Here is a 569222-nt window from a genome sequence, read left to right as displayed (position 1 = left end):
GCATCCACCTGGGGAACAGCCCTCTTTCCTCCGACACTTTGCCCCCAGGTTTATCCTCGGTGGATGGCACTCAGTAGTTTTCTTCCAGCAGCAAGGCTGCATTTGTGGGCTTAAAACAAGAGCGACAGAACAAAAAGCAGACAGCTGACCACAGCTGGCATCCAAGCATCTGTGCAGATGGGCAGGGAAACATCTGCTCTCAACTAAAGCCAAACAGAGAGGAGAAGCTGGACCTGGCAGACAACTGGCTGAGTCAGAAACAGACCCTCCCCAGAGGGGGAGGCTGAGTCCAGCAGCAGGTGCTGCAGGCGGCTGCGGTGCTATCATCTGGCTCGCTGCGGGGGGGGCATGTGGTATTGCTCTGCCCCGGGCAGGCAGGCGTACAGAGGCAAGGAGCAGTCTTCCACGTCTGGGTCTGCCTTGTATGTGTCCCTATAGCCTTTGCTTACACCAGGGACAAGTTTGCATCTTCACTGGCAAGGACATGCGTGTTGCTGCCGTGCAAGGGGAAAGACACCTGTGCTGTCCCTTGCCCTGTTATCCAGCACCACAGGATAACTGTTAGCTTAACCTTCACGGCCTGGTCTGGCTGTACCACCTGTATTTCTACAGTGCTCTCAGATGAGGGGCTTCAATTAAAAGTTAGTCTTTGACAGCTGCAGAGTCTGTGATGGCTGGGTGCATGGTCCAGCTGCACTGGTACTAGCGGGTACGTTCTCTGCTTTGCAGTCTCGGGTGTGGTTGGAGTTAAGGTCAGGCCTCTCCAAGTCATAAGTGCCATTTAGCCTGAGGACATCTCGGGAGAAGTCAAAACCTCTACTAATAATGTTTCTGACACTGACATTGGAGGCGTTGCTCTGGTTTCCAAGAATGGCAATGCTGGCTCCTGGGTGACAACAAATAATAACAGCATTCCCTGTTTTAAAAATATCTTAGCATAAGAGAGAAAATATTCCTACTGCTGTGCAAGTAAGAGAGTGACCAGCATGTGCCTCCTCTGTCCAGTCCCTATATGGTTCCATTTCCATAGTGTCTCTTCTCCTTCCTACACAATCATAGTAACAAAATCTGTCTGGCAACGAGAAACGAAGCAAGAACAATGAACAGGGGCACAGACTGGATCCCGGTGAACTGGATGCTGGCAGGAGAGAGATAGAGCCGATGGCATACGCTTGCCCCAGTCAGAGCAAATCCCTTTCTAGGGCAAGGTCCTCCAAGTGCAGATGCTCTCAGATGGCTGAGGGCAGGGATAGGGACGGGCTGAGTGGCATCCAGTGCAGAGATGCTACCTTTGGGTTTTTTCTAGAGGTGGTTTAAATTTTATGGCATTGTTGCCAGGAAGCTGCTTTGCTCTTTGGAGTGCTCATCACAGGGGCCAGACGCACTGTCACCAGGTGACAAAGCTGTTGTCTCACTGGCCGGGAAGCAAGAAGGACATGAGGCTTCTGGCTGGGTCCAGAATGAAACAAAAAAGGATTGATTTTCTCTTGAGTTCTTTTCCGAACTCTGTCGCTTGCTTCCAGGAGAACAAAACAGCTGTACCTTGGGCCTTTGCAAACAATTATGGAGACGAAATAATGGATCCGTTACCAGCCCCTCCGGGTGCCCAGGCAGCCTCTGGGCGTTGCAGTGCTGGTGGCGGAGCTGCGGAGCCTGTGCAGGTGTCTCCCCTGCCTGCCCTTCTCCCTGGCTCTGCGCCACTCACCTGCCCTCGCCTCTGCCATCCTCTGACCCGAGACCGTACCTACGCAGCCTGAGCTGCCTCCCGACAGTGCTGTGACAGGTGATTTATCCTGACCTGCCTTTAGATACGGGCAAGAAACACGCCTGTCTGGAGGCTGTGGACACGGCGCTCCGCGGAGCTGCATCCCCGGGCACAGCCCTCCTCTCCCTGCTGGCAGCGCCGTGCTGCAGCCGGGGCTCTGCTCTCCCGATCCTGCACAGCTCATGTCCTGGTCCTGCACAGCTCTCACATCAACACGCAGCCCTGTCACAGTATACGAGGCAGAAAAAATGTCTGTTCTGCAGGGAGCCTGGAATAAATAGAGCTGCCATGAGCAGGGGAGAGACACGCTGGTTTCATGGGGAACAGGAGGCTGGATCTGAGATGAAACCTGTTGCTTTGGCTCAGGCAGGTGGGGAACAGGGTTTGCCTGGCACTGGAGCCTCCACAGGGCTTTGTGTTTGCTTAGTTCAATAGATTTGCATTCACACTTTAGGTTTGGTTATTGCAATTTATGTGCCTCCTTAGCAACTGGATATGTGATGGGACGTGGTAGGATAAGGTACTGCTCTGACACAGGGTAAAAATAATATTTAAAAATGTCATACTAATGCCCAAGCACAAATGATCCTGCCACAGGGGAAAGGGTGCAAAGCATTACAGGAGGTTTACCTGACTCATGAGCTCTCCAGTGACCTGGAACTCAGAATCATACAAAAACCTGAAAATGGGTCATTTTAGTAGGATTGTAAGAGAGCAGCATGGGAGCATTGGGTCAGAGTCAGGCCAAGCATGAACTGGATGAGAATCAGAGGGGAAGGAGATGCCATGTCTGTGCCTTAGCAGTGGGAAGGGAGGTGGGGAAGGGAGCTGAACAGCACATTCCACCAAGAAGCAGGTCCCTCTGTGGATGCCTGTGTTCCTGAGACCTGCAGCTGTGGGACGGGGATGCTATAATCTGCCTGTCCTCCGACCCAGAGAGCATACCGAAATCTAACCCTGTGTTGTTAGGGGGATGCCTGAGGGGCTCTTATTGCTGCTGGCAGTCCCCCTGCTAGCAGTTCACTGGGCAATAGGTGAAGGCAGCAAAAGCTGCCCAGCCAGGTTAGGTCTGCTTCTGTACCTAAAAGAGCCTAGAATAACCAACATGTTGTTTGTAAGCACCTCAAAGATAACAGAGAGATGAATAAGAGCCAGCATTTATTTGTCAAGAACAAATCCTGTCAAGGCAACCTAATTTCCTTTTATGCCAAACTTTTGGGTGAGGGAGAAGCAGCTTCAGAAGGGCTTTCCATATGGCCTTGATGGGTACTGTCGTAGGGAAGCACCAGCTAAGTGGGCCACTGGGGTGGTGGGGTCAAACCTGTCTGCAGAGAGAAACGTGGTGCTGGGTGGGGGTGAGAAGGTGTTCAGCAGGTGCTTGGCCTGCCCTGGAGCTCGCTAGGTGCGGGAAAGAGGAGTGTGGCGTTTAAACTTGCAGACAGAAGGAGTGGCATGGGCTGGAAGCATTATCAAAGGTAGGATGGGGATCTGCAGAGATGGGTCTGGAAATAGCCTCAGCAGAAGCAAGACGCCGTAAAGTGCTTGTGCAAGAATGGTCGGAAGCACAAATTCGGGTGGGAGGGGAACGACTGAAGGGGGGGTGCCACTGTGAGCCGGCAGGCAGTCTGAACTCACAACATCATGCTCTTGCAACGAGTGAGGCAGGCGTCATCCTGAAGATATTCACGAGGAGTGTAGCCATCCGTACGGTCCCTGCCCAGCTGTGTCCAGCTCTGAGCACTCAGCCCCAGCGGTGCGAAGAGTCCAACGAAAAGCGCAGAAAGTGACTGGTGGTCTGAGAAACGTCACCTGGGGCGAGGGGCTGTGGGAACTGGGGCTGCTTGCTTTCGGAAGATGCAGGCATAGGGAAGGTCTAAGCCTTGAGCTATATAAAGGGTGATAAGATTTTCTGTGTCTGCAGGATCTTGAGAAAGCAGCAGGGGCCGTTCTAGTTAGACAGGAGGGACAATTTCCTCCTAGTACAGATGGGTTCTCTCAGGAGTAGGTTGGAGGAGTGGGTGACCTCTGTCCACGGCAGAGGAGAGTTTAGAGACACCATTCAAAAATTTGCTGGAGACATCAGATGAGGTCTTGGGAACTCTTCCTCTCCTGTTATTTACTCTTATTAGCCAGGCAGAAGCGTTCGTCACGTGAGTTGCGTTCCAGTCAGGTGGCCTCTGTCCTGCATGATCTTCTGCCACAGTGTGCAAAGCAACCTACAGATGGAGCAGAAAGACCAAATGGGTGCATCCCATGCAACCTTCAGAGCTTCCCTGTGGCCACCCAGTCTGGACTCTTTGCTTACAGTGAATATCTGGGACATGGACAGTGCTCACCGCCGTCTGTCTCCTTTGCTAATAATTAGATGCAATCCAAGCTTCCCTGCAGGAGAGCCCTGTCCCCCTGGGGGAAGAAGCAAGGCTGCACAGATTAAGGAAGCTAATTAGAGGGGAAGAGAGCATTGGTACTGAAGCCTCAACAGTAAACTTTGAAATCTAGATAAGGGAGCAGTATTTAATTATATACAATTAAAACACTGCTTCTCAGCCCCCTGAGAACTAGCAGCCTTGTGAAGCCCTCACAAAGGTGCTAACGAACAGATTTGAAGGCAGCGGTGGGCGAGGGGCTGTGCTTATTAAACTTCACCTCAGAAACACATCTGAAGAGAAGAGCTAGGAACATTCCCTTGGACCACCAGCTCCTCACTCCTGTGCAGTGTCCGCTTTCTCCCAGGGCAGGTGATGGGAGCCCAAAGCTCTGGCACTGAAAGGGATGTCGCTCTGCTCTTCCATGCAGCTGGGCACAGGCCATTGCAGACACCCACACAAGGAGAGGCTGTCCTGAAAACGGAGGGGAGATTGGAGAGGGTTGTAAATACTCGGCCTGAGAAGGAGAAACGGTCTTTGTGCCCTTCTCTGGCAGGGCACAGGAGAAAAGCTGCTGCCCCTGTGCCCGCCGGCCAGGGGCCTCCTGCTCCCCCCAGGGAGCACCGTGCTGACATTGCCCTTTGCTCTGCGATTCTGCAAAGCTGCCCTGGGTTATTTTCCCACGAGTTTGCTCTAGCCACTGAAGCGGCTACCTCCCCTCCCTGCTCCTTTGCCACAGCACATTTATAGCCCCTGACTTCTGACCCTCCAGCCTGCCCTGCCCAAGCCAGGAGGGCAGTTTGCTTTCCCTGCAAAGTGCCTGCCTCGTGCTCAAATACTCGCTGCTGCACTCTGTGCCAGCTGAGCCAGCAAGCTTTGTGGACTGCAGCAGGAGCTTCTATCCCATAGCTGCTTCTGGGTGTTAATGTAGGAAAACCACGATGAGGGAAATCTTGGATGGATTCATATCATCTGGCAGAGTGATACTGCAGAACCAGCCTGAAGTTTTCCAAAATTCCTCTTCCTCAGCAACTTCAAACCCTTAAGGAAGGCTTTAGTTCAGCCTTGGATGCCAAAGAAGGCGGTGCCTGTTTTAATTTGTAAATATATTAGGTGCCAGGGGGCTTCTACCACCTGAAGGCAGTAACTTTGAAAAGCACAGGCAAAAGGCTAGAGCTTCTTTTCCTGCATCCTTGTCTCCTGGTCTTTTGCCTGGTCTTTGCCCCCACTTTCTTCTTGGTCTATGCGCAGAACCCACAAGTCGCATCTGCGATGTCCCAGACAGCTTCCCTGGTGGCTCGGCTGCTTTAAACATTACAAGACCTAAAAGTGATGCCAATGCCTTGAGGTTCATTTTATTTGCCCGAGCCTTTCTGGTAATGTTTCCCTCTGCTGTGCCAAGAGCTAAAGCCTCAGGGAGTTCTTCACTCACTGTGTTTTAGGTGAAAATTAAATTTCTTGTTGAATCCCAGAGCTCCAAGAGTTGGGATTTTAAGAAAAATGCTGAGACTAGCATTTGGAGTACCCTGTCTGTCCCTTGGTGTGCCAGGGGAGGGTTTGAATTGCTCTTTGTTGTCAGTCCTGCAGAGCTGGAAGGGAAAGTGGGAGGCTTAAGTTGCTTCTCAATCCAAATCTTCTTAGACCTAGTAGGAATGAGCATGTTGGCCTCTTGCAGATACACAGACAGATTTCTACAAAGCACTTGCTAATGAACCAAAACAGCGGTTTGTCCTTTCAGTGATTTGTGGGAAGTCACTAAAAGACTCAACCTGGGGAGCTCATTACACTGCTAAAGTAGCGTGGTTTAGTGGAGATGCTAGGAAGCTGTTAGCTGCTGGCGGTGATGCAGGGCGAGAACCTTGGCAGCCCTGGGAGGAAACCTGTGAGAGGAGACGTCTGTTGCCTCCGTGGGGCTGACTCGCAATGGGATCAGGGCAGCCGGGCTGTGCAGGTGGGGTGCGGGAGGCGCTGGTCTCCATCCCCAGCCACTGTCAGCTCATGGCCAGGCTGTAGGCACGCTGGTAGCATGCTGGGGTCTCCAGTGCGAAGTGCAGAGGAGGAGAGCAGAGTCCAGCATCAGTGAGAAGGGAGAGCCAGAGCATGTAGCCACGGGCATGGTAGAAACAGAGACCTTCTGGAAAGTACAGTCAGGCTTTCAAGGCTTAAAACCCTATCCTTAATCCTAGCACTTAATCCTATACATCCAAGGGAGGGTGGCACTGCGCTGCTTCATGGGCACAGCGTTTGTCGCCCTCAGCTCTCACACAGCTCAGCTGCAAAGCTAATTCACACCACTGCCCTTCCCCCCCCCCCGGTGCGAGTACATGGGTTTATGCAGCAGCTGTAGCCACCCCCAGAAGGGACACGCATACCACAGGGTGTCTGTGTACCCAAGGGCTGCACGGGCCTGTGCCTCAGCAGAGCAGCTGAAGAACTGACCGGGGAAGCGCGTGTGCGGGGGAGAGGTGGGGTAAGGTGAGAGAGAGGTGAATGCGTGATGAACACTGGAAAAGGAGGGATGGAAGGAAAAAGGAAAGAGGGGCCAAAATCACAGTGGATTGTAAGAGTGCTTCCTCTCAGCTGCTGGTGAGCACTTCCAGGGCCACAACCTGCGCAGGGTCATGTTCAGAGGCCCCTAGTCCCATCAAAGCTTAGGGCAAGGTTGGGCTGCTCAAGTTTGCAGCAGCTAGTTGGAAAAAGCTGTTTGGCTCTTGCCACGGAATGAGTTTGACATCCGTGCCGTAAATGCATTGAGCTGATACTGCACAAGTTTCAGCTGCGGCGTGCTTGCTGGGAGAGCCCTGGCTTGGCACTAAGCAGCAAAAGTAAAAGCAAGGAGGAACAGAGAATTCTTCTGGCCTTGCCAAGAAAAATCATTGTGCATGGGAAAGAGAGAACTAAATTGATCAGAATTTTCATGCTGTTGGTCAGCATTTTGGTGCCAAGGTGGTCATGCTCTGTGTGGATGCGTACATGCATGAGAGAGAGGGAAAGGAGAGAGGTAACATGAAGAGCTCTGTATTTAATATTGTGTTAATCCCTTCCGTTCCAGCTAGAGCAGAGGTTTAAAATTCCTTTGCTGAACAGGAGGGGAAATGTACTGATCTATGTGAACATTATTTAATTAGGGAAGAAAGGTTTACCTTTCAGGAAAGTTGCAGCTGAATGGATTAGTTTGGAAGTCTGAAGAAATTAATTGAAGGTTGGGGCTGTGGGGTTTTTATTTAGTTATTACTTTGCAGAAAATGCAAGTTGCATTTTGCACCAGAATTTCCTTCCCTAACTCTGGAAACTTAAGCAGGGGATGGATTTCAGGCCAAGTGTTCTGAAAACCCTTGCTCACAGCAACTGTGGCAGAAGGTGAAGCAACAGCACTTCAGTATCTCAATTTCTCTGTGAAAGCCAGTATGTTGAAAAGGTATATATCAAGTCAGGCAACTTGTGCAACAGCCTTTTGCAAGCAGGGGTTTGCTTCTAGCACCCTAGTTATGTGACGGGAAATCCTGCAGAGGAGCAGGTGGGAGTCACAAAGCTGGGTGACACTGTGGAGCTGCAGCTCAGCATGGTGCCGGTCTCCACTAGAACCGTGGGGAGTGGGGCGTAGCGCCTGCCCCCCCGTCCTGCCTGGGGCACAGCACCCTCGGCTCTCTGCCGTGAGCTCCACCAATTCATTGCTTTTTGAGCCTAGGTGCATGTGCTAATTAGAGATGAACTGGTGAGCTCTGCTAACACGTTTGAACACAGGTAGCTTTAGGCTTGCATTTGGGTCGATAGAAATGAAGGGGAATGATGTTCTTTTTGCACTGGTTATCACAAGCCGGGGCCCTGGTTTGGCAGCAGTGATCTCCCCAGCGCCACCGCACAAACGGCTGGTAACACAGGGAGAGCAGCACGTCACTGGCGCGACAGGGTGGTGTGAAGCCACGGTATGAACGGGAGAGGCTGAGACAGACTAGTTTGTGCCCAGCTTGTAACCCACCTGGGACTGGCTGGATGAGCTTAAACCCTCAAAACATTTGCTGCCCCGTGGGGGGAAGCCCTCCCTGCAGGGACACCCTCCAGAGGGTGAGGGCATGCTGCAGGGTGAGCAGAGCTGGAGACACACCAGCAGGAGCATCGCTCCAGTGCTCCCCCCTCGCTCCCTCCACCAGTCCTGTTAAGGAACAGGTTGTGCAGCCCCGGTGCTTACACGTGGCAGGAACCAGCGTAAGGATTTCTCTTCAAGTTTCACCAGGAATGGCAAAACCCAGGAAAGTAAAACCCTCCCAGGAGGACCCAGTTCGTATCTCCTGAGGATCTTCTCTGTCTATTGGTGTGCCTAAGCAGCTCAGGTGACCTTGACATTCAAGCAAGGCTTTCTTCATTGCTCTGTGGGATCTCTTTGCTGGTTGCTGGCATATTTTGGTCGAGGTGGAGGCCATCAGGTTTTGGATGTAAGTAATAGGCTATAGAGAAAGGCTTCATCTCACAGCTGGTCTAAACTACAAATATAACCTAGCTACGTATGTCAGAGCTGCTAGAGATGCCCCATGAAGGTCATCTGGCTTACTTCCCTGTGTGGCAGGGATTGTACAGGCTTGTTGGTTGTCAGTCCTATGACAGCTGGAACTGGAGAAATGTTTGTCTGAGGGGTTTTCCCCAGAAGTACCTCACTGCATTTTCCTCTCTCACTGAAAATGGGTAAACTTGGAAATTCCACAGAAGCATTACCTGTTCTTCATTTAAAAAGCTGGAGGAGGATAAACTGTATAGATTGGGGGGGAGTGACTTGTTTTTTAGACAAAACACTGGGGAGAAAATAAAATGTCACCCTCACCTACTTCAGTCCTCGATGGCAGAAATACCCATTGCAACACTAAGGCTGAGGGACCTGCAGGGATTTGCAGTGCCAGCAAGGTGCTGGGCTGCGGTGCTGCTGTACAGCTGCACCACGGTGGCTGAGGTTCAGTTGGGGGGGGGGGGGGGGCTTGCCTGCGTGCTGTGACCGTGGAAATGGCTCACAACTCTTGAGCTGCAGGACAAAATTACCTTCAATTTCTTCTTCTGTCGCTCTGTGCCCTGCAGCAGCACTCTCCAAAGGCGGTTGCAATGCAGGCATAAACAAAACTCAGCACTTGCTGGGACTACACATACCTGGAGCCATAGCGGAAACCTTAATGAGTTAAAATGGGCTTTAATTATCTAATTTCTCATTTTCAACCCGTTTCTTGCATCTCTGCAGATAACTGATGTGATGGAGAATAGTTCTTGCCTTCTGGAAGCTGATGGCCTTTTGAAATGCTCCCATCAGGTGTGTTTTTCAGGCGTGTATACCTCGTCAATGGGAGCTTGATTTGCCCTGACTCCGCCAAGTGGAGGAAGGAGAAGGTGTGGGCAGGGAAGGTGATGCAGGCTTGTCTTTGCCCTGTGGATGTGGGCACTAAGGCCCCGGGAGCAGCTTCTGCCGGGTGACTGCAGAATAATTCCCCTTTCTGCCACAGAGTTGCAAGGGTGGCTGCAGGCTGGCAGGGGGAAGCCAGCCCAGCCACGGCGCTGGCTGGAAATGCCGTGAAGCAGGAGAGTTAATCGTCTGGCCACGGCTCCTGTTAGGCTCCACAGCTGCTTTTTCGTGGAGGAGCTCTTTTCAAAACTCAAACCTATTGGCCACAGACAATGGCAGCACATTTTTTAAGCCGAGAGGAGTGTAAAAGACTGCAGACAAACCTGGAGCGTTTTCCCCAGTAAATATATGCCCTGGGTTATATCTGTTGAAATTGTTGAGAGAAGATCCGACAAGTATCTGTAACATGCAGATGCCTACCAAGGGTGCCACGTACTCGCAGAGCACACACGGCTCTCGCCTGCCAGCCGGGAAGTGCCACTAGCTGGGGTTGCAAGTCTGCAGGTAAATAACACTGCTCCGGTTTGGGTTTTTTCCTTTCCAGCCACATGGCTGGGCACATCTGGCAGATGCGCCTTGCTTTTCAGGTCTGTCCTTCCACGTTTCCCATGCGGTGTTTGCGAGCACCACACGTTTGCTTGCAGCACGCAGGCAGGCAGCACTGCGGAGCGGTGCCCGCAGGTAACCACGCTTCTGAGGCGTGCGGAGGGAAGACTGACAGCAGAGTAGCTCTGGAGCACATGGGGAGGCTGGCAGCAAGGCAGGCGTCAAGGTCTCTGCTCGCCACCCCGCGACCTCCTCTGGGGCTGGGAAACCTCTTCTTCCCACAGAGACCTTTTGTCTTTCCTCGTATCGTCCCTGTTCCCACCCCAGCCTCTCCTCTGTCCTCTCCAGTTTCCTCTCTCACCTTCTGAGTGTCATGGGCTCAGGGGAAGAAGGCTTGTACCCTGTCTTAAACCATGGAGCTGGGTCATCCTGCCCCAAAATGTGCTGTGGGTACCTACACAGGTGTAATGTTGCTCCCAGCTTGGCCTTGCAGGGTCCCTGCAGAGAGACCTGATGTCCAGTGGACTTAGTCCTCAGGTGTCAAAAGTTAATAAATGAGCTGTGTTTTACTGGGATCTGAATCCCAGTATCCCTGGGATGTGCGGCAGTTCAGGTGCATACAGCCTGGTGCTGCCTGTGGGCTGAGCTCCTGCCAGGGATGCTCTGGCACGGGTCAGATAATCCAAATATGCACTGTGAGACACCCCACACAGTAACTACCGGCAAAAGCTATCAGGGTTTGTGTTTCAAACCGCAGTTCTCGAGCCTGCGTCTTCTTCCTTGCCATCAGTCCAGGGAGGTTTGTTGTGCCTGACGGCTGTTGCCACCCCATGAACTCACCCTGTAGTGTAGCTAGCCAGCATCGCTGCTTTGGCACCGACTGACACCAAAGTTTGCTTGGGTGGTGGTTTCATGACCATGCTCTGCTGAGATACAGCACAAATTGCAGAAAGAGAAACAAAAGAGGGTTTGTATTTAAATAGAAACGGTCCTTGTGGTTTTGTCACCACATATGGCATGGATATATGCAGAATTTGCTGCTGGTTTTGCCTAGTAACAATAAGCAGGTTGAGACGATATGTTTGAGCTCACAAAAGGAAACATGACTTTTCTTTTATAATCCCTATTTTCTTTAATTCAGGCGTTCACTGCTGTTTAAGTAATGAGTTGGGGGTGGGCAGGAAAGCATTCAACTGCAATGGAAAAGAAACAGGCTACCCCAGAGGCACATGGGTTCATCTGCCTGTCAGACCACTTTATGAGATGTCCAGTGCAGAGGCTGATCTCCTGATGAGGACCAAGCGCTGTGAGCTCCAGCTCAAGGCTTACGTGTGCTGGCCAGCTCACTCGGCTGGTTTGCGATTGATGTTACGGGTGAGCTGTTAGAAGCCTGCATGCAGCAGACTGAGAGCAGGAATGCCAGCTCTTTGCTGAGCCTGAGACCATCTCCATGGTGGAGTGCATGTGCACAGCAGTGTCTTGGAGGAGAAAGCACTTAATGTCATGGGGCCAAAGCTGTTGATTCTTCAGGGGCCATGAACCTGTTCTTTCCCCTGCCCCTCCCCCCCCGCCCCTCAGAAGGAGAACCTGCAATGCTGGTTTTCAAGCCGGCGTGTCTCTGAACATATGTCCCTTCCCTGTGTCTCAGAGGCAGCTCCCTGCCCTCCCAGCCACACAGCAAAGCCTGAAACGGTGACCCTTCCAGCGTTACACTGAACCTGAAAGCTGGGAGGCTGGCAACAGTCTGCAAGCCCGAGGGGAGGGGAGGAGGGGGCTGACACCTGTGCTGTTAGATTAGCAGAGAGGAGGGCGACAGGGAAGCACCGCCGGCCCGGCCAGGCTCCCGTCTGCTGATCCCCAGGCGGCAAAGAAGGATCTTGTGCCCCGTGGTGGGGCACGGGCACCCTGGCGGTGCTGCCCCCGGCCAGGGGGCACACATGGCACACAAAGCACGGCAAGGCGTGAAGCTCGGCAGCTTGTGCCCTGCTGCTGCAGGAGGCCTTGTGGGGGGTTCTCACAATCTGAAATTGCAGTGGGAAATGTGGACTTTTGCTATCCGAGGAACTTTTTCACACAGGGTGAGTTGTATTCGCTGCTAACATCTGAAGTGAAGCGTTTCAATGCCTTGTGATTTTCTAAGTCCATTTTTGTGCAGGAGCTGGGTATGCTGACGTTTCTGCAAGCCTGAATGCCAGAAAACACCGTTGCCCTGTTCGCCAGTGAGCATCTTGTGAAACGCCCTGCCTTTTCTTGGCAGTGCTTTACTTGTAGAGAGCAGCGGGTCACACAGCGCCTTCGCAGTGGTTAACAGCATGCCGTGGTTCTGGGCGGCCGCAGCACCCTGCTGCACACGTGGCTGTGGGCACGGCGTGCTGGGACAGCCCTGGGAGGGCAGGGCTTGTCATGCAGCAGCGTGACAATCGTACTGCAAAGCTAAGTGTCAGTGCGGGCTTGTTAATTTTACAGAGGTTAATGGTTTTTGTTAGTGCCGTGTGTATGAGGATTGCTAGGGACTTAGCATCTTTTTCTCCTCCGTGTAGTTCTTTGACCGTATATAGCCACGGTATCAACTTACAAGCCTGGGGATTGCAGCTTTCTGTTTAGATTTTAGATGAAGGGCTGCAGTTGGAAGTGATTGTTATAAATATTTCCTGCTATCTGGTAGCAGGCTGACTTCAGTCCCTTCTAAGGAATTCACCGTAATTACCCTTTCTAGCAGCTGCAAGAATAACTCTGCTCCGGCAAAGGCTGGAGGCTGTGCTGTGCCCCCCGCCACCGCGGTGGGAGGGGGCTGCAGCCCACGCCGGGGGGCTCAGTGGGGCCGAAGCCCCAGCCAAGGGCAGAGCCCCCCTGCCCTGCCGCAGGCTGCGCATGGCATAGGATGCTGCCGGGGCAGCACGAGTGCATGGCTCACGCGCCCAGTGACATGCACGGGGCAGGGAAAGCACGTGCCAAGGCCACCATGACGGTCTGAGACTCTGCAGGTGCGAGGAGGGGAGGCTGCTGTTCCCTTTGCAGGCTCGAACCTGCCTGCCTGCTGTCCCCGTCTGGCGCTGCTGGCGCTGCTGGTGCTGCTGGCCGCGGGGCTGGTGGGGTGGCCGCAGCTGGGCCCGGTTGCAGGAGCTGGGCTTTGAAAGGGAGGTGAAGACCCTCTGGGGTCCCGAGGCTTGCACAGGAGGTGTTCCGTGAGAGGGGCAGGCAGCGCCATCCAGCGCCATCCAGCACCGTCCCTCACCATCCACCATCATCCCCTGCCATCTCGCTGTCCCCACTGCACCGGCTCTCCCTGTGAGAGCAGCCAGCGGAGGGCACGGGATGGGTGTTGCTGGAGGAAACTTCCTCTGGTTTCCCTTTGTAGGGAGAAGCAGTGGATGCAGCGCGCCTTTGGGGCCACTGCCGCCCATCCAGGAAGCCCCAGCACTGGAGCCTGGGTAGCTGCTTGCAGTCTCATAGCTGGCTGCCCAGGTTTTTCCTCCAAACACTCCGAGTAACAGGGAGGGTGAGGGCTGTCACCCTGCCCAGGCCTCTTTCTTTCTGCATTTTCCCCTTTCTCTCTCCCTCTCTGCTCTCTTTTAAAATCTCTTCATATATCAAAAGACCCACGTCAAACCAGCCAGAGCTGCCAATCCATGCAGGAGGGATAAAAAAACCCATGCAGCAAGAACAGTTAGAAATCCTGACTCCCAGGGCCTCTGGAAATTTGTGCCATAGAAATGCTGCACTGTTGTGCAATTTAGTGCCTCTGAAGAAGAATAAATCTGCTTTAAAAAAAATCCATCTGCATATTGCATATATTTATAGTTAGCTGCAAGCCTTTCCAGTAAGAACTTTTTAGAATTTATTTTAAATTAAAGTGACTAGCGTGACATACCAGTACTTAGCCTTTTAACAAAAACATTTTAGTCTTATAAATACAGTTGCTATTATTAAACTCTAGGGAAAGCCAGCAAGCTGCTCCGAATAAGAGCCCTCTGGTTTGCCTGTCTAAGCTCTTCTGCGGAGACCCAGAACCGAGGCAGTTGAACACCTTGTTGGAGGCCAGGGGTTCTTTTATGTTCTGCTTCCCTGATGGCTGCTGAAGCTTGTTTTAAACTTTGTTTCTGCTTTCTCTTCTTTTTTCCCTCCCCCTTTCCATTATGTTACTCCCTATACCTTTTTTCCTTTAGGCCTTCTCTATCCTTTTCCTCCCTCTCCCTCCCCTCACCGGGAAGCCCGGTTCCCAGCGCTACTCCCTGGCTTTCTCTCCGAAGGCAGCCCAAAGCCTGCTGGCAGACGGGTGCTGGGGCTGGCTCGGAGGCTGGCACAGGTTGCTCTCAGGGCTAGCAGGGAACGGGGGTGTTTCTGTGCGTGGAGGAATGCCTGTGGATGAGGTTTGCAGGAAACCTCTGTCTGTCCATTGACCCTGTCTGTATTTACACCTCTCAGAAATGCCCAGCGGGAGCGAATTTTGTCGCTCCAGAGGAGGTAACAGCAAACACAGTGCTGGTGGAGCAGGTTTCAGCCTGTGCTCGGCACGGTGCAGGCAGGGCCCCCGTTTTTGGGGACCTCCCCTCTGAAACGCCGCCCGAAGGTGAAAGGCAGGCAGCCAGCGACCGGGTCAGTCCCATCTCCTCCGCGTTGGTTCTCGCCCAGTTCGTTTCCAAACAAGAGCTGAGCAGCTCTCCCTTGCGCAGCCTTCAAGCCTGTGTGGCTGCTGAGAGGGAGGAGGCAATAAATCACGGCAGCCAAAGGCACGGGCCCATCCAGCCGCTTAATTAATGAGGGGCTTTCTCCTTATTTGTAACCTCCTTGCAAAGCAAACAAGTATGACTGGTAATGAAAGGAAACATGTGCACAAGTTTAAAAATAGGTGTCCCAGGGCAATGAGGAAAATCTTTGCCCTGCTTTGTGTGGCTGGAGCCAGCATCCAGCATCTCCCGCTTGCCTGAGACTGTGAACAGGAACCCGCGCGCACGGGGGCTGCTGCCCTGAAAGCCCCCTCCAGCACAGGCATCGCAGGGAAATCCAGCCTGCTCTGCTCATGTCCCCGTGCTGGTCCAGCAGTGGCCCATGGGGATGTAACCAAACCAGCCCGGCTCTCGCAGCATCATCCTGCCTGTGCTGGAACCCCTCTGCTTGCCGGTCCCAGTGCTTGCAGGGTCCTTTATACGTGGTGTGCTACGGGCTGCCTTTGGGCAGGTTAACCACAACGTGGGTCCCTGAGAGTGCCCAGGTCAGATGGGTTACCCCCCCTCTGCCTCTGCTGCCCTTTGCCTCCTCTGCAGCCCACAGCTGTGCCTCTGCATGTCACCATGCAAGCCACGTGCTTTTGTCCCCCCTCCCCAACCTTTGCAGCTTTCTCCCTCCCATGCACCTCCTCCTGGCTCGCTCTCTCCCCGCAGCTTATCACTTCATGCGGCAGAGCCGTATTTCCGTGTCCAGAGACCCAAAGCAGGGCCCTGCCACGCCAGTACCTGGTAACACCACACCCCATCCGAAGGGCTTTGCAGACTTTGTGCAAGCCTAAAAAACTCTTGCCTTTGCAGATGGGAAAGGGAGGCACAGGGGTCTGGGAGCAGCCCACGGGAACCTTCTGCAGCGCATCATTGCTCCAGCTCCCCTGCCAGCTTTGGGGCTCCGGGGCGAGCGCTCTGCGGTCAGCGACCCACAGGTCTGCCGGGAGGAGAAAAACAGCAGCCGAGTCCTTCCCACAGCCTGCCGGCTTCAGCTGCCGAGCATCTCTTGGTGGGAAACCAATGGACCTTTGTAGGTTTTCTAATATGCTTTAGCAGTTGCTGGGCTGAAGGGCTGGATTCGGCTCTCCACACTGCACTGAAGTAGAGGCTCATGGGTTTGGGGCGTAGTTTGTTTCAAATAATTCATTGACTTTTTTTCATCTTGCTTGGTACTGGTTTTCTAGTCAGTTTGTGTCTCTTAACATGTATTATAAGGACAAAACCAGGGCAACTGCCTGCAGCTTGGAGGTCCTGAGCCATGTACCTGGGAGACACAGGGCTTTCCAAAAACCTGTGAGCATCAGTTTGCTGGTCTGCACAAGGACACATCTGTATCAAGCAGGATGGGCAGGATGCTGAACAGCAGAAACGCAGAGTATAATTGGCCAAAATGGTGCAGGTCCTGGTGTCCCCCTGCAAAGCCAGGGGTTTCTGCCTATGACATACACTGGAAGTAGGGAAGTTTTAAGATTTTAGCATTTTTCCCTCTAGCATGGGACATTAAGAAGTATCAGGAGGCTTCTGTGTACATAATTTCTGTTTGCTTTGTCCTTATTCCAGGTTTTCTTTTCTTTTTTTCCCCTCTCTTAATTCAGTCAGTTTAAAGGACTGTAAGTGTTATGCTTCAGAGTTAAAAGCAGACAAACTGACTCAGTTATGCCCTGAAAATAGCCGGAAATTTGCAGTTATGGGGCAGTGATTCCCTCTCTCCCTGTCTGAGCTGGTCACTTTGGCACCTCTTGCCTGTCCTGCCCTGCACTGCTGCTTTCTGCCGCACGGAGCTGCCGTGGGGGGAATCTTGCCCCAGGCAGGCACTCACACTCACACTCACACTCAGCTCGCCTCCTTACCTTCTTACCATAGGAAACGCGGCCTGGCGATGCTACTGCTGGAATGAGGAGGGCAGCTTTGCATGCAAACCAGGAAAAAAGTACAGACTCAAGCAAGTATGGGGGGAAAAAAATCATTTAATTCCTGTGACAATCACTTTATTGTTGTTTTTTTTAACCCAGAAGGTTTTCTATCCCTGGAGATTTTTTTGATGGTTCAAGAGATAAAAAAAGTCTTTCTGCTGTGTCTGTCGATTTTAGTGATAGCCCAAGTAATTGCGCTGGTTGTAAACTGTGCGGTAATAAGCGTGTGTACAGCTGCAACGCAGAAAGCAGAGCTAATCTGGCCGAGGGTGCCAAGCAATATGCAGTGCAGAAGTAATGGTTATTAATAGTATGTGTTGACTTAGGCTGATAATGCCCCAGAGTGTTCGCTCGCCGTGGTAAATGGGCACTTGGTGCGGAAGACAAATACCTTGTAACCAGGGAACTGCCGGCCCCTGGACTGCCCCGGCTGTGTGTCCTTAGGGACAGCGGTTCACCAGGGTGGGGGCTTGGGTGCACCTCGAGCAAGGGAGGCTGGGAGGCTAGGGCAGGACACAGTGTCCCGTGGCTGACAATTTTCCTTGCACCGAGAATTATGGAACTGTGTTTGGATGCGATAATTGTAGACACAATGCGCCATGTGGGCAGGAGCGATGCAGGTTGCGTATGGGGAGGGCTCTTGTCTGAGTTAATTACTCCCAGAACCAGAAATAATTAGTGCTGAGCACTATTTCTGGAATCCAATGCAAGATGAGCTGGAGAAATATTGAATAGGAAAAATCATTACATAGTCTGAAGGGTAGAGTTAGTTGAAGAGGGCGAACAGAAACTTAATTGAAAAAATACAAACCCTCACAGTGTTAAAATAAGAAAATGCTAGATTAATCCAGGAAAAATCCCTTAACCAACCCAAAACCTGGAATCTTCACTTTTTTTTTTTTGCCTTCTGGCTCTCATTCCATCTTTCTGAACGGGACTATAGGTGACTGTCAAGTCACATGGAGGGTTGGGGAAGAAATTCTTTACTTTCTTCCTTAAACTTCTCTCTTTTTCTACTTTCCATCTTTGCAAGAATTCACTGCGTTTATGGGAATAAATCTCTGATACGGCAAATGAAAAGTACAACCATGGCTGTGGTACCTTCATAGCATTTTGGAATTTCACCAGCTTTAGACAGTCTGTTTAGCAAAAAGAAGTGAGAGCTGGTTTTCCTTTTTTCCTCCCCATTCTTTGCCAGTTTTGAAAAATTAAAGAAATGGGTAAGAAACAGCAACAGTGAAGACTTAAAGCAATGGCAGGGAAATAAGTATTTCCTATTACATAATAATAATAATAATGATAAAGTCAGGAATAAAAGAAATAAAATAATAGTATTAAAGATAATATTATAAAGGCAGGCGAAACGTATTCAAGCATGTTCTTTGGAGGATAGAGAGGGCTTGACATTTTCAGAAAATAATTGCAAGATAAGTTTTATGGGGGGAAAAAACTTTTAACGAGACATTTTTGGACAGCTCTGATAGTAAATATTATCCCTCTTAAGAGAATTGTGGACATTTAGAGGAAATAAAGGAATTTTCCTTAAGCCAGAGCAGCAAGTGGCCTCTACAGAAATGCAGTGATTTATTCTGCCTTGTTTAAGAACCTGAGATCCCTTATATTCCAAAGGAAAGCTGAGGGAAAAAATCCCACTGTAAGGGCAATTAGTGCTTCAGAGATGAAATTTAGAGCCAAAACAGCCACCTGTGAAGGTGTTTCTGCTTGTCAGGCACTACTGCTCTTATCATGCGAGCTGATACTACAGTCGGTAAACCAAGCAGCTGCAGTGGGAGGTGTGGTATTTAGGGAGCTGGTCCTGCTGCTCTCTAAAAAAACCGGTGATTTTAAGGGGTTGTGGCAAACACCGGGATGTGCCTTAGCATCATCCGAGCTCCGAGAGTACCAGCCGTAACTCAGGGCCATTGGTGTCTTGTTCAGTGCCAGCTTTGGTAGGGGTTTCTCCTGCTGTCCGCCTTGGCCTGGGCAAGCCCCCGAGGGGAGTGCTTCTGGCCGCTGAGCGCTGTTTCTCGTGAGCGTTCCCCTCTTCTCCACGGGTGGGGAGCACTGCAAGCATGTTGACATGAGTCAAAATGTCAATGACGAGCTTGCCACAGATGGAAGGGGAAACAGGGGGTCTCTGCACAGCCGTGGGTCGCTCCGGCCCCGTCTGCCTCTCTCCAGGTCTCTACTTCTCCGCAGCCACAGGGCTGTCCCTCTCCACGCGCCAAACACCTACCCTGATCTAGGATGGATTGCTTAGGGGACCTGGGTCTCCTTTGACCCCAGCATTAGGTTGTTGCCAACTGCAGTGCCCCACCTCGTCTTGGGAACAGAGCTCGTTCCCCGTGCCACAGGGACCTCCTCATAGCCATAACCTAGTGCAGGTGGGGATGAGGAGTTTGCAAGAAGCTTTCCCCTCCACGCCGGGGGAGCTAGCTGTAGCACAGCCCTTGTGCCCTGTTCTGCACGTGGCTGTGGTAGGGACTGAGCCAACACCTCGTCGCCTCTTTTCACCCAGAGGGTACCAGCCCAGGGCACTTCCGTAGGTGCCCAGGGCCAGGCTGCTCCCCGCCCCGCTCAGCTGCACCGGTGGTGCCCATGGCACAGCAGCAGCCCATGTAGGTGGCCCTCCGGCTCCTGCTGGCCCAGCCCACGCCACAGCACTGCCTGCAGAGACACCGGTTATGCCGGACAGAGCAAGCAGCCTTGTCTTCCTCACTTGGACTTGAGAGAAAAGTGTCCTTGCTGAGGTGTTTCCAGGGTGGGGAACCGTCCGGGAGTCGTGTCTGCACTCTCCTCCCAGGCTTAGCTCAGAGCACACGGGTATGCTGACACAGGGTGATCTGTAAGAGATAAACGTGGCTCTCACCTTCCTCCTGACTAGCCCAGGGTATCTCGGTGTGTCCCACCACTAGAGGAACGGTTTTCGTGGCAAGGCTCGTGGGAGCAGGGACCCTGGCAGCTGGGAACTCCCAAGCTGTGTCTGTATGAGATGGAGAACACAACTGCAGACCCAGCACAAATGCCATGGGGCCTCTTCCCTTTCAGGTATTTAACAAGAATTGACTAAAAACCTGTGCTTGGCCATGCAGCACCAAACGGCTAGAACCATAGCAGTAATGGGGGGGGGAGATGGGTGATTTTTTTGTTACTTAGACTTGTGAACAAGCCTCTTGGATCACAACACCTGTGCCCATGGACAGTGGAACTGAAGGATTGTTCGGGGAGCTAGTGAACAAGTGCACTCATTCAAGAAACTTTCATATTTAAGGATAGGTGATTGGTCAAGCATCCACGGACTTCTGTCCCGAGAGGCCTTAGGAAGAGGTATCATTAGTTTTCTCAAGTTGAAAATGACCAGATTTGCTTTTGTTGCCGAGTAAGTGGTTTGGATCTCATTTTCCCACTGCATATTGTACTTTGCAGACCAAAAAAGACATGAGAAATAGAAGTGACTGATTTTTCCATTCCTTAAGCTGCCTCCACGTGGGTTGATTGCTCAAGGGATTTCAAGGCAGACTGAAACACAGACAAATGCTGGCTTCGTGTACGCTCTTAAATATTGCTGTGTTTTGAATTTTATTAGAAACTTGGCAGACTTTCACTTGAGCTCTAACTTCCTTTTCTGCCTTCAGTTTATCGGCTGCCATAATTTTAGGTGCACAATCACAGTGTGCAACCATAGAGCCCAGCACGCATGGGCAAGGGGAGTGCTCTAAGAACATGTTGGTTAAAGTATTTGTATTGGTAGCTGGCAGCCAGGGAAGATTAGACCCAACCTGGTACATTGCACAAGTGAGGAAGCCGTTCTCCGGCGTGCCCGGCGCTACCAGTCCTGCTGTGCTCGGGCAGGAGGCGTAACTGCCTGGGAAAGGGCCAGGATCTGCTCTCAGTCACATTCTCGGAGTTCTGCCCAAAGACACCTTGAAGGGGGTTGTACTCAAGAGCATATATGTTCAAGGGAGAGGATGTGATAAACCTGTACATCTGTCAGAAAGTAAATACAACCTCTTGATCTTTCTGTGCTGACTGCAGCTCTAAATCCTGCCGATGAGGCAGCCGTAATTCCTTGTGCAAGGCACTGCAGACAGATGCGCAAATCCTCGTTGAGCAGGGGAGGTACACGGTTCACCATTTCTCCAAAGAAACCTGTGACTTGTGAAATCGGTGCCCTTTATTTGGTTTTGCTGCAGTATGTCCTGTTCAGGGTCCAAAATGCGGGATGGCAGATGCTGCTGGATCTGGCCATGAGCACCTTTGAACTGGCTGATGAGGTGTCACAAGCCCTTGGGGAAGCGGAAGAACGTGAGCAAGCTGGGGAGAAGAGACGAGTGCAAAACTGCCGTGGAAGGAAAGCAACCCCTTTGGAGCAGCACCAGCCCTCCACACTTTGGTCACCTAAAGGCAGGAGAGAAAAAAAGCTGATTGATAACTGATGAAGCTATTAATATGACAGGATGGTTTCTTGAGCATGGTCCAGACCACGATATGTTTGGGAGTCGTTGGCAGCTTGCCACCCGCAAGGGATCTCCATCCATCCGTGCAGGAGGGAGAAACTCCGTTTGCTTTTTGCTTCCCCCACAAACCAACCCCATCCCAGTTAGTGTGCAGACTCGCCACTGTGAGGGATGGTACTTTCTGAAACAGCTTGATTTTCTCTGGGAGAGATAGATTTGACCACCACTACTTCTAGTGCTGCGAAGCCTCCTTGCCTTGAATTTCCTCCAGCACAGAGCGAGCCCTGGTGCCCGCTGAGTACAACTGGAGGAAATGCCTAAGACAGGGTACGGCTGTGACTGGTGGGAGACGCTGTGCTGGGCATCCCATATCCTATTCTTGAAGAGGCCCCACAAGCTGGAAGGAGTGCCAGTTACGGACTATAGCAAAAGCTCATTTCTTATTCAGTACTGAAACGGGGGTCTTAAGTGGAGCAAAACTCTGTGCTGCATCAGCCCCCAGCTCACACGAGGGCTGCAAGGTCTCCAGCGATCGGCCTGGAGTGAGGCCCTGGGACCGGTTGGCACCCAGGGGAACACGGGGTCCCGCCGAGCCCCAGTCCGTGCCTCTCAGCCTGGGCAAAGCCCTGCAGGAGGGTGGTGTGGGTTGGCTCCTGCTGGGCGGCCTCTGTGTGGGGCAGGGGCTCTCCTGGAGCCTGGTTTCCCTGTGGCCCGGGCAGCCCCTGTGCCATGCCCGAAGCAGCAGGTTGGAGGTGCCCACCTGTGTCCCCCGATCCTGACGGCAGGACGTCTGGGGAGAGGAGGCACATGTTTGCCCGCTGTTTCCTTAGTCTGCGGATGCCAGCACAAACGGGGAGCGCCTCGAGGCCGGGTGCACGGCTGAGCTTCAGGGCACTGTGGCACAGACCTGCCCCGGGAGCGAGAGCTCTGCCCGCTGTGGCTGCGGCGCTCTGGGGTGGCAGCTCCATCTCGCTGCAGAGGAGGCACCAGGGAAACGAGCCAGGCTTCAGCAAGCTTGTCAAAACGCCCGCGTCGCCCAGGCTCAAGGTGGAGCAATAACGAAGACAAAGTGGGGAAAGGCAATCTGTACCCAGAGTGGGTTTAATAAGTGCAATTGAAAATAAATCACTGCAGACGTGGTGGCTCACGCCAGCTCTCATTCATGCTCGTTCCCTCGCTCTGCTTTCCTTTCCCCCTGCTAATTGCCCTGCCGCAACGCATTATTATCCTTTTTTATTACCCAGCCGGTAGAAGCTGGGATGGTCGCCGAAGCTGCCTTGGAGAGAAGTTGCACTGGAACAAACCAGCTAACATCTTAGCCTGGGAGAATAAATTAGGACATAAAGAGAGCTGGAGAGCCCGTCACGCTTGGTGTTTGACGGTGCAGGACTCAGCGCAACTACCTGAGCAAACAGCAGAGCCTGCAGTGCTCTGGCAGACTCGCGTGCCGCTGCCTCCCTGTGACCATCTCACAGCTGAAAGCCCACTGTCCTGGTGCCAAGAGGCAGCCCCCCAGAAAGGGGGTCTCTGCGGCCTGCCCCTCCCTCTCTCATTCCTGAGAAATTAAAGCAAGTTCTGGGAAAGCAGCCGGGCACTGGAGACCTTGGGAGATGTGGCTCAGAATAGAAACGCTCTCCCTCGCCACAGCCCTCTTGGAAGCCATCTCAGCCAGAGCGGGTTGGTTCCTTTCACCTTACTGACAAGCCACCGGCTGCAGGGCGGGGCTTGCACAGTTCCCTGGACAGTTTGGGGGTTCTCAGTTGGCGGGGAGCTGCGTGCACCTTGTTCTGCACTCTCAGAGATGCGGGTCCTTGTTTTGAAGCAGGTGGATGGAGGCAGTGAAGCGCAGATGTCTCATGGTCGTGAGTTTGGAGGGAGGACTGGACGGTGCTGTTAATTTGCCGTGCTGTGGGAAGCCGGACGGCTCCCCAGGCATGGCTTGGTGCGCTCCTGGTCTCACACCCAGCCTGCCCGGTGCTGGAAACATCACCTACAGCGCTAGCTCCGCTCGGTCCTCTCCCGCACCCCACGCTCCAGCCTCCAGCGGGACCAAGCGGCTGCTACAGGGGGGCTCCCACCTGCCAGGAGCAATGGCAGCCCAGGGTTTAAAAAAAACACCCCAGCATTAACTATTTGATTGCTGTGGAGTGTTTAAAGTTACTGTTTCACCAGAAGTTCCCAGGCAGTTCTGTGCTCCTTCATAACAAACTCTTCTCTGGCAACTAGGCGATTCCCAGGGTGCGGTTATGTGGCTCTTTGTGGCATGGTGACAACCAACCCTTTAAGGCTTAAAATCAGCTCTGGGTAATGCTGAACCATCTAGACCAAGAGGTGCTGGAATGGCAGGGCTGCCTTGAAATGTCATGGTATGGAGAGCTCCGCTCTGGGGCTGCTGTAAAACCTGCGGCTGACAGCCTGCCTGCCACAGCCACGTGCGAGCCCCGGGAGCCTGTGGGGGCTGGAGGATGCATCGGTGCTACACTGAGCAGCAGGGCGCCAGGCCAAAGACGGATGGGTTTTGGGGAATCGCTCTCCTTTGGGTGAGCGGGGACCCACTGTCCCCATGCCCGAGGCATGTCAGAGATGCCAGAGCCCAGCTGGGGCTTCCTCAGGTGGTGGCAGCGGTGCCCCCGCACACAGGGATGTGGAGTGGAGGACAGCGGGGGAGACTCCGTTGGCACAGTGGGCTGAAATGCAAGCCAGTGATCCGAAGTATTTTGAAGATGTTGTCTCCTGATGTCTTTGCATTTGACATGAACCCATCCTGCCTGGGGACCCTGGAAGTACATGGCTGCTGGGTAATGGCTGGCAGGGCTTGCCTCGCAGGGGGCGCGGGGGTGAGCCGGCCCGTGCTCAGCTGTCCCCCCAGCCCCAGGCTCTCAGCCTGGCAGCTCGGCTTGCTGGCACAGTCCAGACGGGGGTCGGGACCTGATCACCTGCCCATCACACAAGGGGGAATGGAAGGGCGTCCGTGGGCCCCCACACAGCACAGCCTAGGCGTCACTAGAGAGTGAGCCGCACATGTATCCCAAACTCAGCATCCTCCAGGAATGCCCCAGCTCCCCTGGCAAGATCGACACACCTGTATGTTTTGCTGTAAATGCAATTAATTAAGGTTGCTTTGATGAGCAACGTTTGGGGGGGGCTACACCACAAATGCTTGGTCTCTCTATGTGACTCCAAAACCACAGATGCCATTTACTGTAAGGGTTCATCTGCCCTTCGGTGGTCTGTGGCTCGGGCTGTAGGAATCTACCTCTCCCCAGCCTGGACCCCCAGACCCTCGCCGTGCGCGGTCTCCGTGCAAGCAGAGGGACGGGGCTGTTGGGGCTGAAGTCCCAGAGGCCTGCCAGCCCTGGGTGAACGCACACAGCTCGCCGTCCGTCTGACTGTACAAGTGCTCTGCAAGGAGCCAAGTGCCTTTTGGCCACATCAGCCTTGCCGTGCATTTGCAGATGAACCTGTGAGGAAGCACATGCCTGAGACGTAATGTGCCCTGCAGAGGCGGGCTGCATGTTTTCCTTGTTGCAAGCAGAGTTTTCCTTGTTGCAAGTAGAGGAAACATTTCAAAGATGCTGACCCAAATCCCTCAGGAGAGTAAGGCAAATTCTTTGTTGGCTTGACCGTGACTCTGCATGATTCATGCAATTTGAAGTAGAGAGAGAGTAGGTTACTCAGGGACCCTTCATGAGAAGCCAGAATGGACATAGCCTGGGGTAAAATCCTGGGAGATTAGGGAGGCTGAAGCAGCAGGATCCCCCTGGGCAGGCAGCCAGGGAGGCTCTGTCGAGGGAGCAGGACTGATGTGTTGGAGGTGGTGGCTGGACGGGGTCACAGAAGGCGATGCTTGTAGCTTCTGCACTTGACAACACACAGGTTCACCGTGGGTCCCCCTTGCAGATATTTCACTCCCTGAATTTCAGCAGTATTGCACAGGGCAGAAATCAGGGCAGCTTTGTAAGGTGTAAGTCACTGCCTCTGGTCAAATCTGGTTTTGAATTTGGGAACAGCTATCAGCCAGCACAGCCCACTTGAACTTTTCACATTGTGTGTCCGCTTAGGGCTTTGCGCGTTTGTGCATATCAAGTACTCCCCAGCTGTAGAGATCAGGCATGCAGAATCACTCACCTCTTGCAGGAGTAAGTGAAAAATTTGCCATGTGTTGCCTGGTTTTAGCAGCCGTTCTCATCCTTTCATCTGAAGCCCCTGAGATGCGAGGAGCAGAGACGGTTCCTGCACACTGCAGATGGGCTGCTGCATAAGGACAGAAATTAAATGATTCATCTTGTGTGTAATCCAGAGGCTCAGCCGAGTTACTCATCAAACCCTTTATAAGCCACTTTGTAGACTGCTGCTGCTGCCTATTACTTATGATATCTTACAACGTCTGATGAGTTACAGTGTTTTGCCTGCTGCTTCTTCCATCACTTTGAACTCTGAGCTGCGTGAGTTTGTAAGGCAGGTTCTGCTGGGCCACTGCGACACAGCCCTGCTGGTGAGCGGTGAGCAGGTTTGAGCTGCATTGTGCGGGCCACTGGGCATCTGGAAGCTAAAGGGTCTGGATTTCCATCGTACCCACGCAGACATTTTCAGCGTGGTGGGATTTGGATGAGGAATCGGTCTGTCTTTTGGGGCCAGGCACACGTGCGTCAGTCACAAGGAAGCGCAGCCTCTGACCTGCAGGGTGTTTGGGCGCAAGAGGATTTTACATGTATTTATAGAACTGTGATTTCCATTTTCTCATCAACAAATACAAGTCTGTGCAGGAAGGAAAAGCACTGATGTGCTGGAGGAGAGTGATGGAAGCTACATGGGAGAAGCGCTGATTGGAAAGTCTCACACTGTGGCCCGTGATGGTGTGGTGAGGGTAAGGGTGTCATCCGAAAGTCTCTTACGCTGGCTGTTGCTGCTGATTTTCCTCTTTAGAAGTTGCCAGAAGCTGCTCCGTGCATGGAGCTTTCTTCAAAAACTCATGCCTCCTAAACAGCTCCTGTGTCTGGGAGGCAGGTGCCGAAGCACCCTGAGCACATCACCCCAAAAACCCCACGAAGCCATCGCCATTGTTCATGTCACAGCAGTCCCAGTGGCACACTGGGAGGTGAGCGTACTCCCGGGGCCCACTCCTTGCTTTAGAAGATGACCTGTGCCATCGACACCTCCAAAATAAAGCACTTGGCACTTCCCAGGGCATGGGGGCAGCCGGCCTGCCTGGACCCAAGCCACGGGGCACGTTGGGGCACAGCGGGGCTGGGTGCGGGGCAACCAGGGTGGTGAGCTGGCACCCGGCGTGGTGAGCAGACACGGCATTAGCTGACCCCTGCGTTTACAGCAGGCGGCTACACATTTAGCCAGAGTATGAACCATTAACCAGTGAGGAGAAATGTGCTTTTTTCATTCAAGGAAGCGTTGCCTGGGGTTTGGTCTAAGGCTTTTGCAGGTACCTTTAGCTTTATCGTCTCTTGGATTCAATTGGCAGCCCGACGCTATTGTGTAACCTTGAAATGAGAGGGATTTCCAAAGAGCTCTGGAGCTTTCCCCACTGTTTCTGGCAAGCATCCCTTCCTGCAGCCTTGCAGTCCTGTCCCCCGACCCTCATGCCCAGAGTCCTGGAGAAGCTCCCCCTGCGCTCGCACCCCGGATTGCTGAGCTTCCAGTCTGGCCTCACTCTTCCCTTCCTTTTCTCGGTCGATGCTCAGCATTGTCCTGTTTCATAATGGCTTGGGTTTCCCCTTGCTGCCTTTGCCTTGTCAGAAATCAGAAAATACCACAGGCAGGAGGGCTCCCAGCGGAGCAGCGCAGCAGGGAAGGCGCGCAGGGAAGCAGCGCTGCGGGCAGACCTGGTGTGCCGGAGCGGCTGGGAGAGGCAGCCTGGCATGGCACTGGCCCCAGACAGCCTGGCCCAGCCTGGCCGCAGCCCCGGGTCTGCTGCACCGCCGTGACCTACATATACCCATGCTGCCAGTGGATGTATTCCCAGACTTTTTGTTCCTCTTGGCCTTGCTGGGAGGAGCCAGGGAGGTTTTTTGGGGCCAAGCTCTGCACTTGGAAGAGCTCCTTAGCATGCACTTTTTGCTGCGTAAATAATAAATGGTACGTTTAATATTAAACATCCTGTGCTCTTACTAGACCTTATTGCGCACGTGAAACCTGGCAAACGAAGTGCGTGAAGGTAGTTTGTCTTTAAAGCCATGCACGATTTCTAATGTGCCATCTTCCTTTTTTCAGGGGGAGCAGCATTTGTTCTCTTGCTCTTCCCTCTGTTCCCCTGGCAGCACCTCAGTGCGTTCTTTCCTGCGCTGAGCACGGTCCCTGACCTGTCCTGGAGTCCCTCTGCCCTGGCCATCATGCCTCTTGCACCACTCCTCATCCCTCTGCAGTGAAGCTTCAGCTGCCTACATGGGCACAGCTCAGTGCAGAGCCCCAGGAGGACCACGGACACGGGGATGGAGAAAGCCTGAGGGATTCACTTGCAGTGAAACGGCAGAAATGTGTGTGCAGCGCTTGGTGGGGCTGGGACAAGATTGCTTTCTGGCAGGAGACCAAGCAGGCTGCATAGCAAGGATGATGGAGCAAGTGAAAAAATTAGTCATCTGGGGGGGGAAGGACTGTCGGTAGAGTGGGTGGCATCTGCCTGGTTAGCTCACGGACTCCCAGGGAGACACTGGAAACCCCATCACTGGAGTAAATGAAAACCCCACTGTACTCAGCTCTGGGGAGAGATCCTGCACCGGCAGCGGGGAGCCTGTGTGTACACGCACGATGCATACATAGGCGGAGTGGTGGACAGCAGTACAATGCAGCTGGTTTCTCCATCTCCAATTTCTATGATTCAATGACCATCAATCATTTTGGAGAGCTAATCGTGTTACTGCACAGTTTCAGGTGAACAAGGAGCAGGCGCGGTCTCCGGGGACCTGCCACACTGCAAAGCAGGCATCCGTCTGCGCCAGCGTTATTGCGTTAGCCAGGCACCCCGGCCCGCGCTGGTACCCGCTCTGCTCTCGCGTTGCTGCTGACAGGCAACGGCTGCGTGCACTAACAAACAGCGGCAATGAGGCGAGGGTGGGCAGCCTGATTAGATTTTGTTTGTTTGTGTAAGATTCATGGGAGGAAGAGGGAGGGGAAAAAATCCAGATAAAGGAGAATGATGCTGCGCATAAAGGCTAGCGGTGAATGTACAGAGCTGGCCTTTTAATTCAGTCTTCATAGTCTGAAAGCAGCGCACACACTCGCACAGGCAGAACCCAGGCTGCACCTAATGGATTTTGAGAAAATGAGCCCTCGGCTCCCTCCTCCCAGCTTTACTTTTTAGAGAATGCGTTTCCTTCATTTTGGAAATGATTGTATTATCTCAAACTGCTTGTAAATCTTGTTAGCCAAGTAATATAGTTTGGACTAAATGTCTGTTCCTACATGGGCCTCAGGGGAATATGGAAAATAACCAACACAGCCCCCGTTGCGAACTCCCACCAGCTCTGCAAAGGAGACTCCTTTTTTCTAATTAACCTCGGATCCTTTCTTTGGTGAGGCAGAGAAAGAAGCAGCAAGATTAATGAAAATTAGGCCTGTTAAAGCCTGTGTTATTTTCTATTTGTGTGCACAGCCTTGCCACAAACTGAACTCATCACCAAAAGCGGTATGAATCAAACTGGAGTGCAGGCACTTAGCGTGTGCGTGTGTATGCACTTAGGTGCCTGCCACAGGTGCATTTGCAACTGGAAGGAGCAGAGAAACCGAGGCAAATTGTTAATTTTCCTATTATTGATGTAGTTGAGAGTTTGCACCTAGCAAAGCTGGTGGAGCTGTGACAGATGAGTTAATTGGATGCCACACTGGCAGGCCTGGGAGAAGCTGCAGAAACCTGGGGACAGAAACGGTAGCTGGGGCTGGGGGAGAGCGTGTCCGATGTGTGTTGATTTGCTTAGGGATACAAAGCCATAGCTCCTACTCCAAAGGGAAGGGACTTCTGCTTGTTGGTTTTATTTCCCAGAGGACTCCATTGTAGGGTTAAAGCTTGTGTAAGAATCAAGATACCTTCTATTTAAATCTGTCTGATCCCTCGCTTTGGGAGAATTGCTGGGCTGTGCCAGAGACAGGGCCAGCTGCACTTCTGTACATCCCAGATGAGTTGGACTCAGCTCTGGCACCTTTCTCCTGCCAGCTGCTGCCCCCACATTCCCTGCTTTTCTGCCAGGGTTTTAGGGGATGGAGAGGACCCTGCAGGCACTGGCAGCAATGATATCTCTGCCCATTCTTAGACACGTGACTGCCCGGCTCACCTCCTCTTACGTGGTCTGTGCACCTTCTCTCTGTCCGTGCAAAAACCAGAGCCCTCTTTCTTTCCCTATGCTGTTCCAACTGAGTTTCCCTTCACCGTGAGTCATGCCTGGTCTCTCCTGTTGGGTCCTCCAGGGACCAGGGGGCCTCCGCAGGCCCCCCGGTTGACTCAGGGAGGTGCTGCAGCCGTGCTGCCTGCCCGGTGCAGCGGTGGCACTGGCCATCAGCCTGGCATGATGCCCCTTGTGTGACCAGAGGTGAAGCCACTCCCAGATGGGGGGGGCTCTTTATCTCATGGGGGCAGTGCAGGGCCTTGGAGGCTTTCCCGTTGCCCCTTGGTGGAACAGCTGTGATGGGGGGAAGGGAAGGAAAGGAAACCCCCCAGCCTCCCTGTAGTATCGTTTGGCAGCTGCTTTGGGGCTGAAGACCTCTGAACGTTTTCCGTGAGACACCTTTGGAAAAAATCTCAAACTTAAATCATCTGAAAGCCAGCTCAAGCCTGTTGATGGTGAATGGGATGAAGAGAGTCCAAGGGGAAGAAATCAAGAACCTGCAATTTTCCCCTTCCCTCCAGACGTCGCCCACCTGCGTTGGGGAGCCCTGAGTTTTGACACTGGAGGAGCGGTGGCTTGATAGGGCCAGGAGCCACTGACCTACCCCGCTGGCTCTGGCTTGCATTAAGTGTTTTGTTTTCAGCAGCGCTGGAAAACTCTTTGCTGGGATAAATGGCTGCGAGCAGCACTAGGCGCTCTGTCAGGTCAGCCCCCACAGCATCCCGCGTGCTGACCCACACCTGCCCTGGAGCTGATGGCCAGCACGAGCAGAAGGCAATGCGTGCGCAGGGGCTTCCAGGCTCAGGCGCAGTTAGCAAAGCTGTTTGTAAAGGTGAGCGATGTCCTTATCACGTCAAGCATGTGGTACCCCCTGCACCAGCACAGGAAGGCACCACACGCTCGTCACTTCTCACAGGTCCCCCGCAAAGTGGTCCCTAAACCAGTTGCATGCCCCAGGCTCACGGTGTAACGGTGACAGGCGACTGTGCTGGTTCTCCCACAAACAAACCACTTCACAGAGAGCCGGGGCAAGTGCAGGTCTCCATCTGGTGAACCAGGCTGCCTTCGAAAACAAAGCAGCAGCTGAAACCCGCACATAGATCTTGTCACTACGCTCCTCCCTGAGTATACAGAGGCCAGAGCAAGATCTGCACTGGCGATTTCTTGCGGGCGCATATGCTCGAGCAGTCCCAGGCAAAGGCTGGCTTTGACTTGTCATCCATCTTGCTACATCACCCCATAGCAAACAGGAGAGGACCACAGATGCTGGCCCACCAGAGTTACCAAGGGCAGGGCAGGGGGTGGCAGTAGCATTAGGGTCTCTTTCTCCTTGGTGGGACCATTGAAAGGGAGCTGGTGACCAACTCCAGTGACCAGTGGGCCTCTGCGCACCCCTCCTGCTGCTGCAGGCATTGCCTTGCCCAGGTCCCGGCTGCACTAGTTCCATAATCAGGCTAAATTCAGTTTTGTTTCTGTGGCTGGGAAGTCCTGAGCCAGCTGCAGTCACTGCTGTTCTTGCTGTAGAGCTCTCCTGGGACTTTGCAGCAAGGAAGCAGCATGGCCTGGTGGGCAGAACTCACTGAGCACCGACCGACTGGGTCCTGTGCCTGGCCCAGATGCCGAGCCATGGTAGGACCTTGGCAGAGTCACGTTGTTTCTGCGATGCTGCTTCTGCCTGCCTGTCATCTTGGAGCCACTCCCTATGAGGGCTGTCAATGCTTCCATAGCACGAGAGGAAAATACTGATGCATCCAAGGGTATGTGAAGCTAAGGAATGAAGCTATTTTCTCTGCAAACACCCCCTCACCATGGCGAGAGGTTTGCTCCGGCTTGGTATGCAGATCCTGCCTTACAGCAGCCAGGGACTGCAGTTCCATTCCCACCACAAAGCTGAGCCCACCATGGAGAGGTCTCGTCCCTTTCTGTATCCCCACTGCTGACACGGAGCAGCCACTTTGCTCATGTCTCCCCAGGGAGAGCCACTTTCTAACTTGGAGCAACACCATCAGGGTCCCAGCAAGGAGAGGGGAAAAAGCCCTTTGCTCCCTGCAGCAGGGCCATCCTTCCAGAGTAACCCAGCTGGAGAAAGGCATCACAGGCATGTAACTGGGTGGTGGGCTCTAGGCTCTGAAACCATTGGAGAAGGGTGTGAGCAGGTTTAGAGAGCAGTTTCCCATAGGAAAGGCCAGGAGGACGTGACCTCTGGAAGCGCACCCTGGGCTGCCTGCTTGCCCTCTGCATCTCACAGTAATTTCTTTTCCAAATCCATGTCTTCTGACCAAAGCACACAGCCATGAAGCACAAGGTGGAGAAGAGTCAAGCTAGCGAGGGAGGATGGGGAGGTAAGGCTGCCGTAGGATAAAAAACAGCTGGTGGATAAAATCCTGTCCCCTGGGAACCTGGGGAAACCCTCCTCAGGGGGTTAAGCGGTATCTTACATGGTCCAGAGAAAAGGCAATTAAATTACTCCCCTTGCCCAGTAAATTCAACCCTTTTATTCTGTCTGCAGACACAGCAATTTTTTATTGTTCAGCTTGCTTGTTTACATGCCTTTACATATGTTTCAATAACCATCTGGATTCCTGGGGCTGCTCTTGGCACAAATTACGCTGTTGGCCATTTGGGTCAGAGCAGCCCCCCAGACGAGAGAAGGGTGCCTCCCTGTGCTGGGTCCACTCTGCCAGGTAAGCTTTCCAGCCCTCAGCTGGTCTTCAGCCTTTATCAGGCCCTCCAACAACCATCCTGAAGGGTGGGCGCAGGAGTTGGAAGGTATCACGGCGATGGTCTCGTTGGTGCTCTGTTGCCATGTCCCTGACCACCTGCCATAAGCCAGCGTTTCCCTTTTGTGCCCCTGGCTCAGGACACCCAGCACGGTGCCAGGAGAGCTGCGCCGTTTCCAGGGTCACAGCTTTGGGGCTACGGACCTTCCTCCAGCACCTTTGGACCAGTTCTTTATTCTTAGCTGTTTGACCTGGGCTGAATGAGAAAAGCGTATTGTTGATACATCCTCATAAAAACACAAGTGCTTGCGTGCTTTTTTCTAAACCTTAATTTAAAGCAACTGCGTTTTCCACCTAAACATCTGATTCCGTATTTAATCATACTAATCTCCTGACCTCAAAAATACTTCGTCAGTTAGTGCCACAATTTGGCGTGCTGTATGTCAGAACATAAAAATCCTTTCATTTCTTTTAAATCCGTTGCTTTTTAATTTCACCAAGAGATTGCCTTTTCTTGTGTCAAGGAAAGATAAATGAGAAGTGTCAGGGACACCTTTTATATATCGCCTTATCTTTAAACTAAACAAATCCATTGTGTGCAGCCTGGCTTACCATGGAAATCTCTGCACCCCATTATCAGTTGTCGCCCTGTTACTTGCTGTTCTCCCTTTCTGAAGTGGAGTGACAGGAACCATGTATGTGCCCTCACTGCAGATTTACTGAATGTCATTCTGCTGGTTTGATACTATTTTATTTCAATCTACTGTTTCTGCGTCCAAAGGTTTCTTTTGTTTTCTTGATGTCAGAGTGCAGTTCTTCACCAGGCTGACTGCTGTGAAGTCCTTTTTACCAGCAGCTACAGCTGATTTAGAATGTAGGGCATGCAGGAGTAGTTTGGGTTTTTTCCCATCGATGTGTGCGTTGCTTTGCATTAATTTCTTTAGACTTCGTCTTCCTACTCCCTCACCCTTCTTGGGTACCATTGAAAATTCCTACAGTGCTCACGGAGCTTGAGTCAGGTGTGCATATTCACGTATACATACATGTTTGTATGTGTATAGCCATGCACGCGTACATGGAGGGATGTGAGTGTGTATGTGCGTGTATGGGCTTCTTTCTCAGACAGTTAAAGAGCTACTGACGCCCCGCATAGCCCCCTGCGTGACTGTACGGCACCCCGCTGGTGAGCTGCTTCTTTCAAAAATTGATCGTTTATTCTTTCTCCTCGTTTTCCACTTCTGAGCTACTTTCAAAGCTGCAAGCTCTCTCAGATTTCTCGGCTGTTAATCCCTGGCTTCCAGTGCCACCCTTCCACGGGACATGGACCGGGCTGGCCACCTGAGCGCGAGGCAGGGCTGCACAGAGGGCTCTTAGTGCTTATCCTCACATTGCCTGCTCTGACGCCAGGCGCCTCGGGCTGGTGGCTCCCTTGCTCTCCAGATTTAATCTGGTTACTGCATAAAGCCACTCTGTACACTGAAACAAGAAGTTGGAGATTTTTGTGCCGCATGTGAGCTGGGGGCAGGAAAGGAAGCCAAAATGTGGAAGGCCTGTTGCTGCTCCGCTGGCACCCTAAGGAGGCTGAGCAGATCCAGGGTGCGGAGCTGCACCACCCCGCGTGGCTGTCGGCCACCGGTCCCACGGGACAGCTGCCCTGCTTGGTGCCCTGATACCCATTAAGCAAGCACGCGGCCAGCCGGATTCCCAGCCGGCAGCCCACCCAGGAGCACGCAGCCAGGGCGCTGAGAATGCCGCCGCCTGCCGAAGCCAGCCAAGGCTCCATGGAGGAGCTGGGCCAGACTCTGCTCCAGGTGGGCCACGAAGTGATGCCACCACTGCAGACTCAGGCAGCCTCCCTCGCCGGAGGAGGGCAGGCAGCGTCTTTGGGAATCCTTAAGGAGGCGATGAACAACAGAAGCAAGTTTTACGTAAAGCAGGATGTCTGGCCACCGGCCCCTGCCATGAGAGGAGCGGTAGCCCCTTGGGTGAACGTGGTAAGGGCTGCTGCATTGCATGCCTTGTGTTTCAGCCTTTCAGCTTTAGACCCACTGTGAGAGCAGCCAGGTTCCTTCATTTTGCGAAGCATTTAAAAAAATATTAAGCTAGCTCCATGTTCGGTGGGTCCCTTTGTGACAAGTTACACGATGACAAGCCAAGAGGGGTGGGGGTGGGTGGGTGTTTGGCTCTGGCGAGATCTGGTGTCCTAGTCAGCATGAGGAGCTGCTCTCTTGATAGGGGAGAGAACATAATAACAGATTATGAACTTTTTTTATCCCACAGCAGCATTGCGGTGTGTGTGTTGGGGGTGGAATTCAGAATTCTCACATTTCAATAAAGTCACGTTTCCCTTCAAACTGGGAAACCAGTCCCAACAAAAAAAACAGTAGGCACCCCAGGAACCATTTGCTTTGCGAGCAGAAATGCCCACAGCAAGCTGAAGTGAGCCGTCCTGGTCAAGCTGCGTATTGAAATAACACAGGAGAGGGCTGGTGCAGGCTGCAGACAAATGGAGCCCGGGGACGGCTCTGCATATAATGTGCTCCTGCTCCAGGCACCCTGCAGCCCTGCCTGCCAGAGCCGTATTTGCATCCTCCATCGGGTGCAGGTAGCTTTCCACCACTCCTGCAGATGACGGTCTCATCCAGTCTAAAAAGAAAGCAAAAGACCCTCCTGTGGCTCCTGTTCTGCATTCCTCTCGTGGGTACAAATGCCGTGCTGCTTTGCAGGGCCACAGGGGTTCTGCCTTTGAGAGGTGACTTAGGACTCCTGGATTAGATCCAAAGTGTATATAAACCCCATCTGTCAGGGCAAAGCCCTAAGGCCGTGTTTTTCAGAGGATGGTGGAGATGGCACTGGTTTATGCTAGCGTGTGGTCTGGTTCTTTCTGGTTTTCTTGCTGATTTGGGAGCTGAACCAATTCAAGAGTTCCAACGGCTTTAAAGCCCAGCTTTTCATGAGTTGCCATCAAAATACAGATGCATGCATGAATACACATTGTTCTAATGGCTTCGTTGAGTACTTTGGTTGTGTTACTGTCCTGAGCAGGGGGACTCAGTCTTGGCCAATAGCACTGGGTGATTTTACTGAGGTCCATTCATTTTTTCATCATCCTGCCAACTTTTCTGGCTGGGAGAGTGATGAAAGGCCACATCTGCTCCCCAAAGACCAGGAGAATAAGGAGAAATATGGTTGTTCCTGGAGGGGTGTCCCACAAGGCTGCTGCTTCAATGAGGCTTAGGCACAAGTGAGTCCCGACAAAGGAGGAGATAGCCCTGATCTCACATGATAGCCATGATTTCACATGATCACTGTCACGTGAAAGTGCAGGTGCAAAATCGAGCTCGTGGTGAAGGGTCCTCCTGCCTGATGCTGTGCCTCCTGTATGTCCGCATCCCCCTGGGGGGCTGTGCTCCCACCTTGTTGCCCAGGCACTGTAAACAGCTCCGCAAAACTGTGTGGGAGCTCTTCAGCTGCACTCGGGAGCCCTGGCCTGACTGCGTTGGGGAGCAGGACCAGCGCTGGCTTCTTGTAGTGGCAGCGAGGCAGCGGGGCTATGGATACCAACCTTAATGCTTGTAAATCTCCTGTGATCTAAAATCTGAGACCTCTGGTCTCAATTGCACTGAAATGAAGGAGAAAACCTGGCCAAGACCTTGACGTGCCTTTGTGTTTGTGTGTGTATATGCTTCACCCAAATATGGGGGGGGGGGCGAGGGAGCATAATTTCCCACCAGTGAGATAACTGCTTATTACATGAGTGTGAAGCAATTTGATCTGCAAACCTTTGCAGTCGAGAAACCAAGTCTTGCAGGAACTAAGTTATGGGTATTTAGGCAATGGAGGTATTGTTGTTGCTGTCAGAGCCCTGAGTTGAAGTTTTCAGGAAAGCTGCTGCCCTTTAAAATAACTTTGCTTTATTTATTAGCTCAAAACTTTCCCAGACCGAATGACAAATAAAGCCTGTGGTATTTTTCCAGGGCTTATTTTGAGATAAAAGCTATCTGGTATAAAGGGTTCCTCTGGCAGCTGGACAAGAAGACCATAAATCAGCATCAAGGAGCAGGCAGAGCTGCCTGACGGATGCGAGGTGCGCTGGAGGGTTTCTCCGCTCCAGATGAGCTGGGGCAGGAGCTGCTCAGGCCAACACGGCGCAGAGGTAAAGGGAGCTGCCTCCCACCTCCGCTGCGGTCAGGCGGGGAGCAGCGTGGCATGGGGTGCGCTCCGGCACCTGCCCCCAGCCACAGGGGCTTTCTCCCTGATGCACCCCCTGGATTCAGTGGAGAAAAGAAAATGGAGGGGGCAGAATGGGAAAAGGCCTCCCTCCACTGCTCCCCCATCCCCTCCATGGTGTCTACTGCATCAGCCTGGCCGTGGGGCCACGGCACAGCAGCACATCCCCGTTCCGTGGCGCTGGCAGGAGGGGGCCAGGGGCTGGCGAGGACGATGCCGGTATGCCATCAGGAAACGCGGTGTGGCTGAACATGGTGGCAGCGGGAGTGTCTTGGTTATTCTGGTCCGCGGAGCTGCTAATTAAGAATAACGGGCTTAAGTGAACACGGCAGTTTTCTCAGTGCCTCTGTAGAGAAATCATCCTCCCCTTACGAGTCCTTTAGTCCTCGCAGCTGCTACGTAGCCCAAACCCCTTTAATTTCTCCAGACAGCACCGAGAGGTCATGGGGTGGCTCCCAGCAGAGTTTGTTGAGGGTGGAAGAGATGGAGAGGGCTTGGGTTGCAAGAGCCGAGGGAAGCTGAATGAATCATTAAAAGCAAGAACCTGAAAGCCTCCACCAAAGGCCTTTACTAATGTTGATTTGATTGTTTATGCCACTTGGTGGGGAAGAAACCAGGGGCAGATGCAACAACTAAATATTTGGTCAGTGCAGCGCCCTGCCCACAGTGCCTGGCCTTTGCTGGAGACCCTCTCTGTGCGTCCAGGCCAGGTGACGTGTTGGGGGAGCAGTTCAGTGTTCCCCTCGAGCTGGCTGCTGGAGGCCAGGCAGGGCATGCGGCCACCCGAGCATCCGTGCCAGGCGCCGTGCACCGGTTCTCACAGAAAAGGAGAGTGTCCGGTGAGGGAAGCAGCCAGCTCGCCCCCTGCCATCCACCCGCCGGGCTGGGGGGCTTCTGCTGGTGGTCAGTAGCTGGGGGGCTCGCAGGTGTCACCCAGAGGCTCCAAAGTGCCTGGGAGCACTTGCCCACTACCCCTCCTATGCCCTGCAGGCTTTTTTGCTGGCAGCCAAGGAGAGGAGATTAAAGCGGGAGCTTTTAAAACACTAGGTTGGGAGCACATCAGGAGAAAAGAGGAGCAGAGCCAAGCTCCTCACCCTTGGTGCTCACCCCGGGGAGGGGGATGGTCATGCTCTGGAGCCAGCCATCGCAGACAGGGGAGCAGGCTTTGGGCAGCCTGGCATGGAGGGGCTGAGGGCAGTCATCTCCCACGCCAGGGACTCATGCACACCATCCCTGCTGGCTCCGCAGCAGCTCCCAGCAGGTAGCAGCAGCTCCCTGTATTGCAGAGAGCTGGTAAAGATTGCAAGGCATTCAAATACCATGGCAGAAGCAATGGATGCAAGCAGTTTCTGATTATGCCGACTAGGTGAGCTGTCGGTGCCTGGAAGACACAGTGCAGGACAGCTGCTGTGCAGCAGTGACCCTTCCTTCTCCCGCTGCTCCTGAGGAGGCAGCTGCAGGTATTCTGGCCCCACTTAACACAGGCAGTCGCTTTCAGGTGCAGTTAAGCATTCAGAGCAGTGGGTTTCCGTGTGTACTGATCCAAGCCTGGAAATGCTCCAGCGTGGAGCGACACTCTGCCTTGCTTTGGTGCTTTGCAGTTGAAATCAGAGAATTAAAAGGCCACCAGCTCGGCCATGAGCAGCTCACCAGAGGGATGTATCGAAGGGTGCATGAGGGAACTCTGAGGGTGCTGAGCTCTGTCCTGACCCTTGCAGAAGACCGGTGTGGGCAGCGTCTCTTTTCTCCTCTCAGTGTAACAGCGTTGCTCCACCTCACAGCACTGTGCAATAAAAACGCGGAGTGTTTTTAGTGAAAGGCCTGAGTAAGCACCAAGGAGCCATGTGCTGGGCGCTTTCCAGCTGCGTACAGGCTTTGCCTGGTGTTGGTGCTGCTCCGACACCTTGCTGGTGCCCAGCACAGCCAGGCTGGAGGCCTTGACAGAGGCCAGGGGTCGGTGTGAACCCGCAGGGCTGGCAGCCTGGCAGGGGACCCCTGCCTCCTCTCTCTGTGTTATCCCAGCCCTTGGATCTGGTCGTCTGCAAAGACCCTGGTCACAGCCACTGCCCTGGCCAAACAACCGCTGTGATATGTGGCAGGCGTCTTCTGCAAAGCCTGGTTTGCAGAGGGCTTTGCAGCATCTCTGCAACCTGCACAGATACCGCAGGCAAGGCCAGGAGGGGTCAGGGGCTGGAAGCTGGAGAGGTCTCGGAGGAGCAAAAGGGGCCATTTTTGGCATAGGTCTTCAGCGTGTCCTGGATTGTGCTGTTAGTGGCAAATCGAACACTAGAAAACTGTTTGAGCATCCAAGCCAAATCCATCCCTGATAGCATTGTGAGTGAGTTACAGTATGATTTCTGTTAGGTCTTTCCACTGTTTGGCTGCCTTGGATGTCTGCAGTCTGCTCTAGGAGAACCTGCTTCAGCAGCGGGGTCGGACTAGATGATCTCCAGAGGCGCCTTCCAGCCCCGGCCGTTCTGTGATGCTGTGGTGGGCTGGCTGCCGAATTAGCCATTTGCTCTCAGTGCCTCAGGGTAGCTGCAGTTTGCTGCACGTGGATTTTTCCCCCTGCAAAGCGCATGCTTGTTCCTTTGGCTTCAAGGACTGAACCTCCAGCATTTTCCATAGCATTGTTCTCTTCTGTGTGCTTCCTCCCATCTTCGGAGCAGGCCACGTTTCCCAAGGATAAAAGGCGAGAGCTAAACCAGGATGAACTCAGAGCCGCTGTGTTTGTCAAGTGCAGCCGATCTGGTTTTAGATCAGCAGAACTCGGTTCACATCACAAAAATAGACAGTTCTTCAAGGCATCCTTTAAATGTTAGCAGCTCTTTAAAAGGCAGCTCTTTCAGTCTGTCTTCCTAACTTTCTCCCTAAAATGCTGCTTGTTGCACAGAATGGGCTCTGTTTACTCCCAGTCCTGCAGCTGAGCTCTGCAGCTTTGCTGTGGGAGGGTCTTGCGGGGTCTTTTCACCCCCTAGCATGAGTGTGACGTCTCTGGGAACGCAGGGCCCAGGGCATTCCTGCTGTCTGTTCAAGAAGAGGATCCCTCTCTTTGGGTAGATCCTTGGCTTTGGCAAGGCGTGGGTGGTCACTTTTTGGTCTTCAGATACATCAGACTCCAATCTCATTGCTTCCCCCAGCAAATATCTTACCGGGAGCCGGCCGTGCACGCTGCTGAGCATGTACAGCGGCAGCCCACCACGGGAAGGAGACAGAAGCTTTCCCAGAGAGCCAGCTCGGTCCGGAGTACCCATTCAGGCAGCGCCACTGCTGCAAGAACCACCCTGGCTCAGAGTGCCCCTGGCTGAGGCAGCTCATCTGGCGGCAGCGGAAGGCTCTTGTGGGAGCTGCTGGGTTGTACCCAGTTATGTCTCAGTTTTTCCTCTGCCGGTGTGTAGGGTGGAACTTCATTATGTTTAAAGAAAAATGTAGCTTTCCCCACAGTCCCCAGGCTTGAGGAGACCAGACCCTTGGGAGAGCCTCGGCGACACGGCGCAGAGCCCTGCAAACAAACATGCACTGCAGCACTGCACGCTGAGCACCACACGCTGAGCACCACACACTGAGCACCACACACTTCTGCCTTGCAAGAGACCACCAGTGGCCAGTAAGGGGTCTGTGAAGATCACTCCACAGGGCCAGGGAGCTTGAATCTGTTACCCTCGTGGTCAAAAAGTTGTTTGAAGTTTGAAGCTTCTTCCTTAGAGGAAAAGAGAAAGCGTGGTATCAGCTGCTAACGTTCTAACCTTGCATGAGAGGCTATCAGCTGGTCCCAGTGTCTTAAAGCTTTGTCAGCCTGCATTGGAGGGATGACCTGTCTTTCTGACCATCCCCTGATGCAAATACAGAGATAAGATCCCTTGATGCTAATGCTGTGCCCGAAGCCCTGATCAGTAAATGCCCAGATACTGATGGCAAGAGGTGATCGCCTTGAATTAACAGCAGCCGCTCTTTAAAGGTCCTTCTGTGCCCGGACTCAGCTGGCCCCTGGTGCACTCTCAGTCGCGGCGGTGAGAGGCTCAGGGCTCAGCACCGTGCATTGTGCTGTGTTTCCCTCATTGCTGAGGCATCGCCTGCTCCATTTTTCTTGCTCTCCTTTTTGTATTTTTTTTGTCTTTATTTTGCTCCTGCCTTGTGCATTTTTAATCACATCTCAGGGCAGCTGCAGCATCCTGGTTATTGCAGTTGCATGTCTGTGTATCGTACACACTTGCTCTCCTCACAGCTGAAGAAGCTTTTCGAAATAAAAAAATCCCTTCCTTTCAAGCACTGCTCAGATGAAATATGCATTCCTTGGTAAAATATTAAAACAAATCTCTTCCACACAGGCACAACCCATGAAGATGTCTAAAACACACAGGGAGGCATGGATGCAATATTTACAATCTTGAGCAAGGCAATTTATAATCCGCCTGAGCTCCTTGATGCTACTTGAGCATTTTTTTGTGGAGTGTATCAGAACAAATTAATCAACATTTTCCTTCCTAGCTATATGCAAAGGGACTTCTAAAATTTCTGGCTGTAGGTTGTAGCACTAATTGCTCACTGGGCTCATCCAAGTGGCTTGGATTTGATAAGCAGGAGAAAGCACCAGACACTTCAGTGAGTTTCTAATGCAAACTGACCAGCCCATTTCCCCTTCTGCAAATATTAAAGGTCAGCACAAAATGAACCGAGAAGGCAGAGGGATCTAGTTGCCGTTTGCTTTGATGCTGGGCTCTTGTTTCCCTTCCTTGGGTCGTAGAGCAAGGAGGGAATAGCAGTGAACTGCCCCATCTCCCGTGGCACCTGCACATGTCCTCCCTGGGCACAGTGCTGGCCAGGGACCAGTCACTGCTGGCAGCCCTGTCCACAGGGGCTGGCGAGGCGTCTCTTACTGTCTGCTGCTCTCCGCTCATTTGTACCTCCACAAATTCTCCCATTAAAAGAGGTACCATGCAGTGTATTAAAGACACCACCACTCTGCTTGCTCATGAACTCAGCTACCATGTGCTGAACCGTTTCTCATGGCAAAACACAGCTCCATGCACTGGCCAAAGGAATGACTTTTGTTGTTGTTTATTAAAAGAAAAAAAAGAAAAACAAACGCCCCCACACACAAACTAAAAAACCCAGAATAATAAAAACTGTCCCCCCAAAATGTCAGTAGATTTTGACACTAGTGCTGAAGCTGCAGTAGTGCGGCAGAGACTGGAGCAGGGTTGTGGCTTTTCCTGGTGGGGCAGTTTGGGAAGGCTTGCTCCCAGCCCTTGCCACTGCCTGGATGCCCGTGGCTTCCCAGGGGTTTCCTGCATGGGTTTCCTGCTGAAGCCGAGCAACACTTTTACCGAGGCAGAGTCTCCATGCATGCCTGTGATGGGTGCAACTGAGAGAAAGACATGAGGAGAGGAGCAGAAAACTCCTGGGGAAGCCAAAAGCATTTCTGTGCATCCCTTGTGCTGCCTTATGTTACAGGGTACTTGTGACCTGTGCTGTGCGCGGGATTTGTGTGTCAGTGCCCTGCAGTCTGAAAATACCTTTGCCAGCACCAGCCAAGCCTTACTGTGGGTGTGCTGAAGTGGTTCAACACTGGGAAATGACTGTTTATGCAACCATCATGCAGGAAAACCGAAACCCTTTTCCATGTTTCAGGATCCATGTTTTAGGAATCTGGTTTAAGACGTGCCATGCATTCTACTGGCTCACTCTGACCAGGTGGAGCTGATGTGCTCTAACATCTCATCTGGAGACCCAGAAATGCACAAAGCTATGAGGAGGCAACTCCCTTCCAAACCAGGTCTGAAGCCAGAGCCTGGAGAAGAGATGACTGAGAGAGGGTCTTAGCAATGTTTACCTTAAGGGCAGGTGTCAGGAGGATGGGGCCAGGCTCTTTTCAGTGATGCCCAGTGACAGGACAAGGGGCAACGGGCACAAATGGCAACACAGGAAGGTCCATCTGAATAACAGGAAGAACTTCTTTACTGTGAGGGTGACAGAGCACCGGGACAGGCTCCCAGAGAGGCTGCGGCGTCTCCTTTGGAGACATTCAAATGCGCCTGGACATGACTGTGCAGCCTGCTCTCTAGGAGAGCCTGCTTTAGCAGGGGGTTGGACTGGATGATCTCCAGAGGTCCCTTCCAAACCCAACCAGTCTGTGATTTTGTGATTCTGTGACTGTCACATCAGATCAGTGTTCCTGCAGGCAGAGAGGGGCTGGGACTGCTCTGGAGCAAGTGACACTGCTGCACACCCCTCTGTGACCAGAGGCTGCAGAAGCCCTGGTGTAGCTGTGAAGCTTTCATCACAAAGCAAGCTGCTTTACCGAGGTTCAGAGCCTGCTGGGTGCTGCTGGAAAAAAAATCAGCTCCTGCACATACAGCATCTAAGAGCAGAAACTGCTGAGCCATTTGCACCAAACATGGAGTTGATTTTCTGTTTGCCACCATAAATTAAGAGGTCTCAGTGCAGAGCTGGGGGACCAGGGTTGACCCAAGCAGCTCAGTTGGGTGTCTGGTGGCCAGAGGGAGAAGCTGGACCAGGGGAGCTTTGCAGCACTTCTGGCCGGTTCGCTCTCCTGAGGGATTCGCCCAGCAGAGCTGAGTCTCTGTTGGTGCGCTGGGAAAGTCTGGCCAAGGACAAAGCTAGGATCTCAGAAAGGAGGTGCATGCTGTGCTGATGGCTGAGAGGCAGAGCTGGGCTGCTGCATGGGCCATGCCAGCACTGCAAAGGCACAGTGATGTGGCAGCCTCCCTGCTGCAGGGCAGCAGCACCCCTGGGCACTTGGAGCCTTTTGAGCCATGGCATCAGAGTTCTGGTGGTTTCATGGCAGATGAAGTGTCAGTGCAACTGGGGGAAGGCTGGTGAGGTTGAATGTCTGGTCCCCAGAGAAGCTTGACAGAAAAGTTGCACACAGTAGGTCCCTGCACCACAGCCTCTCCCATACCGATCATGCTCTTACCCTCCAGTTACACATTTCATAGCATTTCTTGCACGTAAGGCTTCTGGGTGCTCCAGCAAATGAACCTGCAGCATTTGAACTGGGCATACATGGCCTGCAGACCCCAGCCTTGTTTCTGGAAAGTGAAGGATGAGCAGAGAGCTGTTAGAGCAGAAAGGACCTGCCCAACCTTGGGCAGCAGCCCCGTACATAGAAGGGACAGGAGGAATAAATGTGCTGTGGCTGTGGAGTGGGGTGCACCCAGCTCACAGCCTTGCAAGAGGGCATGGGGAGGGCTTCCTGGCGTCATTGCATCCTTGGTTTCGTCGCCTTTCCTAGAGCAGACATTGGCAGCATATCCTCCCTTTTACCCTCGACTTGGGAAGTGCCACTTTAAAAGGTGCTGACAAGGGCTGTGAAGTACAGTGTCCGGGTCCTTGTGCCAAAAGCCCATATTCCCCATCCAGCAGTGGTGGCAGCGCTGGTGTTCCTGCTTGCCTGGCCAGCAGAGCTTCAGCGCAGGCTTCAGGAGGGCCAGGATTTCTCTGCCTGACCTTGGAGCATGAATATGGTGCAGCAAAAAGTCCTGGCCACTCACCCATGGTGCTGCTGGCACCCCTGCAGCACGCTGGGAACGGCAGAGACGGGTGTCTGGTGCTCACTGCATGGGCAGAGTGAGCAGAGATGTGGCTCGGGGGCTGCTGAGACTCCTGAGAGCTTGGGAGCTGTGTTGGGAGGACAAGAGGCATCGACGTGCCTTTACAGAGCCAGCTAGGCAGCTGCACCGCTACAGCTGATAGCAGAGGGATTTCAGAAGTGTTGAGTAGTGCATCGATGCAGTACTACCCCTGAAACCCATCTCCCTGCACTTGATATTGCCAGGATCCCTGTGCCAGGCGCCCAGGCTCCATGATGATTGGGAGAACCAAGAGGTTGAGCAATTTGGTGAATTATTTATCCGTTATTCATTTACCCGATGTGCATATAATGCTGTGCAGCAAGTAAGCAAGCACAAAATTAAAATCTAAAATGATGGATGCTGCCTTATGAAGGGCTCTTCATCCCACTCTTGAGACTCATTCAGCTTTAAATATTGATGGCGGATCGCCTGTTGGCAAACAAATATTGTGTAAATCTATCCGTCTCAAACTCACTGCCACAGTTCGGGAGGCAGAGGGTTTGTGCAGTTTACAGCCACATGGGCTGAGGTGTGTGGTCTGTGCTGCCTGGGGTGGAAGCGGGGCTCAGAGTCCCCTTAACTGCCTCCTGAAGCTAGCAATTCATCTGTGCTTGAGTACGTACCTATGTGGCAGTACAGCATCAGCTAGATGCAGTCTTTAATATGCTGATCCTTACAACACCCCTAAGAAGCATGGGCAGCCTCAGCAGGGACTGCAGCAGGACGTGTAATCGCAGGGCTGTTGTTGCGTCTGCATTACTGCTTGGGTAACCGCTGGCTCCAGTTGCTATTTATTTTACTTCAAAACCTGCCGAGTGTTTATTAGTGTATGGAGGGTTAGTTAAAAAAAAAAATATCCAGATCAACAGATGCCTGCTGAGAAAGGTGGTGTGATGCCAGAGGAGCCCGAGGAGTTGCTGGGCTGGGGGACCAGCACAGCGAGAAGCAGCTTCCCACGTGCCAGCCGGGCTGCACGCCGTGGCACGGTGTGTGCCTGCTGCCCGGGCCAGCCGCGCTCAGCCCCCCGCACACGTGGGCCTGTGGGACCCCGAATTCCCTGGGTGGCTCCTGCCACTGCCCCCCAGCCCAGCTCCCACCCGCGGCAGCGGCTGGATCCCCAAAGCCAGCCCGGGAGGGGCTGCCCCAGGTGAGCCCCACAGCTGCTCCCTGCGCGGAGCTGGTGCACCAGAGCCGCTCGGTGGCCCTGGGCCCGTTGGGTCCAGCTGTGGTCTCATCTCCTGGTGTGCGGAGGTAGCTGTGGCCGCAGTCTTGCCCAGCCTGCCAGGGTTCCCGCAGTGTTCCACACCATCGTCCGCCCCCCTTTCCCGGCCGCGGGAGCCTGGGGAAGGACAGGAGGCTGTGCAGAGCGGGCTGGGGCTTGCCGGCGCTGGGCAGCCTGGGGGCACCCTGGGGACCGAGGTGGCAGATGGACAGCCCAGGGGAGCTGCCAGCAAAAGTCATGCTGAAAACAACTCTGTTGGCTGTCCCGAGCCACGGGCACGGCGAGGTGCCTCTCCGGAGACACGTGCACTGTCCTCGTGTGACTCCAGGGCTCATTTCGCTACGTGCTGCAGCACCCGCAAGCTCCCACGCAGGCACGCTGCTGCCCGCTGCTGCCTGCTCCTACCCACTCCTGCCTGCTGCTGCCCGCTGCTGCCCACTCCTGCCCGCTCCTGCCTGCTGCTGCCCACGCCTGCCCGTTCCTGCCCGCTCCTGCCTGCTGCTGCCCATGCTGGCAGCGCTCCACCCCCGTGTTGCAGGGCTTTCAGGGCAGCAGCAACCAGCAGGTTTTCATGCCAGCAGCATTCCAAAGGGAGGAGCAGCATGGCTCCGGGGTAAAGGCCCAAAGGGTATGTGAGCCTGAGAAACAAATGCCGCCAGCTCCCATCATCTCTATTCTCTGGAAGAAAGACCACAGCTGAAAAGCCCAACACAAGTATCTTAAACGTGGAGCGGGGCCAGTCCAATTACTTCTCTTGGTCCCATGCCCAGGGTTTATTCCGTGAAACATCTCGGTGACAAATGTTCTCACTGCGAGAAACTTTCTAGTACTTTTTTTTTCCATTTCTTGATGCTGTATAAACTCTTGCCAGAGGCTGCCCAGAACCAAGGTGTAATTCTCATCCATCCAGACCTCTGCAAACTGCAGCTGGAAAATATCTCAGCAAGGTAATAATCACTACAGCCTCGAGAAACAGCTTTGTATTAGTGAACCCAGTGATTTCTTTGTGGGAAAACTTCCTCTGGAGATACTATGTCCTTTTGCTCCTTTAATCTTTTTCCTGGGATTTCCATATCAGCACCCTAAGACCCAAGCAAACTGTATTGCTCATTTTCATCCTGTTTCAGGCAAGGATTAATTGCAGATACTTGGCTGTCTTGCTCTAACTAGCCATACCATACCATTAAACTAAACAATTGCCAACCTGAGCGTATGAAAGCGTGGCTGGATAATGTTTCTACCAAAACGAAAAAAGTCCTGGTGGCAATTAGGGTCTGGACCTTTGCGTTGCAGAAACCAGTGCCTCTCTGTTGATCGTGGCAGACTTGGCCCTTGCTTGCCAGAGGGAGCTGCCGTGTGTCACTGCTTGCATGCACACTGTTCACGTGAATGTTGCAAGAGGATCAGGGGAAGATGTGAGCTGCAGCCTCAGGGAGTTAAACTCTGGTCTGCGCTGTGCTTCTGGGCTGGAGCAGGCACGCAGGTGTCTGGATCACGGCTTGTAAATGGGGAGGAAACTGGGAGACAGCGATGTGTTTTGGAGGGGCAAGAAAAAGGGTCGTGCCAGACCCCCAGGCACAGCGGGCAGCCCCAGACGGAGAGAGGCAGCCCAGAGAGCTTGCTGGCTGCTCCATCCTGGCCCTACCTCGTGCCTTGATGTCGGGGCTTGTTATTCAGTGCAGGACTCTGAGCAGATGAGTTGCCAGCTCTGACCACTTAGCCAAATTAATAGTGCCGAGCGGGAACAAGGCGTACTGGCGAGCTTCCCTGGGACCAGGCAGATAGTGTCTGCCCCCTGTGGGAGCCAGCGAAGGGGGGGCTCCCCTCTCCCAGGCAGAGCTCAGCCCCGATGGCCTTGCTCGCTCGCAGCTCCAGAAGCCCCAGCATCCCTTAAGCTCCACTTGGGGTCTTTTTGATTTGGGAGGAGTTAAGGAGAGGCAGGCAGCGCAGACGTGCAGCCCCTGCATTCCCCCACTGCCAGCACTGTGTGGCTGAGCCCCACTGCCCATGGCTGTCCCCTATATGTGGCCTGGGGCTTGCTCACCCCTGTCAGTGCCCTCCAGATACTTCCAAGCACTGATGATGTAGCAAGCAGCAAGTGCCATTTTTTTTTTTATTATTTCTACAGCAGCCACTCTCAGTGCCTAGTCCAGCATCAACCCCCAGTCTGCAGCCAGTGGCTCCACCACATACTGCTTCCCTTTGGAGAGCACGGTGCTGAACGGATGCTGGGGCCTCGGGACTGTGAAGCAAAGAAATGGCACTGCATGCAGAAAATCGGCAGTATCTGGGACAAAGCAGTCACTTAGAGAGCCCTGTGCAGTGCGCAGACCGGCTGCTGTGTAACAGCGTTACATACCAGCAGACTGTTTGTTACCACTGCCTCTTTTTATTTCCCTAGTGAAACCCCATGTGTTGCATGCAGTTTTTCCTGCTATAGTTGCTGGATCTTTGCAAATCCATCCCTCGCTGTGCCTCCCTTGAGGTCTCACTAGAAAGCCTGGCATCTTGGCCATCCAAAGGCACAAACAAAATGGGAATTATGGTTCCAAAGCACCCTGAAAGCCTCAGGGTTACATAGAGACAGGGGTCCGTGAGCTGTGCCTGCCATGCTCAAGGCACTATGGGCAGCACCAGCAGGCACCGAAGCACAGCCCTGGCTCAGCCTGGCTGCCTGCTCCTGCGCCTTTCCCCACCTGCAGCCTGGGGCCAGCTGGGCTTGGGGGTGCCTCTCCCACACCGCGCTTTGGCACACTCGTCTTCTCTCTCTCTCTCTCTTTTTTTTTTTTTTTTTTTTTTTTTTTTTACAAGCCACAAACTTGCAGTTTCTTCTTTTCTTGCTGGGGGAAAGGCTGCCAACAGCTCTGGTCCCCAGCATTTTACAAAGGCTTGATTCACGGGCAGGTCATTTGGGGATCCCACAAGGCTTCAGGCTTGTGGGCAACTGCTGAGAGCTCTGGTTGGTTGTTAACATTTGTGGTCCCACCCTGGCTTCCACCACCACCCTGGTGAAGGAGGCGTCAGAGAAGGTGAAGAATATCCTCTGCAGCCCGTGGGGCGGCAGGACCCACCAGAGCAGTGGAAATCTCCTCAAACCGCACTCAGTACCTGAAATTCAAATCACGATATTGAGGCTTTTTAACAAAACACTGTCATTTGATTCCAAACCATTTTTTAAATGATATTATTCAAAAGTGGCTTGTTCTAAACATGTCACTTTCAAAAAAACTGGCATCTTTATGGCTGAAAAGAAATACTTTGAGAATAAATCTCTATGCCAGTACTAGTGATAAGTCTTTCATTTCATGCTCTAATTGAACATTGGCTTTACAACTTAAAAGCAATCAGCCTAAATTGCCTTCTGCTAATGTTAATGCTTCAGACAAAGGGTAACAGCCAGATTATAGGTTCGTATATTATTCAGGCAAATCTGGGTTCGTCATACATCACTTTTTAAAGGAAAATTAATTTTTCCATGTGTCAAGAATGAAAATAGTAATAATGGATGATATACTTACATCATCCTATGTTGCTGAGATTGGCAAGAACATTGCTTCTGAACAAAGTGAGTCGCAGCCAGTGTGCATGCCCTCATGCCAGCCCAAGCAGGCAGATGGGCAACCTCAAAAATGCCGCTTCCCATGACTCAAGCTTGTGCTGCTTTCAGTGGAGAGACTGGATCTCACCCGGGGCACTGATAAGCAACATCCCCTTCGTCTGTTCAATAGATGCCATCTACTTTGATTCCTCGCTTGGCAAGTGGCTTTGTGGGTCGGCACTGACTCACTGCCCAGACTGAGCTGAGAGCAGAGCTTACCGGCTTGGCTGGGTGCTCTACCCTGGGAGCGCGTAGCTGAGCCACCCCCCAGGCTCCCCCACCACCACTGCCCACCCCCATCTCATGCGCGCTGCATCTCCCGGGCCCTGTGCAAAGCGGGCTGGCCTCGCAGGGGCAGTGCTGCTCACCTGCCACGTGCCCCCCTCTGCGGCAGCCCTGAGTGGGCAGCGGAGCCGGGGGGGAGCTGCGAGGGGCCGCTGTCACCCCAGCAGTGCAGCACCGTGTGTCTGCGCGGGGCGGCTGGCACGGTGCTTGAGCCGAGTCCCTGCGGGGCTGGCACTGCGCCTGGGCAGATGTCAGCCACGGTAGCAAAAGTTTGGCAATGGAGGCAGGGTCTTCCGATGGGGAGTAAACAAAAGCTCAAACCACAGGCATCAGCTGAAGCTGCAGTATCAGGCTTGGACCCGCCTTTGATGCGTCTGGGTTGTCCCCTGGACGGTAATCACCGATGACTTGCACATTTTCCTCCTGCTTCCCCCAGAGCCTCTGTTTCCCAGCCCAGCTTCCTCCCAGGGATGACGGTGGGTTTGCCTGGCAGCCCCAGTGCCACTGTACCCCCGGCATGCTCCCTGCTTTTTCGGCTGTGCCATGGGAATCCCGCTCTTTCCCAGGCATCATGCTGGAGCAGCATGCTTGTAGCTGCAGGGCCTGGGCCCTCTGCTCCCCGGGCGCTGCCTGTTCCCACCACATCTGCTGCTCTCCACTCGCAAGCTGCCTCCGCGGCGCCTGGCATGAACAGCACCCTTGTCTCCTCACTCAGCAGCTGCATTAATTCACACCTTGTTTCCTCTTTCAGGAGCAATCTCCTTCCAGCAGCTTTTGAGAGCCACTTGTGCTTGCCCTGTGGTTCAAGGTTAACGCCTGCCTTCTGGCTCACCCCTGCTGTGCTGACCCTCTGGTCCAGCCTAGCGGTTTCAGGGTTTCACTGGCACCTAAATTGTTGGGGGATGTCTTTTGCACTGGTTGGAGCGAGTCTGTGCTTGTTGCGAGCTTTGAAGTGGAAATCCTCCTGGATCCACCTGGATCCAGCCATCCCATCAACGGGCCGAATTGCCCCTTTGATTTCCTCATGCCCTGGAGGGGCTCCCGTGCACTCCTCCGGTGCCTCCGCATGCTGCTCTGGACCTCGTGCGGGAGGTTTGTGGTTATGCTGGTGGGAAGTAAAGGTTCCTCCGAGCTGCTGGGTGACAGGCTGTAGCGGGCAACAGAGGGCATCACATTCCAACTGTGCTGTCCCAGCTCTGCTTCAGCCCAGGGGTCCCTTCCATCTTTCCCAGATGTGGAAACAGCTGCCCAGCAGATTGATGGCCCCTTGGGCAGAGGCAGAGTGGAAGGTCCTGTGATTTGCAGAAGCATTACCCAGTAAAAATAGCAACCCAGTAAAAAATAGATGGAGCTGGGAGCGGTGCCTGGCACTGGCGAGCGCAGCCCCAGCAGGGAAGGCATCCCTCTGGGCAGAGACCATGACACTGTGAGCAGGCACTTGCAGGATGGAGTGGTCCTTGCCCTTGGCAGGAGCAAAGGACACACTCAGACCTCTTGTCCTTCCACTGCAGGAGCTGAGGCTCCAAAGGGAGCTGGGAGGGAATGCGTCACAGCTCAGGGCTCTCTACTAGAGATCAAGACGGCTGGACAGGCAGAGTGAAGAGCAGCTGCAGCCCCGGGGAGTGCACTGTGCACAGGGATGAGCCTGGCAAAGGGTTTCTCCTTGCTTACAGAGGGGCAGCTGATACCGACTGAAGTGACCACACAAGCATGTTTAGGCTCCGAAGGTCAAATCCCAACTGGTCGTGCTGCCGTCCGCGTCCCATACTTAACCCAGGGAGGCCACTGGCACAAATCTGCAGCAGCTCAGCAGTTTGCAGCAACACCTAGAGTCTTGTGCAGCACTTTACCTCAGAGGTCCCCAGGCACCTCACAAAGCCCTGCTGGTATCACCTGCCATAGGGGTAGGGGAAACTGAGGCACAGAAGAATTGAGGCAGAGGTGATGTGTGCTGGATCAGACCACATGGCTGAATTTTCCAGCATGTGGCTCATGGTCTGAACGCTGCCCCGTGGCTGTGAGCATCACTTCGTATGAATAGAAAAACACTTGGGGTTTACCTGCCTTATGTATTTACTCCACAGCTGTCAATCTGCTGTTGAAAGTGGTACAGTCTGAAACCAGCCCTTGTTAATAGCTTGTTATCAGGACTGGTGCCACTGTGTACAAGCATTATCTCCTTGATCACATCTGTCTCAGGAAATGTGGCTGAGAGGAGAGCGAGGATGGAGCTCAGTGGCTGTGGGAGCCTGGGAGAGAGACCTGGGCACCCTGCAGTTACGCCATGACCGTCTCCAATTCACCTCCGCTCAGCGGAACACTTAGAGATGTCACCAGGGAGCTGCAGTGGCTGTGATTGATCGTGTCTCTGCTGCACACCAATGGAGGAGAGCAACTTCAGCAAGAGGAGACCTTGGCTCCTGAGCCTCCTCCCCTTGAAGTGTGGGAATGAATTATGCAAAATGATCTGTCCCTTGGCTCCTCTGACAGCCACTGCCTTCCTGACACCTTCTGCCTTTACTTCTTCCTTCATCTCCAGGCAGTTTTAGAGCCACTGAGGCAACATGTCCTTTCTTCTGGTGTTCATGTGCATCCCAGGATGCCTGTGGAGGTCAGGGCGACTGGTTGCCTGTTGGAGGATGTTGTCCCAGATGTGAAGATAAATTGCTAAACTAGCCTTGGTCAGAGCCCGGTGGACTGCTGGGCTGCCCCTGGGCTCTTAAAAGAGAGAAGGAAGTCATAACCCATGTTAAAATATAATTGATTTCTTCTGTCAGCTGGCAGGGCTCCAAATGCTGCTGCACACCACTGGCACGGCCAGCCCCCCTGTGCTTCCCCAGCCACAGAGGTGGGGCTGTGCTGGGGCTGGGGTCAGGGATGCAGGGATGAGGCGGGGGGCCTGAGGGTGCCGGCAGTACTCCTGGCTCAGCCAGCTTTACTGAAGGGCTGCTGTGCGTGTGGTAGGCTGGGGACCGGTTATGAAGCTCCTTGCCTGGACCGATCCCGTCTTCAGTGGCGGGGCAGAGGGAAAGGTCAGGAGACAAGCAGGGCGCCGGAGAAGGACATCTGCAGAGGGGTGTTTGGGCAGTGCCCTGCTGTTGAGGGGACCTAACCCTCGCTTGTCCAAGTGAAGCAGATGTCCCCTCCTGCCAGTGGCCGCTGCTGTGCTGTTTGCCCCAGCGGCTGGCTGGGATTCTGTCCCCAGCTGGAACCAAAACAGAGAAGAAAGCAGAGACCAGCCAAAGGGGAGCGGGACAGAGGGGTGGAAGGAGGAGACAGACACACAGCCTGTGCTGGCACCGGCACCTTGGTCACCCCTTTGCCACGTCCCTGCTGCTGTGCCGCTCGCCCTGGCGCGATGTGCTCGGGCCGCTGGCTGCCAGCGCGGCGCAGGAGGCAGGGGAGCCAGCCGTTTCCCTAGCCGTCTTCCTGCCCTGCTGGGACATGCATTTTATGTAAAAGTAAGTTGGCAAATAGCTCGTCTTATTTTGATTCAAAAAGCTCCCAGACTAGAGAACCAGAATGAAGGTGGCTCTTTTAATCTGTCACTTGCTGGCAGCTGGGGAACGTGCTGACCCCAAGAAAGAGAGGTCACCAGCTTCTGGTGGAATAAAATAGGAAACCCTTTTTTGTTCTGGGTGTTGGGGAAGACAAAAACAGAAGAAAACCCAACCTTCTGAAATCCCACAGAAATCGCACCTTTTGCTGCTGCTAAGACAGGAAGGATGCCTCCTTCTCCTGCTCTTTGGCTGCCTCGGAGTGCGAGCAGGGCTGGGCAGAGCCTGGCTTTTACGCCAGGATTGCCTGTGGGACAGAACATGGGTTTTAGTGGTGGCTGCATCTTGAAAGTGCTGCTGCGCTCAGAATACTCACAGTGATGGCAGCTCGCTGTGGAAATGGTTTAAAATTACTTATTTCACACATGCTCTCTCAGGAGCACTCGGGGGGGGTGTCAGCCCTGGTCCTGTGTGGTCAGAATGATTTACGCAGGCAGCACCCTCACCTTTGGCCGCTGGAGGTGGGGTACGTGAACGCTGAACTTCAGGTCTACGATCACGTGCACTTGCACATTGTTCAGGTTGTATGGACAACCTCTGCTTTCCTGCCCGTAGGCACTGCTGTGCACATGTAGCTCCCTACACACGCCTCCTCAGCGCGGTGCAGCGGCTGCCCAGCACCGAGGATGTGGTGTGAAATCACGAGGGTGCTTGACAGAGGGAAGGCAGTGCGAGGAGGCCATGGGGTCAGGGATGGTGCTGTGTCTCTGGGTGGTCACACCCGGCTGCTGGGCACCTCTTTTGCAATCAAACATTAACTACCCACAAACTGCCCGTGCCAGGGATTTGCCAGCAAGTCAATGACCAAGTTGACCCTGCAGAAGAGCTGCTGAGGTGGGTTTGGCTCGTCGTTCTTCGGAGCAGCTCATTTAGGGCTTGCATTTTTGGTACGCAGATCAGCTGTCTGGAGTGCTAAGCCTTCAGCATGTGAGATAATGAAATGCCATATGATTAGCATTTGTGGTTTGCCACTGTTTGCTGAGGAAAATAATAGCTAGCTTAAATACCTATTAGTCACCCATAGCTCTGCATGTCTGCACTGTACCTTCAGAAAGCAGATGCAATTTAGCCAGGGTGGTGGTTTTTTTAAAGAATCTTTTTAAAGTGCACTTGTGAAAAATCAGCTTTTAAGTATGGGAAATTTGATACGACTCGGCAGTTCTCACCGATTAAAAAGCCAGTGTTCAAACCCATCTCTAAAGTGCTAGTAGGAAGCAGAAATGTTTCCTGGGGGAGTTTGGAGCCCCGCTGAACACAGGCTTCAGGAAACATGCAAAATGTTGTGTGTGGTTTTGTAGTACTTTTTTTCTAAGGCTAGTTTTGTGTCGCTGGCCCAGGCAGATTAGTTAAAAACTCGCCCTGTTTGCCTGGATCTCCCACCTTCCCCGCGTTGCTTCATGCTGCTTTACAGATGAAAGCGTCTCCCCCTGAGCTGGGGAGCCTCGGAGCTGTTCCCGGTGCCCGTGGGATTTCTGGCCGTTGCTTTTCAAAGGCTTTGGGGGAGAGGCACGAAATAACCACAGGGAGCTGGGGAGCCTCCTCCCCAGCTTTGCCTAGGGCGAAATCCCGGCAAGGTGGCCCAGACGCTGGCACTGTGTCCATTGGAGCAGCCACCTCGCAGCCTACCAGGCCCAGGAGCCCAAACCCCCTGGCCAGTCATCAGCAGGGGCAAGGCTGGTGTGGGAGGTGATCCAGAGATGAGGGAATAACAAGTTGATTTGGCACCATCTCATTTCACACAGTAAAGCCTCTTTCTCCACCATTTCACTACCAGCAAGGGCATCCCAGAGAGTTCTGGGTGCTGGTCCCAGACCCTCGTGGAGGAAGTGACAGACCCTGCACCCTGCACCCTAAGCCTCTTCCACCCTAAGAGGCAGAAGGGAGCTGAGCAGATATTCCTGCTGCAGGAGCTGAAACCCCCTCTCAGCCTTTCCCACTGCCAGGAGAGCATGGCAGGTATGGACAAGCAGCTCCGTGTGCTCCTTGTCCTCGCCCAAAGTACCAGCACAGCATCTGGGGATGGACTGGGTTGGAAACTGGTGTGAATCTGATTTCAGATTGCTGATCCCATCTACCACCCATCTGGAGAGGAATGGATGCCCTTGCTACTCTGATCTAGGAAAAGCAGCAACTAATGGGTATTGATCAGAGGAGAAAGCAGATCTGTGGGCACAAATTTATGTGCGGGCTTGAAAGAAGTATGTTCCCTAAAAGGGGAAACTGTGAATAATCAGGCTTTGAGACAAATGCTAATCAGCATTACGTTTTGCCTCTGAGTCTCCAGACAGAGTGTTTAATCTCTGGAATTAAATATTTCCCTGGTGAGAAGTTAGACAACTTCAAGAGGCTCCTGTTTGAAAAATTAAGCTTGGTGTACATTGGCTTTAGATCTCTCTGATTGTGTGGAGTTCAGTCTGTCCAGAAGCTGGCCAGCCTCTGGACCTTTGAGTACATCAAAAACATTAATTTCTTCCCTGCTTTATTGAGAGACCAACAGAGAAACATGTATTAATCAAAGGCTACCAGGGACGGCTTTCAATCAGATATAAAGGCACAGAGTTTTCCATATGAGAGCCACAACACAAAACATTTGCTCACTGTGAAATATTTTATCAAAGATTAAAGCTCAGATGTTCAGTATCTGGAAAAGTATCTCCTACAAGTTGCATCTTCTTTTTGGTAGTCCCTGGGGCTGGATAGCATTGAACACAGGAGCTAAGCCACAGGAGAAGGGATTGTTGGAGATGTGAGCTGGACGTTTGGCAGCTGCGGGTTCAGGCAGTTGACTAATCGATAACTGGTACCCATCCCAGCTTTTCATTGCAGTGGTGATATCTAGTTTAAAGCAGTCTCAGATGGATTAACCTTTTATTATGTGCTCTGGGCTTGCTTCTGACAGTCTGGAAGGCGTGCCAGATGGCATGTGTGTGCACGTGCAGGCATCGATACAGGGACATGTATGAGCACCCTGCCCTAGCTTTGGGTTTGGTCTTGCTTTGACTAAAGACCCCCCGGGGTCCCTGCCCACCTACACAAACCCTTCTACAGCTGTGTATTCCTGACCAGGCTCCAGGAGAAGGGTATGCGTGCTTTCCCAAGTGCTGCAGGCCCGTATATGCATAGAAACGTACGTGGTACTCACTGCAGCAAAATAAGCTGAATCAAGTCACAAAGAAGCAAGAAGAAAAACTGTTCCTTGCTAATAAAAAAAAAATAAAGTCTTTTAAAACAAAACAAAAAAGAAGATACAAGGAAGGAAGAGATTTTTTTGTTCCCCTTAGGAGTAAGAGTTCTGGTATTACAGTACTTATTTTGGAAATTTCATGACAGTGATTTCATCCTTTGTAGCCACTTGTGGCTCAGTACATTTTTACCGTGGTTGCCAAGTAACAATCACTAAGCATTTGTGTCTAGATCAGTAAAGGGGAGTGGAGGGAATGGGTAAAATCTATTTTCAGAGGCATAATCATCAGTGGCTCCTTGTAGGTTAACGGTTAAGTATGCCCAGCAGTGACACTGTTTTGTTGAAGGCCCTGGGATTTACAAACAGGAAAATAGAAAGCAAAGAGGCTGCAGAGGGGTGTTTTATCATTATTATTACTCTTTCAGAGCAGAGTGGCTTATGAGTGATTAAGGAGGCATTAACTACGTCGGACGTCAAGTCCCACGTGCAAGAGGCGCATTATAATCCCCCCCCCCGGAGCCGGGCTGTGGCTCTTGGTCCCCCGGCTGCGCTGTGCCAATCCCGCTCCGCAGGCAGAGCCCCGCTGGCCCGGCAGTGTGGCCAGGTGGGGGAAACATTGCCCTCCCTGCGGAACAGGAGGGGGCAAGGGTGGGAAAACAGGGGGGAAGGCTGGGAGAGCTGGCGAAGGGCAGCTGCAGACGTTCGCCCAAGTGCCGCCAGCCTCCACGGCCGTGCCTGCTCCCTGGCTGCCGGGCTGCCTCTGCCGCCAGCAACACCGCCCGTCCTGCCCGGCAGATGGGGTGCCTCTGCCCCCCCACCCGTGGCGTTCTCAGGAAAACTTACCCCTTTCTGTGACTGGCCCCTCCGGAGCTTTTTAAAATCCTCCAATACATCTTCAAGGTCACCTTTGTCTTTTCGAAGATATGCCATGGATGCGGCATTCAGGGAGGGCTTGGAGAGAAACAGTTGCATGCCCTGTTGTCTTCCAGATGGCAGCCCTCTACATGTCCCCATGGTCTGCCCACCTTCCTTATCATGGCTGAAATAGCTCCCACCGATTCCCTGCCCCGCTGCCCTTGGCACCCTTGCCCAAGGAGCTGCTGCCAGCCACCCGGGTGTTTCCAGGCCCCGGTGATCTTACATGTTCCTCAAGAGCCAGGCAGTGCCCTGGGGGAGGCTGGGGCAGCTGCATCTCTCCACGCATCTCAGGGCACCCTGTATCGTGGGCGAGCGGGGGGTGGAGGCTGGGGGGACACACAGCTCCCCACTCCGCCAGCCCAGCAGCGTGCCTGCGCCTGCCTCGGGGCTCAGGGACGTCCCTGAGCTCGGCTGCACCACGGCGCTGCCATCGCACTGGGGGGCTGGCGTGACCACACAGCTCCCTCTCCCTTCCCTCCCCAGAAGGAAAAGGTGACCCTGGGAAACGGGCCAGGCATTAATTACAGCTCACAGTGCTTCCAGCAGCAGGCCAGCCGGTGGGAAGCACCTGGCTCCTTGAGCGAGAGAGGGGGCAGCAATGGTCTCCCCCAGTTCTGTTCGCACCAGGCGCACTGGGGAGGCGCCCTGAGGCAGGAGGAGCGGGGGGGCTCGTGGCCAGCCGCCCTCCCCGGCTGCCCTGCACGTGCCTCGGCGGCTCAGGGCTCAGGGCGAGCCAAGGTGGTGGCTTTGCAGCTGACTCCTGCGTAATTCGACGTGCCTCCTGGGTTGGGTGCCAGGGCTGCCCCCTGCCCCTGCTGCCAGGGGCACCAAGGCAGTGGAGGAGGAGGAGGAGCAGGAGAGGCAGCAGGGACATGTGCATGCAGGGCAGCGAGGGGCACCCTGCCGCAGCTTGCCTGGCAAGTGGCACTGCTCCCTGCGCGGGTCACAGGGATCGGGAGGAGACGACAAACAGATGCTTTAATCGAGGGGATGGGCGCTCTGTAAGATGACTGATCCTGCCCAGGTCTGCCGCCAGCTGAAACGCCCCGGGGTGCTGCCCGCTGCTGGGGAGAGGCTGCACCCCTGGGGCGGGGGCACGGTGCAGGGACAGGGACAGCAGCCTCAGTCCGGGGCCCGGCAGCTTTTGGGATCCAGTGAAGAGCCAAACGGCACGGGCGCATGTGATGGGGAGAAGGGGTGAGGAGGGACTTGGGAGAGACGGACAAGGGACAAAGCCCCAGCACAGCTAGCACTGGCAGCAGTTTTCCTGCTGGTCTCACAGGGCACGGAGATCTGTCTCTGCCTGGTCTCCCCAAACCTCCTGCATACAGCTCCCCATCCTCCCCCACAAAAGCCTGGTTGTTAGCAGAAAGCAGACAGGAATGGCTACTTGGGGAAGAAAAAGGGTTTTGCAAAGTCTTTTTGCAGGTTCCCAGGAGATGGCAAGCGTGGAGGGGATCCATCTCACACACATTCTCCCCACGACAAATGACCCCGTGCAGGAAGGAGAGATTTCTGTTTAATTGTGTGATGTGAGATTGCTGTTCCATAATGCTGAGCAGGCTGAAAACTGAGCAGGGCCAGACTAAAATGTGCCAGAGCAGAAACGCTGGCGCTTTCCTACCCAGGCCCTCCCCCTTGTAAAACAGCAGTATTTTTAGAGGATTGGTCATATCACAGGAGTTCATTTCATGATGTCTGTTGGATGGGACTGCCGAGTCCCTCTGCAGCTCGCTGGAGTGATGTAAGCAGGATGGAGTCAGGCCCCATGATGGAAACCATGATGAGCGGTACAACACAGGCGGCAGCCCCGGTGGCACGGTGGCTTGCCTTTGGCATGGGGAGAGGCATCTGGGTGCTGTTCCTTCGGCCAGAAGGCCAAACAGCTTTTGTGGCCTTCTGGGCTGTTAGACTGGGGGGGGGGGGGTGTAAACAGGGAGGTAAGGGCACCTGGGTGTGGGGCAGCAAGGCTGCTTTTGGGTGACAAGTGAGAGCTTTAGCCATCCCAGTGAGGATCTGAAGAGGGTGTTTGTAGGGACACTGTGGCCCTTATGTTAGGAGCGTCAAATGTAAGACTGTAAACCAATTGGCATAAGGTATGCTAAATGGATCCCAGGACATAGAGCAATGTGCCCTTTTTAATAAAAGTGGAAACTACATGTTTTGGGTCAGAAGGAGCGTATTTGAGAAATGGGTCTGTGGTGATTTCTCCTCCTCCCTATGCACCTTATTCCTCCAGGGCCAGGAGGTTTTGAGGATGGGAGAGGTAACAGAGCCAGTCCAGCCTGGAGTGTCAGCAGAGGCGTTCTCACCTGTACTGCCAAACCCTCCCCGAGCTGGCGGCCGGCAATGCCACCGCCACCGGGCTGAGCTGGAGCCAGGGCCAAGATCCTCCGCCTGCAGCCACTCTCCCTGCTGCTGCCGGTGACCGCAGCCCTCGGCGCGGCGAGGCTCCCGGGCTGAGGTGTGGGCTGTGTTAGTGCTGATGGTGCTGTGTGTAACTGCTGAGCGGGGAGTTAAACCAAGCAGCTTCCTGGAAACTGCTGCAGATAAGGCTTAACGCTCACATCTGCACAACAGGGCCCCATCTGTCTTTCAGGAAGCATCTACCTTTAATACATCTTCATTTCATACCTTAAAAAAAAAAAGGGGGGGGGGGAGGGGGAAACAAATCCCCATTGAATTGCAGTGGAAAAACTTTCTCCTTCCACTTATAGAATCCAGTAGTTAGAAAGGAGCGACTCCCAATCCAGCAGAATCCATAGCTCACATTGAAGGGGGTTAGGGTAGGGGGTGAGTGTGTTTTCTTCAAGTAGGTTTTGACTTCCAGATCCAAACTTATGTGTCCTCTTCTGGTGGTCTGAGATTTGGGAAACAATAGAGCCAGACCACTCATAATTACCTAGGCTTTTAAAGACCCTGTCTTCCTCTGACTGTCACAAGTTTGGGGAAAAACACATGACTTGTTTTTCAGAGCTTTGTCTGGCTGCGTTTCATGGAGCAGGAAAGATAAGGAGTCCTGCGGGACCTCTGTTTTTAAGCATGAGCTCAGTGCTGGGTTTCACACCTCCCTATCAGCGAGTTTCTGCCTGTGCAATGCCTTACCTATCTGGGAAGAGGCACATGGCGTTTCTGCCCGAAGTGCCGGCACTCAGCCCTGGGGGTGCTGGGGGAAAGGCAGCCCTGGATGTGTCTGTTTGGCTGCAGCCCAGCAGCACATCACTTCGCCAGCACACTCTGAGCAGATCGGGACATCCTGATGCACAAGCAGCCCTCCCCGTGCCACCAGCTGGCTGGGACACTTCAGCTGCCACCTACCAAGGCTGCTCAGTCAAACGCGAGGTGGCCAAGCCGTTTCTGCTTTGGCCCCATCAGGTCTCCCTTCCCTAAAGCTGCTGAGCGATTTTGTGCGTGAGCCCAAGCAGCTGCTGCCTCCAGAGATGTGTTTTGTCCGTGGCAAAAGGAACCTGAGAGGCAGTGCATGTACCCGTTTGCTGGGTTAGCAGAGCACCTGCGGCTCGCCGTGTGCGTGCTCGGGTGGTTTTGCTGGGAAGCATCCCACGGAGCCTGGCAGCCTGCTTGCTCCAAGGCAGCTCCTGGGGCACCGGTCCGCCAGTGCGTGGAGACACCCACTCATTCGCGTGGATTGAAATATAGCCCGAAATGGGCATGATGTGGAAAGAGGTGGAACATCAGAACCACAGGGATGTTGGAGATGAGTAACAGGGGCGGGGATGCTTGTGTCAAACCAGTGTCTGAGCTGAATCAGGCTGAAAAGGTTCACAGGCAAAGGGTGTAGGGCGATGTGTGGTCAGGCTGGTTTTGGAAGCTAAAAATAGGAGCAGAGTGGAGTCAGTCCTTGGTTAATCTGGGTTTGTTAAGGCCAGACATCCAGATCCAGTTCAGTACTTTCATTAAAAGGGCTGTATTTACAGAGCTGCCGAACTGGCCTGGGGCCCACTAGGGTGACCCTGGCTGCTGGGCACTGGGCCAGTTTGACTGGGTGACTTCGGTGTCCTCCTTCAAAGGCTGCGATGAAATGTTGGCCTGGCTCATTCTCCTGAGACCTCATACAGTGGGTCACGAGCAGAGCTGGGATTTCTCTGCTGAGCATCTCGGCCCCAGGCCCGCGAACGTCCGCCTCTGTCCTCAGGAAACCCAGTCATGTGGGACTTGCCCAGAAATTTCCTCTTTTGGTCAGAACTTCCCATCTTCTGTCCTGACCCATCAGCAAACCTTTGAAAGCTGAAATGAACACGTTTGCCTGTTTCTGAGAGATTTGGAAAGGAAAACCAGCCCTTCTGCGTATGCTGGCATGAATGAGGCTTGGCTTGTGATTTGGCTGAATGGTGAGACGTGATTTGCCCACAGCTGGCTCATGTCTCATGTGAATTATGTGGAGGCTGGAGTAGCTCAACCCTGTATTGCACACCTGAAAACTCACACAGGAACCAGGCATCAGGCATGACCCTGCTGCGGAAAAAGCTGCATGCAGAATTTGCACGTGGTTAGCAGCAGAAAGCCTGCTGGCAGGCCACAGCTTGCTAATGTCTAGCAAGCACACTGCCAAAATGCATTTCTGAACATGGCTAAAAAAGCAGCCAAGCAGCCACGGACTTCCCAAGGAGAGGGAGCGGAGGGAGGCAGGGCAGGGAAACGAGCAAGCATTGGTGATGCCATCAGCCTCACATCCCCAGCAGGCAGTCTGCGACCTCCCTGGGGACACCCTGCGCCCCCCCGGTCAGGGTGCAGGTCCTGGGGCCGGTGCTGGGCTGGGGGTCCAGGGCAGAGCCGTGCTGGTGAGCGGGTCTGCCACAGGTGCCGCCTGCCTGCCGGAGCTCACCTGGCGTCTGCAAAAGCCACCTCTCCCGGCTTTGCCCCACTGCCCTAGCAGAAAGGAGATTTTCCCCGCAGTGCCAAGCAGCAGAAAGAGAGAAGCTAGGTAATTTCTTTCTGGTAAGAAAACGATCAATATACCTATCTGAAACATAGCTGGCTTTGTAAGGGACACGTGCATCACCCTGCATTTCAACAGTCAGGCCGAGTTACTCCCTTGAAAGCATTGCAATTCACTGCCCATTTGGTGATAGGCAAATCCCCCCCCAGGTAGCTCTCTGCAGCTGTGGTTCCCTTTTCGCTGCTCATGTTTTCACATGGCATCTTTGGAAAGACATGTGCAGATTTCAGAAAGAGCTGAAGCACAAAGCAAAGGTGAGAAAACTGATGGGTCAGGAGGAGAAGCTGCTGCTGCTCCCGCAGAGCTGGCTGCTGGTTAGCTGCCCATCCCCAGCTCTTGAAAGCAGGATTCTCCACGATGTTTGGCTTTCCGATAGCCTGAATGGTGTCTCCTGGACATACCTATCTGTCCGGCGATGGAGGGGATGCTGAGGGCAAGTCTATCAGTTTTGATGGGGTTGAGATGAGTCCTGAGCCTTGGTGCCTCCAGCCCCAGCTTGCAGGCATGAGCTTGGGGATGCTGGTATGCACTGGCCAGGAACGGCTGCATGGGTAGCACAGAGCATCACACCACTTTCCTAAAGGAAATTACTGCTACCAGGGAGAGGGAGGCACAGGAGAGAGGATGGGAAGAGCAGGGTGTCCTGATGGCCACAGGCTGGCGGCTTGTTCCGCCTGGGAAAAGCCCAGGCCAATCTAAAGGGCAATTTCCATCGCTTCTGACGCTGTGACAGGACATCGCCGGCTCCAAACTGCGAGAGAGATTACTTTGTTTGCCCACAGTCAGCTGATTAAAACGGTGTTTTCCGCACATTTGTGCAGTGATTAGTGATGAAATGCAAATCATATGCAAATGGGCACAAATGGCTGGTGTGCGCAGCCAGCTCCAGTCAGGCACTTTCATTTCCTCTGAGGCGTTTGGGTTCTTTCCGTACCCACATGGAGGAACAGGATGAACCCACTTGTGATCTGAGCACACAGCTGAAGTGAACAGCGCAGAGAGAGTGGCAAAAATCAGCAGCCGCCTGGGTGCATGTACCGAGTGGCATCTGGTTTGATTGCACCAATACATGGAATACAGCTTATGCAGAGATCTTTGTTAATAAACAGCTACGAACCACACAAATAAACCTTCCACATACCTTGCTTCCCAGCCTTGTTTCTTTTGTTTAGCAGGGCCTGGCTGGAGTCCTGCTTGTGGAATAGCCTGTCACCTTGCAAATCAAAATGCTGTAATGGCTGCTGGATGCAGCAACGAAGTGTGCTTATCTAAGTATCAGATTTGGAAAGAAGGTCTATGAACACAATGAAAGCAACAAAACAAATTCCCAAACCCTTTCCACGAAGAAAAATTGCGAGAAGTGTGTGTGTGTGTGTATGTATATGATGTATGCATATATGCATATTTTTAACTTGGCTCTCTGTTCTTTGGCTTGCAGACCCAGAGCATTGCCTGAGTCTGAAATTCAGCGAGGCTGTGTCTTCTCATTTCCAGGCACCTTTGCAACGATGGCAGGGCCAAGATAAATAAATAAATAAGGGCTCGTAGAGTGAAATATTATACTTAATAAGGCTGACGAGTCCTCCTGACACCCAGTTGTGAAAACTTTAAAAAGTGTCTGTTTCCTGTAGCTATCAACATGCTAGGAAAAGGGAAGCCCTATGGGCTGGTCAGATTTTTCCCAGCGGCTGCAGTGACTTTTGCAGCTGGATTTGGTTTGCCTGAATATTGCTCATTTTCCTGGTGCTCATAAGAGCCCTGGAATGGAAAGCCTGGCTCCCCTGGCACCGGGTGTGCTGGCAGGTGGAGGGTGCCGGCCCAAAAATTACTCATCCCGATCAGCTCTTGGCTTCCCCTGCAGTTTGAGGAAACGAGCTCAGTTCATGATAGACTGAGTACAGGAGGCCTAACGAAGGGCAGAATTCATGGAGAACCTACGTCCCATCACTCGGCATGCGGGTCTGCGGTGCCCAGGTCTGCGGTGCCCGCGGCACTGCCCTCCCTGACGCGGCTGCCCAGGCGGCACGTACCCACCAGCTGGGCAGCCCACGTGTCCCTGGTGCCTGTGCCTGGCCGGTGAGCCCGAGCGCAGCGGGAGGCAGGTGGCTCCGGACCTCGGCAGGCAGAAGCAGCACAAGCCACATGAAGGCTGCGAGTGTCTGAGGCTGCTGCAGCTCGGTCTGCGTGCCTCTGGGCTCTGCATGTGTGTGTGCCAGTGCCTGTTAAATATACATGGCTCTGCTATTTGTGGGACACCATATGTGTACCAGAGAAGTAACCAGGCGGACATGTGACTTGCTGTGCTTCTTAGGAAGCGCAGAGGAATCGGAGCCTGTACCTCGATCTTCTGTGAATTGGATGCAAATCTGTATTCTCCAGCTTTCAGACCAGCGTCCCTCTGATATTCTTTCACGGCACAGCTGTTTCAGTAGGGAAACAATGGCGGTTCCTGGCCCTAGAAGGAGCTGTGGTGGTCCCCCATGCCTCGCCTGCCGCCCAGCCCCGGACGTGGCGCAGGGCCCGCTCTGCTCTCCGGCTGGACATCACTTGTGTTCACTGCTTTGCTGGCAGGGCGCATCGCGAGTAAATCGTCATCCTCTTGGAATATGCTTTGAGCATTTTTATCTGGGTTTCTGGCAGCTTGGAAGCATACCTTTCTGCCTATCTGCTAGGATTTTGACATGAAACTGTTTACTTGAGATACAGAAATGGAAATCTCGTTTTCACAATTCACCGTGGAATTTTCCTCCAAAGATCAGTGAAAGCAATCATTAATATGGGGCATCATTTGTAGCTCTGTGCAGAATAATCCTCTAGGCTCTCTGGCAGCTATGAATTGGAAAACAATAAAGACCATTACTGGAGGGTTCTTTTAAAAAAAAAAAAAAGTGTTCTTTGATACATTGTATAGCGCTCAGGAGAGGAGGCAGCAAATTAAAAATCTCTCAGCGAATGCATGCAGCACCGTTCCAAATTCCTAAACTTGTGCGCTTTTTTCCCTTCTTTTTCCATGCCCTGACATCTTCCCTGAGTAGTGCCAATATAGTTGGAGACTTTTGCTAATGTGCTGTCCAAAGGCTCCTCTGGGGAAGCAGCAGCCGTAAACAAGCACAGACTCCACCGGCGAGGGCTCACAGCTGCACCGGGCTCCTGGCCGGGCTCCTGGCTGGGCTCCTGGCCAGGGTGGCTGCGAGCCCCGTGCCCATGAGTGGGCACCCACCCGGTGCCACCAGCCTCTGAGCGCTCCTGCAGGCGCAGTCGCTGCTCTCTGCCCACATTGGCCCCATTCGTTTCGAAGCGCAGTCGAAGCCTGCCGAAAGCTGCAAGGGGGCAAATCTGACTTTACGGTGCAGCCTCGCAGCCCGTCCCCCCCAGCTGGTCGGGGTCCCTGTGCCTTCTGCGGTGCATGATGGCACTGCCAGCTGCCGGCACTGCTGGACGGGGCTGCCCTGGCTGTTCCGGCAGCTTCTGGCCATCGGGCTCAGGCTGGGAACTGCAGGCACGTGGCCAGAAGCCCTGACCCTGTCTGAGCTCTGCTGCAGCTGTGGTGGGCAGGGTCCACGTGAACCTGGAGCACCCACACAGCTTTAGAAATGCGAGTGAGGAGGTGGAACGGGGCTGTACGTGGCACCTGGCAGAACCCTGCCTGGCTGTGGCAGGTACACTCAGTCCTGTGGCAGACATGCTCAGTCAGTTCAGCATCCTGATGCCCAGTCCAGAACAGACACCCTGAGGAGATGGCGTGAAGTGTGTGATGAATGAGAGTGGTGGGGGCTGCATCCCCAGCCTGTGGAAGGGCACCTCAGCCTGTGTGAAACAGACCCTTTGAGTGGAGTCTCCTGCTGAGATTTCATTCTCTTCTTGGAAAGCACTAATATCCCCACAACAGCACCTATCCAGGCTTGAAGGAAAAGCTGATGGGTTTCAGAAAGAGGGGCAGAATACAAAAGGCAGCCTTTAATTCCTGTCTGGTTCTTTTGGTCAATTTGTTTTCTTTCTACTACATTTTGCTACAGTTTCCTCGAATCCTGACAAGCAGTGTCTTTGGAACACTTCTTAAAAGCACCTTTTTTTTCTTAACACTGTAATTACCATCATCAGTATGGCTTTCCGGAGCCAAAGGCAATTAATGGTGGGTTTGTAGCTCTTTCTTCCTCTCCCAGGCCTTGCTCTGGGAGGGCTCTCTGGGCAGTGTCGTTCCCTTGGCCTCCCTCCTGCCCTCCCCCCACCCAACAGCTCCAAAACCATCCCTGTGCCTCCCACCAGGCCCAGGCTGGGGAGAAACCCCCGAGCACAATACTGAGCTGTGTTTCTACCTCTTTGTGCTTTAAATGCTTCTAAGTCTTCCAGCCACTTTGGCCCGGAGCTGAACGCCAGCCTTGTGCCTCTGGCTTTCCCCAGCAGCACCGGCTCACTAAATCAAGCTCAGGACCAAGGCAGCCGAAAAAGGAGACTCACCCACTGCAGATCCCAGGCCAAGTACGAGGGGCAGGTGCAGATGCCCCGGCAAGCCTCACTGCTTACCTAGCGCAAGCTGATGAGGAGGGCTACCAAAACTGCCACGGAGAGCCTGCCATCCTCGCAGCAAGCAGAAGCCCGTGCACTGAGACATCCACCGCTCAGAGGCCAGCAGTGAGGAGGAGGAGGAGGAGGAGGGGAGGCACACAGGCAGGATTTCCCCAGGCCCTGTGGCTGCCCCTGCCATGGGCACCCAAGACAACCAGCTTCCCTGCCACGGCCAGAGCTCCCAGCTCCCCAGTGGCTCCCAGGCACAGGGAAAGCCCTGCTGAGGGCACAGCCTGTGCAAAGACAGATTTGGCACTGGGAGAGGATGGAGCATCTCCAGAGCAGATGAAATCTTCCAAGACCTTGAGCTGCCAGTTCGAAGAAGCCTACGCATTTTGCAGATTTTTAGAGTCTTAGAACTTGGTCTAAATTAAGCAAATTTCTATGGGATTGGCACATCCTAAGCACTGTAGAGATCCTTCTGCTAAGTTCCATGCTCTGCAGCAAAGCATAAGGAAGAGAGAATTACTCAATATGGTGTTTGGGAAAAAATGTTTGCAAGGGCAAAGCAGCATACTTTTTCCCTGAAGCTGAGTCTTCAGTGGCGAAGATGGTGGGGCTTTTCATAGCTCTCTCAGCAGTGGCCACCCCACGTAGAAAGTTTTGGTCTGAGTGGCTAAAGTCTGGCAAAGTATCAAGCAACTGAAACAGACTTTGAAACAGTGGAAAGTCATGGGCAAGTTCAGCGACAGGCACTTTGACATGCTCTGCCTTCAAAGCCCTGAGCACATCAGGCATCCGGATGAGCATGTGTAAGATACAAGCATCAGCTGCAGAAACGGCGCCTGGGAACTTTTCCTTCTTGTTGTTTTAACTAAGGATTGCAGAGGGATAGAAACCAGCTCCTGGTCTCTGGGGCTGTGGGAGAATTGCTGCTTCCATGCAATGTCAGCAGTTTCCAGCACAAGAGCAATGCGCAGCTGGACCTGGCGCAGCCCTTGACATGGGATGCACAACCTGTGGAGTTTGAGAGAGCCCTGTCTTTGCAAACAATCCATTGGGCTTTGGCTTCTGACCTTTGGCTGTCACAGGAGCAAATCCAGCATGTGTGTGCCCATGGAGATCTGCAGCAGGATTTTCCATCCGTCATTCTATATACTCGTCAATCCTCTGAGCTTATAGACAGGCACTGGAGCTGCTGAGCTGGCCACGAAGGGGAGTCATTTTTAGCCCCACGTTTAGCTGAATTTAATTTGCTCGCACTGGGAGGTCTCTGATGGGCTGAACACACACAGGCAGGTCTAGGCTGAGGGCGCAAATGCTGCTGCCACAATTGCCAGGAGCAGGGCTGGTGCATGGCGGAGGCCTCTGCAGGCAAGGACTCTTCTGTATTGCCATTTTTAAATGCTCCTTGCTGTTTCATCCAGATGCACATAAACTGAATCGTGGGCTTTTTTCCCCAGGAAGAGGGGAGAGCGCTGGCCCAGGCTGAGCCCACGGCAGAGCCCCTGCCCAGCTTGTAGGGCTGCGAGCCATCACAGAGCACTCCGGTGCTCCTCCATGCTCACGTCCTCCATGCTCACGGTTCTCTTGGCCACTCGGTTCCTCTTATTTTAGCTTTGTTTAAACAATCTCCTTGGTAACTGAGAGACAAAAGCAGGGTTTTTTCACCCTCCTAGTAGGGTTGGTTTCCTGCCTATCTGGGCACTGGGAGGGATCCTTATCAAATAGGCATTCTCTGTTGTGCCCCCACCACAGGCTTTAACCCCATGTGTCACTGGTGATTTCAGAAGACCCGGTGTCTCTTTCAAAGGGTTTTTATACAGAATTCCAGTTGAGAGGGCTGTATTTCACAGTCTGGTGTATGGCAGTAAACAGACAGCGTGTCCGTCACGCGGTGTGAACGGTGGCTCTTGAAATTGCCCGCGTGCTCCTGGCCTCGGCTGTGCCCTGCAGCAGGGGAACCCTGCTGGAGTGGCTCTTGTCAGGGTGCTGCAGCTGCCGGAGGGGCAAGACCCTCCAGCCGGGTTGGGGAACGGCAACTTGGGGCGGCAGCACCCTCCAGCCGGGTACCGCGGCCCTGCACACCCTCTAGCACTTGCCTCTGCTGGGACACAGCAGCCGGGGGACGGCTGAGTCCCCTGGTCTTCTCAGGGCAGTTTCAGAAAGGCCCCTGCGACAGGACAGGCATTAATCTCTGACACCTCCTGAAGACCTGGAGGTGTTTGAAGAGGCAGGGACAAAATTCCATCTCAGCGCTCGGCTGACACGTTTTTTACCTCTGCCCTCTGGAGAGGCAACTCCTTGGAAAGGAAGGAGGAAAGAAAAAAAAAACCATAATGAAAACAACTCCTAAACAGTCTGAAGTGTTGGCTGCATTTCCAGCCAGGGGAGGTAAAATCAGCTCCTGCACTTACTCCCTCCTCTTGAGAACAAGTGGTGTGCAGCAACACAGATTTCAGAGGCAGACCAGCTTTCTGCCCTGCTCTGCTGTGTTTGGAGCCAAGCCCTGGGGCCATCTGTCCCCTCCCCGTCATGTCTTGCGGGGCTGGGGGCAGAGGGGGACCCCGCTGCTGGTGCTTTGCCCCAGCACGTGCTCTTTCTTGGCCAGAGCCATCCATCCCCAAAGGATGGAAACAGCAGTGTGATAACACCAAGCAGCAACTTTAATGCAGAACTTAAGAGCTGAGATTTTTGAGGTCATTTGTTGACTTAATGCTCCAGCTGTTGTCACCGTTTGAGGCAGCACTGCCGCTGCAGCAGCCCCGCACTGGGGGTGGCGGGGGAGCGCTTCACTGGGCTGCTTCTGAGTTTGCTCACGGCCTGGGTTGGGGTCTTCAGAAATGAGTACCCCTATCGCTTCAAGCTTGTATAACAACAGCATTTCCCATGCCAATACCCAGAGGCTTCTTGTCTTTTACTCAGCCAGGTAACCCCCAGTACAGGTCCAGCACGGGTGACTGGCCAGAGGGAGTCTAGACCTGGAGTGAACTCTGCAGCCAGTCATTCAACTTGCTAAAATGTGAGCATTGCACTTGAACCTCCCTTGACACGAGATTACTTAGAACTTCTCCTAATAAAAGTTCAGTGTAACACTTGACAAACTCATAAAAGATCAAAAGGCTTTTCCATAGCTTGGGAGTCCATTAGAGTCAGCAGGGCCCCTGCAGAGAGGGCAGGTAGAGTGTTTGCTGTGTGCTGCACCTGCAAAAGCAGCTCACACCTGCACACACGCACGCACTGCCTGTTGAGGCAGATGTCATTTTGTTCAGCAGTTTGACTGCAACTTGTGTGCATGTGTGTGTGCACCCACATGTGTTTTGCTAAGTTGGCAGAGAAGCTGTTGAGAGCAGCAGGGCATGCCAGGGGGAGCAGCGCAGCACAGAATAGTTCAGTCACAGGTACCTGCCGAGCCCTGAAGTTAGTCACTTGCATCGCTGGGCAAGGGATGACAAACACAGTGATGGGCAAGTGCATGGTCCTGCATTTGGGTCACCACTCCAAGAGTTTTGGGGGAGTGTCTTGAAAAGCAGGGGCTGATCTTTTTGGGGCCAGCCAGCAAACAATAGGAGTCAGGTGCATCCCTGACTGAGCAGGGAGTCAAAATGAAGCTGGACACTGCTCCTGAGAGGGAACCTGCACATTCAGGATCAGTGTTTGCCCTCTGAATTTCTGCAGCACCCCTCTGCTGTCGCTGAGCATCCCCTCGTCCTCTCCTTTTCCCACGTACAGCTGCTCTTCCGGCAGCAGAGCTGCCAGCCAGCAGCCCTGGCAGAGTGGCAGGGCGCAGCTGAGACCCCTTGTCCCGTGTCTTCCTAAACAACAAGGAGAATTCTCCCTTGCCCTGAAACCCAGGCAAGCGGCAGTTGAAATGTGCCTTCCCTGGGAGGGAAGCACTGCTATGACTGATACAAAATCTTGCGGCAGTGGCGATGCTGGAGCAGTTGATGCACAGCAGACGTATTTTGAGCTTCCTTGAATCCTGATTCCTGGTGCTTGAAGCCATGCTATTAGGCATGGACTTATTATTTCACATGGTCCCCACTGTTTTGTTTAGTCAGCGAAGTTTGCTAAATGATTTACAGGGCTGCAGAAATGTCCTTTCTGCTGGCAGTTGCTCATTGAAATTCATTTTGGGGAGTGCTGAAGCCATTTCAGTAAGAGCGATGGGTCCTGTTTGAGGAGCATTGTCATGGCAACTGTGCCAGGTGCACACCGGGAAGAGGAACTCGTATTTATTTGAAAGGTTAGAGCAATTAATGTCTTAAGGAGGGACGCGGCAGTAAAGAAAAGCTGCATGCATATTTGGGTGCGTGGAGAAGCAAGAAGCACTTGTATGAGTTTCCAGTTGTTTTCCTTGGGGAAAACATGTATGAGGGCAATCAGGGAGATGGAGGGGGGTTTGACCCAGAGGTTCTCTCCCACCCAAACCCCTTCTCAGTTTTATTCCTCACCATGCATGGTTTTATTCCACTTCAAGTTTTCCAGCGAGGATTTGAAATCCAGCCTTGAGCCTTTCTCAGCTCAGCACACATCTCTTCCCAGCACACACCGCCCCCCTCACCCAGCTCCCTGCGAACTGGGGCAAATCTTGCCAATGGAGCACCATGAAACACAGGAGCCGGGTTTCCATCCCCTTGGCTGCCTGCCTGTATTACCCACAGGCCTGACTGACCGGCCAGGCACAAGGAGAAAGTCCCGGAGAGGGAGAATGGGGGAAACGCCAGATTTTGGCTCTGAAACTGCAGACTTAGAAATGGGATTTGCAGGGGTTTGTACTGAGCGAGGACGCTGGGCTGAGCTGAGGGACTAACGGTAGTTTTTAGCTGGCATGGGTAGGGTTGTACGAAGCCAGAGAAGTTATTTCTGCTCCGTCAGCTTTCCCAGGCGCCTTGAGCAATTGCTGCCGGGGGTGTTTTTGATCAAATTCACATCAAATGTGTTTTCCCTCCTAGTCGTTGTCACTTGTATTGCACTGTTTGGGCATGCTGTGCTTGGAGATCCAGACACTGATCTAGATGGAGCTCCTCCTGTCTGGTCCCCCAGCAATCCTGCCTCTAGCAGGCAGTCCGGGAGCTTTAAGGACAGTGGATCACCGTGCATGGCAATGGGATCGGGAAAGAAGAGCAAAGCACTGTTTTGTCCTGGTGTTACTGCATCCAAAGCCACGGGAAGGAGGGGGGCACACCTTCAGCTGTCCTAGGACAGCAAAACGTTTCAGTATGGCCAAGGGCCCAGGCCCTGTTTTGGGGCAGATGGGCAGTGCTATGCATCCTTGCCTAGCTGGCCGCTTACAAAATGTGGCGTTGGCAGATGAACGAAGAGGTGCATTAGCCAGAGCACAAAATTTACAATCAGATCCAAGCAAACATCGAGGATTCCCCAAAAAAGCACTGCTGGTCTGACAAGTCCTGCCCAATACGGTCTTCCTAAGAGGAGAGTCAAGCAGCATTCAGTCTAGCATGTGAAATCATCTTGCCTGGCAATCATTGCCCCTAAAAAGTGTTTTCTGAGGCACTGAGCATCAGCTGTGCCTCTCATCTCCCAGCTATTTGTGCAGCAACAGCTCTCAGTCCTCCTCTCCCTGCAAAGCACCCCTCATGTCAAGGCCAAGGAGGAGCAGGCTGGATATTTTTCCAGGATTTTCCTGGTAGTGGTGCTCTGAAGCAGGCCAGCATTATGTAGTTGAGCCATATGGTGTAATTTAAACTTAATGCATCTTGAGGCCAGGGGAGCAGTTGGTTTACGCAGCCATGGAAATGACAACACAGCCCTGTGGTCTTAGAAAGATTGATTCAGCGAGCCTTGGAGAAAGAGGCAGAGGGCAACCAAGAAAGTAAGAGCAGAGGGATGAATTTGGGCTCCAGAGGTGGAGGGAGGACAGAGGAGCTAGTTCCCCCTCCCACTGCTTGCAGTGCCCTGGCTGGTGTGCTCAGTCACGGTTTTGGTAGGCATCGGACTGTGCAGCCCTGTGCAGACCTGGGCCGCTGGACCAGAAGAGCAAGCTGCCACATCAGATCAGCTCACATCCACGGTTCCCAAAGCATGCGTCAGGCTTAGCTTCAGGCAGGTTTTCCTTTCCCCTTTATGTCGTATCTGCAGCACGCTGCAGGCAAAATTTTCATGAAGTAAGGACATTTCATGGCAGCAAGGCTTGGCTTGGCAAAGGACCCTGCATGGGTGACTCATGGGACACCTTACAAAGATGGGATCCCATCAGCAGGGACAGAAACCCTAACGAACCCTCGGTAACAGCTAAAATAATTTGTGACACAAGGTCGTTCACGTAATGCGGCCCATTTCTGCACATCTTCTGTCCCTCAGGAAGGTGCATCCCCTCGCTGGCCTTGCCCTCCCGTGCACCCCCTGCCAGGCACGTGTGCCCTGCAGCTGGGACGAACGTCTCCGCCACAGACCTCGGCGTCTCTCTGCGTGCGAGGCTGTCGCCTCCTCACCATCAGATGCAATTTTGTTGTCAAGTGATGGAAGAAAAGCCTGATCTGCTCCTTTTCCTTCCCAGCAACAAGATGACTTCCCTTCTCTAGCAGCTGTCAGAAGTTTGAGCAATGAAGCTGCTAAGTGCATAAATGCGCTCCCTGGTGCCCCGGTTGGGAGCGTGTGTGCCGCAGACAGACACGGGGAAGCTGGGTCTCCTGGCGTCTGTGACAGCATGAGTGGGGCCTGAGCCCTGGGCAGGCCCACCAAGCGGGCAGCAGCCAGGGAGATGGGGAGCAAAGTGCAGCAGCGCAGGGGTGGGGTGGGAAGGAGCTGCCTTGCCCTGGGCGGTTGGCTCCAGCCGTGGCCTGGGGTCTGGCCCAGGCTCCTCACTGTGGCCACGGCCAGTCTGCACGGCCTGGGCCGCCAGATCCAGTGGTGCCCAGCCCTGATGACGGTTTGGGAGCTTTGTCACCCACGGCACCCAGTCCCCTACAGCAGCCCCCCTGCCCCTCGGCCCGGGCGCTGCCGCGAGCTGCGTGAGGCAAGGAGTCTCCCGAGCCACGGGCCCGTCTCATGGCAAGCTTCAACTCGGCTCACTGAGTGACGGCCTGACAAGCAGGTGTGTGAGAAATCGATGTGGCAGCTTTCTGGGGGAGTCTGGGAACCTGTGCTGGAACCGGCAGCACCAATGGATGTGGCTTTGCAATGTCACCTCCAGAACTGCATCCCATTCTCTTGCCACGGTTGCTGACCCGCTGGGTGGAAAGTGCTTGGCTGTCGGGGGTCAGGGCTGGCAGCACCAGGCGTAGGCAACAGGGCTCCACTCCCGAGTGCCTACGCTGGGCGTTGTAACCATGAGTCTGCAGCTGAAAGCCCTCCGAGCTCTTCATGTGGTTCTCCGGGCTGATCAGTGGAAGCTGGGCTGGCGACAAGCTGCATAAGTGCATTGCTCCCTCTGTTGACTGAGGAGTGTCTGTCTGTCCGGGTAGCGACAGCATGCCGCGTTCTCATGGACAAGCTAGTTACTGACTGTTTTGTCAGTCGGTTGGTTGTGTGTTTAGAGGGGTTGGTTTGTTTTCCTGGTCCACTGGAGACACCATTAGTAGCTATGTGCAGTACTTCTTTGCTGTTCCAGCTCATGGGTGACTTGGACACAATGATGCTTTCTTAGCTGCAAGATCTCCGATCTAGGTGCATAGCGGAGTTGGGGTGGGCAACATCTCTGGATTGGAAGGTCTCTGGTCCAACCTCTTCTCAGAGAGCCAATGTCAAAGCTAAAGCAAGTTGCTCAGGCAAGCTTTGAATATCTCCAGGGATGGAGGTAGCTGGCCTCATTCTCTTACTTGAAAAAAGAAAGAAAGAAAAGAAATCAGTGTTAAAAAGACATGACTACTGTTCTGAAAGAGAGCTGAGAGATGCGTTGTGTAGCAATGAAAACCACCTTTTTGCTATGCTGAATCTGAGCAGCAGTAGGAAGTGAGTGCTGGGCTTGAGACACCTCTGCTCCTGGAGATCTGGCCCTGGCAAGAACTGGTGCCCTGGAGGATGTCCCCTGTCCCCCAGCACATTCTGCCTGCATCTCTCTAGAGCTGATTGCTGATGCCCTGGAAATAGTAAGCTCCCTTGGTGTAGAGGAATTATAGATGACTGTATGAAAAGTTTATTTGTAAAAAGTTTGTGATGATGGGTAAAAACATGAGGTATGAAATGTTAAAAAGAAGAAAAGAGTTCAGGGTCAAGTTGTCTGGACTGTATGAGAAGGTCATTTGTAAAAAGGTTATGATGATTATTAAATACCTAAGGTATGAAATAAAAGAAAAAAAGAAAAGAAAAAAAGAGGGAAAAAAAGGGGGGAATCATGGAGGATTGAAGCTGGGTTAATTAACATCGATAATACACAGCTGTGGGCTGGCTTCAGGGGCGGTGGGTTGGCTGGTGTGGATAAGGTGCAGCTGTGGCTGGTTCCTGCTAAGTGGTTAAATAGCTCTAAGGGGTATGGAAGAGGAGCAGTCAATGAAGAGAGATTGGGACGAAGTAAAGGGAGGAGAGAGAGCACCCTGGATGAGGAGAATGCGGCAGAGGGACTGGCCTGAAGAGTATGAAGAAACAGCACAAACTGTAGATGGACCTTTGAGACCTTGGGGGGGATTGATGGCTGTGCTGAGGCAGGGCGTGCTAACTACTTATTGATGTTAACTTGGTATGTGATGGTAAAAGACCTTGTTGCAGCTGGCTAGTTTTGAGAGTGTCGTGACACCTTGGTACTTGCAATGCTGGTTGCTTGTCCAAGACATGACAGGGTTTGCTGCCATTTCATGTCACTAAGCAGCACCGGGTAGATTGGGAACAGTAGGATTTTTGCAAGTACATTGAGAATGTCCACTGGTGCACCATGACTGCAGATACTCAGGTTTGGAATGAATGCAAAGGTCCATGTAGGCTGTCACCAGTTATTCCTGGTGCCATCTGATCCCACAAGAGGGAAAAGCTAGCAGAGACTGGAGAGCTGAGGGTCCCAGCTCCATATATCTCTGCCCAGTACTGTACCCTTCTTCTCATGTGGCCTTGGTCAAAAAGTACTTGTAAAGAAATACTTCTCTGTGGGTTGCTGTTCTGCTCCTGTCACCCTGTGCTAGACTGGGCTAGCTCGTTACGTATGTACCTGTCCTGGCACATGCATGGGGTTGCTCACAGGGTGCCTTCCCAACTGGCGTTTTTCTCCAAGCATGCGCTCTTTTATTGCCCTGCCTCTGCTGTTATACAAAGCCAGTTTGCTTGCCTGTTGCAGGACAGGGCTGGGTGTCCTCTGTCTAGTGCCAGGTCCCTGCTGGGGTCACTTGCAAGCAGGCAGCTGGGGGCTCTCTCATGCCCTTTCCAGAGATGTGCCCAGAAGACACAGGCTGGCTCGTGTGCTTGTGCCAAGTGCACATCACCCCCTAAGAGGAGCTATCTGCTGTCCATGGCACTGAGCTGGCACTAGCAGTCACATTGCTCTCCCTGCACATGGGATACTGCAAACACCGAAAACTTACCCGAGCTCAAAGTGAAATGGGATAAATCCACAGAGTGTGGCTGAATACACAGAAACCTGGTCTGGCCAGGAAAACCCCTGAAACACAAATACCTGGGGGCTGAGAGAGCATCAGTTGGAAATGCTGTCTATATGCCCATCCTGCTTTTATACCCTGCTACTCCAAGCTGCTCTTGGCAGTCATCAGAGGAAGAGGCTGTGCTGGATGGCCCCGGGGTCCAATTGGGTATAGTAGTTCTTCCCTTGGTGCACCATCTTCAGAGCACCACCAGTCAAGAGGACTTTTCCGTGGGCTATCGTAACGAAGGGCCACATGGGAATGCTGTTAAAAGACCTGTATGGTTCAAACGAAATAGCACGGTTTGAAATGAAAACTAAATCCTGATGGAGAGCATTGGACTTGGAGCAAGGGCAGATTTGTATGCCATCTTCATGAAGATGCTATCCTTCTCTTCTTGCTGCTGGGTGTCAGCAAGAGAAGAGCTAGAGCTGCAACTCTGCAAGATTTGTTTTACTCTGTGATTTCCGGTACATGGAAATGAGATGAAACTCATTCCCTCAGCAATTGCCTTGGCTACAGACCCAGGGAAGAGCAACTTCTGGTACAGAAATGCAGGCAGTTGGATGCAGCATGGATACCCTCAGCCTTCATGTCAGAGGAGGGCTCTTTAGCTGAGGCAAAATGGACTCAGCAGGAGTGGAAGGAAAACCCCAGCAGCAGCAGAGACTTGCTGCAGACTTCCCCTGTGCTGTCACCGGGGCTCTGTGCGATGGGCAGGGAGGAAGGCAGGAGGTCTACCATGGTTTGGGGCGACACGCAGCCCCATGCACCTAAACCCATCGAGGAGATGCTCCAGAAATTGCTTTTTCCCACCAGCAATGTGACCGAGGGACAAGGCAGGAAAAAAATATTCCAGGTTTTTCAAGGGCTGTGGTGTTGCACGCTTACGGGACTTGGAGTGTTTGGCTTAAATACCCAGCTCCTGGAGACATTAGATTATGGCAGGAACACCACTTTCATCCCCAAATCAGAGCTGATCCCAGAGGATTTGAGGGACAGCTCGGAAACACTGTCTAGATTGACCCCATATTCAAGGTGAAGAAAATGTGTAATGCTTTAGAGGCTGCTTTAATCTCCTGGTTTAATCTTCTGGTTTTACCCTGTCTCGTGGAATTGGGACTCCTGGATTCTGGCCCTGCAGTGACTCAGCAGTGGGGGTTTCAAGGTGCTGTACAGTCTCCCTTTTGTTTTCTCTTTGCACAAGCGCTATCACATCTTGTCTTGAAAGAGCTGCTGAGCCCAGGAGAGAAGACTTTAAATGCAAATTTCAGCACGTTCTCGCACTGCCACTCTTCCTCCTGCTGTGTCCAGCTGGGGAAGCCAAGGGGCAGGCGGAGGTCTGAGCTGCTGCACTCAGCCCCGCATCCCAACTCGTTCCGCCAGCCTTCACGAGCTGTCCTGCCTCTGCCGGGCCCTCCTGCTCTGCCCCGCTCACACCCTGTATCGTCATGCAAGAAAATCAGCCTGACGCAGCAAGGCGCACCTTCAGGAGAGAGGACTGTGGGTAGCAGGCTTGCAGAGCTGAGTGCTGAATGCAGCAGGAGCACAGGACGGGCGAGCCCCCCGGGAGCAGGGGCTGCCATCCCCCGCCTGCCCGGGCAGCCCCATGCTGCTCACCTCCCCACCGCCCGCTCGCCCCAAACCTCTGCCGGGGGGGGTGCAGTGAGAAGCAGAGACCAGGTCAGAGGGTCCACGAGAGCAGGCTGTCATCGGTGCACGTCCTAGATCACTGACCAAAGCAGTCCTTACCCTAACGCAGGACAAATCGTGCAGTTGCCTGATCCTCCTCCTCCATGATCAGACGCTGCAGCGTGGCTGCACACGTGCTGGAGCCTGTGGAGGGGCTTTGTGCAGGCGAAAGGCAGTGGGTGGGGGCCAGGCACGCTCCAGGAATAGCCTGTGTTGTTTTCAGATACTCACTGTTCCTCAAACAGATGTGATCTCAGACACCATTAGGAGAAAATCCTTTTTCCTGGGACTGCCGTCTCATCCCAGAGACAAATCTGCCTCAGCAATTCTTGCTGATTGGAGATTGATTGGGAGAGCGGACTCGCCGTTTGTTCCTCCCACCCTTTCCCCCAACAGCCTGGTGCAGCAGGAGCAGCGGCGGTGCACGTGTCTGCCTGACGCAGAGCACTTGCTCGCACCCTGGAAAGATCACTTGGCAAACTGCGTGATAGCAGCAGCCGCTGGCAGCGGCACTTGAAGCCCCGGAGCCACGTTATTCAGGGAAGTCAGGTCAATGTTGGGTCTGAGCATCAGGAACAGCTTTTAATTGGCACCCAGGTTTCTTTCTGTAAGAGAGAACTGTTTTGTGAGGCTTTGAAGAATGCCACACATGGCAAGCCAGGACACACCACCCATAGGTCGTTTATGTCTTGATACCTCTGCTGCCCTCAGAACTGATGAAGGCAGCATTTTAAACTGACTTGCCTGAGAAAGGCGCTTTTTTTTTCGTACATGGGGGCAGGGTGCAGTGGACATTTTAATGGGATTTGTCAGGAAAATTATTGATTTTGTTAGTAATGTTTTTGAAATTGTGCCATTCTGTTAATTCTGTCAGTCTGTCTTTGATAGCTTGGCTGAGAGCATTTTTGCATCCTTCATTAGTTTTTTAATATGCGATAATTTCCCCTAACTCATCAATGCAAAACAAGATCAGTTGTGTGCTTGGTAACCATTTTTCCTATGTACAAACCTATTGCAGCAATAATTATAAGCAGAAAAAATTATTACAGATATCAATTATAAAATACAATTACTCTGAGCTGTGCTGCATTGTTACACTCTTCACAGCCATCACTTGCTCTTAAGTAAATGGTTTCATTATAAGCATGAAGGGCAAACTTAATACACTTCTGACTCATAGCAAACAGCACAAGAAATCATCCTGGCTGTTCCTCCAAGTGCTTGGCGGTGTTTGCGCCGAGAATAAAATGTCGACTTTGCTGCCAAATACTTGTCAGCTTAACAGAGGGGCTCTGAGTGGCAGTACAGATGTGCAAAGAGGGGAGAAAGCCAGAAATTACGGCAGCGTGGCCTGAGTTTCGCTCCCCTAGAGTGTGGCTTCCTTCCATGTTTATGGATTTTCAGTGCTGGGACCTGCCAGGAACAGCAGATCCTCCCTGATCATATATTAGAGCAGCCTGAGGGCTACTCCGGCTTGTGCTGGCTGCCTGTGGGAAGTGCAGAGGAGCCAGGGGTGGGACAGGAGGGATTTTTTTGAAGGACAGAACAGCCGGGCTTGGGCAGCGGGAGCATGACTGGGGAGCTTGTTTAAGCGAGAGCATTCACAGGAGGGCAGTGCTGCCAGGCATGGGGAAAAAGCAAACCCCGCCAGGTCGTTGGCTCACAGAGGGCTGCAGTCACTGCACTGCCTTTTTATTTGTTGCTGTTACTGCCTTCTAATTTCTTGTGTGGGACAAGGTCAGAGCCAGGAGGGGGTCCCCTCCCAGCAGCAATGCCATGCGCACATGGCAGTGAGCAGGATGCTCCAGGCTGGGGCTGCCGTATTTCTGCCCCCCACCTTGTCTGTGCAAGGGCTTTGCACTGCAGGGAAGACCACAGTAGCCCCGACTCCATGCACAAGCCTGTTGTACCCCCAGTTTGGCCACCTTCGGGCAAACATCTTTCAGCTGAGTATTTCCAGGCTGCTTATGTGAGTCCCTGAAAAGAGCTGGAAAACTTCCACACACATTTTTTCCCCTGGTAAAGCAATTTTTGTTCTACTGGGTGCCCCAAGGAGCAAATCTCTCTGCTGGTGGCCACAGCGTCCTGCAAGGCTTTCACCCTTTGCAGTGCATGCTTCATGGCTGTGTCCTGAGTGGTTCTGCCTTCAGACCTGCCCTGCTGATGCTGCAGGGGAAAATTCAGGAATCTGGGCCATGTGAGGAGAGAGGCTTGCTGCATGGCTCTCGGACAGGAGAGGGCCAAGTCTTTGGTGCTTGGGGAAAGATATGCTGCTTGCAAAGGAAAAGTAAAAAGTCAGATCTCACTGTCAGTGAAGCTTTCCTTCACCCTGCCCTAACAAGAAAGACAGTCTTTCCCTTATGTTACCTCCACAGAAAAAGTCCCAACTCCAGCATCCCTTTCAAGCTTGTCAGCTGGAGCCTCCAGAGCCCAAACTGAGCCGCTGATCAGGGTGTTGTGCCTGGCGAACAGAGCCTCCTCCGTGCCCAGGGCTGCTCTGGGCAGTGCATCTGCTGCCAGGGGCTTGGTCTGCGCTGCTGCCAGTGCTCGTGCCCCCGGGGCCCTGCGTGGTGTGTGCAGGCTCTCAGGGGGCTATTCCATGCTATTCCGTACCTGGGGATTTTGGAAGGGGATGTGTCTTGCTGACCCCGGGCCGCGGCACCTCTGGGGGAGGCTGGGCCAGGCTGCGTGGTGCTCAGCTGTGGCCTCTGGCTGTGCCGGGGAGGATGGAGGATGGCACCCTGCGAGCTGCTGCTGCGCCGACCATGTGGTCCATGCTCAGCTTGAGCCAAGCCCATCTCCTGCCCTTTGCTTGCGGCTGTGCTGCCCCTGTGCTACCAGACCCACTGGTTTCTGCCTGCAGCCCCCTTCTCCTGCCATCTCCACCCTCCTCGTCCTCCCCCTGTCTCCCTTCCTCCCTTTTCCCCCCTTACTCTTGAATCTCTATTTCTTCTTCTCTGTTCCAGCAAAACGATATCAATCAAGGTGATAGATGATGAGGAGTATGAGAAAAACAAGACCTTCTACCTAGAGATCGGGGAGCCCCGGCTGGTGGAGATGAGTGAGAAGAAAGGTGGGGGACGTGCTCCGGGGCTGAGCCCAGCCTGTGTGTCCCTGTCTGGCTCACTCATGCCTGGCACCTGCAACACCGAGCTCACATCCCCGGTGCCTGTGGAAAAGGGCAGGAGCAGGGACATTCCCAGCCCCTCTGAACTCAGCCCCTCCCTGGCCCACCGAGGTCCGACCCCGGCTGGGCAGTGGGGATGCTCCTGCCCTTCTCCGTACGCCCCAGGGGGGATGTGCCGCCGCTTCCCCCCACCCAACCATCTCTGGCACCACGGCACCCGGGCGGACGTGAACTGCATGTGTGTGTGATGCCAATCATGTGTTTGCCTTTGTCTTGTGTTCCCACAGGAAATTCATTACCCTTAGAGTACTTGACCGTGAGGAGTATGAGAAAGAGTGCAGTTTCTTCCTTGTGCTTGGGGACCCGGTGTGGCTACGACGAGGAGTGAAAGGTGTGAGAGTAAAACCAGACCAGCTCTCGAGACGCTGCCGTCCGCTTTCTCTGTGTCTCCCTACTCTCACACTCCTTTCTCCTCGCACTTTGGCTCCCGGCCGTTTTGCCCTCCCTCCTTTGAAGCTTGGCCACTGCACCTTTTTGCTCTGTTTTCTTTCCTCTCTCATTTTGGGAGCACTCCGTCTCACTTTCAAGGGCCCCCTGGGAGCAAGACACGCTCCCGGGACGGTCTCAGAGCACCCAGGCAGGGGACAATGAGCATCGCCAGCCCCAGAGAGATTTTGAGAGCGCTGCCCTGCCACGTCGCAGCTACAGCTTCATTTAATCGAGCAGAAAATCCAGTCTCGAGGAGTAAAAAGGCGATGCTGCATCATTTTTATCGAAAGATAAAATAGCCCTCTCTTGAAATAAAATGCATGGCCAGAGCAGTAATTTTATCTTTTTTATACGGGCACTAGGATCTTAAAATAGCTGAGAATCATGGCACAAGCAGGTAATACCGTAAGATGCAATCAGTCTAGGAGAAATCAGGTTATACTTGAATAAAGTTTCATGGCTCTGCACTGGGTAATAGCTTCTCATAGAAATAATAAAAACAATTTCCTCTTTCCTCACATTTCTAAACTAACTGCAAACCTTCCCAAAAAGACAGAGTTCACTTATTTTTCTGTGCGTATCTTTTTTCTGCTAGGAAATTAAGTGAAAATTAATGGCAACAGCTAATTCTGCACGCTATTGGTGGGCTGAGCAAAAAGCAGGTTTGCAGTTGCTTACGACAATTAGTTGCCCTACAACAGACCCTTACTAAAGCCTTTGTGAAAAAAACTGGTAGAAGCATTTGGTCTGTCTGCCTTGGAGCTGCTTTCTAGTTTCTCAGACATAAGCTCTCCCTTCAGCAGGCGTGGGGTTGCAATGTATTATTTGCTCAGGACAGCAAGGGCCCCCAGCGGTCCCCACTCTGAGTGGGGACACGCTGCTGTTATTCAGTCTAAAACCACATCCAGCAGCGATGCCGCATTCCCCTTCAGCACAGGGGCCATCCAGGTCAGCTGCGTTGCCCCCTCCATTAGATTTCCCGCTGCCTTGTGCGACTAGCCAGCAGAAGCAGGGCCATAAAATCAAGCACACTGGCACGTGTGGCCCAGGCTCTGCGGGTGGGATTTGTATCCCAGAGCGGTGCCAGGATAAAGCTACGTGTAGGCAACTCAAGTTGGCAGCTCTGGCTTTGCCCAGCTTCACAGGGAGCAGGGCCGGCTCAGCCTCACGAGTCTGGCAAGAGCAAACACACTTTCTGGGCCCCAGGTTTGAGAATTGTGGTACCAACTACGCGATCCAGCAGAAATGTTTATTTGAGAATAAAAGGAAAAGGAGAGGAAGTTCCTCATCTTCCTGGTCACAAAGATACCAAGGAAACCTGAGGGAAGCTGAGCTTTGCAAACTCACTGGTTTGCCTTGGAAGGCAAGTCAAGATTTTTAAGGATGCTATTTGCTGATTTGGCCATGCAATGATTTTATATTTTTTTTTCTAACTTCGATTTTGCACTTGGTTTTGTTTGAGAGGCAGTGAGGCGGGGCAAGCTGTGTGCTCGGCACCCTGGAGACGAGAGCGTCTCTGAAATGTCACCCTGAGGCCAGGTAGCCGTGGTGGGGTTTGTGCCTCAGGGGCCAGGGACCCACCAGCGCACTAAGGGAGAGGCTTTTTCTTTTGTTTTGGAGACCTAAAATGTTGAGCAACAAGATCCTTGAGCCAAGCCGTGCCACAGACTTTTCTCTCTTGTTGCATACGCCAGAAGCGCAGCTGCCTGCTGGTGCTGTTGCTCCCCATTAGGCAGCTGGAGGAGGTCAAAGCCAGTAGCCGCTGCGCATGGGGCGTCTTGTGTCCTCCCCCAGGGCAGAACTGCCTCCGAGACCAATGGAAGATCTTGCACATACAATTCAAAGGGGAAAAATGAATTTTTGGAGTGTGCCTTCTAATCCCATATCCACCCCATGTTTGCAATAGTTTTTATTTTAAATCCACAATCCCATGAAACGTTTCTGTTCCTTTATTTTTAGTGCCTTTCTCTCAACACTAATGGTATCCTGCAGCTTTACAGATCTGAAATCTCTGCCCTGGGATCTGGAGTCTTTCTGTGGATATCCCTTTTGATTTCATTATTCATTTACTTTTCTTCTTCTGTGTTTGTCTCTGTCTGTCTCCTTCACAGCCCTGTTGTTGAATGAGCTTGGTAAGCGCGCATTCGTTTTTCTTTTCCATTTTTCCAGTTTGTCTGCGTATTTTCGGAAGACAATTGGGTTTGCTTGATTTTTTTCTTTGCTCACAACATTCTCTTTTAGGGTGGTCAGCACTATTTAAGTAAACTCAGGTACTTAATGCCACATCTTTCCTTGGAGTAGAGCCCCAAAGTCACTAACGTTAATGAGTGGTAGCCTGCTTCGGCAAGGAGCATTTTTCGGGAGTGGCGTTCTTACGCCACAGCAAACCCACCAGCCCCCGAGTTAAACATGCACCGTGCAGGTTAACTCATAACCTCCTGCGCTGGCGTGGCAGGAGCAGGATTGCCTGGTGACTTAGGGATGCCTGTGGCTGGACAGGAAAGTTGGCCACTGCTTTTTGAAGAGGCGGTGCAACCTTGGCCTCCGGTCTTGGGGAGATGTAGAGCCCACCACCCAGCCTCTGAATGTCTTGCTGGCCATCCTCAGGACAGGGTGGCCGGGGAGGGCAGCAAAGCCACCCCCATTCCCCTGCACACCCCCAGCCCCAGGACAGGCTCTCACTGGTTTTATCCACTCCACATACATGTAGACCCCGGGGGACGGTGGCGGCAGATGTGGGTTGAAGAGCCTGCACGCAGGGCTGCCCACACTGCCCCTCCGGCACCGGCCCGGCCGCGGGGCAGGGGAGGAGCACCATGTCCCTGCGGGCTGCAGGCTGTCCATGTTGCTGTGCTGATGCTAATCCTTTCTCTCTCTCTCTCTTTTTCTCATTTTTTGTTTCATCTAGGTGGCTTCACCATCACAGGTATGGATTTCTGCTCTTTCCCCCACACCCTGTCCCCCTCTGTCCCTTGTTTCAATGGCCATGTGCTCACCCTGCTCTTTCCTCTTGGTTTCCTCTTTGCTTTTGTTCTGTCTGGAGACAAACTCTGGAAGGGTAAGAAGGCGCTGGGCCGTGGCCTCGCTGCTCTGGCCGCTCACGCTAACACCATGTCTTCTCACAGAGTGCTCTGCCTGCCGTGCACGACTAACCCCACCTCGGGGAGGGTGAGCCGGCGCCCCTGCAGCCACAGGCAGACCCCCTCCATCTCTTGGAGCAGAGGGTGCTTCTCCGCTTGGTCCAGCCTTCCCCTGCCTGCTGCCACACGGGAGGTGCACAGGGCTCTGCACAGCGCGGGGAGCCTGTCCCCCCACCCCAGGCAGCAGCTGGGGTGCCCCAGCACTGCGGGAGGTGCAGGACCCCATGGCAGCTTCAGGCAAGGTGGCCCCTGCCCTTCCCACCAGCGAGACCCGGCAGCAGCGTTTGCCCATCCATCTTCAGCCAGCTGAGCATCCATCACTAGGCTGAGACTGCAGGGGGAGAAGGTCCTGGGTCCCACACGTTGCAGAACAGCCCCTCAAGAGCCCTGGGAACAGTAACTCAGACTAAGGAACCTCTGGCCACCAGGCCAGTCCCTTTGGCCTGCAGGAGCAGAAGGGCTTTCCCACGGTGTGGCACCGCTGTGCCGAGGGGCAGCTGGCGCAGGAGTGACACTAACCCCATGTGAAGTAGGAGTAGAGTTTACTAACCACACGGGTGTGCAGTCCGTCCTGCTGATCTCCTGCTGATCACTTTGATAGGCAACCCTGTCTTCAGGAAGGTCCAGGCTAGAGATCATCCTCTTCCTTGCACCGTGGTCACCATCCAAGGTACCCACAGTGTGACGCTCGAGGGCTGTGGTGGTCTAAAGCGGGCTGACCAGGGTGTTCACCTACTGACAGTTTAACTACAGTGAAACCAGCCCTTTTTTTCCCTGATGTCCCTCTGCTCATCCCTGGGGTGGGCTGGAAGGTTGCTCAGTGGGGTTCTGGACAGTGGCAGTGACAAAAGCCACGCTGCCTGGGGTCCCCATGCCCCAAAGGTTGCATAGACGCCAGTGGCGGTGCAGACCTGCTCCGTCGCTCCTGTAGTGCCTCCACTGCCTCCTCCCTCAGGGTCGGGGGCCAGGCCATGCCTGTGGGTGGCTCCTCACACCAGTATGTCCCAGCACTGTTGCCTCCAGCCTCACCATGACAGCAGGAGTTTCAGACTTTCCAGCTGCCAGCCTCCTCCCTGAGGTAAAGCCCTGCTCAGAAGGAGGCAGAGCCCAGGTTTCATACCCATCTCCATGCCGGGGCTGCTGGCAGCTTACTCTGGTTGTAACAGGCTGATGGAAATGTCCTGACCATGCCCTGATGCAGCCCTGGAGAGTTGGGAAATGGAGCAGCCTTAGTGACGATCTGTCTCCTCCCAGCATCCCTGCAGGAGAGGCAGCAGGTACCATGCGATACGCTGTTCCCCAGTCCTGGGGTGAACTGGGCTACTTCTGAGGCTGGACAAGTTGTGGACCTCTTGCCAGCATTTCCCAGCAAAACTACCTTGTCTATTGCTCCATGACCACCTCCTCCTCAGCTACTTCTGTCACTCACACTCCCACCTGGAGGCTTCCTGACCTGCCCCTCTGATGGCAAGCCAGCTTCAGGGAGTGACCAGCCAGGCCTGGCTCACCCATGGGCTCTTTGCTTTGCAGAGGAGAATGAAGAAAAGCAGCCACTGACCAGCAAGGAGGAGGAAGAGCGTCGAATCGCGGAGATGGGGCGCCCAGTCCTGGGGGAGCACACCAAGCTCGAAGTCATCATTGAGGAATCCTATGAGTTCAAGGTACAGTCCACGTCCCCTGCCCCTGTTCCTCTTCCCCTGCAGCTGGGGACTCTCCTTTTGTGTTCGCACATGCTGATGGTGTCACAGCAAAGTGAGGCAGCTCCTGGCATCGCAAGGTCTCAGAGCAGGACCCAGGGACACTTTGAAAGATGGCTGAGCCATGGCATGATGAAAGGGTGGGAGTCAGTCCGGTGAGATGGCGATGGGTTAAAAATACACTCTGCATCCTCAGCCTGTCCATCAGCCCACAGCCGTAGTCCTTGGGGGGTGATCCCTGACTTTCTGTCCCACTCACAGACTGTTCGTGGTTACTGTCATACAAGCAAGTCAACGCAGTGAGCCTAAGAGCTGACTGGGTTCCAAAATGCTGCAGGTTGCTTTAAAATATAACCTGGTTCTCACAGTGATGTGCTACACCCAGGTCCTACTTCAGGTGGTCTTGAGTGAGCCCCAAGCCTGGGACCCTCAGTGCAAAGGGCTGATGCCCTAAATGCAAGTGATGGTTGTGAATCTGAGCTGCTGTGAATGTCTGTGCCAGACCGAGAGCTGAAAACTGGCTATTTCTTCTCTCTTCCATTTTTCCATAGCCTAAAAAATAACAGACCACCCGTTCTGTGTGGCAGCAGTGGCTGCCTCCCTGCCATGGTTTTGCTGCCTGCTGTCAGCGGGCACCTGAGGCACCACAGCCTGTGCGCAGCCCTCCCCTGCCTGCCCCGCAGCGGCTCCTACCCACTGCTGCTGCAGCACCTTCCCTGCGGGTACTGAGCTGCAGCTCCTGAGCTGCACAGAGAGGTGCACAGAGCCCAGCTCCACCAGCGGGCCTTGGTCAAGCCCCATTTAGTGCTTTGAAGCAGTCTGGTAAAAATTCTTCCCGAGAAGTGGGGAGTAGCAGTAGCTGTGGCACCTCAGCACTATTTGCTGTTAAACCTCCACTGACATGGCTCAAACTCCCATCATGAGCAGGTTTCAAAAGGTCTTTTTGAGTGGCAGTGAGGGAACTGCAAGTACCTACATTTGCTTTCGCTGCTGGGGCTCTTGACATGAGCTTAAAATTCCCTAAGCTTTTTCCAGAAGTGCATGGCTGTAAGCCCTAGCGCCAGTGGGTTTTAGCCCAGCACCTCCAGCCCCTAATTCTCTCCTCTGCATCTCCATCCACAGAACACGGTGGACAAGCTCATTAAGAAGACGAACCTGGCCCTGGTGGTTGGCACAAACAGCTGGAGGGAGCAGTTTATTGAGGCTATTACTGTCAGCGCGGGTGAGTTTGGACCACTGCTCCAGGTGAATTATAGTCAGCCTCACTTGTGTCTCGGCTCGGCTGTATCGGTAGCACAGACCGTAGTGGAGCTGCAGGAGGCAAAACAGGTGGCAGAGTTATTTACATCATCTGTATAAGTGAGGCTGTTGCATTCAACCCCTTCACGGGAGCGCCTTGTCTGATGTGTGGGAAACTTCCTGCACTACGTGTGTCTGTAGCACCCGGCAGAGAAACACCCTGGCTGGTACCAGACGGCAGAGGGGAAGGGTCAGGCCAGTGAGATGTGGGAGGCGAATGCCGTGTTCCAACTCAGAGCGGCATAAATTATGCTGGTGCGAAGCAGCAGTGCTCCCCATCCCTGGTGCTCCCTGTACTGCAGTGGCAAGGATGACGCAGTAGTGAGGGTACCAAGCCACCGAGTCCCCCTTTCTGTGAGCCAGAATTTGCCCTTGACCCCCTGCTTGCAGGGACTCCCGCTGGCGTAGCCCACTGTGGCTGGAGGTTACGGCTCAGCAGCCCCATAGCTGCAGCAGCACATGATATCTGTGGTCATTTCAGATCATATCTGATCATCTCTTCCCTCTCTTGATGAATTGCCTTTCACTCAGAAATGCTCTGTTGTACTGTTCTCGCAGGCACCCGTGCCAGGTTTACCAGTATGCCCAGTATAGGATATATTAGTATTCCCCGTTCCCACATCTGTGGGAGGTGAGGGAAAGAAGGTCTCCTCCAGATGTGGTTTTAACAGCTGGAGACACTGTAACTCACCAGCGGGGTGTTACGACCTCACAGCCCAGCCTGGGCTGCGTGTGGGTGCGCGTTAGGGCAACATCAACCAGCTTAGGTTAAATCACTGGGGAAGGCAGGCTGAGCTCCTCTGGCTAATTCTGCATTGAAGTGCATGGGGGAACACTCGCACGCCCTACCTCAAGCTCTGCTGCACAGGGTAACCTCTGCCTAGCACAAAGTAATTAAAAGTGATGGCCGTACCACGTACCCTCCACCTCTGACAATGAGGACAGGACGCTGTACAGCAGCTCTCTCCTCGGATTGTGACCCCTCCCCTTGTAGCATAGTTGGTCCTAGAGCCTCCAGCCAAGAGCCTCCCATTATTTTGGATACAGCATGAACATATCATGCAAGACAGGCCTTGCTGCAGGTTTTGTGGTTAATATGGCTAAACTAATCTGTGCCAGAATCAATTATTTGATTGCATCCCATATTAAAGCAGAGCTAATCACTGGGACTTGGACCCAAGCTCTGCGAGACGTGAGTCTGCGGTTATGTGAAAGCCCCATTGCCACTGTGTCTGGAACATGCAGCCACCGTCAGCACCAGCAGGGTGATTAACAAACATTTAATAAATGTGGCGTATTTCAGTGGACGTGAGCCGTCCCTTGCAGGTGAGGAACAGTAGCTTGTCTCTGGGCTCCAGACCTACTTTTTTTTGCCAGGATTTAGCTTGTTTGGGGTCGAGTTTTTCCCTGCAGCCCACCATGGGGAGCAAGTGAAAGTCACACATTCCCACTTCAGAATGTGACATCCCAGTTGGGAAAAGCAACATTAACACCCCATTTCCCACCCAGTGAGCAAGCGGCACAAGGTTAGCAGGGCAGCGGAGGGGTGGAGCAGCAGGAGGCCAGCTCTGCAGGAGGGCAGCGCAGGTGCAGCGAAGCTGTGCCATGCTGTGCCGTGCCATGCTGTGCCGCCCATGGGGCTGAGCTGGAGCCAGTCGCCCACAGCTGCCTTTGGCATGTGCCCAACAGCCTGTAAAGTTTCTTCCACAGCAAAAACATCCTGGAGTTTGTGAGCCGGTTCCTGAGTGCACCCCTGGGTCACCATCCAACCTCACCCTACATTTCAGGTCACCTTCACAGAATCTGGCCAGTTCTTGGAGAGAGAAATGTTATTGCTGGCTAACAAAATGATAGACAGATCTGGATGAGTGTTTTGATAGTGGCACTCATGTTCATTTTTCAGTCTGTTTTATCATCTCCATGAAGATTTAGATCCATGACTGTCCTGCTGCCATACCTGCTGAAAAATTAGTGTGAGCACAGCACAGTGTATCCTTCCTGTGCCAGCCTTTGTGAAACAAGCAAAAAACCCAGGAGATCGTCAGCTTCCCAGGCTGAAAAACTGTTCCACATCTTCACAACAATGCATGGGAATAGGATATTTATATCTGCCAGAGTAATAACACCGTGCCACTGAATAGCTACTGTTTCTGCCATAGTGAGTTTGAAGCTTTAAAGCCAAGCAACACATAATTTTACAGCAAGTTATCAGAGACACGTCAAGTTTCCCACTGCCTCTCTCTTATGTGTTGGTCTTGAACTCCAAAGGTGCTTTGAAGACAACATGTGCAAAGTTGCAGCCCAACAGAGTACTGAGTAGGACTTTTTCCTGGTTGGTCATGACTCTGTTTAGCCAAATATTGAAGACCTTCAAAGATGATGCCCTTCAGCCAGGTTATGTGTCCCAGGGCTGCACCACCCTTCTGGAGATGTTTCTCCCGATGTGACCACCCAAGCTGCAGTTTGTGGCCATTGCCCCTTGTATCACTTGTCAGCGCAGACGGGATTTTCACTCCATCCTCTCTGTATATGCCCTCCAAGTCACCCTAGGCTGTTGTGTGGTCCCCTCCAGTCTCCTCCCCATTCACCAAGCCAGCTCCTTCCACTTCTCCCTATAGGCAACATCCTCCAGACTCCAGTCATCTCAGTGACCCCAGTGAATCCCCTCCAGCTTCACCGCAGCCCTCGTGTGGGATGCCATATCCCCCCTGCATTAGAGGTTTCCTGCTGCCTTGCTCTCCCTGGCTCCGTCACTGCCCTCCCCCCTGCAGCTGCACCTCTGCTGAGCGCCCCAGGGTGCCCGCAGAGGGCAGGGTTTACATGCACTGGAGCTGGGCCACACCAAGACCAGGTAACCAAATCTCTTGAGGGTGGTCACAATCCAGCTGGTCCTTGGGCCTTTTCCTTTTCTTGTTCTCATGTGCTGATGCACTCTCTGCAGGACTGCAACAGGGAATAGCCAGGGTTTGGCCTCCACTCTCCCAGGAAGGATGCCATGCCTTGACCCCCAGCTGGCTTTTCATCGCCGCCTTTGTGGTGAGGCAGACAGCAATTGCTGTTATGAGCAGTGACAGAGCAGGCAGGTCCCCAGCAGCTTACCCAGGAACTCTGTTGTCATGGCACACAGCCACCGTTTGAACATGGGGTTAATTGATACCCACATATTGGTACACAGCGTACAGCAAGACCACTTCATTCTCCCTGCAGGAGGCTTTATACATGTTGCTATTCAAGCAAACATCAGCATTGTGGAGGAAGATGTGAAAGGAGGAACATTTGCCCTGGCCAGCGGTGGGGCAGATAAAAACAGCATGGTCTCATTCAAAAGCTTATGCCAGGCTGATCAGTACTGTGGCTGCCAGGAGAAGCAGCTTTTCCCAGGCACAGAGCCGTCATCCCCTTGAACCCCGTGTCTATCACGGTGGGACCTTGTCCCCTCACCCACTGTGGTGGGGCAAAGCAGAGGTGCTCTTGGCTACTCTGGGACTTGGCCGCTTTTTTCTGCCATCCCGAGGGGTCCTCCCAGGCAGGACGGCCAGGCTCACTCGTGCCGTCTGACAGGATGGACTGCACATTGCACCCTCCCATTGATAACGAGCTTCCTGCATCAGCTGTGTGGGGAGATCTGGTGGTCCACATCCTTGGATGGAAAAAAAAGCATCAAAGACGATGAGAAATCATCAACCCAAGTGCAAGGGACTTCGTCAGCACAACTCACAATGGCCTTGGAATCCCCATCATCCGTGACTTAGAAGCCCATCCTTGTGGGGACGCTCCCACTGGTTTCAGTGGGAAAGCATCACCTCCCCTTCACGCCCAGGATGGTTCCGGTGTGAGCACGAGCAGTTTCTGACCATGCCACCATTCCGGTGCTGCGCACTGTGCCAGCCTAGGGGAGCTCTGTGTTTGCCACACAGCCCGCCCAGAGGACAGGTTGGCCGGCGGGCTCATGAGATGCCTTGTCAGAGGTGCTGGAGTCAGGCAGGAGGTCACCAGCCCCACAGGGCTCACTGGTGTGGTCAGCCACACACTGGGGGGACTCCCTGGAGGCTGGGTGCCAAGTGGCTTTGGAGAAACAGGTGAGGTGCTGGAGCAGGGAAGGGAGAGAAACCAAGACACCTGCCTGGATCCCCGTGGTCCTGCCAGGACCAACAGGTTGAAGATGTACTGGGCCAGTGCCAGTGTAAAGGGCCCCTTGGGCAGGGGCCAGGACAGTCTGACTGCTGAGCTCTTTCCCCACCACCCAAGGAGAGCTTCAGGGCATGGGCCAGCCGGCATGTGCAGAGGGCAGGGCTGTGCGTGTGTAACCCCCCAGGAGCCTTTGGGGACATGCAGCTGCTGGCACTGAGGGTCCAGGAGCCCCCGGGACACCAGGCAGGACGGGCACAAGGGCTTACATCCCCAGCGCCTCGTCTGTGCTGGAGACCAGGCTCTGGCGGGTGCTGCAGGGGCTGCGGCCGTGAGAAGCAGTGCGCTGTGTGGGGCTGGGTGCTCGGCATCACACCGGGAGAGCCAGGATCCGACCCACACAAGGTGCCTGGTGAGCAGAGATGGGTCCAGGACTGATGGCAGGCTCGTGCTGAGAAAGTGACCCCTGCAAGGCATTAGCAACAAGTGGGAAGTGAAGCACTGAGCTGCCTCAGGGACAGAAAATAGAGACAAAGGAAAGTGCGTTTTTGCTGTGACAAATAGTGCCCCATGGCTGGCTACCTGACAGCTACCTGGAAGGGGTGCAAGTGGGAACAGGCAGCCAGGGCTCGTAGGGAGGTACATGAAAGAGCAGGGAAATGCAACAGGGAAGGGCAGTCAGCAGGGCTGGGCCATGGATGTTTTAGGGAGATACTCTTCATGGCTGATCCTGGTTTGCAGAAGAGGTGAAGTGTCAGAGGTAGCAGCTCAGCAGCCACCAAAACCAGCTGTCTTTCCAGAGCTGGAAGCAACTGCAGGCACTTGTGAAAAGCATCTGAAAAAGACCTTCCTTAGAGGAATTTCTATGAGGCACACGTTGCTCCCGATGGGTTCGCCCGCCCTGATCGGCTCCAGCCAGCCTGAGGCCGATCACGTCCCACACCTTCTGGGGAAAGGGCTCCTGAGCAGGGGCTGAGTCCCAGAAAGCGTCTGGTGGCTGAACTCAGGCACAGGTGCTGGCATGACACTCTGCATTTTCTGAAGTGCAAGTTGGTTTTGGAAGCCAATGCCTTTGGAAAGTCTCTCTGCTGTGGGAAGGGGCCGGGAAAGGCCGTCAAGACCCACTGATGATTGCCCAGAAAACAGGATATTTGGAAGTCAAGGCCTTTCAGGGCCCAAATCATGACACTGGAGGGGCTGCAGAATGCGCAGGAACTTTGCCCAACCTCCTCCAGGACGGGTGAGCCTAATCAGGCACTGGTGGTTTTCTCTAGGGGAAGACGACGATGACGATGAATGTGGGGAGGAGAAGCTGCCCTCCTGCTTTGACTACGTGATGCACTTTCTGACCGTCTTCTGGAAGGTCCTTTTTGCCTTCGTGCCCCCGACAGACTACTGGAATGGCTGGGCTTGCTTTGTCGTCTCCATCCTCATGATCGGCCTCCTGACAGCTTTCATTGGCGACCTGGCATCCCACTTCGGCTGCACCATTGGCTTGAAGGACTCTGTCACCGCAGTCGTGTTTGTCGCACTGGGGACATCGGTGCCAGGTAAGGACAGCAGCAGGGTTTGTGTAAAGGTCCACCTCTGCCCAGTCTGGGTTTGGGTTTGGGCTGGGAAAGCTGGGTGCCCTGACGCCCTCGGCTGTGCACTGCAGGAACTCCGAGGACAAATTTGAGGGGTGTGGAGGGGTTGTTTTTCAGTCTCAGATGGGGCGGGAGGATCAGACCAGGATGTGGATTCAGTCCCCTGGAAATTATTTCAAGGACGTTCCCCTTGCAAAGAGTGTGAAGTTCCTGTTTCTGTGGACAGCCTCCACGGCATCCACTCTCGGAGTAGGGAATTGTCTTTGGTTAAAGTCCTGCGTGTGTCGGCAGTCCTGCACTTTCTTTCTGAGCATCTGCTCCTTTAACCTCGCCTCCCAGGTGAGTGAGGTGCCAGTCCGTACTCGGGGCGTGCTGCCCAGCATGGACACCTTTCTGTCAGACCAGGTTCATCCTGGGTTCAGGTGGACCAAGGTGGGGTTGCTGAGCTGAGGAACTGCTTGCAGTGCGACTTGTGAAGCCCCAAGAAAGCCCCAGTCCCATGGATGTTTGGAGACGCGTCTCTGCCCCAGCGGTCACCCAGCCTCAGAAGACAGCAGAGACTGAGGGCTGACCAGGGAGAGAAAAACCCACATGCTTCCATACCTGCATGCCGCTCCGTCCTCCCAGGGACATTGGCTTGCTGCAGCCCAGGCTCCTTTTTGCTGGCTCAGCGAAGGGCCACTCGCAGGGGTGAACCAGTGTGCTGGAGACGGTGGTCCCAGTGCCACAGCTGCTCTGGGAGGTCCCACGTCAGCTTGTGTGAGAGGCCCTGTGCCTTTCACTTACCTTCTTCGACGCGCTCTGCTGGCCAGGCACAGCCTGTTTCCTGGACAAGGGGCTGCAGCCCAGCCCAGCCACCCCCTGCATTGATCACACCGTCCCTTGCCACCCCAGACTTCCAGCAATCAGCACTCGGGTGCTCAAAAACCTTGAAATTGCCCTAACGCTATCAAAGCCCAAAAGAGAAGTGAAAGAACCAAAAGGAAGAACAGATTTGGACAAGGAACAGAAGGACCATTTTTTAGACCTCTGGCACTAGAGCTTTTAGGTGTGAGGTTTGCAGGGCTGCCACACACCCTTGACAGCAAAAATCTTCCCTCCGGCTCTTTGTCTTCAAAGGGTGGCATTTAAGAAGTTCTTTTTAGGGTGCACTTGGCTGCTCTTGTTTGAATTAGCAGATGCTGCCAGACTGTGCCGGGTTGGCTGGGTGCTGGCTGAGCTCCTCCACACCTGCTTTCTTGGAGACAGGCAGGCATCAGGCAAATGTGCAGCGAAATGAAGACTGGCAGGGGACCTTCTCTGCGCTGAAAGCACCGCTCAAGCTTGCAGAGGTGCCTGTGGCTGTTTCCGCACCGGCTGGCACTGGCAGTGTGTCCAGCTGCGGTCCATCCATCCCTCCTGCCACAGGCAGCTGGATTGCCACAGGTGCATCAGCACTGTCCCACAGCCCCAGTACTGCACCGTGACCAAGGCTGAGAACAAGCAACAGTCAGATGCATTTCCGTGGGAGCTTTTCTTTAAAAAACGAAGCAGCCTTTTGATTTCTTTGCTGCAAATGGCCCCTCTCACTATGCTTGTAGGGGCTCAGCCTGCCCTGTTACATGAAGCTGGGTCTCCATACCAGGCTGCACTTCACCGTCGCACCTTGGAGCCCCGCTGGGAAGAAGCGTAAAGGAAACTCTGTAGAATTAAAAGCCATGAAATGTGACCCCAACTATTTTCTTTTTGCCAGCCGCGCTGTCCTGCCCCTACCCAAGGTGATCTGGGAATGCATGTGTGTTAAGGATTCATCTTGTCATCGTTAGTTGAGAGTGCTCACCTGAACAAGACCCAGCTCACCCTCCCTGCAGATCCAGAGTGGGTTTAGATGTAAAACCAGCACTTCCCTGTGGTGCAGAGCAGCATGGCGCTGGTCTGCTTGACACAAGAGCTACCATGTAGAAAGGCCAGCTGAGTTTTATCACAGCTCTTTTGACACTGGTATTAAGAGTGTTGGAGCACCTGGGCAAGCGTTATACCCACTTGCCTGGTTTCTTCTCCCTGAGGGGTGAAAGATGACTGCTCGTTTGCCAAAGTGTCAGGGTCCACACAAGACACTGGACTTTAGTGAGGCAAAAGGTTTCGGAGAGACATCGTTAAAGCAAACACAGAAATACAAATGCAAACCCTCAGGGGACCTGAAGGATAGATACAAACCATTGTGGTTCCCACAAAGCTTTTCCAACCTTTTCACTTACTTTGCAAGTCAACAAATCAGTGGACGTAGGAGAAGGGGCCGGCACAGTGTAGTACTGGGGAGGGTCATCTCTGGTCAAAGCACTGTGGGGCATCTGGGGCGATAGTGGGGGAAACCCCATATTTCTGGACACTGAGATTTCCCTCCTGGGCATTTCTGGACCCTGACGTCGCTCTGGCTCTGACCAGATGGGCCCTTCCCCAGGAGTGCCCACAGATGGGGCTCTACCCTGTTTCTGCATGCCCCAAATGATGCCATTGACATTTTTCCCCACACTGCCTGCTGCAGTCCCTCCTTACCCGGCCATTTTCTGAGGGTTTCTCTCTGCCTTCCCTTTGCAGACACGTTTGCCAGCAAAGTAGCAGCAACACAGGACCAGTACGCAGATGCCTCCATCGGGAACGTCACTGGGAGCAATGCTGTGAACGTTTTCCTGGGCATCGGGGTGGCCTGGTCGATCGCAGCCATCTACCACGCAGCGCACGGACAGGCCTTCCAAGTCTCGCCTGGCACCCTGGCCTTTTCCGTCACCCTCTTCACCATTTTTGCTTTTATCAGTGTGGGTGTGCTGCTCTACCGGCGGAGACCTGAGATTGGAGGTGAGCTGGGCGGGCCGCGGACTTCCAAGCTGCTCACATCCTCACTCTTTATCCTCCTCTGGCTCTTGTACATATTCTTCTCATCTCTGGAAGCCTACTGCCACATAAAGGGCTTCTAAAGGGACAATCAGAGATAGTAAATATATATATATATCTATATGTATCTATATAGAGTGATATATAGGTATAGATATAGATATAACGCTGTGTATAATGAACAGAGAAAGAATAAAAGAGATTTGCCATGTTCACACACCTGCTGACGAAAAGCGGCTTTGGAGCATCCTTTGAACTAGGCAGGACCCCAAAGCCAGCAGGACCCCTCCCCAGGCAGCGGCCCCGGCTGGGAGCCCGGCGGCAGGGCCCTCTCTGCAACCCCACCAGCAGGAGCGGATGATGGCCACCGAGCCCCCGTCAAGCCCTCCTGCCGCCGGCCCCAGGAGGAGGAACACCGGGCGAGCAGGGCGCGCAGGTGCAGGGAGGCCAGGGTAGCCGGTGAGCCGTGGAGCGGTGGGCGAGGGAGCGAGAGGAGAGCGAGGGTCCCGACCTCCGACCGCCGTCCGCCTGCCCGCGCTGCTGGGGAATGTCCCCTCTTGCCCTGCCAGAGGGAAGCGAGAGACCGGACTGCAGACAAGGGGAGCCGGGGAGCTTTCTAAGGATAGAACAGACCGTTTTCGTCATCGATTTGGGGTTGATTTTTTTTTTGTTTGTTTTGGCGTGTGTACAACTAGCATTGCCCCTCGTGCCCGCCACATGCCCCTCACCTTTCCCTCTGTGCTTCGGGGATGCTTAGCAGCGCGCTCGCACCTGGTGTCCCCAGACACGGGGGGGGGGGGGGGGGGCAGGGTGTGCCCCCCACCCTGTCCAGCCCCTCAGGCTTGCTGTCGTGGTACTTGTAGCATTTGCATGAATGAAATGACCCCTATCTGTATATAGCATCCTATAGCGATAGTCCTTCCAGCCATGTGGGTTGAGCATTGCAGATACGAGTGTTTATTTTTCACCGGGTTTTATTTATTTTAGTTAGTTTAGGGTTTTGCCATAGGTTTTTGTGGGTTCGTTTGTTTCCTCTCAGCAGAGGGAAAGCTGTCCCTGTGTATTGTTCTGCGCGTGGGTCCATGAGAAGCAATAACGGCCGTGCAGATGTAGGTTTTCAGGGAGGAAAACCCACCCCCAGAGGCTGCGGGCTTGCCCCCCGAGGTTTGGCTGGAGGCCCCGGGAAGCCCGGGCAGGATGAGCAGCATCCCAGCCCCAGGGAGCCCGGGCAGGATGAGCAGCATCCCAGCCCCAGGGGGATGGCACAGCAAGGCTGGCCCCGGCGCCTCACCCACCCATGCCTTTATAGCTGGAGGCTGCCTCAAAGCCCCTTGGCCCCGCAGGTCTAGCGACAGCCCCTGTTTCTGAACATTAAGCCATCAGGATCAGTCCCCAGAGCTGGTCCTTCCCCACAGCCATTTGGAGGCAGAATAATTCAGCGTCAGGGCTGAAGGGCCATAAGGAGATCTCGCTGAGCATAACCGGGAGGCGTCCCTGAGGAAAAAGGGCACATTTTGCACTGTCCGGATCTGAAATGAGCAGGAAGGGTGAGGCGGGGAGGTGCAGCTCCACACCACCCCCGACTCCAGCAGTGCGGGGGGGTGGCAGGCCGAGCGCGGGAGGAGGGGTGTCGAGGTTCCCTGGGTGCAGCACAGGGCTGGCTTGGTGTGCTGGTGGTGAGGGATGTCTTCTTACCCTACGCCCTTCACCGGGCTCCCCGGCGTCCCCACCTGCATGTCCATCAGTGAGCCCTTCCAACCCGGGTGGAAACCACGTCTGGTGCTTGTACCGTAACCATTTGGCTGGAGGTATTTATACTCATTTTGAACAGTCTGTGGAAATTTTAATTAACCTGTTGTAAGAACATGGAAATAACCGGTTGTAAGATTGGAATATGAAGTTGTGGGGACTTTTTCTCTTCTCAACCCTTTTTCCACTTTCGATGGGTTTTTGGGGGGGAGTTCTTTTTGTTTCTCATTGTTCTGGGGGAAGAATCACACACAGGTGCAGGTTGTTCAGGGTTATAGGTTACCTTTATGTACAATGACTTCATTTTCATCTGTTTGGCTTCATTGATTTTTCTTTGTGTGTATTACCCACCACTACAGGCAGTGAGTCCACTAATTGTGATGATCCTTATCAACGGTACACGATGCACAGACAAATAAAGTTTGTAATGATTCCTGATGGATCCAGTAGTGCTCCTGCATATTCTCTGTGGAAGACCCTTCTCTCCCTTCCCGTTGTCTCCCCTGGCGTTGTACCCATCTCTTCTTTACTCATTGGTTTGCCTTTGCTGTGTTTCTGCTGCTGACAGGGGGCAATGGTGCCTCCATGCGCCCCATCTCACCCCATCTCATGGCTTTCCTCCTGCTCCATCTCCATTGTGCCTCGGGCTCGGGGTGCTGCTGTGTGCAGCCTGCCCTGCTCTCAGGGGGATGCAGGAAACCACCCAGGGTTAAAGCTGCCCTGAAACCCTCCTGGGGCCAGCACCTCCCCCATGCTGGGGCTCCCGTCGGTGCTGGCTTGCCCTAGGCTCAGGGGGAGCTGTGCGGGTGCCCCCAAGGTACATAGCAGCTCTTTCTGCTCGTGTCCTTCAGGTATATAGAGTTGCTCTTGATCCAGCCTTATGGTGACTTGCAGTAGGTTAAGCCACTAGCTAATGGTAAGTGGGAATGCAAGAGATGTGTTACCAGGGCAGGGTTCGTGGGTGCAAAAGCAGATCTGAGGCACCCCACAAGGTCACCAAGCAAACCAGGAGCTTAGTCTGCTCTGGGCGGCTGCCTGCCCATGCCCCGGTCCTGGTGCCGTGGGCCATTTCTCACCCACATGGCTCGAGAGAGCTCAGCCAGCACAGAGCAGGAGAAAAGTCTCTACTTGCTCAGGGGTGTTGCTCCTCCCTGTGTTTCATCCAGCATCTGTCAAGCCATCCCCATATAAACCCTCCCTGCAATGCTTCCCAGGTCCCGCTCTGACAGCTGAACCCAAAGACCAGCTCCAGAGATGGGTCGCAGGCAAACACTGCCTTCACCTAGCGGGGCTCTGCCTGCCCCTGCCGGTGAGGTGTGCGTGCCTGGGGTGTGCTTCTGGGGTCCTGCCGTGCTCCTGCCCTCGGCCCTGCCCACGGTCCTGCCCGTCGGCCGCACAGGGTCAGGATGGGGCCGCGCAGCAGCTGCAGCAGCAGCTGGCTTTGGCGCTCCAGGCTAGAAACATGCCACCAAGCAAAGAGAGGAAGCAAGAGGTGGTTGGTGTTGCTACAGCTTGACCATGTCTGTAGGGGCCCAGAGGCAGGAAAATTCCCACCTGCCAGTGCAAGGGGATGTCTGGCAGGGCAGCCGGAGGATTTAACATGATCTCTGGGCTGCTGTCATGCAAAACTGGCCCTTCCCCACACCCTGTGCTGCTTTTTGCCAGCTGTGCCACCAGCCTGACTCTCCCTGCAGGTGCTCAGCACCCTCCAGGATGAGCGCAGGTCAGGCTTCAACACTCATCAAGCCCCAGGCAAACACACCAGTCACATCCGTGTGCTTTTTCCAGGCAGTGAATTATGGAAGCAAAGCAGCTTTCCTGACCCAGTAATTACACCTTCCGAAAGGTGATGTTGGCATTTTGCTCTCATCATTTGCTTCTTCAGAATGAATTGCAGTTGCTGAAGTCATTAACAAGTAGAATGGGACTTGTGTAACAGCTCAGTTTAACAGGCAGTAAATAACTGTTCTGCTCACAGAGCTTTCCAAAAGGAATGATGGAGCATTTCTTGCTTAGGACAAGGTCTAAATCACACAGTAAACACCAGCCTTGTTTATGCAATTATTCTCTGCCAGCTGCATGGTTTCTGACATCTCCAATGAGCTTATGCAAAGCGCAATGGTACTTGCCCAGTTGCTCATGGAGGAGCCACGGATGAGCAGCGAGCCTTTTGCCTGGCTGCCACCTCGCTGTGCCACGGATGAGAGGGACCGCTCCGCTGAGCCCCCGACACCCACCGGTGATCGCAAGGGTGAAATGCCTGCTCCTCTGCACTCGTCTTTAAGCCAGGCCCTCCCAAGGCAGGAGGGAGCACAGCCCCCAGCACAGCCCGCCTGCCCGATGGGGCACAGCCTGGCTCCCCAGCTGCCCTGTCCAATGCCAGTGCTCTGCCATCTCCTCCTCATCCCTGCCAGCCTCCCTCACAAGGGAAGGGCATCGACCATCTCTGATAAAGCCGCAGCCTCAGGGAGCTTGCCAGAAACAGCACTTCAAGCCCTTGGCCTCCACCCCTCCACCTGCTCTCACCCCCTCTCATCACCCTGCTAGCCAAAGGCAAACCTTTCTGTGGAAAAGGATGCAGCATGGAGCAAAGGACATTCAGAGACAGACGTCCAAATAACTCAACGGGCCACTGCAAAGCGCTTTGGGACAAATGGAAGGAACGCACAGACAGTAACAGCCCTGAGCATCTTAGCAAAGCCATCTCCCCAGCTCTTCAGGGGCCAACAGGAGTGGAGGCAAATCCCAGCCACAACCTGAACACACAGAAAAGATGCGAAGGAGCCAGGGTCTCTGCAGGTCCCCGGTGCCAGCAGGAGCCACAGACCCGCAGCATCTCACAGATGAGCCTACCCAAAACTCCTGCCACCCACCTGCGCCTATGCAGGTGCAAATCCCTCGTCTCCTCCAAACAACACGCCCTCCTGTGTGTCACCCATCTCCAGGCAGCCTGCAGCAGCTCTGGGGTGACGGAAGATTGCCAGAGTCATTTCTGCATCTTTCTCCCAACTTTTCATCACTTCCTTACAGAAGGGGAAAGGGAGGCGCTGAACCCGTTATGGCCACAAGTCTGGGTGCAGTCTATATAAATGTGCTATTTCTGCTAGGGGCGGGAGCACAGAACCAGAGCTCATGTCTTATTGTTACAACTATTTTAAAATGCTTGGGTAAGAGTCAAGTGCAACAGTACTGGGGCCTTATACATACCTAAGGAGGAGACTCAGCTGCATTCCTGGATGGGTAGAGCTAGACATAGCCAGAAAGTGATGGAGAGAAAGAAAAGAGGGAAAACTTCATGCCAGAGAGTGTTGTTCCAGTAGAAACCCCTGCACTATTTTTTGTAGGTTTTGGCACCTGGGCCAATCTGGGGAAGCGTGCTTGCAGAGCGCCGGGAGCCTCTCTGACCTCTCCGAGCATGCAGTGACTGACCACACACGTGCATACACATGCACAGCACAGCTGCAGAAAAGCCTGTTTATCTTGTAAAAAACTCACTTGCCACAGGAAAGCTTCCAGAAGCATCTGTATTCTTGCAAAAAGCACCAAGGGACAAGAAATACCATCAGATTCCTCATCTTTTAAGGACCTGAACCATCCTTTTTTTGGAACTAGAGGTGGTGAGAGCCTCTCACCAGCCAGCAGCACAACACCCCTCACACAGAGGGAAAGCATGCTGTGAAGGAAAGGGGCCCATCTGGCCAAGCTGGAGCTGTTACCGGCAAGGATAGCTGGAAGATCATTGTTACCAGCAGGATTTTCAGTCTGTGCCATGTCTCTGAGAGCATCCAAGGGCTCTCTGTGGGGTCTTACTGTCTTTCTGGTGCATCTCGAGAGTGGCCAGCCCTGCCTCTGAGCACCCAGTGCCCCCAGGGTGGCTCATCGCTCTCTCCTGCGGGCCCGGCACCATCCCTTGGCTCCTTCCCACACTCCTGACATCCACGCCAGCCTGGGGCTCCCCTCTCTAGAAGCATGAAAGAGAACGTGCACATGATTCCCAAAGCAGGCGCTGTGAAGTGCTGCTGGGTGGTGGAGCTGGGTGTTGCCGGTGGGATGTCCATCATCAGAGGGCACAGGGAAGGGACAAGTGCCATGGGGGCCTGCCCAGACCTAGAAGCCCTGTTTTAGGCACTGCCACAGCCTGTCCCCCTGCCCCAGCTGCCGTGGCTAGGCATGCATCTCGATTCCTGCACAGCTGTAGCACAGTCTCTAGCTTCTTTTGGCTGTCTGTGGGCATCAACCCCAGGCAGTATTTCTATCTATCTGATTCAAAACAGCCCTTGATGCGTTGCACTACAGTACAACAGTTCTCCACTGCTCCCAGCGCAGGCGGCCGGTCCCCAGCAGTGTGCAGTTCCAGGCAGTGGTGGGAAGGAGTTTGAGAAATGCTCCAGGACCAGATGCCACCAGACAGTGGGGTCCTCCAGCATCCACCTCGAGCCATCTCAAGGCCCCAGAATGGCTGTCTGCGCTCACTGATGATCCAGCCATGAGTCCCCCCATGGAGCCTCTTCACGTGCCCTCTTCCTTCAGGCTTCCTGCAGAGGAGCCGTCTCTGTCCCTCCTGACCCCCACCCGGGGGCTTCCCATGCGGGACATGTCTCCTCTCTCACTGGACGGAACAGCAATGCCTGTTAGCTTGGGCTTGCTGTCTGTATCTCAGGGTGAAGATTAACCACTCTGAATGATGTCTGGGGTTTGAGCCCCTGCAAGCAAAGGGCCGTGCAAGCTTCCCTGCAACAGAGGCAAACCTCAGCGTGTGGAGCCCTTCCTGCGCATCGCCCAGGCACTGCTATGGCCACCACCCGCAGGCACTGTTGTCATTGTGCTGCTGTCCTTCACTCATGAATTTTTGGAAAATTAGGTAATTCTGCCGCATTTCTACCATTACCAAGCCCCACAGATGTTCCAGCTACACACACACATCCAACCCTGCCCCTAAACCTCCAGAGCAAATGAATTGCTTTACCTGGGGGTTCAAGGTCCACCTCAACTCCTTTATTTTGAAATGGAGCCTGTTCTTGGCACTCTGAATATTCTAAAACTTATCTACCTGCCTACAAAACTTTCCTGCCTGCCCTTAAAACGGGTAGAGTTTAAGTAAAGCAGGTTCCAATGGCCCAGGATACTTATACAACTTAGAGCTCCTCAACCTCTGCAGGACATGGAGAACTGCCACAGGGCTGTCTCCCTGCATGTCCTGACCTCTTCATTGAGGCTGGATTTATTTCTCCTTTATTTCTAACTCAGGGGAGTCCCTTATGGATGATGGCAGGGCGAGACCTGCATGGAGTACCACCTTGTTTTCTTGAGGAAAATTGCCGTGGCAGTCCATGGCACTGCCATCACCATGTGCCCCTCTGCTCCAGCCCGCAGCCCCTGGCAGGCTCCTCATTTGCAGAAACGTGAGTTTCTGGCAGATGAGCTTCTTTGCAGAGAAAGGTGGAGAATTGCTGAGTCACTAAAACTGTTGCATTGGCCCAGGATAGGTTGGATCCTGGTGATGCAAATGCATCCTAGGCTGCTCTTGGACTTATTTGGGAGCATTAGTGACAGCTTTTGCAAACCAGCGGCTTTGTGCCTCCCAGGATGTAGGAGGTGCACAACTGGATTTCTCCTTGCTCGGTGCAACGCTGAGATGGCTCCCTTGCCCCAGCTATAGCCCTGGGCATTGCCACCCTCTTGCCTTGCAATGACAGCTGTGATAAGATGCCCCTTGACCAAACTCCCCCTGTACAGACGAACCGCTGCCTGTTGTGCTTTCACTTGTTTGCCCCATGTTGCTTCCTTTGTCTTCCGAGTGCTTGAGAAAAACGTGCTCACGCAGTGAGCCATGCAGGAGACCTGCTGCTCTTGCCCTTAATCAGGAAATGTGTGCTACTCCTCGCAGCTCTAGAGAGCAAAAGGTTGTGATAATACCTTTCACATTATAGTTGCTATGTTAACAAGAAAAAAATGTTATTTATTTTTTACCTGACAACACTTGTCCAGCTTCTTTTTTCCGCAATGCATTAAGCATTAGGAGGCCCAGCTCTGCAAATAACCAGGCTTTCAAGACTACCTGTTGAGGGGACTGTTCAGCAATCTAGCAAGATGGTTTTATTCGTGGATGGAGGGGAGAGGTGGGTGAATTCTCCCAAGATTCCCAGCTCCTGCTGGAAGAAACACACACGTGCTGGTAAAAGCCACAAAACGCTGAGTTTGGTACAGTGCAGCCCTCTGTATCCCGGGTCTCTGGGCCAAAGAGACACAGCATGAGCTTGTAAAATCAAAACCGTGGCCTCCTGAAGACCGCTCGTCAGTGGCGGGCAGTGCACTCTCCCTAGGACATGCAGAGAGGTCTCAGGTTCGCCTGGTGCTCAGCCGGCGTTGGCAGCACCGCTCATCAAGCAAGAAGGGGACATGGAGGACATGGCGCACCACCACCCCCCACCCCAACAGACGAGCCCACGGGATGTCCCCGGCGAGCAGCAGGCAGGCTGCCAGGGAGCAAAGCTGTTGCCAGGAAAGCTGACAAGGTTGCAAAGGCAGCAGGTTCCCGGTGGGACTCTCCACATGGCAGGGGCAGCAGGCAGAGCGGCTCCAGCGCAGCACCCTGCAGGCAGAGCCCAAGGAGCAGCCGGGGCTGCCCGCGCTTGTTCATGTCAGCATCGGGCTTGATTTTGCTGGCTACGATATTCTGAAGAAGAAGGAAATGAGATGGGAATGAGTCAAAAAATGACGGTAGCAGTAATTTAGATCCATTACTAAATTTCCACTGTAATTAAGTGGTCCAGTTATCTCCATGCTTGAGTGACCACTCCAGCTCTTGAAAGCCATTTTCTCACACTTGAAACACAGGGAAAGCAGCTCTTCCTTTTTCTACAGTAGAAAACAGGCCGTTGCTGTGGGCTTGGAGAGAGGACAGAACTGCTCTCTCTTGGTGGAGATGGCATCCAAAGCAGCAGCTTCCCTTGGCATCCCACCCAACAGTGGAGGGATGCTCAGGCAGGGAGCCGGCATCTGCCTGTGCAGCCTGTCCCAGAGATGCTCCCCATGGAGTGAGACAGCCGGGGCCCCCTGTAACGGCAGGGCACAGGAGAGAAAGAGCTCAAAATGGCTCAGGCAGCCCTAAAAAGTGGGGGGAAGCACTAGCGGCTAGAGGCACCCTGCGAGGCGCAGCCAGCAGCGGGCGTCTGGTGCTGAGGCACTGGTAACCCACCCCGCAGGCACACTGTGTCCGGGAACAAGGGACGGTTGTCCTCTGGTGTTCCTGGTATGCTGGAGCACATCAATGGTGTGCTCAAAAACCGCTGCTTTCCTGCTCTCCTCTGACAGCAGCCACTGTGCCCCTGCTCAGCACCGCCGGGGCAGCTCCCCATCATGGGCAGGCAGCCCCAAGCATCGGCCAGCCCTGCTGCCCGCCACGCCACCATCACCCCCATGTCCCATGTCACCTCTCATCCTGTGCATCCTCCCTCTCGCAGCTGGGGCAGACAGACATCTTGTGCAAACCCCGACAGAGAGAGAGAGATCTCTGGCAGCGGCACGCCGCCTGACCCCCGGCTGGGCATGGGGCAGGCTGGCCCCAGCAGGGCAGAGCCAAATTTTTGCAAAGTGTGGCTGAAAGGAGAGTTCGCAGAGGAACTGTCTTGCCTGGAGACAGAAATCAGAGCGTGGGCCCACACTGAAGCCCACCTTCCCTGTGCCGCCCGCGCTGTGAGCCAGCACTGCCCCGGCCACGCGAGGACCCTGCGCCCACGGGTCCCAGCCCAGGGTCCCCCATGCTCAGCAGCTGAAGCCTCCCGATCTCTCCGTCTCTCTCGTCATTCCTCATAAGTTCAATGGCACAATGCAGCTACTCTATTTGAAAAGCCATAATATTTGTTGGTACAACTCTTTTATTACCGTGAGTTTATATATATTTGTTGATAAAAGAGGTCATCTTGGGAGACACTTGTAGTCTACTGGGAAATAATTATCTGATGCTGTATATTCTGTACATGCTGTATAAACAAAGCGAAATATTTAAATCTAATTGTTTGGTGGACTCGGTGGCACGTGCTGGGGGGGAGTCTGGGACCGGGCAAGCCCCCTCCTTGGGCCACCACGGCTCGGTCTCAGGCTCCCCAGCAGAGTCACGGTCCCGCCAGGGTCCTGGCCAAAGCCTGGGGCAGGAGCTGGCCACGGCACAAGGGTGCAGCCCACCACCCCTGGGTGCTTTTCCCCAGGCGGTGCCTGCACGTGCAGGCGGCCACACGCTCTCCTGCCGGGGGCGAGGTGCAGGACCAGGCACAGCTCCCTGTGTCCTGAGCTCACCCACCCGCTGCCCTCCTCTCCTGCCCAGGTGCCACCCAGCGTGACATCTCTAAGCCTTACGGTCAGAGAGAGACCATCCCCAGGGGGATGTCGGCAGTAACCGGCTCTGAGCATCCAGCCCCTCCAGCGCATTGTTGTGCCAGCCCGGCACAGCACCCGGCACCGCAGCCGTCCCCCCGGCTCTGAGCATCCAGCCCCTCCAGCGCATTGTTGTGCCAGCCCGGCACAGCACCCGGCACCGCAGCCGTCCCCCCGGCGTCCCCTCCCGCAGCAGCGGGCTGTGACCTTCTGACCTGACACATGCTGTTAGAAAACCTGTTTCATATTTTCCGTGGTATCGATCTACAACTTTTGAAATCGTTGGAGACAGTCGTGGTAGCCTAAAAATTGTGCTAAGCTCATATATTTTTATATTTGTGGTGTTTTCCTATTAATAGAGAGTAGTGAACCAGTAACCCTATAGCTGAAAGTGAACTATTCAAAATAAATATACGACTGCAGAAAATATTTGTAAAAATAATTTATTTGAAATATTCTGCCAAAGATAGCTCTCTAAGGATCTGTAAAATGTCGTTTCTCTCTTTTTGCTCTGAATGTCATTGTGAAAGCACTTTCTCCCCACTATCTTTTGAAGATTTGCTTTTTTGTATCTTTAAGGGCAAGGAAATATGCCAATGATTTTTTTACCAGAGCAGTAAATAGCGCAGTACAGAGGCACAAGACAACTTTGTAAAGGTGACAGGCGGGATCCCTAACAGTCACTCTGGACAGCCGGTTTCTGCTGTAGCGGCTCTGGGGGCAGGTGGGCTCTGGAGCCAGTGCAGCTCTGGGGTGGGAAGGGCCGGCCGTGCGTAGCTCACCTGCGGGGGGGGACCCCTCGCCCACCCACTTGCAGGCTGGGGGCTTTTGGACACCCTCACGGGTAACTTCTGCCTCCTCGTTATCAGCCCTTGGCCAGGGACAAGCTGCCCGGCTGAGTCTGTTCAGAAATCACAACTTTTATTATTTTGTTTTAATAGGGAAAAATCTTATTTCCTTTCTTCATCTCAATAGAACTTTTCAATGCTAGGAAAAGCCTTCATTGCCTCTTGTGATCCCCAAGGCTGGTGGGCATCCTCAGCCACATCCATTAGGGTCCACCATATCAGAGAGATTTTGGGCTCAGTTTTTTTTCACTTCTGAGCAGATTCGCAGTTTCTTGAATTTCTTGGTCGTAAAGGTCCAGAGGAATTAACCGGTAATAAAGAAACAAGGGCCCCGTTCCAGTGAACGGGTTTCTGTGTGCAGTTCAGCTTTTGACTCTCTAAAGGTCCAGCAGTGTGCGAGTGCTTAGCTGGCCGCTCGCTCAGAAGCGGAGGTGTGAGGCCATTTCCACGGCGTGGGGTGCCAGGAGCACAGCCGGCCGGCGCGGGTGTCAGCACCTGCACGGCAAAGCATGCGGCACAGCCCGCAGCCCTGGGCGCCACGCGCCGAGGAGGGGCTGTTTGTGCAACAAGCTCTCTGAATCCGGGGTCACGCAGCTGCTGCATCACAGGGAAACGCGAGCGAGCCGGGGAAGACAACTGTGAGAAGAATTTGGTTTCTGATCACTGTGCATTTTGTTAATTAGTGAATTCAAATAGTTTTATTTTTACCAAAAACAGATAATCTTTATTCCAGTAAAGACAACTGTGGACTTGAGATATATATATATAGGTATATATATATATAAAAAATCTGAATGGTTTATATCATGTCGCTCTAACTACATAAAATGGAAACATGTTGCAAGTTGTGTCATTCCAATGTACAAAATAAATTACTTTTCCCTGCATGCTGCCTGGGTATGTTGTGATTTGAATTAAGAGTTATATTTGAACTGCCTTATTCAAGAGGTTGTATGTTACCTAACTGGGGAATGACCTGGCACTGTTCATCACATTACATGTGTACTTGATGCTGTGTTATGTTAAATTCAGACGAGTTGTCTGTCATCTATGTATTTTGTAGGAGACCTTTTATCTTGTTAAACTGTGATATGTAAACCTCTCATTGCCTGAAATAGTCAGAGTTGTATAAATCAGTGTCTTCAGCTGTTTTCCTAATTTTATCACAACTCCTAACACAAAATATAGATGTTTGTAAATTCTTCATTCATTTCGTCTATTTTTATGTATGAGGCTTTTTTAATCTGGCAAACAAGTAAGATAAGGCAGCTTCCCCTGAATTTTTCAATCAAGGCTCAGTTATATTTCTATCCCTCGGCAAGACACAACAACCAATTTTCAGCAGCTACAACTGGAATTAGGGACGTATGTTTATTGCTATTATCTTTTCTGGCTCAGGCGGCCCATTATCACCGCAGAACACAATGATTAATGACAAGCCGCACATGATGCTTCTGCAGTGACCACCCTCTGGGGACCAGGCGCTTTACGGTGGCACCCTCCGGCCCCACACCCCTGCCGTGCCACAGGCCGGGTGGGAGGGGAGAGGGTCCATGTCCCTGTCGCCAGGCAGCCCGCAGGGGAGAGGGCAGAGATGGTGGTTACTAACCCTGGCTCTGAGGTGCTTTTGCTCCTCACACGAGGCGCCCCAAGCCCACACTCCCTGCCCTCCTGCATGACCTCAACCATAAACCTGCACCGTGTCCATTCATTACCCTCATGCTGCAGCATGTCTCCAAAGACCAACGTCTCACCCTGATGCTGTGTGATGCAAACCCCCCACGACGGCTGCTCCTGCTGCAGCTGCCAGCGCTGCGCCTGGGGGGTTTCTAGCTTTGGTTTCCAGCCACAGAACCACCCAGCTGGCTAACTGCAAGCACTCCCATCTAGACACCGGCGTACCACGCACAGGGCAGATCCTTCAAGAACGTGCCACACTGCTGGAGGAAGCAGCACGAGGTAGGCATGAATCTGTGTCAGTGGCCGCACAAGAGCAAGAGATGACCCAATGCCCCCCACAGTGGGGCTCAGCAACTCTGCCGTGTCACCCCTCTGTCCCCCTCCAGGCACAACTGCTGGGTCTCCTGGCTGCAGCTCTGTGCAGCCAAGAAACGGGTCTGTTTGGGGAACAGACCCCCAGAAGCTCATCTCCGGCTCTGAGCTGACTGTGGTGTTTCTGGGCATTGTCCCTTCATGCCTAAAATGCCAAGTACAACAGTCGTTGGGAGCATTAAAACCCTGTGCCAGAGCCAGCCACGGTCCCGGTTCAGCCGTACACGTGCCACACCACCTAGGCACAAGCACCGTAATTGTTTTAGGCGTGTGAAACCCCACTGTGGGGTCTCGACAGCAGTGTAAAAGCCCACTCCCCACTCCCCACTCCCAGTTTTTGACCATCGCTATAACTGTGCTGTGTGAAACGCCCGTGGTTTTTGTTTTGGTTGTTTTTTTTTTTTTGTCTAGTAACCATAGAAACACATGGTCAGGGAAGTACATTCCCGGAGAAGGACAAGCTGTGATCCTGGGTTATTGAATTCCTTTCCAGGGCTTCGAGTGCTAAAAAAATTTCGTCTCCCATCCAGAAACACACCTCACCTTTTTCTTTTCCTCCCTTTAGTTTTGGCAAGGTTCAGGTTTGAAGGATGCTGCTGGCCAAAGGGAGATGCGCTGGAGAGGGCTGGGCACAGGGAGGAGGTTCTCCAAGAGGCAGAAGACCAACAAGGGGAACGGTGAAACCAGTTTAGCTACAGACACCCCCTTTGTCTTACTAAAGTGCAGGGTAAAAATGCCGATTTTTACTCGGGGGCTGTCGGCGGGACCCCAGGAGTGTTTGTGGTGATGCCCCTGTTCCCCCTCTTGCTGCTGCTGCTGGCAGTGCGGGGCTCAGCCCCGGCTGGAGGGGCAGGGAGAGGCCCCACGCTGCTGGCTCCGAGCGCCCCTCGCCCGGCGGGTGCCCCCCAAGCCCCATCGCTCCCTCCTCAGCCGGGCAGGGGAGCAAACGCAGCGACAGGCTGGTGGGTCCGGGGGGGGCAGGGGGGGCGCTCAGCGATCACCGGCACGGGCACAGCGGGCTCGCCCCGGGGAAATCAGTTTAATTTATTGATATTATTATCGGTTTGATTTATTCCCATCGGAGTCAGAGGAGGGGGATGGGAACGGAACGTGGGAACCTGAAGCCGGCCCAGAGGGCGGCCCGCCTCGGGCTGGGAGGCCAAAAAAAGCCAAAACCGGGAGATTTCGAGACAGGGGGGATGAGGAGGAGGGAGGGGATGACCTGGGCTTGGCCCGCCCCGGTGCGGGGTTGGCGCTTGCCTCTGCCCACCACCGCGGGGGTCTGCAGCCCCGCGGCCCCCCGGGCTCCGCCAGCCGGGGTGGGCAGAGCCCCGCCCCCGCCCCGCCCCGCCCCGCCCCGCCCCGGGCGCAGCAGCACCAGCCGCAGCGGCGCCGGAAGGCGGCACAGCTCCGCGCGGGCCCGCGCGCCGAGTGGCCCCGCCCCCGGCCCCTATTGGCCACGGCGCGGCGGCGTTTCCCGCGCTACCGCATTTCCCACGCTGCGGCGGTCCCCGCGCGGGCGGCATGGCGGGGGAGCGGGCTGTGGGGCTGGTGCGGGAGCTGCACCGCGCCACCGGCGGGCACCTGCCGCCCTTCCGGGTGAGCGGGGGGGCGCGGGCCGGGCCGGGGCCCCGACCCCGACCCTGACCCTGACCTCGGCCGCGCGGTGTTGCAGACGGAGGGGCTGCGGCAGGCGCTGGAGGAGATGCGGGCGCTGTACGAGCGGAACCAGGCGGACGTGTGAGTGCGGGGGTCGCGCTCCCGCGGGGCACGGGCGGGGCCGCCTCTCTGCAGCGCGGCCCCTCCTCATCCTCCTCCTCATCCTCCTCCTCATCCTCCTCCTCATCCTCCTCCTCATCCTCCTCCTCATCCTCCTCCTCATCCTCCTCCTCATCCTCCTCCTCATCCTCCTCCTCATCCTCCTCCTCATCCTCCTCCTCATCCTCCTCCTCATCCTCCTCCTCATCCTCCTCCTCATCCTCCTCCTCATCCTCCTCCTCATCCTCCCGCAGGTCCGAGGCGAAGGCGGGGCGGGCCGACTTGATCTTCCTCATCCGTTTTCGGCACTGCTGCCTGCTCCGGAACCAGCGCTGCGTGCTGGCCTACCTGTGAGTGCGGCGGGGCTGCTCGGCCCCCCGGCCCGGAGCGTCGGGTCCCCGGGGCGGGGCCGAGCGGCCCCTCGGCGGGGCCGGCTCGCTGTGCTCCGTGCCGGTGCCAACCGGCGCAGAGGCGGCCCCGCGCCCCCCGCTCCGTAGAAGTTGTAATTTCTGCATGGGCCAAAACTCGCCGCCCGCAAGGGGAGGCGGCGGGGGGAGGGGGCAGCGGCCGCCCCGGCCTCAGTGGCGCCGCCCCCGCGTCTCTCCCCCCAGGTACGACCGGCTGCTGCGGGTGCGGGCGCTGCGCTGGGAGTGCGGCAGCGTCCTGCCCAACGCCGTCCAGCTCCATCTGTCGGCTGAGGAAGTGAGTCGGGGTCGCTTCAACTCTTCCCCTCCTCCCACGGGCTCCTCCTGATGGATTATTACTTTGTAGAGTCAAAATAGGGGGGGGCTTCCCTCCCCCTGCGGTAAATGTAGCACTTGTGCCTTTCTGTAAATACTGGTTTGTTTATTGATTGCCTGCGGGTGCAATTCCAAAGGGTTACTAGTGCAGGTGATGCGTGGCACTTGCAAGGATCAGCTGGCCTTCAGCAGACCTGACCTGTAGCCAGCACAACTGGGTCTTCCCCTGCTGCTCTCCAGTGGCGTCTGCAGCCCAGCACACAGAGCTGCGGACCTGATTCCTACCCTGAATCCCTGTTGCTCTGCCCCTGGGGCAGAGCTTGCGTTCATCTTGGGCTGGCATGAAGGCACTTGGGAACAGTGGTGTAACAGCACAAGTAAACTAGATGTCACTCATCGGGGACCTGTCTTTCAGCATTAGCTGTCTGGCTTTGCCTGAGGCATTGTGTTGATGTCCGCAGATGGAGTGGTTCAATCTGTACAAAAAGTCTCTGGCTACCTACATGAGGTCAGTAGGAGGAGAGGAAGGGCTGGACCTTACACAGGACATTAAACCTCCTAAAAGCCTGTACATTGAAGTAAGTGCAAGATAGGGAGTTCTTGTCTGTGAACAAATGTTTTGTCCAACCATCTTTTTTTTATTTTTTTAAAAAAAGAGCTTCACCTCCATCTCAAGTCAGGAGGTCACTGAGCAAATCTTCAAGAGCACCAAAGCTTCCACAAGCTTCTATGTTTTACTCTCTTCTCTCTGCCTGCCAGCATTTTACTGCCTCTTCTACTGAGGGCTCGGTGTGGTGAAAGGTGGCATTCTAGTCTGCAGAGAATTGATGGGGTGGGGCGAGTGGTCTGAACCCCACTGAGAAGGTTTTGCAGTGTTTTGCAGAAACTTAACCAATTCTCAGATCAACTAGAAACCTTGTTCCCATGTTAAGTGCTGCCAACTAGTAGTCTTTGTTGTTATTTTAAAATTGGCTGTGATAGATGTAACTACAAATTGTTTTACACAATTGATACAATGGAGCACATGCGAGAAATTGGGAGTCAGCTGCAGTGCTCTGTTCTAACGTTCTTTTTGAAAGAACATGCAGTGACAATCAACCTGCTCCTTGAGAGTTTCATTGCTAAGATTGGCGCTTTTCTGGTATGTGTGTGGGGAGGTTCTCCAGTAAGTGCAGCTGCTATTCCCCAGGCCCTGCCTCTTGTGCTGCTCTTTATGTAGTAGCTCTGTGGAGGGCTGGGCTGGGCTGCTCGCTGGGGCTTCTTGCTCCAGGCAGAGGCAAAAAGAGAGCAAGTGGAGCCCACAGATTGTGGGATCAGTCCTGTTCTGCATTTCCAGGTCTGCTGTAATATTGAGGCTCCAGGAGGCAGGCAGGAATGTGTCCATACTTAACAGTTCTGGAGCACTTGTTTCAAGTCAGCAGTGATGGCTACTATTTTCTGTGGGAGATCTGATGATCTGAGAGCTGTGTTTCTGCTTTGCAGGTGCGGTGTTTAAGAGACTATGGAGAGTTTGAGATTGACGATGGTACCACCGTCCTGTTGAAAAAGAATAGCCAGGTATCTGTGACAAAAGTGTGGTCCGTTCCCTTCCTTCCTTTTCACTCCCATGATATCCCCCTGCTTATCCCACCTTCACAGCGTGTCACAGTTCCTGCACACGTGGCTCCTTGCACACACTGCAAGCTGTGTGGCCCAGGGCTGTGGTTCAGCTCTGCCTGATTGATGCAGTGGGCATACAGCATAACAGAGCTGGCTGCATGCAGTAACAAATTCAATCTGTCTGGGTCTCAAGGCAAGTTTTGTGTGTGTTTATCTGCAGCACTTCTTACCCCGGTGGAAATGCGAGCAGTTAATCAGACAAGGAGTCCTCGAGCACATTCTGTCGTAAGCGTGCAGGACAGGAGGGGACAGCCTTTGCTCGGTGGCCTGCCTGCAACAGGGACTGAACTCTGGTGTACGCAGGACTTCAGACACCTCAGGATTTCTGCAGTAGGCACCCTGCCACTCCTCTTTAACAGCTTAGGTTTTGTCAGTGTGCTGTCTGGAGCAGTTCTTTGTTCCCACTGTGCATGTGGGAGTAAGACACCAACTGGCTGGGCTCCAGAAGCTAGGAGAGCTCCATGATTGCAGAATAAAGAACTGCTTCACCCTTCACGTCAGTGTTTTTCAAGAGTTAACGTTGTGTTTGTTAAATGCTCTGACCTGGTGCTCTGGCCCAATCCATCTGATCCTGGAGAGTGATGCTCAGCTGGTTATTTACATGTCTCCGTGGAGCTGCTCCTCCCAGTGTCAGATGAGGCTGTGTGACCTGCTGTCTAGGATTAGACATGAAGCCTTGTCTCCCATCAGAGGCCTATAAATGTTGTTTCTTAAGGTGCTGAGTGAATGAGCATTGCAGTCTGGGTCATGGGCCTGGCCAAGGTCTCTGACAGCACGCTTGGGTTGTGTTCCTGTCCCTCGGTGAAGTCTTTCCCCAGAGCACTGGTTTGGCGGGGCCTGGGGACTGGCTGCAGTAGGGGTGGGGAAGGGAGCTAAGGGTTTTAAGGATTGCTGTCAGCACAAAACCAGAACAAGGCTGAAGAGATGCTCTCCCTGTCTGGCTTTGAGTAGTGGCTGAGAGAGAACGCTTCCAAAAATGTAAGCCCTAGGTAAGACTAGAGGTTTGCCTAGTCATAGTCCCTGGCAGGAGCCAAAAGGCAAATTAGGGAAGAATACAGGAACAGGATAAATGCCTGGGCCATTACTGCGTTGCTTTCCCAGCGCCAGCCAAGGGACTTCCCAGAGCTAGCACACCCCCCCCTCCGCGGTGCTTCCCCCCCTGTAACAGCCCAGCTTCTCTCTGGCCCTTGTAATCGAGGCTGCCCCCAAGGTGAAGGAGGAAGTCTGCTGTCATCCACCAGGGCAGAAGCAGCGTGCCTAGAGCCCAAGGAGGCCGCCTCAGTCACAGCCTCCAGCCATCTCCTGGCACTGTCCCAGGGCCAGGCAGCTCCTCTGCCCTGCCAGGCTGGGACTTAAAAGGCACTGGCTGAGTTTCAGCTCACAGCCAATTTATCCCCTGTTGTTCCTGAACTAACACCACCTTGAGGTATTTTTAAGCCCTCTTCTTTCCATTGACTTGGTCCAGCCTGCCTCTGCTTTGCTATCTGATCAGTCAGGCTTGTCTAGTCTCTCGCACAGTAGTCTCCATAGCCCCCCAAAACCCTAGGGGTCCTTGCACAGCCCCCATGTAAAATACCCTCTGCTCTGCACAGAGCAAGGCAGGGGCACCGTGACAACGACGTGTCCTCCGTGCAGAGGGTAATGCCTGGGCAGATCAATATATGTGGTATTTGCCAGCGTGAGTGCTTGGCTTTGTGGCCTTTTAGACAACTTATTTTGGCAAGATGAGTACTTGCTGCCAGTGTGTGAAAGCCAGCCGGGAAGGCAAGGCAATACAGTTCACTTACTGTGTCTCCTTTGAAGAAGCACAGTGCTGAGTAGGGGTCGCTAACCTGCCCCAAGCCTTGGAGGCTCAAACTGAAAGAACTTCCCTCAGCCCCTCTGTCCTGCTCACTGCAGAGGCAACAATCTGGTAACAGGCTGGTTTGCATCAGGCTTTAGGAGGGCTAGTCTAGAGCCCAGAAGAAGCTGTAGGGCAAAAAAGTTCAACAGTTGGGGGAGGCTACTGAACTACATAGCGCACAAGACAGCAGGAGGTGCTGTAATATTGCAAACATTTTATTTTTTGCCACAACACAGCTTTCCTGCTTGGAGAGAGCTAGGAGCAGGATCCTGCAAGCCCTCCTGCCCTGGCTTTCCAGCCATAACAGCATGGTCCCAGCAGCAACCTTCTGCAGGGAGGGAACATCTGCACCACCACCAAACACACTGCCAGAGTGCAGGCAGCTTCTGGGGGATGGCTGCCCTGAGCACACCTGACTTAGAACAGCACACTCTGCCACCGAGAAAAGCACCAAAGCTTGTGCTTTCAGCAGGAAGATTCAGCTATCTGCAGGACCAGTTTCCTTACAGAACCCTGTCTGGTTTCTCCCTTTTCTACTTTCTACCCAGGAAAATCCTGGCAAGACCAGGGAGGACAAGGCTGACTTCCCAGCCCAGCCATACCTCCCCTTCCACACCCGACAAACCACAGCCAGGGGCAGGGCTGCTACAGCAGATGCCCCATCACCCGCTCAGAGATGCTGGCGTGATTTTTCCGATGAGCTGCTTCAAAGCAGAGGCTTGCTCCTCCAGCAGCTGGTTCTTCTCCTCAGTGCTCTTCTGCTTGAGCTCAGCCTCCTGCAGGGCAATTGCAAACCCTCTGTTCTCCTCACGGAGGTCTTCGATCAGCAGTTTGTTCCTGGAGAGCTGGGCCTACAGCAGGGACAGGAGGCTTAAGTTTCAGCACCAACCACACAGGGGTCCTAGTCAGGCAGGATCATGCAGCACTAACCCCTCTTGCACTCACCTGGGCATCTTTGAGCTGAGCCACCCTGTCTGCCAGCACAGCTTCAGCACTCCTCAGACTGTGCTCCAGCCCCTCTGCCTGCTCCACAGCCGCCTGCAGCAGACGCTCATGTTCCTCCTGCAGTGGGCAACAAAACCGAACGGTTGGGTTGTCCCAGCAGTCAGCTGGAGCCTGGCAATCCTGGACCATGCGTTTCTCCAGGGCCCTGCTCACAGAACCTTCATACTCCCTGAAGAAGGGGGGGGTGGGGGTTGATCAGCAGAGGTGGTGCAGGATACAAAAAGCAGTGGGAGAAGTGTCTAGAGCAGTACCGCCTTCCCTGGTCAGCACCAACTGGTTTTAAGACAAGACACAGATTTCCCAGCGATGTTTTCTATAGAAACAAGCCAATGACCTCCCCTCTCCCAGCCACACCCAGCAAAGCCCAGGGGGAGACATAATTCCCTTGGATGCAGTTTTTCTGTCTGCTCACTTTAATTCCTTAGGTTATAATTTCTTCCATTTTTGCCCTGGTTAGTTTAATTGAATTACACTGTCCTGAAACAAATGACAAACTCACAAAACCCCAGCTCCTTGCTGCCCAGTGTCCTAGAGATGAAACCACCCTGCTCTGTGCAGGCTACATCTCCATGTAGAGGGCTCAAACCTTTCCTCAGCCTGACGCAAACACAGAGTGTCTCCCTGGATAGCTCCTGCTCCTCTAGGCACATGGTATCTGGTCTGGGGTAGGTGGATTAGAGTGGGGAGGGTTCCTGTTTGAGTGCAGAGCTGTAACTGGGTTCACAAGGAATGAAAATTGCAGCTGAATTTGAAGATCAAGTGCATCTTCCATGTGGGCTCTTGATAAATAGTATCTTCCACCCAAACCTCTGGTGGCTTCGACCACAGCTGCCCTCCCTCCAGGCTGGCAGAGCTCCCTCCCCAGTACCCTTGACTGAGTTCCCACAGTTCCCTGCCTACCTGCGTCCTGATCAGCTGCCTGGATGTCTGCTCAGCCTGCCAGTGGAGGTTTTCCTGGAGCCGCTGAGACTTGCACTGTTCCTCTCTCAAGCTGGTTTGCAGCTGCTCAAACTGTTTCTTTGGCACCATGTTGTTCATCTGGGCCTTGGCCTGCTGCAACTGCAGAGCGTGCCGCATCTGGGCCAGGCTCAGGCTTCCTTCAGCTTCTAAAAGCTGTAACACAGAAAGGCTGACAGCTAGGTCTACAGCTTTGTGCCAGCAAAGGGACAGGCCCAATGTGTGCTGTGGGTGAGGGGAGAGGTTAGGAGGCACCCTCAGCCCCCACTTCAGCTCTCACACTAGCACGGCCAGAGCAGAGCAGCAGCACCACGGGAGTGGTGCTTGCTGGGCAGCCTACAAAGCCAGGGATGGAGAGCACCGAGAGCTGCAGCAGGGACACCGTGCTGAGAGATACTCCTCTTGCTGACCAGCAAGGAGCAGGAGTTGCTGGAAGGATCTTCTGGGAGGGAGCCCTAGCACCAAGGGCCACAATGGCCAGAGGCAGAGGGGGAGGCTCACCTGGCTTTGTTCTTAGATACATCCCAGGCAAGCCGGGCTTCAATCCTGCCTGTACGACATGTCCTCTGCTTCCTGCCACCAGCAACGGGCAAACCTGGTCCTGGGAGGCAGATCTGGTCCAGCTTTGCTGTAGGACTACCTAGGGGTGGCTGGCATGGGCAAGCTGTACTCTAGAAAGCCAGTCCCTGATCCTGTCCCCAGCGCAGAAGGCAGGAGAGGGATTTTAACACATTTGGAGATTTCTCACATTGCCTTTCCTCTATCTTAGTGGTCTTTGTTACCCTGCTCTGATCACCTGCCTCGTTTCCCTCCCCTCAGACATGGCCTGCCTGGCCCCTGTCATCCCTGCCCAGCCCCAACCTGATCTGGCCACTCCTCTGGCTCCTCTGTCAGCTGAGCCATGGGGAACCACAGCTCCTGGCACTGTGTGAGCCACCTCCACTCAGCCTCCATCTCCTCTTCCCAGCCAGCCTGCAGAAGACAAGGACAGAGGGCACTCCACAGGGGCAGCTGCAAGCAAGGACGTGCCCCAGGCTGCACCTGAACTGGCTTCAGATGCATCTCAGCAGGAAGGCAAGGCCTTTGTCCCCCACAAGGGTGGAAGAGGAAGAAGACAGTCTTTCCTGCCCAGGGAAGGTGTCAAATACAGCCCCGAGCAGGGCAATACCAACATCACAGACACCACTCAGCAGCCACCACCCTGCCACCAACCAAATGACACACATTCACCTTCCCCTGCGAGGCCCTGAGCTGCTGTTGGAGCAGCTCTGTCTCCATCCGACAGGCTGCGTGCTGCTGGTGGTGCTCCAGCCTTGCGGCCATCTCTGCTCCTTGTAGCCACTCAGCCTCCACAAGCCTCTGGCTCCGCAGGTGGACAGTGGCAGGGCCAGCACTGTGGCCAGCCTTGTGCTCAGTGAATTTACCACCCAGCTGATGCATCCTGACATTCAGGTGGGAGACCTCCCCCTTGCTCTTCTCACCCTGGAAAAGGTTGAGGAAAAAACCAATTCACACAGGAGAGGTAACAGAGACTTAACCTGTCCTACGCTGTTCCTGCTGGGTTCCCTCTCAGGAATACCACTGTTGCTGCAGGACCTTGCGCCCTCAGTTCCCAGCCTGACCAAAGCCCAGTGGCCAAGTTCAAGCACAGCATTCCCATGTAGGAAAACCCACATAGCTGATAGCCCTGGAGGAGGTCACTGTGCCAGGGGTGGGGGGCAACTGTACTTATGTATAACAGAAATGTTAAGATTGGTAAGGATACAGTATGAATAGAAACATGTTTGCAGGCACATGCGATGAAAGAGCAGAGTAAGGGCTACAAGAGCAGCCTGCGTTGACACTAAAGGGCACCATTCTCCAGATGATGCTCCTAGGACACCATCTCCAGCAGTAATGCTAAGCAAGGTGCAGTTTCTGGCCCACACTCTCATCAGACGACAGCACAGCTGTCAGCAGAAAGCCTGCATCTAACAACAGGGCAGTAACGCACCCCATATCCCGTTCCTCTACTTGCCTCCCAGGAAAATGGGCAACCAACACAGCTTCCCTCCAAAGGAGGAAAAGCAGACAACGGGCAGCAGGTTGTGGCTGAAGGTTAATGGAAGCTGAAGCCAACAAGGGCCAGCAAAGGCCGCCCTGCTGCAGCTGATGGCACCCACAAGTACAAAAGACACGTCCAAAAAAAGCGGGTTGTAGTTCCCAGTCATGAGGAATCCCAGGAACAGGGTGAGGAACTAAAAGCCTGCAACCCTCATCCATGTCGCACACAAGCAATCCTAGCCAGGCTTGGTGTGCACACATGTCCAAGGGCTCATAAGCATGTGGGTTTGAGACTGGGAGTAACCAAAATCTCTGGGAGAAAGAGTGCAAGCAGGTAAAGTCAACCTCATTAGAGATTCTGTAGTAACACCTTCCCTTCTGTAAGACCTTCACTGGCTTATGTCACACAGATTTTCACTACTTGACAAGCTGTAAAATGAAGCAGGGTCTTCAAAGCAACACTGGGTTTGAATGTTTGAAACAAACACTCCCATTCTCAAGCCAGACTGGAGGGGCTGGGAGCAGCCTGGGCTGGGGGGAGGGGTCCCTGCCCATGGCAGGGGGGCTGGAACTGGGTGATCTTTAAGGTCCCTTCCAACCCAAACCATTCGACGATTCTCCTCTATAAGCACATGCAGCTTTTGTCCTGGCTCCTTACCGACGCTGTTAACTCTGCTATTTCAGCCAGCTCCTCCACGTTCTCTCGGCACATCTCACTCATGTGTCTCCTGTTGGGGAGAGGGATACACTCAGCTTCACGCAATACACTCGGCGCAGCAAACCACGGCTCCCCAAGAGCAGGGCCCTGTTTTGGGGAGCCACACATCTGGTTTTGGCCTGCAACAAGAAGCAAATCCACGCCAAAACAGATATTGTCCTGAATTGACTCAGGAGTGGGTCAGGGTTCTCTGCCCCAGCCCAGGGCAGATAGCAGGGGACATCCAAAGCCCTGCAACATTGTCAAAAACCTAAAAAGCAGAGGACAAAGAACAGTGGCAGAGATAGCTTAGCAGACTCTTGGGACCATCCACACCAGAAACCTGGCTCTGTTTGAATTTGTGGCTCAGTGGGTGACCCCAGAACCGATCCCAAGCTTCCTAAGGCAGCAGCACACCACTGGCCAAAAGGTTTGTGTAGTGAAAAAGCCCATCCTTTCCTCCCTCGGCATATCCATCCCCACAAGCTTCCCCTAACCCAGCTCCAGACGCTGCGCTCTGGGCTGCCCAAGCCTTTGGCTGGCCAAGCCTGTCCCAGTGCTGGCTGCTTTTGCACAGAGCAAAGGGTGTGAGAGTGCTGGCTTTCTCAGAAACGAAAAAAAACCAAAAGGCCAGTTGAGCCAGCAGAAATCTGGTAAATGCATCTGAGCGGTTGTTCCTTTTACAAGTAGTAACTACTCATCCATTTCCCAGCATCCCACAGCTGGCTCCTCTCTTACTCATCATGTTTGCTGCTCTTCTCCTTTGCTAGCCTCAGCTCTTGCTGGAGTCTCTCCAATTGACTTTTCAGCTGGCACAACTCTTCCCTGCTGGGAGAGACAGCACAGTGAGGAGGCTACGCCAAAGCCCAGTTTGCTCTTGGCATTCTATGCTGCCCCCCTGATGTATTCCCACTTGGTTTGCAAGGACAGCAAGAACTAAAGAAATCTGAGAAACCACCCAATAACTCATACAAAACAGGGGACAGCCAAGAGACATTGGTAGAGAAGAAGCAGGTCTTCAAGGGAAGGGAAATAATGGGGAATATCATAGAATTATAGAATGGTTTGCATTGAAAAGAACCTTTAAAGATCATCTAGTGCCAAACCCCCGGTCCCCTGAGTGTGACCATCCAGCCAATTCCTTATACACATTGTGGTCCATCTGTCAAATCCATGTCTCTCCAGTTTAAAAACAAGGATGTCACGCAGGGCAGTGTCAGATGCTTCGTGCAAGCCCAGGTAGATGACATCAGTTGCTCTTCCCTTATCCACCAGTGCTGTAACCCCATGAAGGCCATCAAACTCATCAGGCACGATTTGCCCTTACTGAAGCCATGCTGGCCATCACCAGTCACCTCATTTTCCATGTGCCTTAGCATAGCTCCCAGGAGGATCTGCCCCATGATGTCACCGGGCAACAAGGTGAGACTGACCAGCCTGTAGTTCCCCGGGTCTTCCTATTTCCCCTTTTTAAAAATGAAGGTTGTGTTTCCCCTTTTCCAGTCAGTAGGAACTTCACCGGACTGCCACGACTTCTCAAATATGATGGAGAGTGGCTCGGCCACTTCAGCCGCCAGTTCCCTCAAGACCCGCGGGTGCATCTCATCAGGTCCCACACTCATGCACCTTCAGGTTCCTCGGATGCTCTCAAACCTGATCCTCACCTACAGCAGCTGGTTCTTCGTTCTCCCAGTTCCTGCCTTTGCCTTCTGCGACTTGGCCGGCGCAGCTGGAGCGCTCACCGGTGAAGACCGAGACAAAAACATTGCCAGGTACCTCAGCCGTCTCCATATCCCAGGTAACCAGGCCTCCCGTTTCCTTCTGGAGAGGCCCCACGTCTTCCCTGCTCTTCCTTCCATCACTGCATACCCACACAAACTTTTCTTGTTGCCCCTGTCGTCCCTGGCCAGGTTTAATTCTGTCAGGGCTTTAGCTTTCCTAACCTGACGCCTGGCTGCTCGGACATTTCTCTATTCCTCCCAGGCTGCTTGTCCTTGCTTCCACCCTCTGCAGGCTTCCTTTTTGTGTTGGAGTTTGTCCAGGAGCTCCTTGCTCATCCATGCAGCCTCCTGGCGTTTTTGCCCGACTCCCTCCTTGCTGGGACGCACTGGTCCTGAGCCTGGACGAGCTGGTCCTTCAGCATTAACCAGCTCTCTCGGGCCCCTCGTCCCTCCAGGGCTCTACCCCACGCTACTCCACCAAGCAGGTGCCCGGAGAGGCCCAAGTCTGCTCTCCTGAAGCCCAGGGTAGCGAGCTTGCTGCGCGCCCTCCTCGCTGCCCCGGGGATCTGGAACTCTGCCATTGCAGGGTCACTGCAGCCAAGGCTGCCCCTGACCTTCACGCTCCCCAGCAGCCCCTCCTTGCTGGTGAGAGCAAGGTCCAGTGGGGCACCTCTCCTCACTGGCTCCTCCATCACTTGGGGAAGGAAATGATCAGGCATCCCAGGAACCTCCTGGATTGCTTATGCCCTGCTGCGTTGTCCCTCCCGCAGCTACTGGGGTGCTTGAAGTCCCCTATGAGGGGGGCCAGGGCTTGCAAACATGAGGCTGCTCCTTTCTGTCTGTGGAGAGCCTCTATAGAATAAGGACAAGTAGATACAGGCCCTGAATTTGTGTGGCTTCCAGCTGGCTGAAGTAATTTTGCATGCCTCTCCAAGGAGTGGAAAGTGATTTGGCTCATCAAGAGACACCAAGACTTCATTACAGGACAATCAGGTGGTGACCCCATTTCGTCAACTGCAATAGAGTCACATCTGGGGAAGGCAGCTTGCTTGTGAGGCCTCTGTGATCTTACAGTGCTGGACACAACAGCTAAGACCTCAAAACCAAGGTAGCCTCTCTGCTGCATTATTTTTCCACTCCCACTGGTACTCCCAGTCCCCCATGAGGCCATCAATACTGGCGTTTGTTGGAAGGAAGCTCAGTCCTGCGTTAAACAGTTCTATCCAATAGCTACTGCTAAACCCCAGGTCCATACAGGACCCAAATTCCTCAGTGGAGAGTGCAGGAGAAGAGACTGTCCACCCTGGCAGGGAGGACAGCACTGCAGTTTGTGGCACGGCAGGTGGGAGGCAGAGGAGCTCTGTGGAGAAGTTCCTCCTCTCTTCAACCAAGCGAGAGGACTAGTGCGTGGGCCCTGGGCGTTTGCTCCCCCCACCCAGCAGGACTCTCCTCACAGCAGCTGCTTTCTGAGCCCGTTTCACACCAGGATTCCCATGCTGTGCTTCCTGTGGCACCTCCAACACCCACACACAGCTGTACAAAGCAGAGGAGACCAGCGTGTCACGCGAGCACAACCCAGCTCTCTGACCACACTCCCACAGTTAGTAAAAGACACGCAGGGGACAGCAGGACTGAACATAGCTGCTGTTACAGAGTGTCAAGAGAGAACACAGCTGCTGTTAGAGCGTCTTGGACCACCACACATTGTTAAGCAGCCTTGTGTCTCAGAAGGCATCTGCTTTTTTGCAGCAGCACTGTGTTAGTTCTGCAAACTGCCTCTGTGCTCAAACCTGCCGCTCACTTGAGCTCTGGGTCATTTTCTAGCCAGTGCACAACACCTTTGAGCTGCATCAGCTCCAGTTTCACCTTGTTCCTTTCCTTTTCCAGCTCCATTTTGACAGCCTGAATATCATGTTTCTGCCCACGCTGCTGTGCCACTCTGTCTCCCAGGGCTTTTTTTTCCTCTCCTTGCCCAAGCAGATGAAGTCCACCTATGTCCTAACACACTGCTGTGTCTGCTATGTGAAGGCAAACTATTTAACTTTGCTCTCTCTGCCTCCTTCCCAAGCACATCCCCTTAGCTATCAAGATTTCATTTCTCCTTGACAAATGCCTTCAGATTTGACTCCAGCTTCAAGACAGAGTAGGCCACTCACTGCAACTGTCGTCTGCACTGGTCCATCCATCACACAATTTTTCATTTCTTCTCTGTTCCTCCAGTGCTGAGGTTGCAACAGGCGATTTTGGCCTAGCTGCTCCTCCGAGTCTTGGGGACGTGCTCCTTTTCACCCAGATGGCAGCTCTTCAAATACCTCGTCCCTTCCTACATCAGAGTCCTCAGCCTCATGGTCTCTGCATTATTCCCATTTCATCCTGGTGCTTTTTTTGTCTTTTTCTTCTCAACAGCCAGTATCTCACACATCTTAACTTGTTCCTCATGAACCTTCTCCTCCATCTTTAGATGCCTCTTCTTCCACAGAGAGACCATGTCCTTCCCCTTCCACTTCCACTGCTGCCTCTCCTGGGCATGCTGCTCTTGGAAGATCTCTCGTTGGAGCCTTTATCATTGGGAAATCACCTCCTTCCGCACCAATGTTGCTGCAACAAAGCCTTACACAGTTGTCCTCACGCTTAGCAATCACTCCATGAAAGCTCCTGATTCTGCTCAGCCTCTGCGTCTTTCCTAAAGATAAAAACCATTTTGCTGACCTGCATTTGATAACACAGCCTGAAAAGCTCAGCCAAGCCTCAGAACATACTTTTGCTGCAGAGGCAATACAGTTTTCTTTAGGTTGCAAAGTCAAGGCTATTACTTAAATGTTACAGAAAGTTCCCACACCATTTTGCACTTCTCAAAGACCCATCCATCAGATGTCTTCCAACAACTCTGAAAGCTCCCCAAGACAGCCAGACCCTCTACCATTCACGGAAGACAGTGGTAACACAGCTCAAATACCTTGCGTTCCTGTTATTTGGGTTTGTTCCCCTGGTCTGCCGCAGACTTCAGCCAAGCCACCTCCTTTCTCCCACACCTACCCCACATCTCAGCTCCTCAGCCCTAAAACAGGGATAATGACCTAGCAAAATCCTCCACTTGTGCGCTGCCGAAGCAGTCTCTGCTCCTGAAGAGGCACAGCAGGGAAGAGCCAGGAGGAAAGCCTGCGGGGTAGTGGTGGGGTGGGCTGGGAAGCAGGAGGGGGCAGGCGTGGACATGCAAGAGTTTCCTGCCCAGTTCTCTCCAGTCTGCTCTGCAAGCCATTCTGGCCCCGGGGAGGTTGCAGAACTAGCACCACAAGCACAGCAAGGGAAGATGAACAGCCATTTAGTGACAACCTTACTCTCCCACAGGCCAGTGTGTTTTGGATATATAGAGAAATTTAAGCCATTTTTTGCTGCTTTTAAGACAGCAGGTAGTGATGATCTAGGAAGTAGAGGTAGGTTTGCTAAGGACAAAGAAAGAGATAACAAGAAAACACTGATGAAAGCTCTCTTATTTCTCTCACTGTTTTGAGATACAGTCTTTGCTGGGTGCTGTCTCTGCCACAAGCTTCTAGAACATGCAGGGAAACCTAACGTCTTGAAATAAAAGCACTCATGTAAACTGACTTTATATGTCTCACACTGAGTGGCTGCAGCCCTGCAATACTGCCCAGATTTTCTTCCCAATTAAACCAGATCTCCAGCCCTGTGAGAAATCAGCCCAGCCTACTTTGGTATGAGCAGGAGATGCACCTCTAGCCCTCTGCTTAGCCCCAGAAAGAGAACAGTGCCAGACCTCAAGCTCTCTCTGTCCCTGCGCTGCATCCTCAGCTCTTCTCCCTCCTGGTCCAGCTGCTGTCCTGGATGGCAAGCGTCTTCGGTGTGCTGTTGTCCCACCCTGGCCTGCTCCATCTCAAACCTCTCCTCCACCTCCAGGCTCCACAAACGTTTTTGCTCTTTCAGGCTATCAGTTACAGCCCAGTACTTTGCAACCGTTTCTTTCAGGTCTCTTCTCTGGTCTTCCATCTTGTGCACCTCAATCTGGAATCTTTCCTCACTGTCCTTACTTTCTCTCTCAAAGTTTTTCCTCATTATCTGAATTTCCTCCTCGTAACACTTTATCTGTTGGGAGGAGACAGGATTTAGACATTAGCACCATGCTCCTGAGCTCCCCTCTCCTCCAATGGCTCTGACTGAGATCGATCTATTGGTCCCTCTCAACAGGGGACACTTCAGGCAGTTCTGGTCCCTACTGAACATAGGGCAATAATCAGTCTCACGCAGCAGCCTCTAACAAGCAGGTATCAGTGGGTCCCAGCCCTTCCCAGCAAGCAAAACAGTTCTCCCCTTTCTCCTTGTTTGCAAGAGATCCCAGAGAGGAGAAGGGAGAGGCCAGGGCATCATCCGCCATTGCTCCTCATATCCCTCCTCCACTCCTCAGAGTGGTCCCTTGTCCAAGATGCGGTGGTGAGTAGCTGCTGCTCCCCACAGCTCCCCTGCAAACACCAGAAACTCCAGGATTTGATGAGCACAAAGGCAGGACTGTGAGGGAGGCAGAAGATCTGCAAGCAGCTTTGTGCTCCTTGAACTGTTTTGTCACCTATGTGGCAGTTTAGGATTTAGTCTTGCAGTGCTGCAGTGCAAACCCAGCAAGCATCCTCAGTTCAGCAGCAAAAGGAAGAGTGAAGGTGGAAACCGAGGCCTCACACATATGAGCATTCACTGCTTTCTAAACGGAGGGATGGACTCACACCGTCACCTCAGGACAAGCAGGTTAAAAGCGTGCTGCAAGCCCAGGGAGACAGGGCTCTGATAACCGCGTGCCATCGGGAGATACCTGGCTGCTCCTCCTCTCGGTCCTGTTGCTGGCTTTACTGCAACAGCAACACTGAGTAGAGTTAACCCCTGGTTCCCCATAAGGAGCAAGACCCACACAAACATTTTGCAAGGTGACAAAGAGATTTCCACAAAGCCTCTGCCAGCCAGCGAGGGCTCCAAACGCTCCTATCAGCTAAAACAGGCTGAGGAAGCACATGCAGTAATCCCAGCAGAGACGAGGTGCCACCCTGCTCCCCAGCCCGAGCTCTCCAGCAACCCTCCCACAGCAGATGCCCCATCAGCCCTGCTGTAGCAGGGTGCCCACCGAGCAGTTGTGCCAGGAAGTCAGGACAACTTCCGCCACCCGCCTCACCTTGGTTTCCAGCTGCGCTTTCAGGTCCTGCAGCTGCTCTTGGAGTTGCTCCATTGAGAGTGACATCTCTGTGCACGCAGAAGCGGGAACCAGAGGGCTGGGGGAGCGGCACACTGGCAGAGAGGAGCCCTGTGAGGACAGCCCTGGCTGTCCTGATCAGGATAGCTGCAGCTTCATCCAGTCAAGTCCATACAACCCCAAAAGACAGAGATCTCCCATCTACCTGGCAACCAGTCCTGGGGCTGCATCACCACTCCGGGCCAGAATTTTCTTCCTAATGCTCAACCCGAACCTCCCAATCCACAGTTTGGGGCTACTTCCCCCTCCTTATAGCGCTTCCTCAACATCCTCAAAACGGTGAAAATCTGCTTGTTCAATCCCGGCAGCCCAGTCCACAGGTCACCATCACCAGCTTTCAAGTCGGAAGAGCCTCATTCCATCCACCTCCCTTCCTCCTCACCACCCATCACCCAATTCTTCCCTCCCATGGCTGCCCAGTACCAGAACTGGCAGCAGCAGCTCAGGCACAAGCCACCCCACACTACCATGGAAACTCCGATCTGGAGGGAATCTTGATCATGCTGAGAAGATGGAGAGGCACCGAACCCTCCTGCACTTTACCTCCTGCTAGCAGCCCTCTCTCAGCCCTGCTCTCCTGCAGCTGGAGACGCAGCCTTTCCAGCTCCCTTCGCAGCACTCCATTCTGGTCCCACAGCACCTGAAGCAGAGACTGGTCATGGTGCGGCTACAAAACTCCCCAGGGCTGCAGGGTCCGAGCACCCATGGCTCCCAGAGGCCATGTGCACTCAGGGTCTCTTGCAGCATGAAGAGCACAGCTCCCCTTGCCATCAGTCAGAGAGTAAGGCAGGGGGATCTTCTTCCTTCCCGAACAGGCAGAGATGACAGATTTTGGAAGAGCCAGAGACGACACAGAAGCCCAGACTACCAAGATCACCATCATTAGACACTACAAAGCACAAGCAGCCACAAACAACTGCCACCACATGCAAAAGTACACAGCACCAGGGGTTTTTGCAGACACCTCAAAGGGCTGGACATCCTGAGACCCCTCCTGACCTAAATACAAACACTGCTAGCAACCAACACACAAGAAACACCATGATCTCAGTACAATCCTTCACACAGCCCAGAGGTTTGCATTTACACCCTCAAGACACTCCTGTGGGCATCTGGGCTAGCCAGCAACCACTACTGTACACAGACAAACCAACAGCAGGATTTACGGTGAAGCAAGTTGCATCAGGCTCTGGAAGGGAACATTTCCAGCTTGCAGAAGGAATAAAGCTGGGTGAGAAGGTGCTGATCCCATGGGAAGCACAGCACAAGGCAGGGCCTGCTTAGCCCGTGTAGCCCAGACACACGCTCAGAGGCCAGTGCAAGAGTTTAGCCTGTCACAGTGCCAACATCAGTCTGCAGCAAGGAGTCCCACAGCAAGTGAGCCACCACACTAGTGCAACGAGCCACTTCCACGCGGGTGTCTGGAGCTGAGCACCTGCTTGTTTCACTTCACGCCCTCCATCCTGTACTGGAAACAACAGCGTACAAGCTATCCTGCTTCCCTCTGGGCTGTCCACTTTGATCAGACATCAAATTATATCCCCTACACTGCCACCCAGGAAACTGATGGGCTACAAGAGCCTATGAACTAGGATACTCCCAAAGATTCCGATTAATAAATATTACTGAGCAGGTCTAGACAAATGCAAACCACGTTTGTTTAACCTCCAAAGAGGAGAGCAGAGGAGGAGGGGGGCTTGACAGCATGCAACAGCGGTAAAGGATAAACCCAGGTGGGCGCCCACACAGGGGCAGATGAATCCTGAAGGCCGAACGTCTCCAATCATCAGCATTCTCATGGACAACTCTGGGGCTGCTCCAATGCAAGGAAAAATTGCAGCACCATCTTCAACCCTCTGGTGCCACCTGGAGCAGCGCTGTGCTGGATAGTGGTCCAGCATGTTTGCCTTTAATTACAGCTTTGAGAGGGGCTGTCTGCTGCATCCATGAAATGGCTTTGCTAAACGCGCAGATTTCAGCCTCTGCTGGAGGGTTTTGATAAGTCACCATCTCTACTCAGTGGTGTTCCCCAGTCACACACAGCACTTGGAAACAAATGGGCAACGCAATAAGCACAGTACTCAGGAGCCAAGGTACGGAGCACCCAGCAACTCACAACATGCAAGATACACTTAAAAACATGACAAGGGAAATGAAGGCTATGTTCACATCTCAGAGAGCCCAAAGCTCTGGGTGGGAGCACAGCATCCTGCATGAAGTACAACACCACAAATAACACCCGTGCCTGGACCACACACACAGCAGGTACCTGGACAGGCTCACCTTGACTCTCTAGCAGAGTCCAGCAGCAACAAGTTTTGTAGGGGTTGTTAAAGTGGGGGAAGGAGGAGGAAGGAAAAAACAAAAAGATAGAAGAATGTTGCTGGCAACATGCTTTCCAAAGAACAGCTTTCTCCTTGCATTCGAGAAGAAATGCAGAAGAGCCCAGGGTGGTCTGTCCTTACACACAGAACTAGCTCCCAAACAAAATACTCCATGGCTACAGGGTAGTAGGAAGGGAGGAATTTTGGACCCACCTCTTCTCCCCTCCTGCCAGTATCCTAGCAAGGGAACCAACCCATGGAGGGCTGGCTGCAGGAGCAAGGAGACAAGCTGCTTTACTGAGGACACAGCTGTGTCCTGCCTCCTGCCAACAGACTCCAAGCAAGGCAAGAGGGATCCCTGCTCTGCACTCTGATCAGGGCTGCCTCCTTCCTTCCCTCCAGGCCAAAGTGCCCAACAGATGTGCCAGTGAGAGCTGTGCTTTCACAACAGCACTGCTGGAGAGCTGCCGACCCGTACCTTGCACTGCCGCTCGTAGTCCAGGACAATTTCTGCAAAGCGCCCACTCTGGTTCAGGAGCTCTGGGCTGTGGGGCTCCACCTGGCCCAGCTGCACAAGCAGAGGGAAACACTTCTCATCAAGAAAATTATCACCTCTCCAAATGGAGAGTCAAAAGCTCTACTAAATCACCACAGTCATGGCAATACACCCAGAGATTCAATAGAAAGGCTTCTACTGACACCCGTGGGATGGGTCAGATGCAAAAAGAGGAAAAACATTTTTCTTCACGCATGAAAGACACCAAACTACAGGCAAGCTAGCTTTCCCAAACTGGCTAACAAGATCACGGACTCATTTCTTCCCCCAGGTCCATTTTACCAGGTGCCTCACTGGAATGGAAGACACTAAAACTAACCTTTCAGTTCCATACTCATGAAAAAGAAAGTTCTTCTTTTCTGGAAACCAGACTCTGAAGTTCTCATTTGAAGACTGCAGATGTGCAGAATTTTCTCCAATTGCAAACTTTCCTCACCCTTTTTTTTTTTTTTAAATCAAACTTTGACAGGCCTAAATTAAAAGGCAATATTTTTTCGTTCCAGGCTGTCATTAATGTGCAGGAGAGTTCAAAGAGGGGGAGACCACAACAACTGACCCAAAATACACAAGATTTCATAGAAAAGGGTCAATCTTTTGATGAGTTCCTGAACAGTCCCTATTTAACCACAACAGAAAGGAAAGCTACCTTGACCTCCACAACGTGATTGAGTTCTTTCTGCAGCCCCAACACCAGCTCCTCAGAGGCCTCCAGTTTCTCAGCCATCTCTGTGACCCTGTTTTGTAGCTGCGTGTTCTCCTGCAAACAGAAGAGAGAAGATTCTCTTGATGTTGTGGGACCTCACATCACAAGATGGGTTCATCAGCCATGGGCCTTCAGCGGGAAGCTTACAAGAACTGCCACATCAGCATGCCAAACACAGCACAGCTCCCAGGGGACCCTACTTTGGACAGCACACTGCTGATACACACCATGAGGGATGGGGTTTGGCTCATGTCTCCCAAGGACAGACATAGGAGTAGGCTTTGCAAAGTAAGAGCTAGACAGCCCCACAGGCTCGTCTCTACCTCTGCCTCACAAAACTGTGGTTTCCCTCACAACCAACAGAGGCAGAAATTTCTGAGCTATCTCCACCTGTACTTCTACACTGAGTACTGGAAAAATCCCAGGCATGTGGACACCATCGTCTCTGCTTTTGGCATGGTCCGTGGCACAATTTTAGCCTCAGGAGTCAAGTGTTCAGGTGTTACCAAGAGCCAAAGCACTCCCAACAGACAACATGGGGGTTTAATAATGTCATGGCGAGGGAACAAGCTCTGTATTTAATTCAATAGTATGGATGTGGCTGATTATTTTGCTGCACAAAACTCCTGTCCTTCCCAGCAAGAGCAACACAAACTATCCATCTTTGTCACCACCTCTGCTTTGCCTCCTCTGAAGAAGTGAAGATGTCTCACCCAGGGCAGTTTTACTTACCTTCATCATGTGGTTCAGTCTCCCTTGCAAGCTGGCCTCTTTGCCCTGTAGAAATTGTGTATCAGCCTCTAGCTTCGCTTGGTGACTGACTGCTTGCTGCAAAAGCAGCTCTTTTGCCTCTATTTCTGCCTGAAAATCCCTGGGGAAAAAAAAAGCATCATGCCTGCGGCACCTGGAGCATGTTCTCAGATAGCCACAAGGTCCAGGCACCCCCTTTCACCATGCACAAAACAGGAGATGAGAGCCCAGCTGGAGGGATGCCAGGACCGCAGTGTGGCACTGACACAATGGTAAATCCAGTGGGAGATTCATAAATGGAGACTGGGACGGGAGGCAGAAGCTGTGGGCACCCACAGGTAAACTGTTTTCCCTGCCCCACCAAAAGGGACCCCTCCCTACTTGAGCTTGCTCTGGGTGTGCTTGAGAGCGATGTACTGCTTGTCCAACTCCCTGCCAAGCTGCAGGCAACGTCTCTCTGCTTTCTCCAAGTCCAACCTTGCCTTGTCCCTCTCCCTGGCCATCTGCCTCACTTGGATCCTGCAGACACGGAAAGCAGTGCATTAGGAGACATCTCATGCACCCACAGAAGGGCCCTCCTCACAGTGAGCAGCATCCTTACCTGAGGCACTGCAGTTTGTATCCATAGGAGATGACAGCTGCATGCTGAAGCCCACTCCTGGGGACTGCGAGTGTGTTGTCCAGAGCTGCAGGCTGCTCTGCCAGGCTCACCTGCTCCTCTGTGCTGCTCCTCAGCATCTGCAAGGGCAACGCAGAGTGAAATCACCTCCCCATTCTAACAGTGCTAACAGGACTTCTGTTGTTAAACCATCTGATCACCGTCCAGTCTTTCAGAGATCCACCCCAACTCACAGACGGGCCTAGATCACATCCACCTCCAATTTTCCCCAGCCCTGGGATGGCAAAATCCTGCTAGCCCATCACGAACCTGACTGCAAGTGCTTCTTCCACGCCGGGACGGCTGCTTGCTGGAAGGCCTTGCTGCTCACTTCACCCACCACCACTGGTCAAGGCAGCACCAGAGACCCTGAGGATCTTCTCTAAGTTCTTCCAGGGCTCAGAAGGCAATGGCAAGTTCAGCCTTGGCAAATCTCGTGCCGTTGCTGATGTGGGCCCACACAGTTTGGCTGGAAGGATGGACTCCTTCCCTGAGCACTCTCTGACACTGAGGAAAAAAGCAGCAGAGGCAAGTCAGTGGGGCAAAACTGGCAAAGAAAAACAGGCAGCTTTCAATGCTGAAAGGAAACTCCTGGGACCCTGCCAATATTGGAGAACGTTCTAAAAAGAAGCCCAAGCTGCCAGGAGGGTGATATCCTGAGCTGTCCTTAAGGCAGCCACAAGGAGCAGGTTGGCAGGCACGGACCACATACTTTTGTCTCCCTGCTAACTCATGAAAACCCCGTATGCACAGATATGTGAATATGGTCCACAGACCAATGTGGAAACAATGTGGAAAGTCATATAGCATCAGCGGGTCTTGTGAAAACTGTCAGATGTGGACTGCCAGCCAATATTTTGTTTGATCTAGAAGCTAAAAGTGGGTTAAAGTCAGCTTCAAAAGTAAATGAGATTCGGCCAAGCTGAACCAAAAAAGCAGAAACCAGAAAACTGGTACAGAACTGGTAACATCTCCAAGAGCACTGATTTCATTCCAGGTTTGGGAGAAGCCTATCTTCAGAAAACCGTTACCTCAAAGTCTTAGGCTAAAATAACTTGAAACAATTCTTTTTTTCTTTTTTTTGGAGCTGTTTTGTTCAGGATCCTGGATGAACCTGTCCAGGCTGTCAAGGTAATCAGAGATTCATTTCCACCTTAGTGCATTAACCTGCAGTTACTTCAAAAGCATTTGCAAATGCCTTGCCAGTCCTTGCAATTAAAAGCACTAAGGAGAAAGAAGTATTTTACATCAAAGACAATATGGACGAAGCTTGCTCCACGCACTAAAAAGCAGACAGCCTGAGTCACAAGAGATGCAGAGATGTCAGCACATCTGAAGCCAACGTTAGAATTGGAGTGTCTGTTAGGATATGCATCCCTCTCCCTCCCATAAAAAGATGAGGCTTGACAGCCCTCTGTTGTTCAGTATTACCACCCCACCCCACCTGCACAGGGTTTGCTCCTGCTCAGGCAGCTCCCAAGGGAGCCTTTCAGTCACCATGCAGTGGCTGAAGTCCAGACCATACCCAAAAACTGTCTGAGTCTCCCCAGGTTGCCACCCTCAGATGCCCAACTAAGGCCTATTAAATCACTCCCTTGTGAAACAAAGCATCTTGGTCTGAATTGTTCTCAGTGGAACCCATTCTTTAGCCTCCTTTTTTGCAGGGAAATAGATGGAGAAACCTTTCTAAGTGTGACGGTTGGATTTGTGCCTGTATTTCCTGCAGCACACTGTAGAAACATCAAACACAAATCAACTGTCTTGTGTAGGGAACTGGCAATGACTTAGGGCTCCTTACTCAAAGCTAATGGAAATCACCTCCAAGGAGCTGCAGGCCAAGGCAATCAACCAGGATCCATTTTATAAAGAAAGTTTTCTGCCTTTCAACTCACCTCATGAAGTGCTGAGTCTTGGCTGCTTGAGAGACATTGACGTACCTTGGAAAAAGGGGGTCATGAGGCTGAACATGCCAAAATGCAGCCCCTCAAAGCTCACCCTTCCATCTCCATCTTTTTCCAGTTTAGTGAATAAATCTCCAACATTCCTAAAAAATGAGTATAAGAGAAACCAGCTGCAGGAACACAGCTTGAAGCATCCAAACAGCTTCTTAAAATAAATCCCATCTTTTCTACAGTGCAAATGGAACACAATTAAAAAACTTTTTGAAATTTAATGCTGCTCTATTTCCATGCACACACAAAGGAACAAACTCCTCTCCACAATGTCTGAAATGTGAACCCCAGTAGTGGATGCAGACAGGTATAAAACCCACTTGAATTCTGCTTCAATTTTGGGAAAGATGGGGGATTAAGGGCCCCTGCCTACTCTGGGACCCTGAAGAGATACAGTCACCCTTCATTTTGGAAATGGCAGGCTATTCGCGGAGACACACAGCAAAAACACAAAATACAATGGGAACAAGTGTAACAAGGGAAACCTCAACTGGCCACAAGGAAAAAATTCTTCCGTCTGAGCGCACTGCAGCCCTGGGACAGGCCCACAGAAGCTGTGGGGTCTCCATCCTGGAAGACACACAATCCTAGACTGGACAAATGTGGAACAACTTGATCTAGCTTGAAAGTCAGCCCTGCTGTGAGGAGGACTAACCCAGATGCCTCCGGAGCACCCTTCCCACCTAACCCTGCCATGCTCACACTACAGACCAGCTCCTCTCCAAGGGGAGCCACCTGTGTTCCCAAGGAAATGCAGCCATGCTGGGGTACACCAGCTCAGGACTAGCGCCTGTGGTCCACGGGAGGCAAAGCTTACTTTTGACCATCACTTCCTCTGACTCTATGGATTCACTGCCCAGGACCCACTGCCTATCCCTCTCTCAACAAGCCGGCTCCCAGCCTTCCCCTGCTCACCTCATTCTCAGCTCCTTCAGCCAAACGCTGGCTGAGGAAAGCCTCGGCTCCTGCACCTACCTCCTCTGGGAGGGCCCACACTTGAGCCTCAGACACGTCCAGGGAAGGGCTGGGCACCCGCCGAGAGGTGCAGGCCAGGACAAGCTTCCAGATGAAAACACAGCACACCATCGGCCATCCTAAAATCCGCCTCCCCACAACTATTTGTAAAACAATACTGTGAGGACCAAGCGCCCCCTCTATCTGTGCTCATCCCTGCAAGGACAATGCCACCGACACAAGGACAAAGGGGACGAAGCAGTATTACTCCCCTGCCACAATCTCAGTTCAGGCCTCTTAACACCATGCTGCCCCTTTCGCAAATGCTGGAGGATCTGTACCATGTCCTCTCCTGATGGCTTGCCAATACATTGCACACAGAGAGGAGGGAGACCATCGTACCCTGGGCCTCCACCATTGCACTCACAAGAGACGTATCACTTTCTGCCTCTTTGTTTGCCTTCAGGTCCTGTAATAAGAAAAATGGGGAAAGAGCATCAGTCACAGTCTGACCCAGGGCAGGGGCGACACACCGCAAGCCTGCCCGCTCCTCCACCCAAACACGCGGCTCCTCAGACATCTGCCCGCAGCCAGAACGGGAAGAACCCACGTGCAGCACTCAGCCTGACTCACCCAGGCACCCTCAGACACACCGGGACCGCAAATGTTTGTGGTTTTCTAACAACCTCACTTTACCACGTCAAACATTTTAACACAGAATAGTGCCCTGCCAAGCAGGAGAGAGCCTTATCCCACAAAAGTTTAAGGGTTTGTTTGGAGATAAAGCAAGTACCCAGGGTTAAATCAGCCCTCTGTTCAAGCATGAAAAGATCGTTGGAGGAGGAGAAGAAAAAAGAGAAAAAATGAAAGATGTAAATCCTACTGCAATCCCAGGGGGGAATTCTAGGATAGATATTCTGGAAGATAATGGAGTGCAGCATGCCCACACCCAAGTCTTCTGCCCCAAAAGCAAACCCAGAGACCTGGCTCCCAGCTGCCTGCATGACACGGGCAAACAGAGCATCAGAAGAGAGGCAGAGCAACGCACGGGCCCTTCTGCCCTGCCCTCTGCTCACGACATCTACATCTCACTCAGCGGCCTTGTCCGAGGTCAGGTTTGCAAACCAACCGCCGTTCGCACCCCGACTTGCACAAGAGGTGACAGGGGGCCGGCAGCCCGGCGCCTCCGGGGCCTGCGCACTCGGCTTCACACGGGCGGGGCGAGGCGAGGCGGCCCGTACCGACAGGCCCACAGCGCCCGGGGCTCCCGAGGGGGACGCATCACCCTTCAGCCGGCGACGAGGCCCACTCACACGCGGCCCAGCGACGCGTGAGCAGGGACCCGCGCCCCGCCCCGCCCCTCCGCCCCGCGCCGGCCCTCACTCACCGCGGCGCCGCGCGTGCGCGCCCCGCCCCGCCCGCCGCCACACTGCGCGTGCGCCCGCTGTACCCGCCCGCCCCGCGCGTGCGCCCGCTGTACCCGCCCGCCCCGCGCGTGCGCAGCGTGGCTGGCTCGCGTCGCCGCCATCGCCGGTGCGTGAGGTGGGGTGGGGAAGGCCGCGGCGATGTCGGGCTCGGCGGGTTCGGGCGGGACGGCCGGCTCGGCGCGGAAGCGGCTGATGAAGGAGGAGGACATGACGAAGGTGGAGTTCGAGACGAGCGAAGAGGTGGACGTGACGCCCACCTTCGACACCATGGGGCTGCGGGAGGACCTGCTGCGCGGCATCTACGCCTACGGTGCGCGGCGGGCCCGAGGGGGGCGGCCGTGGTGGGGGGCCCGGGGCGGCGGGGCCGGCGCGGGGGGCCGGGGAGGTGGAGGCGGCGGCGGCGGGCGGGCCCGGCGGGGGGCGGTGCGCCTGCGCGGTGACGCCACCGCCCCTCGGTTTCGGGGCTGCCGATAACTGTGGCGGTAACGGCCTCCGCAGGGTTCGAGAAGCCGTCGGCCATCCAGCAGAGAGCCATCAAGCAGATCATCAAGGGGAGAGACGTGATCGCGCAGTGAGTGGGGCGGCGGGCGGCGGGCCCAGCGGCGGTTCCTGTAGGCATGGCGCTGTCACAGAGGCCCGGCCGAGTGCTGGGCGTTCTCAGCGAACAGGGCTCCGAGATCCCTGGGAATGTTTCCCAGCAAAGTCAGAGCAGTATAGAGACAGCTGCGGTCTCAGTTAAGGGAAAAAATAAGCAGAAGAAAGTCTATGATGTCTGTAGAGACACAGAAGGATATACATCCCACTGAAAAAAACCAAAATGCTTTCTGCATCAGTAGTGGGAACTGGTAGCCTTCCAAATTATATTGGCTTATCTACCATTTACTTAGAAAAAAAAATTGTGTAAGAGATTGCAGGAAGTTAAAATGTTGGTCTGATACAGAGTAAACCTGCTAGAGCTGGGGACCCAGCCGTGGCGTGCCCTGTCCCTGATACTGCAGTTCTCAAAGCTGCTTGTCTGCGGATCATGCTGTGATCATAATAAAACTTTGTCAAGATACACTGTTGGCAATATTACCTTCTTTGTAATGAAAGAGTGGTAAAGAGCAGAGCGGTGGAATAGATTGGGAATAGATTGAAATTGCCTATATTCTTTGTCAGACATCCGGAGTATTCACCAAACATCTGTTTCTCAGGTCACAGTCAGGAACAGGGAAGACAGCAACATTCTCCATCTCTGTTCTGCAGTGCCTGGACATACAGGTAATTTCGCAGCACATGCTGAAAATGATTTTTAGTTAAATTGGTAGAGTCTTCCATCACAAAAGCCTTTGGTTTTAGAGTGAGTAAGTGAAGCTTTACATTGAAATCTTTTTCATTATGGGCAGTGAACCTCAGACAGATTCCTGAATGAGAATTTTACCAGACTCATTAACAATTTAACAGTCAAAACCCAAACTTGGGAAAATACATTCAGATGAAGTCTTGTAATTATAAAGTTGTCTTTGTCAGTTGACCTCTTACATGTTAGAGAGCTAAATCAATCTCTGAGCAGGCAGAATTGTCCTCAAACAGCATCAGCTACCTGTCTGAACAGTTGGTGCACGTTGCACAGAATCAGACTTGGCTTTTTGAATGAGAAATGTTTGAAGTACAACTTGAATGTGTAGATGCTGTTGAATAAAATGTTGATTTTCCGAGGGCTAGTACCCTCTTAAATAAAGCTTAGATTGTTATTCACTTGCCACTGCCTGGAGACATGAAAATAAATGATGTCTGTTCTAAAGGCAAAGGTCAGCTTTTTGCTTCATTTCTGTAAAGTGCTCATAATACTTCTCAAATGTAATACTTTAAAACGTCATCTTGGAATCCTTGTACTATGCAAGGGTTTTATCTGAACTGAACATAAGAAATCAAAGTGATTTAAATTTGTTTCTATTCTATTGCAAGAAAAGTAGACACTTCTGTAATTATTTTCAGAAATTAGTTTGAAATAAAAAATGACATATCAACTGCTTAAGTGCTGTCTTGTCAAAAATAACTTAATCAACAGGCTCTTACTGTGTAAATGCTTGGTGAGATAGCAGCTTTCTAGGTATACTGACCCTTGTAAAAATCTGTTCTAGCACAAAATTCTATAACTAATCCTTAAGATGTGACATTTCAGAGTACTGTGGGATCTGTAATTATCTGCCCTGTGGTTAACTGCCATGCAATCACCTGTTTTAACCAGGTTCGTGAGACCCAGGCATTGATCTTGGCACCAACTCGGGAGCTGGCTGTACAGATTCAGAAGGTAGGAGCATGTAAATCACTGCCTATAAAGCACTTGCAAGGCCTGGAGCCGATTCTCAGGTGTTCCCCAGCAGAGCTCAAAGAACAGCTTCTGCTTTTTATTTCTTTTCCTGAAAGGAGTAAGAAATTCTAATAAAGGGCTGTTTTGCTTATTTGCGTTGTATCTGTTCTTACATGACGGTGCTGGTTAGCAGTCTAAAATTTTGCATATCTTAAGGACAACACTGTTAAGTCACAGTTGTGATTCCTGGGGAACTCGGTTCCCAGTGTTTGAAAGCCTGCTGTTGAGGAGGTTTCTGTAACAGACATGAAAAAATCCCTCTAACTGCTTGTGCATACCTGTCTAAAAAAAAGGCCGCTGTATGGCTGTGCAGACCTGCATCTCTTCAAAAATACAAGCTTTATGAGAGCTCAGTTAATTAAGCTATTCCTTTGTATCAACACAGGGTCTTCTTGCTCTGGGAGACTACATGAACGTCCAGTGCCATGCCTGCATTGGAGGGACCAATGTTGGCGAAGATATCCGAAAACTCGACTATGGACAGCATGTCGTTGCTGGCACGCCAGGCCGTGTGTTTGGTAAGGAGATGTGGGAGGGTGTATCACCTCCAGCTTTCAGACCTGAGTTGAGCCATGGGAACCTTTTGCAACTTCTGTGCGCTTAGATTTGAAAAGCACGAAAATTACATGTATCGTGACACCATTAATGTGAGGTATAACAAGGTAACAACCTACAGTAGTAATACCTGGAAAATACTAGAGAAATCAATGGGGATAGTATTTGGATTTTCTGTGTTTATATTTTGCTTATCATCATTGAAGTGTTTCTTTATATGGTGGCATGGGATCAAAGAGTATTTTTTAAGGAGAAAAATATTACAATCCCAGGAAATACTTCAGAATCTTGGAGCTGGATGTACTTGAATGTCAAAGTTGGGTCCACGTTTTCTGTGTACTGGCCGTTGCTCTGTTAAATGGGGTGCTCTTGCACCTGGTACTTTCTGGTTTCATTGCATGAAGGTTATATTTGCTGTTCATGGAGGTTGCCACAGTGGTAGTGTTAGCCTTCAAGCTCATACCTTCCAGGTCTCTGAGAAACCAGCAGCACTTCCTTACTGGAGCACCTGTCACAGAGCTAGTCTCCACAAGCGAAAACCAAAAAAATTTGCAGCTGCCAAAGTGAGCTGGCTGTGAACAGCACACTAATAGCAAATGCTTTTCTATTGCAGTATTAAGGGATTACACAAAGCCATGTGCTCTTTCAGGTAGGATGTGGATTTGCCCAGTCTGTTGAGAAAAAGTTCACGTAGCATTTTGCATTTCTCACATCCAGTTGCTGTGGGAGACTGGGTCACCTGTCCTGTGCAGTTAGCAAATAGTATCCCACAGCTTGGATGCTCAGAGCTTCCCTGCAGTCAGTGCTCCCTTGGCTGGGCTGCAGAGACATCCACCTGGGTTGCAGGGTGGACTGGGCACACTGTGGCCCTTGGTTGTGCCTTCTGTCACCAAACACCAGTCTCTGTTGGCAACAGGGGAAGTGCCTGTCCCTCCTCCACTGAAACGTCCTGACAGTGGCTGGGAGCAGTGCAGGCTCGCTTGCTTTCAGAGCCTTTTCATCTTACAAAGCGAAATCTTCCAGATATGATTCGTCGTCGAAGTTTAAGGACCCGTGCCATCAAAATGCTGGTTTTGGATGAAGCAGATGAAATGCTCAATAAAGGTAAAATATTTGTCTCCCTTTTACTTCCTTTTTTCTCGTTTCTGTGAGATTCCAGGGTGTCCCAGCTGGCAGTCTTGCTTCTAAAAACAACTGGTTTTGCTGAAGTTAGACAGTTACAGTTCATTATAGGCTGTAACAGGATAAACTCCTTGATAAGTCTTGTATGGTTTAGTTGTAGTTTCCTTTTCAATGGTTATGAATTCTTGAGCACTGCCTTTCATACTTTACTGTGTACCCCAGCCACATTGTAATGGATCTGGGAAAATGAAGAGACGAGCAATATGTGACACTGGCTTTGAGTTACTGATTCACTCATTAATGTTAATCTCATAGCATAGGCCCAGTACTGAATTCCAGATCAAATTGTGAAAGAGCAGGATATTTGGAAGAAAGACGTGCTGACTGTTGCATGCTACTTGATTTGCTTTTCAGGTTTTAAGGAGCAGATCTATGATGTGTACAGATACTTGCCTCCAGCTACGCAGGTGGTCCTGATCAGCGCCACTTTGCCTCATGAAATTCTGGAGATGACCAACAAATTCATGACAGACCCCATTCGCATCTTGGTGAAACGGTGAGTTTCTTTGGAGGGAACAGGAGCTCTTTGAGTTGGTCCAGCCCTGGGCGTTTCACAGTGTTAAGAGATTTAAATGTGCAGGTTCTCTCTCACGTTCCTTCTCACTATTGCAGTTTGCCTGGGTGTTTGCAGACATGCTCATGTCCTGTTTTCCAGCAGGAGCTGACTCATCTCCCTGACTTTACCCTTGTCCAGTTGTTTGCTGCTGCTCAGCCTGACTACCCCCTGCCTCCACATCCTCTCCATGCATACCAGTCTCTTCTGGAAATCCATCTTTGACACTTACCCAGTTCCTGTGCTCCTCCAGAGGACTTCTGTAGGCCGTTTCTGTTAATTTGCTATTACATAGCAAGCCAGAAAAGCTGTTAGCTGACCGATCTCAAATGCCCCTGGAGGTGTAGTTTGTGTCTGGTGGTATCACAGGTCCTCATGCACTGGAAGTCGGCAGGATTCAAGAGGAGTAATCAGACAGCCTGACAGGAGAAGCCTCCCTCTTGCCTGATCACATACAGTGCCCCGTTTACCTTTCTTTGGTCTCGCTTGTCAAGAAGCTTGAATGTAAAAACAGTGAGAAGCGAAATGTTTCCCTTTGAAGCCACCTGGAGTAGAGAGGGTGCCCCAGTTCCTTGTCTCTGTTGCATGGGTCACATCTAGGCCCCATACTTCGCCAGGGACTTTCTGTAACAACTTGGACTTAGGTGTAGACGCAGCAAGCCACGGGGCAGAGGTGTGATCTCTGCCGAAGCACACCCAGCCCTTCCAACCGCATTGTATCTGTTCAGCTGCTTGTGGTGTAGTATAGCTGTTCTTCTTCCCTGCAGTGATGAGTTGACCCTTGAAGGAATCAAGCAGTTCTTTGTGGCTGTGGAAAGGGAAGAATGGAAGTTTGACACCTTGTGCGATCTCTACGACACGCTCACAATCACCCAGGCTGTCATCTTCTGTAACACCAAGAGAAAGGTATGGCAGCCCTCAGGTGGGCATGTTACTTTCTGAGGGTGACTCAGAGGAGGATGCTAGCACAAACCCAGTGAAGAGGGCCAGTTGTTTCCCTCTTTGGGAACAGAGCAAGAGCAGAGGTTAAATGTTTGTCTTTGGGATGTGCCTAGCTTGAATGGCTGGTTATAGGCAGACCTGATACAGTTGGCAGGAACTGCTTTTTTAGACAAGTAGTTAAGAATGTGCTTATATTCTTCTAATTGTTCATAATCCCTGAAACAAACCCACAGTTTCTGAATAAATGCCCTCAGTTCCTTTCCTGTCAGGGCTCATGGAGCCCTGTATCATATAGACAAGGCTCTGTAAGGATTATTTACTTCCTTTAGCTGTGGAATGCTGCTTAAAGTGTCTCAGTCCTTACTAGCCTATGTCTTTGCAAACATTCTCCAAGCAGAACTAGTGCACTTGGCTGTCCTGAGCAAAGAACTAACTCAGGCTGCTTGGCTGTATGCACAGGTAGACTGGCTCACGGAGAAGATGAGAGAAGCCAACTTCACGGTTTCGTCCATGCATGGGGACATGCCGCAAAAGGAGAGGGAGTCCATCATGAAAGAGTTCAGATCTGGTGCAAGGTAAATGCCTTAAACAGTGTTGCTTACAGCATTGCTACCTCGCGGCAGGATTTCTTTTAGCGTCTGAAGGGAACAGGCCTCAGAAACCCATAATACCTCTTCCCTCTGAAGGCCTTGTCCAGCTCACATTAGGAAGAGCTTCAGTTCCTGTGTATCCCCCCGTGGTGTCGCAGGGCTGGGAGATGCCATTTTCGAGGAGGGATGCTCATGCTTCTAGGCATAGAATTAGTCTGGTTTATTTTGCTGAAGAGGTTGGGAGTTGGTACATTTAAAGTAAGTCAAGGAAGAAAAATATTTGGGCTCTGTCCTCTTACTTTAAACTCTTAGGAGCGTTGTATTCTTTCTTAAAGATCAAAGCTGTTGTGGTGCTCTCTGTCTCCACTGAAGTTTGGTGATGCTGCATGGGACGGCTTTCCTTGCAGCAAAAGTGTGTGTGTTGCCAGTGTGCTGTGGGCAGGGAGGAGCACAGAATAGCAGGGGGTGCCCTGTGCTGGAGACTAGGACTTGTCAGCTCTCACACCCACCTCAGTCAGGTGGAACAGCCATACCTGTCCCCTTCTCTTTGCAGCCGAGTCCTTATTTCAACAGATGTTTGGGCTAGAGGCCTGGATGTGCCTCAGGTGTCCCTTATCATTAATTACGACTTGCCCAACAACAGAGAGCTCTACATACACAGGTAAGGTTGGCCTTTGCACGGGGGAGGGGCTGCGTTACCATTCCCTGAGGTGGCTCCATTCTCTCCTTCCTTCTACCTCCACAGAATTGGCCGGTCAGGCAGATACGGCCGAAAAGGTGTAGCGATCAACTTTGTGAAGAATGATGACATCCGCATCCTGCGAGACATTGAGCAGTACTACTCCACCCAGATAGACGAGATGCCGATGAACGGTGAGTGCGGGCCAGCTCCAGTGAGGCTGCCGCCCTCCTCCAGTTGGGAACCGGTGTGCTGCATCTGAAAGAGAAATGCCAGATGCTTTATTTGGCCAAATGTGTCATTCCCGAGCCTGACCCATCTTGGATTCCCCTGGGGAAGAACCTGGGAACAGCAGGAGCAGTGCTGTACTGCTGTACCGCGGCTCTTGGCACACTCGGTGCATACTTACGTTCTCTCATTTTCTCTCATTTCAGTTGCCGATCTTATCTGAAGGTCCATGTTTACCAGGGAGTTGTACTATTTAGTAGCCTCCGTAATTCTCTTTTGGACGCATATCCTTTTACCATACTGCTGGTCCGTATGTTCCGGAGTTGAGCTGCACTTGGAAACTGTAAATAATGTCTTTACTCCCACCCATGTTTTTCAATAAAAAAATTAAAGTTTTACCATAACCTGTACTTAATTAACCCAAGATAGTAACAGGCAGGGAGTTTTGAGATACTGCCATACTTGGCTAGCACAATTGAAGAAATACTGGGTGCTCAGTATGCCTAGGTAGATAAATGCAGGGCTTGCTTGCTGTTCCCTGCCCTCTCCCTGTCCCCGGGCCGTGCTGCCTAGTTTCCTTAGCTGCAGGATCAGCCATCTGCAGGAAAGGCCTATGGCCTGACCCGATCCTGCTCTAAGAAAGTTGAGTTATAAGATAGCCAGAAAAGAATTTCCTGTTATTTATGCCTTTCTGGAGCCAGAAATGACATCACGTGTCGCTCTGCATGAGTATTTTGCCTCCCAAGGATCCCAGGGATTGAGCAGGTGCCTGTGAGGGCGAGAGCCTCTTTAACTTGGTGCTGGCTGGAGAAACAGAGGCAGTGGGGACGAGGAGGGACTGTCACCCTCTGTCAGTGACCAGCTGGAGTGCAGGGAGCTCCACCTGCGGGTGGATGAGGAGGCAGGAGAGCTTATGGGTCAGGAATAAAGGGAGGGCAGGGACAGGTGACATTACAGTGGGGTTCTGCTACAGGCCCCCTGACCAGGAGGACCAAGCAGATCAGGCTCTCCACAGACAGAAAGGAGCAGCCTCATGTTTGCAAGCCCTGGCCCCCCTCATAGGGGACTTCAAGCACCCCAGTAGCTGCGGGAGGGACAACGCAGCAGGGCATAAGCAATCCAGGAGGTTCCTGGGATGCCTGATCATTTCCTTCCCCAAGTGATGGAGGAGCCAGTGAGGAGAGGTGCCCCACTGGACCTTGCTCTCACCAGCAAGGAGGGGCTGCTGGGGAGCGTGAAGGTCAGGGGCAGCCTTGGCTGCAGTGACCCTGCAATGGCAGAGTTCCAGATCCCCGGGGCAGCGAGGAGGGCGCGCAGCAAGCTCGCTACCCTGGGCTTCAGGAGAGCAGACTTGGGCCTCTCCGGGCACCTGCTTGGTGGAGTAGCGTGGGGTAGAGCCCTGGAGGGACGAGGGGCCCGAGAGAGCTGGTTAATGCTGAAGGACCAGCTCGTCCAGGCTCAGGACCAGTGCGTCCCAGCAAGGAGGGAGTCGGGCAAAAACGCCAGGAGGCTGCATGGATGAGCAAGGAGCTCCTGGACAAACTCCAACACAAAAAGGAAGCCTGCAGAGGGTGGAAGCAAGGACAAGCAGCCTGGGAGGAATAGAGAAATGTCCGAGCAGCCAGGCGTCAGGTTAGGAAAGCTAAAGCCCTGACAGAATTAAACCTGGCCAGGGACGACAGGGGCAACAAGAAAAGTTTGTGTGGGTATGCAGTGATGGAAGGAAGAGCAGGGAAGACGTGGGGCCTCTCCAGAAGGAAACGGGAGGCCTGGTTACCTGGGATATGGAGACGGCTGAGGTACCTGGCAATGTTTTTGTCTCGGTCTTCACCGGTGAGCGCTCCAGCTGCGCCGGCCAAGTCGCAGAAGGCAAAGGCAGGAACTGGGAGAACGAAGAACCAGCTGCTGTAGGTGAGGATCAGGTTTGAGAGCATCCGAGGAACCTGAAGGTGCATGAGTGTGGGACCTGATGAGATGCACCCGCGGGTCTTGAGGGAACTGGCGGCTGAAGTGGCCGAGCCACTCTCCATCATATTTGAGAAGTCGTGGCAGTCCGGTGAAGTTCCTACTGACTGGAAAAGGGGAAACACAACCTTCATTTTTAAAAAGGGGAAATAGGAAGACCCGGGGAACTACAGGCTGGTCAGTCTCACCTTGTTGCCCGGTGACATCATGGGGCAGATCCTCCTGGGAGCTATGCTAAGGCACATGGAAAATGAGGTGACTGGTGATGGCCAGCATGGCTTCAGTAAGGGCAAATCGTGCCTGATGAGTTTGATGGCCTTCATGGGGTTACAGCACTGGTGGATAAGGGAAGAGCAACTGATGTCATCTACCTGGGCTTGCACGAAGCATCTGACACTGCCCTGCGTGACATCCTTGTCTCTAAACTGGAGAGACATGGGTTTGATGGATGGACCACTTGGTAGATGAGGAATTGGCTGGATGGTCACACTCAAAGAGTTGTTCAATGTCCAAGTGGAGACCGGTGAGGGGTGATGTTCCTCAAGGGTCAGCACTGGCACCGGTGCTGGTTTAGCATCTTTGTCGGGGACGTGGGCAGTGGGACCAAGTGCCCCCTCAGTGACTTTGCCGACACCGCTGAGCTGTGTGGTGTGGCTGACACGCTGGAGGGAAGGGATGCCGTCCCGAGGGACTGCGACAGGCTTGAGAGGTGGGACCGTGCAAACCTCATCAAGTCCACCAAGGCCAAGTGCCAGGTCCTGCACGTGGGTCGGGGCAATCGCAAGCACAAGCACAGGCTGGGCAGAGAACGGACTGGGAGCAGCCCTGAGCAGGAGGAACTTGGGGGTGTCGGTGGACGAGAAGCTCAACAGGACCCAGCAATGTGCACTGGCAGCCCAGAAAGCCAAGCGAGCCCTGGGCTGCATCCCCAGCAGCGTGGCCGGCGGGGCGAGGGAGGGGGCTCTGCCCCTCTGCCCCGCTCTGCTGAGACCCCCTGCAGCGCTGCGTCTGCTCGGGCGGCCCCAGCACGAGAAGGAGCTGGAGCTGTTGGAGCGAGTCCCGAGGAGGCCACGCGGATGATCAGAGGCTGGAGCCCCTCTGCTGTGGGGCCAGGCTGAGAGCTGGGGCTGTTCAGCCCGGAGCAGAGCAGGCTCCGGGGAGACCTCAGAGCAGCTCCCAGCGCCCGCAGGGGCTGACAGAAAGCTGGGGAGGGGCTTTGTGCAAGGGAGGTAGTGACAGGGCAAGGGGTACTGGCGTTAAACTGAAAGGGGGGAGATTCAGGTTAGATATTGGCAAGAAATTCTTCCCCGTGAGGGCGGCGAGGCGCTGGCCCAGGCTGCCCAGGGCAGCTGAGGGTGCCCCATCCCTGGCAGTGGCCAAGGCCAGGCTGGACGGGGCTGGGAGCAGCCTGGGCTGGGGGGAGGTGACCCTGCCCGTGGCAGGGGGCTGGAACTGGGGGGTCTTCGGGGACCTTTCCGACCCAAACCATTCTGTGATTCTGTGAAATACATTCTAATCAGCATTTCCTGAAGTAAGGGAAAGAGCAAGCATGGTTTACTTTGTTGCCTTCTCCACCCCTTTCTGACGCTGTAGCTTCTTCCATCTTCCCAGGTCTCGTTGATCTCCCGGCAGCAGCATGCTGTCCTTTGCCAGCTGTAGTATCTTCCACGTAGCTTTCCTGCTGAGCTCTGCTGTGTCCCTTTTGAGGCAAGTTGGCTGCTGGTTTGGGGTATGTCACCGCGTTTTACTGTTTTTTCTGTTAAATTGTTTTTTGTTTGTCAAGGGGAAAGGCAGGCCTTAATACACCACCAGTTTGCAGAGAACTGGAACAGCTCTCAGAGTTCTTTTCAGAACCGGTGGCAGAGTGGCCCTGGGTAGAGAAAGTGAGCGCACTTTACACCCCCGTGTATTCTGCCAGGGAAGCCCCTCTGTTCCCTTGTACTCACTCTGTGCTCAGTCCTGGTCTTAACAGTATACAGGCACAGGCTGAGCACTACTAACCTTATTTTAATACCAGTTGTAAGGGGTTGCCCAACAGGGGGGAGGCCCCCATGTGCAACCAGCAGCAGGGCCGAGCCATCGCTCCCAGCAGGCAGCCCCCCCCGCGCCCTGGCCCTCCAGCTGGTCGGGATGAAGGGCTGTTGGTGGAAACCAGCCGAGCTGTGGATCCCTCCAGTAACCTCACAAGGAGGCTCAGTGTGTCCGGTTGCTGGGCGCTGGGTCACCGGTCTGCTCCACAGCTGGCACACACATGGCCCGTGCCCCGCTCTGGCTGCCGGGCCGGCCCGCCCATGCGCGCACCCGCTGCACATGTGGCCTCCAGCGACGCGTCTGCCCTTAATGCCCATGGAGCCTCCGCTGCCGCCAGCTGCCTCCCGCGTTGGGAGGCTCATGCAGCTGGACCCCGGCCCGCCTGGCCCCCCGCGCCTCCCGCCCAGCTCAGGCCTGGGCTGCTGCGGTACCCGGCCCTCACCTGCCTGCTGGCTACATCTGGCTCCGTTTTCGTGTCCCACCACCCCCTTGCTCTGCACCCGCTCCAGCCTCGGTTGCTGGCCCTCCAAGCACAGCCTCCGCGCACGCGCACACGGAACGGAGCCCCTCACCCAGGGAGAGGGCAAGAAAGGGAGTTAACTGAGAAGTGAAGGTGGAGCCGGACAGGAACAGGCACCGGCAACCTGTTGCCACATGCCCCTTTTATCCCCTTAATCATCTACTTTCCACACCTGCCCCTCCCAAAAATCACCTTGGTCCTCCACTTCTCCTAGCTTTGATTCCCAACACCCCCCACCCCGCAAAGTGGAGGGGGTTTTTTTGCATTAATTCTGCAACTTCTCGGCACAGCGTTCAGGAACTCTCCCTCCGCATGCCCCGTTTCAGTCCTCTGTTAGGACAGCACCTGGGTCCAGGTCCACAGCCCCGTCCTGGGCAGAGTCCTGCTCTCACCATCGTGCAGAGCAAGGTGCAGCCTGGCCTCTGACTCGCACCTTCCTGGAGGACACGAGCAGCGAAAGCAAGCACAGCTCTCCAAGCCCCCACTGTGACTCCAGTCGCTTGACTAATAAAGAGATTAATCAGCAAAGCATGAGGTTGTTTAAATAACAGTATTTAATCTGTACAGTTTGAGAGAAGATATCATAAAATGCAACATTCCTACCTCACCTTCAGCATCATTCACCTGGAGCTGAGCCCTCATCTCCAGAGGGCAGGTAACCACCGCTCCCCAGCAGTTCTTTATGGTACAAAAGTCACAGTGCAATTACTTTAGTCCTAGACAGATGATTTCCCTCACCCAAGAGTGGGGAGACTGATGAAGCTCAAATGTGGATGGAAATCGTTACCACTTAGGAATGCAAAAAAAACAGCTATTGCACACAGTCATTTCCAGCTGAAACTACAGCAGTTAATTATTTAGCTGCCTTTACACTCCACACAGCTGATTCTGGTTTAGTCAAGTGAAAACAGGGCCGGTAACAAGGTTTCCGAGTGATAACAGTTGTCGGACAGAGGGCAGAAGCTGACAAGCAACTCCACAAGTCAAGAAGCGTGCTTTAGAATACCAGAAAGTTTTCCTGCGCCAGGAGGGGATATGAGCTAGACAGATGTCATCTTTCAGAGACAAGCATGAGAGGAACATCGGCTTTGATAGAAAGCTATGAAGTACAATAGACAATTTGTTCATATAATTGTCAGGATAAGTATTTGACATAGTTTATGTAGTAGAATACATACTTGAACATCTTTTAAAAATAAGCACGGATTTCATTTCATATATACACAACTGATTTTAATCATGTACTGAAAATAAATTACAGGAAATAATTTTAAAATGCAACAGAAGACAAAGAGGTTCACAACAAACATTCCCATTGATTTTCCCAAGGGGGTGGGAGATTGCAGTGCTCAAGGCAGGTAAATATCACAAATATATCAAAAAACTTCAAATTGTTGATGCATTCACACATTTACATGAGCCACAAACATTCCTTTACAGGGACTGCACTTAGCTACCACAGAACCAGGTTTTGCCATAAACTACAAAACTTTGATACAAAATTGTATTTATATATTTATATCTCATATACATGCCCTATCTGTGATTTCTTAAAAAATAAAAACTAAACACACTGTACAGACAATCCTAACTCATTGCTTCGTAGCTGTAGGCAACATTTTTGGATGGAATTTCTCCCCCAGTAGAATTAATGGCAATATTATATACACAAAGGCTAAACTGCAGAAAAAGACAGCTCGGATCTGATATGCACCTCCCTCGGGACCAGGCCTGCGAGTTCAAGGCAAGACACCCTGCGGTCTGTCCCGCCGCCTCCCTTGCAAGTCAGTTCTGCCACTGGCGGCGTGAGGAACCAATACATGCAGTTGTGTAACACTGGTATAAAAGGCAATAAAGCAAGATACATATTGTAATGTAGTGGCTCTAATGGCATCACTGACTTGATACACAGACACACAAGGGGATGCTGCGGAGCTGGGTACATTTGGTGAGAGCACACCTTACGTGGGCCCGATCGTCGTACTTCCCTGAAATTACCTCCTGCAGAGGACAGATTCCCACTGTAAGCCAGAGACTGCATCAACTCAAGCACTGGGGGAAAGACACCCCCCACCCCTGGCACACTCCCTGCAGAACACCTTCCTCCCTTCCACCCCCAGCAGTCGCCATGGCAACAGTTTGTCTCAGCAGCAGAGCACTGACAAACTCGCTCTTCCCAGGTGATGGCAGTAACCTGCAAAGCCAGTCACACTAAACTACTTCTACAGTTGATTGTAAACTTTGGTTTATTTTTTTATTTTTTTTTTATTATTATTATTGAGTTCTCATGGTACAGCAAGCATGTCTAGGACGAGAGGGCAGAGTTGAAGAGGAGATGAACTATCAGTCTGTCTTTAGTCTGGCATGGTGAGACACCTGCTCGGTCAGGCCTGCTTTGATAGAGTTTTTTACAGACTGCCTCATATGATCCTCCATCAAATTATCACTCATGGGCTTCAACACCTGTGGAATGAGAAACGTGCAAAAAAAAACACAAAAAAATGAGGTAACCAAGGAAAATAAAATATAAAAACATACAAAGAGACAAGATTTGAAATAATGAAGAAAAAAAAAAGAATGCTGAAGTCTGACAAACTGGCATGAACTGAAAGAGAAATGGAGCGCTGCTGCTACAGTAATGAGGTTAAATCGGTCACATGCTATGGACACAAGTGATACCCCTCCTATACAGCAGTATTTCACTGAATTCAAACCACTTTACAGTTCCTAGAAGATGGATGTGCAATTCCATACCCTATGTGCAGCATCAGTCTGGTATGGTTACAGCATTTATGCAGACCGGCCCAGACAGTCCAGCTTATTGTCCTATATGTGTAAGTGTGAACACTTCAGATACAGAAAGAAAGTTAAAAATACTGGCTAGTTTTTCTTCTTGTTATTGTTGGATGAGAGTCGCTGTCGCGGCACTGATGTAAGAGCACGGCGAATCGTTCGGCGTCTAAGGACTTCAAAGAGTTTGGAAAACACCTAAAACATGAATTCAGCTGTTAGGAAAAGCGGCTTTTAGAAGGCAGCAGAAAAAGTCAATCAAGTTCAGAAAAAGAAACCAGTTGCCAGTAACTTCTCACCTTCCTGGGATTCCTCTGAAGCATGGAGGGAAAAGACAGACAGAGATTCAGGAAAAAAAAAAACCCAATATCAAGGACACAGTATATAATGAGAGCGACTCAGACAAGGACCTGTAGGTGCTTTGCATTATTATTGCTGATGTGCAACTGTAACATCCCCACCAGCAAGTTCTTTTGCAGAGCACCTTCCTCCGGCCCACAAAAGGCAAGCTCCTGCCAGCATAAGCCGAGTGCTGCCGCCTCCAAGGAAGGACACAGTCAGTCAGATGAAGCCTTACACGTGCTCTGGGTATCCTATGCCAGCAGCCACCCTCAGTGAGCGCTAACCAAACACAGAGCTGACACCTTCCACTTTTTGCTGTGCTCTTCAGCCCCAAGCTCCAAAACAAGAAGCTACGGTGGTACAGGAAAGCCTCGATTTTAATCACTAGCTACAGGTGTAACTCAAAATTTAGTACCCTGATGCTCATTTCATTATTATTAGAAATCCACTTTTTCCACTCCAGTGTGACTCACAACCTTACTTGGTCACTTGGGTCTAGAGTACCACTATACTCACCTATAGTGAGGCTTGAACAGAGTCATTTTTCAGGTGTAGAAGAGCCTCTGTATAGAAGGCTCCAGTTACTTGTCTGCTCGTGCCTTGCGGGATTTATTTACTGTCACCCCAGGTAAGGTCAGCGAGCCCTTTATTTCTAGTAACAGCAGTACCAAAGTGTTTCCCTCCTGCTGGCACTGGACATAGCTACTCGGAATGCTCCGACACAACTTGTAAGAGTTGCTCAGGAATTCTCTACAGGGGCTTTACCGGCACAGCTGTGTCAGCTGGATTCAGGCAGCAAAATCTCTGTACAGAAGGCTTTCTCCCCCAGCTTTGGTACTCTTACACTCGTGTTGTCTTTTCTTTCAGGAATTTGTCTGTCTGTCAAGTATTTATTGCAAGAGCAGTTGCAGCAACTGAAGCCGTCACTGACAACACAAGTCTTGAAGGAAGAAACCTGCTGTGCATCCTCTTGTAGCTGTTGTTGCAAGCCAATCGGGTTGCTGCAAGTCACCAGCCAGTTCTCTCTGAGGTCTAATTAGCCCTCCAGTGTCACATCATCAGGTGAGGTGAGGGAGGGTAGCAGTGTTCACCTTTCCCATTTCTTGCACCACCCCGAGATATTTTATCCACCATATCCACAGGGCAAGTTTATCACTTTAAACATACCTTTAAAAGCAGAACTCCTTGCTCTGAAAAAGTAACCAAATGTTTTGAGTCCTTCCGCTCTTTACCACCGAATCCCCTAGGTAAGGCCTTTAAGTAACACTTTCTTGATAATATCCTAAGCTTGTTTAACATTCTTTGTGTGCAGCATCTCTTCCTGAAGAGAGCAGTCATGCTTCTGAGCCAGTTTCCCCCCTGGCAACACTAGCGTTCCCCATTAGGTCTAGACCAGTCACTCACAGCCCTGAACAGAAACTGGTTGCTATGTCTGCTCAAGAAAGGAAGATTTTGCATTAAAAATGGATACCAACCTGTTCCCATATAGCTTCAGCGATCTGATCAATGGCTGTTCCAACTTCTCTGAATTCCCCAGAGTACTTAACGTATGCCCAAGTACAAAATGATATAAGAGCCATCCCCAGCACGAGATTACACAGGGTAGCTATGGAGTTCATACCAAGGAACCCAGTCAGTCCTGAGGTTATATACATGGCAAACATGACTGCAAATAGAGTGGCAGGGGTACGAGCAGCATAAAAGATGTTTTTGCCATCGTTGTGCTTCACAAAGTTTGCATAGATCTCGTCAATTTCCACTTCAAGCTGTTCCTGGTAGCGCCGACAGAACTCCTCCCCTCCCATCTTCTTCACCGAGCGGAACTGCCTGACAGCCGACTCTCTGAAATCCTGGTGCTTCCGCTCAAGGTCCGATGGGGCAATGTAAGGCTTATCTCCCCCACAAACCTGTCAGAGCAATCAGAGAGGAGGTCATCGCACCCTGAGCATCTTTTGCTGTACAGAAAGCAGACCTGCTCCTCGCTGCCCCCCTCTCAAGCCAGCAGCAGACTACCTCCTGCAGCTTTCTTGGCTCCGTAAGCTGGAGAGTCCTGTCTCAAATGAAGCAGCTAAAGGTACTTCACATCACGGCACAGCAACAGCTGTATCTGTCTAATCACACACAAAGCTACACCATGTGACTCGTCCTGTCCTTCTGGGCTTGCCCAAGGGGAGCAGTTGAAAGTACAGGTTGTCAGCCACATGTATGCTCCTGTTATGAAAAGGTGAAATAAAGGAACACCACGAGGCAGAGGAAACTTGGCTTGAGGCAAGTCAAGGAGAGCTCTGAAGGCCACAAGCCCTCCCCTCAGTTTGTTACTCCTGGTCACCCATGTCAGTAAGAGGGTCAGTGCAGAACTTGGACACAGAGGGTAGACTTTGCCCACTTAACAAGTTTATTCCTGTTTATTGCTGCCACTAGCAGGCTCCATGAAGCTTACCAGGTGATACAAACTAACAAGAACTAGTTGCTGACACCTTTAGCCTACTCTTCCCTAGACTGTCCCCGCTAGGCTTGATTCTGATCAACTTGTGAGGGTACGCTTCTGGTGAAGGGACAAGGCCGTGGACCCAAATGGATACCCATGATGCGCAGACCACCACCCTCCCTCTCCCTCAGTCAGCATGAGTATGAAAATGATCAGACTCCAAGGACTCCTGTTCTGTAAGACTGACTTCTGACCTCTTGAGGACTAAGATTAGAAATTACCTAGGCCATCAGAAACATACGTGTGGCACCATAGCTCCACCTCTTCCAGACCCTCACACTGAGGCTATGTCTAAAAACTGTAGACTCTTTCCATATGACGTCAAAGAGCAGCATTCCCTCTCCTACCTTAGGGTAGTCTTAGCACAGCTTTTGCCATCCCATGTCCTGAGTGCAACGACAACTTTTAACTTTCTCCTGCTGCTATCCCTTCAGCAGGACACAAAAGACCACCTTCTCTGAGTACAGCATCCCCTTTCTGCCTGACAAGATACGCAGCTTCACCGCCTAGCTTCAAGGCAAACCTCACTGTCAAGATGCCGACACTCCCGCTCTGCCCCTTGCTCAAGTTTAACAAGCACCTTTCTGCTTTTTCTGTATTTTTCCACAGCTGGCAAAACTCCCTGGAAAATTACTACTAGTCTCATCCCCCAAAATGGTCTTTTCACATTGCCCGGACAGTGTTAAACACTAGGAGCTGCTGAATCATTAAGACCACCACACAAATAACTGCCACTGTTTTCTCATACTCTGTGTGACTGCACCTGTTGTTCCTTACATTTAAGGTCATTTAGGGGGACAGTATTTTGGGTTATGCACACTCAGCAAAGGAGGGCTTTGGTTCATGAGGAGAACACAAAAGCTATGGCAAGAACTATCTTTACATAACCCAGTCTCAAATCCAAAGAGTTCCCACTTCTGTTCCCAAAAATAGAAGTTTCAGAGCTGTGTCACATTAAGAAAATAATCTGAGACATCTGGATAAAAACCAATTCAAGACACTTGTGTGTATCTCTACAGTGACATAAAAATATACAGTACTATGGAAACAAAGTCTGTTTAAGAGAACATCTGTTCTTGTTTATTCCCTACCCCAAGCAAGAAACCTTACAACTACAGTATCTCAACAGCCATTGAAGAGTCAAGGCAGGAAGGCAGACTTGGCATTTATAATAAAACCACCCATTCGCTATTTCAAGAGATTTTCCAGAATGGAAACAAATGAAGGAGTCCCTCTACACCAGCACAGCATTCCCAAAACAGCCTGATGACAACTGGAACTGGCTAGTCTGCCGTTAGCATTAGGTCTTACTCTAATTTCAAAATGGAAAGCTACTTCAGCAATTAAGACCAGAACTAGCCTAATTAATGGGGAGATAGGTGTGATGACATGCTACAAACATATTGGTCTTTTCTGGTTGTGGAGTTTCACAATAAGCATAGTCCTGTTAAGCTTTACAAGACATGGAATTGTTTTCAGAATTTCTGTATTGAAACCTTGCATAACACTACACTGAATTATGAAGCACATCCATTCAGCTTTGAGTGGTGTAAGTCACTATCTTCAAGAGAAGAAACAAGTATCAGAGCCAAGAAAATTCTTGTAATTCAAAGGCGTTTTTAAAAACCTTAGAATAATTGTAATCCTTCCATTTTACAGCGAACAACCAACTGCAGTTCAGAAGTATGAGACTAGAATTCTAGAACTCTACCCTTGCCTGACCCTTCCCAGCAAATGTCTCCTCACCTGTTTGCCCGTTTCATGTCACAGCATTTTAAGATGTCTGTCAAGAGCAGCAGGGGGAACTAACAGGTGGTATCTTACAAAGACATCCATTCCCATACCGCCCCAGAAGTTTCGCTCTCAAAGAATCCTGGTTTTACTGCATTGGACATCTAACCTGAGTGCAGAAAACACATGAGTACTAGCCCTAAGCTACTCTTCTCTGTTAACAGGCTCACAACCAACACCAAGTACAACATTAAAAGCGAAGGCCTGTATTTGCACATAGGCAGTTAGAAAATGTTGTGTCATCATACCTGCTCCATGCCTTTACTGTACAAGTCTTTTGCTCCTGCCACAGCAGCAAGATTGTTTGCCTCCGCTGTTGCCTAGAAAACATTGAGCACCATGTACCATCACAGCATTACCAGCCAGTTACACACATGTAGTTGCACTGCCCAGCACCCCCACAACCTCCAAAGCTTAGGATGGCCAGGAACCCAACCCCCCCAGAAGAAACAAGTGAAGGTTAGCAACATACATAAAAACACATTACTGACTAGGAGGATGTTTTCTTCAGCTCTCTAGTACAGCTGCATACAAACTCCCTGTTTGCCTGCGCAGGCTTTTAATCGTGAGCCATCTCTTCTGAATGCTCTACTGTTAATAAGCAAATAAGGATCACTGAACTATTAAATGTTAATCCTGATACACCACTACCTGTGAGGAAAAAGGCAAGCTTGTATTATTTCTGTATTATACATGTGCAGTTCTGGTGTCAGAATTTAAGATAAAGATTTGTAAGAATAATAAGACTATTTTCAACCTGCATTGGGTCAGGGACAGTTATTCTAGCTAATACTGCAAGATGTCAGCCTCTGTTCTCCGAGCCACCTTTATGGCATGCTACATAGAGGAAGCAGTAGCAGCCTTCATTTCATTGTGGTGAGTTTTCTGAACTCCCCCAAATAAAACACTCAGAACAGTCATGTCTTAATGAAGTGACACAGGAAGCTTAAAAAAACCCAGTCTTACAAACACAAAATGGTTTAAACTGACCCTAAAGCCCCACTTCATCCCAAACAATTCAAAAGTTCAACACACAGCTTTATATAATCAGTTTGTGTTCAGATAGCTTTAAAGCTGATTACATCCTCTTTGGATCAACCCAGAAAAGAAGTCTCAATGCAGTTATCCAATCTAGCAAACCCACAGAGAAGCCCAGCATCGCAAGGCAGTGGCAATAGTTGCATTACTGTAAGTCTTCTCCATTTTATCTTCTGCATCTGATGCTAAAAGCCCTCTGAATACAGTCTGAAAGATGCTGAAAAAATAACAAGTTACAGGAAACACATGCTTAGAAACTGAAGCAACTAAAATAATCCCAGCCAACCAGATATACCCCTGGCTGCATTTGGTAGCTAGAACTGAGGGAAGGCACAAGCATATACCCAGGCGACAGTTCAGATAGCTCTCTGAAGGTACGCAGCTCCTTCAAGAACTACAGCTCTGTGTGTGGGAGCTTCAGACCCACACCAGTCGTGATCTTCAGTTGCACTCATGAAGTATGCAAAATCAGATTATTTGAAAGAAAATTAAAATACCTGCAGCATAGATTTCGGATGAGGTAGCTCCTCTCCTTGATAGATTTTAATATAGGCCTAAATGGGAGAAAAAATAAAAGGTTTCTTTTTCCCAAGTGTTTAGGAATGAGGAGAAGGAGAAAAGAGGAACGATATAAAAAACGAGTTTGTAGATTATTTCTTTGTAATAACACAAAATTTCTTCACACAAGTCTGGCGTTCTCAGTTATTCCTAGTGCTTTAATCCCTTACTTCCCTGTGCATTTGAGGCTGGGGCCTAGCAGGATAGCAGAGCACCTTGAGAAAACACGGCCACTATCTCAAGAAGTGACAGGCTTGACAGTATGTTTCTGCTCCCTCAAATACATAAGAAAGCCTTTGCTAGACAGGGAATCTGCACCCAAAACAGGAAAGTGAAGATGACTATCTCACACACCCTTTCTGGCAAGAGGTCTGTCCAAACAGACCCCAGCGCTGGAAGAACCAGTACTTACATTTCCCCAATGCATCTTGCTCCCTTGAAGTACGGGAGAAAAAAAAAAAAAAGGAGATCAAAGCACTAATGCAGACAGAGCTGAACTGCGAAAGCCAAGCAGGCAACCTATCCCTCTGTGCCCCACCCCACCAACCCTCAGGCACCTTTTCTCCCACCAGGGTTTCAGAAGGCTGGAAGAGAACACGTCCTTCATAACTTCTCCAGCCCACAAGACGGCCTGTGGTGCAGCCCTTTGGGACGGGTTAGTGCAGGGGGCACGGCAGGCAGCCGCCGCCATTCTGGCACTTCGGACAAGCTGTGCAAGTTTGACCAAGAAAGCCACTCTCACGCCTCAGGGGCTGGGCAGTTACTCCTCTTTGTGCTACTACTGCTCCCCCATCCCTGCTTGTCTACAGGCCTCTGCCTTGAGGGTTTTCCGCTGTAAAGGAGGAAGGAACAAGGTTATCAGGGTCCCTACATACACAATGCTCTAGGTTGTAGGACAACCTACAAAAACGTATAGTTATACAGGGCTCTGTTCCCTCGACACCCTCCTTGCTTCTGTAGCTATTTCCTCCAAGTAAAAGCCCTCCAGTTTCCAACTCCGACTTCATGATCTCAGCTTTAGATGCACAATCCCCAGGGAGCGGTCCTCTTTAGTTATGTAACCACGGTGCTACCCAGCACCCTGCAGGACTGCTCCCAGACTGGATACGAATCCAGCAGCTTTTCGATAGAGGAGGTTTTACACTCAGTTTTTGGGGTGCAGTCCTGTCTAAACTGCTGCTGAATGCACGCTCCCTACACTGCATAGGATCAGGTCCTACCAGAGAAGAAAGTGGAACAAATAGCAGCATGCAGCCATGCAAATACAGAGACTGAACACACAAGCTACAGAGTATTGATTTTATGCTTGTCAGAACAGCCGCAACTTCCTTTATAGAAAGTTACTTCATTTTACAAGTGTTGAAGAGTTCTGGTCTCAGTTTCCTCCCTTGCATAGCTTCTTCAGATCAGCCCAACTATATTACACCTTTAACATAACGCTCAAAAGTAGTAATGCAAAGTCAATGTCTTTAGTAATGAGTGCCAGTTTCTCCTACCAAGCCAGCTAAGTCATTCCAATTAAAAAAAAAAAAAAAAAGGTTACACACACCAGACCAATTCCTGGTGATGTAGGGATTATGTTATCACATTTCTGCTGGTGTCACCATGATACCAAAACAGCTCAAGAGTTTAACAGCTGCAAGTATCATACACAAATATTTCAGAGCACACAGTAGTGCTGCACATGCAAGTGTTCAGAAAGCATCTTCCCTGCACATTAAAAATCTAGAGGGGAATACCTGAAATTTCTCCTACATACCGAGCAGTTTAAGAGCTAGTTTTCTATCTGTACAATCTACATGAGACCCTCTTCAAAAAAAAAAAAAAAAAAAACCAAAAATAAACCAACAAAACCCCCACACAATCACACACACCCCACCCCCCCAAAAAACCCACCCCACAGCGCAGTTCTACTGATAGTAGTTTGCTAAGGGCTATACTGTTAGGAAGTTGCGTGCCAGTTCTAGAAAGTCAAGAGTAATGAAATGAAAAGTAAGCTGATCAGTGAGCGTCAGCCTAGTTATCTTATCTTCTCTGGGAACAGCATGCCCTAAAATTAGAATACTTTCTTTTAAGCCATTAACAGAAATAATTAGTATGAGTTTGCTTACCTTGAAGTATTCTACAAGATCTCTACAGGTCACCTTGGATCCACTAATCTCTTTTTCTACCAGGTTTTCAGGGGCAAGCAGTAATGGTACCAAATTCCGCAGTTCCTTCTTAAAATCTTCATCTATATCTAGTAAAATTCGATTTCAGAAAGAAAGAAAGTGTGGTTAGTTTTCTTTCCAATCTTACATTTCCTACACTGATAACACATGATCTTTCAAAATCCATAGTATTACAAATCTTAACTGAATTTTTAAGATGTTTAAAGGTTTAACTACAGCTTTAGTGAGTTCTAGGTACTCTTTAATTTTAACTTCAGACTGAGAGAACAAAGTTCCATAGCCCTTGTAATATTTGAAGTGCATTTCCCCAATTACATCAACATCTTACACGATAATCTCATAGGTCTGTGCCCTCAGCACAGAGGTGGCTTGCATCCCACTACCACAAATCCACATTTTTAGCCTTTGCCAGTCTGATACATCCTTTCCATTGCGGGACAAGCAGCAATTGGAAGAATCCTCACTGCCTCTCATTCTGCAGTAGCAGAACTCTACAGCTTTTATTTTAAAGTCATTCTAGCTTTGACCTTTGGTTTAGCAAGTTCTCAGAGAAAAAAACCTCTCAAATCTCAGAAAGTCTTTCATTTTGTGAATTCTTCCCTCTGGAATCCTTAATGACCTTTAACTATGTCTCAAGTTATCAGATTACAATCAACAGCTAGACAGAAAGATATCTACCCCCTCTGCTTGCTTAACTCCTCCACCATCAACCTGCCAAAAAGAGCACACAATGCACATTTCTAGATTCTGTAGTTTCACCTTTTAGCCCTACATTTTTCTAATCACGCGCTTCAATAGGCAACCATATCAGTGTTTAACTTCCATTATAAAAGAAAATAAACTCATTGATCTGAATCAGGAAACACACAATGGAAAGCTTCCTACCATTCAACCTCCCATCAAAATTTGGATTTGTTGCAACTTTAAGACCAGGGTGTGGCAACAGGAAACAGCCAAGATTACTGAAACAGGAGTGAATATGCTTCCTTACATTCTGTAGCTCTTCATGTTGGTTTTGCTTTACCTAAAGAACAAAAAAAGGTTGTAAGAACTGCCAGGAGTTTTGCAGTACTGCAGTTAAGATTAAATATCAGCTTAAAAGTAGTGTTTAAGCTTTCGTTCCTGAACCTAAAAATGTCAAGTTCCAAACCCTAGAACCCTTCGTCGCAGGTGTATTCTATTAGCACAAAGAATAGCTCAACATGCATCATTCATTATCTTGACAGTAAGTTAAGTTCGAAGACCACACAAGGACTACTGGAGATAACCTACCTGCAATCTTTTCTCTAGGAACTTTTTTCCTCCTTCCAAGCCATATGCATGTTCATAAGGATAACTCCAATCTCTGATTAAGAACATTAGTGTCTGTAACAGGAAGAACATTGGTAGGGAACAGCTTGCACCATTCCTAAAGTCAAGCATTATGAAGCAGCCCTGTAGTTTTGTGGTACAAGTGTCTGCTTGTTTAAAATAACGAAAAAACCCCAAACCACCAAAACCGCACACCAAACATACAAATGCAACTCGCTCCTTATCTGAAGGGAAGTACCCAAGTGTCTCAAAAAGACAGTTCCCTGTTCCATGGCTTTGCCTTTTACTATCCCACAGGGATTACGCCGTCCCCTCTACCATCAGCTGAAAAGAAACCTTGACATTACTCTTATATCAGATGAGCTGCTTTACAAAGAATGCATCTTGCCTGGGCCAATCACAAGAACACTGGGGACTCAAGAGTCTTAAAATTCACCAACAGCAGTTAGTAGTGAGTTACAGTTACAGTACAGAGTTAGGAGCAGACTACTACCCTTATAGGTTACGGGGGATACTTCAGGATAAAAGAGAGATCTCAGTCTTTTGTCTTCACTAAACAGACGAAGCCTCAAACCCTTCTCTGGCCTAGCAAACAGTCAGGAGATGCTAGCCTTTTGAGACTTTTACCACTGAAGCCAGTAATGCTTCAAGTACATGAAATGCAGCATGGGCCTCCTCAATGCTATTTCTTAGAGGCTACAGCACCTTTACTCGGAACCATGTACCACCAGAAAAGACCAACTATACCTCAAAGAGTAACGAGTAAGAAGGCAGCACAAAACATCTCCACATCACTCGACACCTTCATTCCTTTTATGCCACGTAACTCTGGCACAAAGCCATACTTGCCCAAAATGTGACCCTCTTCAGCATTTTTCCATTGTGTTTTTGCCAAGAAATGTGGTGACAGGGAAGGAAAAAAATCAGTCTTGCAAAGAACAGGCTAGCTTCAGTCTGCCTAATTTCTCTTCATAAATTACCCTGAGCTCATTTTCTACACATTCAATTGCTTAAGATCCATTTAACATACACAGTTACCTGAAACGGCTTTTGGTAAATTTCTTCCATAGCTAGTCGTCCATATTCTGTAAACAACTGATAGAAAGAAAAGCATAAGGGTGTCGCATATAAAACACATTGCTGCAAAAAATTCTATTATGTCACTAGAAAATAAAGCACTTGATCTTAAATCTTATTATGGGTTGAGAATGGCCAGTACACCTCAAGAACAAGTACAGCAATCCTCAGTAAAATTCAGGTAGGAGACAACTCCACTAGTTTCATAGCACCATTCCGTAACTGTCAACACACCAAAGCTCTAAGTGGGTAGCCTGTGGGCTATTGGCAAAGGAAAGCTGGCTGCATCTCTCAGCAAGCCAGATTCCAACACTCGCTTCCTAGGCTAAGAAGCTATGCCTATGTAAAATTTGCCCCTTACTTCCCACAAAGGATTTATTCCTGGAAACCTCAAGGAACTTGGCTAGCGCCAATCTATCAGACACTGAAATACAAGCCAAGTTCAGCAGCTTCCCACATCTCTACTTCAGCCCGTGACCTTAACTGATAATTGTTCCTTCCTTCCAGTATAAAGGCAAGCGTCAGCTGTCTTCCTCTCATTGCTTTCACCATCTTTAATACCAGCAGCAGCATTCTTCACTGGACTGAATGGGCCAGACAACCCACAAGAACACAAGACATGGACTGTGCTGGGTGTTCCAGCAGAAGTCAACACTGTCAGGTTATTACAGATCTTGGAGGTCAAGATGATGGAAGCACACACCAGGATCCTCTAGTACCAGGCAGCTGTTCCGCATTAAAACTAACTCCTGGAATATTTCAGATGAACTTCATAGCTAAAAGGACGGTTTGCCCTGTGTTGATCACAAGAGCATCTGAGAACTTAAAAGACTAATTTAACACAAATTAACTTCCAGTCCCTTGTGACCCTCAGCAAAAGAAGCCCCGAAGTGGCCAAGTACCCACATGAGACTGACTCCTTTGGTCCTAACTCCCCACCCCATTCACTTCCCTGCTACACAGAAAAGGTAGCCAGAGACTAACAATATTTCAGAATAACAGAAACTCCTGTTGTAACAGAAGTTCAGAATATCCTTCCTTCAGCCCACAATTCCTTGCTCCAACTTTAAATGCATGGTTGTCCCCCTGCCCACTGTGTATGTCCATCATCCTTCTCTCCCCTTCCTTCCCCCATCTCACCCTCCTGTATAACAGAACAGGATTGCTCTATTCAGATTGCACTGAGGCTCTCAAAAGACCAAAGTCATGAGGAAATCGTGGCTTTCAAATAATTAGCTATGGCTTTTTTTGTTTGCAGTGCTTGGTTGTGGGGGGGGGAAGGGGTGTTGGTCCAGTGATACAACTCTGTTAACTGAGAACAGCATCACAAGACTATGTTTAGTTAGTGCTCTTCTACTTCCAGTACTGGCAGCCAGTCTTTTGCAGCACTGACCGAGACAGAAGTCCTTTCAATCAGAAGACATGTAAAACAGTTTTAAGCTGTGACAAGGTCATGGCCTGAGCACAGGCAGGCATTTGTTAATACACAAGCTAGCCTTTAAAGCTACAGGTTTTAGGTTAAGGAGATAAGGTTCTTGCACCATTCACATGAAGCCAGAGTTCAGTAGCCTTTGACTACAATGTTCCATAGAGAATGTTCCATGAAAACTACATAGTCGAGACTGGAAAACTCTTTCCTGCTTTTGTTTCTGAGCATACATAAAAGTCTCTAGAAGTTTCTCAGTTGAAAAACTAGAGAAGGCTTCTGGGCAGAAGATACTCTTTCTGCCCTGATCCAAGCTCCCACATTGCTTTAGAAACTGGTCATAAAATAGCATCCACTATTTTAGGGAAAATGGAGAGAAGCTAGAACTTTCTCTTTAAGCACTTCCATAAATCATTTTGCTTTCTCATACTTAAGAGGAATTTCAGGACTTACCATATAGAGAACAGACTTCAGAAAGATAAGATTTAGCCAAATTAGAAGCCTGTGTTATTTTACCTCTGCACTGGCACAGCAGAAGCAACACAGCATCAAGAAGTTGAGGCAAATAACGTTCTTATAGGCAGCACTAGTTTTAGCATCAGGTCAGCTTCAGTGATTTATATGACGTAGCAGGCAGCTCCCAAATCACAGTTAAAATAGTAGTAACTTCAAAAACAAAGTCAAGACTATCAGTTCAGAAGCAGCTTAAAATAAATTCAGTATATTCTTACTTGCAAATGTTGAAGGTCATCTTCCTGAATATTCTGGGACAAGTTATATACCTGCAAGAGACAGCAAAAGAATTACTGAGTAACATGAAACCATCACCTTACATTCACATAGTCTGTTTTAGGTATCTTGAGTATTTTTACCCCCTCTAGAAAAGTCTAACTACCTGAAAGTCAGCAACTAGAAAGATGTTATAAGGTGTATAAGGAAGTCGCTTCCTTATATAAAGTGCAAGGGACAAAACCACTGCTGACTACCCTAATCCTTCTCAGAACAGCTTCCCTCCAATGAAGCAAGCCAAAAGGAATCAGAGAAGACTGCTGAACGATTCAAATGACCACACAGGTGTGAGACAGGAGAAGGGCATGTCTGTTTTGCCATCTGCAAGTCCAAGTGCTCTAGGATTCAGTGAGCCAGCAGCTGCACCTCCAACACAGAAACAACTAGGTAGTTAGTTCACCAGCTTTTTTTGCTTTCAGATCTTCCCAGAGAAATCTGATTTTATCCAGGGAGCTCATGACTGTTTCAACAGCATAAATACTGAAGAGCAGTACACTCAAAGATGCATCAATAACCCACAACTTAGCCTAACCACACGAACAAAACAAACAACCCATCCACCAAAAACAATCCTACATGGCAGAAGTAGTACTCTACATACTCCTGTTACTACAACATGAAAGTATGTCTGAAGAAGGTCACTTGCCATCCCTCAAAAACCTGCTCACTTTTGGCACATTTAAGGCACAAGCTCAAAAATAGTTTTGGCCTGGTCAGAGAATTGTCAGAAGTTTAACAATAGCACCAATTCTAAGTTTAGCTGATCACAGTGTAATTCCATCCCAAACTGTATCTGAAGTCTTAAAAAAAGATTCCATAACACATCTGTACAGAAGCAGTTGCTACTTTGACATCTTTTTTGGGTTTGGGGTTTGTTTGCTTTTTTTTCTATTTCTCAGTCCAGTCAGCAGTTGAATTCAGCTTGGCCTCGAATAACCTTGATTCCACAGAGAAACTTATGTAGTATACTACACTGAAAATAAGACATTAAGTACAGAAGTTTAAATTAGTTGGAGGAAGATATGCAGGTGAACTTTCAAAGTGTGGCTAGAGACATATTCTTTGCATGTTAGGTGTGCATGACAGAGGGTTCCTGCCAGTACAGGTATTCTCACCTGGACAGAGCTTGTCATGGTGCTGAGAGCAAAAACCGTTGCACAGTCTTTGATAGTGGATTGGCTATCAAAGGCACCTTGGGTATCCATGAGTAGTACAGCAACCTAGAAAGTTTTAAAAAGTAGCAATAATTCAATAATGAACCAAATGGTTAACACTTTCAAACTCCAGGCCATCAGGATAAATTCTATTTCAAGTAGAACAAGTCTCTGCTCCTACACCTACTTACTAAACCTCAGTCAGCTCCCAGTGCACATGCTATGCATACCTACAGCTGAGTAGAGCAACAACTAGGGGGCCACAACATCACCCTGAAGTCCCTGGCCTTGCTACACGAGTTATCCTCTCCCACAGAAATTTTGTTCCTCAGTCCAGTGGCACACAGTGCAGAGTAACAGACACCTCTTCTGTAAGAATTTCAGCTCAGCTGACAACCCAGCATAGTTCACCAGTGCCAAGAGTGAAATGGTTACTTTAAAAAAAAATATATCTCAAAATAATAATTTTCAGAAGGAAACAAGATAATTGATACTGTCTGCCTGCCTGCTGGAATGACAAGGAATGAAATGGTCTTAATGATGAAAGCTAATCTGTCCAATTCCCTTTTTTAGGATCTACTACAATTCCCTTCCCTTTCAGTTAGGGATGACTGATAAGCAAGGAGGAGTTATTTGTCCACAGAGCACAAACAGATCCTTGCAACTTAAAAAAAAAAAAAAGTCAAGTCAGACAACTGTTTGGTTAGCTATGAAATTTGATAAAACTTCCTGCATGCCCCTAAACCACTACCTGTTTAAGATCAGCATCCCTTATTAATTGGCCATCAGATGTTTCCTTTGCAGACGTGAAGGGTATGAAAGCTAAACAACCAAGAGCTCATGGTTCAGGAGAACATGAACAGTTCAAGATACGCCACCAGTACTATGGAGCAAATATTTATTAACAAACATTAACATTTTGTTTCAACATGAAGATAAACACCTACAACCAAACTTTGTAGTTAAACTGACTTAGAGTTAAAAAAGATGAATCAGCTTTGACTAGAATAGAGTTAGTGTCTTTTATCCCACTATTAGACTTAGTCCTTTTTTACAGACTACCTGTTAAACTACATGGAAGAACCAGCTTCCTGACATTGAAGCTATTTTCAGTACTTATAGCCATGCATTCCATTTCACTAAAATACAGCTACAAGCTAAAACACATTCTCACCTCTCAAAAGACAGTGTTTGCTACGGAGCTGTTCTTATCACAGTGTCTATATATGGTATTTATAGCCATTACAGTTTTACAACATCCACAGGATAACCCACCCATTAGCCTGGACAGAACAGACTTTGCCAAAACAAAGTACTCTCAGAATGGGACTATTGTTGGAGACCGAATCTTACAACCCAGCAGGAAAGTTCACGCTTGCACTGATATGAGGTTTCCAAATATGTTATGGAGCTACTGAATGCAAAGGAAAGCAAGTGGTGTTTGAACTGCCTCCATGAAACCCGTGGCATTAAAGATAGCTACACAGATGCAAAACCCCTTATGTACACCTATTTAAGGTCAAGCACTTACCTTTGTCCCATTGGGTTTATCAATTACAAACACTTCACTCCAAATCTGAATGCCAGTGGTTTCCCGTTCACATCCACCCCTCCATGTAAACCCAGTCAATGGCTCAGTGTTTCCACCTATCCAGCAAGGAGAAGTCTAGAAAACAAGAGAAGAAACTTATTTAAAACCAAGGATGATTTTTTTTTTTTTTTAACATGCTATGTTTTAGCAAACATCCACATTGTTCTCTCGGACCCAACAGGCTACTACAGAAAATACTAAACCACAATGCTACTCTACTGTCATTCGGCCTTGCTACTTGCATCAGACATGACATAAGTAAATGAGATGAGCAGACAGAAAAAAAAAAATAAAATCAGAAAATGAACACAGGATATCCAAGTGAAGAGAACCACAGCTCTTTACAGGTAAGCTGTTTGGGGTTTCTGTGGGTGTGCATTTGTTTCATTTCGTCACGCACATACACCTGTACTACAGAGACTACGCAAAACCTGAACAGCTTTCCTCCAGAGATTTTTTTTATCCCAGAAGATCCTTATGCATCCACTTACTACTCTAGACATCAAAACCCCAGGCCTGCTTTGGGCTTCAGTACATGCCACGATACAGTTTTGCAATGCTGAATTGCATTTCACAGTCAATGGACTGTGGCTTTTCACTTTTTCAAAAGGATCTGTTACATTATTCAACAATATACTCCATAAGTTTATACAAGAATACTTTTTCCCAGTTTGATCCAGAAATTATCCTTACTGGTAATAATTCAGACCAAAACTACACAGATCTTTTGACAAGTCCCTCAATGAGCACTAGATATGACCACATTTGATTTCATATGTGATTCATGTCACAGAAGACTTCGGTGACTTAACAATCACAACTTCAGCTGAAGCCACTTCAACTTGTGGATTATGCACTTAAGTCTCTCTCTAATTGACCTTTGCATCAGTTTGATACACTCCTAGCTTGTTATCTTTGTCTTTCCTTAATTAACACTCAATATTTCAACAGTCTCCATCCATTAAGTTGGCCTGAAAGATAGAGAACAGTTGGGAGGATGAAAAAGATTACTTTGTTCCTACATGAAATCAAGCTAGAAAGTGCACTACAATTTTATATTGGTCACCTAAAAGTTCGCTTCTCTCAATATATTCCACACCAAGGACCAATACAGTTTTATTTGCATAGTACCGTTAGTACACAGTGCACCTTGCAGATTAATACAAGCTAAGGAGGTCATATGCCTGAAGAAAAAAAAAGCAACAACTTTGAAATCTAAATTTACTGGTGTTGCTGCACCCAACTCTTAATAAGACTTAAGCTGCAACAAGATCACAGGATCCTTGCAGCAGTTTGCCAAGTACACAACTGCTGCATTTTGTGGCAGATTATTCTGTTCCATTTCAAACAAGCAACCATAACACTAAGTATCAGTGCTTAAAGTGAGACACTTCCTCCTTGAAGTCAGTAACCAATCTCAGCCATGCCAAAATCCTACCTGTGACTTCAGCTGGTACAGGTGGTATTTTTAGAATGGTAACTTCCCATGACCTCCAGCTCTTGGTTAAGAGAAGAAAATGGGATTCTGAAGTATCTCAGCAAGTCTTCCATCACACACATTAATATCCATAAGGGAGGATATCCCAAAATTGTTTGATTAGTTTATAGACTGAATGCAGATCCTTTAGTATTTTGTGCAGGATCCAGTATTTAGTTCACAGAAAATAAAGACTTGTAATTAAGCCCGACTGAAGATGGAGCGATCAGGCTAAAGAGTACTCTAAAACTATACCAAGGCCTCCCCTCCTGTACTGAAATCTGCATAAGCATAGAGGATACTATTTGACTTCACACAATTCAGCAGTGTTCAGAATAGGAGGCATTGCACTTTTCTTCTCATCCCCAACTCCCATCAATCAGTTTGCAGCAGCTCTAATGCTTGTTAAACTTTTTCCCTAAGCCAGTTTACATCATTGAGCTGGCAGTAAAACAATTCAGCAAAGTGCAGCGTCTTCCGATGCACCATTGAGTTGGATCAGCTAAGGGCCTGCAAGCTTTACAGCTTCAGAATGCAAATGCCTGGCCAGAAACAGCACATAGAGAGCAAGACCTCTCTGCTTTTTGGTAAGAGACAGTTGTTACAGTAGATGGCCAAGTTCACCTTCCTCTTCAGTTTAAGTGAAAAGAACAAAAGGTATTTTGAAGGACACCTATAGAAAACTGAAAAAAGTGATTGCACAATAAAGGGAACAGAGGTATGATATTACACAAGGCTGAAACAATGTTTCAATCCATTTTACTTTATGAACTCTTGTTTTATTTCACAATCTGAAAGAGTATTTGCTTAAAGCCCACCCCTTCTATTTTTGGAAGGAACAAGCACTACCCCTACCCAGCCGTCATCTAGCTCAGATTGCTACACTTCTTGGGAGTTTGGGGGTATTTTTTTGTTTTATTTTGGGGTTTGTTTTGTTTGGTTTGTGGGTGTTTTTTTTAATGTAAACAGGACACTTGAGAACATTTATATATACACACACAGAAAGAAGATCACCCACTGAACAGCTGTATCAATGAAACACTTATTCCTCCCTAGATTAAGAGTCTGAAGAAGTTGGGAGCATCAGCTTGCTACTTTGTATTCCTCCTACCATAACCTCAGTGTCTTTCTTACGGAGCTCTAGGCAAGTCAGTACAAAGAATTCAACAGCAGGCACTACTGGGGGAGAGAGAAAAAATAAGTCTTCATCTGCCAGCTACCAGCAGCTTCTTTGCAATATCCCCATCTTTCTCGTAACTGCAGAGTTCATCTTGATTTCTCCTCAAGACAGCTAGCACAAAGGTAAAACAGATGTAGTCATGGTTAGTTTCTGCTACCATGAATTCCAACTCCAAAGAATAGTGACTGAAAAAAGAATCAGTTCTAGTTTGGGGGGGTGTTTGTTTAGCTGTTTTTTTTTTAAGAGCTTCAAAAAAGCAACAAAATACTGAGTTGTCAATATTCACTATGCAGATTACAAGAAACACACCACAATCTGTGCCAGGCAGATGCATATGCTCACAGGAGGCCCTACTCCACCTTCTCTGCATCAGCCAAGAGTTCGAAGTATAGTAGACACAAGACAATACCAGCCAAAAGCTACAAACTAAAAGAACAAATTAAATTTTGGATGAGGCATTCATTAACCAATGACTTAAAAGGATTTAAATTCTTCTTGAATTACATTCAGAGACACATTCCAAGCAGCAAACTTTCTCCCTTTTGCCATACCTCAGATTTAAGCAGATTTAGTCCTACAATAGCTATCTAATGAGACTCTTCTGTCTGCAACAATGGATAAGTTAGTGCTACAATACCATTTCAGGAGATTAAGTCAAAGCAAGATTCCTCCAAGCCACCACTTGGATGAATCCTTCCCGAAAGCCTCAACTAGAAGACTACCATGATCCCTCATTCAAGTTCTTCTCAGGCCCACTTACACTGGGACACCAAGAAGTTCCCTCAACTGCAGGAAAATTTATATTGAAAACCTGTCACTTAAATACAGTTCTTCACAGAGTAGAAACAAGAGCAGCTGGCTTGCCCGTGCCCAAAGAAGTAGGAAAAAAATTGACCTGCTGTATTTGCGCTCAAGTCAACAAACACAAAGGTGAATTACTAAAATACTTTTCTCCTGCAGGGAAAATCCAAATTACTCACCCTGTTATACATGTATCTAAGCATGAAGTCCAGCAGAAAAGATTTTCCTTTGCGGAAAGCTCCTGCTACAGACACAACTACTATGTTAAGATCTTTGATGTGTTCCTGAAGCAAGATTTTTTCCAATGCTTCTTCATCTAATTCAAAGTTATGGTCATCTTCATGAGCAAGAACAATCTGTATGGGGCGTGGCTTATCCAAATCCACCTCATCGTCGTCAGAGTCTGGCAGGGCATCTGAGTCAGGTAGAGCATCCTCCTCCTCCTCTTCCTCATAATGCTTACCTGCAAAGTGAGGGGTTACAATACATTAGTAAGTCAGCTTAGGGCACTAGACATTTCTTTGAAGTGAAGCCTTGAGCTGAGCTTTCATTCCCTGCAACAAGAGTGACATTCTAAGGAATGCACATGTGCAGACAATGAGATCAACAGCAGTTCCCTGTCCATCAGCTCTGCATATAGTCTACATTTCAGATCTTCACTCTCAAGGCTTCAAGAAATCACAAAAGAGCACTGGTTTTCAGCATCAAAACTCCTTTAAAAGGCTTCTTGAGTATAACTTCCACCAAAAAGCAAGGGCTTTTTATCTGGAAAAAATTTATTGGTTTAAAATAAGCTCCAAAGAGGATCAAAGAAGGCCGCTTTTAGATCATCACCTTCCTATACTACTGTAAGGGGGGAGAAACCCCCCAATGTTTTCTGTCAGTTTTGCTTGTCAACACATACAAGCAAGATCACCGATCTAGTATGTAACCCCAAGATCACATACATCAGCAGATGACTAAATTTCTTTTTAATTCCAACATGTTACACCTGTTCCATTTTTCAATACAGCACAGACTTCAGAGTGCCTATACACTGCTTGCAAGATGATAAGCTCCTGAGCATGGGCAAGGCCTAACACTTCTGGGATAAGAAAAACAAAAAACATTGAAGTAGTTTCTGGCTTCATGCTTTTCCTATGACACATTATTAAGGAAAATTTTCAAAAAGAGTTAGTACTTACTGTTGTTAAGAGAGTATTTTAGAAACTATTTAAGAATCAATACCTTTTCAGGTTCAACCAGTAGCTGAAAGAACTGTAACTCAGATGAGATTTAAGCTACTAATGAATAATAAATTAAGGTAACACAGCCCTTCAGACATACCATATCGGTACTATTGTGCTGTATTTTTCCAAATTCCAGAACTCAGGAGTTACTGGGTTAGAGGCCTAAAAGAAAACCAAACAAACCAACCCATACAGTTTAAGCCCTCTGTTGTTCAAGTAACACAACACTGAGGTCACACAGCAGAAACGAACTCTACCACTGGCCTGATCCAACTACTCCTATGAAGCACCTGGAAGTGCTTTTGTGGTTACAGAACTGCCTCCAACTCCAGATTTACATTTTGCCATATTTTATCAGAACCCCACGTGCACAAACCCGATTGAGGTACCTGCCTAGCCGTTACGTATCTGGGAACATCACCGTAAGATTTCAAGTACATTGAAGCGCTAGTCATGCTTGCATTTCCAAGCTTTGCTTTAACAAAGTCTCCAGTTACTTGATGCATGGCATGCAGGCATGTTACGTGGCCCCCATGCTTCCTGGGGAAGCAGGTTCTCTTGCAGGATGTGTCATGGGGCACCATGGAACACAACACTGTTTAATTCATTCATGGCAGAGACCCTGCCAATACCCACAGGATCTGCCAAGTCATTCCTGCCAGACTTTGCATCCTAGATACCATCCTCAGCAAAAGGAGTACTGTTCGTAAGTCAATGTGCTGTTTTGTGGATGTAATGAGACATTTGAGTTATTACCGTGAACTTGAAAAAAAAAATTGGTAACGTGGTGACCCTGAAGTTTTTCCAGCAGCTATCTCTTCAGCTGTTTCTGACACCATTTCACTTCACTGCAAATCAGAGAGGATGTTTCCATTTCCAAGCATCAAACCTGTGCTTCCTCAAAGACCAGTGGCACTGAATCTTAAAAAAAATTGGTTTGAATATATTAAGCTAGTGTAGTACTCAGTTTGAATGGGAAGTAAGCTTGAATGCTTAAATCCTAAGCATCGAGAACAAACCCCAATGTTATCCAAGGGGGTGTGCAAGACAGTGTCTACCATCACCCTAACTCAGGGGTCCTCAAACTACAGCCCACGGGCCAGATACAGCCCCCAGGGTCCTCAATCCGGACCCTGGTATTTACAGACACCACCCCCCCTGCCTGGGGTTGGGGGGGTGGGAACCAAGCAGCCACAGATGAGTCCCTGCCACTTCATCCACGTGCCGGCCCCTGGTTAAAAAGTTTGAGGACCCCTGCCCTAACTCAAACTGGTTGAGCAAGCAGGCCAAAAAATTCAATTGCACCACCAGGCCTGACAACTGGAAGGAATAACTTTAAAAAGAGAATACTGTCAACAGGACACCAAACTGTAAAAACTACATTGACACAATATTGGTCACCACTTCAGAAAAACTCTCACCTTTAGCCTAAAGCTTTTGTAATCCCAGAAATTAAACAAGCTCCCTTTTTTGAAAGAGTTTACAAAACAGGTTTTGCCCCGTATCAGTAGCATCCTTTGTAAGGCAGAGAACTTGGGAGGATAGCCATGGTGACGTATGAAGATTTTGACAGTCAGAAAGAAAGCCTTCAGCTTCATATCCTAGAAACATAAAGGGAATAATTCTATTGATAAAAGCATTAAGATTAGATAGCTCCAAGAAGAGACACCTGTGTTTTAGCAAACAGATATTCACATAATGTATCAGTCTGCTTCTACATATTCTCCAGGCAACAAATTTAACTTGATTACTTACAACAGCCTTATATTCTTTTATTTAATTGCATACTTCACTTCAGCTGCAGTAAGGTGCAAGTTTTGTAAACTAAGGTAGAATGTAAAATAGTCTGAAGCAACATCTGCAACTTCTCTTCATTCACTTTGAGCCTGACATTAACCATCCTTTCCTACCTGGAAGTCACCAGAACCTTAGCAGACCTCAAAGCACCAGCTGTAGCAACATCCTTCTGCCAGTGCAGAGCATAGCCACCCAAAGCCTATTCAAGCCAAGAAGTTTTCCAAACAAACAAGTACGGTGGTATTTTATCATTAGTTATTTCCAAACAAGCAGATTCTTCATATCATAAGGAGATAGTACTATCAAGAGCTTACACACAGTATGTCCATTAAAAGCTCACAATGTCTTAACAGTGTTCTGAACCCTGGGAGCTCACTTAGCTCAGATGGGACATGAGAAGATTCATCTCAGACCCTATTCAATTCCTGTCAGATTTCACCTACCAGCAGAAATTGGAAGGTCAAGTCCAGAGCATCAAGTTGAGTGTTGGGGTTTTTTTTATTTTATTTTGGGTCAGGTTGGTTTGTTAGGTTTTGGTTGTGGTTTTTTTTTTTTTAAACTAGCCAGCCTCATGTATCTGAAAGCTCTCAAACTACCTACAGAAAAGGCCATCATTGCCATGAATCAAGCACTTTATACCATAGAGAACTACAGTGTTGACAGCTGTGAAGGAAACTTGATTCATCCAGAAGAGCTGGTTTGACAACTTCATGCTCAAATTACAGAGAACACCCTTCCCTTCAAGAGATTTTGAACTAGTTAGCAATTACCAGGATGGACATTGCACAAGTTGAGCGCGTTAACTGTAGAACAAGTGCTACTGCTTGTCCCAGCAGCATAATCAGCATTTGTTAACCTATCACACCCTCCTAGGTAGATGCCACAACCTTTTTGGTCTTTAATATGACCTTCTGGCTGCTTACCCTGTTACTCTGGCTAGTCACCATCTCAGGCAGCACTAGAGTACTTTGGAAGCCTTTCTAGAAGGCTTCAGCATCCTAGGCAGAGGGATCACATCCCACTTCCAAGAACTACTTCCAGAGTAGTCTCTCAAAACAATGGTCAGGACAAGAACTTCCACTTCACAGTCCAGTTTACTGCAAAAGCTGCAGAAGCATCATAGTAAGTAGTTCATAAAATAAGCATACTGATAGCAACGTTAAGTCAGGCCAGGAGTTAATGAAATTCAGAACGTGAAGCCCTACTCCTTACTTGCCCCCCCACACCCCCTTCCTCACCTGCCCCAGCGCAGTCATAGTGTACTACCTGACACTCAGAATTCAAGTGAGTTTGTCCTAAAGCCCAGTCTAAGGGCCACAAAGTGCTCCAGGTTCTTGCAACAATCCAGTCGTGTCCCAGCAGCCCACGTATAGGAATGGATGAGGATTAACTTCAGAAGAGGTGGTGTTCACAGAATGACCATCCCTACACTGAAGTGTTTCTAGCCAACTGGACAGTAGCTTGGACTTGCAAAGCTCATGGCAGCCTACCTGTATAAGTCTCCATGACAACACATTCAGTACTGCTACAGAGACAACCAAATCAACAGACTTTTGTTATTTTGGGGGCTTTTTTGTTGTGGGTTTTTTTGTTTGTTTGTTGGGGGTTTTTGTCTTTTTTTATCTTTTAATAGTCCCTCTTACACTTTGAGAAGTCCAGTTCCATCCCAGTAATGGGGTTATGGACCCAGCACATCTACCCCATACATCCACACTCTGAGACTGGATGTTTCTGAGGCATGGCTGATGGCTCCTTGCACTGCATGCAGAACAGCCAGGCAACACTGCTTCCTGCCAGACTACTAAACGCAGGCTGGTAGATTCATCCAACTCAGAGGGCAGGTCTCAGTGCTGTTGGAAATCCCCATGTGCACAAGAGACTAGACTTCAGGCTTTGAGTACATACAGAAAAGCTCTCATCTGTCAAAGTATAAGGACTAGAGCTTGTAGCGCAGTGTTGTGGGCCCAGAAAGCCACGGCTACATTTCTCACACACCCCACTTCATCTGACCTTTGAAGCTTCCATACTACTGAACTAACATACTCCAGACTACAGTCATATCTACCACTGTGGCTGGAGCTGATGCAAAAAGATCACTGACTGGACTTGCTCCTGAAGTCTGCCATTCATTCAGGCCTATTACTATGACTGTTTGCAAATCATTCCCTACCCTGTTCTGGCTTCTTCCAACCTGAATCATTCAATTAGAGCATGTGAGCTAATGCACAGTTCTGACTCCACATAATCACTTCCTAACCCAGGTCAAACAGGCCAGGAGATAGAAGAGAAGCAATACTGTGCAGCAAGACACAGAAGCACAGAGGCTTGAATGGAAGCAAATATAGCCAAAAGAAGATAGCACTACCCAGTTCCATAGAAGCTCTTCACTCAGCAACAACTACAGGACTACTATTGACACTCATCAGCTAAGTATCCAGAACAAGCACCATTTGTTGAAATGCTAAGCCAGATTTTGAGAACAGTAGCTTCTTGTGTGTGTACAGTCACTATTTCAAATTAACAAACTCAACTAAATAACTTGTTTCTTAAAGTATGAGGTGAAACGAAAAGCTAATTCCTGCTTCCCCATGTACACAGCTAGCATCTGATGACCTATATGTCCTGCAGTGTAAGGACACAGGAGTGAGAACCGCCAGCTACCCATGCGCTGTGAAAAGAGCCAGTGTGCTTTAACTGCAAGTTCCTCCTTTTAAGTACATTAATTGAAATGAAGAACCAATATAGTCACACTTACGTTTCAACCCAAACATGGCTTGAGCTTGTTAAAACACATCATTCACATTCTTTTATAACACAAAAAAAGCACACACTAATTCCTAAACTCTGTTTTAGATACAGTATAGGTTTTTCATCAATAACTAGTTATTGCTTCTCTGGACAGTGGGTTGAACACAGACAACTGCACACAGATGCAGCATGACATTAAAGTAAATTTAAATCCCATTTGCTTTTTAGTGGCTTAAGGCTTGGATTATGATCAGTCTAAAGAATTCACTTTCATTAGCGTAGATGGCTCTCATCATTACTCCTTCCATTTGCTCTATCACATGGAGTCACTGTACATCTTCAAGCTGGTAGTCTTAATGCCTTGTTTGTATAGAAACCTGCACTTTGCTACAAGTCCAACTTCAAATCAAAACTTTTGGTGCCCCTAGATAATGCAGCTCTCAACATCCCTGAACTCTTATTCCCTGTGCCCTACAGACACCACACATTTGTGTCCACACAAAATCAACTGAAGCGTCCCACTCACAGTTCAATACAGATGCATAATAGATTCCCCCACACACACACACCTGAGTGGTAAAGCAAGTTGAAGTGGGCTGCACGAAGCTCACACCATCTAACTTGAAATCTTGTTCTACCTCCACAGCCTGAAAGAGTTCACAGCTTGAATCAAAAGCTTAAAATAAGTTATCATGACAGAACTGCTGCACCACATTTAAATGTAATACATTCTCTCTGAGCTTCACCTAGGAAGTTTTCCTTAAGACAGGAGACAAACTGTTTAAATGTTTCTTGTTTTGGTGTAGAGATCTGAGGGAAGTGTAGGCATGTGTGAACTGAGTTCCAGAGCACAGAAGAAAAAAAAAAATAGGTTAACCTTCAAATCTTATTTCGACAAGGTAAAAAAATCTGGCACATCTACTGGGAGGGGGGAAAAATCATCACTAGATTTAAATCACAAAATTGACGTCCCCTTTTTTCTCTGGCAGTCCTACTCCATGCAATAAACTCAAGGCAAGATCCACATGAAAGCTACAGAGCTGCCACAGACCTTAACGCATCACTGCTTTCCTATTGCTGAGTAGTAAATACTGCCAAGTAGCTCATTTTAAGGCCAGAAATAATTAAATGTTTTGAATATTTCAGCTATAAATAAGACTGATGAGCTAAGTTCCAAAGACTTGTTTGGATATCCAATAAGACTGACAGGAGTAGGGGAGGGGGGAAGGCGCATTTCATTTAACTCTCTCTGTTCCTTCAGGGCAATGGGATGTTAAGGGACAGATCTAGAACTGTTACATAAACCGTGAGCAGAATCGAGAAGTACCTGAAGCTAAAATTCTGCCAGGGAAGGGAAAAAAGAAGATATTCGGATGACCTAGATACCTATGAAGTGTCATAACTAATCAAACATAGACCTGTCTACTCTTAAGTGCTTTAAATTGCTTCTCTGTTGAATGGTCCACATGCATGCAGGAGCAGACAGCTCTCCCCTGTGCCAAATACTGATAAGCTGGCATTTTGCATTCTCCATTTAAAGGGACAGAAAAGATAAGAGGGAGACTTCATTATAATGAAGATGTGCAGCAAAAAGTTAACCCTTAAATTCAGCTATTTTCAGCAAATGCATACAAGTAAGAGAATACCAACAAGCAGAGACTAAGGCAGAAACAGAACCCTGACACAACCTAGTAAGTAACCCCCAAAAAATAGTTATTTATGTATATAAAAGGAATGTCTTTCTGAAAGCACATTGTGAACTTAGTAAGAAAGATGTTTCTCCATAGCTACAAGGAAAAACTTGAAGGGTAGGGATAGTGACAAAGCATGCTTCTCACCCTTCTTCCACTCTGCCTAAAAACCACAGCTATTATTAGCACACTCACTGAAGGACCTAACAGGATCTCTACCCACAGTATGGTTTACCAGTACTTTCCAGCCCCCTCAGAAAACACTGCTTTAGGAATACTAAGAGTAAGACAGATGAGAGCACTGAAAGGCCTCTTCCTTGCCTTCTCTCCCCTTTCTTACCCATCCCTCAGGTTCTTGAGGATGGAAATGAGAACACTGGATCTGACAATGCCCTAGTTCACCACGGACTCTGGAAACGGCAAGTGAAAGCTCCTTGTGAACACTGCAGGCTATCTGCATCCTTGCATGCCACACGGATTTAAACTAGGCAGACTTCTGCTTGTACTTCAGAGTGATTTTGTTTAAGGTTGTTGCTCACCCAAGAAGATTCAGTCAGTATTTTCTCATTGGTTTCAGCCATAACTACATTTTACATACCTTATATGTATTCCTTGCATCAGCAGCTGATAATTTAAACAACTATCACCTAACTTAAACCAAGATTTTGAATGAGAAGGAAAGGGAGAAAATAATAAGGCAAGAGATGCCAACTCCAATTACCCCATGTTTGATCTTCAGATTACCAACCAGCGTAGGTTTAGTCACCCAGCTGCATCTGTTACCACAGCCACAGAGGAGCGCAGCAGCAAGCAAAGTGCTCACTTTTGCTGTACAGGGAGGCACAAAGCACTGGTTTTCAGACTCATTTCCAGGATAAACAAGCTGTCAGTCAGAACACCAACAGGTTTACGGAAACAGTGCAAGCTGAGAAGGCTTCAATTTTTGCTTTTTGATCAAACCATGCTTCTAACAACTTCAAGCTTCTAAGCAAAAGTGATCTTAGCCCAACCTCCAGTTTACACTTAGCTTCCCATCTCCATTTAAGTTCCTGCAGCTAAGAGCCTCCCATCCAGCTTTTCCAGCACTGAACTCCATAATTCTGTTTTAGTAAGAAGTTCTATATTTCATTTCAAAGAATAAAGAGCAGTACAGGAAGAGACTGGTTTTACTTTAAGAAACTGTCTTCTCTAGATTATGTAGCTAACAAAACTGATAGAGTAACTACCTCCAGAAACCTTCATGTAGTATTTCATTTCCTCCTTCCTCTCACTTCTCAACCTTTCTTAACCTGATAGCATCACTAACACACCCACCAGATGAAAGGGAAGTGTGAGCAGGTGAAAACACAATGCCCAGATCAACAACTCGAACTGAAACAGAAAAAAAGCCCCACACAAGTCAATTTAGGGAGAACTGAAACCACAAGTCACATTATGTGTGTGTTCACTTCATCTCCACTGGAGGAAGAGACTTCTTGCACAGAGCCATGACAAAAGCAGTTCTCAGTCCCAGCTGCCAAGCACAGAGAGAAAGAGGCCCCGGCTGCCGCATCACTTTTTCTGCAATTAATTCCTAACAATTGATACAGCACCTAACCATGCCCATACACTTCAGAGCCCCATGCCTACTCTCCACAACTCCCAAGTCTCTGGCCAGACATCACTGCTGTTGCTGCACAGAAGTCCCTTTTTAAGACAACTCAAAGTATACTTATTCTGCCAACAGGACAGCACCAGTAACTGCCACCTCCTCTCTCCCCTGTTGCTTCTTCAGGCCTTCTTGAGTAGCACAGCTGAGTCTTAACCACCCACTCATAGAAGGGCTCTCCCACTCCTTCCTATTTCCAGCACCACGCAGTCCTACACTGCCTTTCCTGCTAATTTTGCCACACATCCAATGCTGCTGAGAGTCAAATCAGCTAAACAAACCCAGCCAGCAGAAAAAGCAATCCAATATGAAGTTTTCTACAAACTATCCTAATGAGCACTAGAACTGAAGGCAAAAAGCAGAGCTACACAGCTTCATCTGCAGGGCACAAGGTCGGTTCAGCTGTACCATTGAACAGTACAGGATTGCTGCCCTCTGTGTTGGCACCACCATCCTAGGTCCTGACAACTTATCTTGAACAAACACAGGGTGATGTGCTGTGCACTCCACAGCCTCTAAAACAGCTGAAACAGCACAATTGAGGGGAAGGCACAAGCTGCTCGACTAGTCACTGGTGCCAAAAGAAAAGTTTAGCTTTGTGACTACAACCTAGTTAAACTGGAAAACTTCTCCAGACTCTCAGAACTCACAAGTACAGTTAAGCATGTTCATGTGGAGACTGACTTAGCGATATGCGATAACACTGCAAAGATGGGTAGACAACTGGGCTGTAACTGGATCAGATTAAGTGTTGCCAAGGATTTGTCTAGATCTGAAACAGTTCAGATTTAGGCTAGGCTAGCAAACACATTTGTTACCCTTCACTTAACAACAGTTTCCTTCCTTTGCAAATGGAGGTTAACACCAGTTTCAGTTTTTCCAGTAACACAGGCCAGAACATGTAACTGGTGGGAAGACCTTGAGCCTAGCATAGTCCTTCCTGCACTACAGGAGCATTCCCTTGCCACAAGGACGCTGTAAAACACTTAGACTTTAGTAGCTCAGCTCCACACAACAAGCACCTTTGTATCAGTTCAAAGGGCTCAAGACTTACCTAAACTTCCTCGACATCATTTATGACACTTGTTACCACAGAAACCTCAGCCACTGCTAGCAAAACAAGTCTTAACAATAGAAGCATTTTTTGTTTCTTAAACAGCATTTTGCCCCGAGACAGAAAGTGTTGTTGTTATATGTACACTTACAGCTGCTGGCCAGTCAAGCCTAGTGGAGAGTATATAGCATGGAGGGGAAAAAGAAGAAAGTAACCCCATAGGTAAGGCAAGCCACATCATCCTCCTGAAAGGAAGACACACAGGAGAGCTAATTATTACTGCTCTTCACATCAAGTTCTCATACTAGTCTGAATACATCTAGCCAATCTTAACTGCTTTTCTACAGGACAGCACACCGTATCGTATATTGGGACTACAAGTGGTTTAATATCCATCTTACAGTCTTTGGACAGTTTAAGACACCCTACCAACTGTTAGCTTAGTCTCTGTAGGTCATATTTATTATCCTCCTTCTGTGGATCCATGAAATCTTTCCTTCCAGCATACAGAGGACAAACACTGTGGAGAGAAGTCTAGGTTTAGAAGACTAACCCAAACAGAGAGAGATAGCAACATGCTGCTCGTTAAAAGCTCACAAAAGCTTAACCTAGTCAGTTCTAAGGCACTACAGAAATAAGTCAACAACACAGAGCACAGAACAGCTCGGTTTGTTATTTGATTAACGAAACAGTGATATGCCTGTAACTCAAAGTACTTAGACCAAGACTCTAAGAATAACATTCAGTCTATCATGAGCCAACTTCCAACCTCTTTAAAAGCACCAGTGTGCATTTTAAGGATCTTCTCAAGCAAGCAGGATTCCTAGTAGCATCTGAAGGTTCTGCAAATATTTAATCACATACACTATTTAGATGTTCAGAGTAGATTAGCATGTTCATTTCTACATTAGAAAATGCAACTTTTGCTTTTAAGCTTAATTTTTTCAATGTTCCTACCACCATTATTTTATTTTGAAATATTTTTGTCTTTTAAATCTCAGAGTACAGTATGTGGCAAGTTTTTAGTAGGTACTTATTTCTACAGTACTATTAGCTCTAGAAAATACCCCGGTTCTGTGCCCCACCCTCCAAAAGCATTACTTACTGCACTTTTCCAAACAATTTCTGTACCAAGAAGTCTGGCACGCTAGCATTTAGGAAGATTTCCTTTTAAGTATTTTGTACTGCATTCCCTCCCTTATCCCCATGACAAGCTCAAGACTGTTGCTTGGAAGATAACTGCCTTGAGGGCAGCCTTAACGCCATGTTTAGAATCACACTGCTGTCATTAACAATTCCTTAGTATTACTTCAGAATTACTAAGTATTTAAGAAATTATTTCTATTAAAAGCAAGATGACTTCTTGTTTTAAGGAAGTGACTTGGTTATATCAAGAACCTTAACCTAATTTTCTACAGCAGTCATTTTTGCTACTATTCTATGTCTAAGCACTACATTAAAGCAAGCCAAGCTTCTGCCTCCATGTCTAGCAGTTCATGTACTTCAAGTTGCTCTTTCTCCCCTGAAATCAGTACTGTGATGATTTCCGTATCAGGCAGAGGATTGACAGATGGTACCTTTCATTTCCCAATTGTTTATGGTTCCCCGAGCAGGTCACACAGACCAAGATAAATGAACAGCCTCCAAGTAAAAGCCAGAAGATCCTTTATTACATGTACCTGAGGAGCTGAAAATGCAGAAGGGGTTGAGTGAGAAGCAGGATAAAGACGTAACATGCAAGACAGTAGTATCATAGGACTGGGTTTACAGAGACAGTTAAAATAACTACACTTGTTCTTCCACTCAGCAGTACCATCCTGTTTGAGAAGATAAGAGGCATGAACAACTTTTCCAAGTGCATACAATGTATAAGTAGTAGTCCTAACACGTCAGTACAAGCAGTTGACAAGTTCTCCAACAGATTTCTATAATTTTCAATCCAAGTTAAAAAAAAAAAAAGCCTTGCTGTCCTGGAATCATTATACAACACATATTTGAAGTGTCTTTTAAGCAATGTTATTGAGACAAATCAGAACTTGTAAATTCAACATGACTAAGGTGATGGTGGAAGGAAAAAAAAAAGAAAAAAGTATTAAGATTTTACACTAACTACAGACTGGAACCTGATTCTGATCTCACCCAAAGAACAACTCCACAAGAAATTAAAGTTCTACTCTCACATATCAATTTACTGGAAATTACATTCAACACCGTACAATTCATCTGTACAACATTTTATTAGTTCAAGTCTTAAACTCCACTGCCTTCCAGGTTTTGGCTTCTATTCCAGTCTTTTAAGAGAAACCTGCCAAGACTTGCAATAGCACACAAACCCCACCTTGCCATGCAGAAATCACTGGTATGTAGGGCTGAAAACGCAACCAGTCATTTGCTCACTGTCTGCACTGAAAATAAGTCTGGAAATACATCTAGAACAAGAAAAAAGTATTAGATGAGACATCTCCCCTGCTAGCAAAAGCATATCAGAATATCCCTCATACCATACACAAGTCATAGATAGAGGCCTAGTAACTGAGCTGTAAGCCAAGTTCTTTCCCAAAAGGCACTTTGTGCAGTCTTCCAGCTTTGACAGTTTTCTTATCTATTCCTCCAGAATACAGAAGAGTGGGGTGATTCTTTTAAAGTAAGTTGGTCTTTCATAAACCATTTCTGCAGTGGCCCAAATAGGAAATCAAATATCATGTCAAAGAGAAGTCTATTAGCCCTACTCATGAGTTTGTCAAGCTGGCATCAACCAGGAATACCAACATCCAGCTTACCTGCATTCACTCGGGTAACTTCTGCCTTGGATGCTATATAGCTCAGTAAAGCCATCTTTGCTGTCAAACATCCAAGTTTTTCCAGCCTTAAGGAGGAGCCAGCTACTAACCATTATAAAATTAGCACAACTATTTATTTAATTTGGTTAACAGGAAAGGGAGAAGAGACTTACTTAGCTTCACAAATACTGAGCACAAACATCTACTATTCTCACGCTAGAACGAGATACAAGCTAGTTTTGTTCTTCAAGGAGTAATGTCTCCATGGAGCAGCTGGAATTCTCAGTGACACACTCCAGGCAAACTAACTAGATAGCTGTAGGATATGTAACTGCATGAACAACCTGCTATGGAGGTAATTCATTAAGTGAATTTACCAGTTATGGCACTGTAATGGAGTATGTACACTCCCTCCCAAACGCAGAGGGGGAAGAGTAAGCTCCTTGCTTTGCTGCAGAGTGAGAACTCCAGTTAAACACCAACAAGTAGTTACTTGCCTATCATGTAATTAATATCCTAGATCCTCTCCCAGTAACTCATTTGTACAGCTACGGAAATACAATGGGTGTTACCTTCAAGTCTTAAGAAATACATTCAGTCAAATAAGAACTAACAGTGCAGGAAGAAAGACAGATCTTCAAGTCCCTCAGATCTCACTTCAGGTTTCATAAGCGGGCAGAAGATCAACTTCCAAATTTAAATGCCTTCTGAGTTCCTCCAACTTTTACATCAAATGTGTTTCGAAAAGCATGCTTAGCAAACACATAAAACCTTGCTTTCCTGGAAATTAATACTACACAATATATTAATTTATTTCAAAAATAAACAGAAGTTAAAGGTCAGACAAGTTAGCTACCAATGCTCTCAGAACACTAGTCCCTATTGTGTATTAATTTGCTGCTAGAAACAATTTTATTATAATCCTTGTCCTAATAGACATCACTCGCTTCATATCAGTTATTTCCTGGCAGCTAGCTGAAACAGGACACATCAATCTGAGCGATGTTTTCACACACATTTCAAACTTGCTCACCTGTTTGTTCTGGTTTCTAGACACAAACCCCAATCCCACAAATGTATTTGTGTAATTCAACTCCCTACACAGCACTATGACCTCAAAATCAGCTACAGGATGAAATAATAGTCAAGAACAACCTTCCAAAAAACAAAGAAAGCTATGTCCATCTTTCCTTCAGGACATCTCAAGAAGGCTTTCAGTTTGCTGAAAACATTATGAGAAAGAGACCCAGTCACTCTCCAGTAAGCATAAAGTCTTCAGAACCAATGTACATAAGTACTTCTGAAAAATTCCAGTTGTTTACAAGTGTCAAATAAAGGCCTGCCCATGCAGAAGCTTTATGCCTTGTTCACCATAAACAGTTGAGATGAAAGACAAAAGCCTTAAAACACTAATGATTGGTATAATAAGTTTGAGAAGTTAATGCAGGACTTGGCAAAAAGTTGGAAAAATGCACTCAAACTGGCAGCCTGCAGGTGACATCATAGGCACAGCGTGCAGCAACAGTAAAAACAAGGAAACAATTCAGTTTGATTTTTAAAATTTAAAACTTCCCATTCAAAGACAGTCACGCCAGGACTATTGAAAGTCATCCCCAGGACAGGTCCTGCACATGACCGCAGTGCAGTAAGACAAAAACAACTTTTCTATGTAAGGTAAAGTTTAAGTGAAACTTGGAAGTTTTCCTTATGAATGTCCTTGGAACAATTAGAAACTTTTACAGGCTGTAGCAAGACGTAAAACAGTCTACTAACAACAAGCACCAAGTTAAAACTAGTTTTATCACAGTGCTGAAGTGATCCAGCTTGCACTGGAGACTAAAGACACTGCACTTAACTATGAAAACAAAAACAACACAGAATTTAATTTAACCTGCATTTCTGTCTGCTCATTACATCTGTTTTTGCAGTTGAGCAAAACTCAAAAGTCAGAGAGGATGCATTACTGCCATCAAGAGATAAGCCCTCTTTATTAGGTTGGAGGAAAATCCCCAGCCCTCCATACCTCCAATGGACCCACTCTTATCCAGTCTGGCCAGCTTGAGATAGCACCCCTACTCTTCTTATTAGGACAAGAAGAAAAAAACAATCCCTCATCTATCAGAGTATCTTGCTCCAGTTAGTGGTACATTATTAGTATATTCAGTAAGCAAACAATAATCACCAATATGTAACCAAAACACAGGGACTGCAGTTGGCAGAAGGTACCTTGGAAAGTATCAGCGCTCCTGCAAGACCTGGCTCAAGCACTTGCTGTCCATCTGACACAAACAAGAGCTGCTTGGCTTCCTTAACCAGGGGAGGCTGTGGTGTTCAAAGGAATGCTTTTATGATAGTTCAAGTAAAACTGTTCCGTGCTAGAATGATTTCAGAAATATCTTGCAGTTGCAGGCAGGTGAACATAGAAAGGAAAAAGAATACAGCCTTTCTCAACCCCACTCCCTGTTTTCAAAAGCATTCTAGCTGAAACACTGCAGAGCTACTGCTATTATTTCAGGAGGAACTGTAACACCATTAGTGACTTTAGGGTAAGCACAAACGTAACAGCTGTTAAGCAACATAGCAATAGTACAGGAGGAGTTTTAGGACTCTTCCATAACATTTCTCTTCTTTTAACTATTCCAATTCACCACACTGCTTTATTTCAATGTAGAGAAAGCTTCTCTGCAAGCAGGCACAGGGTCTGCATGTGTGGCTGCCTATCAATTACATTGTGTCATGCCTAAAGTAGCAATTTAACAGTGACGTGTGCATGTTTCCACCAGTAATGATAACACAGCTACCTTAAAGGCCATTTATTACAGGTGTCCTGGCACTTTTATGACCCTGAGAGAGTTATGCAATAACCTAACATCATAAGAGAAACATCACAGAAAATTTGAGGGGGACAACGACAGGAGAACAGGGAGAGAAAACAGTACTCAAGTAGTACCACAGCCTCAGTCGCAATCTCTGGACAATTTTAAGTCATTAAAATCGCAATGCTGCGACACACACACATTGCCACAGGCTCAGAAGCATTCACTGCCTCTTCCTCCCATTCAAAAGCAGCGAGAAGAGCGGCCACCCTGCACCTGCCAGCTCACCGCGCAGTTACACTCCCCAGCCCTAGCTGGCTTGCAAGTGAACCCACTGACACCAAGGGCGGCACAGGGCACTGCTGGGCCGTACGGAACCGCGCCCAGCCGGCCGCCCCGCTCCCGAGCCCCGCTCAGGCGCTCCGGCACCGGCGCCTCAGGCGGGGCGCCCGGCCGCCCCCGGCGCGGCACGGAGCGGGTTAACGAGCTCCCGGGTTTTAAGCTGTTCCCGAGAAATAACCGTATTAAAACCCCCACACACTGCGCAGACTCCAGCACACCCGAGGCCGAACCCCGAGTCGGAAGCGCGTCCCGTCGCCACCGGGGAATACGCTGCAAGCGAGACCGGCGGTGCCAGCAGCGCACCGGCTCCCTGCGGGGGACGGGCCACCGCGGGCCGGCCACCGCCTCCCCCGAGCTGCTCGGCGCGGCCCACTCCGCAGCGGGACGCGGCCCCGCGGCTGCCGGCGCCCCCAGGCCGCCGAGCTCCGGCCCGCGTCCCCCGCGGCGTGCCCACGGCCGGTAAGGTCACCGGCGCCGGGCCGCGCTCACGGCCGCCCCCGCTCCCCCACAGACCGCCGCCCGCGCGGCCCCCGCGGGAAGCGAGCGGGATGACCCCGCTGAGGAGCCAGCGACGGGGCCGCCGCGCCGGTTGCCCCCCGCATCGCCCCTGAGAGGGCAGGCGGCGGGGCTGCCGGCCGCCCCCGCCATTTTGAGGAGGGGGGAGACACCGGGGCCTCCCCCGGCACCGCTTGCCGGCAGGTCCCGCCGCCCGGCCGCGCGCCTCCGCCGGGCGGTCCCGCCACCGGCCCGCGGCCGCCAGCCCCGGGGGACGCGTTACCTGCCGGGTCAGGCCGCCGGCGGGCCGGCCCCGCGCGCCGCGCCGCGTCCCTCTCCGCCATCTTGTCCAGGTTTAAAATTAACTCGCCGTGACGTCAGAGCTCCGCCGCCAGACCTTTATCGCCCGTGGCGGCGCGCGGGCAGGGCGGGTCCTAGTGCCCCCGGCTGCCCGCCCGCCCAGGGGCGGTGCCGCGCATGCGCAGCCGCGACACGCCTCCCGGCGCCGGCCCGCCCCCGGCCTCGGCCCTGCCCGCCCGCGGCGGTGCCGTGCCGCAGGCCCGGGGGGACCCCCGCCTCCGCCCGCACCCCCCGCCGGCCCAGCGGCCTCCGCCAGGGCCCCGGCGCGCTGGGAGTGAGGGGTCCGCAGGGCCTCGGGGAGCAGCGGGGCGCTTGGGGCGGGGGGACAGAGGCGGCGCGGCGGGCAACCTCAGGGTGGAGCGTCCCTCGGGCTCCTCGCTCGTCAGCAGCCCGGCTTGCACAGGCCGGCGAGGCGGCCGCCAGCTGCCACCGGGCCCGGCCCCGCAGGCCGTCCGCTGGGGTCCGCCGCTCCCTGCACGGGCCCGTCGGGCCTAGGGGCAGCCGGGGACCCGCGTCCCCCGCGGTGAGGGCGGCCCCTGCCTGCTGCGGCGCTCGGGCGGGAAACGGGCCAGAGGGCGGCTCCGAACCGGGACCGGCGGCGCGGGTTCCCCAGGGAGCATGCATTCCTGCCGTTCCCAGCTCTTGTCAGAGTTTTGTGCCTCTAAACCCAAACGGAGCTTACCACCGCCGTTCAGAAGGCCGTTAGAGCTCGCTGCACGTGGCTGTTGGGCCTGCGAGGTTTCCTGTTGCTGAAGGTCATGTAAACCTTCATAATCGAATTGGTCAGTGTGACTGCGTCACTTCTTACAACAAACACATTTGTCTGGTAAATAAGCATGTGAAGTGGGCAACAGCTTTGCAAAAACCCATCTCGCTGTGGCAATTCTGTAGAAACCATTTTTCTCAGTGTCCTGATGACTTCCTTGGGTTTTGAGATGCAGCTTCTGATCGACAGCAATTTGAAAAACAAGCACAGTTTGGTTCTACGTAAACGGAGGTGGAGGAAACCTCATAAGAAATGTTCAAAGCAAAAACCAACAGTCTGTCATGGCACCTGAAAGTGCTTTGCAAACCTTCTCCAAACCCCACTTTCAGTCCCTTACTGCTGAGATAGCAACATAAGGGTCTTCCTAGCATTAGGGCCCACTACACTTGGTGCTGTGCTTACAGCGGCCGTCCTTGCCTCAGAGTTTAACGTCTAAAACACATTAAAAGGACATTAAAATGTCTAGAAGATGCTGTAGTCACAGCAAGCGTGAACTGCAGAAGGGTACAATGATCAAACTAGTATCATTATTCAGTTCTAGTTGTGCCGCTTGCAATAATAAAATACATGATGATGTAAAACTGTCAAGAACTTTATTATTCCAAGTTTACATCAGCACAAACAGAAGCAGAATTCAACTCCTTTGTATAGGAGTGTCGTTATGAATCCTGGGGAAAAACAAAAGTTGCCATTGACCTTTTGCAGTTTAATACCCTCTACTTATTTGAGAAAAATGAGCGTGCCACTGCCTGTCTTTCAAACCTCATCCCAAACTGATATTAAGACCTTTCTTGACATCAGAAAGAAGGCAGAGCACATGCTGCATGCAGAGGTAGTTCAGAGATACACAGGAAATCAGGAAAAGGGAAATGCCTTCAACTAAAACACACTGAAAGCTCAAAACACTGTTAACTGACAGGCTTAAGCTTCAGCAGCTCAATATGAAAAAAATGGGGGAAAAAAACCCCACAATTCTGAAGACGTTTCCCAGTTCTGTTGTTAGTAAACAACTTTGTTTCTAACCAAGTCTGGAACAGTTTATGTGGACAAGAGTTCAAAATGGTGCATATACAGACAGATTCCTGCTCCATGCAACCGGATTTGCTGCTGCTATAACATGGGAAAAGAAGTCAGAGGTCAGAATGCTCAACCTGAATTCTGTCCTTTTATGCTTGCAGGAAGAAAGGAGAAGTTTCCCAAGCTGAGGATTTTGCTATCAACATGTCATCTTCTGTCTGCAAAGGTCCCCATCTCCACCACACTCACAGCTGTGCGCCGCTTTCCTCTGAGAAAAGTTATGCAAGGAGTTAGCACTGAAACTGCTTAAGCCAGCCATGGATTTGGCCTGAAAGGAGCTGGGGAGCAACTGCACAAACCACTGTGGTGGTAAGGGACCACTGGAGCAGGAGGACATGTCTGGTGCGCAAGTGCAGGTTGGGCCAGTAGTCCCCTTGGCCAGCAAAGGCACACTTTTGCACTACGGACAGCATCTTCTGGATTTGGCCATGCTGGTTTAAAAAAACAACCAAAAAAAAACCAAACCACAAAAAAAGTGCAGTTCCAAGCTTGTCCCAAACCCAATTTGGGCCATTGAACACAACCAGTGTCATCAGGGCGGTGAGCCAGCCATGCCCAAGGCAGGGGCTGCTCAGCCACTCCGCTGGGAGAGCTGTCCCCGCCAGCAGCAGGAAGGGAAACGGATCCACCACAACATCTCCTGGCCTTCAGAGAGCATGGCACAGCAGGGAACAGGACAGTTCCTGACCCATGCAGGCAGAGGCACCCGGTGGACACCAGAAAAGGCCAGACCAGACTCAGGTTCTTTATGCCTCTCTGTATAAAACACTTCTTTATCCCTGTCAGCTAACCTGTCAGCGCAGTGTTGCTGTGTTGTTTAAGGTGACCTCTATGGTGACAAATCCATAAGCCAAACACCCATCTGAAGCACACTGAACACCACTCCTGGGCTGGGGGACAGAGCAATCTCTCGTCCTGAAAGGCTGGGGGTCCTGGGATGAGCTGGAGAGGTCTCTGTTGGTGGTACCACATTTACTAACATCTTCCCTCATCTGCTTCAGGCTGTAGAGTGAAAACTAGTGACAAGGTCAGTCTTGATCTTCCCTCCAGCCTACACAGGGCTGCAGGAAGCTGGGAGCTGAGGACAGAGAGCCAGGAGATAAGGGAGGCTCTTCTGGCAGCCCCCACCCTCCGCAGCAAAAAGGCACCTCCGACCCCTTGGCTGCAGCCCCTAGGACCACCCGGGGCTTCCCAGGGGCGAAGGCTGGGGAGGCAGGGAGGGCTCAGCCCTGCAGCAGTGAGCTGGCGCTAGCGCTGGGATCAGCCAGGGCAGGCAGCAGCCAGCTGCCCTCTCACCAGACGTCACCAAGGGAGCTGTGTTGCTCAGGCAAGCTTCAGATTTCCAAACAGTCTCCCACTAGGAAACTTGCCTGGATCTCAGGCTTGCTCCCAGAGGCAAGCATATGCTCTCCCAGAGTTTGGAAAAGCCCTGCAAGGCACCTTGTCTTGCTTTTCTCTGAAAAGCGCCCAGGCTGTGGCACCGCGGCCCTGCTACTCATGGGTTTCATCTACTCACAGCTTCCCACCCCTTCCAACTGGAGCCTTCCCCTCTGCAAGGTGCCAGCAAGCGTTGGAGGCCGTGCTGCCCACCAAGCCCCTGCCCTCTCTGCAGCTGAATCCTTCCGTTGACTCCCTTTTCCCACCACCGGTCCCTGCACCCTGCCCACGTGCAGCAACATGCTGCCTGGTCCTGCCCGGGCTGCCTGGTGTTTGCCTGTGGTGGCTTAACCCCAGCCAGCGACAGTGTACCACACGGCCACTCGCTCACCGCCCCTCCACCACCCCAGTGGGATGTGGGGGAGAACTGGGAAAAGGTAAAACCCATGGGCTGAGATAAGAACTGTTTGGTAATTGAAATAAAGTAAAATTTTATTATAGTAATGAAAAGGGAGATGACAAAAAGAGTGAGAGGAATAAAACCCAGTAGAAACAAGTGATGCATTGTCTCACCATCTCTGGGAGGACTCAGCCCTATAAACAGGCTTTTTTTTGGTTTCCTGTTTTTTTTCTGATGTTTGCCATTCCCAAGAGCATCTCCCTCAGATTCAGGGGCACCTTCATCTGTCACGCAGGTGATCTACAAGTTGCCACACGTCACTAGAGAGTGCCCAGCACAGCCCCAGTCTTGTAGCTATCTCTGTGTGGTTTGCACAAACTGGGGCTTGCCTGCACAAAGCCAGGGCGGGATTCAGTGTGGATCCAAGCCTGGGTTCCCTGCAGAAAGCTCCAGGGAAGCCGAGAGGCTCTTAGGAGCAGAATGCAAGTTGGGAAGGAGGGGGAAAAACAATTTACCAAATCTCCCGAGCCTGCAAGCTGTCCCACCTGCCGAGAGGAGATGCCTTTTTAGCGGGCAGCAGCACCACACTCCAGAGACGGAGAGTAGCCCCCCGCACGGGCTCACGCCCGTTTATAACAAGCCGAGTGGGAGACACGTCCCCCTCTCCCCGGCGGTGAGCCCAGAGCCGCTCCTGCCGGGCGGAGCGGTGGCAGCCGCGGGTGCGGGGCGCCCCCGAGGAGCTGCCCGCCGGGGCTCCCGCACGGGGGGCTGGGCCGCCGGGGCTCCCCGGGGCAGCCCAAATCCCTTTGAAACGGGCACAGTCCGTACTCACCCTGAAGGAGCTATTGCACAATCTCCCCTGGATTAAGGGTTTAAATCGAGGAGCTGTGGCACAGCCAGGGAACGGCGGGCAGGCTCCAGAGCCGCGCTTCCCTGCGCAGTACGGGTTAGGGGGGCTCCCTGGGGCGGTGGCATGCAGCCTGCCTGGTGGGAGGGGGCAGTCCCGCAGGTGCTAATGGGAGCCCGCTCCCCCATCCTGCCCTGCCTTCCTTTATTAGGGTGATTGAAGTCTTCGAAGGATTAAATGGTTAAGTGGTTTTCTTCTGCTCCTGGAAATGGAAGCTCTGTAGCCAGCTGAAGCTTTCATGTGCAAGTATTTGCTCAAATGCATTCCTATCTTTTGGGTCTGTATAAACACAGTGTGGTTTCCATCTCACTGTTATGCAAGAGCACAACAAGGTGAGGCTGCTTTTAAAGCCTGGGCTAGATGCTGGCTCCTGTGGAGGCCGCAGTGCTGTTTAAGAGTACCAACGCACCTGCAAGCCCCAGGGCTGCCCCACTGCAGGGGTGGCTCTGTTTACAGCCAGCGTGCTGCCTCCAGCCTCACCCGGGGCATGTGTCTGCCTGCCTACTGCCTGCTCTGCCACGTTTTGACCTGCCTCACTAAAGATGAGACCAGCTCTGCTACTGGGGAGCATGCATGCACGTCTTAAATGCTGGTATGGTGAATTGTGTTTCCATGCAGGTTTTAAACTGCTTTTTCTCATCTAACCTGAGCATCTCTAGACAGCTCTGGGGTTTGGGTCCCCTTTGTGGCATTTCCTGATGGCTCCTTGGGCCATCAAGGCTACCACAGAGAAAGAACTTTTCCACACCCCCAGACTCCAGCTCCCCAGACCTCTTGTCCTAGAAAAAGAGGAATTGCTTCAGCTGTCACTGTGATGCCCATCAAATGTCTTGCAGAGATAATCACAGCAGCCACTGAACCTGTACAGCCTCCCTCCAAGGCACAGAGCTGTGTCTGCTTTGCTGGTACAAACAGCAAGGTGCTCAGCTCAAGGAAAGAGGAGTCCCCAGTGGTGTCGATGCAACTGGTGATACCATGCTTGGCTCTGTGCTGGTCATGCTTTTCCTGCATGGTGCAGCATGCAGCGATCCGGTTACCAAAGACGGTTTGGAAAAAAGGAGAAAGTACCCCACCGTCACAGAGGCATCAGTGTCAGTTCAGAGGCTCACTTGGAAAAACGCTGTGCAACATTTCGTTCCTTAATAAGACAAGACTGACTGCTTAGCATGCTGCAGGTATTTGCTAGGCTGACACCCCTATCAGCACTGGCTGTGGCTTTTAGAAGAGGGTATTTGTCCTTGCCTTGCAGCTTAACTGATCTTCGATATCACAAGCCAGCTCCTCCTCTATGGGGCAAAGCATCACCGTGTGATATGATTTGAGTGAAGCGGTGCAGCCTTACGCCTGGGGAGGGTATTTTGCATTGAGCCCTGTGCAGGCAGACCCGGCTCCTGGTTGCATGTGGGGTTGGGTATGATTGCCCTAGCGTACAAAGGGTGCTAATTACAAAGTGAAATTTATTTGCATCCTTTGCAACTACACGAACTTTGGCTCTGTTGAGCAAGATTTACAGGTCCTCACAAGGAGGCGGGTGGTTTATTCCCAGGGTTTCGTATGGTTTCTTCCCATGCAAGTCCAGACTAGCTGCATAGAGATGAGTTGTGCTTAAAAGAAGGATTCTGCTGTGAATTCCCACAGCACCAGAGAAGCTGAGTGGCAGCTGTCATTGTCCTTTCCTGGAAGGCAAACACCTTCCAACACAGGGCCCCTCACATACCCTTGGGTGAGGCTGCACCAGCCCATCACCAGGACGGGTTTGGATGCAGTTTAGCCATGTGGTCACAGCCCACTGTGCTCAGCTCAAGAGAAGTTTTGGAGTGGCATGGGCTGCCTTGCCAAGGACTCGGGTACCTCAATGACATGGTAGCTGTCAGCAGGAGCTGGCATGAGGCCCACTGATGGCAACACCTACAGGAACTCCCAGGTCAGATGGGGAGCTGAGCTTCTCCCACCAGCACTGTGGGTTTACAAGCAAGCACCTGGGGCAGCAGCACCCCCCAGGGCCAGGCTGACAGCTACGCTGTGCTCTGAACCAGGCCTAGATCTTGGGTATGATCCTTAACACACTGATGAAACTGTCTGGATCCAACATCTGGCATGGAATCCAAGCCTGGGGCTGAGTCTAGACATGAAGGACTGGACCAGTTCTGCTGTCTGCGTTTCCAGGATCAATCTGGCCTCTGGGCCAAGCTCAGGACACAAAGCAGAATGTGTAATTTAATCTGGCTGGATTAACATATGAATTTTATTAGATTTAATCTACTCTCAGTAAAATCTAGAATATACTGTAGAAAAATGGCATTTAATCTTTCTCCAAGCCTCTTTGTATGTATCTGCACAGGGGGCCCACAGCATAGCCATGGGCTATCACAATAAAATGAGAAGGCAAGTTTTAGCAGCACCCAGAGGATGGGGCTGAGATCAGCGTCCTGTCATCTCTGGATTTGTACTGGTCTGATTCAGTGGTCCTCCTGCCCTAAAACGTCTACGTGTGACAGTGTGGGGAAGGCAGAGGAACATGGGGAAGGCACGCTCAGGGGGGCTGGTACCTGCTGGCCCCAGCCCTGCTCTGGGGCTTGCTCAAGAGGCAGCAGGGCTTATGTTGATGGGGTCCTGTTCATCTCGATGCCCTCAGAAACGGCAGAGGGCTGTGCTGCTCCACTGGCTCCAGGGGGGGGTTCAGCGACTGCAGGTCTCCCCTTGCCGAGCTGAGAAACACACTCCCGTGGGCCAGGCAAGTGTGTTGAAATAAAGGCGGCCACTCCAATGCCACCAAAGTGAAGTGCACGTGTCCCTTAGGAAAAGCACAGTGCCAGGTTGCTGCCAGGGACTGCTCATCAAGAGCATGGCTGGGTCCCTCCAGTAAGACTGTACAGTGGACTCAGATGCTGTCCTGCACGCTGACTCCACGTCAGCTTGCTCTGCACACCTGGTCAGCCACGAAAAGCTCAGTGTTGCGCTGGCTCTGATCCCATTTAGGGAGCTTGACAAAAGAAGGCTCCAGTGGCTCATCACAAGGCTAAGACATGAAATTACTTTGAAATATTACTCGGGGGATATCACCTATTTTCTGCAGCTCAAGTAACTAACCTGCAAGAGAGAGAAACAGTGAGAGAAGGGGAGGGAGAAGGTGTTTTATTCAGGCCTGCCCCGGGTAAATGCAGCCTGGCTGTAGCAGAGGGCCGGAGGGTTAGCTGCCCAAACCAAAGGCAAATTCATTTGAGATCCAGGGATTAAGATACAATCATTTGAGCTCAGATTAAACAGTGGACGAGCACCACAAAGGACAGCTTAAAATATTTGAAAAGGTGTTACAGAAAATCAAGCAGGATTAAATAACAAAATAGCTGCATTAAGCTAGAATGCCCCCACGGATCAGAGGAAGCCGGGCATGGAAGAGCCTGCCCGCAGGGACTGGCGAGCACGCTCGGGACCACTGCTCCGTGCTGCTCGGGGGGTGAGCAAGTGACCACAGGGGAACGTGCAAGTGATCTGGCAGAGCCAGTGTTCCACCCCAGCCCCACCAGTCCCGTCCAGGGATGGCACAAGGCGTCCCCGCTGTCCCGGAGCAGCCTCGGGGATGGAGCAGAAGGGACCGGCAGGGGACCTGGCTCGTGGCTCCTGCTAGCTTTGCGAGTGGTGTTTGGGGAGGAGAGGAGCACCAGGGCTGCAACACGCCTGTCACCCCGCACGAGGGATGTTGGCAGGTGCATGAGGTGCTTCGCATCATCCTAGGTCCCCAGTGCTCCCACACTGGCACTGGCTTCTGGGCTGGCTCTTGGCATGGCGCCACTGCTTGCGGTGCCCTGACCTCTGTGTGGGGAGACGCACAGCAAAACTGAGAAGCTCGAGCATCTTTCCTCCACTGCCACAGGGACACGCTGATGCCCTGCTCTTCCAGCACAGCAGTGCCCCAAAACAGCACAGTTTGGGGGGGCGCGCAAAACACAAACAAGGGATAACACTGAGCTTCCTCAGGGCCATCCAGCCATCCCCCAGCATTTCTATTTACCACCTACACTGACTTGAAAACAACAGGAACTCACCCTGCCCCAGACCTGTTTGTTGCTTGTATTGAACTCTCTCCCTCACCCCCAGGGGAGCACGGCCACCTGCCAGAACCCCTTTCCGGGAAGAAATTACCCAGCAAAAATAGGCTAGCATGGCTAATAGCTATGGCTAATAGCTAATAGGCTAAAAGCATGCTCAAGAACAGCAGCCCCAGGGCAGCAAGGCTTGGGCTCTGAGCACAGGGCGACTGCTTTGCAGCCTTGCTTTGGGAGCCCCCCCATCAGCATGGGTTCTTTTCCTGGACCTGGCCTTTACTTGCTAGGACACGTCACCCAACTCCCTCAAGCAGCTACTCATTTGCAGCCAGTACGGATCATCGCTAGCCATTCCCACAGGTTTCCCGATGCCTTCCACATACCCATTTCAGCTACTTTGTTCTGCAGCACCTTCAAAATCGTTAATACAGTACTGTTAAATGGGTGTCAGCCCCAGAGGGACATCACCACACAAAATTAGTGCCTGGGAACTCTGGCACTAGCCTAACCCCTACAAGCTGCTACATGGGGGCTCCACGGCTGAGCCCTAGCTTTTGCTCCACTCCAGCTTTGTGAAATGCAGAGAGCAGCCATGAGGCTGGGAGACACCGAGCTGTGTTGGATGGATGCCGGGTCTCCACTGGGTCTGAGCAAGGTGCATCTTGCCTAGATCTGGTGGACACCCGGTGTCCCAGCGAGAGGCACGGGCCCCTGCTTGTACCCATCGAGCCATAGCATCCTGCGGAAGAACACCAGCCTTTTCTCTCAGTGGCCAAAGCCACCTCCCCACCGCGAACATCAGGCTGCTGGCTTTACAAATCAGTTGTGCCCTTGCGAGGCTGGTGCCTCCATCACCAAAAAGCACCTTGCAACAAGGAGCCCTAAGGCTAGGAAGGGTCTGAGCGTAGGACTACCCAAAAGCACGTAACAGCTTTCCTTTCTTCTTGGGGGACAGCAGTCCCACAAACCACAACCTGTTTTCTAGGCAGCCCCACTGCCACCCGCAGTGGCCTGGCAGGTGCAGTGACCCCAAGTGACTTTTTAACAGCAGATTGTATAACAGAGCAGGGCAGACGTTGCATTTCTGTCCCTGACCTCAGCCCTGGGACATCTCCCACCCAGAAAACTTCCAGTCTAATCTTTCAGGCCTTGGACATCTGACACCGTCCTTCAGAGGAGTGATCAGTGGGGACCAGGTAGCTCTAGGAGGAACGGGCTGCCCTTCACACCCCAGTCCCACGGAGGGGAGGAGGGAGCCTAATGTCCCACCAAAGGCTCAGGTGCAGAGCCCAGACACTGCCGAAATGCCCAGGCTGACCCTGCAAAGCCCTCCTGCTCCCCGGTAACCATCCAAATATAGCACTGTGCTCGCCTCCCCATGGCAGGACGAGCTGTGCCAGCAAGGTGGCTGAGCTGGCCTTGGGCAGGGCAAGCCGGCTCTAGCAGCTCCCTGGGGTCCAGCCACACTGCCTGAGGGTCTGGGGGCAGCCAAGCCCCCTGGGCCTGTCTCAGCAGGGTGGGCAGTGCCCAGGAAGCAGTGGGGAGGTGCCTGCTGCTCTAGAAAGTCCCACATAAGTCTGAGGCTCTAGGCTCATCAGCCTGGTGCTGGCGACATCCCCAAACTGCTTTGCTCCCAGAAAGATGCTCCTTCACGTGGCTGAGGAGACAGTCTGGGGCAGTGCCCTATGGCCCTCCATGGTCAGAAGGATGCTGCAGGGCCGTGAGGAGACAGGCACAGGCAGGCCTTGCTTATCGCTGCCGGGTACTTGCCTGTCACAGCACTAACAAAACTAGCCGGCTGCAGCAAGGCTTTTACCACCCCATACCAGGTTAACTTCAGTAAGTCATTAGCACGCCTTGCCCCAGCACAGCCACCAATCCCCCATGAGGTTTCAAAAGTTCATCTACTGTCCGTGCTGTTTCTTCATCCCCTTCAGGCCACTCCACCCTGCTTCTTGCCTCTGCTGCATCCAGATTCTTCCTTCTCCAGGCTTCGCTTCCAGCCAGCCTCTCCTCATCCAGGGCCTCTCCTACACCCAGGGCACATGCTCTCTTCTACCTCTCCCAGGGCTCCTCTTCCTCCAGGGCTCCTCTTCCATACCCCTTAGAGCTATTTAACCACTTAGCAGGAACCAGCCACAGCTGCACCTTATCCACACCAGCCAACCCACCGCCCCTGAAGCCAGCCCACAGCTGTGTATTATCGATGTTAATTAACCTGCCTTCATTCCTCTATAATTCCTCTACACTTTCTCATTCAGGAATCAATCAAACCCAGGTTCTCCTGAAGCCTTATTTGAGCAGACATAACAAGGAGCTCATTTCTGAGCTTGAGTTCAGCTGCCCCAGCTCTAAGCATCTCCTTCGGGCAGGTCTCAGTGGCTGTGAACAGCCCCTCCAGGATGAGGATGGATTGGCTGGGAACCTGGAAGGGGCCCAGCGGGACCACCAGGCTGGTCGGTCAGGAGACATTGCCTGCAGGGGGAGGGGGAGGCGGAGGCTGCGGTGATTTAGCAGAAGTCTGCAGTGATTCGGCGGGCAGATACAGGGGGGACAGAGCCAAAGCCTTGCCAATGTGAAGCAAGAGGCAGAGATTGCAGCTTGGCTGGTTCAGGTAGGGTGTTAAGAAAAAGTCCTTCCCTGGAAGGGTGGTGCCACCCTGGGACATGTACCCAGAGAGGAGGGGTCCCCATCCTTAGCTGTGCAGAGCCCCAGCTGCTCTAAGGCGGTGCTGGCAACCGTCCTGCTCCAAGGGTTGGCTGGATCAGAGACCTTCATGGGCCCCTTCCCACCAGCACTGTTATAAGCCCATGATAAACTGGGTGGCAATTCTACATCAGACTGAGCTGAAATCGGTCTCCTGCCTTCAGCTATACATGCCAACTTACATCAAACTCCGCTCTTGTACAACTTGCAATGATGCACCCACTGAGGGATGCAGCGGTCCATAGTAGATTTTGCAGCAGCCTAAGCTCAGGACCACATAGTTTACCAACAGCCACAGGAAAAGTAGGTTCATAAGGCAAGATCAAAAAATCAAATATTTAAAATCTGTGACTCTTCACATCTGGGCCAGGGAGCCAGCTGCTGCAATGTAATTAAGTCTTACCATTAACAAGGGCCTAAAAAGGTGTGATGCGCTGTGAGGAACAGTGTGCTGCATTACTCGGCCTGAGGTCTCTGTGTGCCAGCGCTGGGAGGTGACACACAGCAGGACACAGGGATGCTCCTGCAATGCCCAGTGAGCAAGACGGAGGGATGCCGAGTCCGTGAGCTGCTACCATGCCTGACCCCTCTGCACCCTGCAGCAGCAACCAGCTATCAGAGCTCACCTGAAACCATGGCTTACCAATTTCTTTGGCAGGGAAGACAAAAATAAAGGGATGAATTAATGTATTTTAAATAGGTTACATAATTAACTCCAAAGCTGCCTTATAAATAGGTGGCACAAGCTGTCAGTGCTGTCACTGAGAGGTGAGCTGGGCCTTTAATGCAGGAGACATTTTGGCTGTTTCAAAGGGAAACTGCCCTCCCCTCAGACAAGTCAAATCTCAGCAGGAGGAAGCAACTTCGGCTTGCTAGGAATATTCTGGTTTTGCAAAGCTAGTCTGCTTCATTTACAGGCAACGGGGAAATGCTTTGGAGCTGGTCCTTGGATCTTAAAAGCCTCACGTCATGCGCACGCCCGGTGCTTTGCAGCACAAAGCAGGCTCGGGCTGTGTCCTGGTGTGCAGCCACTGGCAGGTGGGCTGGGGGCTGCTCAGCCTTCCTGGAGTGCAAGAGCTCTGCTCCAGCTGAGCAGCAAGGTCTCTGGGTGAGCCAAGCTAAGCGAGGACACAGCCCGAATGCAGTGACGCTACAGGAATGCCCTTGCTGTGGCTGGGGCTACAGCAGTGGCTGTGCCGGCTTTCGCCACAAGCAAGGGAGCCAGGATTGCACACCCCATCGTGCTCCTGCTGGCTGCCCGGCCCTCACCCCTCCTGTGCCACGCAAGAGACGCCTTTGCACTTTGCCTCTGTAGCAATCCAGAGCCGGCAGCAAACCCCCAAGGGAAGCAGCTCAGGGTCACGCTGCAAGTGCAGGAGGCCGGGTGTCAGCGGTCACGGCTCGCCCCGTAGCAGGGCAGCTCACAGCTCTAGGCAAAGGGTTTGCCCAGGGAGCCTGCCTGGGTGCCAGCGCTCCCTTATCGCACGCTCACATGGCTGTTTACCAGGCTGCTCCTCTGGCTGCCTGTGAGCAGGAGTTTCTACCCTGTCCAAAGGGCAGGAGCTCACAGTTGGTTTTGCCATGTGATCACACTGACCCAGCACCACTTTATCTGTGAGAGTTAACCTGCCCCATTGCATGGCAGGCAGCGTTCACCAAGTCACCAATACTGGAGGTGTCCTGGCACAGAAAAGGTTGAAACCCCAGGTCCCACGTCTCACCCAGGCCAGCAGGACAAATGCCATGGTGTTGACTGCCCGGCACAAGAGCAGGGATGCTGGCAGCTGCCCTGCACTTCCAGTTCACTCCCGTCCCCAGCAAGACAGTCCCAGGAGCTTGTACAAGAGGCGCTGAGCACGGGGCTCTCCCAGCCCAGCGGCAGAGGGCTGCTGGAAATGCCAGGACGGGGTTGGCTCCTCTTTTCCCTCAAGAGTTATGAAATCTATAGCCAAGGTTAAACCCTGGCTCTGGCTAACCCTTGAAAGTCATGTGCCCTGGCCTGAAAGAAGGGAGCCCAGACAAAAGAAAAAAAACAAAAAATAACAAACTCAGGAGAGCAGAGCAGGAGCGAGCCCTGGCTAAGGCCAAGGAGGGGGCGCGAAGGAACAGCTGTCCAGTGGGCTCAGTCACCCACGGCGCTGCCCAGCTGCGGTACAACTGATGCACCATTCCTGTACCGAACCCCGATTAAAGCTGGGTTTTGTTACACGTAATGAGGACGGAAAACAAAAAGAAGGTGGAAGTTTCCCCAGAATAACCAATGTGGTTTATTTGACATCAAAACAACTGGCTTGTTTTGGGTATAAGTGATCTGGCTCCAAGTTTGAAGCTGTCCCAATTCTTTGCCAGGAGCGGAGGTAATGCCAGGGACTCCAGAGGACAGCCACAGCTCAAAAGCACACGGCTGGCCAGACCAAGCCTTTGCCAGGCTCCTGCTCTGGCCCAGTCTCCACCAGTATTAATGCTTCACTAATGCCTTCCTTCTGCAGCCCATCATCACGACAAAGATGTCCTTCCTCCTTGAAAAAAGCCACCAGAGTTCATGTGGCAGGGCTCCCTGCTCGATCACAGGACAATCCAACAGCCAGCGCAGGAGCCAGGGAAGCGGGCACAACATCACCTCTGCCACTGCTTCCCAGGTGCCCCTGCCACAGCAAGTACGACAGGCAGAGCCTGGAGCACAACCAGGAGGAAAGGGATCCCATCCCACCTGCTCCGGGTAAACCTGTGGTCCCCCCTCACCCCTCCCGCGAGCCCTTTGAGGCAGACGTCCTGCCCCACCAGGGACCCCGATCTTTTCTGGGCTCCGCTTGTGCCACTGCGACAGCTGGTCTCTTGTGCCACTCACCACACATCTTTGCACTCAAACGTAACAAATGCTGCTCAGAGGTCCTGGCCCGCTGGAGGTACCGCTCGTGCCTTTGGCTGCGGGATCCTTTTCCATTCTGCCCGCAGTGGAGGCGATCACACTCGTCTTGCGAGATCTGCTGTGCCCAAGCCAGGATGCTGTTTATCCATTATTACTGAAGTATTAAGGGCATTTGTGTGTGTTTGGCAGCACATCAGCTCCCTCAAAGAAAAAGGATGAAACATCCCCCCCTACCTGATAGATTACATTGCTTACACAAGTGTTACCCAGTGGGGCTCTTTTGCAATACTGCTCTTAGGAAAGGGGTCGCAGAGATGCCTCAGCTCACGCCCCAGAGCTGGCAAGGCTGCAGCAGAGATTCAGACATTGAGTTTTCTGACTTGGACTTTCCTGGGCAACCCCGAGAGGATTCCCAAGGTTTCCACAGCCGCAACCTTACCCGCCGCCCTGTCCAAAGCGTAGCTGTGTTCAGCAACTTGCATGCTCGCTGCCCTCGGCACACCACGCAGTTTCCGCACTCACAGATGTCTCGGCAGATTTCCCTGCGTGAGCTGGAGCAGCCATGCTGGTGGGTAAGGGCCCCAGCTCCAGCACCTGGGGGTCCTTATGCACAGCGAGCTTTGCACGTCCCTGCTGGCGACAGTGCAGATGCTACAGAAGAGCATCCCCTGACCTCAAACAGCCTACGGGCACAAGCCAGAAGCAGTGTGAAACCTGGTTAAGACAGCACGTGTAAGATTTCACTGTCCCCAGTTCAGGAGCCAGTCTTGTGCTGCAGACCCCTGCCCCCAGGTGGAGTGACATGGGCCCTGGTGCCAAACGCAGTGAAGGGACCTGAATTTCTTGCTGCCACCTGTCAGCAGGGCAGGCACCGCTCGCTCTGCCCGCCAGCCCTGCCCCGAGCCCCAGCCTGCACCTGGGGGGAGAAACAGCAGGAGCCAGGGGTCCCCGCAGCCCCCGGCCCGGCAGCGCTGGAGGCACCTGAGGCCGGGTTCGTGCACCCAGAGACACGGCCAGAGAACCTGCAGTAGTGCCTCCTGGGGCCTGATTCTCCTGCTCGCATGCCCCACATGGCAGCCGACGGAGGTGTCCCCAATCTTGGATGTGCAGAGGAACCCTGTGGACTCCGGCTGCCACAGACCGGGGCCGTTTCCTCCCACAGGCTGTTCTGTGCATCTGCCACCCACAGCCTGAGAGAGGCTTGAGCACAAGCCAAGAGACATCCCGGGGGGGACAATCTAGGTGCAACCCGTGCAGTGAAAAGCCCCAAGGGCAAGCAGGAGAGGGCCCAGCATGCTGCAGCACCAGCCAAGGCGAGATGGGCACAAGAGTAGCAGAAGCCAAAAGAGGCATTTTATCTGCAATTCCTTGAGCAGCAGAGGCTGAGAAGACGCAGCACGTGCACAGCTAGGAAAGGACAGGGAGCAGGTAACACAGGACACACGTGGCCACTACAAGAGCAGTTTGAGCAAGGGACAGACAGCAACTTCAAAATTTCTGATCTGTTTCCAAGGGGTCCAAGGCAGGACTTGCTTGTATTTGCTCTGCAGGTTTTTCTAGGACAAAATGTCGCTTTTTACAACACCAGTAGGATATTCAGGGACAAGCAAAGTTTAACTCAATTTGGTGTTTCAAGGGGATGTGCCACTGGGCATCGCACCCCACTCATGTGCCTTTTCAGAGCTCACGTGGCCTGCGTACAACTTAGCTTCCTTCAGTCTGGAATTACGCCCACAAAGGGGCTTGATTCATTTTCGCCAGCCCACTTTATAGCAGTGCTTTTACGTAGTTCGCATTAACCTCATGCTGCCCCCTGTGCAGAAGAGGTCCTGGTTAGCGCTGGTGTGAGCTGCAGCTACGCCAGCCTCCGTCGGGTGCGGTGCAGCAGGGAAGCACGCCGCCGGCAGCCAGGGAAGACAAATGCACCCAATTCATTTGCCAAGCTTCCGAGGACAATCGGAGAGGGGAAATAATTCTGAGATGGTGTCCCAGTACCACCCAGGTGGATCCTCACAAAAGGACAGCTCCTCGCAGGCTGAAGCCGTTGCCCACTCTTTGCCTGATGATCTCCAGGTCGGGTTGTCTTCTTTTCAGTGATTTCCATCCCAAGAGCAGTCATTGCTGAAGCTCAAGCCCAGCTGAGCACATCCAAATGCGATGCTCTCTGTGCTCCAGCTGGCCTTCAGCGCCACATGCGCACTCAGCCACCTGCCCTGCAGCAGCAGCGGCCCACCTTTGCTGCCAGGCAGGCCCACAGGGCGCTTCCCCCCTGCCTGCTCAGCCCACCACGGGGAGAGGGAAGGCGAGAGCTGCAGGCACAGAGGAAATAAGAATTAGGAGAAAAAAAAAGAATAAAATCTATGCTTGCTACTTTGATAGTACCTGCTTCAACTGACAATGCCCAAGTTGAGGAGCGCGTGCCAGGAAGCGTTTCAGACGATCAGGTGTCTGGTCCAGAGGGACAAATAAGTTAAAGTGCTGCAGAAGCAGCGCTGCGGGGCTTTTGTCCTGAACAGGACCCACTCAGGACCCCAAATGTACCTTCTTGGCAGCCTTTTGTATTTCAGATAAACAGGGCAACCCAGGATTCCATCAGCTGGGCTGTGCCTGGCACAAAGGGAGTTTGGGACTACACACCATCTGAAGCCATTTTTGCATCCTCTTTATTAAATACCGTATCATTCATTTACAGGCAGAACCACAGGCTCTGAAAGAAACCAGAAGAGGGAGAAATCTGTTGTGAAAAGTCTGTAGAGAAGTGGCTGACAAATGCCTTTGAAGCAATAGCTGCCCTATTCTTCACTGCCCTCACCTCCCCTCACCAGATTCCCGGCAGAAACCAGCACCTCCTGCCCCACGCAGCCCAGCAGGCAAAACCCACGCATGGGCAGGTTGTTTACGCAGCCTCGGCCCCACACAACGCAACCACCAGTCCAGTAACATTCCCCTGCAAAGTGCAGACTTGTGTGAGGACAAGGGCAGGCGTGCTGGCTGTGCCCCTGAGGACCAATGCAGTCCACAGGGTCCAGCAAGCAGCACGAGCACGCTCAGGGCGAGCGTGCCGTCTCACCACTGGTGAACCACGAAGAACCGGCAAGAAAACGACGAGGAAGTCAAAGATCTCGGACCTCATGCATTCATCAGGTGCACGCCAGGTGCGCAGCGCTACCTTGCACTGAGACCACAGCTATAAATAGCATAAAAAAAATCCATTTTACAGCAATCCGTCTACCAGACGCCCATCTGTAAACACTCAGCCAGCCCTACTCTGACAGCTCCCCTGCTCTACAGCCCAGCAGCACAGGCACCGGTGGCCACCGTACCGCTGGCATGACCAGACGCCAGAGGCATGCTGGTGCTTCTCCTGCTCCTTTGGTCAGCTCTCTGCTGACAGTAAGAGCACCCCCCGGTGAGCACAGCACCCTCCCCTCCCCCCACCTTCTCCTCAGACCCCAGCAGGACACTTGGTCTGCAGGTGGAAGGGACACAGAGCGCCGGGCAGCAGCTGCCGGCCGGGCCTGTGCTGCAGCCCCAGCTACAAAGCTGATGCGGGGTTACTGGCAGCGAGCTTTGCAGCAGGTAGGCAGACTCCTCACCGAGCTGCAAGGGTAAGTGTGGGCAAGTTCCCGAGCTGCCGGTGAAACCAGGAGCTCTGGGCAGCTTGTTCCCGGAGCTTTGCTGTGCCGGGGAGGGCAGACCCCCACCGCCGTGGCTCAGGAGCCGAGCCCAGCTGGCAGACCTGAGCTCAGCCTGCACACACAACTCAAGACAGGCACAGAAGAGGATGACGCTGCTGGGAATGCTGATCTTCATGGTCTTTAACAGAGACCAGACCAATACAGGGCACAGGCAGTCCCGCAGTGACTGGGGAAACGGAATATCAGCACCTCAAGAGAAGTGCAAGATAGAAGCAGCGTAAGTGCTCGCACGATGGCTTCGGAGCAGCTTCACGCGGAAAGCTACTGCTGCTAAAGCAGCGTAAAGACTTGCCCCTCTCACACATCCATCAGCTACGAGCAGCTTATTGGAGGCAGGTCTCCTGCCAAGGCCGCTGGGATGGCAGCGCACTATCAAAGTGGCAGCCGCCCCTCAGCACATGAAGCCCGACCCCACACACCTGCTGTGGCTGAACTCACGCCGTCAGGGTTCCCGAACCGCTCTGCCCTCGGTACGAAAGGAGGCTTATCCTTAGCTGGGCATTCTCTGCAAAGCAGAGCTGCCGAAAAACTGCTCTCAGCAGCAAGGAAAGGGAGGCTGCGCTGGCAGCCTCAGCGCTCTGTTGCCCCTGCATCCCCAAATACCCCGCTCTACTTCTTAGGAAGTTTCAAAAATGCAGAAACTTGCTCTGGAAGCTTTGTGAAATGAAAAGCAAGAGCTCCATTTCTGTTTTTGCAGTGACAAGATCATCGAAGATGCAGATACTGAAGGTGACAGCCGGGGCAGGTTGCAGCAACACTCAAACCAACGGTGTGTTACAGGACAAACCAAGAGCAGCAGGGTGACACTTGGCTGTGAACTTGGGGCCTGAAAGACATGGGGAAGTATTACCACCTCATTTCTCTTCATGGAGAGAAACTTGTTCTTTAGACTATTAGGGGAGGGGTGGTGGTGTTATTAGACAAAAGCTATAGCTGAAAAAAAGCCAGCCTAGAAAGCATGTTACTCTGAAATGCTCTGAAGTGAATAGCACAGTCCTAATCTGGAATCCTGTGGTTAGTTCTCATCACTTCACATTAGAAGGACACAAAAAGGAAGAGTTAGAGGCACAAAAAGGATCCTTAAAAAGGCACAGACAAGTCTTTGTCTATATAGCATCAAAAAGATGAAAAATCTCCACAGAATTACTGGGCAAGAGGAACATATTCAAGTATAACTAAAATATTCCAGTTTGAGGTCCATCCTTAGAATTTAGGCGTTTGGTTTCGGCTTAAAGCTCCCCTCCCCCCGCCCCAAAGACAAGTAATTGAGAATTAAAAGCTCAGTGAGTGGGACTCCCACCTTAAAATAGTGAAGTTTTAGGTTGCCATGTTTCAGACAGAAGCCATGCAGTAACTTCAAAAAAGATTACCCAGGTCACTGTCTGACCAGGCTATTTCTTAGACACTCTTCCGAAGCTTTTCAACAGGATGCTTATCTAAAGCCCTCCGATTTAATCTGATTTAGGAGTTCCACTGCTGTGGTTAACAGAAGAGAAAATAGAAGCATAATCTATATTACATGAAAATCCCTGCATCTGTGCCATTAAGTTTAAAACGGCCAGAAGTTTACACTTAGACGACAGAGAAAGCATCAACTCATACAAACTGTGCTTCCTGAAATATCCGAAGTCTGCTGCACTAACAGCCTAAGTGACAGAAAGTTCAGGAGAGGAGAGTTTTAGTAAGCAAGTATTCCAACTAATAACTTCTGTGGGCTTATGTGACTACTACCCACTTAAAATTAAGTGAAGCACAAGCATCTCCAATTTAATTTTCTTATTGGCTTGAAGAAGGATGAGACCACAAATTGAAGGAAGAAGAGATGACAAGAGAAAAATAACCAAACAGGTAATGGCTGATATGAAGCTGAATAGTTACAACCTGTATTCTGCAGCAACTGCCGGCCTCAGCCATCCTCCATGCCATGAGCCCATTTCAGTGTTTTGTTCTGAATACTGCTATACTACTCCTGCCAGGACTAATTTGTATTCCTGGATCCTGGATGCTTTGGAAAAGAGGGTTAATTATCTTGCCTTTTTAATAGCTGCTGGCTCCCTCACCATTCCTCCCAGAGCACTCATTCCCTTGCATGAAGGCCCACTCAGTCTGCAGCTGCTCCATAAACCACCAGAGAAGGAAAAAATTAAATAAACCATGCCAGAAATTAAGACCTCGCATCAGCAGCTGCAACAGTCCAGAGGAAGAACAGGGAACCTGTCTGAATTAAATGTGTGCCTCTACCCAGGGAGCTGGCTGGGAAAGGCCAGAGCAGGAAGGCTTGGCACTGGCCAGATACCAAGGCTTTCTGAACACAAGAAAAGGGACCGAGGTTATTTCCTTTACAGGGATGTGGCCAAAGCACAGCACAAGCAATCTGGCCACATTAGGTTCCTCTGCATCCTGTGGGAAGTACAATCCTCAGAGAAAGAAGTCTTCTATTTTTAACGGGGAAAGAGTACTACGCAGTAGGAGGCTTAACAGAACACAAATATTTTATTCTTTTAACCTGATGATACGACTGTCTAGAAATGGAAGCTCTTCAGCCTTTATCAAAGGAGATGCTTTAGCAGTAGAATTTGGGGGTCTCACCATCCCAAACCCTGAACAGCTACTCCTTTCGGCTTATCGTCACCTCAGCCCGCGCCCCCGCCAGCCCCTCTAAAGACCCCAAGTGGCATGCTAGAAGCATCGCATTATTGCGTGAGCACACCTGATCGCCCCTCTCCGCTAGTGCCAGCCGTAATGGTGCAACTGAGAAGGTGGCGTCTTACCACTCCTCAGCGTGCAGGAGGTTTAACAGGTGAGGGGGAAAAAACTGGCATCCCGTGTTTTACGGAGAAAGAATGACACCAGGAGTTTCTCAGCTTAGACTTCCCTGGTGAATACCATTAACACTTTTCACATTCCAGTCCACTCCCAGAGCATTCCTTACGGGAGCAAGGGTATGCTGGGGAGAGCCTCGATTAATTGAAAACGTGTGGTCTTAACAGTTAAGAACAAAAATAGCACAAGCTGGAAGAGAGGACGGGAGCAACTCCTCTCTTCTAGGACAGGTGAGCTCCCGTCTATCAGACCACTTTGCCCAGCTACAGTTCCGTGCACCTCTCGCGCGGCCGGCCCACAGCTGAGCGCCCCTGGCACGGGCCCTGCGCACCCCTCGCCCCTCGCTTAGACAGGAGTCTCCACTCACTCTTGAACGTCACAACAAGCCAGGTGTGACGAGGCACGGCCGACACGCCGGTGCCTTTCCCGGCGCCCCCGAGCAGGGCAGCCCGCGATGCGGGACACCGCCACAGCAGCACAGCACCGACACGCGGGGAACGCCGTGCAGCGCCAGCCTGCCTCTCTCTTACACGCCTCCCTTTCCTCGGGACCATCGCTACCCACATCAGCAAGGTCTGTCTCCTGAAGCTGACACATTTTTGCCACGTATTCAGAGGGCACCATCAGCCCCTCTGTGCCAGCGTGCCAGGGCACTGCTTGGCTCCAGCACCAAACGTGCGAACTGGCAGGTGCCACTGCTGCAAGGCAAGTTTTACGGCAGGAGCCTGAAGTTACCTTTTATACCCCAGGCATGTGAAGGTGGGTGGCTCTCAGCTGCAGCACAGCTGCATCTAATTTAAGGTCAAAATCAGAACAACGGTATTTTGTGCTTTAAGAGCTCTTCACTTGAAGCTGGGCCTGTAACAAGTGGGGTTTTTCCCACGCCTTCTTGCACACTATTTCTGGCCAAAGCCATGCCCATGCAAACAAGATTATTCCCACCTCTGTAACTGCCAGAAGGGAATAAAGCAATACACTGGGCAGACATAGAAACCTGAATGCATAAAAATAAAACCAACGCAACACTAGTAGCTACAGATGTAAGAATACAAGGTATTTTCAAAAGAGGACACAAAAAATACCGAAGATGTTTAAACGCATCCTAGAAGTGGGAAAAAGAAAAAAAATAATTGAGCAAGCGTGTTCGTGTTGCCAGACTTCAATGTTATTATTTAACAGAAGAGACCGAATGTCTCCTGCTAAGCAATCATAACATTCAAACCAGTTCAAGCACTGTTCACAAGAAAACACACAGCAGGAAAAAGGAGCAAGTTGCATTTAATTACAACAAAGAGGGTTTCAGCCAGTTACAAGCCAGCTTACCCCAACATGATCCCTCACTAAACGACAGACTTAGTGACACCGCATTAAGTTGTATCATTCCTTTCATAAAGCAGGACACCCAAACACTTCCTGAATGGTTTCTTCCAAATCCTTCATCATCCTAGCGATACACTTTCTTGCTGTGGTGGTATAGAAAGTCAAAAAGCAGCTATTCCCACTTCTTAGATATAAGGAAAAATAAATATAAACAAGGATTAGAGTATCATGAGAAAAGACAAAAAGATCTCCACCTCAATATATATTATTTACCTCCAATGAAAAGTGATCAATTAGAAAAAATAAACTTTTTTTTTTAAAAAAAAAACCAACAAACAAACAAACACTGGACATGAAGATACTACAGTGTGAATGCCAGCTGCTTACAAGCAGGGAATGTGCATAGCGATGTTCACTATTTTGCTTGTATGGCTTATGCAAGAGACAGAAAAAAAAATGGATTGAAAGTCCTTAATGGTTTCACTTCAATCTAGTAAGTATTGCTACCAAATTATAGACAAACTCCATTCCCCTCAGAGCAACTAACTCTTCACCTGCCCCACTGTTTTGGCTCTATTCTAAAGAGCAAGATCATAGGTGAACACAGACCTTGCGTGGAAGGAGAAGACCAACCTCATTCCTCCTTGACGACAAGCATCCGTCCTGGTAGGCCCAAGAGAAGAAATTCTTTTCTTTTTACAGCAAAACACCAAGAAGGAATCTTTCCTGTTGTCAACTTCTATGTGAAAATGATGATTATTTTAAGGAGAAAGAAGTGTGCACAATTTTCCGGTCTCCTCTCTTTTCTTCCCCATGTGTCACAGGCTACTCGTTTTGCATTTGGGACATCTAGCTGGTATCAAGCCTGTCCTCTGAGCTGGGCAGCCGCAGGAAAGACTCCTTTCACCTGAACATCTTAGGCACTGAACACTGTGATCCACTGAGGACACTGAAACATTAAAGTGCTGCTTTTTTAAAAAAAAAAACCAAAAAAACCCTGAATGCTTTTAAGGGTCACTCATCCTACATCCCAAACTGGACCAACAGACAACATAATGTTTTTAATACTCAACCGCAAACAACGTAACTTCTGAAATTACATTAATACAAACAGCAATGCAAGTTACGGCAGAAGGAACAGGTTTCCACAGAACATTCAAGTTGATGGAAGAGAAATGAACGATTGGGAGAGACCTTTTACAGTAAACCGCTAGGCAGCACAGAACATTTCACTAGTACCCAGCATTTCCATTGGCAAGTAGCAAGACATGGCACATAACCTTCTACACCGGAGTCCTCTGGAAGCAACTTCTGGGGGAAAAGCACTGAGGCTTGGAAGAGTATTAGCAGTGCCCCTAAAATACAAGTCAGTCCGCCACCCACCAGACAGCAGGCCCGTTATTATTCCAAACCCTGTGCAGAAAGGGCTGCCAGAGAGCCTGTCCCTCAGTTGCCAGTTCAGACATCTCAGAAGCCCGATTTGAATACCTGAAATACTAATTACCTGAAGCATGAACAAAATAGAGGTAGACAGGGCAAAACTGAACCATTGTTGATGAGAAAACCTGAAGAACAGCTGACACATTTTCCCTCGTATGATAAGGTGTACTTGACTTGAAATTAAGAATGGGGAAAAGCCGGTCTGTATTCACAGACATGCGCAATGCCCGCAGTCAGTAAATGTACTGTCACATAACCTCTCAAGCACTAATAATCTTGCATAAAGGATGGATGTGGATAAAATCCGTAAAGACAGAACAAAGAACTTGTATGATAAAACATAAAACACCTGATAAAATAACCTCTCTGATCACTAAAAGCAGAACTGAAAAAAGCCCTAAACACTTTGCTGCAAGTTCAGGAAGGGGAACAAACAGAGCGCCTAAGACCACAGCTCCCAGACCTCCCTGCTGGGACTCCCATTTCCAGGGGTCTAGCCCAAGTAAGATGCAACTCCAGTTCTAGAAGAGAGAACAGACATTTCCTGTTATTAATTCCACATCATGTAACTAGTTACATTATCTGAATCCCACCTAGATTACCTCAGTTTAAGCGAGAGGCTAGCCAGGTCTACCTATGAATTCTTTCATGGTCATAACAGATGTATAAAATAAGTCAGGCAAAAAAACCCCATCAAATTAACTGTCCAGGTACGACAGAGTATAGCGGGGCTTGCTTTTTGTTTTAACTATTTTTACCACCTTGGTTCCTATGGCGATCGACCTTCTCATATATCCAACTGTTATCATTTAGTATGTCATAACCACTATTTAAAAAAAAAAAAAAAGTCAAGAGGATATGTTAAATACTAAAGGTTTAAGTTCAAATTATGGAAAATGAGGATGAACACATCGATACAGGCTTGCAATTTTAATTTTTAAAAGGCCCCTACGGTGGGACTAGCTATAGATGGCATCATGCTAATGCAAATGGAAGAGAATTTTTTTTTTAAAAAAAAACAAAACCAAAACCACTTTAAGTAAGTATGAATTCACACCATACACGTGTACATACTTAATTTTCTAAGTTAGCTTTGTTTGAACTATAAATCAAGTCCATACTACTAAAAATTTGGTATGTGCAACATTAACCTGATTAAAGCATTTATAAATACAAGCTTTTTAGTATTGCAACATACTTCACTACTTAACATACTGAAAAACAAGTTCTACATTTAAAATTCTTATGTAATAGTTCTATCTGCCAATTAAGACTACAAATGGAAAAATACTTGCTAATCTTTAACATTATTGAAAATGCAAATATATTTCATTTTTGGAAGAAAACAATCTTGTTTATACTACTGGTGCTTCTTTAGACATTTGGAGATACTACACTAACAAAATACAAACTTTGTAGTAAGCTTACAACATGTACTTCTCAGAGGCAAAAAGAAAAAATCTGTTTTGTATTTATGAAGGAACAACCATTTATTATAAAACAAGATAAAAGATATTAGAATTAAGTTGAAACAAGGCAACATTAGAACAACCACTTTAGAGCTTTGTGAACGAAGTGTAGTTTTAAACTTGCAAATCAATGTGAATGTAGCTCTTAACATGCTGTCCTCTTCTCTATAAATGGGATGAAGTAGAGAAGCAAAGCTTCAAGGTGTAAGGGTTGGAGCCATCTGTCAGGAGACAACACAGAACATACTCAGGGCTTTCACTGAGCACAGCTCTCCTGTTATCAAGATCACTTTTCATAATCCGACAAGTTTACCAGTTGTGTTGATGTAAGGCTCTGCCCCCCGCGCCCACTGCCACCAGTTGCCCACAGACACCGCCCAGCCTCCCAGCGGGCCTTACCGAGAGCCTGCCAGCATCTCCCAGACACAAAAACAGAGTGTTTTCTGGTTGCAAAGGAATGTAGATTTGGAATTGCAAATGCTGTGCTATAAAGATTTTACCATTATTGCTGCCCCTCTTCCTAGCTGAACTATTTATAATAGTAGTATTTAACAGGCAACTTCGAGATATTTACAGAAGTCAGGACTGAGAATGTGGCATTTCTGCCAGGGACCAAGCGGCACTGGGCAGGTTTGACACGTGTCTGGCAGAGCGGCAGGATGCCCAGCTTGCCCTTCAGGGCTCTCCCGAAGGCAGAGCACCCCCGGGCTGTAAGGGCGGCCAGGAGCCAGGGCGGGCAGCACACAGCGCTCCCGGCAATGGGGGACCTGTCCTGGCCAGCCAGCCTCCCACAGGCTGATTGCAGCAACTCAACCAGCAGTCCTCGGTCTAAAATGCTGCCTTTTCCTCTGAGCACCAGATTGATTATGCATTAGGGTCTGCCTTTTCCATGCTGAAAGGCATCTGCTGTTACCACCTCTCCAAACTGAGATGAATCTGAAATCATGAACAGTCTGTTATCAACACCACCCTAAAAAATAGTCAGGCCCTGAAGTGATCTCAGCCCATCACTGAGAAGGGGGGGGGGGGGGTGGGGGGTGGGGGTGGCTGTGGGGGTGTGGGCATGTGTCTTGTGTGCAGGAAAGATTTAAACTGTTAACACTTGACAGGGAGACAAATTCGTAAAAGTTTGGAGACAGTAGTTTAAAATAATATTAGACACTGGACTGGACTCAAAGTTATGTCTGTGAACACCTGGAAAAATTCCATTGAATCCAGTAAACAATCTTAATAGTCCAGTGCAGATCTGGCCTATTGCGTACTTGTTTAGCAAGGGAACTCCCCCTCCGTTCTTACTGGTCTGGAGCTAAATTCAGCTTGGTCTCATCCTTTCTGATTTGAAAGAGAATCCACTACAGTTAATTTAGAGAAGTAAGCTGGGTACCTTAGAGAATCTTCTGCCCAAAGATACTGTATATTTCTCTGCATTTATTGTGAAAGATTTAAAAATCTTCTGTAAGACATTACCCATTAGGTTTGCTTTTGATGACAGTGTATTTTAATGCTTTTCCTGCCTTGCCTTCTTTTCCTCCCAAATCAATTTTTGGTTTTTTCCATCCTTCCGTAACTTCCAAGTTGCAGAGCATATTTTGAGTTCTATAGGTTGACTCAAAAACTAGAGTGCCGTTTAGATAGAAACTAACAGAACGTAAACTAGAGGTTAAATACTGTAATATATAGTATTTGTATCTTGTAATATACTTAGTACAGTATGTGTGTGTATATACACTGGGTTTTTTATATCTATATCTATAAAATAAGGACAATGCAGTTTTTAGCTGCAAAGCCTCACCTTTTACAAAGGCAGTATCAACATGTAAGAAAACGAGAACAAAATTATAGCCGTAAGATCAGTAAAACTGACTTACTTGGGACTCTTATCTGGTAGTGATTAAGTACAGTGAGAGCTTCCACTGCATCTGTCTTACATTCCCATTCCAACAGACCAGACAGTGTTTTGGCAGAAGCTGTCAAAATGAGAAAAAAAAAGGGAAGGAGGAGATTAGTAATGTCTCCTGACAGTGTATGCTCTTACCAAAACTGGAATACAAGTAAATCCCCAAACAGGTCAAAGTTTACTTACGTTTTGGATCAAACACTTTGTACTTAATAAAGCTGAGAACTTCGTGATCCTCACATAACTGTCACAAAAATAAAGAGGTAAAACTCTAGTAAAAATGCGTGTAAAAACATTTGCAAAAGTTCCAAGTTTATGGAAGAGACACAAAAAGGAAAATACTGACTCTTTACTAGAGCTTCCAAGAATTTATGGCCAATTATTATTTTTAAAATATGTTTAGATTGGTAACTCTTTAGAATACCATTCTATAGTACGCAAAACAAGGCTCCTGTGTATCTGTGCTGTCCCATGATAAATACGATTTTATAGGCAAAAAAATTGTTAGAGTACTGATATCACTACCTCAAGTAAAAACAAGTTCTTGTTGATATTTACACTTCAATACACTAGCTCTGAAGTCCTACATGCAAGCACACCACTCATGAACCAGTTAACTTTCAAACAAAACTTTAAAAACAAAACCAAAAACCGCAACAAAACTTTTATTGAACTGCAGAAGAACTCACAGAACTGTCATCAGTTTTACCACTGCCTCCACTTGAGAGGAGTTGTTTTGAGCATCCAGAGTTCATTTAGGACTTAGCTGTGCAGACTGTTCCAGGTGCACACTTCGCTCCATTTCAAAATATCCCAGCAGTCATTAGAGTAACCATCTCAGGGACTCAGTAAATCTTTTGTGAATTGTCACCCTAACTTTCCCTGTATTTGGATTTGTGTGTCTTTTCCCCTTCCTCCACAAAAAAACGTTATGTTCCTCAACTAGATGTCCAAGATCTTGTTCCTCATGTAATAAATAAATAAATAACAATGCTAGAACTGTGAAAATATAGCAGCTTCTATCTAGAGAGGCTACAAACCCATTTTATAAACCAGTTCTCCTCCAGTCACTATGCTGAAACTATCCCAGTTGTTTCTTTTTAAAAGTAGCACAGTGTAAAGCTAGGACAGAGCCCCAAAGCCCTCTACACCACAGTCATTTCAACTGCCTACCTTTACAAAGGTTTCTTCAGTTACACACAGGGGAACATTATAATAATGCAGCACACAAGAGGGTGGTTGGATGATGTTCTTCGATGCTTGGCCAGCACTGGTGAAGCGATTATTCTTACTCATTGCAAAATCCTTGTAACTACTTGTGCCATCCTCCAGTTCAAATATCTGGCTTGGAACTACTGAATGCTGCTTGGAAACACTGGGATTTAAGGATATATACACACATATGTATATATTTAGAGTTTCTTAAATAATTAAGACTTGTATACTTTGTACACGGATCATTGATCTAACCAGCACAGAGCTGAATTTCTTTACAATTTGAATTAGAAGAACAAGATGGGTTGGGTTTGACACCTTCCTTAAAAAAAATAATGTAGAAAGGATGGATAAGATATGTTAGGGAAAACAGTTTATTAACAGCCAATCCAAGTAACACCCATATGCTTTATTAATATAGATAAGTTAATACTAAATAAAATAATTAATAGCTAAAAATAAAAGTTGCAAATTGGAAATCATAACTCCAACAATGTTAAAGGAATAATGGAATATTGTCTGTTCACAACCTCACCCCATCTGCCCACTAGCAGACTATTAATATAATAAAACTTATTTACCAGACATTAAGTCTCTTTCCAAATAACTTGACATTGTTCAGATGTGTGACAGCTCTTTCCACAGCATACTCATCACCCATTTCAACCAGTGCTGTGCCTGGAATGGTCTTCATAAATTTCACCTAAGATAGATTTGGGAAAAAATGGCATTTGCAACAAACAGTTTTATACATTATACTTATACTGAGTTTTATACATTATTAGGAAATATTTTTAGAACATCTCACCCAGGGTTTTTCCAAAACAATTAAAATTATCATAGTAGTTTCCAAGTTTTTAATAAGTTATGCCTTACCTTCTCAATGTTTCCATACAAGCAGAACAAGTTGAAGACCCTTGAACAGTTCATCTTTAGCTGATGCAACCCACTAACCATGACAACCGACCCAGAAGGATTTCCACCATGCATGTAAGAGGAGGATGCCTGGGGCAACGGATAAGCAACAAGTTCTGGAGTGTCCCGAGATCCCATTCGGTACCGGCTTGGCAAGGGCAACAAAGGACCGTGTGACCCTAAGGAGACAAAAGGCCATGTTTTCATATTGTTTGAAACAAGTTTCACTACTTAGTCGTGCACTGAAGCCCACATACGTAATGCATACTTAAAGGAGGGGGGAAACATCATTACAGTAGTTTCCATTAATTCTTTTTCCAGTTAAGAAAACAAAAAACCCAAACCACCCTCTTCTATTCCCTTTAATGTTCCAAGTCTCTTCTTACATTACCAGACAAGAAGGAAGGAGCTGGTTTTTTACATACAAGTAATAAAAGGTATTTCAGTTATTATAAAAAAGTGCCTTCCCTGAACCATACAAAATATTTGAACATAAACTTGTCAGAAGTAGTATTTAAAATAAACCTTCAGGAATATTGCCATGTCTACTTACAAAGCTATATGTCACCAAGAAAGAATTTTACAAAGCAGGGAAAACAAACCAAAAGAAGTGAACTTTTAGCCAGAGATCAGGAGAGGAGAGGACATGGCTCTTTTTCCAGAGACAAGAGATTAAGTCCAAAGGCTACCCTTCTACAAACAGCTCATTTGGAGGAAACAGGAATACTTAAACCCCTGCATTAATTGAAACAAAGCTATCCTATTTTCTACTACAGGTGAAGTGACAATTTTCACTGATATAAGCAATTATTATTTTTTTTAAATAAAGAGACATTACTCGTATGCAATACTTCCGTTTACAGAAAATATCAGACAAAGGAGAGGATACCTGTTCTTCTGATACAAAAGTAATGTGAAGTTCACATAAGCCAAGTGTAAAAGAAACCTTTTGTCCTTTTTTCCCCAGCAAAAAGCAGTAATGAGAGGGAGACAGTAGTATAGGAGGGAACAGCCACATTACTTAATGTAGAAGGTTGTATCAGAAGAATGAAAAAAGAACATCAGCGAATACAAGGTAGAACTTGGAAATTCTGGAGATTTGAAGAGCCTTTGGAAAGAGTATGTAGAAGGTCAACCTACATCGTAAAATACCATAAATATCTTTGCAAAGAAAGTGGCAAGACAAATCACATTGCATCTGACAGTTAAGAGAGTCAATAACTAGAAAAGTCACATCTAACTGGGAACATTCGTTTCTCAACACTGAGGTCTTGGTCTAACGCACAAAAGTGACAGCAGGTTGTCATTTACAGATAGCACTGGTAACAACTGCAGCACTTTATTGCACTAATTCCAAAACATCATTCTTACACAGTTGCATAGCTATACCTTTTCAGAATTAGCTAAATCAGAATAAATGCAAAGCCCACAATTCACAGCGCGCATGCCAGAATATCAAAGAGCTCTGTGCTGCACCAAACCGTTGATCAAGCTGTGTTGCCATTTTCTATAAGAAAACTGCTTTCCCAGTACAGATGTCATTTTCCATCCACTGCTAGAGTGATGGCAAATGAAAGGAAACATTCATCCAAGGAATAAATTTGTACAGCTGGATGCTCTCCATGAAAGGAAGAGGTATGGCAATAAATGCACATAGAACTCAGTGAATCGCTACCGTTTTCAGAATGTGGACTGACAGCACCGCACGCACAGGACAAAAGTGAACTATTCATGCTGTAGGGGTCCACAGTTAAGCATTGACTGAATATTTAGAATTCCACATAACATGTAAAGAATTCGTAACCATCTGTCATCTGTGTTACTTACCATAACCATCATGTCTAAATGATGATGGGTGCTCTCCCAAAATAGCTTGCCTCTGGCGGCCCTTCCCTCTGTCTAACATGTGGGAAGGGAAAGAAAACAGTTTAGTATGCACAACTATGCACTTGATTTCTCCAGTTAAGACACAAATCTTCTACTTAAGAAGCGAAAAAGTTAATTTGAGTCCTTGTTAATTTTATAAACTATTTCTCATTCATTATATGTATAAAACCACAAGCTGCAGCCCTGGGACACCAAAATTAAAAGACTGCCATTGTATAACAAATTGCACTTAAGCTGATTGGGGGCAGCGGCCAATGTGGAGATTCAGACGTTTAAAGTTTATGGAAATACCCAATAGTTTTCCTAAACAGACACCACACATTAGTATAGATAACACCATACAGCTGGATTTACCTATGCGTCTCTTAAAACAAATTTGAAATGCAGTACTTTTGAAAGACAGTACCTGAATCACAATATTAGCTTCAACAGCAACACATTTTCAAAGTGGGCTTCTTTCAAGAAGTTTCAGCATAAGCCAACAACAACCTGTATTACATGGTTTCATAATCAGTAAACAGAGAGCATTACAAATGTGTACATATATATTTACAGAACACCTACTGATTTATGGGCGTGCTGAAAGGATTGTACATTATTGCATTATCAGCAGCACACAACAGTTTAATTGAAGAAAAACATCACTGAATAATGCACGTAAACAACAGTCAATCCTTTAAGAAAACCCAGTTCTCTAGGATATAAAGTTAAGCAAGGGGTCTACATTACTGGAGGCAAGCTGTGCATCACAGCCAAAGATGTATTTTTCTAACCAAATCCATGCTGCATGATAAAGAAAATTAACTTCCAGATTTCTTTGTTGTAAGCCACAACTGATTTCTCACAATTAAAAAAGCCACATTTAAAAGATGGGGCAAGACTTCTATCAGTTTACAACAGTTCCCAGGAAATTCAGGTATGAATGCTGAAAATGGCGATTCCAGCCCAATGCAGCTGGAGGTATTTGCCCTGAAAAACAGGGAATTACTTGCATTAAACAACACAACAGTGGGAGATGAAAACACATGGGCCCTTTCTGCTCAGGACTTTGAGGACAGGTTCCAAGTCAGCTATTTACTTTGGCAATAAAGCCTGAAGACAGAACAGTGCTGAATGCCTTCAAATACATAGAAGAAAGATTACTTTTGTTCAGTTTTGTTTTTCCATTTCCTTTTCAGGGTAACAGCTCTGGTTCTTGGCTCTAGAAAGCAAATGAGCAGTCATATCAAGTATTTTGCACATTTAAACTGTATGCAGTAATCACCTTTCAGTAAAATCAAGCTTGTAATTCCAGATTGTGGAATACTTAAATCCTTTGAAACTGCACACAGTAACATAGTAAAGAACCATATTCTTCAAATAAGGAGTTTTAGGAGAACAGTTTGATAAATACTTCCTCCTCCTGACGGCGTAGTCCACTGCTCTCTCCTTGCCCCATACTTGTTCCTTCCTTAAACAAAGTCCCTTGATTGCGCCAGCACAAACACTTGCACAAACAGGCACTGAAGCATGACAACTGATCTGTGTTTAAAATAATTCTGAAAGGAAATATTATTTATAATACAGTTTAAGTTTGGGGGTTGTTGTTTTTTGATTTTGTTTTTAAATCGGGTCCTTGAGCCACCGTGTATGAAATGCTCCGAACTACAGTTTGAACCTTCTAGTTAAAAGCAAGAATAATACTAATAGTCAGGTGGGTTTTTTCTGTTCAGTCTAATGCAGTAGACACTTGTTAGGAAGTTTATTTAAGTGGAGAAATACTATGGAGAAGTCTGCAATTTGTTACCATTAAGAACTAACAAACAGTTCTTTAGAAACAAAAATAAGGCCTTAGCAAAATGCATTTCCTTCCTAAGACCTGAGGCAGGGGAGGCGTGTGAAATTCTGAAAGGACGTGTTAGCAAGCCCCCCCTCAGAATGAAATTCCTCTGGGCTAAGATCTTCTTTGCTGCAGTCAGGTCCCTGCAGTCACACATTAAGTTCAAAAGCCAAACAATGCTGCTACAAGAGTAAATTGATGCACAAATAATTAAAAAAAAACCAAAAATTCTGGATTACTTTATGGGCAAAACTGCTCTAGATGCCTGCTTTCTCAAGTACATTTCAGTGTTCATTCAATAATATATATTCCTGTTTTCTAGATAGATGAATGTGGGCCACAGTAAATGAAAAATCATGCTATATACAATATAGCATGATATATATAATGTAAGACTAATTATTTTCCTCTTGGGTGTAATAGAGTGATGTATAGAAAAAATAAGAGACAGGCTGTCAAAAGTAACAAAAGGAAAGCAAGAGAGTAGATTGAGAGTTCTTGAGAAAAAGCAACTCATACCTATCCTAGGTTTTTCATTTTCCACTGTTTTCTGCAGCTTAGGCAACATTTAGCTCTATCAGCCGTATCTATCTGCAGACCAATAACATAATGTAACTAGATGCACAATGTTACAAGTCAGCCTCCAAACACCGTAATGATGAAAACACACAAGGGTCGAGTTAATCTTTCAGATTTTTCAAATTCAAACCTTCACATTTTTTTCTTGCCCATGAGTTTCTTCAAAATCCTTTTTTAACTCAGGAATTTGAGGGGAAAAAAATTGAATCCTGATATAGTCATAATCTACAAGCTGCAACCAATACTGTAGCTCCCTTGTTAACTTTTTACAAGAACTTCATTTTGAAAATTCAAGCCCTAAGTTTTTAGTTGTACAACAGTTTCACAAGCCCAGCGTCTCTGCAGAATTACTTTGAAAGTGCGTATCACTTGAGACGGCCAAAGCCCTGGTTCTCATATAGCCTCTGAGAAGCAGATACTCTATCTTGGACACATTGTCTTCACTCTTCTAACTTTACATTGCACACATGATTGTACATAAGTTACTGAACACTGCACTCAATAATTACAGATATTTATTTTTTTAAAAAATAAACACTTTACAGGAGTTAGGCTACACAGCAGTTTGTCTTTACATATATAGTCATAGTTTCTATTGACATGAGTTAAGCTCTGGTAATTTTTACAGCTGAGTACTTAAGAGACAGTATGCCTGTACCCATTATGGATATCCCTATTTTAATACTTAAATAACTGAGGGGGCCTATCCGATATTGCACTGCTCAGTTCCAACTATCTACAGATAAGGATTAAACTTCCCTACTACTAGACAATACACTGTTAAGACTGAATGCAACTCTCACATACAGCAAGTAATAAAAAGATTACAACGTTAATGATATCAACAAGAGAGGTTCTTAATTTTGGAGGTTCTCTGTTTTTCAGTTGTAATTTTAAGGGAAATAAGACCAGCATACATACAAACTTGAACAGAATGGGTACAGTCTATCATGTTATTCATCCCATACAAATCTGAAGTACTGAAAAGTGTCCTCCTTTAAAAACTTGTGGTGGTGGTGCATGCAGTATGCAGACAAGGTGAATTGCAAGTCTGAGTTTTTTCAGAGGGTTTTTGTTTGTTTGTTTGTTTGGTTTTTTGCTGATGCCGATGTGGTGCATGATGAAGTGTAGAGTCAGCCTGCTGAAGTCCTCTATCCTTCTTAATGCCTCGTCCAACATAGGGGAAAAGAGTCCTTTCGAAGGAGAAGCAGTGTGCAAGTTTGTAGTTTGTAAGGAATAGTCTGTACCAGGTTTCCTCTCCTCCAAAGAGAGAGAGCTGCTTGGAGAAATGCAAGTCCTTGAGAACTGCGAAGGTGCTTGCAGGTGTGGGCTCCTTGTTGCACTAAGTGGCTCACGCACACGGCAGTAGGGGGCACTAGGGCTCGGGGTTAATGTCCTGGCTGGTGAGCACAGCCTTCAGCAGCACTGCCTTGCTTTGGAATGACTACTGCGATACAGCCTGACCACGTATAAAGGATTGTCATTAGTACAGTCAAACATCTACAGCAATAATGTATGAAAACCTACCTCGTCGGCCCAGATACGGTTTAGTGTAGTCCCAACTATCGTTGTCGTTTCTAATGACATTAAGTCGAGTTGGCTGTTCAAATAAAGTAAAAGTGAAAAAGGTTACATCTTGACTATACCTATTTTTCCAGCAAAATGAAAAGAGAAGGTCCAAGCATTACCCTTGCATATTCAATTTTCAGTGTGCAGCATCCTGCATAGATATCAGCTCCATTGAGCGCAGCCTTCGCCTTCTGGGCACAAAACACCGACTCAAACATACACACCACGTTAAGGATTTTTTCCCCCAGGTGTCTCATTCATGTCCCTTTCTCCTGACGTCTTTATTTCCATAGCCTGCAGATATTTCACTATTATATACCCTACAACAACTCTATACAGACTTAAATATAAAACTGTCAACACATATGTACGGGTTCGACTTATGTCAAGCATCTGTTTTTGAGATGTAGCACATGATGAGACCATTCATAAATTCGTAAACCCTACAGTGCGGACTCTATAGACTCAAACTTTGTTTATGCTCTGATGTTACATCATTTGGAAGGAAGGGGATGTTCTGGTGGATTTGGTAAGTCTCATCAGAGGACACAGAAAATTCCCAGCAAGCCTAGAGAATATTTGAAAGGAAGGTCTGAAAGGGAAGTCCAAGCTGCATGACTTGTGAAGGGATCACAGCTCAGGGGCAGGAAGATGTGACTGAAGACAACGCAGCCCTTCTCACAGCATTAGCTAGAGGCTTGTGGGTAGAGAGAACATGAACTCAGTAGCTGCTCTACAGCAAGAAGAACTAAAAAAGAATATGCTCTTTTAAGCTTGCTAGCCAAATAAAACCACAGAATTAAGAGATACTTTGAATGAACAAAATCATCTTGCATCAAGAAATACAAGAAGAAGATTGCTTTAAATCCACCGCTCAAGGCTGATGTATGTACCAGGCTCCAACATACAGGTTTTTTCATATCCTCTACACAAGCCAAAGCTTGGTTCTATGACTAGGAGAAAAACATACTTGAGCCTCAGCGCACAGCGATCCATGTTCTCATACATACTCAACAGCAAACGGTGTCAAAAAGCCTGAACCTTGCAGTAGGCCAGACATTTTGCACCACTCTTTGATATAATGTTATATCAAATGTTATATAAAAATATTCAATATAATGAAAAATGATATTTTGGAAGAAGTCTGTATCAATAGCATATCCCTTGTGTTTTACCGCATTCCTGTAGCCCAACTTCTTCAAAGGTGATGTGGGTTCATTATGGAATTTAAGAATGAGAAAAGTTAAGCTTCCCAGACCTCCAAGAAGTTGTTTGACACTGGCTAGAACTGTGGGAGCACATCTGCAATCAGCATTGAAATTGGAGTAAATTTTTTAACTTTTCAGACAAGGTTTGCCTTGAAGCTCACTTCTTCCCCCTCCCCCCAAACTGTTTACCTACACTGTTGCATTACTTTGCTCGCACATTTGTGAGTTTTCTTTCAGTTGCTGGTTGGTTTTGTTTTTAATAGAAGGAATGTTGTAGAATTTAATTCAAAGGACAGAACTATGGTAGTTTCAGTCTATGCAGGATCCTCACCACAGCTTCCCTAATCTTTCCTGTGATGCAGAAGAACCCCCAACCATAAAAGTCATCTGATCCAGACAACAGCATTTACACAACTTGACACATTATCGTAGTAAGTTAAACTACTGTCTGTTAGGACACAGTTTAAGTCTTTTAATAGATAAGCAGCAATTAGTTTGCTTTTATGGAAGTTAGGGTAATTCTTTTTGCCTGGCAAATCACCAATGCAACCACCGGTTAATTCCTATGTTACAGAAGAGACCCACTAACAAAGCCTGCAACATCAGTAGCATCTGAAATCATAAAATAATTTCTGAGATTTCGGTACAATTTTGTCTGGATAACAGCTCAGAAACAGATGGTAAGCAGTCTCTATGAAGAGGGTTATCAGAATTTTACAAACTAAGGCATAATCATAGCAGACTTTGGACTTTGCAAACTGCAGTAACGCATTAAGAACTCTACAAACTTTCATCCTATGTACAACTTAATGCTGCAAGGGAGTTTCCTCAACACGTGATAAACAGGTCAAGGAGGCCTAAGTTGGTCTCATGCTTTGTTAAAAGTCACAACAGCAAGATAAGCAGGATATATTCAAACCATCTTAAAAGACCAAAGAAGTCAAATTGCACCTCTGCAATCCCTTACCCACTTCTTGAGTAAAAACACACACAGAAGCCATGAAGCTTTTGTGTATAATGTGTTGTCAAACCTATGACATATTACATGTCTGCAATTACTAGCCTTAGGGCTACCTATAAACATGGTTATCAAGACTATTGTTGACAGTGTCATTCTCCTATAAAGATGAAATTTCTCAGTGCTATTTTGTCTTTTAGAGATATAGAAATTAGGATGCCTTAAATAGAAATTAAAAAATAATTTGGTCTCAAAATTACACAGTATTTTTCTGACATTCTCATGTTAAATTCTATCTGCAGTCAAGAGCCTACGGGGGGGCAGGGGAATCACACTCAAAAAGGATATTCAACCATAGCTTGTATTCCATTTCTCTTGAATATAACAATGCGCTGAACTTTTCCAACAGGGTTGCACACAGTATACAAGACATCCTAAGGAAGAAGAAAAAAAAATTTTAGTCAGATGTGACATTTCAAACACTTTAGGTTGACAAAACATTTTCTTGCATTGACATTTAAATGCCAGAGAGCAAAGAAAAAGCATGTTAATTTTTCAATTATCATTTTCCCTATACAATTTATATACTCATGATTAGCATTTTAATGGATTAACATAGTACAGGCACTCAAATCTGAAAAAAACCAGGAAAAACCTACTATAAGAAGTACTCATGCAAACATTAGCTCAACACAGTTGAAGATATGTGTTAAAAGCCCATAGTTGCATCGATGTCTCAGACTATGCTCCCTGTCAAACATGCACTCAGTAGTTTTACCAAGGCAAAGACAGACAAAGTGACCCAGTAGTTACAGCACATTGGATTTCATAAGGCTCTAGCAGCTGAGGGTTTTTTTTTTTTATCATTGATGGTCATTTTCAGAAGAGTAACTGCGGGTAGCCCATGATGTAAGCTTAGGTAGCTTATCAAATGTATTTCAACCGTATTCACCTGAATTAAAGGCACTGCAAGTGGTTGCTGTGCTTCTTCAGTTAAGGCAGAGAAAACTTCTGACAGGAAACACTCCGTTCATACAAACTCACTGTTAACACTCTGCTTTCACCAGCATTTGTCTATATTACTAGGAACAAATAAAATTCAAGACCATCTTCAGTGCTGCAGGGGAACCAAACAGTAAGGAGAAAAGCTCTCCTTACTGCACATCAGGCCAGGCTTAGGTGCTAGGAGGACCTCAAACAACACTTGATTACACCTAACAATCCAGACATTATGGTACCAGAAACTAGTCTCCAGCGTGAATCTGTCCAAGAACAGCAAGTTTATTTTAGAGTGATTACACACCCATACTCAGAATTCCCAGGACTTGGGCTTGAGAACCTGAACAAACAGGAACCATGATTTCTTGAAACAATTCACCTGTTAGATCATGTTCAAACAGCTGAAAGCACCTAAGTGTTACCAGTCAGTCAGTCTCACAGCTAAACTTAGCAGGCACAGGCACTGACTTCTCAGTGAAACACTCTACCACGATCTATTTTTCCCTTCCTTTCTTTATATCTAAACCAAATAATTCCAAAATGCTCATTCCAAGATCTTTGTATACATCCTCAGGTTTACTTGGGGGATGAGAGAGAAGGGGGAAAGGAACTAGGTATAGTATTTATTATTGTGTTCTGCAGAATAGTGGAGCAACTGGAAGGCAAAGTGGTCAGGGTGCATGCTGGAATTCTCAGAAATAAACCAAACACACCCCCATATACTCACCTATCCCCTGCCAACAAGAAACTAGAAAAAGAGGATGTCTTATTGCTGGCGTCAGATGCAGCGGTGTAACATCTGGCTTATATAAAGTACTGTAAGGTTTAATATATGGGCATATTACCACTAAAAAACACAAACAAAAAAACCCACAACAAACCAAAAACATTGTTCATCCTCAGGCGCCTTGCTCCAGACACTCCAGTGAGTGCTCTGCATAGCTACATGAAGCAAGCACAGGAGACTGTCAATCTTAAGATTTCCAGAAGATGGACAGACATTTTTAGAAATTATTCAAGTAGCCTGAACCCCTAAAAAATAAGATTTATGAGATCATTTACTGGTGTATTTTCTATGCACGCTCAATAGCACAAGCAGCTGCCTTCCATCTCCTCTTGTTGGGGAGGAGTCCTGAAAACTTTCCAGCCAGGTGACATTAATTTTCAGGCATATTATTTTCTTTTACAATTTGTCTTTCAAAAGATTCCCTCACAGCCACTTAATTAAAAAGTAGTCTTTCAAAATGTAAGCTCTACTCAAAATGCCATCAGTGTCATTAGCCAGCAGGCAGACACACAGAGCTGAATTTATTAAATTTGTTTTTTATTTAAAGTCAGCTACCACATCAATCAAGTGATTCACAAGATACGGTAACATGGGATATGTTAAATAAAAAAATTAACACTAACACTATATATATACTAGGATGTCATAAAAAAGGAGGTGCAACAATCTAACCTCAGAGGCAGTTGGCAGTGAAGTTTATAACATGTCAGTTGCCAAGGCAAACCACCCCTTCCTTGTGCATGTACGGAAGGTTTAGAAGGTAAGTGAGAACCAAGAGACACCAGCAGAGCTGTAACTGAACAGGCAGTAAGGACTGCAGCAGCAGGGGTCACTTTGAAAAGCTCTGTTTCAACAGACAAATATGTTTGTTCTTACAGACAAATCCCTGATGAAGTTCTGCCCACAGATGAGGAAACTGGAAAACAGAACTTCGAACGCCTGCATACGACACATTAGGCAAAACTTTTTCAAAACACCAAACATCCCCCCCCCCATCACAAATGGGTGGGAAGTAATTAGGCATTAAATGCAGTTAACTTGCCCTTCTTGCCCTTCACTGCCACACCCCTCTAAAAAGAAAATAAGCAGGTCACAATTGTAATGGAGGAAATAAGCTGTAGCAAAATTTTAAAATAATTTGGCTTCTTCTACAAGATGGCCTTGAGCAGGCCAATTTCTCTGCAACAACTGTAGCTTGTTTTGAAAGAAAAGCTCTTAAGAATTATAGAACAGTCTATTGCAGTTATTCAGACAGACCTGTCACTTAATCTCGTTGCAATTTTTCATCTATTTTGTTTAACTGTAGTTCAAATTTAAGGAGACAAAAAGTGTTGAAGAGAGAGAGCTGGTGTTGGGTCTTGTGTGGTTTTTGGGGAGGTTTTTTGGTGGTGTCTTGTGGTGTGTTGTGGGTGTTTTTGTTTTTTTAATAAGGCAGACTTTTAAGTTAACTGTTTCTTTAACCCACTGGCCAAGTGCAAAATTTTTATTTTTCTCATCACATTCCTAGCTGTTACAGGTTCAACTCTCTTTCCAGTTGCCATAACTCTACTGGTCTACATTATCTCCAATGAGCTCTGATGCTTGCAAGTAATTTTCACAATCTGTTTGCTTCTACTGCTCATTAGTATATGCCTGACAAACAGTTGGGGGCAGCGGGAGGAATAAGGGGAGGGTGGTGGGGTGGTGTTTGTTTTCACAAAGCAAGCTACTGTGCTAGAGGCTTCATCCTCAGAATTTCCATGGAACTCTCCTAGCCCAGAATGATGCTTCTGCTACCAGTTTCCTCAAGCATCTACACTCAGCTGCTTATACAAGCCAAATTTAAAATGAATGAATGAAACAGTTCCAAAATTTGTATTACAGTCACATGCAAAGAATAGTTTAACTTAGTGGGTTTTCTCACACAGCTCAAAGCAAGTCTATTTTTAAACACTGATGAAAAAGCAACTCATACCTTGCCATGCTTTTCTATAAAGGAAACTGACAGGAGAAAGAAAATTCATCATCCACTAATGAATCAACAGGCAAAAACCTATTGGTATTCACAATACAGTGAAGCAACAAGCATGACATGGAACTGACTGCTTTAAGTAATTTCAGGAATACTAAGTTTCAATTAATTTGTTAACATAATATACGGCACATTAAACAAAAGTTGACAATTGCATTAAATTATGTGGTTCCACACAACACAAACACTGACTGATCCATATTTCCCTAAGAACAAGTAACTTATGCTTGTATCGCAGTAATCTAAGTTTGCTTAAAGCAGACTTTTAAATTTTTTTTCTGAAATATTTCCGTGCAATTCAACATGTATTATAAAGCCTCTGTAAAAATATAAGCATTCAATGCATGAGAAAACATGCATTCTTAAATACTAGCAAAAAACAACTGTATCATTTAAAAAACATGCACATGTGCCATAAATAGATCGCAATAAATTAGTATGCAACTATATGTATAGTATAACTTGAAATACTGAAAAGTAAAAGGTATTGGCCCAAATAAAAGTGAGGAAGATTCCATCAAACTAGAGCTGATCATCAACAGATGAATTTTTCAACTTCCCACAAAGGAAATACTTAAGAATGAAGGACTGCAATAAAATAACCCCTCCTACTGGAAAAGTTACTTGCTATTTAAACATACACCACTCGAAGCCTAAAAGCTAAATGACATTCCTGATGTAGTGGCAACACATTTGGACATATTACAGAAGCATGTAGCAGTTTAAACATTTCAAAATCCTGACCACTGAAGTCTTAAAATGTATTGGAAAATATCTGCACGACAAGACTGACTGATCTCGGAAAACGTTTTTTCCCAGAACATGCATGTTACTTATGTGAAGATGGTGTAAAGCTTTGGTAGGTGAATTTAATTCCTGACTCAAATTAACAGTGTACAATGTATTTCCAATGTGCACTATTTGTTAATGTAACAGATTGTTGCTACCTGCCTTCTTTTATTTTATTAAAAGATGAAAAAAAGAAAAAGAAAACAGAAGAAACAGAAGAAACATACCACTGTAATTGGGTAGAGAGGATTCTGAATTGACAACAGGAGAACTTTATTTCCACCAGATGGGTCATCAGTGTTCCCTGGCCGAGTAATCCTCTTACTTGTTGAATAGTTGAAAAAGGCTTGCTGTCCAGCAATGTATACAGGTTCATCTGCTGCAAATGTTACACATTTCTTCGCACTTTCTACATTTTCAAACTCCACCAGAGCCTGGCGCTTAAATGGCATCATCATGACATAGCTGGTGAGAGAAACATTACAGTAAAGTTTTCCTACATGCTTACTCAAAACTACTCCAAAGTCCCAAACTGTCACGTATGATACCTTTTTTCTAAACTGTTGCTAGCAACAGCATAAAAGGCAGGTCTCCCTGCTCACGCTTCCCACACCTGGACAGTGCATTTCTAAAGCATTTGCACAAAACACAGAAATGCAGATGTAAGATAAATAACTATTAAGCTGTTGTTTTCCTGAAAAAGTTCAATGGATAAAACCATTCAACCAACAATCGATTATTCACGATTACTAGAACTACAATTAATATTAAAAAAATTAAAGCCATTTATGAGGTATTTAAAATACTATTTTTGACACAAAACTACTTTAGAGGAAATAAACAGAAGTATTCTAGTTAACCAAATTCAGATACAGACAAACTCCAGAAGCTTTGTCAGCTGATTTAAGTTTTCAAAAAGTAAAGCTCTCAGGCTAAAATGTACCTATTTGTACTCCTGAACAAACCTGTGCTCACTTCATTTTTTTTTTTTAAGATACTGGTACAAGTATAATTCTATTATTTGACTATTAAGGCAGTGAAAAATATTGTACTATTTACAACACCCTATTTGACTTCAATACATACATTTACTTGAAAAGAAATGCAAATTTCCAAAAAGAAGCCCTCAAAACTCAGAATAGCTGGTGCTACCCATTTGCCTTTACTATTTTGTTCACAGATGAAAAGTCTTTATGACATAAAACCTCTGAAGGGGCTTTCTCTCAATAACCATCTCATTCTGAAGGTCTTACCATATCACAAGCACTCCTCCCAGATGAAATGATAGGGAAAAGCATCGCCTGCTCTGCGGCCCATCATTTTTGGTATATTCACTTGTATTGACACAACGACCCTTGTGCTGTTCCACAATGCAGTTTAGCTACAGCTCACATTAAGGCCAGGAGCAGCGGTGCTGCTGAAGGCTGACAGCAGACACCAGGGCGTGCAGACAGCGTGAGCCCACTCCACCAGACTTCCCACGTGCCAACAGAGCACAGCCAGAAAACCTTCATGCTTCACTATTAACTAAGTTCAGGATTTCAAATGGCTATCATAATATATTTAAAGAGGTCCAAGAGACTGTTAAATAACGCTCCTAACTCGTCCAGAGATGTGACTCTATACTGCTTGACATACCATATGGTTCCGAACTTTTCAAGAGCTTCCACAAGATCTGCTTCCACAACTGATTCACACAGCCCTCGAACATGGACGACAGGAGAAACAGAGACTTTGTGATGACTTCCCCCGGCATCCTAGCAACAAAATGACATTTTAAAATTCAACACAGAACAACGAATACTGCTATCATTAACTAAAATTAAATATCTGGCAGACACTACACTGGGTCCAGAAGTACCCATCTAAATGTACAATCCAAGCATGGTTTAAATAATTTAACTTTTCTTTCCAAACAGATTGCCAAGTTCAGTTGCCGAAATCTACTTGAAATAAAAAGCTTTGCAGATTTCATTAATGTGTTTGCACAATCAAGATTTTTCCAATACAAAAAGAGCCTACTTAACACTTGGCTGAATTGCAAGAGGTCTTCCACCCTATTTGTTAAAAGCATAAAAAAATAATAAATACTTGGACATGCACAATAGCTAAAATATTTCCATCACTCTTCCTGTTTATTTATGCCAATATTTGTTTGAGGCAGGCTGGGGGGATAAAAAAAGCAAGAACAAACAAGGGCCATCAGTAAACTGAATGAAAATTGATTATTTTTCTAATGTACAAAGAGCTGTGCCCCACAATGCAAGAAAACGCCAGCTCCATACTATACTTGAAATAAATCCAACCTCCCTTCTAATTCTGAACACTCTTCACACGTTTTCAAAAACTCACAAGTTCTGTACCTATGGGCACACTCTCTCTTTTCACCCCGACGGTGGCTATCATTAACAGATTGAGCCGTTGTACATTAGCACACACAGTTCCCACTACGCGCAATTTCCAGAGCTATCGCTATGACTTCAGTGTCAGTTCTGTGTTACTGAAGAATTCAGGTTGGAATCAGCTCATTTTTCCATGCAAAGCCTGAAGAGGGATGAAATTTATCTTATATATTCTAAGACATGGTGGTTAAAAAAAAAAAAAAAAGATATTATGTAAGCCAATAATGAGAGATAAAGAAAGATTAGAGATAATAAAGGGCACACTAAATATAACTACCAGCACCCAAATTTCATACAGTGTAACAGCAGTGTAAAGTTGCTGTATTCAAATTTAGCAACTACATCAATGTGTTTGATCTAACAGATCAAGTCTTGTTGGATTTTCACTTTTTCACAAGGAGTAGTATAGCATCTTCTGGAACTAGAGAGAGATTCTCATTCATAGCACAAAGAAGCATTCAGCTCCAGTAATTAAGTAACCACAGTGATTGCTAGTAACGGCTACACACATTCCTCTCTTCCCTATCTGTCTGAACTACAGATTAAAGGAAAAACATTCCAGATAAACACACAGAAGACTAAATTTGTTGGTAATTCCTGTGTTCCATACACAGCTTTCCCAAAACAATTATGTATTTTCTCTTTAAATTGAGAATTTGACCACTCCACTTGAACCAAAAGGCAGCACTTCAGACTTTGTCAGATGTCAGAACAATCTGGTGTGTAATTTTTTTAAGCTTAGCTTACATTCTATTCACTTGCAGTATGAAAGCATTTTAAGTAGCAACGCATTTCTTTGAGTGAGAGCTGTGACAATCATGGGAAAACACCACTACTGATATCTGTGTAAGATATTATATATCCTGATTAATTAGCTGAGGTCTACAGCAGTAGCAGTGATCAAAGCAGTCATAAAGGGTCAATACTTTGAACTGCAAATCTTAGGCACCTGCAGAAGGAACAGAACTACATGGAGGCTTTTCTTTTCAGCTTCTATGTTCTTTACCCGCATACACGTTTCAAAGCTGTAAGAGTACCTAAGGAAACCTTCAAAAGAAAACTAACAATAAATACCAGCTTTTTCTGCAAAGTCTATTACTCTAAGGTGTTAAGATAGCAGGCACCTTTATTTTCAGTCTACAGAACAATCAGAAGTTATTAAATCAACTATTCATCGCCCTGCATACTTGTTACTATGTTAAGATCCTAGTTAATGCTAGAGGCACGCATTTTCTTTTGTTTCCTTTTCTTTAACACATTCAAGAAAACTCACCAAAAAATACTTCTGTTTAATCAGATGGCAAATATAAGCGATGATTTTCCTCTGTGAAGCAAAGATTCACTACAAAGAGCTACCTTACTTAATTAGCACCCCCATACATCAAGTCAAGCTTTCCAGAGTGGATCATAACAGAATGATGCATCTCTCTCCCTCCCCTGCCCAGTCTTCTGTTAGTTTCAGTTCATGTTTCTTTATCACAGATATCCATTTGTATTTTTCTTTATTAACACTGAATTTACGCTTGCGTACTAAAGATACAAATCTTTCTAACAGTTAAAACTCTCTCAAAAATTAAGACTTTTATACTTGCATCTTTAAATCCATTATATAAATTACACACACATATACAGGTGTCTGCACTTCTGCAACTGGAATCATTCCATCAGCAAATACAAATTTTGCTTTCTTTTGTAGTAAAAGCAACATTTGGCTTTCCAAGCCAAATTTCCTTCTCCCATAACACCAAATACATCCCTTAGTAGAGTGTAGTATAGTAGGAGATTTAGCAAGAATCAAAAATTGTAGCACTGCTGCTATTGTAGTAACTTCCGCAAAAGCTCAGGAGGCATGGAATAAAAAAATAAAATAAAAAAAAAACCAAACCAAAACCCACAGAACAGTGAAATCTCAGTCACTTGCCATGAAATTAAGGATTTACCTACACAGCATTTCAGAAACTAATTTATACAGATAAAACCACTGAATTTATAAATGGCAAAATCAGAGGGCCTCTGCTTTACTCAAAAGAGCTTCCAAGTAGCAGCAGTAAACAGCAGCACAAGAATCGAGTGCAAGTCAGTCCTGAGCCAGGAAGCCGCAAACTAACATTCACAGAGCATATTGGTGAAAGACATGAACATGTGCCACAGGCATATGTTTGAGTGCAAGAAAGTCTTCACAAAGAGCAGACGTACGTATTATTGTCAAACAAGTTTTGCAGCTACCATTCAGGAATCCAGAATGATACCTGATTTCCTTTAAAAGAAGGAGAAATAAAGTCACATGAAAAACCGAACGTGTAAGCATAAAGTATCTCCACAGCTAAGGTCCAAATGTACATTCGACTCATCCAACTGCTGCCATCATTTCTTCCTGGAGATGAGAAATGCAGGATTTTTAACCAAGATCTCATGGCCACTGTATCCTGAAAACTACACGTGCTGTAGCTGTCACACAGACAAAGGTTTCACCAAAGCATCTGCTCACATACAGATTAACCACCACCAGTATTTCTCTGCTTACAAAGGAGCCTTCCAGTAACTCCAGCTCCCACAATGGCAAAAAAGCCCCATGCAAAACTCTAACACTTATACTCCACCAAAGCCAGAAGAACCGTTGCTCTTCTGATGTTACTGCTGTACCCATTAATATAGATGGCTTAAGGGTTTCTGAAAGCTCAGTAACAATTTCTTGAAGAATCATTAGCTGGACAGAAAGCGCAATTATTAAATAGATAATGGAAACAGACTTCCTTTCTAAGTGCTCAAGACCAGGAACAGGAACAGAAAAAGTTTCCCTCAAGAAAGAAGCAAGGAAGATAAAAACACTTAACGTTGAAACCAAGCTTCTGTAGAAAGCCAAGGCATGAAGGGAAGTGCTGACATAACCAAGCAGATGAAGCACAAACAAGTTACTTCGCATACGTAAGACTGCAACAGAAGCAGCTTCAAAGCATGGCCATAGCACTTTAACACCTGTTCTTTGGTGACCCTACATGGTTCTAGACAATTTTTTAAATAAGACACTGGTTTCTTGCTAACAAATTACGATTTGCCATTCCAAAAGGGAAGGAAGTCATCATGGGCTCTAGGATGATGTCTCTCTTGCTCACCAATTCCAGATTAGAGAATTTTTTACCACCTGTTTCCACATAAATGCATCCTTTATCCTCTTTCCAGATACTTTCCAGTCAGCACGTTCACCTTAGTTCTGTTAGTCTGTACTGCCTTTTTTGGGCCATCTGCTCCTTTACTCTTCCTCTGCTTACCTCCACCATCTCTCTTTTTCTCCTTACTACAAAAGGATTGCACTCCTCCTTCGTATTATCTCCATCAGGTACCTAAACGTACTGTTATTTTATTTCTCACCATTCAGATTATCTTATTCACTCTCAACTTTTTCCTCTCGCTGCATCCCTCTTAAATGCTCTGAAATTGCTCTTATAAACACGACAGAACTGGGCAGCGGGGAGAAGCGCTGAAAGGTTGCTTATTAGGTATGTAATTAGGTAAGCACCAAAAACCTTATTAATGCCTAACTATGGACTGATCTGCATCCAGCTGCCTTGCAGCATGTCAAGGGTAGCTAAAATTACCACACTATAAAGACAAGGTCAAGGTACACAACACATTCCCCTAATAATCTCAGCTCTGCCCACTCGGGATGGTCTGATGAGAAATGGCTTTCATAAGCAGATATGCAGCATTTTGTGTACACTCTTCCACCACCAGCTGTACGACACGACGGTGGCATTACTTAAAGCTGTTTGCCCTGTTGTACATCATCCCTGCTGACCACACCAGCCTGACTCGAGCAGATCTGTCTCTTCCCTACAAAGATACAGGAGACACCCCCCCTCTCTGCCACCTGGAATTCCTGTAGCTTTGCAGTGGCAACATAATTCCAGTACACAGTGAAGTAAGACAGTGTCCTAGAACAACCAAGCAAACAAAGCAAAGGTTCCATGGCAGTAGAAGTACCAGTTCTGCATATCCTGGATATTTATTTTTTTTTGGTGTTGGCTGGTTGGCTTGTTTTGGGGGTTGGGAGGAGGCTAGGCAGGAGAAGGGGGTTAATCACACCCCATAATCCCGAAGGCTACCTAGCAATTTAGTTTTGTTTCAGATGTGGAGTTTGGTGTATCATTTCTTTTGTTTAATGCATTCCTCTTCCTAGCACTCTCTACCACTGTGTCCTTTCAATGACTACAACTGCCACAAGACAGAATACCTGCACTCTGGCTCCTTCTGCTAATTCTGAATCTGCCCCGAGGTGGCCAGGCCATTGGACTAGATGATCACTGTAGATCCCTTCCAGCTGAAATATTCTATTCTATTTTCCATTCTGGTCAAAACAATCTGAATATCCCTTTAAAAACAACAAACTACACCCCAAAACAAAACCCCACACAATACGCAGCATCATCAGGAGATTCAACAGTTACTTATTTTAATAGAGGACAAAGAAGAAGATTAACACTACTTCATAACCAATTTCTAGGATGTACTTCATTTAAGGAATGGATATATGAACAAATTGCTGCAAAATAGGTCAAGAGCTGAACTCCCTGCCAGCGAGCTACCATTACCGAAAACGCCTGTGATAGACACAAAGCAACTGAGTTGCAAAGTGAGCCGCTTTCCATTTACCGCAAAGCAAGAACGCTGCATGCAGGACATCACAGCAGAGTAGCTGAGAAGCTGCAAGTTCACTTCCCTATCTTACCTTGTGGTAGCTTGTAGCCACATTTGTGAGTATTTAATTGCCATATCTCATGTCCCCAACTGTAAGAATATGGATAATAGATCTTCCTTACTTCACAGAAACATTTGAGAATAGCTATGTCAGACAGTGAGGCAAGTGGATGCTACAGAAAATACAGGCTGTCTAAATACAACATTAATCAATGAAACTGAAATTTAAGGAAGAGGGGACAAAGCTGAAAGGCCCTCCAAACGCCCTCAAACGCAGCTCTTAATCCACATTCTCCCAGTGTCCTTGAGCCCCTGTTACACTGTGATGACTCTGACTCCTCTGCCAAGGCTTCACCACCACCCAACATTGCCTCTGTAAATGTCATTCTTCCAAATCATACTCTCATCAACAGAATACTTCTGCAAGACCACTTCCTACTCCTCCCATGGTCAACATTCTGCTCTGTTCCAGGCTCTCCATGCTCCTCAGCCTTCAGATGAGCCATGAGGAGGGTACACCTCTGGGCTATGAGAAGCATCCACATGAGTGGGAAACACAGGAAAAAGAACAGCAAAATACATTTTGGTTTTCTCTATCATAGAGATGGAGCATACAGACTTCTAGGCACCTACTCGGGGGGTGGGACTACACCCCAAAACCTACAACCATGAAGAGTTTGTTCAACCCAACAAAACAATCCCAGAGGAACAGGAAAGTGGCACAATAATAAACAGAGACCAGCAGGCAGACTCCACCAGCCCACTAGCAGGGGTCCTACCACAAACCTGCTTTTGTGCAAAGACAGCATATAATCCATATGAACGTACAGTTCACCATATTCTAGGACACGTTAAAAAAAAGTGAGGCTAACTGACTCCTACCACTCTTTTTACCCCAGTCATCCATTTTCCCATTCCTCCTTCTAACTCCCCATTCTATTCAGTTCCTCGTACTCCATCTTCACTAATTCCTTTTTCTGCTCTTCTCTGAGCAACACAGGATACTGACACTTCTTCCTTCCTCTCAGCCAACCTTCATCTTATACGTCTTTGCCCTGAATGACATACAACTTTTATAAGCTAAGAACATTTCCCTGGAGAGAAATGAAAAACACATGTCACAGAATAAATAAGTTTCCTGCACAAATTTTTAATCTATTAGAGGAAAAAAAAACCAACCTAAAATTCACATTAACTCTAATGAACAGATGCTGGCATTTTGCTATTAAAAGCCCCACATAAAAAAGCTCTCAGTCATTCATTTTTCATATATCTACTTGACATTATAGCTTATCCTTAAGAAACTAGTTTGATCTTTTATTAACGAGGCAATTCTGCCTCTCCAACAGTGGACTTGTGCATGCAGCTTTGCCAATAAATCACTGTGTGGCCACGTACCTCCTTGAGGCACACTGCAACTGACACAACAACCTACCTAAAAATCCTCATGTTCTTCGTTTGCTACACATTTTCAGTTTCTTTACTCATGAGACTCAGCACATACCATTCTTGAAATCCCAAATGTAAAGTTACAAACATACCCCATGCTCCCATTACCTGAAGGGGCAGGGCAGTGTCCCCTGCACATTAACTGGGATAAATTGAGATATCGAGTTCAAGATGAAGATAATCTGAGCCAGAACCCAGAATGGAAGGGGGGCAGGGGGAATAGAACAAAAGTAAGAACTACCTGATTTCATAAAATACTTCAGAAAAGGGGAAAGGCAAGAGCAGTATCTTGTTCCTACTTGCAACACTGCATCCTGTCCAGCCCTCCGGCATGACAAAATCCCAAGATAACTTAAGCAAGCACATGAACTTCACTCAGAACTGGTCTTTAAGACAAACACGTTGCTAAGCCTCGACTGCGAGAGAGACGGTGCTCTGTCGCAATAAACTACAGAATTAAAACCGTTCTCTTCAGAGCTGTATCTTTGTTGCAGTTTACCGAGGAACCTTTGCACTGATGTAGCAGGTATCCCATCGTTGAGAGGTGCAGCCGTTGGAGAGACGGTAACAGCAAAGGCTCTCACTAACTCACCCCAGCGATAAGCGGGTCCGTTCTAACAAATCACAACACAGAAGCACTCTAAATGTCAAGGTCTGCCATTAAATCAGTGTCTTCTTGATCGTGCTTTCACCGGTCAGAAACAGAGAGCCATCAAGAAGAAACATGGCTACGATCTGCCAGACAATTAAGTTAGCTAAGACATAACGCCGTGGGCACAAGAGTACCATTAGCCCAAATTCACGGGTCAGGAACTACACTCGGGTGGGAATCCACTAAGCCGAAAACGCGAGCGGCAAAACCCGCAGCGAGGCGGCGTAGCACGGGGGGGGGGGGGGGAAGGCCGAAAGCAGACACGCCGCCCGCCAGACACAAAGATGGCACAGGAGGACGGGAGCAGCCCCCGGCCGCCTCTCTACAGCCCCCCCGGCAACCGGGCAGGCCCGCAGCCCGCGGCGGCACAGCCCGAGAGGCAGCGAGCTGCCCACGGCCCGCCCGCCGCCCTGCAGCCGCCCGGGCCCCGCCGCGGCGGGAACCGCCGGCCCGAGCACCCGCCCGGCCCCTCCCGCCCCCCGCCCGCGGCGGCGACGCGCCCCCCGCCGGAAGCGCCTCCGTGCCCGGGGAGCGGCCCCGGGAAGGCCGCTTGGCCGGCGCTGCCCTGTCGCCCCCGCGGGAAGCCCGCCGCCGGGAGAGCGCCCCCCACCCCCGGGCAGAGCGGCGGGGGGCGGCCCGCAGGCCCCCCCGCCCCGGCAGCCGCCGCGGCCCTCACCCCGCCCGAGAAGCCCCCTCCGCGCGGCGGGGGCGGCTTGTCCCGCCGGCTCTCGCTCTCCTCCGCGCCGCTGTACTCGATCTCGCCTTCCTCCGCAGCGGCGCTGGGCTTCAGCCGCTTGGCCTGGCTCTCGTAGGCGCCGTCCTCCTCCTCCTCCTCCTCCTCCTCGTACCGCTCTCCAGACGACGGCGACGACATAGCCGCGAGAGAGAGGGAGGGGACGGGACGACCGGGCTGCGCGGCGGGAGGCGAGACGACAGCGGGGACGCGATCGGGGTGGGAGCCCAGCGGCGGCGGCGAGCCCCAAAGATGCTGTGCGCTCCGTCCCCCCGCACACACCCCTCCCCGCGCCGGCAGCGGGTCACGCCTCCCCGCCGGCTGCCGACGCCGCGATTGGCTCCGAGCCGGGGAGGGGGCGGAGACGCCGAGGCGATAGGCCAGCGGGCCTGCCCATCGGGCACTGTCGGCACGTCGACTGGCCGGCCCGCGTGCCCGTCACCGCGCCAGGAGACCGCACCGCCCCCTCCTTCCCCGCCCTCGCGCTTTGATGCCCGGGAGGGGGCGGTGCGGCGGCCTGAGGGCCCGCGTCCCGCACGGGGGGCTTGGCCGCCGCCGCCTGCTCCTACCGGCTATTGTCTCTCACCCAGCGCTGCGGGTCCCGGCTGGGCGGCGCGCCCCGTGTCCCGGTGGTGAGCCCCGGCGGGCCGCGCCGCGGCCCTGAGCCGCCAAGGTCACGGGGCCCTCAGGGGGCCGCGGCTGGGGCGCCCCGTCCGCAGCAGCCCTGTGGCCGGCTCGGGGGGGCATCTCGGTGCCTGTCGGCGTGGGCCCGCGGCGCCCGCCGGGTGAGGACGGCACGGCGCCGAGCGGGCCCCGCAGGCGCGGTGGGCGCGGGGTCTGGCAGCCTGGGCCGCCCCCGTCGGCGCTGCGTATGGGCCTGTGTGGCAGCGCCAGCGCCGGGTGGGTCGGCTGGGGGTTCCCTGCTGCTGAAGGTGGCCCCGGGAGCCCCTGCCGCTCTGCGGAGTCAGAACCATCGGATGGCCCAGGCTGGGAGGGAGCTGGTAGCATCATCTGGTCCAGCCCTTCGTGGCAGGGAGCCTAGGTGAGGTTATTCAGCGCGCTGCCCAGCGGCATGGTGAAAACCTCCAGTGACGGGGACTCTGCCATGTGCCTGGGTTCCAGCCTTTGGTTGTTTTCACAGTAAAAAAAAAAAATCAGGTTGCCCCTCGTCTTCTCCATATGGCTCCTTGTGAAGAGCTTCCATCCTCTTTGTAGCCGCTCCTGAAGTACTGGAATACTGCAATGAGGCCCCCACCAAGCCTTCTCTCCTCCAGGGACATGAGACCTAGCTCCTTCAGTCTTTCCTCACAGGCCAGGTTGCCTTGCCTTTTTATCTTCTTTGTGGCCCTCCTTCAGACCCTCTCCAGTCTGTCCATGTTTTTCTTGAAATACGGGGACCAGAACTGGACACAGTACCCCAGGCATGGTCTGATAAGCACTGAAGAGAGTGGGAAGATCACATCTCTATCTGTGCTAGTAATACCCCTGTAGATGCAGCCCAGGAGCTGACCTGCCCTCCTTGCTCCAGCAGCACACTGCTGATTCATATTTGGCTTGTTGTCCACCAGGACCCCCAGGTGCCTTTCAGCAAGGGTGCTACCCAGCCACACACAGCTCCCAGCCTGTACTGGGCTCTTCATTTACGTCAGCCCACGTGCAGGACTTTGCACTTGTTTTCCTAGCCCTGTCAAGGTCTTCTGTATGGTAGCTCTCCCTTCTCATGTGTCCACCTCACTACTCAGTTTAGTGCCGTTAGCAGGCTTGGTGGAGGTGCTTTCTTCCAAGCCCATCATCCAGATCATTTGTGAAGATAAACAGCGTGGGGTGCAGTGCCAATCCCTGGGGGACCCCACTTGGGACAGGCTGCCAGCCTGAGTAAGTAACATTGATCACCACCCTCTGAATGCAGCCCGCTAGCCAATTTTCTACCCATCTTGCAGACCACCTATCCAGTCTGTACCTTGCCAGTTTGTCGGGGAGAAGGCTTCCTCGTGGATGGAGGCACAGAAAGAAGACTCAACGCTGTAAGTGGCCTGCAGGATTTTCTAGCTGAATTAGTTTCTGCTGCTGTGGCTGCCAAACCCAGGTGGATGTGGAGTGGAACCCTGATGAAAGCAGGTCAATGGAGAATGGGTATAGGATTGTGTGGGTAATTGCTTTTACAGTTGGGCAACCAAATGAGAGGGAGGGAAATTATTCAGAAGGCAATCAAAATAAATGTTATTCTTTTCATCTTGTTTTGGTGAGGGGAAAAAAACCCCAAACGCACGCTTGTCATGTTGTTCAACCTGCAATGGTACTTGTAAGCTAGAAAAGAAAGTGAACGGTTTGCTCTTTAAACATTTTCTGTTATCCTGAAACCCAGTGGTAAAGGCACTCCTCCAAGAAGTGGGAGGAGATTCTGCCTGACAAGATGCGAATTTACATCTCTCAGGTAGCTCATCTAATCATCTTATCTACATATACATATGTTTGATTTAACTTGCTGTGTTTCTCACCTTTTTGTTTTCTTTTCGGTCTTTGTTTCTTAATTTAATAAATGAAATAGATGTTTTTATTTCAGTGTTTCTTATACTTCTACCTGTTTTTCATTTTTAACAAAAGTTCATTACAACTTTGAGGCCATACAATCCATAGGGCTGAAGCTGTACATACATCTGTTGTAGGTTCAAATAGTCAATGAGGAACATGCTGTCTCTGAACATTAAACTCACTTTTCTTGGCACTTATTTCTAAATGCAGTACCAATATTTCTGCTACGGGCATAAATGCTTACTTGCCAGATGAAGTTCTAGTAAATTAGTTTTATGTGCTAGAGCTCTGGGATTTTAGCAGACATTTACACCATACTGTTGCAAAAAGTAACTGCCTGAGAAATCACAGAACATACCAGAGTTATAGTCAGAAAATGGCATTGAAATGCTGCCATGATTAGATTTTTTTCAATAATTACATTTTCTTTCCCACCATGTCTTTAAAATAACTTTTCCGAAAATGAGGAAATGACTTACTGTTTGACCAAATTCTGATTTACTGAGTGTTCCAAGAAACAGAAAAGTTTCAGCATGCTTCTGTGCAATGTATGGACTCCCTTGTCACTTGGTAGCAGGCCCTGCTTTGCTGACTGAATGTGGTATTTAATTATTCCACAGTGGAGATGTCAAGATATTTTTCATATTTAAGTTGCAACATTGAGGCTTCCACACTAAGCTACTGTGAGCAGCCTTGGAGCAGTCATTTGTTCTGTCTGTGCTTCATGCATATGAAAGCAGGGAGAGAATATGGAAATACATCCCAGTTATGTAAGTCTGAGCATCTGACTCAGCAGAAGGAGTTCACTGTTATGTTGCTTGTCAGACCTGCCTCTTCTGTACAAAAGAGAGAGAGGGAGATGAAAGGTGCTAATGCTGCCTGAAATATTTCTTTTCATACAATTTTTATTACCTGGAGCTGATAAACATAAGTCATGGTTGCAGTCCACTGCCCTCCAATAAGAAAAGCAATTGGTGTTATTTGCTTACCACTGTGCAGTCAAGTACAACCACATAATTACATAAGGAGCGGAACAACGACATGAAAAAAAATCCCCAAACCCGGTAGAAATTTAAACCACCTAATTAGGCACATAGTTTGGAAGTGCATGTTGTTACCAGTACAGTTTTCTCTCCTCTTCCTTTCTTGCCTTGCGTTTCTGACATCCTTTACTGTAGTTTATATTCCATTAAGCTATTAGCTCATTGTAGCAAGGAATGTTTCTTACCATGCACATTACACTTCCAGTGCTAAGATCAGTGTATTTAGATACATTGGGAATGCGAGTAACAGAATGGAAACAGGAAAAGGTTTTAGTTCACTTGGCCACAAAGGAAAAATAATTAGCATGAGTTGATCTAGTAATGACATTCATAGTGTGATGGTTAACACAAAGGTGACACCTAAAAATGCTTTGGATAAGACTTTCAAATGGGAAGTAAAACTTGTCCCGTGGCCATCCCACATCACTGTGTTGTGTTAGGGGTGATATTACACTAAGACCTGATCTACCCTTTTCAGCAGAGTTAGCAAGAGGTGACACAAAAATGGGTCAGACCAAAGACACCAAAGCATCTCATACTGGAGAGATGCCAGCAGCAGGGTACATCTAGCAACATCTGAAATATGAAATGCACGGAGTGAGCGTTCCCGGGTATACTTTCCAGTTTCTGGCCATCAGCAGTTTAAGGGTCTTCTAAGTCAGAAGCCACTTCCATACCTTTCTATTTAATAGTCCTAAACTGGCACTTGCCTAGTCTTCCTCCTCCCTCCCCGCCCCCCCCCGATGCCCCCCCCCCCCCCCCCCCGGCTTTATACTTTTTGCTTCTATAAACGTTCTCCTATAGCAATCAGTTCTCTGATGTCAATGTCATTGTGGCTCACCCCCAGGCTGCATGTTTTCACACGCATGTTTGATGGAAACCAATGCCGTGGACTTCCCTGGAGCTTGAGGAGAATCACAAGTAGATATGCAGCTTGTGGGGGAAATGTCAGCACATTTCTCAACACATCGACATGAGGGCTGTTAGTCACGGTTCTCCCCCTCTGGCATGTTGTGTCTGCTGCTGACACAAGCTGTTGCAGCTGAGGGCATCCAACTGCAGAAGCCTCAGTCAAAGACTGAAACCAAGAAAATGCCATTCTGAAGGAAAAGTAATTTCACCACAGGGCTAGATCAGTGTGGACGGGGAGAGTTCTGCCAAGCTTTGCTGCCACAGCACAGTGCAGAAGGCATGCGCCGGGGGTGGGGGTGGGTGGGGGTGGGTGGGGGGTGGGGGGGAGGTGGTGGGGTGGATGCCAGCAGGACAGGGTGGGAGGAGCAGGAGCTCCTGAGCCCTACCAGTAAGGGTGCCTCATGGCTCATGTAAGTGCATATTGGTGGCGAGTGAGGCTCTGCTGCTGCAGTTTCATTCTACAGTTCTTGCTCAGCCAAAACTCAGCCAAAACTCAGCCATTCTGACCAAGGATGGGTCTTGACTTGGAGGGGATGGCGACAGCTCTTGGTAAGTTTTGCGCTGCTGGAGTTTGCATGTTCAAGGCTTAAGTCCTCCCTTCCAACAGTGCTAATTAGCTTGGCTTTCCCGCATTAATAATTTTGACTTATCCCTTTTTACCAAAAACTCAGGAGCCCACCGACAGTTGGTAGAATAACAAAGTTATATGCGCACATATCATGCAGGTTGAATGGCAAGTCTGGCATGTAGCAATGTGAAGGAAGGTTACACTGGTGTACATTATCTGCAGCTGAGGCATGAACATGCAGGGTTTTTGTTCCTTTTTTAAATTTAGTCTCAACAGCTTAAGAAATTAGTGCTCTGACCACCCTCCTGCTGGAAGTTACCACTACCTCAGCTGCAGAGTGATGGTGAAAACACCAATATACTCAGCCAAACTGAACAGGAAAATTTTTCTCAGTTCTTATTTTTTATTATTTTGATTTGGATTTATCCATGTTCTCCTCAGGCTGGACAGAAATTACAGCTCCTTGCTCTTGCTACCCTCTTCAATCCACCAGCAGTTTATAGACCCCTACATTTAGGTACTTGTTCTACCCAGAAGTACTAAGCATGCAATACAGTAGTTGTTGTCAAGAGAAACTACGACTTCTCAGCATGTTTGACACTGGCTTGAATACCTAAATTAGTTTGCACTTGGGTCTATAAACAGCTGCGGTAGAGGTCAGATACACTGAGCAGTAAGGGCTTAAAAGCATTGCCTTACACAGCAGAATTACCAAGCCTCGCCCTGTTACCAGCACTTTCAAAAGGATCACAAATATTGTGACTTTTATCGTTTCTTAAAGCATCAAATTCCAGGTAACTCCTAGTTTAATTCTAAGTAAACTTGGAAAAGTTTACCTCTGTCTAGTCAGTACTTCTGGAAAAATATTTTAGTTCCTTTGATTGCAACTGAAAAACATGATTCCTAAATGCTTCCATGCCAGGGGCAACACAACTGTAGTCATGCAGGTCAAACACATGATCCATAAAATCTCACAAGCAAATCTCAGCTTTTCTTTTGGGTGTCCTGACACAAAGTTTTCAAGCACTTGAGTTTATTACCACTGCTCTTCTGTACGTAGAGTCAGTGCGCGCGCGCACACACAGAGTTTAAAAGCGATGACACCACTTTCTTTCTCCTCAGACTGATGTAATACTGCGCAAGTCACTTAAACCAGTTGCTTACAGTTGCTCAGTGTTTTGTCCTCATTTTTTATACCTGAGCTGACAACCTCAGAAGTAATTTTCGGAACTGAGCATGAAATAAAATCGCATTATCTGTGCATTCAGGCCTTACTCATTTCAAATGGTCCCTTGGAAAGTATTAAGAACAGACCTGGCCAAACAGCTGTCCCCCTCAGGCCTCTACCTCTGCAGCAGGCTGCAGCGCCTGCTCACCTCGCATGGCAGCGGCACACTTCTCTGCAGTAGTGACAAATACTGAGCAGAAAACAAGTCATTCTTTTAGCAGAGGAAGAGCTGAGGAGCATGATCCAGGCACAGCCCGGGCTCCCTGCGCGCAAAGGCTGGCGCTCGCTGCCTGGGCACAGCCTGTCCCGCACACCACGCCAAGCGAAGGCCCCATGAGCAAATGAATCAATGTCTGTAAAGTTAAAATCCTTATCACAACAAGTTAGGCATTAGGGGAAAAGATCAGCCTGCATTTGCAACTTTCATCTTGGCATTTTCCATTATGTATGTTTTTGCCTTTGCATGCTTAATTCTTTTTCTTTGTAAGCTACAGCATGTGTGATTTTCCTCTATGAAAAAGCTAACGAGGCAACCTGATGGGTCATCCTGTGGTACTTTTCAGACCTGAGCACAGCAGAGGTACCACAGCAGATCAGAGCTGCTACACCCATTTGCGCCAGCGCAGCCACAGCAGAGGCAGAAGCCCCAGTGTTACAGCTGTCACCCAGGTATGGGGCCCTCAGGGTGGGTGGTGGTGGTGATGTTTGGGTTTTTACCTTTATTGTTTGGTTGGCTACCAGCATTCTTTCTTGGATGGACAGCGTAACATACCCACCTAGTCAATACTTCCCCCCCCGCTGGTTCAGATCACCTTTCTCTGCATAAATAGTAGACGCCATTTATTCTTCAAGACACTGTAGTGGCACTTTCACATCCCCATCCAGGGCTAGTTTTGCTTCTTCTGGGCTGTAGCATTAAATAGCTGCAGTTCTGAAACTTACTCCTTTTGCTGGCAGGTTGCTGATCTGTTGCCAAGTCCAAAAGAGGTGGGTAACTCCAGTGCCATATAGATGTGCCACAGAGAGCTGCTTTGTTTGTGACTCAAAGCAGCCATTCCACACCCCCTCTTGGCAGCAGGGCTAGCTGATCTCTCCGGGGCTCTGCTGTAGGTGAAATAAGCAGCAGAGGCATGGGTGCCTTGCTGTCCTAGAAAAAACGCCTTTGCCTATGCCTAAAGTCAGTCCTGCAGCTGCTACACACATCCCTGGTCCCATGAAATCAAAGACTTTGCACTGTACCCACAGTTCATTTGCAAACATGTTGGCTGTGCCCTGCACATAGCAAAGTGCTCTGAAAGAAACCCAGGCAGCTTCCTTGTCCTGCCTGGCTCAGGAAATGCGGACACAGAACCACAGAGCAGTGAGCAGGACACTGGGGTGTCCTAGCGTGCAGAGAGAAAAGAGGGCTGACCAGCATGGTCTGCCAGGGTAAGAGGCCCTTGCCTACCTGTCACTATAATGCTGCCAGGGCTGCTCACGCAAAATAATCCTGGGGTGGCTTCTCCTGCTGATGAGGCAGACAGCTTTCCCGTCCCACTGACACAAATCATGCCCTTAGCCAGCTGCAACTTCTGCTTACAACCTGAACTGCCATCTGTGGGCACAGTTATGCAGACACCAGACTGTACTCCCTCTCTGCAGCTCCATTTTAAAGTCAGATTTTGGAAGCGTTTTTCATTCCGGGTGTTGCATTCCCCAGGGAGGAATGGGACACAATTCTGAGTTTATATTAGCCAAGAGTTCCTAAGAATGAGTAGCGATCAATTTGTGAAGCAGGGGTTATTTCCCAGAATCACCATTTGGTAAGTACCTGTAAAGAAGAGCTACCAGAAAGGGCATGCATTTCTAAAATAGACGTTAAATTGGTGTTCTGTGCTTTGTGTCTTGCTCTTTGATGGTGGAAAATTAACTGGAGCATAAGGCTCAGTGTCTAAGTGAGAGAATGTCTTGAGAGCTAGGTGCTTTCCTAGAAGTTACTGTATTTTATTTCTACTCTTGATATCCTTTGTCTCTCTCCATCCCAGATAGAGAGCACCACTGGACTAGTTTGCTTGCTGTGGCATCCGTGCAACTTGGTGATGAATTCTGAACTGACTGGTAAGCAAGAAGGTCCACAGGGAGAGACTGGGTGCCGTGCAGAGGCTTCCCCACTCTCATGCTGGCTGGAGATGCTTCCTCCTCAGAGCACTCACCAACATCTTACAGATATCTCTGCTTGGGCTCCCAGAGTGGTTTCATGTACCTTGTACAGCACAAATACTTCGTAAGCTCAAAGCAGTTCTACTTACTAACATCCTTGTGCTGTATGCTGAATGTGGTGCATGAGGATTAGTTTTATAGATTATCATTACAATGTTATCTCCACTTATTTTTGCCCATTGCAAAGAATGTTCTGCTAGCCAAAGGCAAATAAAACATTTTGTACCGTTTCACTTCGTTAGCCTTGACATAAATCCTTTGCGATTTGCCTGTAACACAACTTTTGCCACTTTCCCAGACTCCCCAAGCAAGGCACTAACTAGCACAAGGATTTTGACTGCAACCAAGGGGTTGAGTTCCCAAGTATTGATTCAATTGTCTTCACAAAGAGGAAAAAGAAAAAGAAAAAAACCCCAAGAAATCCCACTTTCACTTCGCCCTAACTGACAGCATCTAAACCTGTGTCAATTACACGGCTGCTGCTGCTGCTGCTGCCAGCCAAAGATGACAATATTGTGATGGGGCTGGAGGGATCAGGCTCAGTGAAGGCATGGTAGGTATCTTTATGCAGACAGCTTTCTCTTACACAATTGCAGTACAGCTCACCACCTGAGCTACTCCACGACTACTCCTTCAGCTTGCACACCCTGCCTGAGGAAATGCTGTTGATACAAATAAGGTCTGTGGAGCATTGTTGGCTGACTCTTGAAGAGCTCTAGTGACTTGGCTAGGATGTTGCACTTGATGAAGCATGTCCTTCGGGTCTCCTTAATACACTTTCGCAGGTGATGCACTTCATCTTTCCGCACTCCACTTCACAGGAGCATTCATGCATTGTCCAGCTGAGCCACACGTTTAGACAGGCTACTCGCCACATAAGAGAAGTCATCTTAGTGGCATGTGTGAGCAAACTTTCAAGGTTCTTTTTTTGTCTTATGATGTCTGCACTGAAGAAAAGTTGCTGCTGAGAATAAATCATAATTATACCAGCAAGAATACTTACCTAGTACAAACTACTTCTCCAGCAGAGGAAGGTTTTTGCAGCCTTCCCCAAGTTTTTAACATAGCTGCCATTTTTGCTTTTAATACAACAAGGCTTTATAAAGTGCATGTTCTGTGTCATTAGCAGCTCATTACAAATGCCAAATAGCAAATAATGACAAAATTTACTCCCAGTTTAACTCGAAGAAAAATCTAGTAGTCCAGGAATACTCTCATTAATCATTCTTTAGACCAGTACTGCCCATCCTAGAAATCAAGTCATGAATTAGGCCTGTCCTGCTGCCTCCACACCCTGGCTTAAAAATCAGAAGTAATGGGTTTTGTGGTTAAAACAGTCGGAGCTATTTTCTTTGCCTAGTGGTAACTTGAGACTGTTTCTCATACTTGGATCATGTTTTTAGTTTGATTTTAAGTCCTCGTGATGGCTGCAGATTTCCTGTTTAAGGTAAGCCAAGATTCTCCCACACCTGACTGTTTTGGGTAAAGAAAGAGATTTTGTTACTCTGCTAAAACTGCAGGTGTTGGTCACAGTAAACACAGGTGGTGTGTTTCAAAGACAGATGATAATCTATAGAATCAGGTAATACATTGGATTGATTGTAAAATTTTATCTTCGTATGCCTTTCAATTTACTTTATTGTTTCACAAATCTTGCCAGAGAAATACTTTTCCCCCCTTGCGTTTAGTATTTTGTATTTTAAATGCTGTTTCTACTGGAGTGCTTCAGTGACAATTTTAAGATTTTGGTACACCACAATCCACCAGGGCTAAAAAGGCAGCCAAATTTTCTGATACAACAGCAGAAACCTTAGGTCAAGAGCTTTATAAAAAGGCCATAGGAAATTCTCAGATTAAAAAAATTGAAACATCACAAGTTTAACACACAACAGACACTTTAAATGTTAGATTTAAATGTGAATGTTTAAATATAGCTGAAACCTGCACAGACTTATGTATTAAAAGTTTGGCTCTCTAATAATTTAAAAAAAAAATAAAAAAAAAGAAAATAAAGAGCCACGAGTCCTTGCAGTGAAGCATTTCGAGATTTCCAGCATCATTATTTTCAGGGGGTTCCTTGACAAAGTCTATCATCCTGTCTTACCCTGGGATTTCCATGATCTTTGAGCATTATCCTTAGAGGCACTACACAAGTAATCTTGGTGCCCTTCACACTGTGAGAGGAACAGGGCCTGAGAACCCCAAAATTATGTCCTCTTGACTTGCAACCAGCCTGGTGTCAGCTGCGGGCTGGGTGCGGTGTGTCTGCCCCGGGCTGGAGGGGCAGGGGACCAGGCTGGGCCCCCCTGTGCCCAGCACCCACGGGCTCTCCCTGCTTCCACAGGGCTCCACAGCTTGCTGCAAGCACAGAGGCTGTGGCTCGGTCCTCGCAGCAGTCCTGGCCTGCCACCCACTGCAAGGCAGCATCACCTTTGGCTTTCCAGGACTATCCCTCCACAAAAAGCCACCTGGCTTTAGTTGTACCAGTGCCCTTAGATACAAGCCTTGTGTAGAAACGTGTGGGCATGCCAAAGCCATGGGCTTTATCCAGCATTGCCTGGGGAGAAGGGGTTGCTCATACAACTCCCTGGTAAGCTGCTTTACCTCTGCGGTAAAGCATTACACTTCAGCAGCAAAACTGTAGGCACAAAACCTGTGTGTATGCTAAGCCTAAATTTAGCGGGGGGGCATGGGGGGAATCTGCACCTCCATATGTGTGAACTAAGTTCTTATCACCTGCTGCCTGCAAGCCAAGCACACCCCATCACATCCGAAGGCCTAGTTTTGTCCTGTGGTTTCCCCAAATACCCTCCCTCCCTGCACCTTTGCACGCCGCTGTTGCTCGCACAGGAACTGTTGGTGTTCGCAGCCTCTAGCAGATGATGCAGCTCTTTTATCTCCCTTTGGCATCTCCCAGCCAGTTGCTAACACGGTGGAGTACACATCTAAGAGCGAATTTTCTAGGACATCATGTGAGGCAAAATGCTTTCCCTGTTTTTTCCCTCTCTCCTCTCATCCTAGCTCCTCCGGCCCCCTTCTCCGAGCCGTTTTTCATACCCTCCTCCCCTTTTGCTGGTCTCCGCAAAACCAAACTGATACTCATCGCTGGTGCTGGGACCCTATGTAGGTCAACCCCTGTGACTCATGAATCGGAGCTGCAGCGGCTCTGCAGCTGCTGCCTGATGCGGGAGGGCCACCACTCTGACCGCTGGTGGTGCCGCTTGCCCCGGCCCCCCTCCGCGCCCCAGGCGGGCAGCAGGAGCCCATGCCATGCCAGCTGGCCGGCTGTGAGCTGCACAGCACCCCGCCTCGCCGGGCTGGGGCCCAGGACGACTTCCAGGCCTTTCTGTTCGGTGCCCCCTCCGTGGCCATGTGGAGCCAGGAGCACGGTGCTTGTCCTGCTGCCGGGAAGTGCTTCTGCACTGTGCTCTCTCAAACAACAGCCCACAGCGCACAGGACGGCAGTTTAGTGTGGCAGTCAGAAAAGTTCTGTGCCTGCAGATGGGGGGGCTGGCATCTGCCAGCTGTGGGATCGCTCTGAAAGGCTGTTTTGTCCGCAGCGAGACCCCTTACCCTCCCCAGAGCTGCAGCTCCATGCAACAGTTACTGCACCGTTGCTGTCACCTGTGGAAAAAATGTTGAACGATGCAGAGCCATCCTCCTTGTCACGTTCCTGCTTTGACCTGCTTAGGCGCTTTTGAAACTCCTGTGATTCCCCACCGGCCCCCCTTGCTTTGTAGGGCCCTCAGCACTGAAAACCGGTTGCAGCACAACCCTCAGTACCTTTCCTACCAGTTTTCAGTAACATAAATGGAAACCAAGTCCAAATCGTCACCCCCATCAGCCACAAGGCTGTTCTACCATTTCGTATGGCGCTTATATTTTTGTACCTTTAGACCTGTGACACATCCTTTTCAAAGGTTAATTCAAAATTAGCTGTGTGACCATAGAAAGGAAAGTCTGTCTCTGTCTCTCAGTGTACATTATAGTCCCCAGCCCCCTTCAAAACAAAATAGAAATGTCTCTGGTTCAAGGCAGCTTACACAACAGCGAGCTGCCAGAGCCGTAAGCTATTATTTTAGCTCCCAAGGAAAGTAATTACTATAGCAACCAACACATCCGAATGGCTTTTTGGTTGCTGCTGAGACACAAACAACTTGCACACAAAGGCACATCTGAAACGTGCTGCGGAAAGTGTTCTCAGGTAGCTGTGTTTTCTGAAGAGCTTTGTAAAATGCGCATAACTGGCTCCTGGTAAATGACTGCCAGAATAACAACAGGCAATTGTACCATGCCACGATCCTAAAATAACCTAATCAATGGCTCAGTATATTTGCCCTTGAAGAGATGAAGCAAAAAAAGTGCAGGCTCATTTTAGCCCTGCGTGCTGGGAAATACCCGGCAGAGCTGAAAGTACATTCAATAAACAGACAATAATGTGGTGGGGGGAAAGTCTCCCCTTTTGTTCTGTGTACTGATGCAAACTCCCTGCCGGCTTTAGTGCCAGCTTACCCCCTCGGGCTTACATAGAGTTGCTGGAAAAAGGGGACTTAATTATAGCCTTGTAGTGCTGGAGAGTGTAACAAGTGACGTCTGTGTTCCTGCCTGTGCCTGTGCAGCAACCAGCCCCAGCAGACCCCATCTCCAGCTGCAGCGCTGGGCACGCCGCTGCTGCTGTCAGTGAGTAAGGAAGCTTCTTGGGCAACAGCAAACTAATTACTGGCTATTGCTGAAGTATTACAGCATTTGGAGTGTCTCTGTCACCTTCAAATCAAAATGCTGCTGGTGTAGCAGCAGCTTGATCGTTTCTGGGCTCTGCATGCAGAACTGCACCACTTCATGGTGCTGAGACACATGGTCCCCAAAACGGGAGATCTGGTCCCAGCAGCCTGGCCCAGGAGTACTGTGCAAAGATTCCCCACAGGGCAGATGCAGACATGTCCTCTATCTCAGGGATGGTGAGTGGCATTAATGTCACACTCCTGCTCCATTACACAAGGCTGTTCTGCTGAAGATGGGGGCAATGGACCTGGGTAACTCAGAACAGAGCTGCAGCTTTTAAGTGAGCACAACATGTCCCTTCACAAACCTGAATGGCCTTCTAAGATATTTTTGTCATCAGTTGAGTCTCAAAGTCTTGCTCTAGGTCCAGAATAAAGGGAAGATCACAGCTGGCTTTAAAATAAAGACAGAACTAAGGAAGGAAGTGTGGTGATGTAATTTATTACAAAAGTGCATTAGGACCAGCCAAAAAAGGGATCTTGTAATAGCAGGTACTGCATGACAGAGTATTGGTTTGCTGTAGCCTTGTAAGTGAAGTCACTTTATTTTGGATTAAAGAAAAACATCTGAAAAAGCCCCACAAAAATAATATACCCATAAGAAATAGCACAGACACGTGTAAAATCTGATGCCTCACTTCTGCCTTGCAAAACTGTAGCTGCCCCGCAGGCACCTGAAATTTCCAAGCTGCTGATCCCAGGGAAATAAATTCTCCTCTGTAATTTTTCTTGTAAGTTTATTTTCTGACAGTAGTTGACAGTGCATTAAATAGCTCCCTTTCAAAAACAAAACAAAACGTTTGTTTGCACAGTGTGTCTTTTATTAGCTTTTTGGTGGGGGAAAGACAGGACCATTCGCTCACGGACAGACTCCCCAGTTTGTCTTTGCTACTAAACAGAGATCTCTTCGCCTGGTTTAGGGGAGCTGGCACCAGGCTTCTGGGCAGCATGACACCTGCCTTCGTGCCATGCCTCTGCTCTACCTGCAGGGTCACTAGCTGTGATAGAGCAGATAAATCCTTGTTCCCCACAACCATTTTGGGTTTTGTGTTGCAAAAGGCTGCTGCACTACCTCCTCAGTGAGAGGAAGGGGAGGCACGAGAAGAGAGCTAGAGCACTGCCAGCTACTTGTGCAGAGCCGCAAGACAGAGAAGTGAAACCTAAGTCCTGGAGATGAGCAGCAAGCTTTTCCAAACACCTGCCAGCAGTGGAAGTGCCCTGTTGCCAACATCAGGCATGTTCAGGCCCCATACTGCGGTTTTCTTCTGGAAAGACAAAAGAGAAAAAGGTAAGCAGCTTGCATTTGAGCCTCGCTGTATGCAAAACTCAGTGCCACAGTGAATAAGGCCTGAAACAATCTCTCTTAAAAATGGGAATGACCAAAAAGAACATCCAGTGTAGTGAGATGCTGAACACAACTGGCTTGTATCCTGCCTCTTCCCCTTTGTCTGCCTTCCCCACTTGCCAGGGGCAGACAGGTAGGATGCACACAAAGGCAAGTGATGAGAAATCCTCTAGGTAACAAAGCAGGACTCCTGAAGTACCTTGCTCAAACCCTGTCGAGCTGACATTGCTCCACTGCCTTTGCTGTTTTGTGCAGGATTCAGTCTTGTGCAAGCTGGTGTCTTTTCCGGTTTACCTGTCAGCTTGAAAATTGTGAGGATGGTTCATGAACAGATTTGTTTGTGGTATTGGTTTTGCACCTGCATGGTCCTAGATGTCACTAGGGCTTGAGTGATCTTGCATCTGTGAAGGAATGTGAGAAAAGGAAAGCCTGTGCATAACTATTACATCGGACAAAGGGCTGGATCTGGATCTTCTATTGCGTGAACCAGAGAAGCAAATCAAAATGGCAGCTGCTGTTGTGTTACAAAAGCACACCTTAACAAAAACCTGCCTTTGCGAAGCAGAAAATGCCTCCCATGTCTGGAGAAGCACGTTAAGAGAGAGGTGGAAGGAGCCAAAGTGCTACGGCACGAGCTTCTGGGAATGCTTTGCACATGAAAACACTTCATGAATCAGTTATGACTGTGACTGTCCTCTCTTGTGCCTACGGAGCCTTCCTTGCTCCACAGCCCGTGCTCCTCCCTGGGCCGTTTCAAACAGGACGTGGTATCGATGAGCAGTGAGAAGTATGTTGGCTTGCGATGTTATTCTCCGACCGAGCACTGGTTGTGAAGGTGCAGAAGAAAACAGAGGAACCGCCATTTGCGTTACACTGCAAACACGAGGCCATCGTTAACGAAGAAGCGCAGGTTTCTAAAGCACCTCTGTTCAGCCCCTGGTGGGAGGTTTTGTTTCTGTGTCAGCTTGGAATCTGTAGTTTGTCTTGTCTAAAGGTGACTGCTATGTTGGAAATGAATATTCAGCAACCACTGGTTGACCGTTTTTGGTGGCAGTTCTTGGAATTACTGGTTCTTTGAACACATTCTGAAAATGGTCCCTCATGAAAATGTAACAGTATCGAGTTGTAGTGGAGTTGTTCTGCCTTGCAAAGGAGCCCTGCTGACAGATGTCAAAAATGTGCACAGGCATTACTTAAATTAAATTAAATGTTGCTAGGGTTTTCCTTCAGATGGGAATTGCCTGTGAAGGCCTGAGACAGACAGGAAAAGTCAGTATTTAAAAATATTTCGGTTTTTAGTGGCGTTGGGGTCAGGGCCTCGAGAACACGGCACTGAGAGTCACGCCGGGCCAGCAAAGTGCCCGGGGCCCGACCTCCAGCTCTGTCAGCGGGGCCGGGGGGGCGCAGGGGGCGAATTGCGTCCTCAGGCGGGCGGGGGGAGCCCCGGCGGCGCCAGCGCCTCAGGCGGGCGAGGGGAGCCCCGGCGGCCGCTCCGCGCGGGCCCCGCCGCCCCGCCCAGGCGGCCCGGCCCGGCCCGGGGCCCTGAGGGAGCCGCGGCGCCTCCCCCGCCCCAGCGCCTGCCTCTGCGGCTGCGCCCAGCGCCGCGGGGCCGGAGCACGGACGGGCCCCCCGCGCCGGCAGGCGGTCGGGGCCGGAGGTGGCTGCGCCCGGGAGCGGCGCTCGTTGCGGGCCGGCCGCCGCTGTCGCCTCCGCCGCGTCCTTCCCGGCAGGGCCGCAGCTCCCGCCGGCGGTGCTGGGCCCGGGCGCTGGGCCCGGCGCGGGGGCGCCATGACGGAAGTCAGGAGAGAAGCGTTCGGGCAGGTGCCCAGGGAGGCGGGAGGAGGAGCGGTGGAAAAGTTCGTCTTAAAGTCGGACAGCATGGAAGTGCAGATCCTGTCCTTGGGGTGCATCATCGCCGCTCTGGAAGTGAAGGGCCGGGATGGGGCGTTTTCAGATGTTGTCCTAGGCTTTGACACTTTGGAAGGTGGGTCTAAATCTGTTCCTTTAAAAAAAAAATATACACCAATCAGGCAATTTAACCAGCATTTTCTGGTTTATTGCCACACTGCACGATCTGGTTCTAAGGGTCCCTTCCAAATCACGGGCTGGATAAATACAACTCCTGCTGCCTGTCCTGGGCGCAGCGGTGGCAGGGAACGGGGACATTGGTGTCTCCAGGTTGTGGTGCACCCCTCTAATGGGGTATCCCGGTGTCACACTTTGACGGGCATCAACAGAGGTCTTTTCTGCAGCTCTGCAAAGAATACAGAACCCATCAGGCTGTTTTAATCGAAGACATGCGTGACTAGTGAGCTGTGTGTCCTGCCAAACACCAGGACCGCAGTCACCTATTCAGCACTGGAGGGAAGCTGAGAGACTTCCCTGCAACCGTAGGCGCACCTAGAGACCACCCTTCCTGTCCCCGTCCTGTTTAACTGCATGCTGCTTTTCTGGCCAGGTTACACGAGGAAGCACCCCTTCTTCGGTGCTGTCGTGGGGCGTGTTGCCAACAGGATTGCCAAGGCGAGGTTCGCTGTGGATGGGAAGGAGTATCACCTGTTCCCCAACGATGGGCCCAACAGCCTGCATGGAGGAGCCAGGGGATTTGACAAGGTGAAAACCAGGCTGGCGGGTCCCCGGTGTCCTCTGGCACACAACCTGTGGGGTTTTGGCAAGGGGATATGTCTTCACTCTGATCCTGTAGGATTTTGTGGTGGTCATTGAGTTGAATCAGCTCCCAGAAAGTGCCGTGGGCGCAGGAACCAGGGGAATTGAGACCCCATGAGCTTGCTGGGTTGGCCTCCATTTGCCTGGGTGGCTTAGCAGGGCTCACTTAACGTCATCCTTGGATACCATGCAGAGCGTTGCTGTGCTTCCCCTGCATTACTGCAGCCCTGAGGCCTTGTGAGCCCAGTTCTTACGAGGTTGTCCTGCGATGAAGTGCTGCCTCTGCAGAGCCTGGGCTGGCACACAGCAGTGAGGACCCAGCCTCACGCATGATGGAGGCTCCCAAGGCACCAGCTGCGCCGCCTTTCAGTGGGTGCCGTGGTTGTGCCAGAGTCCAAGGAAAGTTTCCTGGGGTATAGCGATCCTCACAGACTCATTTGCACCTGCAACAGTTTCAAGGCTGTTACTGCCTGCCCATAGCTCCTCCCAGAGTCAGAAGGTCCTGTGTTTGCAGAAACTCGTGTCATTGCTGTTTGCTTTTGATAGCAGTCACAAGTAAGGGGAGAGCAGGGTAATGCTGACAGTTCAGTGCAGTTATTGCGCTACTCCCTTTGATGCTGCTTTCATCCCAGTGGCAGCACACCCCATGTTCTTGCTCTTGACCCACAGCAGCAGGTGACTAGATCAGGCCTGCAAAAAGCCCCAGCATCACTGTGTCCCCTTCCCACGCCCTCCCTGTGATCACCCTAGATAAAATGAGCTTTCCCTGGACCCAGGGCACTCAACTCTTCCTATCTTCTCTGAAGAACTGCTGCTGAAGTCACTACAAGTAGTAAGAGCAGCAGAACATCTCTCTTGAAAGCCTTCCTGATAACCGTGCTGATTGCATAGCAGGCTCAGTAGTCTCTGCTTTCCTGAAGCCTTGGGCTTTCTTGGATCAAATGCATGTGTAACTAGAAAGCCGCTGGTCCACCGTTTCCCCAGAGGAACGCATGTCAATGCGCGATATAGCTGCTTTCTTGGTTAATGTTTTGTTTCATGAAAGGACATCCAGGCTGACAGGGAAAAAGTCACAGTCTCTGGAGAAAAGCTCACTTCTGGGCAGCGCAGTGTGAACTGGCATCGCATTGGGATCAAGTGCTCCTCAGCCTTAGAAAAAAAGGAGTACTGGGGTGACTTGTCTGTTGAACCCCCAGAGAGGATAATTTAGTTTCAAGTTTCTTTATATGCCCTGACCCGCTATGAGCTGGAGCTGAAAACATGCACTCTTTTGCATCTAGGGCTTCCAGACTGTCTTTTGCACATGGGGGAAATGGCTTCCTCTCCTGCCTCTTCCCCTTGCTTGCTGAAGACACACCAGCTCAGTGGGGATGAGGGAGGGCTTTGTATCCTGTGGCCCAGGAGGCACACTTGGGCACCTGCTCAAGACCCCCTCCAGTCAGGAAACGGTCACTGCACAGAGACATGTGGTCAGCCCTAACAAAAACAAGACATGCTGGCTCTTGGCTGTCACTGTCTTGGCTGTCTTGTTGGTTTTTCCTGAACTTGTAGACCTTGGTGCTGTGGTGAGCATGTGGTCTGATGGCCGGGAAGCTTACAGCTATGCCTACATGGCAGCAATATCAGACCATGCTGCTTGGGGATTGGATGGCTTAAGAAAATAACCCTCTTAGATTAAAAAAAAAAGTGCTGCCTGTATGCTTACTGGCCTTTAATAGCTTTTTCTTTGAATAACTTAAATAGAAACTCATACATAAAACCACCGCATCCCCCAGCAGCAGGAGCTGCAGCTGAGCTGCACTCAGTGCAGGGGGACATGCTCCACAGCCTGGTTATCACGTTTGGCACCCTCGGTCCCTGTGTTTGGTGAAAATGTTGGCTTTTGACAAGTGCCCTGAGTTTGTGATCTCTGCATAGGGCATGAAAGGGGTCATCTCAAAAGTGTTATTTGGCCCCTGCCCCTAGATCTGTCCTCTTTGATTAGTCAGTAACTATTCCTCAGGTAGGCACAATGATGATCTGGAGACGGGGCACCTTGCCTCTTGTCAACATCGGTCCTGCGAGGGGCTGAGACATCTGCTTAGCATCAGGTCCACAGCCAGGCTCAAACAGGCTCTCTGGGCAGCTAAATTTACAGTGTGCTGGCTTGTTTCACTTGCCAGCAGGTTTGGCTCCAACAGGGCCCCGGTTTCTGGTAGGGGCAAGAAACGGAGAGGTCCGAGTTCTCTGAATCAGCATTGATGTGTGGATGTATCTGGAAATACACCTAGTGCTATTAAATTAACCCAAGCCCAGACCCTAACAGGAGCTCCCAGTGTGTATTTACACTGTCCTGGAGGCCAGCCCTCAGTTAGCTGAAGGAAGGGCAGCAGCTTGCTGAGGCGGTGTTTCACACCAAGAGATCCGTGGGAGGGGAATAAATCCAGCTGCAGGGAAGAAATCAAATTTGTGGATCTTCTTAGGCGTGGAGTACACAGGCTGGGACAGACTCCCATCAGAGCAGGCTGGTGCTTGTGTTTTCTCCCACTTCCCCTTTTCAGCAAGAGGATACTGGTTTTTAGTCCTTCATAGGGAGAAAAAGATTGGGCTTTTTTCTTTTCCTTCTAGGAGTAAGAGCTGGGAAGATGGTTGAAAGAACCTTTGTTTCAGTGCATCATTCCTTGAGTACCTTTTGTCCCTGGGTTCAGCCCAGCCTGTGGCAAGACAGAAGGGCACGGTGTTTCCCATGACTGTCCCACCCCTGGCATACTCCTTGCAGGTTCTCTGGAGCCCCCAGGTCCTCCCGAATGGTGTCTGCTTCTTCCGGCTCAGCCCTGATGGTGAGGAAGGCTACCCTGGTGACCTGAAAGTCTGGGTGACGTACACGCTTAGCGGTGGGGAGCTGGCCATCAACTATCGAGCCCAGACCAACAAGACAACACCCATCAACTTGACCAACCATGCGTATTTCAACCTTGCAGGGCAGGTAAATGTGGGGAGATGAACCCCATGGGGAGGCACTGTGCAGGGGAAGGAAGCCTGGGGACTCATGGGATGATCCATGGGCTTCCCATGGGATCACTGGGACAAACGTACTGGTCTGGGGATACAGCATGCTTCTGGGGACACAGCGATGAGGGTTTGTCTCTATGCATCATGGGCTGCATGTACCTACAAGCTGGGACAGGACTGAATCACATAGACCTCAACTGAGGACGTTATGCCAGTGTGTCATGAACCCAGACATCCCATCACGAATATTTACTCTCCTTTTGTGTGTAACTGGGGAGTTTCAGTCTCCTCTCATCCCTTGGGAAGATTACAGAGGAGGTGCAGGACTGGCATGCCCTAGTGATGGAATGGCATTCCTTAACTGTCTTCTGTTGGCACTGCTGAGACAACGTACTGAATCCTTGCGTGGCTGGTGCAGCTGAGAGCAGGGCCTGTGGTGCCAGCCATAGCCTGCCACCGAAATACCCAGGTCAAAATGGGGAGGAGAGGCATCACGGAAAGGGCACATGAGGCAGCCAAGGCTGCAGAGCAGAGCAGTAGCAGGGCGGAGAGGGCTCCCGCACGCCACTCCGGGGCCCTGCCAGCTAGGTGGGCACTGTATTCGGCTGCGCTTTAGTCTCATCCTGTTTATAACTGGGCTTGGAGGAAAAGGATTTGAGAAATAAGATGTTGCTGGGCAGAGCAATAGGATGGGACAGGGCAGTCACACTTGGATGTGAGACAAAGAGTCTTAGAAGTGCTAGTGAGTGACATCCTAGCCCCTCCATGCAGGGGGTCTGCTCAGGCTACTGCCCGAGTAATGTCTGTGCAGTTCTTAGTTTACCCTCCATTTGTCTGCCCAGCAGTACAGTAATATCAACACCTGCAGCATGCAACTCAGGAGTGTTTCCAGAGGAATGGGAGACCTATGGGCATGAAATTGCTGCTCAGATTAGACAGTGCACTATGTCCAGGCTCAGCTTTGATCCAGCTCCCCTTCCAGCCCAGCAGGTTCCCTGCCAGCATCCCGAGGCTGTGGGAGAGGAAGAGGAGCGCAACCCCCCACACTGCAAGAGATGAGCCAGGAGGATGTGTTGAACTTCCCCAAACTTGCCTCCTTCCCTTTTTGCCTGCCGCCGTATGCTCAACAGCTGGCGTGGTTTGGCTAGTTGATCTGCAGGGTGGTAGTGCTTGGTGCAAGGTACGAGTTCAGACTGATAGCCTGAGCCCTGCAGGATTTGCAGCTCCTGGGTCCTAGGCAGGCATTTGTCTGTGCTGGTACCATTGTCCTGTGCCCAGGGTCAAAGTGGGATGATGGCCAGGAGGTCCCCCAGGCACTACCAGACCTGCTGTAGCACTGCTGCAGAGAGACACTTCCCGGGTGTGCTTAGGGCTGCTGGAATGGTGGAAGGGCTGCAGCAGGAATCCCAGTATTTCCCATCTTCCTGCAGGGCTCACGGGATATCTACGACCATGAGATTTCTATTGAAGCAGATTCCTACCTGCCTGTGGACGACACCAGGATCCCTACTGGTGGGTGGTGAGATGCTTGCAGCGTGTGGTGGGGACATTTTACAGATGGGTGGTTGTGGGGATGAGGGTACGGTGCTGCCCGGCAAGGGTGGGCACACCAGGGCCCAGGGGACCCCAGGCACAGCGGGGCCCTCCCCCATGGGCACAGTCCCGAAGCACCTGAGCAGAGCAGGCAGAGCCCGGCACTGGTAACAGGGTCCATCGCCAGCCCCAGACCTGGAGAGGGGGGTGAGACAGGGTCCACCCGGGGGCTGCAGGCAGGGGCAGCAGGAGATGGAGCCAGAGGCAAGTGGGATGCGAGGCTGCAGGGTGTGTTCAAGGGGCCCATCCAGGAGACAAGCTACCTATGACACAGGACCAAAACATTTCCCCCCAGACCCCTTTGGCCAGCATTTCCCTGCAGGCCAGTCCCCAGTGCCAGGGAGGGTCACTCAGCGCTTTGAGAGCTGGGATTAACCCGGGCTTTGCCTCTTTGGCTTCCTCTAGCAGTGCTCAGCTTTATCATACTTCTCTACTGGGATTTTCCACATGATGTCAAAGTCTTACTGCCACAGATCTTATTTCCATGAGATCAGCGTGCGCTTAAAGTCCACAGAAAGCAGGAAAATCAGTTTCTTAAGCCTCAGTAAAATGTGGGAGACACAAGCAGCATGCTCCAGGCAGAGGGCTGCATGCATAAATGCGATGGCCCACCAGCACGTGGTCAGACTGCCTGCTGGGGGGGGTGGGGTGGGGGGGGGGGGTGGGGGCAGCTCCCAGGCCCAAGGCTGAGCTCTAGAGCTGCTGGGATTGTTCGTGCTTGGGAGCCTAGCATCATCCTTCCCTGCAAGAGCACAGCTGAGCCATCGGTCCCCTCATCAGGACGGGAGAGCTGAGCTGGTGCTACTGGCTAGGAGGCTGAAGACACAAACGCAGCACTTCTCTTTCCTGCCTTTAATGTCCTGCGTGGCTAAAACAGGAAAGTCAGTTAAGGGTAACGGCATGTTTTCCATGCTAAGCAGGTTAATTAAACAAAGGTGGTATTGCTTCTGACTCCAGCCTCAGTGCAGAGAAGTGAGCTGGCAGCCTCTTGCACCCAGTCTTGATTCAGAGGTTAAAAAGGAGAAAACGGGGCTTTCTAGTTTTCTTCCCTCCCCGCTGCACCCTCCCTCTGCCCCGCTGCTGTTCCTCCCCATAAATGATTGAGCTGCTCAATTAAATAATCTGAACAAGCTGGGACAGGGAATGCCTTTGCCATACCCGCAGGAGGGCCAGCACTGAACACGTGCACTCGGCCATGATCCCGCCGCTAACAAGGGGCGCCTCGCTGGGGGTGGCTTAACTCAACCCTCCCCCTGCGCTGCTCCAGCACCCACTTTGCATTTAGTGTGACTGTGCTGAGTTGCAGTAAGAGTTGCTCAAATTGCAAAATTAATCTGATACAAAGTTTTATTGTTTTTAAGAATGAAAAGCATTATTTAAAAAAAAAAAGAAAAAAGCTGGTTTTGGCTTAACTTTTGAAAAATGTAAAATAGATTAAAATAATCAAAAAAAGCAGACTTCCAGATTTGCTCCTAAATGGTGGCTTTTCATCCAGCCCAACTGGCTTAGAGGAATGGGGACCACCAGAGTTCAGATGCTGCACCACGGCAGGCGGTGGGGGGCACGTGTGCAGGAAGGCTGTGCTCCTGAGTGCAGCTAGTCAGCCCAAGGGAACCTGGGTGTGGGGTGGGATGTGTGCCTGAGGGCTGTGGGAGCTTGTGGGGCGGTTTCTGGTAAGCAGAGGCTCTGCTGGAAATGGCAGGGCTTGTTTTCCTGATGCTCTTGCAGCGCTCCTTTGCCGAGTGCACCTTCTGACATCAGGAGGGAGAGGAAGAGAGCCTCTAAAAAGCAAAAAAAGAAAGAAGAAAGAAAGAAAGAAAGCTTTTCAGCTTTGCTGTCTGCTAAAACCAGGGTTACATCTGTGTGCGTAAACCACAACCACTCTGCATGCATGCATCAGCTTGCACCTGGTCCAGGTGGCTTTTGCTCAGCTTGGTGCAACACGCCTGGGCTCAAGCACAGGACGAGCTTATGGTGGTACCAAACCCATCGCCCTGCTTCTTCCCACTGCTTTCACCATGGAGCTGTTTCACATCTTAATTGTGGCCAGCTTGTTGCCCCTGCTTTTTGCAGTTCCCTCTGGAGTTTTGGATAAATGTAGCCTTTGAAGGTGATAAAACTGTGTATATTCTTAGCCCTGGGGTGAAGATGAGATCTGTGCAATTACTAAGGACAAGAGTCCTTGCATGCGAGGTGTTTTTCCGCCCCACAGCTGAATTCAGTAAATGCACTCCTTTCAGATACAATCAGAAGCCACAGAAGTGTGCTGTTCATCAGGTGGAAGCTGATGTTTCTCAAGGTTTACACAGCAGAACTGGTGCAGAGCTGCAGCTGAGCAGAGCACAGCGCATGGGGCCAGCACCGGGGTGCTGGTGTGCCGCCACCCCCAACACTGCCAGCTGCCTGCTGACCCTTGGAAACCTCTTCCTTTAGAGAGGGGTAGAAAAATATGACTTTAGGGAAAATTCCCCTCTCCTGCCCTTCCTCTCTCACCTCCCCCATGCAAACCCCTTGCCTTTTTTGGGATTGCTGTGTTTTGCGCTGTGTTTTGCACTGTGTTTAGTATGCCTTAGGGTTGTTCTTAGGATGCTATGTCCCCATATCAGGCCTTAAAAAAAGACTTGAGAGAAAATGTTGGTTTTATGGTCTTAAACCTTTTATCCCTGAAATAATGCCTTAGGATGGGAGGGGACTGGCCCCAGCATACAGCCCACATTCACCATCCCAGCAGGTGGGCCATCTTTGTGGCCATCTCACGGACGTTTGTTCAGAGATCTGGGAGGATTTGTTTATTTATTTAGAGAGTATATGTGTATAAATCTTAGGCATATATAAATATTAATAGCTAATAAGTTTTGGGTTTACGTTAATCAGCTTGTATAGTTACATATACAAGCCTCACCTCTTGTTTTCTGGCTCCTTGGCTCTGCTTTGTCCCAGCTAAGCACAGTGGTGTCCCCAGGGGCTGCCAGCGCTGCTAGGGGACAGGGTGGTGATGTCCCAGCCCAAGTCACGGTGGCCACAAGGCAAGCTTGCTCAGAGCAGCTTGCTCACAACAAGACAAGGATCACAAACAGCTTAAAACCCTCAGCTCACCGAAGTGAGGGATCTCAGCCCTGCGTGGGGCCAGTGCCATGGGTGTTGGCTGGCATGTGGGTGACACTGCTGTTCTTTCCCTGCCCAGGGGAGGTGGCTGCAGTGCAGGGTACCGGCTTTGATCTCCGGCAACCCGTGGAGCTGGGGAAGCACTTGCAGAAGTTTTGTCTGGACGGCTTCGACCACAACTTCTGCCTGCAGCAGGCGCAGGCTCGACGCCTCGTGGCCAGGTAGGCTGGGACCCCAGCAGGGGTCTCTCACCATGGGAGCCATGGGGTGCCTACTCGGCCAGCCCCTTGGCATCCTCCACCAGCATCTCCCTAGGGCTCGCCACCTGCCCAGTGGCAGGGCCATGGAGGTTCACACCACCCAGCCTGGCATCCAGTTTTACACCGCAAACAACCTGGATGGCTCCCTGAAGGGCAAAGGCGCTGTCACATACCCCAAGCACTCGGCTTTCTGCCTGGAAACCCAGAACTGGCCTGATGCCGTCAACAAGGTGAACCATCCCCCCACCCCTGGGAGCTGCTTGGGTCTGTGGCAGGGACCATTCCACCACCCCTGCCCTGTCTCTGGGGCATCAAATATGTGAACGAGTCGGTTTGGTGAGGGGGACGCTTTGTAGGCAGCGGAACTGAGGCAGGCACAGGTCACGCCATCCCATAGCATTAGGCAGCGGTCGGCCAGCACAGTGGGGACTGGCCCCGCAGAACCCACCTTCCCAAGGGCATGGGGTCTAAAGCAGAAGAACCCTGCTGTCCTCTCCACAGGACCTGAATTTAGCCAGGAGGGAGGACTGGCCCACCCCGCTAGCCAGTAAGCAACGGGTGGTTAAATGCTGCCATGGGAAGTGCTAAGAGGGGAGCCATGGGACCCTGCCCCAGGAGGGCCGAGGGGATGCAGCCATGCCCTCCTGACTCTTTCTCGTCCCACGGTGTCCTCACAATCACTGACGTGCTGTTGCGTCTCTCCAGCCCCACTTCCCCAGTGCCCTACTCCGGCCGGGCGAGGAATACAACCACACCACGTGGCTCATGTTCAGTGCCATGTGAGGAAAGGGGATGCCGACTCCTGCCTTTGAGAGAGGTAAGTGCCTCTAGCAGGTTAGCCAGAAATCCCACCGGGTGCTGAATGGCACTTTCAAACTACCCTGGGCGATGCATCCCATTTCGGAACTTTTTTCCTCCTCTGTGGTTTTCACCGGTGGTTTGTGCTGGCTTTAACTCTTGGTGCCACCTCTGCTGCTCTCTGGTCTGTGCAAAGCTCTCACCCTCTGTCCAGCCTCACCCTGGGCACTGGGTTTTGTTTTGGAGCAAAAATGCACAAGGAAACACCTTGTTTAAGGATATGGCGTGTTGCAGCTCAAACTACAGCAGGGGAATATCTCATAATATTCTTGTGGAGCACGTGGGAAGGATAATAGAGTTGTAGTTTTTCGTTACAACATCAGCTATTCCTGGCAAAAAGCTCTGAGCCATGCGGGCTGCTGCTCTCCCCCTACCACAGCTTGTTGAAGGGCACCCTGCCCTCCCTGTGCTGGGCAACAGCAGCCCCCACAGCCAGAGCTGCCAGCTGCCAGCAGCACTGCGATGGCATAGGTATGCAGCAGCCACATGGAACAGCTCTGTGAGGGACAGGGTGCTGGGATTGCTGGGATTATCCCAACCAGCTGCCCTCGCTCCTCTGGCTTCACACCTATTTTGAAGCCAGCAGCGATAGCTGCACAGGAGCATCTTCCACGCTATGCCTTGGCTGCTGCAGTGGAGTGGGTGCATCCATAGTCCTGACAGTCCTGAACATACAGCTGCAGGAGGAAAATGATCATCTGTAATGTGTTTACATGTGAAATGCGTATCATCCCCAAAACCCTGTGACACGGGCCTGTCTGATGAAAACCTCCATGTTTCTGAGGTTTCACAAAGAATTGGCACAAGCCAGGAGGATGGCGGTACCTCCGTATTGGGGAGCTGGCACTCCTCTCCCCAGCGACACAGGGGTAGCCGGTGCCCTGGGCCAGGCCCCCACGGAGGCACTGCAGCCTGACTCCCACCTTCTCCTGCCATGCTGCTGGAGGGGCTGCACAGGCCCCGGTGGGTCAGCCGGGGCCTGCAGGGCTCCGAGCACCCTCCCCTGGCTCAGGGCTGCGGGAACAGTCTTGCCCGCAGTGGTTGTGCCTGGCCATTGGGTTTGCAAACGTGGCAGACCCATCACAGTCAGCTCTGCCACCCTGACCCCCGAAAGGAGCGTCCCTGCGATGCCCCGAGCACACGGATGCACACAGCCGTCACACATCAGGTGCTGCAGCCCGTACCAAGGGATGGCATCATTCGCAGAATAGCGCCCGGTGGGTCTGGGCCCGGGAGATGCTGGGCTGCAAACCAGGGGCAGAAGCAGCATCGTCCCTGCGGGCATTGCCCCCCGCACTAGGGACTGCAGGTACGTACCCCCTTGCCCACGGCAGCCCGGCTTGCGCAGGGGGCGCGCACCCACCCCAGAGGGCAGCAGCAGCCCTGCACACACCGCCGTGGCTGGGCAGCTTGCCTAAGAGCTCACCAATAGCACATAGCCCTCGGTGAAATCCTGCCAAACCGGGGCAAGAGCTGGAGCTGCCAGGCTGCTCCAAGGGTAGTGACAGGGGCTGAGGCAGCACAGCCACCCTCGGTTTTGGTCGCCAGAGGACAGTGGGCTTGGCACTGCTCCCTCTGCGCCTGGAAGCACTGGCTGACCCTTATAACGGCCACAGCCGCAGGCAGGGCCAGCCCTGCTGGTGCAGCCCTGCCTCCTCGCTCAGGTCCTCGCTGCTGAGCCTGGGCTTAGAGGAGCCCCGGTCCCCTTACAGGAACCCCAGGCTCCTCTGCTCCATCTTCCAGTGTCTCTGGGTACTGAAAAACAGGTACCAGTACAGCTGTCATTAGTCTGCAGGTTTATTGTGGAGTAGGTTTGCCCTAAGAGTACAGAAGAGAAAAAAAGCTGATCAAATTCCAGAGCAGTGGCGTACACGTGCCTCTCACCAGGTACTATAGACCAGGCAGGGAACACACAACCCACAAATATTCCAAACGCAAGTCACAGGCTTTGGGCACGTCTGCTGCATCATGCAGGGCAACGTCTGCGTCACTGCCCTACTCTCCCATTGTGGCGGCGATGGAGTTTAATGGGTATTGCCAGAACACGGGTCATTGCAGCCGGCAGATGAAACACTAGCCCCCAGCGCTGAGCGCGGCGGGAGCAGCCGGGCACACACCAAGCACCACAACAGTTACGACCAGGCATGAAGGCCAGACAGTGCTGCAGCATGACAGCGTGCTCGGAACCTGGGCAATTTACTCATACACTGAAAAAGCTCCATAAAGTCATTGTTAACAGGAAACCCGTTTTTGGAAAATCATGGCTAACCCAAGGTGTGACCAGTTAACCTTGTAAATTTATTTTTTTTTTCATTTAAGACGCTCTGCTGTGGTTTACACACGGGAAGCAAACTGCCACAATAGATTGCGTAAGCCCAAACAGGGTCGACTTTCCATTTCAGTGCGTGTTTCCTGCTGGCCGAATCTGGCCTTTATTTCTACTAGATAACCACTTGCAGTCAAAAAATGTTTGCTTTTTTTTCCCCCTACACCTACCCATTAGTTTGTTCACAGTCTAACATTATTTCCAGTCTTTTGCTGTGATCTGTTGTCAACAAAGTGCCTTTATCATGCAATTCTTGACTACAGAACGAGGACAAACACAGAGTTTGACATACCTATACACAAATAATTAATCCTGCAATTGCGTGTGTATTTGCAGTAGAAAATTAGGTTAATTCAACAAAATCATCTCCAGGATCTGGGCTACTTTAAAACCGTACCAGTTTCTGGAAAGCAGGTTAGAATTCCTGAGGTCAGCTGTGAGTCTTTCACTTTAAGGAGGAAAGTTTGAGTGAGCTGCAGAAAGACTAATAACCGCTTATGTTTGCCTCTCAAACACATTTTCTTAAGGTCCTTCAGAAAGTAGGTCAGAAGACCTTAACGTCTTCCTTCAAAAAGGAAAACGTCTTGAGACATTTTAAGGAATTTTCTTTATATTAATAGCCTAAAGGACTGAAAAATGCAACAAGCAAAGGTAGCAAACATCAAGCTATTATTAATTCCTATTACATTTAGAGGTTTCTGCAGATGTTACTAATTTAAAAAGATGTCAGTGTTTTGAATAAAAGCCCATCCTTAAATTTCTGGGCATCTGATATTGCAACTAGTCAAGTGCCAGACAGTAAGCTTTGCAGAATAATCAGATCACGGAGAAAAAAATCAATGGCATATGCAAGTTTTTAGCCACCTGCAGACAGAGATGGATTTTAAACTCCATTTCAAAGAAAGCAGAAACTGATCCTTTCACCAAAGACCATTCAACAATAAACGTGGAAAGTGACTAGTTTGAGAAGACACCGATATTAGTCATTCCCATTTTAGACATTTTTCATCCACGTTACATGGCACACAGCTAAAATTACCCAAATGTTAACAGAAGCAGCAGGGTTACTAGAGAAGTTTTAGTTAAAAATACACATTTTATTTCAATGTGCCAATAAAAAAGTCCCACATTTTCATATCACAGGAAGTTAATTCATACAATAAAAAGAGACCTGCGCTAGTCTATTGGTGTGACTAACTCAGAAGACCCAGATCATGCCAAATTTTAGTTGATATACTCTTCTATCTACATTCTTACATTTACAAAGACACCACAAAATCCCTTATAATAATGTAAGCAAAATAACTTTCTTCCTAAAAGATTAACTTCATAACTTTAATCCATTCTTTCAGGACTTGCACTTCTTTGAGGGCTTCCTGATGGTGAACGACTGAAAGGAAAAGAATTCACAGTTAACATTGCAGTAATCATTTGGGATTCAGAAATACAGGAAAAATCAACAGGAGCATACCTAGAGTACTCCGGTACACTTTAAGCACTACTTTTTAATAAAATAACGAACCACTATTGACAAAGTTAATGGGTTGATGATTTTATGTTAGAGATAATACTTTTTTTTTTTTACTTTCACATTTTTGCATTTCTCTACTGTTATTTTTATAATACAATTTAAATGTGATCACTGTAAAGTCACCTAAAGAGTACTACTAATAGTGCCCTTCATGGAGGCAGGATAATTCCTTCGCTGTTCTGATACAGCAGCTTCTCAAAACCTATTATGGTGCTCACTCAGCATTTATGAGCCTTTATTATAAGGTCCCTTGTGATTGTGAGGTTAGGCTGCATACAGCCACGTTTTTAAATGAAGAAAACCTAAGTATAGAAATTTGTGGGGGGGGAGGCGCGGAATAAAAGAAGCAACTTGCAGGACAGAAAGATCTCCAAGGCAAGGGACACATCATGGCAGGTCTACTGCTATTCTTACTAGGATATATCCCCTCCCACAGATCCTGAGCGCTGGAGTTTTAGAAATGAATTATGGGAAATCAAACTAGGGGAAAAAAAATGCTGCCGATTCTGTCCCTACACATATATGCATACACACATACAGAGATAATTATTCACCAACTTATTGCGGGGGCAAAAAATAATCTGAGTAACAGCAGTCAAAATAACACTTCTTCCATTTCTGACTGCTATGCCAGTTTACTCCACTCTAAAACCCGCAGTGAGACTGGGGAAGATAATGAGACTCAGAGCTGATTCCCACATTTATTCTGTGCTTTAAGCTCTTTGAGCTCACCAGTAGGAAGTCTCTGTGCAATAAAACTGTTAGTGAACTGAAATGAACACAGGAGCAGACAAAGACAAGACGTAACGCTGCTACGTAACCAGTATCCCAAGGAATTATTACTACATATCTATTACCATACATAAAACCACAATCACAACATTATTTCTGTTGAAGAGATCTCAGCAAAATACCTTTCCAGTATTTACCTACAAGCAGCAGTCAAACTCCTCAGCAGAGATCACTGCAGATACTAAAATGCCAGCTCTACGAAGTCTATGTTACTATTAGGGAGATCAACATACCTTCTCTTTGGAGATGGTGATCGGGACTTTGACCGACTGTCAAAACAGAATATCATCAATGCGGCTTAAAGATCAAACGGAACTTTTATATTCAAAAAAATAAGCATCCTAGACAGCAATGGAATTGTTATGGGAATCTAGCCAGAAGCTCTTTGAAACAAAAAAGTTTTCAAATCAACTTTTACTCTGACAGGGATTATCAATTCATGTAACATGGAGATTAATTTTAAGCAACTGTCTTCCATAGAAAAACAGGAAAACAAGGGGTAGTACTGAGGTGAGGCTTTGAGAAAAGAAACATTATCACAGATTCCTCCTGTTTTATCAATAGCATTAATAAAACTGAAGCCCTTTATCTGAAGAAAAATGTAACAGAACCGACCATAAAGACACAAAAAAATCAGTACGATGTTGGAAACTACAAAGAGTTAATGAACACATTCCAAATAGCTGCAGAGGAAATTGAGTCATCTCTGTCACACCACAGATTAGCTGGGCACCATGTTTGGGGCATTTTTTTCTAAAGGACCAGGCCCCATTAATCATGCAAACCTGATACTGAATTCTAGATGCTACTGCAGGCTTTATCTGTGTTATGCTTACCTCTTAGCCGGTGAACCAGATTTTGATCTGCCATGAGACCTAGACCTACAACAAGAAAAATCACAGCTCAGCAGGGAGGGTGGTAGCATGCCTGTTCCCACATTTGAGACAGCAAGATTCACACTAAATGTGTAAGAACCGTCATAATTGAACAGGCAGAATCTTGCAAGTGTCCAGGGCTTTTCCCACTAAGTTTCAGAAGAAAGCTTTTTAAATGGATGCTGCACATGTTGCTCTGTACTTTGGTCCCTGGCGGATGACTGCTGTTTGCTGACGCAGGTGGAAGGAATACATGAACAACCCCAATCCTGACCAGTACTTTCACAAAGCTAATAAAAAGCCATGCTCTGAAGTTGCAAGTTTTATTAGGCCTGAGTGACATCTACCACTGTGGTTGGAACTGGCTGCAGGTGGCATGCTTCTGCAAGTATCTCCTCAGTGCATTCCTCTTATGTATGTGCTTGCTCAAAATACTCTTTTAAAAAAACTGTCTGAAATTAACCCTTGTGAAAACTCTCAAAAATGTCAAGTCTTTGAGGTAAGACTGCTGCACCATAATAACACTAATACTACCTAAAAGAATAACTGACATTTTTACATTCCCAAAGGAAGTGTTCAACTTCCCACATCCAAGACTTTCCAGAACAACTTCCAGATGTACACTGTGATGCTGTCAAAGCAGCGAACATCATGTAACAAGTCAGCCTGTCTTCCTCATGAACCAAGAGCCTGTCTCTGGGCACTATGCATTCCTTTGATTCTTCTGTGAAGAAACCATCTTTCAATTGCCTTGTGGAGTTGAACAGTGACTTCTTGGAGTTAAGCACTGCTACTTTGCCACTTCTCTGTTCTGGTACATCTGTAATTTCCTCTGCCGTGGTTACTTAATCTCTACTTACAATGAAAGCTGTCACACAACAGAGATTAGAAATTTCACTAAAAGCATCCGTTACACTGCAGAAAACCATCCTGGTACTAAAAAAAAGAAAACAACGGTAGTAAAATCAAGATGTTTTTCTCTTCGAGAGCCTGTTGACTGGGGCTGTTTGCTGTTCATCACTGACAGTGTGAACAGTGATGAGCCATGATTAAGTCATGTTGGAACAACTGGTATTAAAATTCAAGATATTTCAGCAACAGTTAAGAGAAAGCGTACCTGATCAGTGAAAGGCACTGCTCTACCGCCTCAGGGAATTTCCCTGCTCTTTTTACAAGCTTTGGGACAGTTTGTGTGAATTTCTGCTCTTAACTAAGCCACACCTGGTCTTCATCTCTCTGTTCCCTAAAAACTCCCATCATTACTTGCTGTTCCACCCTCAGAAAAGGCCACCACCACCTTTCGGCACCAAACCTTTCCGTGTTTCTTCACAGTTTACTACTACGTTACTTATTTCAAAGAGCAGCCATCAAACCAGAACAGTAAGCCCAGGAACAGGCGGCAGCAAGAGCGGTACCATCTCCTTCAGGACAGAACTTCAATTTGATCTTGTTCTCCTACAACAGCTTGTTGGGGACATCCAATCAACCTGTATCAGCCAGGCTGCCTGGACAAGGTTGCACAAAGCACAAGCTGCATTCACTTACTATGGAAGGTTTAAGCCTCAACTTAAGAGAACAAATGACATCCTGTGTTCCTTTAAAACTTGGTCGTCACCCGTGCAGCATTTTTTGTTGGTACAAAATAATTCCGACAGATGTTTATCTCAAATTTAATTCAGCTCCTGCAGGCTGACACTTTGTTATTTGACAGAGCTGGAAACAGTTGTAACACTCACAGTACCAGCACATGCATGAATGCTTTAACATGCTACCAGAAGGGCATCCTGATTTCTGGCAAATACTGGGAAGAATCCACAATCTCATGTGTGCTAAACACAGAAGAAGAAAAACCCCAATTTTTCATATTAATTCTAAATGTTTGCAACATTAGCTGGTAACGCAACCTGATTAAGTACTTAAAACAGTACTTGTGATGACTATCGAGACCTGGGTATTAGTTATACGTAAAACAATAAAAGGAGAAAAAGCAATCTGCTGCACTGCTTTTTAAAATTACGGACCCCTAAGTTGGTGGAGAGAAAGCAACAGCCTTTTCTGAAAATCTTAACAGTTGTTAGAAAGTCTAAACAGACTTTTAAGCAGCTTTTACTAAGTGTCCGCAGTTACGGAGCAGATCTTACCTGCTTCGAGGCCATGTAACAGATCTGGATCTAGATCGGGATCTTGATCTAGACCTGAAATAAAAAATTAATTAAAAAAAAATAAAAATTGAAGAAGTCAGCTCAACCAGAAGTGACAACAATTACAGTGCTATGTTAAATTTAAAACCTACACTTATATCACTAGATATTTCGGACATCAAAAATCATCATGCGACACACAGCTATGCAAGCTCTCAAAACTAAATATATTACCATGCCTGTAAATTAAACAAGGATTATCAGAAACCTTTTAAAGCATGATGAAGTCTGATTTATAGAGGTCAACACCTTTCAAAGTCTACTATCAAATACCTTTTTGAATCTGTTAACTAAACGAAAAACAACAAAACCAAAGCACACAGACTATTAAAAGTTACCACTAATTACCTTGATCTCTTCAAGGAACCTGATCGGGACCGGCGGGGAGACACAGACCTAGACCTACGAGGAGAAATGGACCGAGATCTACGATAGGAAGCTGACCTGGACCTGCAAAGAAGCCAATGAAAAGAGTTGTAGCTTTTAAAAAGCACAGCTTTTCTGAAGCAGGAGCTGCAAAGAGGAATGAAAGACAAACTTAAGCCCACCTCCTTCCACGACTCCGACTACGCGACCGAGAATATCTTCTTCCTCGGGACCTTGAACGAGATCTAGACCTGGACCTGGTTTTAGGTTAGAGAAAAAAGGTATCAGCAAACAGCTGCAGCAACCGGTGCACGTGAGGCCCTGCTGAAGTCAAAACTTATTTCAGACAACTAAAGAACTAGCATCTGTCAGTTGGAAAAATCTCTGGGCCTATTTTTCTCGAGCATTTTACTACCTAGAAAAATGTTAAAAGCTGAATTACATTGCAGAATTACATTAGAATAGAAAACACTGTAATGCGTATTTAAAATAAACCTTGCAAGTTTGCAGGTCGACCCTCTTTGGCCCAAGGTCTAGCAGATCTAGACGATCTAGAAGTATCTATAGCCGATCGCTGCATCTAGGTGTTCTCTTCAATCTAACGACGATCAAACTGACAGCCCAATGAGCCAGGGTGAGGCTTGATTGACGCAAGAAGATTTTTCTAGGTGGGAATGTGGTCAATCTGGTGTTCCTCTTTCTAAACCGGAGGGGGGCCCCAATTGAAAGCCAAATTTACTGTTACGGCGATCACCGTCTCAAATTTTCTGCCCTTAAAGAATAAGGTGAAGCTACGTGTAGATGGCTCGAGGGGATCTGGCCTCTTATGCTGATCACCTCAAGGTCTAGGAGGATCTTAAGTGTCGGATTTGCAAGGCGCCTCAGCATGAAATCTTAAGGCTCGTGACATTCTGAATCAAGGCGACTGACTCAAACGAAGAAACCTGAAAGGTTTTGACCAGGTTGATTATTAAAATATTAACATTTGATAGAAATAGCAACAAATTGTAATATACACCTATACATTTATTCTAGCGTTAAAACTTTAAAGAAAACTGGCGTAACATTCTGTTCTTTGCTAACAAGAGCTACGCAAAAGTGAACTGGCGAGGCAACCCAGCCGCTCCGGCCCCACACGTACCTGCTCCTCCTTCGGCGACTATAGCGGTGACAATCATAGGCATAGTGGCCTTTCTCACCACACTCGTAGCACCTGTCGTTGGGGTCAAAGGGGCGCCGCGCAGGAGGCCTGTCGTAGCGGGAGCGACGCGGCATCCCCGTCGACACTTCCACCCTCACCCTCGAGCCGCATATCACCCTGCAACAAGTCCGCGACGGCTCTGAGTTAGCTGCTACTGCTTATGCCAGAGCTACAACGAGAAGGACCAGAGGGAAAGCCCCAGTCTCTCTCTGGTTTTAAAATGGGCTGCAGCTGCTGCGAACACCTGAAATGCACACGTACTTCCCGTCAAGTCCACGGACGGCATCTTCAGCGTCCCTCGGGTCTTCGAACTCCACGAAGGCGAAGCCCGGCGGGTTCCTCGCGATCCACACGGTTCTCAGGGGCCCGTAGTAGCTGAAGGCTCTCTCCAGCTCGCCCTTGCCCGCCCCCGTGCCCAGGTTGCCCACGTACACCTTGGTCTCTGCCGGGAGGGAAGCGCGGTCAGCGCCGGAGCTGGACGAGGCGACGCAGGCAGCGGCGCCCCCCCCCGCGCCGCCATCTTGTCGCCGGGCCCGCTCCCGCCTTCCCCACCGCGAGCGGCGGCACGCGCGGCCGCGCCCCCTCCCCCACGGCCGCCGACGCAAGATGGCGGCGGCGGCTACAACGGCGGTGGCAGCCGCCCGGCCTGGCCTCCCACCCCGCGCCGCCTCGACCGCCGCGCCGGCCGCCCCCGCCGCAGCCTCCCCGGCCGCAGCTCCCCCTCCGGCCCTCCGCTCCCCCCGCCGCCACCGCCCGCCGCGAGCACCCACCGCCTCCGTATCGCCCGTAGCGCGACATGCTGACGGCTCCGCCGGCCGCCCCTCCGCGCACGCGCCGCCGCCGCGCGCCGCCCGCCTCCCCCGCGCGCCTCGCGCATGCGCCCGGCAACGGCGGGCTGCGGCCGGGGGCGCCTGAGGGGGCCGGCGCGGGGCGGCGCTGCGTCCTGCCCGGGAGCGGCCGTGCTGCTGGGCGGGCCCCGCGGCGGCGGCGGCGGGGCCGCGAGGTGGGTGAGCGGGCGGGCGGGCGGGCGAGACAGTGGCCGGCGGCGCCTGCGAAGGGCCGGTTCCCCGCTCCCGCCGGCCGGCGGCGGGAAGGCCCCCAGGCGAGCGGTAGCGCTCCTCGGGCCGGCGGAGCGGCCGCGCCTCGTGCGCTGCGCCCTCACGGCTTGCTCCGCGCCGGGGCCGCGGGCAGCGCTGCTGCGGGAGCAGCCGCACCGCTTCGTGACCCTGACTGCGGGTGTGCTTGCGGTGGGAGAGCAGTAGTAGCTGCCCGCGGTAGTGGCCGGGATCCCTAAGGTACGGCTTAGATAACAGGATAAGAAAATTATTCAGGTCTTCCTGGTTCAGAACAACTTGGTAACTGCGCTGGCAACAATGGAGAAGATAAAATGCAGTAGGGACGGAGGCTTGCCAGGAACTGAAACCGAAGACGTTTGGAGTATTTTGCTCAGAAAGACACTTTGAACAAACCGCCCTCCAGGCTGCGGCCCAGAAGGGGACCAGTTTAGGAAGCCCTTGAGGCAGTAAAACTGTAACTGCGTTCCACATGTAAATACAGGAAGACAAACCACCGTCTTTCCACTGTTCCTTCAAACGGAAGCTAAGATTTCCCATTGTGTTGCTTGCTCTCATAGTGAAGATAATTAGATTTGCTAATCCCTGCTTTCTAATAAACTATTAACTCCGAAGGAAAACAGTACAGCACAAGCCGTTTATAAATCATTTTCCATAGGACTGTAAAGTTGAAGTTCACAAAAAAAATAATAGAAATTACCTCCTTAAGCTTGGGAAATAAGACTAGCTCATTTGAGAGTCTCGGTATTTTTTCTGTTAACGCTCGCAGGACCGCCGCGTGCTTGCCCCCGCCGAACCGGGTGCAGAGTTACAAGAGCGGGTTTCGCGGGGGTGACACCGAGCTGCTCAGGGCAGAACCCGGGCGCAAACACCTGTGTTTTCCGCAGCAGGGCGCGGCGCGGCCGGGAGCCAGGCTCGGCGGTCTGGGCTCGCCTGCGGGGCCGTCCCCGTGGCCGCGGCAGGGCGGGCGGGCCCGCCCCGGTGCCGCGCGGGTGAGCGGGGGCTGCTCCCGGCGGGGGGAGCGGGGCAGCGGGCCGCCTCCAGCGCCTGTGCCGGGGGGGTGCGGGATGGCGGCAACTGTTGCGCGGCCCCGGCCGGAGCCGGCCTGCCCGCCGCCCGCAGAGCGGAGACGGGGCCGGGGCGTGTAGCGCCCGGGCCTGGGTGCGAGGGACGTGCCGGTACGTGGAACAAAACTGCCGAGGGGCGGGGATCCCGAAGGTTTTGTGCGAGGGCAGAGCGATAAATGGGGTGTTTGGAGCAACGGGAAGGGGGACAGTCATTTCTGAGGCTTCGCCATGTGCCTTTAAAAGCAGGCAAACTGGGTGGGAAATTGCAGAGCTGCAGCAAATGCAAACCGCCTCTGTGAGCGTTTGCTTTTAAAAAATGCCATTGGTGCTTAGGACGAGTGGAAGATCTTCACCTGGAGGCAAACTCGGTTCTGAAGCAAAGGGCAAAGCAAAAGGATTCGTTGCTTCTCCAAATTGATCTCTGGGTATTTTCTAGGTTCTGGACATAGGAAATATGAATGACTGGCAGAAGAAAACCCCTCTAGACTGGGAAACGTATCTGAACAAAATGGTGAAAGTTGCTGCAATTGAGAAACATGAATATGAAGGATGGGTCTTAACAGTTGATCCCATTTCTGCCAGGTAAGTACCAAAGCTTTTTTTTTTTTTCTGTGAAGCTAAGAGAAAACAAGTTTTTCAGGAACACAGAAGATCTCAAGACTGAAGTAAACTTTTTTGGAGCAAAAACCATGTTGAGGCTGCATGCCTCGCTTTTTTAGTTGGCAGGGCCTAAGAGAAAGCAATGTTGCAGTTGATGAGGCCAGTTCACCCAAGTCCACTTTGATCTCACTCAAATGACTGGTAAGTTTGGGGAATGGAAAATACCAGAATTCGTGCTGACATTATTGTGGACCTGAGGTTAGTACTTTAGTCCTAATAGGTGGATACCTTTTAATAATATACAAAGCCCTGCTTCACAAAGACAGCAGGAATGTTCTTAATGCTTTAGGTGTTGAAATCCTTATCCTCTGTCCAAAGTTCTCACTTGCCCTGCTTTCCCCTACAGCCTGGCACCCATGAGGGTGTCCTGGCTGCTTTGGAGAGGAAGCAGAGAAATTGGCAAGGGTATTGGACAGAAAGTGGCACCGCAGTTCTCAAGTGAGTAGCTTCAAAGCAGAGTTTGAAAGGCAGAACATACCAGGGAATTGGCAGAAATGTGGCTCCTTGCTGCCAGAGCCTTTTCATACCTTTTTGGTTGTGAGCTTGTACATGAGCACAAGGAGGCTAGAAACTAAAACATCCGGTTTCTGATGTGTTTCAGAAGAATTGGATGTTGCTTCAACCCTGAAGTAGCTTCGATACTTAGGTTTTCTCTTGGAGTCGGTTATCATTTTGGTAAGAAAGGTACATGCAGCTGCGAGTGATTCTGGGGATGGCCAAGACTAAACCCAAGGCTTATTTCACTGTGCATTTCCCAGAAAGTCCTTACATCCACTAATGGTGGCAACAAGCGGATTAGAAAAATGCTGGCATCAAATTCTGGAATTTTTCTTCCCACAAGAGGAAGAAAGTGGTTCCTAATCCTCTTCATTGATACATGGGGAAAAAATCCTAGAAATATAACAAGCTGCCTTCCTACCTGTATTTTAGGACTTCTGGGATGTAAATGCCCTTGGTAAAAGACCAGACTGCTACATGAGTCTCAACGTGCTGTGGTGTGTTCCCATTGTAATACTCAAGCTAGAGTTTTCGATTAAGAAACTAGTAATGCTAACTTAAAAATACATAAAATATTTTAGTAATCATCAATAATTAAATATTAGTAATTTGTCATTAAAAGGTTCTGATGTTGTTAGCTGCCACCATTGCCTTTGGCATTCAAAGTGCTGAATGTATGAAGGTATCATTGGTTTTGAATGTTGGAAGACTTAATGTTCTTCAGCAAGGTTGGGAATACTGCGCAGAAATACTTAGATTCCTAACACTGATTTTAATGTACCCTTTGCATTTTTAAAGTCACGTTCTGCTTGAAAGTATCTAGCGTGGTTTCAAGTTCAAGGCCAGAAGTTACCTGCAAAGCCTCACATTTTCAGTATTTTAAGGGTATGGCAGCATGCTTTTCGGGAAAAGAGGTGGATATGCAACATTGTCTAAATGTCTGGGTTGTGCTGATGGTAATGAGCACTCATCTCGAAGAATCTTGGCCTGTTTCCTCAGTCTTCACTTAAGTACAGTGACTCACACATTATCCTTCTTTCCTTGCCAGTATTGTCCTTGCAACATTCCTGGAGAATGAGAAGGTGTCCATATCTGTTGTCTTGGGCCATGCTGTCCAGGAGGTCAAGATACTGAAAGAAGGGGACGATGAAATGAAGCAACGGCTTGCTGGCATATTTGCACCTGAAGAAAGCAAAGCCTACAGCCCAGCGGAACTTGAAAAGAGGAAGAATGACTTGAAGACTTGGCTGGAAGCAAACCACATCCCTGTAACAGAGCAACAAGGTGAATCGGGAAGAATGCTGTGTGTGGCGGGGGTATTAACTATTGACCCACCATATGGCCCAGAAGAGTGCAGCAGCTCCAATGAGATTATTCTGTCTCGGGTTCAAGGCTTGATACAGGGCTACCTTGAAAAACAGCAGTGATGTGTAATGTTTAAAGCAGTTGTCTTTGGGACTATGTCTACCTGCCCTATTATAGGAACTGTTCTGGGTATCAATATACCACTGTTTGCAAAAATGCTGAGTTTAGGTACTTCTGTCTGATTTTTGTATGTTGAGAACAGGATAAAAAAAGCAGTATTAACTAAAAGCATGAAGCATTTTCTATGCACTATTTTTTATTAAAAGCAAGCCACTGGATAATGATGATGTATTGAACTGATATATTAGTTTTATAAATATTTTTTATAACAGTATTGTGAAAGATGATACATGATAAATGTCAAACTGTTTTCCTCTGCCTTTAATTAATTATCTAGTGGTGCAGGCATGTTTGTTCAAACTGCTTTTGAACCAGAATTTGAACCAGAATTTTATTTCTTTTTCCAGAAGGAGAATTGTGACACTTGGACTTACTAAACCAGATGAAAGATGTTCAGAAAGCTCCCCCCCCGGTTCAACTGTTCTCCTGTTTTAGAATGTAAATTATAATGTAGGTCCATATTTGTAAAATGATTAGGGAAAGTTAGCAGGCAAATAGGGAATGTTTTTAAAACCTGCTATCTGTATTTGTTATTTTAGAGCAGCAGTGTATTGATTTTTCTATCCTCTTATGAAATAGCACCAAAACACCTTCAGCGTGCTCAAATGCATTTGAAAGCTGTGCCTAACCTGCCCTCCTCATTCCTGCTGTGGTTTATTTAAAAATACTTGGGATTAGTCATATTCATGCTGATTTTTCTTAACAGCCCTCTGCCACTCACCCGGTTGCATCTCCCGGCGGCGGGTGGGTGCCGGCGGGCCGGTGCTCACGGCCTGCCCGGAGCCGGGGCGGGCTGTGCTGGGCCGGGGGCAGGCAGCAGGGCGACCCCCGCCGGCAGGGCGCCTCCTTGCGAGGGGTGTCGCGGCTGCCCGCTCGTCCGGGGCGAGGAGCCCGCAGGCCCCTTCGCCGCCCGTCCGCGGGGCCGGGGCAGGGCTGCCGTGGCGGCGGGGGTTGGGCAGGCCGCCCCCCGCGCTGCTCCTTCTGCGCCAGCCGGCCTGCCTCGCCGCAGCCTGCTGTGGGCACCGCCGTTACCCACTCTAGGAAACAAAGGGACGTGCGAACATCTACAGTGAAAAACATGAAGGAATTTGAGAAACGGAGGATGTTGGTCCGTGCAAGCAGTTAAGAGAACGCGGCCCTGGGAGAAGGAGCGGACGGCCGAAGTACGTCGGGCTGGAACGTGAGATCGGCCGAAGGGGAACCGAACGGTTCATGAGGCGGAACGGCAAAAACGCGAGCGGCGCCTGGGGCGGCGGCGCTCAGCACCCGGAGGGGCGCGGCCTGGAGCGGAGCCGGGGCGGTGAGGCAGGGCGGGCGGCCAGCGCGGCGGCGGCCCGGGTGCTGCCGCTCTCCCGCGGGGCGCCCGGCGCAGGAGCCGCGCCCGGGCAGCGCTGCCGGCGGGGCGGGGCGGGGCGCGTGAGGCCCTGGCGGCGAGCGGGGCCGCCCCCTCAGCCGCGCTGCTCGCGCGAGACCCGCGGCGCGCGAGGAGCGGGACGGCCCCACCCCCAGCGGCGCAGGGCGCGGCGCGCAGTCGCGGCGGCGCTCGCTCTATATAAGGGCGGCGCTCGGGGCTCGGCCCGCAGCCGGGGGGATGTCGCGCTACGGGCGATACGGTAGGGGCGAGGCGGGGGCGGCGCGGCCGTTGGGGGGCGGCGGGGCGGGTGGGAGAAGGCGGCCGCGGGGAGCCGGCTGTGGGAGCGCGCGGTGCCCGGGGGGAGGCGGCGGGAGCAGGTGGCGGCGGCAGGTTGTGGCGGCGGGGCCGTGCCTGGCGCGGCGCGGGCGGGACGGGAGTGCCGCAAAATGGAGGCGCTGCTAAAGATGGCGGCGGCGGGGGGGGCTCCTCGCGCCCGGCGCTGCGCCTGCGCTCTGCGGGCCCCGTGCGCCGCCTGACATGGCTGACCGCGCTTCCCTCCCGGCAGAGACCAAGGTGTACGTGGGCAACCTGGGCACGGGGGCGGGCAAGGGCGAGCTGGAGAGAGCCTTCAGCTACTACGGGCCCCTGAGAACCGTGTGGATCGCGAGGAACCCGCCGGGCTTCGCCTTCGTGGAGTTCGAAGACCCGAGGGACGCTGAGGATGCGGTGCTCGGCCTCGACGGGAAGTACGTGCGCGCCTGGAGCCGCCGGGCCGGGGGGCGGCCCCCGCCTTCCCCCGCCCCGTGTGCGGAGGGGGCATCGCCGTGACCGTACGCTGTGTCTCGCAGGATAATATGCGGCTCGAGGGTGAGGGTGGAAGTGTCGACGGGGATGCCGCGTCGCTCCCGCTACGACAGGCCTCCTGCGCGGCGCCCCTTTGACCCCAACGACAGGTGCTACGAGTGTGGTGAGAAAGGCCACTATGCCTATGATTGTCACCGCTATAGTCGCCGAAGGAGGAGCAGGTACGTGTGGGGCCGGAGCGGCTGGGTTGCCTCGCCAGTTCACTTTTGCGTAGCTCTTGTTAGCAAAGAACAGAATGTTACGCCAGTTTTAACTCTTAATGTTGTAAGTCAACAGGTGTATATCACGATTTTTTTTTTTTTTTGCTAATACATATCAAATGTTAATATTTTAATAATCAACCTGGTCAAAACCTTTCAGGTTTCTTCGTTTGAGTCAGTCGCCTTGATTCAGAATGTCACGAGCCTTAAGATTTCATGCTGAGGCGCCTTGCAAATCCGACACTTAAGATCCTCCTAGACCTTGAGGTGATCAGCATAAGAGGCCAGATCCCCTCGAGCCATCTACACGTAGCTTCACCTTATTCTTTAAGGGCAGAAAATTTGAGACGGTGATCGCCGTAACAGTAAATTTGGCTTTCAATTGGGGCCCCCCTCCGGTTTAGAAAGAGGAACACCAGATTGACCACATTCCCACCTAGAAAAATCTTCTTGCGTCAATCAAGCCTCACCCTGGCTCATTGGGCTGTCAGTTTGATCGTCGTTAGATTGAAGAGAACACCTAGATGCAGCGATCGGCTATAGATACTTCTAGATCGTCTAGATCTGCTAGACCTTGGGCCAAAGAGGGTCGACCTGCAAACTTGCAAGGTTTATTTTAAATACGCATTACAGTGTTTTCTATTCTAATGTAATTCTGCAATGTAATTCAGCTTTTAACATTTTTCTAGGTAGTAAAATGCTCGAGAAAAATAGGCCCAGAGATTTTTCCAACTGACAGATGCTAGTGGTGTGTTTTTGTTGGTTTGGTTTTTGGTTTGGTTTTTTTATTTTCTTTTTAGTTGTCTGAAATAAGTTTTGACTTCAGCAGGGCCTCACGTGCACCGGTTGCTGCAGCTGTTTGCTGATATCTTTTTTCTCTAACCTAAAACCAGGTCCAGGTCTAGATCTCGTTCAAGGTCCCGAGGAAGAAGATATTCTCGGTCGCGCAGTCGGAGTCGTGGAAGGAGGTAGGATTCTCACTGTTGTATTTTCATTCTTTCTCTTGCTCCTCCCTCTGCTTCACCCCTTTCTGTAGTCTGTGTGAAAGGTATGTTGCAGTAATTGTGGTTGGTTTTTTTTTTCTCCCCGCCCCCTTTGTTTTGTAGATCGAGGTCAGCTTCCTATCGCAGGTCCAGGTCAATGTCTCCTCGCAGGTATAGATCATTTTCGCCCCGCAGATCTCGTTCTGGTTCTTTAAGGAGATCAAGGTATGCGTTTTAAGACCGCAACATTGAAAACTCCCCACAGTTATGTTGCCTTCAACATTAAGTTTTCATTCCAGCAGTTGATGTGTTTGCAGGAACCTTGGTAGTGTTAAAGCCCTGAGACCATATCTAAATGCTTTCTTTGAAGTTGAAAACATAAGCATATAATTTTGGAACTGCTGTTTCTAGGCTTTTTCAAGGCTGTAACTTTCTTACAGTATTAATCTATGGTTAAGGTTTCCTACTTGAGCTTCAGGGGTCCAGGAAGTAATTACGCTTGCATGCCTAAGGCAGTGGGACTTCTTAGTGGATGGTAGTGCTGGCCAAATGTACTATAGCTTTCTAGTAATAAAAATTACATCTGCAAAACAATACTTAGAGCAAAATTTGCTGGGGACAGTATCATAAAAGTAAAGGAAGGCTATCTCAGCTGTATGACTTTGAATCCTGTAGTAGTAGCTGAACTTTCCATCTCTTTCCCCCCACGTCAGATCTAGGTCCAGGTCACGCTCAAGGTCCCGGTCCATTGTATGGCCTCGAAGCAGGTAAGAGACTTGTTTTAATTCAAACAAATAATAGTGTTTTGGGCTTTTTGGTGATTTTGTTTTCCCTGGCCAAGTTTGGCTGGAAGGGGTTAGAAGGTTGTGAAGCATAGCAATGTTCACACATATAGTGAATAACTTTGGCCTTTTCACAAACTAAAGTAGTGGTTGATTTCTTGTAATAAACATGAGTTTGTTTTGGTCTGTGGCTACTATATGAGGTCTATGTGTTTGTCGCCATAAACAAAGCTTGTATTTATGATTTAAGGTCTAGAGAGAAGTTTCAAAATCTAGTTAATGCCTACACATGTAAAGAATGCTTGACCTTGTGACCTGCAGGAAATGCTGCTTAGGTTTTTCTTGGCCTGTTCTGTTGGCAAATCTCAGTTGCTGGGGAGGGGTAAGGTGATGAGAAGGTTGACACTACTGACTGAACTCTTGTATACAGCTTTTAGCTTTGTCAGTTCTAGTTCTGAGAGCTAGGTCAAATTAAATTGCTGTAGCACAAAGAACCATATTACGTTTGACTTCAGAGGTTTTGAGGGCTCAATGAGCAGGACCATTAGTCCTAATGTCGCAGCGTAGTGTTTTGAAGGACTTTTGAAGCTGACACAAAGCCCTGGCTTTGTGGATCTGGATGTTTTCCATGCTGAAGTGTTGAAGAAAATGAGTAGAGAGTTAAGTGCTCCTTTGTTATTTTCCTCTACCCTTTGTGGTAAGTTTTAGTTGGAAAAAAGGTGAGAGTATGATAACAACAGGATGGATGTGAGAGCTGATCAGTTGGAAGAAGTTGTTTTTTATTTTGCTTTAGAACAGGGGACATGTTTTAGGGATCTGCCTGCTCCTTCAGGACTTGCACATTGTGCCTTTAAGGGGATGATGGTGATGATTATCGCTAGAGCTGTCCTGGCTGACACAGGCCTGTAATGCAGGAGGCGACTAGCCAGGCTCAAATTGCACGCTGCTGTGGCGGAGGAGTGAATACTGTTGATGTTGCTTGGTGATATCTAGTTCTGGGACAGTCGTGTTCCTGCATGGAAGACTTTTGATACTTTTACTGATGTTCCTGATGGATGCCGACTTTGCTTAGGTCTGCACTTACAGTGGTGAGCAGTGGTAGGTCAGTACTGGAGTTACGAAGCATTGTGAAAGCTCCAGCCAGTGTTAGTCCTCTGCGCTTATACAGCAGAATGGTAGTACGTAACCGGTGCTGCTTCCACAGCTTTTGATCTGCAGTCCTGCTTTGCTGCTGTGCTTCAGAAGGAGGATTTTCTAGCAGTGAGATGATGCTCTTGGCTGCCTTGCTGTATTTCTTAGCAAAGGAAGTCATGCTCACGCTACAGAATACAAGTTCTGGTAGTTGTGAGCAACTCCATCCTGTGTAACCCGTGATACAGTAACAAAATCACTGGTGGCAGGGTTAGGAGCTGTGTCAGGATGGCTCGGCATAGTGAGCAGGAAGGTTTCAAAGCACTGGCATGTAGCTTGTGGCATTGTTTTAACTTGAGCCAGCAGCGTGAACATAGTATTTCTGGAAGTTAATAGAGCAGGTAAAGGTGATTCTTCAGTTACACTTCGAAATGGTTGTGAGCAGAAATGGAATTAAGTTTCCTACTTTTTTGGCAACATCCATCTTGAACGCTGGGCTTTCTGATGTGTCAGAATTCAGGCCTGTGGTATTGCTGAACTCTAGGAGGCCAGACAGCCGATACTTGAGTTGGTGAAGTCGTATGATAAATGTGGAAGGAAAGCCTCACCATTCAAGTAAATTTTAATTTGTAAGATGAATTGGGAGTAGGTTACATGTTAGCAGCAGGCAGGCAGTGAAAACTGAAATGCTGTTTTCATTGGATAACTGATGAAAAAAGCTGTATTATACTTGAATAAAAGCGGCATTAATCTGAAAAATGCATCAGCTATTTAGCACGCATGCTTACCTGTGGCTGGTTCCCGGTTCCTAATGTGCTATTTAAAAGGTTTTCTAAGTTGACACTTGAAAGTATTTTTCCCTTTATGGAAGGGATACTTGCAGATGGAGAAAAAATCTGGGAGCCTGCTACAAGGTCTTCTGTTTTGTGAAAGTGGTACCTGAAGCTTTGCTGGGGAGGTTCTTGTGCTTGTACTCTTGTCTTCTGATAAGTGGGGTCTCTGGAATAAGAGCTAAAGGAGTGTTGTGAAATGTCACGAGAAAAGCCTGCAGCCCCGGTCTTCCTCTGGTTTGTGATGCTATGTAGTATGAATTTGCTGTTGCTCATTTAGCTAACTTTCATTGTATTTGCATGTCACTAGCTGCTTTGCTGAGCTTTATTTTTCTCCTGTTGTAGGTCTGGGTCCCATGGTAGATCTAAATCTGGCTTACCTGCTAAAAGGTGAGCATAGCACTCAGTTTTTTTGTGGGTTTGTTTTGGTTTTTTTTTGTTACAATTCAAAATCTCTGCTTGGACCAGTATTTCAGTTGCATGTGGAAGTGGTTTTTTGGGGGGGGGCGGTTGGTTTTTTAATAGCTGATTTTAAAATATCTTTCATGTGTTATTTTAATGTTACATAGCTGATTTTTTTTTTTTTTTTTTTTTGTGGGACAGTAAGTAATTCTTCCAGAAGGATTGTGGATACAGGTTTTTTTAACCCATGATTGGACTTAGAAGAAGTATTTTAGACAGGATTTGGGGCATGTCTTTCCCTACCTCTGTTCTCAGTTTTCCTGACTCTCCTCCGCTTTATTCACTGCTCCTGCTTTGCAGGATTATTGTGATCCTTTTATAGCTCTTTGAAGCTGTGTGTTGCTCTTTTTGCAAGGGCTCTGGCTTTCAGCAGTTTTTCTTCTCAACTGCAGCTTCTCGCTTACAGTAACTGGGTATACTTGCTATCAGCAGCATTAAGGCTGGTGATTTGTAATGTATTTAACATCAAAGTGTTCTTAGTGTTTTTACATGGTCAAAAGTGGTTACTGAGTATATATGAGTTTACCACATTGATTGTTTTGGTTTGCTTCATTTTAACAGTCGCTCAAAGTCCAGATCACCATCTCCAAAGAGAAGGTAGGAATATCTTAAACTGCAGTGTGCCGTACAGTTCATAGTGCTGGTGTCTGGAGCAGTTGTTATAGAATAAAAGCTGAAAGTTTTTTCTTAACTTGTGAACTATGAAAAGACGAAGTTTTGTGGGCACTTCCTACCTCTGGTAGTCAGAACTTCATGCTACTATCTCTAAGGTAGCCTACTTCAATGAAATTTTAAAGGACAAGAGAAAATACAGGCAAATGAGAATCAACAGTCCCGAAGGTCCTGAGGAATTTAGAATCTGGGGAAGAAGCGAGTAATGTAAGGTCTGGAGCAAACCATGAATGTGCGGTAGGATTACATTCCTGCTGATGGCTCCACGCAGTGGTGCTCACTCAGTTGCACAGCTGCCAAATTTTGCTTCGCACTGTGAAGGAAGAAGCAAGTTTTCCTGTGTAACCAGAGAAGTATGTGCTGGAATTGATGTAGTCGGAGAGGGTGCCCCATGGTTAGCCCCAAACTGGAACAGCGCAGGTTATGGCAGAGCAAGAATTCCTCTGCACAGCTGGAGCACAGGCTCTGCGAAGGCTCCATGTCCTGCCTGGCTGTGGCAGCTGACGTCTCTTGTTTTGCCTGCCCTTTTCAAGCCTAAGGCAGCTCTTACTTAGAAAGGTGTAAAATACAAATTTTTACAATTACTATTTGTGAACTGTAAATGAAAAGAGTGTGGGGAGGGGGCATTGTGAGGTAGGGGGAGGGGCTCCTGAGCAGAGGAAGCCTGGGCTAGCATGCAGTTTCTGTTGGTTTTGCTGTAGGATTTGCTCTTAATCTCTTTCTTTCAGTCATTCACCATCAGGAAGCCCTTGAAGGAGTGTGCAAGTCCTGAAAGAATGGATTCAAATTTAAAAAGTTTAAGAAGAAAATTTATTTTGTTTACATTATTATAAGGGATTTTGTGGTGTCTTTGTAAATGTAAGGGCTTAGTCCTAGAAGGCTGTTTCTATTGACTAACAATTGGCATGAATCTGGATCTTTAAAAAGTCTTACTAGTAGACTAATGTAAAACTTTTGTTGTGTTAATGTTCTGTGATCTGGAAATGTTGGGCTTTTTTATTGGTGCATTGAAATAAACTCTGCATTTCTAACTAAGAAATATTTTGTGACAACTCTGCTATTTCTGTCAATATTTGGGTAGCTGAAGCAGCTCACATGCCACTACAGCGAGGAGCAGGAGGCAGGCTGTTCCAGGTGCTTGTGAATTGAATGTAGCACAGTAGCCAGTGGCTGCCCTGCAGGTTGGTGCCTGTTGCTAGGACCTCATTCCTATAGAGATGAGTGTGAAGAGTTAACCAGTATCAGCTGTTCCTTCTTTCTGTTGGGTCTTGAATGTTTTGGTGATCTGTACCTTGTGTTTTCACTTCTGCCACCTCAGAGCTCGGTGAAGCTGAAAACCTGTCTGGAGGTGCTTGTACACTTGATGATTTGACTTACAAAATTGTCTGCAAAGGGCATTAACAGATGGAAAAAAGGAATGTGTGAATGCTGGTCTGTCCTGTTGATTTAAGGACCAGTGAACTCCCCTGAAGGTATTTGGAATACTTACAGAATGTAAACTACTGAAGTAAATATTTTTAGAAATCTTGTTCTATGTCCTGGTTCTCCAGGTAGTTCTACTTTGTGATACTTAGACTAAATTGGTGGTTCTGGTTGCAGAAAGAATACATTTAGATACTCTTTCTAGGAAATTAAGGCTTTTCTTAGAGATGGAAGGTCACAAGCAGAACCTGCAGGTCCTGTTTAAGTAACAGGACATTTCGGGAGTCGAGAGCTTGTGTTAACACCACCCTCCCCCAGTCTGCCTGGTCACATCATCTCCTTTGGGGGTGAAGTGCAACCAAAGGGCTCGCTGCTGTCCTGATCAGTTCTCACTTTGGGAAACTGGACTGTAGCTGCCTGTGTACGGATGGGCTCCATCTTGCCACAGGTAAGTTAGTGAAGGATTTGATCTAAGTACGATAAGCCAGTGCAAGGTACTGGCAAGTTTTATTTGTCCTTGCAGCTGATAACGGCCATTATCAGACTAGTAAGGACATCAGATCATTTTGACTTAAAAAGTCTTCCTTATAGTATGTTCTGGCCTACTGCCATGTCCTACAGGCCCGCAAGGAACAGGAATTCTCCTGGGGCTTATGACTTGTCAGCAGTGAGTTGCTACTCTACTGTTAGAGCAGTGCAGCTGTGCACAGGCACCCAGCCCCAGGTTTTCAGATGAGACATTGCAAGATGTTCAGTTACTAAAAGAATGATAATGAGCCCCTATACACAACTTGACAAAGACTCTTCCTGTGTACTAGAGTATGTGTTTGTCTCATCCCTCATCTCTGTTCCCCATGTTTGCATGTTTTGGTGCACTGGTGACTTTAGTGACTTTCCTTGCAGATGTTGCATTAATACTTTGTTATTTTTTTTATAATCATAGTCTGTTACGTGCTGCAGAAGAGGGAGCTGGAAACAATAGCATTAAACTAGGGTGACCCAGAAGCCACTGGTAAACACTGCTGGGGTGGTATGTGTTGGGTTCCCTGCCCTGTAGAGTGTACGGCATTGATGGTGAAACCAGCCTGTGCAACAGTTCTTGTAAAGGAGGGTGGCTTGCTCTTCTTTTCCCCTCTGTACCGTTGATGCAAGCTGGCCCTGCAATAAACCTGCAGACTGCAGCTCTTCCCGCAATACCTTCCTTTTTCAGTCTTCCCCCTTTCTTGTAACGCTCCTTGAGTGGACAGGTTGGGGGTGCATCCGTGGGTTCAGGAGGGGGAGGAGTAGGTCAGAGATGACCACTCGCGGTTCAGCTGCTGCTGGAGGTGGCTCTGATGCCCCAGGGAGGCCTATGGTCATGAACAGCAGCACTCTGCAGCATTTGCTGCTTGTCATCTGTATTTCATGCAGGCCCCTTGTTAGCACTGCTGCCTCAAAAGCGGTTCCAGCTCTGCTGTGGGAGGCTTGTGTGCTGCTGGTGAGCAGAGCAGCCGGGCTCCGGCTCTGCTGTCCCAAGTCATTTTGTCATATTTTATGCTTTTAATCTTATGGGGAAATAGAATTGTTGTGGGGGCTGGCACTGGTTTTGGTGGCAGAACGTACCTGCTGGAGGAAGCAAGTAATAAAACACCCCCTGAGCTCTATCCATGAGGCCGGGTTAGCGTACCCACAGTTCCTGGGAAGCCGGCCTGCTGGGGGTGGGGTGGGGCGGGGGGGCAGGGCAGCACTGTTGTGCAGAAACACTGCTACAGTAACAGCAGGCGCTGCAGTTCAGGCAGCAGGACAGGTCAGTGCCTGACCCCATTGCTGGTCCCATCCCTTGGGCTGTGTGGTGTTCCCAGACTTGCCCATTTGCCACCGTGGCAGGGCACCAGGACCCTTACAAGGCCTCCAGCAGGGTGGGTGCTGCTCGTTAGCACCTGCTACAGCATCAGCTGCCCCTGCCTTCGCTCCAGGGACAGCCTGGGGGCAGCTGCCATGTACCTGGCAGAAGTCAGAGCATGATTTCCGTGCAGAACACAGCCCTCCCTGACGGCTGAGCAGTCACCTACTCAAGAGAGCACCACTTCAAAAGCATGTGGAACCAAAGTAGTCCCCAAACAACGTGCCTCCCTCTGCTCATCATTCCTCAGCCTGAAGCACTTATAGGCAGGGCTGCTGGTGGTAGAGACAGTGTTTACTCTCATTTTACTATTGCAGATGAAAGCAAAGTTCACCTCACTTAAGGCACTTGCTATTATTTGCAATCGCCCGTGCATCAAGCAGGTCAGCTGTGGCAGTGCTCCCCAGAGCAGGAGACTGGCTAAAAGTTCCCAAATGTGGGAGTGACTTTCAGCTCTGTAGGAGGACTACCTGCCTGCCAGAGAAGGTTAACAGTGAGCAAATACCATCCACCCGGGGATCCATTTTCAGTGCTCTACAGCAGGCCCTCTCACCTGTGTTCCTGTTTCAAAGTGCAGCTGGGGGGGAAATGCCCACACTCTTCTGCAGTTTTACAGTGTGACCAGAAAAGCCTGCGCTGATCCAACATGTGACTTGCAACTGCTGTGGTACAGTCTCCTTGCCCGAGGACGCTAAATCCATTTCAGAACCCCTTAGCATGAATCAAGTGGTGCTCACCTTTTTCAGGGCTTTGGCTTGTGAACGGTAAGGAAATGGGTCAGCCAGGACTGACTGCCTCAGTACTCTCGGCCAGAACATAGAGAAGCAGCTTATGATGTCACATGCTGCTTCCAGACACCACTACTGCAAAAGAAGCAGCTAGGTAGCAGGTATTTTTGTGACCAAAAAACACTATTGCTGGTGTTTAGCTTCATAAAAAAGCATTTTCTTACTTGGAGGCTTTAAGTCCTCCTGGGAGATTTGCCATTTTCCCATTTCACAGAGTGTACTGGAAGCCACCTCATGTTGAACAAGTAAGCTCTCTGTAAGCAAAGGGGGAAAAAACCCCACCAAAACCTGTCAGTAGCACAGTTGGGAAGTTGGTCTTCCAGAGATCAGCATCGTGTTTTGGGACAAAAAATACATCAAGACACTGATGTTACTTGGTATGTTCTCAGGCAGTAGCAAATAGTCTTTATAGAAAGCTGTTCTTGTGTTATTGTGTGGTCACAAGCTTTACAATCATACCAATGATCTGAGATCCACGGGGGCACATGCATAAATCCATGCTGGGATTCTTGATTTTATCCTGCAGCAGCTGGTCTAGCTCACAGCGCAGCTCCTTCACCAGCTCAGCAATCTAACACACGTGGTAAAACACAGGCAAGTGTAAGGCTCATGAAACGTAGCTCCTGCATTCTAAACACAAGCTCTGGAGCATTCCCAGGATTATTGCTCCTTTTCCTTACCTGGTGAGAGGCAGCAACAAACTGTATCCATCCATCATCAAGAGAAATGACAAATTCTCCCTTCTGCAGCTGCACGTGAACCTGCCCGCCTCCCAGCAGGACCAGTGGGTACACCGACACCATACTGCAGTCTCGAATGAACACACGGCTGGTCTTGATTTTCTCATGATACACCAGGTAGGGGCTCTCAAAGTGCCTAGTCTGGAACACGTGTGCAACATCCTCATTAAAGTGCCACAACTCTTCCTACCTGCTGGGGAGGACACAGGCCTGCCTGCCTCTTCCACATGGGCTTCCCCACCTCTTCTCTGACTGCAGAGAACAGCAAACGTGCTTAAAATGCACCTGCGTGACTAACAGACCCTGGCTGACCTGTAAGAGCTGCCGGTAACTTGCCAGTTACCCCTTGCTCCTTCCCGCTTTGCAGTGAGCATATGAGAAACCGGTTAATTCATCAAATGTCACCTAAAGGCCCCAAGTGCTCCATTTCATGCCAAAGACATTTTCATGTGAGCATTTGTTACGCTCTTTCAAAGCAAGAGTGATGAACAGGCTCAAAGCCTTTATAACCCAAATATGTGGTTAATGATTACAAGCCCAACTTTTCTAAAGTAATTTGTATCCTGGAAAAGCAACGAATCATCAGATATGGAGACAGACCATGAGACAAATACTAACCATGTATCATGGCAGAGAGAGAGGAGCTCCCATCTAAGTATTGGCTATTAAGCTGGAAAGGAAATTAACTTCAGCGTTTGAGGACCCACAAAGAAACAAACCGGAGTATGTCCCTAAATTATTTACCAATAAATAATGTTTCAGCTGAAGAGACAATGCCTGGGGAGGGGCAGTGGGGAGAATTCATCTACGTGTATGAAGGTGCAATCTCAGTCAATTGGATTGCAAGGCTAGGCCAGGGGAGCACTCCAGCTGCAACATTTCTGCGTGCAGCTTTGCAGGTGCAGCTTAAGAAAACATGAACGGGGGGGGTTACTGCGTCTGCTCATTCCACTCCAGAGACTGGAGTTTAACTGCAAGCCCAAGAGGACACTCGTAACTCACGAACTCACTGTTACTTACAATTCTAACAGGACTGTTCAAACATGAATATTTTTTTGTAAGCATCAATAGGGGCCCTCACTGTAATCTTATCTGCAAGGTGATTTCTTTTATGGAAAAAAAAAAAAAGAGAGTATGCTTTACAGAAAAAAAGAATCCCGACCTGATAATTCACAGATGAAGGGTGAATGTGAACATAACCATCACTTTTGGTAACAAACTTCAGCTCCTCTGCTTTTGGTTGCATTTTGACTGCTCCTGTACTGGTCTTCTGGTATTTGCCCTCTGGCTTTTTCACCTGTATGGTAAATAACAAGACAAAATGTTATAAAAATCTGCTGTACCAGAAAACCTTCTTGTGTCTTAATTTTATCAAAACCAGAAATTCTCAAGTATTAACACACTAAGTCACGAGAGACAGATACTACACTTTGAGGTGCTGTCTAACCCTGATGGTTCATTTGTAACTTCAGCCTTCTAAAAAGCTGTAAATTAAAGTAGCTTGTTACAATTTGCTGCTGGCTTGTGTGTATCACCAAAATCAGCCTGTAGGAACAGCAGCAGTCTCGAGCAATGCAAACTGGAGCTCAGCTGCCTGGCTCTAACACTCTCAAGCAGCAAGCTTTGGCAACTTCAGCCAGGCTCAAGCTGCCACAACCAGCCCTGACTGAAAGCAGGCCATGTGGATATGCTGGACAGCAGAAGAGAAAATGAAAAAGCACTCTTTTTACCTGGACAACATTAGGATACAGTGCAGCACACAACATGGCCGAGATCAGCTTGATGTTCTCTGCATTTGAATTTGCCTGTGAAATTAATGCATGCGTTAGGTATTCTACAGGTAAGTCTATGAAGGTAAAGCCCTGCTTCTGGAATAACTGAATTCCTGAAACCAGTTTACTTTCATAGCTGCACTGCTGTGCTTTACAGGGGAGGACTAGTTACCGGTCCCAAGTCTCAGGCTAGCCCTGGCCTGTGTTCCCCCCACTATCAATGGAGCAAATTGGTCACCAATTATCTCAGCGCAGTTCGTGCCAAACACAATGGTTCCCTAATGTCCGGCTACAAAGCGGCTTGTCTCCAAGGAAAAGCGAGCATGAGTTGCCCAGTGCACCACTGAGACTCTACAACTACCAAACCCTTACCCACCTCGTCATATAGCCCCAGGAGATCTCTAGCTCCCCAGGTACTGCTTTCTGAAGATTGTCCCCAACACTGAAGTATTTCACTGCCTGCTCTGTAATGTTCTCTCTTCTCAAAATAAGGCTGGCACTAATCCCAGCATGCGGGCCCAGTCATGAGTCAGACCAGTGCCTTTCCACCACTTGCTGACTTCTAAGGTGTCAAGTTAGCAGTGTTTCACTGTCTCAGAGGAGGAGGTTTCACAGCTGGGCCTGTTCTTCCTGGTCTCACGCAATCAAGGCTGGTACCAGCAAGCACAGTGCACAGGGAAGCAGAACAGCAGGTAGGAGGTGACTGTTGCCAGTGTGAGAGAGACCACAAAGCCAGACTGTGGCAGGAAGCCCACCAGTCTAGAGCCCACCTGGCACCCACGTGAAATGAAAAACTGTGGCGTAGTTTTGGAGCGCTGACATGCTGTAAAGTTACCTCTTCTCCTGTTGCATCCAACACGCCATCCCCTCCTTGGGACCACTTCTTCTCAATGTCTCTGGCTCTTAATCCCTCCTTCACAAACCCAATGTCAGAAAGCAGTTCTGTGAATTGCCGTTTCAGACTGGCAATTTCCTACAAACAGACAAAGGGCTGTGACAGGTGCCACACAGAGTATTTTCGTCACCAGGACTCTGCCAGTGTCTCAACCAGTCCCTGTGAGAGGCCACAAAAACAGACTTACCTGAAGAACTCTTCCTGACAAAAAGTTCTCCCTGCAGTAGTTGTAGCTTGCCTGAGAGCCCTCCTTGATACTTAAACGCCATCCCTAATTGAGAGGATGGGAGGAAACCTTTAATGAAATATTTCAGCTTGAATTTCAAACACATCACAAACCTACTGAATTTCAGCTCACCTTATAGGCCTGGAGAAGAGCCAGGTAGTCGCTGTTTCCTACTGCGAACTCCAACTTCTTTTTGTTTGCTTCTTCCCTTTTATCCCACGGTGACACCTAGGCAGGCAGTAACAGATTAAGCAGGTTCTTCCCCTCACAACTTAAGACAAGCCATTGCAAGAGCTGCATGGCACCATCTTTGGTATTTTCAGCACAGCAGCTCACAGGTCAGAATGCAGATTTTCTTCATGGATAACAAAAAATATGAGGTATTCAAAAAATGCCCAGTCAACCACAGAGCACCTAAGCCCACTGCCCTATCCAACCATGAAAAAGCCACAGGTAAATTTGTGATTGACCAGATCACAGAAAATATTGCAGTTTGGGCAGACCTCTCTGCAGTTGCAGAATGCCAAGATCCATGGAAAACAGGTCCGACAGATCTTAGCAAGTTAATGGAGCTGAAGCTCACAAGAGAATGCCTGTAATAGAGAAGAGCACAGCAAGTCTAAAATCCACTTGGGTCTGAGAGAAAGAGAAGGTGACAATAAACTCAGGACATTCAAGAAGCTGAATTCAAGTTATTCTATATCACCATATAGAAACATCGCACTTGAGGTCAAAATGCTGTAGAATATGCCCAATAAACGTATGGTAAACAATATGTAATTAAATAACTAGAAAAAATCTGTTTCTGATTCTTTCCCAACTATCCTCAGTGAAAACTATTTGCGCTACTAACGACAGCAATCAAAACCTCAAGCCCGATTTTTCGTGCAAGTTTGTACACTGCAGTATCAGATGAACACCACTAAGAGCACCTGTAAGTACAACAGCTGATTCAAAAAGCCAAAGCAAAGCGAACACAAACAGATCCAGACTGAACTCTACATTCACAGCTCAGACACGTCAACTTCATCATTATCACTGTTGCGTAATTATTTCTAACTGCTCCTTACATTAATTTTCAATTTTTACATCAAATCTGGACAAAGTGGACTAGCTATACTTGTTCAAATTAAAACTAGTATCTATTCCGTTTCTACTGTTCACTCATAAATAACATTCCTGTTGCTGCTGCATGGTTTTGGTCTTCTGCTTGTAACTGGACTTTTTTCATGGGCACTGCATTAACTAACATAAACAATGCAGGCTAAAAAGGAGAATTAAAATGCTCAGGTGTCATACTGCAAGTTATAACAGTGTTTTGCTGCTGCATGGAAACATAGCACTTTCGAAGCAGGATACGCAGTTAAGAATACTTACGAAAGGTGACTTAAAGGCCAGACTTGCTGCTATAGTTAGTGCAGGATCCAGGCAGCGGAAGATGGTGCCAAACAGCATTAACTTGCCAATCCTGACATCGACAGGCAGAGAAGCCAAGTGATATCCCAGAGGGGTGAGCTTTTCATCTGGAGTTAATGCTCCCAAGTCTTGTAGTCGCAGCTTTGATGCTCGCAAAGACTCAGTTTTAGGGGGCTCAATTAGTCGTGATAAGACGGAATGAAGACTGTGTGCAGAAAACATCTCCAGAATTTTGATTCTTAAGGAGAAAAAAACCCCAACAAACCATTAAAAAGGAATAAGAAAAAAAAAAAAGGAGCTTAGTTTCATACACAGGACATAAAAAGTAAGTTTTTATAAAAACAAAACAAAAAAACCCCAAGAGAAACCATGCTTTTAAGAACATGCTCCCTAGAAGAGGACCTGTAACACGTATTTCAAGTCAGGAAGCAATGCAAAAAAAATAGCTGGGGGTCTGAGCACTTCATGTAACCCCACAGAGTCCGTAAGGACAGATTCCTATTTAGCACTTCAGGGTTTAAAATTAACTTTTTTCTGTAAAAAAATGTTTGTGTTGTTTCGTTTCCTTTTTGTAAAAGGGGTGCACAGTGTGCAGCAAGGATAAGAGCGCCTCTTCATGATGGTGGTGCTTGATCCAGGTCGCGGCTTTACTGTGCTACGCTGCACTGAAACAACACAGGGGAGTTTATAGCACAAAGGGACAAACATCAGCCATGGGTCTGGAGTACAGGAACGCAACTGTCTTCTCTGGTGATGAGAGATCTGAGAGATGCGTCTTTTTACTAGGACCAGATGGCAGGATTCCTAGGATCAGATCCTCAGCTCTGCTAAGGAATGTGAAGGACAGGAAGAATTGGTGGGAGGGTGGGATTACGGGGGCTCTAGAAGCAGAAGCAATGGGATAGTAAGATCAAAGCAACCAGTCAAGAAAGAGTCTTAGATCTCCAGAGCATGTTTCTTGGTTTCGTAATGTGAGAAAACACCGGGGAAACTAAACACCTTGGTAATGGCATTCCAGGCTTTTTCAGGCAACACAAGGAACAACAGCTCACCTTAGACAAAGCTGCTCCAAGGGCACTCTTTGTATTTCTGGTAACTGCTGTTTTATAAGCTGATGGTTATAGTGATGGCTACTGAAAAGATGAAAGCAGACACCTGAGGCTACACGGCCTGCTCGCCCTTTCCTTTGCAGAGCGTTGGCCTTGGACACAAATGTGTCTTCCAGACTTTCCATTCCTTTGCTTGGGTCGTATCTACAGGAGAGCAAGCAACAGGCTTATATTCACTACTGCAGAGTGAACAGACTGGAGGTCAAGCAGGCAGATGCCGCCAGCTTCTGTAGGGACAATTCCCACCCCTGCAGTTGGATCTGAGTCTAGACTGCCTTCCTCCACCTTGCAGCAGCTTTCTTTCAAGCTTTCCCCAGCTCTTTGGAAGCTAAAGTATGCAGCTCAAGGTATAGAGCAGTTCCCAGGATCACAAAGCCCTGCAGAATGAATCCCAGTACCTTTTCTCTTTCATTTTTCCAGAATCAATCACATAGACCACATCATCAATGGTGACAGATGTTTCTGCAATATTTGTAGAGATGATGATTTTGATAACTCCTGCAGGAGGCCTGAGGAACACAGACTGCTGTTCTTCACTAGACAGTGAAGAATGAAGTGGATAAACAACACACCTGGAAGGACAATATGACAGCATGCTCAGTGCATCTCCAGCCTTTTCCCTCTTGGGAACAATCTGCCTGCACGCACTGTTGCCTCACCCATACTAGACAATGCCCACAGCCATTCAAAGCAATATAAACCCGGCAAACTCTCTTCCCTATCACCTTTAAGACACAGAATGATAGACTCATTTAGGTTGGAAAAGACCCTAAAGATCGAGTCTAACCATTAACCAAACACTGCAAATCCACCACTAAACCGTGTCCCCAAGTGCCACGTCTACATGCTTTTTAATACCTCCAGGGATGGTGACTCCACCACTTCTCTGGGCAGCCTGTTGCAATGCTTGACCACCCTTTTGGTGAAGGAATTTTTTCCAATATCCAATCTAAACCTCCCCTGGCGCAACTTGAGGCTGTTTTCTCTTGTCCTATTGCTTGTTACTTGGGAGAAGAGACTGACACCCACCTCGCTACAACCTCCTAGCTTTAGAGAGCAGTAAGGTCTCCCCTCAGTCTCCTTTCCTCTAGACTAAACCACCCCAATTCCCTCAGCTGCTCCTTGTAAGACTGATTCTCTAGATCCTTCACCGGCTTTGTTGCTCTTCTTTGGACACACATCTCCAGCATCTCAATGTCTGCCTTGTATTGAAAGGCCCAAAATGGAACAGGATTCGAGGTGCAGTCTCACCAATGCTGACTACAGGGGGATGATCACTGCCCTGGTCCTGCTGGCCGCACTGTTTCTGATACATGTTCTAAGGGAAGGTGGAGAGGTTTACAGAAGGGACAGGTCTCAGAATAGAACTGAGCAAAAATTCTGCCTCTCTTGAATAGTCTACAATCTGCCATTTATAATGCCAGGCTGGAAGAAATCACTCCAGCGAACCTTCCCATGGACATCTGTATAAAAACTGTTGAGTCAAGGAGATCCAATTACATCTCCATGTAACAGCCTAAGGCCAAATGCAACTGCAAATGAAAGTGTCTCAGCAAACAGAACAAGGGCCGAGGTTAAGTTTTCAACAGTCCATCAGATCATGCAAAGCACAAAGTGGAGAACACATTACTAGGGTTTCTGAGAATTTCAACAACTTGAATTGCAAACCAGCAAGATAGCAGAAAAGGAGCTACCCTGACTGGAGTCAAGGCTTTCACATCACAAGATGTCTCACACGTTTAATAACCTTTATTTATCCCTGGATAAAGGCTTTCTGCAGGAAGCTACTCTTTATTTAGGTAAAGACTGATAGTTCTGGAGCTTTTCTGCCTTACCTCTTGCTGTGTCTATTATTAAAAAGAGCATTAGTCTGGAGCTGCTCATAAAGCATCTTGATTTCTGCTAGACCAGGCAAAAATATCAACACAGCACCTATATACATAGATGTAAAAAAAAAAAACCAAAATAATAATAATAAAAAAAAAAAAAATCACTCAACAGAAATGACAGCATGTTTTATCAATGTGCAGAAGGCCCAAGTTGAAAATCCAGCTCTGTTTTGCAATCGTTGTGCAAAACCCACACAGCCTGCAACAGTCTCACCAGACTTTCCGAAGTAGACAATTCTCTCACCTTCCCCACCCCACATATATCAAGAGCTTTGTTACTCAGCTAGAACTTTTTTTTTTTTTTAAATAGTCAGTAACTACAGAAATTCTGCATGCAAAACATTAGCTTTGGGCTGCCTATAAGTGCACAGCCTCCATGAATCTACTTTTGTGCACCCCACAAGGACAATGAGATTACCTGGGGGGTATGAATGTCTGCCAGCAACTATCCACTCCAGCAAGGCTTCAATTAATTCCAGATTAACCTTCTCCAAGTCCATGACAGACATTGTTTTCAACACTGTCTTGTCAACCCCTGGGGAAAAAAGAAATAACACACACAGTAAGTCCATCTCTTGTAAAAAACATCTGCTAGATGCACTGAACCAGTGTGGCTGTACAACCAACCACACTTTGGTTTAAACAGCATCTGGCTTAGATTAGTCAGGGGCAGCTCCATGACTCAATGTGTCATATTCCTGCTTCCACACACTCCTGTTTCAGGTCTTCCCTTCCTTTCCATGCCTTAGTGGTGCTCACACCTGTCCTGTGCACAGCCTTAATGAGGATTCATCTACTAGCAGAACGATGTGCATGCATACTAGTGATAAGAGCCAAAAGCCTTCACATTGCCACTCACAGATACCTCCAGGACTATCTTCTCAAGCTCTCTTTCTTCTGCCTTCCAATGTTTCTTGCACAACTCAAAAAGACACACAGACTCCATTACTCTTCTGAGACGGTAACTGTCTAGCAGGAACCTGAAGCTTTTAAGCAAATGGCTCTCACTCAGTATCACTGTGGAGCTCACCATAACGGTGTGCAGGACTCTTCAGGACTAAGCACAAGGAGGATTTTGATGACTACAGAGTGGAAAGTTCATGGAAGAGTCCAGTCTGCCTCTCTTAAGCCATTCAAAGCGACTGAATTTCTCAAGAAAGGCTTGTCAGGCTGAAGTGACCTCCTTGAAGTGGGCAGATACATGCTGCTCCAACGAGAACAGATACAGAGAAGAAAGGGGAATCGACAAGGCATCTGAATAGGGATGGAAACATGGTAGCTGAAAACGGTGCTTTGTCAGATGCTAAGAACTGTTTTCAGCCAAGATGTTTGTTCTGGTTCAAGAGAACAATGGGTTCTTTCCCCCCCACCCCCAAGCTGGCAGGTTTCTGATCTCATCTAGAAGTAGTAATCTGGTTAATCTTCACAAGTACAAGACTAAATAATATACATGTATTCAATATACAATATTATATGCTAACGTACCACATTGGCTGGCAAATGTTATATGCCAGTTTATTAGATTTAAGAAGGAGCTCACCTTTATATCGTGTAAGGAGCTGCTTCAGAGTTAATTTTTGGTCTGGGTCTGAATCTCTGACAACTGTGTCTGTGCCTTCCAGAATGCCAGCACGTCTCAAGTCCTCCTCTACTTCTTCAAATGCAGTTCGTTTGTGTCTTCCATCCTGTTTGCTTTCTTGCTTGTTTGTCTTCCGCCTGTAGGGACTACTGTCCTCTAAAACATACCTTAAGAGCAGAAGAACATTCAGTGGTGTGGAAAGAAGCCTAAAGAGTCTTTTTCTAATAATTAGCTATGGAGATAGGGTATCAAAAGTATTTATGTATAAATCTGAGAGGAACTTTGTATAAGCAGGTTGCAAAACTAGATAGTATCAAGGACAAGGTGCCCTTCTATACTGGGATATCAGTCTTTTAAAAGATGTGATGCAAAAGACTAGGGCTGCAAACGTGATCTTGACAGCTAAGTGGGCAGCTCAGAGCAACAATCTGCAAGTAATTTACAATATCTGATCAATTTATTATCTGGAATATCTGAGCTGCTGTGACTCTCCAGTAACTACAAATGGTAACAGGGATCTGCAACCGGAGATGCAAGGTAGGGCTTACAAAAAGGAACTGGTAGCCTGCATTTTTCGCCTTCAGTGCTGATATCTACCTTCAAATTTCTTTTGCTTGCCAACGTCTAACCACCACCGAAACAAGTAAAGCACAAGCACTGACAAACTCTTCATGACAAAGCTCACCTTTTCTTGAGTACTTATGTAGTATCTGATGCAGAAAGACTTGTTTTGGCACAAGATCCCAGACCCCACTGCAGTATAAGCACTATGGTTTAAAGACAGTGCTTTAGTAGAACTCCAGTACTGAAGGGGATATGGGAGGTTTGAAAGGATTTAATTTTTAAATCTATGCACAGAACTACTTCAGTCTCAAGGGTCAACAGTGCAACCTCAAAGGCTGAATACATCTGAGAATGTTTGGCAATTTCATACCTTGTCAGTGCAATCACATCTTCCAGAAAAAACTGATCCACAGGAAACGTTCGACCTAAAAGGAAACACGTGAATAAATCTACGTACCACACAACACGCAGAAAAGAGGAAAATGGCAAAAGATGGTTATCGTTTCACACAGGTTATGATGCTGTACACTGGCTTCACGGCTCTCTTCTATACTGCACTCTTCAACACAATTTCTGTCTAGGTCAAACAGTGGATGTTTTCCAAGCATGCATGTTTTGGTAACATGTGCTTACCCAGTCAGAGAATGGCTAATGTGTTCCCATAAATGTGTTAATGAGGCTACATGGTTTCTGTCATGTTCAATGTAATTATTCAGTAATTTAGGAGGCACGTTTGGGTAAACATGTACACATTCAGCTGGATCCTTTCACTGCTTTGTTTTCACAAGGACAGAGAAGGGTCTTCAGCTGTGGTGAAACTAGCTCAGGGAACCATGTCATGCACACAACGTAATTTTTGTCTTTTGGGGAAGGAAATTTTGCTGGTATAGAGGCAGCACAAAAAAAGCTCCACTTCCAAATCTTCTCTCTCCTAAATTTCATGGGTCTTTCCTTCTTGGAATCATAGTTCTTGTATAAATCCTCATCTTGCCACTTTGCAAATTAGCCCACTTGAACACTTCTCAAGCAGAAATACTGAAAACAAACCCCTAAAAACAATGAATGTGACAAGATAACAAAAATGAATGGTTTTCACCTGGTATGTTAATAATTGGACAGGAGTGAAAGTATTGAGAAAAAAGCTCTGCATTCAAGGTGGCACTCATTAGTATAATGCGCAGATCTGGCCTCTGAACCATTATATCCTTCAAAACCAGCAGCAAGAAGTCACTGAAGAAAAAAAGCAAGATGACATTTTAATTTCTTCAGTGTTAACTTCCAGAGTCTCTTTTTTTCTTACCACTCTGTCCACTTTCCTGCTGTTTTCAATAGCACAGCAATACAAACACAGAAGTACAAGCTTCTCAGAATGGCTAGAGGCTAACAGCGCAGTAAATTAACAGAAGGCAATCTACTTACTCTTTGGTTGTCCCTTACTAGAGTGCCAGGACTACCCGGCAAATTCATTTGAGCAACAAAAAGCTCTGACTACCTTAGGAATTAATTACATTACTAACAACATAAGAAAATTAGATAACAAATTAACTCAAACAAACAGATGAGTCTTTTTTGCTCCTCTTTCTCACTGGAAGAGTTATTCAAACTTACCCACTCTTTCCTGATCACTGTATTCCCTACATATTTATAGCTTTTGTGGCATGCCTAGAAGGCTAGCTTGAAGTGATTTTAGATGAAAAGGAAGAAGGATGCTTGAGAGATACAAGCCCTTTTATGGAGCTATAGTATAATCTGAGCTGTAGAATAACAGGTCACAGTCAAAGCCTCCTGGAAACTCACTGCATTGCAGTGTTCCAAAAGGAAAACATCAAAGAAAAGGATCCTTGCCACTTAGTTTACAGAGATACTGATAGACATTATATTTTGCCTGACATCAGCAGGTTAAGTGGGGTAAAACTGCAGGAGGCTGGAGCAGGATAGGATGCGACAGTCCAGAACTAGTAAAATCTATAGACTGGAAGAAAACGTGAGTGCTTCTCCCTTGCAGGGGCTGTGCTGAAGCCTGCAGCAGGAGAAGTAATTCCCCCAAAAGGGCACGTAAAGAATCACAGTATTTGGTAAAAGCTGAAACAAGGGAAGAATAAGAACCAGACAGCTGTGGCTAAAAAGTTACTTAACCCTCCAAGCCCATCCAAAACTTCTTTCCAACAGCACTGCAATGTGATGGCGGGTTGGAGGCACAGAAATATAAGAGACGTGCTTTCTTTGCAAGCTGCTGCAACACAACTTCCTACTGCCCAAAGACAAGAACCTAAACCCAGACTCCTCCCACAATCCCACATTACAGCCACAGGATCAACAAGTCTGACTCCAGTTACTTGCACCTTAGTCACCTTTAGCCTCCTGACTATGTTTCTTCATTTTGCTTATGGGATAAGAGATTATTTACCTTTCTTCTGTTCTTTCGTGAACTTCATCAACAATAACATGTGTGATTCCCTGCAAAGTCAGATCTCCTTCCAGCCTTCTCAACAGCACACCAGTAGTGCAGTACAAGAGTCTGGTAGCTGAGGACTTGAATGGTAAGACAAAGCATTCAGTTGACTTTGTGCAACAACATAGAATATGTGTTGCTGTAAAGCATTCAGTTTCAGCTGAGTGCCAGGTTTGACAGAAAGGGAAACAAGCAATCCCTGCTGGAGATGAGCTGATTTTTATTTTCTTGATTAAAACTTAAGAACACCTGCTTCTTACCAAGGGGCACTGCTAACTTTATAGTTAGGGGTAAACAAAAAAACCCTTAACTGTTTTCCCAGGGGAAGTTGTTTTCTGATAAACAACTCATCTCTGTCCCTAGAAAGATTTAGCGAATCTCTTTTTTTAACATAACTCTTGGAAAAAAGCAATCAGCTGCAAGGTAGACAACATTTCACTTCCAAGAGAAGTTTGAATTCAACCCCCCCTTCTGGCTGACTGAAGCTGTACCCTTCAATCTCCCCTTGGGAGAAAAACAGAAATGGAGACACAGTAGCCTTCCAGAGGACAGTATTACTCACTCTCAGACCCCTTCCATATCTCAACAGAAAGTAACGCAACAATACAAGACATAGTACTACACTCTCATTATGTAAAGTCCACTGTAAAGTGGACTGTGCAACTTGAAATAAAATACAGAATATATCTCCTAATATAATATATAGATGCTACAGACTTCTTATCTCCCTATATGGCAGACACAAGGCAGAAATTCAGTATGCTAGAGAGCGCTAAGCAAATTTTAATAGAACTAAATTAAAAGCAATAAGCAAAGCATGTATACCTTCACACTTTCTAGACGGATCTGATATCCAACACTGAGTCCAATCCTTTCTGTTCTTTCTTTGGCTACACGTTCAGCCACAGAAATGGCAGAGATCCTGCGAGGCTGAGTGCAGATGATGTTTGCAACTCTGCTTGGAGATCCTTGCAATGAAGCATCCAAAATGAACTGAGGAATCTGAGTGGTTTTCCCACATCTGCATGACAAAAATCAGGGATTAATGAAAAAAACCCCCACAAACCCAATGCCTTCCATCCATGTAAATTAAGATGACTGCATTCCATTCAAAATTTGCTGTTTCACTAGTATCATCCTTCACATAAAGTTCACATAGGACTTCTGCCACTGGTCACAGATGGACCATGGCCCTAACCTTTTCAGGACATGGATGCATATTTCACATTCTTCTGTGCATACTTTTGATACATAAAGGCTGTATGTGCAATCATGATCTTACCCCGTCATGCCACTCACAACAAGAACTTGGTGGCTCTTAAGCAAATCAAGAATGGTTTCTCTCTCTTGCCATGCAGGGAGCTTCTGTCTTTCATACAACATGGATTGGAAGTGCCTAGAAGACTGATGCACAAAAACAAGACAGCATGACAGGAAGAACCCCATTGGAGCAGAACAGAATGAAAAAGCAGCCTGTGGCTTAAATATTTATTTCTCTAAAGTAAGCATGAAAACAGGTACTCTGTTCTGTACGTCATACCTTTTTCAGCCGAAACTGCGTGCACAATTTAACATTTTCATTATACAGAGACTTTGCCTGCACATCATACTTTTTGGAAAGCTTTTTCTTGAGGTTCACGTAACTCTCATTCTCCACAACAACTTGTTCAGGCTCATCTTCCTCCTCCTCTTCTGCCACCTCTTCTTTTTCCTGAGGTTCTGACACAGCTGAGGCTTGAGACAGAGAATGTACAGCTAGGTATTCGTATCACTAAGGAACAAAACCTCATCAGCACTGCAGAAGTGACAAATGTTCCAGGAGCATTCTCAACAAAGAACCTTGTTAGGGTGGAGCTGAAGGTCTGCAGGACTGCTTCTGGCATGCATTTAGTTCAGTACTACCAGCAAACCTCCCGTCACCCCACCAAACAAACCACAATTTCTCCACCTCCAACCCACTTCTTGCTACCCCTGCACCAGCTGTGCTATGCGACACCATGGTTTGGGTGGCCACATGGTGAACCAGACCGCTAACTACTATGCCTTCCTGAATGTTTTTCATGTGTCTCAGCTCCCTTCTCTGATTCACAACACAACCACTTCTGTGGAATGCAAGACTGTGATGGCAGCACCAGCTTAAATTAATTAAAACTACCATATAACATTAAGTGTTAAACCACTGCCAAGTACTTTTAAACCAAGGCTGAAACCGAACCAGGTACTTTGGTGACAGATTATGGGTCTGGCTCACTACATGGTCTTAACGTCTAGAAATAGATTTGGAACAGATGCCTGGATTGGGCTCTCTGCCTTCTTTCTCTCTTTTTTTTCTTTAAAAAAATCTTTTTGACTGTTCTTGGACCATAAGGGTCTAAGAGAGAAACCATAGAGGGAAGTGTGGTGTACCTTCAGACATTCGATTTGAGCCAGCTGTACGCTCTGTCTGCAGCTTTACCAATGGTGTTGCTGCCAGCAGCGGTATAGGAGGAACACTGTATTTGTGGTGAGTACTTGTAAGTAACTCGCTTATTTCGGATTCATCTTCTAAGCAAGTTACTAAGGTGTACACCACTGGTTCATCAGATTCTGCAGCCATCAAGGCCTTTCCAAAGAGGAATTCAGCAATGTGTAAACGACAAGCAAGAGGTAGATTCTCGTCAGTGGAATAAAAGGCCACAAGAGGTGCCTGACGTGGATACTTGTTTTCTTCAGGAAATCTTACTTCAAGTTCATACACCGGACCATCACTGTTAGGTCTGAGATGAACATCACCTACAGAGCTCCTGGCTGGTTTTAGTGGGTGGTTTGGAGGGAATTCATGTCCAAATCTGCATTTTGAACCAAACCTGCAGCCTCCTTGGAGATAAAATTTACATATTTCCTTTGCAGTCTGCTTTGCTGTGTCCCTAGTACAATCACCCTTTTGTTTAGATTTGCTGCGTCTGTTTGCTAGGTACTCCAATTCCAAACTAAAAGTCCAAACGCGGTTTTGAATTCTTTCTACAAATTTTTCTCCATAGATTGACCGGAGGGCAAAAGCCTCTTCTTGTCTCTGTTCTAAACATTCTTCTTGACTGGCTTCAGCAGCTGTTGCAGAAACCTGCACCTTCTCTCCATATCTTTCGGTAAAGCACTGCAACAGCAAATACTCCAATGATGCCCCAATATTACCATTGCAAGATCTCAATACTGTCCTACAACGCTCGCTGTCAAAACCATACCTGCAACAAAACAGAGACAACATAGCAACGAGAGACTTGTATGAAGCAAAATAACCGCAGATTTGCTTGATTAGGCTTACAGTAAGGGAGCACGTATAGCATGAAAAACCATTACTACTATTGGAGGGAAAAAAATCCACACCAAAATATTCGCTATTTTCAATGACAGTGGCAGACAGTAATTTGGTGTTTGTGAATGCTAGTCTGTTGTTTATAAGGTGACAAATTAGTTTGTGTGGCAACTATTTCACACCCCAGAATGCAGCACGTAACAGTTACAGGATTAGATCTCCCAGCTGAGCTGTATAAATCGAACTCTTCCAAAAAAGCTGAGTCGTCTTATATATAACACACTCAAGTAGTTAATAAATGCTCACTTCTGAGCAAAATGGATGAAGAACACTTAAAAGGTTTTGAAACATTAACTACCAGGAAGAAACACACATATAACAGCAATGCTCCCTGAGCTTTCTCAGTGTCTGTTTCATTGTCTTGGAGAAAGAACTGAAAACTTCACTGAAAAAAGGCTGGAGTGATTTATTATCAAAAAAATGTTATTTTAAACTCATCTAGTTGAGGACTAAATTTGTAGGAGATACAAACTCATCAGTTCTTCACACAGAACTTCCTTGGAGCCAAGAGGAAGTCCAGGCACTGAGGGCTTACAGGATTGAGACTACTGATTTACCTCTTCAAGGTACAAATTATTAACTGAAAAGCATCACCTGGAGAGCTTGTGCACAGCAAACGAAGACACTTCACTTTCCACAGTTCTGTGCTCAGCAGATGACCTTGGTATTACGTCACAAACCTCCTGATCTGTTGACCAGCACTGTTCATCATCAAGGTAATCGGCTTCATCATCATCTTCACCAGAACCAGCTACTCTGATAAAAAGAGTTATCAAATTAAAATGAAACAAAATTATATAGTTTGGTAGATGCAAACTCTGCCTCTGGAGTTTTAAATCCTCCATTTAAATGGAGGATTCTGCTACCCTTTTCCCAGAGTTAAAACTGTAGAAGAACAAAACAGACTCAAAACCAAAGGATTCGACATCAAATTAAAAGTTAGGGGAAAAAGAATACTGTTTTCATTTCTAACAGTGTGCCTGTTAAAGTGTGCTCATCTAGAAGAGCTAGAATTAGTGCCTCCATTTAAACTAACTCTGATTCAGGAGCCAGCTCCTGCCCTTGAAGCTCCTGAAGAAGTTCTTTCACTCTTCTCTGATTCTCCGATGTCATGTGTATGGTCTGCAGAGGCATTCTCGCTTCAGGTCTCTGTTTCGTTTGCCCTCCTCTTCTGGCAGGTACACTTGATCTAAAAATTAAAACATAACACAACAATTACTTATTTGCCTGGCTCAAATGTTCTTGACTGAATTGGGATGTGTTATGAGCCAACCCTGTATTTCAAAACAGAAAAACTAAAATAAGGTAAGTCCATCACCTAAGGATTACTCAGCTGGGTTCATTCTTATGTGACCAGGATGTGTGGGTCTATATCTGCACGCACACACCCATGCATGTATGTATTTTATCCTATGTCAAATCCATATTCAAAAAAGTGATTTAATAAACACTTGGTTGGGGTAAAGCTGTTCTCAGACTACAGTCCAACCACATATGCCTAAGCCACATTGGTCAGAATACATTCAGGATACTAAATTCATTCTAAATTGCTTATTTTCCATGGCCCAGCTTCTTCTTTGTTATACACAAAAATTAATATCCCGTGTTTATTAATGCTTTCTGATCAAATATGTCCTGAAATTACTTATGACCAAAGAAAATCAGAGGTTCTAGTTTTTTTTCTAGAAGACCAACCTTCCTAGCTAAATATTAAAAAAATTAATCAAAAAGGACAGGTAAAAACTGCTTCATACTGAAACAGCTTCATCACCTCTTCACTCAAGTATATTCAAAGACGTCAAAAAAACATCCCCAAAGTATCCCAAACATCTCTATGCCACCCACCCCCGGCAAATTAACAGAAAGACCTGGATTCCAGCCTTGGTTCCTCAAAGAGACAAAAATCATCTCCATCATCCCAAATTTTCGTTGAGCATTTCCTATTTCCACCAAGTTGAGACTTGTTTGAATGGCCACTCCTGCCTCCTCCTCCTCCTCTTCCACTGCCTCCTCTTCCTCTTCCTCCTCCCCTTCCTCCTCCTCTGTTGGGCTTTCCCCTTTTCCTCCCTGCTGAACTCATGTTCTCTTCCTGAGAAAGGGGAAAAAATAACCTTTAAGTTATGAAGATGATTTAGCACATTGCAAATGTACAGGGCACACTTTATTTGTTTTTCCATGTGACAAGAGATGATACCCTCTGAAACCGCAGTTAGTTAATTATTTGTATGCTGGTGTACTTTTATGCACCTGAAACAAAGTACATTCTTCTAGAACACAAGTTCTGTGGTTTTAGAAAATAAAGGTAATACTCCTCACAACAGTTCAGCCAAAAACTGCAGGACCTCTGGCAAAAGGATGAGCCTCCCAGCAGTGCTGCCTAGCCTGGGAACTCCAGTTCCACCACTCTGATGGAATTTTTTTGGACACGGGAGCCCAAAGGACAAAGCTTCAGGGGAACTTTCACAGCAGAAAGACTCTGCCCTGCCAGTTTTCGACTTGGAAGTTTGCAGGGCTGAAAATAAAAGGTTGAAGGGCAGCTGAAGCCAAAAATAGTTTGTTTCCACATTAACCTGCTCCTGACCCATATCCTTCTGGCAAAGAGCTGCCCAGATGGCTGAGCGCTCTGTGGAGCCTGAGCAGGGGAACAGCCAGGGACCTGTCTTGGAAAACTGCAGCCTTCCTCTCCTTCTCACAACATAACCTTCACCAGCTCCGAGACATGCCCATTAGTGAGCAGTTGTTGTCAGTGACAGAACGGTCCAACATTAACACGTGCCCCAGCATCATGCTCCGGCAAAAGGAAAGCTGTTGCAGGGATAGGTAAGCAGATGCGGGCAGTCTGCCAGGGGCTTAATACCCGGATCTTTGCACTGGCACCTCCAGACCCAGGACAAGAGCTGATGCAGCCACGCAGGAGTAACAGCCCGAACGAGGGCATGAAGAGCAGCAGCAGTCTGGGGCTTGGAAAGAAGCAAACTTCCCTTTTTGCAGCAGTTCTGCCCCACCGGAGCTCCAGCAGGACTGGCCGGGATTCAGCAGACAAGCCGACCCCGGTCAGAGCCAGCCCGGCGTGGGGGAGGGAGGCAGAAGGTCCAGCCCGGCCGCCGGACACAGGCGCCTGCAGCCGCCGCCGAGGTCACTGTCACAGAGGGTCCGTCCCCCTCCCCCAGCACACGGCAGCACCTCCCCGCGGCCCCCGCCCCGCGCGCGTCCCGGGCCGGCCGCTCACCGGCGCCCCACGTCCGGGGACCCCCAGACCGCCCCTCCTGGCCCCGCCCCGCCTCACCGCAGGGTCCCCATCCCCTCCTCCCGCCACCATCCCGGGACCCCGTCCCCTGCACACTCCCCTCCTCTCCCCTCAGCCTCCTTCACGGGCCCCCGCGCACCCCCTGCCCCCCCGCAGGGCCGTTACGCCCCCCCGGGAACCCCACAACCCCGCAGACGCCCGTGCCCTCCCCCCCGTTCCCACCTCTCCGCTCCGCAAGGGCCCGGCGCTGCGCCCCTAACCCGGAAGGACCCACTTTTCCCTTCCGGGCCGCCGGCTACCTTAGCAACCGCGGGCACTTCCGCCTAGCAACCGCGGCACTTCCGCCTAGCAACCGCGGCACTTCCGCCTAGCAACCGCGGCATTCCCCGGGCTCCCCTGGCACGAGGCGCACACCCGAGCAGCACGCTCATGTGTGCGGTTCCGCGGTGCTGTGTGTTTGAATATATGTATTTGAATTTCAGCCAACAGTTGTAACAGTGACACTGGTTGGTTGTTTCTCCACGGATGCTGTGAGTGTTTAACGTGTCCTTTGCATGCACAAATAAAGACACGTATGGGAAGAAAATCTTGGTAGGTGCCAACCCCTTTTGCAAAACTGAGTGTATGGGATTAAAGCGGAGGAAATCTACACCAGTTTCAAGGTGAGGGTTACGTAAGTGACAAGTGACTCCAAAGCTCTGCAGCTGAGGTGGGGAGGCCCCTCTGGAGACCCCCGGACATCTGCATGGTCACCCACAATGGCTGCCCTGGACCACATCCCATCGGGTCTTGACTATCTCTGTGGACGGAGACTCCACAACCCCTCCGGGCAACCTGTGCCAGGTTGGAGCTGAAAGCAAAAAGTTCTACCAGCAAAAACGGACTATTGCCCAAGTAACACACTGCCTTGGCTGCTTAAGGACCTCCCACAGACACAGAGAGGCTGCCGTGGGGGTGTTTCCTCAGGGTTCTTGTGCAGACAGCCACCGCCCTGCCGGTCCACTGGGGTCTGCTCTGCCCCATGCCAGCTCCCCACCACCCCCACAGCGGGGCTCAGCCGTGGTGGAAGGTTGGGTAACAAGACTGCTGCTGGCTTGCACTCCGGGCACGGCACCCAAAGGCACCTGCTCCAGCAGGCCTTGTGTGCTCCAAGGGCCCACCTCTGGGAGCCGCCTGTCCACTGGAGACGGAGTCTGCTCTGGGAGAAATGGGGCTGTGCAACAGGACAAATGCATTGCACAATCTCATAGGTTTTTGCCTCTCAGATGCTCTGTCTTGAAGTGAAAATACCTGTCTCCCAGCACTCTTGTTTCCTAGAGGGGGAGTGCAAAAGGACACCCAGGGGTGTGCTTGAGAGGAACGGTCATTGACTCCACACCAGTGCCAATAGAAATACATACATTGGCAGCTGGGAAAATGACAAGGTAATTTTAAGTATTCCTTCATTTTAAAATGTCTCTGGGTTTGGAGTGGGGCATGTCTCATCATATCCACCTTACAAAGACACAGAAAGTCATAACCTGAGAAGGATCAGACCAATGCCACAGGGTCTTCTTCCACCTGGGAATCTTGTCACAGCCCAGTATGAAGACTTGAGACACCTGGGGTCTTCAGATGTCCTGCTGCCTCTCGAGGCTCCTGCAAACACACTGGTCATTGCTGGCAGGCAGGCCCTGGTGAAACACCCGGGCAGCGTCTACTGTGCTACCGTGAAAGCCCAGCATGAATGGGCTGTGCACAAACAGTGGGCTAGGCATGGCCCTGCTGCGCGGGCGTATACACCACACACACATCCCACAGAGAAACAAGAGCCCTGGCCAGCGACAGATCCACTGTTGTTTGGCTGCCCTTGGTTACTGAGTCCCCCAGGAATGAATCAGTAAGTATAGGAAAACTGCTTATTTTGTTGATGCTGAAGAGGAGGCAGTCCTTGAAACAAGACAAATAAGGGTCTGCAATTAGGAAACAGCATCTTGTGGCTTTATTGGATCTAGTCTGGACTTTTTTTCAGTGTCTAAGAAGAATATCGGTGCCGTGATAAGAATTAAGATCATGTCACAGAAGTGCTTTACAGCACAGATTTAAATCCCCAGGCATGGCTTAGTGGCCTAGGCTGAACAAATGGAAGACCTGTGCTGCATTGATCCACAGAAAGAAATTCCAGCAAATTTAATTAATCCCTCAGGCTGTCAGGGTAGATGAGTTATTTGCAGGGCTGGGGACAGCAGTTCTGTGCTGCATAGATTGTTAAGGTCCTGTAAGACTACCAGCAGTGGAGGGGTTTATTGGACACTGTGGCCGGCCACAACCTTCTGAGCTCTTACCTGAGATCCTTGCAGAAGCAGGGACCTGTCTAGATCTGAAAGAACAGTCACTGTCCTCTCCATTATCATAGCTGCATATGATAGCAGACTCAAAGGCAGCAATCTGAAAGGATATTGTAATGAAAGAAAATCATGCTGTAAGCATAAACAGTGACCATTGCCTTTATCCTTCATCTCATTAAACGCAGATGAATGGCACTGGAAGGCTAGAACATCCTTCTGGGGCAATTTATGAAGGCGAGTTCAAAGACAAGTTTCACGGGCCTGGAACCTACACATTTCCAAACAGAGAGAAGTCCATTGGACCATTCAAGGAAAACAAGTATGTTTGAAATGGAAGAGTCGAGTAGTCTTCTCTATTAGTTTTGATTTCATAAGCTGTCAAGTACATATAAAATTCACCCAGCGCAGGAGTAGGCTTCTTTTGCTACCAGTGAAACTTGCACTGGGTATCTGAGATTGCTGATCCCAGTTGTATCCTTTTCATTAGATCAGCCAAAAGTCTGTGATTCATTCCCAGTCAGAAGTTTTCAAGATGGTTATTCCACACACCCACCTTTTGTTACCACGTTTCTGGGCTCAGGCTGAGTTCAGAGAAATAGAACAATTCAGACCCCTTTCAGCGCTGTTGTTTCAAGCTGTCTGCCTACAGATATGTGCAAAAACACGGCACTGATTTGCACTGATAGTTTGCAAAGTTTGTGTTTACTTATTTTTTTGAGGTAAAGTACAAATTTCAGAGACATGGGAAAATGTGGAGGTTTACTTTAATTACTCAGAATAAAATATATTAATGGCACTCATATAAACATCAGCTGAGTTAATTTCTTTTGAATAAGGGTGTGTGTTTTAAATTGCTAAGATACCAGCTTTTCCTAAAACAAGAAGCTGATACCCACTTCATAATCCACAGAGCAGATTTAATGTGAAAATTAACCATAAAAAAATGACATGAGTATGTTCATGTTTATTCTCCTTAATTACTTCTCTGTCAAATTTGCTAAGTTTGATTTAGGTTTAATTTTTCTTTAAGTACCTCCCCAGTCCAGTATCTGAAAAAAATCTAAAATGCACGTTTGTTAATGTGTGGTCTTTTATCAGAAAAAAAAGCTCTGTCTTGCCCTGCTGACCAAAAATAGTAGCCACAATAGTCCTAGAATGATGACCGATTTTTTTTAAAGGATCAGACACCAAATGAAATACGTGTTACAGAATGTACCTGGATACAAAATGGGAATCTGTATGACAAATGTTTTGGGAAAAAGTAAAGACATCTATTTCAATGCTTTAGAACAGAGTGAAGTTATGCCTCTATTACAGTGGCGTGTTAAAATGTGCTACAGAGCTTCTGTCTTTTGTTTTCATGACAAATGTGAATTCTGCACGATGTCTAAACCTGTGCGTATGCATCACTTCAGTGAGGGCATTCATCATTAGATCACCTACACTGATTTAAGGCATTTTCCCTCAAAAATCTTAGGGTGATGCCTCCACTCTCCTGTGAAAATACAGCACATTGCAAAGGGGCCAGCACAATGCTTGTCACTAGCAGCTGATTTGTAGAGAAAACCAGCTGGTTCTGATTTGAACTTGTGATTTCAACAAACTAAAATGCTGACGTAGATACACCCTTGGCAGCAGAAATCCAGTCTTTGCCAGCCACTGCTGTTTTCACCAGGGAATTAAGACTTCTCCTTTTTGACACTGGTTTGTGACTGTTAACACGCACCAGACCCAATGCAGGCTATTTTGCCAAGTTTCAGGGTTGCTAGTTTCCACCCGCTTTCCTATTTCCTCACAGAAATAGGTCTCAGTTCACCAGATCACTGTGGCTTTCATGAGAACATAAATAGGCAGCACCATAGCAACTTGCTGTGGCTGCTGGGTGGCTTCATTTTTTAAGGGAAACAAATCTCCGCTAATTGATTTTCAAAGTTATTTTCCACTCATCTGCAAGGGATGCTGATGCACAGACCTTTCTTCTTTATAGCAGTTTTCAGCTATAATGATAAGCTTGATCACACCTTTCAAAGATCTGCAAAAATATATGGTTTATGAGGACTGAATTCACACAGCATTTACTTTTTTTTTCTTCCCCACAGGAGGCTGTAAATCCTTGTAGTGTGTCATAACAGCATGTAGCAGGATGGGGAAAAGGTAAGAGAGGATGGATTTTTACAGCGAGAAGATCACACAGGAACAACTGGAAGCACACACTCAGACATCTTTAAGATGCCCCGAATGAAAATCAGGATAAACTTCATATGACTTAATTCCTGGTAACTTCAAATCATGACTGGAGCTATGAAGTTTTGTGAAGCGCATGTCAGTAGTAAACAAAATTAAGTTACTTTTCAGACTGATCAGCTGAAGTCTTCTAAGTGAAAACCTTAAAGAAATTAAGTTGGATAGGGTGAATTTTTAAGTGGAACAGCTGATGACTAGGATTTTTTGATATTTTTTTTTGTTATTTTAACTTGCCTTAGGTATGTCTTTCTCCCCGAGTTTCAAAAAAACCCTGTCATCAACAAATTAAGCCTAATTTATGCTCAGCTCTTCTAACCTTCCCCAGAAAACAAACCTCACCACTCACAGAAGCTTTTACAAACACAGGGCTCATACGATCAATGTTTACCCTAAGCCAGACTTGCATAGTGGGGTCTAGATAGAGAGCAGGTGCAGCTGTACCATGGTAGTTACTCCTCACAGGTCAAGCCAATAAGTGCCAGGCTCCAGTACCAGACTGCTCAAGGACCATGCACCAAAGCTGCTTTTCTCTGGGAGGCGAGGTGCACAGGAGAGTGCAGAGGGGAGACTGATTGCTGCCACTGGCCTATCAAAAAGTCTAATGCAATGAAAAATCTATTTCTATTTTTGTTTGGTCGTCAAAGGTCTCTGCACTATGAATCTAAATACTTTGCTTTACAAAGCAGAAAAACTACTTTATAGTTAAAAAACCCCACAACATACCAGTGCTGTCAGGAAAAAATGTGTGTTGAGTCTTTGCTTGCCAGATACTTAATGGAGTTTTAGTAAATACCTGTCCTTGTCTCCATTTGCAGACACAGTGTACAAATGCTGTTCCTTCAGCTTTGCCTTCAAATATTCAGCTCATTTTGCTAGGATCTGGAAAACTCTTGGGCCCTGAGGTTTATTAGCAAAATGAAGAAACAGCACATTATCAGCAGACTGAAACATACTGGGCCACCTGCAACAAAGCAGCTCATAGATTATTTGGCAATATAATGCCTTTCAGCCCTTTTTCTTAAAGCTGTCTGTAGGAAAAATTCCATTTGGTATGTTTTATTCATAGATTCATGAAGCTACATGCTTCTCTTTTGATTTATTAAAAAAAATATTTTCTAGCTTGAGCTGTTTGTTGAATTCACAGGTATCTTTGACCCACCAAAAATGCACTTTCCAGAAAACTCCTTCAGAATTATAATTTTCATTTTGTTCAGTTTCATTGTTTTGCTCCTGAAATAGCCAGCTCCAAAAAAGAAATACATCTGCCCCCAGTCCCTGACTTCAGACATTGCAGCATCTGCACAGAGCTGCTGTTTACCTATAAGCCTATCCTTTCAGCTCCTTTGCTAGGACTCCGTAAGAATCACAGAATGGTTTGGGTTTTAAGGGGCCCCAAAGACCCCCCAGTTCCAGCCCCCTGCCACGAGCAGGGTCACCTCCCCCAGCCCAGGCTGCTCCCAGCCCCGTCCAGCCTGGCCTTGGCCACTGCCAGGGATGGGGCACCCTCAGCTGCCCTGGGCAGCCTGGCCCAGCGCCTCGCCGCCCTCACGGGGAAGAATTTCTTGCCAATATCTAACCTGAATCTCCCCCCTTTCAGTTTAACGCCAGTACCCCTTGCCCTGTCACTAAATGTCCTTGTAAAAAGCCCCTCTCCAGCTAAAAAGCTACAAAACAAAGTCAAAACAACAACGATAAAAGTCACCTCCTGTAGGCACTGGAAGGCCCCAATAAGGTCTCCCCAGAGCCTTCTCTTCTCCATGCTGAACAACCCCAGCTCTCTCAGCCTGTCCTCACGGGAGAGGTTCTCTAGCACTGTGATCAGCTTCATGGCCTCCTCTGGACTCTCTCCAACAGCTCCATGTCCTTATGCTGGGGCCCCCTGAGCAGACGCAGCACTGCAGGAGGGGTCTCACAAGAGCGGAGTAGAGGTCATCAGCACACATCACCACATTTATCTGTGCTGCACAGCAATTATACTGATTTAGGCTGTACAGTTTTACATTTCAGTTCTCTGCCTGAAGGATATATTTGAAGCAGATCTTTGTCTTTTGGGGAGAAATTAGTCTGCCTTTTGTTACCGTTCCTCCTCCTTTATGTCTCCCTGCTCTTATGCTTTGGAGTAATTCACTGGACTGGCTCAAACCTTTTCCTGACACCCCTGGCCTCGGGTTACCTGCATTCTCCCCATGATTTCTTGACACCCTTTGGAGCAAAAAGCCCTGCAGAACCTTGGTGAAGAAATGGAGCAGCCATGGAGGGCTGCTGCCTCCCACTCACCCGCTTCCCTCCAAACCCTTACTTATTTTGCCTCAAAGGAAATTTTTCATGATCTAACAAGCAACAGAAAATGGACAAGTGCTGGTGGTTGCTGCCCCCCTGCCCTCCTCCTTTGGCAACCTTGTTCTTGGCCCCTGAATGAAAGAAGGGGAGCCCTCTTGGCCCTGGCAGCCCTGCTGAAGCTATGCATGGTTGGAGACTGAGGGTGGCAGAGAAAGCGAGGTGGAGCTGGTCCCATCTCCCTGTTCCCAGCTGCAGGCTGCCTTGCTTGGGTGCCACAGGAGGTACTTAAGAGCCTTCGAGCTCAGAGAAGTAGCAGAGACATATTAGCACTCCGCTCTCACCGCACAGCCCCCTCTGTCAGTCACTTCACAAGACTTCTCACCTCCCCCCCCTTCACAGCAGCATGCAGTTCTAATTAAAAAGGAAGAAAGTCAGTATCGTCTTCTTCCAAGAGCACAGTCCTGATTTTTACATGGGCATGCAAGGATGTGACCTGAAGATTACATAATTAGAAGACATTTGTTAAGCTTGCGTTTTAAATCAGTGATTAGCATGTGACAGTCCCATCCTGGGAAACGTCAAGCCACCGTTGCTCTTTCTCTCTCTCTCTCTCTCTCTCTCTCCTTTCTTGCACAGTGCTAATTCCCAACTCTGGCAACCACCAGTGCTGAAGGATCTTCAACTAGCCTGGGGTAAGTTTAAAATGTACTCGGCACGGGATGAAGAGTGGGATTAATAATACAATTTTTCATATTATTGGAAAAAGCTAGTCATAGCTATTTAATATTGCATGCACAGCACATAGCATAGTATTTAAAGTGTTTTCCATCTTCAGTGCCCACAGTTATTTCCAGCTTTCTTCTAAGACTGTGTATGGAGATCTAGCTTCTTAGTGTGCTGGAGAATCTTGTAAGGATGCATTTATAGTAAGGTCTCTAAAATACAAGGTTAAAAAGACCTTTTTTGCTCTTACCATTTAAGAGCTAAATTGAGGTATCATGCTGAATTGAAGTATTTGAATGACAACTATGTTAGAGTTAGCTGGAGACAAAGCACGAGAGTGATGAGAGTAAATCACTGATTATTTGCTTTCTTTAGAGGACTGGGGGTTGATCCCCAAGTGGGATATTTAAAACAGCCAGCAATCTCAGCCAGCAGGATTGAGACAATCACCAGGAATATCACAAGCATTTATTTAGGAAAATTGTGGATGTTTAACACCTGAAGCAGCAAAAGTGCATATGGATTACCCTGCACTGTTACCCATGTCATGATTTCAGAAGCAGAATGGGACAGAAAGCCAAACTAACAATAACTGTGGTCCATCAAGGCTAGGCTGTAAATGCTTTACTGAACTTTGCCTATTTGCATGCTGATGCTCAGAGTATTTGGTCTTCTTAACAAACGATCCTCTGCACAGCTGATTGTTTCTCCTAGTTGTGCCATTCCATATGGGGGTAGCGCTGGAAGGGTGAGCATGCTCACACAAATGCAGTGCAGGCTGTGAGACCTGCCTCCCCCCTTCCCTTTCCTGGTTTGTGTGGGAATTCCACCCCTGCGCTGCCTCAGTGGCACCTTGCTCTGGTCTTCAACCCTGTGCCTGGGGGATTGCTGAAGAAGGCAACCTGCTGGGCCCTCCCTGTCCATCCACACCTTCTCCCTCGGGGATCTCAGGGGAAGTAGGTGCTGGCTCAGGCTCTGTTAACTTTCATATACTGCCTGCTCTACTCTAGGGGGGCTGCAGTGGCAGCTGCTCGTACAAGGTGTCAGGGCAGCATTTTTTGCTGGACACCAACAGCAGAATCATGGCTATCGCTAATGGCAGAAGAGACACTCAGCTCTGGTTCTTGGGCTCAGCAGCTGCAGCTGCTGGAGGGAAGACAGAGACAAAAGGGGAAAATACTTCCTTTTGCCACAATGGAGGATTCTGGTGGTTTTAACACCCTGAAACAATTCTCTGAGCTTAGCTCCAGAGATGTCATTCTGGCTTGTTGATAGCTGCAAGAGGGTAAATGAGTTTTAATGCTCAGCTCTGAAGAAACAAGCATGTCTCTGCCATTTCTGGTCCCTAAAGCAGGGGAGCCATGGGCTTGAGTTGCAGGCCAAGACAGTCTGCTGATGTATTCACATGAGTGGGTGTTGAGCCTGTCTGGTGGGGAGCTTGCAGAGGAACATCTTATTGATGAGGAAACTACCCTGTGTGGTGGGCTGGTGTATCAGCCAAACCTGCTGGTGTATCAGCCAAACCTTGGATTTGGTGTGGGTGGAGGCCTGACAGTGGTTTAAGAAAGCAGCTGCATGGAGGGCTTGTTCTCTAAGCCTGCTGATGTGCACATGCATTCACATATATGCGTATGGGAAGGGGTTAAGGGTGTGGGGCTTGCTAGCACTGAGAAAAAAAGGTGAAGGGGTATGTGTTCCTTTTGCAGCTTTTAACTGCCTCAAGGGGGTTGTAAAACAGATGGAGTCCAGATTCTTCTCAGAGGTGCACAGTGAAAGGCAAATTGACACAAGCTGCAGCAACGGGAAACCCTGAGACTGGACGTTAGGAAAAATATTCTTCCCCAGGGTACTGGAGGGCCCAGAGAAACTGTGAAGACTCCAGTGTGGGAAATATTCAGACTGGAGCTGGACACAACCCTGAGGAACCTGATCTAGTTTGGGGTTAGCCTTGATTTGAGCAGGAAGTCGGACTACAGATATACAAGTGTTCCTACTCACCTAGACTCTGCTGTGAGCTTATGACTTGTTTGCTGCCAGCAGAGACAAGGATTTGACCAAGCACCGTGTGGGGCCAAATATCAGTCCTATTTTACAACCCCTTTTTGCCCCTTTTAGGAGCAAGCCAGACACTGTTCAGCCAACTCAGGCTGACTCAAACCCTTGTCCCTGCTGTGGACAGCATTAACAGCTTCCCCACCCAGCAGTCAGGGGGAACAGAGGACAAGCGTTTTCTCCAAACCATGGTGAGATGCACCTTCTGTTTTAGTGATGAAGAAGGACTGACTAGTTTTGCTCCATATGTCCATATGCTTCCAGTTTAGAAGAACCAGGGACAGGCAGGCAATGTTACATATTCATGGAATCCAGCAGTGAGCCCTAAATGCCAGAAAGTAGCCAACATAACACAATTATTTAATGTAAAAAAGACAGAACTGAGAGGTGACTCAGGAAATTGCAGGCTGCACTACAGGACACAGAAAAGACAGTTACTCTCATAAAACAGGGAAGATTTTCTGGACCCACTTAACCAAGGTCAACCTACTTTGCAGTGCAGTCATATAGCAGAGTTCCTGGTGGTGCCTGGAGCAGGAGGGGATGGCAGCATCCCCAGTGTCCCAGTTTCAAAGCTTCACTCCTGACCTCTGCAGAGGACAGACACTGTGCTCAAACATTGCCCTTGTCTGCAGGAATGTGATGTGGAAGCTCCTCAGTTAAACCTCCATGCTGTACGGGTATTGTTTTGAGCTTCCTCTATAAGGAAAAATTAATTCTGATACCCAGGAACCCACAGTGGTTTTATAACCCGAGAGATAAGATGAATGCCAAAGGGTTGAAAGTGCGTGAGAACAGAAGACAGGTAGTGGGGCAATGACACATCTTCATATGAGCCCTTCTTCTACAAGTATAACTTCTCATTAAAACCTCGTGTAGGTTACTTTTCTCCATATCAGACAAACCTCCTTCTTTGAGCTGGACCCAAGATGTTTCATGTCATCACCTGCAGCATAGCAGAATGCCCTCCTGTGAGCATCTCTTAGATGTATCAGGGAGTTTTCCAAGTGATAGCGGAGGGTAGCCACAGATGCTCTTTGTGTTGCATCCTTTGCTCTGAATCACTGTGAGACTGGACTGATAGCATAGACCCTGTGATCTGCTGGGGAAAGGATCCTGCTGAAGTGGGACCTAGACAGACCCTCATGCATTTTGAGGTCGCATGTCTGGGAGGGGCTGTTCTAAGAGCGGAAATAGACAGCACTTGGTGGAACTGAATCATGCTTTAATTCTGGCTTTTCCTCACCTTGGATGTCTGCCATTGCAACCTGTTTACACATTGTTTCCTCATGCATTTCCATGCCCTGACTTCCCCAGTTAAAGCTATGCAGCAGTATGGGTTAGAGATTCTCATTTTTCCAAGCTCCCACAATAAATGTTCTTGGTACCAGCAGGGTATGGTCACCCTGCCTTGTGAAGGCCAGAGGTATGAATGTCCTATTATCACTGGAGATTTAGGGCTCCTCAGAATAATTCAGCAAGTTGATAGTAAAATTATAAAATCTTTAAGACAGGCTAAGCAGTTAAGTGTATTTAATGGTACATTAATATAACTAATTCCATATAATTGATATTTGTAATTATTATTATTAATAGTTAACAATTATATACTGTTATTTTGCTATAACTGGCAAGGTAAAACTTTAATAATATAAAAGCTGAATGGGTAAAAATATGTATATGTTCTTGTTAAAAAGAAAAAATTTAATGATTTTTCAACAAAAAGCTGTTTTCATTGTTTTCAGTGAAAATTTTTCTCACAGAATGTTTATGTTTCTATCATATCTGTTTTGCCTGTTTGCTCCTTTTTCCCCAATACTTTAAAAACATTTCTCAATTCTGAAACCAGTTCTCAGTCTTAAACATGCTGGTCCCAGTTCAATGGCCCACTAACAAAAGCCTCATGAATTTGCTATGGCATCGACTAGTCTAAACTGGGACAATGCTATGGCATCGACTAGACTAAACTAAACAAGCTGCAACTGAAGTTGAAGTTAGAAGTCTGTTTCACACACAGACCCAAACTTAGGTACCTCCTCCCCAAAGCTACTAGAGGGGAGGTTTAGTTACTTTAAAAACAACTGCATATTTATGTGTTTCAAATAACATTCTTGCCATTCTTTGGAATACCTATCAGAAAAACAATTACTGATTTTTTTCTGCTAAAGAGGGCTGGAACAGACAGCACAGGAGGTGAGGCTGAGGGAGTGGGTTTGTTCAGCTTGGGGAAGGGAAGGCTGGGGGAAGCTAGCCTGCTACAGCCATCTGCAACTACCTAACAGGGGTTATAGACCAGATAGTCAGGCTCTTCTCACAGACACTGTGAAAGGATAAATTGCCACGGGCACAACGTGCAACAAGGGAAACCTTAACTGGCTATAAGGAGAAAATTCTTCCCTAAGGGAGCAGTGCAGCCCTCGGACCCGCCCACAAAGTTCGAGAAGTCTTCAGCCTGGGAGATATTCAGACTTTGACTAGATATGGCCCTGAGCAATCAGCTCTAGCTTTGGGGCTAGCCTTGCTTTGAGTCAGGTAAGAACAGAGGTCCCTGCCCATCTAAACTCTGCCATGAGCCTGAGAGTCTTCAGAACAACACCCACCCTACCCCTTTTACACTATCAGCTGATAGAAAACAGATTTAATAAACGATTACATTTTTCTCACTATAACCAGTCATCCACCTAGAGGCTCTCCCAGCCTGTCTGTACAAAGCCCACATCCAAAGTCCCTCCACCTTTGCTCAAGTTTTCCACAAGATCCTCTGTCTTGAGAAGACAGCAGATCTTCTTAGGAGGAGATCTCATAAGCAGCTCTCTTACAAATAAGTTTATCCTTTCATTAGTCATCGATTTAAAGAAGATGCTCAACTCTCAAGTCCCTTCAGCACTGTTCTGGAAGCCTTTTCAGTCCACACCACGCCCTCAGCAAAAGGCTGGCCGGGCATGCTGACCACAAGAGGCATCCCTCACCACAGCTCACAAATGCTCAGCATCGCCCCCACCTAAGGGGCCATGGTGGTGCCACCATTCTCCTCCCTTAAGAGTTCCACACTGGAAAGCTGTCAGGTCGAAAGTTTGTGGCCCCCAAGCTACAATGCTGACTGCACCAGAAGCAACTGCTTCTGCAGCGATTTCCTAAAGCCACCCAGGGCTCTTTCATCTTTTGCATCTCTCCCAGCTGTTTAATGCTCTGTGCCTTTCTCTGTGCCCGCTTCCTCGAAAACATGACCCCAGGCTTCTCTGAGACACCGCAGCTCTCCCAGCAGAGCTGCATCAGCAGTGCTCTGTGCTGTAATTATGCTGTCCCCTCCAATCCCATTAGCAAAGCTAATGATAACTCACATTGGCCTTGGGCATATCTATGTCAAACAGGAATGGAGATGGGAGATTATTCTAGAATCCTAAACCACATCTAGTTTCCTGGTAAGGCTGGACAAAAGCAGACTTGAATTAAACCCTGGGGAGAGGAAGCATGGATGTGGGGCAGTGCCCATGCTGATAAGAAGCGTGAGCTGGTGCAATCCATTTTTCTGGGGCTCTGCCTGCGTCATTAATCAGACATTATCTTAAGACTGTTCCTAAGTCCTAACCCCATTACTGGACTGATGAGATGCTTTACCAAGGGAGTGACTTGGGCACGGCATCATGTTCAGTTTGCCCTGGTTTCCAGAGAGGCTGCAACTCTACGCATTGAGGTGCCTTGCAGCACTCCTGCACCTCCAAAAGTCAGGGAGACAACTGACAGAGAAAGCAGGCATGGCAGTACAAGTGCCTCCAAAGTGCCCAGGATTGTGCAGCAGCAGCACTGTGAAAGCAGTATCTCCGTGGCCCAAACACAAGTTTGGAGGACCTTTTGGGTGATTAGTTGCATAGCAAAAAGCTGGTTCTCTGATGCAGACCCATGCAAGATGTTCATGTGCTGTTCAAAATACATCTCATTTTGCTTCTGTGTTCATGCAAGAAGCATCTTGCTGAGCAAATAGTCTCTGTGGGATTACACAGTACTTCTTAATCACCCACATAAGCAGTCCACATAAACACAAATGGACTTGGGCTGGGAGGGAAGTGTTTGTACCAGCACCCACTCAGCTTGTGGAGGCACTGTGAACCCAAACAAACCTTTAGGATGCCTCATTCCCTCTCAAATCCCTCCTCCTCCTCCTTTTTCTTAACTTTGAGCATCTCCGCTCAATAAACCCTTTCTGCATCTTTCTGCACTCAGGGTTCAGACCAGCTGACCCATCACAGGGCTCACATGTGGGCAGCTCTAAGCCATGGGATGTTCCCAGTGACCAGCCAGAACCCTCCAGAGTGAGGACAGGAGTCCCTGCAACCAACTCTATAGCAACCATGGACTCAAACAAACAAGAAGGTAAAGCATCCTCTTATTTCACTTCTTTATAGTATGAAAGACTGAGGAAGAAACCTGCTGTCATATGACTTGTCTGTTTGCAGCTGCCAGCCAGCCCGCCCCCTGAGAGCATTTCTTAGCCATGGCAGCTGTGGGCAAACGCTCTCTTCTTTTAGTTTCATAGAAATATCTGGGGTTTGAAGTTTTTATTTCTTATTTTAGAAACACCTCCCTCTCCCCTCTGGAAAATAATCCTGTGGCATGTGTAATGTCCAACATGGGAAGTCATTCCCTCAGACCCACTTCTGCCTTGGGATGTACAGAGACCTCTGTCAAAAGGTCAAAAGCTATGTCTTACATGAGGGCACTGTGATGAGGATCTGCTTCTCTCCCCCACATGCTCTGTTGCAAGGGGTTCTCGTTCATGTCAGTGCCACAATGCAGACTTCAGCACCAACAGAAGCACCAGGATGTATCCAGAACACGCTGCTTGCATGCAATCAGTCCTGCTACAGTCAGCAGCACTTCTAAGAAGTCTGCAGAACTCAGGGGGTTCAGGTACAGGGTTTTAGTCGTTATTTGCTTTAGATGTTCTTTTTGCAGAGAAATGTGGGGCTGGTGGTACTTGCTTTCCACCCCAAACCCCTTGCAGCATTGTGTTCTGCCTTGCCACCTCAGAGGCAACTGTGTCCATGTGGTGAGGAACTCTTGAAACTATGAGGAGCATGGGAAGCAGCTTTAGGAGTGCCCCAACTGTCAGCTTAGGAGAGAGCCCGGACCACCTCTTTGCCTCTTAAAAGATGTTTGGTGGTGCTAACATTCATTCATGGCATAGGTAACAGAAGAGTTAATTTCTCTTTTACTATTATTCTAATTTGACTAAATTAGGTCTGTGTGCCTACCTAGGCCCCTGCAATACAGCAGGCTGAAAAGGAAATTAACTCAGGGATTTTTCCAATTAATTGGTATGCCCCCACGGGCTGTAAATGTTCACTGCAGAAACTGGGAGATAACCACCAACTTCCTTGCTTCTCACAGTGCAACTGTGAGAAGCCTCCTCTGCTCCACCTCTTAGGAGTGACTTTGTAGAAATGATATGGGTTTTGACTGCATCCATGCACAGAGTGCTTCTGCTTCTGCTCATGGCAAAGCTGGGAGGTAAAATCACAGTAGCAGGGATCCTCTTCTTTCTTCTGGTCTTGCTCAGGAGCAGTTCCTCGCTTTGAGTGTGTCCAAGGTCATTACAGACTGATCTGTATCTAAACCCAAATATCCCTCCAGACTTCTGCAGGGCTTGGGTCAAGCCCTCAGTTATGTACCAGACTGAAAAACACCCAAAGAAAATACGAGGAGAGACCATGGCTCTTCCTTGCTATGCTGTGCTTTTGTGTGATGTCTCTTAGCCCTTCACAAAGCTCAGCATTCAATACATCCACCACTTTGCAAAACCAGCACTTCCTAGTCCTCACAGCATCTGGTTAGTATTGTGCTATTAATTAAGAAACATGTCCTCTTGCTCTTTTTGGGTCAGTCATTACCACCCCACAGTAAGAATCCAGATGTAACATTTACATCAGAACAGACACGTACCTCAGTTATCTTGATTTGGGAGGATCGTGGTACACACCAGCTGCCTTCTCAAGCCTCAGCTCCAGACATTGTGAGAAAGCTTCATCGTCCACTTCAGGCCAGAAATCAGTTTCTAGCTGATTGGTTGCAGAGAAAATCTGAAAAAAAAGACCCAGAAGGGCCAAAGCTGGAAATTAAAATAACCTGTTTGAAACTTGGGACAGTGCAGGCTGGCTGATGAGTTTTTACGCCAACCAGCTGGCAGTTTGGAGTCATGGCTACTTCTCCCAGTTAGCCATCTGCCCCTTGTTTTCCTCGGGAGGAACTTCAGAGGGTATTCCCCAGAGGGTCGGTGTCTGACCCTGCTACCCAGCCCCGTGGCTGCGAGCCCGGCCAGCAGAAGGAGAAGGTGGCATATGGGCAGAGAGGGGCACATGGCCTCTCCCCCTCTGCCTCACTTCCGCAGGTGCCGGGGAATTCGCTCACGGAATCAGAACAAATCCTGGAGACCAGAACAGGGCCAATTCATAGGTGCCCTTGGCGGTAACCCATATTCCCCCTCAGGGGTACAGAAATCAGAACGTAGCTGTGCCTTGTAAAGCTCTGACTTCCAGGCTTCAGCTTTCTACTTCATGTGCTGGCCAACTGCATAGAGTCCTCACTGCACCTTTTTAAACCTCTGCAGGATTGAATTTCTGTGGTCTTAAAAGGCCCAGGTGAGTAAGGCACTGAGCATCTGCAGCCAGCATGGAAAGAGGGAGCCTGGCTGCCCCTAGAATTGGGCATGGGGTCACCACTCATGTCTGTGATTGGCGGCAGAGATGGTGAAGCAAATTGGAGGCAAGAGAAAACCCGCTTCATAAAGTGACATTGCTAAGAGGGGGGTGGGTGGGTGGATGATGCAGATGAGGAACTAGGTGGGTGACATGGTGTTTTCTGGGGGTGGTGGCCAGCCAGGGAGCCTGATGCACCAAGTAACATAGGAACCAATAGCCGTTGGAATGCAATTCTCTGAAAGTGCAATGGTAGCACAACCAGCAATAATTTCTGTTGGATAATTGAAGGCTTCTGCACAGAAGAGACAATGTTAGATGAGGAAATAATAAAGACTTGGTTTCAATCAAGAACCCAGTAATGCCTACAGATCATGTCCCTGCAGTGTCCAAAACAGTTCTGCAAAATAGATATAAGCTCCTCTGTGAGCTAAATCTGTTTCAGAAATGTTAAGTCTAGCTCAATTGTACAAGATCAGATGGGATCACAATGCCACAAAAACCTAGGAATGATGAAACTGCTGAAAAGATGTGTTTCTTTTGTGTTACAAAAGACATTGATTACTGCTTGGAATGTATTGTGACAAAACATAACTTAGGGCTTCAAATATACAGATCAGCCTTTTGTGGAGATAACAGAAATATGTACAAATATAGCAGAGGATAAAATCGACAAGTTCAGAAGAGAGATGGATCAATAATGCTTTAGGGGGAAAAAACTGTGTTACTTAAGGCTGGTATACAGAACTGAACGTCACAGGGAGCAATTTAGTCCTAATTACACATGCAAGCTTTCTTACCTCTTTGCATGGATCAGCTCTGGACAGGCACAGGACAGCAAATGAGGTGAATTTAATGTCTGATTTAGGTGAGCCATTCCCATTTTATAATTGCAGTTTATTTTACAAACAATATGGTGTTCACACCTCCTAAAGTGAGACTTGAGTCCTTTAAAACTGATTTGTACTTCAAGAGGGACTTCAAACCCTCTGTTCCAGTTATTTATAGCAACCATAATAAGTCATGTTAATTGACTGAAGTTCTTTATTCCCACAGGAGAGACTGAAAGTGTGCCTGTGAGTACCCCTGCAACACAGATTTCCCAGGTAAAGATGAACAAAATGCCCTAAATAACTCCAAGAGTTTAAAGAGTTACTAATAGATAAACAGTAGTTAAAGAGCTAAATTAGGTGGAAGGAAAAATGTAGGCACTTACAAGGAACATGGCAACTAAAATGTGCACACTGCATGAATAAATGCCATACATACTACATCTTGGGCCTCTTCTTAAAAGACACCAGTAAAATTTCTCTGCTCACAACCAGTTGTGTTTAGATAGGTGATTTGTGAGTTCAGCTAATTAACTATCTGGCATCATTAGCATCAATTACAGAATGTCAGTTCACTGGGCTCGAGGGAGATTTCATGGCTGAGCTCTGATGAGCTTTCACCAAACCTGATGAACCGTCCCAGGGGCAAGGATGTGCTGATTGACATGGGGCAGGGGTGTCTTCTCCAGCAGGAGGCCAAGTCTCCTGTGGGGCGCTGGCTTATCCTGGCAGCCTCACAGCTCCTTGGAGCATGGCGTGCTCTTGTTGCCTGATAATCCAGAGCAGCTGGGTTGGTCAGAGCATTGGGTCTTGTTGCATGTCTCTGCCTGGCTCCCCAGCCAGGAGCTTGGAAACCCTGTCTTTGAGCCCATGTTGGCTCAAGGTGATCAGGACTTCTGGAGTTCTGGGGTTGCTCTTCGAGTTGACATTCTTGCTGCAATTAGCCCCCACGGATGCAACAAGATTGCCTATACCACAGCCCAGGGAGCATCCTTCCTGTAAGATGCAGTTTCAGTGTTTCTACAGTGATGTTTCCTATGCATTTCCAGTCTGCAATAAAGTTTTGAGCACTTTAAACCTTGGCCTGGTTCAATATGGAACCATACCCCTGAACTGGAAACCCTGACTGTTTTGAGACCTTTGTCACCACCATTGCAATACTAATGCCCATAACTGCTTGTAAGCGCACCACAGCAAGTAGAGAAGATACTGCTTTCCATTAACTAGTCTGTGCTTCTCTTGTCTCATCCTCCTTGCCCACCCAGACAGCTCCAAGCAGGAACTGTGACTGGGTTGCTGAAGGGCCCAGCACAGTGGATCCAACATGCATGGAAAGCTAGCAGACTGTTGGGACAGTGTGCTGGGAACACCGTACACACGTGAAAAACCCAGCTGAGATGTGGATACCCTAATGAATCCTTTAAATGAAAGTTACCAGCTGCCTGTCCCTTCCGCTTCAGCGAGGGGCCTATGGACACTGCAGTTACCAAAAAAGATGGCACAGATGTGAAACAAGAGCTGCTGCTAAGTGCCTGCAGCCCCCGTTCAGTATCCCCATCCTTCTCTTCTGTCCTTACCCCTCCTGCACTGCCTTTATTCCTACCTTCCTTGCCTAGGAATGTAAATACTGGATATAATCCTAGGGCCAAGTTCTCTTCCACTATAAAATCAGCACAGCTCTGCTGCTTTCCCACTACAAGGCATTGCAAGCTTTCCTAATGCTTAGCTGTAGAAGCGCTGCCCTTAAACGCGGGAGTTAGTAGCTATGCTAGAAATTAGTTGTTCCGTGGTAAAAGCATGTATCATGCGGCTCAGAAAAATCAGATCCAGGCGTTGTGGCAAGTGTTGGACTTTATGCCAGATTAATTTTGGGCAGTGTCCTCAGGCAGTCCTCTTTCAGGTGACACAGTATTTACTTCTTCAGATCAGCCGCATAAGAAAATGTGCAAAGTGATAGTAGATAAGCTGGGGGAAGTAACGCAGACAGTACTCCTTCATGGCCACAGAAGGTTTTGCTTTTTTCTAGGATATAACAACAGAATTACTCCTGTGCAGTATTTCTTCATCACGAGCCTGTTTTCTAATGTTTTGACAGGCAGGGCCTGTTCTAGTGTAAGGACCATAGGCAGCTGCCCGGGACAGCAGATGCAAATACCCACACCTTTGGAGACACAGAACCCTGGACAGCCTGGATAGCACTGGGGGAGATATGTGGGGGGACAGGTACTTATGGAAGTAAGGATTCCCTCTCACCCTCTCAGTGGCAGCCAGGGCATTAAACTTGGCTCACTAAGGCTCTGCCCTCTGCTTTCCATTCCAGCCCTTCCTTCTACAAGCCATCTCTGGCCATGACCATCTTCCCTGGGCTGCCTCCAAGTCTGAACAAAGCTTCAGGCTGCAGGGATGGTCACTACCTTTTGCAAACGGCTCAAATTGCTGGCATCCACCAAGTGAGGACGGGGAGGCTCTGCATTTTGCTGCCTCTGGTCCTGGAAGCAACATTAGTCCTGTCCACCCTATGGGGACAGCATAGCAAGTGAGACAAGAGTAGAGGCTCAGCAAAGGAGATTTCACAGCCATTATATTATATACATATTTTTTCTTAATACATATATTTATAAGAATAGCTCCACTCTTGCAAAGGAAAGTCAAAACCAGGCTGGGAAATGCTCCTTGTATGTCTTCTGATCTCACCCTTCTCCTCCCCTCTAGCCATCGTTACTTCTTCCATGTGCTCAGAGTTCCCCCCTCCATGTTGGGAAACACTTCCTCCCCTCTCCAGGTGGACTTCGACAGAGTTCACATTCGCACTGGGCTGGAGGACAAGTGATAGTCACAACTGACTGCTCCCCAGTGTCCTATTAATCAGTCATGGAAAGAGAGGAGGAGAATCCTTCACTTTTCCACAGGCAGCTACCCACAGAGCACAGTGCAGTTACTTGGTCTTGCTAGAGATTTTACTTGCATGGTTTTTTTTCACACAGCTGAAAAATATCAGAGCAGTAGGTAAAATGGGAGTCATGGCCCCCATGAAAGACATAATCTGCTACAGATTCATGGTGCTGGATGCCTCACTGCATTGCTTTGTCAGGTTTGAGGGCCACACTCGAAAGGCAGGTGGGGGACGAAATGCGTATCTTGTACTAAATTATTTAGATGCTTAAATGCTTTTCTAGAACAGTTCTTGGACAAGTTCGAAGGACTCCCTGTGACCATGCAGATTCATTTATCCTCTAGACCAGGGATCCTCAAACTTTTTAACCAGGGGGCCGGCGTGGATGAAGTCGCAGGGACTCATCTGCGGCTGCTTGGTTTCCCCCCCCCAACCCCCAGCGGTGGGGGCGGGGGGTCTGTAAATACCGGGGGCTGGATTGAGGACCCTGGGGGGCGTATCTGGCCCGTGGGCCGTAGTTTGAGGACCCCTGCCTAGGCACTAGTGAGTTCAACTTAAGTTGTTAAGGTGTGTTCCTTAACTTCCGCAACTTAAGTGTGTGTTTATTCCCATGATTAGGTGAGCCAGGGCAACACATTACAGTTAAACTGTTGCCATGTTTCCGTGGTAGTATAAAATCTGTCTTTTATGGTATGCATTGCACTTTAGAAACACTGAATTGGCTTGACTTTCCAGGGATTCACAAACCTGTGACATGTCTCTCTGGTCCTGTAGGCATGACCACTGGGGCAAGATATAAGCATGGGCTGATGCTTCAACAGCTTCCATTTGTTGTAACAGCCTATGGGATTTAAAGGATGGGTTTTTACAGCTTGTCTTTAGAAATGAGCTCAAATTAAAATCCACAGCTCAAGCACCACACTGCACTTAGCAGGAATTCAAAGATAGTGCGTTGTTCCTGGACCACTCCACTCAATTTTGGATCAAATTTGCATCCAATGCCACAAGGCCGTTTGTCTTTCCTTTCTATGCTCTGAGCACTGAGGGCCGTGGAGAGGGAGTGCTCAGGGCATCTCTAGCCGTACAGGCCCTGGCAGATGTGGCTGATTAGTGTTGCTGGCTGCTTTCATCCATCAAGTAGCAACAAAGGTTAACGCGAGTTTTCAGTGTCTGAAATAGCCACTGCAAGCTGCATGGGGCTGAGGGAGGATGTACCAGGCAGGAGAGACCCAGGCTGGGGTCTGGAGCACTGGGAAGGATACGCAAAGAAACCAAGCTAGCACTGTGACTGTGAAAGCAGAGATTGGCCAACAGCAAGCTCCAAAATAACAACTGATTGCCTGCTCTTAGATGCATAGGATATTTTAGTCCAGCCTTTAGTCCAAGTCTTTTTTTAATCTACCTGAACTCTGCTTTCACAGAGCTTTTCAGTGCACATGGACACCAAAGTCTCTGACGTGGTCCCTTTTTGCTGACTTTTGGTGATGCCTAGCAGCATTTTGACTCTGAAAACTCTAGATCAGCAGTGACTCCCATCCCTGTACCCTTCACAAAGGATCTGTCTAGTTTACTCCCTTATTGGAAGCATCTGAGGAGGATATGGCCAGGTTTGTGGGCAGAAACGTTTAATTTTGGGCTTAATCTCCCCAGACATGGTTACCTCCAGGGCCACCTTCCGGACTGCTCTGCTGCTAGCAAGGCTTGAGGCTGTGACATCTCCATCCTGAAGCAGACCTCTAAAATAGATATATTAGATAGAATAATACAGCACAGCATAGAATAGAACAACATATTTCAGTTGGAAGGGACAGATCTGACAAATCACCCCTTTTCACTTCGAGGAAATTGTGTGATGCTGAGCCCTGATTCAGGCTGGCAGGGAGACTCTGCCTTGGCAACGTCAGCTCAGTGTGGAAGTCTGCCAAGCACCTACCTGTGAGCAGGGATGGGAATATTAAAATTTTGCACAGCTTCAGTACTTATATCCCCCCTCTTCTCCGGGCATATACGTTGGGATGTCTGACGATGCTAAGGCCATGTGGCCCCCCCCCTGGCTGATGTATCAGAAGCAGTATGGCCACTGCCTCTCGTAGCAGCCATGGCCCCAAGAAGCTCCTCTAACCCTTCAGGCTGCACTCACAGGTCATAGGGTAAGAATCCCTGTGACACAGGTGTGTCACAGGAAGGTGTCCACGGTGGCCAGGAAGGGTGGGCAAAAGCGTTGAACCAAGGGGTCTGGAGCTCCAGCTGGCCTGGGGAGCCAGGGTTGACTGCCGGAGGAGGGAATATGTCCCCAGCCTCTGTCCTGTCCCAGCTGCTGTCAGTCCCCCTCCTCCTACCTGGGCAGCTCTGGGAACGCGTGTCCAGCCAGACCCAAGCGGGGACTGTGCAGTAAACACGGGGGTAGGAGTGGGGATGTCAGGCAGATGTCCTCTGTAAAGACACTGCCAGTCTTAATCAGAGGAGGATGGTGCATGCCATTGCCCCGAGGTATCGGAAGCCATCTCTGCTCCATTTACAGGACTCAAGCGCCTGAGTTCCCCGGGGTGGCTGTCCTCTTACCATCAGTGCTCCAGTTTTGGACTCAGTTTATAACCAGATGTTAGGCCGAATTTCTGTTGTAAAGGTAAAAACCACTGGTACCGAAGCGCCTTGGGCCGCGACCTTGCCATGGGTTTTGTGCAGGCAGAACAAGTGCCATGCTCACAGCAGTGGGGACAGAGCTCAGGGGTGCCAGCCTGAGCTGCCCCAGAGGGGGTGTCCCTGCTTAACCCTCCGCAAGCCGCCCACCTCCCCTGCTGCCCACTGCCACACCTGCCTTGTCCGCTTGCTATGCCAGCCTGGCTCGGCCCGGCCTGTTTCCTGCCTCACCCGGCCATCAACCAGCTGCCTCCAGCTTAGGTTGTGAGCTCCTCCAGCAGCACTAGGGCCTCTAGGGACAGAAAACAGGGAGAGCGGGCAGTGTCACTGTATGCTGGGGAAGACTTCCCGCTCCCTCCCCATCATGAGTTAGAGAGCTGCCTCCTTCCCCAGGAAGTGCCCACTGACCAAGGACAGACCTTCTCCACAGCCCTTGGAGAGTGAAGAGGTGTTAGACCCGTCTGGGGAGAGCACAAGCCCCACAGGCATGTGGGGGAGGAGGATGTGCTCAAAAATGGACGTGTTCTTGACTGCCCAGCCGCTTTGGGGATTGATAATCTGGCTGCTGTTACTGCAAACCTTCTTGGCATGTTTCAGGCTGTCCTCTCCTTCCACAGACTGACAGGCTGAAAACTGCCAGGGAGCCTGGAAAAACTCTTCTCTCTAACCAGGGGCACGTTGACTGCCCAAGGCAAATATCTCCTACCCTGTGCTGAGGCTGCAGCAGGGGCCGAACCTCCCCTCGTGTCTCCCAGCCATGACAGGTGGAGGAGAAAGACGACAGCACCTTACAGGATGGGGTACACCCAGCCTTCATGTCACTGAGCCATGAGTGACCCTCGGGGACGCAGCTACCCACATCTGGGAGGAGGGACTGAACCCACTGTGTTTGTGGTTCCTCTAGTTGCAGGCATTAGCCTCTGAGTTGAAGGCGGGTTTCACAGAAGCGATGCAGGAGCTGTCGCGAATCCAGCATGGCGAGTACGCCCTGGAGGAGAAGGTCAAGAGCTGCCGCTGTGCTATGGAAGAGAAAGTGGCTGAGATGAAGAATTCCCTCAACACATTCAAGGTAGGAGTGTGACCTGCGGGTGGGGCTGCGTACCTGCCCCGTTTGCTGAGGTGTCACGGGGCAGCACTCCCCCGTCTCCATCAATCCTTCCTGCTAGCAAAGAAAATGAGCTGGCCATTGTTTCAGATGTATCTGGTGTGCTTCCTCTGGCTTTGTGTCGCCCCTGACTACTCCAGCCCAAGTGGAACCCATGCCCTGGCCTGTTTAGCCTTCTTGATGGGCCATGAGGCCGCGCTGTGAGCTGCCCTGGGCACAAGTAGCCCTTGCTCTGGGCTGCACACGTGAGGGGCACGGCCTGTTCACAGACTGCCGCCGGCCATACCTCAGGTCTCCTACACTTCCTGCAGGAACCAAAGCCACCGGGGAGCAGGGAATTAACACAAAACCCTAAAGCCTTTGAAGCTGCATTCCCGCAAGGCCGGGAGGAAGTGCTGCCCGGTTTGATCCCACCCGTGAGGATAAAGACAAAGGACTGGGGAGAGAGCCTAGCAAGAAGGCTTGACATACACTTTAAACCAGCTAGCATCTCCACGCAGAAACTGGATGGTTGCCTGTGAGGAGGCAGGCAGGGGAACTGTTTTATTGTTTTTATGGTAAATTTTCCCCATGGGGTTTTTCTGAGCCAGTAATACCTTGTGAGGTTAAAGAGGGCTGCTTACTGGAAAAGCCCATTACTGACCCCGTCAGAGGGAGAGACAGATGGCACTGGAAAAAAGGAGCCCTGTGGTCCCAGATGAGTAAGGGAGACAACATGAAGTGTAAGGGTGCATATCAGAGGTTTTGAAGCAACGAGAGGCAGGGTTATTCAGGATATTGTTATGGGGGAAAAGGGGGTTTTACAATCCAGATACAAGGAATTATGCAAGCAACAGGAGGGGCAAAGGCTGCTCTCCCTCTGCCTCATGCCCATGTTGACTGTCCAAACACTGAGCTCCCAGTGAAGCCACCTCCTTTCTTGGGGAAAATCCCTCTTGATTTACAAGAGACTCTTGAGCCTCTCTCGCCCATCCTGCTGCTCACATTGATGAAACCTGTAGGAACTTCATGCATCAGGGAGCTCTGCATCCGAGTAAGACTTGGTTGAAACTGCCTGAGGAAAGGATGTGCTGACAGGGAGGTTACGGAGGGCCCAATTTCCTTAGGAATCCAGGCTAAAAAGGCAGCTTCAAGGCCTGACTGGCAAAAGCTTATACATGTGAGTGATCACACTGGGATCTGAACCAAGTGCAACACGTGAACGCACATGCTGGAGAACTGCAGAGGGAAACATGTCTCCTCAGGCCCACCTCCAAATGCCATTAAAGGCAGGAGTTCTCGCAGTGCTTTTCAACTGGTGGTGGATGACACCCTATGTCTCCATCTCCCACCAGTGCCTTAACCATGTGACATCACGCTATCTTGGGGGAGCTGCCCGGAGCTGAATTATGGCTTGCCATGCTGTGCATGGCATTTATTACACACACTGAACTTGCAAAGGAAGAGTGTTGAATCACAGAGCCAATCTCTGCAGCACCCTGAAGCATCTCTAGTGCACACCAGCCAGCATGTAGAGCTGTGCTATGTAAGGCTGATGGGCACCCTGGGAATGCTGTGCTTTTGCCTGTTTCTCAGGAGGAGCTCAGCGATGCAAAGTCAATGATTGAAGAAATCAGTGCCAAGCAGGAGGAAATGCAACAGAAAATTGAGCAGCTGCAGCAAGAGAAGCGTCGGGAATCACGGAAAGTGAAAGCTAAGTAAGGGCCCGAACTCCAGGGCTTTGGAATTGGTTATTAGCAGTGGTATCCATTTTGTTCCTTTCCTTAATAGCTTAATTTCTTAATCTTTTCCTGGCTGGACATGTATACCAACCCTGATTTTAACTGGAAACTCCAGCCTTCAGTTCACCCCAGGCTTTTAGACACATACCCCATGGAGCAAACAGCAGAAAACCACCACCACCTCACTGGGATTCCAACCACAAAATAACCTCAGCAGCTCTCAGGGGAACCAGGGCCTGGTGAAACACACAGACCTGCTAGAGACATGTTGGGGCAGCAATATCATTGAAAGCCAAGAGCCTTCACCGTCACAAGCTATTGCTAAGCCACCCCCATCCAGACAACAGCACTGCAGTTTCCCCTTCCAAGCGTGCAGGGACTCAGTGGGCTCCCGACAGTGCAGTCATGCTCTGCTTTCCTGTCACCAGCCTTTTCTTCTCTGAGCAGGGTTATGCAGAAGCATGTTTGCACACTGCTGGGTCCCACTGTTGCTGTGATGAAGCAGATGGCTCATCCACCTTGGCCCTGATTAGCCTCCTTCGGAAAACAAGAGTTTTGATGATGGGCGTACAGCTGCCTTGATGCAAACACTTTGCAAATCCAGGCTAGCATGTTAGCTAATGAAGCCATTTAATTAGATGAAATATACTCTTCAAAAGAACAGATCTGAAATAACCTTCTCCTTTAGCCAGTGGAAATTACTTCCAGAACGTTGTTCTTGAACTGCATCAAAGCCAACTCCATCAAAGTCAGCTCCTTTCCTGGTCTGTGCTGGAGTTGTCCCACTTGTGACGCTATGCTTGTACTTGTACTGGTGTCTGTCGCAGCTGTAGTGTAGGAGCTTCACCTGTAGCATTCATACTTTCCAACTGCCTTACTCTTTGTATTTGTACAGAAGAGCACAGAAGGATGACCATGGGTCACAGACAGTGCCTACACCTCTCCAGGGCAGCCCATTTCGATCCATTAACCTCCCAGAACCTGTGCTGATCAATGAAGATTTTACAAGTCTTTTACACAACGTGACTTACGAAAAAGGTAGGAAATAGAGCAGGCAAATACAGCATCTTCCTTAGGAAAAAATCCAGGTGGTGGTCACTAGGGTTAAGAGGATACTGAGTTTTCCTCAGGTGCCAGCAGCACAGAAAGAGAATGGGGGTGCCTTCCGTGGCGGCACTGCTCCTGGGTCCAAGCAGGCATGTGCTTCAGCCTAGTCTCATGACAGCAACCTCAGTGCTGGCCCGGATTCAGGAGATGCTGCTCTGTGAACACTGTCCCAGAAGCCATTGCTTGCTTCCACCAAGGAAAGGGAAGCAGGCTAGATCATCTTCCCTGTAATGCTAGTGGTGCAGACACAGAGCCTGGCAGGAGCCCCTGATAAAAATACTGCAACCTGTGTATTTGTTTTCATGTAAGGAAGCAGGGCACAGAAAGGAGGATCACTGGGACTGGGCTAACAGAGAACAACTGGTGTCATTAAAGGGGCCATACCCGTGGTTCATTTGACAAGGGGACATGGGAGCTGGTACCTACGCACAGTAGGCTACTGGGGTCACCGCTCCTTGCATATACATATGGCTAGGAGAATCACCACCCCTTGCTAGCTGCGGATGCTGCTGACCCATGGTGTTAGGGTTACCCCTTGACCAGGAAAACACTGCCAACTGCCAAACACTTGTGAAGGCTGGAATCAAAGAAAAGGTGATGGACCAGAGCCTGTTTTTCTGTAATTAACTTTGGGGATCTAAACTGGTCTATCACTCTCTTGCTGTTCAGACAGGAAGATGCTAAAACCATATACATTTAAAATGTCAACAAAGGCAGAGACTGGATGAAAACCATGTGCTGTTTTCTACTCTGTTCTGCTCAGAATCTGGCCAGTCATGCCCCCTCTGCCCTACTCCGAGGTGGTGTGTTAGCCCTCTCCCTCACATCCCTCTTGCACATCCGCCTCACCCACTTATCTCACTCCCCCTTTCTTTCCAGTCATCTCACCTTTCCACTCTTCAATAAGCTCCTTTCCACCCAAAATGGCAGTGTCAGGCCTCCATCCTCTTGCTCTGCCTGCTGGGTGCCTTCTACCCAATGTGCACCTACTGAGCAAGGGCAAGTCAAGACTGTTCATGTTCCTCTGCAGTCATACAGCACCAAGCACAACAGGGAACTCCCCTCACTAGCCTGCCTGCAGGTGCTACTGCGACAAAGACTACAACAAGAGCCACAACAGTAAAGATCCTCCTTAGTGGAAGATCTAACAGGGGTGTTTCCATAGCAAAAATGTGAAAGACTTGAGGATCTAACCATAGTGACTGGGCTGGGCAGGAGGAATCCTGCTGTACAGCTGTCTCTTCTTGTAAAGTTTCCCTTTGTTCTTCAACAGTGTCTGACACCAGGATCATGCCAATGGGAGAAGGAAGTGTGAAAGTCATAGCAGGTCAAGGTAGGAAAATATCAAACTGTCAAAAAAAGAGTAGGATAATGACTCAAGAGTGTTTGCTTGCTTTACTGCACTTAAGGAATGCTTTCAAGGAACGCATTCCACAGGAATGTCTAACACTTCGCCTTGTACCTCCATTTTCATACTTGGCGTTGAGATATGAGGGCAAACCTGCATCCCTGAAGTGCCAAATACCTGACAGACAACGCAAAGGATTGCTATTTGGCAGGGAAAGCCTTCCTGCTGCTCTTTTGGCAGGTTCCAAGTGCCTTTGCAGAAAGGAAGAATTGAGGCTTACTGATGTGGCAAAGAATGATGAAAGTGCCATTTTGCCAGTGGGGAAGAGATGGTCTTTGCAGTGACTACACACCAGTAGAGCTGCTGCACTGTTTATTCACCCACCTGTAGACATGTCTGAATACTAACAGCGGAGTTTTTCTGGAATAAAAACTATTGGCCAGAAGTAACAGAAGGGTATAGTAAGGGGAGACCAAGGATCCTGGCCAGCAAAAGGACACATAAGAACAACAATTAGACGTTTGCACTGCTCACTAGAAGCACTCACTGTTCTGGATGGCTCTTTTGCTTGACTCCACTTGAAAGAGAGAGAACAAAAGCTAAGGAAAATTGTTCACTGCAACCCAAATTCAAAGTATTTGCATTAAAGCAATTCTAGCCCAATGGTTCTATGTACCTGCACCCTCTCCTACCTTCTCTGTGATTTAATAGCCTCAGACTATCAGTCCTGCTGCTGCTGTATAATCACATCACTCTAACAAAAATTTTAAGAGCCATGACAATTTACATCCATCGAAAATGGCATTTACATCCAAATTATAATACTTTGTTTCTACAGTACCTGCCAATAAGCACCATACTACCAAGTCCTGAAGTGTCCCAAAACCCTGAAGTGCAACCATACTTGGAATATATGGGTTTTTTTCTTTACCAACATGTGTCTAATTTTTGACCTTATTTGGCCTGCAAATAGATGCTGGAAGAGTGCAAACCTTGCTCTGCTGAAGTGCTCGCCCAACTGCATTTCATTTTGTAAAATAATGCTACAAGGCTACAGCCTTTGCGAAGCACAGAGAATGCTTCAAGCTCTCCTTCCGGTACTTCAAACAGACAATAATGCAGGTTAGCTGCCTGCTGTAGCATACCTGTCAACTGAGATGTCAGGATCCATACAGCTGTTTGTCATTGCAGGAGCAACCATAGAGACAGATGACAGCCTCAAGCCTTCCTTGACAACAGAGGGGCAGTCGAAAGTGCATCTGCCGTCAACAGTGTGGAAGCAGCCCAAGGACACCAAGGACTGGGGAGATGAATACATTTCCAAAGAGCAACCAGAGAGAGGGAAAGACATGGGTCAAAGCAGATACAGCTCAGCAGACAACATCATATGTGAACCATCTTTGGCTGGTAAGGACAGAATGGAAAACTGTGGCTACAGAGGCTCAAAGCTGTATTCATATCCAGTGTGAGCTGGTTGGTAATCAGCTTCTACAGAAGGAGGCAAACAAGCCAGTTTCTTCTGCTAGGGGGGGAATGTCTCAGGGCCTCAGTCTCCAAGACTTCTGGCCTCTGTATTTGCTGGTCTGTGCCACTGACAGAATTGCTCTGCACCCAGGACACCCATTCTCCTTTCCAAGACCTGGCAGATTCAGAGTACTGACAGGACTGTGACAGTGTAGTTGCTTAAGCAGGTGATAAATACAACTTTCTATTCTGCAGGAAACTGGATGTGAATCCCTGGTATGAGTTGTTTTGCCTTTGATTGCTTGCGTTGTTATTCTTAGGAAAAGAGTGGTATTCATAAAGGAAAACACATTTAACTTTGGAGCTTTCTTAGCAAACTGTGGTTCCAGTCATGTTTGGGGCATGCTGTAGCATCAGGCTAGAATTTTATATTTTGGGGAAAGCAGACACGCAAAGACAAGACATTGGTGTCACTTTTTGACAGCTTCTCCTTTCATGGTTTAATGTCAGATCACCAGTCTAACATGAGGCTGTCCTTGAGGTCAGCATTTCCTTATTTTAAACATAACCATTATCTTCTGGAAGCGAAAAGGCAGAACATCGCTTTGGAGCTGCTGGAGTCAGAAAGGAAGTATGTCATCAACCTTTCCCTAATCCTGAAGATCAAGGCCACGCTGCAAGGGCCAGATGTGAAAAGGAGTACCAAAGAGAGAAGGTATTTGATTTAGTGTGCTCTCTCTTCAGGGGAGTTTTCTTCAGTCAATGTTCTTTCTGCATCATCCTCTCTCCCACTTTTCTTTCATGCACAGAGATATCTTGGAACAATTACAGCTTATTTCTAGTTGAAAATTGGAGGCACTGGGAAGGTTTCTGCAGTGATTAAAGACTTTTCTGCCTGTTCTTGCACCCCGTCCACATTGCATCCCACAGCATTTCACTACTACTTCATTTCAGTCTCCTTCCGAGTCCCATCAGTCTCCTATTCTTCTTTTGCGCGCCTCCTGCCTGTATGGGAACAAAGCTCTGTGCATTCACTGCCTGCTTCTCCCAGTCCACAGCTCCAGTCTAGGAGCTGCTGTGGGCATAAGCCCCTGGCCAGTGGCCGCTATCCATCAGGTATCAATCTATACACACACACGCATTTAGCACAGACACAAGACCAGTGGGACTGACCCAGCTCAGCAGTTCAACCCAGCTCTTTGCAGAGGCCATCCTCTATGGCAGCCGACTCGGCTCCCAGGATGGGATAGCTCCTACAGCTCTCCCCGTTCACTCAGCTTTGGCCTGGGAGTTCCCAGCCCCTAAGCACATCTGGGAAGCCCAGTCCTTGCTAGCTCTCTTCTTTGGCTCTTTGCATTGTCCCTGTGAGCCCCACATCCAAGGAGTCATTTGACAGAAATTCACTGTAGGATATGCGGTACACGGGTTGATGTGGACTCATTTAAGCAGTTGCACCACACACCCAGTTCAATGGGAAGCATGATAGTCCGAAGTGAGCTTTTATGTTTACTCTTTTTCCCTGGCGTCTTTCTATATGGCAAAATATTTCAATATTTGACATCTTCATTCTGATTCTGGATGAAAGCAGCATGAAATGACAGAAAGCACATGTTGACCAGCCCCATATCAAGGCACTGGCTTGTTGAAGCACCTCACAAATCAGACAACACACAAAGCTGAGGAGCTCTCCTCCAAGCACTCTATGGGATGGCTCAGGGCCACAGCCCTTCTTCATTAGCCACACCAGCATTGCCTTGGGCTTTTTAATTCTGCAAATTCTGGCCAGCTACACAATGCACTGGAGGGTTAGGCCAAGAAACCTTCAAAACACTGTAATAATAGCCTACTGGAAAGGGTACCTGCATGTACACAGCAGCCAAAACAGGGCCTCCTGGTGCAGCCAGGACTCCAACAAAAGTGGTTAATAATACCTGTGTTTAAAGCAAGCCTGTGCTGACCGCCCACGAATGCACGCTTCAGCAGTAAACACTTAGGGCTGAGCTTCTGCTCTGCATAACCAGTCTGATATCGTCTGCCTTCAGTTTCTTCCCCAACTCTTTGCGGTACCTGGTCCAGCAGCATGTCGATTTACTTCACGCTCTGCAGGAGCGAGTCCTGAGCTGGCCACGACAAGGGATCCTGGGAGACATCTTCCTGAAGTTAACAAACGATGAGGTATGTTACAGACCTCTCTGGACTCTTCTTCTGCTATGACTCGTGACTTCAGTGCCGCTGGCCCACAGGTGGGCCAAGTCACCTTGCAGCAGAGGGGCTGTGCTGTGAAGCTGTGCCTAGTAAGGCCTTTCAGCCAGCCTCCTTTGAGCAGGGTCCCAGCGCACGGGAGCCCCTTTGTTACAGCACCTGGCTGGTCAGGGAGCCCAGGTGCCAGACCTCCCTCGGGGCATGCAGCCACAGAGCACAGCCCTCCAACAAATGCATGAGCCCTGGACTCGGTTGCAGGAGCATGAGCCTTGACAGCTTGGGTGTCTGTAGTCACAGTGAGGGTGTGAAAAGAGCTCCCCCCAATACACCTTGCTCAGAGTTTTGACAAGCGGGTGGGCAGGTCCCTTGGCCTATATGGTTTGTAGCCCCAAGTAAAGCAGCACCTGCTTCTCAGGGAGAAGGTGTGCCCAACCCACAGGCAAGCAACGGGACCTCTCCTAGAAGGATGTGTAAAAGCTCATCTGGTGCTTTATAAATTTTAAGAGTCTTAAATAATAAAAGCCTCTTCCTCCCCAGTCTCTCTACCTCTCCCATGTGCTATAAAGCTTTATACACTGTGCTCAGCAGCTGAACACATTTTATTAAACGGCCTTTCTTGAGAAGTCCCAAGCCCTGAAAGCTTCACACAGTTAGCAGCTCTGCCGCACTGACGAGCTCCCAGGGTGTGTGTGGGGGAAAATCAAGAGTTTCTCATTCTGGCTGGCTCTATGACTAAAAAACTCTTTTTAAGTTTCTTCATTATTTTCTCCTTTCCTTTTGTAAGAATAATTTTCTGGACTACTACGTTGCTTACCTGAGGGACCTGCCCGAATGCATCTCTCTGATCCATGTGGTGATCCTGAAGGAGGTAAACTTCCTGGCTGCTCCACAGACACATAATGGCAACATGCAAGCCCAGAGCTCTTCCTGTTACGCTGCCCACTGCAGGACTCTCCTGCCAACCCACCTGTTCTGTTACCAAATGCCAGTTTCCCGAAGGTTGCCATGGCATACACCTACAAAAAGGCAGCTTTAAAGTTTTTGTCACTCTGTGTAACCAAAGCTGTATTTCTGCTGTGACATGAAATACATTCTCAGACCAAACCTTCCAGAAAGCTTGCCTATGCACATGCTAGCCAAACCTGTCCCAGGCAGACGGTGTCTCCTGTAAAACGGAGGACTCATCCAACCAAAACCCCACTCTTGGTTTCTCTAAGTGCTTTAGAGACAAAACAGTCTCTAGTGTTCAGCTTCAGGTATTTGGTCTCACACCCTTGATTCCTGGTTTAAACCAAGCAAGTTAAATATAAAGGTAGTTTTAAAGTCTAATAACTAAATCACACTAGCTCACTTCCAAGATGTCTTAATTGAGAAGTCGATCTTGTTTTGTTCAATTCATTTGAGCCTAAACTAAGAACTTCATTTTGAACAATAGCGTCTACCTGAGGTTTCAATGAAACTTAACTAGTGCACTTTAAACATACACCCCCTACTCAATTAGGCTGAGTGTCCCTCATAGATGATCCCCAACCTAAGAAATTTCATCTTTAGGACTAGTATTACTGGTGGAAGGAGTTGCAGATACCCCTTTCCAGAAGCAAGATGAAGACCAGTGTACTGTCACCACAACTGGTGTGCTCCTGTGAACTGCTGTAACTGCTTACAGCACAACTACTTGGTAAATCCCAAAACCACTTGGAAGCAGATTTGTTTTATGGGTGGGAAAGACTGAACTTGCTTTCTCTATTTCAGGTAGAAGAAGAAATCAAGTCTGATCTCTACATTCTGTTCTTCCATATAGTCCAGCGAATCCCTGAATACCTTATTCATCTACAGGTAGGGCCCCAGAATCGAAACTGTTTTGTTGAGCTCTTATCACATGTGACTTTTAACTGAGAGCTTGTATTCAGGCATGTACAGGTATAGGGCTTCTGGCTAAACCAGCAGGCTCTGAAAAAACAAACAAACCACTTCTGAAAGGGAAAGCCAGCTGAGAACGGCTTAATTTTCACAATTTTCACCTGAAGCTTGCTTCTATTTGCCCGTTTCTCCATTTGTTCTGACAGAACCAGCTTCTGTGCCCCGGGAAGCTGAAGGATCTGCTGCCTGCTGCTGCTCTGGGAGAACAGGAGGCCAGAGATGGGGCACATCTACTGTGAGCTCCAACCTAACTCCTGTAACAGAGCTGGCCTCTTTGCTGAGTGGTCCACATGCCTGTCAGATGAGAAACAGAGGGCTAGAGGCTCCTAGGGCCCAACAACCTTTCCTACAGAGAGCTTGCTGATAAAAAGTTCTGGTTCACCGGAGTGTTATCTGAATTGTACCAAAACATTTCAGACAAGGCAAATGACACAGAAAGCAAGCCCTATAAAACCCAAAAGATCAGTTTATTTATCCAATGCTAAACTCAACCAGTGCATCACCTGCACGCTCCATGATTACAATTACAGTGGTTACTTGTGTATTTGCACTGGAGTAGTAGGAGGCAGGCCCCATCCCAGCCCCTCAGAAACTGGTGCTGCTAAGAGCTCCCACAGGGCAGTGCTACGGGCACTCCAGCACACTAATCCATGGTCCTGATAGCGGCTTCTCCTAAGCAAGGCTTAGGACAACCTCCAAACAGCCTGTTCTCCTCTGTGCCCCAGAATGTCCTGAAGTTCACGGAGCAAGAGCATCCTGACTATTACCTGCTGCTGGTGTGTGTGCAGCGCCTCCGGGTTTTCATCTCGCACTACAGCCTCCTCTTCCAATGCAATGAGGACCTGCTTATACAGAAGAGGAAAAAGCTGAAGAAGTAAGCACAACATCAGTTCTCATTCTCTCCATCACCAGGGAAAGGGAGGTGCAGGGAAAGCCTGGAAACAGGGGGATGTACATCCAGGCAAGATCAACAGGCACACTGTTCTGTTGAAATAAAACAAATCCCTTCGCATATGAACGCTGGAGAACGCTCACTATTGGCATGTGTCCTCCAAACAGAGGTCAGATTTGGGGTGGGCCCTTCTTCTAACTCTGAGAGTGAATGGAAAGTCAGCTTAATCCTTCTAAACATAGCAACCACATGTTTTAGGGGAACATTTGATTCCTTAAGCTGATGGCAGTCACTCCCCAAAAGGGAGAATCCATGGGGACTTAGCTCAGGGCCCTGGTGAACACCAAGACTGTTGCCTGAAGCCCTCACAGACTAAGACTGAGAAAGAACAGTATTACTGGGGGAGTGGGGTGGGAGAAACAAAAGCTCCCATAACCTGTTTGAGATGAATTATGATAGAAACGACCCTGAACATAGATTCTCAAGTTGTGGTTCAGAGGAGTTCCTTTGAAATCAAGACTTTTTACTAAAATTAACAGCTGGTTGCTTTTGCTCCTTGTGATGATTCGCTGGGGGAACAGGACAAGATCAAACTTCAAGTGAAGCTTCTAAGTATCAAGGGTGGTAAAGGGCTGGAGCAGACTGCTGGGGGGGGGGGCTGCTGTCAGGAAAGCCATTAAGAACAGGACAGAAAGCAGGCTGCCCTGCTGACTGGGACAGACTGGGTGAAACGGGTCCTTCCTTGGGGCAGGAAGTGGTGAATGGGAATACTAAGGTCCCTCCCAGCCCTGTTTTCTGTGGTTCTACATGCTTGTGCTCATTGCCTGCCTTATTTCTTAGCACGACGATGGATTTCTCCTCCCTCAGGTCATCCCTGGTGAAGCTGTACAAAGGTCTCACCTCCCAGTGTACGAGCCAAGATGTTTCTCCGACACCCAGCGCAACATCTATCCGGGACAGCGGGATCCACTCCGAAGAGACAATACAGTCATTCCCACCAGCACCTTCCTCTGGCACGACAACCCCGTAAGCCTATTGTCTTAGCAGGCGGCTTTCAAAGTAGCTTGAAAACTCTTTCCTCACCCATACTATGCCAGTGACACCAGGCAATTACAGATTGCCATTTCCAAGACTACCCTCCCTGTCTGTGCATAGAGAGATGAAGAGCTGGCTCCTTCCTGCTATCCACTACTGTGCAGCCTACAGGCAGGAAACATTTCAGAGCTCTACCCAGGGCTGTTACTGCTCTTGCTAGCTGTCTTAACCATATACCAGGGAGGACATGTATTTGTGTAGGCCTGGCAGTAGTGTGCACAGTAACACTCTGCATTATTCACTGTCAGCATTACAAGAGCTAGGAAACATGACCAAGGTCTCAGACTAGCAATAAAAGTACTCTTCCAGACAGCATGTCATTGGATAATGGGAACCACTATCACAAGATGCAAGTACAAACGGGTTCAAAAAGGCACAAGACTAACTCAAGAAAGACAGGGCTACTGGTAGCACACGGCAATCTGGCCATTTCTAGCCCACTGATAGGTGCCAGCTGAGATCATCATCAAAGGAGCACACTAGACGTGTCTTTTTTCTTAGGTCAGCAATTTGTGGCTGTTGTGCTTCCTTACATCATTTGACACTAACAAGAAGAGCTTGGCTTCATCGTTCTGAGTCCCACCTCAAGTGGCAGGGTCATTAGATCAGTCCCTGGCTGCCTCCTCACCAGACTACCCAAGCCAACCTCCCTCCCCTCACAGATACGATGTTCCAGGCCCCCATTCTGGTAGCCTCAGCTGGTGCCTCCCCAGTTTCCCCACCTTCGTCCTGAACTTAGGAGCCAACATGGGTCCAGGTGGGGCCTCATCAGCACTGAACAGAAGTGGGGAAAGTAACTCGGCCGGCTTGGCTGGCTATGCAGCTCTTAATACAGCTCAGGTCAGGGTTTGCCCTGTCTGCCATAAAAGCATGCTGTCAGCTTGTCTTTAACCTAGCGCTGGCTATAATCCCAAGTTCATACCAGGGCTGCTGCTCAACCCAAACCTCCCAGCCTGCTCTGATACATGGAGATATCTTGCCTCAGATGCAGAGCTCTGCACATCTTGAACATCACAAGGTTCCTGTTCCCCCACTCCATTCATTATATCCCCAGAAGATGGCAGTGGGACCTTCCTAACTAGTGTTCGTTAATGGAGATGCACACCCTGCACCTAATACCTCATCCAAAGCAGTACTCTCTCCTGACTTACCTGCAACACACAGATGGCAGGAGCCCTCCAAGTACTCCTGACACTTCTGGGGACAGTCACCCTACCCAAGAGAAGAACCTTATCCACTGGAAAAGACAGTCAGATGACACGGAAGCAAGACACAGCGCCCCTACATTACAGAAAGAGCAGTAAAAATCCAAAATGCAGATGAGCAGGAAAGAGATGGACCAGTTGGCTTCTCATCTCTGTTTCTATTCATTTCATGGCGTAGAGTACAAAAATCAGCCAAAGCTACTAGATAAGTGGTTCTGCCGCTGCTGGCTTGCTCCTCCTAACCCAGCCAGGCAATTAGTAGCAGCTCTGTTACCAAGATAGGAAAATACCTTTTGGCTTTAAAAGCAGGAGAATGGGGCTGGGGGAGTGAGGGGGGAAGTGGGCTTGTCATGTTGTCTCTCAGTCATCCTTTAGTATTCCACTTCCTTCTGTTTTTTTTGTTTTGTCTCTTATTTTTAAGGCATCTGATGCCCCAGATGAAGAAACCCCAGCCAACCGTGATGGAGAACATCCAGGCTGTAAAGTCCCCGGACTGGGAAATGGAAAGTAGAAAACACGAGAGGCCAGAGAACATCCTTGCATCTTCTCAGCTCACAGAGCAGGAACTCAAGGCTCTGACAGCCCCCTTACAATCCATCCCTGAAATGGAGTATGAAGCACCACCAGCTGATGCAGTGGGAAACACTGAGCGAGCCATCAGGACCTCTGTGGAGCTGCTGCAGGATGCAAGGAACTTTGCGCAAAGCTACGAAGAGTTCGACTACCCTGGGGAGGTTTTCACTCTGCCAGGCCCCTATGAAGATGATGCCTTCCAAAATCTTGCTCTCTTTGAGAATTGCTCCCCAGCCTCTTCCGAGTCCAGCTTAGACATTTGCTTCCTTAGGCCTGTTAACTTCACATCAGAACCAGAGAGGACAGATCATGCCTTACAGCCACTGCCTAAGAGCTGCACTCCCGTAAGCAGCAGTACTTACAAGCGTGAGATGTTCCACAGCAAAGGCAAGCAGCTGAGCAGGTCTCTGAAGGAGCTGCCAAGGAGCGCTGAGGGTGTGAGCACCAGACTCTACAGCACACGGAGCAGCAGTGGGAGCCGGCTGCAGCAGAAGCAGGAGAGGAATGTCCAGCCTCACATGATCTCAGCCTCATCTCGAAGCTCCCAAAGGGGCTACTTCCCCCCACAGAGAGGAGCGGGTGAAAAACAGAGCTTTTTGGAAGTAAGGAGGCTTAAATAGAAGGAGGAAAAAAAAATAAATAATGGCACATGGTGGTGCAGAAGCAGCAGCAGGAGAAACATCTGAGATACAGTTAGGGTAGAACATGCCAAAATAGCTTCCAAGTCCACACGCTCAAAGTCCTCATCTGCATGTACATGCCCAAGGGCGGGATAAGACAGCTTCTTTTCACAGACATCTTCCCTGGGGACAAGCATGGGCTTGAGGCACGCGGCTGGCTGAGTGACAGCTAGAACACCCTTGCGACAAGCTAGCTTCTCCTGTGTCTCTAGCTGTCACCAGGCTTCCTCCACAAGTAAATGTATCTGATCAGGGTCACCAAGTATGTGCAAAGCTGTTCAAAATTAGTGCTACGGGGCAGTACCCAGTTAGAAAGGTGCCTTTCCACCTGCTGTGAGGAGTGCTGCATTAAAAAAAGCAATGGCTTTAGTGTCAGGTCCTCAGCCAGTGTAAACCAGCATGGCTTGGCCAAACTCGGCCCATTTACACCAGCAAAGATCTGGTCCATGGGCTTTGTTTCACCCGTGTTTGTTGCACGGATTGCAGACCCGTGCTAAAGTCTGTGTGAAAACAGAGCCCAGCAACTGTGGCCCCTCAGACAGGCACTGGCATGGCAGGTGGCACTCGAGCCCGTCAGGGACACCCGGTCTTGCAGGAACAATGTTTCCGCCGTCTGCAGTGCCTGTTCAGCAGGCTGTGAGCTCTCACAGTCAGGGGGAAGCTGCCCTTCACACCTCCTGGAGAAGAGGCCGAGGGTGCTGCGAGTGTTTAGCTAGTTTTCTCAGCGCTGTGTGGAGAAACACCCTCCTGTGAAAATGAGGCAAGATACGTATGAGGCTGTAGATGCAGATGATGATGGGAGGAAGGTTCCAACAGCCTGACTGAAAAGGCAGCACAGAAACATCAAAAGAAAAGAGGAAAAAGTCTCGTGAGTGAAGGAGGTGGTGCACAGCTGAGCAGGGGAGATGAGGCAGAGGGAGAAGAGCCATGGGGCCACAACCACCCCTGAAACAGGAGCCTGTGAGCTCTCTGGCTCTCACCTGCACAGAGCTCTGGCCACAGCAGGGTGCAGATGTGGAGCTAGTCCAGAACAGCAAGACACGTTCTCCCTCACGGAGCAAAGCAGACCACGGTGGCACTGGTGGGCAGAACTGGCAAAAAGGGACTTGTCCAGAGCCTTGCTGAGAGGAACTCGGCGCTCTCCAGAAAGGGGGAGAAACCTTTTAGCAGCACATTTACCACAAGGTGTGTGTCCTAATGAAGCATTCTGCCCCACAGATATAAAACCAGGCAGCAGCAGAGCCAACAGAAGAGTCTTTCACACCGTATCAGCTCAAAAAGCCCGAAGCCTCCCTGCCCTAGGGGTAAACAGAGCTCTTGAGCAAGGCCAGGGTGGGAAGCTCCTTCAGCTGCCCATGCTGGCTTGCTCCCTCGTTGGCAAAACGGGCTAGGTAAGCTCCCCCTAAACAAAAAGCTTAGTAAGGAAGGCTCCAGTTCCCTCTAAAAATGCTTATCCTTGCACTCCTCTGCCACTGCCTCAGCCTCAGAGCCAGCAACAAGCTCTCTGCAGAGGTGCCAGTGCTGCTGAGGCCCAAGTGACCTCCTGTCTCCCAGCTTTGCCAGCATCTTCTCACTCACCAGGTCCCTCCTAGCACAGAGAGAGAGAGAGAGAGAGGGAGAGAGAGAGAGAGAGGAGGGGACAAGGATGGGAGGTTGCAAATGCTGGTTAAATTGTCTTTTCCCTTTTAGGAGCTCCATGCAGAAGACAACACCAGGTTCTGCCAGAAGGATGACAATGAGCAAACATCCTTCAGCGACCACAACCCACGGCACGAGCCCAAGGGGGGTTTCCGGAGCTCCTTCCGCAAGCTCTTCAAAAAGAAATAAGCAGCCCCAAGAAAGGCAGGCCACAGCCAAAGCGCAACAGTGCTTCCCCAGGTCCCCGAGGGTGGAGGCAGGCAGCAAGGCCCCAAGATCCCCCCAACACAGTAGGTGGAGGGGTGGGGGAGAGGAGACTGTCACAACTGCCTTACAAATGTGTCCTGTTCTTCCCAGCACACGGCAGGGCCAGGCTATGGGTGGAAGTGGAGCTCAGCCAGCAGGTCCAATAAGCACAGGAACTTGCTAGTTTTCACTCCTGCCTGACTTCACTTTCCTTAGAGTTTTGGAAAGCTTTGGCCAAATCCCACTACCTTCTCCTCCCCCTCATCCCCCAACACTGCCTGACTCGCCATACATCTTTGCTCTTCCAAATTCAAGCCAGGTCTAATTTGGGCTTACCCACAACAGAAGGGTTACCTTTGCAGCCTTGGCATCCTGGCCAGAAGTCTGAAATGCCCCTTTCCTCCACTTTCAAAAAAAACCCCAAACCAACCCCAACAGAACACCTCACAAACCAAGCCAAACGACCAACCCTGCCCCCCTCCCCTCAACCCAACAACCCCAAACCAAAACAAAAAAATCCTTAAACCCAAAACCCCCAACCAAGACCCTCCACCGTCCTCCATCAATGAGGTCTTCCAGGAAGCCAGCTCACATTACCCTGCTGGTTTGAGAAGGTCTGATAAGCATCAGCTGTAATACCTGGGCTTCGTGCTGCTTAATCAGCAGCATCCTTTCTTTTGGCCTTCCACCACTCCCAAAAATCGTCCTTCACCTTTTATGTGGCATGCTGTTTCTTGAATTGCCTCCTGCTGTATGAACCTCTGCTCCTGCTGTCCAAATTGCCTGTGCCTCTGGGCAGGTGATGCAGGTTGAGCCCAGGTCCTGCCAGGAGAGACGACGACTCTTCTCCACCCTATTCCCACCACGGATCCACACAGACGCTGACACACAGTCAACCAGTGTCCTGGCTCCTGGTCTATAACAGACCTGAAATACTCTTTGCTAACTCTCTTTGACCTGACACAAGCCCCATCATGTGCAGCACCGTGCTTTGGAGCAGTCGTTCTAGCCAAAATTGAGGCGCTAGGGCAGGAAAGTCAGTGGTGCCCCATGTCCAAAGTCACAAGCTCTCCTTCTTCTGCAAGGATACTCTTCCTCCCACAAGGCCACAACACGCCACCCTCCTCACATCTTGACATGACAAACCCTCAGTAATGCTGTTCTCCACAGAATACTTTAGCTTTTGTTAAAAAGGAAGTATGGAGAGAAACAGCCCTCTGGTGTCACACCCCCGCAGCCAGGGCACTGTTGGTGCAAGGCTGTGGCGTTAGCTGAAGTTGGGGCATGCTAAGGGCAGTTTCAAGAGGAAATGTGGTTTTATCGCTTTATTTTGGCAGGGTTGGGACACTGATCTGTCAAAGAACAGATCCACCTGAAGAGGTTCTGAACCGCCTCCTCGGGGCCAACAGCAACACCACAGGAGAAATACACAGGGCTGTGAGATTAGGGGCTTGGGACTAACACCAGCGTGACTGAACCCGGTGCCAAGAGAAGAGCAACCACCGTGCTGCACAGCTCTCCTGGCAGTGGCTACGGTGCAGGGAGGGCCTGGAGCAATGTCCTTGGCTGTGGCGGCTCACACCCACTGCAGACGCTGGGCCTACAGCTCTCCCATAGTGTTGACTGACCTGCATCTACCATCTGCTTTTGCTCCTCTGGTGGAGGTGAAGAGGTGTGTGTGTGTGAAAAGGGTTATCCACCCAAGACAGGCAAAATCCATCCTTTATCTCAACCAACGTTTTCCCAGCATTTCAAGAAAGTGACCAAGCAAAGCCCCATTTTATTTAGCTGATGCCTGCCTGACAAATTTTACTGGACCCAGAACAGTTCCCCAAAATCCACTTCTCCTTACAGAGAGAAAAAAACCATCACCCATCCATCCACCCACCCACCCCTACCCCCCAGCTTCTGGAAACCATTCTGGGAAGATTTTTTTTTTTTCCCCCCAGCTTTTTAATGACAAAAAACCCCCCTTCCGTCTCTTTCCCGCTTCCCCACATCCTCATCAAATTGGCAGTTCCCTGGCCCTTCCCAGTCAGGACTGCTCCATGCTGACCAGCCACTGCAGCCAAGACACTTCCTAGGACTTCACAGCTTTCAGACAGTGCAGGGCCAGGACAGAAACACACAAGAAGAGCCAGATACTTGTAACTGAAGCATCAGCAAAGCCTGTTTGTTCTGCAAAAGAATCAGCCATAGACAGACTTATTTGTCCATGGAACCAGTTATACCAACACGGCTAAGTTTCCACTGTAAAGCACTGATGCTGTCAAGGGCTCTCATGCTTGTGCCTTTGTTCTCACATGTAACACCACTTCTGTCCTTCATACAACAAACTTGGTCCTCACACTTGCCAGGACAGAAACAGGACAAAGGGGAAAACCTACCTGCTAACTTCTTCTAGGTGAGGAAATCCTTCTGAAGTGGCAGACTCTCGCTTGTAAAATGCACGTGGATTTTAGCTTCTGTTTTAGTAATTTAAGGGATGGTCAGAATTGATGGTTATTTCTTTCTGATCCTGTATGAGTTCTTACTTCCAGGCCTGTACTTCCATTAGAGATGTTCTTGTACCTACTTAGAATCTGCAAATGTAAATAAAATGAATGAATGATGCTCAGCACCACACAAAACCACACCTCTTGCAGGATCTGATCCAACTTTACCTTTAGTGTACGTGTGTGCTCTGGATTGTTTTTCTTCCTGTGCCAAATAAATGTTGCTTTTAAATAACACCGTTGCCTCTTTTGCAGTGAATCAGCCATTAAGATCACATCCTTTAATAGAAGACACATATTTCTCAGGTCCCCTTCTGAGGCAACGTTACTTACAAAATCCTGTTCCCCTGCACACACAGTCACGGGAGAAGACTGTTTCCATATGCCTGGTTCAAAGACCCAGCACTCACCTGACTCACTCTCTAGGCTTCTGGTCAAGATCTTGCTGTCGGTGCAGCTCACTGTGATGTTTCTTCAGCTCCTTCTTCCATGTCCTTTAGTCCTTCTGCTGCTTCTGTACAGACACATGAGTTTTCACAAAAAAAAAAAAAATAATCTCATGAGTCTCCTCCATGGACATACACGCCACTGTGATCCATTGATCACAACTCTGTATGTGATTCATTGATCCAACTCTGTAAGAGATCTTAGTATCTTCCTGTGTATCACAAACACCTGTCACATACCATGTTATTTGAAAATTTAATTCCAGTTCTGACTGCTAACACTCTTACCATTGGCACATTCTCAGCACGTCCAAAACAATGCTGCCACAGAGACAACTCAGCCCGCGGAGCTCACACCTCCCCACGCCACGCAGCACCTGCAAGTGCATGCAGCATTCCTCCCCCTGCTCCGCATCTCCCTGCAGTGCTGCATCACCTGGGGACAACTGTCTCAGAGATTAGACCAGGGATCCTCAAACTCTTTAACCAGGGGGCTGGTGTGGATGAAGTGGCAGGGACTCATCTGTGGCTGCTTGGTTTCCCCCCCCCAACCCCTGGCGGGGGGGCGGGGGGTTCTGTAAATACCAGGGGCCGGACTGAGGACCCTGGGGGGCATATCTGGCCCACAGGCCGTAGTTTGAGGACCCCTGGATTGAGAGTATGCCAGCAGAGTTTTGAATCAACAGCCCAAATGCAGTTTTACTCTTGTGCAAATCTAGTGGGGTGTTTCCTCCTCAGATCCCTTTCCATCATGGATGCAGAAGATGCCCATCAGCTGGCTGCCAGGGAACTGCCAGCACCTGAGGCAGCCCCCAGCAGGACACGCTTCTCCTCATGGCTGTGACTCTTCTAGGTCACCTCTCCATGGCTACACTCTCTGCTTCAGTCAGCCACCCTTGATCCTCCTCAGATTATGGCATTTCCTTGGATTACTTTATGACTTTCAGTGCTGGTCCTCTCACCACTTCATTCCTCTAAACCAGCGTAAATGAGGCTACTTCTAAGTTTGTGTAACTTAAATACTTTCTCCTACTTCTTTCCCCCAGAGCTGCAATGTATTGTGGCTTCCCCTGCAAGTTCTTAGGCTATTCTCACCTCAGAACAAGTCACACACATGTATAAATATGCCTCAGCAAGGGCAAAACCCACTTCCAACAGGGTCCAAGGAATCCAGCTGCTTTTTTCAAAGTCTGCACAAGGCTGTCAGGGCCCCTTGTTCACGCCTAAACAGGAGAGGATGCATGGGGCACACACAGCATTGTCTTTGGCCACTGTTCGGTTTTGTGGGGTGGATTAGATGGAGGAGGTGACCATGAACCTTCAGCAGTTTCTCCTTGCGAGTAGTTTTCATTTATTCACTCTCTTCTTTGAAAGCAGATGTTTGCCTATTGCCAGATGCAAGATATTAAACATGATGTGCCTTTATTTACTGTGACCTGATTCAACAAGGAGATGAAATGCATGATCTTACGTTAAATTACTGACCTACAAATTTCACACAGTAAAATTCAAGAGACAGTATTTACCCATAGATGGCAGCTCCTTTGACACAGTAAGCTGTAACTGAAAGCTGCAGAGCTGGAGCAGCACCTACAGTGAACAATCCTGTGGCAGAGAACAACACAGTTAAAAGATGCTATTTTGTGTGCCCTACTGTATGCACACCTTGCTGACTTGTCGCCTACTCCAAATGGCTCCTCTGCTCACAAGCTACTGCATCTTTTAGTATTTTACTATCCTGAGCAAAATCTATTTCTGTAGAAGACGCATGATTGTCCTTAATATAAAGCAAAGAGTATTTCAGCTTAAGGAAACCAGTCTTGGACTACAAGGACTTTCAGTGTCACTTACATATTCAAAAGTGTACACTCCTGGGATACATAAGGCTTTTTTTTTTTTTAAGAAAAATATTTTTAGAACATTTGTTTTAATGCCGAAAGGTAACAGCCACTATTAAATTTTCATTTAAATGCAATCTGAATACCACTGCAGACACAGCAAATATCACCTACAGACAGGTACACACGTTGTCAGATGTGCCAGCTCAAGTTCAGCGCCTTTTCTTTTTTCTTTTTCAACTGGACTGACACAGCTTTTAACATGTACTCATTCTGGCAAGTAACCATGGCATCAAAGGCAAATGTACACACACACGCACGCCAGAATAAACTTAGAACCTAAAATTTGTTCTTTCACAAACAACAACAAAAAAGGCTTATTCTGAAGTAGATTCTAACAAGTATGTCCAAAGCAATTCCAGAAACATGCCCCTGATCTACCTTTGCCTAACTTATTTTACAAAATATTACAGATGTTCTTTAATAAAAGGCACATTTGGCAGCTACTGAAATTGTCATGCATCTAGCATATGGGTTTTTTGTTTTATTTTTCCCCTTTTAACTTTTCAGCTACGTGGTACAGGATTTCACATTTGCTGGGGGGTGGGTGGCGGGGTGGAGAGAGTGTGAGTGTGTGTGAGAGAGTGAGCGAGAGCGAGTGTGATTTACTCTTTACTTTGTCTGCCCTATAATGCTGCAGCATTGGCAGCAGTTGGCTTCTTAACGCACTATTTTCCACTGAAGGCAAAAGGGAAATTTGCTCTCAGTCGACAGAAAAATGCACGTAACAGTGGGTTTTTTAACAGAAAATAAGACATGGAATTCACAAAGTTAGTTAAAAGGGCTTTTGTTTTTACAACTATATTGGGCCACAGGTTTCTCTCCTTAATGAATAAGAACTAAAAAGGCTTTAGCCCATGCATCATCTAGGTTTTGAAATGACAATCAACGACTAAAAAAAGGGTATTTGGCAGGGGGCGAGGGACAACCCATAAGAATTTGTAAACTTTTTAATATAATCTTAAAATGGTCTTTCTGAACAAGTTCTGAACAAGTTCCTTCCAGCTGGAAAAGGCTGCGAGGAGAAAGTCAAGGAGGGTCTTTTATATACTGCAGCTAATTGCACTGCTCACAGAAGTGAAGCAGTAAGAAACATTTTGTTTAACTTTTGCATAATTTGTAAGACAAACATTCATGAATGAGCTCCTTTCTAGTTGACCTTCAATTGCAGCAATGCTAGAAATACCAGTAGTAGGGGCCACCTCTGTAAAATGCCACACTAGTTTGAGAAGATGGCCACAAACAAGGGAACCGATTCTCATTGTAATACACTGGCTTTGCCACACAGCCGGCCGTGACACACATTTGTTCCAGCACCTCTTCAGTCTGAAAAGAAACTTCCCTGTATGTAACGAAATAAAACCTTCTCCCTAAAGCACAATAATCTACTGCCTTCAGTAGCAGTACTTCCAGTGACATCACCAAGCTCAAGCTGGAACCAGACGCAATTCAACAGAAGGTCCAATTAAGATACACACAATAGAAAAATAATTCATCATCCCACGATGTCAATCTAAACCTTGAAGGATCTAAATCCAGTGCATTAGCATAAGCACACTCTTACTGAGACAGACTTCTCCCTCCCAGATTTAAGAAAGCAGCATATTAGAGAAACAGGTTAGCCTACACCGGAGATGGCTTCTGGAGGATGGGGTACTCAAATGCTTCTGCAGTATAGATCCTGGAGCAGGATAATGGTCTCTGTTAGCACACGGTTGCAGAAAAACATTGCAGGGGCTGCTGAATGTCATGGCCACAGCACGTACCTTGGGGTCACCAGGCAGTACAACAGCTGACTTTCCATACAGCATGCAGAACGGAAGGAAAGGCATGGCAGTTGCAAAATCACAGAATGGTTTGGATTGAAAGGGACTTTTACAGGTCATCTAGTCCACGCTCCCTGCAATGAGCAGGGACGTCTGCAACTAGATCAGGTTGCTCGGAGCCCTGTCCCATCTCACCTTGAATGTTTCCGTGGATGGGGCATCTACAGCCTCTCTGGGCAACCTGTGCCGGTGTTTTACCACCATGTGTGTCTCACCAAAGTGGAGCAGCGGGGCAGAATCACCTCACTTGACCTGCTTACCACGCTTTTTTGATGCAGCCTGGGATACAGTTGGCTTTCTGGGCTCCGAGTGCACATTGCCGGCTCATGTCCAGCTTTTCATCCACCAGTACGTACCCCCGAGTCCTTCTCTACAGGGCTGCCCTCAATCCCTTCATCCTCCAGCTTGTATTGACTGATACCAGGGGTTGCCCTGATCCAGATGTAAGACCTTGCACGTGGAATCCTAGCACTTCCAAATGTCCAGAGGGCTTTTCTGAGCTAACAGAAAGAAAATGAACAAACTCAGGTTATGCTTCACTATTGCACTAGACTACATAAAGTAGAAACCCTGAGGTGAAACAGCACAAGTTGTTAAGTACCGCACCTATAAAGTTCTGTTGCCCTCTGTAATCCTGTCTACACCGTCTGAAGTTGTTTCGGCTGACTTTTAGCCATACACCAGCATTCTAGAGTAATACAGCAACTCACTTAGCCTCCACACAAGCATGTTTCATTGTCCAGGCCACATCATCATCCCCGGCTACACCAGACCATCCGAGGTCATTTCACCAAGGAGAGAGAAAGCATCACTAGAATTATTTCGTTTTCTATGTGAAAAGTACTAGTACAAACATGGTCCAAATAAGAAGTCATTCCAAATTAAACAACTATTAAAGCAAATAAAGCTGTCATTAGACAAACTAGTGGCTTAGCAGTTGTACTCAAAACTCCTGTCCTAAATGCAAACATTTGATTCCCAACGCTGTCTCTCCTGTGTGCAGCTGAGTCAACACCATGATTTGCGCACTGTATGAGCGACCCAGTCTGCTGGGCTCCAAAGCACTCTTCAGTGAGATTCTTGCATGGTGACCACTATCACCTGCTGTCCCAATACCTCACCAGTTAAGCGCTTCTAACCTCAAAGATGTGAAACCACATTCCCCATTTCACAGGGGGAAACAGAGACCTACTGACATTCAAGAAATCTGTTGATTAGCAGGATCCATGTGAGGTATCTCCTTCTGGCTGAGCAACCCAACTGCTGGATCCTTCCTTCTGCTTGGTCTGACTTGGCTGCAAAATAGCACAGACAAGAGCATACAGAAGAAGAGATACAGATCAGCAAGTCTAAATTTAAGGTGTTTTCCCTGGTAATCCACCACTGAGCTAATAGTTTAGATGACATTGCCAACAGTATGCCCATCACATTGTTTATACCTAAAGAACCAGTAACCTGAACTATGCCTCCTGTAGGGTTTTTGCAAAGCTCCTGTGTAAGATGAGGTCTACACATCTTCACTTTTTCTTCTTTTGCCAGAAAAATGTTTCAAAACAGTGTTGTTGAAAACATCAAGAAGGAATACAACTGAAAAATTTCAATATTTGACAACAATGAAAACCACCATTCTTTTTGATGAAATCAGAACACTTTCTGAAATGTAATCTGAAACGTAACACACCAAAGGATCAGGGGCCACCAATCAATGGCACTGCAGAAAGCATTAAAACAGGTGATTTCCATCGTCATTCGGCTGACTCCATCTCTAATGACACAGCTTTCCAAGACACTGAAACATATTCTTCTTCCAAAGGAGAAACGTGATACAATTTCACTTTGACCCATGAGCCATATTAACTGAAGATGAGATACTTTGTGCTTCATATACATAATGTAGTTGAGATTATAGAGCTTTTCTTCAATGCCTGCCATGCATTACTGTCACAGTATTGTCTAGAGTTGAATAGCAGGTTTATGGATGATCCACATCACGGTACTTATACCAGTACATGTTCTGTCATGTGTATTTTGGACATTAAAAGCCACTGTAAAGATTAATATAAGTTTGAATTTTTCTAACAAGTATCATACAGGAGGTGTGAGAAGTTTTATAATGTATAATAATTAACTTTGAGAGTAACCCAGCTTCTCAAATATTACTAAATTATTACTTTGTAACACATGCCCAAACTGACTTCTCTTAAGACTCTTACTACTAAAATCCGTACACTGAACTAGGAAAAATATGTACCACAACATGTGCTTTTATCCTCTTCAGCGTTTTAACTGAAAAACTGAGTCATACATTTGTCCATGTAATAATTTAACGTATGTCAGCCAAACATATCTGTATCTTTATTTCAATTAAATTAAAAACAATCTGCAAGTATATTTATGCAACGTTCACTATATACACATGATTTATGCAACTGCAAGGCAATTCTATGTATGCTGATTAATCTATTGTTAGTAAAACATGACAATAGCTATGGAAGTTGACCAGTGAGTGCTCCTTTTCACAAGTGACTGTTTTCATGGCATGACTGAAAAAGAATAGCTACTAGCCATGAAATGGATTATCAGTAAACCTTAAAAAGAATGTGACATAACCTAGAAGAGATTAACAGTCTTCTAAATGTAGTAGTATATTTACTTCGGATGATAGTGCTGTTTTTTTTAAAAAAAAAATTCGCTGTCATCTTAATGATGTAAAACTTTCATCTGCTCTATCTAAAGAAAGCAATAATTAGACATTATGCTTCCTGGCAAAAATTTATTTTTGAACTGGCACCGTAATATTTCAGAAAATAATAATAAAGTACCTCTTTGGTGAAGCCTAGGTACCCCCTACTACTCATTGTAACAACTTGTAAACAGGACCGCAATACAGTGCTTTGCCTTAATTCTACCTCAGTTAGGTACCACAGATCTTCCTCACAGTCCTCATAATTTTAGGAAGGTATTTCAAAGCAGGGAGTAAAGCAAAAGGAAAACTAAGAACGATATAAAGTTCCCTGTTTGAGATTTAAAAAAAGTGCATAATGTCTTCATTCCAAAAACTGTGACACTGCATGGAACTGATGGATAAAAGACTGTTTTCCTTCCTGTACTGGACACTACTGATCATTAACACAAACACAGTCTCTACTCATTGGCCAAAGAAGTCTCTCAAGTCTGTTTTCTGCTACAATCAGTTGCCCAATTACTTTAGAACGATGTCCTGCATACTAAAACAAGAATAGCAAGTTAACCGGTTTTTCCACTAGAACGTCTGGTTTTGCAATTCCATTTCTGTACACTGCATTTCCAATCTATTAGAGAGTTTTTAGTGTTTGGCATACACATCCTGACCCCTTGGCACCACCAGGTTCAGTGCATCCATTGCCAGCAACAGACGTAGCACCAGGAACATGTGACTCCCAGCGCAAGGGACAGTTCAGGAGGAGTGGGCATTCTCCAGCAATGGTGGTCCATCTCGATGCATCGATGGGTGTGTGTGCTCCCTTTTATAAGTTTTTGGAGGAAGCTTTGGGATATGTTGAGAAGTGCTTTGTCGTGGAGGAACAGGTGGTCCAGCAACAGAATGGAGGTCCACATCTTGTGGTATCAAAGGTGGTGATGGAAGATGCCTCCGTGCTACATGTGGAGAAGGTGTCTGAGGGGGAGTAAACGGAGATGGGCTGTTTGGGAAAAAGGTGTTACCAAGTTCGCTTTTTCTCCCCAGTGGTGGAGGTTGGAGGTGTAGTGGTGAGCTAGAGAAAACATCTGGAGTTCGCACAGGTTCTCGTGGTGGTAATACAGGAGGGCTTTCAGGGGGGTCGGAGATGCAGGTCCGGTCAGACACTGAGTACCTTGGTGAATACACTTTAGAGGTTGGCTGCCTAGGAGGGATTGCTGGTGGGCTGTCCAGGTGCGCAGAAGTAATCTGAGGTACACAAACATTTCATTCAATAAAATTTTAGAGTGGCAGTAAAGAACAGGACCCTGCTGTGAAACGGATGCAAAGCTCCTGCCCTGCAGACTGCTCTTATCTGGTTAAAAAGGAGGCCCAGCAAGCAGGTGCACAATGAAGATGGGGAGTAAGGAAGGGAAAGGGAGTGGCGGTACCCGAAAAACTTGTTTCTCAGAATGATGTGGGCAGAAAAGACAGACTGGATGTACAGGGGGAAAGCAGGGATATATCAATACACAAGTTAACAGCCAAGGATGAAGGAATGAAAATGCACAGAGAAGGACAAAGGCAAGGCAAAGAATGGTCAAAGCAACAATTTCCATGCTACTTCTAGATCTGCTTGCTAGGTAGGTCTGGATACCCTCCACCACCTCCCCACTAACAAGCACTTGAGGTGGGTAATAGCAACAGGTATTTCTCCAAGAAAATGAGCAAAAGGGAGAGGCAGGTGATGCTGAACAGGGAAAAAATAAAACTATGCTCAGAAGACGGAATTAAGTAGTCAGAATTATTGAAGTGAACAGTTCCCAAGCTGCAGACCACAGTGACTGGGTAACTGGTCTCCCACACACCACCATGTATATGATGTTTTCAATTACATTTTGGTGGAAACACATGCGTTAAAACTCTGCTGGCTGACAGCAGTCACCTGTAGTCTGAAAACAACAACTGGCTGAAGAGCCATATACAAGACCTCTTCAAAGACACACATGCTTCAAAGTAACTGAGTGGGATTCTCAAATCCACCCAATTCTCTGAAGTCACAAACCAGTTCCCATTGAAATCAAGAGACACTTGACACTGTCCACAAATAAGGCTGGACCAGATCCCAGATGCCAGACAAATGCAAAAGGAAAATGTAGAAATGGCTCAAGCAGGCAGGCAGGACAGGTAATCAAGAAGGGAAAGAGAGCACTGAGCACCACAGCATCAGGGTCAAATATTCTAATGAACCTTTTCAGAGGACATCATTACTATCCTTCAGATCTTTACCCCCAAACTCATACACCCCAAAATGATACTCTAGGACAAATTACTGCAGATGGAAACACCTGCCTGAAGCCTCAAGTTCTCACAGGCAATGTCAGGGCCTGAGCATAGCAGATCAGTAGAAAAGAGACATGTCTAACTCTAGATTAGGTCCCGCCTGTGGATTTTCATTTGTTTGGGGTCAGGACGTGAGGCAGAGCTATGAAGGCTTGAAATACACGGCTGCTTGCTCTTTCATATACAGTTCTTAAAAAATACATATACTATCTTTTATCATATCATGCCCTCTGCTCCCAGAAAAAAAATGCCTTTTTTTCCTTCTTTCTTACTTTGATGGGGAAGATTCAGCTGGGGCAGATTCTGGTCTTCTTCGTGGAGGAACTGGAGGGGGGACATGAGCTTCATCTGAATTTTTGGTAAAGTTTATGGATTGACACAGAAGGCAGATCCTAGCAGACATTAAAAAAAAATCCTGTTAACGATAACTTTTGTTCAACTATTCCTTATTGCTGCCAATAAAGGTGTTCCAATAAACAACGAAAACGTAATTGCTCATAAGAGAAGCATGAATCAAGGTGTTAAAGACAGACAACCAAACAACCCTCTACCTTGCAGCTTTCAGACACAACTGAAACTTTTCTGAGCTGCAATCATCTCTGTGACCATCAGTTCCCTGCACATTCTTAAGTAATCCTCGAGACCAAAACACACACAACAAAGTGTTCTTCTATCACACCACCACTAAAAACAATATCCTGAATCTGCATCAATAGGCCAAGCCCAACAACTAAAAAACATCTTCTCAAGAGGTATTCCAGAGATCTGGCTTGGACACGTAGCAACGTCACTCCTCCGCTCTTAGCAAGATCATTTCAGCTAATTGCCACAAGGAGGTGAACACAGGACTAACCTTGTGTTTCCTCTGAGCCTCCTTTCAGGTATGAGGGCTCTATGTCCACTATTAATTACTGAAAGCACACCTTAAAATATGAGATTCCTTGTATGTTGGTGAAGACAGAAGAAAAACAGTTGTGGATGGGTCCTGATGGATTTAAAACAGGGAAATACTGATTTCGGCAGGAAAGCCATCCATGTGCACCCAAAACCCAATTTGTAATGGCCGACAGCAGAATAAGGCACCCATAAACATTCGTTTTTATTCTCATTGTTCACAATCAAAAACCAGACGTATATGGGCCCTAAAGATATATCTCTGTCTTCCATTTTGACAGCCTCTGCAAAGACATGTAATACACCTAATTCGTTCAGTTTCTCCCTTTACAATAAAAACCTATTTAAAAAAATAACTAAAACATGTTAAAACTTTTTGCTGCTGCAAGGAGACAAAAGCAACTATTCCTATAACCAATTTAGAAGGCTAAATAATGATTTCACCCGTTTAACACCAGAAAATTAATACACCTATTCTTGGTAGACTATCTAGGAGCACCTACTTGAATGGAAAGGACTTGAAGGATCCGAGTCAAACACACTGCAGGCATCTGTAGTACTTGAAGTAGCTGAAGCAGGGGGAGGGGTCAGAGGTGTTCTGGGAGAGTTTGGTGCAGATGCTGTAGTTTCAGTCTCACTCTCTGGGATACGGCTGTAACTAATTTTCCTTGGCTCCTGCTGCAGTGGTGTAGGATGTCTCATGGTACCTGGCCTTGGATTAGAGGGACGAACACCTGGGGACTTGAGAGGATAGCTGTATTTTTTGGGCTGAAATGACAAAAAAAACACCAAAAACCCCAAATCAAAAGGCCACAGACCACCTAAACTGTAACTTTGTATTTATGAAGTTAAGAGATCTAAAATTACTTCTGCATCTGTGAAAGACAAACGTAAGCATTTTTTAAAAAAAAAATAAATTTAAAAATATATTAAATACTAACAAATCTTGGTGGAGGCTTGACATTTCGTGGCTCTATCTCTAGTGACTTGTTGAACAGATAATCTGTAAATTCTGTTTCCATGCTATTTCCCATTGGATTCAGGTTTTCAAAAAATCTCTGAAATACAAGAAGGTAGAAAACTTGTCAGATAAGCTACTTCTTAGTAGCTCAGTACTGTTTGTTTCTACTGCACAAATGATCCCGACTGTTCCAGAGAAGAAAGAAAATGCTGGAGTCAGAAGTAATGATAGACAATTTTAAGTTATTAAATCTGTTTGTTGCCGGCTCTTTGCTGGACATTGCTACTGCTAACCTAGCATCTGCAAAACAACTCTGCAAGTACCCTAAATACCTTCTGCAGTGCAAAAATCAGAACAAGTTAGCTCAAACACTTTCAGAAGCAGCTGTATGTAGTCCATCTTTACACTGATGCAGGGAAGACTGCTCTCGCATGCATTCTGTCAAAAAACAGGTAACAAAAGAAAATCTTGCAGAATTTCTTAAGATAACCGTCCTATGACCCTCTGAAAATATATAGCTCAAAAAAGCAGGGAGGGAAAAAAGCAGGGAGGAAGAAAAGCAAACAGAGCGAGGACTCCTTTTAGAGCACACCACAGACCAAGGAGAACAAATGGCAGGAGAAAGAAAAAACATGAGCATCATCACTGCCAACACATGATGTAAACTCAGTGCTATGAGGTAAACCTGGAAATATAAAGGCAGTGTAGCGGAGGAGGAAGACAACAACTGGGTTCACAGGACAAACAAATGCAACTGTGTCAATGACAGTGAGAATCTGGTTGTTCCTGTTCCTGTTTAACACCGATCGGTAAGAAGATCTATCTACCAACATCCCAATAGCTGGGGAAAACAACAACAAAAAAAACAACCAACCCCAAACCCACCAAACCGCAAGTACCGAGCTTTCTGCCCTTTCTTACAATGAGACCTGAGAGAGATTTAATGATAGGTCTTCTGCTCATCACTGATGCAGCCTGATTGAGTCTATGTGAATTCAGTCTATCCTTATGAACTACCAGCTGACAAAGTCACCGTAAAAGTAGCTCAGTGCATGGACTCAAGGAAATAATGCCACTTACCCTGATGTCAAATTCCACTCTTAAACAATATGGCTGGTTCTGGTACTGCTGTATCTCTCCTGTTATTTCAGCTACCTTTCTTCTCTTACTGAAGTTTATAAGTTCTTTCCCATGTCGCTTCAGAAATTCAGGGTTGCCTTCTTCTGTTTTCAAAATGTTAGTTAAGTAAATCCCTAAAGAGCACATAGAAGAGGTTCTCAATATATAGCACAAAAAAAGGAGGAAGTCACATGACTGGAATACAAAGAATTCTTGAAGAATTTAATTTCTGCACTCCAATTATTTAGAAAAATTCTCTGTTAAGGTCAATAAGAGAACTGCACCTAATTTTTAAATAAGGGCAACAATATTTTAATATGCCTTTTCCAGAACTGCATTTTTTGCATCAAAATTTCAAAGTCTATGCATCTTTCTATTGTTTAGGAAGCTCACACAACTGAACACTAGTAGCATATTGCAAGACAAGAGTACGCTAAACTCCAGTGATTTAACTCAACCATTCCGCCTCAATTCAGCTCTACTCTGTTGAGACCCCAACTAAGCTCCCCAAAAAATTACTTTCAGGTTTTATTCTTCTGTTCCACTCTCCAGTCCTGGCTTTGTAATTGCACCAAATCACCGGAACATTAGAAAGAAATGAGTGCTCTCAAGTCCCCAGATAATGTATCTGGAACCGTCATGATTCTCTTAAGTGTAACCTGATGGAAATAACGGAAGCTATTCATGTGTGAACCTGCCAACCTCCACCCATTTCTAAAGCAGGACAGGGGGTTTCTTAGTTGACCTTATCTTTCTTCACAGAGCTCTGGAGTGTACCTTTCCCCACTATGCAAAAAGCAAAAAAAGCCATCGACACTATTTTCTTTCAGTTTTGACCTGACACCTATGCTTGACAAGTGTAATGTCCACAGCTGGAACTGATCTGCTGCAAACATTCAAGCAGTTTGCTAAAGAACAGGAATGCCATGTGCTTAACTTCACAATTTGCTTAACATCCGAAATTCCAAGCAATCTACTCAAAAGAAGAACTGTTAAGTCTGATGATAAAGGGGAGGTTTTCTTCCCGAACTGTGTTTTTATACAAGTAAGACTTTTTAATAGAAATAAGACACTAGTTATTAGAAGCTATAAAAATTACAACTCTAGCTTTATTTCTTGGAATTCTTGATGGGGTACAGGGTCCTTCTTCCTCTACTAGTCAATGGCAATAATATTTCTAATGTGACCACCTTCCATTTAAGGGATTTATGGTCACAACACAGTTCAAACCACATTAAAAGTAAAAATTAGTAAATATGTAAATAAGATATAACAGATATACTTATTCTTACTGCAAATAACATCTGCAATTTATAGTCACTTTTTCTTTCACACGTATGCAATTTATGTCTGGGTACCTGAAATTTAAACCCAACTATCCTGTTAAAACTGACTTCTCACTATTGTTCATACTTTTAGTCCCCTAGCTCAGTACTTTTCAAGTGTTTATGCATGATACAGTTCATTCAAACCAAACGTACTTACCAAAAAAAGGCACACAAGGAGGATTAATGGACCTGAGTTTTGCCAAGTATTTCTTATAATGATCTTCACTCAGCTCATAAGCCTCTTCTAAAATCTTCTTCTGGCGACTTGGAATTTGCTAAAGAGAGAGATGAAACAGGTTTCTTGGAAAGGCACGGTAAAGGCATAACCCAGCAACAATACTGAGGTTAGTGGTCTCCCACTGATATTTAAGTTGGTGACCATGAGAACAGTGCCCCACTTGCTACCTCCTTCTGCCTTTCTTAAGCAAGGATTGATTTCTTGCTGCTGAAATCAAGAAGAAACCCCTCCCTATTACACCCTGATTGATTGATTTGTTGAGGGATTCACCTTCTTTGCTCCTTCCTTGAAGAACATGCTTACTGAAAAGACAGGCTTTTAGTGTAGCTAAGGTGCACTGTCTTACACTCCCATAGCAAAAATGGAAAACATTTCACTGTACCTCAAACGTGTGATCCAGTCTATACACTGCTGCGGAGTTCATAGCACTGACAATCTCAAGGACACCGTTAAAGTTGTTTAGCTCTTGAAAAACTTGAAGGATCTCAATTATCCGGCTCACTACTATTACTCTTTCCTCTAGGTTTTCTGTTTCTACAATGCATCTAAATACACAAGAACATTTGATTCTGTACCAACGTGTTGATGAGTTTTTCAAAATCAAATATTAAATCATAACACAAACCTATATGAAAAGTGTATCAAATGATCTGACACAGTTTTGAAAAAGTTTATAGAGAATAAACAGTTGAAAATATTCTAAGAATAAAAAGCTGAGGCCATTATGGTAAAATTCTCGCAGGGAACAGTTGTAACACCTAAACATGACTTAAAACTGGAATTCTCCCAGAACAGAATTTTTCACAGTATACTTCTGTATGTTCTGTAAATGTCCAGAAATGGAGTAGCTGCAGATTCAGGAAAGTCACTTACTTTTCAAACCACAAAGTGAGGTTAGTTGTGTGCCTTATCATTTTGAGAAGGTTGGGAGAATTAATTTCTTTATCTTCCTTTGTCCACACACTTCCAACTAGTTCAGATGGCTGCACTGCTCTAGAAAAGCATATCCATGTATCAACAAAGGTAATCAAAAGCACGAAAGAAGATACTATATTCCCCAAACCTCTTTATTTCCAGTGAATTTGGAAATAAAGCCTTAAGGTATTGTTTCTATAATGTTAGGCTCCCCACACAACTAAGTGACTGTATTTCTACACTTCTTTTTTTATTGTGTAAGTATGTCTTAATTTATGTGATTAACCACCTCTGTTCATCCAAATGAGCATGAAGTCTATAGCTCATCACCATAATAAAATGTGAGCTTCCAACACCTGAACAACCTCTCTCAGACAGCTGGCGAGATCTGACATGGTTCATAATTGCTCACAAACTAGAATATGAAAAAATTAATCTTCATACTTCTCAAAGGTTGATCTACTCAAAGTATCACAAGAAATCTGCAGCAAAATGCAATTAACATTATGCAGTCACATGTACTGCATGTTAACTTGGGGAAGATAAGACAAATACTGTTTTTCAGAATTTATTTTCAGAAAAAACAGCAAAAATACAGCGGTGAAGTCCCTTGACCTACTCCAGGGCTTCACATGAGAGGCCCACAGAAACAATGTCATGCTGGAGAATACTTTGGTTACCTGTAAAAATCTGACTCAAGTAAGTGAGCTGCCGAGCAATTTCTATTGGATGCAAGTGAGCAAGTCAAAAGTCTCAGTATGTCCTGGTTTGCTTATGTGCCATTCAATTGCCGGAGGTGGGCTCTCAAAAGTAATGTTGTGACTTGGCCAATGGCTGTGCCTGCTTTTCCGGTGATTATCTTTGTGATCGACTCAACCCATTTCTATTGCTTGCCTGTCGCACAGAGAGAAAACGACTATTTATTTACTCTTGATACTGTTTTTTCAAAGAGGTAAGTGTAATTTAGGAAATGTTGGGTTTAAACCCTAAAACCTACTAAATTAAAGCAACCATATACCCTTTAGTAGCACATAAGTGGTGTTCTCATCCAAGTCTCGAAGCACTCAAACATATAAAGAATTCCTCAACAGCCAATGCTGAGTATGCCAGGTTTGCCCAAGCACAATTCAGCACACCCACAAGAGGCTCCTTCTCCAAATGAGGTGTTTCCCTTCTCTTCTGACTTTACAGTGAGTTTTGGGAACTAACCTTCTTTTGCACTTCTTTTTTCTTCTTGCACTTCACTCCTTCTTCTCTAAATGCAATTCCTGAACTTTATAGTTTGGGCAAGAGTACACGTTTACTTCAGATAACACAGAAGAGCAAAACAACAGAAGCTTCTCCTTCTAGTGCGTTTAGCATCAAAGGTCAGAATAAAATCTAAAGGCCAAATGCTGGTTTAGCTCTACACTATAAGAATTTCACGCATGAGATGGCAAGTCCATTGAAAATTTACCAGTAATCTACATTAAACTAGCTGGCTTATTCTCCCCCTACATTTAATTGCTAAATAACCATTAAATATTCTCTATCATAGTATTTTCCTACAAACTGCTCCTGTAGCTGTCTCAGTTTTGTTACAAAGGAACAGAAAAGATCTGTACAATCACAGTGGCAGGTGTCCTACAGGTCTACTATGTACTGTGAAATAGCTGGAAAACGCTTGCTTCAAAGAATATTGGTTCCCACCATCAACATTTTGCAAAAGTTACCCCTATAGTTAAGAGGACAATCAAAACAATTATTCTGTCCGACTCAGTTATTAGTTTTGCATTATTTCAGTCCTTTATAACAAAACCAGTACTTATTTCTCAGGATGTAAATAACATTCTTCTGAACAGGGGGACCAGACTGAATAATAGTGGTGGGTGGTGGTGATTTTTTTAAGATTAAGGTTTGTGTTCTTTGTGAAGCATTTAATAAGGAGTCCTGATTTTCTTGATCTGCTCAGTGAAAGGAAAAATGATCCCATTCCACACCTTTGAAAAGGGATGCTTTATGATAAGTGCCAGCATTTAAGAAACCTGAAGTACCTCTTACTGTTCCAATGAATTCCTCCAAACGTTGCAGAAGATCAGCATCTCTTTCAAAGTCATAGAAGTGGTGTTCTACCCAGTGTCGACATACATTTAATACTCTGAAAAAGTAAAGGATAAGTAACAATATAGTCTATCTTCATACCTAGCATTTCAAGGCTTTTAGTAGGCAAGGGCTCACAGGAATACCAGAATCAGCAGACCAAGTGCAGCTCTGCTACTGTCTGCATTTCACCAGCACGAGCTGTAAGCATTTTCTACTTTTAAATTTAAAGAAGTCAGAGTAATGCTATTGTTCACAAAAAGAACATTATCTAAAATGTTCTCTACCCACATCTCTGTGGCACACTTATGCTGTATAGCCTTGCAGAAACATGGATTAAAAAAAAAGAAAGAAAAAAAGAAAAGCGTAAGAAACTAATTTTGCAAACTAATAGTATAAAACTCAGCACAAGCATTTCCCAAGGCTTTTCATTCCATGATTTCAAATTCCCACCAGGTTTTCAAGTAGCAAGGTCAAAATGGCTGACTGCCCATGCACGCTCTCCATCAAAGCATCTCTACAAGAAAGGCTGCCGGTATCACAAAGAGCCAGAAGATAAAAGACAGTACTTCAAAAAACTTAAGGGAAGTCAGCTTGGCTCACATTGATGCAACACTCACCGTAGCTGCACAGGTTGAATGTACTCTTTCCTAAATCTTTTCAACTCTGCACTCAGAGGCTGGTCTCCATTCTCCATAGCAATACGATCAGCTTCTGTTGGCTCAGGCTCTGGAATTTCAAATCTAGCACAGAAGGTGAGTATAAGCACTAGGCTATTACATAGTCTTGCTCACACTACACACAAATAAAATTTTGATGAAAGATAGCTCAAAATTCATAACGTTTCCACACATCAGAATCTTACATCTTGGTAAGCACACAGAAAGATTTGCTAAATTCAGTAATACAGATTTCAAAGACAAAACCACGGGATGCTGGAAGTTACTAGAGCTACCTGAACAACCCTAAAACTTCTGGATATAACTTGCACATTTCACTTGCAATCTTTGAATTGACAACTTTTAAAAGGGTTTGGGCTTTTAACTGGAAAACTGGAATCTTACAAAACTCTACCTCCAAGTAGAAGTCGGGGGGGGGGGGGGGGGGGGGGGTGGGGGGGGGCGAGAGAAATACACACCTTGACAATATTTGTAACACTGGCATACCTTTCTATTAGGAGACTCAGCATCTTGAGGTTTACAGAAGGATCTATGTTGTGAGAAAAGTCCGAACAAAGTTGGGATCTAAGACAAAGAATAATTTATGCTCATGTCAGCAATTACCTATTGGGATTTTTTATAGTTTAAAATAACTTAGGTATCCCCTAAAATTAAGGATGCCGGCCTATCGATTTACAGAGAAGATTATGTAAACAAAAATTGCTTTGGTAACAATTCAGAACCTCTTAAAATACCAATACAAAGCAGAATTTAAAAACTATTTTTATTCTGTTGAAAATTCAAAACAATTACTTTTTATTTCCCTTCAATTATTAGAAGACTGGATTCTTTTTCAACAACTCTGAAAATAATAAATAGATTATTTTCTTTATGAGCCATCTAGTAAACAACTTTAGTTTTGACAACAATCAGGACAAGAGAGCTCAAAAACAGGGCAAGTAACTGCGTTGGATAAAAAGGCTCTCAAGGAGCATGTTTTCCCTAAAGGTCCAACTGATAACCAGTTGTGGTGGTTAAGGCAGGCTAGGTATTTTTTCAGCCGAGAGCTATACTTTGAAGTTATATTACTTCACTTCAAAAAGTCAACAGATTTCATTTAAATTACTAGTTACATATCAGTTCATTTAAAATATTCAAATGCATTTTAAAAACAATCAGATATTCAAAACAGAAAACCAAAGCGTCTCCCTTAATTATAAAAGCAAACCCATTTGTTTTCAAGTATGAGGAAATGCAGTGACAGCATGCTGGCACTGCAGAGCTTACTAGAAACAAGGACAACATCGTTATCACTGAACAAAAACTAATGAGTGGGTTGCAATAGCTTTGCATAATAAATCCATACTTTAAAAACAAACCCCAAATGGTAATTTTTCTAACACAGAGTGGCTGAAAAGGAGCACACAGGACTTGAAGGAGGAGTTCCTATAGACTGTAATGAAGAAAAACGCACCGGCATTATATGACCTAACACTACATTAAGCCATTAGACTTGTTTCCTGGAATATGTATGTTTTTTAAGAGCTTTTTAAAAATCCTCTTTAACTATTACCAGCATCTTGTCCATCTGAATGCACATTCTAACTTTTTAGATCCTATTCAGCTCTTCATTTGGGCAACAGTTTAATGTGTCAGATTACAATGCATTACACATAATGCAGCATTTCCTCGCATTTCTGTTGTATGTTAATTCTCTTTTCTTCAACAACTGGCTATTCTGCTTTACCATCCCTATGTCCTCCATTACACCATTTTCCTTATCATAAACCTCTCCCACCTCTCCTTGAAACTGTACGTCTAAAATCCTTTTCAAAGGTAAAACTCTGAATCCTTTTGCACGAAGAATGTCATCCCTGTCCCATCATCCTCATCACGAAAACACAATTTTTGTTGTCCTAAAAACAAGTATAGAAGTAAGCCACAGTAATTCATTTTTCACAGCTTGCACTCTGTACACAGCATAGACCCAAAATTAACCTTTTCAGATCACTGCAAGCTGAGTCACAGATATTGTTATTTACAGGTAGGGTCAGTGTTAAATCACGATACATACTGAATTTCAATGAAGTAGATCAGAAAATCAAACCTAACCCTGTTATCTTACTAGCAAAATCTGTAACTCAAAATAGTGTACACTATACGAGCAAGCGCTAAAAAAATGCAGACAACAACTAGTTAGTCAGGATGTCTGCTCATGTGATAATTCTCTCTGCAATACAGCCCAATTTGAAAGCTAAAAAAGAACATAACCTGTTCTACAAGGATTATAAATAATCACCCTTGAATTCCTTAAGAAAGGAAACGGACACTATGAGACGCACAAGCACTCTCAACTATCAAAGTTTTAAAAATAGAAGAGCATTGCCCTATAGACAAAAAAAAACCAAACCACAACTTTCAAATCTTGGTGCCACCTAACTCAGCTGCTCTTGAACAAGAGTCAGGAAAGGAGGAGATAATGAACACAGAAACACACTAAAGCAAGTAAACCACACAGAATATGCACATAGGGTCAGAATCTGAACTCTAATGGAAGAGCAGTTTCTCTCACATAAAAATATATCGAACGCTGCTCTCTGAGAGGAGATTTCTCCCTATTTTGCTGCTCTGCCACAGGTGGTTTGGACAGACTGCCACACTTGCAGGAGGTGGCTGCCAGGGTTCTCTCCCTGTCCTAGCTCTCACCGTGGCTGGATGCCTCCTACCCCAGAAGCACTGCTTGTTAGAGCTAGGTTACCGGGCTTCCCTGTTACATGATGAAAAAGAGAAATATTTCAGCTGATAAGCTGGTTTGTGCATTGTCAGGGAGGTGAGAGAAGAAAAATTAAAAGCCCCAACCCCCGTATCTACAAATGAGATGGGCTGTGTGTATCTTCACAGATGACAAAAAGTTGAGACCTGATTGACTACCGCCTGAACACAGCCCATATACTCTTCAATATGCAACCACCTAAACTGCTCTTCAGCTACTTGCAACAAATTGCTACCACCTCTGCAATTATATCCGTAATTATTCCTTATAGTATTTGACCTACAAAGATAAAAATCTAGAAAAGAGTCACAGCTATGGTAAATACTATCTTTGGACTGCCAGATCAAGGGCTGCCATGCCATAACAGTCACACTGTGTTTGAAAGAAGTCACATCAGAAAAGTAAGGGCTTGCTGTTCTGGCATACGAACATAAAGTCAGTAAATACTTTTAAGATAACAATCATGCATACACAGTCCTATGTGGGGCAAGAAAGCATTTCTACAGTCTGTAAATGTTTGGCTAGACATCACCAGAGTACTCATCTTCACATGCCTCTAAGCAAAACCAGAAGCCTTGAACTCAGCTGATCTGTGTCCGAAAGAAGAGCTAAAGGGTTATCATAGAAAGTTGTCTCATATAACGCAACAGAACACTGAATGATTTACATAGTAAATGGACCTTGCTTCCTGTATAACAGAGTATTTTTGGCTGAGTCACTATATCTCTATTTCTTTGACCCTCTGGAAAAGACAGCACAGAATGGTTAGAACGGTGACATTTTTCCTCATAGAAAACCAATGATAAAACAGAAGGTATAGAACGAAAGATAAGAGTGTTGAGAAATGACACGCAACCTAGCAATTCAGTATCAGGTCCATGTATATTGCACAAAGATCTTTAAGGCTACAAAGGCAGGCTAAATACATCACTATTTATGTATGAATGATATTTATATGATTTTATATATATATATGATACCTACTCCTGTTGGAGCAAAGAGCTCCTGCTGCCTTCTTTTAGGGATATGGTTTAGTGGTGCACTTGGCAGTGCCAGGTTCAGTTGGACTCTATGATCTTAAAGGTCTTTTCTAACCTAAACAATACCGTGAATCTAGGACAACCATTTTTATTCTTTTGGCCAAAGTCTTTCAGCCTGTCTCACAGTACCCACATTCTCAGTTTTGTCATACAATAGTTTGGTTAATGTCACACATACCTACAACATTCGGTTTCAAGCAATCTACTTAAATAAGGGCTGTTATAAGCAGGGGTTTAAATGGCTGTGGACGAAGGTGCATCTAATCAATCAATCTGAATACTTCCTTGATGTCTACATGCCAGAAAGGCCAAAAAGACATGCAGATGCAAAAAAGCCACACATGAGACATTTCAATAAGCCACACGATCCTTAAACAGACCTTTCTGTTTTATGGAACTGGAGAATGTAGTTTGTGGCTCCCTGGACAGAGGCAACGTGTGGAGGGCACTGCTAACACCTGGAGCAACGCCAAGGCTATGGCACCAAAGTCCCAGTATGTATGGGAAGGGCAATTCTCAACGGCGTGAAAGTTAGCCAAAGCAAAGCAAAGCAAATGTTCACAAGGGCACTAATAAATCTGAAGTACTATTTTTGCTAATTCTCTGCCAAATACAATGCTAGCTTTAAAAAAAAAATAAAATTATATAAATTGTTTAACTTCCCAAACCACAAGAATGTGTCATAAATTATGCCTGTAAAATTCAAAACCAAGAGCTAGAAGTTTATAGTTACAAGAACATGAACACAGGCACTTTTGTGCCTGGTAAAAAACTGCCAGTGTGATATTGCACTTGGGTTTCTAATAATGCTAGGAAAGCTCAACTGAAGGAAATGTGAGAATAGTAATAGAAGTAATGGAGTAAACAGATGTATTTAAAAGCACTTTAAAAACAAACAAAGGTACTAAACTACACTAACTACATTCTGCTTACTCCCCGCTTCTTCCAAACAAATATTCCTGGTCTGTGCAGGGTATCCAGTACTGAGCTGCAGAAGAACAATTTAGGATAAGGAGAGTGTAAAGAGTAAAAGGAAAGAAAAAATAAACAAAAGGCAGTTTAATATGAGAAGCACTAATACCAAGATGGATGAAGTTTTAGAATAACTGACATACCGGTAGAATAAAAAAAACCCCAAACAAACAACAAAACCAGCCCCAAATCCAAACTAAAACCCAAGCCCATGCTTTTTCAGCACAGCTTATGAATGTCCTGGGAAATTAGCGAGAAAAACTCTATATACTAATGTTGGACCAGATGATCACAGAAATGCCTGTGATGTATTTTCAACACAAACAGAAATCCAAAGTCAAAAGTCCTCAAATCAAATCCCCACTGAAATTCTGACTAAGAAGTTCGGAGGCCAAATTATGCAGGTGACTGCTTCCAGCTGGTATTCAGTCTTTTCATTACTTGCCAGCATGGACAAAGGTAAGAGTTAATGGAGTACAATTTGTTAACTGAAAACACTGGGCTCATAATTCTTTCCCACAATGCTGGCAGCTTCACATGCCACCCAGCTTTGGAGAGGGAAGGTAATTCTTGTAGCCTGGGGCATACAGGAAAAAGTATTGTCTAGAGCTAAATTCCTGCAGGCCCCCACCTCCCCATCCTCTGTAAGAGAATAAACTTATCCACATGTATATCCCACTACATTTAGCCAAACAGGTTTCATATTTTTAACTGCTACAGCGGTGCATATTTAGATCTCAAAATCTTAATTCAAAAAGCATGTTAGAATATGGCACTGCAAAGCATATTTGCTTTCTACACACATTAATTATTTTGCTGCATGTATTTAATGCATAAAAAGAAGCATGAACTAGTCACCACCTTGAGTTTTGGCTATATAAATGATGTGCCTCACCTGCATACATGTGGTAAGTCAGCCTCTCAATGAGCTTGACAACAGTTCCTGCCTTGATGATGGGGATTCCAGATTTGGGCTGCATGTTTTCTTCAAACACAATATTCTCTTCAGAGTCAGGTTCTGCAAATCTGTAAAGTTCAGGATTTGGAAATCTCATCTGCTCCTCTTTTTCCTCCTGCAACATTGTTACATCCAACATCCTTTCCAGCGTGCTTCTATACTGCAAAGATATCAATGCTGCCATCCAGTTGTTTTTCTCTTCAGCTGATTTAGCAGCAAAAATAACACTGTTCTCATCTTTTAAGATGATTTCAAAAGCATGTCTGTACTCATTAGTGTCGTCTTTATCGTTGATTTGTACCTTTCGCATGAAGAACTTTTCTTTTAGACGATATTCTGCATTGCTAGCACCAGGAAGTCTTGGCTGGCCATGATTTGACTTACAGCAAATCATCAAGCCATCAAACAGAAATATGTGTCTCTCATGCTTTGCTCCTACACGTGTGAGTGTTCCTTCCATGATGAACTCGTTACAGCATTGTCCAATGTCCTTACCCTCCCAACCATCAATGTTTTTCTGGATTTCATTCATTTTCTTAATTGCTAGCTGTTTCCCCTTCATTTGCTGAGTATAGAATCGGCATGCAGATTCACTTCAGTGAAGGATGGGAGAAAGGCAGCCTATTAGTATACATGTATTTAAAAACCACAACCACTATTAATAGCAAAAAACACAAGATCATCTTTCTGAGTGGTGAGAATTCCACTGAGAATGCAACTTCAGCACTCAATATCAGCACCATTGCAAGCCTTGACTAATGTTTCTCTTAAGTACCTCATCTGATAAATCTTATCTTCTATGCAACAAATGTTTTGCCTAAACACAGGCAACCAGAAACAGGCAAGCCATTAGCACTTCTTAGCCTAACAAACCACTTATTTCCATAGCCGATAAAACAATTTAGACTGAATTTGAAAGAAGCATATCAGAGAAAGTAAGCTGTTAAATGTGCTCATGTCCAAGCCTAAGACTACATTTCACAGCACAGAGCTTTCTTTGCAAAGAAAATACTGAAACAATTTTAAGAGCAAAAGTAAAAATTTTAACACATTTAAACTTCTGCACAAATACTAGCATTAAATCAAACAGCAGATTGCATAATCCAAGAACTCACTACAACAGTGCAACAAAGTACTAGTTATCTATGCATCTATTTCTATTATCCAGTGGTAATTTTAACTAGCCGTTGCTCAAAAAAGTTGCTCAAAAAACTCCTCAGGTTAATTAGTTTCATATTCAAGAACGCTCCCTTCATCACACAGAAAACCCCTTTAACAACATTTTTAGGTAGCTATTAATATTATCTGAGCATAATTAACCCACAAATGCCATAACTTTCTACTTACCAGTGAATTCTCAGAACGTCTCAACTACCAGTATGCAAGGACACACAGAAATCAGAACGGTTTTAAAACAATAACAAATTATCTTGGCTTTGATGTCACTTCCTCTGAAAAAGCAGGCTTGTCACAAACTATTTTGTTCATTGTTTACTAAAAGAGGAAACTGGGAGCCCTGGATTTATAGCAAAGCAGAGTAGAAAGCAGGAAAAATGGAAACATGTTTACCTAAGCCTTCGTTTTGCAAGACTTTTGGAGCATATCCGTTCCATACTGCTTTGAAGATTTAGTAGGGCGGTTATTGCTTGCTTTAAGCACTCTTTATCCTCCTCATCCTCACTTTTTTCTTCCAATTGCTGCGAACATTGAAAGTCAAACACAAAAAGTGTTACAAGCATTTTGCTATGTGCAAATCCATCAGTTTGGCCTAAGAAGAAGAAATCCAACCATCTGCTGATTTTGCATGCTCCTACTTGTTACCTTGCCTGACACAAGCAAGAGAGACACAATCATCTGCTAAGAGCTTAATTTCAGCAAAACAGCAGCAGTCACTAGTCTCCCAGATAGGGAAGCACTCAGGCACACATTATTTACCTCAAAACTAGTTTGATTTACCTTACCTCTCCAAAAAAAGAACCTATTAGAGGTGTTAAATCTTAAGATGAACAAGTGAGGATGAGATCCCCATACATACTGTTCTTACAGCACTGTGTCAAAACTGTGGGAAGCCTGTACATTTGTAACATGTATAAACGCTCCTGGAACAGGCAAGCTGGACCAAAAGCTAAGCAAAACTCCTTCACTGCATTTATAAACAGATTAAAAGGGCTCTCACTTCTTTAACAACAGTCTAACCAATATTTCAGGCTGGAAGGGGCCCTGAAGATTATTTTATCCAACCTCCAGCTCAACTGCAGAGCCAACACAGACCAGGATGCCTAGGGCCATACTGAATTTTGAACTGCTCTCAGGATGGAAAGGCCACAACCTTTCTGGACAATCTTTCCCAAAGTCTGTAACCCCTCATGGCAAGATTTTTTTTTTCCTAACAGCTTATCAGGATTTCCCTTATTCACTTTTCATAGTGAAATATGTGGAAGCACTACGTAGCTGCAAGAAGTATTTCTGTCTTCCCCATCCACAGTCAAAGACAGCAGGAAGGCTTCCCCTACTCCTCAGTCTTCTCTCCAGAATGAGTAACCCCACTCCCCCAGCTTTTCCTTCAACACATTCTGCATTCCCCATGCCATCTCCTCATGCCCTTCCAGTGGGCTTATTTCAGTACAGCAGTATCAACAGGACGCCCTGGCTGGATGCAGTTCTCCTGATGCAGCCCTGTCAGTACCGCACAGGGGCCTGCTGGCAACACACTTGCTAGTACAGCAACACAGGCCTCCACTGCTGCAAGCTGTTCTGATGGCTTGCATTCAGCTTGTCATCACCAGGACTTTTTTCCCCCGAGAAAAAAAACCCAAACCAAAAGGAAGAAACAATAACCAGACGGACGGTGGGAAGAAGTGAATGTTCTTCATTCATGGAGGGACTGCCTTGCTGTTCATCAGAAAGCACCAGCGCATCCAACTATGGCCAGCTTGTAAAACCAGGGTACAGAAGTCCCTAAGTACACAGCCATATTAATGCCTTCATATACTAGCGCAATTCTTTTTAAAGGACAACAAAAATATAATAGCTATAAACTAAAACTAGACGAGAAGGTTTAATACTAATATTTTGTGCCTAACTACCACTTAGACGTAAGTTTTATAAAACACAATCTGCCATGTTTTTATTCCAAGGTATTTAAGATTTTCATCTTAAATCTTCGTTTAGGCATTAACATGTTTCATATTCTAGTTAGTGAAAAAATTGTTGACTAGAGCTGTGGCTTATACATAAAACAGAGATAAAAACCAGTCACAGGATTATGCATGCTTCAGACTATTACATATCAAGAACGGGCTCCATGCAATTGAAAGATTTATTTTGACAGAGGCAGTAAAAGCAAAGTGGCAGGCTGACACAGACCAGAATAGGACACCCCTTGGAAACAGTACAATCGTGCCATCTGCTTCCGGTGTGAAGCACAAGTGACATCCTCCAAAATCCAACTGAACACAATATATCAATGGGTCACAGAATAGCATTAATTTTTTTCCTGACTAATTAGTCCATGCAATAGCTGTCAATCACAAAGGCTACTTTACTTGTGTTTTCAGCCATAAGGACAGCTGCAAGGCTTATTCTAGGCAGCTTTGGTTCATGTACTGTCATGCTCTTGGCCTAAGTGGCATTACGTGTGTGCCTACTTGTGTAACCACCACTAAAATTAGGGCTGATAATGCACACATCAGGCATTACTTCCCAAAAGGTCTCAGGCAGAAGATATCACTCCAAGAAGGAACAGACTACCCTTGTCAAGAAGGAACAGACTACCCTTGTCAAGAAGGAACAGACTACCCTTGTCAAGAAGGAACAGACTACCCTTGTCATGTCTCTGTACTCTCCAGATTTAACACAGAAGTATCATCTTCCCTTCGATTCCGCTGTGTGAATCATACAGGTTTAGAGAGGACTTCACATGAATGAGGCAGGTGCAGCACTGCTGGCGGGAGTTCTGAAACAAAGCTAAGAGAAACATGTAACTGCCTCTAAAATTTTGCAACTTTCCTGAATAAGAGTTCAAAGGAGGCACTGTGCCTTATGCACTGCCTCTCATGATGGAAGTTGGCAAAGAGTCTGGCTGGATGTCCCATCATCTCCCAGCAGCTACCCTTCAGCAACGGCCAGGACTGCTTTAGCCTAGTCTCCTTGAAAACAAGCATTATTAGATACTACAATCTTCTGCCATTTGCTTATAAGGGTACCACAGGAGACAGGGTAAGACAAAAGGCATGTAAAATACAGGACCAAAAAAAAAATAATTAAAATTAGGCTTAACATGCAACAAAGCTTATGAAATTATTTCCCTATTTTTAACACCATTTATATAACCTAAAACTTCAAGTCAAAGTAACACAGATGCATGGTGCCTAGCATAAGGCAGAACAAGAATGGCTCATATCCCAAAAGATCTAATTGATAAAAAGTTTTTGAAATTTGGAAAAATCTCACAAGAAACCTATGCAAATGTAGGCTCATGTGTATAATGGGAGCGCTAAACCAGGCAGACAGAAAACCAAACCCCTATAAAGTAACCAGGAATGCTCTCAATGTGCTACCTTATCAACTCAAATACCTGGAAAAACAAGTGACTCCCTGTACATTCTCTTCAGAAACATACTGGTACAGGTTAACATTCATTACTGCAAAGCATTCTGCTCCTGTGTTGAGTTTATAAAATGTTTTTTAAGCAATTTCTCCTGTTGCAAAATTTTTTGTTGCAAAAATTCTGGTATTCATTAGAGAAGTCCATGTCCAAAGGCAAAAGGCATATTTGCATGCAGTGCTGGAGAGAAAGCAATTGTTTATTACTAACATTTCCCCATCAGGATCCATAAGAAGTAACCCATATTTCCAACCATATATACCAGAGGTCCTCAAACTACAGCCCGCAGGCCAGATACGCCCCCCCAGAGTCCTCAATCTGGCCCCCGGTATTTACAGGACCCCCCCGCCCCCCCCGCCAGGGGTTGGGGGCGGAAACCAAGCAGCCGCAGATGAGTCCCTGCCACTTCATCCGCGCCAGCCCCCTGGTTAAAAAGTTTGAGGATCCCTGATACTGGACTTTGATTTAGTTTGTATGTAAGTACTTATGGTCCGAATTAACATTTAGAAAGCTGTACATAGAAACATACATGTTAAGTGTAACATCCACATGAACGGCAAATCAGACAGTGCTGCGAACTACTATGAAGACACTTCTCTGCACACAGAAAAGGACTTTATACAATGTTAGAATGTAAAATTTCAATTACCATAAACTGTTATCAAAACCAGTTTTAGTCAGAACGGAGCTTAAATCACAGCAACGACTTCGTGTTACACTGTCCTCAGGCAGTTTGGAAGAGGAGGTTATGGGAAGTGAAATAGCATCACTGGAAACAGCCAAGTTTCTCTGCAAATCCCAGGAACCCTTCTATAGCTGTGCAGTGCCCCCTAATGAACGAATTGGGTAGATGCTAAATAAAAGCGTGTTTTGTTTTGTTGTTGGTTTTTTTGGTTTGTTTTTTTTTTTTTTTTTAATTTGTATTTAAGTGTCCTGTGAAGAATACTGTGTTATTACAGGAAGAAGGTGCAGTTTTCTGATTATCTTAGTATTACGGTCATTTTGGTTTTAATACGCTTATGAGAAATATTGGTTTGCGATGACTATAATGATTCACAATACTATAGGTGCAGTATCCCGGTCATTCAAGGAAAACAAATTTGTAAAACGGTCCACTAAGGGAAGTTTCTAATTAAAAAAAAAAACAAACCCACACCAAAAATTAGTCTACTTTCTAGGCCACAAGCTCTTAAGAGATACAGAGAAGTGGAAGACAAGGTATTTTGTTCTCTCTGTTGCGTAACACAAGGATTAGGTATTTATAAAACCAGAAAATTCCAAACAGATACAAAAGAAATCCTCCTCAGTGCAAAATTAGGCTATGGTAGTCCTCCTCTTATGCAGTCAGAGGAGCATTTATCTAGAAAAACAGTGATAGAAAATATTTATACTTATGAGAATACACAGATACAACAATACTAGTATGTGTCATGATTGATATAATAATCTTGCACTTCAGGGCCCACATCACAATGTAGACTTCTGTCTTCCTAGAAGATTATTCTAAATCTAACCACTGAAATCTGTGAACTGCAGGTTCCCCAATTCATCTGGGAGAAGAGAACACAAATCTGCTTTTCTACACAACACAACAGCATATGGGAGGCAGGGAAATCACAATTGAATTTGCTTAACTTAAGCTTAACTCAGGAACATTTGGTTGTTCTAGGTGCTAACGATACCTCCTGCCCCTCAAAACATTAATCCAGAACTGCAGTGCATAAGTGGTCCCACATTACAAGTGGAAGCTGCACACAACACTACTTAGAACTATGAGCTTGAACTAGTAGGGCTGCTTCAGAGAATCCTCTTCAAAACCCATGTAATTTCTTCACATGTCCTAAAGCCCCCAGCAAGGCAACAAAGCACTTGGACAGCTGGCAGAGCAAGCCTGATCTGTGGTGTGGCCTAGCTACCTGCTTTGTAGAGAAATCCTACTGGCAAGCAGTGTTCATGAGAACTTGGAGGTGCACTGCCACCAGTTACTCCAGCTTGTGTTCTAATGCCTCACTGTCTTCTTCAACGTATTTCTGAGAATGGGGTACCTACCAAAAGGCAATCCTGAAACGAGCTATTTTATGATCAAGAATATAAATGAACAGGGTTTCTCCTCACAAATGCAGGCAGGCAGGCCTGCTGGCACTTTGCCATAAAACCACCCTGGAAGCTAGCTCAATAGCATTGAGCTGCCCAAGAGCTCTTTCTGACTTTTTGCAATTCCTCCAAAGAAAACCAACCACCTCACCTCAAAGCAGCAGTATGCTGGGGAAAAACGTGCTCTCCTATCCAGAGGCTTTAATTTTTAGAAAGCATCATGAAATCATCTGGAACAGCAAATGGAGACAACTGCAGGGAACGCTTCTGGAAAATGCTAACAGTCCAAAAGGCACTTCACACTTGAAGCTTAAAGGAAACTCCTTGTCCCATACTTCTGGGCATATACACAGCTTTAATGCACTGAAATTTCAAAAGTCATTTTGTTTTCATATAAACCCAATCTTGACCCAGAGCAGTAAAAATACGCATACTTTTATGTAACTATTTATTTAGATTTACATTACAGCAGGCATGTTACCTGCATTAAGAGTGGAACAGAACTTAATATATTATTACTGAAGTAATGGTAAAAAATGTTTTCCCCACTCAGTTTAACTATGCCTTCTCAGTTTAATTTTAAGAAGTTACATTAAATCACAATGTTACATAAAGCATGTCATGTATCAAACCTCAGATATCAGGCAATTAATTACAAAAAGCCTCCAGCATTCCATATATGAAATCTGTTTCAGAAATAAATCACACTACTCCAAAGTAAATGCCATTTTTCAAATCAAGATAGACACTGAGGAAAAGTCAGGAAGAGCTATTCAGAACTACACACCACACAGAAGTCTGTCAATTGATGTTTCACCAATTCAGAAGTTTTCCACAACAGGTTTCTTATGTGGCCAATTTGCCACCTGCATTCCTGTAAGTATAGCCTGTCAAGAGACTATTTCAGATTAGGTCTGCTCAAGTGCTACTGCAGCCTGCCAGATATTTCACCTGGTGTCTGCTCAGCAGGACAGAGGGTATTTTTGCTCTCAGTTTCTGCAGCTGTGGACAGATTCATGTATGCAAGCGATTCTCATTGAGCTTACACAATCAACATCTCCACCAAGGAACAGATACAAAAAGTTTTGTTTTCAAATAAGTTCCTTGATGTTCTTATAAAACCATTTCATAAACACTCAAGACTTTCTGTAGGCTACTAGCTGCCATATGTGCATTTTATATGCCCAAATTCCATTACTAGGGAAATGGCTACTTTGTTTACAGGAGGTCTTGTCTTCTCAAACTATGGAAAACCCATTTGCTCTGCATTCTTCAAAAATATGGCTGGGGTTTTCTTGTTTGTTTTGCATATGCTGATGTCTCTTCTGGAGCAGATTCATTACCTTTCTGCAACAAACGTATAAGTTCATACATCCTTCCAGAGCCTTCATGCTCTGAAATGCTCTTCTTTCTTACTGTCAGCTCCGTTTGTCTCATCATTATTAGCTGACCTGCAGAATACGTTAGAAATTTAAAATTAATCATTAAGTTGATAACATTTAGTTAGATCAGTATTTGAAGTATCACAAAATATTTACCTATGTGCTTCCACACTTGTAACTGAGGTCTTCCATTTTCTTCCTCCAAATTTTCCATGATAGTAAAGACAATTCATTTGAAAACATTTTCCCTTTCTCTTTTGTAATTCCAAAGTGGATTAAAATCCACTTTTAGTGCTTCAACACAATTCAAGTCTAGTCTTTGCCAGCCAAGTTTGCAAGGCCAAAAGCTCAACTGGATAGCACCTCTATGTTTAGCTAGAAAAGTATGGATTTTTCAATGCTATGTAAGATAAATTCACAATTTCAGAGATCATTCTGGCAAGCAACAGCAGAACCCTGTTGATTTTAAGAGGAACCCTGTTGATTAAGAAAAAAAAAACCAGCAGAGGAAATGAAGGATGACAAGCAGAATGCTATCTGTAGACTTGGTCTACAGAAACCATGAATGCAGCTTCTTGTTTTATTTGTTTGTTATTACCTACATCTTTCCAATGATTTCCACTGAAGATATCAAAGTATGGACAGACAACACAGACCTCCACTGCTATAAGAGCAAACAGAGAAAGCACGCTGGTAGTGGGACTAAATCCACAGCTCCACACCCAGAAACATTTCCACTGAAGAAATCAAGCATATAAAAGTCTCAGCCATAGCGCTACCTCTCCCCAAAGATCTCCCTTTTGTACAGAAGGTGACAGGAATGGAGGCAGGAGAAGAGGACACAGAAATATACTACTCAATTTATTAAAAGACGATCCATCAATATGAGTGTACCAGGGACTATACCATGACCACCACAGTCACAAATACTAATGTCATCCTATAGGAGATGAAAATCTCCCCTACAATCAGCTTCTTAACTTCCAAACCTCAATGGACTCTGTCGAACCTCTTATTTGGGGGGGGAGAAGGAACAAAATTTCTCCAAGCTCCTGTAGCACCGATCTATTTTCACGAGAGCTTGGTCTTGGGTGTTCAGCATAAACTGCTGCCATGTAAGCTGAAGAGTTACCTACCATCATCATCAGTCACTGAAAACCAGGAACCAATCACCAGCCCCAGAGAACAGTCTGCCCCAGTACAGCTCTCCCAATTCCCACAGTACTGGGAAGAATTTGCCCTGCAGGTATTCCTAGAAAATGCATCAGGAAAAAGGACTCTGGAACCCTACAGTTAAAACACATATGTGAAGTCAAAAGTCAGAGTTCAGTTGGTGCTTCATTTGATTCCCCAGAAAGGATGTCTAGATAAGAACAGTGGGGCCCTGTACCATCCTACTCCCTGCTTCAAGGGACTGAAGGACAGTGTTTTTCATCCAGCAGCAGACAGACTATAACATAGCTCAAGTGTCACTGAGGACCATAAGCAAAGTGGAAGGAGGACTTTCTTACTTTTACTTTTGGTAGACTTTATCCAGCTTTTGCAGAAAAAGTTTAGTGGCGTAACAGAAAAAATATTCTCCAAGGTAATTCTCATCAGAAAATTCCCTGAAAAGAAACATCTGCTTCTCAAAAGCCCAGATATATCCTGTGTAACAAGAAAAAACTTACAGGACAGAACACACATCCCCATCACAACTTCGTAACACATGACATCAACCATTGACAAATGAATTGATACACATGCACACATATGTCTCTGATGCAGACACATAGGAAATAAATCAACAAGCACCACAGCTAGAAGGAAAACATTAAATACATTCTGAATAATTTTTTCAATTTAAGAGTTACCTCAGAAAGCCCAATTAGTTAGATTAACAATAACCAAGTTTGTGGAAGAAGTGCACACACACACGACGATTTTGTTTCCCCTACTGCCTTCCCTTTGGCTGCCAAATGCATGGCAGACCAGATATAAACCCACTAGTATTTAAAGGAGAAAAGCAAGTGTTGTCAATCAAATCACACAAGCAAGAAAGAAATACGGAATCTCATTTACCTGGCTGTATCACCTCCAACTTCTACCATAAGGCACAACTTCTGTACCTTTAGAACATTGCAGTTGTTACATGAGCCTTCATAGCTTAACTGTATGAAGAAGCTACTTCAATTTTTCACCTACTGTCACATTCTAAGAAATCTCTTCTTAGACTTGAGACCAATTTTTACATCACCCCAGCTTCTTCTCCCAAGAAACACTCAAATATGCTTTGCAGTCCTTACCACACACTAGCAACCATTGGGTCAAGCTACACTGCCTCCAGCAGATAGGCCTTCATCTGTCACAGAGACATAATATTGCACATTATGGGTGCAAAAAAAACCCAGTCATCCTGATCTGCAGTTGCATATACAAATGGATGTAAACCAGTAATACTTTCGCTTTTACTTTTATTTCAAAACAGTATTGTACATACAAGTTACTGCATTTGGAACGAAGCGTACCAAAGTGATTTCATAAAATAAACCTTTGCTGACACTAAGTAAATGCCTTCTTAAAATAATTCATAGCTAGACATAGCTAGTCTGAATCTGTGACATTATGATTTTTATAATAATTGAAAAAGACTAAGAATCAACTAAAGCAAGAGAACCTGTTAATTACAGTGCCCGTACTAAATACAGGCAACACAGTGTTTTGAGATGAAGTTTTAAAAAAATTAAACATTGATTTTAATTTTTAAAAAAATTTTAATAAATAAAAAAATAACCCCAGTTACAGATGGGATCACAAACCAACTTCATTAAATTTGTTACACTCCAGATCCTGAGCCTGGCTGAAACAAACCTGAGAACCAAAGTGAAGTCAATGCCCAAAATAGCTTGGGATGCATTGCCCAACACAACACACAGCACAAGACTTACAGGATCAACCTAAAGATACTCTAGTCCTAAACTACTAACATTCCACCACCCTGTGCCTTCTCCAGCAACAAATGTAACAAATTTAATACCATCAGGTTAGGAAAGGGTGGTTTCTTATCTTGGAAGACCATGTCAAGCCATCATTTTTATATATTTAAGTTACATTAGCATAGTGAAAGAGGAAGACAAAAAAATTTTGATTAAGGATTGTTTCTACTTGAGCTGAATTGCCAGTCACCAAATAGCGGCAAGTTATTTATCGTCTAAGAACAAAATTTGAAAAAAATAAATATAACACTTTTATTTCACAACAAGTGTATGCTTGGAATTTAAGATCACTATTAGGTAGAATTCCAACTAAGAAAATATTTGCAAAAAGACAAGTTTCTATTCATAAGTCACGGAAGCCAAGTCCACACTTGGTTTAAAAAAAAAATAAAAATAGCTCTCCTGTTTTCCAGAACTTATATTATTTTATATAAGCAAAGTTTTATATGCTTTGAGCCATTCCTACTTGAAAAAAAAAAGTAATCTATTTCCTCAAAGAAACGAAAGAGTACCACACATGCACACAAGTTTACAGCATCTGAAAGAGTGCCCAATTAAAGTCTTGTAAACTTTTTAGTTACTTAAGGTCATAAATAACTGCACGGTTTGTACCACCCTACCTTTCACTTAAGATTTCACATTTCTATTCACAGAACTATGACTTAAAAAAGCCCATTCATACTATCTGCAAATTCACAGAAAAGCAGAGTCTTGTATAAAACTGTTATTTTACATAGTTAGTTTCTTATATAAAAGTTTGCGGACTTTCAGGTTGGTTGGGGGAAAACACAGCCCTTAAGTTCTATGCTAATATTCAACAAAGTTACACAAGGAGCTTCAGCTAAAAATATGTATTTGTGCATTCCTGGTGGCCTGCCAAGCTTCAGGAGGGCTTTTGTTTCTAAATAGGATAACCATCAGTGGATAGAAATTTACTTTTTTTGTAGTCTGAATAGTTAGAAGGTAACTTTGAGATCCATTTAATAGATAACTTCAAAGTATGCAAGATTACAAAACACAGCTCAAAGAAAAATGCTAACTTTTAACCTTTACCCTTAAGTGTATCTATATTCAAGAGAAATCAGATTTTTTTTCCACTACTTTGCCATCATTTTGTCTCTTCATACCAAAAGATCACTTTCACAGTATTTTTAACTCGATTATTCAGATATGCCTACAAACACTAAATCAGATCTCTTACCATATGAAAGAATTCAATACAACCTTGCACCAGTGAAATTGTCACGATTACATGGCTAAATAATTCCACCCATACCCTTCCACAGCAAATACCCTTCTGTCAGGCCATTCTTAAACATAACCAAGCTGGAAAATGTTTGAAGATTCCAGATATAAGAAAGAAAATATTATTTTCAGCACAGACTACTCAAGGGATTCATATGCTGTGTGCACATGTAGGTACTAATTACAGATGAAGCCACTGCCATGAGAGTGAAGTATCTCTCTGTGTGCTCCTATTATCCATCACTACCCATGATGTGTATTACGTCTGACAGACCACAGCAACGGTGTCTCACTAAAATGTGAGATGAGCAACACAGTGGGAAGAAAACCTGGAAGGTTATCATGAACAGAACAAAATCCAACCCAATAGCATCAGATTTACACAGTGTGTAGGATGTGTGTAAGCAGAGCATGAACGGGAGAAGAATTTTACATAAAGCATAGGTCAGGAGTTGCAAAAGATTGATAACCTTCTGGAGGTGGGCTTAGCTCAGACTCCAGTTTTCCCTAAAAAAGGTGAACATGAGCTGTTCCCTATTTCCATAAGCACACATGTCCTCTTACCCCCACTACAACTATCAATGGCAAGAAGCAACACAGGATGCCTGCGTGTCAATGTTAATCCTTTACATTTTGTGTATTACGTAAGACAATACCATGTTCACGTGGAAGTATGCAAAGCCACCAGGTACTGCATTTTGAGACTATGTAATAAAAGCATGAGTAGAGAAACCTTGCAGATCTTTATCATACAAAATGCAGACAAGCTCTATCTTACCTCCCTTTCAATGGACTGTCACAAAAGGAAATGCTTAACACATTAAAGATGTCTGAAAAGTCAGACCAAACCCATGAGGCTAGGCAAACACACCAAGCCTACCTTCCAAAATTCAACAAAAGCACGTTATACAAGATAAGCTGCTTGCAAAGCTGTATGTGTAAATCTAAATCCCTAAAAATGCTGTTAAAACTGTACACTTAGGCTCAAAGATGACCTAAAAACTGGGTTATACAAAGACAACCAACCAAACATTCAAGAAAAACACATCTAGATTTCTTCAAAAGAGCAGAGATATAGTAATTAAGTTTGGAATGCTGTATTCCTTACGAATTTTCATTATACTCAAATGACTTTGTTACTTAAAGTTTTCCTAAAAGTGCTCTACACTCCTTAAAGATTATTATTCAATGCTAACTGACAAACGCCCCCAAAAAACACGTTGTAGCTATTTTCTCTACATGTGTATGTTACAGAGCCTTTATTGTTACCCTACTGATGTGAGGTCTCATTACAAAAAGCCCAAGAAGAGTATAAATCAACCAAGCCCTGCCTTTGGAAGAAAGTTATTACCTTTACAACCACCAAGGGATGTACACTGCAAGAACACTGAAGATTTTAAGAAAATAAAAAGAAGTCTGAAGGGAAATCTTCCTGTGATTTTAAATTGACAAAGTAACAGCTTGAGAAAGCCTTTGACATTTTCTGTAATACAACCATTTGCCATTTTCTTTGACCATTGTCAAAACAATAATTCCAAGAATATGAGTATCTAGATCTCTATTGCTTTCTAAATTAATAACTCCTCGATCATGCAACACAAATCATGAGCTACTGTAAAGCTTCCATGAAATTACAAACTGATACTCAGTTAGCTATACTACGCAGCAGAGCATATAACCTGCTTTTCTTTTGTCATATCAGCTTTATTATTCGTATTCTAGTAAAAGGTTTTACACCTAACTGAACGCACAAAGCTCTGTTACCCAACACTGAGAATTATGAAAGAAAACCATCAGATTGACACAATATTCTTACTTTTAGCAGTTCAAAGTAATGAAGACAGTGGTAAACAGGGGCAAGGAGCAGCCGGGGTAGAACATACTGAACAGCTTCTTTAAAGCCTTCACCTATTGACTAGAAACAAAATAAGTTTCAGTCTTAAAACAATCAATATATTAAAGCAACAATGTAATTAAAATAGTAATATCAATAGTATGACTGACTTAGAAGAAAGTTACCTGTAAATAAAATGCTGCTCCTGGCTTTGATAATTGACTTAGAAAATGATCGTGAAAACCGGGTCGCAAAATATCTTGTGCATATGATTCATATGGATCAAACGCTAGTTCCTAAGAAGAAATACAGAAAAATGTTACAAAACTGATTTATTACCTAAACTTCGTATTTCTTAAAGCAAATACATATACTACATAGGAGAGACTTTTCTGCTACTTTTTTCCAGAACACCTATAGAGAAGAATCAATACTTTCACATGCACAGACTCACGGAGTACTTTAGTCTGGAAGAGATCTCTGGAAGTTGACTGGTCCAACTCCCTGTTCAAAGCGGGGCCCACCTCAGGGCCAAAGCCAGACCCAGCGTCAAACATAGTGATGTTGCATAGGGTCTCATCCAGTTGAGTTTCAAGTATCTCCAAGAATGGAGGCACCAAAACCTCTCTGGGCAGGCTATTTCAGTGTTCAGTTGTTCTCAACTGCAGATTCCTCCACTCCACCCCTGCATCTAATCAAGATTACTCTTTTTACCGTTCGTGCACACTCTCTCTCACCTCACATAACAGTTCTCTACTGTGAGTCCCCAGTAAGAGCCTGCTTCAGACTGTTCTACACCTTCCCTTCAGGTGTAGACTGAAGACAGCAGTAAGATCTCCCTTCTCAGACTTCTCTTTTTAAGACTGAATAAACCCAGTACTCTTGACGCTCTTTGTGCATCATGGCCCTCAAGTCCTTAGTCATCATGACAACCTTCACGTATAAGCCTATCTTGTACTAGGAAGGCCAAAACCAGACACAGTGTGCCAGACATGGTCTGTGCAGCAGTTGAGAAATCATCCCTCGACCTGCTAGCTACACTTTTCCTAATAAAACCCAGTAGGCACTTAGCCTTCACTGCCAATTCCTGAGGATTTTTGAGCCCTGTTGAGCAGTACTGCTCCTCAGCGAGGCAGCCAGACCATTGCATAGGGTTGTTTGGTCCAAGGTGCAGAACTTCATGTTTGCCTTTAATCATCTCTATGAGGTTCCTGTAGGTCTATTTCTCCAGCCTACCAGATCCCCCAAGCAGTAGCCCTGTCATCCTGTGTGTCCTACCACAATTTGGCATCACTTACCAACTTGAGGGGCAGACCTCCTCCCACAACACTAATACAGACACTAAACAGTATAAGCCTCAGTATCAAACCCTGAGGAATGCCACTAACCACTGGCCACCAGATGGACTTTGTATTGCTGATGACAGCCCTTCAGGCCTGCCAGCCCAGTCAATTTCCCACCCACTCTGTAATTCAACTAGCTAGTCAGCTTGGTGTCCTGCAGAGTACAAGGATACTAAGCAAGACCTTCAGCACAGTCTCTCATAAGTTCAGATAAGGGATGTGAACTGCTCTTTCCTTTGTCCATGGAGCCAACCATCTCATAGAAAGCAGGCAAGCTGTTCAGGTACAGTTTGCCCTTTGGAAATCTGTGCTGGCTGTTGCCAATCAGCTTCTAGTCCTTCACATCGCTGGATGTGAATTCCACAAAGATTTGCTGATCTTCTCAGGGACTGAGGAGAGGCTGGCCAGCTTCTCGTTTCCAGGATCATACTCATCAGTCTTTTTGAGACTGGGCATAGCATTTTATGTCCAGTTACTGGAGAACACCAAAAACTCACCACTAAATTTCAAGAATTCTAGACAGCAGCCTTGCATGACATTTGCCAGCTGCCTCAGCGTTCTGTCCTGCCCCATAGGCTTGCATATAGCCTTAGATCAACAGTCCCTAAGTCATTCTTTGACTTTCACCTCTCTCCCTCGATCTTTGGCAGCAGGCCTAACTGGGAATCCTGGAAGCACATCTTGCCAGTAGAGACCAAGCAAAGGAGACTCAGGTACCTCAGTCCATTTCATGTCCTCCAGCACAGGGTCTCTCAGCCCATGAGCAAGATTTGTGCATTTCCTACCATCATCTTTTTCATACTGTTTTACCTATACAAGTCCTTCTTGCTTTGCACCCCTCACTGAGTTTAACTCCAGCTGAGCTGCAGCCCTCTTAATACCATTTCTACCTGCCCAGACAGTGCTTCTACATTCCTCTTGGGAAGCCTATGTTTCTTTTTGAATCACAGAATCATTTAGGTTGGAAAAGACCCTTAAGATCATCCAGTCTAACCATAAACCTAATACTACTAAGCTCACCACTAAACCATGTCTACATATCTTTTAAATACCTCCAGGGATAGCAACTCAACCATTTCCCTGGGCAGTCTGTTCCAGTGCTTGCTAACTCTTTTGGTGAAGAGTTTCTTCTTAATACCCAGTCTAAGCCTCCTCTGGTGCAACCTGAGGCCCATTTCCTCTTGTCCTATCACTTGCTACTTGGAAGAAGAAAAGACCAACAGCCACCTTGTTACAACCTCCTTTCAGACAGCTGTAGAGGGCAGCAAGGGCTCTCCTTAGCCTCCTTTTCTCCAGACTACATAACTTCAGTTCCCTCAGCCACTCCTCACAGGACTTGTTCTTTAGACCCTTCACCAGCTTTGTTGCTCTCCTTTGGATGTGCTCCAGCACTTCAATGCTCTTCTTGCAGCGAGGGGGCCAAGCCTGGTTTAACAGGAAACTCCAAACCGTGCTTGTCCTTGCCTCCCGCTACACCTACCCTTTTTCTTAGGGACTGGGAATGCATATAACCTTGTGCTCTGAACACCTTGCCTTTGAAAATGAACCAGCTTTCCTGAACCCTTTCTATCCTCAAGGAAACCACCAATGTGATCCTGCCTTCCAATTCCCTAAACAAGCTAAGTCTACTCTCCCAAAGCCCAAAGTCTTCAGTTTGCTTATCTTCTGTGCTTTTTTCAGGACCTTAAACTCTACCATCTCTACCACCTGCAGCTAAGACCGCCATTAGCTACAACGCTCCTGCCAGTTCTTCCCTGTTCATAAGAGGTCAAACGCCACACACCTTTCTTAGTTGGCCATCAGCATGTGCCATAAAAAAAAGAAATCTTCTGGATTACTTAAACCACAGATAGTTGTCCACCCAGTAGATGTCTGGAAGGTTATTCTCCCAAGAGAACCAGGGCCTGGGATAAGGAGACAACTCCTACTTGTTTAGAGAAGGTTTGGCCACTTAATGACTGGGCAGTCTTTGCAGTAGGAGCCTGACCACAACGTGCCCTTTGGTAGCCTCCTCCTCTGATCCTTAACCATTCAACCAGCTCATCGTTCATTCCTTAACAGAGCTCCATGTATTTGAAGTGATTTTTTGTCAAGCCTCCTGGCCTCATCTTCCCCACCTGTTCTTCTTGAGTGCTTGTATTTGTTCATACAGCCCTCCACCATGCAGCCCTTCCTGCCATGTCACTAATTCAGTCACACACCTCTGCAACTGCGCACAGACTCCCACATCCTTGTATCTGTACATGGGCACATGTACCCTGGGGAAAGAGACACTTCAGATGAACCTCTGGTCACCCCACCTTCTCAGGAGGAAGGTGCAAGGGCCTTTGTTGTTGTGCCTTCTATTATGCACGTCCCTTTCTCCTCTCAGTTCTTTAATCTGCAAACTTCAGTCTCCATCCATTTTGAACTAGAGGAGTCTAGTTCAAAAGCTTCCTCACCAGCTTAGCAAGCCTGTTGGCAAAGCAGCTCTTGTTCCACTGTTGAAGTCTAGTGACAGGTGTTTTTTCCCCACCATGCTCTAAAGTTTAAACAGCCCTATATAAACTATGGTTTAGAGACTAAAAAGGTAAAAGCACTCTCAAAAATGGCCACCCTATTCATAATGGTGAGGCTGGAAGAAGAGATCTCAACCCAAACAAAGGCAGCTAGAACAGAGATGCACTTAGCATCGAAGTGCAAATAATTAAGACACACGTGAATAGCAAAAAAGCCCCCAAGTATTTTCTCACCTCTGCCATGTCTTCAAAACAGCTGCCTACTAGTGGATGAGGACTACCTTCATCTGTCATTTCAACAGTGTCTTCTATATGACCCAATAACTTCACACTAAGTTCATGAATGTCCGATATACGACTAAATATGTTTTCCACATCCTGCAAAAAGCAACAGAACCAGGCAAAAGTCAACAGGGAATTGGACACAATTTCTAAAAGGAAGAATGTTATTGCAAAGCTATTCTGTTATTACAAGAAAGTCAAGCACTTCCTTAAACAGAACAAGATTTTATAACATTTTATTACATACTTTCTGTATAATTTATATAAGATCATAGAATGTTTAAAATAACGACTGTATTTATAAATACACAAACATTTACAATGATTCAAACATGGCAAGGAACAACAGTGACAGATCTTAAATTACAGGCCTGCAAGTGAATGTAGTAAATTGGGTGGTTTCTTCTGCAGTTCTACAAGACCCATGCTTCCCCCTAAATGCTCCTTTATTATTTCTATTTCAGAACTTGAGACAAGTGCTTGCTCCTCTACTGATGTTATTTAAACTGGACAATAAATCTAGATGAACACTTCTAGAACTTAACTATAGATATTATAGTAGGGGTTTTTTTTGTTTACTGTTGTACAATACTTACATGAGATGAAAATAGTTTGGAGTTGGAGGCATATGGCTCTCTAAAAACTCTGATAATGAGATTTAGTTCCCTTATATATTGTCGAACCTCTGCCATAAATGACTTCACTAGGTCATAATAGGTTTGCTCCCCTGAGGTGGATGGTTCCTCATCAGATAAAGTTAGTGCACTTAAATCTTCTACATCCTGATGGAACATATCCATTAATACCTACGTAGCAATGAGAAGGAAAAATCCACAAAGTGAGAATAATTTCTTTTCAAGATGTACCAGTAAGTTCCCAGTAAAGGAAACCTATAATTCCCATGAAATCAGACTGATCAGCAGTAAGATTTGTGTATTATCATTCTGCAATTGGTTGAGCATTACAAAAGCAATATTCATTGCTATGAATTTGCAAGTCATAATTTGCAGCAGTAATTTCTGAAGAATTCCCAGTCATTTAGACCAATCCAGGCATCTCTCCAAAAGTGTAGTCCTAAAATCAATTATAATTTTAAGAGGTCTATGAAGTATACAAACACATTTAGCATTTAGTTGTATTCTATTACTCTGAATTAGCTATACATAATCTAAGTTTCTGAAGACACTATATTACCTGAAGTCAAAAAGGTTGTGCATTTTTGGCTTTTCAGCTTTAGCTTTAATAGGAAGTCACACATGATCGTGCTCAGAACCCTGTAATCTATCTGTGATGAGTACTGGCCTGACCACACACTGTACATGGACTGGTTTCTGTCCTTAGTAACTCCCGAGTTCTCTTGTTAAAACAGACCCTCAAGGAAGGGCACCAGCTTCGGAAAAGGTGGCAGTCACTGCAAAACTACATAGACAAAAGGACCTCTAAAAACTCTGACTACCAGAGGTCCCAATTCATACCCAAGCAAGGCTTACCAAAGACAAGCAATTAATAATTCAAACTTCAAGAAGAGTGGGATCACTGAACACTTCTTCCAACATGGTATCTGAGCCAGGAGACATTACAATGACTTAGCAAGTGGCAAACAAATCACACTCTGCATTGTTTCCATGATAAAGAACATCTCAAAGGCAAACTAAATTGCCTGCAAATTAGTAAAAGGCATCCTAATTTGAAGTTATCTTTATCAGAAAGAAAACTAAAGAGGGTCCAGAAACAATCCACAATGATGCAGCAAATGTTAACAAGCCAGCACAAGTTGTAGTTCAATGTAGAAAATAACTTTGTTCTGGGATAGACAGATGGGACAGCACTTATAAACAAATCTGCTGCCCAGAGCTACACCCCTTCCAGGAAGTCATGAAGCATATCAAACATACATGTGAACTTCGAAATAAACGAGAACTTAAGTGTTGCTTGCCAGCCTTCCTTCTGAACAGGTAAGAGGTGAAGCAATGGCAACCTTTGCCTGTTACTGCAGAGACCAACATGATTGCTGTCAATCCGTGAAAAGAATGAGGAAAAGACTGCAGGATCAAAGCTGCAAATAGCCCAAGAACCCACGAGGAAGGCTAACCCATTAAACAGTGAACTCCTTTTTAAAATGGCAGAAAACAGAATGAAAAAGTGTTTTCAAAACTAAAAAACCGGAGATCAAAAATTAAATTCTGAATGAGCCACAGCCACAACAAACATGACATTTACCTGGTATTTACAGTAAAAGTCCTTCTTCTTTAAAGCACATTACAGGCACTTCTCCAGAAGACATGTCAGTTAACCAAGCTCTTGACTACTGATATTAGATAAATTAACTATCCTGCAAGAGAATTCTTGGGGATCTGTAAGTTCACGATGCCCAGTGGAAAAGAGCCTGGGGGGGCTGGCTGACGGCCGGCCCTGTGCCCAGGTGGCCAGAAGGCCAACACATCCTGGCTGGTACCCGGAACAGCGTGGCCAGCAGGGCCGGGGCAGTGCCCGTCCCCTGCGCTCGGTGCTGGTGCGGCCGCCCCTCGAACCCTGGGCTCAGCTCTGGGCCCCTCACTGCCATGGGGACGTGGAGGGGCTGGAGCATGTCCAGAGCCGGGCAGGGGCTGGGGAAGGGGCTGGGGGCGGGGGGAGCTGCAGGGGCTGAGTCTGGAGGAGACTCAGAGTGGGGGGATCTTATTGCTCCCTACAGCTGCCTGACAGGAGGCTGTAGGCAGGGGGTGCCGGTCTCTTCTCCCAGGTAACAGGGACATGACAAAAAGGAAATGGCCTCATGCTGCACCAGGGGAGGTCTAGGTGGGATATTAGGAAAACTTTCCTCACTGAAAGGGTGGTCAGATACTGGAACAGGCTGCCCAGGGCGGTGGTGGAGAGACCATCCCTGGAGGTGTTCAAGAAGCACTGGATGCAGTGCCTAGGGACAATGTTTAGCGGTGGACTTGGCAGTCCTGGGTTAATGGTTGGACTTGATGATCTCAAAGGTCTTTTCCAACCTAAATGTTTCTGTAATTCTATGATACTGTAGGAAATTACATGGAGTAATGCAGGTATTCACGGAGGCCCCAACATCTGTAACTTTACTTCACAGAAGCAGCTCTAGCACACACTTGAGCTAGAAGATTGCTGGCTGTAATTCACAAAGTGGGTATCTCACTACTATGAAATCCACAGAAACATTTAAAGTAACTATACCCAGATATTGAATTCAAAGCAATCAGAAGCATGAGCAGATAGTGGAAGAAAAACAGATTGCATTTTAATGGAGTTTTTTGCAGACAAGGCAAAATTTTCCAGAAGGATGGATGCACAAAAACAAGTGTGGAAGTATAAAACAAACGGCACCCCAGGCCAAGAAACCGTTCTGGTCATTTTGTCTCAAGAAATAAAACCAAGCAGAAGACATTATGAGAATGAACATAATATACTACAAAGTATCTCAGTGCAACTGGAAAGAAAACACCTTAGGAGCACCTGCAATAGCTTGTTCTGCTGAGGCAGTAAACCAACAGGCCTGATTTAGAGCCTTTCAAAAGTTCTTCTGTGTACATATCAAGCAGTTCCTCCAATGTAATGTAATGGAAGTTCCTAAATCAACTTCATCACAGCTCTTCTGCTCATCACCTTTCCTAGGATAGAAAGAAGCATGCAGCAACAGCACTTGTTCCTGTTATTATTCTATGACAAATATTCAAATGTACCCCTTCAAACCTGCCCTAACACCCAGGCAGATATGCCCAAAGGCAAAGAGGCAGCCAAGACTACTGTCCTGACTGAGAAGGACTTGACTCTTCAAGACCTCACCAGATACCTTAACAGAGAGTAAAGAAAGGTGAAGAAAGCAGGATGAAAAAAAAGCAAGTAGGAAATGAGACAAAGGCATTAACTGAAACACAGAGACATTCCCAATTGAAGATATTAACATAGACGAAGAGAAAAATACTGGAGAGGCAACAGATCTGAAAATCCTTAAGACTTCAGCAAGATTAGAGATTCTTAAATCCCAGCACTTAAAAGATTGATTTCAAGCTTGTTCTTTAAAAATTGGAAAACTTGAGATGCTAATGAGGTGGCCACAGAGCTAGAGTGCAAAGGCACCTGAGACACAGGCAGGGAACCTTGCCTATCCCTGTTAGAGAGAGGTAATTCCTGTCTAAATTAATGAATCTTCTGAAACTACAAGACTACCTGCAGATAAAAATACGGACTGCTAAGGGAGGATTAGGCTGAGATGCCAACGCAGGTGGGTTTTTTGTTTTAAAATGTTGGACCATCAAAATGCTTTTTACATGCAATATAGCCTTAAGTGATTTTGGGAGAACACCCAAGCTTAATTTCAGCCTTCTTTTTCAAACTACAAAAATAAGACTCCACTATTACAGGTTAGGAAGTTAAATTTTATGTTAGTGCTGCTGTTCACAATAATTTTTAAAACATTCACACATTGCTGAGGTTAGGCAAGCGATATCAAAAGGAAGAGAGACTTAACTATTAATAAGCACAAGCAACAGCTCTGTAAGTTCAATTAGCTATTTGGTAGCTTTGCTTTATTACAGGAACCATATTTTATGGCAGCATTTTCTTCTTTCAAAGCTACAACACTCCATGTACTCACTAAGGAATAGACACTGTCCTCTCAAAACTTAACTAAAAATTCCTGTTGACACGAGAAACAAGAGTTAGGCTTACCTTATCAGCACACATTGCTACTTTAATATCTTGTTTTGTAATCTCATAGTGTCTTATATTCCGCACATAATTCCCAACCAATTTTAAGATGTCTGCAGAAATGTATTCTAATACTGCCACTATGTAAACAGACACTGGTGGTCAATTTTGTAGCCTAGAAACTTCCTGAAAGGGAAAAAAACCACAAAACAAGTGTTTCACTGTCACTCAGTTGATGAAATACACACCATAGGTTACAACTAAAAAACCAGTAAGTTAAGAATCCAGCTCAATAAACATTCACCACATATCACAGTCTGTTTTAGTAATAAAAACACAGTAGTCTGTAGGCCTAGGGAGGAAAACTGTCATTGGTAGATGTTGCTCTACTAACTGAGCAACTGTGGAAGTGACAACAGCCAACGACTGTCCCAAAAACATCACTTAAATGTTTAGTTTCTTGAGCATTTTGCTAGTCATACAAAATGAAACAACAACAATCAAATTCATAGCAAATGAGTTGTTGGCTTTGTTTGTCCAAGAGAGAATTAACTAATTTTAAGTGAAAAAAATACATGCAATTAACTGGAACACTTAAAACTATGTAACAAACATTCTTATCTTTTTTGTTTACATTTCAGGCAGCATAAGACATTACATGAAACACTACAATAAATTAACACTTCTGTGTATTCTAAAAGCAAGATTACATCACTGCTTACCTTTAATAAGGGATGGATTTTTTCTACTGGGAGAGATAATGGATTTCTTCGTTTCCTTTTCTCATAGCATACTGGGCATCAGCTATTGCCCACTTATCAATAGGATGGGGAAAAACTTTTTGAACACGATCCTTAAAAAAAACAGGACTAAAGGGTAAATGCACAATCTGAATGAGCTTAGCAATAGGACTACATTATCAAATTGCTTTCCATTACTTAAAGCAATGTTTGCTAATGTTAATAATTCAACTATAAAAGTGTATACAAACATACAATTTTTATCATTTGGTACATGCTGCTCACTATATTCATAAGGCTGTATCAGGATATCATTACAGAGTAATCTAGTGCTCAAAAATTTGAGAAATGCCAGAATTAAATTGCCATTGCAGGCACAATTTGCCTCCCCTTGTGCACATGCCTGGGAATTCAGCATGGAAATATATGACTTACATTTTGTCCTACCACTTTATTCCTGTACAAAGTGGTCACTGAATGAGATCATACAAGTTTTCTGTTTCACCTTTACTGATCAACACATGGTCCAGATTGCATACATGCAACTGCCTGGATGATGGAAATGAACATAATAGGAAAAGAGATTGTCCAACAGTACCCGTGTATTTTAAAGCAGTTTCATAGTCTACAGTTGGACCATACAGACCCAAGTTTGTTTACTCCTCCTAGCAGTCAGGGTGCTGGAGGACACCACACTCTCCCATGCATCGAACAACTCTCCTGCTGGAACTCACACACAGGTCTCTGGAGGTTTAAAAGCTTCACTGATTTTGGTAGCCTTGGTGTTCAGAGATGCCAGAAATCTAACTTCTCAGATAACTTCACATTTTCTTTTTTCAGATCACAGTTCCCACTGACTGTTTCGGTTGCAAGTGCTCACTTACGTAAATATGACCCCAGTTTGAGCAACCATGAAATGGGGAAGATTAAGTTAATGACCACTTACAAAGAGCTGGTAGAGAACAAAGTACACAAAAACTTTCTGACAAAAAACTGGGACAGAATACAGTTCTATAAAGGTGGCACCCAACTTTCCAAAGTATAGGCTTTTCTTTTTCTTCCCTCATCATAACGCTTCTGCAAAAGGAAAGCAGAGGTCCTACCAAAAAAACCAAAAAAGTTGCATTCGCTATGTAATATGAATTCACTCCTCTAACACAGTCCAGCCTGCTGATTGAACAATGACGGTGTCCTAGGGGAAAAATAAGATGTGTACGACCATATAATTAAAGGCAGCATCATTATGCATAAACACAAAGGGGGTAAACTGAGGTTGCTTGATCACCTCTAATTCTTGCATTTCTCATCCTGAATTCACAGCCATAAGACTCCTAATACAAGTGACAAGTGACAAGTTTTGTTAGCGTTGTTTAAAACACAGCATCAAACAATCTTCCACAAGCTGCTTGTCTCTTGAGCTGCCAGACCAGATGATGTTGCAAAAGAAGCCAGCCATTAAAGGGGACAGTAGAACACCACTAGACTAGGTGTCAGTGTACAAAAGAGAAGAGGAAGGATGAATTTCATGAATCTTGAGCTCAGACAGCTACTTTTTTTTTTTTAAAGGGGTTTTTGGGTTTGAGGTTTTTTTGCCATTAGGCCACTTTCTTCAGAACATGAGGAAGTTGCATCTTGTTTTGTTACCTAACCTGGTACAGGCACAGACCCCAAGTACTGGAAGCCAACAGGCACATTGCACACAGAGTATGTACCTTGGCACCAAAGTCTTCAAATCATGGTTAAGCACAAAGGGCTACCAAGATTTTCATGGCTGTAGAAGCTTACATCATTTAACTGATTTGTTCTCAAATGGAGAAACTCTTCTCAGATCAAGCCCTCTTCTCAAACATCAAGCTGCTTTTCTGAGTAACACAGCTTGTAGATCTTTGAAAAGGCAATTGTAAGAGAAGAGGTTTCTATATAGAGGAAAGAAGTGTTCCTCAACTCATTCTGAGAAAGTGACTGAACTATTTTTGTTCAAATTTCTGGGACAGCAGGGGGTGTATCAGCCTAAATCACCATGCTGAGAAAGCAGCACAGAGCCTCAGACTAAGCAGCTATAGTTTGCATGCAATATCAGTGGGAAAAAAAACGGGTCTTCCAAAAGGAACCAGTCAACTTTATGTACACAAGTTACACTCACTACCTATTATACACTAATACAGTTCAAAGATAGTTTTACTGTGCATTGAACAACAAATTCAATTGATAGGGAAACTACTAGATAACTCTTCAGGCTTTATGAGGAAGGTTCTACTACATAAAGATACATAACTACTGTTTTTCTTTTTATGTTGTGAAATGATTACTTTGAACTGTTACATGAAAAGTTTATTATTACAGATTTTTAATAGTAATTCTCAATACCTCTACATCCAGAAAACTTCTTGGTTGGGCTTGACACAACATATTTAACAACTGGAGAATTAACTCCTCCACATACTGTAATGCATCTTCAGTAGAAGAAAGTTTAGGATGGACTTGCACCTGAACCTACAGGAAACAGAAGAATTCAAGCTTTAAGTTTTCCTTTTCCCCAAACCACATGCTTTACTTCCAAAAAAGATGACAAAAGTATGAACCAAACAGCTCAGAAAAATCCAACCCAAAATGTAGCTCTATGAAGGCACATCAAACATGAGTGAAACACTCATCTACACCTGACAAATACAAATCTCAAATGTTAAAAGTACTCAAATCACTGTGACATTTAATGTCAAAAAACCAGCTAATTAATAATAGTGCTTAGCAGTACAACTAGGAAAACTGTTTAAAAACCCAAATATATTTATCTTTCTCCCTTAGCGTTAAACCACTGTTTGTACAAGACATTTTAGACATGGGGTTTTCTCCCTTTTACAACTCATTGTTTGTCACTCCATCTATAATAATGAAATACAGAACTTTTTTCAAAGAGCACACTACAGAAATAACAATGATTTCAGCAGTAGTCTTCAACTTATTTAATCCATACTCAGCTCTCACTAAAATAACACTGGTTTCGAAGTTTGTTTCTATTCTGTTTTCTTTAAAAAGATGTCAGCCTCTAGAGTAAAAAAACACTTCAAAGAGGCCACAGCGTTGTCCTGGCATTAAGTGGCGGTTCAGAGGTTTTGAAAGTTTGGTCCTCATATGTTTACTTGTATACTGTGTCTGCAAATTCTCACTGGTATAAATCCAGTGAGGCATGATTCTCTTTGCTCCTCCCATTATTTTTCCAGACAGTCATTTAACTTCTGAAACAAGCCTCCAGTATAGCTCTCCTTTGCACTTCTGTAGTTCAGAAAATAGCACAGTTTTAACCAGTTTAAATTTCAGGTATGCAAAGCTCAGTGCTTCAGAGCATAAACAGACAGGCAGCTCAAATTCAATCCTACACTGATGGCAAATATTATGCCAGAGCAAGCTGACTGCTAACTTTTGCAAAGCATCTTTCAAGCCCCAATTTCATCATTTTATCATTCCACTGCACACAACTCGAAATGCCTCCTGTTCTCTCCATCACTAACACAAGACCTTAACCACCTTAAACCAAAACCCAACGATCTGTTTCATCCAAATATTAAACCCATGTCTATATTCAACTAATGCTGCCATAATTATTTAATTTGACACCTGAGGTTTCATTCCTGTTTGCAGTTACAGCAAGAATTAAGTGTTATGAAGTTCAAACACACAACAGCCTCAAACAGAAATCCTCTTGCCTGCTAAGGCACTTGTTAGTTTGAAAACTTCATGTCTGGGCATAGCCCTAGCGCTCATTTAACTGCTGTTGAGATTTAAATACGCTGGATCGCATATTTAGTTTCTTGCAGATGGCATACTCTTATGTAGCATGTCTTAAAAAATATCTCCAGAAGTTACTGCTTTTTTAACTTAAAAGCACACTGGCAAAAATAGAACAGGAAAACTTCTCTCTGTTTGACTAGCTAATACAACTATTTTGATTATGCCAACAGTTTCATTTTCCTAAGAACTTCAAAGTAGCACCATACCCAGCAGTCCCAAGCATCATTTACAATTCGAACACTGACATCTGAAATACTGTACCAGCTTGGAACATCTTAACACCAGAAATTACAGACTTGCAGAAGTATTCTCTTAAAGATCAGAGTTGATCTGAGCTGCCTGGAAGATGCTGCCTTTAATGTTTTGTTTTGGTTGTGTTTTTTTTTAAAGCAGAACTAAACGAATTTGTCTTACATTCTCCCTACAATATACTCTAGCATCAAGTCAATCCCACAGTAAGAACACACAGCATGATAAACCAGAGTGATGAAGAGCAACTCTTATTTTCTCCTTTACTTAGGTAACAGACTGTAGACGAATAGCCTCATCACAACTCTTTCAGCCTGTAACAGTCTATAGGAATAAGAACAAACAAAAATACCACAGCAGGCCAGGCCACGACCTGAAACATTATCCATAGTCAGCCAAAATAGAGCCAACAATGATAACCTCCTCCTAGTGCAGGAGGTAAGTTCCAAACATTTTTCCTAAGCATGTATGTTTGGGGGGCAATTACATCATCCTTCTCAAAGGCCATCATCTTCTGGCACTATCAAGCTCTACTGTAATAGAATATCCACCTCTGCTGAGTAAAACATCATGAAGTGCCATTGGCTTGCCAGCATAGTTTAACTATATTAGGTAGGTAGCAAACAAGCTTCATTGCTACTTAAGTAAGGTCTCGTATTATTTAGGGTTCAAAGTCATAGGAGCAAAAGCAAGAAAACTAGACTAACAACAAAAATTACAGGATACCTCGGTGTACAATTATCATAGAAACATGTAATTTTAGTATCTGCACTACTGGAGTACCTGAAGGCTCAGACTGAGAATGAAACAGTGTTATTTGAGGGTACTCAAAGCAAGCCCCCAAAAGTCCATTATCTAAAGACGTGATGCAAGATTTAGTCAGAGAAGACAAGAAATGAGAACATCTGTTAGCATACTGTCACATGACCCGTTTCAAAAAAAGATCAAGTTACTGGGATTTTCCATCTATCTCATAAAGTCAGCTCAGATTTTAAATAGAAAAAACCTGGGCCACCCTGCCTAATCACCCCTGAAAAAAATGAACATGGCTTGAATCCCACCAGATCCTTCACAGACCTATGTTAGGAATACACATGATAAAAACAACTAACAACTTCTGAAGTGTAGTGATGTTTAGATAAGATTCTTATCTAAACATTTAATCTCGCCTGTAAATAATGACAGAACCCATCCCCTCCCTTCTACACACACCCCAAAATGTCTATCTTATGAGAAGGGAAATTACTAAAAGAGCAGCTTAAGATATTTTCACTAAAGCTTCAATTCTTCAAAATACCCCAAAAAATTCTAATGGGCAAATACAATCTACATCAGCTATAAATCCCTGCCTCTGTGGCTCCATTTTCACTCAACTCCTCTGATCGCTGTTTTGAATGTTCAGTCTCCACAGTCTTTCTTAATTCTCAAAAGGGAAATGACCAAAATTTTCTTTATTTGAAGATAAGCAGAGCTAGCATTTCTTGAACTGCTTGTCATGCTCTGTTAAAGAACATCAGCAGAGACAAGCAATGTCTGCTTAAGAAAATCCGTAGCACTTCAGGAAAATCCTATGACATGGCAGGTTGACTTTTTTCTTTTTTTTTTTTTCATTCTTCCCTTAAAAAAAAATAAAAATCAACAAAAGCAAGGAATTTCAATCAGGAATGGTAACAGCTTAAAAATTAGGCAACCATAAATCTAAACTGCCAGAAAGAGTCAATGAAACCAACTTAAAAAAACATGCTTAATGAATAATGTAAAGATAAATCAGATCTTACCGTATAACTCTTAGCAACTTAGCTTTATATAAAGCTTTCTCAAACCATTCCTTTCAAACTCTACATAATAAATCGGAATATTAAACACTCCCATAAGTCTCACAGGAAGCAGTAGGGACCTAGACCATGCCCAGAGATAAATGTAATTTAAAGAACTGCAGATGGAATGCCTACAGCTTACACAGAGGCTTGGTCTCCAACTGGTCCAACACAAGAACGCTGAGGCTGGTCACAAGATGACCCAAACCCGAGTTCAAGCTGACACTCAGCAGCCCATTCTGCACTAGAAAGAAGAGTTTGATAACAGATATGAAAGGAAGCCTTACACAGTGAATTTAATCTGATTGATACTAAATCACGCTTCCTCAGCAACAGTTTTCAGTTACCTCTTCCTCACCCGGCCATGAGGAAAAACCTAGCTTATGCCCATCATAAAGCTGAAAAAAACCTCTCCAAAGACGCAACTTGATGTGTTACACAAAAACACCAGTGTGATGCTCCCAAATCATCATGAACAAACAATGCAATCAAGCTCATGGTCCCCAGTTGTTCTGTTAAATACAGCACACACCAGAAAAATCCTACTTGTGAAAGGCTGCAGAGAACAATACCAAACCAAGCCCTATCAGGAGCAGCAGCAACTTCAGAAAAGTCCATAACAGAAGGAAGTAATTCTAAAGCTACATTACAAACTGAAATAAAACCAAAGCATCTACTGTTGATTAGAGATAAATTTTTCATATCTGGGCAAGGGTACCCATGTATGGGGATTCTGGCAAGAAGTCACATTACGAATCAAAAACCAATGCCTGCTACAGAACAACTGTGCTTCACCGCTCAGTACAGGTACTGCCACACTGCCAGTTTTCCTTGGTGGTGGCTGAAGTACTTTTAAGAAAGTGCCTAAAGGAAAACTCCATATTTACTACACCATTTTAATAATAAACTGGAAGAAGTTGTAATGAGACAACAGGCCAAGATGTTTTCCAAAGCACTATCAGAGAGGGTGACACTTTACTGATCATAAGCATTTTTCTAAACCTTCACAGGCACAGTTTATTCGCCAGATAATTAGTAGAAATTACTTGGCCACTGAGCAGGGTTTGGGTTTGGTTTTGTTTTTTTTTTTGGGGGGGGGGGGGGGGGGGGCGGGGGGGAGGAGGGGAACATTTTTCTTCAGTGACTTTGAAAGTGTACACTGTTATAACCCTTATTTTACTCAACATATCTTCCGTTAATTCTCATTGAATGACTACAAAACAACTGACAAGCAACTGCTTACCACTAAAACACTTCAGGATTAAATATTTTATTTACAGTTTGCATGGATGAGTGTTCTTAAGAGTACAAGCACTCCATAAAAAGTTTTTTTCTTCTACTCTTGTATATCTCTGCTGATATTTGGCAACCTTGCCCATGTTTTGTTATCTCAATCAATTAAAAATCCAGTAAATTAAAGCAAATGCAAATGTCTTGGATCCAGACTTCAGCAACAATTTACTGAAGCCACAAGATTTTTCTAACACTTCTCTTGATGCATCAAGGCAGCAGTATTACACTGCACCAGTGAGCATGTGAAAAACCTTAACAGTAAAGATGTGAATCGTAGGAGGATCTTAACTTTATCCTCCATAGCCATCAGAAGAACAGAGAACCCAGAGTGATCAGAAATTAAGAATGTTCTACATCTGTAGTGAAACAGTACCAAGAATAAGAAGTGCCATTCTGAGTAGCAAGTGGCAACTGGACTGTCATCAATTTGAAGACCTAGATAATTAAGTCAGGTGGAAATATCTTTGTCAGTCACAGCTTCCTGAGCACTCTGTAGTCACTGAAGCAGCTTTTCTCATCTCTCCTGCTCCATGAAGGGTACAAAAGACTGACTATATGATATGTAGAGTACCTGGAAGCGCACTGTCTGGAACAGTTTCCTTAACTGAGGAAGCAAGTCCCCCTCAGACAGATGTCAAGCCACATCAGTCCAATCATTTCTGCCACAACACATTCGAACAGCATCCCTTGTCAATTGTTCAACTGATTCAAGACAACATGAGGTTTGCAAACAGTGGACTATCTGTACAGTAAGGAAGTTTTTTTCTTTTTCAATGATATCACTAAATTAATTAAGGTATCAGTCAGTAAGAATGACACGCTTTCTACTGTAAAAACCAAGATATCAGGATAGAAGCAAGTCATAGGCATGCAGAGAAATTCTGACTGCATAAACAAGTTATACAAGCAAGATGAAGCCACAAGGGAAGACGTTTAGGAAAAAGGTTATGACCAGAATAAGGTGTATAAATTCAACACCAATGTTGGAGGAGGCACCGCTTCGTACATGTCCCTTCTAAGTCCATTTTCCAAGGTGTATTAAAAGCCATGTATCTCCATCTCCAGCCACCCAAGAGCTCTGGTGTTTCACATGTCTTGACGAATCCTCCGTCTTCAGCGCAAGCATCTCACCTTCTGTCCATCTCTGCAACTACAATTTCAGACACCAGCTGTTATTCTTACTTCCTTTTCTTGTACCTCATCATCACGATTACTGTCTTTCGTCAGCAACCAAGGATCTCTGCCACACTCCTCTTTTGCTCCTTCAAAACAACAGTGACCAAGCAGAGAAGCATCTCGGTTCATATCATTTTCTTCCTAATTGAGTGCACTGGAGTCTATCTTGACAGCATCTGAAGGAGAACTGGAAGAAAAGGGATTACATTATGATCTGAATGGTACAAGAGCTGCTTTTTGCAAATGCAGCTGTTCAATGCAAATAAGAGTTCTATTGTTAAGGTTCACATCTAATGAAATACAAGGCATGCTCTCGTAAGAATTTGTTGATGTAGGAATGTAGGAAGAGATTTATTCTTACTACATTTCTTGGTTTTGTTGCTTGAGGAATAAAAAGGATAGATTCAAACTAACTCATCTGGAAAAAGAAAGCTATTTGCAATGATTCAACAATACCTATTTTTTAAGAAAGTGATTTTGAGCCTGTAGTTTGAACTCCACATTAAAAGCCAACTCACAGTTACAAAAGGGCAATGGCATTTTAATGATTCTCCAATAGCTGTGAACATGCCATTCTGGTATATATACTATAACAATGCTAGATTAAATGCCACTCTCCTCATCAGAGATACTAATTTGAGATAGGTCTTCCCAAACTACTAAGTCTCATTTCCAGATACGCAGGAAATCATCGCACTCCTGTTTGTGCATCTACCTGGTTTCAAGGTGGAGTTCAGAAAACGGATTGCTGTCACTACCTGAGAATGAGTGTCAGCATCTGGTCAGCTAACAGGTGAAACGAAGGAAAGGTTCTCCTCTAGTATCGACAGGCTGTACATGAGCTTCAGACAACATGACTCCTACTGAGACAGCATGCTCTGGCAATTCAGCAGACAAAGCCACAAGGCACTAGTTTCTGTCCAGGACAGTTCTGCCCTTTGACCTCACTGGCATACACTGCCACATTCTCTGCTTTACTAGTCCCACATGCTGGCTGGAGGTACAGCTCAGGTCTCTGGCTGGCAGAGCAAGGGATCAGCACCCCAAACCCACCCGCTGCAAAGCTGCAGTATCGCACCTGTCTTTTGAACAATGACAAGTGCTTGTCAAAGTAAGTTCACCACAATATTCACAGATTTACCTGCCACCTGTGACAGGTTCATTACTTCATGGGGCCTTTATCAGGACTAAACACTCTAGCCGACACTACCTGTAGCTATGTAAGTTTATAGAATACCTGATTTGGTTTCTCCATTAACAAAGATGCCATTAAGACAATAATTTAGTATTTTCATCTGCCATTTAGTAACTCAAGAATTCAGCTGTTCAGTAAAGCAGGTGACAGTATGGACAGATTCTTCATTTCTACCTTTACAGGGACAGCAATACTAAGTAGCAGAAGACTATGATTCCGGAGCACAGGGGACAATAGCCTCAGAGAAGATAAGAAACAGGTGGCAATCTCATGAAGAACTGAGGCCAAAAGAATTAATCCCTGCTAGATAGTTGCAAGGTTGAGTGTGAAGTCTTCAGAACTAACCCCACCGCACTCCTGTCACCCCTCTACCCACAGTAAGAAATAGAGCACAGCACAAATTCAAGACAACTATACCTTGCAGGGCCAGTTTGTCGTCCTTGGGAGCTTGTCATTGCTGGTCTTCTCTGTTGACTTCCGACTCCAGAAGTCCTTTTCCCCCCCAAGGAATTTATCCAACTCCTTCAGCAAGCACCTTTGATGCAGGGTGAGTCCAGAAACGGCTTATCCATTGGGAAGAAAACTTGTGCTTCAGATGTAGCAAGTAATCCCAAAGTCTTAGCTCGTACTTGCCTTGAATCCTCACTCTGCGTCCCTCAGTAGTTAGCACTGAGCCTCATTCCAAATTTGACAAACCTCTGCTACACCATGGAATAAACCATCGTCTGAAGAAACAAACTCTTGCTGGTTGGGACCTCAAGTAGCTCCAGTTCCAGGGCTGTCCAAGTGCTTACGAGCACCACAAGCAGCAGCAAGTTGTATGGTTAGTGCAGAAGTATAGTTTTAAAGAAGTGACTACCGACTGGGGATAAGACGTTAACAGCACATGCTACAGATGAGACAGGCAAGAAGACTTCCAAGAACTGGATGAAACCACACAGTGCTGGAGACTTCAAAGAGCACGCCCAGAAAAGCGAGGCAATGCATTGCAAGAGGAAATTAGGAAGAAACACTGAACCAGTACAACTGCAATACTCGAGACTCGCAGTCCACACTGGAGGATGCAATGGTTTAACTAGCCCTAGAAGCAAGTCTACTTAAAAACTGCAGTTAATCACTGTAGCTATACAGACCCATAAGGCGTCACTCTGTACCACTAAAAAGCATAAAGTTCAGCAATCTGAAGCCAGTTCAAGCAACAGTGTCAGAAACCGCTTGTTCCTTAAGCCTTCCACTTTCTGGGCTGTGGCTGCATAAGTGCAAGAGGAGCCCTCACCATTTTTTTCTCTCTTCCAAATAAATTCTTTCTGCACCACAAACACAAGCTTCACCATCTCAAGGGCACAAGACTTGCTAGTTTGCCCTAATGAAGCCTTCTCAGCAAAAAGGTATTTAAAGTACGAGAAACTTAACTAAAAGCCATTAAGCACGAACACTAATTAACCAAAACTCTCTCAGCAGTTCCTCGTAACAACCTCTCCCCGGCCGTGTCACTGCTGGGCGCGAAGGGAGCCCGGCAGCACCCCGCAGAAGCGCAACGAGCGGGGCGATGGGGCGGCCGGGACCCCCGCGCCCTTTAAACGGTTTTTATCCGCATGTCTCCGCCTGTCAGCGCGTGGCCGAGCGCGGCGCGCGCGGCCGCCAGGCCCCGCTCCGCGGCAGGGCCCGCCCGGCAGGGCGGCAGCGACCGACCCCCGCCGAGCTCCGGGGCCGCTTCCGGAGCGCGGGGAGCGCCAGCGGCCCGGCCGCCCCGCTCGGCCCCGTGCGCCGCGCCGAGGCCCCGCTCCCGCGGCCCTGTCCGCCGCGGCCCACTCCCGCTCACCTTCTTGAGGGCGGGCACCAGCAGCCCCCGCCACTTGGGCGCGTTCTCCTCGCTGAAGAACTCGTAGAGTAGCGGCTGCGCCTGCATGGTGCCGCCGGGCCCGGCCCGCGGTGGGGCGGGCGGGGCGGGCCGGGCAGGCCAGGCCGAGCCAGGCGCGGCGAGGAGGCCTCCGCGGGAGGACCCGCGCCCCTCAGCAGGAGCCCTGGCGGCCCCCCGCCGCCGCCAGGCCCGCAGCGGCGGGGGGAGGCGGGCGCTGCCGCATTCCCCGCCCCCGGCGCTCGGTGGTCGCCCCGGGGGGCGGCGGTGGGGCGGCGGGCGGGGGCGGCAGGAGCGGGGTCACGCGGCACGGCGCGCGGGCCGCGAGGGGCGGGGTCGGGCGCCCGGAGCGCGAGCGCCGCCGCCTCCCCCCGCGCCAGCTGCCGCCCTCACCCGCGCGGCTGGCAGCGCGCATGCGCAGTGCTGCGCCGCCCCGCGCCTGCGCCCCGGCCGCGCACCGCCCGGCCCCGCCCCTCCCCGTCGGAAGTGCCTGCGCGGGGCGGCCGCGGCACCGCGCGCCCCCTGTCGGCGAGGCCTGCCGTCGCTCCCGGTGCTGCCCGACGGGCCCGGCGCCGCGCGGCCAGCGGCGGGGCGCGGATGGGCCTCGCAAGGCGCCCGGGCGCGCCGCGGTGCTCGCTCGCCGGCGGCCCTCGCCCTGCCCGCCCTCGGCAGTCGCCGGGCCAGCCCCGGGCAGCGGGGCCCGCCGGCGCCCTGCCGTTCCCCGGAGCCCGCCAAGGGAGCCACGCGGGCCGGGCCGTGTGCCGGGCCTGGGGCGGAGGGCCGGTGGCCGAGGGCCGGTGGCCCCCCGCGGCGGCCCGGGGAGGGCGAGGCCCTTGGCTCCGCGTCAGTCGCCGGGGGGCCGCGCCGGGGCAGGAGCCCTCGGGGCCTGCTCCCGGTCGGCGCCTCTGCGGGCACGCCGGTAACGCCGCCGCCGGCGACAGCGCTTTTGCTCCCCGCAGGCCGGGACTGAGGCGGGTGCTGGCTGCTCGCCGCCCCCCCTGGGTGACCCGGAGCACCAGCGCATGGCTCTGCCTGTGACAACAGGGCTGGGGGGCGCCGGGTGGTACTGTCCCCTGGGCAGCGCTGCCGCTCCCCGCCTGAAAGCCACTTGTCATCTCACAGGGGGGCCAAGATCAGAGATAAACAGATGCTCCGCTCAAGCGGCACAAGAACAGCCTTGGGGGTGACAAGTAAGCTTAGTTCTTGGGGGGGGAAAAAGGGCAGAAAAGAAAAGCCAACATGCAAATAAGCCCAGTGGTTTAAATAGGCCGAAGTTTGTGGCGGTCTGCTGGGCCTGGCAGAGCAGGGGGAGGAGGACGATGCTGGGGATGAAAAGGAAATCTTTGTGCTCAGCAGTGCAAGGCAGGGGACCTGGGAGTGCCTTGGGCCCAGAAGAGGAAATAGTGAGCTGCTGTTGGGGAGCACAGAGATTGATGTGTGAAAATCTTGGCTGGCCGCTGGAAGGAAGGTTTAGGACCAGCTTCCCAGCTGAGAGGAGAGCACAGTACCCACAAAGATTGGGTGGACAGAGACTGCCAAGTCTCCCTTTGTCTCAAGGGCTGGTCGTGCAGACGCCTGTCTGGAATGGTATGCATATTGGGAGGCTTACTTAATTAGTCTTTGTAAAGTACTCTGAGGACATGTTCCCGAGATGCTGAGCACTGTACTTCTAACAGGTAATGGATAGAGCCCAGCCTCTCAAAAAAAGCTGTCTTCACCCAGCAGCTCCGCCTGAGGCGTTTCTCCTCCAGACAGGTACTGCTGTCTGAAGGAGCCAGACTTCTGCTTTGAGTCGGCTGGAACAAGGATGAAAGGCAGGAGTACTCACATCTCTGAGCTGTGTCCTTGGTCTGGTAGCCTGTCTGTGCATTTGACAGCACCACAGCATCTCACAGAGTTATTGCACTCATGGCCTCATGGGACATCAGTCTTGAAATTTAAATCATCAGCGGGTTCCAAGTATGTGCAACAGTCGGTGTAAAACTGCACCAGCACTCTGCCCTCCAGCCCCTCCACTTGGAGGCGAGGGTGCCAGGACTCCTAAACACCAGTGAATGATCTACAGCATCTCCTTCCTTCACACAAAACAGCGTCGAGTAAGTTGAGATTGCAGACACTGTGTTCAGTTGGTTCAAACATTCAGTAAGGCCACAGGATAGTCCGGGCCCAAACACTTCCTCCACCCGGAGCTGCCAGCTGATAGCCTTCCTCTCCCAGCTTCCAGTGCTTTTCCATTGCCCCCTGCCCCAGGGCATCCTGGATTTATTGGTGCTGACAGGGCAGTCTGGGTTCTTCACTGGCCTGTGCCTGATCACGCTCGCTCACTCTGTGTGCTGCATGGGAGTGTGCAGTTCTGCTTGGAAAGCCACCAAGTGAACAAGGCTTAACCATCTCCAGGGCTGCCTGAGGAGCTGTTGCTCCACTGTTCGCGGTAAATAAACGAGCCTATACGGCAGGATGGGAAGAGTTCCGTGGGTCCACTGAAAGACAGAGCACAACTGAGAGCCACAGGACACTGCTGGCCCATCAGTTCTGTTATCGAAATCTCAGAATGAAGAACTTATCGACACCAATGTGATGTAGATAAGCAGACATTTCTTTATGGACGGCCGGGTGCGTGAGTGAGTCCCCTCACGATCGACGCACACCATGGTTCAAAATCATACACCTTATATAGAACTCATTCATACATATTCATTAAATATTCATGCATAATCGTAAGATTTCCCATAAATCATTAACATACTCTCCTCCCATATCCGATTCTGCGCAATAAAGGTTAGAAAGGTCCGGAAATGGGTCTGGGGTACGATTTGGGTAGGTGGTATGTGAGTCGGTGGTCTCGATCTCCCCCTGCCCGAATTACCTGCCACTTAAGGTAACTGTTTCTTGGCCGGCAACTATGGGTTGCTTCACTCGACTCGGAATTCCCAGTTCACATAAATTCTCATTTTGACATTTTAGTACATCCTCCTAGGTTACATATAAACAATCATCTCAAATCTTAAGTCTGTTATCTAAGTTCTAAACATTCCTACTAGGTGATTCTGACCAATTCCTCCGGCCTTGGTACGGGGCTGTACAGAGGGTTTTTTATAGCCGCTTTTTACTATAACTATAAGTTTCATTAAAATATATTTTCTTATCTTCTTATATTTCTATTACATGATTGATTTTATAAAATCAAATAATCAATCAAATAAAGTCAATCAATCTTAACTTATTAGCAAATCTATAACATTTCCCCATCCTCTTATATTTCTATTACGATTGATTTTATAAAATCAAATAATCAATCAAATAAAGTCAATCAATCTTAACTTATTAGCAAATCTATAACATTTCCCCCCTTTGAAAGTGTTGAAAATCATTATTTCAATACTTTCACATTATTTACATATCATTTGTTTCAACATATTTTGGTGGTGGGCTATACCTTGGTGGACTGGTTGGTACTTCTCTCAGGATCATACGATTGATTGCAATTCTATTGGTAAACTGCTTCTTCAAACATGCATATACCAACATGATCATCAAAAAGACAATCAGTAACAGAAACAAAGTTTTGATTAGGGATTGTATCCAAGAGCTCAAGTTCCATCCTAATTTGTTAAAAATTTTCCCTAACCAGTCTTCTGACATATCTTCTTGAATTGATTCTGTTTCTTTTTCAATTTTATCTAATAAATCCAAATCATGTTCCACATCTTGTGTGACATTTGGAATGTGGATGCAACAGTGGTCCAGTTTATCTTTGAGATATCCACATACTCCATGTTCTTTAAGTAGGAGCATATCTAGTGCCATTCGATTTTGTAAAGTCATTCTAGAGGTCGCCTGTAATTGTATATTCAATTCCTTAAACCCCTTTTTGGTAACGTTTGCTAATTTTTCCACTTGACCAGCTAACTGATAGAGCCATGCTCTGTTTCTATATGATGCTATAGGATTTAAAAGTGATTCACGTGCCCAGCCAATTTTCACTCCTGTAGATGGTTCATTCCAAGTATCATCATTTGTCTCAGATCTCTTTGTTCGTTTCAGTTCTAAATTTTCTAGAGATCCTCTAAATGGTGATTTCTTCCAAATCGGACACAATGTTGGCACGCCTAAAGTTATTTGTTTCACTTTACCATCTAATGGTAGATGAGTTGTCCAGGTTCCATCACTCAATGCCCAAATTAAATGTCCTGGACTTTGAATAGTAGATTTTCTACAACTAAACATTATTCCTCTTCTGGGTATATAGGCGCTAGATAGATTGAGAGTATTCTTAAGACCTCGACCAAAACAACCATATTTTAAAGCGGCGGCCAAAGGAGGGATTCTTTGAATTATTAAGTCTGCATTGCTACAATCATACACTTTTTCACATTTCCACCATGGCACTATTTTATTCTCCTTTTCTCCCAATGAAGTTGATCTATCATTGACCCAGGGTAATACTGAAAACACTTTTCCATCCCAGGTAAAACACCAAGGAGTTTTTGCCATATACTGAAAATGGGAATATAAGGTCATAGACCAAACCGAATCCCAGACTATTTCCTTTTCCTGTAGGGTTCGATTCTTTTTCTCACATTTTGTCTCGGTTATCCATACACTGGTGTTTGTTGTAGCCATTTTAGGGTAGTAACACCATCCCTTGTTCCCTAAATCTCCATATAATCCCGGTTTAGCTACAAATCGTCCTTTACATTCCCAAATGGTTGAATATACTGGTGATTCTTCCCCAACTTTAACCTTTTGCAGTTCCCAAGTTTCCCTAGGTTCTTGTTTACAATCCATTGTCTCATTTTCATATTCTAATTTGGTCAGATTCATGGTTAAGATTCCCCATGGAATAGATTCACCTACTGCCCTCGGTATTGGTAAACAAGCAGTGATCTGCATAACATTTTGTAAATTGGCAAATCCTGTAATCAATCCTACCATCAAATTTTCCTCAGCCTTTTGTTTGGGAATTTCAATCACTTGTTCTGTCTCTATTTGTCTTTCATTCCTGTCCACCAAGTCAGCCCATGATCCTGCCAACACTACCAACCCAAATGGAATCCAAAGAACGATCATAACCTGATATGAAAAATTAGACATTTTTCAAAGTCAAATTTAAAGTCTTTGGGTCACGGTTGATAATCTTCCATGGAATAGGTGCTTTCTTCACTCGAGTATAATGGATCCAAGCATCCGATTCTGTTACCTTGATAGCCGTAAAAGTGGTTAACGGTACTTGGAAAGGTGCTTTCCAACGTTCCTGTAAAGGTTCAGAGGCCCAGGTCTTCACATAGACATAATCTCCTGGTTGGAAATCATGCACTGAATTTTCCAGGGATAAAGGTCTATTCCAAATTACTGCACTCCGAATTGCAGCCAAAGTTTTTCCTAGAGAAAGCAAATAGTTATATACATCCTGCTTTCCTTTTACATGTACGTTTGGATTTGGTTCTGGAGACTCATATGGTTTTCCATATAATAATTCATAAGGACTGAGTGAGGTTCCACTCTTTGGCTGTACCCTGATACGTAATAATGCCAATGGAAGCGCCTGAGGCCACTTTAGACTGGTTTCTTGACAAATTTTACTTATTTGTCGTTTCAAAGTTTGATTCATCCTTTCCACTTTCCCACTAGATTGGGGTCTCCAAGATAAATGTAGGTCCCAATTAATACCCAATACTTTGCTAACACTTTGGACTACTTCAGCAACAAAGTGTGGACCTCTGTCAGAAGAAATTCCAATAGGAACTCCAAATCTCGGAATTATTTCTTGTAATAACCACTTCACCACTTCTTTTGCTTGTGTGGTGCGACAGGGAAGGGCTTCTGGCCATCCTGTAAAAGTATCAACCCCTACCAGGATGTACCGGTACCCATTTTGTCTGGGTAGCTCTGAAAAATCTACTTGCCAATAATCTCCAGGTTCTACACCAGATTTCAGTCTACCCATTTGAACCTTTTTCTTAATCATTGGATTATTTTTCAAACATACTTCACACTTTGAGTTACCATTTTAGCTATTCCCAACATCTTAACTGATATTACTTGTTTTCGTAAAGATGTTACTAAGGCTTCTGCCCCCCAGTGACATTCTTGATGTCTCGTTTGAATTCTCTCTCTCATCACAAGAGGTGGAATTACTACCTGTCCATTAGGAGTTACCCACCATCCCGCTAAGTTTTTCTTAGCATTTAATAACTGACCCAATTTGTCATCTTCCTCTGAATATCTCGGGTTTTCCCTAGGAAGGGTTGCTGTTTTAGAAGGAATTATTGCCATTTGCGATGCTTGTTTCTTTGCTACCCTCTTTGCTGGTTTATCAGCTAAATTATTCCCAGCTATTATTTTTGTATTCCCAATCTGATGTGCCTTACAGTGCATGATTGCTACTTGATCTGGCTTTTGAACTGCTTGCAATAATCATAAAATTTCTCTTTGATGTTTAATGTTTGATCCTTGAGAGGACAATAACCCCCTCTCTTTCCACAAAGCTCCATGGACATGCACTACCCCAAAGGCATATTTTGAATCAGTCCAGATGTTTACTTTCTTGTCTTTGCTTATCTCTAAGGCTCGAATTAAAGCGATGAGTTCCGCCTTTTGGGCTGACGTGTTACTAGCCAATGCTCCTGCTTCTATAATTGTAGTATCTGTTGTTACCGCATATCCGGCGTATCGGACTCCTTGTTCCATAAAGCTGCTTCCATCAGTATACAATTCCCAGTCTGGTCGCTCCAGTGGTACATCCTTCAGATCCTCAGGACTGGAATAAACATACTCGATGGCAGCCAAGCAATCATGTTCCAGTTGTCCTTCTTCCTGTATGGAACTTAAAAACACTGCAGGATTTACCAGGTTAGTTGTTTTTAGAATCACATCATCCTGTTCAGTCAATACCACCTGGTACTTCATCATTCGGCTGGGAGACAGCCAGTGTCCCCCCTTCTGTTCTAGGACAGTTATCACCATGTGTGGGACATAGACTGTTATTGTTCTTCCCAAAGTCAATTTCCGAGCTTCTTGTATGAGCATCACTGTTGCTGCCACTGCTCGAAGGCAGTTTGGCCACCCTCTACTCACTGTGTCCAGTTGTTTAGAGAAATATCCGACTGGTCGTTTCCAGCTTCCTATCCTCTGGGGTAACACGCCCGGTGCAAGGTGTTGCCTTTCATGAACAAACAACTGGAAATCTTTGGTTAGATCCAGCAGTCCCAAAGCAGGTGCAGACATTAAGGCACGTTTTAACTCTACAAAAGCCTTTTGCTGTTGTGGGCCCCATACAAAGGGGGAATTCTTTTGAGCCTCGTACAGCGGTTTAGCTATTAGCCCATAGTTCATGATCCAAAGGCGACACCACCCACTCATTCCCAAAAATGCTCTGAGTTCATGAATATTTCTCGGCTCAGGTATACCACAAATAGCTTCTTTGCGATCTTTTCCTAATTGTCGTTGTCCTTTTGAAATCTCAAAGCCCAGATATATCACAGTCTGGCAGGCTGTCTGGGCTTTCTTCCTGGACACTTTGTATCCATTTAGTCCCAGGAAATTCAAGAGGTCGATAGTCACCTGTATACAGGCAAGTCTTTCTTCTGTAGCAATCAATATGTCATCCACATACTGTAAAAGTAAATGCCCAGGTCTTGATTTATCCTGTTTCCACATTTCAAGTTCCTTTGCTAATTGATTTCCAAAAATAGTTGGACTGTTTTTAAATCCTTGGGGTAATCTAGTCCATGTCAACTGCATCTTTCGCCCGGTTTGAGGATTTTCCCATTCAAAAGCAAACAGTTTTCTGCTTTCTTTTTCCAAAGGTATACAAAAGAAAGCATCTTTTAAATCAAGCACTGTAAACCGTTGATAAGTGTCCCTTAATGCTGTTAACAGTGTATAAGGGTTTGCTACTACAGGATAAATGTCCTTAACTATTTGATTTACTGCTCTCAAATCTTGTACCAGCCTATATTCACCCGAGGGTTTTCTGACTGGTAAAATAGGAGTATTATACTCAGATTCACATTCTTCCAAAATTTTATACTCCAAAAATTTATCACTCAATTTCTTCAATTCCTGTCTCACTTCCGGTTTGATTGGATATTGTTGAATTCTCACTGTTCCTGCGCCTTCCTTCAAATCTATTTTAACAGGCTCTGCTAGTTTCGATTTACCAGGAATATCTGTTTCCCATACAGTAGGGATCACTGCCAAATCCACCTCCGGTGGAATTTCTTGTTCCTTTACTCTTTCTTGTATCATCAGGATATCTCCCGTTTTTGACTCGGGTATTTTCAAGAAAAGTTCTCCTTCATCAAAAACAATTTGTGCATTTAATTTAGACAACAAATCTCTTCCTAACAAGGGTATCGGACATTCTGGTACATACAAAAATTCATGTGTAATTATCTTATTTCCAAATTTCAAATCTAGGTGTTGTAGGAATGGCCTGGTTTTCTTCTTTCCCTGTTGCTCCTATTATATTGGCTGGTTTTGTTCCTATTTTTCCTTTACATGTATTTAATACCGAAGATGTCGCTCCTGTATCTACTAAAAATTTAACTTCTTTATCTCCCAGCTAAATTTTAACCAGAGGTTCAGCTGGGTTCCCCTCCGGTCCCCTTCAGTCGTCTAAAATCATTACCTTGGCAAGGTCGTGAGAAACACTCTTGTTTCTAGGGCAATCCTTTTTCCGATGTCCTTCCTCTCTACACAAAGCACACTGATTTACTCCTAAGGGGGTATTAAATTTCCGATTGCCACAGTGCATACAACCTCCCCTCCCATTAAATCCTCGTCCTCTTCCTCTGCCCCTTCCTCTGTCTACCGTTCCTGTCATTACTGCCAATAAATCTGTTCTCCTTGATTTTCTTTCTTCTCTTTCTCTGTTGTTATATACTCTCCATGCAACTTCCAGCATTGTATTCAAACTCCTTGAATTCTCTCCCTCCAGTTTCTGGAGTTTTTTCCTTATATCTGGTGCCGATTGCCCCATAAAAATCAAAGCCAGTTGCATTTGTGCTGCCTCTGTTTCCACTCTCAAATCAGTATATTTTCTGGCAGCTTCCTTTAATCGTTCCCAAAATGCTGAGGGAGATTCATTTTTATCTTGTCTTACTTCATATAATTTAGACCAATTCAGAGATTTAGGCATGGCATGTCTAATCCCATATAAAACCCATTTCTGATACCGTCTCAGTCTTTCTCTATGTGTTACATTATTTGGATCCCACTGCGGATCCCCAGATGGAAAATTCTGTTCTATTGTTCCACCTGTAATTCCACTCATCACATCCAACTCTGCCTGAGCTTTACCAGCTTTTAATACCATTTGCTTCTCTGTATCATCTAACACATTATCCAGGATCACCTGTAAATCATTCCAGTCTGGATTCTGTGTTCTAATTATAGTATCTGCCACCTTGCCCACTTTTTCAGGATCTTCTCTATAATTTCCTGCTGCCTGCTTCCAAGTCATCAAATCCATAGCTGTAAAAGGTACTTTCACATAGACCGGTCCATCACTACCAACTCCCTGTCGCAGGGGAGCTATAGTCTGTGTCTGTTGCCGAGTTCTCCGTGAAACAGGAGTATGAATTACAATCTCCGATAATCTCTCTTCCACATCTCCTGTTCCACTGCTATCCGGTTCAATCGCCTGTTCTCGTGCCCTAGATTCTCGACCCTGATTCCTTTCTCTCCTAAGAGGGGATATATCTAATTCTGGTCCATCATCACTCTCAGTAACAATCTTTTTCTTTAAACAACCTTTCCCGATCTCACAAGTTGAGCAACACCTTTTTACTTTCTTGTTATCAGCAGTTACAGCCATCACAAAATTATCTCCATCAGTTAACTTGCATTCATCCTGCCAGTCTTTTCTCTGTCTCAGGTAAAAGAACAAATCCACATATGGCATTTCACTCCATTTCCCTTCCCTTTTACAGTATAACATTAACTGCAGAATAGTATTATAATTCAGTGTTCCATTTATGGGCCACTTTTCCTGATTTTCCAATGTATACAGAGGCCACCAATTATTACAATACTCAATCATCTGGCTTTTTGGCAAATCCTCATATAAATCTCCCCAATGTGCCAATAAACATCCCAATGGAGAATTTTTCGGGATTTTATCATTTACAGCAAGATTACGCATGCTTTTACTTTTAAACAACCGAGTTAACTTAGATGCCATGGTATAATCACTCACAGTACAATACACAATTATTCAACTCTGTCTCCCCGATCCGCGGATCCACGCTCCACACTCGCTTTCGTGCTTAATTGCACGTCTCACCCTTACAGCCACACTCACACTTTTCCACAATTGTTACTTTAAACAAAGACATAAAACACAATATTATACACTTCTTAATTTTCTTCTCGATACACAGACACAATAAACAATTCTGTATCAGAAGAAAAACCCCTCCTAACTTCTTGTTAGAGGCACTACCTTAGAGAACACTATAGCATGTAGGTTCTCTTGTTTCCACTTTCGTCCAACCCTGCAATAGCTTTCGCTTATGTCTTACGGGCAGGCGCCTAGGCTTCCACTTCCACAAGGATCCTTTTAGTCCAACCCTGCGCAGCTCTCACCGCGTCGGACAGGCAGACTTACTCAGTGAGACTCAAACCCACTGGTGGGTCTCCAACCCACTCCTTGCCATACACTTATTATAGTGGGACTCCTACCCACTTACTACAATTACAAGAAGAAGTGTCTTACCAAAATCCAGGGAAGGTCGCGAAGAGCCTTACGGATCGGGGATCGATGGGCATCCCCGAGAAATCCTCGGTGCCGGCTGGAACCGATTAGGTCCCCGACTCCTCCGGTCTCCTTCAGCGAGGTCCCATCTGGGTTGCCAAAACTGTTACCGAAATCTTGGAATGAAGAACTTATCGACACCAATGTGATGTAGATAAGCAGACATTTCTTTATGGACGGCCGGGTGCGTGAGTGAGTCCCCTCACGATTGACGCACACCATGGTTCAAAATCATACACCTTATATAGAACTCATTCATACATATTCATTAAATATTCATGCATAATCATAAGATTTCCCATAAATCATTAACATACTCTCCTCCCATATCCGATTCTGCGCAGTAAAGGTTAGAAAGGTCCGGAAATGGGTCTGGGGTACGATTTGGGTAGGTGGTATGTGAGTCGGTGGTCTCGATCTCCCCCTGCCCGAATTACCTGCCACTTAAGGTAACTGTTTCTTGGCCGGCAACTATGGGTTGCTTCACTCGACTCTCCCCAGTTCACATAAATTCTCATTTTGACATTTTAGTACATCCTCCTAGGTTACATATAAACAATCATCTCAAATCTTAAGTCTGTTATCTAAGTTCTAAACATTCCTACTAGGTGATTCTGACCAATTCCTCCGGCCTTGGTACGGGCTGTACAGAGGGTTTTTTATAGCCGCTTTTTACTATAACTATAAGTTTCATTAAAATATATTTCTTATCCTCTTATATTTCTATTACATGATTGATTTTATAAAATCAAATAATCAATCAAATAAAGTCAATCAATCTTAACTTATTAGCAAATCTATAACAGTTCTTGTCCCAGGCCACTGGCTTTGCACCCAAGCTGTGGTGGAAAACGCAGGCAGGTGAGGCGCAGCCAGGCATGGGTGGTTACCACAGATGGATGCGTGCATCTCCAAGGTGAGGGCATCTAAGGACCTGGAGGAAGGACTGTGGCTGTTTGGGTGCTCATTACCGTACAAGCTCTTGCGGGGAAGAGCACAGAGTTGAAAGCTGGGGGCTACTTTTATGGAGATGTAGTGACAGAGGAGTTGAAGCATGAGGGGGCAGAGGAAGCTCCATGGCACGGGGAAGTGCATGGAGCCAGGCACTGGGGTGAGCTGCCATTGTATCAAGAAGCAAAGATGAGACTCGCTGCTGTTGCTGTCAGGAGCAGAAACTAAAGGTCACAGCCAGTACAGTGGTGGCTTTACAGGGGTATACAGTGTCTGTGGGTAGCGTGAGGACACCTGGGCTCCCCCGGTGCTTCTGGAAGAGGGAGGGGAGTATGAGGTAGAGATTCACGGCAGCCTTTTGCTATGCTGTCATGAGGTCTGGCTAAGCGACTGAGGCTTACAAAGAGCGACAGCACCACTTCACCCTCAACAGCTGCCACCATGGGCAATGTGGGGAGGTGCCACCAGGAAGGACAGGGACTGCCAGGAGGTAACTGTGGAGTCCTCTATTCAGCCTGCAAGACACGCCTAGGAGTAGCCACCTGTCAGCACAATGCAAGGGGGGAACCTGAATTTTAATGCGTTGGATTTTCCAAGTTAGCTTTAAAGGGAAAATCTGCACCCCAGGAGGGAAGACTACCTCTGGCAACAGTAATGCAGATGTATCATAGAGGGTGATGCTGAGCAGACACCAAACTCGGCATTGCTGTTCACAATGAGGACCTGAGGCCTACCAGCGTCCCTGTTCCACTCCCCCAGGCACGTTCCTCCAGCTCCTTCTGCACCCCTCAGCGGATGACACAAGCCTGAAACATGACTCCCTATAACACATATTTTAGACCAGCCTGGGGTGTTTCCTTGAAGGGAAGCCAGACATGCTCCCAGGTTTTACCTGCTTTTTTTCCCCACCTTTTCACAGAGACTCCTTCAAACACCAGCAGTGCTGTTGCTAAAGCTGAACCCTGTGGAGCATAAGAAAATCCTCTTGCCTAGGGGATGCATCCATCCCCATCATGGCTTGCAGCGCTACTGGGTGCCCCCAGCCCCATCACGAGCTCCCAGTGGCAAAGCTACCAGGAACAGGCAGCCGGCAACACACGCTTTGCCTTGCACAGCTTTTGGTTTCAGTCAGGGGCTGTGGGATGCAGAATTGAACCCCACCCTGCTCTTTTTCAGGTCACCAGATCCTGTTTCTGACAGGGGCAGGCAGCACCGTATGGAGAGAATGTGCAAGAACAGGGAAAAAGCAGCGTTTGTTCCCCTGTCCTTCTAGCTTCCAGCAGCACTTCTGCAATGGATCCCAAGAAACCCACTTCCTCGTTCTCTTTAAGAAAGCTCAGTTTGGACCGGGACCCAAGCTCACCCCCTGCAGTGACTAAACTTTGCTGTCAGGCGAATGACATGAATGAATGAATGCCCCACCACATGGCCACATCACAACACACTTCTGCCTCTTAGCAGCTAGGACTGCTCACTAGAAGCCAGCGATAGCAGCCAGAGTGGAAGAGGTAGGGAGGAGAGAGAAAAAGGAAAGCTACGCAGGTTGTTAGAGAACCTGTGTCAGGCAGGTGTAAGCAGAAGCCTTGCTCTGACCTCATCATGCCTGTGTTTCCATTTCCTGGCTGTGACTGCTCCCACCAGTTAGCACACACCAAACCCAGCCATACATCAGGGTGGGGGTGGCAGTAGCTCCCACACAACGTTGCTCAAGGAAAGTATCAGTTCCTGGCAGCCGCAGGTCTAACAAAGACCTTCTGCTCTACCAGACACCCAGGCTCCTGGGCTCAGCTCAGGGCAGCTGCCGGCTGAGGACAGAGCAGCTCACAGCAGGTGAGAGGCAGTTTTGTGGCACAGACCCCAAATACTGCAACAGGACGATTCCTCAAAAAGAAGAAAGCTTTCACTGCTTCATCTTTCAGGTTGGAGAGCAGCACGCAGAAAGCAAAACTGCCTGGCTATACCCATAGCTGAGAGACAAGCCTGCCCTAGCACAATGTTCCCCTGCTTACTTCCCACATGCCACTACTCTGTCCTCTTTATTTTTAGCTCTTCCAGCTGCATCCAGGCAAGCATCCTCGTACCAAAAACGTTCAACCAGAATAAAACCTAATATCCCTTAGCTCCTGTTGCCTGTAATTCAGCAATGCCCCAGCACCTCCAAAGGGAAGACACTTGGCCACAGTTCCTGCAGAAACACCACAGGAGGAAGCATGTTTATAGCACATCAGCTATACTGTACTCAGTTAAAATTTAGCTACTTTTTGCACATCAGAAGTGAAGAATCACCCATGAGAGGGACGATGGAAACTGGGCAGCAGCACAAGTGTGCTGTGAAACACATGCCAAGTTCTTGCCTTTTCTGAGAGTTCAGCTTCCCAGCAGTGGGGCTTGCACTACCACCTTTCCCACAGAGTGGATCTGAGATTCAGTGCAAGGGAACAGATGAGATGGGGCCAGCTGGCAGCAAGCTTGAGTCCCACAGGCAGAAAAGAAAGCCCTGCTGAAAAAAAAAAAAAACCAAAAACCACACATCACTTTTGCAGTCAACAGATGGAAAAGCAGAAGAAATCAAACCAGCTGGAATTTGGAAGGACTCATTTCAGATACATACATCCGTTGCCTAAAGGCCAAAAGGGTATTAACATCCACCCTTTAGCTCCAACTGAGTTGAGCTTCTGTGGTCTGACCATTCATTCATACATGCAGAAATGCCCAGCTTCTGTGATTAGCACAAACATTTAATAGCAGAATTCAAAACTCAGTATGTTCCATTTTAGTCTTACGTGGAAAATTAGTGCAGGTGATAATCTAATTGTAAAACAACATGTTAAAAAAGTTTATTTTACATTATATACATTTGGGAACATTACCAACCACAACAATAATGCAGGCCATAAATCACTAAATTTAGTTTCTTTTCAGTGTATATTATCACAATAAAATATAAAGAACATATACAAAAAAAGGGAGTCAAATGCGTGCATTTTACTAAAACTTGGCATTTACATACTCCATTGGAAAAGAGCAATCAAAAATACTTCTGATCAAAACCAAGTTCCTGTGATGTGTAGTAACCACTGTATTGTCTGAATGAGGTAGTAACTAAATTATTTTGGCCACATGTTAACATCCTAAATCAAGGGAAAGGGTGAAAATGGTTATAAGGCAAAAAAAAACCCCAAAGGCGCAAAAATGTTTGAGGCATTTCCACAATGTGGAATGTTGCTCCTTTTCATTGTGATATGAAACTATTTAGTAAGATGAACAGTAATACTATTTTTTATCATTGTATACACTAAGTCGTCAAACACCTATTGCAGTGTTACAGCCAGGTACCACTAGTCTGGGACTGACACCCATCCCAAAAGTATTGTTTTCAAGCATAGAGAAGTAATCATAGGAGAGTTTTAATAGAAAAACACAGGTGCTTAACTGGTTTGTTTCAAAGAAAACTACCCAAGTAAACAAAACCAAAAAATAAAAAGGAACTTTGAAGCCCAAGTTATATCCACAAAGTCACAGCTTACCTTTGTGACTGTATACATCACATCAATACATTGTGCAAACATGAACACCAGTGTGTTGCATCAAAATTAAAACTAGATTGTAATCTGACTATAGCCTTGGTTACAATTCCTAAAAGTTAAGATTTATTAGTAAATCACATATAGTAAAATACAATAGTGTTGTTAAATGTACTATATTTGTTGCTAGCATCCCGCTTTATTATAAACACATGAGAAGTCCTTAAAATAGTACCCCGATTTAATTTTTGCATTCTCAGTGACTTTTACATCTGTACAGGTAAGACACTTGTACTTAACAGGAGGACTGCTATCTACAGAAAGTCAGTGTAGGTCTTCAGCAAGAAGTTTCACTGAAAAATACCGCCTATGTACAAAGATTACATAACAGTAAATTAAGAACATCTGTGGTGCCATAACGCTTATGTGTCCATACCACAAACAATTCTCGCCTTCCTCTCATGCCACAATAAATTATGAAGTAACTGAAGTGGGGTTACTGCAGCTTTTGTGCAATTTCAGCCAGTCACGAATGCTGCTGCAGCAGAAGTGTTCTCTTGTCACAGTGAGCCGCCTGCCATGCGCTGTTCTCAGTAACTGTTCTCATGCCCTGCCAGGATATATAAATTGCTGTTGGCTGTTGGGTTATCCGTTGGCCTACTCTCGAGCACCACGACCCTACAAGAAAATTAAAAAAGCCACATCATCAAGTATGCCTTTGTTTAAAAACATCCCTGGACATAACTGTAAACGTTCTTTCCCAGGATCCACCTGACCAGTGGTCATTTCTCTTTCCTTGGACACCTCTAGTCCAGAAGCCACTCCAAGTAAGGCCAACCTCAAAGCTAGTTCAGGGTCCTGTCCAGGCAAGGTCTCCAAGGATCTCCCAGAGCCTCTCTGGGGTACTGCTGCAGAGTTCAGCCACCCTCACAATGCTGTTTTCCCCTTTCATCCTGCTGGAATTTCCCTTGCTGCAATGTATGCCTGTTGCCTCTTATCCTTTCAGTGGGGGCTACTGAAGAGGGTCCATCACTCCCCTACTGCCTGGGCTTGTGCTTCCCCAGAGCTTTCCAAAGTTAACCCATGAATCAGGCTCCAGTTCTGGAAATTGTTACTCTGCCCTTCGCCATTGGACATGACAGATGACTAAAGCTGACTCTTGTGTGAGCACTTTCCCCGAGCCCCTGGGAACCCAAATCCACAGAAACTTCCTCCAGCTCTGAAGGTCCCAGACACAAAGACTTGCAGGCTGAGAAAGTCCTCAAGGAAAGGTCTGCTACATGCAGAATCTTCTCTTACTCTTTTCATGCCACCCACTTTTGGCCAGCACTGGGGACAGGAGACTGGGTTAGCTGGACCTACACCACAACTGCAAAGACCATAAAGGGGTGTCCTAGATCAGACCTTTCTCTTCAAAGGACAGAAACTAGCAGTCACAACTGTGTTTCACAAGCTATTTGAGATTTTTTTTAATCAGGCAAGAACTGCTAAATGGACCAGGATGCTCATGATTAAGTTCTCCTCCACAAACACCTTGAGGTGAAGGCACACTGTGGGAAATTCAGATCCATCTATTGTGCATTCACCCAAGGACAAGCTGCTTGCTTCAAAACTATCGCTCAGAAAATCTACCCTCTGTTCAACGTGCTCCACAAAAAGAACAAGACCTCACGCCATAAAGCACTCCCTGCTTACCAGGAGAAAGCAACATGCAAGCCCTTATCAGACTGATAAGGCTTTTGGCTTCTCAGAACCCCAGTTCCTATGAACTGCCTAGGAAGTGACATGTTACTAGAAAAAGATTTCACAGCTCGAGCACAAAACATGACAGAGCTGCAAGCAAAATGGTATCTCAAGAGATTGGAAGTAATGTTTATTGCAGTGCAAAGTCTTTAAACATTGTCTCAGACTTGGAAAACTATTAATGCAAGCCAGAAATAGATGGAACCATATTTGGGGAAGACGATGCTAATTTTTCCAAGGCAGTGATTTGCAATGTCATGCTCCATTGTGAAGTCAGACTTGTTTTTAAATTGAGCTGTGCTGTCTCTCAACAACTAAGAGAAATGAAACAATAAAGCTGAGCTCTACACACACCTCACTACCATCTCTGCTCCAAACACCCCAGGTCAGAGATGACTGTTACAACTGCCCATTACCGAAAAGCTATCAAGTATCACACATCAGGCAGAATCCTTAAACCCCAGCCAGAAAAAATGGCTGGTAGATAGCTGATAAAGCCACAGTACCATTCACTGATGTTATTATTATGGGTAATTACAGAGCCATGCATCAAGCCTGGAGAAGCAGAATAGGGGGAAAGCCTTTGGCTGATATGAAGCTTTTTTGGTAGTTCTAAGATGCCACAAGAGTGAATTTACTGCAAGTGGCACGAGACAGAGGCAATTCTCAAAAGAATAATTAAAGCCTATCTTTTGCACTTCATATGAATACATTACTGGGGAAACCGTCACATCAACACACACTCTCCAGAAGACAAAACATCTGCTGTTCTCCTGGCTGTTACAGAAGCATAGAGTTCGACTACAGGGCAGAGAAAGTTAAGGAAGTCAGTGACACTCCTAAAATAGCAATTACTGACTCAGCAAGCTGGTATCTGATGGGTCAGATAGGCACAGTGTTAGTGTCCTGCACAGCAGATGCCAAATAACAGCTACGCTGGGAATTACCAAGAGCTCTTGGACAAGACCTAAGCTGTCATGTTGGGAGGACAACTGGTAGAGTTCCTTTCTGGGGTGAAAGTGAGATACTTGAATTTAAGTATTTTTTGCATTCTCAAGAAGTAGATCTTGATGAGCTACTGCAGCAGAGCACATGAAAGTGAATATTTCACCAAGTTAAACAGAAGAATTACAGCACAAGAAGGAAGACACTCCTGCAGACTGTGACTGCAACCAAATAGAAGCTTGCTAGCCTGGCTGAATACTTCTGGAACACCAGTTTTAGGAATTATTATTTTTTTCTTTAAGACAGACAAGTAAACTTGAAGGGCTGGAAGGTAGACATACACAAAGGAATGTGTAAAATGGGTAAAAAAGGAATCACAAAGAACGAGCAAAAAGAACTTTTACAAGATTGGAGGAACACACATTATTCTTCTATTTGAGCATACCATGTTCACTTCTTTCCATACCTGTCAGATCCCAGAAGCCTGAATATCCTTGTATTATCAGAAATTTCCTGTGTGATCTAGACAATAAAAATAAGACAAGTGTTTACATGTTAAGTGAAGAAGTGTTTTTAAAATCAACCTAGAGAAAATAATTATGACTGTTACTATTTGCTGCTGATTTAAATCCACTAGAGAGTTTAATGCAACTGTCACTTTTAAATGAGATCTGAAAGTATAATTCCTGCCACATTATGTGAATTCCTGTGCAGGGCTCAGCACTGCACAGCATCCAAGCTACCAGTGCAGTTTTCTTTACAGCTGTGAATGAAATAGGTAGCTGTAGGGTGCAATCTGTCTCACTCTAGAGTAGATCTCCAAAACGGGTCAGGTAAATCACACATGAAATGCATTTTGTTGAAATTCTGAATCATAGTAATGATCCAGTAAAGTCTTATTCTGAAAACCTTAAAAATAGAAACATAATCTGTGGTACTTAGGCCACTGTGAAAAGAAAACACAGTATTTTGAAATTTCAGACTAATGCAATAGTTTTTTTTAGTGTGGGTGAATTATACTTGCGTGATACATCTTTATAATCACATAAATACCAAAGCATCAAAGAAAACATCGTGTTAACCAATGAAGTCACCCAAAGCCCAGTGCATACTCCAAGGGATATCAAGACACACTGTGAACAGGCAGCACTGTTTACAAAGCTCCTTTTCTATACAGCCACATTTCACATTCTTGAGGAAAGAAGGGATACTTCTCTCCTTCCCAGATCCTAGTAGCATTAGCTGATGTAGTGAATACACTTCTGGCAAAGAGAACTTGCAAAAGAATTTTGATTCACAACAATGAAGCTTCCCCACTTTGTTAACAAAAATCACTTCCCGCTTGTGGGGCTAGGTCTGCACAATGTTGGCCCAAATTTTGAGTGTCTTGTTTCAGAATTCATACAGCTCCCCGTTTCATTCTTCCCACTCAAACCATGGTGGAAGCTCACGGTTGTGGAAAGAATGAACTTTGCAAGCAGATCAAATCATCCCCAATTAGACCGAATGATATCAGATTAGGGAATCTGAACTAATACCATTTTCAAGGACAAACTTGCTGCAAAGTTACATTGGTTAAGTTTTTGTCCCTTGTAACTGCTTCCTACATACTACATAGTATAAAATTCCCAAAAAGTAAGGAATATGGTCAAGATCTGAGTCTGGCTTCTCATATTATAGATAAAAATGAGGTGGTGGGGTTTTTTTTCTTTTTTTCTTCTTAATACCTGTGGCTAGTAGGACAGCCAGGAGAGAGAAGTAATTTAAAAAGGCCTGACAGCTTACCCTAGACACGTTCTACAGAGAAAAGTTTTGGGTGGCTTGCTTTCTAACAGCTCAGTTTCTGCCTTCTGTTCTTCATTTAGGTGCTGGCTGTGGCTTGACAGTAACGAAGCAAGAAGACAGTGTTCCTTATGCTTTATATAACAGTACAAAGCATCCACTTGTGCTGCAGCACTCTGGGGCATGTCCTCCAACAACTGGATCAGAGCTACTAAGTGCCAATGGGTGGAGTAATCCACTGAGCCTCACAGTATGCTGCTAGCAGGAGGCTGGAGTTGGAGAAGTGCCTAGCAGCATCATCTCTTCCTCATGGTCTGTGCTAATAGCAGGGTGCTGCAGTTCACCATTAAGAATTCTTGGGAGAAGGACAATCATGCCTGGGGAATCAAACATGTGCAAATGCCACAAGAAACATTCGCAGTCTTGGAAATAAGTAGTCCAACTCTCTAGTCTTTGGGGCCAACTTCCCACAAAGAGCAGACTTAGCGTCAGCACAGATTAGGTTAACTATGGCTTTGTGCAAATAAATGTGGTGGTTAACCATGTGGAACATCTAATCTTGGCATGGTTTGACTGTATGTGTACCTTCAGATACAACTAGTCATAACGAGCTCCATTTCTCAGCCAATGAGACAAAGAACCAGATGAAAAGACTAATTAAAATCCTACAAAGTACAGCATTACTACTAACACATAGATGCACACGGTTTGCAGAAAGAAAAGGAGGAGTGTCGGGAATGTACTTACAATGGTTTAACTGTCTAAAAAAAACATAATCACATCAAACTGGCTGAGAAAAGGCAACATGGAAGAGACTGGAAAACAACAGGCAACTTATTTAACAGCACGACAAAAAGCTAAAGCTCAGCAGTGGAGCACGCAACCACTGGTAAAACCCAAATTTTGGTAACCACATGTGATAAGCTAAGGAACTGACACTGGTCTTCTAAGGAATTTAAGGTGAAGAAGATAAGTGTTACAAAGAATTAGGCTTAGGTATTTTTTATGGCATCATGGCCTGGTCTCTTGTTGCTTTCTGCTTTGTATGTTAAGACTTGACAGGGGCTTTTGTATAGCTTTGCCAATTAGTTTGCAGCATATGAAACATGCTTAGAATATGACTCCAGCTTTCAAGTCTACCCTAGGAGTTACTGAAGTGTTTTAATGTTTTTCAGACCACAGCATTATGCGTTTATCTACTTCTTGGTTTGCATTAGAATCTAGAATATGAAGCAAAATGCAGTACTCACCTCATTTGATCTAAAGCTCCTTCCCTGCATGCCATGCTTCCAGAATGCTAACACGCTGTCTTGTAGGCAGACTGGTAAAAGGGAACACTGGAATCAGTTTTAAGGCATAATGTCACCTTGTGCTTTTAAGGCCAAAAGCATATGACTGCAATTTTGAAATTTGTACACGTATGTTTTATTGTATCACGTTCACCTTCACAGACTGTAAAATGTCTCTTGCAGGAATCGCTTAACCTGCCTGAAGAGTAGCTGCATTTATATATATGTTTGTTTAATAAGCAGGGTTTAAAAGCATTCCCACCCAACCAGAAAAAGTTCTAAAATTGTCCTTATGTGTAGTCCTAAATATGTCCTTTCCTCTGAACAGGAAACTCATCCTCATTTTCATTCCAATACTAACAGAAAATATATTGAATTTTAGCAGAGAAGTTACGGGGTACTGCAGCAACATTCTTCACTTTGCCAGCAACTAACGGCTAATATGGTCCTTCTGCAGTAGCAACACAAAGCTTTACAGAGCCCCCTACCTCCCAGCCCTTCCCCTTGTCACAAATGTGGTGACAGACACTTGCATTTGAACCCTGTGAAAGGAAATGGGTCTAAAGCCTTCCTCAAAGAGAGGGCAAGTGTGCAGGTCCCCAGGAAGACTCTGTCCCACCTGCATCCAGCATCCTGCCTCTGGACAGGTATGCAGAAAAGAGAGCAGAGGTCTTTGGAGGCACTATCAGACCAGACCAGGACACTGGTACCTCGTCTGTGATTCTCTAGCAAAGAGAGGACTACAGCACGTGCAGAGGTCCCACAGTAAGCAGCTTCAAGTAAGTGTACACCTTCCTTCCCCCACCTTCTAACCACCAGGAGCCATAAAAGCCATGTTTTCCATGACAATGTGGTTTTTTTCCCCTCTTCTCTGTGAGAGATTATGTCTCAAGTCCCTGAAGCTTTAAAGTTTCTCCTCAAAAGTAAATTCCCTCCAACCAATTATTTTTGTTTCCACTTTCCTCCTTTTTTAACGCTACCTTTCATCTGTGTACACATCCTTCCTCATCCCTCTTTCAAAAGCATGTGATACAATCCCAGTGTGGGGGAATTATCAAAATAAACATGTTCTGTCTTTCTGTTTCACAAATTAACTCATTCAGATTCTTCACAAGAAAATTTATGTAAAGTGTGACATCCCATACAATTTGGTCTTTGAGCTGCATTATAAAAATAGACTGTGTGAACACACATGCAGAAGGAGTTAACCACAAGTGATTCAGAGTTTGTGTAAGTTGTGTTAAGGTATTCCTTTAGAGGCTGAAGGTCTCCATCATATTGCAAAGGTATTTAGCCTAATCAGGGAAGACTCCAGGGTTATTACTCTATTCCAATTGCTCCTAGAGAAGCATGTTATATAGCATGCTGAACCTTTCACTAAGCCTTTTCATACAACATGTAATGTGTGAGTTAGTGCTTCAAATGCCAAAGACTTGACAGTTAGCATTTCTAATTCTGTAAACAAGTTAATCAGAATACCTTGAGTTGGAAGGAACCCATAATGATCAGAGTTCAACTCCCAGCTCCTCACACAGGACTACCTAAACTACCTTGCAGGACTAACTAAACCATCTAAGAGTGTCACCCCAATGCTCCTTGAACTCTGTCAGGCTTGGTGCCATGACCACTTCTGTGGGGAGCCTGTTCAGTGACCTACCGCCCTCTCGGTGAAGAACCTTTCCCTAACATCCAGTCTGCACTTCCCCTGACGCAGCTTCATTCCATTCTGTGCCCTGTTGCTGGTCACCAGAGAGAGGAGCTCAGCACTGTCCCCTCTGCAGCCTCCCTTGAGGCAGGTGCAGACCGCGATGAGAGCACCTCTCAGCCTCCTCTTCTCCAAGCTGAAAAAAGTGACCTCAGCTGCTCCGGCTCCGAAGTCTCACCCTTGAGACCTTTCACCATCCTGGTAACCCTCCTCTGGGCACACTGGAGTGCTTTGATGTCGTCCTTATGCTGAGGCCCCCAAACCTGCACCAACAGTCGAGGTGGGGCCACACCACTGTGGTGTAGGGTGGGACAGTCGCCTCCCTCGCCCAGCTGGCTGTGCTGGGCTTGGTGCACCGCAGCACACCGCTGGCCCCTTTGGCTGCCAGGGCACACTCCTGACTCACTCAGCTTGCCAACAGCTCGAACTCACAGATCTCTTTCCGCAGGACTGCTCTCCAGCCTCTTGTACTCCAGTTTGTACGTATAACCAGGACTACACTGTCCCAGGTGCTGAATGCACAGCACTTGCTCATTAAATTTCATGACTGGTGATTGCACAGCTCCCTAGTCTACCCAGATATTCAGTATTAACAATGAAACCCAACTTACCTATTGATTCAATCTGAAAGTCAAACGTGAGCTCCGATGACAGTTTGCGGCTGGATTTTAATCTGCCTTGCAGATTCACTATTTTTATGCAGCCTAGGCAACAAATAGGATATGTCAACCAAGAATTAACCTTCAATATATGACCTAATTTGAAGACAGACAGTATGCATGTATATGCATACGTATTTAGTTGACACTAAAACTTACAATCCAAACACACCAATATGGTATCTCTCTCCAGCTGTGTTACATGTACAACACTTGCCTCTGTAGTGTCTATAAAAAAATGACAGTGTTAGTTCATAACATAAATCAGCATGAAAACTGAAATGGAAGTTCTAGAGATTGAGACAATTTAATGGGTTAGTGTGTTTTTATCTACTTAAAATAATCATCTTACCAGTGACATTTCTCTTCTCTTAGAGAGGCATGTCCACTTATCCAACATGTTGACTGTGACAGGAAAACTGAAGCTGTAATATTAAAGTATGGACTTAATCCAGCCTTTTCTGAGCCATGTCACAAAAGCAAACTCACGTGTGTATCGCTCTCCCTTTATTCTCTGTTGGCGTCATTTAATGTTGCTGTTGCAAAAAAGGCAGATATAAGACTGTCTACACTAAACCTGAACGCTGATTCATACCAATTTTTTTTCCTGACTTTATTTCTAAATCTTGCTGGGTACCTTAATATTAGTACTTAGTTCTTGCTGTCAGATTTTCCAAAAACAGGGGAGTATTTCCTTCTCCAAACTCTTAAAAGAAGGGCTACCTTCCTCTCTTCTGGGTTACAGCTGCAGCAGTCTCCATCACAGCAAACAGGGGGATCTGACCCACAAATCGTTAGTGGACATGTCAACTCAAAAGAGATGTGTAGTTTTGGTCCATTTGTTTGTAAACATTAAACAAAAAGCAGCCCTTACTAATTCAGCATTACTGCCAGCAATTCTGTAGGCATTCTTTCATACAGAAAAGTGAAACTCATTAGATCTGTTAGAGATGAGAAATGACAGCATGTTACCTAAAATACAAAAGCAGCTTTCAGTTAAATATGAAAATCCATGGTCCTGTTGAGAAGCAAAAAAAACCTCCTCAAGGATGATGGCAGAAGTGTGCTCCTTGAAACGGTCCCTCCAACTTTTTTTTTGCTGTTTGTCTTGGATTTATGATCTTTACCATTCCAATGCATGATTTTAACCAAAGATGGATATAACCATGATGAAAGCATGCAGCAGAAGGACTGAAGGATATACCAACCACATTATGTGATGTGGAAACATGCATTGCAGTGGCTGAAGCTAACAGAAGGATGGCAAGGGGAGAAATGCCTTGCAGTAAGTCTCTGCCAGCTGATTTTTTAAAAACTTCTTAATCACACCTTTAGAAAAAATGTCAAACAATGACAAGTACTATACAATGGAAGCTATTTGTGACCATATAGTACATTATCTCCTCACTTAAAAATACCGATTAATCTGTTCCATTGCATTAGTGCTCTCTTGCCAGCAGGGGCCAGGAATAAACCAATACAATATGTGGGTTTAAATTAAGAGTCAAACTAGGAGAAAACAACACAGACATAACATGAGAGCACACAAATGATTCAAGGAAGCTAAAGAAGTATTTTCGGAAGGCACAATGCAACGTTAAATTTTCCACATTTAAAAAAAAAAAAAAGGAGCCAGGAAGGGATTACTAGTCTTGTATTTACACACCAACGCAGCCAATACTGAGAGAAGAGTGACAACAGGACATCATGGGTCAAAGAACTTCTCTTCAGTGGGCTACTTTTATGAACTTTACTGAAGTCAAACAGTTATATAAATAGACATACAAGTTTGAAAACAAAATGCACTGATTCTGAAGCAGTCAAGCACATTAACTGGCCATTCAGTGATCGCTTTTTTTTTTGTAACTACGCTTTAAATTGTGTCAAAATCCGATGCACTTTTCAGCAGCAAGAAAGGCAGCAGGCATCTTCCTAGTGGAAGCTGTTCTTGGTGAAATCCACAGTACACAATGCCAGCACAGGGGTGTGTATAAATTCATCATGGATCAACCAGGGCTCTATGCCCACTAATGACAAAGCTATTTACTGCTCCTAAACCTGCAAACTATAAACCAGGGTCAGCTCACTACTGTATCTAGGTTTAAGGGGAGAACCTACAACTCTAGAAAAAGTAATTCTTAGCACACTTCCTTCTTAAGAGAATTTCTACTGTTGCTCAGATGGTGGCCTCCTCACTCATGGCACCTAGACCAGTGACGAACAGGTACTTGTCCTCCTGCTACCACTGGTCCTAATCCTTTCACTTTCTGTAAACATTGGAACAATAAAAATATGCTCTCTCCCAGCAGGAAGCAGGTAACACCGTTTCTAACCAACTGGTTTATTGCAGGACAGCCAAACCATACCTACAGAGATGTTGAAAGAAACTGCTCAGAATTCAATTCTAGTAAAATCTATCAAATAAACAGAAGTCATGGTGTCAGCATAGAGCACAGAACAGCACAGGGGGTAATAGTCAAGCACAGCCTGATTTATGGAAATGCAAGAAACCACAACTCCGTCCTCTGTAATACTCAATCTCAAGAAACCCAATCAGTTCAACAATCAGAATCATCAGAAAAATCTGTGTGTGCAAGCAGATACAACCAGATACCCCTTTAAATGGAGAATTTACAGTGATCACTTAGCCTTAATGATTTAACCATTAGTTTTCTGAGAGGAAACTAACCTTCTAGTGCTTCAGCTGTAACAGAAGAGCAAGGAACATTTCTGAATGCCATTACAACAGCATACAAACCTGTCTCTGTAAACCATGAAGAGGTAGAGTTTGGGTTGACAGTCTCAAACTTCACCACCTGGTTGAAGTCTCTTCCTCTACTGACACCAACACAAACTAAAGGGAATTCCTGCTCAGGGACTACCAGCATTTCAAACAATCTCAGTGGGCAAGGTACAGGAAAATCTATATGCTAGATTAAGAAACAAAAATAGGTATTAGAAGGGAAACAAGTTTAGTTTGAGTCACTATCACGTATTTAAACTGTATGGTAAATTTTAAGCCACACATTTTTGTAACATTAAGTTTACTTCTTCAGATACTTCATAGATACAAAAAGCCTCAGTTAAGAAGCTTAGACAGTCTTCATGCTGATATTAAGTTAAAATAAGATAGGAGGTCTTTCATCGTGTGTCCTGTGCTGCTGGCAACAGATGATAAGAGTGCTACACTGATCACAGCTCTCCCTGGCAATGGAGTCTCTTAGCCTTGTTTCCCAGGCTGATCAAGTTATAGCAGCTGCCTCTCCACAAGAGTCCACCCTGGCTCCCTCTCTTCCAAAGGTGACAGATGGGGAGATAACAAGCTGGTCTGGGCACCTCCAGTGTCACAAAGCATAGAATAAGTGGCCACTTCCTCTCTGACAGGGGAGCAAGCCCACTGTTAACCCATGTTACCACTCCACCATGTCTCAGTCTGTCAGCCACAGTTTTTTTACTATGCAACTAAAAGGCAATGTTATGGAGAGAAGGGCTTTGTTCTTTAACTGCAGTGCATCACATGAAAAAAAATTTTCTATGAATATTATGAGTCAGTTAACATGTATTATATATTTAAACAGCTGGTTTCTGTTAAATTACATTGAAAATACGAGAAAAGTCTAATAACTCAAGAAATGGCTAATACTTATTCTTAACAAGTTATTACAAGATAAATAGAACTGAACATGAACGTATTTCACCTTATTGCAATATTACCTTGATTAACATAAATTTTTGCATTGGTTCAACCCATTCTAACAAAACAATGCTAGACTGTAGTGCTCCACAAAGGTACTTGTGGCCCGTGTAGGGATTCCTCACTGCCAAAAAAGGAGAGGTAGAGTACATTAGTGTACTAAGCAAATACAAATGATACACAATTTCCAACTAAATAACAGTCCACATGCTTTTGGAAAATACCCACACCCCTAAATCTTATACATAAGGAAGCTGCTGAAAAGACAGCATCCATGCTATGAAAATGGTGACACTAAGCATGCTAGAGCCAGGGTTGCTCTTCCACCTGGCACGAACAGCCAGCAGCTGGTGCCAAATAAGCCAGAATAAAAACTACTCTCACAAGAGTACTGTGTTATATTTCACCTCTCCAACTGAAAATACAAGATTATTGTTGTGTTTTCAGACTGACAGGTGGGATTTACTATTTTAGATAGTCCTAAAAAAAATACTGTCAACCACATATACATTTGAAGTATCTTCAATACTTCAAACCCACCATGTTGGTTTATCTAGGCTACCTCCAAATCATCCGGAGAAACTGTTAAAGAATGTCTTTTTCTATGACACACGGTTATCCAGCAGACACTGAACAACTGCTGTCACTTGATAACTGCTCAGCTGTCTTCCAAGCACTGTCACTGTCAGTCTGAAATCCAGGAGATCTGTATTTCTGATGAACACTTCTAGATCAGTAGGAAAATCAGTTGGTTGGGGTTTTTTTTAAAGTTACATCATCTATTTCCCCTCAATGGCTCTTCTGCTATTGTTTTTCAAAGCTCAATTAAAAACTGGAAGAGAACAATAAAGTTGCAAAATTGAGAATTGTGAAATCTGAAGTTTCACAATTTCTATTCTACAGTACTGACAAAATTTCACTCCTTAAGCACTGCCAGCATATCCATTAAGACAAACAGGTGTTACTTCACACTTTGTACGATTACATCTAAAGACCAGATTTTAAAGTGCAGTTAAGAGACTGTGGGCCACCAGGCAAGTAACAACATGGTTCAGATAATGAGTTTCCACAGTCCAGTACTGTCTACGTAAGTGAAATATGCTCACACTACATTGCTACCAAAGAAATCCACTAGTAATCCCTTGATACCTTAAACATCAAAGCTTAATTTAATCAATCCCTGTTCCCAACATCAGTGACACTGACTGGAAAGTGCAGAAATTAACACTTGTCAAGATGCTTAGGAAGGCCAAATTCAGCAGCAGAAACCACAAAACATGCAATTACCAACACCTGCAAGGTGGAGAAACAAGACCAGAAATTCTAATCTTTTTTGCCTCCTGTGGTACTACTGCTTCCCCCAGACCAAAGGGATATTGACATTGCCAGCAGGAACAGAGGCTCAGGCGGCACGTAGTAAGTAGGGCAGGAGAGGGGAACCTGTAATTTCTCCCCTTGGACCTGCTTTTTGCAGCTGTCCTTGTTGCCAACACGATGTTGCCTCTCATGCAAGAAGGACTCCAGACTTACTAGGCTAAGCTATCTGAATGCCAAGACAGCAGACTCCCCCTCATAATGCCAAATCCCATGGCACTCTTGCTAAATTCTCTGCCTGCTAGTGCAGAAACAGTAAGGTTACAGAGGAGCACCCCACTGGCTTCCTCATTTCATAATGAGAGAACTGAAAACATAAGGGCTTCCAAATTAATTTTCATTGCAGAAAGCCAGCGTTTGTACCTCCTCTGATCCCTGTCACTCCACCCCTTTGGGTGTTAACTTCAGCATCGGTTACCACTCGCAGCTTGACGAGATGCCTCAATTAGGGAAAGGCCTGGACATACACAGTACATATTGTTAGCACCCTACCAACACACTAGATGTTGTATCCCAGAAAAAGTCAAGCTTTAACAGGCACGCTAGACGAAGAAGTGACAAAAACCATCAAATTTTTTAGCAATATCAGGAAGATTTTGGTCAGGATAAATGACAGGTGCCTCACTTTCTACCGAGTCTCTGAAAATCTTCCGTATAATACAACTCCTCACACCAAACACATGATTACAGAACACCAGGTGAAACATCTCCGGGGACAAGAGCTCAACCCCAGGAGATCATCCATAGTTACACCTTTCCTGTTTGTATCTCCCCCCCCCTTCCTGTGTGCTCCCATCCTCTTTTTAAAACGTGTCTTAATACAGAACAGCTTTGACACTTCAGTAGCTGGCACTCTGAACACCCTATAAAGGCTTCAGAGACAACACTGTCCTCAAAAAGCTGAAAATACGCCTTGCTTTTTGTCATCCAATATTGGCAACAAACTTGTGCTAGGATCCAGGCTGCTTAAGCGTGATGGTAACTTCTTTCAGTCATGCCATCCATGGAGATTAGGTTCTTCCTGAGGGTTGGTTTAAGCTGGACATGTTATTCTGCTTCTCTGCATTTCTTTGCAATTGTCTTTATATTTAAAGACTAAATTGGAAAGTTTTCACTGCTTAAACACAAGGACTAACCTGAATGAGCTCACTAACTGCAAATGCATAGTTTCATAATGAAAAAAAGTCTCTACCTCCTAAACCTGACTCAGTAATCTTAACGTTGCCACCCATTTGTACTGCTTCTTGGCATTTATTCTGCAGATCTTTACTTACCAACACAACACTTCTGACACCATTTAGTGTCAGGAATTTTTGTAGACACTGCAAACTTCCTACAAGATATAAATACAGAATTATTGATCAGCTAAAACATTTGAATTTGCTTCTTAGAGAGTTGGTGGTGGGAAAATTGTATTTGCCCCACACCCCCCCAAACCTAAAAAATATATTTATTTGTGTATTTTTTCTCAAAACGATATGCCTAGAACATACATGGTGATCCCTGTTAGCACTGAGATGCTGCTCAGTTATTCAGTGTTACAAACAGTTTAAAAAAAGTCAGGAAGGGAGCGGAATAGGTACCTCAATACATTCAAGCATCATTTACCACTCTCTCTTGATATTTAACTGTATGTATTTATACACATGCCTGGATAGTCTACTGGTACTCCCATGATCAATCTTCTTTGTAATGCTGTAACTTAATGCATCTTGTGCTGGATACTGCACAGACAACACAAAGTCCACTCTTGTTCCAAGAATAATGTAGTTTGAAGACAAGACACGTGAACCCAAGATGTGTGGCAAATGATGTTGTACTGGATTGTTTGCTGGGCCGCAGTCCTTGCAAACTAACAGCTTAACTTCTGCAGAACTGTTCATAGGCAACAAAGCATGCATTCCAAAAGGAGGTCTGAATGCAGACTGGAAGACAGCTTTGCAAGATCTTTTCTGATGTGCAGGGGACGCTCCCTGAGAAATCATGAAAACAATTACTTGAAAATATATTAGGTAAGCCAGGGAAGATGATGTTGTTTGCTGGTAATGGGAATCTGTGTTTCTGCATAGACTAGAAGATGACAGACAGTATGGAGATGGCCACAGCAGCCTTGACAGTAAGAATAACTAATTTAATGCTGTAGAAAAGATGGGAATAAGTGGCATGATAGATAGATGCTGCAGTCAAAGCTATGAATTGGGAAAACACCTGCACAGCATTTCAAATGAAGCTGTTCAGAAATCACTGATAACGCAGCAGGACTGAGCAGCATAAAAACTGGGGACAGGCTACAAATTTTGGTTGGAGTAAGTAATGGAAGGTTTGACAGCAACTGCTCAAGGACACTCAAGGGAAAGAAGCTGGAAAGGAAACTTACTACAGTATCTTTTGCTACTGAATGTTTGCCTACCAAGAATCATAAATTGAGCTTTTTGCAGATGTATATATGAACCTCACAAGTTATCCCAAATTCTGTTTTGCTTTGCATTTTCCCTGCTGAAAACTTTGCTTTTAACATACCTACATTCTTCATGTAGCACTCATCATGGTATCCAGGAACTTGCTGAAGAATACACTTTGTGGTCTGGTAGGAAAAAAATTATGCTCTTCTACATATTTCAAATGTACTTCTCCCACCTGGCTAAATGTTACTACCCTGATGCCTTACAGCAAGGGATAAAACAGCAAAACAGATTACTTAAATGAATCTCTTCTGCCTTTGAGTGACTGACTTGGCACTTGCACATTCAGGTTGTGCTACATTTTTCTTGGGAAATGACATGATAGGACAAGAAATTTTCTGAGCCCGCTGCAAACTTAGGTGAGGTGTCATTCCAGGCTGAATGTAGTCTGAAGGTTTCCCTCACATGAGCCTCATGGTAATTACAGTTATCAGTCCACTGCTGATGCAGTCCTCAAGCCGAAGCCACCCAGCCAAAGTTAGTTTGGAAGAGAGAGGTGCAGAACAGTGGTGCAGGCACACAGAAGACAGCAATTCAAAGCATAGATTATCTTCTAGGTAATTCAGATTTAACCTCTAAGAACACAATTTTCAGACAAGTATTGCACCACTATGTTTACAGATGACTGAACAAGAAGCCCTTCCTGAATCCAATAATTAAATGTTAATAGGCTGTTAATAGAACCAAAGGTAGCAGAGAACCAGGTCTTCCACAATACAACTTCCTAACAGAAAGCCTATTATATGAGAAGAAGCAGTGATTCACTACCCACTTTAAGATTCAAAAGTTTCTCTGAAAACTAGATTAGCATCGCTGCCTCCTCCTCTTGGACTTGAATGGGGTCCTAAGGCTCATCTGGCAGCCAGCACTGTACCCAGTCTCTGGGATTTTGCATGCATTTGTTAGTAAATAAAGTTGGAGGGATTGCATGCACAATGTGCTGTAGGCATCCGGGGACAAAAAGTACCTTCTACACTGGCCTGTAAAAAAAGACTAGCTAATGATGAATGCCAAATCTGTAGTCCAGTTCTACTCTTCCCAGCTTTCAAAATAACCCATGAGCTAGCCCATTCCCTCTGCAGTAAAAGATGACACATTCCATTCTATTAAAAAAAAAAAAGTGGGAAAGATAGTGCCCAGAGTAACTAACATAAGATCACCATTTCTACTTGTCTGAAATATCACAGATACAATACTGACCCTAGATTTTGTTTAGCATCAAGTACAGCCAGGATTTAGCATACTAGACTATACCTGAAAAGAGCTATGCACAGAAACAAAAGGCTTCATCACAAGAAGGTATGATGTACCAAAACCCTAATTTCTATTTCTCCAGTATTCACATCTTGATTTGTGTAAATGTAGTGGTCCACCCTCTGATTAAAGCTCATCTGAGTTATTCATGACAACCTGTGAACAGCACTCCACAAACATATCCTGAACTCCCAGAATTAAGTATTCTGATATACCTGATGATGTGTATTTACCTGGGAAGTATTCGGTCAGGGAGTTTATGTGCTGGAATAGCAACGGGTAACTTTTGCATTTGCCTTGCATAATCAAAGAGTCCTGGCAGATTATGGGAATAAAGCTGAGAAGCTTTACCTGGAAATTAGGAAACAAACCCACACTTGAAATATGAAACCAAATGTTTATCAGCACTATCACTCAAAGATAGCACAGTAACTTACCAGATATTGATAATAAGCAATTGTTCATGACATATAGCCATGTACACCTTCGAGGAAATAGCTGATAAAGGGAAGGAAAAAAAGAAAGAAAAGCATTCAGTCTGACATGCACAAAACAAGAGCACGTTAAGTTGGTCAATTAACATCTGCATGGATGACAGGACAAAATTAACATTGACTTGCTTTTTATAGCAGAAATTAGCTTAAGCCAAGTAGTTTTCACCTGGATTCCAGAGTTAATTCAGAGTAAATCTTAGTGTCACACACTATTTAACACACACATTAACATTTAGACAATTATCATGTTTTATATTCATGTCTTCAAGTATACTATAACTAGCCCACAAGACTGCATTATAAAGATCAATCAATCTTTAAAAAAAATTTAAAAAGCCACCAAACTTTCTCCTTCAAAGGTGAAAAGTTTAACAACATAAACTTCAGTAAACAAATCATGCTTAACAAACCACAGCCATTCTAAAGCCTGTGATAGTTCAAATCTCTTGAAACAATTAAAACTGGCACTTGAAGGGACTCTCCATATACATATGATTACACATTTTACTTAAGCGGTCAAGGAATGCAACAAATGGTCAAGACAGAAGTGTTATTTGCCAAATCCCACAATTACTAGAAAGATGAGGCTGAAACCAGCAAGACAACCTTTAAAAAAAAAAAAAGTGGTTTTTCTCCCCTCCATCACATAACTTCTGGAGCTTGTTGCCAGAGGTCATGGAGGAAGAACATATCAACAGTGTAAACAAGGGATTAGACATACTCATGTTCAACAGGTCCATAACTGGACACAAACAGCAAATACACAGGGATCCTCCAACATCCTTGATTCAATGACTGCAGTGGAGCCTGAGGGGAACAGCCAGCAGCCAAGCTCATGGGCATTTCCTACTGCCACTTCAGGAAGTAAGACTATTAGTCTAGGCAGATCACTCAGGAGGACATTACTTTTGCTCTTAAAAAACCCCCATCCAAAGAAAAAATCACCACAAACAACCAACCACCCCCTCACTGCTAGTTTATTAGAAAAATTTGAAGAGATCTGTAAATGGAAAGATTTTTCTGCCAAAGAGCGAGAGATTAATTTTGAAGCTGTGCTAACTCCTGGAAATGTATGTTATTTCTGCTTTGTCCATTAGTGAAGTATAACGTAGTGAAAAATAACCAAGGATACTACTTTCGCTTTTATACTGAATTGTATCAGACCTAGAGAGTAAACAATGAAGTCACACACAGAACTTGGAAGTGTTATTAAACCCCTATTGCCTGTTATCATAAATAACAATGGAATGAATGGTTAGCACAGAGGGTGCACATCTATTCCTGAAGTCTTCTCATAACCTAAACACACTGTAAGAAAAACCTACAGTAGTAATAATCTACCAGGCTGGTTGTATCCAAATTTAATGTACACGTTTGATTGACCTTCTGTAGCAGCATAAGCATATTGTGACTTAGTTTGGATCTGAGGATTAGACAAGAATGGCAATATTTCAGATTTGCAGGTTGTTTGAACCATCGCTCATGTGCCACACAACTGGCTGTTTTCACAAGCATCTCGTCTTGTCTCAAGTGCTTATTAAAACACTTCCCGAAAAGCTCACTAGGCAATGCACTACAGAACATGGTGCTTAAAGAAAACAAGGATGGATATGAGAGCATGAATTACATTGCACTGCTTTCCCTGCCAATTAAAAAAAAACAAGCGGAAAAAAAAAGAAGAAAGAAAAACCAAACCCAAAAGAAAAAAAAAAAAAACACCAAACAAAACTTTCCTTTGTCTACTTGGCCTACAACATGTACTGTATTAGTGACATTCTCAGGCTAGGTTTTACAACTGCAGTGTAGCAGCAGAAAGGTATCTGAGCTAAGCTTAAACTAGCTAACTCAAGCACCAGTATGAATATGGGTTACACGGAGCTCAGTGCAAGCTAGTTTAGGCCTTCTTCTTAACACAGACATATCTACAACGTCTAGACCCTGGAAGATGAACAAACACCAGTGCCTCCAGCTTACAGTGTGAAGGCTGTCCTTGCAATTTCCTCCATCTTGATGGCAGATGCACAGCTCCCTAAGTTAGGGAGAAGGCAGGAAAGAAAACGAGTCTCTTAGAGGTTAACAAAAGAGCTGGAGAAGACACCATACAGAAAAGCCTGCAACTGGCATTTCCCCCTCCCCAGTACTACCTCAAAAAAAATACTAATAAGAATTTGCAAAGACAGAGTTTTAACTGGGTTCAGTAAGCTGAGTCTCATCAGCAAAGCTGCTTTTAAGACCAAAAAATGAAACTGTGTATGAAGGAACTCCTTCCCTTCCCTGCTTCCCATGTTTGTTGCAAATACTCTGTCTTGTTACAAAGCTCTAAAGAAAACAGAAACTTTCATCCAAAATATATCAGGGAAATTCCACACTATTTAATAAACCATTTAAGTGTAGGACAATACACTGCAATTGAATTTCAACACATTGATAGAGGCAAATCTACTTAGACAAGGTTTAGCCTACAAAAAACTTAAACATGACTGAAAGGTATCCTCCGTAGTAAACATTTAAGGTAATTCTCAGAGTTGCTAGTGCTTATGTAACTGTAGTAAAGAAATTTCTACAAGGACTGTACAACATTTATCCAAGTGGCTAAAAAAAGTGGCAAAGACCTACTTTTTTTCCAAAACATCAAAACAGAAATATACCTGCTCCATTGATGTTTCATGAAGTTCATTGAGGTTCAGTGTGTAAATACCTTCTTCTGCACCAAATATCAAGTACTGATCTGCAAACACAAAAAAAAATAATCTAGCTATCCTGATTTAGGAAAGGTGTGTTTTTTTGTAAGAGTATGCAGCTCTTTACCAAAAAAAGACTTCAAAAAAAGTTATACATATTGAAACAAACCAACCTATAACAGTTATGGTGTTTGAAAGCATGGAAAATTAATCTTGCTAAGGAAGCTTAAGTTTGTGGATGGGGCTGTTTTAAGACATTAGGAAAGATCAGTCTTTCTTGCAACTAACAATTGGAATAAAAAACAGCAGTGATACACATACAAGCAAGAATTCATGTGAATAATTTCCTCATATACAGATCATCCTACTTAGACATTTCCATATTTTTTGTGACATATTCATAGCCTTCTTTTGGAGTACTTCAACAGCAGTATTGACTGGAGTGTTTTGTCAGTACTTTGGGAGTGCCTCACTTGTGAACATAATTAATATCCTGAATTGCATTTAGGCATGCAAACAAGACAGACATCTTATATTGCGAAGATGCGAACAGCAAAAGATTGACTTCTGCAATTTAAATTTCAAAAAAACTTCAGTATTTTCTGGCTTACTCATGTCTATACAGCCTATCATCAAAAGGTGAAACTGCACGCAACATGAGTGCAATGTTACCAATTATCCCTTCCACCAGGCTATAAAGTACTAAAATACACGCAAAAACAGAGTTGCAGAAACCTGTAGTACCAGAAAGATTTAGGGGGAAATAAATTATTAATAATCATCTGAATTCTAAGTAAATCAATCTCAACTAGGTCCTCCAGCAGTCAGATTTTCAAAAATAAATTATGAGTGGCATCTTGGACTAAAATGTTGAGAAGAGTCTCGAATTAAAAACAAGCAAAATACTTTTTACCATTGATATGCAATTTATTCTTTTTAAGCAAAGCTGAAATCTATGTCCCACATATCTTAATGTAATTAAAAAAACCCAACACTGAACTTCAGAGAGCAGTTGTAATTAAAGAACTTCTGCTTATATGACTAAACCTATTTTACAATAATGTGTATTGTAAAAGGAATTGTCTTGCTCATTTAAGCCCTCTTGAAATCCAAGGAGAGGACAACATGGGTAAAATATAGGTAATACACTACCTCTTGTATCTGGATTTATCCATGATGTTGCACAATGAATTTTTAATGGACAGCCATTGAAAACCTTTGAAAAGCAAGCACCCATCTGTAGAAGCAAAACCAATTAAAAATATATGTATGAAAAATTAAAATGTGACATTTCCAATAGAATTATTTTTACCTGAGATAATAAAAAAAGGTTACGAGTACTTTCATTTGCCACATGGGAAGATAATCTCATGCAGACAAGTTGACAAAGGAATTTTTTTTAAAGTGATTTTTCCTTTGTGCATAAGACTTTCTGAACAAACATTCCACAAACAGCACTTCAGAATTTGCTCTTAAATTAGCAATCTAAGCACACACTTACTAAAAAAGGTGAACAACCTGAAAACAGTTCCTGAATTGTGTAACTTTAGAAAGTCTCAGAGAAACTTCATTCTTGCTGTATTTCACACATTTAAAATAAAATGCTAGGTCACGCAAGAGACAAAATCTTAGCCTCAGATTCTCTATTAGTTGTTTCGAATTAACTTATTTTCAATATTGATTGCTTCCCAACGGGAAACCTCAGGTAGACTCCTTGTTCAGCATAACACTAATAAACTCAGTTTAACTATGAAGTGTTTTGCATAGTATAATATAATCAAGCTCGCCATCTTGCCCCTAGTGAAATGCAAGGATTTGTAGGTATTTATAAGAACACTTCGTAAATTTGCTCTAAGATTACATAAAAGCACATGCCAGGGCTTTCTCCTTTCTCCTTAAACATCAACAAAATAACTAACCATCCTATTTTGTTAAGAAACAAGAGGTGATCAATAGTACTGTAGATGATGCAGAAGTAAACAGCAATTAGTGAAGTGAAACATTATTTATCAAATGATGGTCAAACACAACAAGAAATCATAGGTCAGGGTTGCCATCCTGACTATAAGCAGGTGTCACCTTTACACAAAGCTATACACTCTGTAATACAGCTACAGAATGGCAAGACTTTCACTTTATATTAATACTTTGTGAATTATCAAACTATAAACTGAATTAACCAAATAGCTTTTGTGTTAACATTTGGACAATTTTTTTTTGTTAACCTGTTGCTGCGTAAGAAAGTCTGTACACATTTTAGTGATTTCTGAACACAGTTTAGTTTAATAAGAAAAGAAAAATAACTTCATAATTAGCCCTTTAAAATGAGAAGCAGCAGAAATTAGATCCTTCTTTGTGCTTCGGACATCTCTCACTCTCACTATAATGAAGTCCATGAGATTGTTCATATATACTGATGTGAGGGAAGAATCAAATTTATTAAGGTAATCAGCAAAACATGAAAGACCCCACTGCACAAAGACAGGGGAAAGGACTTCAGCACTGCTAGTACTGCTGTAGAAGTCCGAGTACCAAGACAGGAGGTGGCTGCTTGCTAGACAATGAGATGATCCTTCTGCAGGTATCTTCACAGGAAGAAGTCTGAAGGAGGGATGACACACACACACAAAAAAAAAAAAAAAAGGAAAAAACCCAATCCACCAACAATAAAGGGCTTTTTTTGTGGTTTTATGGAAGCCTCTTCCCAAGTGTGCAGGGTACTGAAAGGCACTCAACAGAAAATACCAAATGACACTTGAAGCACTGATCTCCTAGAATACTGCTGTTTCTGCTGCTCCTGTAACCAGCTATGCCATTCTCCTTGACCCTTTCCAAGCACTGAAGAGAGATGCTGCACCGTGGACAGAAGCTGTGCTCACTGCTAAGACCTTAGCTGAGCTCTGCAGTGATAAGCTAGATAAAAAAGGAGGAGGATATCAGAGGAGACTAGCCATTTTCCTCTGGCCATTCTCAGCCCTGGTCTCCAAGAAGCCTGCAGAGCCAAGATGCCACTGACAAATGCCTCAGAAGGGTAAACAGAGCCTGAGGGTATCATCTCTAAGTATCAAACAAATCTCAAGGATACAGCTGAGAATCAGACATATTATTAAACTGAGCTGCTAGTGGGGGAAAAAAAAAACACCCAGAAACATGCAAGAAAGGGTTGAAGCCAGGCTGCTTGATTTAACTGCTGCCATGGAGGCATTTAAACCTCAATGGAATTTCAGCAGGCTGGACATTCCCTCATTGGCAAGATCTAATAGGTGTCCCTGTGCTGCAAGCCACCTAAAACAGCAGGTAAAAACACACTACCAAACTGGGTTATTAAGAAGGGTGAACACAATCTCTAGAGTTACAGGCAAGCATGCATACAGAACATCTAAATATTTCAGAGGACAGTAAGAATGCAAAACACTTCATACCACTTGGCAACATACTGAAGAACCACAAATAAATCAATAAAAACACCAAACCCAAACAAACAAGAATCGGAACAATGACATACCACAGAAAAAGAACAGAAGAGACTGAAATACTGTTTTACTTGCAGTAGCAGAGTATTTGGTAAGTAAGATTCCCAGGTGATGGTAGGATGCAAAACATGCTCCACAACACAGAAAAGTAACAAGTCCAGTAATCCAAATGACCTGGAGAAAAAACCCTTCCCTACCCAAAATTTCATTTTTTGGCAACTCATGGAGACAGCAGGCAGCGAGGAACGTGTAAGTGCCAGATTGGTCTTCAACACTTAACAGGAAGGTTATAAAGTTTGTTGTACATAAAAGGTGAGGTGTGATGAGGGAAGAAGAGAGGAGAAAGTTTCTAACCCGAGGACCAGGAGAACCAGAGAATCAGTGCACTACAAATATGCATGAACACGCAGAGAGCAGTCCAATACCCAAAGATTCATTTGATCAGCTACAGAAGTTTTCCTGTTTTAGTCAGTCTCTTTTTACAGCTTCATTAGCAACTCAAAGTCATTCTCTGATGGCCAGTTCTGGAAGTTTGTGGCAAAAGTTCAACATGTATTACTTCATTTTGAGCTAGTTATTTTCTAGCCTTTTTCTCATTCTAGTCACCAAATCTATCATATTTCCCCATTCCTCACGATGATTCAGTTCTTTTCAGTGCTAGGAGTGCTTCCAAATTTCTGTCATCCACTAGTTTAAAGTGTGCACTCCTAGCTCATCCATTTAGCTTGTTATTTACTTTATTAAAGCAGGATTAACCTCAATAAATGATGCTAAACATATCAAGAATTCAGAGCTCTGGAACAATCCTGTGCATTTATGTGACAGATTACACTTCTAAGGAACAGAAGCATGGTATCTACTGAGTCCGGACTCAGTATTTTCCAGCCATTCTGTATGAAAAAACAAGGCATTCCAGTGGTGTTTCAGGAAAGTTTCATCTCCCTTGCTGGTCCACTCAGGCAACAGTTGGGATGAAACAACTGTCCTGCTTCTCTAAAGTGGGCAGGAAGCAAAAAGTAATACCATTTGCACTTACAAATCCTTTTAGCAATTTTATTTTCTTATCTAAAGACAAGAAACTGTTCTGGCTTAGCAGTAATGTAGCAAAAAGCTTAGTTTAAAATCAGATTAATCCACCATTTTGTGCACAGCACAACTACACAAATGCATGTGCCAGCACTCAAGAAGGAGAGTGGTGAGGGCAGAAACAAATGGCCAAGAAGAAAGGAAAGACTGGCTCTTCTGATCGCGATGCTACGTAAAAGCACAGTAACAAGCCCATGCAGACATTACAATTAAATTCTAGTTTGCTTTATGTTATGAAGGTACACACAGATGTTTGTAACAATTATTTCCAGCCCTAAGGCATCTATGAATCCTATCTTTAGAAGTTTTGAAACCTATAGCTGCACAGCATAAACTTGGAGCTATTTGCAATTCCTGAGAGGCATCAGCCCCTCAGACCAGTTAGTACTTCCAGTACACTGAAAGTACTTCTGTGATATTAGTCACAGAACTCTCATTCACTTTTTAATGAAGGAAGCAAACAAAAAACCTTCCAAAATTTACTTCAAGAGCAAAAAAAACCATAAAAACCCCCACCAATCAAGGGTGATTTCTGAAGTACCATACCTGTGGCTTAACACTTCTAAGAGATACTGACTTTTATAATTTAAAAAAAATACTACAAACATTCAAAAAGACGCACTTTCTCAGCTTTAGTAAGAAAACATATCCTGCTTCCAACATGCATTTGTATGACTCAGTAATACTCACATGTACTTTAGGTGTGGGAGGAAGGCCATTACTAAGTGGTTTCTAGAAAACAAAAGTTAAGTTTGTTTACACTCTGATGCACACATATGCATTAACAGCATATTCTCTCCCTACATTACAGCATAATCAAAATACAAGTGTAAAAACTTATTTCAGAATGCTGTTAAAAGCACTTGATATATAATTGAGCATAATTATACTAGGAGAAAAGAAAAAGCCAATAATTCTGTCTGCATAACAAATAAATATAAAACACTCCCTGCAGATTTAAGACAATGGAGTTGTGTTGTATATCTCTATACTATGCTAAATGGAAGACACTAGGCATCTAACTGGGACACTCTGCTGTGTCCAATGCCACATGCACTAGATCTGAAAGCTGGCTGAGCTTTGGCTACAGTCCCATTTTTAAGCATGAGGTTAGACTAGTGACCTCCCCTTCCAACCAACACTTCCGTAATTCTATATGAGCTTCTAACCACATGTCTCTAGTGGCTACACACCACTACCTATCAGTATAATTTTCTTTCATTAAAACCTCTACTGTGATTCCCTAATATCTCCTCAGGGAATATCTGCATCGTCTATTGCACAACTTTTTCCCATTACAGTGATGCCTGAAAGAATGCCATATCCAGCAATACAAAGTCTAAGCAATATTGCAGCAATTGCTCAACTGTTCAATATTACAGCAGCATAAAACTCTTATTAGTCAATACTAGACCCACTTTCCCATATCAGTATCAATTTCTCCTAGTAAAAACATGCTTCCAACGAAATGTATTTTACAGGTAACACTGGAAACTCCCAACACACAACTGCAAATGCCAAATTCGGAGCACTTCAGGAAATTTTATTTTCCAAAGTACTGCCAGTATTACTGGCATTCCCTTAAAGCAATCATACACACAATGTTTCTGCTCTATCTCCTCTTCACTTCTCTCAAAAGAGCAACATTTCCAACCTCATCATTAGAAGAGGCCCCCATAGAGTGCAGTTTCATGTTACATTTAGTCTACCTACAGAGGATCCACTCTCTCCTATCTCATATTCCCACTTTGGCTTCATAATAATAATGACCACTCGAAGCCAACTGCTGCTTTGATAGAAAAACTCACTTGGTAGAAGAAAAGGGGGCACAGGAGTATTCCCTTTCCTCAGCTCACAGCTGAATCAGATTACACAGTGTGAAACCACTTCTCTCCATGAGTGCAACTTTACATGAGTATATGTAGTTCAAGCCTGACACACAGCTCAGGCTGCTAAACCCTGAAAACCCAGAGCTCTAGGGACCAGCAGCTTGCCCAACTGGACCCTCAATCTACATTTCTCCATTTTTCTGCCCCAAATACCAAAAAGCCTGTATATTTACATCTGGGCTAGGAGTAGGACTCATTTGGGAACTGCAATCCATCTCCTTTCCCGGGGCCAGTCAAATCCTCCAGCAAGCCATCAGGTGGCAGCATATTCATTAATTTCCTCATTTACTTAAACAGTCATTGCTCAGTACAACACATTACACCTTTCTTGCGGTTATCTCCCTCTTGTTACATGTCTCTCAGGTATGTGAATACAAACAAGTAAATCTTGTATATCCATGATTACGTTAGTTTCTGATGAAAATTAAATACTGACTCAAACCTCAGTTTAACACTGTATCACAACTGGATGATCTAGCAAAACTGTGCTTTGATTCAAAGTAAACAAGTCACTATCCAGTATAAGAGTGTACCCGCCCCTTTTCATTGCACATGTAGAACAGTTGAGACAACTTTAAAATAACACCTAGAAGCTTAAATACCTACCAGTAATTCCTTCTTTTCTTTCCTTGAAAAATCAGTGTCTCTAACTTCATTCTGTTGATGTGGTGATCCCTCTTTTTCACCATTTAACTGTACAGAAGTGACTCCATTACCTAGAAGGAATCGTATTTAAAAATGTGTTCTACCTTGAACTCAACAAGCAGTCTGGCCTAAAAACAATTCTGAAGGCCCCAAACTTCCACTTATGTCAGAACACATTCCAATATGCTGATTTATTTGTGAAGCATGTTATGCTCCTACATGTGCACGTGTAACCATCTAGTCACATTCAATCTCAGTTCCTGGCTTTTAGTAATTACTGTAACAAGTCTATTGTGGACATAGAAAGGGACGCAGTCACAATTAGGGGGGAAAACTTATTTAACATATTTAAAGAAAAACATGGCTATATCTAACACTTCAATTATCAATTCTTTATAAATACCCTTGAGGCATGTCTTCACACTGGATGCTTAAGCGTTACAATCAAATCTGTAACGCATCAACTGCAGTACTAAATATGTAGCAAGGAAGAGACAGCAAGGTATCAATTAAGAGTCAGACATTAAGCTTCCTTAAACCAAGCCAGTCCACGAGAACTCTCAAAGCTTCAGACTTCAACAAAAGCATAAAAAGAACAGCCTGAGCAAACAGCAAACACAATTACCTCCTATACTACCCAACTCAGTTCATTACATATAAAGCAAATTTTGAAAGCAAACCTCTATTCTTGACAGGTCAAATGAAAACAGCAGCTGACACACAGGGCCAGAATCAGAAACCTACATACAGGAAAACTTTTTTTAAATCCCTGTGACACTACATTACAAGCCTGTTGCTTAGAAAAGCAATTGTGTCACCAATGGTATCAACAGGAATTGTGTCAGTGAGTTTACTAGAAGGTATATTTAACCTTCTTAAGAGTTAAGCACACTTTCTTCATGTATTGGGGCTTTCATGCACTGTTACTTGCCCACCACAGAAAAATTACCACAGTGTTTTAATGTGTGCATAGGTGAGGACATAGAAATAAAATCACATCAGATTATTTAAGAAATATTTGTATACTTCTTGATGTCACATTTATTACCTAAAGCATTAGATTTCTGTGGAGGTAACCGAGGAGGTGGTGGTCTGGGTGGAACCTGACATGCAGACTTCGCTGGACTCTCTGATGTTGGGCATCTCTTGATTGTTCCTTGATTATCATTTTCAGAAGAATGAGTTTCTTGGGGGATAAAGATGGATTTAGGCTGGAAAAGACAGTAATAATAAAAACGTAATGAAAAAAGATTCAAAGCATCCATCCTACTTCTCAATGAGAAAAAAAAAACCCAACACATGCAATACTTAGATCGTGGAATTTTCACAAGTAAATTGGTAAAGCATCATGTTCTGCCATGCAGATTTCTTTCAAAAAACAAACCTTGTTATTGACAAAGGACAGATTCAAAATCGTCGTATTCAAGTACAGCATTGAACAATTACTGCACATGTCAAAATGCCAGTTTGTGACTACAGATAACCAAACAAGACATTTAAGGAGAAACCAGGAAACATTCAAAGATACAGCCAGGACTTTGTGTGAAGAGTCCCAAATAGGAGATATAACCACAAAGAGCAACATTGTTTACATGCAGGCTGAACTAATGCTGCTTGTAAAATCCTTAGTTAGGCAAGAGAGCGCAGGTGGGCAAGTCATCAAACCTGCAGTTTTTGCCCTGGAAACGAACAGCCAGAGGGTAAAAAAAAAAAAGTTTTTTTTGTTTTTATCTTTGCTCATATTAAGTTAACTTCAGTGTGAAAAGATTCACTTACTCTTTAAGTGCCAGCATGCAAAACCTAACTTGATACAGGTATTCCTCTGAAGATACCATTTAGACATTAAAAAATTTTAATTCCAAAAGTTAGCAAGCAGATGCTTTATTTGGCAGCTCCTTATTAATAATTACTCGTGGCACTAAATTTTTTACCTACCCAATTTATCCCTCCCAAAATATCAGAAGTGTAATCAGAACTTTCACACTGAAACACCCTACAGTGCAAGACTTCATGCAGATTTGCAATTAAAGGCTACAAACACAGAGGTCAGACCTCTAGATATACCCTTGACTTAAAACTTGATTTAAGTCTTCAAGCCATTGCTCAAGTGACAGAACCATCAGTACAGTCATTTAGACGCTTCTGCATTTGTTTATTTAAAGTGCCCTTTTATTCTGGGCAACAAAATCCCCCTCACTTACCTTTGGTGGTAAAGGAGGTGGCACTTTAGGTTTCATAGTAGCACTATAATGAAAAGAAAGAAAACAGATCATTATCCAGTGTAGCTCTTCGAATCTGGCACTGAAGTGTTAAAGAAGATACAGGATTTTTTAAACGCCATACAAACACCATCAACTTGTCAACAGCAGTATTATATCCAAATAGCTGCATCATGAATATTTTCAAACGTTTTGTTATTGCTCTGCATACCACAGATACTATCTACAAACTCAAGTATCAAGATCCTCCCTAGAGAGCACAAAGTGACATGAACTGCTTTGTTGGAGATGCACATACTCATGCAGAAAAAAGTAGGGAGATGCAGAGCTGGCCTGCTATTTCATCTGTTGAAAGGAGAAAGATTTAGTGAGCTTTTCTAAAGGGCCAACTGTAGGTATACAGGGCTAAGGGGAGTTAAAAGAAAACCGATGAATACCATTCCTTGAAAAATTTACCACTGACTTCTTCAGAAGAGCCTTACACATGAAAGCAAATTCTACCTGCAGTGGACAGCCTACTGTCTGGGTTGGTTTGGTGTGTCTTTTCTTCCATGAGGTTTTTTTTTTTCACAGAAGTCTTGGGTATTACAATTTTTTAATGCAAGAACAATTCAACAGCTTGGCTCAACAGTACAAGATATTAGCAGGAAGCAAGAAAGTGGAAGCATCAAGAGCACTTTTCCTCTGCTGATTCTATGTTTTAAATAACATGCTGCATTGAAAAAAAATAATCCTAAATGCCGAATTTTTATGTTTTTAAAAACTCTTACGCATTGTCCTACTTCCTAATCTTTTGGAACAGAAAATTAGTTCCATTAAATAAATTAGGATTGCAGCTGTGAACACTTTACAGTCTTGCAAAAATATTTTCCTTATTTTTAAAAATTATGTTCCAAAGTTTTGGGAAAACAACCTATTAAGATAGCTGTTTGCTTGTTTACAGATCGACAGCTTGTTGCTTTGCTTCATTCTTTTCAGGAGTTTCAGTCCTGGCATCTTATCACTTGCTTTTACTTCAGATAAGCTGAAAGGTTATCTGAGAATTGGTTACCCTGCGTTGTACACTTCAGCTGCTATGGTGGTAGAAATTATCTTCTCTTCATAACGTGGGAAGAAGCTTAAATCCTCAGTGTGTCCAAACTCCATTTGCATTTTATTTAATATTCTTCCCTGCATCTCAGACAGCCATCACAGTGTTTGTGGGCAGCCAAATGTAAAAACCAAAAAAGGCAATGATTTGGCATAAATGTGACAGATATTTGTGCAAAGGACTGTGCACCCTGGTTTCAACAGCAAGGTTTATGCACTGTTTGTCACCGTTGATCATGCAGGGCAGTGCCCCAATAATTTCTGCTTTCCCAGTTTCCACAGCCAGGAAATTCAAGCATCATCAGCTTTGCTGAACATAAGAAATAAAAAAACCAATTAAAAATATAAAATAAAGACAGAGGATTTTATACTGTTCCCTGAAGCATGTGAATTCTCTGCTATGAATCACCCAGCTTCAGTCATGCAGAGACACAGGTTTGGACTGGAAGGCACACAGGTGCTTCATTGTTTTTGTTCTGGATCTGAAGGGAGAAGTGATTGATGTCACATGCACTCTTCAATTGCAACTCCATCTCACAGATTATAAGTCAAACAAAAGCTTTGAATCTTCAATGGACTCCAGAGAAAGATATCCAAGACCAAGCTGATGAACCAACATATTGCAACAGAGCTTTGGGTTCAAGCAGATACCCAAAGGAAAGGCACAGATGCAGAATCTGTCTGATCCAAGGTTGAGATATTCAAGGCTTACACCTTGAGGTAAGCTTACAGGAAACTGTCAGGCCCTTTCTGTAGGGCAAGAGTACCTTCAGGCCCTCTCCACAGGGCAAGAGTACCTAGGATGAAATATGGGAAGTAGTAAAAAACAACATGACTTTTTTGGTAGACCATCGGTGGTGACTGTCTTTAGGGTCAGACAAATCGGAGCCTCTCCAGAAGCTATCAGGTTCTTTCTCACTTAACCTGAAAAAGAAAATCCACAGAAATGCGACAGAAGCAGCTAAAGCCAAATGCTGTTTGAAAGTTCTGATGGATCTTGTGCGAGGAACAAGGATCCCAAAGCACTGAACAAAGAAATCACTGCAAACACTTCAAGGCAGCAGGGATCAAGAGGTTCTAAGCCTTGTATCATCACTGAAGTCAAAAATACTGGCTGCAAACAAAACAAGAGGGGGGAGGCAGAGAAACAAGCAAAAAAACCCAGGCAGACACAGAGCTGTACACGAAAACCATCCAGAGGTTCGTATGGATGAAGGAACCAAGCTGAGCTGGCTTGCAGCAGTGCAGATATCCAGAGCATCTTCTGCCAGAGCGGAGCGGGCAGTATATGGAGCTATAGGGGACCATTACATCCTACAGTGCAGAAGCCTGAATTATAATTACCAGGTCTATCCAGCTATGAGTAAAGCAGGTTCTCAGCTTGGTCCAAATGCAAGGAAGTAAATCAATGAACAGTGTTATCAACCTCCTCCTCCCCAAAGACAAGACATAGGAGCTTATATTATTGATGAACTACATAATCAGTCACACCTTTTTAAAACTGCTTAATAATGAAATATGAAGATCTTATGGAATTAGCAAGGGAATAAAGCCTGCTAAAAACTGTATTTAAGTACTGCTTGTGTCAAACAACAATCATACTTGTGTTTTCCGAAGTTGATCATTAAACAAGGCAAGTGTAATGTAATTACAACAGACACTATCAGTAGCTTTATCTTTCTTGAAGGGGGCTGTCCTTCATGCTCCAGTGACATAACCCACTGTCTTCGTTATAAAAGAACAGCAGTGAACTCAGGGAGGGATGGTGGTGGTGGTATGTGGCTCTCTGTAAGAGATGCCCGTTTAACAGGTTTCTAGTATGAAGCAACGGCTTTCAGAATTATCCATTAATATTAACAAGACTTCTGTCACAGTGGCATCTTTCTTTTTGGTCTTTATGTCATTTTAGGAATGTAAACTTCCAAATACTGGCTGCACATTGTTTCAGCTCTTATCTGTCAATCAAAAGGAGCCCAGGGATACTTATACCAGTGGAATTTACTATGAACATAAACAATTTAATAGGTGCCTATTTATACTGCCTTTGCAGTCACATAACCTTGCTCCCTCTGTGGTAAGGGAGCCAGCTCTGTTCTAAGATCAAGAACCCATACAAGCATGCTACCAGCTGAGAATGCAGACAGGACAAATTCAAGTCATCTAGAGAAGACAGTTCTGTATATATATTATGTATTTTTAATGAGTTTTATTTTAATATACAGTCATCAGTTCTGAAGACGACACTGGGACTGGGGTCAGACAAATTACCAGCTCAGTGTAACTATATCAAGATTTTGTTCAATAATAGAAGATAAAAGGACAACTGTATCAAGCCAGGAACAGGACTTTTTTGCCCCCTAATTTATCACAAGTTTATCAACAGAATATGAAAACTTCCAGTGATGTAACCTTGGAACAACATTAAATTTCTATCTTTAAAAATGCTATAGAAGAAAAAGAATCCTGAGCTATCAGGGACAGAACATGATTCAATTTTTTTCCCTCCACCTATTCAAGAATCAGCTTATATTTATCTTTATTTTTACAAGAAGAAAGGACTTACCGTTTAGCATCATCATCTGCATCGTCATCTTCTAAATGTGCCACATGTCCCCTAAGAAAATGAACAAGGTACTATGGCTGAGTGAGTTGTATTAAAATTAGCTTGGCTACTGTGAAAAATTCTAAGCTCAAGGGCTACTAACTCTTTTACAGAATTTTACTGTCTTTTAGCTTTTTATCATCATTACCCTTTAAAGCACAGTTGCAATCCAGACAACTAAGCCTCTCCCATATCCTCTCAACAAGTACAGGGACAAACCAGAACTAGTTGTGACAGATGTAAGAAATCAACACACAAATGACATTGAAACACACAAGGGCGGGGAGGGGGGAGAAGAAAAAAAAATAATAGAATTACCGCTGATGCAGTTCTTCTTCAACTGATTTTAAGAGACTCCTTCAGCATTAAATAAGAATAAGAACACAGTTCAATTGTGGCACACAAACTTAATTATCAAAAGCTAGGGCAAATGCTCCTAAACTAATCGATATATAATCCAAAGCATACTATTTCAGCTGTCTTTCAGAACATACATCCAACACCAACATACAAATGAACACAGCTGCCTTTTTTTTTTTACAACAAACTTTCATATGCGCTTATTAATTATTGCTATTAAGTGCAGTGGTCCTTGTTCCTTGCACTGTAAAACAGACAGGGCCGTCTTAGTTTGACACAATTTAAAACAAATCCACACTATCCAAGAAAACCATAATCATTAAAAAAACCCAAAAATCAGATTGACAAGAGGATTAAACTGCTACTGGAATAAATTAATTCGTCTCCAATTAATTTTTGTAACATTCTGAACTTCTTCATTTCTGTGTCTGTCTGAAAACACAGACAGGAAGGAATAGCAGACAAAACACAGGGATGAGAAACAACAGGATTTCAGAAGATACCAGTATTCGTATTTTCCCCAGCTGGAAGACTGCATAAAAATATCATGTTCTATGCTTACGATTTTCTGCATTTTTTTAATGCAGAAATGTTTTAAAGCACAGCTAGGCATCCCAATTCTGACATGCATAAAAGTAATTAAGAAATTGGGTGGAAAGGAAGAATTATATGGAAAGCTATTGCATATGATTAAAACAACAGAATTATTAAATGTATGAACATGAAGTTAAAAGGACTTTGCTGAGACAGGTAAGTTTTATTTTTTAGAGCATCTGTAATTGAAAGTTCTTAGTGTCCCACAACATGAAGAAAGGTATAAAGCAATGTCACAAGTGCAGCACTGGTAGCTCCCTACATGGGGTAAAATTGTGCTCTGTGGGACCCATCATGCAGAACATTTTGTTAACCACCAGACCAAGACAACATCTTCTAAAAGGAAGCTTACAGCACCATAGAAACAATATGGTCAACACAGCCTCACCGAATAGTGCTGTAATTCTGTATTACTGGAATTACTATTATTTTAGAAATAAAGTGATTTTGGAATTTTAACTGGCTGATTTATTTGGAATTGTAACTACATCCCTTTCAGCTAATGCATTGAATGCACATTTATGATTTTTATAGTAGAACAGTCTCAGATGAATTTAAGACAGAAAATGCTGTTGCTTACTCACTTATTTGCTCCCAAGAAGTAGCCACACTGAGGACCATGACCATATTCTAGCTGTAGATCCTACAAATATAAGACAAAAAAACCTTTAAGACAAACTGGTGAACGTCAAACACATACCCTGTGTCATGCTGCTGTTACCCCCTCTGCCATGTGTGCTAACAAACTCATTCCTCTGGCCTTCCTGGCTCCTAACACCACTCTCATGCCCATCACTCCCCAAAATCTCCTCTCTTCTAGTTTGCTGCATCTCCAATTCCTTTTAAAACTCTGACCTTAGCCCCCTTCCTTGGACACACAGATCCTTTGCTCAAATAAAGCTGGCTGCAGAAAAGGAAACAAAACAACAAAAATAATGTAACAATTTTAAAAAACCCAAGCAAATCCAAAAAAACCAATGACAACAAAAAAGACTTTGTGATCTACCACACCCCGTAGAGAACCCAGCCATCCCTCACTGGCACACTGTAGTATTCATTCCAGATGGGGAGTAGTTCTAGCCTGAAATTACTTTAGCACATGGGGTCGTTAAATAAGCAGAGAGAACAGTAAGAGTGTTTTTACAGCTCTGGTTACAGCAATATATATTTTAAGGATAAATAGAGATGTTCTCATGTATGCTTTAAGATTGCCTCTTGTATCGAAAAGAAAAACAGCGTATTAACAGCTAAGTCAAGCACTCAAGCAATCACCAAGCACAGGCTACTTAGATAAAGAAGTGGCAATAGGCCTCCAACACTGCTATTCGATAGATGCTGTATGGCATACAAATTTAATGCATTAATGGGAATATAGGGACCATACTGAAATGTCACTGAATCTGCATCTGCCAGGAGGATACTGCTGTAGTTGCAGGGTATTTTTTTTTCTTCAGGTGGATCACAACAGGAAAAATCTGAGCATAAATTTGCTTCCAAAACACTGAGTATTCACCAGGAGAAATGAGCTCTTGATACCTAAGTTAGCTATAAATGGAGGTACATTGCTCCTTTCTAGAAAACATTTTCAAGGTCTCCCAAAATCATCTGTTAAACAGTCCTCTTTCAGCTGCAGCCCATATCAAAAGCATGCTATCACTCAGAAAGATGCGCAGATATCCAAGCTATAAGAGTAATAAGCTTCGATTAGATGGATAATTCATGGGGCTGGTCTCTCAAAAGGGCATTTAAAAAAAGAAAAAAAAAAATCACAGGAAAAGTCTCACACTAGATTTGCCAGCGCTCCAAGCTGATGAAGCAGAAACCACGGCAGCTTTCAGCTCCAGACTGAAGGGCGATCACTCTAAGACAAAGCTCTGTGTATTATTTTCTGCTTGGCGAGGAGTTCAAGTTGTTTACTGCACTCTGAGTTCTGCTGTGTAAGGCTAAGTAGTAGTCTCCACATGGGTGTTTCTACCACAGCTGTCAGCAGTAATTGATTGCTTCAGTGACTTTCTATATTTTCCCAAGGCAAGTGAGATATTGTGGAAAAAACAGAATGTAACAGATAATTACTTGATGTAAAAGAATGCATAGATCACAGGGCTGAATAAAAATTGTGAAGGCAAGCCCAGTGGTGGCATTTCCTGAACTGTGGAAAGACTGACTTTTCAATCTTTCCACCAACTTTATCACACACCTTTTTTTCTAGAGAAATTAAGAAACCCCAAAATCACCAGTTCCCACCCACTTCAATGGATCTGACTCACAGGGGCCACCGGACTTTCCCCCTAGACACCTGTCTGTGGAGCTAGAAAGCCTGGTGCTGGCAGGGAGGAAGGTTGGCTTGCTCCTCCCTAGGAACGTGACCTGGGACCTGCAAGGTGGCAGATGAAAGGGGTCAGGCCTCAGTCATGGGCATCTTTGATCTCTTCTGCTACCCTTACCTTCCTGCTTCAAAGTTTCATCCTCCTCCTATGCCCTGGTCTCAATTCCTCCTGCTCCTTGCTCCAAACAAGCTCAACAAGTCTCCTTCCCTCAAGAAAGGCCACTCTAGGCCCTCTGCAATGTCAAGTCTCTTCCTCACCCCCCAGCATCTGTCACCTTATCCTGGCAATCCCCTTCTGCTGGTCCTCATCACCAGTTGATGTACTCCAGTCCACCACAAAGAAACACAGATCTAGCTTTCTTTACTATGAGTACTTCCATACAACCTCAAGAACTTTCACACATAAGCACAGGTATTTTGAGGATTCAGGCTCTAGAGCAGAAAATACCATGACTTAAAACATAAGATGTCACCAGACTCATAAACAAGGAGGTTAAACAGGTTGTGTGAGTCTACATAAGAGGACATCAGAACAAAGACTGGGAGGCTGTTGAGAAACACAACCCCAGATTAATATAAAGAAATCTGAGATTTTCACCTTGAAGTGACAAACGTTTTGCCTACACATTGCAGAATCACACTGATCAGAAGTGGGAAAGATCACATGCTGGGCAGAGCTAAAACATCTGCCCATTTTAATTTACACACTGTACAATACATGGCTCTATATATTGTCAGCAATGACAGGAAAGCTCGTAAGAGAAAACAGGCAAATCTCCATAAAACGTAAAGAGCCTTCATCTGTCACCAAACGTTTTTAGCCTTAATTTTTTTAAATGAAAAATTGCATCTGCCAGAATTACTTCAATGCTTTAAAGAGACAAAAGCTTTGTTTTGATTCAGTCTACTATTGTGCTGCCTATTAGTATTTATTTGACTATGATTCTAATTGGATATACTTTCCCCCCCCCCCCCCCCCCCCCCCCCCCCCCCCCCCCCCCCCCCCCCCCTTAACTAGCTTGTTAGTGTTCTTCTAATCCCTTTAATATTGCTGGCTTTCACCCCACATTTGGGGTGAAGCAATCCACTGCTACTGAAATTCCTTGTTCTGCACTCTTGACAGATAAATACTTTGGGCTAGAGAGCTTTTAAGAAGCACAACACATTTTTTCTTGTACCCTCTATTCCATATATAAACTTTCTAGCTAGATACTAGATATAAAAACATCAGTAAATACTGCATGTATCCTGCAAAGCCTCCAGTGAGCTGTTAGACTTTATCAGAACAACCAGTATAACTAGATTTTTTTAAAGCTAAACAAAGGTATTTTTCAACAAAACAGAAGTCTTAATCAGTTATGGATTCCCACTGGTAAGAACAGATTAGCACTAATTACTAAATGGTGCAACAACTGGCTTAGTAAAAGCTGTTAATAGCTTTAATAAAAAAATGTAATAAAAGCTCTCCTGCATCCCTAAAGTAACCCAACAACTTTATGAGTCTACATTAGCATTTTCTTTTAACATACGTACAAAACCGATTAGTTAAATAAAATTCTTTTTAGATCAGACAACATTCACACTGAATAAATCTGAGCAACTAGACAAGATATTTTCCAAGAGAATCTCAAGATCTACAGGCAACAGGAATGAGAAGGGTCAATAATCTTGGTGTTAAATCAAAGATGAAATCCCAGATTATTCTGCATTTAGCCTCAGGTTACCAACAACCCATTCCTGAACCAACACAACTGGGTACAAGACAGAATGCTATTTGCTGGCAATGATAAAAAGGTAATATGGAGAGTAATTACCAGTTCTTCTCAACAGCCTGCATAATAATCAATTAAGAAGTCGTGTAGAAAGGTAAATCACACCTTCAGATAAATCACATATACAAAGTAATCAATGACTAGAAACAGCATAAAGATTTCCTCAAAACAAAGTCAAATTTGGTGGTAAGGCCGTGCTATAAAACAAATTCCCCAGGAGTGATCAAATCTACTATACCTCCTGCAGTTTCAATTTCAAAACCGGCTATTTATTTTCTGAAGAATTTCCCAATTAATTAATTACTGTACCTTTGACCAGTCTTATGTTCCTAATTTGTTCTGTAGGGCTGAGCTGTACTGGAATTTTTTAGGTGTTCAGTCCTTCAAAACCCAAAACTTAATGTATACAGTGAATCAGCAATTCACAGTTACTTCCTACACTTTCTGTTCCTGAAATCTAGTGAGAAACAAAATCATTTGAAGTGGCAACATCAAGACTTTAAATCCACAAAGCGCTGGGGTAGTAACTCTGAATTTCGAAGAATACAAATCACCTTTGGACTACTAACATATCAAACAAGGCGGCACATACAGACCTCTTTCTCAGTAAAAAGATTAAGCAATACTTATCACACTGCTTTGTAAAACAGGATGCTAATTTTACGGAAGAGTCATACTGCCTAATGCATATCCTATATTTTTAATGCCTTTTTTTTCATTAAAAAGTGCATTCTTGAACTTCTTTTGGATAGCTTAGCACAACAGAAATAGCAAGTTATAGGTATATTTTTTAAAACATGCTAAATATAATTCTTTCTTGGTGACTGACTATGGTTTTACTGTGCATCGGTGCTACACAACCATTGTTCCACTTTTCCCTTGTATTTAATTTTTTCTATGCATTTTATCTGTGGATGTCCACTTGGCACAAACAGCGCTATTTCATACCCATATAATGGAACATCACTACCCTAACTAGCTACAGTAAGGCCTCAATGCAACAGGCAATTGTATGCAGCACTTTCAAACTGCCTTCTAGTGATGGGATTGAACATCTCATTTGCTCAATTACTGTTGCCAAGGCAGAAAATACCCAAAAATACAAGGAAGGAAAAGAAAGAGCAAAACCAGCATTCTAAACCCTTTGGCACTTTCTTCCCCCTTTCCACTTGTTTTGTTACCTACAGCTGAATGAAACACGAAGACTCTCTGAAATTCAGCACTGATAGCTAACCTAATTCTAAAACATATGGCAACTACTTGGATAGGAGTCTTCACAGCTTGTAACAAAAGGAAGAGTGTATGTATGCTCACGTAGTGAGGAGAAAAATGACTTAAAATGAACGAAAGGCTTCTGGGCAAAGTTCTCCATTACCTACATTGACTTCTTCAGTTCAATCCTTTCCTACCAGTATTTTAGTTTTCCTATCAGAAATAATTAACTAACACAGAATAGCTATGCTGTATGCTGAAACATTAACTGTTACTGAAACCTACTACAAATTATTAAGCCCAGAATATATTTATAAGACAAAACAAAACAAACACCAATCATGACCAAATCATTTAAACAGGACCAACCAAATGTACAAAAGCATCTGGCAAATACAACAGTGCAGATCGCATAGTAACTGCAAAACCCTTACTGAATTCCTTGCTAAAGTAGTCTAAAATGAATTCCTAACAACTGAAAAATAACTGTAGGTTGGAAGCTGAGATATCAAATCCAAGTTCTGTTCAACTCCTTTGTAACTTTCCAAACCAGTAGAATTTAACACTTTTCACTGTGTGTTGAATATTCCGGACTAAATTAAAGTGGAAACATTAAATTTCTCCCCTAATACAAAGAAAAAGAAAATCACTGGCTATGGTGTTACAAATCAGTTAGTATGATGCAGACTGGGACCAGGTGGAACGCATTCAAGTTGCTAAGGAAGCTGGCCAACATTATTATGAGACCACTTGCTAATTAAAAAAAAAAAATCAGCCCCCAAAAAACCAAACAAAACCACACACACAAACGGAAAAGAGTGGGCTGCTAGTCAGCTCCCTCAATAAGCTGGAGGAGTAGACAACAAAGCCCCATGAGGTTTAACATAGCCAACCGACAAGTCCTGCAGCTAGGACAGACCAAGGTGGCTGGGGGCAGGAAGGGCAACTGCAGAAAAGGCCAAGCACAGTGAAGCCAGAGGGGGTTATCACCTCTATTTGGCACATGGAAGGCCACACCCACACGTGGTGTCCAGTTCTGGGCTTCCCAGGAAAAAGACATTGACAGACTGGAGGGAAGCCAGCAGAAGGCCACAAAGATTGTTCAAGTGATAGAATAAATGGCACAATAGGAAAGGCTGAAAGAACAGAGCTTTTGTAGCCTGGACAAAGTAACTGCTGTCTTCAGCTATCCCACAGCACGATGTAGAGAAGACAGAGCTAGACTCTTCTCAGGTGCACAGCGAAAGCACCAGAGGCACCAGGAACAAATGCCATTTGGCCATAAGCAATCAACTCCCTCCCGCGGGAGCAGCACAGCTCTGGGACAGGGCCTAGAGATGCTCGGTTGTCTCCATCCTGAGAAACTTCAACTGGACAAGCCCAAAGTAATCTCTGGATCTAGCTTAGAAGTTGCCCCTGTTTTAAGCAGGAGTAGGCTAGAGATCTCCAGGGGTGCCTTCATACCTCATCTTTTTTGGGGGACCTCTGATGGTATTTTATAACTTAACAAGGTATGCAGCTCAGTCTATATGAACCAGAAATATTTTTCTGCTCACTATGAAAGGGAAAAAAGTTTTTGCCACAATACTTCATTGCAGATGAAGATAACCCAAACAAAAACATTTATTTGCCCAACATGACCTTTTGTTTTGAATCAGAACACAGTAAGCTCAGTTTCCCAGAAATGTTCCCAGACCCCACCACTCATACCTACAACACATCACCTTTGAGAGATGGACACAGTTACATACACAGCAACAGCTCTGCAGAAGCTGGATTTAACAGCCCTTACTCCTGGCTCCTCTCTACTCCATGCATCTCCCTCCACCATACTGACACAGCCATTTGCAATGCCACACAGGGAACCCAAATGGGGAACTGACCTGGTGGGAAAAAAACCCTGGCAGGAGTTGCATGTTCTTCCTCAGGATGTCATATATACTCAAGACTACTTCTGAACATACGCTTAAGTACAGCAAAAACACTTCAACTGACAGAAATTTGGTCCTTCTGTGTCAACTCACATAGACTCCCAAGACTGCCATCATGGTGGCTGTCACAACACAATGTTAGCCACTGGATTTTCAGGTGCTTCTCCGAGGATCAACAGCATAACATTTTAAAATTGTTCTAGAACAAAGGTGTACGTATTTTAGAGAAGATTACTTTGATTTAAACCATTTACTCACTGGAAATGCAATGCTCAGCTCTCCCACTTATTTGAGTCTGTATCCAAACAACTGCTTTTAAAGTACACAGGAAGACAGTGAAAAACATGGGAGAAGCCTTTGTTTGAGGTCTACCTTTTGTACCCTATGTAAAGTCTAACGTGCACATAAGGTAAGACACTTTTTTTTTAATGTCTTTTTTGAGTCCAGCATACTTCTGCAGCTCCTGAGGCAAAGGAGATTATCAGAAAACAAGCACCAAAACACAGCACAATGACCAGAATAGGAACACGAGGAACAAAAAAAAATGTCAGGAAGGAACACGTGCAAGAAAATTTCAAATGATGGAAAGTATCCACTATGTTACTGAGAAACTTGTTGTCAAGTTGCAGAAGAAGTAAAAAAGCTCTATCCTGAAAAAGAGAGCCTTGTACCTAGAGCAAAATATTCTGTTATTTATTTAGATATGAGGTATATTTGTAGAAGATTAAAGAGAAGTACTATCTTGTCCATTTGCATGAAGGGGGGCTTGGACACTGAATTTTCCCTGCAAACAAGACCCGTACTGAATTTCTCCATTTTTCTGGTGCATCCAGGTAGTTGTTTCAGGAGCAGAGAGGTGGAAGGAGAGGGAAGAAGCAAAGGAGAGGAATAATTTTTAAGGGTAACCACATCATAGGTGACAAATTTTAAAAAGGTAACATGCATGGTAACTACATAAGCTGCCATGGATGGAAAAGGACAGTCCAGTAAAGAGTCATGTTCTCATTTGTCTTAGACCTGCAGATATTAGGCTAGCAAGACATGCAACAACACAAAGCAACCTGAAACAGACATTTTTAAAATTAATAAACTAAAAAGACAAAACCAAAATCAAACCAAATTGAAAAACTAAAACCACACTCCCAAAACCAGAGCAACTGCACAGGATGAAAATGTTTCACCACATACAGAGAAATCTAAAGTACTGATCTCAAAACAATTTGTGCAACATTTTTATAATAAAGCAATACAGGAAGTTCCTTCCAAGAACAGGGAAGACAGTCCAAGCTCTCTGTAACTACAGTATTGGCAAATTCAAATCAAACCAAGCCAACTGATGCCAAAACAAGCAAACAAAAAAATCCAAAAAAAGACATTCCAACACCCATTTTCCATTTTCCCCTCAGTGCACTTATATTAAATGTCTCACAAATCAAAGTTAGCAGACTAACGTTCTTCATCTAGTACAGAACATTTCTTCCTTATTTTTCAACAGTATATGAAGATGTCCAAGATTTAAAAGCATTACTTTTCTAACCACACAGTGCCTAAAGAGCAAAGAAAACTCACTTTCTAGAGTAATTCCTACACTGTAATGTTAAAACCAAATTTTTTAGTATGCAGTAGGAGAAAACTTAGAAGAATTTATCAGGCTATAAACTATGCCAAATGCCTTGAAAACACTTATGACCCCACTTTCTGTTATTTGTATTAAGTGTATATTCATTCTGTAACATAATTACCATCTGGAGAATTCAGAGACTTATATTTATATAATTTTATAGTCTTTCATGGGACTATTTAAAGGAACTACCAGGCAAAGATATCAAGGGAATGTCTCTTCTATTTTTAATCAACCTCTAAAAAAATTAACAAGTTATGCAACATAAGACAGTTAAAGAAATCAGAGTGAGTGCATAATAATACTATGCCCCTTCTACAAAAGTGATTCAACTAAACATGAATACAGTTTAAATACTTTCAATACTGCACACACTAATAATTCCTTCCTACATTACAGAAATACACATATAGACTAATCCTTATACTGAATGGCTTTTGCACACATGAAAACACCAGTACACCAACAAGACAAAACATGAGCTTTGAAGAAGAAAACACACACACAAAACTAACACTGACAAAGAAAGGCATAAGATGAAAAATACCAGGTTAGATCTTGCAGTGTAGTATATTTCTTCTGAACTGTCCAAAAAATCGCTACTGTCAGGCTGTTCATTAGACAGAGATCAAGAAACTCAAGTTATTTACATTGTGACTGAAAGCCAGGTACACATAAAGGGAAATTTTCTTACTTAAAAAAAACTTGTTAGTTGAAACTCAAATCATGTTAAGACAGTTCTGGGGACAGGGGTAAAACACAACTAAGGGTTTGGTCACGTTACAAAACCACTACCAAATCACACCAAAACATTGCATTATCGTTCATCACCTGAGCTGTGGTAATGGGTGACAAACTGCCTCAGTAAGAGGCAAGTATGTACCAGTTTAACATCTCAGGGCCCCACCAAAAACAACTCATCATGCTGCAGTAGTCCAGTCTTTCTGCTTGCACATTCATACCCATGAGTAAATGAGCATAAAATTCAAGCATGCTTTAGTGAGATAGAAGCAAAAGGGTCAAAAGAACTGCTTTAATCAAAAGGTATCCACACTGTTAATGCTGGAGAAAGAGACAGGCATCTCTTGCTCCCACTTCCATTTAAAAGACTTTCTCTGCCAGAGCGTGGAGACTTATGAACTTCTCCCTCAGCCTATTTTGTGCTAAGGCTCTGCTAGAGCATCCATTCTTTGATTAGACACGCCAATTTAAATTGTCCATTAGTTCTACATCTAATGACAAAGTATGTTTTTTTCCATCTTTGGTCTCTAGACCCAACATTATCATTTTCAAAATAACAGCTCTGCTTAATCTGGAAAGGACACACCAGGTCTGCGTGCTTCATTCTGATATGAGCAGTGCAGCAGTTCATTTCCCTCTTCAGAAAGATCCAAACTAGCAGTTATAGGTCTTCCTTACAGACAGGGAGATGAGGCAAGTTCTTTGGACAGGTTTCAAATATGCAAACTCTGACAGAAATAGACAGTACTAAGTTTTTCTTATCAACAGAATTAATCTGGATCTTTCAAGCTCCTTCTTGGAGCAGCAAGAGCTTCCGAGATTCCCAAGTCCAGAGGTTCCTACTGCTAATGCACAAGGTAGGAAAAGGCTCAATTCCACCCTCCTGACAACACCTGCCAAAGAAGTGCTCTCAAAAGTTGTGCTTTAATCCCTGCAGAAAATCTCTCTCCCCAGTTCAGCAACTTTGGTTCCTATGGTGCAATAAAAACACCTCTCTGCTCCATGAAGTTGTCTAATATCTGATTTGTATCGTCAGTGACTGAAAAAACAAGAAAGAAATGGAAAAAGTATTTTTAAAACTTGAGCTTCTCCATTAGCACTTTTTTGCAATTATAATTTTGTGTGTGTATAAATAAATAAAATTCTTAAGGAGCAAAAGCATTATATTTGAACTACACAATGCTACCTATTCTATTTTCTTTATAATCCAGACAATGCAACAGGGAAGCAAAGCCAGGGTAACTTAGAATTAAATAATCATCTTGAGTTAACTGACAGGTTTATGGTAGAAACACTATGCCTTTACTACCATATTCAATAAATATTTGTATAACCAGGGCTTCTAAATGATGGCTTATGCAGTTATGTCAAGGTCTATGTAACATATCTGAAATAATTGCCTAAGTCCTACATGTGGTTTGGCAAACTATTCTCCTCCATCTCAGTCACCAGAAACTGCAGACTACCTGTCCAGCCAGTTGCTGAGGAAGAGCAAGATTATACACACGCTCATACACCCAGTGCCAGCTGACCCGCTACCAAAGGACAAGATATGGGAAAGGAGATTTTAGTACAACTACAGAGCCATACAAGGAAATCTGCATCAGAAATCCCACTCACACATGGTTTGTAGAGTATACAACAGGAAGTGCATTCCTAGGTACACGCCCTTCCCCAAACCAGCTCAGAGCAAAGGCAATGTCCCTCCCACCTATGTACCAAGCCAACTTTTTCACCTTAACACCCACCTTAGAAAAACAGAGAACATAGAAGTCTGCACTGAGGAACCAAAGGGGTGTCTTATCCAGGAATGTGAAGAAACTGCCCAGGTGCACCAATGTGGAAAGCAACAGTCTCCATAGAAGCTACTGCAATCATGTGTGAGACAGCACAGACACCTTTTCCCTCACTGCCTGAGTTCTCATATCCCTTGTACTGCCAAGTCCATAGGAAGAAAACATTGGCAATACACCTCCACAGAGTATGTCAACTTCCAGATTCAGCATGGCTCAGGTTTGATGCAGGGCCACAGAAAGATTGTTTGCATGGGGAAAGAGCAACCCCAAAAACCTCCAGTTTTCTTTTAAAATGCATCATACCTCTTTCCCAGGCTCTCAATTGTATTATTTCCATTATCAATCATTCTCAATAGGGAGAGAAACATTTGAATACACACAGTAATTTTACAATTAAAAAAACCAAGTCTATAAATAAAGGGAATGACATACTTGGCAATGAGGTATAAAGGATAGAGGAAATCCACAAAACAAAGGGCTGTTGCTTAGCACATACATCACACCTGGCAGAGGCCACGAATAGGGGTCTTGCTGCATATAGTGTAATGCACCAAAAAGTTCGGGACCAATATGTCACGACTCGTCAGGAAAATTACTACCAAGTTCAGTGGCACTAAGGGAGTATGCTACACATCCTGGATTTCTTGTCCACAGATATTTGCAGGGATCAATGTGCAGAGCATAGCTGGTGCTGCTTATTACTCACAAATTCATGATGTGGCTCTGTCTCTTTCCTCAAGGGTGGATCGAATTTTACTTGACCAACTAAAAAGGAGAAAAAGAAAACAAGAATTTAAGTTGGACTATAGTTAGTCATTGGAGCTAATTTTTGTCTAACAAAAAAAAATCCAGTTTAATAAGCATATAATATCCCCACTGATGGAAACTTCTGACACACGGACATACCCCATTTGGTAGAAACTAACAGGACACAAAGTACTCTTGCATCACAAAGGCAGCACAATCATCATCTGCCTCACCTACTCACCGGAAGAATCAGGAAAACCATTTGGCAAATAGGGTAGTGAAGCACCCTCTTCAGAAGCCCAATACAGCTATAATTTATAGAAAAAACACATCTATTGTGTGAACTCACTCTTGGATCAGTTGTTTTGGGAGATTCACTAGCACTAAAGAGCCTTGAATGAAGCCTGGAGAGAGCTAATCGGATCTTCTTGGACACCTCTTTGGCAGATACTCTTTAACACTCCTCTCCTCAATTTTAGCCTAAGGCAAGACAACTAGTCAAAAAGCTCCAAGTATTGCTCTGATTTAATTCAAGCAAAAGAATGATTACAATTTGGGGGACGGAGTCTACTTTTAATGGCCAGTGATCAATCCCCTCCTTTCCCGTGACTCTTCCAATTCAAAAGCAAAAACTACAACAAGATACTAAATTGAGGAAGAAAAATCAACATCTTCCTCTGTCATTCAGCAGAATCTGGCATCACTCCAAATATCCTTGCTGGAATACCGTATGAAGCTATACCAATGAGCTGTCAGGAAAGCTTAGGTCGCATCCTGTTCAATTAAGATGAAGCAACAGTGAGATCTGCTGAAGTGCTGACAAACGGTGTATTCAAACATTTTACACTAATCTTTCTTTGGCACAGTCATCTAGAACCGTAAGTGAAATGGCATAAGTTTTTATTTTCCTATGTATCACTAAAATGTCTCTATATATGTCAGATACCCAGAATAACAGTTGAAATAAGTGAATATTAATGATTAAACAATATTTCATGTTGTCATATTACACATGCTTACAGTTTATTTCAGAGCGTGTCTTTTCTTCTCTCACATTTCTACTTGTCGAATGAATTCTATGAGGCACTACAAGAGGCTAGAAGAGAAAAATAAAATACTTTAATACCAAAATATACTCACTTGAAACCTGGTATTGTGTACTTAGTTTTTAGCAGATTTGTTTAACATAATATCAAAAAAGAAAGAAAGAAATCAAACTGAAGCTAAAAATAAAGATTGCATGCATTTTATTTTACATTGAAGTCAGAATTATTTGGAGCGTCTTAAACTTCAAGATAAGGTTTTTTAAAACACCAGATCTGAGCAAATAAAGACAATGCTGGTCCACATTTGTCTTTGCTCAGATAACATTTCCTTTTTACACCTTTCAGTTTAAGGGTACTGGTAGTTTCCAAAATAAGCAGTAAGACTAAATGTGACTTACTGGCAACATTTCGTTCATTTAGATATCTCAATCATTTTCCCAGCTTCTAACCTAAACTGATTCCTAAGAAGTCATCAGTTAGTTTCTTTAAATAATGACAAGTTAGCTTGAAGTTTTCAGAGCTGAATAGAGGGGATTATTCCTGGTACTCTTGTGTGATACCATCATTTCTACAAATTCTCCTTCATGTTTATGTTCCACTTCTGGTTTTTCCCCTGAATTTCTATTTACTTCTCAACAAGATGAAGTGTCATGAGCTTTTAGACTTGGCTTCCTTTTCTTTGCTCCTGCTGGACTTTCTCTCTTCTTTCTAGACCTACTACTGCAGGTGTCTTAGAAACTGTAACTTAAGGTTTGTTAACAAGAGTACAAGACCGTTTCACTGCTGTATACAATCAGGTCCCAAAGTTAGCAACATAAATCCTAACAGTGTGCTCTCAGTATGTCCTCTGTGTTGAAAACTTACTTTTTTTTTTCCCCTGAAGTTCATCCTCCATGCTGTTAACCCAAGCAAGCTCTGAAAAGTGCATGTCCATTATGTTTCTGTGTTGAATATGTGGCAGTAAAACGATTTTTAATTAAAGCAATCTGACACAATAGCATCAGAAATTTGATATGCTGGTATGTTAGCTTTGCTTTTATATATATTAAATTATAATCTTCACTTGGCAACTTTCAACTACGAAGCGATGAGAACATCACCTGCTGTACTATCACAAAGAGTCATTAATAGCTTAGCAATACTGTTTACCCCTGAAATATCCCACAGCATTATCTCCCTTCTCCTCTTTTCATTGCACACCACCTCTTTGCTTTGTATTGCGATCCAACACATACATTTACCGTGTTTCACCTCCCATTTATGTTCACCTTGGAGTTTTTTTGCAACTGAAGAGACTTACAGATTGCAGATATGTGTTTTCCCCCACATCTCTCACAGGCAGTTTTTCGTTTCTTGTAACTTATGCCAATCCTGCCCTTCCTCAGTTCCTGTTTGTCTATTGTGCATTTTTTCAAGCTTTAAAAACAGTTTGCTACAGGCCAGGATGTGTTTCAATGTCTGATCCAGTTTTCTACTTCAGTATTTCAAACACACTAAGTGCTAAAAGGTTGCTTATTTATAATCTTTTGTTAAGAGGCATTGCCCACTTCCACATGATGCACGTGCATCTGTAATGCCAGCACCAGGAAGGAGCCTGACCTTAGTGAGGGCAGGAGGTATTTTTGCCTTTGCAGTGGTATGTGCGAGTTCCTCACATCCTGGCACAGATGCTTCTACTGCTTAACAGGCAGAACCTGCCCTCACACCACCTTCTCCACGACCACAGAATTACTGGAAGGAGTCAAATCCTCACCTCTCAGTCATGAGGACAAAGTCCTCAAGTCACCTTGGAAGACCTACGCTGAGAAGAAACTCATACAAACAGCCGACATCTGAGCTACACAAGAGGACAAAGGAATGTATGTTAACTTAACACAGTGTGCTAAGGATAAAATAAGCACTTTCCTCTTTGCAACCTTTTCAGCTAATATCATCACATCCATCATGAGTGTCACTGTCACAGAAATGCAAACATGCAGTTGCCAACATCTCCAAAAGTTTATTCTTAAGGGAGTGAAAGCAGTATCCCAAATGGAAATCCTGTCTTTGTCTGAATGAGAAACCAAATTATGTCCTCCATGAGTTAGGGTAGAGAAAAATATATTGTTGCCAAATGAGTAACAACTGTATTAAAGGGACAGCTCTCTGATTACACCCAAATAATCTGCTTGCATGATTTAAGTTTTGTTTTTACACATTAAAGATCTCACCTTTGTCTGAGTTCAGAACCATTTAAAGATGTAGTATGGCACTCCTCAAAGAGGCAGCAAATTCACATCTTAAGCCCCACCTCACCCACACAATTCTGCAGACTACCCAAGCACCAACAGACAGCATCCCCATAAAAGCAGCACAAGGCCAGGTGAACAGCTGTCATCATAGTGGGCACAGACTTGCCTTCAAAGACCACTGATGGACAGAAAACCTCTCTAGCCTTCAAAAAAAAGACAACCACTAAAAAGCTCCAAAACACAAACACCTCTGTCCCCTCCCCCACCAAACAACCAAAACTCCAAACCAACTGGAAACCAGGTATGAAGCTCAAGATTCTCACCAGTGTTGTTTGTACCATGTTATATTTCTTTTTTTCAGTATTTGATGCATGTGTTCATGTGATTGCCACAAGTGTAGGAGTGGTCAATCCCCAAATTCGGATTAACACCTCCAGCTACCTCTGTGAGCACACAGGTACTGGAGCAAGTTCAACCACGTATAAAGGAGCAAGTACCCTTCTTACTCTCTTTGGTATATTCCTCAATACCCCAACAACTGCTTTGCCTGTGGCAGGATTCTTCACCTGAAACACAGGCCTTGCTCAGGCATTGGATACATGCATCATTATCACCTGCTTTATTCACAAGGGTGGGATCTAGGCTCATTTATAATAAAATAAAGTTTCCCCAAGTGTCACTATTAATCTCATTTTGCAGGTGGATTAAAAGCCTCAGTGGAAAATTATCTGGCAATATGGTTAGGGGAGAAATGAGAAGAGACATCTTAAGTTGTCTATCCAATGAAAATGATCCGGCGCGGCACGTAATAGTGTTTGAAGCTCACTGAAGAGCTCAAGGCCATGTGATGAACTATGACGGAGAAGTATCGTTGCACCTAGCACAGAAGACCATGAATTCAGCAGAACACTCTCAGCAACGTAGACAAACAACAAATGAACTAACACCTGAAAAAATGCATACCAAAAGATAAGGAAGCAGCTTACTTGTCCTCCATACTCTCAGCCAGTCTAGCTCCTTTATAAATTATGAAAATACACATTTTCTCTAATTACTGTTGCGAGATTATTTTCTCTTCATTTTCTCCCCAGAGTAATAGTTTTCCCCTGGTACCAACACTTCATTATGGGATAACCAATAAGTAATACACTAGACAACAGAAGAGCCTTCTTCATGCTAAGTCAGAAGGGACATAAAAGAGTGAATGCTATGTTGAAAGCTACAAGTAACTACCAATAAACGTGTACTGAAGTGACATCTGTATGGGAGGGGAGAAGATCCTCCACATGACTGGCCCAAAATGAAGATACTTACTGAAAAGAGATACCAGTGACGCAGGGGAACGGCACATCAGGGTTTCAGTACAATGTCCAGGAAAGCAGGGAAGACTCACAGGGCAAGCTGCTCTGATCACTCAGAGGGAGCATGCTGAAAACAGCTACCTTTCTTCTTATTACAGCTTATGAAAGCTTTGATTTTCTGGCTTCTACAGAAACATTGCTTTAACAGGCCTCAGAGCTCTCTATCATCACTGATCAGACAAAGAGCTAAAGGACACCTGATCTGTAGCGCTTATGGTGAGAAGATATGAGTTCCTCAGGGCTGTCTCCATCAGGAATCAGGTATCTTTCTCTTAACGCTGACATAAAAGTCAACCACGTTAAAGCTTTTCTTGTGTGTTCAACTTCCCTAAATATTTTTCAAGAGAAAAATTTACTAAGTGTGCTCCACTATTTGCACTCGCTTTTAGAAGTACCAACTGCTCCATCCTTAGGCCTTCTGCTCTCCTTCCCTCCCATTTAGGAAATAATGTAAACATTGCATTCTACAATACAAAAAAGATCTATTTCACTTTGGCTGCTTTCCACATTTATTTCAGCTTCTAAGGAAAATAGACTTGGTGCATGTCAACTTGTCTTTGCTGTTTCAGAAGGTAAAAACTCATTTAAGCTGTAAAATCTGAATATTAGGATCTTAAAGTAGGTGCTTCTTTTAAGCTTATTTTCCTTTGAAGTAATTTTTAGACTAGTTTATCCATAAAAAGTGAAACACAAGTATGCAGTTAATGAATCAATGGCATTTGCTTCAAAAGGATTAATTTTTTTCCTCCCAAAGCCACCAGTTATGGAAACTGTAAACATTTGGAAAGTCTTCACTAACATACAGGATAAGTACAAAGGCAGGATGCAATAACAGAATGTGTTTTCTTATTTATGAAACACTTCAGTCCTGCACTGTTTATCATCTTACATAAGCATGCAATTTTTCCCCAGCTGTTAAAGAAGAAAATCAGAAGCATTGCCTTTGACAAAACCATAAGTGAAATTAAGTTTCAGATAATTTCAAGACAGAAAAAATAATCTGCAAGAAACATGCAGCAATCCATTTGACAAAAACAACGAAAGAATCATTTCCCTCTTCTTATAAGAAAGTAAATTAGGAACAAAAGAACAAGTTCTACAGAGGCATAAAAAGATTGTTATGAATGCTTTGAGGATTAATAGAAAGGTAATTCCACAAATAAAAGGAAGAAGCAGGAATGCATGACAGAACTCAGGACTGGAGAAGTAGTCCACATTTACTGTTGCAAAATTGCTGAAGGCCAACAACAAACAAAATTTTAAGTATTCACATCTCTTTCTCTTTGAGCTTCTCTCCCTCAGATAGAATGAATTTGGTGTGTATACACGTGATAGTGCAGCGCAACTGAAAGTAAAAGCAACCCTTGAGACTATTTCCAGATCACAAAATATCCTGTGGCTCAATAAATCACAACCATTTAGTTTTGGCGGCAAACTAAAACTTAACTTGATTCTGTCATTAAAACATTCCTACCTCAGGATCATCATCATCAAAATCATGGTAGTGGAATGATCAGGGATTATTCATTTTATCCAAAAGTTCAATAGCAAGACTCCGATTAATGGCTGGGTAACAAAAGGATGCTGAAAGATAGAAGGAAAACACCCATATTAATATTCTAACCACTCATATTAAGCATATTTTAATTTTATAACTCAAATCAATCTCATACATAAATTTATACCTGTAGTAACTTTTCAGCTGTAGGTCTTTTTTTAGGGTTTTTTGTAAGTGCCATTTTCACAAAATGATGGAAACTATTTGACCTGTAAAATGAAGTGGTATACATTAGAATCCATTGCCTAGTGAAATACACAAACATTATTTACTGAAACAGAAAGGTACTTGCCATTTCATTTTGTCCTTTAATTTAGGAGGCTGGAAGTTGCTTTTTGTCATTAGAAACAGTGCTCTGGGAAGAAAACGCAACAGTATTTCTGTGATTCACATTTTAATATATATACACGAGACGAATTATTAAATACATTATTTAGTTGGCAGGAAGATGACCAACAGTTTAAGAGATACTACCAGGACACCATTACATATTTATGCACCAAAAGGAGTTATTATAATTTCCATCATGTACATTCAGAACACTTACAACCCAATACCCTTGCAGTACCCCCAAAACACCATAAGCACACATAGCCACTACTCCAAATGGATTACTTACAAAGCTGTATTATCCACCAAGCTTTAAACACTTACTAACCTCATTGGATGTAGTGTCAAACATTGGAGGCTGAAGTTCAGCAAGCTCTATAGCAGTTATTCCAACTGCCCACAGATCACAGAGCTGGTTTATAGCCACCTTTTCTTTCTACCGCAGCAACCTCTGGCGCCATCCTAAAGGGGTAAAAGACATTTTTAGATAAAATTCTCACCATAAATCAAACATTCTTCTGTATGAAGCATTTTAAGGCTCTTTCTCTAGAGCTCTCAATCTGTAAGCTTCCAGCATATTAGTTCTACATGTGGATATATATACATGTGCAAAAAGTTATGTAATGTATACATGGAGTTTTCCTCAGCCACATTCTAGTAACTAATACGCAGTTTCCAAAACACCTATTTAGCAGTAAGTGGATGAAACCAATCTGTCTCAGACTTTTCTGCAGGTACACAACAAACTCCAGGCTGGGGGGAGCATTGATCTGCTCGAGGGCAGGGGGCTCTGCGGGGGGGGCTGGGCAGGCTGGGCCCGTGGGCCGAGGCCACTTGTACGAGGTTCAGCCAGGAGAAGGGCTGGGTCCTGCCCTGGGGTCACAGCGGCCCCAGGCAGCGCTGCGGGCTGGGGGCAGGGGGCTGGGGAGCTGCCCAGGGGAAAGGGCCTGGGGGGGCTGGCTGACGGCCGGCCCTGTGCCCAGGTGGCCAGAAGGCCAACACATCCTGGCTGGTACCCGGAACAGCGTGGCCAGCAGGGCCGGGGCAGTGCCCGTCCCCTGCGCTCGGCGCTGGTGCGGCCGCCCCTCGAACCCTGGGCTCAGCTCTGGCCCCTCACATGCCATGGTGACGTGGAGGGGCTGGAGCGTGTCCAGAGCGCGGCAGGGGCTGGGGAAGGGGCTGGGGCACAGGGCTGGGGGGGGGCAAGCCGGGGGGGGGCTCAGTCCGGAGGAGACTTGGCAGGGGGTTGGGGGTGTTGATTTTACCACTGTCCGCAACTGCCTGACAAGCGGCTGCAGGCGTGGGCGGGGGGTTGGCCTCTTCTCCCAGGTAAGAGGGACAGGACAAGAGGAAACTGCCTCAAGTGGCGCTAGGGTAGGTCTAGGTGGGATATTAGGAAAAACTTAATCGCTGAAAGGGTGGTCAAGCATTGGAAGTGGCTGCCCAGGGCAGTGGTGGAGAGACCATCCCTGGAGGTGTTCAAGAAGCACTGGATGCAGTGCCTAGGGACAATGTTTAGTGGTGGACTTGGTAGTCCTGGGTTAATGGTTGGACTTGATGATCTCAAAGGTCTTTTCCAACCTATGAACCAAAGAGTCTAAGGTATTCAACTGCAGTAAAATCCAGGTAATATCCATATTCACATATTGCCCTAGAAAGTGATCAACTGACTGTGAAGAAAATTCTAATTAAAACAAAATTAACAAAACGTCAGCTTTCTTGTACCCAGAAAGCATGAGACCTGAAGACTCACTGTCACCTCTGCACAGAGCACTCCTTGTTTGTCAAGTCTGCCTCACTGTGATGTCAGAACACCTCATTTAAGTTACAGAAGTAGTTCCACACCCTCAGGTGGCAAAAACTAACAAACATAACTGACATATAAATAGGAATACCTAAAAAAAAATGATTCACTGGGCATTGTCACATATTTTGAACAGCCAAAGTGAATTATGGATTTGATTGTCCTATGTAGTCATAGCAGATGGAAAACATGTTAATATCTTTTAGGTTTGAACTTTATTAATCCAGATCACCTGAAAAATAGCAGTGGAATTGGAGATGTAACTCAACATAGGTAAAACAGATTAATGTCACTTAATGACAGACCCAGTAAAGCAGCAAGCAGCATCTCAAATGATGCACTATTTAAACACAGACATCCTTATCTGTAGATCTGAAAACATCATCAGGTTTGGTGGTAAAATTAAGTTTGCATAGTAAAGTACACTTACATAAATTTCTTTGAGAGTTCATAAAAAAGCCCAATCACTCTAAATCATAGGAGGAGGAAGTTACCAAGGTAGAAGGGGAACATGGGTTAACTTTAGAAAGGCATGGAGGAGGAGCGCAAGGACAAATAGGAGGATTACTAGAACTAAAGACACTGCACAGCAGTTTTGCCCTTCATTTCTCTCCCATCCAAGCACCATAGCCTTACCTGACCAGACAACTCAAATGACCAATAAAACCTCAACACTGCCTGTTTCCAACTAGATTTTCTTCTCCACAATCTCGCTCCCCTCTCAAATTTGAGCTTTGCAAGGAAAACCCAATGCTTTCCATCAGCATTTAACCTATGTAATGCTTTCAAAGTTATTGTTTAAGGTTATGGTATGTCATTTGAGAAGCCTGGCACAATTTGGAAGTTACACAGTGATACACGCCAGGACTAAAGTCACCCAGACAACTTAGGAAAGAGGCACAAACCAGTTACACAATCATGACTGATACATGTTTGTCTTATTCTGAAAGGGAAGTGAATCCATGCCTTGGATGACTTACACTGCAGAAGAATGCTAAAAATGCTGTGTTTGACTATTTCAAGACCGAATACATGAATGTAACGTTTTTTCATTATATACATTTTTATCTTGTATCTACTATGCTGTCAGACAACAGAATTTTTAATATCTTTCCAGGAAACATACAATGGAAGTGAAGAACGTGTGTCACTCACTTCAACGCAAAAAGGGAACAATCACTTCCAGTGCAAAGAGGAGAAAATAAAATGCTGAACTTTAGACTGTGCAAACTAGTTTACTGAGGGAAGAATGAAGATGCTATACAGACAGACTAGAAATCTATGTTTGAATTCAATCAGTTCAAGCAAATAAGGGGGGAGGGGGGAACAAACTGCTTAGAGGAAACATTCCACAAGTGGCAAAAGAATCTGCAGAGACAAACAAATGAAACTCAATGTTAACTGAAGAGATGCAGAATAGATACATTTAGGATGGAAGGGAAGAAACAAACCACCTAAACAGAAAATCAGGGAAGAACAAAAAAATTAATATCAATGTTAAAAACAAGCAAAATTATTGATAGTTTGACTAAATTGAGATACATTAGTCAACAGTGATAATACCAGCCTTTCAGGTTTTCAGAGCATTACAGTATTTTCTCTGATAATCTAAATCCTGAATTATCTGAGTAAGTAATACAATCATCAGAAAGTCTGACACAGCCTTTAGTGATTAAGTCTACCCAGAAAGTGACTCTAATTATAATTTTTCAACAGTATTATATACGTTACTATTATATTAACGGCCAAGTAAAACAGAATTACCAATATGGGGTGCCAATGAATGATTTCCTTTTGGCAATCGTAGCTGTTATCTGCGCAGATACTCCAAAATCAGCTATCAAAAATGAAAGCAAAACCAAAATGACAGTTAATAACTGACTTGATGCAATTATTTGTTAACAAACACAAGTTTGGTTTCCCTACTGTAAGAGTTTCTTAAATATACTGGAAATATTTAACAAAAATAAACAAAGGCAAATAATGGAAACTTGGTGTATCTCAGATCCATCAGTGAGCTCCTCTCAGTCACCTGCCAAATATGCATACTGCACACAAACATGCCCCTCATCAACTCAAGGAAGAGCAGGCTAGTACAGAAGTCTTAACAGTTACATGCAGTTTTAACATGATAAAATACATAATTCATTATTATTCAAGAGATACTTTCAGATAACCTTTCAAGGTACACTTCACACTTAAACACTCTGGATGGTACATTTTATTAAAATTCTATGAAAACCTGTGATTTGATTTTTACGTCCACCTTACACCATCAGTCTTACCTCAGTGTTCCAAAACTACTCCAATTATTCCTCATACACTAATTGGATGGTGCAGTTAGGTATTACCAGCAAGAGAAAGACTTTTGATATTCACTGATTCCTTACATGAATCATTACATTGTTAAACAAAATAATGAAGACTGCTTTTTAAAGGATATAAAATCTGTTAATAACACTAAATTGCATTAACTCACCTAATTTTACATGTCCGTTATCCGTTAAAAGAATGTTTGCTCCCTTAAAAAAAAAAGTAAGCACACTTGAATTAAAACATGCAGATTCCTCTGATATCTTATGTAAAAAAATGTACATGAAATCTTATGGCAAACTAGGGGCCAAAGGCAAACCAAGGATTCCATGTTCAAGAAATCGGTAGCCTTACCAAGGCAATGTTTGTGAAATTAGCAAGTTGCCATTCTGTTATATGAAGAAACTTGGACAGGCGGGGTTTCTTGTACATTTTTAGTTTAGTACTCTCTACCCTATAGTACTACAGAGTTTCCATTGTACACAAAACCCCTCTCAAAAAGCAGAATATGATGATTTCCTATGCTGGCAAATTCTTACTTTCTTTTCTATTTACACTGACTGAAAGGAAATAGGAGCTCTAAAGGTCAAAGTGGAAGTAATTTGATTTTTATTTTTTCACATGTAGGAGCTGGTTTTGTCTTGTTTGACAGCCATGATAACTACAGCCTTAAGAATCTGCCTTGATACTCAAGTGTTTAGCAAAACTATTTCTGTCCTTACACAACAGAGGTTCTGTTTAGTGCTAAGACTTGAGGAGTTCACTGTTGTGTAGTATGTACCGCTCACTTCAGTTCAATAATCAACTAAACCAAAGCACTAGTTGGTACCATAGAACTATGACATAAAAAGACTAAGAACAAACCTGATCTGAAGAGTGAAGCCAGGTACAGGCAGAGTTGAGCGAAAGCTGGAACTGACTAAACACAGTTCTAAGTCAGCACTGCCCATAAACTAGATGGAAAGGCAGCACAGATAGGCCTCCAAAAAACTGTTTTTACAGATTATGGCTTTTCACAGAGAATGAAAAGTCAAGCTTGCAGTAAAATGCAGCTTACTTTGGCAAACATCATACAAGTATAGTTAATGAGCCTTATAAACAGAGTTTGGTCAATAGTGTGACAGTCCAGTTAACATTCTCTTGACCTTGTTCACCTTCAAGACTAACAGGACAGCTACTCTAAATATGTAACTTGACTACAGAGGGAAGCAAACATAATTCAACAGTCAGAGGATCTGCAGATGAAGACAGTATTCTTCCATGCTCATTTTTTTTTTTTTAAATTTCCATGCTTTTTTTTTTTAAAAAAAAATTCTCAATGTAAGCACTGAAAGCATTTTTTACCTGCACGGTTCTGTTTAGAAACAAGTATCTGCAGTATCTGCACTGTATCCTTACAGAATGCAAAATGATCCTTGCAAAGTATAATGAAAAATGTTTAATTTTTGTGTCTAAAGTAAACTTTCATTCAGAAATTATTTTTATGATTGCTGAAAAGACAAAATATCCTTCTGCAGTCAATGAGAACTTGGAATCAGGCTGTATTAAGATATCTACAGCTGAAACTGCTGTGTACACTGCACCCCTTGTCTGAAAATAACCAAACCAACCAACCAAAACCAGCCCCCTATACAACACAAAGGAATATGAAAATTTACTGTCATATTTCCAGGAGGAAGCCTGCCAATTTTAAGCTGCAGTCTGGGCAAGGAAGAGCTTGGAAAGGGAAACAGTAGGGAGTAAAACTCCAGGGACAAAAAGTTAACAGGAAGCACCAGAAGGAAACTATAGAAGAGAGTGTAAGAGTCTGAACAAGCCACCTTTGATACAGCTTTGTTGAGATGAAGGTTTAAGTAAGGCAGTGTTAAGAGCCTGATCTGTGGTACTCTCTCTAATTTTAGCATGTGAAGAAGGAGACAGAAGTAGTTTCCAAGAACCATGCAGAACAGCAGCCACTGACCAAGAAAAGTAGCAAGTCGTCAAAGCAGCAGCTCTGCTCGCTAGCTAGTTCAAAGACAAGGGTATGTCAAGCTTCTTGGAAAAGACTAAACTTACTTGAGCACAGAGCACACCCTTACAGCCATCTGAACGTGCTGCTCTGGACATCAACTGATGCCTAAATTTTACAGCACTGGTCTAAATAAACAGTATGTTTGACTCCAATTAAAAGAACAAACTATTTCCATGCATGCATTTTTAAATAAGGATTTCTTCTTCCCTTGGGCAGAAAATTTTATTCTAATAGACAGAAAAACATATATATTCTTAAATATCCCCAAAATTGATACATAACATTACAAACCCATCAGAGGTGATATAACCTATTTTAAACACAACAAAATTCCCTTTGGTTTTTACTTACCTTTATGTCTCTGTGCATTTTTCCTTTACTGTGAAGATAATATAGTCCCTGCATAAAACATTTAGATAATAATTTAGTCCAGTGGTTTTTATTTTAGATACATTTCTTACTTAATTACAAGACATATTTAGGATCCAATTCTACTATCTAAACAACTCACTGACTGAAGAACATTTATGTTAGCGTATCTGAACTGCATTTGCAAATTCAATACATGTAGTAGCATAGTACCTAAAACACCAGCTAGATGGAAAGAATACCAGTCACCACACCTATTGTAAGAAAAGCATTACCCCACCAAGATTTCCTCTGGACATGGCAACTATCACCTTTTTAGACCAAGTTAATTACTTTTAAATTGCCTAACAGTCTTCTATTCAGCAGTCAGATCACTGGATACCTAATGCAGTTATTTCCTATGTCATTACACACTTCAGTTAAGTCTCGAAGAAGCACACTAGCAGGCAGCAATTCAAGTCTAACACAGGAGTTAACTTTTCATTCATGGATTTCTGCGGAAGCATTAGGCTGTCTCTCTGGATCTTGATGACAGTACCAAAGCATTTTAGGACTCAACATGTGTCAGAAACTCCAAATTGAAATCCTGGAAGAATTCTATCAAACCAAATCCATGCATGACAAATCAGAGGCACATCACTTTTGTCACTCAAGGCTTGTCTCTAAAATTTTCTTCCAGGGGTAAAACGTCACGTAAACAACATCCTCACTCTGCAGTCATGAACCTCCATAAAGACTACATTTTCATGGGAGATACCCATGTTAAAACAGACATTTTTTGCCAGCTCATGCAGCACATCATGAAGTTGATTGCAAAAATAAAGACTGTTTTCAATGATTAGCATTTTCATGGATGGTCCTAAACGTACCAGCAGGAAAAATGAGGGAACAATTACTTACATGACTTGATATTTCAGATTTTCATGTGAACAACATTGTACAGATAGACAACAATACCACTGAAGATACAGTTTTGGGGTATTTTTTGGTCAGTTAATGAAAATCTGAATGCAGTGTAGCTGAAGTGCTAATCAGTTATGAAATTCAACTCCTTAAACTAAGAAAAAAAACCCCACTCACAGATGTTTTAACCTGTTTCACTGGGGGAAGTGACTAACAACACCCAGTTGGTCCAATAGTTTTTCAGAGTCCTCACTACAGGCACACACGCAGACCCAAAAACTGAACTCTTACTTGCTTTTGGTACAGTGTAATTAATCAAAGAACCTACCTGACTGTTGCAACAACTGGCATTAGCTGGAAGAGTCCCGTGTCCACTCCTCCCATTTAAATCTCTGGATACTACTGACACACAAAACCCAACAACTCACTCATTCTTACCACTGCCCTAGAAGAATTTGAGGTTGCCATTTTCAAAACTGAATGCCCGGAGGCAGGTACTTTAAAGGCCATATTTAAAGGACCTCTATTTTCAGAATCAGTCTCACAGATTCCAACCAGAACTGATAGCAAGTGTTCTCTGAAAACAGACCGTTTTATGGGCTTCTAAATGTGGAGACTAAATGTTAACTTTAAGCATTCAAGTGAAACTCTGGGTTCATGGAAGCTGATGGCAAAATTGACATTGGCCAAATTACTTTTATGGAAGGACAGATAGCCTATATGCTCAGACTTTTTACTAGTAAAAGTGACTGCTGCATTGTAACCTACACCAAGGTATCAGAAACTGCATTATACACTATATAATACATGATACACTATATAATACTACATTATATTTGGTCAGAGTGGTGTAAGCATGCATTTACAGACAACTTTAAAATATACAAAAATGGGTCCATGGATAACACTTAAAAAACATACACAAAGTAGCAAGTTTCCTTCTTACAAGCAATTTATGCATATTAACCACAAAATCTTCCCACACAATAAACAATGATTTCATAAATTTTACTCTAGACTACCGAAACACTCCTCCATACTCTGAGAAGGTTACAAATTTGATGGATGGACTATTCGGTGGATAAGGAATTGGCTGGATGGTCATACCCAGAGAGTAGCAGTCAATGGCTCAATGTCCAGATGGCCATCAGTGACTAGTGGTGTCCCTCAGAGGTCTGTATTGGGACCAGTACTGTTAATATCTTCATCAATGACATAGACAGTTGGATTAAGCGTACCCTTAGCAAATCTGCAGATGACACCAAGCTAAGTGGTGCAGTTGACACGCCTGAGGGACAGGATGCCATTCAGAGGAACCTGGATCAGCTTGAGAACTGGGCCCCCTCCCCCAGAGGAGGGCCACAAAAAACAATCAGAGGGCTGGAGCACCTTTCCTATGAAGACAGGCTGAAGAGAGTTGGGGTTGTTCAGCCTAAGAGTAGAAGGCTCCAGGGAGACCTTATAGCGGCCTTCCAGTCCTTAAAGGGGGCTTATAAGAAAGACAGGGACAGACGGAGCCTGTAGCAATAAGAAAAGGGGTAACGGTTTTAAGTTAATAGGGTAGATTCGGACTAAATACAAGGAAGACATTTTTTACAATTAGGGCCGTGAAACACTGGCACAGGTTGCCCAGAGAGGCTGTAGATGCCCCATCTGTGGAAACATTCAAGGTCAGGCTGAACAGGGCTCTGAGCAACCTGGTCTAGTTGTAGACGTCCCTGCTCACCATAGGGAGGCTGAACCTGTAAAGGTCCCTTCTAACCCAAACCATTTTATGGTTCTATAGGAACAAGACAGTTTAAAGGTTAAAAAAACAGATGTCATGTAAGACTTCACTGTAAGGAAGAAAAAGCCACATCCTATAAGTCAGAAGTCTGCAATCTCTGGCAATAGCCTAGAGACATGGTAAATGGCATTCAAGGGAGCTGGCTCAGGGACAAAGCTATCTTGAGTGTCTGAGAGAGACAGCAGCTCTCAACCAATGGTATTCAAGAGATACACATTCACTAGAGGCCAAGAACTGCTCTCTCACATGGAAGCAAGACATCCACCGAAAAAGCCATTTCTGATTTAAGTTTTACTGGTGAACTGAATTTAGGGAAGAAAATGAAAGCTAGCATACCCATGAGGAGAGGCTGGTGACCTTAACTTGAACATCTCAAGTACATAGGCTTTTTTTTTTTTCTCTCTCCTTACTGGCACATATCAACTATCAGATATGCAAAACTGAGTTTTTAAGTTTTCCTTCAAACTTGCAATAACTAATTTGTACCACAAGTATGGATTAATACATATGCTGCTTCCCCTCTTCTAAAAAAGAAAGAATTAACAGCAGAAAGATGACAACAGTTTTCTTCCAATTATCCAGGATAATTTGAGGTTATACAATTATATCAGTTCTAGGCTATAATACAGGACCTCCTCAAAAGTCTGAGAAAAATGCTAAGCCAGCCAAACACTGTACATCCATGGCATCACACTTATTTGTAACTTTTAGTTTTAGCTTTTAATACTTTCACATTAAAAGTCAACCACAAAAACCTGAGAACACACTACCTGCAGTGTTTCTCTGCTAACATAGGCAATCTGCTGTTCTGAAAGTGGTCCAGTCACTGAAATGGAAGGGGAAAAAAAAAAAAAACAGCTCTCAAAATCAGTAAGATACTGCCCATTCCAAACCCATACATACCTCCATTCACTCCATGCAACTCCAAAACACCTCACACTCCATACAATGACTGCCATTCACACTGACACACTGATAAGATCTTACACTATTAGCCTCAAAGTAAATGTGCTTAGACTTTCCCCCAGATTGAGCATCCCAAAGACCACCAAACATTTTTTAAACTCAAAAATGTCTAGCCCCATTGGAATGGAAACTAACTCCCTCCATATATAAATCACAAAGTAATTAAGAGGAAAAAGAAACAGAAGCGGTGATTTTAAGGAAAACACTTTTCCCTGCACAAACCCATTGTGTCCTTCTATGCAGGGCTGGACTTCCAACCCAGTGACTCAGAGCTGCAGCAAACTCCGCTCAGTCCCTTTTGAGCTCTAGGAAGTTCCTTTTACCCTTTGCAATCTGCTTCCTCCTCACTTTCCCGCTGCCAGGTGACCTGCTCTCCCCTGCAGCTGTGTGAAGTGCTCTCTGCAGCTTCTCAACCCTTTTCTGCATGAGCTACCAGCACTGCTGCTCCTGGGCCTGCCACACAATGCACCTTCTCAAACTATCTCTCTGAGCAGGCCCAGCAGCTTCCCTAAGGAAGGAGTCTTCCTCTCCCTTGCCCACTTCACTCAAGTCTCTCAAAGGAAAACAAAATCTGAACAAATATGTAAACCAAACACAGAACAGCAGGCATGGAATGGCCTGCAACTTGTCCCCAGTCACTGAACTTTGATCCTGAAACTGAAGTGTTTTAAGACCAGAAAATGCAGTCATCACTGCAAGCTTCTCAGGTTTGGCAGAGAAAACATAAAAAAAGTTGGATGGAGTTTCCTCAAAGGAAACTGAAGGAGTAGGGAGTTAAAAACAAAACAAGATTTAAGCACCTAACTTCTCAGCTTCTACAAAACCCACAACCATAATATAAATCAGTTATCATGCAACATATATCTATGTCTTCAAAAGAGGTCTAGATCCATCTTCCCCTTCCTGAAAGAAAAGCTCCAAACCAACATAAAGCTAAAGATATTAGCACCCAGAGCACGTATTTCTAGGCAGGTATGTTTATTTAAAAAAAAAATAAATTCTGATTAAATTACTAAAGATTACGGAGGCCTATAGTTCAATTGGAATAAAACTCCTTGAAATGTGATTAAGATCAGAAAAGAACTTTCCACTCTTAACTACTGGCAGAGAAGCCAAAAATCAGCTGCAACAGGAAACTGCTTCTGTATGACAACTGTTTAGGCATTTATGTGTCATGAGCTCATTTCCTACTCTACAGGTGCCACACATAAAGCCTATCAGACACAATGCTTTTTCTGACACTAGTTAAGATGTAAAGAATCAACAAGGCCATGTTCAAATGACTATGCCATAAGCATGGTGTGAACCTGTGAGTTGGTGCCTTATTTTAACTGCACCCAAGTTAAATGTGAAAAGGTATACAAGCCGTTTATGCACGGAAGACAGATGTGAAGATCCTAGCATGTAAAATCTTCACAATTTAGAATACAGACGGATTTCCTCTCTGAAAACAATCACCCGAGAACCACAGAGCCATTACTCGCTCGCAAGTCTTAATTCTAGGGCAATAAAATCCCTCAAAACTCATTTTGTCTCTTGAAAACAAGATCACTGTTTACAAAGGATAAGAGCATCCATGCTAATCAATCCACTTATCTAAGTATCTGTAGGCAGTGGATAGTACTAGTAGATAATACTAAAGCAAAGTTCAAAAGCTTAGAAACAAAATGGCTAGGAAGAGAGCCCATCATTATATTTTATTATTATTATTTTTACCATACAGTATCGTCCAATTGTAAAGCTTTTGAAAAAGTAGTGATGGGTATATGAGCTAGTGAAGGAAGGAAATAACTTCTGCTGCTCAAAAACCCCCACTACAGCTAATTTTGTTTAAAAAACCAAAGCCCAACCAATTACATAAATACATAACCTAAAACTGACCTTCAATGGAATATTATGGGTATTAAATTTAGGATTCCCCCTCTCTGATTCCAAAACACTGCAAACACCTCATTTTTGAAAATAAGCTTTACTTAGCTTTTAAAGAATTTGTTTTGACATACCATGATAAATATCCTGCAGAGAGCCACCTCCACAAAACTCCATGCAAATCCATAGCTTGTCTCGTCTAAAAAGTGAACAAAACCATTCATTAGCTGTCAGATTCAAAACAGCACCTATAAAAGAACGTCAGGGGAGTCAAACATTATAAAGCACAACATAACAAGCTCTGTATTATCAAAAGTACAAGTCAAATAATGAATATGATTTATTCTTTATATGATAGTTCACTGTCAAAATAGTAACTAATGAAATACAGAAAATATTCCAGGGTTTACTGGAGTAACAGAAACAGTATTACTGAAAGCGCACACTGTTAACTGTTCAAAGATCTACTATGAAAATGAACTATATTATTACTGAGAGTAGAGAGAAGACAGACATGGGTTCTTGTTTCTTCCTCATTTTCACTTCTCCACTTTTTTCAGAGCAGAGAAATTAACACCAAGGGAAAAAAAGGAGGGAAAAGAAATAAACCCAAAACAAAAAGCCCTAGGGATATCTCTCAAATCAAATTTATTTCACAGCAAATGGAGTGAAACTCTAGTGCTTTATTCAAAGCTAGGCAGAGTGGAGCCCATGCGGTGGGTAAGTAAGTACCTTCCTAGATGAAGTCTCTTCCCTCAAAACTATCCACATATTCTTTTGGTGGCAGGGGTCAGAGGGAAGTTCTTTAGATTCCTCTCACTAAGGGAACCACTTTGACTCATTTTATCTTCATAAAAGGTGCTTTCCAAGACTAGACAATGGGCTGAAGGATTCAAAGGTATCTTCTATTATGGACACTACATTCTATTTTTACTTAGTAATTTTCACTAGTAAGACATATGTACCAGACGTGGCTGCAGAAAGATGCAGAAAATGGCTGCATTTTGGAGAGCAGAATATCTGGGAGTCTCTTAGTCAAAACATGCAGGAAAGAAAAATCGCACACAACCACCTTAGGGCAGACTGGGACACAGGACAACCAAAGGAAAGGCTGATGATTGTTCTGCAGCTTGTCCACAACCCTTGGTCTTGGGCTTCATGCATTCGTAAGGCTCTTTTAGAATAGCTGAGACACCCTGTGGGCCATGTCAATATTCATGGAAGTGTTCTACCAGGCAGCGGGGTAAGTGCTGAGCTTACCCCAAGCTGCAAATTGCAAATATTTCTCATCATCAGGCAACAGCCAGAATAGCTGCTGTTCCAAGGAAGAACTGCCTTTCTTGGATGTCCTCCCCTTATATGTCCATAGTCCACATGGTCCTCAAAGCTAGGCCCCGGGTGCTTCCCCTAGTGGTGGGAAAGGTATTGTTCAGGCATTACAGAGGTTTTAAGCAAGGGAATCCCCTGGCTGTTAACTCCACACATTTCTAGGGGTCAATTAAAGCACTGCTTGAAATAATATGAAGGCTTTCCACTGAAATAACTGATCAAAGTCAGACAAAGAAGCAATGTGACTACCTGTGAAAGAACACAGAATTAGCAATGGCAGCAGGGGAACATAAGTGAAAAAGAAGCACTGAAGAGACAGACAGACGTTTGCAAGTCCCTTGTTTATCCCCCACAATGATGCAGGATTTTCAGACAGGGACACTTTTGGGGGTACTTGGCTTGTGAAAGCCCCTCTTTCCCGTGTGGCTGCATCACGTTTGATGCCAACAGCAGCAACACAGAAGCAGGAAAAAGCTAGGACAACCCCAGCAGCCCTGGGACAGCAACACAGCACCCACAAAGTAAGAGACATGAAGCAGAGTATTGCTGTAAATTCACACCTTCACTTACTGGGCATTAACTTCCCAGTGTGGAAAAGCCCTACAGAAAAGGAAAAAAACATAAGAGGATCAAAAGAGGAGACGGCATTTCTAATTTTCTATCTATACTGTACCTAAGTACTTTGAGACAGGTGAAGATCCACTTAATCAACAGTAACAGTGTATACAGTTGTCTGTTTCTGCAGAGCTATGGCAAATGCAAACAAAATAGACAGGATCAACAGCACCATTTAGCATCTGCAACTTAACACCCAAGGCAGAAAATCCCTATAGTAAACAAAAGGAAAGCATGGGGAACAATATGCTACTAAGCGCCAAGTACAGGATGATGGTATTTTTCTTATTGTTCTTAGCATTGAAAGATACTTGGAAAACAAAAGCTCAAGACAGCCATTCAATTGCCCAGGCAAAAGAGAAACACTACACCAATGAAACAAGAGGGGACCAAGCAAGAGCACAACAGAGTGCCAAAATATACACTATATTTGCCAAAATTAAATTGAGTCTACAAAGATATATTTTTATACCCCGAGACAAGAGAAACATTTTTAAAGAAAAAGCACCCCCAGCCTGAACACAGCATCATGAGAAGTACCATTTCAATCTTGAGATTTTAAAGAATGTTGAATGCAACAGTTATGTTTGTTCGCAGTCTTTTTTCACATTAAACAGCTTTTTATTAGTTATACTAAGCAATCTGTTCTCACCATGACTAGTTAAAAGCAGCAGCTGTTAAGACAACTGGATACATTAGTCAGTGCTTTGACAATGCAAATAATCTCACCTCCAGAAACAAACACAAATGCAACTGTCACATTCTGGTCAGTATGTTAGAATTATGTTAAAAAATGTTAGAAAACCAGCTCAGCATAGCTTCAACAGCACTGCAGAGCCCCAGCCCCCACTGCTGCCATTCCTCACTTAGTCATTTCTTCTGAATTTGTCTTCTGAAGAAATTTATACTATGATTGTCTGGCATGCCCCACAAACCTGAAAATGTGAGACATAAAAAAAAATGTCGACACAACTTCCAGTACTGCAGAGAGGTAAAGTCATCATACCCACTGGAAGATGTCTTTAGGTTGAGGACATCTTAACATACAAAAAGGTGCTCTCTTGCCAAACAAAGGCAGGCTTTGAGATTGTGAGGACTCTTAAGGAGGTGCAATACTAAGCCACACAGCCTTCCCACTATGCAACATCCATTTAAGAAGCTTAGTCACCATAACACAGAGCTTTGAAATACTGCCTTTAAGAAATCACAAAATCCCTCACCAACTTTACCACCTCACAATCCGTAAACTGCTGTCGAGCAGACTAGTAACTCCAAAAATTCTCAAAAGTTTTAACATGACTTTGAGATACATAGCAATATTAAGAACTGACAGTTCATGCACAAGAAAAAGGCTGCCAGTACTACGCAGAATGGAAGTAACACCCAATTCAGGTTAACCTTCAAATTAACCTTAAACAAGCGCAGACACTTTTGGTTTGGAATACTGAGTCCCTACATGTACACACACTCCACACATATGCACACTCAAACTTGCGCATAACGCAGCTCACAGTCCAGCCTGGTGTTAACAAAGCATTCAAGCTGCCAAGACAAGCACCCTTCAAGGTATGGAATGCCAGAACAGCATGGCTTGTTGATTTTGCCTTCAGACTTTGACCCCTTCCTGCACATGTATACATGATAATGCAAGCGGTACACAATCACACACTCCTGCCCAAGTTCAGTGTAGCATGCAGATGGTGTTCATCTAATGGGCAAGTCAACTGTCCCAGTTTCAGCTGGGAAAGAGTTAATTTTCTTCTTAGTAGCTGGTGCAGTGCTGTGTTTTGGAGAACAATGTTGATAACACACTGATGTTTTTAGTTGTTCCTAAGTAATGTTTATATTAAGTCAAGGACTTTTCAGTTTGTCAGGCCCTGCCAGTGAGAAGGCTGGAGGGGCACAAGAAACTGGGAGGGGACACAGCCAGGACAGCTGACCCAAACCAGCCTAAGAGGTATTCCATACCACGGGACATCTTGCTCAGTATGTAGCCCTGGGGGTGCCCAAGGCCTGCCGATTGCTCCTAAGGGGACTGGCTGGTCATCAGAAAGGAGGTGATGAACAACGCATTGGCCATCGATGGTTTTCCTTTCTCCCTTCACTCTGGGCTTCATTCCTCTCCCCTTCTCTCTCCTTTTCATTATAATTATTGTTATTGGTTTTATTTCAGTTTTTAAATTGTTTTTATCACAACTCTCAAGTTTTACATTCCTTCATGATTGGACTGCTCCCCATCCTGGGGGTGGAAGGTAAGCAAGCAGCTGCATGACACTTAGTAAGTAACTAAGTACTTAAGTAGTTACCTACAGCTGCATGGTTGGGGCTAAACTACAACATCAACAACCTGCTTTCCTCTCATACTTTCGAAGTGCATTTCCACTTAATCTTATTCTGAAAATACATTTCCTCTTGGAAACCTCCTCTGTGCTCCACGCTAAACTATGTCTGTGAAGTACTAATACGACCAGGTTTTCTACCACAGATCTTTGAAATTACTATAAAGCAAATACAATTCAAAACACAGGCTCTACTGACTTGAATCACATCTGTCACTCATCAAACAATCACTTTCACTCATCAGACAAAAGCTACCAAGATAGTCAGTACCAAGAAAGATGCAATGAACACCACCAGTGATAAAACATGGTTTTCAATGAGCAGACGCAGTGCTATTCAGGACACCAAATACAAGAGGCAAGGCGAAGAAACTCCTCAGGACAGCATTAGCCAGCTGATCCTCTGCATGAGACCTCTCCTCCTCCACTAGCACTTATTGCCAGGACTTTCTTCCCCAGCACTGCCTTGAAGTTCTGGCACAGTCAACTTGCCCAATTTCTGTTTGCTGTAAGTATGCAGATGTTCAGCATCAGGTCACCAAGAGCACCACAAAGCACTCCATGCTCACCATTTCAACATCCTGTCCCAGCTCACCCTAGAGCAAGGGAATGCTCAACAACAGCCAAGTAAGCCAGGGAACATGTGTTAGCTCCTCTGTAGCACTGCAAACATGCACCAAACCAGACACTACTGGCTAGAAAAGAACCAGCAACTGGGAATTCCTAAACTTTAGCTGATGCAGAATGAAAGTAAAAGAAATGCAGTATTGCTGGACAAATCTGAAAGGATTTTTAAAAGGAAAAGATGTACTCCAAATACAAGAGCCAAGTTCTGTAACATATTCCTCCTTCAAAAGATGGTGATTTTTTGTTGAAAGTACCAAGATTTTTCACGTGAAAATCCTGTATCTTCCCACCCTCAATCCAAAAGCACTTGGCCTATATTGCTGAAAAGCTTTTGGCTGCAGCTGATAGCTATCACAGAGAATTTCAGCTGGAATTGCTGAAGCCTAGTACACATCTGAGTAATTCAACTCTGCATCTTTCCATTATGAATAGCAGAAGGTGTAACACAGAGCTACCATGTCCCTACCTATACTGTCTCTGTGCAGACAGAAGCTATGTGAATACCCATAAAGGAACATCCCTCTGCTGTAAACAGCATCATGATTTCCCAGAACCTTTTAAAAGCTTTTTATTGCATGACACTATACGCCTAAAATTATTGCAACATTACGTTCACAAAATCCAGCATTAAAAAGTCTAGTCCTTTAATATCAAGCAATTGCTATATCTAGCATAAAACATTTGTAAGGATGTATTGAAAAGAAATGTAACAGCAAACGTTATTAGGAACTAGACATCAATTTTCTCAATACTAAGACTTCGTATGGAGTACGAGTTTACTGCACTTGTTACAAAAGTAAGCATAATACCATATTAAAGGAATCACACACAAAAAAAAAAGAACAATTTACATATAGTGAATTAGCTGTCCTAAACAACTCCGCAGCTCAAGAGAGAAATATCAATAATTTTTAGATTTCAAAACAAATCCAAACCACAAATCACCAGTCAGCTTTTTAAAGGCTGCATGGTTTACACTCTTAGGTAGTTAAGTATGAAATTCTCCTTAAAGCTTAACACTACTACTATTAAGCAAGGAAAAACACAATTTTTTCCCTCCTTATTTCCCCCATAACATTCAATTTTGAATTCAGTTTTACATCCCAACACCAGTTAAGTCAGAACATTTCTGAGAACTCTATCTGCATTATGCAACATTAACTTACCAAAATTTTGCAACTTTAAGAGAAGTTTTACTGAAACAGATTTAGAAGATACTATAAACACAGACTTTCTTCATACTTGTCATACTTCTGCTTAATTTTCCATTTATGTATTAAATTCAAAGCTTTCAAACAACAACTCATTTCCAAGGAAATATGACTACATGGTCACTGAAAGATTTTGTTTACAGCAGTACTATTTATAGACAGATACTGTAGTAAACAGAACAGATTTTAAGGTAAGTGAAAAAATAATATACAAGTGGATAATACTTATTTGGTAAATTATGTTTTGCCTAACTTACCTTATAGACCCGTCCTTTAAGGAGAAAGGCATTTTTAAATGAACAAAAGAAACAAACTGTACCTGAGATAGCTGCCAAAATAAGCAACAATGTTCGGATGTTTACAGTCTTTCATCATAATGATTTCCTGCTGCACAACAGCAAAATCTTCTCCTGAAAAGCAAAAGAATGAGTATTTTCATTGGTCTAGTTCATACTCGCATCTCAACTAGACTTTCAGTACATATTTATAAAATAAACATTGAGTAATTAAAACTAATCTGCCAGTTTCACAGACATAAAGCAACTATAAATCAGTATTTATTAGCAAAGGCTTAGCAATAAGTAACTATATTCTTAAGAGTAAGTTTAATTCTGGGCCAGGTGGACCTCGCATCTGCTATCTGATACCTCTTATGATACCGGCCACAGCTCCTTCTGAACTCTTTATTTTCCCCGAGATCCCACTGTGTCCATCTGCATATGCCCTGCCAATAGCCCAAGACCTTAAAAACACGACAAAACTTTGCTATTTTTGGTCACAAGTCCAACCCCCGTTAGATCATCTTCCCAAGCAGAAAACATTCAATAGTATGCTGTTGCTGCAACTTTTCTGAAAGCTCAGTAAAGCACATAAATTCATGGACTATACATAACATATGTCCAGATAAAACTCTGACACAGATGTGGCACTTAATGAGTATTATTATCATAAGTTGTTCCTGTCAGTTGTACCTGTCTTTCTATAAAAGATTCTTATCTGATGATAAGTGTACACACTGAGAAACTCATGCATGAAATGGAAAACGCAGACACATCTTTGTTTTGGGGGTGTTGTGCAGGGGGTTTGCTGTTTTTTTGTTGGCAAGTTAAAGAGGCAAGGCAAGAAAGACAGCAAGATGTAAGAAAATGCTAGTAACATTTGACAGCCTTTTTCATTTTTTTTTTTTTTTAAAGAACTACATGTCAAGTGCTCTTTTGCAGTTCAGTATCTTACACTAGGGCTCCTCTGAAATTAAAGGCAAATTATAGCTAGTTTGTTTTGTTGTTTCCAGAGAAGTTCTTCTGAAGTTTTAGTTACTAGATGCACACAGTTCACAAAAAACCTCATTCTTACTAACCTCAAGGACTTCATAGATGAAACAAGCCTGAAGGCCTAAAACAACCACTTAACTTCATGAATAACTGAAGAGAATCTTTAAGCAAGCTGAAAAAACAGGAACATTCAAAGTATGTCAAAATTCTCCTTTTAGCGTACACTTCAGCAGCGTAGTAGCACACTTCAGCATGACCCAAAAGAGCTTTTAAACCAGAAGCCAAGCTATTGTCTAAGAAGCTGGATACAGACACTAAGCTCATATTTATCAATTGCTGCAACCCAAAATCACTTCTGAAATATGGCTGTTAATAAATTTCAATTATAACAACAAATCCCAGCAGAACTGGACAGGCTATTACCTAAGAAAATATGTTTTAAGTTTCTCCCAATCACATCAACATACCGGTGACCTATCCATTTAGTTATTTTTAACCAGAAATCAAATATTCACATGTATTTTATTTAACTGATAACAACCTGCAAACTACAAGCTGAAAGCTAACATCACAACAGACTTGCCTACAATCTAAGGTATATTGCGGACTGGCTTGTTGTACCCTAGCTAGACTTCTAGACATGCAAACACTAAAGAGCAAACAAGAAATTATTTTCACATATGAAAGTGCATCTCTCTGAAAGGACACGATTCCTCCAGTGTTTTCATTGCATCCAGAATACTGAAGTAGCATAAGTTTTAGAGTAAGCGCCTAAACATTATTGACCCTTAGTCTTCACACTGTCACCAAATCTGCAAAACTTGCAAAGAAAGCCAGTGCCACGGTCCTGGGTTGCGGCTGCTGCCTGTCCAAAGCTGTGAGTCAAGCCTCTACCACAACTGGAAGCAACAACTGCAGAGATAAACCGAGCTCAGTGAGCAAACTGAGGGTAACTAAAGTGCGTTCTATGTGTATCCCTCAGCTATCCAAAGGCTGCCCAAAACACCCAATTTAACTGCAAGATGCCAGTTGTCATCCCCATCAGCACAGCATGACGGCAAGTTACCCCAGCTGCAGCACATCCCCAGGCTCCATCCACAGCTCAGACGATGCACGCAGCACGCTTCTCCAAGTCCCACTCGGCACAACCCATACAACACTCTTCAACCAAGCATACTTCATGCTTTTGAAAGTGGTAGTCTGCTAAGTAAAAAGTTGCATTATTTTAAAGGTTGACATGATCTGAGTCTGCCAAATCCTACAGTTCCTCCCCTACTACACAAGTCTCCTTCCCCCTTGTATCTTCGCAGTTCCATAGGGAGACAGAGCACAGCTGCCTGGCTTGGCTAGGCTGGTAACCCAGCCACGCACTGCCAAGTACTCCAGCAGTGGGAACTCACAGAAAAGGCCAAAGCAGCAGAACGAGGCGAGATAATCTGAGACCACAAGTTTGAGGATGGATAAAAGTGTGATCACTTTTGGAACTACACAGTAACATGCTGACCTGTCTTGAATGTTGTGGGGGTTTATTCTAATGTGTATGCATTATATAAACACAACATTTCTAATCACTTCCCAGTTTGTAAGAGAAAACTAGTAACTTCTTTCTCTTCTTGCCCACATAGACCTTAAGGATCAAACCAGGTAGCAGTAAAAGTATTGCACATGCACACACACATACCACCACTACCACCCCCCAACATTAAACCTTGAAACGGCACACCAACAGTTAGAAGTTCAACAAGAAGTCTGGACATCTTTCTTCCCAGATTACCGTACTCTTGTTCAGCAAGTCTAGCCTTACTAACAGAACAGCACTTGCAGGCTGATAATTGATCTCTAGGGCACATGTACTTTGTGAAATCACAACATAAGCACAGTTTAAGCTTAAATCTACCATACAGTGAAGTCCTAATGAGAGCCTCCAAGTGAATTTCAGGAAATACTCAACTCCCAGATACTAATGCTCAACTATTATTTCACCCTACCTTTTTATCTCTCCCTCCATGCTTTTTCCAGTTGAGTTCTCTTCTGCCTTGCTGTCTTCCTCATTTCTTTTGCTCCATATATATTTTTTGTATCTCATGGTTTGCAAACATGGTACTTCAGACAAAAACCCAAACTCTTGCTGAAATTTTACATTTTCCTTTAACTGTTCTCCAGTCACATTTTTTGCTTTCATATCTTGCTTTTCACACTTGTTATTTTTTAGAACAGTGTATTTTGTCCTACACTAAAAGGCAATAATCATCTCTTCTTTCAGTAAGTGGACTCAACCGACTTTGTACAATTGTATTTTAAGCATGAAAACACTTAAGTTTCTGTGGCCTATTTCAGTTAAACACTTACCTGGTTCTAGTTTTATTACTTTAATTGCTGCTAGCTCACCCGTGTTGACATTTCGAGCCTAGGAGGGGAAAAAAGAAATAATAAAAAAAATATTTAGAGAACATAGCACAGCAACCAGCTCTGCATTCTCAACTCTACATTCTATGACACCACAGCGTCAGAAAACAACTGAGGTACATAAGGGTCTTGAACAGTGAAACCACTTGTGGTTTGGGGTTTTTTTAAAGCAAAAACAACCTCAGGAGGAACCAATAAATTAAAACATCTTGTATATTTACATCTCATGCAAGGTTATTTTTTTCCCAAATATACCATGCATTTATTTTTTATTGGGTTTACAGCATATATTTTCATTAGATAAGCATCATTATCAAGTTCTGTTACACCTAAAACACTTATTTATGAAAATCCATGTCTGTGCTTATAACAGTGAACCAAACAGTAAGAATTCTGTAGCTAACATTCTCTTCTCCAGCACATGTTCGTAGGAAGCACTGTTCCAACAAAATTTCTCATCCTGGATTTATTTTCTAGCAACAAAGCAAGCCATCTCAAAAAAACCACACCCCTCCACTAGGCAGCTAATTTGTACTGAGATCTGAAGCTTTAACCTTCCGGGCCACACAACAGTCCTAAATTATGCAAGTCCTCCACCATGCTGTACTTCCATGTTAAAATCCATAAACAAACCGTCCACCGAGAGACGGACTGCAAAGCAGCTCTAACACACACGGATCTCACAGCAGACAAGCAAGGCCCAGGGAGCACCAAGGGCTGCACCCTGCAGTGCATGCGACTGCCTCCAAGACTCCCGCAACAATAATGCAATGCTTCCTGCTCATTTCACTGCATGCCCCTTGGTCCTTACTCTCCACCAGCAACAGCATCCTCCCTCCCTCTGCTGCGAAGGTGCCAAACACCCAGCCAGCAACAGAGGTGTTAGAAAGCTCTGTGGCCAACCTCAGCAGCTTAACTGCATTTTGTACAGGGCTCTGTCATGCTAAAGCCTATGTTCTACTGAGCAACCAGGAAGCTGGATTTCTAAAAAGCCATTAATTATGACTTATGATGCTGCTTAATAATAATTATTTCTCTTCTAGAAAACTGTTGTGTTTGGCTACTAACTGAAAGTCAAGGAGTCATTTGCTTTCAAGAAACTACCGTGTCCCTGCACCCAGCTATGGGGAGAGGGCAGCAAAGCAGCAGCTCCCGAAGGATGCTCAGCTACAGCCTCTCCTCTCCCCTGGGGAGTCTTGGTACCCAGAGCTGCACTGTGCTGGACCACCACTGCACTAAATGCTATGCCCACGCTGCCCCTGCACATGGCACAGAAGGCGAGACCAGTCCTGCTTTTGCTTTTTCCCCTCATCCGCTTTCAAATCAAAAAAGGCCAGAATTACAGAACTTAAAGATGCAGACAGGTGCCCACATTTTAATTAGCCTGCCTGCTAATGATCTCATTTAAGTCACTTTAGGAGCTCAAGGGCTCACACCTTTCATTGACTGGCTATGAGACTCACCAAATACTGTAAGGTGGAGGGGGAAAAAAACCGTAAGACTATAAAAAATAGCCAGTAATACAGTCTGAAAATAAATGCAGTGTGTATTCCCATGTTTAGAAATCTACCCAGGCCATTCCTACCACAGCCAATCTCAAACCTCTCACTGCTCATTGGTGTGGCAATGCTCTTCTGCAATGCTGGGAGTACTGGCATTTGCAAACAACGTGCAGGCACACCAGTATGGATAGATCCTGAGACCAGTGGAAATCCTACCAAAAAAAAAAAAAAAAATCAAGGAGTAGTCCAAACTTGATAGACTGTGGAAACTGACACACAGTTAAAAAATAAATTTTCTCCGGCAGCCTTCCCTGTAAGTCATTATTTGCCCACCCCACCGAGAGCAGCAATGTCTCCACTCATCACTGTATGGTGGAAAAAAGATGCAAAGACATTAAGAACAGCAAAAATAAGAGTTCCTTTTATCTGTACAAAGGCAACACATCAGAAAGTGGCACCACTGAAGCATGAGCTAGGATTTTTATTCCTTATTCTTCTCCCAACACATTCTTTTCACAGCAAGAAACTACACAGAGGCAAGATGTTGATGAAGGTCAGCATGTTTTAACCTCTAAGATTAACAAGAAAAATTACTGAAGCTTTAATGAAGACCTGAGATCATCAGGGAGTCCTGTTAATATCTAAAGATCTGTTTTACGGCAACTTGTACTAGTAAGGCAATCAATGAGATGCAACTTGTAGTAGATACAAGTGAGGAGATCCTGAAGTTAAGCACCCTGCATGCAGATGGCATGTACAAGCCAAGCTGGAAAAATTTCACAGGCTTCAGGGACATCGCTAGTCTAACAAAAAGTGTTTGGTAATTTTTTTATTGTTGTATTTATTTTTAACAATACCATGTCCAGCTGTCAGGAATTTGTTTTGCTGACTATGGTCACTACGCTCTGCAGAGTGCTACGGCAACCAAAGCAAGATAGAGGGTAGGTAGGAGCTAGTGAAAATTTCGGAACAAAACTGATGAAAACATATGAGGGTACTCAACACAAAGACTTATGTGATGGTGATGCCAAAAATCTATCAACAGTAGACTGACAAATCTATAGATGCATCCGGAGAAGGACATGCAAAATCCCAGCCAAAGGAAAGGAGTCCGAGCAGCAGGCAGCCTAGCCTAATCCATGCTCTCCATACCTTGTGCCTGATTCGGCCCTCTCCTATCACAAAGGGATTTCTTCTTCAACATCATGTTCTCAAAAGAACTGTTCAAAATTGTGGGAAGGAAAGAACAAATGTCATGTGTTTTCTCCTTCAGCTTAGGCATCACCATTGCTTCCTTTCCTCAACACCAGCAGTAGTGGGACTCTTTGGCCAGCTAGTCATTCTCTGGACCAGTATCTGCCTGGACTCATGAAAGCTAGAAAGGACGAACAAAATCTGATTTAATGCCTTCACTCACCAATGCCTTCAGGAACAGCAGGTTACCAACTGCTTAAGGGCATACCTTATTACTTAAGATAACATGACTTGAAGTTGACAGTCTGAGTAAGTTACCACTTTGCATCTTACTCCATTTGGGTTATTAGTGTTGAAGGTGGTGTCACCAGTAAGACTATGAATTGCCTTTGTTAATCTGACTGTGTATGTATATATATACATATTAGAAAAAAAGAGATTGACTGTAGTGACACAAGGGTTCCTTGCAAAGGATGAAGATTAGGTACCCCGACAGGTGTTACGAGATCTCATCAAATACCTTTGAAATCACTGGCTGTGAAACAATTTCTTGCCTAAGCTCACATGAATGACAGACTGAGAAAGACTGAAGCACTGCATGCTTTTCAACACGTGTTGGAGCTGGCTCCGACTCTTAATTTGGGGGTGCTTGTATATGTACCACACAATAGTTTAGAATGTTGAGGGCACTGCCTTACATGTTCATTCAGCATAATCACACTAAAGTCGCCCGTTACTTATGGGCTTTGAGATGGGTGCATTAATAAGGAATAGTTGGCTGAAGAACAATTTTGAACAAGTATTTCTAAGTCAGCAAATGCAACCAAAAATTTCAAAGAGGCTCAAGTAAGAAGACACATCTTTGTTTTTTGCTGCCACTTGCACCTTAAGTGCTCTAACTCCCAGCCTTTGCGCTGCTGATGTTAACAGCAACAGCCGAGTTCTTCCTCCCACCCCTGTTTCCATGAGCAGGAGCCTGCAACCAATTCCGTCAAATGCAGATTTCACTATGTCAGTGCAAATGCATTACACAGGGTTTGCGGAAGCACGGAATGGCCTACAATGCCTGTGTCTCCATGCGATCACTTTACTAAATGTGTACAGCATTTATACAGTGTCTGCTCTGGAAAACCATGTAAGGATCCTCATTCCACCAGCGGCTAAAAGAATGAGACTCTTCAGAGATCTAGACTGCCATATCTGGGGAGGAGTTAATGCACCAACCGCTCAGTCAAGCTGGAGAAGCAGCAACTAATTAAACAGGAAAGAATTACTAGTGTCTCTGTGACAACAGTAGGGTATCAAATCAAATTGTATATAAAAAACTGCCACCCGCTGGAAATGAAAACTAGAAAAATACAAGTTTGGATATTATTTCATTATTAAAAAAATCATTAACGAAAATGCCTCACAACTGGAAAGACACTATTACTCTGAAATAGAGAAGGAAAGAGCAATGGACAGCGCTCGGATGGGCTCTACTGGGAAACACCAGCCAAGCAAGAGATGTGCACGGTATCTGAAAAGGAGGGGAAAGAAGAGGAAGAAGGCTAGTATTTAGCACTGCCCCTAATAAATGCCACAACAGTACAGTCATAAGGAAGACAGGACTGTGCAGCTGAACTAGTACAAACATAAAATCCAAGGTCCAAGGAGGTAAATCTCCTGCCAAATTTCTATTTGTCCTTCAAATGGAAACTGGCAATAAAATAAACAATGTTGCAACAAAAACTAGGCCAAAAAGCAGTCTAAGAGAGTAACAATAGAGTGCTTCTGGCTTTGACTACTTCCTATGTGAACTGTTGAACAAAATGCAGATGAGCGATTTCTAAACAAGTTGTTGCTCACGGGATAACCGATCCCAGGGCACAGTCAGGCTTCCTGAACTGGATTAGCTCCGCTCTTCAGGAAAACGCACCCAAACGGCTGCCCGACCCCCTGCTTCCACCCCTACGGGCTTCCCCTTCAGCCTCTCCCAAACCCACACGACTGTCCCAGAGCCAATTCAACTCTCCAAGCCAGCAGAAACCCACCTGCCTCCCTTTTCTTGGTTAGTTTTCTGCCGGGTTAGCTAACCATGCTGGCCCAGGCATCGTGCTGAGCATCAGAGCCAACGCAAGGCAAGCGGCCAGACAGCCAGGAGCAGGGCAGGGGATCGCCCCTCTCGGGCAACAGTGAGCTGTTACACCAGTCCAGCCCACCCCACAGTCACGGCTGTAATTAATAGGAATTGAACTACTGAGAATTATGCTAAAAATAATTAGGTTCCACATTCTGGTAGGAGGCGTGGTAACTAAAATGCGACAGAGCTACAGTTTTAGAAAGTAATGCTCCAATAAAGGTGATGTTAAGCAAAAAGATTTGAAACGAAGGCAAACAAATTAGAGGGCCTGGGACTAGGGATGATGAGAACGGCAATTTCATACTAAGAGGCAGAAGTATTTCTAAATGGGAGATGGAATAAATAGAGCAAACTAAATTAGGCAACCACTCATTTAACTCTAGGAATATTTCCTGAAACTGAGCAGGACAGGGCATTGTCTCTTTTTCACAACTGAAAAAAAACTTAACTCCTCTTTCACACTTTGCTGGCCACTTTACACAAATTATTTGCAGCAGTGAAACACAGAAACACAAAGGACAGAAATTATTTGTACAACAGCAGAACTAGTTTCTACCCTTTCTAGCAGGTCTAATTTTGGATGGGAAAATTTGACAGAAACAGAAGGTGACATTCAAGAACTTTCCTGGCAAGTAACTGCAATCAGAAAAACAATTTTGCTATCAGCCTCTAAACAAGACACTAGAGGAAGCTAATTTACTTGTCAAGTACATTTACTGAGACACAGAAAACAAACCCATGCAAATGAAAATGTGATATGCAACACTCAAGAATACTCAATACCAAAAAAACACTATTAGCAGATCATTTGTCTGTGCTTTGTTATAGATACATCATCAACCATCCAACAAAGCAGTAACTCGATTTCACCATTAATGTTAGCAGTCTTGAGAGGAGACATCTCTGGACAAGGAAATAAGATTTTCTCACAAGAACTTTGTAATACATTTTAGCTATCTATCGTAGCAACACAGCTTCACTGAAAAAAATTTTTAACAATTGCCTCTCTCTCAGACCCTCACTGAAACCTGTGTTATGTCCAGCGATTATATCCCTGGGTTACATTAAGAACTAAGAATCCAGATGAAGCTTCATCTCCTACAACAGCCTTGGACTGGTGCTAGTTAGAAGAGACATTATTATTGACCGTGCATATTTGATAAAGAGCAAATGGCATGAACAAGTTACCCCATTACCCCTCTTGTGATGCGTTCATCATTGTCTGCTCCAAGGCCTCTTTGAAAACTGAACTTGGGTGGGAGGGCAGATAATTATAAAAATACTGCTTTAAGCCCAAAAGCTGTACTTGTGGTGCACTAGTGCGTTTCCAAGCACCAACCAAGCAGCAGGACTCTTATCAGTCTGATCCATAACCTCATTCCCTTCAAGTCTCCATAGTTCAGTCCACACCATGGGCTCCTGAAATTGTAAAACCTTGAGAGTACAGATACCCTGTCTTCCACACACCCCACCCGCCCCCCTCACCTCCCTAATGTCAAACATTTAACCCATGCCCTGCTGTAGCTCAGTTCAACTGAAACAGAGCAAGGAAGTAGATGCCAGTCTGCTCTGCTTTCAGCTCCTCAACAATTTGCCAGGAAAGCAGGTTACAGAAACATCAGCATTTAGCAAGAATGTCAACATAACAAGACTGTCATCTTTTTAAGGCAATAATCCCCACCTACCAGTAGAAACACCTCCCTACCTGGCTCTCCCTGCTAAGGGGGAAGCCCCACAATTTACAAAGAGTGGTTTGAAGCTGCCCACGTATGGCCAGTTCTTGGGTCCACTCTTGCTGAAATCTCACTACTGATGAGTGCCATCATCACACAGCTAATCTCAAATTCAGACAATTATTTCATCAACCACAAAGTTCACCTACAGATGACGGGATGAAGCAAATGAAAAAGGCTTTATGAAACCCCTCACAAATTTAAGATAAAGCCCTAGTAAGCTCAAACGTGGTTGACACTTTAGGACTATATATTGCTTTTAATGCAACAAAGAGGAAGTAACCAGCTTTCATTATTATTTTTGGGCTACTTCCATTCTTCATTTTGAAGATGCCTTTGAAGATTGCCTCAAAATGAAACAGGCAATAATCCATCCAGGAGAAAAGCACATCTCATTTTCCCTACACCGTCTACAACCTAACCAGAAAGCACTTACCTCTCTCCCTCTCTCTCATCTATTAGAAATAATTATAGCACCAGCCTAGGCTATCCCGGATATACCACTTTCTATCTCAGCTGTCACAGGCAGATTATAAACATAAACAAATCCACTCTGAGGGAGGACAGAATTTCTGTGCCTCAAACAAAGAAAAGCCACAAGCAGCACTGGCCACTCGCAGAACACCAAACTGAAGGCTACTGCAATGGTAGTACAATAATCATCAAGAACACCTTGACAAATCCAGTGAAACTTAACAGGTTTCAGATGCACAGTGGTACTGCAAATGTAAATATTCACTCCATGGTTGGAGGTAACGTTCTTAAAATTAAACAGTAAACATAGGTGACTTGGATAATTCATATTGACCAAAATTATGTACACAGCACTGAAAAAATCTGATCAATAAGGTATCAGAGTCAATATGCCAGTTAAAAACTGCAACAGAAACAGAGCTGAACACATTAAGAGAACAGTTTGCAGAAAAATGAAAGAACAGAGCATAAGGCAAGTAGTCTTGCATAATTAAAACATTGGCATAGTACACAAACACTCAAAGGAAGCTTGCAAGGTGGGGAAAACAACACAAGAAACCCTTTCAATTAAACAATAAAGCAAGAAGTGAGCACACTAAGAGCGCAGTAACAAGAGGATTTAGGTCCTGAAACTTTCATAACATACAAGCAAACTGAGATTAAACCAAAATTGCCCCAGCCCAAACAAGACTTCATTCTAGGCACATTCACTTACAGTCAAAGGCAGCATCAGGGCCAGTTGCGTGCACCTCAACTTGTGGAATGGCTCTACGTGTTTCCCTACAGTCTGCCTACCAATACAAGTTTTCTTGAACACACACGCCCACCCTGCGATAGCAAAAACAGAAGACACTTGGAAAGCGCACAGTTAAATCAATGCTTCCAAAAGGCCACACGTGACAAACTTCAGCTCTCCAATCTGCTCTGCCCTCAAACAGGAGCGGGCAAGAACCAGGGTCGCCCTACCTAAGAGACGGGCCGCTGCACCTGTCGGGCAAGAGTTCAGCTGGATAAACAAATAACATATGTTGCAGAGCAGAGAAAAATGCCACAGTGCGCTATAAAGCCCCAAAACCCAAACTTATGCTCAGCAGCTATTGCTTCAGCTTTGCTTTTCCTGCAAGTCTGGGCAGGATGTTTGGGAAAGACTGTGATGCTAACAGCCCCTCTCCTGACTCCCCAGTTTACCCTCCGACTGGTCTACCCTCCTCACCTTACACAGAGGCATAAGCACAAAACACTGATGTTTCCACCCAGGACAGCGACGGGAGCAAGAGTCGGGACGCACAGCCCTGCTCGCCTTCAGGCACACTACTTCAAGTGACATCTGGGCTGCAAACTACCAAGCGTGCACTTCCCGCACCCCCGCGGCTCCCGGCTCGGTCTGGAGGGGAGCCGACCCGCCGGCTCCGCCCGTGACGTCGACACCCGAGCCGGCACCCAGCAGCGGCAGGGACGGGCTCACGGGGCGGCTCCGCGGCCGCGGGGCGCCGTGAGAGCGCTGCGGTGCCGCACCGCCGGGCCCGCACCAGCAGCGGGGCCCGGCCGCCCCCAAGCGCCGAAGCGGCCCCCGGGGGTCGCCCCCTCGCACGGGCCGGCCGAGCCACAGAGGCGGCCAGGCCGGCGGCTGGAAAAGGCGCGGGGCCCCTCTGGAGGGGAGCCCGGCTGGGCCAAGCCAGGCGCCCACCCACCCGCACCAGGGCTGGGGGCCGGTGCGGCAGGGCCGCCCCCACTAGAGGCGGGACTGCCGTCGGCCTTCTGTGCCCGCAACGGCGGGAGCCCCCTCCGGGCCGGGGAGGGGAAAGCCGGGGGGGGGGGCGGGGCGGGGCACGTCGCTTGGCAACGGAAGCCCCCTCAGATTTTGGACAGAAGGACCGACCCGGTTGCTTAGCAACAGAACCCACGAACAACGCGGGAGGGGCGAAGAGAGAACACCCCCCCGCCGGAGCGCGGTGTTGCGTCTACCTTGTAGACGTCACCGTAGGTGCCGCTGCCGATGCGCTGGATGAGCTCGAAGTCCTCCTGGGGGTTGCGCCGGGACAGGTCGCACACCCGCCCGCCACCGCTCATGGTGCCGGGGAAAGCCCCGCTCGGCCGCGACCCCCCAGCGGGGGGAGGAGAGGAGAAAGGAACCCGACACCGGAGCGATCACCGCCTCCCCCCGGCCCGCTCCAGCAACATGGCGCCGCGCCTCGCACCGCGCAGGCGCAAATGGCGCCGCGCTGCCCCGCCCCTCTCCCCGCCTCAGGCTGTGCGCCTGCGCGAGCCGGCAGCAGGCGGGCGGCCCTGCCTGCCTGTGCGCCTGCCGCCTGCGCGCCCCGCCCCGCCCCGCCCCGCCCCGCCCCGCGGCAGCCCTCCGTGCCAGTCCCCGGCGCTCGTGGCCCGCCCCCCGGCGGGCCGTGCCGCGGGGCCGTAGCTGAGCCAGTGGGCGCTGTGGCTGCCGGCGGCGGAGCTCGGCACCGACCACCGGTACGAGACAGACCCGCGGCGGCACCGGCAGCGTTTGCGAGAGTTCGCGACGGCCGTCTCTGCCGCTTCTCGCCCCCAGTCGCCGCCGCCGGGCTGCGCCCGGCCGGTCTTCGCCACGCACGCCGGGCTGCGGCGGACCGGGGCGCTGGCTCCCGCCCCGACGGCCTCGTCCGCGGCGGTGAGCGGCGCCGCCGACTCGGGGACCCCCGGGTCTAGCTCCTGTGGGTGCAGCCGGGGACCCAAAGACCCGGCCCCGGGCACGTTCACCGGCTCACCCCGCAAAACAGCGCGCGAGCACACAGCCGGCACCCCACAGAGCCAGCCCCTTGGCGCGGGAACCCCGGAGCCCCTGGAGGCCGCCCATGCCACTGAGGACTCACAAATTCACCAGCCCCTGTGCATGCAGCTAGGGGCCTCTGCAGCACCTAGAGCCCAAGAGTCCCCCCACGCTGTCCCTGCGCACCGGGGACCACCTCCCCCATACCCTGGTGCCCGACCCCTGGTCTCTAGCTTGGGACAGGGTGTTTCCCCGTGGGAACTTGGCGCTCCCTGCCCCAGTGCACAAAACTGGTATCTCAGCACTGCCCAGCTGCCCACAGCCTCCGGTGCCAGCTCCTGTCGCAGCTCCTGGGGCCCTTGCCAGCTCTTGTGGGGTATCTGGCCTTCCCAGTGAAGCATGGTAGCCATGCGTTATGGATGGCCCCACACGGGCACCATGCCATGCACCTGCCAGCCCCCTGCAGCACTGGCACAGCATCTGTGCACACCCGTCCAATGCACCCTGGCTGCGCAGCATCTTCCTCTCACCTGCAGGACTGCTTCCCCTTATTTTGTGACTTTTTGGAGCACTGTGCATGCCCCCATGGGTTAAAGTGTGCATCCCCTCTACACAAGTGTTACCAGCCCTGCTTCTACTCCCATCTTGCATATGGTTTTCCAACACAAAGGAGCATTGTGGATACTTGCTTCCATCCCTGTCCATGCCCTCCACCCTCTCTGTACAGGGAACAAGTGCCAGACAGCTGTGGGAACCTTTCTCCCTAGATGTGCCACCCCTTGAGCCTGGCTCAGCTGTGTGTGGGTCCTAGGTCCGGGCACCTCTTGAGCTCTGTTCTGGTGAACGACACATGGCTTTTCGCACCATGCTCCTGCTGCCAGTGACTGATGGGTGAAACAAAAAGAGTGGGATGAGGGGGCAATTTGGGCACAAAGATGCACCGTCTGCTCACCACCCCTGCCTGCCTTGCCAAGGACGTTGGTATGTGGGACCCTCCTTTCTGCTGAGAAGCTGCTTGAGGATGGGGAGCTGGGCATGGCCTCATTTCAATGTGTGGTTATCAGAGCAGAGATGCTGAGGGGGTTGGGGTCTGGCAGATGCGGCAAGGATGCCTGCAAAGTGGCATAGTGTCTGTCAGTGCATTTGTCCCTCCAGCCACCCTGAGCTCTGCATCCATGCCCTTGGCTTCAATTTTATGACTTTTGCTCTCACAAGTAAAACAGTCTCAAACCTGCCAGAATCAGATCCAGGCTGCTGTGATTTTTTTCCTGGCTTGTGACTGAGGTTTTGGGGCTGTGCTGTGCTGCTTTCTGCTGTGGAAGAGCTGAGACAAGTGGCAGGCGTAGATTAGCTGGACAGGGCTGCCACAGATGCTCTGAAAGCCAGTCCAAGGGGACTGGGCTCTGTGACAAGTCTGAGAGTAGCAGCAGCTCTGAATGAGCTACGGAAGGAAATGCCAGGGATTTCGAACTCTGTCTGGAAAGACTAACAGACATCCTGCTGGGGAGCACCGATAACCTCATCACCCGCCTGCTCTTGCCTCTCAGTCTTAATTTTTATCTCATTAGAGGGAAAACGGGTTATAGTTGTTTCCATGTTATGTCCTTGCCAAGTTGTGCTTGGGTAGAAATAGTTATGAATGAGGCAAGCAGGGTTATTTTTCCCCTTAAATCCTGCTTTCTATCCATGGCAGCTGCCTGTACTTCCTTTGTTCTTTTAAAAACACCCACTGGTTTCTTTGGGAGTGTCTGGATCCCTTCTCCTTGGTAAGAGAGACAGACGGAGCTGAGAGATGTGCCCCCCACTGCTTTCAGAAATAGCTCAGTTCAAATGGGTATCAGGCATCGTTTGCTTCCCCAAGCTTTGGGGCAACTTCTCCCACTTTCTCTTTTTCCTCCTATTCCTTAGACGTGGTGATGGTAGGACAGCTGAGCCATGTGCTGCAGAGAATCAGGCTGGGCACCACTCAGAAAGGTCAAACAAATTAAATGAAACTGTATTTGGACAGCAAATATTTTTGTGATAGGACAGCCCATGCTCTTGCTTTAAGAGTTCTGGTGATGGTGGGGGATTCACTGTGACATTTGATTGCTCTGCCTCCAAGGATCATAAGCCCCAGCTGTAGCCTGTGGCACACCACAGCCATGGAAAATACCTTGCTGGGACTGGATGCCTCATTATTTTCAGCTGCACTCACAACGCATCCATCCTGGTGCTGCTGAGATCTGAAATGGCACTTTGTGCCCTACAGCCCTAAATCCCAGCCACTGCCTGGAGCAGGAGTGCTGGCTCCTTGGCTGGCACACGTCGGCAGGCTCCACCGGCCTCCAGCTGGGTGATGCCAGTGCAATTTGCCACAGCTGGAGACCTCATCCCACTCCTCTGGATCTTTCCTTGCCACATGGAAGGGTGAGGTGCTGCGTCTGCCAGTGCTGCGTGGAGCATGCCTGGGGCCAGCCCATGCCTTTCGCTTGTGGGACTGGAGCTGCTGGAAAGGGAAGGGTGTTCTGACTGGGCCACAGAGCACCTGCTTGAGTATGGTGGGAACAGGCATGGAGGCAGGCAAGTGTCTTCTGGAATTGCCCAGGCTGCCTTGGGTCACGGAAGAGCTGTGGTTTGTGTTAGTCCCAGGGCAGGTTGGTTGTGGTCCTAAGCTGCCCCAAAGAAAGCATCTGAAGGGAAATCTAAATGTAGTGGGCCCAGTGAGCTCCAGATGTGGAAGGCCCATGTACACAAGTCCCATACTGGTGTACTCCTGTTGCAGTCAGTCCTGATGTCTAGGGAGAAGAGCTATGCCTCATACTTTTAGGGATGACTCTTAAGAGTGTCAAAAAGCAGCAGTGCAGCAGGGATGTCTTTCCCCTGTCCCAGTTTCAGCTGGGACAGAGTTAGTTTTCTTCCTAGTAGCTGGTGCACTGCTGTGGTTTGGATTTGGTGTGAGGTTGTTGCTGGGTAGTGTTTATGCTAAGTCAAGGACTTTTCAGTTTCTCAGGCCCTGCCAGTGAGAGAGCTGGAGCAGCAGGGGAAATTGGGAGGGGGCACAGCCAGGACATTTGACCCCAACTGGCAAGGGACATTCTGTACCATAGGACGTCATGCTTAGTACGTAAACTGGGGTGAGTTACCCAGAGCGTATGGGATCGCAGCTCGGGGACTGGCTGGGCATTGGTCAGCAGGTGGTGAGCAACTGCACTGTGCATCGCTCATTTTGTTTTTTATTTTCCTTGAGTTGTATTTCTCTTTCTGTTTTTGTTACCTCCCTTTCCATCACTACTACTACTATTACTACTACTACTACTTATTACTACTACTAGTAGTATTAGTGTTATACTTTATTTCAATTATTAAATTGTTCTTATCTCAACCCACAGGTTTCACCTTTGTTTTTCCCAGTTCTCCTCCCCATCCCACCAGGGCAGGGGGGCAGCGAGCGAGCAGCTGCCTGGTACTTAGTTGCTGGCTAAAGGGATGACAGTCCTTTTTGGCGCCCAATGTGGGATGTGAAGGGCTGAGATGACAACAGATCTAACCAGACTGTGTTAAATTAATGTTGTAAGCATTCATTGTATTGGTTTAATGGTAGGTGTTTACAACGTTGATTTGTTTGCTCTCAGAGTTGTTTGGCTTGCTCTCAGAGCTGCCTTATGTCACACCTCACTTGCAGTTTTTGTTCCCTGTTGTGCTGTTTATCCCTTCTGGTGCCTGGGCTAAGGTTATCCTTTTGCTGTACTTTGTAATACTGGCTTGTGATATGACAGAATTGCTGGTCATGAAACTGATCCGGTATGTGTACTCAGCACTGCCATCACCCCTGTACTTTGTGAGTCATCTAATGGGAACTATTAATAATCATACCTTTTGCCTTTTCTCCTCAGAAAGTCAGGCTATGGAGGCAATATCCTTCCACATCTTCCCCTTCCCTGCCAGTTTAATTACAGTAGTGTTTGAGAACTTTGAAAGTTCTGAATGTCCTTGGGATGTTGAAACCAGCATAATCCTATTGCTAGGAATGCTGAATGCATTCCCAGTCTTGTTTAAGGTTTAACAACTATTTAAGAACACCATCCAGAGGTCTGCTCCGATGTTGCATAGTTATGAGTGGCAGGGTGTGTGGGATAGCATGACCAAGTACCCAGAACAGTGAGCACTGCTAGGGTTTCGGAACTTCACCCCTGAACAAGTGCAGAATCCAGAAAAGCTAGTTAAATATTTGGAAAAAGTATGCTGTCACCCTGGCAATTCCAGAGAGGCAGGTATTACTGCAGCGTGCTGGGGCCTGGCCTGTTCAACACTATTCAATGTCCTCAGAGTGAAGAGAAGGTCCCTGGATCTGATGGCAAAGTGACAGGCACTGTGGCTATTCCAACTGCAGCAACAGGCACCGTGGCTGTGCCAATCCCCATGACAGAGGCTGCGGCTGAGCCAAAGAACCAGCTCGTGATGGTACCAGTTGCCCCTATACGCAAGAAGAAATGGATATGAAAGTCAGCTCATTTAGCAAAGGATGAAGCAGGGCCATCACAAGAACAGGAGGAAAAGGCGAAGCAAGAAGTAACTACCAAATCCCAATCCCTGAATGAGCTGTGGCATATGCGAAAAGATTTCAGCTGTCATCCAGATGAGCGCATTATCACCTGTCTGTTTCAATGCTGGGATAACAGGGCTAATGGTTTGGAATTAAAGGGTAGGGAAGCCAGTAGGGAAGCCAAACAGTTAGGATCACTTTCTAGGGAAGGGGGACACAAGTCCTCAGCCTCTGGAGGCAACTCCTGTCAAGCGTGAAGGAAAGGTATCCCTTCAAAGAGGATTTACATGTTGCCCAGGCAAGTGGACTGCAATAGAGAGAGGTAGGTGTCCAGTACCCAAGGGAACTAGCCATGCTGGAGATTATTTATTATGACCTGAACAGTGTGCACTTACCCACAGATCCAGACAAAGTCCAATGCACACAACCCACTTGGCGGAAAACTTTATGGAGTGCACCAGCTTCACATGCCAACTCATTTGCAGTAATGGGCTGGAGAGATGAAGTGGTACTGATGGTGGGTGAAGTGGCTTGCCAGCTCTGGGAATACAAAGACAACATCTCTTCCTTCCTTGGCTGTGGAGAAACTGGTCCAGGAACTCAAAGAGGACTGATCCTATTCCCCACCTATACATGTTAACAGTAAGTGTCCTTCTGATTAAGAGGGAGGATACAGGAGGTACACACCGCGGGGTACTCTGTGGTTTTACCAGCGTAACCATGGAGAGGACATGAGGAAGTGGGATGGAAAATCCACCTTAAACCTAGAGGTACAGGTATGTGAATTGCAAGGAAAACCCATCACAAATGGGGGTTCTTCTGGAAAGGCTGCTGCCCCAGCCTCCAGTGGGCAGTTTTCCAGGCAGAGTGGAAGGGCTGATCTTACTCCTGGTCCTCTGGAAAGGAATTCTAATCCATTTTTTAAAGGAGTAAGCGGAGGATCCTATGACCAGGACTCGAGGGGCCCTGCCTCCAACGAAGTGGAGAAGAGGGACGACTGGGCTTGCTGGACTGGCATGTCAGACCCACAGGGATACAAGGCTTTAGTAGATACCGGTGCACAGTGTACCCTAATGTCATCAAGCTATGCAGGGACAGAACCTGTTAGTATTTCTAGAGTGGCAGGGGGATTCCAACAGCTATAACTGTACTAGAGACTGAAGTGAGCCTGACTGGGAATGTGTGGCAAAACCTCACCATTATGACTGGCCCAGAGGCTCCGTGCATCCTTGGCACAGACTATCTCAGGAGAGGTTATTTCAAGGACGCAAAAGGGTACCAGTGGGCTTATGGTATAACTGCCTTGGAAGTGAAGGAAATTAAGCAGCTGTCTACCTTGACCGGCCTCTTTACCAGTGCTTCTAAAGCTGGCAAGAAGCCCAAATTTTTCCTCATATAGTGTTAAACACAGGTGAGAATTCAGTTAAAGTGTGCAGATAATCGTGCAAATGACAGGTTCAAGTGGTTGTTTTAATTGACAAAGTTGCTGTAATGTGACTATAGTTGTTGTCTACATAGCTTAATTTCTAGCCTGTTTTGATTTTTCCTCTTAAATATTCACTCCATTGCCTTCTCTAGTATGTCTGGACTACTACCTTGATGTCTGAAAAAGTTAATAGGTTTCTGCTGACAGGAAGTTATAAATTTTGGTAAGGTTCTTGACTAGGAGGCTTCTTTTAACTGGAAAAAAACTAATGGTAGAAAGGAACTTATTAGCAGAGAAGTAGCAAGGACTAACAGCATCCTCTCTTTTTTTAGGAAGAACAGATTGGCATGTATGCGTTGTATACCAAGAACAAGACACAATCAGATTCCCTGCTAACCAGCCATGGAAATGCCTTCTTCAAAGTAGTTACTATCTAGTTCCTCGCTTCATGTAAATTATGTGATCATTACTTGTTGATTTTATCGTTGCTTAGGGAACATAGCTTAGCAGCACTTACCCATTTCTGCTACTTCTGCAGAATAAGCAACAGAATCTGTGGCAGGGGTCCTCAAACTCTTTAACCAGGGGGCCGGCGCAGATGCAGTGGCAGGCAGTCATCTGCGGCTGCTTGGTTTCCCCCCCAACCCCCGCCGGGGGGGCAGGGGGGGTCTGTAAATACCGGGGGCCAGATTGAGGACCCTGGGGGGCTGTATCTGGCCTGCGGGCTGTAGTTTGAGAACCCCTGATATGGGGGATAAGATGAAGGAATGAAGGTATGCAGCCTGCAAAGATGTTTCGGTTGGTAGTTTCTTGTTCAAGGCAGGCAGACTGCTCCCTGCCAGAGCGAAACAGATCTTACATAGCTTAAGCCAACAGAAATTGTCAGGTTTAGCAAGACACACAGGAAAGCAGCAAGCGTGTGAAGTAGCAGCTTAGTGTTTCCACACCTTGGAGTGATGCTTGTTAAAGAATTTGGTTGCATGTGCTTTACATGCAAGCTGCAGTATCATAAATTGATTCATTATCTTTTATTGGTTCTGTGTTGTCTGATGATGATTTATTTGGGAGAGAAAACGTATGGGCTGGAAAAAGCCAGGGAAGTACCTGAACTTCAGGCATATTTGAGGGCTTGATCTTTCCTAGTATTGATGATCTCAGATATGAAAGGGACAGACTTTGCCCTGTTAGCTGAAAGACAGAGAATTTAAATATCAGTTTTGAGAGATTAGACAAGATAACCATGCTTGTTTAACACTTCCTTCCCTGGAGAGAAAAAGGGAGCCTCAGTGGTCTGGTAAACTTCTCCTTCAGTCTCCTGCCACCCTCCATGCTTTAGTATTGCTGCTTATCTGACCCCTTGGTAAAGCAGTACTTTGATTCACAGACTAATTTTCTGTTGGCTTAGGCACATTGTGAGATGTCATCATGATTTTGGAAATAAACACCCTCTTACTTTATTAATTCTTACTGTACGGTATTGCTAATCCTGTCTGTTCTGCAGTCATGCATACTGTCTCTTAGAAAAAAATAAGGCAAAATGAAACTTTAAAAACTCAGTCTTGCCTGTTCTCCTCCATCAAACACAGAAGCCTTAAACAGGGAAATGGGAAACAAAATATTTCTTGAGTTTTAAGCCTTCTCTACAAGCAATAAGAAAGTGTAACTTTGTTCCTTTCTGGAAATAAATTGTTAATTAGCAGTTAAATGTTTCAGTTAGGAAAAGAAGAATATTTAAGAAGTGACCTGAAGGTGCTGAAACCTCTTGGACAAATTAATGCTGTGAAGATAGTCAAGGGCAATCCTTAGTTTATATTAGTTGTCTCACCTTATCAGCACAGTACCTCTCCATAAACATTACATGTCAAGCAGCGTTTCATGATCCTTCTTCTCTAGGCACACTGCTCTCTAGGGTTTCTTAATTAGTTGTTATTCTAAGGATTATAACTTAGAAACCTCTGTGGATTCTTTCTTTGTTGAAGCCTTAGCAGAAGTGTCCTTTAAGTTCCATGGGAAGGGGAGCGTAGAAAAGGAAGCTGTCATGGTTTAACCCCAGCTGGCAACCAAGCACCGCAAAGCTGCTCGCTCACCTCACCTCACCCAGAGGGGTGGGAAGAGCAGTCGGAAAGGAATGCAAAAATCGAGGGTTGAGGTAAGAATAATTTAATAAATAAAGCAAAATCCATGCACGCAAGCAAAGCAAACCAAGGAATTCATTCGCCACTTCCCATGGGCAGGCAGGTGCTCAGCCATCCCCAGGACAGCAGGGCTCCAGCGCGCCTAATGGGGACTTGGGAAGACAAACACCCTAATGCAGAGTGTGTTCCCCCCCTTCCTTCTTCTTCCCCAGCTTATATACTCAGCATGATGTCCCATGGTATGGAATGTCTCTTTGGCTAACTTGGGTCACCTGTCCTGGCTGTGTCCCCTCCCAATGTCCTGTGCCCCCCAGCCCTCTGGCTGTCAGGGCCCAAGGAACTGAAAAGTCCTTGACTTAGTATAAACATCACCCGGCAACAACCAAAACCATCAGTGTGTTACCGACATTGTTCTCACACCAAATCCAAACCACAGCACTGCACCAGCTACTGAGAATAAAATTAATTCTATCCCAGCCAAAACCAGGACAGTTCCCTGGAAAGGGGGGTGTAGAACGGGAAAGCGTAGAACCCTACAAAGTTTTCTAAGTGAGTGATCTTAAAAATTTTGCATCATACTTCAGCCAACTAACTTTTGTTAGCCTGTGCCTGTCGTTTGAAACTGAAAGTCACTACAAATTGTAGCTTGCCTGTTCCACATTTTTGAAATGTGGACGTCTGTTTTCACCACTAGAGGTCGGCACTACCTTATCTGATACTTGGCAACTCGTTTTCTGAGCTGTCGATAAAGCAGATGCAAAGTAAATTTTGTGCATGCTGGTTGAAACCAAAGCAATAACTCTACAGCTCTTGGTGACCTGTGTTACAGTACCCATGTACAGTGAAGGTGACCATAAACTGAACGCTGAAAAATATTTTTTAGATTCCTCCCAGTTACTTTGAAGATAGGTAAGACTTATTTTTAAATTTAACCATTATTTTTTTTTTAGCCAGATCCCACTGAAAAATGTTTTCTAAATGCTGCCAGTTCAAGAATGGAATATCGCAGATACCATCTTATTTAACTGAGAATTTTCTGTACCTTGTTGCCTTTGCAAGGGTACAACACGCAACATAAATCAAAGGAGCTGAAGGGCAAAGGTAGATGCAAGAAGATTCACCAACATCAGTGCAGCTGTACGCCTGTAAGTACTATTACTGGCAAAAAGCCAGTCAATTTTTATTTTGTCTATCTTTGTCATCTTAGAAAAATGGCGATATTGAACTAATGCTGAGGTCTCTTTAAGGTCCAGATCCTGCGAATGTCAAACTGCTTTCCATGGGATGAGTAACTAAATTAAACTATCAGTTGCTTACTGCAGCATTTTGATTTCTTTTGTGTTGCAAAACTGCCATGTTTTGCTTTGTGTCACAACGGTGACATAACTGGGTGTCAGTACGGTAGGCTTCGTCTTTTAGCTTCTTACACCATACAGTGTTGTTTTACACTTCTGTGGTTGACGCGTTTAAAAATCCATCTTTTAGAATCGTTTCTGGAGAAACTAGATTTCAACAAACAAAAAAGTCCAATGAATAAAGTTGTCAAATTATTTTTTTTTTCTATCTGAGTTTACTTAAAGCAAGTCACTAATTGAAATTTCTGCCTTACGTTTTTGCCGAGCGACTTGCTTGAGTAACAAAATAGATTCTATCCCACCTTAACTCATGGTATAATACGTTACATGAATGCCAACGTTTACCTTTAAGTTATTTTGTTGGCACTGTTCTACCATGCTGTGCTGCTTTTTTCTGGGAAGGGTGATACACATTTGTCAGTAAGATTTCTCACGACAGAAATCTAAGCCCAGTGTGAGGACAACAGAGCCTGACCTCATGAATCTGGTTCAAACAGCTGAGATCACATTACAGGAATAAATCACATTGACTGTAATCCAGCAGAGCTTTTGAGGTAGCATCTCTTCTGGCTGAAACAAAACTGTTTGATAGCAATGCACTCTGTTCTTTCAGACCAACTTCTCAGATCTGAAGACCTTATGAAAGAGTGTCCAGATGCAAAAGATGTGAATGCACAGGAGAGCATGAACACCCAAACCATCAGTTCTGTTAAAAGCCCTGAAAATCAAGCAAACAGTCCCTTCTGAGCACCTGTTACAGTCTGTCACCAGCAAGACTTCACCACCGTGTTCACTGTCACACCAGCTCCTACAAACTGGAGCTTGAGACAGGGCGTTTCTGCCTGTAGAGCTATTTGTGACATTCAAATAACATTTGTATGCAAATAAAGACTATCTCGAACAGTTAGGGAAAAGAGCAAAATGGAATATGATCCAATGGGATAGGCACCCAAAAGAGGCAGAGACTGAATATCAAAACTGAAGAGATTCTCAGTTAATCAGGCACAACAGACACTGCAGGTTCAACATTAGACAAAAATACCAGTGATTTCAACAATGTATTGCAGAGCTGATGCAAACTGGAGGTAAAGGTTGCATGCTCCTAAATGAGTACTAGTGAGTCAGAGCAATTAGCTCTTCAAGCTTAATTCCCTTATGCATGAAGTCTAAAGTAAGGTGCAGGCCTATTTAACTTATGATAAAAATCCCTGTTGTCTCAAGGGAGCAGTGGCAGCAAGATCCCCATAGTGTTTGATCCCCTGACATTTGCAAGATTCTGTGAGGATAAATAAACTGTATGATTTAAGGATATTACATGACTTCTGGATCCTGCAAGTACATGAACTTACAATCAAAGCTAATATCTGACATCTAGCTACAGTTGGATACAGCTGTGCATTACCAGCACTTCTGTGTATGTGTTCATCTAGACAGAGAGAAATACGATCCCGGCAAAATCAGTTTTGGAATTTCAGAATAGCTGACTGCACTGCACGCACTGCCTACACGCATATATGCATGTACACGAGTATGATTGGCTGAAGTCTGCAAATTCAGTCAAGGAAGTATGCAAAGTAGAAGGAAATATTACTGTTACTAAAAATAATAGTATTTTATAACGAGACAGAAGGAAACAGGAAGGCACGGTATAAACCCAGATTCTCTTTATGACCCAAATATGCAGGTAGAATAACACTACTTTTCCCAGCTGGTATTTGTTTTTTATTAGGAACATATATAGATCTGTTTCATATATGTGGCAGAAAGGGGCTCTTCTTTTTGGATTAGACCAAGGCTAACATGCTAGCCAACATGGAGCCAAGGACAACATACTCTACTGAAGCATTCTTCTACACAGCCCATACCCAGAGACTGCTTTACTTGATCCTTCTTCATCCCAGTCATCGGTAATGACTTTTATTCACTTTACTGACCGGCCAGCTTAAACCATGATTTTTTTAACAGGAAAGATCATCTGTTGCTCAAAGCAACAGCAATGGGATGCTTGTCTGGGAAGTTATGAGAAAGTTCCAAGTCTGTGCTCTGTCTCGTTCAGCTTGTCTTGTACTTAACCCTCAGTTTCCTATCACAGGCAAGTGTCTCCATCACTAAGGCTCTGAGCTCTTCTAGAGCCTTGTGTCTTTTCCACTGGAGCCACAGTATTTAACTACTCCTTGCTGATTGGAAGGGGAAAATAGAGGGAGGGACATTGTGTAGCTCAATGACTGTATCACCTCAGTCTTTCCTTATGGCTATAATTGTTTGAAGAATCTTGATGCTAACTGAGAAACCTTCCCCACTGAATTCAGCATGGGAACCCCCAGTGTATCATTTTTCGTACAAGAAAGTGGAATACAGATCGTGTTATATGTTTAAGTTGGAAGCCTGAGTGCCTTTTTGTATGGCATAGGAAAGTTACAGAAATATTGTCATGTATGTGTGCTGCCCTGATCTTACTGTTCCTGCTGGGCAGTGGTCTGTACTTAGCTGAGTTAGCTTTGTTATAAATATGAGGGTTTAAATGAATAAATCCTCTCTGACCAAAGATCTCACAGTTAATTACTGCAGAATCACAGTATAGCTCCAAAATAGAAAGCAGAGGATCAGCATGTTCATTCTGCCTTCCCAGCAAGGCTTCTGTTAGCAGCAAACAGCAGCTGCAAATAAAAATAGAAGGTAATAAGCAACTAGGAGCTTTAGTTAAATGCAAAAGTCACTCCTCGTGACAGCAAGGAGCGCAGAGCAACAATGAAGTCTCTCCGATTCATTAGTGCTGAAGCATTCGTGTCAAAAGCAGAGTTTGCCAGAAGGAGTCTCAGCAGTGTTGCCCATAATCTTTTTCCTCTTCTTTTTAAAGCCAGTTATTTACTGGAGCAAGGTGATGTGATTCATGACTTGGTAGAGAACTGGCCACTTGTTGACTTCAACATGGGAAAACTTTTGGGAACTACTGTGGACTACAAGGAAGACCTGAGCCATAGAACATGCTTAGTATGCTTGGAAAGCTGTCTGACCGGGCTGAGAGACTATGTGCTGAATCATCCTTCTCCCTACGTGAAAAGGTTGAAAGTGGTTGACCTGACGGGTATAAAAGATGTTGAAGTTCAGTTTTGTGAGTGTAAGAAGACAATGGGCAGGTGGGCCAGGACACAGCTGCTCTCTAAGCTTTGTTTAGAACTGCTGCTTCACCTGCAACACACAGAGTGCAATCCAGGTACCTTTGAAATCAGTATTGATGTGCTAATTGACTTGTTTGTTACAGAGCGGAACTATGAGCTGGTAGTGCAGGCCCTGTTGAAGAAGTGCTATTGTCCACTGAAGATCTGCTGTGTGGCATTAAGATCTGACAACCTGGCTTTGCAGAAATTCTTCTATATCATAAAGCTCACTGATCCTTCTTTGTTGCGCAAACTGGAAATAGTTCACAATGTTCGCTTGGAAATGGAACACTTGGAAATACTCTTCAACAGCATGCACTTCCCTCTATTGATGTCCTTGACCTTGCCAGCACGAACATTTAATGTGCAGAGGTTCACAGCTACAGATGAACGGATGCTTACTAACATTGGAGAAAAGATGGGTGAAATGACGCAGCTGACGGAGCTGAGCATGCCATTTTCTATACTCACAGGAAGAATACAGAAACTGCTCAGGTAATTTGGTCATCCTGCTTCCAGTCAAACCGTAAAGAACAGCCCTTTGTGCCACCAGCAAGCTGAGAATCTGAGAATAAGGGGAAGTGAGTATATCTCAGGGGGTGTGTGAGAAGGGACAGCAGGAAGCTAGGAAACAGTATTTCTTGGGGAGAATGGGAAGCCAACATATACCTAACACACATAGAAGACCTGGCTCTTCCAGAGCCCATCTGATGAGTATGAGGAGAATATAGTTTTCACTACCACGTAAGAGAGGGGTACACCCAAACATTTTTGATTTGGCACATTCTTGAGCTTAGACCTCAATCAGCTTGGGCTGGCCTTTGGTGCAAGAACTTAGCCATATGACAAGTATTTTTTCAGGGTCTCTAGTGAATTCTTGTCTTCTAAAAAAACAAGCAGTAAATATACTGATTCCACAGATACTGTATTTTTAGGTAGGCAGGGGGGATAGCAGACTGATTTGAGACTTCGGTTTCAAATCTTTTATGTTTGTTGTCTCTGTTGACGTCAAGGGAAGAGAGATCTGATGCTTTTCTGATGCAAATTAAACTAATGTATGAATATTCATGATTAATTCCTGGGGAAAATTGGCAATTCTTTAAAAGATAACAAGTTGCCAGTGAACAGTGTTCATATTTGAGCAGGAAATAAGTTAACTGTGGGCTTTTCAGAGCATCTAAAAAAACCCAAGGCAGACAAAACTTTCATCCAGACAAATAACCCTGATCTAAAATTCCTCCTGTACAAAAAAGACGTTTAATTTAAAAGTTGTGAATGGCACACTGCTTATATTGATGGAAATAAATTACAAATTTCTAACCTTGATCCAGCTGAGGTCTGTGGCAGAAGTCTCACTAAGATTTAGTATGTGTGAAAGGGTTCTCTTCATTTTCATCTGTCAGAACTATTTTATATTCAGCTAGAATATTTGCACATAATTTCAGGTACACTTCTTACAACCTTCTGCTTCATCAGAAGGTCTCTTTGCAACTCCAGAACAATACAGCGTAACCTCTTGAGCATTTAAAAACAAAACTAGAAACAAAAGCAGATGTCTTGTTAGAATACTGATCGGCTTTCATATTGGAATTAATCCTTCCTTAGAAATTATCTAAATCTCTGGAATTATAAGAGGTTTCTACAAGCAGCAACCACCAATGCTTTTATGGTAGTTACGATCTGCTATTAATCCAGCAAGTAACAGACTCCTGTCAACATACAACTGGTTACAGAATAGACACAGAGAATGTTACCAAGTTAATCCCCCTTAAAACAACACAGCTGGAGTCATGTAAAGTAGGAGCTAATTCATGGAACTGATTTCAGGAGGGAAATATACTCATCATTGTTGGCACATGCTTCTGTTTCTCAAAAGAGTTTAGAAAGAATAATGAATGTGGCAGATGGTTGTATTCATAATGTGGATAGTTGCATGAAATCTTGTAACTGTAGCTTTTCAATGTTTTATGCCTTAAAAGTTTTTCTCTCTTTTATTCTGCAGCCCACTAAAAACTCCACTGAAGATGCTGGATGTTTCTAACTGCTCATTGAACCATGCTGATATGGCCTATTTAGCCAACAGCTTCCATGCTAATCACTTAGAAGCCCTGGACCTGAGTGGTCATAATATACCTGACCTTTACCCATCGATATTCTTTAAGCTTCTCAGCCGTTCCTCTTCAGTGCTCAGGAGTCTTACCTTGGAGGATTGTAACATCCAAGACACTCACGTCTACATGTTGATATTAGGTTTAAGCCCTTGCCAGAGACTACAGGAGTTTAAGTTTCTTGGAAACCCACTGTCATCCCAAGCACTTAAACGTCTTTTCACATTTCTCTGTGAGCTGCCAATGCTGAAGAATGTGGAGTTCCCAGTTCCAAGGGACTGCTACCCTGCTGGCATCACCTACCCGATTGATGATGCCAGTCTCTGCAGATTTGACCACCAAAAATATGAAAGTGTAGCAGAGGAGCTTAACCTTATTTTACTCCAAGCAAACAGGGAGGATATGAAGGCTTCAACTCCGCTCTTTGGCAGTTATGACGCAGCTGTTCAGGAGACGAACAATGAACTGGGAGCCTACTTGATCAAGTCCTTCAAAGAGACTTTAGAAAAGTTCACTACTTCTCTTAACAAAATGAGTTAAAGGTGTGACACAATGGTGATAAGAATGTTCTGTCAAATCGGGAGTTAATTTAGTCTTTTCTAGAACTGTGCCTTCATTGATCAGTCGAGTTTTCTTTAATTTCTCAGCTGAATTTACTTCTGTTTAGCCTCTGATCATCTGAGGTATTTTAACTATGCTGTATCTATTGCATACACTTTGCATAAGCGCTGCTTGCTCTCAAAAGAGGGGAGGACACTTAACAGCTTATTATTTTACACAAAAGGAGTTTGTTTCTCAGTAAGACAATAGGTGTCTAAGCCTCGCCGATTTCTTACACGGTTTCCTCTGGATTTGGCAGTGAGGCTTGCAGCCCTACAGAAAAGACAGGAAAGTCCTTTCCCAAGTCCAGCAAGATGTCCCACAGATTGCATGCTTATCCTCATTTATGACTCCCTAAAACAATTTTTGTTTTTGCCTTTGGCCTTCTGAATTCACCGGACTGTGTTTTATCCAGTACATTCCCAATAGTGGGGATGTTTACGTGTCCCTGTGCCTATCTTTCCTCTGCAGAAGCAAGAACGATAAACATCCTTTTGCATGGGGAATTAAGGAGTCTTTTTAATACATTGTGCTGGTGAGGAGTAAAGTTCCATACCGAGAAGGCAGAAAATCAAATTGTTGACTGGCAGGGGATTTCTCTCCACTTCCCCCAGCAATACCAAGCAGCCTATGAGGACTCTGCTGAAGCTCTTGCCAAGCGTATTTTACAAAGGTGTACCAGGACAGAGCTGCACAGCCATGCTTGCACTGTCAGTAGCAAAGTGCCTCAAGCTGTTCCCTTTGTTGTACCCTGCTGCTTTCAGCTGCTTTGAGAAAGTCTGGGACAGTGGTAATGATGAAAAAAAGACTAGTGTTGAAAACACGCATAGAAAAATGAATCCAATGCCAACTTCAAAGATGTGGAAAAGGGACAAAGCCGGCTGCTGAGCAACTAGAAGTTCATCTACATAAAATACTGCCTCCTTTTGCACAGACTGTGTATTATTCTGCCACAGAATTAGAACCAGTGTCTGGAAGCGTTTATTTGGCAAGCTCCAGTGCAAGAAATGTGTGTGATGGAGTAAACAGAATCCCAGACTAAGCCACACACTGTGTTGGAACATGAGTAAAGGGGCCAGCCGCGTGTCAGGATGCAGCAGTAGGGCCACAAAACAAATTTGGGGAGACTACTATAATGTGGGAGCAATCCCTGGGCAGTAGGTAAGTGTCGTAGCCTACTCAGCTTCTCACCTGTAATATTGTGAACAGACCAAAGAGAACAATATTAATGAATCTTACCCATTGTCAGCCGATCTGAGACCTCTCCTAATAGCCTCTGTCAACTCTACCAGAGCCCAAACTGCTTTAATGTAGAACTAGAGACTTGGTTAGCTTCTAGGTTATCTGGAGGGAAAAAAAAAAAAGAAAAGATGCTCAGGTTAATGCTCAGCACTCTGCCTTAAATATACTTCAACAGTTCATGGAAACTTGATTAAACAGCACTGAAAGTCAATGTTGTAGCAGGAGCTGAGGTATCATTGTAGTATTAAAGATACAGTATTAAGGTAACAAAGGCAATTTACTTGAAATAATGCTGAATCCATCATATGAATATGCAAGCAGCTACTAACCTAGTTTACAAAAAACAAATAAATATCAATGGGCTGAGTACTAAGCAGAGCTTACAGGTTCCACAGCATGCATTTAAATGATTTTTTGATGTCTTAAGTTCTTATGTTCTTCCTTCTAGTATGTTTTCTTGATTAAACATATGATGGTAAAATTGAAAGTGAATGGATGTGACCTGTTTATGTTTACAGAGCACTTAAAAAAAATAAAAAATAGAAGTAATTAAGTTGCCAAGCCAAGCAGCTGTGATTTAGAAAACTGCTAGAATTGCATTCCGTATGGTCTTGCTTATATTTGGACAGAGTTCTACATGTTCCCTTCCTCACCTCTACCCTTTATCTTTTGTCTCTCTGACATTGCTGTTCTTTCCATCCTAGACTTGACCCATGACTTCTTAGCTAGATGTAAGTGGTTTGAATTTTTTAGGCCAAGGATCTACTCCTTTGGTATGAGTAGTGGCACCTCCTGTTGCTGGGACAGGACATTATGTGTATAGTAGCTGCAAACCTATGTGTAGTGATTCCTCTACCCTGGCAGCAGAACCAGCCAACAGGTTGTACCTGGAAGTGAAGGCTGGCCATTTTTGGAAGCATGTTGTGCTACAACAGCCGGTCCCTGCCTGTTTCAGTACATGCAGACAACTTGTTCATAGATAAGCTCTTATTTCAGGATATTTAGATGCCTTATGAAGACTGCTGCCTATGCAGCTATCTCTCTGCTTTTTCCTTACCTAAAGCCAGTCCCGGTCCACCCCTGTATTTTATTTCCTCCTTCTTCTGCTTCCCACAAATGCCTGCTTGTCTTCCATTTTTGGTCTTGCGTATTTATGCTGTCTATTTACATTTCTCTGGGCCAGGGGGAATCATAGAGTCATTTAGGTTGGAAAAGACCTTTGAAATCATCAAGTCCCACCGTTAACCCAGCACCGCCAAGCCCACCACTAAACCATATCCTCAACCACTGCATCTATGCATTTTTTAAACACCTCCAGGGCCGGTGATTCCACCACCTCCCTGGGCAGCCTGTTCCGATGCTTGACCATCCTTCCTGTGAAGAATCTTTTCCTAACGTCCAGTCTAAACCTTTCCTGGTGCAGCTTGAGGCCATTTTCCTTTGCCCTGTCGCATGTTATCTGGCAGAAGAAACCAAACCCTGCTGCCTACAGCGTCCTTTCAGGCAGTTGTAGGGAGCAATAAGGCCCCCCCCAAACCTCCTCCTCTCCATGCTGAACACCCCCAGCTCCCTTCAGCCGCTCCCCATCAGACTTGTGCTACAGCCTGTAAATTATGCTTAAGCTGAAATTAAGGTCTCTAAGTTGAGTCTAGGGTCTCTAAGTCAAGCCTAGGGTCTCTAAGTTGACTCTGAGTCGAGCCTAAGGTCTCTAAGTCAAGCCTAAGTAGAGCTAAAGGTCCCTAAGTTGAGCTTAAGTTGAGTCAAAGGTCCCCAAGTCGAGCCTAAGGTCCCTAAGTCAACTCTAAGTCCAGCCTAAGTTCTCCTAAACCAAAGCAAAATCAGATGAGAATGTACTTTAATATGGCTTATTACCAGCTATCTGCTGGTAGGTGTGAGCATTCTCACAAAGGTGCTGAAGTTTGGTTTAGGTATTTTCCAAGACCCTGCAAACTTAATTGAACAGAACGGAAGATCTCTGCTACCAGTAGTAGGAGTCCCCAGTGGGACCTTGACAGGCTTGAGAGGTGGGACCGTGCAAACCTCATGATGTTCACCAAGGCCAAGTACCAGGTCCTGCACGTGGGTCGGGGCAATTGCAAGCACAAACACAGGCTGGGCAGAGAACGGATTGGGAGCAGCCCTGAGCAGGAGGAACTTGGGGGTGTTGGTGGACGAGAAGCTCAACAGGACCCAGCAATGTGCACTGGCAGCTCAGCCAGCCAACTGAATCCTGGGCTGCAATCAAAGAAGCCTGGCCAACAGGCTGAGGTGATTCTCCCCCTCTACTCCACTCAAGGCCCCCAACATAAGGACCTGGAGCTGTTGGAGTGAGTCCACAGGAGGGGCCCGAAGATGATCAGAGGCTGGAACACCTCTCCTGTGGGGACAGGCTGAGAGCTGGGGCTGTTCAGCCTGGAGCAGAGAAGGCCCTGGGCACCTTCCAGTGCCTAAATGGGGGCCCACAGGAAAGCTGGAGAGGGGCTTTTTACACGAGCCTTTAGCGATAGGACAAGGGGGTAACGGCTTTAAACTGAAAGAGGGGAGATTTATGTTAGGTATTAGGAAGAAAATCTTTACAGTGAGGCTAGTGAGACTTGGAATACGTTGCCCATGGCAGCTGAGGGTGCCCCATCCCTGGCAGTGGCCAAGGCCAGGCTGGACGGGGCTGGGAGCAGCCTGGGCTGGGGGAGGTGACCCTGCCCGTGGCAGGGGGCTGGAACTGGGGGGTCTTTGGGGTCACTTCCAACCCAAACCATTCAGTGATTCTATGAAATGATTATTAGAAGGAAAATTAGCAAGAAAAAATATTAAAGCTGAGTTTTTCTAAACTGATCTTTAATAATAATGTTAAGACTATCTTTCAGGGTCATTATTCTTCCTTAATTGAAATAACTGCTCATATTATAGGTAAGAAGGAAAGTGTTAGGAGTTTTAGCCTCTGCCAATATTGGCAAACACACATTGTCATGTAAGAGTATTGCTCATGTTGTTAAAGAAAATGTATTCTTAACTAAGAAATTTAAAGTGCCGAAGCAGCTAAGTGGCAGAACCAGGCCTCGTCCCTAGCGTAGCCCTATTTCAAGGCTGGTTTAAAACCCAGGCCAGTTAGTCAGTGGGAGAACAGAGAAACAACAGATGGTCAATTTGTGCACACAGGTGCTCTTAGAAACACAGGTGGTTTTAGAAAAATTAGTATATGAGAATAGGAATTGAAGGAGCGTGTGAGTTAAAGTTGGCAGAAAGAAGATCACGATCAGAGGAGGAGCCTGGAGCCAAGGCAGAGCCTGGAGCCGAGGAGATGAATCACCTGGGACAGTCAGGCGATGGATTTGCAGAACTGACAGGACCAAAGGAAACTGCTACAAACTTCAGATGTTGACTAATGGTTTGATAAGTGTATATAAGCTGTGCTGTATCGCTTGGTTCTCTGCCACTCACTGGGGTGGCAGCCCGGCTCTGAGCTGTGACTAAAGCAAGCCCAGTGGTACCCACGTGTGTGTGAATTTCTCCTGGAACAACAGCAATCGCTGGGACTTAACCGTAGGAGACACCGCACCCCCTACTTGTGCCACCGGTTCCTTGTGCTGCGGCTTCTCCCTTGGTAATGGGGTGGGGGCATGGACACAAAGAACCACCCGACTGTTAAAGCCGTCAGACGCAAAGGACTGAAATGCTTGAGGCACGTAGATGCTTTTGCATACGGAGGCAATAAGTGTGAATGCCCGGGCTGCGAGTGGGCAAAGGGCAGGGGGAAGGGCACCCCGCAGCCGCAGCGAGCACTCCCGGGGCCCGGTGGTGTAAACTGGGCTGAGACCCGGCCCAGTGCTCGCCCGGCCGGTGCTCAGCACAGGGCTGGTGGGGACCTGCTGCCACCTGGCGACAAAAAATTGGGTACTGCAGCCACCCGGTTGGGGGAGCGCTGCTGCTGTGACCCGGCGGCCAAAAATCGGTGCTGCAGCCCTGGCGCCGAGCATGCGCGGTGGCACCTCCCCTCGGCGCTGCCGGTCGCCGTTAACGGCACCGCGATCCCGCGCTGCCTGCGGGGTGGTGCCGCGGCGCCCGCTGCTGCCTCTCGGTACGGAGCCGCAGACGGGCGCTCGGCGTGCAGAACTGCAGCCCGACGTTCGCGGCCAGCGCTGGCCCCTGCGGCGCGGCATAAGCGCTGCAGGAGCAGCATGGCGGCGCGCCGGGGCGGTGCCAGGAGCGCGGGGGAGGCGAGCGGACCCTGCGGGGGGCGTGGGGGTGTCTCCTGCCCGCCGGCCGCCTCGGGGGGCGGCACGGGAAGCTTCAGCCGCCCGCGAGCCGGGTGCGGGAGCCCCGGAGGGTCCGGGGGCTGAGGGGGGGAGGCGGGGAAGCAGGAGGCCGCCCCCCGGGCGCCGGCGCCTCCCCAGCTCGCCAGACCCCCGAGCCTGCCGCGGCCCCGCTCGCCCCGCGCCGCTGCCCCCGCTGCAGCATCTCCCCCGCAGCCGGGCCCCAGCCCCAGGTGCCCCCGGCGCTGCCGTGGCGGCGGCCAGCCGGCCCCCCGCTGCCGCTCGGGAAGGGCCTGCGGCAGGAGCGGCTCCGGGCGGGGCCGAGCGGCGCCGGTCACGGCCCCCTGCGCTTCTGTCCCTCTGCCGGGGGCCGCGCCGCCTCGGGCTGGCGGGGGTTGTCCCTGCCCGGCCTCGCCCCCCGCGGCGCGGGTGCGGGAGGGCAGCGGGGGCACGGCCCGGTGTGGGCAGGAGCCGGGCCGGCCGGGGCGAGGCGAAGGAGAAGGAACCCGAGGGCAGGCGGGCAGCAGCTGCCTCCTGCTGCGGGCACAGAGGGCCTGGCCCTGCGGTGGGGGGGGACCAGCCCCGCAGCAGCCGGGTGCCAGCGTGCACAGCGGGGTCCGTGTGTCACCCGCGGGGTCCGTGTGTCACCCACAGCCTGGGGCGGCCCCCGGTGCGCGAGGGAGCGACGCGCCGTGTCCGGGAGGCCGCGTCTTGCGAGGAAGAGCTGTGAGACACCCGGGGGTTACCGGGGGTGGGGGAGCCGAGCGGCCGGCGTTCTGCGGGAGGGAGGGAGGGAGGGGAGAGGGGGAAAGGCGCGTCTGAACTGGCACATTTTCGCAGCCGTACCAAAGCGAGAGCTGTGGTGAGTCCTGGTCCGTGGGACCCTGTCTCCCCTCTTGTGTGCCCCAGGCGCCCCCTGCCCCTCCTCTGCCCCCCCTCCCCTTCCCTGTGCCGCTGTGATTTTGTGTGGGGGTGACCCGGGCTGGACCGAAGCTGCTCTTACCGCTCCCCCTCCTCCGCTGGACAGGGGGGCCAGAATATAACAAAAAGCTCACGAGTGGGCACAAGGATGGGGAGGTCACTCCGCCATTACCTCCGTGGGCGAAACAGACTGAACCTGGGGAAATCAGCGCGATTGATTAGCAGTCAAGTCAGAGCAGGAGAACGTGCCGGAAAAGCAAATCTTCAGAACACCTTCCCTCCAGCCCCCATTTCTACGGGGCTTAACTTTACTGCCGATTTCCCTGTCTCCTCCCCGCAGGGGGATGGGGAACGGCAGCTGCGGTCAGTTGATCACACGTTGTTTCTTCTTGCTGCTTCTTCTTTCTCCTCCTTTTCCTCCTCCTTCCCAAACCTTGCCATACAAACCCATCGTGTTTTGATTCCCTATAGCTCTGCATTCTATTCTTCTGTCCTGCTCCCTCTTCTCTTCTGCCTTTATCACTCGTTCTGCTGCTCCCTTCTATTTTACTCTCTCTGATTCTGTCCTACTCCCTCTCCTTCTTCCCTTTTCTTCATCCTCCATCTCTGTCCTGCAGCCCAGGACAGGTTTTTCCTTTACATCTCTGTCCTGATCTGTATCTGTCTCTTTTTTTTTACTTCTTCTTTTTTTATTTTCACCCCCCCCCCCCCCATTTCTCTGGCCTGTTCCCTGGCATTCTTTTCCTCCATGCACGTGTACGTGCTGCTCAGGGTCCAGGGAGATGTCTGGAGGCAGGGGGCACCTCAGACTGGTCTGTGTCCAAACAGGCTTACTATTGTGGAATTACTGACTTCCCCCAGGCATGGGAATCTCCCAAGCCAACACCACAACTGACCTGTTCTTGATTTTTAAAGGTGACACCGTGAAAGGATGGGAGAAGAAAACCTGATGCCCTGAGCACGTCATTTCCAGAGAAACATGTTGCCTGTACACCTTCATTTGGGAGGAGGACAGGTGAGTACATTGTGTTGACTTGTTTCAGCACAGCTGTGCTTTTATTAAGAGGAATGACCTTCTTTTTCTTGTTAAGAGTTAGGGGTTGCTTTTTTCTGAGAATTCTGCCTGGTTCAACAATCATTGATCTGCTGCGTGCTTTTCCCTTGAGGAAAAGGACCCCGTCTCAGTCTTATTTATTCACTATGGCGCTCTCCGTTGTAGAATAAATTTCTCACCAGAAGGCTTCAGTGCTGCTTCCAAATGGTGGCCTGGTTGCCTGCATAATGTATCTGTAGTTCCATCTCAAGGAATGCGTTAATGCTGTTACGAATTATAAATAAGGTAGCTTCCTGCCGTAGGAAGACAGTGTGTTGGGTTTGAAACCTTTGGGTAGGACAGAAGGAGGTTGCCATCCTGGGTCAGTGGTGAGTGTTGGCATGTATCGTCTGATCTAGAGTTGATGTCTGTCACTGCTTTAGCTCTAGAATTACTCTGAGACCCAGGGAACTCCAGTTCCCTTCAGCAGAGTACAGATTTGCTCAGGATCTCAGTGCGGTGAATCATCATGTTACCTCACCTGATAGTTCCAGAGCCTAATTTAATACTTACTCGTATATCACCATGGGCAAATTCTTCTAATGATCTTAAAGACTTAAATTTTCCAGGACATTCTACTTTGGTTCAGTATGTGATGATCTTTCCAGCTAGTCATGCAGAAAAAGAATGTGTGAGAGACACTGAATACCTACTATATGACTTGCAAAAAAGGGATGCCGTGCACCTCTATCCAAATGACAACTTTGTCTATGACAACTTATTGTTCTTGTACTCTATCTAGATCCAGTGGCAGGGGGAGGCAGAGGGGCTGCTTCACGTGCAGGCAGCTGCCACTCTGGAGGGGAGCTGGAGTTTGGCTCGGGGCCAGGGTGAGGATGCTTTGGCACTTGTTCGCGGGTCAGTTTGCAGACCCTAGAAGTGTTGCAGGCAGAGAGCAGCTCCTCCCACAGCACATGCTGCAGCCAGCCCTGCCCGGACCTAAGTAACTGCAACAGTGTCAGAAGCAGGGCACAGCAATAAAGGCATTGAATGGTTTGCAAAGGAAACATGTACCAGGCTATGTCAGGTCCAGGGTTGGTGAGCAGCCAAGGGGTGTCCCAGGAGGTGGGAGCATGGGTGGGAAGGGCTTCTGCGGTGCCACTGCCACTCCCTGTGACATCTCACTGCAGGTGGCATGAGCAATGCTGTGCCAGAGGTGCATGCAGGTGGTGCTCATCCTGTGCCTGCCTTGTCTGTGGCAATGTTTCCAAGCCCCCGTGGGTGGCCTCAGCCCGTTATCTGGGGCTCTGCCACTCCTCGACACCCCTGCTGCCTGCTGCACTGCTGCTGTCAATGGCTCTGCACGGTTCAACGCCCACTATGACATGGCCATGGGGCATCTGCTGAAGGGCACAGCCCATGAGCTCTCCTCTGACATGGTTCAGTGGTGGCTGGTGAGTGGGGCACGGGTGGCAGCTCAGGGCTCTTGCCAGTGTCACCAAATCTGTTTGTGGTGGGCAAGGCCGAGGTCAAGTCAGATGGAGGCAATGGGGGATGAAGGGGATGCAGGGACCCCAGCTCACCACTGCTCCCACCTCTCTGGGCTGTCCCGCACCCTTTTCCTGTTATCTCATTGGGGTTTTCTGTGCCTTTCCCAGGGCTCTGCTGGTTCGAGTGGGGTTCTGTCCCCTTCTGGGGGTACTGGGGGTGGGGCACTAATGCTGCCTGTTGATAGCCTTGCTCCTCCAGACCCTGCAGGGTCACCCGAATAGCGTCCAGCTCCAGGCCATAATTCAGCAGCCCTTCACTGTCTTCTGGGTCCCGAGCAGTGGCCTGTGGGACCCATCTTGCTGCAGGACTTGTGCAGTGGTGGGGAACTCGGGGTGGTTGAAGGGGTCTGGCCACGGGCTGCAGATCGATGGGCATGACTGGGTGCTGAGGTGGGTACCCCAAAAGGGCTTTGCCCCTCCCTGTCTCCCCAGGACCCTGACATGCCCCTGTTGTCCCCTTTCCAATCCACAAACACAAGCCCTGTGATGGTGGGGGAGAGGGACTGCTGGCCCTGCTCCCTGCAGCCCCCCACCCTGGGGCACATGCTAGCCCTGGGTTGCCCATGTTCCCTCTGTGCTGCTGGCCACAGTGACCTGGTGTCCCTGCCTGGTGGGGCCAGCAGCTTGGGACTGGCACACAGCTTCATTTTGGGGTGTGCCTTCCCACTGTTCCCTAGAATGAACAGAGTGAAGATTGCTGGCTTTGAGCTGGATGATGGCACGAGACCAACCCATGACTTCATGTACCCGAGAGTGCAGTGAACCTCAGGCCTGGTGTCCACCTTGTCCTTGTCCCCTTCAAGCCACTGGACCTGCAGTGGGTGGCCAGTGCCTTCTCCACTGGAGAGCCCATGCAACACATCAGCTTTGGGGCAACAGCATCTCTTGCGCTAGAGACCCTGAGGATGGTGCGGGGTGGTTCTGGGGACCTTGGTGCCTCACTGAGGCCCTGGCATCATGGTCCTGGTGGGATAAAGGGCCCCTGGATGAGGGTTCTGGCATCCCTCTGCACCACGGTAAGCACTGCCCTGTCCCCACAGAGCTTGGGCATCCTGCAGTCCCATAACCCCTGCAGGTGGGGTGATGGCTGTCTCCTGTGTGGGACCATGGGCTTGATGTGACCCTTCCCAGAGCCCGGCCAGGGGCTCCTGCTGGGCCAGCCCAAGGGGCTGGGCTGGCATGGGGCCAAGTGCTAGCAGACATAGTCACCCTCTGCAAACCAACTGCCTCTGAAGGAGAGGCCCCAGCAGTAGGGGTGCCCCATGCTCGCTGCTATCCTCTGGCTTTTGCAGCACATATGTGCGAGTGAAACAGTTCATCAAAGCTGACAGAAACAAGGTAAGGGTTCAGTGGGTTCCACTCCTCCTGGGCAGGCAGGGTTCCTCTGGGCAGAGACCAGGCTTGTTTTTCAGTGGGATGGGGGAAGAGCTGGCAAGCAGGAAGGCTGATGGCTGTGCTGGTGGTGGGGGCTGGCCATCACATTTGCAGCACAGGGAGCAGATGATGGCTCCTCTGCTTCCCACTCAGGTGCTGATCCTAAGCCCAGCTTTCCTCAAGTACATCCATGACAACTGGACACAGCACCACGGATGGTACCCCTCCACCAGCTTCGCTGCCCTGCTCTTTGCCTTGCATGCTTGCCAGCAGGTGAGCGTGGCCAGCACGACCAGGTGCTGCCACCATACCACCTGCCATACCACTGTCTGTCTGTGCACCCTCAAGGGTGACCAAGCACCTGTGCAGTGATGGCTCTGGTGTGTGTGCAGGTTTCTGTATTTGGCTTCGGAGCAGACAGTGAAGGGAACCGGCATGACTACTGGAAGAAAAACTGCTGGTCTGGAGCCTTTTGCAGGACAAGGGTCTACAACACCGATGTTGAGTTCAGCCTCATTGAGCGATGAGCAGTGGAAGTCTGGATTTTATTCTACAAATGATTCGGTTCTAAGAAACTGAAGCCAGGTTGTTAGTGCAGGAACTGGCAGCAGCTGCCTTGGCTCTTTAGCTTGCTTCTCCCCCACCAGCAGTGCCATACACCTGGCATACATACATGCACCCCAGGGTCTCAGTGCTTCTTGTGCTGGTCCCACCAGCTGGGCACTGTGGCTGCCAGGTGATGTGGTCCTATGGCACCAGGAATGCTGAATCTGGCTGGACACAGGGTGGGCATGGCTCTGCCCACGCTGGCTGGGAGAGACAAAGGGGCTGGAGGTGGGTGTGTAGCCCATGAGCTGCTGTATGTGTCCCTGTAGCAGCTGCAAAGCCACCGGATGACAGCGGTGGTGGTGACAGCAGCCACTCAAACATGGCTGTCCACATGGTGGAGCTGACATTTTCATCCACTAATGGTTTTTGGGGGAGGCTCACAGTTGTTCTTGGGGAAGGGAGAGAGAAGCATCTTCCCTTCCTGTCTTTTAAGGAAGGAAATATTTTTAAAATTGTGTCAAAGAAAAGAAAGAAAAAGAAAATCAAGCATGCTGTCAGAAGATCACAGATTCAAGTACAGTTGAAATGATCTTACACTGACAAACTTTGCCTGTGAACCTATTACTAATATTTGCTTTACTTTTCGAGCCCTTACTGCTTCGAGAAGATAGTACCATCTATCTCAGCCCCACCCTGCAGAACAAGATTGCAAACCCTGGAGACTGAACTCCCCAAAGGAGCTTCAAACACAAATATCCTTGAATGAGACTGAGTTTCCCATGGCAGTTGGTCACTTTGTCTTTCAGTCTATTAAAATCACCACACCTCTCCTACTCATAAGCTCCCATTTTACAGCAGAAGCCTGTGTTACTTAACTATTAGCTCCATTGATTTTTTCTGCCTCTCCAGGTAGAATCTCCATTTCTCTGTGTCTTCTGTTTCTCTTCTCCATTATATCCAGTTTCCTCACACTCGGTACCAGTCTTGCGCTGACCTGCCCCTTCACCTTCCCCCTGTTTTCTCTAGATGCTGAGCAGTGCTCTGTGCAACGCTCCTCAATGGTTTTCTGAGATTTAGAAGTAATTGGCTTTCTTACCTCAGACAAGCGATTAGCTGGTAATGTTCAAGCATAGGTTAAACTCTTGCTACATTATTTCCATTCATCTTCCCTCTCCTGATTATTCTTTCAAATTTAGTTACAAAGCTGTGTGCTCTGCTGAGGGACTGAAACTGTTCGAGTAACTTTTTGTTCCTTATGTAACATATAGATACTATATCACTTCCCTTACATTGTAGTGGTACTGTATGATCCTGACCTGATGGATTTATTAAATATCCTTGTTTCAAATGTTTGTTTGTGGTTGTGTTTTTTTTTTTAACCCATTTTTTTCAGTATTCTTGCTTGGAGATTAATCAGACTTCTTACAGACACCTCAAACTGCTTCTCTTCCCAGTTTAAAAAAACACAGATTTTTATATTCCCTGGTTTATAATCAAGTTCAAATGCATTATAAAATAGCTTTCTCTCTACATTATCTGATCCTGTGCTTGTCACACTCACTGCGCACTGTTGGACCAACTGCTTGGACCAAGTTTAGAGTCAAAACCACAGCACACCCAGAGCTGAGATTTAAGAGTGGTACGTTTTGGCTTAGTATTGCCTCCACAATATTTTATTTTTCCTCATATTTTCAGATGACTCCTAATATAGTTTCACATACCAAGCACTTTACTCACTTGTGTAGATCATTAAAAAGAAAAAAACCCACCCACCACAAATAGTGTATCTACGTATTTTGCCACAATGCAGGTATGTTTTTTAATTATAATTTCCAATTCAGTACCAGGGTTAGTTTAAATAATTTAATTCTTCTTCTAAATGATTTACCAAAACAGACAGAGGATGGACTTTGTTTCAAAATACAAACAGGGGGGAAGTGAAAAACACAATCAGATTTAAAAATTAAAACTCCAAACCCTTTTTTTTCTGAAACATCAACTTGCATTTTTCACAAGAGCAGCAATCTGGAGCAGCTGCAATGCTCCATGGTACAGTAAGCACATCTCAGGTGCTAGGTCTCATCACATTGCCCAGGAGAGCTGGAAGGAAAGCGTGTGGGATTCAGCACATTTTCACAGAGGTCTGGTATACAGCATCAGCACACTCAGAAACATTAAGATAAAAAAAGCTACATGGTCTTGGCTAGGAATCGTATTTGATGGCAAATTCAACCCATTCCAGGTCTCATGACAATACAGTACATTATACCTGGAGGCAAACAGAATGCAGTATCTCCAGCATTTCTTTTTTTGGGGGATGGGTGGGGGGATGGGCAGGGGGCAGAACTGGATGAACATGGCCTGGCACAAAAGGGTTTTTACAGAAGTGTCTGCAAAGCCAGACAAGACAGCTAATCTTTATAGCAGCAAGGTTCAGGCAGTTCATTCTGAAATTAATGCCAAACAAAGAATGATGGGACAGTAACGCAGGAGCAGTCAGGGCTATCTGGTAATTCCAAACCTCTTCTCTTGTGTACTCAGAAGATCACTTGTGTTTCAAAAAACCTGTTTAGTTCTCCTTAAAGAGGGTTGGGGTTTCTTTTTGCCGAGTGAGCTCATTGCTTATTTATGTTGTCTTCCCTAGTTCAATTTTCTTCTGGATGGCACGTGCCGAGTGATAGATCAAGGAATCAATCAGTCCTGCGACTAAAAGGAAAAAAACCAGACTGATCAAGCCAGACATGCCTCAAAGAGAGAACAGCTCTCAGGGAAAGAAAACACAAAGCCTTCTGTTAGTGGAAAGGAGTTCCAGTTCCCCCGCAACAGAAAACAGCTACTGCTCAGAAGAATAACCACCTCAGCTCATTAGGACAGATAAGATCCAGCTTGCAGGGCAGAGGTGATTATGGAAAAAAAAAGACCTTTCTTACAGAAGTAAAAAAGAGACAGGCTGAGTCACATATGCTTACTGATGAATGAAATAAATTTGGAAAGGAAGCTGATGTTGAGCGCTTTATGCCATGTTATTGCACTGACCCAGCTTGCCAAGGGCATGTTTCCCATTTCTTGGTCATTTCACAGTATCCTTAAAAATAAGCTACCCTACCTGATGCTGCCCTTGATGGACATCATTTATCAAAGACTGCAATGTTTACCCTCCAAGGACACAAAGAAAAACAAACCGATGCCTTTAGTTCTCTCTGCAGTATTTTCCCCAAATCTCTCCAGCCCTGAAGGAGCCTATTAATTCAGTGCTTGTTTGGGACCACAGAAAAGTTTACAAAGAGTCTACTGCACCATGAAACCCAGACAACCCCGCATCCATCGGGGCAGCTTTCACAGGGCTGGAACCCTAAACTCCTGCATGGGAGGGAACACAGGGTGCCAGTGAGCAAAGGTATTTTCAGTGCTTTTATGAAGAGTCATCTTTTTTCTTTTATTCAACACCTCAGTCTAAGGAATAAGTAAGTGATTACTTGGCCGTACACAAAGACACACATTTCAATGCTATATAAAGAGTAGCCACTAGAACGGGAACTGAGTCTTCTGTTTATTACTGTAGAATACAGAATTACTGGCCTTATTATCTGGTCTTTGAGTGACACTTCAGATGACTGCCTTTTGTGGTTGTCTTGCCCTGAAATTCTCTCTACCTGTGGAATAAATTCGATCCTGTAGCACAAAACCTGTTACACAGCTAAGCTGAGTTCTTTAGAACAGAACAGAATCATTTAAGTTGGAAAAGACCTTTAAGTCTGGTCATTAACCAACACTGCTAAGTCCACCACTAAAGCATGTTCTTAAGTGCCACGTGTACACAACTTATAAATGCCTCCAGGGATGGTGACTCAACCACTTCCCTCGGCAGCCTGTTCCTATGCTTGATAATCCTTTCAGCGAAGAAATTTTTCCTCCAATCTAAATCCAATCTAAACCTCCCGTGGTGCAACTTGAGGCCATTCCTTTCATCCTATCACTTGTTACTTGGGAAAAGAGACTGACCCACACCTCGCTACTACCTCCTTTCAGGGAGCTGTAGAGAGCAATAAGGTCTCCCCTGAGCCTCCTTTTCTTCAGGCTGAACACCCCCAGTTCCCTCAGCTGCTCCTCATTGTTCTTTAGACCCTTCACCAGCTTCATTGCTCTTCTTCAGACAAGCTCCAGCACTTCCATGTCCTTCTTACAGTGAGGGGCCCAAAACTGCACACAGAATCCAAGGGGTGGCCTCACCACTGCAGGAGTACAGGGGGACAATCACTTCCCTAGTCCTGCTGGCTACACTATTTCTGATACAAGCCAGGCCGCTACTGGCTTTCTTGGCCACCATTTCATCTTTCCTCTAAAATACAGACTCAGAACATGGCATATGGCAACACGAACTGGCTGTCAAAGTTGATCAGTGCTAGAGGGCACTTGCATTTGTCATGAAAATAAGTTTTGAAAGCCTCTCCTTGAGTCAGCCATAGAAATAAATATGACCACATTTATTATAGACAGAAATTCTGCTTAATAGTATCAGGTTAATGGAGCACTGTGACACCTCAGGTAACAGGAGAACCTTGCAGATAAAGGTATTTTTTGATACAGGTGTTATGTGATACATACAGAAGCTGACTTCTTAGGTCCAGTAAGATCTGCTGACCATATCTGCAGACTGGCCCTTCACAGCCCTGTGAACATCTATGACTGTTTCAGAACACCCTGGGTTATTATTACCTGGAGTGCAAGGCTGGACCAAGGCTGGGCTCTGTCACACACATGGAGCTGAGCAGACACTGATCAGCTGTTCAGAAGCCAACACTGAGAATGAAGCCCAGACACTCCAACGGCTGTGCAGGAACAGCCTCTCCTACAGGACCCCATCTAGCTGCGAGGGCTACTTTTAGTCCCTGCAGAGCACTCACTGGAGCTCCTATGTCTGGGAACACATTCTGAGACCTCTTGAGATGGCTATGCTCACGGCAACCTGGGTTCACAGGGTCTACTGGCTTTAGTTCCACATGAAAGCAACTGTCGGCTTACAGACCCAAGCTGGCCAAAAACACAGTACAGATATATTCATACGGTATGTGAAAGACTGCATTATTTGAAAACAAAATGTCCTTTAGAGCATCAAAGTGAAATATTATGATAGGTCTTACATCATCCACAGCATCTTGATTCATCAGCAGTACTAATTATACTCTGATGCCACACCCATGGCTCTACAGAACATGCTCTATCACCTCCTGAAGTCTGAAATCATCTCTCCGCATCACACAGGGATTTATTATCAGCCATGCAGATTTTAGAAAAAGATGGCAAATGTTTACAATTTACAAAGAAAAAAGCTTGAAAGGTGCAGTACCTGTAAATATGCCTCCAATGATGGCACACACTCCTGTGAGAAAGTGTGTAAAGGACCTAGAAAGAGGAAAATAATTTGAACAACCAACATGAGCTGAGATACCCTATGTCAGATAAGTAACAATTAACTAATAAAACCTAATTCATAATTATCATAATGCTCATCATAGCAGATAAGTATGCATTATATAATTATTAAGACCTGATGATTAACAGATTTAACAACTAAATAACCCCTATCGGTTACAGAATAGTTTGTCACTGATACTTCTACTGAGCAGCATTGAGTAGCATTCAAGGAGTGTGCTCTAAGGAGCTCAATGGCTACACTAGGAGGCAAGTTCTGTATTTATAAACCTAGAGATGGACTTTTAATCACCAAGATTTTATCCATTCCCACAGGCAGAATGTACAGCAAGCTGCTGTAACACAAAAACTAAATCCCTAAGCACATGTTAATACATTTTAAGGTATAGACATCAGCTGTCCCTCATTATGATCCTAAAATATTGGACAGCTGCAACCCCTTCCATTCCCCTGCAACTACATGCCTGTGATTAACAGAGGACTCGGAAAGAAGAAAGAGGTTCCATACCGACTATGACATGCAGAAAATGCAGAGTAAGTAACCAGCTTTGATCAGTGTGGGTGCTGCTGTAGGTGCTGGTGAGATGCGTATGCTATATAAATCATCTTCCCATTAAAAAAAAAAAAGACTCTGAGGAAATTAGTCTGAACTGAGAACCATTATATCAGACTTCTGCTCAGTACACCAATTCACTTCATCTTGATACTAGTATAAAAGTTTCTGGTAATATCAGAAAAACTCCAATCCTTTTCAGATGTTCACACTGAGAGTAAGCGCGTCTGGGAGTGCTTCTTCCTCTCCACTCACTGGGAAGGGGCTTAGATGGCTTTCAAGGCACTTGCACCATCGTGCCTAAGTGAGGATGGAGTTTTAAGCTATGCAAAATGACAAAATCAATGGAGAGTGAATGAAATGGACCAAAAGGTCTCTTACCTGTGTTTCTCTGTCAGCTTCACCATCATGGGTGAAAGTTCATACAGCACAAATACCCCAGGCAGACCCTGGTCTCCTAGTAGACCATTGGCTATCTTCTCATGTCGTGTAACTGAAAACTGGTTGGTCCTTACCACCTAGCAGGAAACAAACACAGCAAATGTTTTGTTAACAAGGAATAGGAAAGGCTACTATATGAGCTCAATGAACCACACCATTGAAGCCCTGCCCACTCACTTGTTGAGGGCCTGACACCGGTTACAAAGAGTTGTAAAAAGCATCATCAGGATCAGGTCTATCTTTAATACAGGCTACCAGTTAAAGCCCCAGCTAGCCCACAGAATGAGTGATGCATCAGTCTCCAGGCTGGACTGTTTTGGTCTCTGCTGGCAAGTAATAGCATAAGCTGTCCCTCTTGACCTCAACCCCAAGTCCATGTCATCCTCTACCAAATCGTAGTCCATTTAAGCACGCTTCAGTACACACACACACACGAGTGAGGAAAAAGGAATTAATCCATAAAGGCAGGGGAGTGCCAGGCCTACAGAAGGACACAGACTGCTCATCTTTATATAAGTGAAGATCATTCTGCAGCGTTCCTCTGCACCCTGCTGTTCTTCCACATATTCCTAACAGTCCTATTCTTACAGCAAATAAATTGGGTTTCTGTAAAATGGAATTATGTTCTATCATCCCTAATAAGCCATCTGACACAAATTACGATCCAAACTGAGAAAGATACTATCCAGTTTCTTTACCACATTCCACATTTGGGGCTTCCAGCTACTGAATGCATAACATCGCCCTGGTACACATCTGGCAGCACACTTGGAACCATAGTTACCATAAAAAGCAAGTTTTTTGTCAGAAGTCTGACTGAACAACAGCTCTACAGTACAATGTGAGATTTCATCAAGAGAAACAGAAGCCATGGTATGCTGGGAGGTGGCCATAAAAACAGGGCACTGATTAACTGTCCTTTGTACTTCAGGAATTTTAATCATCCACAGGAATTTAAAATTCAGGAATTTTAAACATCCAACATCGAATCCAAGCAGAATGAGCTTCCAACATGGTATGTAGGTTCTCCCAGTATCACCTCATAGCAAGTAACTTCCACCCAATTTCCAGGAGAGAACAGATGGGTCCTTTCTAGACAGGGCATTGAAGAAAGAGGGGCCCACAATAAGGATTCATCACATGAGTACCGAGTCTTGCAAACAGTTTCAGTCTTTAGGGCAGATGAAGAAATACAAACTACATCTACTTTTCCAATGGATTGTTAGATTGCTCTGCCCACGTGGCCCTACAATAACTTCACTCGAATGCTTGCATTGTATCGACAGTGGCCATGTGCCTCCTCAGACCTGTGGTTCCTATGCGGCTTCTGACATAATGGGTAATAACCTACTGGTGATTTACATTTTAGAGTGCCTCAAGCAACACAGGCTGCATGGACGTGCAGTATATGTGGTACATGCCAGAGAGTGGCACAAGTTTGGGCGAAGAGCCTGAGGTGGTAAGGGTTCCCGGTGCTGTGTGGTTTGCACAGTGTTATAAAATTGTGTGTGTAGCACAAGGGAATAAAATTCTGACGTAGTTTCATCCACATGTAGATCTGTCTGTGCACTGAACAAGCCCTAGAACCAGGCCTGGGTTTCACCTCAGAGGAAACTGGTTCACGGTTAAAGTAAAGCTGGGCACGGGCCACTCACGCAGCATAGCAGATGTGCAACCAAAACCTGGGAGACAGCTAGGGAGCTAAGCCATCTTGTAGTGAATGTTCACAGAGGTACTAGAGCATGTGGCACCTGTTTCTTCCTCACAGCTTTAGGTAAGTACACTGGGTAGCGCTGGTAGTGAAGTCTGCACAAAAGTAGAGCTGCTGCCTCTATTGGCGTGTTCTTTGCAAAAGAAACGTAACAGTTTACATCACTTTGCTGCCCTAAGACTATGGGGGCCCAAATAATAACTTTGGTTTGTTTTTTTTACCAAAAGGAGGTTCTCTGTAACTCTTGAGATACTGCAGAATGATGGCAACCAAAACAAATGAAAGAGAGAAATCAGAGTTCCTTCCGCTCCCTCAGGCTGGCTTCAGAAGGGAGCATAAATTTGTGTCTGTTCACAGGGTCTTCCGCCTCACCCTGGTACCTCCCTGGTAATTTGTTTATCCTACCTGTCCCCAGAGAAGGACACATTCTGAAAGCAGGGCTGGAAATCTAGCCACCCTCTTGTGGAAGAGTTTTTAAATTGGAAACAAGCCTGATCTTGGGTTTTTCTCCAAAGAGCATTTTTAGGATCTCCTTGCTGCTTTGACTTCTGAGCATGCAGTACAAGGGATTCATGAGGGAACGTGATGAGAATGGCATGGTCACCTTGATCTAGGTGTGGTGGAGGAGGCTAAGATCTGTTTCATCACGGCTGCAACATTACAGATAACATTATACCATAGAAACTGTTATTCTTGCTTCAGGTGGTGATATGAAGAAAGTCAAACAGGTTGCGTTGTTTCTACCAGAGGTCAGATAAGCTCAGTGTCAGAATCTGAGGAGAAAGTCTGAAGGCTTTCGCTCACTTGCCAAAACAATAGAGAAAAAAAGGTACTTACCTCACCATCTACTTTCATATACACCGTGGGAACCACTTTGACAAAATACTGAAACATCATGGAAGCTATAAGCAAAGACAGAGACAAAATTAATAACCAGTGAAGAGCTTGAAAGCTTAACTGACAGGTTAGGTAGACACAAACTGGTTTTGTTCGACTCATCAGGGAACATCTTTCTTCACAACAGCAACTGGAGGCTTCCGAGGACAATAAAGTTAATCTCTGACATGACTTTTCCTTTTGCCAAAGCAAATCTTCCTGTTCCAACCAAAACCAAAACTACTGGCATGTTGGCCTCGATGAAATGGAAAACTTTCTACAGAAAACTTCTTGAAAATTCTTATTTTAGCATGTAAAACCCCTTATTTCAACAGCATGGCCCCAAGAAAACACCAGCTCTAAACAAGCGTCCTCTGTTAACTTCAATTAGCGCTACAGTTTATGGCTGTAGAAGCATGGGTTTTACCATATCAGGAGATGAAAAGGAAGATCTGGATCACTGAGGAAAAAAATACGATGAGAACTCCTGCTGCTGCCTCAGACCAGCCTGTTCCTTCAGTTCTCTTAAGGATAATGGAAGGCAGGAGTCACTTTGAAAACCTGTTTTCTATTAAATCCCCTAAAGAAGATTATCCATCTATTTCTACAGAAGAAATAATTGCCATATATAATATCTTTAGCTGGTCTGCAATAAACACAAATTTGACCTGCCGCCTACTTCTGCCACTTCTTTTCCAAAGCACGTCTTCAATCCTAATTCCTCAAGAATTTGGAAAATTTAAAAGAACAGATTCCGGTAGGGTTACCTACCACCACCTCAAAGCAAACTACTTCTTCCTCCAAGCTTTATTATATAAAAGCACCCCAAGTACCTGCAAAGACAAACTTTGCAGACTTCAGCAGATCTGAAAAAATAACAAATTTCTGCAGTGGTGTATAAAGTGATACAGTCAGGATCCTTCACAGAAAATGCACATAAGCAGGCTTGTGCCAATAAGCCAATATTATAGTTTGAGCAGCAGTAGCATGAGGAGAGAATTGCCTTTGCTTTTCAAGCCAGCAAACTGGAGCTATAGAAAAGATGAGCAATATTTCAACTTCACTGCAGCTGTTTGGCTGTTACTGTCAGGTAGATCAAGGTCAGGCAGACACCACAGCTCTCCAGCAACTACCAATTAGGCCATGAACACCGAAAACAAAGATCTTTCCAAAAGGTCACAGAATCAAAACACATTGGCACATTTGTTCCAGATGAATGGAGGCAGCTGTTCCAGAAAGAGCATAAGGTGGAGGAGTCCATGTTTTAGGCATGTCAGGGTTCTTGTTTAGGACTGACTGGGAACTTCACTCCTGTTCTTTTGTAACACTTATGAATATAGACACTTAAAAAGAGATTTCTCTCAGATGGCTTTTACCTTGGTGTGCAGTGACATCTGTCCCATCCAGAGGATTCACAATGCCTGGATAATCCCTTCCAAATGAAAGATGTTTGATGTAGTGCGTCATATTGATCTGAAACAGAAATGGTAATAACTCAAACAACTGCACAGCACCCGAGGGGCAAGGTAAGAAGCTTAAAGTTAATTATTTGTATATTTTTCTGAGTGCAGCTCTGGAAAAGAGACAGGTCCTCCCTTACTCTGCACATCCTACCAGTAAACTCTGACATACTTGCTCTTCTTTTTTTATTCATGGGAGATTCCAGGATGTGGACTTTCTCCTTTTCCTGCTGGAAACACACAGACGCCAGTGCCCTTCCCCTCCACCTACAGCACAGGCTGTTGCACCTACTGCTTTCCCTGCCATAGGAGCACGATGCTGTCAGCTGCCTTGGTGGCACTGGTATGGGCATCATCTGCTTTCCTCCCAGATCCAGAAGCAGCTGTGAAAATATCAGCCTCAGGAAACTGGGGAGCATAGCTAAGGAGCAAGGCAGTCTCGGGAAGAGGGGAAAAGGCTTGCCAAGCAACATGCAGATGTCCCAGACCATCCTTCACAGCCCTCTGTGAAAGCAGGTGCTAGGTTCTGCTCAGACTCGTAAGGCCAAATCCATCTGGGATCAGTACACTAGGATCTTAATGTGGCAAAGAGAGGGAAATCCAGAAGGAAAACAGACCAAGAAAACTAGAACGTTATCTTGGGAACACTTACATTATCAAGTCCAAAGCTCTGCAGATCGTGAACTGTAACAGAAGAACAGTTTAACAATATAGTTCACACTGTGATAACAAACATATCTGTTTACCTTATTCTAGCTTATAAGAGAGCTCCTCTCATTTCCACCGAGATCTAAAATGACATGAAAATCACCTGGGTTTCTCTTTTGCTTGCAGTAGGGCACATGATAAATAAAACTGCTGCAATTCTCCATGTGACATAGACTAGCCACTGCTACACGGAATGAAAGTATCTAATTTGGGGTTACTTCAGATTAGGTATTTTGGTCTTTATCTGAATGTGTTCTTAATCTACAGCAAAAACAAGACCCCAGGGGCAAGGGAGGAAAAATTCACTGTTATCTCTGTCACCAACTGATACACAAAACTTCTCTAACTACTGTAAAACACAGAGGCACAACAGATCTAAACTAACAACTGAGCAAGTGCCCTAATGAAATTATCATCATCTTAGCAATTCCCAGCGGCTCTGCCCATCAATCAGCCTTGCTACAGCTGCCCAGACAACACACAGGGAAAGGGAAAGTCTTTGCAGGGAGAGCCTGAGCAGGATATTTGCAAACAACTGGTAGGACCAAGGTGACTATTACCAGTGCCAGGGTTTGGGGTGTTTGGCCTGCCCTCTCTCTGCTCTTCCTGCATACAGCAAGGTGACAATGCCAGCAGCAGCACACACACCCAAAGGCAGCTGGAAAACAGGGGCAATGGGAGGCAACTGATATCTTTTGGTTGGCTACTTAAATTACTTTATGTAATGCCAGAAGCATCAGTTTCAGGATGAAAATGTAACTTAAAACTTGATTTCAGTATTGCTCCTACCAGGTTCGTCTGAAGTCACACTATCATCTTAAAGCAGCCAGAGGCCATGGTGCATTTTAACACTGGTCAGGAAGCCAGACCTCAGCTTTCACCTTTGCAAAGAAAATCACGCTTCAAAAATCGTGGGCTATTTATTATTTAGGAGCTGGTGGAGTCAGATCACCAAGTGCTACTACACAATTAACAAAGCTCAGGAATGCTGCTCCCTTGAAGGGTTTCTGATACACAGCCTAGCACAAGACAGGCCAGAACACTAAAGAACTGTCCAGAACTAGTCTCTCCTTTAAAACATTTATTCAGCATGAGTGTGCTGTGAACTCAGTTTTTTTCCATTAACATCTATCAATAAAACACGAGAAGCTTTATCTGCATTTATACAAACCCCTTACTAAACCCAAAGAGATATGCATGCAGAACCGAGAACACACAGTTAGAAAAAGGAAATGCTAAGCCTAAACTATACTCCTCCTAATGCTCTGATCTAGGGAAAGGCCCTTCCATTTCACAGTTAAAATGTTCAATGCTCAGAAACTAAGGCTGCAGTCACTGGAATTAAGACAACGGCTCTGCATTATAAAGAGCTCAGAGCTGCACTGGCTTCAGATACTCTTGTTGCTGTCTCTTATACAAACACAGTGGTTTGCGTGCCTGCGCTGGCAACTGGATCAAGGAACTCCTTTGGATTTAAAAAAAGAAATTCCTACTAAAAATTTGGAAATACATGTGAAATGGTGGCCAGAGAAAGGAAAAAAGGGAGAAGCGGCCTTGGTATTACGTTGTGCCGTTTTTCTTAATGGCTAGCAGCAACACCCTGTTTCATGTTGCAATACTATCTGCAGTTAAGGCAAGAGTTAAGTGGCTTAGCTGTCAGTGAAATGTCAAGAACGCTGGCTTTTGCACAGACACCAGCAGGGTAACCTTCAACAAATAACAAAGTTCTACAGAGCACTTGGCTCTGGTGGATCGGCATTTAAACTGGACCTATTGCCAAAGGAATAAACCAGCCTGTCTCCACATCTTTCTGTCGATGGCCCATTCCTGTCCCACTCTCCCTTCGAGGTGAACCATATCAGAGAACCATGCAGCAGGCTGAAACATTAAGTACTGCTTTTATGTGAGGCTATTCTTCCAGTCAGAGTAGCTCCAAAGTGAGGTTAATCACACAGCTGCACAAATGCTTGTGCTGGCACCGTGCAGTGATGCACAGGGAGGGACAGGGATGCTCCTCCCGGTAGCTGCTCTACTACAACCCTGCACAGGATGATGGCGGTGATCAGCTGTTAGCATGTGAAGTGTGAGCTGAGTAGTTGCAAGGGTGACAAATCTTACAGAGCAGCACCAGAGAAATTCAAGGGCACCCCTTGAGAATGACCAGTCATTAACTAACCTGTTACGCTAGTTACATCATGCGTGACCCATTTTAACATAAATGGAGTTCGGGCTCTCCAAAACATTTCCCCCCAGTGCTCTGCTTGGGAAGTGGGGCCATGTGACCTCATGAGGGTCAAGGGCAAGGTCCTGCATCTGGGCCAGGGCAACTCCTCCCCGCCCCCTCCCCCCCCAGCCCAGTATCAATAGGTTGGGGGATGAAGGGGTTCAGAGCAGTCCTGCAGAGAAGGACTTGGGGGTACTGGTGGATGAAAAAATGGACACGAGCCAGCAACATGTGCTCACAGGCCAGAAAGCTGACCATATCCTGGGCTGCATCCAATGAAGCATGACCAGCAGGTCGAGCGAAGCAATTCTGCCCCTCTGCTCTCATGAGACCCGCCTGGAGTACTGTATCTGGCTCCGGAGTCCTTGGCAAAGCAGGTCCAGAAGGGAGCCACAAAAATGGTCAGAGGGCTGGAGCACCTCTCCTAGAACAGGCTGAGAGAGCTGGGGTTGTTCAGCCCGGAGAAGAGGCTCTGGGGAGACCTTATTGTGGCCTTTCCCTACTTAAAGGGGGCTTATAAGAAAGATGGGGGCAGACATTTTAGTGGGGCCTTAGTGGTTTTAAACCAAAAGAAGGTAGATTCAGACTAAATATAGAGAAGAAATTTTTTATGACTGTGGTGAAAGACTGGTGGAGGTTGCCCAGAGAGGTGGCAGATGCCCCGTGCCTGGGAACGCTCAAGATCAGGTTGGACAGGGCTGTAAGCAGCCTGATCTAATTGAAGATGCCCCTGCTTCCTGCAGGGGGGCTGGACTAGGGGGTCTTTAAAGGTCACTTCCAACACAAACCTTTCTATGATTCTGTAAACTACCACTGTCATTCCGGCCACTGTGTATTTCTATATACCTGAGGAAGTCCTTCACAACTGAAATTTTACTCTGAAAGTTCTGAATTGCTTTAAAATTCTCAACAGCTTTCCTCCAAAATATCCCTTCCAGAGATAGTGATATTCAGGTCCTGGACCCAACACCATACTCCAGGTTGTTTTACTGCAGGGCAGCAAGGTTTTGTAGAACAAGTGAGGCTGAGAGACTGCCCAGACACATTCTCCTCCATGTTCTCCCACACCCATGTGGCGGCATCTTCAGAAAACATTTTTCTATTAGTTCCTGATGGTTCTAAACATCTCTAACAAAATTTTACCAATGTCCTCCCCCCTGAAACAGTGCTGCTGTTATCACAGATAGCAATGCAAAGATGTTCAAAGGAAATGGTCAGAAATGCTTGGAAGCTAAAGGTCACAATAAGCAGAAAAAGAAAATACTTTACCATGCACATGAGACTGTTGGAAACTTTTTCCTGGTGCAAAGTGGAAATTTCCAGCTACCTGCAGGAAATGGTAATCTTTCATTAAAAGGCCTGAATCTATATAAATAAAGCAGTCATACCAGTGGTTGGATTTTCAAATTTTTGTTTAAATGAGACAGACAATAAGCAACTCATTTTCATAGGTGACAACACCAGCAGATATTGTCCTAAAAGAGGTATGAATTTCCCCTCTTCCTCACAGGCAGTCATGTGGAAAGCCATAAGCACATACTGATGTTGACAACAACTGCTCTATGCATAGTATTTGAGTGGACATAAAAATGAGAAGAAGGAATCAAGTCTACTGGGAGGGAACTAACTGCTGCTGTATGAAATAAAAAGGTATTGCAGAAAAGGGGTGGAGAAAGTAACTGCGAGGGTGAGCAGGTAGGGTAAGAAAACCTTTAATACAATAAACAGCAGTGGTCCTATATATGCATCCATGAAAATAAGCTGCTTTCAAAAACGCACTAAACCTAGCACAACCCTCCCCCCCCCCAAAAAAAAAACACCAACAACCCCCCAATATCCCCCAAAAGACAAAGTCTGTTAAAATTTTAACCTGGAATACGAAAAGGATATGGATATTAGATGTCAGTCCTCCCTGACACTCACTAGCAATCATACACACCCTCTCCTGGAGGATTTCAATGCATCAAGCTCACATGCTACATTACAACTTTGATGTCTGTGCAAACCTATCACATATGTTAATTGCGGACCTGATGAGAATGGAGATGCGCAGAAGTGCCTAACAGTGGCCCCCAGAAATTTCCCTAGTGACACCCACCCTTGGACTCTTGCTACCCACAGCACTCCCCTTTGAATCTTTCAATCTTTCTTGCTATCACACGTTGTGACAAAGGGTCCCGTAATGGTTCAGCACCCATGATGATGCTCAAATCACAATGTCTGGCTTCATGAGTGAACGGGTGGGTTTGGTTTTGTTTTGGGTTTTTTTTTTTTTTCAGAAATAAAGAATGTTGTCTCCAGAAATAGTACACAAAGATGTAAAAAACCCTCCAAATTTTGGAATTAAAAAAAAAAAATTAGCCTGGGCCTGACTGCCAGAACGTACTTGGGTATGTAACCTGCACGTCCAAGTGTTTTGAGCTCGGTAACCTGTCAAATGACAGGGTAGTTACATAGACATCTGGTGTATCTTGTACTACATTTTCATACACCAGTTGCAAAAAACCACCTCTTTGAATATCTTCAACCTTGACAATCAACTCCAAGTCTTGCTTCCACCGGTTTTCTAAAGAAGGGAACATTTCACTCCCTCCAGCACCTCTGCTGACAAGTTGTTGGTTACTGTTATCTCCAGCACCTGCTGGTGGTCTCTGCTTTGAGACTAGAAGGGCAGGTGGGACAATCTAACCTCAAAGAAGCTGCCTCTCCTCCTCCAGAAACTTTGGTAAAAAGACTCGCTAGCTAGATGGTAGAAAAAGCTAAGCTTCTCCATCCAGCCCACCTCATGAAACAGAGAATTAGCCCCTTCCCAGTGCTTTTCCCAACTCTCCCACTGAATCCCTCTACAGGCACAAGCACCTTGCTGAGCCCAGGGGTTAATACAGACCTGTGAACACCTAAAGCTGGAAAAGGAGTGGAATGCCCCGACTGTGCCTTCTCATGCCCATCACCACCATGCAACAGGCTCATGGCAAGACCCATCTCTCACCTTGTTGACCTCTAGGAAACCGTACACTTGGCAGCCCTCGTTCTTCTGCTCTTGCATTTTCTGGCTAAATCCTTCCCTCTTGCACTGCTCTATGCTATCTGGGTTCTTGAAGGCCCAGCCTCGTCGCCTGTATGCTTCTCTGACATCGTCACAAGTATTACAACACCTGCAAAAGCATAAGCATCATCTTCTCATCTTTACAGCGAGATAGAGACACTCCAGCTCAGGACTCGAATCCCTGGTGGATCCTATTTCAACAAATCAATGATGCAAACATCAGGGACTAAACACTGAAAGGTGGTCTAATGCTCCTGAAGGAGCTTGAGCTTCCTGACGTACTTTCTGAGATTTCGGCACGAGGGTACAAGCTGTTTTAATGCAGCGCTTAAGCCTGAAGAGGGCTTTAGTTGTCCATTCAGACAGCCAAGTCAATCCTCGGCAAAGAAATTTGCTGCAGAAATGACATCAGTGTCCCACATCTCTGAGCATCTTGGAACTTCCCCATGTGAACAAAGCATCTGCCTGTTTCTGTTCCTCCCTTTCTCTGTTTTTAGGGCAAGACTGCCAACATTGGAGGAAGGGTTAACAGCAAACTTTCTGCATTGCTCTTCTACCTCTGGACAACATCTTGGTCACCAGAAAAAACAACTGTCTGTCTTGGTTCCGTGTTGTGCTGGACAAAACAAAAAGTTGAAGCCTGGAATCATAAATCCCTCAAGATGGAAACATCTCTCCCTGGGGAAGGATGCAACTTGACAGATGGGTCTCAGTAAATTACTACAGAGACAATAATAGCAAAGGATAGTCCCGAACCTGCAGACTATCACAAATCCATTCTTACACAAATTTGCAGGTAGAAGGAATGAGAAACACTGAATGACACCCATCGTTTGTGTGAGTGACAGGTGTCTGGTCTTTCCTCCCATAAGGATGCAAAGCCTGCAGCAGAAGCGAGAAGGCAAAGCCATTACCAGGTTTTATTCCAAGACAGCTCACAGAACGGTAAAGTAATTTACACAGCTCCCCTCTGGACACCAAATAATCCCAGAAAAGGTTCAGGTTGCTGAGATACAATCTTTGTGCTACTGCCCTTAAACAGGCATGCAGACAAAACATACAACCTAACCCTACATGCTCTTAACAATCATGAGTGCAGCATAGGCATACTAAAACACGACAGCTCTCACCATTCTCTGAACAGGTGCCCAGGAGGATTTCATTGCACAAATCTTCACAGACATTTTGGAAAAAAAACCCAACCCACGTATGCCACATTAACTGTACGGATTCAAGCACTAAGAAGATGTAAAGGTTACCGAATGTCCTCTGACTCTGCCCCGTAACAGCTTTCACAGCGATTGGCATCCAAAGCATTTGGATCAAACACCTTTTCTTCTTCTTTCCCCAGTTCTAAGACAAAAGAGGATTCAAAGTCACGAGGCATGTCTAGAAACACTATCTTGTACTTCTGCTCTATGCACAGAAACTGTTCTACACATGAATGAAATGATTTTGTGTCAGAAGCTGCGCATCCTGCACCCGAAGCTCACCTGAAAGAATGCAGAACCTGTTGAGCTGCAAAGTAAGATCAAGCAGAGTAGCATTTGTCATCTGAAGAACACCCTCCACAGAAAGAACCAGTCACCTGAAAGCCTTGTTGGAGCGCTGATCAGATGTTACTTGCACAAAGGCTTTGTTAAAACTTTGTCTAAAGCAGACACAAACAGCAAATTGCAACTGATACAGGACCTGTTACACAAACAACATTTTAAATAGCAGACAACAGGGCGTAACGGGTAATCCTACCCCAAGATACGTAGGGAACACAGTTATACATTGCTGTGGAACTAGATCAGAGTGGGAATCTCCCAAGCGGAAAACTGACACTCAGTCCTCCAGAAAAACGATGCTGACAATGCATACACATTAACCGCTGGCTTACTAGAAATCTCCAAGGAATTTCTGTCTTCATCATGACTTTACAATTCTGCCAGTGTCTGTGCCACCTGTGTGTTGAATGCACAGCTGCAGTACAGCTGGGGCACAAACTCATGGAGTTTTATGTTCTTAAGTGCAGAAGGCTGCAGAGGGACTCGTAAAAGAGGAGATGAGAGCTGGTGACAGCTGAAACCCGCCAAAGGGCAAGACATGCCTCCAGAAAACTCAAACAGGACCTTTGTTTTTCCAAGAACCAAAATAAATACCAAAGGTCTGCAAATTTTGGAGTTCGGAATAAGTGAGCCAAGGAACTGCATGTCTAAAATTTTCAAAAACATGGGTTCTTATTAGAAGAGGCCCCTTAAAACCAGGCTGTTTCACTCACAAATCCTGAAGGACAAGACCAAGTCTGCTGGGTTACAGAAGCCCTCTAAGGCTCACTCTCTAGGTACCGCTGCACTACCCTCTTACAAGCCTTGAAAAGGTGGCTTCTTGGATAACTAAGGCTGGGGCAGGTGATAAGTCAGACACTGCCGAGGGGACAAAATGTTATCAGGACCCTCTTTGTTGAGATTGGGAAGTATAACAGGTGGACAGAAGTGAGTATTAAAGACATCTGTATTAGCCACAGAAAAAAAGAGATTTTAATTAGAAAGTATGAAATATGCATGAAAATCAATCATTAACCCCACTTCTTTAATCAAATACTTTATGGTAGTTATGATCAAGCAAATAAAAACTTTTAGGAAAATATACCCATTCTTAAACAACGGTATGAGACTTAATTTCTACAGCTTACAACATTCAAACAAGTTGAAAGTACACATAGGAATTCAACCAGTATGGGTTTTGATCCTGTAATTACACTAAAAGATAGTGTCAGGAAGAATGCAGCTTAATTCCTACGCTTTGTCAAAGCCATGATTCCTGCCATTTGAAGAACACCTGTACAACACACAGAATCTTTCAAGATACAGCAACCAGTAACAGCTTTCTGAATGCAATCGGTAGCTGCCTGTGGAGTTGTCTCAGAGAGCACCCAGAGGTACTGCACACAGCTTGGATACTATAAAGAAACTGCAGTAAATGAAACCCCACATGCAAAGTTTCTTGCTGTTAACATGGTCCTCAGCCTGCATGCAGATATGACACATGACACAGGAAAACTCCGCTCATGTTAAAAGGAAGGAAACAGTAAGAACCACCCATAAAAAATCCAATCCTCTATTGTCATTCAATAGAAATGAATGAGATGACATCCCAGCACAGAATGCAACCTACCACGGAAATCATTAAGCTATTAACTATTTTAATGTAACTATGATCAGGAAAAGCCTCCACATACTACTCCATAATATTTAGGTATGCTTTGTTAAATTTAAGGTCAATGTTACAGAAAATGTATTTTTAACTAAGAAATTTAAAGTGCCGAAGCAGCTAAGTGGCAGAACCAGGCCTCATCCCTAGCGTAGCCCTAATCCAAGGCTGGTTTAAAACCCAGGCCAGTTAGTCAGTGGGAGAACAGAGAAACACTAGATGACCAATTTGTGCACACAGGTGCTCTCAGAAACACAAGTGTTTTTAGAAAAAATAGTATATGAGAATAGGAATTGCTTGTTCAAAGACTAAGTGCGCTTGAAGGAGCGTGTGAGTTAAAGTTGGCAGAAAGAAGATCACGATCAGAGGAGGAGCCTGGAGCCAAGGCAGAGCCTGGAGCCGAGGAGATGAATCACCTGGGACAGTCAGGCGATGGATTTGCAGAACTGACAGGACCAAAGGAAACTGCTACAAACTTCAGATGTTGACTAATGGTTTGATAAGTGTATATAAGCTGTGCTGTATCGCTTGGTTCTCTGCCACTCACTGGGGTGGTGGCCCAGCTCTGAGTTGTGACTAAAGAAAGCCCAGTGGTACCTATGACTGTGTAAATTTTTCCTTTAACAGTCAATACTGATATAGTTGCCATTTAAATAACTGACTGAACCAAGTGTTACTAATAGAAACTGATAACCATAGAGTTTCATGAAGATGAGTGGACACTTCCTATCTAACATGCCACACTGGTGATGGAAATCAAACTAGCCATGTCCCTTTTCCAGACAGCAGAAGAAATTGCTTGTTGCATGCAATGGAACTTGATTGCTTTCAAAATGCCTCTTCTGGATGAGATGGTTTGCTCCCTTCAGGTTTCTCTTCCTCTGTGTTGATAATATAAGGAGTGAGAGCAATCGCTTCAGACTGAGTAATCCCAGTTGAGGCTGGCAACATAAGTAAGGCAGGAGGCCTATGTGTGTTAACAGAGAATTAGATACAGAAAAGTGGGGTTTATCCCGAGACATTACATTTGTAACGCCACAGCCTCTGAATACAGAAAGGCTGCTAAGTGACACAATAGTAAGAACATAATCACCACATTCCCGTGACAACAGGAGAAGCTCTTGTACCTACCCACTGTTCAGCTCTTGGCTTAGTTTAGTCTTTCAGCTTCAAGAACACAAAAGTTAAATCTGAGTTAAAACAAATCAGCAAATTTTGTTCATGCCAATACATGGAACTACACTATCTCCCAGAACAGATAATAAAGAGCTCACGTTTTAGAAAAACAAAGTGGGGACACTATTATCATTACCTTGCAACACTACCAGAATCGTTCCCGGTTTGTACTGAAGTACAACAGTAAGTCATAACATGTAAAAAATGCAGAGTAGAGCTTTATGTAGCCAAGGACCACTTACTCCAACTTGTAACTTATTGATATATCAACTGAAATATATTTATCAGGTATGCATTGACACACGCAAAATAAACGCAGTAAGATGATAGCTTAGGCTTAAGGGTCAAGTCAGCGGAGCCTTCCCTGGAGAGAGGCTCTTTCCTCTAACCAGCTCGTCCCATCTGCCAGCCTACCAGGATTTAAAGATGCAACCAAAGTCAAGTTTTGCCAGACCAGCTGCTTGATTCCTAGTAGGAAAAGCCCGTTCACTCAGCAGCTTTGCTCCTGAAATGCATCAATGAGTCCTTGTCCCAATTTCAGAGGGACCAGGCAGAGACTTGCCTCGCAAAAGTACCGAGTATAATATATACACACACACACACACACACACACACACAGAGGAGCTTGTCTGATCTGCCAGTGTAATAGATTTGTGTCCTATAAACTCTTCAAGAGTTTGTGGCGTTTAAAACGCTGTGAATTCAGCCATCACTTGTTCCCATGAACCTCATAGCAGGCATACGGCGATGGAAAGGCTATGAGAGCATCCATCCACAAATGGCAGAATAGCATCTTACCATGTCTGTCGGCCTCTGGAGTCACACGATTGCCAGCCTTATCCAAGCGTTGTTTAAACAGATTATGCTCTACGTCCAGCTGCTGCTCTCCTGCCACATCCATGGCATCGATGCTCAAATCTGAAAGCAGTAAGCAAGGAAAGCGGTCTATGAACACACAAGTGTTATGGCCTGTGACAAGCTGAGGAAGTGAAAAGACAGAATCTTTCAGCCAGCAGGGTAAGAATGTGCCAAACTGGGAGAGCGTGTACGGCTAGGGTCAAGTGACCGACGGAATAAAACGCACAATGCAGCATGCTAAATGGCCCTCCCAGGTACAGGGTTTGGTTTGGTGTCCCAGAAGGACCGTTTCCAACTTCCAAGAAAGCGTTACCCTGAAAGGTAGACGCGCTTAAGGCAAAAAGCCAAAAGCAAACCCCTCAAAGCCCAGAACCATTTTCAGGAACACAGGAGTTAAGCCTAAAATTGGTTGAAAGCTGCCTCCTACCTCTTCCCCCGCCACCTCTCCCCCTTCAACATCAGCACATTTCCTTGTGATCTCTTTTCACAAAAAGATTGAGGCCTGTGGTATCAGCTCGGTACCGAAGCACCACGATGCGCTTGCTGGCTACATGCTCTCTTAGAAGGCCGACAGCTTCTCCACACACAACAGCCGAGGCTTCCAGTCTCTCTAGCCTTCCCACACCGTTTTAAAATTAAGGAAGGCAAAGACCGGTAACACCTCGGGGGGTCAGGAGGAAGTCAAGATTCACTACATCTAGAGCCCAACGCATTACCCAAAGGAATTACCACAACTGAACAAGAGGCAGGAACGATCGGTAGACAGGCGGATAACATGCATAGCAGTAATACCCAGTCAGACTTGAAGGACTTCCATTCACTTCATCCCGCAACTTTGTTTTGAATTTAGTTAAAAGGTAATCAGATTCTTAACGCTCATTCTGCTTTTATAACTTCTGGAGAAAGGCTAACACATGGCATTGACATTACAGTCAGAATTCAAGTACCAAAATCACGGCAAAGCTGTGCCTTGCCAAGTGACTTCCAAAGCAGGCTCTCGAGCCTTTCAACAAGACAGTCAAGTCTGGAGTCCCAAGGGAACTCTGTGCCAGCTCTGTCAGTGCGACTGAGCTCCCTGACCAAGTACACTGCCGTACAGAAATGTAAGCGGGTTTATGCCTCAGGCTCATTTACAATGTAGAAAAATAATACTGCCCGACTGGACGCGCTGGTTTAAGCGCCCAGCAGGCCTGGCTGCGTAACCACGAGGCACCACCAATTCCTCCCCGGCTGTTGCCCAAGCAGCAGCGCAGCACTTGGAAGCAGCGGGCAGATGGAAACTTCTGGGCCCTCGGCAAGTGCAAAAGTTATCCCTCCACAGTCAGCAGTTCGACTCACAAGCACAAGGCATATGTGGAAAAGTAACATCTAGATTGATCTTCAGTTTATCTCCCCTTGATTTGTCAACGTACAATTCCGGATGAACCTAGGTACAAAGAAAAAAAAAAAAAAAAAAAAAAAAAGAGAGCCGTTTCACTGGGAAGCAAATCCAAAGGCCTCTTCCCCTCGGCTGCTCTGGCCCAGGAGCTGACTGTCAAGACACAGGATCAGCGAGACACCTGAGCTGCTGCCTCCCACACCTTCCCCCGTTTGTAATACTTTATAAAGAAAGACATCAATCGGTGGGGGGAAAGGGGTGGGGATCCCGCCGCCGGCTTTCTTTTCCTTCCCTTGCCCGCTCGCAGGGGCTGAAGAGGCTCCTAAGCCGCCCCCCTGCGACAGCGTTACCGCAGGCCCCGATGCGGCCTCTGCGGCCCGCGGGGGCCGGCAGCCCCAGCCGCCTGCCACGGCTCAGGCCAGCGGCTGGGGGAAAGACAAAGCCCCGCGCAGAGCTGCGGCGGCTGCCCGGGCACCCGGAGGCGGCGGGGGGGCGGCAGGGCGCCGCGGGCCGACCCCCCTCCCGGGCCCCGCCGCCAACAAGGGAGCCACCGGGGCCGCCCCATCACCGCTCCTCACCTCCTCGGTGAGGTAGTACTGCAGCTCCGAGAAAAAAAGCAGCACCATGATGAGCCCGCTGACCACCGTCACTGCCGGAGAGACGAGAACCGCCGTCAGCCCCTCCAGTCCCGGTCCCGGCCGCGCGCCCGCCTGCCACGTCCCCCCCCGGCCGGCCGGTATCCACGGCGGGGGCCGGGTTCGCCCGCCGGGCCCCAGCCGCCCTCAGCCCGCCCGCTCACCCAGCGCGCCGCCGCACGTCTTGACCCGAAAGTCTTCCAGGGTCTTTGGGAAGGCATCGAACCGCCTCAGCCGCCGGAGCGACTCCATAGCACCGCGCGGGCCGGAAAAAACGCGACTTCCGTGGCCGGGCCAGGCCGGGCCCGACGCCGGCCCCGCCCCCGGCCCCATGGCCCCGCCCCGCCGGGCAGCGCGGCCCGGAGCCGGCCGAGGAGGGGCTGGGCTGCCGTTCCGCGCCGGGCCGGGGCTCGGTGCCGCCGCGGGCTCCCCTCAGCCTGCCGGCCCCGGGGCTCTGCGGGGGCCGCCCGCGGGGTGCGGGCTGTGCCCACAGCGGCTGCCTGGGGGGGCTCGGTCCCGAGGCGAAGCTGCTGGCCGAGAGCAGCTGCCGCTCGGTGTCACAGCCCCCCGGCCCGCCGCTGACTCCGCCCTGCAAGGCGCTGCACTTGCTTACAGACGCCCTGCCGAGAGCAACCGAGCTGCCCCTCCGACCGGCTGGCACGGCGACGGAGCAAAAAGCAACTCCTTGCGGGAGGGTACCCGCTGCCGGAGTACGGAGGGGAGAGAGAGGGAGGCAGGAGGAGGAAAGACCCGCTCCCTTGTTCCACCTTCCAGCCCTGCCACGTACTCTGCACCCCTTCATTCCGGTAACGGCTCACTTTCCCATCACAGGGAAGGGCTGTGAACTCAAGAGGTTAAATCGTGCAACAGCTCATAATGGCTTACTTGTGCAGGGGAAAACCTTGTTGAGCTTTTCCTAAGCCACATTCACACCACTCGCTTTGTCCTACTCAAAAAGTGCACTCCTGCAAAATCTCTATTTAAAAAAATATATATTTAAATTTGCTGTTACCAACAGATGCTTCCAAATGCAAACAGAGCAAATGCACCCCTATTTCCCACAGCAAAACACAGCGCATCATACGCAAAGGACTGAAATGCTTGAGGCACGTAGATGCTTTTGCATACGGAGGCAATAAGTGTGAATGCCCGGGCTGCGAGTGGGCAAAGGGCAGGGGGAAGGGCACCCCGCAGCCGCAGCGAGCACTCCCGGGGCCCGGTGGTGTAAACTGGGCTGAGACCCGGCCCAGTGCTCGCCCGGCCAGTGCTCAGCACAGGGCTGGTGGGGCGCTGCTGCCACCTGGCGACAAAAAATTGGGTACTGCAGCCAATCTATCTAACAGACTGCACAGTTTATTATAGGAATGGAATCAATAATAACAAATGCTGAGAAAGAAAAACAGCTGAGCAGGTTTTCCTGAATTATGGTGACTGAATTGGATGAAAGGAGGAAGCAAAAAAGCCATTTAGCAGGCCCTTGGTATCACCAGATACTCTTACAGAATGTGGCGTTCCCCCTTGGCTAGCACTAGCTAGGATAAATACTGGTAGCGATTGTTGGCTGTTTCTGTCGCCTAAAGTCTGCTCTGAGGACTAAGTGAGACATTCCTCCTCTGTGAATATCATTAACGGTATCTGGCTTTGCTTTGGTTGTTTCCGTGTTTTATAAAAACTGTACTTGTGTATGTGAAAAGGGAAAGACATGATGCTTACTTTTTAGTTTAATTGCCATGGCTGAAGTGGAAGAGTCCAGAAAAATGTAAGCTGGCTGAGGAAATGGGTCGACCTCAAAGCTGTGTCTATCTCCAAACAAGGGAAATCCTGTTTCTCCTGATGAGGAAGGATCATTGTTAAATAGCCATCACATTACCACATCACCAACATATAATGCCTAATGTTATGTGTTTGTATATGTAACAAAATCATACGTGCATTTATTTCTCGTTTGAGAATGCGGTCTGTGGAGGGTTTCTCTGCGCTGTAGTTCAGAGACCTGTAACTTAGGCTTAATTTAGACCTGAATACACCACCTAGAAATGAATCCAGTTTTGATGCAAAAGCAAAGGGGACAGATGTTCTACTTCTTTTAGAAGTTGTTCCAGTGGCTAACTGCCTTCACTGAGACCTCAGTTTCACTTTTTTAAAAATGTGAATGGTTTTAGTGTTAAGCAATAGGTTCTTCACATGTCTTTTGCATAAATGTCAGTTCCTGTTAAAATCAATTTATAAAATATGACACCAACTAACTTTCAGACAAACTAGAAAGACGCTGATTTGAAACTCTTACATTGTACAACCTGCTTTCCCAAGCTCAACTTTTCTGCCTCTTCTCTGTGTTACATACCGTTTTCCAAGAACTTAAGATTCTGAGAACTGAACTAAGCATAATATTGCAGCATCTGTCTCATTAATGACATGAAATCATGTCTCCATTGCTGTTCATTACTATACCACACCTAGATTCAAGGATGAAGTTACTCCCGTTTGTCATGACATCACACCAACCTCTCCACCATTACACCTAAAGCCTCCTCAGCCAGCGCTTACCACAGATACAGTTCCCACATACGAGACGTGGGCTCCACTTCATCATCCTAATGGGGGTTTGGAGTACTGCAGTAACGCACATTTCATTTGAATAGGCTTTACCTGACTGCTCAACTTGAACGTTCATCACTCTCAAACATCTCGCAACTTGCAGGTTTGTAGCTGTTGCATTCGCTTCCATATAATCAGAACTACTGAATAACGCGTGACATCGAATTTACATAATTTCCTTATAAACGCTGAAGTTTCATGAACCATTTTGTAGACCTGCTAGCTGTTACTCCAATAAACCCTCATTACTACTTAGTGTTTCAAAGCGCTAGCCTTTCTCATGAGAAAAATTTAGGTACTGCGTGGACAGTACCTTGGAGGTGGGGAATAGACGTGACACTTTGCTATCCTTACCAATTACCATTCTTCTGAGAGTACTAAATTTCTCTGGGAGGAATGTATTTTCCATAAGGGAATTTTCATTCCTATTAGCTACATTCCCAGCCTTAGCTTTCAGTTTCAGACCGAACTAATCTGAACTCATTTTAAAAAAAACAGATAAAAATGCAGAGTCATCTTTAAGAACTCTACCTAGAAGTAAGCAGCTTTCATTATTTCTTTGAGTAACTTCTGCAAATCTCCATTGCCTAGAGTTCAACAGGCAGCAGCCCTTCCTCTAGACTATGAAAGGTGGGGATCGCAGATGCAGCATTGACTTAGCAAATGAAGGCATCCACATAAAATAACAAAACTGGTTTATCAAGTTATAAATAAAAAACGTAGTCCTTAACATAAGACATCAGTAGATCTGCATAGCAAACTTTGCTTTCTACCAGGAGTATGGTCTAAGCACTTCCTGAAACAGGAACAGCAGCAGCGTATTTACTTAGGACTTACCAAGGAAACTGACACACTTGGAACGGGTATGGACAAACAGCTGCTGTTCTTTACTGTTCTCCTGGTAAGAAGCGGTATGAATGATTTTCTATAGTCTTACACTTAGCCAATCAAAGTTCTCCTTAATAACCTTGCCCCATGACCCAGATACTTGAGGTTTTCCTGACTAAGAACAAGGTATAAAGATAACGGGAAAACCATGACTTTAATTGGTAACCCGGTTAACATCTAAGGGTGCGTTTTGATTATGGAAGAATTACTTTAACATTATGAAGGTAGTAAGAGCACAAGCTATGAAAACTTGCAACAATTTGAGCCATCTTGCCCGCTACGGAGTAAGCAAGAACTGGGAAAATGAAAAGCAAATTTTCTCTAACAAGCTCAAGTCTTTCTGGCTGAAATTATATATTAGTAATTTACGTTAAGAAAGAAATTCTAACAGAGAGCACAAGAAAAGTTGATTAGTCTTTCCTGCCTGTTAACCCCAGAGAAAAAACACCGTTAATGAATGTAAAGGAACACCTATGAAGGCACAGTTGAAACAGATGGAAGCCAGTAAGTTTTCACACAGCCATGACAGAAACCATAGTTCCCATTGTCATACCTAGCTGCTGAAGCCAAGAGCGTGGACAGAATAGGGACAGCACTCTTGGTGAAAGATCATCAATATTCCCTGATGGCAGCGAACGTTAACAAGTTTTAAAATCGATTTAAGTATCATTTTGCAGGGCTCAAAACCACCTCATTATTACTGTGGCGTGAATACCAAGCTGAGAAACAGAAAAGCTTTGAAGCACGATGCTAGGATATAGGAGGGTTTCTTACACCTCTCACAGATGCTGACCATCAACAGGCCAAACTACGTGAACCTGGAATGACAATTCTCAAGTGAAACAACTGCAATAGGTGCATCTGACTGCAATCCAATTAATTCAAGAAACAGTACCCACCCATATGAAGAAATGGGTAGTTTCTCAAAATGCTGTTTGCTGTCAAGAGTCATCCAGCCAACACCGACGCATGCACACACAACACAGTGCAAATCAGATGTACTAAGCTACCCTTTGAATTGAGGGCACCTCAGGGATTGTTTACTAATAGTTAAGACAAAGGATAATTAGAAACGGTCTATGAACAGAAAGATCCCAGTCTTGAAGGCACAGTATCTCTATCACAGACACGCCCAACCATGGGCAGGGTTGGGGGAATTCAGAAAAAAAGAAAAAGGGGAAAAAAAAAAAAAAAAAAAAAAGAGAGAGACACACACACACACAAGTAAAAAGACTGGTAGGATTCAGCGTAAAGCAAAAAGAAATCCCACTAAACCATGAACACGTAAGCCTAGTGCCGCAGAAAAGTAACTTACAAGAATATCCTTTTACACAAAACCTCAACGGGTGTAGACATTGTCTTTTCACCGATAACGTTCCTATTTCTGCCTCTTTGTCGCTGCTTTCAGTCCCTGCCAGGGGAGGGAGCCCAGGTTAAAATACATCAGTACGTAGCCCAAGGACTCCAAGTCATCTCCGTGAGATTGCTCTACAACAGTATAAAAAAGTGGACTCATTAGGAGTACTGGAAAAACAAAAGACTGTGCAACAAGACCGTCATAAAAAACCTTTGAAAAACAAGGGATAGCTGAGTTACTATGCCCACGATAAACAGTACAAGAAAAAGCCTATCACCCTTGCAATTATTAAAAAAAAAGGTGCTAATTCCTGAGAATTACAGTCGGACCAATTCCCACCCAATCAAGAGATAAGAGGCCAAGCACACTGCGCTGTTAAGTGCCATAAATAAGGATCATACTCTATGCCTCATTAAAGCAACATCTACTTGTGCTAAAATTAAGTGCATCGACACTTTCAAAGTTTATTTATTGCTTTCTCCAGCTCGCTGATTCCAAGATGCGTGTTGATGGATGCATAACAGGCGGCTCCTGCTAAGTTTTTATTTTCACGATATGGGATATGTTGGTGAGTTTGAGAGTCTCGCTACTTCTTTGCTAACCCAGAGTCTATTATGTAGACAAGATTGCCTTTCTTCCCAAGGCCCATTAAGTTGTCTGGCTTCACATCTCAGTGGATGAAGTTCTCAGAGTGAACGTATTCAATTCAACTAATCTAGATAAAGAGGAAAAAAAAACCCCAACAAACCATAAATCACTCGAGAGAGACTAGGCATACACTTTTTTCCGTATAAAAACACTAGCAACATTGTCTTAACGATAAAAGAGGTAATGAAACTTTTTATTGTAAAATGTAAGGGCATTAAAGAGAACATAATTCGACAGACAACACATAAACCTCTCCAGCTCTTTCCCCGTGTCTATTTTACATTTGTTTCCAAAAACTTTCTCGGGCGAATTTCTTTTGTCTTTGAGCAGTGCAACAGACGGTTTGCAAACAGCGCAAGTCTGCTTTTTAGAAATCAATTAAAACTTTGTAATCACTTTAGATGGGGCACTTTGTATTTAAGAGAAACAAAACCAATGTTGAGTCTTTTCTTTCATGATAACAGGCCTATTCACCTCTAAATTACAGAAACAACGTATTTGGTTCTGATCTCTCAAGGAATCTGAATATTCCAACATACTGCACCGTCAAGATCAACAAAGCAGGTTCCTACCATTTGGTCAGCGAGTAATAGGACTGTCTCGAGACTAAATTTCCTTGAACAAAAACTGAAGAGATCTTCAAGACTCGGTCCAAACGGCTCCATCCCCATTCCATTGTAGTCCCCTTCAGCTCGACACCACTTAATTGTGGGAATGCACACTAGAGAAAAAGAAACAGTTTATCCAGTATAACAATTTGATTTATATACAAATCTTCAAGGCTCCTAAGATGAATTCTAAGAGGGTCACGACTGTGACTGTTTGTACTCACAGTGAAGCTCAATATTTGATGCAACCGTCAGCCAAGAAAAAGGTGAAAAACTCACCATCGCTGAACATTTCATCATCTGTAAGCTGCCCACCCTTAGCATAAAGGACTCCAAATTTAAAATTCACAGGTCCCTGAGAAATAAAACCAAATAGTACAGGATAAACAGACAATCAAACAAAAGACCTAAAACAATGTTTCCTCTAAGGACTTTTTTATACATCTTTTGTATACGCCCTACACACGGGAATATACACTTCATACCAGCTCTATTGCATGCTCAAGTAGCAGATACCTAATAATTTACTTTTGATCACAGATTATGAATTTTATGATAGCACTAAGTTGCTCATCTATTAATAGGATATATTATGCCGGTGCTTTAAATGATTTTCGATCTCATATTTGCACAGAAATACCACATTTTTTTACTGCAATAAGCAATCGATACCCAAGTTGTTATAAGTCACTAAGTAAGTGCTAGGAGTGAAAAGTTTACATTTACCTCATTTACCTCTTGCTCTTCAAGAGCAAATAAATCCTGTAAACAAATCAGTATCTTTAGCACACTGGTACTGAAGACAGCACAAAACCCCCTGGAACATACTCGTATATTTGTTTAATTTCAAAGTAGCCAGTTCAACCGATAAAGACAGCTTATTTTGTAACTGTAACCCTACTCCTCATTACTATCCTGCTACCGAAAGGAACAAACCACTAGCATTTACACCTAACGACTTATTTTTCCAGAAAAGAATAAAAAGCCACAACCAAACAAAAAAAAAGAAGTCGCCTCCTACCTTCTGTATCTCAGGATGAAAAATTTCCCTCGGGCTCTTCCCAAATTTGTCAAGACTCACAGCACTGAAATGCAAACGAAATACTGCTTTATAGGAGAGCAAGTATACATTTCAACATTAAACTGCTAACTGGCTGTAGTTAGAACCGATTTCAAAAAGAATTGTTCAAAGAGCCTTGCTGACGTGGAATTTTTTGTGGAAGAGCCATTTATTTCCCACAATACCAACCTCTAAGACTTCCTAAACTTCTTTTGGATTTTAAAAACAGAAATAAACCTGATCTCCGTGCAGGGTCCTAGTTAAGTGTACTGCATTTACTTGTAAAGCACAGAATTTTATTACATCATCCTTCACTTTGGCTTTATACATAATCCTTGTGAGCATTTTAGGAAGACTCAATAACCTATTCTATTTCATAAGCTTCTCTTCTATCTCTTTTAAAATAATTCCGGCATGTCAAATGAAAAACGAGTCGTTCAGCATCAAGTTCACACCCCAAAGATCCACAAGCAAGATCAACTGCCTCAGTCAACAGAAATACCTAATTTATAGCATTTCTTCCTAACTCATGTGTCTACATGACTATTATTTTTGCCCATTTTTTCCCTAGCATGAATTTCTGGAGCTGCGCAGCATGCCACGGAGTGCCAAACGCGGTCTGTCTGAGGCACAACTGAGCTGACACGGAGGTCACATCTGATGCACCTTTCCATCATTGCTTATGCTAGGTCACCATGCGGACAGGAGTTCCCATAGTTCCCTTTGAAATTAAAATGCTAGACTTAATTTACAAAAAAGCAGGTTTATCGTGTAACTGAAGTTCTTTGAGATAGTCGGTACCTAGACTCACGCTGGCTGTGAACAGGGTGAAATGGCAAAGGGCTATCAACCAGGCCCAAGGGAAGGCTCAAAGGCTGTAAAAGCTGAAGAATAGTCAGGGAAGGGATTTTAGCCCAGAGCCCAAGCAGGCAAAAGGAGATGACCTTAGTCCTGCTGCCTGCAGGTGTGTGGGAAAATCACCTTGAGGGGCGGGAATTCGACCAAACTGCGTCCTAACAGAAGCGTGGTATTACGGAAAGCTTTTTTAGGGTAAAATACAGCTATGGCCTTCAGGATGGTTGGCATGCACAGAATCCGTATCACCACAGTGCCCTAAGCAACACCTCCTGGCAGCTCAGCGCACTGCGGATAGTGGTGACGGAGGACGGTGCGGAGTGGAGACACCACGGCCAGGCCGTCGTGCTCCCTGCAGGAAAGGGAACCAGGTGGCACCACACAGCCGATAAGCTGCACACCAGCTGGCACACGAAGAATCCAGGAGATGTCTGTGGCTGAGCCAACCGTTATGGTGAAATTACTTTCCTCAGCTGAAATAATCCCATTGTAATACTAACGCACACCTCCACCTCAAAGCTGCCTGCCTCCAAGGTACTACTACACCTCGCTGGGCACACAACACCAGTTAGTAACAACAATATGCATGACCAAAGTCACTCAAGCTCCGCCTAGATGTGATGGAAATGGACCGGTCCTGAACGGAAACGAGTCCAAAGGGGGGGGGAGGGGGGGGCAGGGGGGGTGTCCGGGATTGTCTAAACTCCTCGGTTACCCAACTCTGATTCAGTGTTCACAAAGCTAGGTCAAGCTGACTCACTCTCTACAGTTGTTACGCAGGGACTTCTCACCAAGGTAGTCAGCCTTGGGGAGGATGAGAAACAAAGAACAGGCAGTGAAAACAATGCCAGTACCTAAGTTATGCAGAAAGAAACCTTCAAGTGAGGAAAGTTCTGGCTACGAGAGGAAACGGGATGATAAAGTGTTGCAATCCACTGACATCAACAGAAAATTAGTTGAAAATAAGACAAAGATAATTGCCTTATTCTTAGCGGGAGATCACAACCTCCAACTCAAACAGCCCCCCCAAAGGAAGGCAAAGCCCCGCCTGAGGAGCATGCGTAGTTAGCAGAGAACTTCAGCAGTGCTATCTGGGGATACGTACTAATTTGTATTAGAAGCCAGAAACTTGTAACTAATCCTGTGTATGAAAATGAATATGCAATGTACTATGAAGTATAAGAAGTGGACAGATGAAGGGAGAAATTAGGGAAGACTCCATCGGAACTTCTGGGATCCGTCGATGGGCTGAACCTGTCTTCTCCCCCGTAGGGACACCTATCGGGTAAGAACTTTGTTTTGTGCATGCTAAATAACTAACTCATGCTAGCCGTTATTAGCTATTATAATTTAGTTGTATATAATTCCAAGCTTGTTTTGGCAGACAGGCCCTATCACTGGCAATCATGAACCTTAATTTGTCACGATTTCCTATTAATAAAGAGTTATTAATTTCCTATTATAAAGAGTTATTCCGTGAACTGTTGGTGCGAGTCCTTTGTGGGCACTGGCAGTTGCCGGCAGCGGGTAACACATTCAAACAAAGTGGGAAGACCCGCTGAGGGGTCCCCCTAATGCTGCTACAGGCAAATTGCCCTTCGATCCAGTGGGACTTTTCAGTGAAGGGTCCCTGTACTGGGATGCTGACAGATTGGTCGGGAACAAGGGTCTCAGCTTTCCTGGGGCGCTACCAGACAGATCAAACACCTTGGGTTGAGAGGACTGTGTACTGCTCCCCCACCCCCCCCCTTCACGTGACAACATGGCACACACCTTGGGAGAAGCAGGGAACGAGGTCTGAAAGAAGCCTGCACTTTCCTCGGTAGAGTAGTGGAGCATCAAAGGATGGAACACACGAGGGCACTTCAGCAAAGGAGTTACGAGTCTAGTTCCTCCACCCTGGGATGCCTGACCAAAAATGTATATGTGGGTGAGAGTGGAGGGAGAGGCTGCGTTAGGACGGATGCCTAGGAAGAGGTATTTCAGCACTGGTGGGCAGGCACAGAAGACCAGGTGCTCACGCAGGTACAACATGCAGTACTGACAACTGGGAACACTACTCAAGCCAGTACCGTAGGAGCTAGAAGACAACACTTAGCTCATCTTGATGAAAGAGATCTGAAGTGTTTCCCACTCACCATCTTGCCACTCCAACCAAGCCACAGCTCAGGAAATCAGAATTAAGACGCAAGGCTCAATGGACCTGCTAGCCCCTCTGGCAAATTCGGTGGTCTGGGACCTCTCAGACATCTTGTACAGGTGTTGGAAAATCCAGATCTGATGGTACTGACTTCACATCCCAACGCACGCACTGTTCCCAGAACTCTCCTCTCACATCAGGACTGGCAGTGTTATCCCACGTACCAGCTGCAAGCAAGCAAGAGGCATTTGCTCATACTCTACAGTGACCAAAGGTTCTGAAGACACGCAGACTGCAAAGTCGGGACAGCATTACTGTTTGACTGCAACACTACCAGAATCGTTCCCAGTTTGTACTGAAGTACAACAGTAAGTCATAACATGTAAAAAAATGCAGAGGAGAGGTTTATGTAGCCAAGGACCACTTACTCCAACTTGTAACTGATCCATCAACTGAAATCTATGAATCAGGTATCCATTAACACACACAAAGCAAACGTAGCA

General features: G+C 46.6%; 16 protein-coding genes, 6 long non-coding RNA genes and 1 other non-coding gene across 63 annotated transcripts in view; 13 read left to right on the top strand and 10 right to left on the bottom strand.

Annotated features, from left to right (window-relative positions):
• SLC8A1 (solute carrier family 8 member A1) overlaps window positions 1-96968 on the top strand; it is a 116083-nt gene extending 19115 nt beyond the window's left edge. For 2 of the 4 annotated variants that reach the window (XM_037392531.1, XM_037392532.1), the window contains exons 3-8: window positions 80430-80536; window positions 83988-84005; window positions 85750-85880; window positions 87039-87138; window positions 92618-92893; window positions 95507-96968. In XM_037392531.1, the coding sequence (XP_037248428.1) occupies window positions 80430-80536; window positions 83988-84005; window positions 85750-85880; window positions 87039-87138; window positions 92618-92893; window positions 95507-95883 (1009 nt within the window). In that variant the 3' untranslated portion in view covers window positions 95884-96968. Of the gene's footprint in view, window positions 1-80429; window positions 80537-80877; window positions 80982-83987; window positions 84006-85749; window positions 85881-87038; window positions 87139-92617; window positions 92894-95506 lie in introns of all 4 variants that reach the window. The other 2 variants (XM_037392533.1, XM_037392534.1) reach the window with 2 other exon arrangements.
• Window positions 96969-110297: 13329 nt separating this feature from the next.
• Window positions 110298-113474, top strand: GINS1 (GINS complex subunit 1). The gene is made up of 7 exons (XM_037390981.1): window positions 110298-110421; window positions 110498-110562; window positions 110835-110930; window positions 111192-111282; window positions 111782-111898; window positions 112803-112877; window positions 113140-113474. Exons 1-7 carry the CDS (start codon window positions 110347-110349, stop codon window positions 113206-113208), a joined length of 588 nt encoding a protein of 195 aa, XP_037246878.1. The 5' UTR covers window positions 110298-110346; the 3' UTR covers window positions 113209-113474.
• A 1545-nt stretch (window positions 113475-115019) lies between these two features.
• LOC119149591 (ninein-like protein) lies at window positions 115020-135795 on the bottom strand. Of its 20 annotated transcripts, none has more exons than XM_037390966.1 (18): window positions 135778-135795; window positions 134818-134859; window positions 131755-133528; window positions 131428-131564; window positions 131208-131345; window positions 130809-130947; window positions 130020-130130; window positions 129296-129385; window positions 128777-128785; window positions 127037-127133; window positions 126416-126528; window positions 125021-125346; window positions 120263-120349; window positions 119486-119555; window positions 118015-118266; window positions 116728-116940; window positions 115768-115884; window positions 115020-115673 (listed from the first exon to the last, which is right to left on the bottom strand). In XM_037390966.1, the coding sequence occupies exons 4-18, from the start codon at window positions 131562-131564 to the stop codon at window positions 115485-115487; spliced, it is 2088 nt and encodes a 695-aa protein (XP_037246863.1). In that variant the 5' UTR covers window positions 131755-133528; window positions 134818-134859; window positions 135778-135795; the 3' UTR covers window positions 115020-115484. The 20 variants fall into 20 exon arrangements, with proteins under 20 accessions (XP_037246863.1, XP_037246860.1, XP_037246862.1 ...); XM_037390963.1 differs by lacking the exon at window positions 135778-135795 and adding an exon at window positions 135374-135755; XM_037390965.1 differs by lacking the exon at window positions 135778-135795 and adding an exon at window positions 135470-135755.
• Window positions 135796-135885: 90 nt separating this feature from the next.
• On the top strand, window positions 135886-143303 carry EIF4A3 (eukaryotic translation initiation factor 4A3). Its single transcript, XM_037390980.1, has 12 exons — window positions 135886-136127; window positions 136316-136388; window positions 137011-137077; window positions 138048-138110; window positions 138556-138688; window positions 139749-139829; window positions 140262-140403; window positions 141228-141366; window positions 141862-141977; window positions 142546-142653; window positions 142738-142865; window positions 143106-143303. The coding sequence occupies exons 1-12, from the start codon at window positions 135956-135958 to the stop codon at window positions 143120-143122; spliced, it is 1239 nt and encodes a 412-aa protein (XP_037246877.1). The 5' UTR covers window positions 135886-135955; the 3' UTR covers window positions 143123-143303.
• A 4648-nt stretch (window positions 143304-147951) lies between these two features.
• On the bottom strand, window positions 147952-186405 carry ATL2 (atlastin GTPase 2). 4 transcript variants are annotated; one of them, XM_037391251.1, is made up of 14 exons: window positions 186283-186405; window positions 169579-169862; window positions 165882-166016; window positions 164312-164416; window positions 163139-163189; window positions 160943-160999; window positions 159866-159958; window positions 159479-159617; window positions 158534-158661; window positions 156362-156418; window positions 155075-155146; window positions 152023-152454; window positions 150505-150519; window positions 147952-149878 (listed from the first exon to the last, which is right to left on the bottom strand). In XM_037391251.1, the coding sequence occupies exons 1-14, from the start codon at window positions 186341-186343 to the stop codon at window positions 149759-149761; spliced, it is 1749 nt and encodes a 582-aa protein (XP_037247148.1). In that variant the 5' UTR covers window positions 186344-186405; the 3' UTR covers window positions 147952-149758. The 4 variants fall into 4 exon arrangements, with proteins under 4 accessions (XP_037247148.1, XP_037247151.1, XP_037247150.1 ...); XM_037391254.1 differs by lacking the exon at window positions 186283-186405 and adding an exon at window positions 181144-181165; XM_037391252.1 differs by lacking the exon at window positions 147952-149878 and adding an exon at window positions 149900-150403.
• A 21882-nt stretch (window positions 186406-208287) lies between these two features.
• HNRNPLL (heterogeneous nuclear ribonucleoprotein L like) lies at window positions 208288-238119 on the bottom strand. The gene is made up of 13 exons (XM_037391458.1): window positions 237765-238119; window positions 229529-229647; window positions 228118-228355; window positions 223653-223738; window positions 221258-221354; window positions 221097-221169; window positions 217112-217183; window positions 215246-215463; window positions 214951-215072; window positions 214328-214529; window positions 213341-213398; window positions 213126-213224; window positions 208288-211478 (listed from the first exon to the last, which is right to left on the bottom strand). Exons 1-13 carry the CDS (start codon window positions 237960-237962, stop codon window positions 211423-211425), a joined length of 1638 nt encoding a protein of 545 aa, XP_037247355.1. The 5' UTR covers window positions 237963-238119; the 3' UTR covers window positions 208288-211422.
• A 4593-nt stretch (window positions 238120-242712) lies between these two features.
• Window positions 242713-246533, top strand: LOC119150142. The gene is made up of 2 exons (XR_005104954.1): window positions 242713-244773; window positions 246129-246533. It is a non-coding gene; the product is annotated as an uncharacterized LOC119150142 (long non-coding RNA).
• Window positions 246534-254031: 7498 nt separating this feature from the next.
• GALM (galactose mutarotase) lies at window positions 254032-267769 on the top strand. The gene is made up of 8 exons (XM_037391438.1): window positions 254032-254413; window positions 254888-255042; window positions 257855-258061; window positions 259518-259599; window positions 262865-263006; window positions 263101-263275; window positions 263751-263862; window positions 267582-267769. Exons 1-7 carry the CDS (start codon window positions 254218-254220, stop codon window positions 263826-263828), a joined length of 1035 nt encoding a protein of 344 aa, XP_037247335.1. The 5' UTR covers window positions 254032-254217; the 3' UTR covers window positions 263829-263862; window positions 267582-267769.
• SRSF7 (serine and arginine rich splicing factor 7) lies at window positions 265683-274075 on the bottom strand. 3 transcript variants are annotated; one of them, XM_037391440.1, is made up of 9 exons: window positions 273966-274075; window positions 273457-273637; window positions 273136-273312; window positions 272177-272251; window positions 271977-272078; window positions 271569-271622; window positions 269389-269433; window positions 268690-268821; window positions 265683-267619 (listed from the first exon to the last, which is right to left on the bottom strand). In XM_037391440.1, the coding sequence occupies exons 1-8, from the start codon at window positions 273991-273993 to the stop codon at window positions 268734-268736; spliced, it is 750 nt and encodes a 249-aa protein (XP_037247337.1). In that variant the 5' UTR covers window positions 273994-274075; the 3' UTR covers window positions 265683-267619; window positions 268690-268733. The 3 variants fall into 3 exon arrangements, with proteins under 3 accessions (XP_037247337.1, XP_037247336.1, XP_037247338.1); XM_037391439.1 differs by having other exon boundaries at window positions 268786-268821; XM_037391441.1 differs by having other exon boundaries at window positions 268786-268821; window positions 273972-274015.
• Window positions 274076-274126: 51 nt separating this feature from the next.
• GEMIN6 (gem nuclear organelle associated protein 6) lies at window positions 274127-278611 on the top strand. Of its 4 annotated transcripts, none has more exons than XM_037392892.1 (3): window positions 274127-274198; window positions 275772-275917; window positions 277542-278611. In XM_037392892.1, exons 2-3 carry the CDS (start codon window positions 275790-275792, stop codon window positions 277918-277920), a joined length of 507 nt encoding a protein of 168 aa, XP_037248789.1. In that variant the 5' UTR covers window positions 274127-274198; window positions 275772-275789; the 3' UTR covers window positions 277921-278611. The 4 variants fall into 4 exon arrangements, with proteins under 4 accessions (XP_037248789.1, XP_037248791.1, XP_037248790.1 ...); XM_037392894.1 differs by lacking the exon at window positions 274127-274198 and adding an exon at window positions 274267-274490; XM_037392893.1 differs by lacking the exon at window positions 274127-274198 and adding an exon at window positions 275322-275446.
• Window positions 278612-279454: 843 nt separating this feature from the next.
• Window positions 279455-286295, top strand: LOC119149580 (serine/arginine-rich splicing factor 7-like). Of its 3 annotated transcripts, XM_037390935.1 has the most exons (9): window positions 279455-279591; window positions 279898-280078; window positions 280181-280357; window positions 281290-281364; window positions 281503-281604; window positions 282093-282146; window positions 284468-284512; window positions 285146-285181; window positions 285985-286295. In XM_037390935.1, the coding sequence occupies exons 1-9, from the start codon at window positions 279570-279572 to the stop codon at window positions 286007-286009; spliced, it is 717 nt and encodes a 238-aa protein (XP_037246832.1). In that variant the 5' UTR covers window positions 279455-279569; the 3' UTR covers window positions 286010-286295. The 3 variants fall into 3 exon arrangements, 2 of the variants coding, with proteins under 2 accessions (XP_037246832.1, XP_037246833.1); XM_037390936.1 differs by lacking the exon at window positions 284468-284512; XR_005104767.1 differs by lacking the exons at window positions 279455-279591; window positions 279898-280078; window positions 280181-280357 and adding an exon at window positions 280503-281005.
• A 2538-nt stretch (window positions 286296-288833) lies between these two features.
• On the bottom strand, window positions 288834-308433 carry DHX57 (DExH-box helicase 57). Of its 3 annotated transcripts, XM_037390932.1 has the most exons (26): window positions 307211-308433; window positions 306379-306531; window positions 305937-306098; window positions 304397-305211; window positions 303531-303724; window positions 303273-303394; window positions 302816-303011; window positions 301946-302070; window positions 300635-300768; window positions 299909-299963; window positions 298936-299141; window positions 297814-297930; window positions 297342-297438; window positions 295905-296078; window positions 295450-295650; window positions 294359-294635; window positions 293114-293209; window positions 292943-293026; window positions 292696-292833; window positions 291819-291893; window positions 291251-291385; window positions 290029-290229; window positions 289808-289919; window positions 289513-289602; window positions 289394-289423; window positions 288834-289361 (listed from the first exon to the last, which is right to left on the bottom strand). In XM_037390932.1, the coding sequence occupies exons 1-25, from the start codon at window positions 307420-307422 to the stop codon at window positions 289398-289400; spliced, it is 4197 nt and encodes a 1398-aa protein (XP_037246829.1). In that variant the 5' UTR covers window positions 307423-308433; the 3' UTR covers window positions 288834-289361; window positions 289394-289397. The 3 variants fall into 3 exon arrangements, with proteins under 3 accessions (XP_037246829.1, XP_037246828.1, XP_037246830.1); XM_037390931.1 differs by having other exon boundaries at window positions 288834-289602; XM_037390933.1 differs by lacking the exons at window positions 288834-289361; window positions 289394-289423; window positions 289513-289602 and having other exon boundaries at window positions 289666-289919; window positions 307211-308431.
• A 14019-nt stretch (window positions 308434-322452) lies between these two features.
• ARHGEF33 (Rho guanine nucleotide exchange factor 33) lies at window positions 322453-348588 on the top strand. The gene is made up of 15 exons (XM_037393181.1): window positions 322453-322586; window positions 325964-326013; window positions 332175-332339; window positions 333951-334072; window positions 334992-335134; window positions 336477-336536; window positions 337743-337958; window positions 338601-338730; window positions 340058-340190; window positions 341002-341085; window positions 341970-342053; window positions 342863-343011; window positions 343870-344055; window positions 345751-346504; window positions 348272-348588. Exons 1-15 carry the CDS (start codon window positions 322565-322567, stop codon window positions 348407-348409), a joined length of 2436 nt encoding a protein of 811 aa, XP_037249078.1. The 5' UTR covers window positions 322453-322564; the 3' UTR covers window positions 348410-348588.
• A 1789-nt stretch (window positions 348589-350377) lies between these two features.
• On the bottom strand, window positions 350378-351976 carry LOC119150575. Of its 2 annotated transcripts, XR_005105130.1 has the most exons (4): window positions 351696-351976; window positions 351372-351475; window positions 351130-351240; window positions 350378-351048 (listed from the first exon to the last, which is right to left on the bottom strand). It is a non-coding gene; the product is annotated as an uncharacterized LOC119150575 (long non-coding RNA). The 2 variants fall into 2 exon arrangements; XR_005105129.1 differs by having other exon boundaries at window positions 350397-351048; window positions 351372-351973.
• Window positions 351977-357464: 5488 nt separating this feature from the next.
• On the bottom strand, window positions 357465-409440 carry SOS1 (SOS Ras/Rac guanine nucleotide exchange factor 1). The gene is given in 31 exon segments (XM_037393179.1): window positions 357465-359056; window position 360214; window positions 360403-360545; window positions 360609-360624; window positions 361524-361792; window positions 361966-362082; window positions 363066-363238; window positions 364590-364707; window positions 365053-365215; window positions 365544-365663; window positions 366266-366287; window positions 366290-366319; window positions 366322-366438; window positions 366441-366479; window positions 367610-367722; window positions 368285-368407; window positions 368831-368854; window positions 368856-368876; window positions 368878-368908; window positions 374004-374659; window positions 375636-375763; window positions 388185-388283; window positions 388388-388498; window positions 392278-392421; window positions 392922-393131; window positions 397012-397145; window positions 397148-397172; window positions 397701-397777; window positions 397780-397843; window positions 400098-400223; window positions 409072-409440. Coding segments are annotated over 31 exon segments (3990 nt in total). The 5' UTR covers window positions 409159-409440; the 3' UTR covers window positions 357465-358567.
• A 14094-nt stretch (window positions 409441-423534) lies between these two features.
• On the bottom strand, window positions 423535-508093 carry MAP4K3 (mitogen-activated protein kinase kinase kinase kinase 3). Its single transcript, XM_037390906.1, is given in 37 exon segments — window positions 423535-425019; window positions 427496-427551; window positions 430062-430132; window positions 432417-432509; window positions 432624-432692; window positions 435223-435394; window positions 436179-436282; window positions 438807-438865; window positions 441482-441599; window positions 441686-441746; window positions 444391-444470; window positions 445576-445660; window positions 449673-449714; window positions 451478-451587; window positions 452565-452727; window positions 453718-453760; window positions 457388-457438; window positions 457745-457783; window positions 458965-459023; window positions 467790-467852; window positions 470486-470544; window positions 471547-471622; window positions 476639-476730; window positions 476733-476748; window positions 476850-476931; window positions 477015-477077; window positions 477381-477394; window positions 477396-477470; window positions 477472-477514; window positions 480621-480693; window positions 481336-481378; window positions 483532-483579; window positions 487009-487064; window positions 489208-489272; window positions 495514-495604; window positions 498815-498872; window positions 507862-508093. Coding segments are annotated over 37 exon segments (2685 nt in total). The 5' UTR covers window positions 507967-508093; the 3' UTR covers window positions 423535-424931.
• On the top strand, window positions 472526-474018 carry LOC119149563. Its single transcript, XR_005104759.1, has 2 exons — window positions 472526-473188; window positions 473240-474018. It is a non-coding gene; the product is annotated as an uncharacterized LOC119149563 (long non-coding RNA).
• Window positions 508094-520831: 12738 nt separating the features above from the next.
• Window positions 520832-524692, top strand: LRRC14B (leucine rich repeat containing 14B). The gene is made up of 2 exons (XM_037392462.1): window positions 520832-521736; window positions 523244-524692. The coding sequence occupies exons 1-2, from the start codon at window positions 520832-520834 to the stop codon at window positions 523887-523889; spliced, it is 1551 nt and encodes a 516-aa protein (XP_037248359.1). The 3' UTR covers window positions 523890-524692.
• A 4474-nt stretch (window positions 524693-529166) lies between these two features.
• On the top strand, window positions 529167-536216 carry LOC119149689. 2 transcript variants are annotated; one of them, XR_005104835.1, is made up of 4 exons: window positions 529167-529266; window positions 531278-531377; window positions 532198-532285; window positions 534473-536216. It is a non-coding gene; the product is annotated as an uncharacterized LOC119149689 (long non-coding RNA). The 2 variants fall into 2 exon arrangements; XR_005104834.1 differs by lacking the exon at window positions 529167-529266 and adding an exon at window positions 529571-530167.
• On the top strand, window positions 531777-531861 carry LOC119150613. The gene has a single exon (XR_005105154.1). It is a non-coding gene; the product is annotated as a small nucleolar RNA SNORD45 (small nucleolar RNA).
• Window positions 536217-536856: 640 nt separating the features above from the next.
• Window positions 536857-558893, bottom strand: LOC119149687 (endoplasmic reticulum-Golgi intermediate compartment protein 3). 4 transcript variants are annotated; one of them, XM_037391246.1, is made up of 13 exons: window positions 558730-558859; window positions 558509-558579; window positions 557891-557978; window positions 556493-556612; window positions 552580-552673; window positions 551264-551429; window positions 549544-549601; window positions 545995-546026; window positions 545259-545355; window positions 543844-543908; window positions 541236-541372; window positions 540216-540271; window positions 536857-537574 (listed from the first exon to the last, which is right to left on the bottom strand). In XM_037391246.1, exons 1-13 carry the CDS (start codon window positions 558815-558817, stop codon window positions 537495-537497), a joined length of 1152 nt encoding a protein of 383 aa, XP_037247143.1. In that variant the 5' UTR covers window positions 558818-558859; the 3' UTR covers window positions 536857-537494. The 4 variants fall into 4 exon arrangements, with proteins under 4 accessions (XP_037247143.1, XP_037247145.1, XP_037247144.1 ...); XM_037391248.1 differs by lacking the exon at window positions 558509-558579 and having other exon boundaries at window positions 537495-537574; window positions 558730-558893; XM_037391247.1 differs by lacking the exons at window positions 545995-546026; window positions 549544-549601 and having other exon boundaries at window positions 537495-537574.
• Window positions 542448-557884, top strand: LOC119149690. Its single transcript, XR_005104836.1, has 3 exons — window positions 542448-542458; window positions 548920-548923; window positions 557047-557884. It is a non-coding gene; the product is annotated as an uncharacterized LOC119149690 (long non-coding RNA).
• A 5886-nt stretch (window positions 558894-564779) lies between the features above and the next one.
• LOC119149688 overlaps window positions 564780-569222 on the bottom strand; it is a 6308-nt gene continuing 1865 nt past the window's right edge. Inside the window, exons 1-3 of one of the 2 annotated variants that reach the window (XR_005104833.1) lie at window positions 566526-566628; window positions 565686-565749; window positions 564780-565019 (exon numbers count right to left, since the gene is read on the bottom strand). This is a non-coding gene — a long non-coding RNA (uncharacterized LOC119149688). Of the gene's footprint in view, window positions 565020-565685; window positions 565750-566525; window positions 566629-569222 lie in introns of those variants that run through there. The other variant, XR_005104832.1, reaches the window with a different exon arrangement.

Source organism: Falco rusticolus, chromosome 6, assembly GCF_015220075.1.
Source record: "Falco rusticolus isolate bFalRus1 chromosome 6, bFalRus1.pri, whole genome shotgun sequence".
In the NCBI taxonomy this organism is placed as follows: Eukaryota; Metazoa; Chordata; class Aves; order Falconiformes; family Falconidae; genus Falco; species Falco rusticolus.
This window is presented reverse-complemented; position numbering and strand designations above follow the sequence as displayed.

Coding starts and splice junctions, on each gene's coding strand:
- GINS1 (XM_037390981.1), top strand. CDS start 110,347: ATGGCGGGGGAGCGGGCTGTGGGGCTGGTGCGGGAGCTGCACCGCGCC. Junction 110,422..110,497: donor GGCACCTGCCGCCCTTCCGG/GTGAGCGGGGGG, acceptor GCGGTGTTGCAG/ACGGAGGGGCTGCGGCAGGC. Junction 111,899..112,802: donor CTAAAAGCCTGTACATTGAA/GTAAGTGCAAGA, acceptor TCTGCTTTGCAG/GTGCGGTGTTTAAGAGACTA.
- LOC119149591 (XM_037390958.1), bottom strand. CDS start 131,564: ATGCTGAGGAGCAGCACAGAGGAGCAGGTGAGCCTGGCAGAGCAGCCT. Junction 130,948..131,207: donor CACACCCAGAGCAAGCTCAA/GTAGGGAGGGGT, acceptor TTTTTTCCCCAG/GGATTTTCAGGCAGAAATAG. Junction 119,556..120,262: donor AAGAGCAGCAAACATGATGA/GTAAGAGAGGAG, acceptor TCTCCCCAACAG/GAGACACATGAGTGAGATGT.
- EIF4A3 (XM_037390980.1), top strand. CDS start 135,956: ATGTCGGGCTCGGCGGGTTCGGGCGGGACGGCCGGCTCGGCGCGGAAG. Junction 139,830..140,261: donor AGATGAAATGCTCAATAAAG/GTAAAATATTTG, acceptor TTTGCTTTTCAG/GTTTTAAGGAGCAGATCTAT. Junction 141,978..142,545: donor GAGTTCAGATCTGGTGCAAG/GTAAATGCCTTA, acceptor TTCTCTTTGCAG/CCGAGTCCTTATTTCAACAG.
- ATL2 (XM_037391251.1), bottom strand. CDS start 186,343: ATGGCGGAGAGGGACGCGGCGCGGCGCGCGGGGCCGGCCCGCCGGCGG. Junction 169,863..186,282: donor CCGGCGGCCTGACCCGGCAG/GTAACGCGTCCC, acceptor CTCACTTTGCAG/GTAAGCATTATGAGGAAGAG. Junction 164,417..165,881: donor ATAAACCCAATGGGACAAAG/GTAAGTGCTTGA, acceptor AAAACTTTCTAG/GTTGCTGTACTACTCATGGA.
- HNRNPLL (XM_037391458.1), bottom strand. CDS start 237,962: ATGTCGTCGCCGTCGTCTGGAGAGCGGTACGAGGAGGAGGAGGAGGAG. Junction 228,356..229,528: donor GAAAAGTTCGGAACCATATG/GTATGTCAAGCA, acceptor TTCTCTCACCAG/CTATGTCATGATGATGCCAT. Junction 213,225..213,340: donor CAAAGTGTTTGATCCAAAAC/GTAAGTAAACTT, acceptor TCATTTTGACAG/CTTCTGCCAAAACACTGTCT.
- GALM (XM_037391438.1), top strand. CDS start 254,218: ATGACGGAAGTCAGGAGAGAAGCGTTCGGGCAGGTGCCCAGGGAGGCG. Junction 258,062..259,517: donor ATTTCAACCTTGCAGGGCAG/GTAAATGTGGGG, acceptor ATCTTCCTGCAG/GGCTCACGGGATATCTACGA. Junction 263,276..263,750: donor GGCCTGATGCCGTCAACAAG/GTGAACCATCCC, acceptor GCGTCTCTCCAG/CCCCACTTCCCCAGTGCCCT.
- SRSF7 (XM_037391439.1), bottom strand. CDS start 273,993: ATGTCGCGCTACGGGCGATACGGAGGCG. Junction 272,079..272,176: donor AGTCGGAGTCGTGGAAGGAG/GTGGGCTTAAGT, acceptor GCTTCTTTGCAG/GTCCAGGTCAGCTTCCTATC. Junction 267,620..268,785: donor TCACCATCTCCAAAGAGAAG/GTATGTTGATCT, acceptor TTTTCCTTTCAG/TCGTTCACCATCAGGAAGCC.
- GEMIN6 (XM_037392892.1), top strand. CDS start 275,790: ATGAATGACTGGCAGAAGAAAACCCCTCTAGACTGGGAAACGTATCTG. Junction 275,918..277,541: donor GTTGATCCCATTTCTGCCAG/GTAAGTACCAAA, acceptor TTTCCTTGCCAG/TATTGTCCTTGCAACATTCC.
- LOC119149580 (XM_037390935.1), top strand. CDS start 279,570: ATGTCGCGCTACGGGCGATACG. Junction 279,592..279,897: donor GTCGCGCTACGGGCGATACG/GTAGGGGCGAGG, acceptor CCCTCCCGGCAG/AGACCAAGGTGTACGTGGGC. Junction 281,605..282,092: donor GGTTCTTTAAGGAGATCAAG/GTATGCGTTTTA, acceptor CCCCCACGTCAG/ATCTAGGTCCAGGTCACGCT.
- DHX57 (XM_037390931.1), bottom strand. CDS start 307,422: ATGAGTTCAGCAGGGAGGAAAAGGGGAAAGCCCAACAGAGGAGGAGGA. Junction 295,651..295,904: donor GGAAAAATGAAAGAGAAAAG/GTACTGGGATTC, acceptor GCTCTCCTGTAG/ATACGACCCAAGCAAAGGAA. Junction 291,386..291,818: donor TGTATCCTAATGTTGTCCAG/GTAAAAAGAGTG, acceptor TTTACCATACAG/GTGAAAAAGCCAGAGGGCAA.
- ARHGEF33 (XM_037393181.1), top strand. CDS start 322,565: ATGGACTCAAACAAACAAGAAG. Junction 322,587..325,963: donor GGACTCAAACAAACAAGAAG/GTAAAGCATCCT, acceptor TTATTCCCACAG/GAGAGACTGAAAGTGTGCCT. Junction 342,054..342,862: donor AATACCTTATTCATCTACAG/GTAGGGCCCCAG, acceptor TCTGTGCCCCAG/AATGTCCTGAAGTTCACGGA.
- LRRC14B (XM_037392462.1), top strand. CDS start 520,832: ATGAAGTCTCTCCGATTCATTAGTGCTGAAGCATTCGTGTCAAAAGCA. Junction 521,737..523,243: donor AGAATACAGAAACTGCTCAG/GTAATTTGGTCA, acceptor TTTATTCTGCAG/CCCACTAAAAACTCCACTGA.
- LOC119149687 (XM_037391246.1), bottom strand. CDS start 558,817: ATGGAGTCGCTCCGGCGGCTGAGGCGGTTCGATGCCTTCCCAAAGACC. Junction 557,979..558,508: donor AGTACTACCTCACCGAGGAG/GTGAGGAGCGGT, acceptor CTTTGTACCTAG/GTTCATCCGGAATTGTACGT. Junction 546,027..549,543: donor CCAACAGTCTCATGTGCATG/GTAAAGTATTTT, acceptor CTTCTGTTACAG/TTCACGATCTGCAGAGCTTT.